The sequence below is a fragment of the Peromyscus maniculatus genome, chromosome 20 (genome assembly GCF_049852395.1).
Source record: "Peromyscus maniculatus bairdii isolate BWxNUB_F1_BW_parent chromosome 20, HU_Pman_BW_mat_3.1, whole genome shotgun sequence".
Classification (NCBI taxonomy): Eukaryota; Metazoa; Chordata; class Mammalia; order Rodentia; family Cricetidae; genus Peromyscus; species Peromyscus maniculatus.
In genome coordinates this window covers 29095835-29581685 of record NC_134871.1, presented here as the reverse complement: position 1 = coordinate 29581685, position 485851 = coordinate 29095835, and the positions used below count along the sequence as shown (strand labels likewise).

General features: G+C 39.3%; 1 protein-coding gene and 4 long non-coding RNA genes across 11 annotated transcripts; 1 reads left to right on the top strand and 4 right to left on the bottom strand.

Moving 5' to 3' along the window:
- The first annotated feature begins 21083 nt into the window (after window positions 1-21083).
- Window positions 21084-450684, top strand: Cpq (carboxypeptidase Q). 5 transcript variants are annotated; one of them, XM_076555949.1, is made up of 9 exons: window positions 21084-21474; window positions 25560-25682; window positions 111187-111640; window positions 144943-145150; window positions 186384-186591; window positions 285518-285629; window positions 349920-350011; window positions 379059-379260; window positions 450231-450684. In XM_076555949.1, exons 3-9 carry the CDS (start codon window positions 111208-111210, stop codon window positions 450419-450421), a joined length of 1446 nt encoding a protein of 481 aa, XP_076412064.1. In that variant the 5' UTR covers window positions 21084-21474; window positions 25560-25682; window positions 111187-111207; the 3' UTR covers window positions 450422-450684. The 5 variants fall into 5 exon arrangements, with proteins under 5 accessions (XP_076412064.1, XP_042120620.2, XP_076412063.1 ...); XM_042264686.2 differs by lacking the exon at window positions 25560-25682; XM_076555948.1 differs by lacking the exons at window positions 21084-21474; window positions 25560-25682 and adding an exon at window positions 66422-66558.
- Window positions 78490-81234, bottom strand: LOC143269746 (uncharacterized). The gene is made up of 2 exons (XR_013046400.1): window positions 80505-81234; window positions 78490-78607 (listed from the first exon to the last, which is right to left on the bottom strand). It is a non-coding gene; the product is annotated as an uncharacterized LOC143269746 (long non-coding RNA).
- LOC121824267 (uncharacterized) lies at window positions 151735-158598 on the bottom strand. 2 transcript variants are annotated; one of them, XR_013046399.1, is made up of 3 exons: window positions 158543-158598; window positions 152354-152428; window positions 151735-152023 (listed from the first exon to the last, which is right to left on the bottom strand). It is a non-coding gene; the product is annotated as an uncharacterized LOC121824267 (long non-coding RNA). The 2 variants fall into 2 exon arrangements; XR_006066083.2 differs by lacking the exon at window positions 158543-158598 and adding an exon at window positions 153726-153786.
- On the bottom strand, window positions 311091-367438 carry LOC121824268 (uncharacterized). Its single transcript, XR_013046396.1, has 3 exons — window positions 366480-367438; window positions 317491-317548; window positions 311091-313729 (listed from the first exon to the last, which is right to left on the bottom strand). It is a non-coding gene; the product is annotated as an uncharacterized LOC121824268 (long non-coding RNA).
- LOC143269745 (uncharacterized) lies at window positions 379255-419435 on the bottom strand. 2 transcript variants are annotated; one of them, XR_013046398.1, is made up of 5 exons: window positions 419221-419435; window positions 411913-416377; window positions 407764-407842; window positions 395397-395515; window positions 379255-379972 (listed from the first exon to the last, which is right to left on the bottom strand). It is a non-coding gene; the product is annotated as an uncharacterized LOC143269745 (long non-coding RNA). The 2 variants fall into 2 exon arrangements; XR_013046397.1 differs by lacking the exon at window positions 379255-379972 and adding an exon at window positions 382144-383868.
- Window positions 450685-485851: the final 35167 nt, after the last annotated feature.

Here is a 485851-nt window from a genome sequence, read left to right as displayed (position 1 = left end):
ACTTCAAAATTAAGCCTTGTTAATAAAATTCAGCTTAGCTGGAACAAGACAGAAACTGCCCTCAATTAATGTTAACAGTTGACAGTTTCCTGTTACATGTCATGGGAACTGATATCCAGGACACCACTTACTTCACCAGTTCAATGCAGTGAATAGAATTGGTGTAGGATGTAGGTAGAATGGTAAATAAGCAGAACCTAGGTATCTTATACAGATACTATAGAAACTAAAAATGCCCTAAAAATAATAATGCCATAGTTCTTAGGTGCTTATTTCTTCAAAGTCTTAAACATTTTCAAAATTGAGGAACAAAAATATAAAACCTGAAACAGGGTTAGTTTGAAATGCTAGGTTTTTGGGTTTTTTTTTTTTTTTTTTTTTGTCAGCTGGACACAGGTAGGGTCATTTGGCATGAGGGAATCTTAATTGAGAAAATGCTTCCATAGGGTCGCTGTAGGTTAAGTCTGAGGGACCATTTTCTTGATTAATTGTTGTAGGAGGTGCCATCCATGAGCAGGAATGAGCAAATAACAGAGATCAAGCCAGTAAAGACCACTCCTTCATAGGACCTCTTGAATTCCTGCCTCTAGATTCCTGCTGAGTTCCTGTATTGACTTCCCTAAGTGATGAATTGTGACAGGGAAATATAAACCAGTACACTCTTTCCTGCCTGGATTGGTTTTTGTGAATGTTTTATCACAGCAACAGAAAGCAAACTAGTACGTGTGATAAGCAAGTTCTTTTAAACCTTATTACAGTTAAACAATAGGGTAGTAGAAGCAGTATATTTTAAAAAATATTCTGGTGTCACAAGCCTACAGAATCAGCTATATAGGAGACTAACTCATGGAATTACCTCAGTCCAGGAATTTGAGATCAGTTTGGGCCATACAGGAAATGTGCTTTCCCCTAAACAAAGTCTAGGGCAGGGTTGAAATGCTGTGATTGGTCTAAGGGTGTGGTTCTGGAAGAGTTTAATAGCTCCCTTGTTTTTATTGTCTTGTATTCATGCAAAAGGCCCTAGGTTAGATCCTCAATACTCATCCAAACAAAAGCAAACAAGCAAGGACAATGTCTAGCATGAGATTCTCAGTTATAAGTCTGTAGCAAGCAACTGTGAGATCCTAAGCAATTTGCAAGAACTTGATTCAAGACAAATGAAAAGTGATTACTTTATATTAAGTAATTAATTAAAGTACTGTTTGGTGTTAATAATTTATGCTAATAGTGTAATTTGAGACTTGGTCATTCTGAGGAATTAGATTGGGCCATACAGAAAATGTCAAAACACAGAATTAATGGTTAAAAAAATAGCATTCAATGAAGTTTGTCCCACTGCCTTCTGACTGGTGTAACTTCACACTGAGGATTTTAAGATCTCATTTCTTGTTCCTATCAGTCCCTTTTATGACCAAAGAATCCTGGTAGCTTTGGAACCAATTTAATTTCCTGTCAGCTGGCTGAAAGGTTGTAACCCAAGCAAGCTGCTGGTTCAGCTCACCACTGGCGAAGTGAAGCTTTAGGCTTTGGTGCTTTGAGCATAGTGAGCTCAGGATTCATCAATTACAATTTTGTTGGTTTTTGTGAAATAGTTCAAGTAAAAACTGCAAACAATTAAAAGTTCAATTAAATGTTTGCCTATTGAATGTCTAGGATACTCCAAGAAGTTGGGGGCACAACGATGAGTGATGTAGACAAATTAGTTCATTAAGTGTAAGTGAAACTAACAAGTGGAGCAGTCCCCTTGATGTTAATGTATACCACAGACATGCAGTTGACTATTAGAAACTGAAGGAGGTAGGCATGCTATGGTAAGGATCTCAAAGTCTCAGCCACTTCAAACACCAATGATTTCTTTTGTCTTTTGTTTTTTGTTTGTTTGTTTGTTTGTTTGTTTGGTGTGTGTGTGTGTGTGTGTGTGTGTGTGTGTGTTGTTTTCTTTTGTTGAGACAGAGCTTTATGCAGTCTAGGCTGGCCTCAAACTCCCTATGTAGTGAGGATTACCTTACCCTTCCACCTTCCAGTCCTCCTACCTTTATATCACATGTCTGGGAATATGGACGTGCGCACCAACAGATGGCTAGCACAGATGAACTGGTAAATTGTGCTTTAGACAATTGCCATCTTCACTGCAGGGTTCTGACTTTTGGAGTAGCCATTATCCCAACCATGTCCAATTACTGGGTAGAAGGAAAAGGGCCAAAGTAGAGCTGTGTGTCCTTCCACCCCAATTTTATTGGCAAAAGAAAGTTATATACTATACTTAAGGTCCAGAGAACAGTGCAATACAATCCTACTTTGTGGCTAAAAAGAGAGAGATGTGCACAGCTATCATGAGTACTATGGCCTGGTCAGAAAATATCTGAGAGGGGAGGACCTGGGTGATACAGATTCGGGTGTGCTAAAATCAGAACAAGCAGGTCTTCCAGGCTATGGGAAAGCTACAGAAAGGGGAATATTCTTGGCGTGTTAGAGGAACAAGGGTGACAACCAGTTGCTGAGAGGGAAGAATCAGTGAGAAAGAGGTGAGAGAAGGAGACTAAGAAATAGAGTCACTTCTTAGCTGGTCTCTCCTTCCACTGTTTATTCTTTTATATATTATTCTTCTCATGTCACTCCTTCCAATGGCTTCTGCAGTCTTAGAATAAAGCTCCTGCTGATTGATTACCTTGATCTCAGGGTCTAAAGGAACTTCTCCCTGGGTGTGCATAAGTAGACACCTGGGGTGTGGATAGCTAGTTAGGAGGTCATTATTATCTTCTAAAGAGAAACATTGAGACTATGGAAATGGAGAAGTCTGAAGAGGTGCTGTTTGGAGAGTCAAAACCACCAGGTGTTACTCAAGTTTGGAAGAACAGGAATAAGAAAAGCAAAGATTCTAAGAAGGCTGAGCAATGGCAAAGAAGGGGTATTCCTGCTGTTGGTATGAACCAAGGGTTCCTTCTGTCTAGGTCAAGTTAAGTTAATGGCTACTAGACATTCATGTAAAGACAGAGGGTAAATGAAGGAAATGGATCTGGAGTGAAAGGAGAGCCCAGCAAGAAAAATCAGTATCTAAATATCATTTTAGAAGGGAGAAAGGGAGACTGCCTTGACTTCCCTCTGTTGTAAGGGGCTCTCTAGCACTAAGACAGTGTCTCTGTGGTTAGGATTCCCACTAATCAAGTCCTCCTCCATGGGCCCAACTTACTTGATTCATTACCTGTCATGCCCAGAGAGGGTAGCAACTTCCAGACTTGCTGTCTAAATAATCACCTCCCCCAGTTGGCCTTTTTATAGCTCTTCTGACATGTTTGCAAGTGACTAAATTCTTGCTTGCATTCCCCACCATGGGTTCTGTTTTCTTTCCTGGACTCCCACTGATCCCAGGATAGTGAATGGCCCCCAGATGGTATTAAAAGCCATGGGACTGCAGGAGATTACTTGGAGAGGCAGTGGGAGGAGCAGGTAGCCTTGGTCTGTCTGGTAACAAAGTCTATCTTTTCAGGTGAGCTTTAACCAGATTTACCCCAGTGAACTGCTTTGCCATTTGCAGCTGCTAGGCAGAGGACACAGTGTGTGGAGGGATGAACTAATGAGTAAGTAGGTTGCAGTTAACTCTGCTTGTTCACAGTGACAAAATATTGTTGTTAAAAGAAAGTAACTGGGCAAAGAAATAAGAGTTGTTTGTATAACCAGGAGACATACTATTATCTATGTTTAAAATGAGAACTCCCCAGCAAACAGAGGTATGTGGTGCTCCCACTTACAGCATATCCAGAGGTCCTTGAAAACAAGAGTTCGGCTTCCTTAATTATATTCTGCCTAGCTAAATACCAGAGTAAGCTTGAATTTTCTCTGGGACCAGTTTCAGAGAAAAGTAGAAGACACTGTTTAAAAATGTAGATGATTTTATTGTATATCAGACCAGACTTTGGAGATCATGAAAAATGCCACTCTGATAACCTCATGCCTTAGGCCCTAATATTTTTATTATCTTTTTTTCCTACCTAATTTATTTATTTTTTCTTTTGTAAAATACAGCTAGCAATTAGTATCATGTGTGCTTGTTGAAGTCACTGAGACATTAGAGGTGATGCCCTGAACAAACATGCTGGCATCTGGTAGACTGTCTCATTCCTCTACCAAATGCTGCAGGGGCACTGTTCACAAGCATGGTGCAAGACAGACAGACAACAAACAAGTCTGGGCTGTAAGTCTGCTGTAAAGTGACACTTAAACAGAGCAGAAGGAGATAAGGAATTACATCACAAATGATAGGGGAGAGGAGCCATGGGGATCTGGGATCTCGGGAACAAGGTAAGCAGAGGGAACAGTGAGAGTGACACCTTCTGTGTGGGAAGAAAGGATGGTGGTGGGTAGTTAATAGAGTACTCACATACCAGATGGTATACACATGTTCTTATATCCATTGTGGTGACCTTGGACAGCCACTGCAAGGTTTTGAATCAAGGCAAATTATTTAATTTAGGCTTAATAATGGTTCTCGCATTTCAGCAGGTGTGGCCTAAGGAGATTGTTCAGTTGGTTAAATTCTGAGTTTGAGACCCAAACACATGTAAAAAGCCATACATTGCAAAGGGTGTCTGTAATCCCAGGCCTAGGGAAGTGGAGACAGGAGACTCATTAGAGCCAGTGCCACTCTAAACTGCCCAATAGGCAAACTTCAGGTTCAGTGAGAAACCCTGTCCCAAAAATTAAGTTCAAGGGTCAGAGTGAGATGGCTTATTGCATAAAAATACTTGCCACTATACCTGATGACCATAAATAACTCTCTCAAGTTGCTCTTAACTTCCATATAGCATTGTGGTGTGAGTGTGTGTGTGTGTGTGTGCATGTATATACACATAAATAAAAAATAAGTAGATAAATAAATGTAATCTAAAATTAAGAAAGACAATGTGGAAATCAATTGAAGACACCCATTATCAACTCTGCCCTTCTTATTCACATACATGCATACTCACCCTCCTACACACACACACAGACAAACACACACACACACACACACACACACACACACACACACACACACATTCAGCAGGTGTGGGAATCACTAGTAGATTTGTTAACAGATTTTATCGTCCACCCTTGAGGGTTCTGGTTCATCAGATGGAACCCGAGAATCTGCATTTGAGGATCGTGTCACAATTTGCTTTGACGATGCTATTGAGAATAGACTGGTAGGATGGCGGATGTAATAAAAATAGGGCAGGAAAACTAGTGATGATAGTGTAGTCAGTCCACAGAGAGAAAATCATGGTAGATTCTGCAGAGCCAGGACAGCATCTAAGTGTGAATCCCTGTGGGCCGTGGCCTTGTTGGCAGTACATTGCAATGTCCAGTAATCTGATTTCAAAACTTTGTGGGGAGTCTACTTTTTGCAGGTACAATCAATAAGATTTTCTAATGTATCTTAGTTGACACTCTTCTTCCAGACGCTACAAGTTTCAAAACCTTCCCTTCTTCTCAGAATGGTTATGAACCACCTTCATCAACCTTCCAGTTTACCTTCCAACTCACTCCTTTTCGTTCCTGTAAAATTCAATATATATTTACCTCTGGCCTTTTGTTTTAATATAACATCTGCCTTTTCCTTCAGTTTAGGTGTATGGCAGTTTCCCCACCCCTACCCTTTTGCATGGTTTTATTTTCCAGTCTCAGCTGCCTGTAGGCAAATGTGGTTGGAAAATATTAAGTGGAGAATTCCAGAAATGCATAATTTATAAGTTTTAAATACATGCTTACAGTACGTCACTATATTTGTTCTGTTTTATTATTAGTTGTCAAACTCTTAGTTTCTGGTTTATCATTCAGTAATTTCTGATTATGCTTTATAATACTTTCATATGATATAAAACATCGCATAGATCAGTTTGAATACCACCATGGTTTTAAGGATCCTCTATAAATCTTGAAATGTATCCCTGGTGGAAGAGAAGGAGCTCCTACTTGATGAACCTACACGAAGTTTGATTCATTTTCCCAATCCCGCCTCCAGTACCACCCACCTCTATTTCCCAGCCCTGGGTCTCACCTCACAACAACCACCAGTTCTTTATTACTTGGCTCTTATTCTTCTGTGAAATTTGGGAGGACTTTGTATGTTTGGGACCTTCAGCTGACCAAAATAAAACAATCTTTATTACATCAAATCTAAACAAAATCCAAGCAGCTAGGTGTCTGCAGATATTCATCCAAATCCCGGGCTTCAATTTCACCTACTTAAAACATAGAAAGAAAATGCTCAGATGGTTGATGATTCTATACAGATACATTTGAGCATTCTGCAGATAAACATTTAACTTTTATACTGGGAGATGATTAGTGTTTTCTTTCTTTGTTCTTTCAATATTTCCGTTACTGTGCCACATAATCACCATGTTGGATCCAGGCTGTCCCCAAGATCAAAAACTACCCTTTTATGACCCACATCCCCATTTATGTGAAGGAGGCAGGGCTATAAACGTGGTATGAAAAAAATTCTTACATGCCATCTTGATTGCTAACATCTGTTTAAATTTCCATTCATAAATTTAAAATCCAGGCTTCTGCAGCCATCTGTTTGTTCCCAACAATCTGAAAAGAAAAAAAGCCCAAGGCAGATGTGCGGGGGTGGGAGTAGGGAGTGGGGGTTAGGGGGTGGGGGGTGGGTTGTCTTGTTTCTGCTTGGCTCTTCTACCTAGGTGAGAATGAGCTCTGCATTTGTGTTCCCTCCTCACAAGTGAGGAGAAGCAGTCCCCTCCTTTAGGGTCCAGTTTCAATTCCTGTATCCCAGTCGTGGGAGAGAAAGACATTAAGAAATGGCTCTTTTTCTTACTCAGCACTTCCATTTTCTTCTTCTTCTGAGCAGCATCTTCCATGCCCAGAGGCAATCTTGTCCATTCCATGAATAAGAGACAGGGAAATGTTTCTGTGGACATTCTCCATGTTGCCTGATAATCTCAGCAAATACTAATGAGCTGGATCACAGGCAACTAGCTTGCTGGGCCGGTGGGGCTCTCATGGGGATCTCCCCATGGAGTGCTCTGCCACACTGTGTGGATAGAATTCAGCAGCTCTAAGAGCCAGATGCCAGGCCAGGCTGCGTAACCCTCACCCCATTTTTCTTTTAAATTTGCTTTGGTGGTGTCATTTGTGGCTAAGGGACTGGGCTTTTCCTAAAGCTGCTCGACTCTGTTCTAGTCATTCTGCTGCAGCAACCTAGAATGCCTTCAAAAGCTAACACGACATTTTTAGGGGCCTACTGGGTTACAGTACTCTTCTCAAATGCAATCTGACTTGTTACTCCCTTTCAGCTTCAAAGAACCTTTTTTTTTTCTAGTTTATGTTGAGAAACACGTCCTCAAGAAACCACAGGCAATGTCTATTTGTCATCCTCATGTCCGTTTTGAAAACCTCAGCAATATGATGAGCAGGGATCCACCCAACTTCAAGCTGATGGTCTAGCACTGAGCTGGTGGTTTGTGGGATTGCCTTGCTGACTTAAGGTCTCGTTTATTTCTGCTCTGACATTACTTTTATATATAACTTATGACTGATGCCTTGAGTCTTTCTGTGTGACCTGGAATGAGTCATTTAACCATTGTTAGACCAGAATCTTGGAATGGCAGCAAAACAGAAGGTTTTAATCACTTGCTTTCCTATACTTGCCTGCAACAATTTAAAGAGGACCCTGAAAGTTCATGTGTTAGGAGCTTAATTCCCATATTCACATGCTAATATCATTTAAATGTGGAAACTTTTCTGGGGAGTAATTGGGATTAGATAAATTTATAAGGCTAAGGATCCAGTTTGGTATTAGTGGCCTTAAAACGAAGGGAAGAGAGATGAAGCTAGCGTGTGCCCACTCTGTTTTTTTTTTTTACCAGATGCCCTGTTGTCATGCAGTGAGAAGGTTATGCTGGCATCTTGCTTTTAAACTTACCAGCATCCAGAGCTGTAAGCTAAATAAACTGCCATTCTTTATGAGTTACCCAGTCTGTGATCAGTTATAGCAACAGAAAATGGACCACATTATCATTACTGAGTGGATCATATGTGAGATGTTTGTTCTGTGTACAGAATATGGCAGTGCTTGCTGATGTAGGGATACCAGACTTCTAAATCACTTGTGTTTCTAAACAGCTGCACTCACCATATACGTCCTACCAGAACCTTCATTTCTGTCAGGCTCTCCCATACTGTCATGAAGCCTATCTTTCTGATTTCAGAGTCCTTGTCCTGTCCCCTTCCTCACTCTATATATTCCTTAGGACTCTTGTGAAGAAGTACCAAGGTCACAAGTCTTACTTTATAGCCAGTGTCAGGCTTTATATAAGTGTGGAGAAAAATGGAAAACACTCAGTTTTCAGGCCACTTATTCATTCATAGTGTGCATCATTAACCTCTTCCTATGCTCTTCAATAAGGCCAACTTCAGAATTCTCCAGCTAGAATTTAATGTAGCCACAAGTAATTGGTAGAAATTGGGTGGAAGAGGGGACCCATTCACCAGCCTTTGCTAGGAACAATGGTCTGGATGACATAGTTATTCTGAATGAAATATGAATGACTGAAAGAGAATATAGATTTCATCAACTCCCCTTTCTCTAATTCTGTTTTTAAATATCACTTTAATATGATCTACTAAAGAAGAACCAGGACACAAATATTCATTAGAAAATAAAAACAACAAAGAATAAGATAATATATAAATATTCCTGCCACTCCAGTGAATAGCAGAGCAAAGGTATTTATTTCTCAAGAACATTATCATATATCTTTATTTCTTGAATACAAATAGCCCCTAAAATGCACTTTGCCCATGCTTTGTGCAGGCTTGAAACTCATCATCTAGGAGCACGTTTGCATCTGCTGGTTGTTCCTATAAGCCTCTTTTAGTCTATCCTTTTTTTCCCTTCATGGAGTAGATTTGTTGAAGAGACTGAGTCACTCTCTTGACTTACTTTTTTAAAGTTAGAAACAATCCTAAGTGCACAGAAAAGCTGCATAACAAATTGTTTTTCTGAAGAATCAGAGCAAAAGCTACTGATGGAATGACCATGATTTTGATATCCAGATATATTTTTTAAAAGGAAAAAATGGCATTCTCCTTTACCTCCTCAACACAAACACTAAACCAGGAAATTCATGTGGTTACTTCCCTCAGCTGGTGGTTTCTCTAGTTGTCTCAATGACGTGCTTTAAGAGAAGATTTCAGTATAAAATAATGTGTTGAAACTTTGTCCTATGTCTTTAGTCTCCTTCAGTTTGCAACATGCTTCAGTCTTTCTTTGACCTTCATGACCTTGACACTTGTGGAATTAAAGACTAGGTAGTTATTTTATAGAATGCTCCTCAATGTAGATGCATCTGGTAAGATTTCATGATTAGATTCAGGCAATGTATCACAGCAGAAATATCACAGTCCTCGTGTAATATGTTCTCATTATATCCCATTCAGTTGCACAGGATTTATATCTGCCTCATTACTACTGATGTTGACATTGATCTCTGATTAAGGTGCCATTTGCTAGGCATCTTGCCCTTTATCATTAGTATCTCGTGGGGAGGTATTTTGAGTTTGCATCAATAATCTAGTCACACTTCCAACTTGGTCTTTATTTATATTGTTTGTATTCTTATTTCATTTATGGAATTTTAGTCTGTTACTATCATTATTCATTTTCCTATTTATATTATTCTATATTTGGCCAGTAAAAATCTCTTCAGCTGGCCTCTGTGTCCTTTTGATGTGACATGTTGTTAAATTCTCTTAGCATTTTCTTTCTATTATACAAAAGAGGTTTCGGGTTTATCTGGTACTTTATCTAGCCCATTTCTGAAATTGGGCATTATCCAGAAATCCTGGATGTCTTTTGGTGGAGAATAGTGTTCAGAAGCCAGCACCTAGTCACCCAGTACTCAGTTCCTTGGTGTGGCTGTTTCTCACCCTTCATAGTATGGGAAGCTATAAGAAGCATATGTGCCTCAATGTGCATACTTTAATGTTTATTTCTCTATCATCTATATCTTGAAACATAGTGTTTATGTATTGAAACATATTGTTGGCATCATTATCTCCGAGTATAATACAACACCACGTGACTCATTTGCAGAAACCTTTGCCTTATTTTTAATTTCTGGTATATTAGTTTATTTTTTCATTGTTGTTATAAAATACCTTACAAAAGCATGAATGTACAGTGTCTCTGTGGCATGTGGGGTTTATTTTAGCTAACAATTTGAGGTTACAATTCTCTCTCCTACAATAGGAGACCTAATTGGTTGGTAGGGTTACTTGATACAATATTATCGAGCTTGGATGGCACCCACGTGGTAGGCTGACCCACTGTGGCATACTGGAGCCCATATGATATAAAGAGGATATAAATGGAAAACTGGGTACCTAGAGGAGTGGTTAAATGTATTAAGTAAAGTGAGAGCTAGTGTGGTATAAAAATAACTGCCAAATTAAAACTCATCTTTTGGTATGGAAAGGGAAATCCATAAGACTCCCCATTTTGTACCCAAGCAATGGACACATGGGAGGAATTGACACTGGCAGAAGCTTTGAGAGATGATCATATTGCATCATAGTCTAGAATCAGAAAGTGATAAATACTTGCTTATGCTACGTTTACTGTGGTGGTTTGAGTGAGATTGGTTCTCATAAATTCATTTATTCAAATTCTTGGTTCCCAGTTGATTGAACTGTTTAGGAAAGCTGTGATCTTGTTAGAGGAGATGAGTCACCAAGGGAATGGGGAGGTGGGCTTTGAGGTTTCAAAAGTCCACACCATCCCCAGTTATTAGAGGAGATGGGTCACTGGGAGAATGGGGGAGATGGGCTTTGAGGTTTCAAAAATCCTCACCATCCCCAGTTAGCTCCCTCTGTCTCCTTCTTGCAGATGAGCATGTAAGCTTTCAGCTGCTGCTCCAGTGCCATGCCTGCCCACAAACTGACGTGTTCTCTGCCATGATAGTTGTGAAATCTAACCCTTATAGAATCATGAGTTCCCAGAACAAATGCTTTCTTTTGTAAGTTGCCTTGGTTATGGGGTTTTGTCACAGTAGCAGAAAATAATGAAGACATTTTCTCTTTTTCAGAGTCCAGGATCTGAGCTCAAGAATGGGGTTACCCACAGTTAATTTATTAATTAAATCAAGATAATTCCTCAAAGGCATGCACAGAGGCCCATTACCCAGGTGATTCTGGATCTCATCAAAGTCACAGTTGAGATTCATCATCACACCCTGTCAAAGAATGGCTGTTGTGGAACTTTTCCTGGGAGACATGAGTAAATAACTATTTATCCACATGAGTGGAAACTAATGACAAACCAAAGAATTTATCCTACCCAAGTAAAGCTTAGTGAACCAGTGAGTTTATTAAAATTACTTATAGAGCCATAAGTGAAGAGTTACTTATAGCAAAGGTGACTCAAAGACAACTAAATCACTGGGAAGTCAAACACAGTATAAATGATGACTCAGCAAAGCTGCATGCCTGCATAAAACTCCGGCAACTTGGCCAGGTGAAGCATCTCCTCTCCCTAGCAATTGCTGACAACTTTTATAACCTTGAAAAGAGGCTTTTATGAATCCTGCAAATTTTCTGAACCCTTTACGTTTTTGTTTACTTTCTGAATCTTATGGGTTTCCCTCCCCTCTCTGGAAAGCAGTGTTTCAATTTGGAAGTAATTACTATACCACACTACCTCTCATTTTACTTAATACATTTAACCCCTTCTCTAGACCACCATCTAGGAACCACAGGGCTGTTCCTCTGTGGGAAGGAGTACCATCTAGTGTCTACTTTGGTTTCAAATACCTGCAAGGTCACCTTTCTACATGGACACTATTCAGCTTTTAACATATCACTTGAAGGAGGCTATCCTAAGAATGTCCACAATACATATTTTAAAAATTATTTTTAAAGTTAGTATACAAAATAATTTTATATATAATTGTCATTGTACTTTGCTCACTTTTGCCTCCTGGCATCAGGATGATGGGGATATCCCTCTTCAAGCTATTTGCTAGTCCCCTTCTTCCCCCTAAATCTTCCCCTCTTGTTTCATTATGTGTGTGTGCATATTTTTATGCAGATTCTGCATGCCAAAGAAACCATGTGGTGATCTAAATCTGTTATATTTTACTTGAAATGATCTTTAGTTCATCCATTTTTCTGCAAATAATGGAGTTTTATTGTTCTTTATAGCTGCATATAACCCCATTGTACATATATTTACATTTTATTTATCCATTCATATGTTGATGGGAATCTAGGATGCTCCATATTAAGAAAATATAAATAGTGCCACAATAAAGCATATGTATGTGTAGCATACAGTCTTAAATTTCTTTGGTTATGTACTCTGATATATACACTGTTCATATGTTAGTTCTGTGTTTAAAGGTTTTTTTGTAGACTTTTCATACTGATTTCCATAGAGACTGCACAAGTTTACATTCCTACAAGCAGTGTATCTGAATCCCCTACCCGATACACATTTGTTATTTGTTTTCTTGATGATAGCCATTTGACTTCAATGTAGTTTTAATTTATTCCCCTGGTGAACAAGGGTGTGAACACTTTTCAAATATTTATTGACCATGTGTACCTCCTTTGAGAAATATCTGTTCAGTTAATTTGACCATTTATGGATTGGAGTCCTTTTCAGAAGGTCTTTTCCTATGCTTATATATCTTAAAATAACCTCATGTAGAACATTCGGAGCTTCAAAATACATTTTGTTCCAGGTCAGCAAGTGTCAGATCCTGTCACCTGTTATAGATACTAGATGTTTCACTCAAATACCAGAATCTTTTCTGGGTCACCATAGACTACACAGACATAAACCTTTTTTGCCCAGATCAATCTCTTCCACAGATTTTTCAGGAAAGAGAGAAGGGGAAGAAGAAGAGCAAGAAGGGTTGTTATTGATCATGACTTTTGGTTGTTTCATTCTGATTTTTGAGATAGGACCTTGCTATACCGCCCAGACTGGGCTCAAATTTGGCTCAAATTTGTAATGGTCCGCCTCAGCCTCTCCGGTATTGAGATTATATGTGTATCCATAACTGACTCTTGAGGAAGAGAACACTGGCACATAACCACTAGCTTCATCTCCCACTCACTACTGAGACCTCAAGATCCATTTTTTAACTTCTGGTCAAAGAGAAAGTTTGCAGTGATAATTCCACGGATATCATTGAGGGCAGATAGAAGGGCCAGGGAGAGATTCCCACTGCTCTTTTTCAAAGAATTTGTTAAAGAAAGATTCCAGTTTATAATAATTAGTGGGAGGGTAGTATGAATTTGTTGGAGATGCCATAACAAAATATTAGAAAAGAAATGGCTTAAACACACACACAAAAAATGTTTTCTCATAGCTGGGAGAAGCTGAATGTCTGAAATCAAGGGTCTGGAGAACTGCTTTCTCCCAAGCATCTCTCCTTGGCTGGTAGGTGAGTATCGTCTTTGCTGTTCTCACATGGTCTTTCTTCTGTATGTGTCTGTCACAATTTCTTCTAGAAATGGCACATGCCATACTGGATTTGGGCTTGCTTATTTCTTCAAAGAATTAATCTCAAATTACAGCCACATCCTGAAGTAATAACAGCTGAAACTCCATTATGAACTTCGGGGTGTGTAGTCCTAGAGAACAACAGTTTTCTTGGTATTGGGTGAGGTGCTTTAGGTAATCCATATTTTTAAGACTTCCTCATTTGAATGACTAATTTTCCTATAACATCTTATTCTTTCTTATCTATTTCTAGCAAAATTTCCATCACCCAACTTGTGAAAAATACTGAATGCTTTGTGGGCTTTACAGGAAGTTTTAATATTAGGTTAAAAAATAAAAGTCGCATAAGTTAAAACCCAAAGGAAATGACAACAAATGAAATGACCATCTATTAGTGGAGTTTACCACAGAACCCATCTGAGGAAACAAAATGACTCAGTCACTCTTGCTATAAAACAAAACAAAAAAAAGTCTTATTTAGGTGTGCTGGTTTGAGCAGAGAGGTCAGAATACTTCGTAGTGTATTGAAAAGAACATGGCTTAGTCTTATTTCAGGAACTGTATTCAGGGTTGAGTTAGTAAAAGCATTCTTCCATGGTCTCTGCTTTAGTTCCTGCCTCCAGTTTCCTGCCTTGAGTTCCTATCTTGGCTTCTCCCAATGTTGGACTGCTACCTGGAAGTGTGAGATGAAATAAATTCTTTCTTCCCATGTTGTTTTTGGTCATGGTATTTGTCACAGCAATAGAACCTAGAAAAGGGGTAAAGCTGAAATAGGAATTTAATGTACTGTGAAGTGTCAATCCAAAGAGGTCCAGGCACCAGACCATAGGATAAAAGTAAAGATAAAGAAATAGAGTGAGATGTTTTAGTGCATGGTGGAACCTGGGGCAATTTTCTGAACCACTGGGGTATAACTGCAGGAGCTGGTAATACGGTCTTAGCAGCTGCAATCACGGCACTGCAGGAATTGTTATTGTAACCAAACTAATTCATGTATATAAATAAAAAGCCTTATGGAAGCAAATGGCAGAAATGTTAACCTAAATACTAAAGAAAACCAGGAATTTGCTAGTATATGTAGCTGCAAAGGTTCATATGTAGCTTTAGTCAGGCCTGGATCTTGTGTTTCAGATGGTATCAGGCCTTTCCACTGGCCTCTACTTCTCTTCTGGTATTGGCTGTGTTTTTTCCACGCATGTACCCTTTTTTGTGACTGGAAAAATGTTTAAACAAAACAACATCTACTGTCTTTCATGTGTCCAGAAGAATCTACTCTTTCTCTTTCAGTGGATTGTGTTAAATTTTAAGGAGAAATTTGGCCCAGATTGGGTCTTATTTTCATTTGCAAACATTTCTGTGGGCATGAAGAAGGCAGATTGAGTCTTATGTGGAGGGCTGGGGTGTTATTCTTCCAGAAACATGTGGAAAGAGGGAGCAGAGGTTCCCCAAAAGGGCAGGAATTATTATAGAAGGTTGAAAACACCCAGGATGGGAAACAATCTTTCCATTCATTAGAAAAACTGGCATCCAAACTAAGGAGTAGACATGTTTCCTATGTTTAAGACATCTATTTCTGAATTATTCTGTATGCTATGCTAAATGTTTCCTGGTATGCAGAAGAATTGTCCCAAAAGATTAGTTCTGAAGTAACTATAAATGGGATAAGCCTCCAAAAAAAAAAAAAAAGGAAATTCTAGAAGGAGACTAAGACATGCATGCTAACTGTTACCTAACAGAATTCTCAGTAGTTAGATGTGAAGTACTGTGGCATGGTGGGGGACCAGGAACAGTTTAGAAATCTAACAGAACTGCATATACATGCTTAGTAGTGGAGTTAGAACCCGTATCTTCTCAGGGTTGGTCTAGTTACTATTTTACTGTAACATCTGTGAAGTCAGATAAAGCAACTAGGTTCCTTGCTGACATCAAGAAAAGCACTGCCCCTCCTCTTCTTAGTAGCATTAACCCCTGTACTGGGCAGACAGAGAGTTATATAATAGAGGCCCAAGCAGGATGACCTGATCCTGAAAACGTGGAGGTCTTTCAGTACCAATCAGTGATGCTTTCTTTACCCATATTCCATGTTCAAGAGCTGCTGAACCATCCAGTCCTTTCATATGACAATGGCTACCTCCTTCACCACCTCAATGCTGAGTGGCCAAGGAAAGAGGAAGATCATCTCTCGTTCATACACAGTGTTCTCACCCACTGCTAAGTACAAAGTCAACCTTGTTAATGATACCTTCCTACTTACTGGTCTTTTTCAGGACATTTACTGTTTTTTGGTATAAAGGTAATGGAATCTGTTTCTAGAAAATGTGGAAATATGCAAGGAGATAGAAGAAATAAACATATTCATCCATTACACAAAGACAGCAGCCTCTGTTAATATTTTCATTTGTTTCATTCCTATGTTTCCACTATTCTTTCCTATACAATTCTAATCATATGAAGACTTTCCCCCCAATTTAGACCTTAATATTATAAAATAAACAGTTCCCATTGTTTCAAACTCTTGTATAGATCAAGTGAGATATAACACAGCAATGAATGTATCCTTTTAATCATATCCTTGTTTATATGTAGATATGAATGTTTCTTGGATCATATTGGGGATACATATCAGTAAACACAGTAGAAGTAAAAAAAAATGTACTTAATGCACTTACTCTACAGAGCATGTTATGTTAGCCTTGCCTACCTCTACCTCGGTCAGAGCACTCTCATTCTCCTACACTTGATGGAATCATCTAACAAAAAAGTGCTTACAATAAAATGCTGAATAGCTCATGTGGCTTACTGAGTATCAGCCAATCAAAACAGGAGAAAACGAACAGTAGTTTTACTTATTCTTTGAAAATTCAATACAATTTAGTAAAGTTTGATCATTCCCACCTCCCTCCCCTTCATTAATAACTACCATCCCATCTTCCTTACCACTTCATGTTTTCACCCTCAGGATAGAGTTGTTGTTTATATCCGGCTGACTAGAGAGTCAGACCACATGTTGCAACCCAAAGTAAAGGAATCTAAAGTACAGCCTTTTCAGAATTAGTATCCCTTTACACTATCACAAGCTTGAAAATTCTTGAGCCATGATAAGTCAGGGAGAAGATATATAAAAATCACACATTTTAAATTATCTCTCTTTTTTTTAACTTTAAAAACTATCATCTGGAAAGGCACTACCCTGTGGTGGTATTCTAATTGTACTGAAATGTGATTTTGATTGTATGTTAATAAATAAAGTTGCCCGGGGGTCAGAGCTATTAGAGCCATAGCAAGAGTATGGAGGTGGTGGCACATGCCTTTAATCCCAGCATTTGGTGGAAGAGCTAGGTAGATCTCTGTGTGTTCAGGGATACAGCCAGCATTGGAGACATACGCCTTTAAGATCTGGGGGGCTGTACATATAGGCAGTGATGAGGCAGTCCCGTGTTTGGGTTTACAACCAATGAGAAGGCAGAACAAAAAAGACTATGAAAAGACATACACATAGGAAGTACCTCTCTTTTGGGAAGCTAGGATCACACAGGAGGAAGGGTAAGATTTTAGCTCTGAGCTCTGACCTCTCAGCTTTCTCTTTTACATTGGTTCTGTGTTTTTTATTTAATAAGATGGTTGATTACATCTACAACCCAAATGTCTGAGAAAATCTGCTGCTATTAAAATTATATTTATCATTTTCCATGAAACTATTTATCATTGAGTCTGCTTTTTAGATACTTAGTAGCATCAGGATATTAGTAAATATTGAATATTTTCCTCCTTCTTAGGCATTTTCATTTCATATCTTTCAAATATGAAAGTTATTTAATTTTTTAAATATTTAATTTTTTCAAATACATCTTTCCTCTGTGATGCACTTCGTTGTTTTCATCTGTGTGGTTACACAACTTGTAAATTTTTACTTTTTATATTTAAAAATCATTTTATTTCTTCCATTGGCATGTATTCACGTTAGTGCCGCTGGGTCACGTTTGACACCAGTGTGGGATCCACTGAGCCCACTCCAGCGCTCCCCCCCGGCTGTCGCTTCTCTTTCTCCTGAGCAGCCTCACTTCTGTTTCCATGTCATGCATACGTACATGATTCATCTATGTGAAATCTAGGGAACACAGGCAAGAGAATGCATGCCATATCTGTTTTTCTGGGGGTTAGCTTAGTATGCTTAGCTCCAACTATATCAGTTTTCTTGAAAATGACATAATTTTGATATTATTTATGTCTGAAAAAATCCATTGTGTATATATACCACATGTTTTTATTAGTTCTTCTATTGACAGATACATGGCTTGGTACTATAAATTAGCTATTAAGAATAGTATTGAAATGAATATTGATGGGCAAATTATAAATTTTAATGTAATACCCTATGGACTTGAAGATTCAGGATTACCATTTGTGGCTGGTGGTTTAAAGGACATCATACTATCAATGTATTTTAAAGGTATACCAGCATCTCATAACAGATAAAAAAAAAATAAACAAACGTGCTGAAATTGCACTGACTGCTTTTCCAGAGGACCTGGGTTCATTTCTCAGCACCTACATGGCAGCTCACAACTCCAGGATCCAAAATCCTCTCACAGACAGACATACAGGCAAAACACTAATAAAAATAAAGGTAAATAAATTTAATAACTTGGCGGTGGTGGTGCACGCCTTTAATCCCAGTATTTGGGAGGCAGAGGCTGGAGGATGTCTGTGAGTTTGAGGTCAGTCTGGTCTACAGAACAAGTTACAGGACAGCCAAGGTTACAGAGAAACCCTGTCTGGAACCCTCCCTTCCCCACCCCCAAAGGTGCTGAATTTGGTACTTCTATTCCAGGAAAACTAAAAGGCTAATCAAATAATTATAGAATAGGATGTTCAAAATAAACATTGAGCAATTCTCTTGAAAACAGTGCCACCATCCAGAATATTCTTGATTTATTTGATTTTAGGTGGTATAATTTGATTAAACATTGCAATCTTTGGTTACTTAAGTATGAACCCTCAGTTTTATCACCCGTATATTCACTGTCATTAAGAACAACATCATTATGGGGTTGAGACCAGCTCCCACACCAGTCTTGACTGTAGTGACATATACTATCATCTTGGGGTTTCTATGAGCTTAATGCTTTATGTCAAACTTGTTGTGTTCTCCAGAGTTGTTCACATCTGGGACTAGAGGAATGAGAGACAACTAGGATTTGGGAAGTATAACCAACTCTCCACATTTATTTCATCAGTCTGTTCGCATTTGGCTTTACCAGTCACCTGTACCTTATCCGTGCGATGTTCTGGTCAGCTCAGTCCATAGGACTTACAACAACACTATATTGAGTGCTTATGATGGGCAGTGTGCTGGACATGGTTCTCAGTACCCAGAATGTAGTGGATACACTATACATTGGTGAATATTTGTCTATATAAATAAGCATAAACACTTTTATTAAGTGTATTAGTTAATTTTAAGAAGCTGTGACAAAAATACCAAAGAGAACAAACTAAGAGAGGAAGAGTTTATTTAGTTATGGTTTCAAAGGATTCAGTTCATGGTCACTTGACTTTGTGCACTTGAACATAACATCACAACAACAGTGAGAAGCATGAAAAAGAGGAGGCAGATAGGAGCAAAGAATATAGAAGGAATTATAGGTATAACCATCAAAAGCATGCACAGAGTGGTTTAGTTTTTCCACCTGCTAAAGTTTCCAAAACCCCAAGCAAAACTACCAGCTGCAGAGCAGGCATGCAAGATGAGCACTTGTAGCGGAGACTGTGCAGATGGCCAGCTATAGTAGTGAGGTAAAGAATGCATCAAATGACATGTGACGTAGTAGGGGATGTAGATGTGGCAAATAATTCCAACATGAAGTAAGCCCAGAAGAGAGTGGCAGCACAAAGAAAGAGCTCCACTTCCAGTGGCTTGTATGAGCCAAGTTCAGGGCTACCAGGGTGTTTCAGAGAGAGCAGCACTAAGAGCTGTGGGGTATACTGATGTCACTATATCAGAAATTTAACAGTTCTGAAACATGGGAATAAAATGAAAACCTGTGTGTGTGTGTGTGTGTGTGTGTGTGTGTGTGTGTGTGTGTGTGATACTACAATAAAGGGACATGAATGGAGTAATTAACTTCTGTGAACTAATGAGGAGGCTTCATGGAAAAGGGACCAGCACAGTGTTTTCATAGATGGACTCTCAAATCAAGTCAGCTGAATTTAGAATGTTGACTTACGTCACTGGTTGTTGACTTGACCTTTCTAGCTCTCAGCTTCCTCATCCATAAAGTGGAAATAATAATAATGCCTAGCTCATAGGGCTGACAAACACCTGCAGATGATTCACATAAACATAAAAATAAAAAGCACTCAGTGAAAGTTAAGCTCCTCTTATTATTACACTAGAGCCATGCTGGAGAACCTTTTCAGCATGAGAAGAACAGCAGGGAGGAGGCCTGGGAAGTTAATGCATCTGACACACCAAGAACAAGTCACAGAGACAGTCTATGGGATGTTTTTTTTTTTTTTTTTTTTGTTGTTGTTGTTTTTGGAGGGGTGCATGATAGTACAGAAGCTGAGGATAAGCAGCTAGAAATGTAAAATAGGGCAATTTTTTTACTTGTTGCAATGTGTATACTTTTTTTTTCAACAAAAACTAGAGTTTGTCATTTTACAGCTTTTAATTCACCTTTGCTAAATTTTTTAAATTGCATTTTACAAAGATAACAGTCATATGAGATTAGAATTAATACAACTTATTCTTCATCCAGGATAGTTTCAGAAAAATGAAACCCAGTGGGGCTGGATGCTACCATTCATGGAAAGGCCATTTAGGACCATGTTGTAAGATCCTTGAATACCTCACAGAGGTGATACTATGTGGAAGGCAACAGGACTGGAAAACGTGTAGAGGGACTGTTACCTGAGAGCTGTGTGCACATAGACGAAAGGACTCAGAATATTCTTCTTTGTGTATGTTTAATTTTTCTTCCTTGTTTTTCTAAGCATGTGAGTTTTCTTTTTCTTAGCACCTCCCTAGGCAACCCAGGCTAGCCTGGAACTCACGATCCCCCTGCCTCCATCTTCTGGGTTCTTAGATAACACACACATGTATCAACATGCCTAAGTTTTTCCTTGGTGTGGTTAAGAGGACAGGCAGGAACTACAAAGTATTTCACCAAGATAACTTTGATAAGAGTCTGGCTAAGCAAAGGAATTTGGACTTACCAAAACACAACATGTTAAAAATACACATGCTTTGTGAGTAGTAAGGCACATTTCTTTCCTGGACACCTTATAATGCCTAGGCAGACAAAGGACTTTCTGATCACCTAGTTTAGATTACGCCCTCTGCCTTCCACAGTTACCTCCTCTCTTACAGTCCTTCAACCTTGCAGGAAATGAGAAAATAACCTGGTGGTTTGTTTTGTTTTTCAGACAGGGTCTCATTCATTCTGTAGCTTTTGCTAAGTCTCAAAGTCCTGGGCGATCTCCTTGCTGGCTCAGCCTCCCTAGTGCTGGATTATTACCGGCTGAGCCAAAATAACGGTTCAGTTGCTTCCCTTGGGGAGGAGTTTGACAGTTCCCGGCCCAAGGTATCCAAAAGCCAGGCCTTGAGGACCCCACTGGGCCTAAGCCAGGCTCAGGGAGACAGATGCCTGTCCAGGTCCGGTCGGTCCGCCACAGCCTCTGTTAAAACTCAAGTCGCGCTGCGAGGAAAATTACACCATCTTCTGCGGGCCACTAGCCAGGGCGGAATCCTCAGCTCTCTGGCACGTGAAAAAGCCAGGCTTGCAGACCCAGGGTGCTGGGGAGGAGCGGATTAGTGGGGGGCAGCTCTTGTGGCTCCGAGGCCCGCCCTGCAGGCCCAGCACGACCTTCCCGTTCCCGCCCCCACCCAGACGCGGCCCCGTCTTCTGCAGGCCTCACCCGGGTGTGGCCGCTGCTGCTCCGCAGAGCCTCGCGACCAGGTGCGTGCACCCGGGCTGTGGGCGACCGGCTTCTCCCGGGAAACGGGGGGGAGGGCTGAGGCCAGCAGGCCTGGCTGCCAATGAGCTTCTTGACCGGGAGGCAAAATCACCAGCTGAAGCCTGGACTGCCTGCTGTCACACACAAACCCCGAGGCAGAGCCCAACTGCTGGTGCCTGTCACCTGTAGCCCTTCCCCAAGGCCCCCGCCTGCCCTTCATCTGCCTAGGAGCTGCCTTCAGCCCCTATCTGGAATGTTCTCTAGTCTCCTGAGTGACCAAGAGGCTTTATGGGGGTAGGGTGGGGGAGCTTTGGGGGTTTTCTTTCACTTTCTGCCTCGTTCTCTCAATTTGAGTGTCAAAAGCTCGCTCTCAAGAGTTGCAGTTTCTGACTTGTCATAGATAATAGCACTCAATAGCTATTAAATGACAATGAAGTAGAACTGAATGAATTAAGTGGACAAACGCATAGGAAATAGAGCAGAGTGAACAAATTTATGACTGGCACAGAGTCAGCAGACATGCAGGCTTTCAACTCTGTTTTTTCAGAGCTAAGTGTTTTGCAATCTCTCTGGTTAATTGAGAAGAATTTGGTTCTATGCAGCTGTTAAATAATCACCAGACTCTTGAACCCTGTTATCTACTTTAGTTGGATTCGAGTAGACATGCTTGCTTAAAACAAAATATACCCGCGCTGTTTCTTGCTTGCAACTTGTTCTCCTCGGCTTTTCTCACTGTAACATTTAATGTATTTCCAAAGTGCAAAGGTACATCTAAAGGAAGAACCATGTCACTGACTTGTGTGTAAAAACAGACATTTCCTTTGAGTCCAAGACTACGAACAATGTCTGTTTTCTGTGGACAGGTTTGGTTCGGTAAATTAAGAAAGCTAATCATGTCTTTGTGCACAACACATAAAGACTGCTTTAACATAGTTGGCCACTGCTGCGGTTCTGTTTCCTAGATCTCAGGTTCCACAAAAACCAGTTGACCTTGATTGAGTTTGTCAATTGATCTCTTTAGATTTTAATTTCTCTGTGTATGTATGTGTGTGTGTGTTTCCGTGTGTATGCACATGTGTGTGTGGGCCTGTGGGGGGCCAGTAGTCAAGGTCAGGTATCTTCCTCAAGGGTTTTCTTCCTTAAACTATTGAGACAGCACAACTCTGATGAACCTGGAGGTCATGGATTCAGCTAAATCAGTTGGCCAGTAAGGTCCAGGAATCCATCTACTTCCACCCTGCTAATGCTGGGATCACAGACATGGACCAGTGCACCTGCCTTTGACGTGGGTGTTGGGTCCTTATGCTTACATGGCAAGCACTTTACAAATTGAACCATTGTCCCATCACTAGCTCTTAATTATTTTAATCTCTAAAATGATGTCACTTAAATAAATTCCTCCTCCTAGTTATTGCATGTTCTTTGGTCAGGGTTCAAAGTGAAGTTTTGAATGATTTCATGGAATTCTACATACTTCCTCTACTCTGTTTGGGATTCTGTGAGTCTTGCCATGCTTCTTTCTCTGCAGATTACTGCTCCCTTGTTTTCTTTACCACACTTCCAAGCAGAGCCTGAGACCTTCAGTTGGGAGAGAGAAAAGAAGGCAATATTTTCTTCTATATCATTACAGGCTCCCAGTCTGGGTCTCAGTCATTTCCAGTCAACCCTGTCAGATAATGCCATGATTTTCAGCATATTTGGGAAATTGTTTCATTATGAATTTTATCATAGATCACAACATTTTAGGGCTGGAAGGAACGTGGATATTTTTAGAGGACACTTAAAAAGGCATTTTATCTAAATATTAAAATATTCTTTTGCATACTATGTGTAGCAAACACATAGTTCAAAAAATAAAATCTGTGTTACCTACTTATTTCAAGTTTATCTGGTTAAGTAGAGTAAATATTTTGCTTGGTGAAAAACACTGGCTTTCTTAGGTTCTTTTCCAAAAGAACTAGTTGTGGGGTCATGTGTCATTCTGATAAAATGTTCAGGGTTAATATTTATGGTGCTCAGGCCACACACTTTACTGTTCATCTAAACTTCTTACTTATATTGCCCCATTTAATCCTCACCATAAACCTAAGAGCAAGATCCAACTGAAGCTCCTTTTGACCTTACTAACAACCCTGATGACCTGAGTAAAATCCCTGATGTGGAAGAAGAGAACTGTTTCTGCAAATTGTCCTCTGATTTCCACATATTCACCATGGTGTGCATTCGGGCAACAGACACACACACACACACACACACACACACACACACACACACACACACAATGTAATAAAAATTGTCAGTCAGGTTTGATGACACACACTTGTATTTCCAACACTGGAGATGCTTAGGCAGGAGGATTGCTGTGAGTTCAAGGACAGCCTAGGCTACCTGGTGAGATATAGTCTCAAAAACAAAAACAAAACCGAAACAAAAAATGTTTGAATTCCACTATGATTCCATAATTTGAACTTAAATGCTCATGTATCTTAATAACTTCACTGATTTAGGGAATTTAAAGTGGGTGACACTGAGGGCTGTCATCAGTGAACAGTACCTAAGGGCTGTACCATGAGATCTAAATCTAAGCACTGGTGTGTGTGTGTGTGTTTATTTTCTAGCTTTGTGTCTTTGGTGAGAGGCTGCTTGCCAACATACTAATAGGGAACAGTGGGAATGCAAGATGGGCTTGCAAGACCCTTATAATTAATTGATGAGAGCAAAAAACTGGCCTATAAAATAAGTAGAAATTTATTTTGCTTCTTGTGTCTGCCAGGTTTAGCCTCATGGAAGGCAGAGGCCAATGGTAGCTGCCTGGAAGTCTGAGAGCCCATGCCAGTTTGATTTAGCTCAGGAGGCTGGTGCTTTCTGCCCTGGAGGCTGATATGATGGAATAGACTTTCTTCTTGCTCACAATATTATGAAAAAAAAATTTAAAGCAAAATCTTTTATTACTTGCCCTGGAGCTAGAGCTTTAAAATGTACTTTCTCTCCCCCGCCCCACCCCGCTCCCCACCGCCACCCCCACTATCCCTAAACCACTTAGCTTTTAAAAACAAATAATCCATTCCTGTGCTTGCCATTGTTGGATTGTTAGTCCTTTGTCTTCATTTCTGCATGCTCCTTCCTTCCCTCCTTTCTTCTTTTTCTTCTTCTTCCCTTCTTTGTTTCTTCTTCCCTCCCTCCTTTTCTGTTTTCCCACCCTTCCTGTTTTTAACACAATTTTCCACTCAGTACTTCTATTGCTCAGGAACTCGCTATGCGGCCAAGGCTGCCTTCAAACTTGCTGCAACCTACCCTTGCCTTTCAGCCTCCCAAATGCTGGGGTTATAGGTGTGAGCCACCCCATTCAGCTCTGGGATCTCCTCTGTAATATAGCAAAGTAGTGGGAACGACTGGTGTGATTCTTTTTAGTTACTACTTTATTCAGTGCATATTAATATTTCAACAGTTTACTGAGTCTGTGCTATATGCTAGATAAAGAATAGAATACTGAGTTTGAGCAAGAGGGTGAACTACCACATATTTAATTATACCAAATGGCAATGCAGGGTAGATGTAGTGACATGCCTGTCATTCCAGGGTTTGGAAGACAGAGATAGGGGTTCCCTGGGGCAAGCTGGGTAGCTCCCGTGTGTTCCAAAGTTGCCTTTGCTGGAGAACTTTGTGTCCAGTTAAGAGGCACTGCCTCAGTGAATAAGGTAGAGATGGAGGGAAGATTCTGGATGTCAACTTTGGATCTCTGCAGGCATGAACACATGTACACATACACATGCAAACAAAAACACCCACACCACACAGACACATGCAAAAGTTTTACTTTATTTCATTTTTAATACTGGTATGGATTCAAGGACCACAAGACTTTCTGGTTTCCCTGTGTCTGCCCACTATATGGATGAATTTACATGCATGGTTGTCTCCTGTGGGTCCTCCTCACAGTCAGACTGAGGGCAGCGTCAGAGCTACACTTGTCCATTTCTCAGCTGAGTTTTATATTGCTCAACACCCTACTTAGAGATGCTTGGTAAGCAGTAAAGGTAAGTAGATGCATTAACTGAAAAACATCATGTTAAACATATTTTACAAGGTCTTTAATGATCCAGAGATTCAGAAGCAGACTATCCTCATACTACTTGATATCCGAGTCTTCACATATACATGGGATACATGGTGTCGCAGGTGTATCTTACCTTAAGCAAATTCCGTACTGGTAAGTTTGACTTTATTTACACTATCCACCATTGTTCACTTTATAAAAAAAGTTATCAGTATGATTGTCCAGTTCATAAAAGGGTTAACTTCCTTGCTGAAGATCGAGTCATGAGTGTTTTATACTGGAGACCCCCATTGCACTGAAAGTATCTGATTTTTCAGTCTCTAAATACCACCTCTTATGAGCATCCTGTTCTGGTGCTAAGAATCCTTCCAGCCACTGACCCTCTCCCTAGAGCTCTTGACTCTGCTGGTCTCCACATACCGTCTGCTTTAGTTTTTCACTTGACATGGTTGGCAGAGTTAGAGGGAACATACAGCGAAAAATTCCACAGCAAAGCAAGGCTCTGAGATAAAAGATGTTACCATGGATTAAAAGGCAGAAGGTTGTGAATTACTGCCAGTCATGGGAGCTGAGACAGTGCAGGCACCATAGTTTTAAAGTTGTAGTTTATGTAAGAAAGATACAAGCATCCAGCGGCATCTACTTCACATTGTTCCTGTAGCAACCAATGCAAAGGGGTTCTTTGTATGTAAGGTACTATGCTGATACATTCTTTTCTACAAAGAGCCTGGTATGACTACACCAAATCATACTGTGTTGGTCATTTCCCTTGCAAACAATTTGTCACAGACTTTATCAAATGTTCTGAAATTTTTCTCCTAATAAAATAAATTTTCTCTCTTCTTTTTTTATCTTATTCTCCCTCTCTGGTATTCCTCACCCAGTGCAAAACTTCCCAATCCCTTTTCTGCAAAGTAAGATCAACCTCTCTGTCAGCACCCATACCTCAGATATTTTCCTATTGTGTCTTGTTAACAAATTGAAAATGATGAGAAGAGTTGGCAGTTCTGTTGCCGTTAGGAGAGGAAGCTAGTTCCTTCCCTGTGTTCTAAATAAGCCTTTACTGTGTTTTACCCATCACTCTCTGCTACATTTCCCTCACTTCCTAATAGTTTTTCCTTTGTACTACTCCTATTTCTCCAATCCTTCAGTTTCTCATTTTTTTTTATTTATTTGTTTGCTTCATTTTGGTTTTGTTTTTTAATGACATCTCCCTGGGTAGCCCAGATTGGGCTCAAACTTGCAATCCTTCTGTTTCTGCTTCCTTAGTATCTGACATAAGGATTAGAATTCTAAAACTCTACTTAAAATACGATACACAGTTATTAGTCAAGTCTGTTTTCATTTTTATTCCTACGTGCTCTGTCAAATAGATGTGTCATTTTAGATTGGAGATCCGTTGTAGGGTGGCAGCGCCTCCACCAAGTGCCCTCACAGCACAAACTAGAGGGCGTATACTGGTCACTCTGCTTGAATGGTCTGCAGGTGCAGCTAGCTGTTCCTGTTCTCCCAGTATATTCTCTCATTTTATAAGAATTCATCACTAATGGAATCTTCATTTGCCAATTTATGCAATACAAATGTGTCAAAAGTATTTTATGCTTTATTTTCCATATTTACCTATTATTAAATCCTGCCCACTCTAATTTCTAAGAATATCTCAAGCTTACCCCTGTTTCATATGGCCCACAGCAACAGGATCTCCCATGATCCATCATTGTCTTCCCGGCTCTGCCTCTCTCCACTTCAATTCCTATAAAACATTCTTGGTACAGCTGCTTTCTTTTTTTCTTTTCTTTCTTTCTTTTTTTTTTTTTTTAAGTCCAGACATATTACTGCTTTGGAGAAAATTTAAAAGCCAGGTAAAGGGTACACATCCATATAATCCCAACACTTAGGAGGCTAAGACAGGAGGATCTCAAGTTAGGGACTGTTAATAAATTGCACCAAAAATGTTAGTAAACTGTTTGAAAAGGTGAGTTTTGCAACTCTGTGGGTTTGGTGTCCTTACTACCTGGGGAGTCAGGCAACATCTTGAGCTGTGTAGCACAGCTGTGATGGCTGAACTGCAAGGAGACAGTTCAGCCCTGGAGGGCGAGGTATCCCGGATACCTGGAGCTGCTCAGAACAGCAGCTCTGCCCTGAAAGTGTTCTGGACACCTGGAGCTGTGTAACACAGCTCTGACAGCTGGGACTGCAACAAACAAACAAACAAACAAACAAACAACAACAACAACAAAAAGAAAACCAGCCCAACCCTGGAAGGGAAATTTTTCTGACTTCTCGGGAGAGTCAGGCCTGGGATTGCTTCGGCAGGAAAGGGTATCCTGACTCTTTGGGAAAGTCAGGATATACCTGGTGTGATGGGGGATGGTCTCCCTGCAGGACACAGCAATCCTGCTCCTCTCCTGGAGAGTCACAATCTCCAGCTCAATGTTACCAGCTCTCTCTTGCTCAGTCCACTATGGGACGTCTTAGCAAGGTTCTTCTGTTCAGCTCCCCACTTGCTCAGTCTACTATGGGATGTCTTAGCAAGGTTCTTCTTTGCACCAGTGAATGAAGGTCTTCATCCAAAACTCTTTTGAGAAAGAGATTTATTTGGGAAGGAGGAGTCCAGGAGAGTAGCTGCCTCTACCAGGGCAGAGAGAACAGCTCACAACTGACCAGGCAGGGCGGTTTATATAGGATCTCCAAGGGGCAGAGTCAACTGTGATTGGTTAGTTTATTTTCTGCTCAGGGATTGACCAGTTTTGTGGGCAAGGGGCAGAGATGGCCCTGATTTCAGGGCCAAACTGTGTTTTTTTCACTGGCCTTTCTTGGCTTTTTGACACTGCTTCTAAGGCCAGGGCACATTTCTTTCATTGATTCTGCTTCTAGGGGCCAAGAGCGTTATGCCAAGAGTCAGGGCATATTTCCTTGGTTCTGCATTTGGGGATAAAGTATTTGTTTCTCTGGCTCATATCCCAAACACGGGCTGTGTTTCTTTCCGTGGTCCTGGGCCCTAGGGCCAGGATTCTACTGTCCTCTGTAATTGGTTAGTTTCACAAGTCATTTGGACATGGGCAGAGATGACTCTGATCTGAGCTAAACTGTATTTCTCTCACTGGCCTTATCTAAGCCATCCTTTCCTAATTCTGGGCTCCATGGTCATGGTGGGTTTCTTTAGCTAGCCCCCTTTCCCTACAGGGACCATCCTAGGCTACATAGAAAGTCTGTGTATCAAGAAACAAGGGAGTGGATTGGGGTGGGTAACAAAGATCTAAATAACTTGGCATTCAAGAACCCTTTGTTACTGAGTGATACACATCCCATCTTCTCTGCAGCTGCACTGGACCTCCATCACTCTAGGAAGGCTGTGCCCATGTTCACCTCTTTCCCCTTGCCTTTGTGGTTCTCTTTGCTTAGAATATCTCTTTCTTTCCTCCGATCCTTTAGGCCTTAAAACACAGTTTAAAAAATCTAACCATTCTATGAAATCTTTCTAAATTCCAGTCACATCTCTTTCCTGGGAGAATAAATGGCCACTACTCCCTTATCTTTCACATGACTCTGTAATCATGGGTTCTGGGCATCCAAACTCCAGTCCTTAAGTGTGAAGCAAGTATTTTTCAAAGCAAAGGCCATTACATTAGACCGAGAGGCATTTCATACTGTTAACAGATATAAACTATAAGAAAGGAGTATTTATGATTCTCTAAGAATCATGTAGGAGACAGGACTCCAGGCACACTTGTGAGGAATTATGTAGATTAGGTTAATACACACTGTAGCTATGGGCGGCCCTATTCCATGGGCTAGAGCTATGCTCTTTTATAACTTTCCATTCCTTGAACTGCAAGTCAAAATAAATCCCTCCTTTATTTGAAATTCTCACAGCAACAGAAAAATAACAAATACATACATTATTGGCAGATATCCAATTATTTTGTGTATGTGTAGAGAGGTGTTAGTGGGGTATGTGTGAGGGTGGGAGTTCTTGTGAGTGTCAAGGTGAATGTAGAAGTCATATATTGAGAGTGAATATTTTCCTCAGTGACTCTATCTTTGTTTTGGAGACAGGGTCTCTAATTGAGCCTGGAGCTCACTGACTTGATTAGACTAGCCAGCAACCACCCATGACCTTCTTGTCTCTGCTCCCCCACCAATGGGATTATAGGTATCATTCGTGGCTTTTGCATTGGTGTTGGGAATCTGATCTCTGGTCCTCTTCACTATAGTTGCTTTATGGTTGCCCTAGATGGTGGATACCTCCTTCACCAAGATCAGGGCTCCAGGAACTTCTCACTTTTCAATGTATTCTATGTTAGACTCATCTTCCAGCAGGTTTTCAAAAGTGCCATTTCTATGTTTCTACTGCTTATGGCTCTAGTGGCTCTGGTCCAAGTGAATAAATTTTGACTGTGATTCTGGGTTTTCCCATCTCTTTAATCTTACAATGTTGGTTTGCCTTTTAGTCCTCTGATGAACCAGGAAGGACTAAAGTTGTTGGTTTTCAGCTTGTTTGTTTCTATTTGTGGTGGTAAGGACAGGAACAGTGACTTGCGAGTGTTGTATTTTAAAAATGGTGGGAAGGAGTCACACCATACAACAGGGCCCACATGGGAGATTTATTGAGGGGAGGGGAAAAAAGGGGCAGAGACCAGTCCCTGGGGATAAGAGCAAAGGAAGAGAAAGAGAGCCAGGCAGGGCCTGCCTTTTATAAGGGAGCATGGCTAATGCATACAGGGGGTGCTCTTAGTGGCTGCAGCTGAGAACGCATTCTGTCAGGACCCTAAGGGCAGGCCAGTACAGATGCCTGAATAATAGCAATCTTTTTATGTTGCAACTGAAAGTGGAGGTATAGACAATGCTCAGTTTAAGTTTCTTGCTTGTCCTCATGAGATATTTATCTCTACACTTGACTTCTCATTTCTCTTCTCTGTTTTTCACATTAGCATTGTGTAAGAGTGAGAACATTTTTTGTTCAAAATTCTCTTCTTAAATTAACTAATTTTAATACATGATAAATGTTCTTAATATATATACCCAGTTTGGGGCTTTAAACATTTAAAATTTCCTGGAGCTGGAGACTTGTCTCAGTGGTTAAGAGGACTTGTTGCTCTTGCAGAGAACTGAGGTTTGAGTTTCAGCATCCACACTGAGTGACACATAATGACAAGTAACTCTAGCTGCAAAGGATAACCTATATGCATGTGTTTATGTGCAAGTACATGTGTGTGTGCATGCACACACACACACATGAAAACAATATCTTGAAACATTTGACAATTTATCTTGAGAAATATGTGTGATAACAGGGAGACAAAGCAAAAGCAATATAAAAATTAGTAATATTTTATATTTTCTACATTGCACATTTAAGGCAGACTATTAATGGCTTAATGCTTACAAATTTCTCAATGCTCATTTGTTAATATTCTCTTTTATTCTGCCAGTCAATCACTACTTCTCTATAGTTCACCTGTTACAGTGGACCTCTCTATTAGCTGAGCTTCTAAGCAATCATTCCCTGAGACTTGGAATAACAGAATCATATCTCAGAACAGTCAAGATTTTAATTCAGAGAAAGGAACTGGGTCTATTGCTAATAAAACTACGGAACATTTAACTTTACACTTTTAGAGATGGAGTAAACACCTTGCAAGTTATTTTTCTAATTCAGAACAAGCAGTAGAAAGATTGGCAGGGGAAGGACTGATGTGTGCCCATGTGGGAAGAAGGATTCTGCTTTGAAAACACAGATGGGTCTTTGGATGTGGAAATTTATGAGGTTCGGAGAGCCATGAAACATCTTTAGAAGCTAAGTCCAACAGAATAAATGGGAGGCTGTTTGCTGGCTTGGCATTGGGGCCTGTCTGGCACAAACTACACTGTGAACAACTTTTCAGACATTTGCATCTGCATACATGACACTGGATTCTCAAAGTGTCCAATTAAACACTTGTCAATAGGAGAAATGTTTGCTTCCTCAGAAGCCTTGGTGTCAGCCTTGGCCTCTGTTACGGAAGCAATTCCAGCTGAAACTGTTGTGGGTTTTTCCTCTCTGGTCTTGATCTTGTCTTTATTCAGACAAAGAAAGCTCTTGAAAGCTGTGGAAACTGTGTCAAGTTGTGGGTCATAGAGCCAGGTTAGGTAACTAAAGAAAAATACCCAGGCAAAAAGCACTTTTCAAACCAAAGAGTACTCTAGAGCTTTAATTTCTTTGGATTTTAAACTGTTGGTACTTGAAGTGTTTTAGAAAATGAGAAAAAGAAAGGAAGGAAGTGCTGACATATTCTAAATACACTCCCCACCCCCACCCCCACATTTGTTTTTTCAAGACAGAGTTTCTCTGTGTAGCCCTGGCTGTCCTGGAACTCACTTTATAGATCAGGTTGGCCTCCAACTCAGAGAAATGCGTGCCCCTGCTTCCCAAATGCTGGGATTAAAGGCATGAACCACCACCCAGCTTAAATATTTTTTAAAAAATAGTTAAAACATGTATTTTGGATATTTTAAAAACAAAATTCATTTTTCAACACTTGAACAAACATTTCCGGAAGTATCGGTGGCAGTTATGTGTGTTTCTATCCTTGTTGATAGAAATGTTTAAGAAGTGTCTGTGATGGGAACAGCAATGAATACAGAGAGATAGCAGAAGAACATAGGACAAGAGTCAAGAAAACTTTTGTTTTGTCTTTGGAAAAGTTGTAATAGGGGAAAAACCCACAACCAACTTATATGTCCTTGAGGAAGCTTTCTTATTCCCCTGGCATCAGTTTCCTAATCAATAAAATATATAATATAACATCAAAAGTATCAGTGATTGTCATCAGTATTAAATAACTAATATTTGTAAACTACTTTAATTATACTTGGCTCTCCTTCGAAGTGGGATCTTATAAATACTTCACACATGCTAGTGAGTCACAAAATACTTTTCAGATTGACAAGGTTTACACATTCCTATGTGATGAAGGAAAGGAACAAAGATAGGGGGAAAGCTCAGATATTTGGAGTAATGTGGATCAAAAATTCAGCATTGGGATGCTTGATAGGCATTTCCTTCACTGGGTGAGAGCTGAGAAGCAGTGTGTAGATGGAGATGGAGACAGAAAAACATTGAGGATTTAAAGAAAATACAAACAAACTCATGACCATAAAGCTGTCCTCTCAGTGTGAAGAGGAGAGCTTTTTCTGAGCCTCAGAGAAGGGGCAGGATTTGGAGCTTCAGTAGAGTAGAAGAATTTTGTAGCAGCTGCTGTAGGGAACCTGATAAGTGTCAACTGAAGATAAATATAAGGGTTGCCCAGCAATACAGAGGATACTGCTGGGGTCAGGCACTTGGTTTATAGCAGAGATGTTTGGCATGGTGATTTGACTGTTGGTGGTAACATTGTGCACCCTGGAGCATGCACAAAGAAAATCCAGTTTTTGTTCTGAGGAAAGTGAAGGGGGATAAGAAAGAAAGGCAGGGGAATGTAAGATGCTAATGAAAACATCGTTAGAGTTATTAACCACCAAATGCAGTTGTGGGTTAATCTGACTCTGAAGTGATAGGATACATTGGTGATAGAGAGACTGGACGATAAGGCTCTTCCCTCAGCCAAGACCCATGTAGTAGCTCTGTGCCACACAAGCGCTGAACGATGAGTGGATGATAAAGATGATGGACACAGTTCATTTTAAGAGTTAACAAAGTGGCAGGTCCTCTGTATGATAACCATCTTTCCCTTGAGATACTTTGTCAGTGACATAAGCTGGGTAATTTAAATTGAGGTTGTGAGATATGTTGAGGGAAGTAAGTATAGGGTGCAACAACATCATAGAAAAAGATATTCAACCTGTGCAGAGAGAGAGCAAAGCTCAAGAAAAGCATCCTGGAAATGATGTTGCCCAAACAAAGTGATTGTTAAGTATATGAAGAGTGATGGAAGGGAGAGGAGAAAGCAAGTCAACAGAGCAGGGGGTTGATTTGGCCAAGACATACAAAGGGTTTCCTGGGATAGTGGTGACTGATGTGAGCTGTGTGTGATTCTGGGTCCAGAGTCTAAACAGTCTGCTATGGGCTGATCTCTGAATCTGTAGTTTCCATCTAATTGCTCAGCCCATCCTGCTTCTTTATACTCTGAATATAAACTCCCAGTACATGGTGGACATAATTCACATCCCAGTCACACAAATGCAAACAACTTCTACCTGTGACACCCACATGCTTTAAATAGTGTGACTTTTACTCAGGAGTAGTGAGGCCGATAGAAGAGAAGACACCTACCATAGAAAGGACGGTTTGTTATAGTTCCAAAGAAGACCTTTGGCAAAATCCTGGATCAGGGCAGGAGGATTACTCAAAAGATGTTAGGGACAAGGACAGAATCTCTAGTTAGTGGGGCAAAAAGATAAAAGTCAAAGCAACAGAAAAGAAAAGCAAATCTGAAAATAAGATAATACAGTGGCTAGTCACAGGCTATACCTAGAAGTCTACTACTAACAGGATGCTTAGGGCCATATTGGTTGGGTCGTTTGGCACTACATATCTCAGGCTAGGTAGCTTCATTTTGCCTTGTTCTGAGAATTGGTCTAATGCTTTTCTTTTCTTTGTTTGTGTAGTTGCATATAATTCCTAAAATGCAGTGTTTAACAAGCAAACTGGAGCTTTAAAGCCTATTTAAAGCTTTCCAGTTCCTTTGACTGAATAACGGTATTTTCCTACAAGCCTGCAACACAGCATATTCCCTACCCCTTTATCAGCTTTTGTATTGTATAGTGACTGCCACATTTTTTCCTCCATTTTTAACTTTGCTTCTATTAATTTAAAAAAATACAAAAGAAAAAATACAAAGAATAGGTTTCATTATGACACACACACACATACATTCCATTGTGCCTTGCTCATATTTACTTCCCCACTACCCTGTATCTATTCACTGATCTGCTTCCTCCACTCTGCTTTCATGTCACACACACACACACACACACACACACACACACACACACACACACTCCTGATTAAATACATATTCTACATATAAAAAGGAACCATAAAGGGGCTCAGTGATTAAGAGCACTGGCTGCTCTTCCAGAGAACTTTAATTCAACCCCAGCACCCACATGGCAGCTCACAAATCCTAGTAACCTCAGTTCCAGGGAATCTGATTTCATTTTCTGGCCTCCTAGGTAACTATATACATGTGGTACACACACACACACACACACACACACACACACACACACACACACACACACACACACACATATCTACACAGTCAGAACACTCATAGTCACAAACTAAAAGTAAATATTAAAAAAGAGAAACTGTTTGAAAAAGAAAATGCACAATGTTTAGCCCAATCATAACTTCCAGTTCCATCTGTTTACTTGTAAATGACACATTATTCTCTTTTGTGACTGAATAAAACTCCATTGTATATATTATATGTACCATGCTTTCTTTATGCGGCCATATGTTGATTGGCATCTTAGTTGTTTCCATATCCTGGCTATTATGAATAAGCATGGATGTGTTTGTATCTTTGCAATATTCTGATTTATAGATCTTCAGATGTATGCCCAAGAGTGCTATATATGGATTATACGACTTTTCATAAGCATTGCCATGAAGTAAAGGCAGTGTTCTCAAAAGCTAGTGTTGAGGCATCACACAACACAAATATGATCCTTGATATAAGTTTTACATCTTCTATAAAAAATTTAAATGTACCATGGACTTTAATGGAAAATTATAAAACTTATAGGGAAAAATATAAGATCAGCATTGAGAACCCAGGCCTAGGCAACAAGTTTTTAGAATTGACCCCAGAGATGAACCATACAAGACAAACTGATCAACTGGAATAACCAAAATTTAGAAAGTTGTGTAGAAAACCCTGCCATGAAAGTGAAAGGTTAAGACACATTCTTTTTCAACTATTTATCTCACAAAGGCCTAGGTAGCAATGACATAGAAATTCTCAGAACTCACTCCTAGAAAGTATATAATTAATCAATTTGGCAAGACACAAGAAGACACACAGGTGGAAAGTAAGTTCTTAGAAAAAAGATACCACCACACACCTGTCATGATGGCTGAGATTATAAAATAGAGGGATGACAGTTCCAAATACCGGCAAGGATGTGTGAAAACCTGGATCTCCTGTACACTTGCATACAATCGTAGAGCCATTCTAGAAGGGTTGCAATCCCGCTATTTTCCTTCCTTCCTGCTTCCCTCCCTCCCTCCTTCCCTCCCTCCTTCTTTCTCTTCCTCCTTTCCTTCCTTCCTCCCATTTTGTGGTTCTGGAGATCAAGTCTGGGAACTCATATATATTAGACAAGTGCCATCAAGCTATATCCATAGTCCAAGATTTAAATTAAATGAAAGCCTGTATTCCACGTTTATTGCAGTAGTATTTGCAATAGCCAAATTCTGGAAACAAGACAGATAAATTACAATGGCATAGGCATACCATAGGTTAATAAGACCTATGGTCTATACATTCTGTGGACTAATAGTCAAAAATAAGAAAAATAGATTATATAGTCAATAACCTCAATGAATTTTAGGGAATTCTGCTGACTTAAAAAAAAACTAATGCTCAATGATTATGTGTATGATGCTGTTTGCATTACATTTTTGACATGACAAAATCATAGAAACAGGAAATAGAATGCGGTTGTCAGGACTTAAGAAGTTGTGGTGGAATAAACCTAACTCTAAAAGAGCACTCACGAGGGCTCCTTGTGACACTGGAGGATTCTGTATTCTGCCTATCTTAATGGAAGTATCCTGCTTTGGATATTATATTATAGTTTTGTAATTTTACTCTGGGGAAAACTTCAGAGAGGATTCATGAAGTCTCCTTGTATTCTTATGTGTGTGTCAGTCTACAGTGATCTCAAGATAAAAGTGCAATAAGGTTGAAGGTGTAGCTCAGTGACAAAGAACTTGTCTAGCATGTGTAAGGTCCCATGTTCAATCCCTGTCACATAATAATGATAAAGTCTCCAAAATGTGACAATAGAAAAGAAACCTGTGCTTAGGTGCAATTTCCTTCCCTGTGCAATTTCCTCTTCTGTCACCTACTGACACACTGGCTTATAAACACTTATTCTGAAACCCTCCTTTGTATGTAGTACTACAGTGGCTAAAACTATTAACAGTAAAGTATAGGAACATAAAATTGGAGTGCATACAAAAATGTGCAATTATTTGTGCACGTGCATGGAGAACATGTGTAAACATGTCTAAGACCACAAGCACAGCTCTCCGTTTTCAGTATTCTAATTCTCTGCTGTAAATTATATAGAGCTATAGTGTAAAATGGCATTTGTAATCCTCTTCAGTTCTTAACTTGCCAAGAAGAATATCCTCTCTTGGGATCTGTAGCTTTACTACAGAACCAACCATTGTATTGTCAAAGCTATGTGGATTATACAAAACAGAAGAAAAAGAAATGGCCTACCTAACATTTGGCAGCTGCAACAAGGAACTTACCAGTTTGAAGTTTGTTTTAATGTATTACATTTCAAAAAACATTCCTCCAAGCCATCCTAGTGTTTGGGATGAGTGAAGAATCATGAAGAATCTGCAACTCACTTCCAAAAGATATAGAAAAAAAATACTCTTGCCAACATTTTTTGCTTTGTACTTACAGAATACAGAAAGGTATAGTATTTTTTATTCTTCCTAGTTTTCCTTTAGTTTAACTGTAGAATTTCTTTGAAAGACTACTTCATGTGTTTGACTTTGAGGAAAAATTGAAAACTTGGAACAGCTAAGAACTGTTTATCTTGAGTTCACTAATAGTTTCTCCGGGGCTTACAGAAATATGGAGCCTATCACCCTCAAGCTTTAAAGGATTCTTACAGATTTAGGTGGAACAGAAGAGGATTTCCTTTGTAATAGGCCCAGCTGTCTTTATGCAATGTCCAGTGCCCCCATACTATGTACCAAAAAAAGGAACCATAAAGGCAAAATAAAGCTTCATGGACTTTTACCATTTGTGAAAATGCCTTTATTACAGACACAAAGCAGTACTTAGCAGATACTTTGTGCCTTCACAGGGTTTTGCAATTCCACCAAAGTCACACAAACGCTGTCCTTGGGGGCTGTGTCCGGCACTGTCAGGCACTGTGCAGTGGCCCTGGCACCTACAACATGCCTGATGCTGTTCTTGATATTGAGGATACAGTAATGAAGAGAACTTGACTGTGCGACCTGTGAGGTGGTTGCCATCTCTTTTGCAGCTACCTTCTGGCCTCTGGGGAAGACCAAGATTGTGAAAAAGAGGACCAAGAAGTTCATCAGGCATCAGTCTATGGTGATATTTTGTTTGTGTTCTAACAAATAAAGCTTGCCTAGAGATCAGAATGTGGAGCTAGCCACTAGTTAAACATAGAAGCCAGGCTGTGGTGGTACACACCTTTAATCCCAGCACTTGGGATCTCATGCCTTTGTTCTCAGCACTTGGGAGGAGGAAACAGAAAGTGATATGACTGGGCAGAGAGAGGAAGTGATAAGGCAGGGTGGAGAAAGGAGCTTGGCCCTTTCGGTCAGAGGATTCAGCAGAGGTAAGAAGTCTTTCTAGTGGCTGGCTCCTTTACTTCTCTGATCTTTCAGCAATTACTCTGATATCTGGCTCCGAGTTTTTATTATTATGACCAACTAGAATTCACTCTACATCTGGCACCCAACACTAGATAATGCTTTAATAACTCTGAATTTTCTAAATGCTAATGATGAAGGAACAACAGCTGCAGAGAGACATTGGATAATAGAAAAAACTACTGAATTAAGTCAGCCTGTATACTTTAAAGATGTGTTGACCTCAGAATAGAAACCAAGATATGTGTTATGTCAGGGAAGAGGTTTTGCTTTTGCTTCCACAGGAGAAGAAAAGCTATGGATATCATCAAAATTGATAAAAGTTCGATTTGAACAAGAGAGACCTCTTAATTAGAAAAGGTGATAGTTCATCAGTGTGGTCATTCAATCTAAACTAACTTTAAAACCAACAAATGCTTTTAATTTGATCAGCTATAACTTGCCAAAAGGGAACCTCCCCCAAATTAGGATTGGGACAGGGTTTTGTTTTTGTCTTTTCAAGAGAATGAAGGCATTCAACTAAGAAATCTGAAGACCACTGGACAAATGAGACATGTGAAGAGAAAAGACAAATAATCCAGAGAAAATGTCCCAAGAAAAAAAGTAAATTGCCTTATTGATATAGCACATCTTCAACAGGATAAAATTTCATAAATCTTCCTAAATGTTTATTTCTGCTGTTCTGTACAGACACATAATGCAAATGGTCTTTTTGCAGTCCCAGTCCAATTAAAAATTAAAGCTGACTTTGGAGTTGGAATGTGGCTCACTCCTTTTCTAAACCCAAGCATGCTTATTAAAGAAAAATCCAAAAATCTCTGTCTTATGTCAGAAGATCCACCAGATATGAGACAGAAAAAAAACCAAAATTAGGGACTATTCTATTGCCACTAATCTCATGAGTCTTTGGTTTTATTTTGACTCTTCAACACTTTTCTTAAGGTATAAATATATTTCAAAATTTATAAGATAATATATATATTTTAAACTTTTTTCATGATATTAATAGTTATATAGAGTACTAATATTAATGGTCATATATATAGAGTACTAAATAATTCTAGAAAAATGCTTCATTTAGCTTATTGTACATAATTTCAGGTTTGAGTCTCTATCAGGTAATTAGGAATTAAGTTTTTGTACCCTGGATGTACATAACAAATAATGATCTTTTAACCCCTTTGAGATCTGCTTTATATGACATTTAAAATGTTTAAGTTTTCAGCAGTGAACCATGACCATGCCTAACAGTGACCTTTGAAATCTCCAGAAGGAGCATGGAGTTCCACAATGATGATTCCACGTGGACTATAATAACATCACTAAGCTGACAAACATCACCTAAAGATTGACTTTGGACTACAAACTGCTCAGGACAATTTTGAGGTGGCTAGCTGAGATGATACAGCCTCACAGACTATTCTAGCCAGAGCTCAAGACAAACCCTGTACTTTTCTATTATGCAGAGGCTAGACAACAAATAATATAGCTACCACTCGCAGGACTTAACAATTACCCCAACATTTTTTTCAGTATTGATCCCCTAAAGATGCCATCACCCTCAGACAATAGGAAGTAAATTTAAAACACCACATTCCCAAGAAATGGGGTAGGTGGTTTTTGGTCATTCAATGGGTTATGGATATTTGTCATTATTTAGGGGAGTTGGTTACAAGTTGCTATTTGTAATGGTCAGGAAAAAAGCTGAACAAAGGAAATTAGTTTCAGGGTTCTTCTTTTGAAATGAAAAAAGGGGAATATAGAAATGATAGGATAAAAGGGTAGATTATTTAATCTACTCTGAAAAGAAAAAAGGAGGCTATAAAGATAGGATAAAAGGGTAGATTATTGAATCTACTTTTAAAAATCAACTACTTGTTTTAAATATTTTACATTGATATGTATCTTTGTATATTGATACAAAGTTGAAATTATTTTTGTTTAGAACATACTGTGAATTTCTAACCTTGTTCAAGGAATTGTACCTATATATCTCATTTAACAATGTAATGCAAATTGCCTGTCTTTGAAAGTTATTATTACAAACTATTTAGGATAATAAAGAAATGCAGGTTAGTAGTTGGTCATCTAATACAATTATATTTGTAGTCATATTAGGTATGTTTTTAAGGTCAAACAGATATATTTTAGGTAGACAGGTGGTCTTCAAACACTTCAGAGATCTATAGAATATGGCATTTAAGATGTTTTATTAACATGAGTTCTTTTTATGACAATGAGACATGTCTGATCCTGGCAGCACCAATCTACTTTGGGGCAGATGATGGGCATCAAAGAAACTGCACATGGAGTTTACTTTCTTTATGGCAAAAGTTAGCCACTGGGCAAGAATATGCCCTCCCCTTTACTGCTGACAGTATGCTGTCCAAATGGGATAAGCAGGACACAAAAGAAAGAGTTGCTGAACTTTGCCAAGACAAGGTAGGACAGCCCTTCAGAAAATCTTGCTTCACAGATAAGTCTGTCTGATATGCTAGGCCTGTAGGCTGAAGATGGATGCCCCAATGTTACAGATTCTACAATGTTACAATGTCTAAGCACCCAGCTGTTTCTGTCATTTCTCACATTTTTTGGAAATTGCTTGCTTGTACTTCCTTCTTAGTCAGGTAATATTAGTTTCTTCTTGGGTCTCTGTGCAGTTAAAGACTAGATAGTCATAGTTTTCCTTGTTACCAGATTCAGAAGAGAAATTCACTAAAGAAATGTAAAGTGTATAGGATTGAGAGACATTAAAAGATAGTTTTGGTAATGCATGTTAGGATCCTATGTGAATTAGATATAACCCTTTGGACTCACCAAGAGAGGATAGATAATTGAGTATTTTCTCTGAATTTGTCAAATGTTAATGGACCAGACATTGTTAATATAATTATTGCTTGTATATATTGTATATAGTTATTGTACTTATTGCATGTAGTTTTTCTCATATTAGTTTTTTTTTAAATTTTAGACAAAAAAGGGGGAACTGTGGTGATATTTTGTTTGTGCTCTAACAAATAAAGCTTGCCTGGAGATCAGAGGGCAGAGATAGTTAACTAGTTAACCATAGAGGCCAGGCTGTGTTCGCACACACCTTAAATCACAGCATTTGGGATCTCATGCCTTTGAGAGGAGGAAACAGGAAGTGATATGGCTGAGTGGAGAGAGGAAGTGATAAGGTGGGTCAGAGACAGAAGCTCCTTCCTTTCATACTAAGAAATTGGTGAGATAAGAGGTAGCTGTGGCTTGCTCTTTTGTCTCTCTAATCTTTCAGCATTTACCCCAATATCTGGCTCTGTGTTTTTATTATTAAGACCAATTAGAATTCATGCTACATCAGTCAGACCACTATGTCAAAATTAAGTGAAACTGGTGGAGACCCAGAGGTATCAACAACAGAGTACAGAGAAGATTGAAGGGCCAGACCCTAATGCCCAACACTGGTTACGGGAGCAACAAAGAAACCAAGCAAATGTCTCCTAGTGGCTTCTGGAAGTTTCTGGTTCACAATGTCAAGGAGCTGGAAGTGCTGCAGATGTGCACAAATCTTGCTGTGCTGAGTTTGCTCACAACATTTTTTCCAAGAACCAAAAACCCACTGTAAAAAGAGCAGCACAGCTGGCCACCAGAGTCACCAATTCCAACCCCAGGCTATGTGTTTAAATAAAATCACAAAAACTGCAGAGAGAGAGAGAGAGAGAGAGAGAGAGAGAGAGAGAGAGAGAGAGAGAGAGAGAGAACTTGACACTTGATATTCATGGCTACCTGGAGGTTCTATTCTTGATTGTGAACAGATAATAAAATAAATATAGGAGTTAATTTGTGTATATATGTTTATACATGTTGTGTGAACACATGTGTGGAGTACACATGAACATAATTGTAGACAAATGAATACTTTGCATGTGCATGTGTATGTGTGTGATGTGTGAGCATGTGTGCAAGGTAAGCTATGTGTGAGTATGTGTATGTGGGGGAGTGGAGAGAGAAGTTATCTTGTAACAAAAACTTAGTCTTCTTTCTAAAAATTAATTATTTCACTAGATGCAATGAAAGTGACTATAAGGAATCAATTATAGAAGGTAATGCAATATACCAATCACTGTCATGGGATATTAAAAGCTTCAACATGACAGCATAGCTGTATATCTTAAATTTCTTTTACTGGAAAAACTAATTGGAAACAGAAAGGTTCTGAAGAGCAGAGATATCTTAAGTAGAACTGAAATTTGTCTATTTTCTGAACTTTTTGTTATTTCCACAATGATATTGTGAATAAAATACTTTTGTGGTTTACTTGTACTATTTAATAAGTGTATGCATTTACATCTCATTGATTTCAGATCCACATAGCAGAATAATACAGTATGAGCATATCTCTGATATATAAAACTTGATGACAAAGTAAATGTTGTTTGTGAGAACATTTTCCCTTAAGTAATGCTTAGGGAGAGTTTAAACTATGGAGAACACACCTACATAAGAAAGACATCCGCATTCCTCTAGATCAGTGGTTTTTAAACCATGGGTCATGAACTCTTATCAGATATTTATATTATATAATTCCTATCAGTAGCAAAATTACAGTTTTTTTTTCGAGACAGGGTTTCTCTGTGTAGCTTTGCGCCTTTCCTGGAGCTCACTTGGTAGCCCAGGCTGGCCTCGAACTCACAGAGATCCGCCCCAGGCTCTGCCTCCCGAGTGCTGGGATTAAAGGCATGCGCCACCAACACTCGGCCAAAATTATAGTTATAAAGTAGCAATGAAATAACTTTAAGGTTGGGGTCAGCACAGCAGGAGAAACTCTACTAAAGGGTCACAGTACTAGGAAGGTTGAGAACCACTGCTCTAGACAAAGGACCGTCAGCATTCTGTCTGGCTGCACACATCCAGGTTACCACTTGGCACAGTTGTTTTCAAGAGCAGAGGGATTCACACAAAATATGAATAAACCCTTCCTTTCTTCTTGAAAGAGGAATGGGGCATTCCCTTCATACTCTGATATGTTACTTCCCATAAAACTTTGGGAATTTTATTTTTGCTTTGTTTTTGGGTAAAATATAAAGTAACTTTGAAAAACAGTTTATCTTTTCATGTTAAGGAAGAGAAAACCCTTTTGATGTTTGGAAATGGATTTGCTTAAGAAAAAAATAATTTAAAGGTCTTTAACAAAAGAACCAGTGGATTTTTTGGTCATTGTTTTTTGTTTAAGCCTCTTTTTTTATAGATCATAATCACACTGAAAATTGAAAACACGAATATTCTTAAGGGTTGAGTTTCATCTGCCTGTCCCATGAAGGGGAAACCTTAGGAAGAATAGACATGCAGTGCATATTTGTTGGAGAAATTAAGAAGATAAAAAAAATTGTATAAAGGCTTTCACATTTTAACTTTCCTACTTTGCCATCCTCAGTGCACACAACTTTTTATCTTCCTGGTTATTTCTTTCCGATTTCACTTACATGCAAAACTTAACATGTAGCTGTATCAAGAGACAAAGAAAAATGTTACCCTGCTTTCTTCTTATGTTTCTTCTTAAAAGCAGAGAAACAAATATCTCACTCATGGCTTCACTGGCCAGAGTTGAATCACATGTTCACACAAAAACCAGTTAATATCAAGTGACATAGCTCCAGCAAGATGTGTAGAGATTAATCAGTGACTACTCTATGGGGCTGAAGTCCCATGATGCTGCTCATAGTCTCCTCATAGCTCTGTGTCACTGACAAAGCTGTAAGGTTGGGGTTGTGCTGGTCCCCTCACTATGCCTGCCTCTGTAAGTAAAGTTAGGGATTCGGCACAGACACACCACCAGCAGCTTTCTCATCCCTTTCTTTGATCTCACTTGTTTAAAGTAAACTTTTTTTGAGAATTTCATACATGAGTACTGCATTTATATCATTTCTACCCATATCTCCCCTCCTCCAACTTGTGTTCCCCCCACTGCTTCTCAATTCATAATATCTTCTTAACTATATTATTGTCACATATGTGTGTATGTATAACCTAATGAGTCTGTTTAATGCTGCTCATATGAACATGTCTTTGGGACTGATACAAGGGATTCCTAAGAGTCTGTCCCTAGGGAAAACTGATTCTCCCTCTCAGCAGCATTTACTGTCTGTAGCTCTTCATAGCACTTTTGTTAATTATAGAACACTACATGTTAGGGCTCCTAACATTCATTATATTTTGTTACCATAATCACTACTTATTTTGGTTTTAGTTATATTAATTCTGTATAATTACTGTCATGTACTTAATAATAATGTTTTGGACCAGTGATTTGCTACAGATATGATAGGAGTCTCATATTATTATAATGGAGCTAAAAATCTCTATTGTCAACTGACCTTGTAGCAATCATTATATCATAAAGCAATGCATTACTCACATGTTTGTGTGATGTTGATATAAACAAGTTTACTGTCCTGCCAGTCATACTAAAGTATAGAATGTGCAGTGATGTACAGCCTATAACAGCTGACAGAATAATATAATAGTAGTTACATTACTTCTACATATATTCATTACACTATACTTTCAACCATTAAATTGTAGCATTCCTCTACTTATAAAAGAAAGATTGTTGTAAAATAATGTCATGCTGTGTTGGTGGCAGCCTCACATATCTTGTTTATTGCATGTCTTTATCATTCCCGTGTTTTATTCATATCATGTTATCTTATTTATCACAATCCTGTAATAGGCTATTTCAAACACACACACACACACACACACACACACATACACACACACACACACGTGTGTGTGTGTGTGTGTGTGTGTTGTGTGTACATGCACCGTATAATTTGTGTAGTAGATTATACTATCTAGGTTTGTTAAATATGCAGTAACAAAGTTGCTTAATGTCACAGTTTTTGAGTTCCTACATGCTCTAAAATATTTTTAACAGCCATCCTCATACTTCATAGCTTTGTTGACTATAAATTATTGCTATTTCTTTGAGGAGTTTTTCCTAGGGAGAGGAAGATCAACAGACCGAACACCCCTTTGCTCTGCTATGCTCCATGGGCCCACAAGTTCTGCATATGTGTGATTTCTGTTTTCTGATTTCTATGTGTGTATTTTTTTTTGCTATAGTCATTTTCAAGTTTATTTTGCTGTAATCATCTCTAATTTGGTTATTTACATTTTATTCTAGTCTTGGTCCTCTTTTGTATCTTATATGACCCTTAGTTTTCATCAGTATTTCAGCCTCTCTGGGGATATCTTCAACATAGTCTTCATTTCATGATGGTTTTCTCTTCTGTTTATGATAATTCATTCATAATTCATTCCCATTGCTTTGCTCTATCACATAAGCTTCTTTATACTTTCTTTTCCTATATGTTTTATGGAAGCATTGGCTTAGTTTAGGTTCCCTCACGTTCTATTTGGCCACTTTTTATCCATTTTATGGGGATATTCTTTGAATTCTTTTCTCTCTATTTTCCCCCTTTTGTGCATCATATGCAATTAGTTTCCTGTTTAGACACAGGCATCATGGGGCTGGAGAGGCAAGTGAAGTGCTTTCCATGAAAGAAGACAACCTGAGTTTGACTGTACGAACCCATGTTAGAATTCTGAGCATGGTGCATACCCTTGTAACCCCAGCACTGGGGAGTCAGCGACGCGTGGATCCCTGGCTTGCTGGCCAACCAGTGTAGCCTTATAGCTAGAGTTTTCCTGCCTTGCCCACAGTCAGGACAAATCTCTGTTACCCGCCAGTCCCACAGCCGCTTAGACCCAACCAAGTAAACACAGACACTTATATTGCTTACAAACTGTATGGCCGAGGCAGGCTTCTTGCTATCTGTTCTTATAGCTTAAATTAATCCATTTCTATAAATCTATACCTTGCCACATGGCTCATGGCTTACCGGCATCTTCGCATGCTGCTTGTCATGGAGGCGGCTGGCAGTGTCTCCTCCCACCTTCCTGTTCTCTCAATTCTCCTCTCTGTTAGTCCCGCCTATACTTCCTGCCTGGCCACTGGCCAATCAGTGTTTTATTTATTGACCAATCGGAGCATTTGACATACAGACCATCCCACAGCATAGCCTAACTGATGAGCCCTGGGTCACAGTGAGAGACACTGTCTCCCCAAAAATTGTAGATAGTGTTCCTAAGGAATGAAACCTGAGGTTGACCTCTGAACTCCACATAGCCATACAGGCAGAAACATGTAAACATACACATATAAACAAATACACCCTCCTTAAAATGTCATCTTTAAGTGCAGCTCTTTACTTTTTACTAGATTACCTATTTTTACAAAGTTGATATGAGCCAGAGACAAAATAGAGATGCTTCTAGGCTCTAGGAAGTAACCCTATGACATAAGGTTTCTCTAGGGAGGCTGTCTTTTTAAATGAATTCTAAAAGTCTGTATACAAAGTAGTGGGGTTTACACGGTATTTTTTTCCATCCCTACTTGCTATTGTCCGAATGTCATCCTCTCTCTCTTCCCTCCCCTATGTCCCTGCCCCCCACTGGTGTCCTTGCTCAACCTTTCATGTCACTGAGTAGTCCATTTCCTTCTTCTTTGACCCCTCCTAGGACCCTTTCTCCCCTTTTATGATCTTCTTAGTTTCAACACTTCCCCTCTCTTTGACTCTGTCTCTCTGTCTCTGCCTGCCTGCCTGTCTGTCTGTCTCCCCACCCCCCACCCCTCTCCTTCTCTCTCTCGGACACACACACACACACACACACACACACACACACACACACACACACAATTTAAAGTCCAGAGAGAAAGCATATATTTGCCTTTGGGGGTTTTATATGAATACAATTTTAGCTCTTATTTCGATCTAAACTAGATTTTCTTAGCTTCTGAAAACATGGCTTGCATATGTGACTTGTTATTCAGTCTCTGTCACTTGTTTTCTTATGTGCCACGTTTAGGTCAGACAATCTCTTTTTGCTGGTTCATACACAGACTGTCATTGCTCCTAAAAAGGATTGTTAGCTTTTTCAATCAGTGTGATACTTACTTTGAAGAGAGCTGGCATTTTGCTTTTATCCTAGGTGCTCTTTTAACCTCATTTTTCAACTCTGTGCTGTGACATGGTGTACATGTCCAGTGCAAAGGGAAATGATGTCTGTCTGACTCTACCATGCTGCAGTTCTTACTCAACCTCTCTGAACTGTGGGAATTAGAGAAGCCTGGTCTAGAGCTGTTTTTCCCAATGGCTCCAGAGCCATCTTTTGAGTTCTTGTTGCCATGGCATTCGCAGTTGACTCATATCTGTAGTCTGTTGAGTTCCTGTTTCCATGACACATGCACATGACTCACATCTGTAGTCTTTTGTGATGTAAAATGCCCTAGCAGCAACTTACACTCCACATTCAGATGGCAACCAGAATTGCCTCTGGAATATAAGTTTCTACAAGGCTATATCCATGAAGAAGAAATCTTTATATGTGTGATATGTCTAGCATCTTGTCTATTTTCTAACAACATCTCAGAGAATATTTTCTGAACAGAAGAATAAATCTACAGAAGCTGTTTCTGCTGGCTTCCTCAGCTTGCCTCAATCAATCACCTTAACATAACAGATATTTATTCCTTTACAATTATGGAAGGCAGAGGTCTTAAATCATGATGACAGTAAAGCTGCTCTCTTTCTAGAGAATACTTCTTTGCCTCATTTAGCCTTTGGTCGCCCCAAACATTCCTTGGCTTTGTTGCTCTCCTACAAATCCTAATCTTAGTCATCTATAGCTGTGGTTGTTTGAATGAAAATGGCCTCCATAGGCTCACATATTGTGTACTTGGTCCCTAGTTGGTAGTACCATTTTTAGGAAGGACTAGGAAGGTGGTCTTGTTTGAGAAGGTGGGCTTTGAGGTTTCAAAAGTCCATATCTGGCCCAGTGTCTCTCTGCCTCCAGCTTTCAGATCAGATGTAAGTTCTCAGCTATTGCTCCAGTTCCATACCTGTCTGCCTGCTACCATGCTTCCTGACATGGTGGTCATTGACTGACTCTCTGAAACTGTAAATAAGCCCCAGTTAAATGTGGTCTTTTATGAGTTCCTTTTGTCATGGTGTTTTCTCATAGCAATAGAAAAGTAACTAAGGCAATGTTTTTTTTTTCTCTTCTATATTTTTACTACCACTATCTCTTGTGAGCATTCTTGTCACTGAATTTTAAGATAACCAGGTCCTCCAGAATGCCTTATGACCTATTCTCAAGCTTTATGTCCCACTTATTTTTCAAAGCTCTCCTTTCAAATAAGGCTATACTGATATGTACTGAGTCAAAGGATATGGACATTGTATTTTGACATACTCCTATTCCTCTGAAGATGTCTTTACAGAATATTCTCTCATGTATGTCAGTGTTCTAGGAACTTCAGAGTATTGACTGCCCTACCCTTTCCTTAAGTAGTTATAATATAATTGATAATTCATGATCTATATCCAGTAAAATTATAAGTTAAAACACAAAATGGAGACATCTTTGGTCACTGTTGTAAAATATATTTTCTGGGATCATTCTTGGGATGATACTTAGCTTGGGTAGAAATCAGCCTCTAAGGTTCTTAGATACAGTAATGCTGGTCTGGTAGGCAAACCCATTGAGGGTTATACATGTGAAAAACTGTGTTCTGTGTAATATAACCCTTTCATTTTGCTCAAAAAATATCAGTAAGACCATAGAAAACATTGAAAAATTGGTTGAATGAATTCCCTGAGGAAACTATGTAAGGAGCTGAAATTTTTGAAAACATACAACACAATTATCTCCTGTGGTCTGGGAGAATGTGAAGGTTTCTGTGATTATAATTGACAGGCAGAAATAATCATTACAACATAGGTGGGATCTGATTGAGGAAAGGATGGTTCCACCAGTAAGAATGGCATTGGCAAAGGTAGGACTGTCTCAGAGCTTAGGACAATTCTGAGGCTGTTAAAGCTGCCAGTGCAAGGGGAAGCTTGTGACCTTGGTTGTAAGTGACTTATAGGACTGTCTGAATAGGCTACTATGTAAACTAGGGATTTTCACTAGAATTCTAAACCTTTCGTCATCTTTAGAACTAATTTTTAACCAGAGTTTCATGTTTGTGCTTCACTAAATTCAAACAAGAATTGAAACACAGGGTAAATATGAGACAGTTAGGAAGAATTTGTATTGCAACATATTTCTTATTTACCTTAGAATCAGTAAGTGTGCCAAGGTAAGGACAAAGGGGTATAAAACACAGCCATTTTGAGGTAGTTGCAAATAACTGGGGTCAGATGCTTCTACACAAGTCAGTAAAGTTGGTCAAGTTGTTCTTACTATTACAATGATGACAGCTATGACAGCAGTGCCCCCATACTTTCTCCACTGACAAAAGACATAAAGAGGACCAAATAGACTGCCTGCAGATCTTCTCTCTCTCAGTTCTCCCAGACTCAATCCCTCAGTCTCATCTTTAGCACTGCAACAGAACACTGGCTGCAGCCTCCATTCCTCCTGCCCATATCTCCTGGGATCTCACAGACCATTCCCTCCTAACTCCTCCCCCTACTCTTCGATGAATCCCAGCAAAACCCGGCAAGCATTCATTCTTGTGAACACATCAGCAGGGCAGACAACACACAGGCATCACACTCTTCAAAAATCCAGAAAGGACACAGAAACCAGATGGGGGCAGGGACCCCCAATAAAAAAAACAAAACAAAACAACAGAAATCAGCACCTAGACCTGTAATCATCCCAAACCCAGATGCTTAGATGCCAACACAAGAACACAATCAATAATAGCTAGGGCAATATGCCTTCATTAGAGTCTAGCTATCCTACCACAGCAGGCTCTGAATATTCAAACATAACTGAAGCACGAGACCTTAAGACCAACTATATGATGGTAGAGGTCTTTAAAGAGGAAATAAATAAATACCTTAAAGAAATCAAGGAAAATACAAACAACTGGAAATTGTTTATATATATTTATATATATAATATATAATATAATAGGAAATTAATAAATACTTTAAAAAAGCCAAGAAAATATAAACAAACTGTTGAATAAAAAGAATGAAACAGTTCAAGACCTGAAAATGGAAGCAATAAAGGAAACACAAAGTGAAGGAATTCTAGAAATGAAAAACTTAGGAATGTGAACAGGAACTAGAGAGGCAAGCATCACCAACAGAATATAAAAGATAGAAGAGAAAATCTCGGACATTGAAGATATTATAGAAGAAATGGATATATCAGTCAAAGAAAATATTAAATCTAAAAAATTCCTGACACAAACAGCCAGGTAATCTGGAACACTATCAAAAGAACAAACCTAGGAATAATAGGAATAGAGGAAGGAAAAGAATCCCAGCTCAAAGGCCCAGAAAATATTTTCAACAAAATCATAGAAGAAAATTTTTCCTAACCTAAAGAGGAAGATGCCTATAAAGGTATAAGAACCATATAGAACAACATATAGATTGGGCCAGGAAAAAATTTCTCAAACCATATAATAATCATGACACTAAACATACAGAATAAAGAAAGGCTATTAAAAGCACAAGAGAAAAAGGCCATGTAACATATAAAGGCAGACCTATTAGAATTACACTCATCTTCTTAATGGAGACTCTAAAAGCCAGAAGGGCCAGGACAGATGTGCTACAGACTCTAAGAAACCACAGACGCCATGGACATTTTTCTCAATTATCTTATTAAAATTAAATCAAGATGAGATAAACAATTCCAATAGACCTATAACCCCCAGTGAAATAGAAGCAGTCATTAAAATTCTCCCAACCGACTCTTTTGCCTGCTCTTGGGCACTTTTACTCTTACTGGGTTGCATCATCTGGCCTTGGTATGAGGGATTGGGCCTTGTCTTATTGTAACTTGTTGCCCCATATTCAGTTGATATCCCTGGCCTGGTCTTTTCTGAAGGGAAATGGAAGAGAAGTGGATCTTGGGGAGAGCAGAGTTTGGAGGGGGAACTAAGAAAAGTGGAGTGAGGTTGTATTATATGATAGAATAATAAGAAAAAAATTTCCCCAACCTCAAAAAAATCCCAGAATTCTACCAGACTTTCAAAGAAGAGTTAATGCAAATACTCTTCAAATTATTCTACAAAAAGGAAAAAAAGGAACATTGCCCAATTCATTTTATGAGGCCACAGTTACCTTGATACTCAAACCATATAAAGACTCAAAAAAGAAAAATAATTATCATTTCCCTTATGAATATAGATGTGAAATTACTCAATAAGGTACTTGAAAACCAAATCTAAGAACACATTAAAAAATACCATACACCATGATCAAGTAGTCATCATCCCAGAGATGTAACAATGGTACAGTATACAAAAATCAGTCAATGTAATCTATTATATAAACAATATGAAAGAATAAAACCACATGATCATCTCATTACATGCAGAAAAGGCCTTTCACAAAATCAAATTCTCTTTCATAAAAATCCTGGAGAGATTAGGGAGGCAAGGGGTATACCTAAACTTAAAGGTAATTTGCACGAAGCCCATAACTAACATCAAATTAAATTGAGAGAAACTCAAAGCAATTCCACACAAATCAGGAGCAAGACAAGCTGGTCCATCTCCATATCTATTCAATATAGTTATTGAAGTTTTTTTTTTTTTTTTTTTTTTTTTTTAGGTTTTTCGAGACAGGGTTTCTCCGTGTAGCTTTGCGCCTTTCCTGGAGCTCACTTGGTAGACCAGGCTGGCCTCGAACTCACAGAGATCCGCCTGCCTCTGCCTCCCGAGTGCTGGGATTAAAGGCGTGCGCCACCACCGCCCGGCTAGTTATTGAAGTTTTAACTAGAGCAGTAAGTCAGCTGAAGGAGATCAAGGTGATACAAATTAGAAAATCAAAGTATGATTATTTGCAGATGAAATGATAGTACACTAAAAATTCTACCAGGAAACTCCTACAGCTGATAAACACTTTCAGTGAAGTGACTGGATACAATATCAACAACAAAAAACAAAACCAAAAACAAAACAAACAAACAAACCAAAAAAAACCAACCAGTAGCCCTCCTATATACAAATGACAAACAGCCTGAGAAGGAAATCAGGGAAACAACACCTTTCATTACAGCCTCAAATAATATGAAATATCTTGGGGACAACACTACACAATCAAGTGAAAGACTTGTAAGATAAAAACTTCATGTCTTTGAAGAAAGAAACTGGAGAAGATATCAGAAGTTGGAAAAATCTCCCGTGCTCATTGATCAGTAGGATTAACATAGTAAAAATGGCCATCCTACCAAAAGCAATCTACAGATTCAATGCAATCCCCACCAAAATCCCAACAAAATTCTTTACAGACCTCAAATGGACAAACTTCAACTTCACATCTAAATACATAAAATCCAGGAGAGCTAAAACAATCCTGAACAATAAAATAACTGCTGGAAGTATCACCATCCCAGATTTTAAGTTGTACGACAGCACTATAATAATAAAAAGTACATGATATAGGCATAAAAATAGACATGTTGATCAATTTAATTGAATTGAAGACATAGACCTATATCCACACACATATGGGTACCTGATTTTTAATAAAGAAACCAGAAATACACAGTGGAAAAAAAGACAGCATCTTCAAAAAATCGTAATGGTCAAATTGGATGTCTGTACGTAGAATAATAATGCAAATAGATCCATATTTATCATCCTGCACAAAACTCAAGTCCAAGTGGATCATAGACCTCAACATAAAATACACTGAAGCCAATAGAAGAAGTAAGGAGTAGCCTTGAAAGCATCGGCACAGGAGAAGACTTTCTAAACAGAACACAAATAGCACAGACACTAACATCAATAATTAATAATTAGGACCTTATGAAATTGAAAGGCTTCTGTAAGACAAAGGACACCATCAATTGGACAAAGCCACTGCCTACAGAATGGAAAAAGATTTTTGCCAACTCTATATGAAATAAAAGACTAATATTCAAAATATAAAAAGAACTCACGAAACTAAATGTTAAAAAACCAAATAATCCAATTTTAAAATAGGATACAAATTTAAACAGAGAATTCTCAATAGAGGAATCTCAAATGACTGAGAAACTCTTAAAGAAGTATTCAACATCCTTAGCCATCAAGGAAATGCTATTGAAAACTACTTTGAGATTTCATCTTATACCTGTTAGAATGGCTAAGATCAATAACACAAGTGACAGCTCATGTTGCAGAGAGTATGGATCAAGGAGAACGTTCCTCCATTGCTGGTGGGAGTGCAGATTTGTACAGCCACCTATATGGCAGTTCCTCAGAAAGTTGGGAATCAATTGACCTCAAGACTTATCTATACCACTTGGGCATACACCTAAAGAATATTCCATCCTGCAACAAGGACACTTGCTCCACCAGACTCATTGCTGCTCTATTCATAATTTCTAGAAACTGGAAACAAGCTAGATATCCTCAATAGAATTATGGATAAAAAATGTGGTACTTTTACACAATGGAATATTAGCTATTAAAAATGACATCATGAAATTTGCAGGCAAATGTTAGAACTAGAAAAAAATCATCCTGAGTGAGGTAACCCAGACCCAGAAAGACAAATATGGCATGTATTCACTTATAAGTGGATATTAGCCATTAAGTAAATGATAACCAAGCTACAATCTGTACATCCAGAGAGGTTAGGTTTGGTGATATATTGTGTACTCCAATAAAGCTTGCCTGAGGATCAGAGGACAGATCCAGCCACTATATTAAACATAGAGGTCAGGCAGTGGCAGCACATGCCTTTAATCCTAGCATTTGGGAGACAGAGATCAAGATGGATTTCTGTGAGTTCAAGGCCATATTGGGAAGAGAGCCAGATGTGGTAGCACACACCTTTAATTGCAGCACTAGGAAGTAAGTAAGATGGCAGGGCACACAAAGGCATTATGAGACATGAGTAAACAGGAAGTCTCTCTCTTGAGTTGAGGATTTCTTAGAAGTAAGAATGTGGCTGGCGTGTTCTGTTTCTCTGATCTTTCAGCCGTCAGCCCAATATCTGCCATGGATTTTTTGTTTTTGTTTTTTTAAATTAATAAGACCTTTTAAGATGCATGTTACAGTTAGGTAAGAGGTAGGGTCCAGTGGGGACACATGGATCTTCCTGGGAAGAGGAAATAGAGTAGATTTTACAGATAGACTGAGAGAGGGTGAGGATAGGAGAGGGAGGGATCAGGTGGCAGGGAGATAGGTTGGAGGGAGAGAGCCTGGAGAGAAATGGCTGCAATTGGGGGGTGGGCATTTGCAGGGTGGTGTGGAAAACTAGTGCAGTGGAAACTCCCTGGAATCCATGAGGGTGACCCTAGTGGGGACTCCTAGCAATGGATGATGAAGAGTCTCAACTCTTTATCTGGCCATCTCTTGTAGCCAGACAAGGATTCCAGTGGCAGATTGGGTTGCATTCAGTTGAGTTGTTGACCAGGGGTGTGGGGGGCAAGTATTCCATGGAGATCACCAAAGAACTAAAGCTGATGCTAAGACAGAGGCTTGCTCTCCACAAACTGACAGTGAGGCCCCACTGCTGAGAACAACATCCACACAACTCACTGAACATGGAGCAGTCATCCTGGTGCCTACATGGAACCTTCATCCCAATGTTCTAGTCTCTTTTGTGAGGGGAGGTGTTCTGCAGGCTATCAAAAGAGAAGCCTGGAGTACAATTTGTCCTCCCTGAAAAATATGCTAGGGCAATGGTGGCACATACCTTGTAGGAGCAGCCGGCCAACCAATGTCTGATTTGATTTAAGGCCTACTCCACGAGAAGGAATCCATATCTGACACTGCTCAGGTAACCAAGAACCAGAAACTAGATAACCTAGAGACTTAGGGTAAAACCAAACATGACTAGTCTAAAAAAAAGTCAATAAAATGATTCCTATTGATATTCTGCTGTACTTGTAGACTGGTGACTTATGCAGTCATCATCAAAGATGCTTTTTTAGGCAGCAGATGAAAACAAATGCAGAGACCCACAGCCAGACATTACATGGAGAGAGAGTCTAAAATTGGAGATTAACATCAAATTCTTCCTCTCAGAGTTCAGGGAATCCTGTGCAAGAGGTGAAAAGATCATAAGAGTCAGAGGTGATGGAAAACAAGGACTTCTGAATCAATGAATCAAGGTGCATATGAGCTTGCAGAGACTGAAGCAGCAAGCGCAGGAGTATACTCCTCCAGGTATAGAGTATAGCTATTAGCTTAGTATTTTTATTAGACTCCTGACCATGAGAAGGAGTCTGTCTCTGACGCTTTCCTCTGCTTTTGGAACCATTTTTTCTCCTGTTGGGGTGCTGTGTCTAACTTGAATATGAAAATTGTTGCTTCATCTTATTATATTTTATTTTGTCATGTTTGGTTGTTACCTCTTAGAATCCTGTTCTTTTCTAATGAGAGACAGAAAGGGAGTGGAGCAGGAGGGGAGAGGAGGTGGGAAGGAACTGCAATGAGTAGAAGGAGGGGAAACTGTAATCAGGATATATTGTATGAGAAAAGAATCTATTTTCAATAAAAAAGACATAAAGAGGGGAAAGAAGATATTGTTTCAGTTGTGAGTGAGTGTTCAAAGCTTGATGTTCATTTCCATTCCCCTTGGGGACTTTCTACCCCCTCAAAGCCATGTGGAATGGTGGATTCTAGACAGAATTCAGCATAGCACAGCTGGTTCAGAGATTGAGGAAACCAAGCCAATTTGTATTTATATTCCACTGAGAGCAGGTTGTGCAATACCTTAGTCATATATGATGCAGTGAAAGGGTGTGGATGGAAGATGTGTAGACTTGGTTGAATGTTTGGTCTGCTATTGCTTTCCACATTATTTCTGGCAAATTACTTCCCTTAGCTTCCTTTACTGTAGCATGGAGATGGATGACAACATTGGGCTCCCGGTGGTTTGGGGAGGATCACATGAAATGTGTTCCAGAAAGAATCCAGTATGAAGCTTGCAACATAGTTGCTTGAAAGGGAAAATGTTTGTTTTATAACTGGAGACAGATTTAATCAGACAGAGGCCTAATGGTTGACCCAGCTATCAAATGTGGTTTGTGGTGGGTAGATGTGTTGAATCTGAAAAGTAGCTAGTATTTTCTACATTCTGAATGATCTTTTTCATTGAGATCAGTGTATTGCCAAAGCATTTGTTTGGTCACAGTGGAAGTTTAAAGGCAGCTAGTGAGAAGCTTGTCCTATAAAATATCCATGATAATGAGCCTCTTGTCCTGATCAAAAGCTGAGGAAGCTCCAAGTAGATCTGAGACAGTACTGCGCTGCCAGCCCCCAAATGTGCCACCCACACAGCACTGGAAAGATGCTAGGAATAAGATGCTTTCTGCCATGTGAGTGTGTTCCTTGGCAACCATGGTCCTGAAGAGTTTGGCAGGATGGGGTTTTCATCCTGCCAGCTAAATCTCTGCCACTTAGGGTTGGCTTTAATGTCACTGATCTCATCCTTTGCCCAGTCCACAGATGAAGGACCTCTATGTTTGCACAGTAGTAATTGTCTCTCATCCCTTCTCCTCACTGGCTTTGGCCCTAATTTTTCTCCATATGCTGCAGCTTGGACATGCACTTAGGAGGCTCACTCTGAGAAAGCCCCAGCATTGTCATTATCAGTTCTTCATCTGCCTTGGATTATTTCACATTGTCTCCAGCCTCCCTTTTCTGTTGACTATAAGTACTAAAGTCTATGACGGCAACACATACTGTAAACTCCATCACTGACTTGAAAGGAGGCTGCTGGGTAGGCCTGAATGACTATTGAACAGGTGCCTCTTCCTGTGGACAGTCACTTTGGCCCAGGCAGCAGGGAGAATTGGCTGTTCAACATTGGATAGGTCTACATTGAAGGAAATGTCACCAGAGCAACTGTCCTGGCTAATTTTATGTCAACTTGACACAAGGTAGTGTCATCCAAAAAGGAGGGCACCTCAATTGAGAAAATGGCTCCATAAGATCGGACTGTATACAAACATGTAGAGCATTTTCTTAATAGGTGATCAATGGGGGAGGGCCTAGTCCATGGTGGGTGGTGCCATCCCTGGGCTGGTGGTCCTGAGTTCTATAAGAAAGCAGGCTGAGCAAGCCATGGGGAGCAAGCCAGTAAGCAGCTCCCCTCCATGGCCTCTGCATCAGCTCCTGCCTCCAGGATCCTGCCCTGTTTCAGTTCCTGTCCTGACCTCCTTCAGTGATGAATAGCAATCTAGAAATGTAAGCCAAATAAACCCTGTCCTCCCCAAGTTGCTTTGGTGTTTCATTGAAGCAATAGAAACCCTAACTAGGACAGCAACTCAACTCTAATGCAAACACGACCTTGAGGTGAGCAAACTCCCTAAGGAAGGGATGTTCAGTGTCCTGGATGGGCCACTGACGGTGTCTGTGGCAGGGCAAGGAGAAAGCAGAGGGCACAAGGCAGAACACAGTTGGGGAGGGTTAGTCAAAACAGAAAGATAAACAATAACTGTAATTATTGAGTGCCCATCCTGGACCTCTCACAAATTTTTAAACTCTGAAAGTTTAAGATAATGCTCCACTGCCTTACTCTGTTTATTTCAGTTGTTAGCTATCATAAATAGTGCTTATTTTGTGCCTACTAGGGTCTTAACAAAATACTTTGTGTATAGTTAAGACTTTTAATCTTAAATACTAACAATACAGAAATATAATTATCTTCATTTCAGAAATAGGTAAACTGAGACAGTCATTAAGTAAATTCCCTAAAATTGCCAGCTAGGAAATGGCAAAAGCAAGTTTAATACCAAAGACTTTCGTTTTCTTCCTCTGACTATCTTCCATACACTTGCTGCCTTCCTTTCCCCTCCTTCTTCCTTCTCCCAAGCTATAAACAAGTGTATGTGCTGTGGACGTAGTGCCGTTTCCCCCATACTTTGTGTTTATTCTTGGTGATTACACTGTTTGAAATGGCCCCAGGCGTAGTGCTGTGGACTGTCTCTGCCCCTTATATAGAAGTGCTTGTGTTCTGCAAGCTTCCTTCAGACTTGAGAGATGGTGCTGCTGGCTCTGAGGACAGCATTAATGAGTCAACAAGTATTATGTATGAGTCTTTTTAAAAAGCTGTCATAAAGCAAGATGATAAAAAAAAATTTGTGATCAGAGGCTCATATAAACCCAGCCTTCTGTTTCCCTGGAAGAGATTCTCAGTTCAGTTCACAGCAACTTTGTAGAATAAACCTACTGTGAACAATAAGGCTCAGTCACGTGTCTACTGGCAAAGATGGTATTAAATATCTATTGCTTCACAAGTTAAACTAGATATATATTATTATTTTTCAAGTAATACAGTAATTTGCTAGGAACTCCCATTACATACGTTTTATTTATTTATTGGTTTTTTTGAGACATGGTTTCTCTGTGTAGTTTTGGTGCCTGTCCTGGATCTCACTCTGTAGACCATGCTGGCCTCTAACTCACAGAGATCCACCTGGCTCTGCTTCCTGAGTGCTGGGATTAAAGGCATGTGCTACTACTGCTCAGCAGGTTTTATTTCTTTAGTTCATAAAATTTCATATAGATTATAGCACTTGGCAAATGGTTGATGCTCAGCAAATGGTTGTTGAGTGAATTTTAAGAAACATATAGACCCAGAAATCAATGTTTTCTTTTCAACTAATTCATAAAACATTAAAAATTCCATTATTATTAGTTAGTGTTTTTGTGTGTGTGTGTGTGCACCCCATGGCATATGTGTGAATATCAAAGTTAATTTTGTACAGTCAGCTCTTTCCTTCTATCTTTACCTGTCTTCCAGGGATAGAACTTGGGTCATCAGGTTGGTACAGTAAGTGCCTTGATCTACTGAGTTAACTTGCTTACTCAGTAATGCAGGCAGCTTTTTCCGAGTTGCCTTCTAGTTGTAACACTTGAAGCTATGGAAATTTTAACATGAAAAATAGTTTTCTCTATAGATTCTTTCTCTTATTCTTATCTGAACAATTTAAGGACCATCTGTCTTGAATATGTGAACTATTTATTCCCTGTGCTGCTTCTGGTGTCTTGGTGATGATACACGACACTGACAACTCCCATGGAGACAGGTTGACTTACAGATCTCAGAAGGCATCATCACTTGACTCCCGTCTTCTGTGTCCAGGGTGAAGCGACATATCAAGAGAGTGTGGAGGGGAACGTCTTCACTCAGAGAAAGCAGCACAGAAAAACACAGTCCCTGAGGACGTGACCTTGTGTCCTATTTCCTTTTGCTAGGTCCAATCCTAAAGTTTCCAGAACCTTCCAAAATAGCGCTATAGCTGGTACAAGCACTCAACACGTTCCTAAGGGAAACATTTAATATTCAAACTATAATGACACCAAAACCTTTGTGATAAGTGAAGAGACTGCTATCTACTTATGAGTATCATATAGTTTGTTAGGCTACAATAGGGTTAAAAGTCAAGATTCAAGGACTAGACAGATTATGTAAGTGGTTTCTGATCCATAAAGGGCACTCTGTGTGCCAGGCAAACTATGGAAACAAATTTTTGTTTCATTTATTCATGTATTCAACACTGTTTGGAAAATGTAATAGTGATGCTTGAAATATAAAAATATCATTAATTGAGGTCACAATTTGGCATATTGGAAAATACTCTTATTCAGAAGCAACACTATTTGTACTTTCTATTCCTTAAATATTCAAGTATTTAGGTTTGGAAATCTTGAATGAAAAGTAACTATGAAACATGTAGTTGGAGATGACAAGAAGACAATTGTATATACATAGGTTTTGGTTCTAGAAAAAATGGTCTGAAATGATTACCCTCACTTAGGTGGTAGCATTGTGGATGGCAGTAAAGCTTTTGCTGCCCAAATCTTTAGACTTGAAGTTTATTTCCAATCCATGAAATTTTATGCTTAGTTGACCTGTGGAATTTTTAAGTCCCTGGTTCTGAACCAGTGACTCTGTTATTTGAAGCCAGGTGCATGTTTTCCAGACCGTGTTTTTCAACTTTTGTACTGCCTATTACATCTTCAAGTGCCTTTTCTGCCTGGGTGTTTTGATAGCATTGTAGAGAAAATGCATGGTTTACCTGTGGCTAGAGAAGAGGAATTTGTTCTTGAGGTTGACATGTGAGTATGTGGAGGCCATCAAGGAGAGTCTGTGTGAGGAGAAGCTAAGTTGAAGAGACATTTTTACACAAGAAATGTTTTACTCATTTCAAATGAAGTTGAATTTGAGGTTCTGTGTTCATGTTGAAGACTGATTTTTAAAATATTGGAAAGCATGCATTCAAAAATGACAGTTGAACATAAGCTGGAAAGTTCTGATTCATGAGCAGTAGTACAATTTTGAATACCATGGTCTTATTCATTGACACCAGCTTCCCTACATCTTCAGGTCATATTAGTACTGTAATAAAACTCACCAAGTTATAGAGGAGCAAGGATTATGAATTTTTTATCTGATAATCTGCATCTTTTAAATTGCAGAAATGATCCTGTTATTCTAAGAATCAAGACTTGGTCCTGTTTCATGGGTGGTGGTCTGTAGATGTAACCGTCTTTTTAAATAAGAAACATAGAGCTGATTCAGAGATGAAAGCCAAAAGGTCAGAGCAGTAGCTAAGAGCTGAGATTAAAAACCTTACCCTTCACTGCCAGTGTTGTCCTACCTCTCTGCAAGAGACCTACTTCCTGTGTGTTTGTGCTTTTTATTGACTTTCTATTCTGCCTTCTCATTGGTTGTAAACCCATCCACAATACCTCCTTGTCACTGCCCGTCTGTACAGACCTCCAGGTCTTCTATGGTTGGTATTGAGATTAAAGGCATGTGTCTCCATGCTGGCTGTATCCTTGAACACACAGAGATCCACCTAGCTCTGCCTCCCAAGAGCTGGGATTAAAGGCGTGCACCACCACCGCCTAGTTTCTGTTATGGCTTGCTATTAGCTCTGACCCCCAGGCAACTTTATTTATTAACATACAAATAAAATCACATTTCAATACAATTAAAATATCACCATAGTGGTCAGGGACTGTTATGCTTTGGGTTTTAAATGTCTTTCAGAGGCTGATGTGTTAAAGGAGTTATTGCCAACTGATGGTGCTGTTGGGAGAGAAGTTTTGGAGGCAGGGCCTACTGGAAGGAAATAAACTCATTAGGGGTAGATCCTAGGAGGGAACTGTGGAACACTATCATCTGATTCTCACTTAGATTCTTTCCAGCTTTATTTATCTGACACTGCCCACCATGACAAGTCCACACACAACTGATTCCACTAGCTATGGACTGAAAAATTGAAAAACATGATTCTAAAAAAGAATTTCTTCAATTTAAGTTCATTATCTAAGTGAATTTGTCATAATATTGGGTATATGACTAACACAAGAGTATTGTCTTCTAAATCTGGAGCTATTTTGTGGAAGAGAAGTCTAAGCCCTAATTATTTCATGTGTCTATACTTGAATTTAATTCAGCACAGTATAGGACTCATTACACTGAGTCCAGTCTTCCATCTCATACAATATTATCTTCTGTGGACATTGCAGTTTACTTAGATTCTGTCAGTAGGTATATTTTTTTCTTGCTCTTGGTTTTTTTGTCTTGTTTTGTTCTTTTTGTGTGTGAAAAGTATAGCCTCTACTCAGCAACAAAATAAGTTATGCAATTATCTAGACCGAATTGTTTTGGCCATTTTATTACCTGACCCTTTATAATCTCCACATAGTGACCCTGTGTTTTGAGGTTTTGAGCAATGTCAGCCTATTTTTTTCTGCGGAGTTACCAATCCCATTTATCGTGGTATCATTTTCTCTACAGTTTACAAGCAAATACATCTTCTGGGACCTTCTCTTACTTCATTTTCCACATATATTTGTCATCACTGAATACACACACACACACACACACACACACACACACACACACACACACACACACACGAATATCTCCCAGATTTGTCAGGTTCTTTTGTTTCTGTATTTTTTCTGTCTCATAATTTACATTTGTTTCTTTTTTGTTTCCAAAAACCTCCTCCCATTTGCTTAGTAATTAAGACTGTATTTTCTTTTAGTTTTTTGAACACATCTTTAATGCCTTCAACATATTTATAATAGATATCTTAATATTTTTATTCATTAAACCCAATACTGTATTACCTTCATGATTGGTTTATGTCGATTATTTAACTGAAAAAAACATGGACCATATTTTTCTTTACAACTGTATCAATTTTGCATTGTATAATAAAGAATATTGGTGAGGTCTGTGTGTGTATGTGGCAATGTGTGCATGTCTGGGGAGGGGCATGCATGCACATGCACAGTCATTTTTAAAAACAGTTAAAATCCTGGCTGGTTAGCCAGGCTGGTTAGCACACAGCTTTAATCCCAGCCCTAGGGAGGCAGAGGCAGGCAGATCTGTTAGTTTGAGGCTAGCCTGGTCTACTGAGCTAGTTCCAGGACAGTCAGGGCTACACAGAGAAGTCCTGTCTCAGAAAAAAAAAAATTGCTGATCAGTTTGAACTTTGGTTAATTTATACTTTGGTAAAATGGTTTACTGGAAAGCTCTGAGTTCCTCTAACTTACCCATTGATTCCTCTGAAGACTCTACCAAGGCTTAGTTCTAGGCTTTCCACAGACCAGTCTAGAATAATGAGTATTCTAGAGCAGTGTTTCTTAATCTTTTTGTCATTATTACACCCCAAAGTAGCTTTTCTTGGACATTTCCCCCATAATTATGGTTCTTTCCCTCATGAAGTTTGAATAGGTAAGTTATAACTCTATAAATGAATTAAGATTACTTTGTCCCTCCCTTCTAAAAAGTAATTTTCACTCCTTTGGGTATAATGATAGCAATTCTATTGAAAATGCATATTTTATGCTTGGTCCTCACATCCACCATACTTATAAGGTGGAATTTACAGGGTCTTGCTGAATGTCCAGAGGATTAATTCTCTTCCTTTTGTCATGCTAGTGCACAAATACCTTCCACTGAAGCTCAGAGCCTATGTCTGCTCCTTTTAAAGCAAACAGCAGCCACTCTCTATAGATTTGGGTAATTTGCCTTGTAAATGTACAACCCAGTTTACAGCAATGGATTTTCTGGGGACATTGACATAGTCCTTTAGATTCCCACAATGCATAGCTTCTTCTCTGTGGCCCTGATCTACGTACCCAAACTTTCAAACTTGAAACTCTGCCATCTAGCTCAGAGGTGCTTCTAGGCTCTCCTTGGATTCTGCTTCACTTTCCCATGGTTGGGCAATGGCCACCACCTTGTAAGTTATCATTCTCTCAGAGGCTGCAGGAATTTCAGTACTTTCTTTACTGTGTCTGAAAATTGGCATCTGAGAGTTGTCATCTTTGTGGATCCGAGGTCATTTATAGCAGAAGAGTTGGCCCTGTACCTGTAATTACAGCCTCTCCTGCACTCCATTCCAGAGTGAACTTCTTATTGCAGAATCTTCTTATCAATTGCCTGTTTGAAGCCTTATTTGCCACTGCTTTCAAGTAGCTTTCAGGACTTCCTCTACGACCTGTCTCCCACCTCCTTCTCTGGTCTTGGTTTTGTCACTCTGTCTTGAACCCTTAAGTGTGACATTTTGATTTCTTCCAGTTTTTCAAATGTGTAGTAGTGATTCTTGCATCCTTGGCTTTGTGTATTTATCTTCCTGTGTTAGGAACCCATACTCTCCATTTCCCTGTTCTACTTGGTTAGCCCTCACTCACTTTTTAGGTTGCAGAACAGTCTTAACTTTTTCTAGGCCTAGGTCAGGGTAAATCTCTTAGTTTATTCTCCATGGATGACCCTAGGGTAATTATTAAATACATACTGTCATGTTTAAATAATTAAATGACTTATTGTCTTATTTTCATTGGAAATAATCTCTGTAGAGACAAGGATTTTAATGTGACATTTTAGGTCTATTTTCCTAATACCTAGCATGATGCCTAGTACAATGATAGGTTGTCTATTAGTGTTTACTTATTTGACTAATAGACACGTATTTATTTTTGCTGGGTTTTTTGGTCTTCATGTCTTCTGGGTACACACAATGGTCAAACTGGAAAACATTAAACATTTATAGAAGAGGTCCACAAAATACTGTGTTTTAATAAAACTTTATATACAAAAGCAGCCAACAAACCAGGTCTACCCCTTTACAGAAAAAAAAGGTGTTTATATATCACAGAAAGAAAGCTCCTGTGGCTGGGGAGGACTAGTTCTGGACCTCTGTCTGCTTAGTCCCCCTTTTATCACCCCCACGTCTGCCTTCATGAATGGGTGCCTTTCTAGTGTTAGTGTGGAGTGTAAGAAAATGACTGCTTTAAGTTATCTGTAGGAAAGACAGACAGAGCCATAGACTTTAGGATTCAAAGGGGCTTTGGAGACTTGCTCCCTGCTTCAGTGTCACTGGTGCTTCCTAGCTGTTAATTAATGGCATTGGGACAATAGGACAGTAACAGGTTTGCAAGTGCTGACCATGTTATTATTCCCAGCGGACCTTTCACATTGGGGAAAGACCATTCATTTATGTCAAAATGCATCCCAAGGAACATCTCAGGACTTGAACTTTACAATTCGGATTTCACTTTTAATAGCACAAGAAGCACACAAGAACACAACATGCAAAGCACAGTCCGGGATCCAGCCATAATGTGCAGGTCCCTCTCACTTCTCTGGCTTCTCATACCTGAACCCTGTCGATTTCCCTTGCTTAACTTTTCATATAGTTTTATTGCATTCATGCTTTTCTCTCTTTCTCCTCCCACCTCTCCTTGTCACTCTTTCTCTGTTTCTATGCTGTCTTTAACTAAAGAATAATGTATCCAGCTATTATAACCCTTGACAATTACACAAACCCAGGATTATGTTGGTTAGAATTTTCCATGTTGTTGTGTTACATACATGTATTTATTTTATCTTCTGTGTAACGATTCACTGTTACACAGAAGCATAGAGCAGTCGATTCTTACTCTCCTGTGGGTTAGAAACTGGATTTTCCTTTTTTAGGTACTTGCTGTTGAGTATAGTGATGGCTATGAGTTTTAGATCTTTTTTTTTTTTTTTTTTTTTTTTACATTTTTGGTTTTGCTGGCCTGGGACTCATTATGTGGCTCAAGCTGACTTCAAAATTATAACAATCCTCTTGCCTTAGGCTCCCAAGTGTGGGGATTACACGTGAGAGCCTCCGTGTCTGGTTTGCATCTTCTTAAATATGGCTCTGTTCACACATGTGCAAGAGTTTCTTCGGGGCATATGCCTATCAGGTAATTACTGTACTATAGGATATATGGGTTTTCTATTTAGGAAGTCATCCAAAACTATTTTGTAACTCTGTAGTCAATTTCTGATGGAGGCAGAATCTTTTTCCTTATTTCTTATGAAATAGCGACTATTGGGATCTATCCCTGATGTTTTCTTTCTCTTGGGAACTGAATTGGGTTGGCTGAGGCAGGTGGGTCAGTCACCTGCTGTTTGAGGTGGGATGTCTGGGGCAGGTGGGTCAGTCACCTGCTGTCTGAGGTGGGATGTCTGGGGTAGGTGGGTCAGTCACCTGCTGTCTGAGGTGGGATGTCTGGGGCAGGTGGGTCAGTCACCTGCTGTCTGAGGTGGGATGTCTGGGGCAGGTGGGTCAGTCACCTGCTGTCTGAGGTGGGATGTCTGGGGCAGGTGGGTCAGTCACCTGCTCTCACCTTACGTCATTGCTTGTCTGGTTTTGCAATTCCTGTTCCTGACATGAGGCATAAAATCCCTGCTGGAGCCATACAGGTTCAGTCTCTGAGTTCTGCCATGCTGTCGTTTCAGGTCCCCCAGCTCCTTGGCATCTCACCTAGCTCCCTTGCTTCAACATTCTTAGCTTAGCTTACTGTTCAGTACCAAGAAAAGTTGAACCCTTGGTGCTCACTGTCTTCAAGTCTCTGCCCTCTTTCACATTTTGCAGCCTAGGGATCCTTAAACTAGAGGTGATTGAAACCGTTATATAGGTCATGACAGGAAGTTTCAGGAATGATGCTGGGGTTGGTGTAGCATTATCAACACAGATGGGACCACAGGAGCCTCCAGGTGGTCTAGCCTTCCTCATGGAGGTGCCAAGATCTTCTAACTTCTCAGAAAAGAAATAGGAATATAGATTTATATGTGAAACCTCTTACCTTTTTCATGTCAACAGTTGCTCATATATTTGGGAAAATCCTGTGCAGGCCACACAGAGATCTGACCTGTGCTTGCACACAGATGTTTCACTTGTGAACTTTACCTGGAACCTGAGCGTGTCTGCCTTTGTTTGCTATTGCCCCACCTCACTGTTGCTGCCAGCATGCCACTCACTCTCTGGAGGGACACTTCATTTAACATCTGTGGATAACCTTGACCTCCAAGTAATCTGATACTCAGAGTGTGCAGGGCATGTGTGACCACTCAGCCTGTCCTTTGCTGCTTGCCTTGGTGCTTTCTGGAAAGGGCTGGTGTTTGTTTTGGTAATTTCAGTAAAAAGGTAAGTGCTACAAATAAGGGCTTTGTTATTTAAAAAAGCTGGGAAAGTAAGTATGTCAAAAAGCCAGTTTCTATTTGACTATAAGCCAGAAGACAAAACTAACCCTTTCTTCCCGAAGTTGCTTTTGGTCATGGTGTTTGTGACAGCAATAGAAAGTCCAACGGGGCAGATATCAGAGGAGAGGACGGGAGAGGTGGGGGGGACAAGAGTCTGTCTCTGTTGGGTGAAGCCAGGTACTTCTAGGAAATGACTCGGATTTGTATCTCAGTGGACTGATAAGTGGAGGGAGAATCTAGCAAAACTTCATTGTCATGAGAATGGTTATGAAAATTCATGTAGTGATAGTGGAGAGGCTGGGTCTAAGGTGAGATGTTCTCTGTGGACCACAGAAGCAGTGTGTGTGTGTGTTTGTGTGTGTGTGTATGTGTGTGCACATTTTTGTGTCTTAAAGAACAATGAATTTTAGGCAGGAATGAGCATGCACATACTCTTTTACATGTCAGTATGGTTAAACCAAACTCTTAGGTAACAGAGAAACCTCAATTTCCCCTTATGAATATGCACTGGTGCTCAGAAATGAAATTTCTGATTTAAGTTTACCGGGATCCTTTCTCCTCATCCCAGCTTGTGTTGTTCCTGGAGATGACAGAAGTCAGAGGATGCAGGAGTTACCAACCTAGGTGATCTGAAGTTGAACAGTACTGAGCAGAATACACACACTGAAAGTGGTCCAGGGTCTGTTAGATGAGAAACTCCTTTGGGTCTGGCCTTATCTCATTGGCATTGAACTAGTCTTTCATATCTAAACATGGCCAGATGTAGGACTTCCTGTTTATCTTTAACAAAGCTGCCAGCAAATTCCACATCATGTTCTCTGCAACATCCCTGACCTCTATAGAATGAAAAGATGATTTTGGTTTCCTTAGCACTCATAGCGAAGACCTCCAGAACAGCCTTCTTTTCTTTTTGGCATTTGAATAGATTGCAGAAGAGTGCCCAGAGATTTGTGGATGTTTAGTGGCCTCAGTGAGAGTGTACTTAGTGTTGAATTTTTGGAATTACCTTATTCATATGTTATCATCCAAAATGCTATGACTGCGAATTTGGTTGCCATCCACTTTAATACAGTACTATAAATTTTCATTTAAATTTTTTTCTTTATTAATAGACAGATGAGGTTAAAGAACAACAAAAGTACCCCTCCCCAAACTTCCAAGAAGTGAAAAAAAATTAAAATGTTTATTTGGTGTTGACAACAAAATAGTTTTTTCAACTTGTAATTTGTAGTTGAGATTAACATAATTTATGGCTATTCTGGGATGTTGTTTTACCTTCCTGCTATCTTGCCCCACACCACCCCACATCTGAGGTTTCAGCAGCCCCCCACCCCCCATGAAGCTTAATTTTGGGGTCCTTACAGTTCACTTGTCTATAGCATCCCACTGAGAGAATCCTTGCAAGGCTATGCCCTTCAGCATTCTGTACTCTGAAGAAAATGGGCTATCTGAACAAAGAATCAGACAAAAAAGTAGTTCACAGAAACACACACACACACACACACACACACACACACACACACACACACGTCATCAATGGCAGGAGTGTGCGTGTGTGTGTGTGTGTGTGTGTGTGTGTGTGTGTATTTTAATGGTCTTGGTACTGGGAAGTAACCCTAGGACTTTCTTTGCATGTGCTAGAAAAATGCTTTTCACTGAGCTACACCCTCAGTTACACTCTACACACTCATTGCTTTATTTTCTTATGCATATGTAGATTTCAAAGAACTTCCTGTAAACCCCTGCTAACACATACAGAAAGGTACCTTCAACACTTCTGGATATTCCAGATGGCTAGGACAGAATGACATGCAATTGTGCATGCAGATCCTTAACAACACATGGTCCTTCTCAACCCTATTTCAAAAAGAATAGCTCTTTAAATTTCAACTTAACGTCTTCATGTACTGATTTTTTTTTTTTTTAATTCTGACATTGAAAGGACCTGTAAAGATTCTTTCCTGGGGGCAAGAGAGATGATTCAATGGTTAAGAGTGCTTGCTGCTTTTCCAGAGGATCTGCATTTGGTGTCCAGTCTGGAGGTCATTATTACAACTGTGTGTAACTATAGCTCTAAGGAATTTGTTGTCCTTTTATGGTCTCCAAGAGCACCTGCGTGCACATGGCATGTGCACACACAAATCACAATTAAAAATAAATCTTTAAAAGCACACTGTATTCTTACTAACATCATTTACAGTATCCCATTTCCTTCCTATCTGTGGCTTTTTTCCAGACGGGTGATGATGAAGAATATGCAGACCAGAAATTTCAGCTCCCTACTCTGCATTCTACATATAAACCACTACATTTATTGTACTCCTGACTTCTCAGTCTGAATAATGTCTTCATTTCTCTGTCTGTAGTAATAACAGAAAATGTTTTCAATATATTACTATCTGATCAAGATGATTGTGAATACATGGTTTTGCTATTTCTTAGATTATCCCTGTCTAATATAAACACAGTACAAGCTCCACATATGATGAAAATTTCTAGTAGTCACATTAAAAAGGAAAAGGGAAATCATATACGTATATGACTGTTGTCATAGCATCTAGCTAGCTCTCATACTCACTCTGAGTTTTCAATCCTCCATGCTGCAGCCTGTGCTGTCTGAGGCAAAACTGAGCATACCAATCTATCTAATAACTTCCCAGGCTTCAGAGTCCTGATCTGGTTCCTTTGCTTTGGTGTCTTGTAGATGTAACCAACCATCTTATTAAATAAGAAACACAGAACCAATGTAAATGGAAAGCCAAGAGGTCAGAGCTCAGAGCTAAAATCTCACCCTTCCTCCTGCGGTGGTCTTAGCTCTCCAAAAGAGACATATTTCCTGTGTGTATATCTTTAAATAGTCTTTCTGTTCTGCCTTCTCATTGGTTGTAAACCCAAACACATGACTGCCTCGTCACTGCCTGTAAGTACAGCCCTCTAGGTCTTAAAGGCATATGTCTCCAATGCTGGTTGTATCCCTGAACACACAGAGGTCTATGGGATTAAAGGCGTGTGCCACCACCGCCATGCTCTTTCCATGGCTCTAATAGCTCTGACCCCCGGGCAACTTTATTTATTAACATACAATTAAAATCACATTTCAGTACAAATAGAATACCACCATAGTGTCTTTCTGTTTTCATGGGAGAATTTCTCACATAATTCATTTCACCTGCAATAATTATTGTCCCCACTCTCCATCCACCATCTCTGTCTAGCTACTCTGGTTCTCAGGAACACCATCTCTAACTTCTTTATTCTTGGGTTCCTTCCTATATGTTCTTTTTTATATACTATTATTTTATTTTATTTTTGAGATTTAATTATTTTAATTTTATATTTATGGGTGTTTTACTTGCATGTGTGTCTGTGTACCACAGAAACCAGAAGAGATTGTCAGATTCTCTGGAACTGTGTGGAGAGTTTTTAGCTGCCATGTAGGTACTGGAAATCAAACTCATGTCCTATGAAAGAACAGTCAGTGCTCTTAAGTGCTGAGCCTCCTCTCCAGCCCTCATCTTGTGTATTCTTCTAGTATGTTTCCTTCTTACCACTCCCTATGAATTTACCTCTATGATTGTGTAATGTTAATATATGTTATCTGTATCCACTGATTTAAACTTATAAGAGAAGGATATATTCTCTCTTCACCCTTTTTTATTTGCAGAACTTGTCCAGGGTCTGCATGTAGTAAGTGTTCAGTAAATTCTAACTGTTCAAGCTGCATCTGCATGTGCTCAGCCTGGCTTTTCAGCTTTAAAGACTTTTTCAAAGCTACAGAAACTCTTCCTGGTATGACTAAGTCTTCCAACTTCTGTTTCATCCTATCATATCCGTTAAAAGGTTTGTCTCAATACAAAACAAAACAAAACCCAATAAACACAGAGTGTAAGAATTCCCATACTGCAGGGGAAACTGTGAACTGGTGTAACCCTCTCAGATACTAGTAGGCAATTATCTGATAAATGGAGCCACAGTGACAGTACAAACTTAGGAGGCAGAAGGAGAGACAAGGAAGATGACAGTTGAACACATATTTGGTTTACAAAGCTGTGTAGTGACTTGTAGTCATGTTTAGAATTTTCACAGGTGTTGCTGGCCATGTCTCTTTCTGCCAGATTGGACAGTCGGTAACAGCAATGTCTACAACAGTGGTTCTGTCTTCCTCATGCTGTGAACCTTGAATACAGTTCTTCAAGTTGTGGTGACTCCCAACCATAAAATTATTTTCATTATGAAATTGCTAATTAATAACTGTAATTTTGCTACTCTTATGAATTGGAATGTAAATATCTGATGTGCAGGATACCTGATATGCAATCCCCAAAGAGGTCATTACCAACAAGTTGAGAACTGCTGGTCTAGGTCAGTCTTGATCAGGAGACTGGAGCCACTGTCCTTGGGTCTATTTATTGCCTCTATCCATGCCACCACCATTATTCTGTCATGATTGCTGTGCTCGCAGTGTTGTGCCCAAAGACACAGTGTGGGCTGTTCTGTCTCCTTGGGTCTAAGTGCTTTCTGTGTGAATTGTCTGCTCGCACCTTGAGATGCTTCCTCATAGGTCCAGCTGCATCAAGCCTCTATTCCATCCCTTTGCACGATTGATCTTTCTTACAGATCCCTGACCAACCAACCAGAGCACTCTTCACTGTCAATCCTGGTGTCTTCCAGCAGTGAGACACTTCTCTTCCTCTAGTTACCTTACCTGGAGCCCTGTCCACTGGGATAATCTACCCACTTTGCTGTTGAGGCTGTCTCTGATTGGGGTTGCTATGTAACTGCCGCTCAGTTGTGAGTCACACTAGTATCCTCACCTGACCTACTTGTAGATTGTTTTTCTGTTTCTTACCTGGTTGTTAGAGACATTCCATGTAGTTGCAAGTACCATTTAAAGAAAAGTGGCAAGCATAGGCTTCAGGAACATGGCATCTGCTTCTGCCCTCTGTCCCTGTTTTGTCCAGTCCTGGATCTTCTGGGATATTGCCAGACCAGCCTGCCCTTATGCCTGGTGAGTTGGATGTCTCTCAATTCATGCTCCTGTCCTTATTGGTAAGTTGATGTCCATAGTGGTTGTTTCATCCCTTCTGGGGCCTAGGAGGGGTTTTGTGAGTGGCTTATATTTCTTATTTGGAAGTTGCATGGCCTTGTTTTAAAGCCTTAGGGGAACTGGCTTTATTGTGATTTTCTTATTGTTTGTTTTTATAAAATCCATATGGTGTCTCTTCTTACCTCAAAACACAAAAGATCTGTCAGGTCAATCCCGTACCACACTCTGGGCCTGCTGCAGAGCTTTGGACTACTTTAGTTTCCACTCACAGCTAGTGCATCTGTAAGCATATCTGACCTTTGTAACTGGGTGCCGCTTCTGATTCTTGATTCTTGAACTAGGGATGCTAGTTAAACGGCCATGTGCCTCACATCATATGGTGTTCCAGCAAAGACAACATACTGGCCCAGCACCTGCAGCTGTGGATACTTGGTTGTTACAGTACATTATACATCTAGTTTCTTTGATAATGATTGGGTATTATAATTTCTCTAATTTCTTTCTCTCCTAGTAGTTCATACTTTTTTGGGAATATGTCCATTTCACCTTAAATAGTTCGTGAAATTTTCTGATTAGCTTTGTAATAGCTACTGCAGCTGTAGCTGTCTTCAGTTTCTATTGCAAATATTATTTGCACCCTTATTTTCTCATTTACATTTACCAGAGATGTGACAGTGTTATTAGTTTTTGCTAGGAGTCAAGATTTGGATGTGTGTTATTTCCTCATATTATACTTTGCTTTCTGTTTTATTAATTTCTTGTTTTATATTCATCTTCAATTTCAACTCATGTTTCTTTTGTTTGTTCATTTTTTATTTCTTTCTTTTTATTTTTGAGACAGTCTCACTTTGTAACTTGCGCTTGCCTCAAATTCAGCCTCCTGAATGCTGGAAATACACTTATATCCTACCATCCCTGGCAGCTCATTAATTTTTCAAACTTCCTTACTTTCTACCATAAGTCATATATATGCATTTATGTATATATTTATTTTGAATGCTTTAAATTGTATATAGTTCATTTGTAAAACTGTGAACCCAGCTGCAACTTATGACTTTTGATTGTTATTTTTTATTTTTCAGTTCTATGTGTTTTCTAGTTTTTATTCTATTACTCTTGAGTAGTTTGGAGGTGTACTTTGAATTCTCAAATATATAATTTTCTTTGATAGTTCTTTGCTACTCTTTAACAATTCATTTTTAGTCACACATTGAAAGATATGAGCTACAGATTATTTAAAATGAGATTGATTTTAATTTTTAAACCATATATGCTTAAAATAGCACATGCTCTTAATTGTTAGATGTGCTCATCTGTGGATGCACATTAGATCAAGCTTCTTGTTCAATTTTTTTGTTTATTCGCCAAGGGCCATAAAATTACTGAGGGGCATGTTAGAAACTTCCAGTATTGTGTGCAATTGTACATTTATCTGTATTTCAACCTTTTTTGCTTCAAATACTTTTCATAAATTATTATGTTCATCTTCCTATAAAATTATATCCTCTTAGTGAATTGAGCCTTTTATATAGTGATTCTCTTTATGTCCCAATCTTTTTTATTTTTACCTTTTAAGACTATTTTTGTGATACTGATAAAACTCTCAGTTTTTAAAATTAGTATTTTTGATATACATTTTCATAAATTTATATTAGACTTCTTTATATGTGTCCCTTACAAATGACTTTGAATTATTTTTTAATCAGTCTGATGATATCTGTCTTAAGCAGTTGTATGCCAGAATTAAGTCAATTATGCTGAGTGGGGTGACATGTCTGCATTGGTTTCTGTCAGCTTATAATAGTTTGAACTGAAATGCTCATCTGAATTATTCTATAGTCTCTCATTAATGATGTTGCAATTACTGAGTCATCCAAGAGCTCATTTACAGCCTGTTACATTGGATTATCCCTGTAGTCCCGAATGGCATAGTGATATGCTATCATACAGCACCATAAAAAGATGCAGGGTGATGAACATAAAAAGATTAACAGGGTGATGAACAGTCTCAAGAAGAGTTCACCACAGCTGTATTTAAAGGACTGTCATGCGCACATGAAGGAGGGATGAAAACACCAACACCCAATGATACAGCTGAAGCAAATGTTTTATCCATTGAGCAACTGCATGAGTCAGGCAATTCACTATGTACTTTTTAATTACAGCCTAAGACACAGAACAACCATGGGGGAGGTATTATCCTTATTTTGTAGGCAAGGAATTTGAGAATCAGAGAGATTAAAAAGGATGCTCAAAGACAAAACCAGTAAGTGGCAGAATGGGAAATTATTTTCGGTTCTGTAGGAATCTAAAACTCTTGCTCTTTCCACTGAATTATGTCACAGGGAGATTATCTGGTCAGTGAGAGGCAATGGGGAACTGCCTTAATGAAAACTGCTCAAAATGCAGTGAACTCTCTCATTTGTGGTTGTGAGCATCCTATCACTGGATGGGACATAGTTGTATGCCAGGTCATGATAGTGAGTGTTGTTCTTGAAGTGGGAAGTTGTACTTTATAATAGAAGCTCTCCTTTTATAACTTTATAATAGGTGAATATTACAACCTATTTTGGTGTTTGCCAATTTATTTAAAATTGCCAGAGTCTACGCGTACAGCTGGCTAAGTGAGATCGCTTTCACAGTTCTGCATGTATCCCATCGGCTCCCCATTAGTCACTGAACTCTTAAAACTGGTATTGTAACATTATTACAATGTTTTGCACCAATTTTATAAACTTTACAGTACAATATGTGTTCCTTTTCTGAGGCAAACCAATGGTATATTTCTCAAGGTTCTGCTGCTATCAGCAGCGTTGATGGAGGATTTTTTATACATTTGTAATAGATAGAAATAAACCAGAAAAAAAGAAGAAGAAAAAAAGTGGTGGAGGAAAAGGTGAACACTGCAAGAATACTCAAAAGGGCTGAGAGTTGCAAACGCCAAGATTGGCTTTGCATAGTAAATGGAATAGAACAGCTCTGAACTATAGCTTACTTTTCCTGGTTTGGTCTGACAGAATGATTGAATGCTTTTGTACAAAAATCAGAGCCTTAAAAACAAGGATTTGGTGAGATTGTAAAATGGTGTGCCACTTTGGCAAAACAGTTTGGTGGTTGGTCAAAATGCAAAACATTGTTACTCTGTTACTCAACAATTCTACCCTTAGGAATATAACCTCAAACCACTGAAAATGTGCACCTATGAAACATGTACATGAAGGTTTACAGCAGTGTGTTGCTAATAGTAAAAAAGTTAAAACAACTCAAATAGCTATCAAATACTGGAGAGAAATAAAATGGGGCTTATTCATACAATAGAATATTATTAAGAGATAAAAATGAATGAGAAACTGACAGATTAAATGACTTTGGTGAACCTTCATAATTTCATTTGTAGATCTTTCCATTTCTAATTTATAAATACATTTGGGGTTATAAATTATAAATGTACTGCCTCCTGTCAATATTGTATATTTCTATTTGATGATTTCTGTTGTCAAACATTATATGGAAATGTTTCCAAGTATTTTCTGTATTAACTGTGAATGAATAGAACAAAATAAATTGCCTGAAAAAAAAACCAAAAAAAAAAAAAAAAAAAAAAATTGCCAGAGTCTGACAAATGTATACCTTTCATAATTCTAGATTCTGAAATTAGTGGCACTATGAACTTCCTTTTTGTTGTTCTACTTCCTGTCTTCATGTCAGAGTTGGGTGGTGTGTACAGGTGAGGTCTTAAAACAGTGCTCTCTGGCGATTTGTAGGTGAAAGTCTCAGTTCATTTTGGTGAAAGAGAAACACATTATGCATGCTTAATAATATTAAAACAAATACAGCAGAAGGATCATTAATTGGATATGTTGGTACCATGAAATATAAAATCTGAGAAGTTCTTAGTAGTATATTAATATAGTATTAACAATAAATTTATAGCTCATCTTAAATACAAATAATATTTAAAATATATTATCTCATAGGCAGCTTTTAGTAAATAGAATTCATTGCAAGAAAAATGGCTGTATTCTGGTTTTTTTTTTTTTTTTGTTTTTTGTTTTTTTTTACTGACATATTCTCCTTTGTGATGGCCAAGAGCCCATAAGAATAAAAAATAGCTTATTTCTCTCAGCAGTAGTTACATCAAACTGGCCCATTTATGGACTCTTTCTGTGTATTTATTTTTTCTGTCATCACTACCCTGTCAGTAGCCACACTTCCTTCTTTTAAAGCCCAGCCCAACATATATTTCTTTTAGACGATTCCTTCGGCTCATATCTCAATATGCATCATGTTTGTTTAGTCATAGTGGAGGCTGAAATGTATGAAAGGTTTTATACATTCTTTACTTTTATTTTGACTAGCTCCTTTAAATCTTGAAATTTTACAACTGTTTCCTATATCTCTGAGTGGTCTGTAGGAAGATCTCATCCCAAAGTTCCCCTTACCACTGAGTTCCTCTGGTTGACTAAAACATGTTTAATATTGTACCTTATATGCATTTTTATTGTTCATACCTATATAGTGTTTAAATTATGAACTAGGCACAATAAGAGATCAATATTTTTATTAATAATTATAGACAAATTTCTAAACAATCTTATTAAATAAGAAACACAGAGCCAAATACAGGGGTAATAGCCGAAGAGATCAGAGAAATAGCGAAGAGCCATGACTAGCCTTAGCTTACCACCACGCCGTAGTTTCCCACATGAAGAGCCTCTTCCTGTCTAACCTGCGCTTTTACTGATTCCTGTCCTGCCTTCTCATTGGCTCTAAGCCCAGCCACATCACTTCCTCGTCACTGCCTGTCAATACAGACTTCCATGTCTCTATGGTTGGTACTGGGATTAAAGGCGTGTGTCACCACACTTGGCTGTGTCCTTGAACACACAGAGACTCTGCATGCCATGTGATCAGATTAAGGGCATGTACTACCACTGCTTGACTTCTGTTTATAGCTTGCTATAACCTCTGATCTCCAGGCAAAACTATTTATTAACATACAAATAAAATATCACCACAAATAATAAATTAGAAAAATTGTTGCAATACTCTGAAATGAAAGCTATGTGAATGTGGTCTCTCTCTTTCAAAATATCTTGTTATTCATTAACTTTTTCACTCAAAGGAAGCACTTTGTGTTCTTTCTTCTGTGTGTGTCAGAATTATACCACTACTCTTGTGCTTTAAGGCCTTTATTAAGAAAAAACAGGAGTTATTTGAGCACAAAGACTGTGATCCCATGGTAGTCAATCTGGTAACTCAGAAGACTGCTGAGTGACTATTGAGTGGATAGCACATACAGTGTGAACACACTAGGCAAAGTTAAGAGTCACATGGATGAAATTAGTGATTTTTATCATACTAGCCAGAACAGCATTTAATTCAAAACATAAATTATTTCTGGAATCTCCCATTTAATATTTTTAGAGTACAATTGGGTACAGGTAACTGAAACTTTAGATAAGAGGAGATTACTGTTGAACCTTAGAGAACATTAACATACTGATGCATAAAGAGTTTGCAAGTTGATAGTAATATTCTTCTAGCATCTTTCAGCTCCACAACTTACTAGTCAGATATTATGCTCCAAAATATTCTTATAGGTTTCTGATGCTTTGATTTTTAAATTCTGTGAAACTGTAAATACCTGGGATTTGGTGTACCTGGAAATGTCTTATTATTTGAATGGTCTAAGCACATGGTAACTAATGAAAAGAAAATATGAAATTAGATTGCACAAACTGAAATTTTCCTAAGACTGACATTAAGCATGCTGTAACCTGAGTTGGGATCCCCTCTACCTAAAAATTAAAAAGAAAAGGAACACTCTAGAAAAACATCTTGATTACAGAATTTGGCTATATGACTTTAAAGATTGGACATTCTGGCTTCACCAAGTTGGGTCCAAGTTGACTCTGCTTTTTTGGGGGTAGTCAGAGATGAACTGTGCAAACAAGGAATCAAGATCCTAATTCTAAATCCTTTCATCATTATGCTCATCATGCCAGCTCCCTTCAGTTTTTCTTATCTGACTTCATATATTCGAAGGCCAGGTTCTCAGACTGTGTGTGGTCTTTGGAGCATATGCAGGAGCATCATGGGGTGGGGGTGGGGAAAAAAGGGATGCTCATTAAAGTCCAGATTCCTGGACTCCACCAGAGCCCACTGAATTGGAGCTAAGCATGGAAACTCAAGTTTGATCTCATCTGGACAGGGTCATTGCTAAGGTTCTTTCTAGCAAGACATTCTATGACTTTCTGAGTAAGAAAGCCATTGTATGGATTTCATTTCAGCAGATGTCTTTACTATACTTTAGTGTCTGCTAATGGTTCTTTATTTGCCCCAGATCAGCTAATTAGCATGTGATGACAATGTACCAATCTCCTTATTTATGCTGACTCACACAGCTTATCTGCTATAGTTCTGTCTCCCCCCGAGTTGTGCTAGAGCAGTGTTCAGTCTCTTTTTGTTCAAGTTCACCCGAGATGTTGTCATCCGCACTTTTACAATTTGTTTTCCATCATGAAAAACAGACACAAAAAGCCCCCCATATATATAAAATGAAGACAAACAAACAAAACAACAACAAACAAGCCTTCACTTACTCAGCATGGCTGACTAGGCTTTCCAAACATAGCCTTGCACATTTTGTGGTTTTAGCCTCCAAATATCCCCCTCGTCCATCTGTGGACACTTTTCCTTTCAAGTGGATGTAGGTGGCTGATTAGCTATCATTACCTGGTATTTGTTTGTTTTAAAAAATGCAAATCATCTTTGCATTAACCAGAGACAATCTTATTTATGGAAAACATTACAATATGATAAAACTTAGGCCCATAGATATTTATTAATAACAAAGAAAGTGTTGAATTAGTTTGGATCTTTGAGGTTTTTTATTTAACCTCTCTGTACCTTGGTGGTGGTGTTGTCTGACTTCTAGCCTTTGCTGTTAGGAAAGTGAAGAAAAACGCCAAACAGTTATATAAAAATACCAAAATCTAGAAAGCTCTACATATTACGTAGGTGGACTGTTAGTAAGTCATACAGCTTGCTGTTATATGATTTAAACAGTAAAATACGTTGGTCACTGGGTGCATCACCACTGCGTCCCATGAACACTGCAGAGTGGCAGAACCTAGAATGCCTTTCTGTCGTCATCCGCATTGTTTGGAAGCTGGCACACTTCCCGCCTTCTCTGGGATACTTTTCCTGACTCTCACAGAAATACTCAATTACTTCCTCTTCCATATTTTCAGCATTACTTAGTGTGATTGTCTATGCATACATTTTTGCAAATCATATTGTACACAGTAATTATAACCGTCTTTTTCTACTCATTTCAGCTTCATTTCTATATACTTGTGTGTCAGCCTGACCTAAAGTGGTGTTCAGTAATTGATCATAATAATCTCTTTCTTTTTTGAAAGTTTTTTTGGGGGAACTGAGATATTTGTTCCTCAAGAATATTACTATCCTTATCTCATTTAGTAGAACTTAGAACATGGGATCATACATGGCTTAGTTTAGTGACAGACTAGTCTCTCTCTCTGCTCTTGGAAACAGTTGAACTCTGTCAAGGAGCTGGGAAGGACACTTCTCATGTTATGAATGATGTGTGGTAGTTGTTTGGAATGATTGGTGCCCCCTTTTTACATTGGTAAATTTATATCTTAAATCTGGATTGAAGATGCTTTAAATACTTTTGTTTGCTTTTAGTCTGCTTTTCACATTTTTAGTTAGCATTCAGAACAATGGAGTCATTATGGTATTTAATACATGCATATTTATATAGTAGATATTTATATGTATAGTTATATAATATATAAAATATATACTATATGTTTATATAAATATATATATTTAAATTATATTGTTATATATATAATTATATATATACATATATCTGTATTTTGCTCATATTTGCCTACCCAGGGACAAAACATATACCACTTGGTAAAGATCAGAGTTAGGGATTCATTCTGTTGTGAAAATTGCCAAAATATTTGTCAATAAATGACAAAGGCTGCCTAGGGCTATAGAGAGTGGGAAAAGGCTAGAGCTTAGAAAACATACTATGACTGTGAAAAAATCTTAGTTTAAGTCTGGCAAAGGACTTGAGAAAGAGAGAAGTACAGGGTACAGAAGTCCAGAGAGAACCTCAGCACTGGGTGTGGCTCTGATGGTGAGGGAATAGGAGTATACACTGTGAAGTCTTCCTTGGAGCATAGTTTTATAAGGTATTGAGAACTTACAGGTTTACGCTTGCTTTCCTCACAAAATCCACTTTAGTGAATGTTTGCTAGGAAATAACCTGAAAACTGTTTTATGATGTTTGTATTATATTTATTTACAGCCTTCTAAAGATCTTAAGACAGGGAAACATTCAGATTGTTCTATCTGTACAAGAGAATGTTACACAGACATTTAAATAACAATGCATAGATTGTCCATAGAAAAAGTTACATTATACGCTGTCAGAATTTTTAAGACTATCTATGAAATCAGGTAGTTTATGATTAAGTTTTGTAAAACATAAATGTATGTATATATTCACCAAACAATTATGTAAGTTACTGTTGGTGGATCTTTTTCCCACAGAAAATATATACTTGACTTATAAGTAACTGATAATTTTCATCTATATCACCACCTAGTGAAAGGATCATTCCTTCAGATTGGTACTGTCTGGGTTAGTAGTGCTGGAACAGAGCACAAATGTCCTGTCAAAGCAAATCAGAAGACTGAGTGACTAGAGAAACCTCTCGATTCCACATGGTCTTTGGGGGCACTTCTGAGTTTCCTGAATGGGTGCATTCATCTCCTACGGGACCTGGGTTACTTACTTTGTGATTCCTGGGATTTCACTTTCTGGCTTTCACTTTTCTGAAACCATGGTAAGAGGAGTAACACTTCCTTGGTATGAGTGGTGTCCATTTCTCGGTTGAATGTTGCTGCTGTACTTCTGGCTGATCATTGTCTACTGTCATCCTTTCCCACGAAGGTTTTGAGAGTCAGGTTACATGGTCCAGGGCTTCCCACCAGTCTAGCTTGTGGAAACTCCAGTGACACAGTGTTTGCAGCTCTTCCTCTAAGAGTGCACACATCAGTGTATTCCGCTTTTAATTTATATTTTGACTATAGAACTATAAAAGTTATAGAATTAATTTAGAGTTAATATTTTGTGTTGTAAAGTGAGTCTATGAATTGGATTTTTTTCTTTCTTACAAGGGAACAAAAGTTTGACACAAACTATTTATAGAGTAATCCTTCTGTTTGGAGATTGATTTGTGATATCCACTTTGTTAAATAGTAAATTTATAATGCACACAAGGGCCTATTTTAGGTCTTTTAAAAACAAACTGATCTAACTATTGACTGTTCTATGGTTTTAATGACTAAAGGATTAAAATTTAGCTTTTATTGAGATTACCTATAGTTTTACTGATATTACTTTTGAAAATTAGCTATTTTTGTGTTCACTATTTACCAAATACAATTCTTATCATTATTATACAATATGAATTAATTTGGACTAATTGGCTTCTCTATTACTTACTTTCCAGGAGCAAGTTATTATCCTCTTACTTGATTTTTCTAAATTCTGTCAACTAGTCTCTTCCTTGTAAGCACTGCGAATTAGACCTTCATCCTCCTGTATTCTCTAATTGGTTATAGTTTGTGTCTAGGAAATTGAATCTTTACTATATGTTTGAAAATTGGCCAGTTTGTTGAGTACAGTTTTATCATTGATTATTTGGTTTCTGTTGCTGGAGTTATTTCCAGTCCTGCCTGGGTCCACAGCCACTCAGACCCAAATAAACACACAGACACTTATGTTATTTAAACTGTTTAGCCTAATGGCTCAGGTTTCTTGCTATCTAGTTCTTATATCTTAAATTAACCCATTTCTATTCATCTATAAGTTGCCACGTGGCTTGTGGCTTACCAGTACTTTACATCTTACTTCTCATGGTGGCGGCTGGCAGTGTCTCCTGACTCAGCCTTCTACTTCCCAGAATTCTCCTCTCTCTTTATCCTGCCTATACTTCCTGCTTGGCTACTGGCCAATCAGCATTTTGTTTATCAATCAGTCATAGCAACACATTCACAGCATACAGATATCCACAGCAGGTTTCTTTCATATTTTCTAGAAAAATTACCTTAGCATTTTGTGCAAGTGATTTTTGTTCTGGTTTCCTAGTTTGCAATCTTGTGACTTTTCTTTGTGGATTATGTACATTATTTCCCAGATTTCTTTCGTGTGGTTTGCCATTTGTATATAGGAAAGCTACTGGTTGTGTTAGTTTTATACGCTGCCACTTTGCTGAAATTATTCATCAACTCTAAAGTTTTGGTAGACTATTTGGAGTCTCTTATGTGAATATATCATCTGCAAATATGGATACCTTAATTTCTTTTTTTCCTTTTCATGTTCTCTTTATTCCCTTCTCTTGTCTTACTTGCATTAGCTAAGTATTCCAGCTGTGTTAATAAGAGTGAAGCAGTAGATGGCCAAAACAAAATAACTTTGGTGGCATCTTTGGGGGTTCTTTGTCTCATGATGTTAAGTCAGGGAAATATTTTTTCCACCTTACAGGTCCTTTGCATATATACTATGGCTTCCAGCTTGGGGTCTTATGGGATTCTTGTGAGTGTTAACATATGTGTTTCTGCATCTCTATGTGTTTCATGTGCTTTTTCTTTGGCTCTTATTCTTTTTTGGTTGTTTTGTTATATTCCAATTTGTTTGTTTTTGATTTATCTTATTATTTGTTTTATTATTATTCCTTAAATAACTTTGTTTTCTGATGAGAGACACAAAGGGTGTAAATTGGATAGGAAGGTGGGGGAAAAATGGGAGAAGCAGAGGGGAGGGGAAACTGTAATCACAATATGTTGTATGAATAAAAACATACATAATACATACATCATTTTTATTAAAAGTGAAGAGAGTAGACAGAAATCCTTGCCTTGTTCCTGAGTGGAAACTTTTTGAGAATTTCTCCACTTAGCATGGGGTTGGCTAAGGGTTTGTTCTAGACAAGCTTTCTTGTGTTGCTCCATTTATAGCCTCTCTTTGGCAATTTTAAATCGATGCTGAATTGTGTCAAAGGACCTTTCTGTGTCTAATGAGATGATCAGTGGCTTAAGTCCTTGAGTCTATTAAGGTGGTGAGTTAAATTATTGATTTATATATCTTACTATCTAGGATGAAACTGATTTGATCATGGTAGATGATCTTTAAGATTTATTCTTGAATTTAGGTTGCTTGTTCTTAAAAATATTCTTTCTTTCTTTTACATCTCGACCAATTTCCTCTCTCTCCTCTCCTCCCATTCCCTCCCCTCACCTCTTCTTTTACCTCCTTCCTTCAATCCTCTGCTCTTCTGTTTCTGTTCAGAGAGGGGCAGGTCTCCTATGGTTATCAACAAAGCATGGCATATTAAGTTGTGGTAAGACTAAGCACCTCCTCCCTGCTGTGGGATGGTCTTTCTGTATGCTATGAATATGTGTTGCTACCATTAGTTAATAAAGAAGCTGCTTTGACCTATGGCAAGACAGGAGACAGCCAGGCAGGAAATCCAAGAGAAATACAGAAAGAAGAAAGGTGGGGTCAGGGGAGATGCCAGCTTGCTGTCCAAAGAACAACAAGATACCCGCAGACTGGTAATGCCATGGCCATGTGGCAACACATAGATTAATAAAAATGGGTTAATTTAAGGTAAAAAAAATCTATCTAACAAGAAGACTGAGCTATAGGCCATACATTTGTAATTAATATAAGCCTCTGTAAGTTTATTTGGGACCAAGTGGCTCCAGGACCAGGCAGGACATAGGAAAACTTCTGTCCATATATGGCTATTGAGAAACTTCCAATTACACCTCCCCTAGTATTAAAGCTGGACAAGGCAATCCAGTATGAGAAACAGAAAACAAGAACCAGCCAAAGCATTAGGGAAAGACCCTGCTCCCATTGTTAGGAGTCCCACAGGTAGACCAAGCTACACTACTGTTACATATAAATATATAAAATAAAGGGCCTAGGTCAGTCCCATGCAGGCTCCTTGGTTGTTGATTCAAACCCTTTCATTTTCTGCTTCACACTTTTCTCCTAACTTAATGTCTTTTTTCTGTGTTTTGATAGCACATCAAATCCAGTTAGTGGTGCCTACCATATGTGTGGACGTGGGGTATCTGCTGGATCAGGGAAACTACCAGTAGCCATAACCTCAAAAAAGAACAATTCTAACTCCCCAACAGCTATTAACTAGATACATTTGCTTGAAATACTTTTTCCATTCCTTTTGCCCTAAGATTACATCCATCATTTATAGTCAAATGTATTTCTTGGAGGCAGCAAAACACTGATCTTGTTTTCTAATCCAGTCCTTTTTTTTTTTTTTAAGTCTTTGTCTGGAAGTTCTTTTAGGTCATTCTACTGGGTTCTATTACTATGGAATTAGTCATTTTTAGTGGAGATGTATCTTGGGTTTTCATTATTTGTTTGTTTGTTTCTATGAGGTGATTTATATTTCTGGAGTTAGTGGGTTAATTGGTGTAGGCCTAAAGGCTGAGGCATGATAACTGCTTACCTGTCTATACTAGGATCTAGGGGAACTGTGGAAGTGTGGGCCAAGTGGTCAGTGTCTAGGGACTCTACCTATTTCTGGGAGCTGAGAAGAGGGTAGAAGTGTGGACTTAGTCATTATGGTCTTGAGACCCTTGCCTCTTAGGAGCTGGTTGAGAGCAGACATTTGGGCTGAGCGGCCAACCTAAAGCTTTGCTCCTGATATTTTGGAAGTCCCAAGAACAGGCTTTTTCCCATTCCTCCATTATTTCTACCTATTTCACTTTGTAGAATTATTTTTACTCCTTGATGTTCTGTGTGTACTTATATACACATTTCTAAAATTTAACTGCATAAGACTCAGTGATTTTAGCTCCAAATGGAATATGCTCTAATTTCATAAGGTTTTCTTCAGTTGAGGTTTTCTTTGAGCTTTGCTTTTAAGCATGCTTACTTTTGTTGACTTGTTCATCCTACTTGTTGTCCTTATTCTCTACAGATTTTGTTTTCTGTATTCTAAGAGAAGTTTTCAGGCTTGTTAAGCTTGTTTATTGTTTGTTGTTTGTTTATTCTATTGCTGCTGCCAATGGACCAGCAGTTCTGTCTCAGCATCAGCTTGTCAGAAATGCAGTTGTTGGGGCTTCACTGTAGGCAGAATCAGAATTTACAGTTTACAAGCTTATCAAGTGACTAGTGGTAAACATGAACGTTTGAGACACCCTGCTCTGTTCTTAATTCTAGCTTCTACCTTTTCATTCTGTTCTTTATTATTTTTTATTATGCTTTGAAATTTATGAATGCATTTTTAGTTTTCTCATTTTTCCATACTTTATTTTTCTAGCGTATTTCCTATTTATTGTTTCTTTATCTTGTTTTAGAGACATGATGGTCAAAACATCATCATAAAGACAAAATATCTTAGAATTTCACCTGCTTTAGAAAAATGTTGGTAGATGTTTCTCTGTCTTAGACATGTGAAAATATTAACTTTCTCCTTTGCTGTGATATCATTTTCCCCTATAATTTCATTATTGGCTGTTTCCCTATTTACTCATCCTTGAATTATATGAGGTAAGTCCAGACTGTCTTTATTAACAAAAGGAGTAGATGAATACTCCTCTGTTTCCCTTACTGTTTATATAGTGTTGTCAGGTTTTAGCCAAAACTTAATTTGATACTGTGTAAAAGATATCTATCATGGATTTAAGTGTATTCATGTTAATGACCTCTTAATACATCTTTTCTGCAATTTGAAATTATCTTATTAAAGTAAAAGCTTAAACACTTTTTCATGCACTCTTAGACTGGGGGCTCTTTGATCCTATCTCTAGAGCTTCTTCCTAAAATCTGGGGTTCCACCTATACTAGTTACTTTGTATACCTGTGAACAAATGCCTGACAAAATCAACCTACAGGACAAAAGATTTACTTAGGCTCATAGTTTCAAGGGAGTTTAGTCCATCCCAGCATGAATAGCAAAGCAGAATGGTTCAGTCTGAGAGTGGGTGCATGGCAGAGACATGTTTCATGTCATGGCTCATGTCCTATAGATGAGGAAGCCGAAAGAAAGGTTGGAGCAAGGACTGGGCTATGTCTTTCAAAGGTCTCCTCCTACTGATCCCACTTCTGCTGGTAAATCTTACCAAAGGCTATGTTTTGAATATTATTTTCTAAGAAGAACTTGGACCCCTGGTTCTACTATAGAAATCTTAAGCCCTTGCTTTTAGTGTCTTGATGATAGAAATAAAGCATTACAGGGTCTTGTCTCGTAGAACTATGCAAATGATTGTACTGTTTATGATGGACAACTACTCACCTGTGTGTAATGCTCTACTACTGCCCAACCTTTCATATGATTTCAGGAAGCTCAACTTGTCTTCTTTCTTCATTTTTCCTCCAAACCTCAATGAGAGAAGAGATTTCAGTATTAGAAGAAGGAGTTGTTGAATTTTAAAACCAGGAATAGAGCACATAAATATGTATGAAGCATTAAAACCCTTCTTTGATGTATGACTTTCTGCCTAATGGATGCTTCTGTGCTGACTTTTTCCCCTCTCCCCTCTCCCCAATTAATCCCCATTCAGACCAGCTTGCTCTTTGGATGGACTTAAAGACTCTATGATTATCCACTATTAGCATTTCTATAACATTTTGTATTGTAATAATACTTTCTTAAAGTTTTATACTATATCTTTCAAAGAGTGCTTTTACATTCAGTATTTTTTTATTCCCTCAAAAATGCTATGAAGAATGTTGGGACTTTATCATCTCTTCCACTAGGAAGAGGTTGTGGGGCACAGCACTTGAGTGACCACTATATGCTAGTGACTATTAGAAATTCACATTCAGCAGCAAATATGGACATGCAGCCATGGCTTTAGTTACTTTGGCCAGCATATGCTTCCTATCAATGTTACAGTGGTTTGATGATGAGTATTTATAATATACAAGCCAATGTATTGACCACCTGTATACATCTTATTCAATACTCTTCACAACCCTACAAAAGAGGCATAACTCTCACCTCCCAATTTCATACAGTGAAACTGTGTCTTGGAGAATTTGGATAACTTTGTCAGGGACACATAGTAAGTCATGTTGTAGCTACCTTTGGAAACTGGTTCTCCTGGGTTTAAAATCTCCTAGTTGCATGGATTCCTTGAGTGTGTATTGAATTGAGCCAATGAATAGGTTCAATACATCATCAAGAACAGATTTTTCATTTATTTTAGGCATATGTATGTATACCTGAATGTATGTATGTGCACTACACACCATGGAAGCCTGAGGAGGGCATCAGATCCCCTGAAACTGGACTTACAGGCAGTTGTGAGCCACCTGATGTGGGTGGTGGGAACTGAACCTTCTGCAAGATCAGCAAGTTCTCTTATTCAAGCAATCATCTCTACAGTCCCACAGCATGGCTTTTTAAGATGGTTCCTTTTCTTTTGATTTCCTGAGCTGTAATTATAAACTTTGCTCTCCTCTCTATGACTCTGTAAGTCGGAGCCTATTGTCAGGCATAGAACTGGATGTCACGTGGATAATAACAGAGAAAGTGAATGGAGGTTACCCTTAATAGCCATTTACTATAAGCTAATGTCTATTAGAAACCCATGTCACAAGAGCCCTGCAGGTCTGTAAGAAGATTCTTATTTTATAGAGAAGAAAATACATGTTCAGAGTAGTGAAGGGGTTTATATAAGACTGTCACTGGAGGAATGAAGATTTAAAAGGGGTCTGTCTGACTTTACAGCCCATTTTCTTTTCCAGCTGATCTGGAGAGGACTCAGTGGCAATGCTGTAATACTAAAGAGAAGAGGCATGCCTTTCCTGGGGGCTTAAGAAGGACTCAACTAACAAAGACCAGTATGGCTCCTACTGGTTATGAGTCATTAGAAACAGTATCTGGAGTCCCATAAAGTCAGCTCTGAAGGAGCTCAAAAGGGACCCAAAGAGAGGAAAAGCCACGCCAGCAGGCCGTTGCCTGAAATGCATAGGAACTGGGTCTGAACCAGGAAACGTTCATTGGTAAACATCATAATGATACACACATTTAGGAAACTGATGTTTTTAATTTTAAATGCTATGCAGCCTTGCCTTTTATAGTCAGTACTGGGAAGTTGTGGTATACCAGGAAATGATTTACATTTTCGCCTTAGGGCAAAAATATGGAACTTGTAATTATGTCAGAAAAAGGCAAAGTCTACCAACTGGAAAAACTGATACCATAAAAGTCTCAGTTAGAATGTGTGTTGATGAAACTGTTGTGTGGGTAAGTGCTTGCCTGACGTTTCATAGGGCATAAGCAACTGTTAACGGCTTCCAGGTAAAAACTTCCCATCTGAACCTTCAATGAGCTGTTACCAAGCTGCCCGAGTGTGGTTGACAAGCATTTTCCTGTTCCTTCTAAAGGATTCTGATCCAAGGTGGTTTGGAGCTTGCAAGGCCGTGCTGGCTGGGTTTTTGGCTTATGGAAGGAAGCCAGCCACATATCAGTTCCAGACATACAGGAGCTGGCCAGAATCCTGCAACTCCAATCAGAGGCAGAGGGCCTGCCAGACAGGGAAGCTGCCTTGCAGATGTGGTTTCCCTATCTTCACAGCCAAGGCTCTCACCTGTTCTGAAGACCCTGGTTACAGAAGTCAACCTTTTCAGGAGGGAGCCCTGTAGCAAGGTTCCCAGAGTAGTGGTAAAGGATCTGCTTTGTCACAAACAAACAGATTGGCAGTGGGAAGGTTACAATGGGCACACTGAGTTTTCCCATTTCTTTTCAACTTCCTCTGCCTGATAGATATAGACTATAAGGTACTTATTTCAAGGGATGGACTCTGTGCTCACAAATCTAGGTGTAAACGGGTGTTCTTCCCCTTATTTCTCCTGTACTCATGACCATGTCATCTATTCTCTCCCAAGCTCCTTTTCATCTCTAACATCATGTGTTAGTGACTCTTGGCTCACAGGTTTATGGAAATTAAGACAATGTAGATGAAGTTCTTAGGACTTTAGGTCCATACAGTTTGTATAGTAAACTATTGCCTCCACTAATAGCATTAGAGCTATACCTAAGCAGGGTTTTGTATCTTCATTAGTTGGGTGATATTCCTATACTTTCAGCCTGCTTGACCCTCTGTCCCTCTTCTGAACATTGTTTAGACATTTAAACAACTGAAATCCTCCACCCACAGATCTCAGTGTTTCACTTGCTTGATGACAGGAAGGAGTGTGTGTCTGGGAGTGGGGCTTCTCCAAACCATTCGTACTTCACCATCATTAGTTATCACAGGCTGTGATAGGGAGCAAATCCTTAGCCCGACTTAGATATCATTTTAGCTGGAGTTAATTTTCTTAGAGAACCAGAACTTCCATCTTTTAAGAATGGGACGGTGTTAAAGAAGAAAAGAGGATATGATATAGATATGATAGGATGAAAGGGTAGATTATTTAATCTACTTTTAAAGAGCAACTTGTTTAAAATATTTTACATTGCTATGGATTTCAGTTTATTGATACAAATTTACACTTAATTTTGTTATACTGTATATATATTTCTATTCTTGTGTGAGGTATTATGTTTATGTAACTCATTTAAATTGTAATGGATAATTAAAAAATACAGAATAATAATTAGTTTTCTATGATAGCCAAACTTATAGTTATGTTGTTTTCTAAGTATACATATATATAATTCAATTAGGTAGGTAATCTTCAAACACTTCAAAGACCTACAGAATATGGCATTTAAAATGTTTTAAAAATTTAGACTTTCTGGACAATGAGACATGTCTGCTCCTGGCAGCACCAATTTACTTCAGATAGGAGGATGGGCATCAAAGACACTCCATAAGGAGTTTATCTTCACCTTGGCAAAAATAGCCATTTGGGCAAGAAACTGTTCTTGCCTGGACTGCTTGATCAACTGGACATGCAGGACCCATAGGAAGGTGACCACTGAACGTTGCTTGGCAAAATGGTCCTTCATGTTCATGCTTCACAGAGGAAGCTGCCAGACATTCTACAGAACACAGAGAGAAATGACTAAGAGACTCTAGTCATTCTGTGGACTGAAGACAGATGCCCCAACTTTACAAAGGAACATTAGGTGACTGTCCAGGCTGCCAGCTGTCTCTGTCTACCCTGCAAGACTCCCGAAAGTTGCTTGCATCCTTCTCCCATATCTCAGGTAATAGTATGTCCTTCTAGGGTCTTTGATGTAGTTGAAGACTAGATAATTATAATTTCCTCAGTTATGATAAAAGATAAGTTAGATATAAAACCTTAGACTCACAAATATAAGATAGATAGGATATCTTCTTTAATATTGTAACTGTAATTCTTGCTTGATAATTGTTTTGTTATATGTAATTTTACTATATTAAAGTTAAAACCTTCCTTTTTGAAAAAAAAAGAAAAAGGGGAAGTGCTGTGGATGATTGATTGGTAGATAAAACACTGATTGGCCAGTAGCCAGGCAGAAAGTATAGGTGGGACTAGCAGAGAGGAGAATTGAGAGAACAGGAAGGCGGAGAGGAGGAGATGCCAGCCTGCCATACAGGGAGCATCATGTAAAGGCAGCAGGTAAAGCCACGGAACACGTGGCGATATATAGATTAACAGAAATGGGCTGAGTATAAGAGTAAGAGCTAGACAATGGTAGGCCTGAGCTAATGGCTGAGCAGTTTAATAGCGTCTGTATGTTTATTTTATAAGTGGGCTACAGGACTGCCGGGGCTTGGCAGGACCCGGAGAGAAAAACTCTAGCTACAGGACAGTTATTTTCTTAAGGTGGGGTATGCATCATTTCTGATCACTATCTGTGAGGTATCCCTAAACACTGGAACTGTAAGGAGTGTGGGAGCTATGATGCAGCTATGAGAGTCTGAATTTCCTCACACATGACTGTACAGTAATGCCTACCACATGTGACTGAGAGAAAGCGGTATAAGAAAGTACCTGTCACACTCTCCCAATAAAAGGTTTTTATTAGTTTGGGAAGATCTCAGTATCAGGTTAATAAAACTTGTTGTTTCTCACAGTTTATTTTCTTTGGGATTCCACATTCTGTAGAATCATTTGTTGTCATCTTAGAGGCTACAGAAGGAGGTAATGAAGGAAAGAGAACCAGGACTCTTTTCTTCAGCAGTTTTCCCAGGATGTCCTATAGACAGGTGTTCTGTGTAGGCTTTCTAGAGAGGCAACAGTGCTTAATGCATTTGAAGTTTCTTTTCCTTTAGGAGGCAATCTTTTAGCATTATAGATAAGAAATCTTTGCATAAAGTAAGATTTATAAGGTTATATAAGGTTGTAAGATATCTTGTAAAAGTTTCTGTAGTTTTATGTTTAAAATTTTGGTCTGGGATCCACTCTAAATCAATTGCTATTTGACGTGAGAAGTGTGCTGTATTAGCTTTCTAGGCCTGCAATGACAAAGCTTTGGAGACTAGATGGTTTTGATAAGAAAAGCATTTTTTCTGCCATTCAGAAATCTAGACATCTGGGATCACACAGCAAGTTCCCTGTGTGAGCTCTGTCCTTCTGTGAGGTCATCTTCTCCCTTCACCTGAACATGGTTTCTTTCCTTGGACTTTTCTGTGTCTTAGCTTTTTCTTCTAATAAGGACACAGAGAAAAGTGTGTATGGATATTTATGACTACTATGCACATTTTTGTTATAGCTCCAAATGGAAACTAGCCCAAATATAGGTGAATAAATAAATGAACCATAGTAGGCCCAAACTATACTCCATTGAATATTATTTAATAAAAACATAAGCTATGAACACATGTTTACAACATTTATGAATTTTAAAATAATTAGAATGAGCAAAAGAAGACAGAAAATATAAGAACACACATAGTATGATTCCAATTGTATAAAATCTTAGGAAATAGAAGCTAATACATAGTAACAAAAAGCAAATTAGTACTTCCACTGTGCCACAGAAATGAGGAACAATAAGAGGAAGGAATTGCCAGAGACACAAAGAAGTCTTTGGTGGGTCTACATTATCATGTCATTACCTTTGCTTAATGAACATACATTCATCTTAACTGGGATAATGAATTCATGGATATAAAGATATGTCAAATCTCATCAAATTGTGTATTTTAAGTATGTATAATGTATTGTATGATAATATATCTACCCCAACAAAAGTACTAAAAGGTGGATGAAACATTTGAACCAATATACAAAGAATCAAAGAATAAAGTAAGATATGTAAGACTGTAGTGGTCATCTCTCAAGACACCACATTCCCACTGGCATCTGAATGTTTATTCTTTTGTACACCAGAAATTATTCAATCCAGGTGGTTGGGATACTAAGAGGAGCCTCCTCGGGTGTTAGGACCTAAAGAGAGTGTCTGCCGCATGAATATGAAAACAGTTGGAGAAAGGCTGCCAGCCTGTGAATCACATGCACACTCAGCTTTGGTCTAGTTGCCACAGACTGCCATTTTCAAGCCACAGTTAGCTCCCTACTTTGGGTATGAAATTCAATGAAACCAACCTTTGTACCTATGTCTGTTAAAATCTGTACCTAAATGCTAAATGGGTTGGAACAAGAGAGGCAGTTAGCAGAAGCCGACTTACCATGGTCTGGACCTAGTTGTTTTGGGACCTTATGCTTTTGGTTTTTTAGATTGGCTAGACTTTGCTAACTGGTGAGACTCAGGGGTGATAGCCTAGCACAGCCTTCTTCTCCAGGCATAGATTTATTATTACATACGTCTGTGGGTGTTAGGTCCTATATTTTAACATGGAAGAACTCTTGACCCAGGGTTTCTGAGACAGGATTGTGGGACAGAATTATGAAACAGAATCTCTGACAAAGATCCCCATCTCTAAAAGGAAAAACAAAACAAAAACAAAAAACAAACAAACAAAAAGTCCTCCAAATTACAGAATCTTATACAATTTTGAAGGGGTGAGGCAAAGTATGAATGATTGGTGTTTGGGGGACTGACCAGTGCTTCTCATTACTGAAGAGAAATAGCACAGGAAACCTGCAGACAGATACAAACTTCCCAACCCAACATTTATTTTCAACTGGGGAACTGAGAGCACTTTGGGGAAATTATTACTTCCCCAAAGTAATATAAGATATGTTAGACTGTAGTGGTCATCTCTCAAGACACCACATTCCCACTGGCATCTGAATGTTTAAATTTTTACTTTTTAAATGAGAGTTGCACTTTCATTTAAACACCCTGTTTTACAATTGCATAACCACATTCCACGCAGTGGCGTGAGCCAGAGACTTTACAATGGGATTCTGGAAGTAGGCCATGGATAACCTGCTTAAGTGCTCTTTTGCTAAGTGCTCCAGTCAATTAAAACAGTGTGGACCATGTAGGAAACATGCAGAATCAAACAGAGTTGGGTTCCAAACTATGAGGCAGGCTAGCTTTACAGTAGTGAGTTGGATTACCTTACAGAAAGAAGTCTTCTGCCTTTCAGGGTGTCTGTTTTGGAAGTAATAATTTCCTTCATTGTATGCTTCTGAGGACTAAGTTAGGTGACCTAAAGCTACAGTAAGACACCCAGTCTATCACTTGCCTGGGGAATGTGCAGTACTGGTCTCCTTCCTTCCATTCCCCTTTTGTCTAGCTGCCATCAAGTGAGGAATGTGGTTTGCACAGTGTATTGCACAATAGTGACTTTCAGAAGTCTGCTGGTGGTCCTCTCTGTCAGTTGGTGTTTATCTTTCTACAGCCGATTCTTTGTGGTCCTTTCTCTCTAATGCTGGCCTGGACTATGCTCCTGTCTTTTCTGTGCTGCCTATGGCACTTCATCAGGAGATTCCCAGCAGGGTATCTGTAGGCATGGGTGGGACACAGGCTGTCATCTGTTGACATGCCTGGTGTGGGGAGAGTCACGAAAGAGGAACATCTTGGTAAGAGGGGAGAACAGAGGGCTGAGTACTCTGGGGAGGGTAGATAAAGAATAAAGTCTTCTTCTAGAAACATGCAAATTTCCTTTGTATGGATGGACCCTGCAATAGCAGTGGTTCTTGGTTTGCATTTTCCATAAAGGAAGCTGTGCAGAAAACGCCATCGCATGCTGGACACACTTTACTTCAATCTGTTTCTTTTTGTTCTCTTTCTGGGAGTTCTTTCTTCCTGAGAAGACCCTGCTTTTTCCATCCCAGATCACCTTCTCACATTGCAAATCCACCTAACCTCCAGACATCCCCCACCCCTTTCTTTCTACACAGCTGTCACAACAAACTTTCCCTCATCTGCTACTAAGTGTATCAGACACTGTTGTGTGGGCTGCAAGTTGCCGGCTCATTCCCCGGGGGCTTTCCAATAGAATCTGATGTTATCCAAAACTTCTCATCTGTTTCAAAGGGTACAATTTCCTGCATTCTCTGGAGGGAAATCAAACGCACTGCATTTAGGAAACAGAGTGATCCCTCACAGATTTAGGAGACCTCTAGGCAATTATGGTGTAATTATTCTGGAGTTGATGTTCCCTCACCTCATTTCCCATAACAATGTCTGCAGTGACCCGACTCTTGGTTTTCATCTTTCCAGGAGAGACATCGAAGAAATAAATCACAGACATGGAGGTGCTGCAAGGGGCCTTTGATTCTCTCTTGTCCTCCCAAGCCATTTTTTTAACTCTCTCCAAAAGCAGCACTCTCCCCCACTTCCTTCTGCAGTCTTTACCTGGGATCCATCTTTATCATCCTTTAAGTTCTATGCCTTGTCACCTGATAAATGTGCTTGTCTCTGTAAAAATTACCCTTTGGACGTAGAAATTGCTGGTGAAGAAAAATCGCTTTCAGCTGGCTTCCCAGCTGCCTTCCAGTTCTTTGCCCCTCAACCCCTGGGTTGTGATGGGTTTTCCTCACATCATGGTCTTTGTCCCACACCCCAAATTTGTCTCATGTTTCTCTAGTTCTTTTTGTTTGTTTGTTTTACTGTTTTTCAGCTGCCATTTTAATTTCCTGTTGTCAAACACCTTCTGTATCCCCTCGTGTCCTCCATTTCTAGAAAGCTTGTTTTACGAGTGTTCTTTCTTCTCCATGTAACTTTGCTGCCTATGCACTGATGTAGTGTGACAACGGTTTTATTTTACATTGACTGATTAAGCACTTTGAATAATTGTTTTAGCTCCATTACTATGAATCTATTTAGCTTAACACTTTTTCTTTTGCAACCTTTGATTAATGTATGACCATTGGGAAAGAAAGGAGTCAGCACATTCATTTCCCCCTGACACAACTGCGAAGCATTTTCTCCTGTGTGGAGCCTGCAGCCGCAGATGCTCAGCACTCCCTGAGGAAAGAGGGAGTGCCCTGCCGAAACGAGTCTGTGTGCTCTCAGTCAGTGTTTGCCAATGGTGCTGTGCGGCAGCCATTTCATAGCAGAGAGCAAATGTTAGGATTTAGGGAAAAGTGTAGTCGAATATCAGATTTTAAAACAGAATGGTGAATTTCTGTTGAGTTAACAGCGTATAGCTAGATGGTATTTTCTTTTTAAGCTCATGAAACTTAACAGCTGTTTAGTGAAGCGGTATTTTCACATACGTCTGTTTGACAGGTTTAATAGCAAATCTCACAGTAAATGACTTGCTAAACAGGCCTCCTTGGCTTGGGCTGAAACAAGAACTGGGTTTTCAGCAAGATTCATTGGGAAGTTTTCTGTAGCTGAAAGGGTTCTCTGTCCCACCTAGCCCCCACAATCCCGTGGCCCACTTATAGAATTCAGAGGCTTAATATTATTTATAACTGCTCAGCCATTAGCTCAGGCTTATTATTGACTGGCTCTTATAGTTAAATTAAGCCATAATTCTTATCTATGTTTAGCCATGTGGCTTGGTACCTTTTCTCGGTTCTGCCTTGACATCTTGCTTCCTCTGTGTCTGGTTGGTGACTCCTGACTCAGCCTTCCTCTTCCCAGAATTCTCTTTGTCTGCTTGCCCCACTTTTACTTCCTGCCTGGCTACTGGCCAATCAGCATTTTATTTATCAACCAATCAGAGCAAAACATATTCACAGCATATAGAACGACAGCCCACAGCACTTTTCTGCTTCTGTGTTTACGGGATCAAGAGGCCTGTATAAAGCAAGGGAGACTAAAAAGGTACTCTCTAGAGGAGATTACTACTATCCCTGCCAGTGTTCCTCAGAATTTATTAGCTTGTTCAGGGGGCATAGCTTGTACAAACATGCTGTTTACCCTTACAAACCCATTAGGACAACAGCTTACAGCAACTCTGCACTGGTGGATGGTAATCAACTCTCTAGGTCTCTGAGAGCTTTCTACGTTCTGCATCTGCATCTCTGGAATACTTAAGCACTTTGTCTGACTCAAGGAAGTCCATACTCTCTCCTTTGCTTCTGGAAGAGGCTGCTGCACCTTGTAATAGTTTTTAAATATATCAACTAGATTGAAGATGAATGATTCACCAGTTTCATTGGCAGAAATAAAGCACTTCCTATTACTCCTCATTTGGAGGGTCCTAGGACTTGGAAACCAGTACTTTATGAAGCTAGAATCCCATTTCCCTTTTCCAGTCTCTGTTCTTTAGATGGCAGGAACTCAGAAGTGCTAGTGCTTAGGGTCAAATACTTAAATTTACCCTCCATAGGAAAAAAAGAGTGCTTTTTATGATTTATTTGTGCTTTTGATGAGTTGCTATGCTCAGGCCTGGACCCTGGTTGTGGGTGTGTGACCATGTGACAGAATTGTCAATGCTGTTGTCAGGGACAACCACCTTCATGGTCAGCTTTGGATCTTTTACTACCAAAGGCCCCATGATTGCCTCTTGCGAGCCACCAGAATATATCATAGAGATTCAGCTGTGTATTAAAGCTGAACTTTGACTTGCCAAGGATCTGTCAAAAGGCAAAGCCATTTATTATGAATATTTGGTGTTACCCAGTCTTTAATATTTCAGCTGTCTTCTGCTAGGAAATCCTTGTGTGCCCAGACCATTTGGTAAACAGTTCAGCTCCCCAGATCTGCTGAACCTACTAAGTTACTAACTGCCTTGCTGAGCTTAGGAGACAAGCTGGCAGAGACACCTAGCTTTGTTTCTTATGCTAATGAAGCTCAGACCATCCCTAAGACTTGAGGAGGCCTAGTGTTTCTCCAGAGCATTTTGACTGAGAACAGAGCATTTTGACTGAGAACAAAAGAGATTTTTACATATCAAGGTGAGAGGTAATACAACATTCCTGAGGAGGCAGAGATCCATGTGACCAGGGGAGAAAAGGGCAGGCATTTTCTGCAGACAAGGACAGAACAGTGTGGCAAGAGAGAAGAGAGGATAACAGAGGTTCTGTAGAGGGTAAGCAGATCTTGAGTACAGTCTTCTGAGTGCCCGGAGTAGAGAGTAGCAGAGATGGAGAAAGAGGATGCAGAGGACGAAGATGAGGTTGAAAGCATAGGAGTTTAGTTGTTAGCAGGACTATGAGCTGGGGAATTGGACGGAACTGTAGTTATGAAGACAGGATTTCATCCCAGAAAAATAAAGTAGATGGATATAGGGCTTGGTATGCCTAGAGTTGTTCCTGCCTTGAATGCCTGGTGGAGCTATAGCTGATTGATAGAATTTTTGTCTTAGAGGAATAAAGTTAATAGACATAAGAACATAGTGTATGTAAAATTTTTTTTCCCCTCAGATCCCACGCCAGACTTAGCTGAGCCTCTGGACCCTGGGTAATCCATAATTGGCTCCTATACTTTTAAATTAAAAAAAAAATATTTTGCAAACCCAAAATACAAAGTCTGTTATAAGGCTCCCAGCTGATTTTATTTCATTGTAATTTTATCCATTTTTCTTGTCTTCAAAAGCAGGCAATGGAGTTTCTTATTCATATTGCTCCAGTCCATTGTGATGTCAATAGAGAGTTCCCTTCAGCTGTCTGAATGACAAATACATCTCTTTGTGAGTGGTAGAAATGTTTGGATGCCTGTTGTTGCAGAAAAAGAAGAGAATGGGGAAATGAGCCCAACAAGTTTTCTAATGTAGAAGTAAAAATGCTTATCACCAAACAGTTGACTATCAGGACTCTGTCCTTCCTAAAAAAAAGTCAACTCTGGCTTATTCTGATGGGATAAGGTGGAGGGGGAAACGAAGACAGTTTGGCATCTGCATGGAGTGGTCATGAGCCATTCATTGTAGCCCGAGGGGAGAGAATGTTCTACTGTTGGACTGTTCTCAGACCACCACTCTTCCAGACCCATGCTCCTGGGATTCTTCTGGTCAGACATCAGTATATCAATTGCTCCACTCCCATCATCCTGTGAGCCTCTGGTGTAGTTTTCAGGACCTGTGGAAGCAAAAGGGGAATGTCATGAATGGTATGGGCTCTCCCTTTGCCCATCTATTAAGATTGACCTCTCTTCCTTCAGTCTCCTGTTTCTACAGGATGCATATGTTATTCAGTATATTAAGTTATGTTAAAGAAAGACTCACTATCATAGATCATAAGAAATAAAAGTATAGCTGAGTGGTGGTGGTACATGCCTTTAATCAAAGCACTGTAGAGGCAGAGGCAGGCAGATCTCTGTGAATTGGAGGCCAGTCTGGCCTACAGAATAAGTTCTAGGACAGTCAGGGTGACACAGAGAGAAACTCTGTTCCCCCAAAACAAAAACAAAAACGGGGCATATCTGTTTGATACAAGTGAATCAGCCCCAAATGGGAGCTGGGCTTACAGCAGTCCTTTCCTCTTTCGTTCTGAGAAGTAGACAGAATTTTGTTTCTCTCATTTGTGACTATTTCCAGAAGTAAAAATAAGTGCTAGTGATATTTGAAGAATTGTTTAAATTTCTTACAGGTCAGTCACATAAGTAGGTTTTACTTTTTCCTTTTGAAACAACAACAAAATACACAGGACATTACAAAACCAGAAGAGAGAGCTTCTGTTGTGCCCTTGGCCCAGCTTTCCTCAGGAGAGTATCTCAGTATCTCTGTAAACTATAGTGTAGTGATAAATCCAGGAACTTGTCATTTGTAGATTTTATTCAGGCTTTACCAGCTATTCCTAGGTGGAATTTCCTTAGTGTAAAATCTATCGCCCTGCTTTTGAATTCTAAGTAGAATTGAAAATGCACTTGAGAACAAAGGTTTATGTTGGGTCTTTCATTTCCTTCCTGTATTGCCCTCCTGTCCCTCTTCATGTGAAAAATAGCAGAGTTATTTCAGTTAGTACAACTTTAATGTCTACTATGTGTATCAGTTACTCTTCTCATTGCAGTGGCCAACTATCTGACCAGAAGCAACTGAAGGGAGGCAGAGTTCATTTGGGCTCATAGTTTGAAGGCTTAGTCCATCATGGCAAGGAAGGCATGGTAATAGGAATTTGAGATGATTGGTCACGTTTGTCTATAATCAGGAACTAGAGAACAGACAGGAAGTGAGGCCAGAGCATAAAACTCAGGCTATCCAAAACAGTCTACCTCCTCTTGTAAGGTTCCATTTTTCAAAGATTCTATAATATGACTTTCCAAAACAAGGTCACCAGCTGAGAAGTAAGTGACCACACATTTCACATTCAAATCACAGCATTCTAGCCGGGCCCCCATAGGCTTAAGTGCATCTCATAAAGGAAACTGTATTTACTCCAACTTCAAAAGTCCTATAGTCTTTAACAGTCCCATGGTTTACAAGCACAGAATCTTTTGAACTTAATAGAGACTCTCAACTGTGTGCCTCCATAACATCAAAAACCCCAAGCAAACAAATACTATATTGCCAAAGTAAATATGGCACTGCGTGATAAGTCCCTTTCTAAAAACAAGAAGTGGGAACATATGAAGGAAAGATCAGACTGAAGCAACACTGAAAACCAGTAAGCATACAGCAACACCTTAGCATCTCCTTGTGGAGGTTCCAACAGGGCCACACATTGCCTGGCCTGCGTGACTTTCTGGAACCTTGGTTCAAGCTGCTATGAATCCCTCACTCTGGCATCTTTGATGCCCATAAAACCAGTTCCATATGGAGATGCTATGGATGTTACTGTTTTGTTAACAAGCTCAAGATGGAGTCTAGTCTCCTAAGACCATAGTTGTATTTGGTCCTGTACTATTGCTTCCTGGTAGGAAGACTTGCAATTGCTAAAAAGGTTTTTTTAATTTTAATTTTTATTTTATTGTTGTTGTTCTTAAGCTCTTTCAATAGCATCCTCAGGTTATGTTCTTTCCTTTCCAATGAAGTTGCATTTCACAAGCTGAAGTCTTCAAAGGGTGAGTCTTACACTTAAATGGTCATCATCTCCTGTTTCCTGGTGGAGAGCAGAGGTTTTACTTCAATGGTGTTAGTCTTTTTTAACAACTGTAGCTGCTTTCTTAGCACCCAACTTGTGTGCACCTTTAAACTTTCTGTCCTCAACCTCCAGTTGCATATTTTTCCTATCTTTCTGTTCCACTTGTTCTCTTATACTCTAGGCCTGGATATGAGCAGTGAGCAGGAAACATGATGTAGCCTTGAATGCTATCCTGTCTTTAGATTTCCTGTATCAAACAAGTATGTTCATTACTTTTAAATTCAGATTGATTTAATAAACCCTATCCTCCCCAGGATGCTACAGTCATGGTTTTTCATTTCTGAAATATAAACTCTAACTAATATAGGAGGAAAATTTGTTCAAGTATAGTAATGGTATATGCAGAGGTCTGACTAGGGCACATGGAAGCATATTTTGTGAATCATAGCTAGCTCAGATTTTAGAAGTCTAGCAGAGATTCCCAGGGAGGACAAAAGCTCAAGTGAATGTCTTGAAAGTTTAAAGAGGTGAATAGGAGTTCTAGGACAGATGATTAGCAAAGGAAAAGTGTTCAGGCCATAGGATCAGCATATGTTATGGTTTTGAGACATAAGAAATAATGGCACCTTAGAGGTACTTTGAATAGTTATCTTTGCTGATTCATAAAAACATAGGGAGAAGATGGACAAGTGATGAGCCTGGTGAAGGAAACTGATGTGCCAGGCTGGATATTTTATCTAGAAGGCAGAAGGGGGTCTTCTGAAAGATGTGGAAAGAGGAGGGAGAAAATCGAATTACATAATGGCTGCTGTAGCAGAGTAAATGGGAGGAAAGGAAGATGGAGATGGTTGTGATAGTTCAGATTAAGGTAAAGTGTTAAGGTGTTAAGGCTGCTTAGAAATTAAATGTCATGATGCTTAGTGATTAGATGGCTGCAGAGTTGAAAAGACAGAGGGGCCTAGAACAGTTCCACATACTGGAATGGCAGAAATACCATACTTCTAGAATAGGACTCAGAGAGGAGAGGACACTAGAGGGAAGGTTATCAAGAAGCATGTGGATCTGTTGAGCTTGAGATGCCTCTGGGGTGTCCACACTAAAGGAACTCCTTAACCTATATGTGAGCTCAAGCAAGCAATGGCAAGTAAAGCCTTGGAGGGAAAGACATCTGAAGATGTTAGAGTTTGTGGTGGGGTAAGGAGGCCAAGGGGTAAGCATTGTAAAATTTAAAGGACTGACAGTTCTAGGGGGAAAACCTCTGGGAAGACAGCAGAGACTGAGGAAGAAGAGTATGTGAGAAGAAGGAGGCTGGCAGCCCTGTTGGACAGGGGTCTCAGTTATGACACAGACAGAAATGTGCTCATTGGATTTAGGAGCAAAGACATTCTTAATCACCTTAGTAAGTTCAGTTTCAATTGGCTTGTGGGAGAAAGCACTAAATCAGTAGATTGAGTGATGACTTAAAATGTGAACCATTGAGAGTGTGATCTAAGGTGACTTAGGGAAGTGTGATTGGTGTTAAATATTTAAGAAAATCCATAATAAATTATTAGAGCAGAAAGGTAACCCTCATTTTATATGTAACATATAAAGAAACGCTTCAGATGAATTGTTAAAACTCACAGGTGTAAAGAGAGATAGCCAGACCAAGTCTCAGGTTTTCCAACTCCCTTTGTAGAAGAAACTCTGAATATACTCAAGCAGGCGCAAACACATATTGATCTGAGAAAAGTAATTGTTAGAGTGATGAATCCGAGCCATGTACAGAAGTAAGAATGCTTGCCTGATGAGTGTGTTAGGTTATTCTATAAATATTTACTGACAGATACTGTGTATTTGGTTGTGTGTAAAAACAAAACACATTCCTTGAGGGAAACATGTTGAATGAATTTTTGTTTGTTTGTTTTTCAAGACAGGGTTTCTCTGTGTAACTGCTCTGGCTGTCCTGGAACTCGCTCTATAGACTAGGCTAGCCTTTAACTCACAGAGATCCGCCTGTCTCTGTCTCCCAAGTGCTGGGATTAAAGGTGTTTGCCACCACTGTCTGGCTTTTTTTTTTTTTCATTAATTTTTATATAAGTGAAATACTATCACTAAGTATTTTTTTGTCTAGCATGGTGACAGACATGAAACATGGAACAGTAGCATGAGGTGTTCAGCAACCAGCTATACCTAAGAGTTAGAGACTGGTAAGCTGCACCAACTTCTTCCAGCAAGAATTGATACAATATCACTTTGGGCAGAGAGAACAATATAAGCAAAATCAGAGATGCATAAAGATACAAGCTGCGGCAAACAGCCTGCTGGGTCTGCCGCATAGGGACTTATGAAGACAGCAGGTTGTATTCACAGATGTGTGTTGCTTAAGCAAAAATACTTCCACCTAGGTTACTTTTGAAGAAGAGGATTGTTTTCATAGTTCTAGAGAACAGAAGTCTAAGATCTGGATACTGACATATAGTATCTGGTGAGGGTATCTGCTTTCAAGAATGGATTTAGTTGTATCTTCCAGAGTGGATGAGTATGGTGTCCTCACATGGTGGAATACACAGAACAAGATATCACTGCTTTCACCTTTGAGCCATTTAGTAGGGGTTCTAAATATCATTTAATAATATCAGAGCCCTTGTGTCTTCATCATTTTCCCAAAGCAACACTTCATAATACTGTTGCATTGAAGATAGCATTTCAACATGAATTTGGGAGAGGACACCACTATTCAAATAATAACAGAAAATATAACTGTGACATTGAGTAGCAAATAGTGAGAAATGTGGTTTTTTTGTTTTTGTTTTTGTTTTTGTTTTTGTTTTTTTTTTTTTGGTTTGGTTTTTTTCGAGACAGGGTTTCTCCGTGTCGTTTTGGTGCCTGTAGATCTTGCTCTGTAGACCAAGCTGGCCTGGAACTCAGAGATCCACCTGTCTCTGCCTCCCTAGTGCTGGAATTAAAGGCGTGTGCCACCACTACCCAGCTTAGGGGGAAATGTGTTTTAAACCTAAGAGTGATTTGAATTGTATTTAATGTAAATCTTGCAGCAAAACAGCAGTCCAGCTGGAAAATATACTAAATGCAAGATGGTGAGATAGGGTGGGGCACAGTTCAATACAAGATAGTGAATTTCTGAACTGGTGAACTGAGGGTGAGTGGAAAGAAGGAGGGTTAGTCAAGAAAGAGAGCGAGGGGTAACTTCAGCCAAGTATTCACTTCTTCTCCCTGATGGAGAGAAGAGTCCAGTGTTGTTCCTAATGCAGTGACTAGCAGTGGGACTAGACTAGGATAGGAAATAGAAGAGAAGGTTTGGAGTCAAAGAATCTGTGTCTGGCGCTGGATGTTTAGAGTTTTCTGAGCACTGGGGAAGCTTTGCAGACCATATGTGAGAAATTGAGTTGTGGAACTGTGTTAGTGGACCAGAAGAGCATAAAACTGAAGTGACAGTGGCTGAGATAAATGGGGTATCTTTTCTCAAGTAAAAGGAATGGTAGTGGTTTTGCTGTTGAGTGATGGAGGATGAGTTCTCCTGGACGTGTTCCTGTGGTTATAAAATAGAGATGTAGCATCTATGACCCCTTCCTGATTGAGTCATAAGACTTCCTCTGGCTAGAAGATCAACTGGAAGGGGGAAGAAGAGGATTGCTTAATTCAGTTCCCCTATATCATTAGTTCTCCATCTCATGAAACACAATGACTCTTAAAAAGCAATTGCAAACCTTGCTTTAGTTTCCTGAACATTGTATTTGATCTATGTATATTTTCAGATAATCAATGTGTTATCATGGCTGCAGTATACAAGAGAGATTAAAGGACTGTGATTTATAATGATGTATTTTTTAAATGTGAGTTCTGAGGCATGGCTACAGTAGAAAAGAAGAATGAAATAGTTTCTGTGATAAGTGATGACAGTGGCAGAGGCACCCGGGGCGTGACAGCAGTGTTTCTGTGCTGCACATGGCATGGGTGCTGGTGTTCCAGCAGCTCTTAGTAAAGGTTTGAATAAAACAGTATAATAATTATTTCTTGAAAAGATACTTGCAGTATAGCTGTACAAAAATGACTTTGTATTCCTATGTCTAAAAGAGTTACATTCAAGGCCCTGATAACTGGTGTTAAAACTGCCAAGTGTGGTGGTGCATTCCTATAATTTCAGATTTTAGGAAGTTAAGACAGGAGTGGGGGGTTGTGTGAGTTCAAGGCTAGCCTCTGTACCATAGTGAGTATTAGGCCACCTAGGGATGTGTAGGAAGACCTTGCCTCAAAATCAAATGGCACAAAAACAAAAACAGTTATAATATAGGAGTGTCTTTCCTATAGAGATTGTCATCCTTATAGCAGTACGTATATATCCTGTTAAGATTCTTACAGCTATATTACAATTTAAATGATTGCCCTCCACAATATACATACTCAAAATGCTTCCTGTGCATAGCATCATCCATATGGAGACTAACTAGCTTGAATAACTGAGCTAGACACTTTGTACTCCTAGCCTACCTGAGGTTCAGTTCAGCTACTAAAGAAAGAAAGAACACCGAATATGTAGTTCAGTGTTCACCGTTAGTAGTGGGAATTTGAATCATTCTTGTTTTTTGATCCTTTTTCAAATTGTGGTGCAATGTTATGGCATAGAGTAAGGTCTTGATTTGACTAAATAAGTAACTAGAGAGCAAGCTACAGGAATCGTAAGATCAATATTAATTAAGCTTTGAGTTTAATACAGACAAATTTCTTCCTTAAGATGACTAAAGATAACCACCCTAAATCCAGGGGGTTCCCAGGAATTGTGAAGTGAATCTTTGTGGGCCAGCATCTGTGGGAGGATTTAGCATTTCTGGTCTTTTTTTTTTTTTTTTTAATCTGACCCCTGTTCTTGATTAAAGACTTAGAGTTGTATTTATAGCAGTGAATCCTGATCACCAATAAAAGATTTAGGGGAAATGCTTACATTTTATATAACTACTACATTCAGGTTTTAGAAGACAAAGTAACTGATACAATAAAAATGAATAAAACCCAGAAGACTCTAAATCTCACTCCCATCTTTCAGCACACCCCATTGCCTCTGTGTCTTTCTCCATCTTGCTGGTCTATTCATTCTGGAATTTTTATCAGAGCCAGAGACATTTTCAAACAATGAATTTTCAGGAAAAATGTTTAGAAATGGAAGCAAAGGATTATGCTTTCTTTCCTCAAAATATAAGTCTATTATTAGGATATAATTCAGAGTATGAGAAATGTTACTTTGGGTTTCAGGTTTAAGTAGAAAAGAAAGAAATGACATCTTAAAGTTCTGTTTTTGTGAAAGAGACTGTAGCTATAGATTATGAAGGCAATATATGCAAAATGCAAAACAAATTTTTCTAAAATAGTGCACCAAAGTTACCTGTTACTATATGTGTGTATATGTACATGTGTGTGCATGTTTAAACTTTCTTAATTCAAAGACACAATACAGCATGAGTTTTAAAAATAGTTGTTTAACATTTTGAAGGATATTCCATTTACTATTTCTATAGTTTGAATTCAAGAAAAGGAACATGATTTCAACCCTCTTTGTGTAAGAATAAAGAACATTTAAAATGTGCAGCTTAAGTTTAGGCATTTTAAGTAGTTCTATAATTGCATGAAAGAATGCTGGGTCATTTTTTCTCAGTTAGGTTATTAGTATTTGGGGGATTTTAAATGGAAGAAAGTCTTGAGTTTCTTTGAAAATGAATTCCTGACTAATGCATTGTCTACTTGTACATTTTTTCTCTCTCTCTGAGAAATTTATAGAATAACCGATAGGTAATAAGTAAGTCTCTTTTGAGACTTTGGGATATTTTATATGTTGCCCATGTCCTGACATGGTCCTGTGTGCATTCTTGTACTCAGGACAGGTGTGCTAGAGATCTCTCCCTGGCTTCATGTCCTGACATGGTCCTGTGTGCATTCTCTGTACTCAGGACAGGTGTGCTGGAGATCTTTCCTGGCTTCATGTCCTGACATGGTCCTGTGTGCATTCTTGTACTCAGGACAGGTGTGCTGGAGATCTCTCCCTGGCTTCATGTCCTGACATGGTCCTGTGTGCATTCTCTGTACTCAGGACAGGTGTGCTGGAGATCTTTCCTGGCTTCATGTCCTGACATGGTCCTGTGTGCATTCTTGTACTCAGGACAGGTGTGCTGGAGATCTTTCCCTGGCTTCACGTCCTGACATGGTCCTGTGTGCATTCTCTGTACTCAGGACATGTGTGCTAGAGATCTCTCCCTGGCTTCATGTCCTGACATGGTCCTGTGTGCATTCTCTGTACTCAGGACAGGTGTGCTGGAGATCTTTCCCTGGCTTCACGGTGGTGGATGAAGAGTCAGCATTTGTTGCCCACAAGCTGTTGTCAGGGCCTCCAAGATACTTAGCTACATCTGTTTGTAGCTTCACACAGTGATGTTTCCTTGGGGGATACTTTTGCCTTGCTTCTGCTGTGTCTTCCATGTTTTCCTGGGGATACTTCCATCCTGCTTCTGCTGTGTCATCCCTGTTTTCCTGGGGATACTTCTTTCTGCTTCTGCTGTGTCATCCCTGTTTTCCTGGGGATACTTCTTTCTTCTTCTGCTGTGTCATCCCTTTTTTCCTGGGGATACTTCTTCCTGTTGCTGCTGTGTCTTCCATGTTTTTTCCCACTTACCCACCTACTTACCACTTTCTTTGTTGTGTCTGGCTACATTTTGTTAAGCTTCCCTCCCTTTGCATGTTCGTTTCCTATTGAATGTCAGTTCCACCTTCTCCAGGTGCCCATCAAGAAGCTCCTGCTTCCCTTGTATCCCAGTTTAAGCACTGTATGCCATAGGCCCAACTGCCCTCTTTGACCTAGACTTTGTGACTACCTCAGTTGCAGGGCTTTTCCTTTCTGTCTCTTCTGATGCTTGGCAGTTCTTTGGTACTATCTCATATATTTAGTCTCTAGCTTAAAATGGCTCAATAAACTTTTGTCAAATGAATTGACAAAAAAGTTAGGACCTAAAATGAAAGAAAAGTCCATTTCCAGTTGAATAAAGAGAAAATAAAATGTTTCAGTCAAGAAATAGTATTTGTCTTTGTTCTTAACATAGAATTTTTTTTCCCTTTGTGGATTCCAAAGAAATACCACTGCAGCTTGCTTGATTTCACCAATCCTTCTGCCCCTGCCCAGGGTCATTGTACTGAGAAGAGATGGATGTGCAGTCCTTCATGTCTGCAGAGCCTATTGTGAGCCTTTGCAACTTGAGTACCCATGCTCTGTGGGCCGTTAGAAGAGCGGGCTTCAATGTTGTGCCACTCATGTCTTGATCTAAGTCTCTCTTTTCTTGGCACCCAAATGACATATATTTACCATTCATAGGATAAAGTTGTGCATTTTGATTTTTCTAAGATTAGCCCTGATCTTTTAGAGTTGTTCTGTGGTACAGTGCTAATAGTAAAAGATTTGGTGAGGGGCCAAATGGGACCCTAACAACAACAACAAAAAGATTTGATAAGAATATTATTTTCTCCTCTATTGCCATTTCTCCTCTATTTGCCAGTGAAAACTCTGGCAAAGAAGCTTAATAGAAAGGATTTGTTTTGATTGTTTGAGGTTAAATCCATTATGGCAGAAAAGCCAAAGTCTCAGGAGTTTGAAGTAGCTGGTCATGCCACAGTCACAATCAGACACAGAATGAGGCATGCCGCTGCTGCTAAACCTCCTTCTCCATAATAATCCAGGACTGCAGCCAGAGAATTAGTGAACCCTATCTGAAAAATATAGTCTGGTGAAATATTTTCATTATTTTTATTGTTTAACAAAATTTAACCTTTAAAGGTGTGCATAGGTATTGTGATTATGGAAACAAACAAAAAAACATGCATATAAACAATTATAAGAAAGAAAAGCAGCCACAATGCAGAGTTGCCATACTTTTCACAATTCTTAAGTATTATAGCAAGTTTTTATTTCTAGAGCTTGTTTGTGAAGGAGGGAAGGCCACTCTCATACTCTAAGGAAGCTAATACCTAGAGAGATATGAAAAGGTACAGAGTGATTACATAGGATCTAGCAATTGAAGGTGTAGTGCTACCATTTATCCTACTTTGTTTTGAGGGTGGAGAGACAAATTTATACACAAACATAGAAGCCAACATCAGTTATGATGGAAGCACAGATGATGTAAACAGCTTGGGGGTTTGGTTGGATAGGGCTCCATGTTATTTTTAAAACATTCTCACTGAAGAGTGAGTGGAGGTATTTTGCAGGAGAATGGAAGTAAGGTGAGGAGAAGAAAGTTGCAATATAAGAGAATGAATTTAAGTATTGACCCTAAGTCCTGAAATATTGGGAATTTGAAGAATAGTGTAAAACTGAATGGAGCTATAGCATTGTTGACCTTAATACTACATTAAGTATTAAAGACAAATAAATGAAGTTAATCATGTATTTTAAGTAATCCAGCATATCTGGAATACTTTTGTTCTCACATTTACATCTTTAAAATCAAAGTAGTTGTATACTTTTAAACCTGCAAAATAAAACTATTTCAGCTTGGACTAGCTACATTTCAAATACTGCATGTCTACAAGATTAGAAATATATGTATAAGGGCAAGAAGAGGTAGAAGAAGAGGAGGAGGGAGGAAGAGCAAGACAGACAGATAAGGAGAGAGATGAAGGGATGAAAAAAGGCAATTTAAAGAGGTTGTTGGTGCCATTTTTAAAATTTATTATTTGTCAGTTGAATTTGAAATGTATCTGTATAACACTTTATGTTTCCAAGATGTGTGGTATAGGACTAGCTTTCAGGTTTTGAATGCTTTGCAGACCAATATCTTTGTAAAATGAGGCAACAACGAATTATATAAAGGTAAGGAAATAAAAAACACTTTTTTGTTAGATTTGAAAAACCTTGTCTTTGTCTCTTTTGTGCTTTGTAACACAATACCATAGACTATGCAATTAGTAATAAACAGAAATTTATAGGCTCACTGATTTGGAGGCTAGAAAATCTGATAAAGTGTTTTTGTTGTTGTTTAACAACATAATACAAGGTGATGTGGCAGAAGGACATGAGAGACTGTGAGGAGAAGGTTATAAAGAGTCTACTCCTGTGACAAAACATCAGTTCATTCAGGGGGGTGCTGTGGATATTGCTCTATATGAATAAAACACTGATGGCCAGTGACCAGGCAGGAAGTAGGTTGCCAGGCAGGAAGTAGGTGGGACAAGGAGAGAGGAGAATTCTGGGAAGCAGAAGGCTGAGGAGGGAGACACTGCAGCCACTGCCAGGACATGTAAAGACTCTGGTAAGCCACCAGCCATGTGGCAAGGTATAGATTTATAAAAATGGGTTAATTTAAGATAAAAGAACAGTTAGCAAGAAGCCTGCCACGGCCATACAGTTTATAAGTGATATAAGCGTCTGAGTGATTATTTTATAAGTGGATTGTGGGACTGCGGGGCTTGGGGAACCTGGAGAGAAGCCCTCCAGCAACAGGGGGGTTAATTAAGTAGGACTTCAAGACCTAAACTTAAAGGTCTCACTACCCAATAACTCTACTGATGCCAATTAAACATTGATATGTCTCTTGGAAGGGCCAGTCAAGCCACAAGTTATGCACAATTTAAAAGGTGTCTAGCCGGGCGTTGGTGGCACACACCTTTAATCCCAGCACTCGGTAGGCAGAGCCTGGGGTGGATCTCTGTGAGTTCGAGGCCAGCCTGGGCTACCGAGTGAACTCCAGGAAAGGCACAAAGCTATACAGAGAAACCCTGTCTCGAAGAAAACCAAAAAATAAATAAACAAATAAATAAATAAATAAATAAATAAAATAGAAATAAATAAATAAATAAATAAATAAATAAATAAATAAATAAATAAATAAAAGGTGTCTAACTCGATATTATCCAAACTTTCCACCATGATACCAATTCTGTTTGAGCTGTGTGGTGTGGAAGCCACTAGTCACATGTGCCTACTAAGTACTTGAAAAATGCCTTGAATGACTTGGAACTAAATTTTAAATTGTATTTAATGTTAATTAAGTTAAAATGAGCCCATGGGACTGTTGGCTCCTACACTGAGCTGCACTAGGTACACTCATTCTCAGTCTCCATGTTACTCTGTGGACCCGAACTCCTTGAAGTGCTAAGTGAGCAGCACCGTTTAGCACAGTGCTAAGAACTGGAAAAACTTTATGTATTCCCAGCTTCTTAGTCTGTCTGTGTTAATGCACTTTATTTGTAAAGGTCATGAGAGTGTGCCTCCAGAAGTGAGGCCACTAGGAGAATTAAATGTAATAACAAGAGCAATGTACTGAGGACAATGCCCAATACATAGCAATTATTACAAAAATGTGTTATGTTGTTTTTATTACTATCATGTCAGTGATGGGTCTCACAGAGCTAAAGACTAACAAATCTCACTCTTTGTTTCTGCATTTGTTTTAGTTCTCTGCTTCTAAAAGCATATCACAGTTCCTGGAATATAGCTGAATAAATATTGTTGAAAAGAATCAGGTATTTTTAGTGGAAATAGGATTAGGAAATGTACTGAGAAAAAAATGACATCTGAGATGACCTCAAAGGTCAAGTTGTTCAGGTAAAGAAGAAAGCTCATTTGGGCAGAGGGGAGATGCACCCCAAGCTGCATAGTGCTCCACTAAGAGGGAAGATGGACCTCCAGTTGAGTAGTGCTCCACTAAGAGGGAAGATGGACCTCCAGTTGAGTAGTGCTCCACTAAGAGGGAAGATGGACCTCCAGTTGAGTAGTGCTCCACTAAGAGGGAAGATGGACCTCCAGTTGAGTAGTGCTCCATTAAGAGGGAAGATGGACCTTCAGTTGAGTAGTGCTCCATTAAGAGGGAAGATGGACCTCCAGTTGAGTAGTGCTCCATTAAGAGGGAGGGGTAGGCAGCATCATTTTTACCATGCTTCTTCCCTTCCTCCTCCCTCCCTCTCTCTGTCTCTCTCTGTATGTCTGTCTATCTGTCTATCTATCTGTCTGTCTGTCCTTTAGTAATGAGTGATTCTATAGGTTTGATACACACCACTCTATTAATAAAGCCAATTGTTGTTCTTCAACTTGTCTATTCCTAGGAACTATATTGTTTGAATATGATGGGGAACGTCGGATGATGGTTGGAAAAGGCAGAGGAATGCTGCTTGAAAAGCAGGCCATGGATTATGGGCGGATAGATACCTGTGAGGTTCTTTTTTCCTAAAACATGTTTCTTACTTATTTCTCTCAGGAAGAAGAACAACTGGAAATAATGAAGTCCCTTTTCTTCATGTTTGTTGGTGTTGCTCACCTTTTATCCCTGAACTCTGGAAAAGCTATATACAAGAATGACATTTCTCAGAGAACATTTCAAGAAATAAAAAATGAAATAGCCAGCTATGAAGATGTTGCTAAAGCAATTATCAACCTTGCTGTTTATGGTAAATACCAGAACCGGTCCTATGAGCGTTTGGGATTTCTAGTTGATACTGTTGGGCCCAGACTGAGTGGCTCTAAGAACCTAGAGAAAGCCATCCAAATCATGTACCAAAACCTACAGCAAGATGGTCTGGAGAATGTCCACCTGGAGCCAGTCAAAGTACCCCACTGGGAAAGGGAAGAAGAATCTGCAGTGATGCTGCTGCCTAGAATTCACAAGATGGCTATTTTGGGTCTTGGCAGCAGCATTGGGACTCCCCCAGGAGGTACTCTTTGTTTTTTCAATTGGCTATCCTCTTTAATCTAGTCCTGCTTCTCTCCTTCTTTCCCCCTCTTTACCTTGTTTTGACACATAGATTTCATGTAAGCTAGGCTAGTATTGAATCCACTATGTACCCAAGGGTGACCTCCTGAGGGCTGGGGTCACAGGTGTGTCCCCACACCTGCTTTCTGTGCTGCTGAGGCTTCATGCTTGCCGAGCAAGCACTCTTCTAACTGTGCTACACCCATGGTTCCACTCTCTTATAATCTTAACACGTCCACTGGCACAACTGATTACGATATGCATGATTTATACTGTGAGAAAATGTAACCATTTTTGATTTGATTTCTTAGTGAATTCTCAACTCATTGTTTTACTTCCATCTTCCTTCTTTTTTTCCCTATTTCTTCCATTCTCTTAAGAAAGAAACTATGATGGGTGACTTTTTAAATAAGGTATTATCAACTCTCAGGCTTCAGCTTTACCCAGCCCTTATAATGCCTGGACATGGATATATAGCCAGTTAGCAGTCACCTACCAGTAAAACTTGAATGTTATTTATGGATTAATTTCCTGTGGCAGAGAAAGTATTTTGTATTCTTTTGAGTTTCTCTTATGCCAAGACCAAGCAGAAACATAGCTTATTTGAAAAAGATTCATCTACTATAAATAATATCTATCCATTAGAAACATAGTGTAATGATTTTTAGCATATTCACAGACTTGTTCAATTCGAGAACATTTGGACTGTAGAACATAATCTGAATGTTGAGCATGTAATCCCTCTCTCCCCTAGACCTCATAACGAGAGCTGCTGCATTTATCCTTCTAGTCCCACTCACCAAGACCCAGGAAGCCACTAATCTGCTTTTTGTATTTGTGAATTTTCTCATTCTGAACACCTCACATGGATGGAATAATGCACTCTATGGTCTTTGTGACTGGCATTTTTTATTCAACCTTGAGAAAATCAGGTTAATTATTAGGTCTTATCTGCAGTATTCTGTGAGGCTGGATCAACTCAGCTAGCAGCCTTGAAGCTGTTCTTGATGCTGGGTCAGCTGGGCCATCTGTTTTATTGATGTCTGGTCCCCTTGCTCTGAAAATACATAAGCTTTTAAAGCTAATACACATATCTGTATTAATACAAGTATAGACTCTGCATTGTACTCAAGTCAGTCAAAGATGATTTTTTTTGTTATGTGTTTGAGCAGGTAAAATATACATCATGTGTCTTGTAGTTCTTCGAGGTTTATTTTTTTATGTTTATAGTTATGATTTTCAGGGAATCTTCCCTGATTAAACATGATCCATATCAACCTGGAGCAAATCTATAGCCTCTCAGCTCCTGTGAAAATAAAAGCATAACCTCTTCCCCAAGGTAACATATCATTTGGCTTCCATTTTGAAGTCATTTAAAAAATATATAGGTTGGTTTAATGCAGCAGTTTTCTTAATCTAGTGTCTCTTAGCAGTCAAAGAATTTAAAGACAAACAATAACATATAGGATTCAGACTCTCTGTGTATTTTCCATCTTTATGCGGCTTTTTTCTTTTATATTATTTTATTCCCTTTTTAAGGAATTTACTTTATTATTTTAAAACTATATATATAGAGAAAGAGAAAATAAAAGTGATAAAAACATATATGACTGTTTTTATCACTTTTCTTTTCTCTCCCAAGCCTTTGTACATTTTTAAACATACTGTAACCCATTTAGAGGTTTTTTCCCCCTCTGGATCTGTCTGTATTGAGCATCTTTATTGTTTTTTTTAATCACATGAGATGAATCTTAAACTGTTATGTCAGCCACCACCAGTGTAGTTTAGCTTAGTGCACAGTGTAACATGAATTGCTAAATAGTCTTATTAACAAAAACCCAGAGCCAGATACTGGGGTGAAAGCTGAAAGATCAGAGGGATAGAACAAGCCAGCCACAAGTTCTTACTGCTAGAAAACCCTCAGGCCAAGAGACCTACTTCCTGTATACTCAAGCTTTATATGCCTTTCTGTGCCCTAGCATCTTACTTCCTCTCTCTGCCCACCTACATCACTTCCTCTTTTTGCTCACCTCTATCACTTCCTGTCTGTCTGTATAGACCTCCAGACCTCTATGGTTAACTAGTGCTGGGATTAAAGTTGTGTGCCATCACGCCTGGCTCTATTCCCATTGTGGCCTTGAACTCACAGAGATCCAGATGGATCTCTGCCTCCCAAATACTAGGATTAAAAGCATGTACTACCACTGCCTGACCTCTATGTTTAATATAGTGGTTGGCTTTTTCCTCTGATCCCCAGGCAAGCTTTATTTGTTAGAGCACAAATGAAATATCACCACAGCATGGCAGTGATGCATGGTGGCTGGTGGCTAGTGGCTAGCTCTTCCCACAGGCAGCTGTGGGATACCCATCTCTGTGGTGGTATTGTGTTCCCCAAAATATTGTGTACCTTAATAAACTTATCTGGGATCAGAGAACAGAAAAGCCACTAGTTAGGCAGTGATAGCACACGCCTTTAATCCTAGCATTCCAGAGACAGAAATCCCTCTGGATCTCGGTGAGTTCAAGGCCACATTGGAAACAGCCAGGCATGGTGACTCATGCCTTTAATCCCAGGAAGCCAGCCTTTAATCCCAGAGAGTGGTGGTAGAAAGCAGAAAGATATATAAGGCATGAGGACGAGAAACTAGAAGCATTTGGCTGGTTAAGCATTCAAGCTTTCGAGTAGTAATTCAGCTGAGACCCATTCCGGATGAGGACTCAGAAGCTTCCAGTCTGAGGAAACAAGACCAGCTGGGAAGTTGACCAGGTGAGGTTAGCTGTGGCTTGTTCTGTCTCTGTGATCTACCAGCGTGGACCCCAATAACTGGCCTCGGGTTTGATTTTATCAATAAGAACTTTTAAGATTCCTGCTACACATCTCAGTACTGCAGCTGGCATGAGAGACACAAGACTACAAAGCCACACTTGGCTCTGTTTTTGTCTGTTTAGAACATTTTTTTAAACTATCGTAGGTTTTAAGTGGCTGTAGGTGCCAGACATTTGGATGTCATTTGCAGGTAGACTTTTCTGTCCCATCTGCCAGTTCCCAAATAACCAACACAGAGACAATATTAATTATAAATGATTGGCTCAGGCTTGTTACTAACTTTTACACTTGAAATTAACCCATATTTCTTATCCACTCTTTGCAATGTGGCAGTACCTTCTTTCATCTTACACCTCCCATTTCCTCTCTGTGTCTCACTGGCAACTTTTCTGACTCTACCCTTCTTCCCAGCACTCTTTCCACCCCCCAAATCCTGCCTAGCTATTAGCCAATCCGCTTTTTACTAACAATGAGAGCAAGACATATTTAGAGTGTACAAAGATTTTTCCACAGCAGAGGCATTTTACACCCAGCACTTCTTATTTGTTGCTGAGGCAATAACTAGTTTACTAACAAGATCCTACCATTAGCTAATTAGTTATTTGCACCTGTCCTTTTCTTCTTTCTTGTTCTCGTAGAAATAGCATTGTCTCAGATGGTGGAGGAGCATAATCTCTGATATCTAGGCACACTGGTATCAGTGCTCTGGAGAGTGTATTCATGGGTACTTTGAATTTGGAAGTAAGAAATCAGCTGGTAGATCTGAGTGAAAAGTGTCAGAGTTTGCATATTTGACTGGTTATTATGTAGATTTACTCACATTATCTTTGGGTAGATGTTAGGCCACATTCTGATAACACCATCTTGCCAAATACCAGTGCTAATCTGAGACAGACTTTTCACTGTGGCCATGCCTTCCTAAGGGTTTTCTTTCTTCATCTCCACTAGTCTATTTCTGCTCCTATTTTTCAGGCATACCGATTTAGTCCTGATTAATCTGTAAGAATAGGATAATACTACAATCTGTTCTTCTGGGAAAGTTAAGAAGCATGGGTCAGAAAGTCTGGAAAGCAATGGCTGGATTGTATGCTGAACTTTCTGCATTCCTTTTACAGGAACATGAAGTAGCTTTGTATATTCTCTGCACCTTCATACTGTCATACTAATATGGCTCAGGAAGTCAAAGCAATGAACAAAATCACTATTGAATTTGATTACATCAGAATCACGAAGTTATATTTATGGCCAGTGAGACAGCTCAATAGGTAGAGGCCCCTAGGAACAGCCTGAACACCTTAGCTCCATCCCTGGGTGCCACAAGATTGCAGGAGAAAATAAAACTACAGAGTTGTTTTCTGACCCAGGAAACTTGGTGGTTTTTTCAGAGACCTGGGAGCTAAAGAGCTGATTGTATAGATTCCATTTTGGGTTAAATTGCCTGGGAACCAGGAATGCTGAAAATAAGAAAAATTGATGTCTCATCTGAATCAGTCAGTGTTGATTCAATATTTCTCTGCTCTTTTATCCATTCAGGCCCTCAGATGTTGCATGATGCTAGTCCAAATTGTTCAGTTCAAATGCTAATCTTTTCTGGGAACATCTTCACTAACACACACAGAAGTAATGTTCAGTCTGCTCTCTGGGCATTCAGTGGCCTCGTCAAGTTGAAAAGATACAAATTCTTAATCATTTCAATTGCTAGATAGATGGCAAAGCTAGATAGGTCACTTTTGAACTGTAGGGAGAGATGGCGTGGGTGACAGTGGTGGCGTGGGTGATGACAATGATGGCATAAGTGACAGGTGAATGGAAGGCAGTGTATGAATAGGATGAAAACCTAGGACAGGGTCAGATGGGTCACAGTTGGGGAAATTTTCTACACATTTACAAATAAAATCATTTCCAGAGAGCATCTCCTTGACTGTATGACAAATGTGTGGGGAAAGAGAAAGACCTGAGAGGGTCCAGATTTTAAGGGGCCAATAGTTTGGATTTGGCCTCAGAAATGGAGGAGCATATAAGTTAAAATAATAATTAATATCTTCTGGATATAATAGGTGAAATTAAAAGAATCAAAGACTATAAAGTGTTTTAAGTTTGAGTTACTAGAGAAATGAAGTGATACTCTAGAAAGTGGAAGACTGAGGAAGAAACTGGCTGGAGACAGAAAGTGATGACTATAGGTTTAGACACACTGACATGCTGAGGCTAATTTCATAGAAGGCAGTCACATCTTCTTACACAGTGACACCAAACGTCACAAAGTGTCAACAGTGAGCCACTCTGATTCTACCTGCTGGGAGTATCTTGTTTCCTTCAGTTTAATTCTACAAATCCATCAATGTCTTCCACCTGGTCTGTCAAACAAATGTACTGAGCTTGATAACAGTAAGGGCCGTCCAAGTTCTGTTTCCCCATTCTTGAAGACAGTACCAGTCAAGTGACAGGTTCAGCAGTGTGCTACTGCATTGACATTATTGTGTTCCCAAGACAGGGTCCGATGGTGGCGACACAGAGAGTCAGATGAGTAGCATGGTAAGCAATATGGGAACCAGGAGAAGTAGAGTGATTCTGCATGGTAATCACATAAGCTTTCAGAGACATGGCAATAAAGAAAGAAGGATTCACATATAACAAACTTTGTTGTTGTTGCTGGTTTGTTTGTTAGATAAGAAACAAGAAAAGCAAAGACAAATGAGTGTGAGCATGCAAGATGTACTTGTCTAATGATGACAAGCAGGTTTATATTGAGGAGAGATGAGTGGATAGCAACAAGCCCAAAAGGTACAAAAATAGACTATAAAACTACCAAGGCCATCACATATATTTCTAGAAACGATTTTTAGAGCAGGAAAGACAAGAGCAGTATTATATGGTAATTTAATCCAGAAATTTTAATAAAAGCACAGAGAACTAGGAACTAAGAGTTTTCAGTTTTAATCTTTAATAATATGACCAAGATCATTATAAAAATTCTCTGAACATCTTGAGTAAGTTTCTATGTTGTTTACTATTAATGATTCTGATTATCTGAGAATTTTCTTTTTTGGTAAATGTCTAGATTTTTAATTCTTGAAAAATCTAACAAATCAAATAATTCATATTCTGCTCACATAGACGTAAGTTGAATAGTTTCTAGACTTACCTTCATGGGAAAGTGTGGACCTCAGTGCCCACTAATAGACTTTTACAAACCATCTGTCTGCCTGTTAGGCTATCAGATTATGGTCCAAATGACTTTAAAGCTAACAGGCTTTTAGTTATAGAAAAAAATTATTTATGTTTTTATAAAGATATAGCTTGCTACATTGTCCTGCTTTTGAAACTTACATTTCAAGTACTTTTTTTGTGTGTGCTTAATTTGAGTGAAATTACTACAAAACATTCAGTGCTTTGTTTCTAAGACATTCTTAGAACAGGACAGTCATCCTCAGGCTGAAGTGTGGCTATATTTTTAATACCTAAAGCATCTATAAGAAAGCAGGCTGAACATACTACGATGAGCAAGCAAGTAAACAGCATGCCCCTATGGCCTCTGCATCAACTTTTGCCTCCAGGTTCCTGCCTTGTTTGAGTTCCAGTCCTGGCTTCCTCCAATGATGAACAGTGATACGGCAGTGTGATCCAAATAAAACATTTCCTTCACAACTTGCTTTTTTGGTCATGGTGTTTCGTTGAAACATTAGAAACCCTAACTAAGACAAGTTGGTACCAGGATTGTGGAGTATTGCTGTGACAGTGACCATGTTATTTTGTGGAGGATTGTGGAAGGACTTTGGAACTTTGTGCAAGAAAAACCAAGAAAAGTTCAATGCTCGGTGAGCTCTTCTGTAGGATCTTGGAAGAAGAATGTTAAGAGCAATGCATAAGGTGGAGGCCTGGCTTGCAAAGTTTCAGCTGGGAGTTTAAGCATTCTGTCAGGGCCATTGTTATTTTGAATAAAGATTCTGTGGTTCTCGGTAGCAAGGGCTGACAAATCAGCCATGATTAACAAGATCCCAGAACTACTAAATTGAAACCTTTTATTTGTTGGGATACTCGATTCTGGTCAACTGGAGCTGAGAAATTAGTGGTGATTAAGAAGAGACCAGCATCACTGAAGTAAAATCTTCTGGAAGTCTTTCCTGAAAATCAGCACGCAGAAGCTGTATTCCAGATGTGGCCAAGATTGTTCCTTGCACTGTCACCTGGACTTGGTAGTGCAAGAGTCATACAGGTGGCACTGGTTTGAAGGTATGAGGGGATCATGAAGAGCAGCTGAGGCCTGGCACTGTGAAGGGCCAGGAGAGGCCATTGGTGAAGGAAGGTGCAGCCTCAGCAGCAGGTGAAGGCCCAGGACTGGCAGGGTCATGCAAAGAAGTTGAGGCTTGGCACCATGAACTTAGCCTTTGAGAGGCTATTGGTGACAGTGAAACCCAGCTGCGGCAGAAGCCCCCAGCATTTGTCGATGTTAGTACAATGGGATGACCACCAAGAACAGCAGCAGCAGTGGAGCCAGCCAGAGCTTAGAAGACAAGCTGTGTGTGCTCCAGGGGACAGAGCTGGAGAAATGACCCACGCCCCTTGGAGGAGCAGAGGAGATCGTGAGTGAATCGCAGATAGTTGGATGTTGATTTATTTATACTGTAGGAGTTTGGTTTTGCTTTGTTCAGATTGTGACTGTGCCCTGGTTCTTCCTGTTGGAAAAAGTGCTTAATTTGTTTTTGATTTTACAGGAGTCCACAGTTGAGAGGCTGAATTTTTTAAAGAAACTATACATTTTAAAAGACACTGGATTCTTTTAAAAAAGAGACTGAATTGTAAAGTGTTTGTATTTGTAAAGGCTTTTGAAATTGTGGGACTTTTTAAATTAATTAAATCTATTTATTTATTTCTTACTTATTTTACATCCCAACCACAATTTAGCCCCCCTCCTCTGCTCTCACTTCCTCTTCCCACCTCCCCTCTGCCTGCCCCAATCCCCCTTTTCTAGTCATTTTTTTTCCATACTCTTCCCCTCCATCCACCCCACTCCTGGTCTCTCATATTCCCACCCTTACCTGTCCCAGTCCACCCACAAGATCTCTTCTATTTCCCCTTCCCAGGGAGATCTGAGCATCTCCCCGTCTTAAGCCCTCCTTGTTACCTAGTCTCTCTGGGTCTGTGGATTGTAGCATGGTTATTCTTTACTTTACAGCTAATACCTACTTATAAGTGAGTACATACCATCTTTGTCTTTCTGTGTCCAGGTTACCTCACTAGATATTTTTCTAGTTCTATCCATTTGCCTTCAAATTTCCTCATGTCATAGTTTTTAACAGCTGTGTAATACTCCATTTTGTAAATGTACTACATTTTCTTTGTCCATTCTTCAGTTGAGGGACATCTAGGTTATTTCCAGGTTCTGACTATTACAAATAAAGCTGCTATGAACATAAGTTGAGCAAGTGTCCTTGTGGTATTATTGAGCATCATTTGGGTATATGCCTAAGAGTGGTAAAGCTGGGTCTTGAGGTAGATTGATTCCCGATTTTCTGAGAAACCGCCATACTGATTTCCAGAGTGGCTGTACAAGTTTGCACTCCCACCAGCAGTACAGGAGTGTTCCTCTTACTCCACATCCTCTCCAGCATAAGCTGTCATCTGTGTTTTTGATCTTAGCCATTCTGACAGATGGACTCTCAGAGTTGTTTTGATTTGCATTTCTCTGATGGCTAAGGATGATGAACATTTAAGTGTTTTCAGGCATTTGAGAGTCTTCTGTTGAGAATTCTCTGTTTAATCTGTACCCCATTTTTTAATTGGATTAATTCTTTTTTTTTGATATCTAGTTTCTTGAGTTCTTTATATATTTTGGAGATCAGCCCACTGTTGGATGTGGAATTGGTGATCTTTTCTCATTCTGTAGCCTGTTGTTTTGTCCTATTGACTGTGTCCTTTGCCTTACAGCAGCTTTTCAGTTTCATGAAGTCCCATTTATTAATTGTTGATCTTAGTGTCTGTACCACTGGTGTCTTTTTCTGGAAGTTGTCTCCTGTGTCAATGTGTTCAAGGCTATTCCCCACTTTCTCTTCTATCAAGTTCAGTGTAACTGGATTTATGCTGAGGTTTTTGATCCACTTGGACTTGAGTTTTGTGCATGACAATAGATATGGATCTATTTGCATTCTTCTACAAGCAGACATCCAGTTATGCCAGAACTATTTGTTGAACATTGTTTACTTTTTTCATTTCGTAATTTTGGCTTCTTTGTTGAAAATCAGGTGTTCATAGGTGTGTGGAAAAATTGTGGGTCATTTAAAGTTTTATGTTTTAAATGTAAGATATTGGGGATAACATGTTTTTGTGTCAAATTGACAAGGAATGCGTTGTGCTGGTCAGTTTTATGTCAACTTGACACAAGCTAGAAGTTACTAGAGAGGAGGGAGCCTCATTTGAAAAAAATGCCACACTAAGATGGGGCTACATATAAGCAGGCCCGTAGGGTATTTTCTTAATTAGTAATTGATGGGGAGGACCCGGCCCATTGTGGTAGGACTGCCCCAGTCTGGTGGTCCTGGCTTCTGTTAGAAAGCAGGCTTCACAAGCCATGAGGAGCAAGCCAGGAAGCAGCACCCCTTTCTCGGCCTCTGCATTAGCTCCTGCTTCAATGTGCTTGCCCTGTTTGAGTTCTTGTCCTGACTTCCTTTGAGGATGAACAGTGATATGGTAGTGTAATCCAAATAAACCCTGTCCTCTCCAATTTGCTTTTTCAGTCATGGTGTTTCATTGCAGCAATAGAAACCCTAAGACAGGAGCTAAGTTAGAATTTAGAATTGGGGATCAGTGTAGTCACAAAACCAGCACAAATTTAATTAATTTGCTGCAATGTGGACTGATGATACTGGTTCAGTGTTTGTCTTCTTACATCTTGGTGATGTCATAGAGCCTCACTGTACTCCCCTCCCTGAATTATTTATTTACTGAAGGTCTAATAAAATCAAGACCACTTTAAGTCTTTAGAAAACTTTTTTAAACTTGACTAGGGGAAGTAGAACCTGTAGGTACCACGGCAGAGATGAGTTGCTATCACTAGTTTAGAGACCTAGACATGCAAGCAAGCACATCCTGAAAAACCCCTTCATAGTGTCTAAAGAGACTTGTATGTGAATATTTATTACACCATTGTTTGTAAAAATCAGAAATCATTATCACAGGAGAGTGGTATATAAACCAGACTAATACAGTGAAATACTAGAAAATAGTAAAAACGGGTGAACTAGGGTTACATATATCAGCATAAGACAATGCTGAATTTTAAAAAGTGAGTTCAAGGGTTATAGATATAGTATCATAACATTTATATTATGATGAAAATATGCAAATAAGACTATATTTATATATGGTGAAAGTTTTAATATGCATATTTTGAACACTTCATTTAGAGAAAACAAACAGCAGGAAAAGGAAGAGATATAGTAAAGCATCAGAGATTTGTGTCCTATTGATGTATATTTAAGGAAAAACTCAGAAATAATGAGGGTAAAACACAGAATTCCAGGGCTCTGAGGTATGTTCTATGCTGTCATTTCTTTTATGATTGACACATCATGATTCTATAAAATGCAAAATCAGGGAAAGGAGTATTAATGTGTTACTGCTATCAAGAGAAGTTTTTGCAATGACGGAGAAATAGTCTTTACCACCCCTCTGATCTGTGGCTCTCTGTAGCTTTAGCCAGAGAAGATGTGTATCAGCCTGTCATATAGAAGCATATGGACATTCTTTTCTACCTGCACAGTGGATGCTCTTCATTCTTTCTACTGAACTTTGTGCAGTTTCTGATACTGCCATCTCACAAAACTCTTGCTTCATGAAGGAAAACATAACCATAGTCTCCCTAAGGCTCTATCTTGAAACCATTATTCTAGAATTTATAGGATGAGTTTTAGATAGCACACTATGAATACCAGTTGTGCTCAGACCCAGACCCATTGTGAGGTGTGAAGGACTCACGACCCTCAAAGAAGAGCACACTTACTATGGCCCTGGTCAGAGTTGGGACTTGATGCTGTTGCTGCTCTTCCAAGTTACTGTACAAACATCTGCATCCCGATGATGTTAACATTTTCATTTGTATTATATTTAGTTTAAACAAACTCACTGTTAACTCATTGGTCATTTTAGGAAGGTTGAAAAGATGATAACCAAGGTATATTTTATGAAAAAAAATGACATGAGGTTCTTTTGAAAGTTCCTAAAGTCTTTTTGAGTCAAAGAGAGAAAACTAAGATCCACAGCATAGTGAGGTGGGGGTTGGTGGCTGAACTGTAGCTGGCAGGTATGGCTCAGCTCTCAGGAGAGTTTGCTATGGCATCACAGGAGTCAAGATATACAGATCACACTAAGTCCTTTGATTGCTTACATCATCAAGTTTGGCTTATAGCCTTCTCTCAAAAATGGAGGCTTTCTCCATGTGTTTTCTTCCTGTCCCTCCCTATAGAGAAAGAACCAGGGATCTTGCTCTAAAAATTTCTAGGAGTGACTCAGGACAAAAATCCCTCTGATTCAAGTACCAGGTCTTCAGGAGGAAAGAGGTCCTCATATCAACTATGTACAATTAAATAGGGCTGTGCATACCTGCTTATTCATGCATGGTGCCCATAGAACATGCACAGAGCCAAAGTACTAAAATTTACATAGAAGTCCTTCTGTTTCTGCATGATATCCTGGTGGTAAAGATTCTTAATTTCCCTTAGTCAGTTCCTTATCCTAACATGCAATAATACCCAGACTCTCATCAGAGTGAGGATTAGCCATTATATGCCCGATAGAGTCCACATCTCTACAAGCTTGTGCACAGTGTTGGCCCAGGGGTGTCACTCAGGACAACATTATGGAGCTGTTATAAGATCAAAGAATGAATTCACTTTACATGCTTCGGGTAGGCTTGTAAATTTGTACTATTAATGCAAGGTGTATGCAGTGGGTAGGACATTCCAGAAGTGCTTTGAAGTGTTTGATTAAAATTATTCATGAGAATCAAGAATTATTGTTCCAATATACTTAACTTATTGTCATGTCATTCAGACACTAAATCAATTGCCAGCCTGCCTATGAAAACAAGTATCTTATTTATTTCTGGATCATCTGTAGTATTAATAGAGCACACTGTACCCAAAATGTTAAAGTGCACACCAAGTGTGACTTAGCATAGAAATCTTATGACATGCCATCCAGTTTCTTTAAGGATGCTAAAAATAGAATGTAATTGCACCTCATTTTAGAATCTGTTAATGTAATTTGGGATATTTCAAGTTTAAGTTAATAAAACTTGCAAAATAAAGTAAGAGATCTGATAGATGTCTGTTGATATCTTTAGCTGGAACTTTGTTAGACTAAGAATTTCACAACATCTGAGATTTGTTTTACCTACTCTTAATATCTGAACTGCAGGGGCTGAGGAAATGGTTCAGTTGGACCTGAGTTGAGATCCCTAACACCCACCTGGAAAACTGAGCATGGCCATTTGCACCTGTGGTCCTAACACTGGGGACAAAAGCCAGGATGGCTCCTGCGGCTTGTGGGCCAGCAAGGCTAGCAGGATCAATGAGCTCTAAGTTGATTGAAAGAAGCTTTCTCAATAAATGTGGTGGAGACCAGTTGAGGAAGATGCTTGACATTAATTTTCAAACTCACTCACATGCACACACATTCTCACCTACCTATACACATATGTAGCTAGAGTTTTTCTCTCCAGGTCCTGCCAAGCCCCAGCAGTTCCGTAGCCCACTTATAAAATAAACATACAGATGCTTATATTATTTAAACTGCTCAGCCATTAGCTCAGGCCTACCATTGTCTAGCTCTTACTCTTATACTCAGCCCATTTCTGTTAATCTATGTCACCATGTGTTCTGTGGCTTTACCTGCTGCCTTTACATGATGTTCCCTGGACGGCAGGCTGGCGTCTCCTCCCGACTTCCACCTCCCAGCCTCTCCTCTCTGTTGTCCTGCCTATCCCATACTTCCTGCCTGGCTATTGGCCAATCAGCATTTTATTTATTCACAACATACAAGACATCCCACAGCACACATATGCCATACAATCCTGAACCATAGCATTATCTGTAGGATATTTTTCTAGTACTACATGAACACTTTCTTATTCTAAAATATTTTACCTTGATTTATGAAAAGATAGAGATTGGCTCTTGCTATAGGGAAAGCATAATTAGGCACATAAATTTTGAGGTACATTAACAATTAATCAAAATTCTATTGTATATAATGTGCCTATTTTCAGATATAGGGTAAAAAATGAGAACTGACAAGGAAACACGAAAGATACTGACATATTTTACTAATATATCATATTATGCAAATATTTATATTTATGAGATGAATTATAATATAAAGGAAACATTTCTCTATACTATAATCATCTTAGTAAATGGACTCTATTTCAAGATCATTTAATCCCATGTTCTAATCTTGATAAGCAATTTAAAACAATTTGCTGACTCGTTGGTTTAAGTTTTCAAATAATATACCAAGGGCCACTAATTTGTGGAGCATATATAGATGTTTATCCAAATGTGTTTCTGGTTAGTATGTGAAAAAGTTTAGGGAATAAGTCCAATGCTTCTGCTTATTTATTTAACATAAATTGGAGTTTCCCATGAGTGACTATAAAAATCAGAGGAAGCAGAAAGTGAGTGGAACCTGAATATAAATGAAATGTCTCTTTATGAGCTTTATTTAGAAATCCACATTAGTGACTCTGATAGTTGGAATATTAACCTAATAACTTTCCTTCTTGGTAGATTATTATTTTCATATGAGATTATGTATTCTCATAAGACAATTCTCCTTGGAGTTCCCAAAGCAAAATATTGCATTTTTACTAAATGAGTTTTTCACATTTAAGAAAGTGACTTTATTATATATTTTCCCATGGCTATTTCCCTTTTCAACCCTCTTCTTCTAAACAAAAGCAGATTCAGAACTTCTTAGAAATTTGCCTGCTTCCTAATTGTTTGGTGCCCACACTGGGTTGTAATGCCACAGAAACAATGCTATCCAGCCATTCATCTTTAACTGCACTTGAGTTTATGTGAATTTTTAAAAGGATGAAAGCACCTTCAGAAATGATATTTAGTAAACAGAATGTTATTAACTTACAGGGCTATTTATGTTGTCTCAATGCAGAATAGAGACCTTTACTTTTGACAGCAAAAAATGTGAGTATTGCTTGAAGGACGGAAACATTAGTGCAATTGGGAAATGGACTTTTGCTCTCAGATTATTTTGAGTAGCTTAAGTGTAAACACAAAACTGGATAAAGGCAGTTAAATTAGGGAAAGATGGAGCACCAAGGGTAGCTTTTTAGGTAATAAATCCTTGAAAGCAGGGCAGTCATCATGGGTCTTTGTAAGATCCTTGTGGTTCCTGGTACAGGACCATGCAGGGAAGAAAGGGTGCTGTTGCTACCTGGACAGCTAAGAGACAAAGGAAAGATTGATGTTAGAAGTGCTGAGCCTGTGAAACTCTCTTCCCTCAAGCTTGGTTGGCATCCAGATTCCTGATCATAGCTTATTTCCAATCTGTAGGAAAAATTGATTTCTTCTTTTAATGAAAAGTTCAAATGTTTGGTGTCTGGTCTGGCAGCAACCTGTGACCTCCTGTAGAGTGGGAAGCTTCTTTCTCTGGCCTTGGGCCCATGGGGTTAAGTCAGAAGGATGTGGCTCTAAAATAATCTGGGATTTCTTTTTGTGAATTTCCTACTCGGTGGCCACAGTTCCTTTCTCTCAGCAACAATATGAAGGATCCACACACCCTAGCACGAAGGGTAGAGACCTTTCAGGACCTACTTCTAATCTAAGAGTATACTTCATCATTTTCCAATTTGAGCCTCAATTGGTGGGAAGCAGAGAACAAGCTTGAATGAACTGAGACCTGTGAAGTTCTAGATGTTAGTGCCCATATCACCAGCAAACTCTGGTTCTATCCACACTGAAAGTCATTGCATGGTGTAGAGAGCAACACTTGTTTAGATGACTATCTATAGTAAATATGACATTTCTTCATGTGAGGTGTCATTTTACTTAAATATCTGAGTATATCCCTGAGTGGACATTATTCTGAAAGCAAAACACAGGAGGCAGGCAGGGAGGAGCTCAGTGGGGCTCTCAGCACTGATTACTACCATCTAGTGTTTAGTGCTACACTGAGTCCTACAGAATTACCAGGTAAACCAGGGCCTAAGTTATCAGTCAGTTACCAGTCAGCCTGGCCTGTAAAGGAGAAATGGGTAGGAATGGATAAGAGTATATCTCCCTGACACTGAAACCTCTAATAGCCCTCGGCCTATCAAATACCAGAGACTAAGTCCCATACCTTTCTAGAAAATTCTCTGGCATTCTACAAGGACCCCAGGCAGTGTGAAGTCTGTTGGTGACTGGCTTTATATTTTCACATCTGGGCAGGACAAATCCTTTCAGGGATTGTACGTACCTTCTCTGGATTCTTCAGCATTGGGATTGCACCCCTTTGTGCAATGTGTGATTTAATTGTTTTATTTCTCTCATCTCATTTATGTTACTTCAGGCTAAGAAATGAGTTGTGCTTATTTTTTAATTCCCTTTAGGACTTACCCAAGTATTGAGGACTTCTTGAATGAATAACACAATTTTAGATTTTATTTTATTCATTTACCTTAGGCAAGGCTGATACCAGAAAACCCAATTTCAGATAAGTTAGGATTTAATTTTTTTAATGGACAGAAAAATCAATCAGTTGGTTTCCTTAAGGTCTATTTTTTCTACGGTCAGTGGAATGTGAGTCTAAAGGGCTCGTTATCACCAAGACTGGAGTTATTAATGCTGTGAAGGCAACCAAGGGAATCTCTGTTTCTGATTGTTTTGGAAACAACATGCTTTCCACTAGAAGGGTCAGAGACTGGGAAGCCAATGGCTTTGGCACAAAATGGATGCTCCAGGGGGGCTCTCAGAGTTATAAAAGTTGAAGGAAGCAATCTATTGGCTTGGAAATATTAGTTACACAACCAAAGATTAATATATTGATCTGACTCCCAAATCATACCCTTACACACATATTTCAATAAATGACTTTTGAGCCATCATATTTTTTTCACTCAGTGGAGACTTTTTATCAAACACCTGCTATATGCCAGTCAGGGTACAGGTGACACACAAGAGAGTGATGCTCTGTGCTGCAGCTGAGGACTGTGCACTCTGTGGTCTGTACTGCTTTAACAGGCCACGTTAATACTTTTGGTATGCGATGTCACTGGGGCCATGTTGGTGTACATGGTCCATATTGCCCCCACTCCCCTTGGAGGCCATAATGATGTGATGATCTGTGCAACCAACAGAGACCATGTGGATGTTTCTGTTCTGTGCTTCCACTGGAAACTGTGAAAGTCCATGATTCATGCTGCTACCGGATGTTCTGGGCAAGGAAGCTTCTTTTGCAGTGGTATTTACTGAAGACTCATAAATGAGAATGAAAGACATTGAAGGCTTCTGTGACAACTTCCCCCACTTCCCCAAACAGAAGCAGTACGGACAGGAAGCCATTGAAGAGAGTCCTTAAAAATTGTGATAACATTGCTGAAGTATAGCTCTTTACAATTGATGGTTCCTGGCGTGCACATGTGGTGGCGGGGGGTGCGGTGGGGGGGTGGAGGGGCTCACTTATTTTTACGAGGCTGCACTGGAAGCCTGACTAGGCTTCAGTGAGTATATGGGCAACACACACACACACACACACACACACACACACACACACACACACACACACACACATCACCCAGTTGCTGGCATCAGGGCCTCACAGTCCTCACTGGCTTCCTGGGATACCTTGCATGAAATAAAAAGATAAATCCTAAAGGAAGCAATGGATTTTTAAAGAAATGATATATCATACAATGGAACAGAACTGTATACCTTGACAATAAGAAATAAAGTTCCAGCGCTAAAATGCTGATGAATGTCAGGGTCGTGGTTAAGTGGATGAATAGTTGTCAGGGGTTGGGGCACAGATAGTCAGTGATTTCCAATGGCCCTTGTTTGTCTTAAGGATGTTAAAATGTTCCAAGATTGGGAGTAGTGATGGCTTCTTAGCTCTAAGGAGACAAAAAGGCACACATAAGTGGATATATACATATACACATACATGTGTGTGTATGTATGTGTATATATCTATGAACAGCCTATATATATGAACACAGTCTCAATAAAACTATGTTTTTAAAATGGGAAATAGGGAGAGAAAAGGAAAAAGCAGGTCTTTCAGACATTTGGCCAGCTGGAGAAAGTAGAGAACAGGAGGTTTGGGAGGAGGTGGGTTTTTTTTCTGTTGATTCTCTAATTCATATAGCAGTTTGACACATACTCTCTTCATGCTAACAATGTTGATATACTTTTCTTTTGTATAAAGACACTAAATGAAGTTTGGAGAATTAAAATTTAGGTGATTAAACAATAAGATAAACCCTTAGAAGAAAAATGAGTGATTAAGATCAGGCATTATAAAAGAACACAATTGAGGGGGGGGGGGACTATATCACTAAGATTGGGAGGAAGAATAACAAGATAAACATGGACATGTTTTAGATTCTCTGGCCCAGAGGTTCTCATAGTCTAAATCACAGTTTTAGTACTGTTTACATTCCTTAGTTACATCTCTTATTTTTGCTGGATCAAACTCAGGGCCTTGTGCAAACTACGCAAGTGTAGTACTATTGAGCTACACATCCAGCCCTGGCTTTTATTCTTTTGTCAGCAAGTATACTAAGCTAATTAATTGTATTTTAATTTTTTTAGGACAGCGAATATTTGTTTCATTTAGTTTCTTCTATGTACCTGGGTATATGACTACCAGCTTGCCTGTGTTGGGCAATAACACTCCAAGAAAAATTGGGGCTCATTAGCAGTCAACCATTAGTAGAAAGGGGGTGACTGGTTCAAATACTGTCCTGTCCTTTGTCTCAGTGTCTGATATCAACCATAATGTCAGTATGCTGCCCTGCCTTTAATTGCCAGCATAGACTGCACAGTCAGTCATGCCAAGAGTGTGGCTAGTCCATCCTTCAACAGATTCAGTTCCTGTCAAACTCTTTCATTTGTTCTTTGTGCTCCTTTTCCCATTTCAGTTTCTCAGATAATCCAGGGAAAACTCTTGTTCTAAGATATTTTTACACTTCTACCGCTTCTGTAAAATATGTCAAGCTCTCACCATCTTGGTGTAGTCTTGCTTTCCAGTTGGCCACACCATGCTCAAGCCTGTGTCTTCTCTACTCCAATCTGTGAAATCAAATATTTTCTTCTCAATTCGTTCTTTTAAAATTTTGTTTATTAGTGTCCACAGAGACCAAATTAACTTAGAGCTGGAATTACAGGTAGTTATGAGCCACCTAACATGGGTGATAGGAATTGAACTTGGATCCTCTGGAAGAGCAGTATGTGTCCTTAAGTGCTGAAAGAAATTATTTATTTTTTTTTAATTTCTGTGTTTGTGTCTGTGTGAATACATGGCACTGTGTATGAGCACTCATGGAGGCCTGAAGAGGGTGACAGGCCCTTTGGAGCTGGACTTACAGGCATTTGTGCACCTCCAGATATGGATACTGGGAGCCAAATGGGTCATTTGGAAGAGCAGCATGCACTCTTAACTGGTGAGCCTTCTCTCCAGCCTGATGATATTTTTTTTCCTATGAAAATTCTCTTATATAGCTCCCTGTGTGACCTCCTGCCTAGAAGGTTTCACTACACAGTGTCTTTTTAAAACATATTTGTAGAAGAATTTCTAAATGGTCTTATTAAATAAAAAACATAGAGCCAGATATAGGGGTGAAAGCCTTAGAGAGATCAGGGAAATAGGGAAAGCCAACAGCTAACCTTACCTCACCAACTCTGCAGTTTCCAAATGTGAGTTACTTCCTGTCTACCCACATCTATATTGCCTTGCTGTTGTGCCATTTTATTTGCTCCCTCCATTCAGCTACATCACTTTCTCTTCCTACACAGCTCTGTTGCTTCCTGCCTGTCTGTACAGACCTCCATACCTCCATGGTTAACTAGTGTTGGAATTTAAGGCTTGTTCCACACCTGGCTCTGTTTCCAGTATGGTCTTGAACACACAGATCTCTGCCTGCCAAGTGATAGCATTAAGGGCTTGTGCTACTGCATCCTAATTTTTTTATTTACTTATAATGATTGGCCTTTTTCCTCTGATCTCCAGGCAAACTTTATTTATTAAGGCACAAATAAAACATCACCACATTTCAGCACAAATAAAATATCACCACACACTTCTTAAAAGCTCATTCAGCAAACATTTTGAGACATACTGTTTATAATATGTTACTCTTTCCTGTACTATGGAACACATCCAATTCTCTCTCAAATAAAAACAATAGTTTCTATAATTAACATGTAAAATTGTATATATAAGTTTATAATATAAAAGATGATGTTTTGATATTCATATGCACTGTAGAATTGATAAATGAAGCTATTTGACATGTGTATTACTTACCTCTTTTAGTACTAAGAACATTTAACTTTCAACCATTTTCAGGTGTACAAAGTATTTTTAACTATAATCAACATGATGTATAGTAGGTATTTGAACTGACTATAACTGAAATTCTATGTGTGTTGATCAACATTTTCCTAATGCTGTCTATGATGCTGAGTTTTAATTGTCAATTTGACATGCTCTAGAATCATCCTGGAAGAGAGTCTCAACGAGGGATTGCCTAGGTTAGGTTAGCCACTGGGAATTACCTTGATACATTAATCCAGGTGGGAAAATTCACCCACTGTGAATGGCATTGTCAGCTGCATGGGAGATTCTGGATTGTGTAGGTATGGAAAGACAGCAGAGCACAGGTTAATTAATTGCTCACTGCTCTTGACTGTGAATGAACACACACAACTGTCTGCGTCAGGTTCCTGCTTCCTTGAGTTCCCTATATTCATGAACTGTAAACTGGAGTTGTTTTTGTCAGGGTATTTTTATCACAGCAATAGGAAAAGAAACAGATACACCCCCCACTCTTGGTAATAACTATTTTATTCTCTATGAGCTCCACCTTTATAGATTATATATGTAAATGATATTATGTGGTGTTTCTTTCTGCGAGTAGCTCACTTCATGATCTTCAGTTTTATTCATGTTGGCACAAATGGCAAGAAATCCTTCTTTATCAAGTGTAGGCATTGCACATGTTTTAATATGACTGACACTGATCCTGTTCTCATGTCTTGGCTACTGTGAACAGAGTAATAGTCCATATGAGAATGAAGTGTCTGCTAGATGCATGATTTCATATCTTCAGAATATACTGAGATGTTGAATTTCTGAATCCTGAATAGTATGGTAGTTCTGCAGTTTTGATTTTGTTGTTATTGAAAAATCTCAATGCTGTTTTCCATAATGACTCTACTAGCTCACCTTCCCTCAAAGTGTTCAAGGGTTCATTTTTCTGTACATTCTCCTAAATGTAAATTCTAATTCTTTTTTGTTCTTTTATTGAAAGTAGATTTTTTTTTAGATAATATATTCTGATTATAGTTTTCTCGCTTCTACAACCCCTCCCAGGTTCTCTTTATTTCCAAAAAATAATAATAAAATAAAAGAGACAAAACAAAAATAAACAGAAGAAAAGAGCCTAAGAAAAAGCACAAGAAACACATGTAGATACAGAGACACACATATTGGCACACACAGGAATTCCATTAAAAACAAAACAAAACAAAACAAAACAAAACAAAACAAAAAACAGACAACAAAAAACAAAACCTATAAGCTCTGATAGAGCATTGAGACAAAGAACCTCCATCTCCTACTTGGTATGGGACCTTCTCTTAAGAGTGGCATGTAGCCGGGCGGTGGTGGCGCACGCCTTTAATCCCAGCACTTGGGAGGCAGAGGCAGGCGGATCTCTGTGAGTTCGAGGCCAGCCTGGGCTGCCGAGTGAGTTCCAGGAAAGGCGCAAAGCTACACAGAGAAACCCTGTCTCAAAAAAACCAAAAAAAAAAAAGAGTGGCATGTATATTCAGTGAGACTTTTTTGGAGAAAACTAGTTTTTCCTTTGAGTAGTTATCAATTGGGTTAAAGCCTTGTGTCTACATTCCCTCTCAGAGCAGGACCCTATCTGGCTTAGATCCATGCAGGCTTTGTGCATGTTACACAGTCTCCGTGAGTTAACTGCGTGGGGGTGTCTGACTTTTCTTTAAACTTTCTTGTTCCTACTCACCCTATCTTACCACATTGTAGCCACAGTTCACTTCCTTCAGTAATTCAGAAAGTAGTCTTGCCTTGTAGGCAGTAGTATGCTGGCCTCCTTTCCTCTGTTCATAGGTTTCAGCTTAAACATCTCCCTGGAGAGATCTTCCCCATTCCGTAATCCAAAGGTGACTTCTGCTTCCCTCATTTTTCAGTTTTCCAGAAAACCCAAAATTATAGAAGCTTACCCAAAGTTGAATTTTCATCCTTTGTCATGTAAAATTCTAAATACTTCTGTTGCATGGTTTTAGTAATCTAAAATCTATCTCATGGTCCAAGGTGGCTTCTTTTATTTTCATTTAAAAGACCAAGAAAGAGTAAAAACATACCCTCTCCAGTGCTACAGAGTTGAGAGTTAGGTCCTCCACATACCTTTAAAAATTATAAATGGTAGTATTCTGAGCAAGATTTAAAGGCTTTATTAGTGGTAGAAAAAGAAAATTGTTATGGAGGACACTGAACAATGCTGTCCTCATAACTTATACACATACTGCTTATCGGCTTTTGTCTATTGTTATAGAACATGGTATGCTCTTTGTTATGACACACAAAATGATTTTCTTACAGGAAATTTGTACCTAGGTGGCTGGCTTGTTTTCTTATCATGGCTGCTCAATTTTGTGCCTGATTATGCTTTATTTTTCAGGTAGTTCACATCTGAGCTTATTGTCCTATACAACAGCTGCACAAACTTTATGACATGTGTTTTTTCATAACCGTAATCATAGCATTATTTTATTTTACTATACCCTTTGTCTCTTGTTTACTTTTAGTTTATTCAGTGTTTGTCTAAGACTTTTAAAATTATTTTGGTTTTAAGTCTGAAAATAAGTAAGCAAGATACAAGTATAAATAAATAAAATATCTTGCATTTAATGAAGATAATAAGTGACTATATCATGGGGCTGTCTGAAGATCAAATGCCTTAGTAAAGTGTTTAGGACTATGTCTCCTGTACCATCACACCTATATAGAGGTAAATTTTATTATTATTATTATTATTATGAAATATTTATTGAGATGACTGAAGAGACAGCCTGTTAAATAATACTCTTAAACTATGCTACGTGAAAAAAATGGTGAAAATGTCTAATACCACACAGTAACAATTCATTCTAGGTATGCATATTATAAGCTATATATCAGCTAATAAGTAACATTGCTCTGGGCAAGATAAAGTTATTGTAAAGTATGTTGGTCACAGAGCTTTTAAACAATTGGCTATAGCTACTATTTAGGCGTCTTGTAGCTGAAATGTGTGGATGGCGAAGCAAATGAGGATTTGATCACCAGAACTATTATGGCTCTCTCCTTATTTTACCAATAGAGACAAAGGGTCCCCCTCTGAGTTTGAGTCATAAAACTACAAGTAATCTGACAGTGAAATAGATCAATTTCAGTTTCCATATCACTCTATTTGCTGATAGGGCAGTAATGATTTCTACATGATACCCGACCAGAGTATGCCTACAATAAGTATATCTATTATTATTATTATTATTATTATTATTATTATTATTATTACATTTTATGAAAAACCTAAGTAAACAAGTACCTTTACCTCCTAGATTTATATTAAGAATATACAGATCTGATACTTTTACCTTTTAAATATTTGGAAAACCTACCCAACAATCTGATGAAAAATGTGCCAATGCTTTGGATTTTGCTTTTTCATCTTAAGATTGTATAGAATAGTGATTTTAAAATACAGTCTAGGGATAAAAATGAGGCCACACTGGTTCTTGGGAATGCTGTCCACTGGCAGCCCCAGCACCCTTAGGTTTCCACTACCACAGAGTCCGTGCTTGTGTTTCTGGTAAGGATTAATACATTACTAATGTTCTTGAGTTGAAGCCTGGTTTTCATTAATTGATACCTCATCAGAAACTTCCTATTCTCTTTGTGGAATTCAGTTGTTAGGGATAATGGTCTGAGAGGCCCTTTATCCTGCCAAACTGGATCATGAACAATATGAGCAATTTAATTAAACACAAATATACTGCATTCAGAATATGGGAAAGTTTTGTTGTGTCACATATTGTGGTAATATAGAGACATCCCCATGTGGCCATCTGCTGTTTGCTACCCAGGATCCACTTCTTGTATCTGGGAACGCACTTCTGCCTGCTCCCCACCATTGGTTTAGGTGGGACTGTCTCTTAACCCAAGTCTAGGCATGGATGAGGCTGAAGGTGATTAGCACAGTCAATCTCTGTGGCCAAAGTGTTGGATTTATCCTTGATTCTTGAACAGCTTTGTTAGCTGGAGCTCCAAGAAGCTTCTGCCAGCTTTGCTGTGGAAGCTACTACAAAGATCCTTCTCTCTTGAGGTAGCATGAGAAAAATGGGGGAACTTGAACCCACACAGACATTGAAGACAAAGGTGTCACTGGAAAGGTCAACACCAGGAAGGAAATGCCTGAAACTATTCTAACCATGGGCCACACAAAGCCAAAACATTCCTAAGCACATGAAATATGTTTTCTATCATTTGCAAGTATGCAAATAGATAGTATGTGATAGCTACAACTCAGGTATTACCATCATTCTAGAGTATTTATTCATTTCTGCAATAAAACTTCACCTAGAAATTTTAAAAAAATATTTTTGAAACAAAATTAAATAGACAACTATTTACTGGAGTCAATCTGACCTGGATTTAAAAACAAGCATCACCACTTCCAGTCTGGAAAGATCCTTGAACACCTATTTTCTTGCCTATTAAATGGGCTGCACGTCCTTCCTCCTTTTTGCTGTCTCCATCCTTTGTAATGGTTTGTCTCATTTACAAGGTATGGGCAATGCCTTTGTTGTGCCTGTGGTACTAGCTTTTAATTATAGCAAGATTAACACAGGAGTTGAATTTGAATTTGTGTACCTCAGGTCAAAAGGATTTTATAAAATGGCATCTAGGAAATTGTTACATATGGTTCATATATATATATATATAATTTACAGTGCTGAATCTCCTGTATGTGTTAAACTGCATTAATATGAATCATGATGTTGAATAGGTTTCCTGTGATTTGAGGCAGAAGTTCTGTTTTAGTGCAGACTTCTTTCATACAGTTTTACTTGTCTGAAGAGAGCACAGGGCACTCAAAAGTTTAAAATGTAGTTAAATAAAAAGCCCATTTTAGAAGACCGAGTTGTCATAACTATTTTGTTTCTTGAGACAACACTATAATAACATTATTTTCTACCTGATACAAACACAAGTACAATAGTGCCTGTCACTTTTGCCCTTGGTTTGTGAAGATGAAATTCAGAGGAAAACAGCATTTGGAGATGAAGCACTGAAGCCTGTTGAAAGTGCACAGAATTATTTAACAGTATGACACAGCTGCTTATTTCTATTAGAATGGTGTCTGGATGCTTAGCTAACGGAAGTTTCCAAGACTGTATTTGAATGATTTCTAGAACCTATCTGCCCTTATATTCTTTGTCATATGAGGCTACATGTTTTAAATAGCTGATGCATGCTAAATTCCTCAGATGTTTTTGTTTTCTACTGTTCAGTGCCAAGCATTCTATCACTTTGGTGTGTAATAAGAGAAAGGGCACGGTTCTCTAATTTTCCCTGAACTATCTTTCCTAGCTAACAATGCATTCAGTCTGTGTCTTACAAAGGAACCATAGATTGCAAAGCACTCCAATAGAAACTCCAAATTCAGGGTCTCTGCATTAGTCAGTTCTCAGTAACATTAGGATAAGTACCACACTCTGTAGACAGATCTTTCTTTTGAATGCCAGCTCCTGAATAATGACATGAAGACTTCTTATTAAGTATGAAAGCTTGGCCTTAGCTTAGGCTTGTTCCTAACTAGCTCTTAAAACTTACTCTGTTTATATTAATCTACTTCACTTCTAACTTCCTCTGCATCTTCCTGGCGAATCCCCTGCATCTCAGATTTTTTGCAGATTTCCTATCTCTGCCCAGAAGTACTGCCTATCTTCTCCTGCCTAGCTATTGGCTATTCAGCTCTTTATTAAACCAATCAGAAGGTGCCTTAGGCAGGTGAGGTAAAACATAGACACATCTTTACATAGTGTGATCAAATATCCCACAACAACCCTTTGATCAGAACCTCTGTAATATGCTACCTCAATTATTGCTTAGTGACAATTAGAGCTGTCTGGCGGGACAGTGTATAACATTGCTCTTATCCAAGTAGGTTCAGTATTTTCTGAAGTAATAGTCTAATAGTCATTCTTTTAAAAAGTATTTTATTGGTTATGTAAACTTTTAAGTGAATCAGGAGACACCTGTTTGTACTTAGAGAATCTACTCTTATCATTTTAAAGTGCTTTATAACAAATGGAAAATTTGCCCCTTCACTTCATGCTCATGGGAAGTTTAATGAGCCTAGTGTTACTGTGCTTCCCGTCTTACAGACTGGGAAAGGCTGAGATACCTATTTAGGATCAGAAAGCTAGTGAGTGCTTTAGTCAGCTTTCAAGCTAGAGTTGCAATGATGGCTGCTTCTGAAGAAGTGATTAACCTGACACAAATTTTGAGGAGCTTATAATGTATTATAAGAAAAAGATTATTAGAAATTATATAGTAGTATGGTATTTGTTGTCCTAAAACAATGGTTCTCAACCTGTGGGTTGTGACCTTTTTGGGAACTGCATATCAGATACCCTGCATACCAGATATTAATATTATGATTCATAGCAGTATCAAAATTACAGTTATAAAGTAGCAATGAAATAATTTTATGGTTGGGGTCACCACAACAGGAACTGTATTATAGGGTCACAGCATTAGGAAGGTTGAGAACCACTGTCCTAAAATATTTATCTAAAATTTTAAACAATGTCTCATTGTTTTAAATGTCTGGTTATTAAATTTCATTTATCACAATTTTTCTAAGAAAAAGGTCATTGCACAAACTGCACAGTGAAGTCTATGCTATACAAATATCAGAAAGACTGGTACCCATCACAGTTGGTAGCATTCTTCTAGGCTACTGCTTAAAATGGTCCATTAGGCTGAATTCTGCTACTATCAACTGGTCTAAGCTGCAGCCAACTCTTTCTCTCAGAAGATGGCAAAAATACCTTAACCACCATGTACATCTTTCCTTTCCTCATCTAAATCATCATGCTAAGCTTAGAATTTCCTTGAAAATGAGTTTGACCTTCCTGAATTCCTTCTCTGTACCCAAACTCCTTAATAGCGTGACATAAATTCCATGTGATGTCACCTAACTCTATCAACTTTACACTTGGCATTTCCCTCCTTGAACTCTTCAGCCTCTCTGCCAACATCTCCCAGGAACTAGAACTCATTTGTCAGATTCCACCTTTCTAGACCAGCTGGCTATGGCCATGAACCCTAACACTTAGTGGCTTTAGACTACCTGTCAGAACTCAGCTCTGCATCCCAGCCATCAGTAGGCCTGTTGGTTGTGATTGTTTGCCTTAAATACAACTTGGAGCTGCCCATTTTAAATGATGAGAAAGTAAGGTTTTGGTGAAAACCCTCACTCAGCCACACTAGTCCCTTTTACACAGAGATGCAGGAAGTGGTTGGTGAGAATGTGATTTTGTCAACCATATTTCAAATAAACCAAGTTGGAAAAGAGAATACTTTGTGATTTGGGGGATAAATAGTTACTGTAGTAATTGCTAAGAGGAATCACAATATTCCAAAGCTTGATTCCTTTTTCAATTGCCACAGTGATCAAGGGGCAGCTTATATTTGAAAATCATCAGGCTTCTAAGGGCTGGTCTGTACTCTTCCTTGGAGATCTGCATGTTTCTGTGGTGGCCCCTATAAAGCCTGTGCTTTTCATGAATGTCAAGTTTAACCACTGGCCCTACAGTGGGCACACTCCAGTGAACAACACAAGTCACTGTAAACTTGACTTTGTGCTTGTAGCTTCTCCGCAGGTACTAGTGTTTCAAGACGACTCTCAGCACACACAAGCAACTGTCACTTCTCTACAGGTGATGATGATTTTCTTTGCTATTGATTTTGATGAAACTGGGTTCATCCTCCCTTGCAAGGTTGATGGCCCAGGTTTAATTTGAATCAGATTTGAGTAGAGGGCTTGGAGAATATGGGCTGCTGATGGGTCAGATAACCTCATACCCCATTCAGAGTTGCTCTTTACCCCTTATTCTTCCAAGTTTCTCTCGAACAAATAGTTAAGCCTTTCTTAAAAATATCTTCAAAGAGGTTGTTTGTTTTCTCTTCCTGAGGATATGAATGGAAGTCCATAAATATCTTAGTTATTATCAAAATATTATAGTGTCCCACTATTTATTTGTGTATTGGCTATAAATGCAAAATGTGCACCCTTTTACACCTTATTAAACCCTCTTTATTCTTTATCTGAGAATGTCCTTCTAGACATTTTCAAGCAACTGGAACTATTTCAAGCCCTCTTAGTTTCTTATAGGAAACTAAATAAATTCTCCCTGTCAGATTTGTGTTGATTTGGGGAAGTTTTAATTTATATTTTCATTTATCTGGCATTCAGTATTCTTCTAAAAATTATTATTAACTCTCTCTCCTGTATTCTGTATTCCTAAATATAGAATCTTCCTTTGTCTCTAATGTCCAGGATGAAATCCTAACTTTGTAGAAGGGCTATAACTTGTTAATTTGAATATATAAGGCTTGTTCTTCCTGGTAAAGTATGTTATAAAATCATATAGTTTGTAAACAAAAAGTCCCCCAGAAAGGATTGCTCTGATGTGGTTTTATCTGCCTTGCTGTAAAATTTCAGATTCCTTACCACTTTAGGCTGAACACTGACTTTGGAAGAACAACTATCTTTCTGTTTTCTATGACTATGATCTCAGGAAAGGCCACCCATTCAGGACCTACTTATCTTGAATGGTCACCCAGTAGGAGTTCACATAGTATGGGTAAGAAGCTGGAGTTCCCTTTGGGTGGGGTTGGCTGGACTGTTTCCTGTTTATGGGTAAGTGATCCAAAAATCAGAACCAATTTTGTAAAACAAACCACATTAAGTCACTTGCCCTGAGGCCTAGAGACATAGTTTTCTGTCTGTAGTCTTTGAGTGTAATGGTGAAAACCATTATAAAACACGATTGTCTTATTTTGTTCAACTGTCCTTGGGAGGAAGCATTCAGAAGAGATGGAGAATGGGTCAATCAGTATTTATTTCCTCATAGAACAGATGACGCTAGCCAGTGGTGAGCATTCTGCTTTGCCTTTGTAGGGAGACTGTGGGAAACAGTCACGGACAGGGTAAATGGCTTAGAAATTTTGAATTGAAAAATACAGTGTGAAAAAAAAATGAACCTGAGAATTTTTGTAAACTTTCTGGTAAATAAGAGAGTTACTTTGGGTTTGTTTGTCTTTATTTCCACAGTCTCTTTGGAAATTAATGGCCATTATTCTTTTCATCATTCTTATCAGTCTGATAAGTCTTGCCCTAGGGCAGTGGTTTCCAGCCTGTAGGTGGCCTGTGCCTTTGGAGGCCTGTACAGCCTTTCATAGGAGTCACCTAAGACCATCATAAAACGCAGATATTTACATTATGATTCATAACATTAGCAAAATTACAGTTGTGAAACAGCAACAATAAATAAGTTGTATTGTTGAGGATCAGCCAACAGGAGGAGCTGGGTTAAAGGGTCGCAGCATTAGGAAGGTTGAGAACCACTGCCCTAGAGCAAAGCTTTCTCCTGCATCCCATATTGCCAACCCAGGCCTTAATATGTGTAACAGGCCCCAATTTATGAGCAAAAGCCTGAAAAGGAACTGATGACAACTTTGGCAGACCTTATATTGGTTTTTCTTTACCTTTTTATTCCTCTTAAAAATAAAAACTCCAAGCTTTATTGTCATATATTTTACATTTATTATAGAACACAGCAATGCAGTTAACAGGAAATGTGTGACCCGAGGATGCAAATGACCAAAAATTCAAATTTCAGCTTTAATACCAACTTGTTATATAAACCCAACTCTCTACACTTCAGTGTCCACATAGAAACTACTCTGCAGAGTCGTGAGCACCCAAAGGTAGACATTGGTGCTAGTACTTATCTGAAATACAGAAATATGAAAGGCCCTTAGGGAAACACATTTGTGGGAGGTGATACAGCTGGGCCATTATATTTTTGTTTCAGTTATTCAGTGTTTGTATACGCACATATGTATGTGTCATATGTATATGTATGAGTTCTATTTTACATTTGTGTAACATTAATGACAAAAACTGACAAGAGTCTTACCTCCCATGTACCTTATATTTTCACAATGGATGCAATTAGATACTGTTAAGGACTGTGACAAAATTAAGGATACTAAGTGGACTAAAGTTGGATGTAGGAAGCATTATGAGCATAAATTTCATGGCAGGCATTACTGTGGACATTACAGAGTTCTTAGAGGCTTTTGTGAGTAGCCTTGTAGAATGGGGGGGGGGGGGGGTAGGAGGAGAGAGAGACAGAAGCTGCTGATCATAGCATGGCGTGAGTGTCTTCTTTGGTGTAGCATAAAGGGAGTCTTCCAGACGGCCTCATTTAATTCATCTTCCTATGGTGTGCAAGTTGGATACACCACCTGCCTTCCCAAATGTAGCTGCTGAGTACTGTCACCTGGTCTGTGACCTCTTGAGGTCACAATCATGACTCACATATGTTATCAGACTGTCATTAGCAAGTCCCTTGGGGCCAGCAGCAATGCTCTCAGTGATGGTCTCTTCTTAATGGCTTGAGCTGTAGTAACTGAGAGTTCTACTCCCACACGGTTGTTTAAATGTAAATATACATCAATTATCAATAAATGACATTAACAACTTAGTTTCTTTGTCACAATAGTTGTATTCTGAGTGCTCAGGGGCCATCTATGGCTGATGACTAAGGTGTCACCTCTGGAGTGGAATATCTATGTCACTGCAGGAAATTCCCTTAGTGTTTGTTATTTAGAATGCTTCTGTCTTTGATTATTACTATTCTTTTTTTTTCATGGCAATGCTATCAGCTTTAGATCTGTCTTGTCCTCTTGATTTGTTTCAATGCTAGCTGTAGAATTTTGTGTAAAGGAAGAATATTTAGACAAGTGTTTTTATGTTCTAGAATTTGAGTTCTTATATCTGAAATTTATATTTATATTCAGACTGCCCCAGAGTGTCTTTGATGAGTTATTGATCTGCAGATGTGTCCTGGGTGGGTGGTATGAGAATGCATTCCTAGGTGACTGTGGAAGGACTATCAAATTTTGTAGGTCAAGTTAGAATGTTATCCTATTTGGAGCCGTTTCAATCAAGTGACATACAGTGACCAGCTATGTTCACATACTGCCAGGCACTGTTCCCCCAAATGAACATGGCCCCAAATCCCAAGGAGACCATCTTTCGGCAGTAGAGAGAGCCCCCAAAAGAGTTTCATTTGTCTATCACACTGCCATATCTAGGGTGCCCTGAAAGTGCCCTGTAGGAAGCTAAATACATACTTTGACTTTACTAGCTGGGAGTGAGAAGATAGGACAGAAAATATGAGGCCAGAAAATGTTCCTTTAAAAAACTTTAAGCAGTGATTTTTAACAGGATCCTGGTGGTTAGGTGATTTGTTCTGAAGATGAAGTTGGGAGAAAGGTCCATAAGACATGATGTACAAGAGCATGAATAAAGACACCATGAACAAAATTAGCAGAGAAAGAGAGTGAGAACATTAAGATCAGGACTAATGAAGTCTAACATAAAAGCAAATGTGTCTATAGAGGTAGACAGGCTTGGAATGACAGGCTGAAAGTTGAGTCTTTGAAGTAAGATTTCAGAAGTAAGATAGGAACAAAGTGGTGGTGTTGTAGACAGATCTGACTTCTCAGTAGTTAATGTAGTCAGAGCTGGAAACTGTAGCGTTTGAAAGAGCTGAGCTGGAGGCTGAGATGCCAGTAGTGGTGAAAGTGTTGGGAAGGCAGGGTTTATAAAAGTCTAAAATACAGGTAATGAGGACCTGACATAGGAGCATGTAACAGTGTGAGACAGGAGACATGGGCTCAGTCAGTGTTGACCTCTAAGAGGAAAAATTGTCAGTGTTTTGAATATTGATTGGATGATGGGATGAAACAGACAAATGAATCAGAGAGGACTCTGCTTTCAGGGAAATATATTCATTCAAACTCTTCTTCCAGGGCTGGGCTTTGACCTATATTACAAATGTTACAATGTTATAAATATTGGCCTCTGGGCTGTTCAGTTTGCTTTATGGCTCTCAAAGTCTCCTTTTTTATGTATGAAAGGAATTTGAGGTATACACTATAGTGAAGGAAATATCCTTCATTTAATTTTGAAAATTTGTAGAAATTTAGCTTCACTTCTAGTAGTTTTAATCCAGATATGAAAATTACCCCATTGTTTGGACATCATGTTGAATTGAACTAGTGAACCTTTAATTAATGAAGAAAGACTGAAAGCCATCAACAAAATTATTGTATAATACTAGCATTAACATTGGTCAAATATCAAGGTAACTCTAGGTTTCAGAATCTCAGAATTTGCCTACCTGAACCCATATTCATGTTTTTAATGCATTTTTATTATGTGGAAAGCTGATGACTTCCTTCCTTTTGTAATTATATATTGCTTCTTTTGGATTGTAAATTAAATTCTGAGTTGTTGGTTGAGAAATGCTTATAGATTTGTAACTAATCATAGCCCAGAGACTTCTTACAGTGGGGCCTATATTGAAAGCAAGAATTTCCTAGTACCTGAGTGAATTGTTAAAGGATTTTTCCAAGTGATAGTTACCATTATAAGGCATCTCTCTCTCTCTCTCTCTCTCTCTCTCTCTCTCTTTTTTTTTTTTTTTTTTTTTTTGATTTTTCGAGACAGGGTTTCTCTGTGTAGCTTTGCGCCTTTCCTGGGACTCACTTGGTAGCCCAGGCTGGCCTCGAACTCACAGAGATCCACCTGCCTCTGCCTCCCGAGTGCTGGGATTAAAGGCATGCGCCACCACCGCCCGGCCAAGCATCTTTTAAATTTTCAAAGGAAAAAAAAACCTCCCCCCCAAAAAAACCCAACATCCTAAAATTCTCAGGCTTGTAATATTAAGAAAATATAACAGATGTATGCTCATTGCTTCAGAGTTTGCTAATATATTTAATAATTGCATGGCTAAAGCCATAGAGTAATAGACATTAGGGACTGTGAATGTGGTTCAGTATTTGAGTGTTTGCCCAGCATAGACGAGGCCTTAAATTTAGTTCTTAGCATACACAAAAACTAAAACCAGAATACATGTCTTTTAGTTAGATTTAGCCACTGCATCTGTCCTCTGTGTGTATGTATGTGAGTGTGTGTATATCTGAGTATGTGTGTATGAGTATATATGTTTGTGTATGAGTATGTATGTGTTAGATATGTATATACATGGGTATGTCTGTGTAGATATGTTTGCATGAATTCTTGGAAGACAGAAACCCTCTTCCTTTAATCAAGAAGATATGGTGATGTGAGAAAGTGATATGAGGAAGTGGACACATCTAACCAGAACAAAAGGATTCAAGAGCATTAATACATATTCTGCATTTTTTATTTGAAGAATAGTAGTGTATTTTTTGGTGATGAACGATTGTAAGTGAGAAGCACAGGAAGTTTTCACATTCTTTTGGATGTGTTTTTAGTGAAAGAAGAAAAGAAAACAGGTTGACTTTTCATTTTTCTCAGGAGAAGGCATTATTTGTTAAAAGTTGGGTTTATAAAAAAAAAAAAATTGTCCTCTAAGAGTGTTCTTCCCAGGCTGCAACCCTTTTCTGTCACTGAGAGTTGTTTAGCAACATCTGAAAACAGCTTTATGAAGGGCTAAATATGTGTTTCATTAATACTAAGATTTCTGAAATACAATTTTAAAAATAGTGTCCTCGAATGAAATACATGGTTTCAGAGGAAAGGGGAAAGGTATGTTTTCAAGCCGTTTGTGACTTAAGACTGCCTGGTGGAGTGAGTTGAAAACCTTGAGTCATATGTCGTATTATTTTGAATGTCTTGTCTCTGTCTTGGGCAGATGAATAACTCTGTAGTCTTGCTCCCATGGTAACTAGCTCTCAAACTTCAATCTCCTCCACTCAGTTTGCCAGATGTAGCCAATAGAACATGTGTGACCTTTTGTGTGCCAATTCCCCCTAGCTGACTGGAAAGCACAACTTAACTGTTTTACTTTTATTTCCAGGCATCACGGCAGAAGTACTGGTAGTGACCTCTTTTGATGAACTCCAAAGAAGGGCATCCGAGGCAAGAGGGAAGATCATTGTTTATAACCAGCCTTACACCAGCTATGGGATTACGGTGCAATATCGTCATCAGGGAGCTGTGGAAGCCGCCAAAGTGGGGGCTGTGGCATCCCTCATCCGATCAGTAGCTTCCTTTTCCATCTACAGGTGAGTTGTGTTGTTTGAAATATTTTCAAAAATTAGTTTTCTATGAACAAAATCTATGCAAATGAAAATATTGATAGCTTGTGGAGGCTCCTCCCAGTTCCACATTTAATAATTTGATTGGAATATCTTCTTTGGCCCTTAAGGATTCCAAGCTCATTTATGAATTCTTCTGAAAGGTTTCCACACTCAAAATGATCCTACAACATTCTTTCTATAATTAACATATTATGTATTTCTCAGAGAGAACTGAGTTCATGTCTGTGCTTCATCCAAGATTCCTAATGACTACAAAGGAGGCCAGGCTGTTTTCCATGTTGCTACAGAAGTGAAATAAAAACAGAGTGGATGACATGACGGGGAATGTCTGTTGTGTCATAGGAGGAACTTGGGGACTAGAGGACCTTTCTGGACAACTGTGTGACCAGTTTATATGTTGATTTACCTATATGTCTAGCCCTGTAATTTCCCTGTATAGACAAGTGAATGATTTAAGCACACAACATGATATTTAAGCCTAAATGATATAAACATATGAAAAATATTTGTTTATCTGTAGATGTCTATGTAAATAAATGTTTGGTGGTATTGTTTGAGGACAATAGAAGGCTTGTATTCTCTGGAACCCTGTTGAGATAGTGGCAAAATATTTATTTATTTTGTGTTACTTTAGAAACACTCTGTGTGTATGAGTGTTTGCCTGTATGTGTGTATTTTGGGACTGGAATTGTGGATGGTTGTGATCTGCTTTGTGAATACTTGGAACCAAACCCTTGCCATCTACAAGAGCAGTAAGTGCCCTTAATCACTGAGCTCCTACTTTTAATTTATAAGGAGCATATTTCTGCCCCCGACCCCTGGGGTTTTGTTATGTGCCCAATTTGGGTTTGAACTCTTGAGCTCATATGATTCTCTTGCCTCAATGTACCGAATAAGTGAACTGCCACCATGTACCCACTGTCCCAGACCAAGGTGCTTCATTGAATATTAGCCCTAGAAAGAAATTCAGTATTACAGTGGACAAAAGCTCTAAAAGCTTACATGTCTATTTGGCCTAATTTAATAGCTGTGTATGGTGCCGTCATACACTGATATAAATAAAATAAAATAATTTAGAAAAGCAGATAAAAGAAGCACCATGTTAATGTAGCCTGGCCTGGGTTGTCAGAATATGCAAAAGTAATTGCAAATATAGTTTATTCAGGTCCCAGAACTGCACTTTCTGTTTGTATTATAAAGGAAAACTGTATTCTTCATAACTCTATTTGGAGCTGAAGACACAGCTGGTCGGCTTTCATTAGTACTCTTCACCCCCAAAATAAAATCATCAGCTGGGATATGCAGTCCGAGCAGTTGTACATAGTACAAAGTGAAGGATGGAGACTGTTTCTGTTTTACAGGGATAAGATGTCTTCCCTGGGGAACAAGATAGAACAGGTTAAGAATCACCCACTAGAAGTTCTGTGAGCGAAGTCCTTGTTACACCATTGTCACAAAACTAAAAATAATGCTCTTTGTAAAGTCTTCAATGGTTTTGAGACTGGTGAAATAATGATTGGATCATACCCTTTTGGATGGTTTATCTTCCCAGGAGAGATATCCAAAACCCTAGCTTACTTCCCAAACTACCTCAGCTACTCCTTGGAATAACACACTCAGCAAGCTGTGGTCATTCACCATGATTTCACTGATCATGAGGCATAAATTATGGAATGAGTCTATTGCTGTATGAAACTGGAACACAGCCAGGAACTTTTATTTAAGAACTACAATTATAGAACTAGTACATCCCCAGTTTGACTTAATGTGCAGCCATCTACCAGGGCTCATTGGCCTGTTTTTATTTTATTTTGTTTTGTTTTTTATTTTTTTCCTCAGCATAATAAAGACATCTGGAAACCTAGACTACACCCTAGAAGTGAGAACTGCCCAGCATGGTCCTCAGGATGTTAGCCTCTAAAGCTTGGGGTCAGCAACTTTTACTGTACTGATTATGGCTTTTCATGGGCTTTTATAGTTTCTGTGGTCTCTTAATGCTATAACTCCATTTTGGCAATGTAATGGATTAATATTGGCATTGACATACCATATCTTAGAGTGCCTTCACATGTGTTGTGTTACTTATTATGACATCAACCTCAAGGACCATGCAGATGGGGCATTATTTTTCCATTTCTAGGTAGGAAAGTAAACATTCAGAGAAGCAGATGCATATTGAATTCTTTCATCCTGAAAAGTAAAAATCAAGATGAAGCAAAATCTCTTTGTTCCTTCATAGATTATTTTAAAAATCTGGTTCTGTAAGGCGTTTTTATATTTCTGTGATTATTCATCCTTCATTCACCATAGATATTTTAGTGTGTCTTTTATGAGTACTAAGAAGGAACTTGTTAAAGTCACAAATAGCTCCCAATTTCTCAAATAGATTGGAGTTTTAGGACTTCTTTTCCAAATATACTTCTCCCTATGTTCCTCTCTCCCTCAATGTCCCTCCTTTCTATGTCCTGTGATAACAACAGTGTTTAGTGTAACCACTAACACCAGCAGCCATTTGGGAAGAGCACGTGACTATGTGATGCCCTCAGAAGACAGCCCATTGTGTTCTGACAGCATCACCTCCAGGCTCTTGTTATTTTTCTGTGCTACATAATTTAGAGCTTCTGTGCTCAAATTTACTTCAAAGAGGAGACTTTTCATTTCATTGATGCTTTTGTAATGATCTGACCTCTCATTCACCATTGAGTTTATGAGAGCTTTTCAGTTTTTCTGAATGTGAAATATCTCTTATTTCAATAATAAGTACAATTAACTATAGAGTTCTATAGAATAAAGCAGCTTTATGGAACCATTTGTCTTAGATTACTTCTGAAAGTTACCATATTTTAATTAAATATTTACTGAGAACTTCCCAGAAATTTCTTAGCCACAAATGGTGATTAAGATTCTCTCTCTCTCTCTCTCTCTCTCTCTCTCTCTCTCTCTCTCTCTCTCTCTCTGTCTCATGTGTGTGTGCCATAAGGCCTATTTTTTTTAATGTAACCAAGATGAACATTTTAATGACAGCACTCTCTCCTAAGCCCTAGTCATTATTGTTCTTTCAGAAATATTCTCTCTAGGCAGCAGACTCAAATGATTAGTCAAATGGATTTTATATGTAGTGTGAAATGTATGCTTAGGGAAAAGGATGGAGGATGGCAATGACCACAAACTGAATTCTATGGTGCTATTGTGCTAAACCTCTCTAAAGTCTTAAAATGTTTTAATTAATTCTTTATGGGACACATTAGAAGTAGAAGCTAGTATGTGTATTTCTGAAGTTCAGAGTGATTAAATGGCTTATCAAGTTACATAGCTTGTGAAGAATTGGATTCAAAATCATATTCTCTTGATCCAAATTCTGTGTTCATTATATCATATCCATCAATCTGAGAAACTAATGCTGTAGGAGTCTAGAGGAGATAACAGAAGTCTGGGCCCCACTTCACTGAAGATGTAGCCTTGAGTAATAATTGACAAGAAGATATAAAGGCATTTTATGCAAGATCAAGACAAAAAATTGGAGTGCATAATATATTTGGGTGATATTCAGGTAGACCAGTTTAGCTGAAGTCAAGTCTACTCAGGGATCAGAGAAATATAATTTGGGGTGAGCAGAAGAGACAAGATTTGAAGAATCCAAAATATTCAGTTTAATGCAGAGGAAATGGAGAAGCATCGAGTATGTTGGCACCCTCTTCCCAGCTCCTTGACAATATCAGTAACAACAACTTTGCTGAATTATAGAACTTTAGGCTCCATCTGAGATTCACTAAATGGGAAAGCCTAGGGTTGGAGTCCAGCAAGTGGCCCTCCAGTTTTCTGATGCACATTAACATTTTAAAACTGCAGTTTTAGGAATGTTAACCTGAATGTGTGCATTGCCTTCTTGGAGAAGGAGAGTTAGGGTGTCCTAAGAGTACAGAGTGAAAGGAATCATAAATGATGGGGGAGGGGGCAGCAAGATAGTATGACAAAATTCAGATCCAAACTTGATAGCCAGTTAGATTTGAGATGGAAGAAGGAGGAGTCAAGACTGACAAGCAAGGGTTGAAGTCTGTACTCAGGTCAGTTAAGAATTTTTTAAAAATCATGTTTTATATAGAAATTGGGGTTTTAGATTCTAAGTAAAGCCAGATCTGGTAACATACCTACCATAACACCCAAGTCCTTTCTGCTAATGAGGCACATGGATCCCAGTGTCAGTACCCTTTTTTTCTTATATTTCTCTCATTGATCTTACCTAGCTAGTGGCTATAGATAGATGAGTCCACAGTCTTTGCTCTAAGGATGCCTACCTGGGAGAATGCAGTGGTTTACACATTAGAGGGAAACAACCATTTTGACTTTCAGACATTTTGAGTTTGAGATGACTGTAAAACAATCCCATTAACCTGATCTTTACACTTTCTAAGAAAAGCACTACAGCATCTCAGCATTTCCACTTCGCTCTTGCCCCTGTTTTGGATCACCCAGTGCAATGTAAACATGCAAGGCTGGCTTCCCTGTAACACAGTGCACCTTGGGGCTCCTGCCTTCTGCTTTCTTCTCATGTGATCTCAAGAAAGTAAGGTCATTTTTATATTAGTTCAAGTAAAATATAATTCAGGGTGTGACTCTATTGAAGCAAAATTGTTGTATTTCCATTGCCAAGTATATATATATATCTTCTCCATTGCTCTAGACAATAGGACAGATTCTAAGTTTTAATCAGCTAAGGATGCAAAGGACTCCCCAATACATCGCTGTGATAATTGTATGCCCACATGGGGTAAGAATTCGCTGAGACTGAGATGAGATGAAATGATGTGCTTATGTTTGCATCACTTGCCCTTTGTGTCTGCAGTGGTTCTCAACTTATCGCGACCCCTTTGGGGGTTGCATATCAGATATTTACATTATGACTCATAGCAGCAGCAAAATTATAGTTATGAAGTAGCAACAAAATAATTTTATGGTTGGGGGGTCACCACAACATGAAGAACTGGATTAAAGGGTCACAGCATTAAAAGGGTTGAGAACTACTGGTGCTCTGCATCAGTAGCCTGAGTGAGGAGGAATAGGAAGAGGAAAAGGAGCAATCAGGTTAACTTGACTAAGAGTTGATGAAACATTCAGCTGTGGAGAGAACTGAGTGAATCCAGGTGATGTTTATGGAGTGTCACTGAGAGGGAGAATGCTATACCATCTGGCAAGAAAGATGTGAAAAAGTGTATAAATCAATCTCTATAATGATACTTAATTAATACAGAGTCGATAAATGACATAATTGGGCTACATCACAGAGTTAAATAGCTTCAAAGAGGGAGCTGATTAAAGCCATTACAATTTATAAAACATTCTTCATCTTAAGAAAGAATCTTGATGAGATTTTTATAATCAGGAGGCCAGCTTAAAGCATTCTGAGCAGAGGTGAAATGTCTTAAGAGCTCTATTTTGAAAGCCAGCTATTCTCAGAGAGAGAGAAAAATGCTCACTCCTTTTTTATGGAAAAAAATCATGCTGCATAATTCACATTTAGATAGTCTTAGGTTTTTGATGTCCTGGTGGTTTGCTTCTTCAGTGTGACCTTAGGATAATTAGCTACTAAGCTTGATTTAAATTGTTTTGAAATCTGGTTGCTGCGGAGTGGGGTGGGCATATGTGCCTGCTGGTGAAAAACAAAGAAAAGCCACTCCAACTAAAGACAATACAACTGGGAGGACCTTGATTATAGGCTCTATTCCTCCCTCACTTTGTTTTTGTTTAATGCACTCTGAGACCCATAACAGATGTGCAGTAATCAAATCCATGCCAATTCTCATCGCTTATGCAGGTGGAGGCCACTGTGCTCCCATGGGGGGAAACAGAGAAGACCCACATAGAATGCTACAGTTTTTCCTCTTCAGCATCTTCTTTCTCCTACTCTGTGTCCTTTGAAAGGTATATTCTTGTCTTTGTTAGTAGTTCCAAAATGGTCTTTAATCTTTGCACACAGGTTACTTTTCTGTGTAGTTTGACAGGCATCCTACCCATTTCATTTTGGAGTCAAGCGGTGCACTGTGGATCCTGGGTTCTGAGTCAGAGAACCTGAGAGTGTATTCAGCCACTTGCCACACGTGCACCCTCTGCAAATTGTGAAGATCCTTGTGCCTCAGTTTCATCTAAAAAATGGCACAAATAGAGTTTTGTGGAAGCTAAATAGAATAATGGTATCTCCCAGCACATAGTTTTATTTTGTGTGTATGCTTGCTTGTGTGTTGGGGTAAGGATGCTCGTGTATGTATAGGTGTGGGGAGGCCAGAGCACACACTTCAGCTGTTCACCTTTTTTTCTGAGACAGGGTCTCTCACCTACCTAGAACTAACTTTCCAAGTACCTGAGCTGGCTGGCTATTGAGCACCATGGACCTAGCTATATCTGCTTCCTGTGCTTGGATTACTATGGGAAGGGAATCCAAGTCAAATCCTCATGCAAGCATTGACTGAGCTATAACCTGGCCTGCATAGTTAATTTTTAACACATAAAAATAGTATTGCTAGATAGTTCTAGTTACTATTGATTGGCTATAGTTAGTCAATGAAAAAAGAAGGAATTGAATGTATTATAGAAATGAGAGGAAAACAAAATAAGTAAGGGAGGCAAGAAATGGGGAAGGAAGGATTTGACTTATTTAGTATCATCACAGTTGGTGGAATATAATTGTAGCTATCTGGCTGGGAGACAAACAGTAGCATTGTATTTCATTTCAGATCCCTGTCTTCACAGCTTCTATGTTTATTCATCTGTTTCCCTTCAGATTGGCAGTTTGTTCATTGAGGTACTCCCAAGGATGTGCATAATGGATGGCCCACAGTAACCCTGGAATAGATGAATAAAGAATCAGAGGCAGCCTATTCAGTTTGCTAACATGTAAATTCAAGGTGTCAGCATTTCACATTCACAAACTCTTAGAATATAGACAAGGTGACTAACCTTTTAAATTGCTGCTTATCAAAAATAAAAATGTTAGAATCTGAGACCAGACTATATTCAAGTAAAGTATTGCAACTATATATTACTGGATGCCTTAGCAGTCTGTTTGCATTTAAAATATAGACTGTCATTTTTCATCTGCTTATAACCTTGATATAAAAATTTACTCTTAGTTTATATTGTGCATTCATAATTAAAAAATATGTAAATCTTTACCTTCTATTTACAGCATTCTTATTATTGAAAGTGTCAGATTAAGAATCACATCACTGTGACATATTTTCCGAATCTCTAGTGGTAAATAGAAATTAACACATTTAATTCAAGTTTCACAATTATGATAATGTTTACTTATTCAGTGCCTTTTGATAAATGTCTGATATAGCATAGAAACAAAAACAATCGTACTTCAAACCAGTCTTTGCTATTACATGTTTCTATGTGCTCAGGGTCTCTTCTTCTCCCTGTCCCTTGCCCTGGCAGCACCACCCCCTTTCCTTAAAGTCCTCCACATCCATTTTGGCTTCTGTAGGTACCTAGGGAAAGCATGAACCAGAGAGATTTGAGTGCTGACATAAATAAGTGCTTGCTCTGGATTTGGGCAAGTGAAAAAAATTACAATAATGTTGGATTTTGCCTAAGACCTCTGTCCTAGGATAACCATGGCATGATGGTTTGTGTTAACTGGCAGTTTAACAGAATGTAGACTTGTCTGGAAAATGGGCCTCTAGGGATGCCTGTGGTGGATTACTTTGATTCTGTTAATTGAGGTGGGAAGACCTCCTGACAGTGGTTAGTACCATTCTCTGGATAGTATCCTGTACTACAAATGGAGAAGAGAAGATGAAAAGTAAAACATGCATTGATAGTCTTCTGCATCATGATTGTGGCTGTGATGTGATCATCTGTTCCAAGTTCCTGCTCCTTGACTGTCAGGATAATCTTTCTGTACACTGTGAAGATGTGTCTCTGTCCTTCCCTACCCACATAAGGCACCTTCTGATTGGTTTAATGAAGAGATGAATGTCCAATAGCTAGGCACAAAAGGATTGGCAGGACGCCCAGGGAGAGATAGGAACTCTAGAAAGAATTTGTGGTGGGAGGATTTGCCAACCAGACACACATACAGCCAGACAGCCAGAGGAAGTCAGACATACAGTAATGAGGAGAGGTAACAAGCCACATGGCTAAACATAGATTAATATAAACAGGTTAATTTAGGTTTTAAGAGCTACTTGGGAAAAATCCTAAGCTAAGGCCAAGCTTTTGGAATTAACAAATTCTCTGTGTCATTATTTGGGAGCTGGCAGTCCAGAGAAATTCTGACTGTGCTTAACTGTCCTGTCATGATGGACTATACCTCTGAACTGTGAGTCAGAATGAGCTTTATCTTCCTTAGGTTCTTTTGTCCAAGTGTTTTATCACAGCAACAAGAAAAGTAACTAAGACAAGTGATAACTAATGTGTGCATGTAGTTCCCATCCTTTTTGTTCCAAGAAACAAAGTATTGCCAAAAAAGGAGAGAGAGAATAAGATCCTTTGTCGTAGACTTAGATAAGACTTGGCCAGGGCCATCTATTTTGCTTACCTCTCTCAAGGTCATATTTTAGCACCTCTAATTTGGAATTGCTCCCTGGTCTTTTGTTGTTTGTTGTTGTTGTTGTTGTTGTTGTTGTTTAGACACAATTTCTTTTTTTTTTTATTAAGAAAATTTTCCATTCATTTTACACATCAATCAAATACCCCCCTCTTCTTTCCTCCCGACCCCCCAGCCCCCCTCTCCCAACCTGTCCCCTACTCCTCCCCACAAGAAGGCAAGGCTTCCTATGGGGAGGCACATCCAGTAGAGGCAGGTCCAAGCCCCTCCCCCTGCCTCAAGGCTGCACAAGGTGTCCTGTCATAGGTAATAGGCTCCAAAAAGCCTGCTCATGCACCAGGGATGGATTCTGATCCTACCACCATTCCCCCACCCCAAGTAGATCAGGCTACATAGCTGTCTTGCCATGCAAAGGGCCTAGCCCAGTCCCATGCAGGCTCCACAGCCATTGATCCAACTTTCATGAGTTCCCACTAGTTTGGTTTGGTTGTCTCTGCAGGTTTCCCCATCATGATCTTGGTGCACTTGCTCATAGAATCCCTTTTCTCTCTCTTTGGCTTGACTCCTGGAGCTCTGCTTGGTGTATGGCTGTGCATCTCTGCATCTGCTTCCATCAGTCACTAGAGAAAAGCTCTGAGATGACAGAGTATTCACCGATCTTGTCACTGGAGTAGTTCAGTTCAGGCACCTTCTCCATTATTTCTAGTAGTACAAGCTGGGGTCATCCTGGAGGATTCCTGGAAACTTCCTGAGCATCTGGTTTCTCTCTAACCCTGTGATGTCTCCCTCTATAATGGTATCTCTTTCATTGCTTTCCCACTCCATCCCTGTTCCAGCTCAACCATCCCTATTACACTACATTAACATTTTCTTCCCCAACAAGAATCCAGGACCACTGATTTGTTAGAGAGCTTCCATTTGCATTTGTTGAGAACAGTATTGTGATTGTTGTATTCTAGCACATGGAGGCAAATAATATCAATTTATATCAGCAATCTATGTTTGATGCTTGTCAGAGGCATTGCCTCTGACTTTCTTCATTTTAAAGAAGGCTGTCTTGAGGTGGGAAGTCATCATAATATGGCAAGATGATTCAAGACTTGAATCCTAAAGTTTTAGCACCCATTGATGATCCTTGCCTGAATCATTACTCATCTTTGTTAATTGTAAATCTCTTCCTAATTCAGCTATTATTTCTGTTTCGCTGTTTGTTAGCAGGCATGATCTTTTCACTTTTTGTCCTTTTTCCTTTCTTGGGCTTCTGGGCATACTTTCTTGGGCTTCTGTCAGTGTGGGAGACTGTTGTGGCCAGCTTTAATTGTCAATTCTCCACAGACTAGAATCACTTAGGGAGAGTCTCAGTGAGAGAGGTCCATAGTGGGTTGGTCTGTGGGCATTTATGTGGAGATTGTTTTAATTTAATTGATGTTGGAAGACACATCCCACTGTGTGTGGTACCATTCCATGGGCAAGGAGTCCTGAAACAAATAAAAGTAAAGAAGTCAAGATGAGCACAAGCAAGCAAGCAAGCTAGTTTGCACTCTTTTCTCTCTATTCTTGACTATGGTTATGATTGGACTACCTGTTTGGCATTCTTGCCTTGACTTCCTCACAGTTATAGATTATATCCTGAAATTAAAAGCTGAAATAATCCTTTTCTATCAAGCTTTTTGTCAGATGGGTTTTATCACAGCAGTGGTGTTGAAACTAGGACAGTGATAAAATTCATTGCTATTGTCTTTATTACAGTGTGTGTGTGTGTGTGTGTGTGTGTGTGTGTGCGCGTGCGCGTGCGCTTCTAGAAGCACATGGATGTACATGTGCATATGTGCATGTACTCATGTGGAGGCCTGAGAGGTTGATGTTAAAGTCTGTCTCCACAGCTCTCCACTTCAGTTCTCTTGAGGCAGGGTCTTTTCACTGAACACAGAGCTTGCTGATATGAATAGTCCAAGTAGCCAGCTTGCTCTCTGGCTTCCATGTCTGCCTTCTTAGGCAGACATAATAAAGGGCCACCTTCATTTGTCCTGGCGATCTTAGCTCTAGTCCTCATCCTCGTACAGCAAGTTCTCTATCCACTGACTCATCTCACTAGCTCTGGCATTGTTCTTTTTGATAAAGAATCCAAAATTTCAAACAATCCAATAAATATCAAAGTCCATATTATATGACAAGCTTGGGTATTTGAATCACTGAAAGGATTGTTTTCCCACCCACAGTAACCTACACTACCAATTAGCCAGAGAAGCCAGCCAATTAGTAAGATATAATCAATAGTATTTCCACTGAACTTTTTCATTAGTAGTGTGAGATTTGAAATAATGACTGGATGTTATTTTTAGTTTACTCTTACTGGTGTTTTTGATATGCCAGTGAGGCTGCTCCACTGCATAAGAATTGCCTGTAATCTTTAACACAAGCAAGCAACAATTTCGACTCCGGTAGTAGCTTTTGTTTCCCAGATGTTTTGGTGTTATTGTTATTCTTTTTCCTTTACTTTTCTTGAATTTGTCTGTGCTGATGTTGAAGATTATTTTCAAAGAGCCTTTTATTTCCAGGAGAAACAAGGGCCTCAGAGTGGGTTTTCAGAGGTTCCCAGGATGCATCTCTGTATGAAATTACCTCATATTTGTGATATAGTGCAGACCAATGTAAGTTGCCCACTGTGCCCAACTCGCAGGTCATCAGTGGCTGTGAAGGGGAAGCTCAAATTGGACAGAGAATCAACAATCCTATCAATAGCTCTATGGATGCCTGTGCCTACATGGGCTGCTGCTCTGTAAACATTTGACGTCTTGGTGAATTTAATTTTTAATATATTCCAACTTTAGTTATCTATTCATTGGTTCAGTAAACATTTGTTGAGTGTCTTCTCTCAGGCTAGGAGAGGGCCTAAGTTTTATAGAGGTAGATGCTTTTATATAGTTTGGGGGCCTTTTTAATAAGAAGGAAACTGCATTTCAGATATAACATTGAGTATAAGTCAATACTTATTTAGAATAAGAAATAACTTTAAGACTTTTTTTAAAGGGCTAAATGTATAATTTATAAACAATTATAAAATTTAGGAAAATATTGTTTAACAAATAATGAGTGAGACTGAAGTTCTTTGTGCGGTTGTTGCTTTCATAATCTTTGCTTGTCAGATGACAATGAATTTGTGCTGTACTTTTAAAGAGTGAAAATGCTGTTTTCTAATATGCTGGTAAAATTTTCATTTTTGTCATTTAGTTTTAAAAAGTTTATTTTAGCCCTATATATTCTATATGGTGTTCTCATGGATAAAATGTAAGATTTTGGGACAGTGTATAAGCTTTCTTTCTCTTAGTTGGACCCTCAGAGGCTATTACCAGTTTGTTGCTGCCCAACATGGTCGAGAGAATGGAAATCAGAAGGGCTTTTAAAAGTTCACTTCTGTACAGCTCATTGGTTGGTGCTGCTGCCCCAGTGTGCCACCACAGGTGTTAGTTGGCGACACCTTCATCTTCATCCTCACTGTCATTCCAAGGTAGATCCAGGCCTTCTCCAGGCTTCGATGGGCACTTTACAAGCAGCTTCCCCCATTTTTACTCCTCTCGAGCCCGTTAGAGAACAACTGGTCAGCGCGTCACTTTATAGAGTGAGAACTTGGAGCGGAAGGTCAGACCAAGGGTGTGTGCTTTAGTTCCTGACGACATTTTTCTTTTCTCCCAAGTCTCTGGTTAAATCTCTGTCAAATAATACCCATTTTTCCCATGACTTCATGTTAATTTATTTGGGTATACATTGATTTAATTCTGTAGTCTCCCCACAGAGAATTACTAAAATATCCACCGTGCTTCTAAAATACTTCATAACAGTTGTGTTTGGGTCATTTTAATAGGACTTTAGCAAAATGAACTGTAGCCTGACCACTATCATAAGAAATGCCATGTTCTGCTCAAGCCCATGGGAGACTGCCCCTTTCTGAATGGAGACCTAGGAGGAGTGGATGGGGAGGGGGTTAAATGGGAGTCATGAGGAGGGGATGAGAGGAGAGGAGGGAGGGGAAACTGTGGTTGGTATGTAAAATAAATGAAAAATGTTAATTAAATTAAAAAATGGAAACTCAGCTTATACAAAGGTAAGATTTCCAGGGAGTTTGTGTTTTCCTTTCTCAGTAGGAGAAGAGCCACCTGGCCTTCCCTTGGCACTGGGGTTTTAATCTCCAGGGAAGCAAGGCTGACAAAATGTCATCTCTTCCTATTTAGGAAAGGAGCTGTGAGATATGTCTTCATTGTTTACACTCCTCAAGTTGCTTAGCACTGGCTGTATCTATAACACTGAAAAGTCTGTGCATCAGCAAACTCTTCAAACGGGATTCTGATGTTCATAAATACCTCTAAGAGGCATTATGACATTCCACTGATTTGATTTTTGAGTTATTCCCTGTAGAAAACTTAAATTTAGGGATGCAGATCTAAATATTATACTGTACTGATCTGAATTTTACTGTTATAAATTTGATAAATATTTCAGTTCAAAGAAGAGAAGAGAAAACATTTATGCCAATTTTTAAATGTTGGGTGCATTGTGCATATTATCTCAACTGAACATTTACATGATGAGCCTTTGGAGGCAGAGAGCTTTGCCTCCATTTGTGTTTGAGCAGCTAGATCAAAGTTGTGTCCTGAGACATTTGGGGAAAAAAGGTTATTTAATGATCTGTTTTCTAACTTAAGAGAGTTTTTATCCAACTAAACTGGAAATGAAAAGAAAAGCAAATAAACCCCTTATACAGATAAGGTTTTTTGTGTAGTCATTTCAGTAATGGTTATAATAGAGATTACCATGTGCTCCAATTGAGAAGACCAGGCTGGAATGTCTTAGGCTATTTGTGTGGCTGTCTTAGAACACTATAGAATGGATGGTATGTAATAAGAGAACACGTTCTTACAGTTCTGGAATTCTGGATGATTAAGATCAAGGAGCCAGCAGGTTTAGTGTCTGATGAGATGAAGTATTGCTGCCAGATCCCCCAGAGAGGAAGAATGCCATACCTTTACCTGTGCGAAATGAATGGGCAGCTAGCAGAATGGTGCCTGAAGCCTCTTTTACAAGTTCCCAAATTCCATTCATCACTGTGACCTGGACACATCTTAATACCATCACATTGGCCATTAAGTTCTAGTAACTGAACTTTAGAGGCTATAGGGTCAAGTCATAGCAAAGAGAAAAACAAACCTTTCAGGAAGTCCAGCAAGTGTCCATTTATAACACTGGGTGAGCCTGAAGAAGCTTCCAGGACCTTAGGTCCTCTCTCTTTGGAAGGTGGACTTTTAAGATACCTTTGTTTACATTTCTTTGATGTTGATTGGTTGTCTCTGCTCCTTTTCGCACTGCTTCATTCAGTTCTTTCTTGTGGTAAATAGTAGTTAAGATTTGCTGTTATTTTCCAATCTGTAGTGCAGAGGCCCAGGCAGTATCTTCCTGGCAATTCATTTTGGGCATTTCTGCTTCCAAACATTGGCCCTATCATATCTTTGGTCTGTTATCACCACTGCACTTTGACCATATTGATTGTTCCCCAAGACCCAAGGAGGAAAAAGCAAATCTGCAGATATGTAAGCCCCAGAATCAAGACTTGGTTAATGAAATCACTCCTCCGCTTGCCCTGTTACTGAATCTCATTCCAACGGGGATGGAAAAGCACATTGGTCATGCTGTCAGAAGCAGATTGGATTTCTCCACTGCTGTTTCCTCCCTTTTTAACTAAAAACAAATGGAATAACATACACACCAAATAGACTGACACACAAAAATATACATGAGGAGCAGACAGGGATGGTATTTGTGGCACTATCCCATTTGCTAGGCTTAGTCATGTTTGCTAAGGGAAACATGATAAGTGATACCTTTCCTTCTCTACTTGAACAGCTTTCTGCTCTGAGAATATCCCATCTTCTTCCCTCATTTCCTTCTGGTCACCTCTCTCCTTCTCCTCTCCTTCAAGTCAGAGCTCACAGAAAGGCTCTGGTCTCCGTTGACAGTCATCATATAGACAGCATGAGCTCATTTAAGCTGAATTGTCTGGAGGAAACTAAATTTGTTTAGTAGAAGAGCAATTTGGATGACAAGTGCCAGAAGACACCAGATGGCACGGCTGGAGAAATACTTTTAAAATGTCCAGCTCATGTTTCAGGTGGCCTCTCTCTGTTCCCTGTTCTTATTTGTCCATGAGTGACTCATATGAGGAATGCAAATGAAGTTTTTAGAACTTGTCATGAAAAAAGAATTGGCAGTGACTCAGCACAAGACACCTTTACAGCCCCTCAGAATAAACAGTAAACTCTTACCTGGATTATTATTGTGGATGTTTCCCAGGCCCATTTGGAGACTATGAGGCTCACTATTGTTTAATAAACAGGTATATTACTTAAGCTACAGATTTGGGCATTTTGGACAGTTCCCAATGTCAGGTAAAGCTTGTCAGTTCTTGTCAAAATATATCCAAGAGTGTTTTTAAACAACTCTCCCCATTTTTTCATAGCCTGAGGGATTTTATTGGGTCTTAGTTGCCATAACTGCCATAGGAAAGTATTTAATGGAAGGTGAGCTTTTTCTGGTGTTGATAAAATATCCTAAAATTCAAGGCCAGGATGTAATCTGTGAATCATATTTTTAACATACCCTGAGAACAGGAAGAGAGAGATCAACCTTTACAGACACAGGTGGAATTTCTCCTCTGAACACTGGCAATTCATGTGACATTTACTGTTTGCTTGTGTTTGCAGTGAAATTCTTCTCCTCAACCTTGTACTGGGTTATTACAGACCTTCAGAAAGAGCAACACAAGATGATGCTTTAGGTACACAAACACAGCAAATGTTTATAATGCTGGGCATCCAGAGTTTTTATTTGAGGCTAGTGTTTAGTTCACATTTGAAGCTTAACTTTTTCACCCTGTATGTTTGTCTCTATATTTACATATTTTGGAAGGCTCATGGAAAGGCTTATTGTGAGTGAAGAAGTAAAGAACCTATAGTGTAGACCACACACATCATTATTTAAATTTCTGCTAAATTATCATATGGATTTGCTACTAGGAATCCCATACCAATGGCAAACTAATGATGGCAATTTCACACTTAATCTAGAGGTTGAAGATTCATTGATAATCTAAAATGGATCCTAGAGGAAATGTCCATGAACCTTGCTTACAGCTGTCAGGATAGCCTGGTAACAAGGTACTCTACCTGTACTGTGCTTCTGCTCTTCTTACCAAAACTCCTGGAATGTTAGCATGTTGTTTTGAATATAGTTGTATTTCTAGAGTTACAGCAAATTGGCAGCTTAGGAATGATACATATAGAGAGAGGACATTCAGGGAAGTGAGAAAAAAAGACTGTTGCCACAAAGCTGGATCTTTATTTCCTACACTGGAGGACTTCTGTAATGATGATGGCATAGAACCACCCAGAGAAGTGAGACTGTGTCTTCCTTTTAAGAGACTGACAAGCCCCACGACCCTCTGTGTGAATTGGCAAGCTAGAGATTCACTGTTTGAATCTTGTCAGAGTCTAAAGTCCTAGGAGCCAAGGGAGCTGAGGGAATGCTCCAACACGAGGGCTGGCAGGCTAGAGATGCAGACGATGCCATGTTTTGAGTTGGGTGAAAAGACAGGAAAAAGATGACATCTTCCCTTGAAGGCAGTCCCATGGGAGGATTCTTCCTTGTGTGCAAAGAGAGTCTAGCCTTTTCTGTTCTGCTCAAGTCTTCACCTGCTGGGATGAGGCCTGTCTACTTTAGGAATGTTCTCTGTTTAGTTCATCAATATAAATATTAATCCTACCCAAAGGTACTTATTTAAAAATACTATATCCTAGACCTGTGACCTGTGACCTGTGACCCAGTCAAGTTGCCACATGAAGTTCACTATCATGGCTTTCAGACAGGTATCTTCTCAGCTCAGAGTAACAGGCAACTGCCAAACAAGCTGAGAACTAGAGATTAATGGTGCCATGTTATGGGTTCAAGGTGCTAGGGCAAAGACCCATAGGAGAACACTTGGCACTTAGAGATAGATTGATCAGGTTCTAGGATATGGGAATCATACATTCATCCACTCACTCATGCACACATTCACTTGTTTCTTTCCTTGAGACCTCAACTCTAATTCCACCTTTTCAGAGGTTCTTCTTAGTCACTATGTGAAAAAGTCCTTTCAGATGCTCTCATTTATTTATTCACACAAATTCACAGAAGGCCCACTCTACAAAAGCAACTCTAAATGCAACAGTGGCTATGAATAATAAACCAGAACTTCCTCATGTGTCTCATACCAATGGGAGCAGATGGAAGGAAATAAGCAAATGAAGAAAGTAATCTCAAAGGGTGACAAATGCTACAAAAACAAAACAACTTAATGAAGTAGCATGTTGCTTGAAGATGGGATGTTACACTAGTTACATTGACTAATGAAGATATCTCTTTAGAAGACCACATTGAACTTGGAGTTGATAAGAAGAAAGTCCACTCAGAGACCTGAGGCAGCAACCTCTTCAGGGGGAAAGAATAGCTGGTGTGAAGATTGAGTGGAGAGAACCATTTGGCTTGTTCTAGGCAGTGAAAGAAAACAACATTGCTGAAACAGAGTGTGCAGAGGGAAGAGAGGTAGAGAAACGGCAGAGAGGTTGGCATGGCCAGATTCTCATGGAAGGTCATAAAGGCTCTGATTCAGGGCTTGCATTTTAACCTTAAGAATGGGTTTTATGCAAAGAATTTCTGTGATCTAACTCGTGGTTTAGTAAGATCCCTGGCCATTGGTGGTACACAGCTTAGGGAGAACAGGAATGGAAGAAAAGAAACAGACACATAGCGAGCAAGTTAAAATAGTTAGATGAAGACGTTCATGCTGGAGCAGTGCATGATGGGGAGAATTGGTCATTTTGTGTCAGAGCTTGAGGTCTTACTGACGGGTTAGTCATGTGGAAAGTAAGAGAAATGAAGGATTCAAGAGTGACTGGTGGGGTTTATTTTTCAAGAGCACTTAGTTTTATTTGAAATTATTCTAATTGGGTACTTATTTTCTGTACATTTCTTCCCACTAGTCTATAGCTACAGTGAGAAAAGGAAGCTTACTTATCCCCCTCATTAGATGAGATATTTACAATGGTGTCTGATGCCTTGATGGTTATATAAGTATCAGCTGATGACTTAGTGTAAACAAAGCCTGTGCTGAGGCTGAGCTAGCAAAGGAGAACAAGTCAGAAACACACTCTGTGGATATATATTCCACAGAGGGGGAAGAAGTTATTGTGTGAGTTGTTTCAGATCTTGATAAGAGTTTGGTTGCAAAATAAGAAGAACAAGGCTAAGAACATACAACTTCTCAGTTGTTTTGTTCTCCTGTTTACTAGTCCTGACTTTGGGGGGACAGGGGTAGCCCCTCATCTTTGTACAGTTCATGAATTCCTAAGCAATGCAGGAGGCTGTGCTTGGTCCTGGCACATCCTCAATGTCTATTTTATTTCTGTAATGTTACCTTCTAGGAAACATGGCCAAGTCTCCTTCTCTCATGCAGGTTGGCAATTCATAGATCCATGGGTTTCTGCCTGGACAGGCCTATAATCTCTTTGCTCCCTTGGCTGGTTGTTCGTAGTCCTGGGGAGCCCACACTACACACAGCCCTGCTGCAAATTTAACAGTAGACAGTGCCTCAAGGTCACTAGGGAAAAATTAAATTTGTAAGGGGAATAAACCAAAGCCAATACGCAGAGCGTACCAGAAAGCAGTGCCCAGAGGGCTCTGAGGCACATGTGCACGTTTATTAAAACAAAATAAAACATCCCCCCACCTCCTCCATTCCACTGAAGGAACACATTTCGATCTTTTCTTAGGAAGTCATTTCTTCCACGGCATCTGCTTTAAACAGAAAATTTTGAAAAGAGCTTTGTTTGCCCCTAAGCAACCTTATCCTCAGATAAGGATGAACCATCAGGGAGAGATTTCATAGGGTTTTTGGTCAGTTATCAAAATGAGAAATGAAAAGCCTTCCCTAACTGGAGTTACTGTGGAATGCTTTGCTTGCATAGCTGTGTCCAGTCGCCCCTATATGATTCTTGTACATATTTCAGTCAGAAAAGGCGTTTTGGTTGTCAGGGAGTCAGTAACTATTTATTTCACACTTTCTGTGTCTTGGTTTTCTACTGTGAACTGTTCTTAAAGAATTGCTTTCTTGTCGCTTCTCTTGTTCCTATATTGACCTATTTAGGAGATACAGAGTAGCAAGTCTGATCAGAAGGCAGATCATGGATCGATGGGTGACAGCAGTTCTTGTGATGTGAAAAACTGAGTTTAGCAAATGCTAAGCAGGGGATAGATTCATCATTCCAAATGGATTTTCCCCAGAAATGGTGCCTTGCAATGTGAATGTTTGATTGTTTCCTGCTGATCAATATCGCCCTCAGAGATACCTTCAGTTTAGTTTAGCAGAACAAAGACATGTATCAGGTATCCTCCATGTGAACACACTCTGCTAGGAGTGAGGCAGGAATCTGAGATATACCCAGTACTGTGCCAGGTCTGTCATGAGAATACCCAGTATTGAGGCAGAGGGATGTGTACCTGAAATGGTAGCTTACGAAAGAATGTAATGATTGATAAAAGAAATAAGTGTGTATGGAGAAAGGAAAGGGGGATCATGATCTTGGGGTTAGTAGTGTTCATTTGGCATCATTCTGCATGTTTTCCCTGCCTCCAGTTCCTAGGCTCTCTCCTTTGCTATCAAGACAAATGGGTTAGGGTGGGGGGCTATTGCTATGCGTGTAATGTTTGCTGTAATGTGGAGAACTATGTGTATGGCCATAGTTCCAAGTCCCCCAAACTATTTGACTGACTAATCTTGAGAGTTAGTTTAAAAATGTTAAATGACGAGTATTTCTCATGGTTACCGCTACTACCCTAGTCTAGTCAGTATCTTTAGATATAAGCAATGGTATGGATAAGCATATTCTTCCAGTTCTCCCTACCCTGTACAATGATGTATATATGCACAGGTGTGTATATATATATATGTGTGTGTGTTTGTGTGTTGGTGTAGGTATTCCCTAAGAACTCAGCTTAGAAATCTTTTCTATATTATATTACATTATTGTCATTATTTATTTTGTTTTCAATGTAATTTATGTATTTTTTACTTTCTTTAAGGATTTTTTTTATTAGAATTCTTGTTGTTCAGAGTTAGAATGACTCAAAGTTCTCTTTATTCTGTAGGCAGACTGAGTTAAGGACTAGTCATTTTAACCCAGAGCAGACTGGGTTGCATCAGGATAGCTAGCAATTTCCTTCAGACTCAGGCTGCTTCTGATTCTGTGATACTGAACACTGACCTACAGGGCTATTAACTGAGAGTCTTGTTAGTCTTATTTCCCACAGTACTCAAAGGAAATAGAATTGCTACTCTGCTGTTTTTTAATTGAAAATTCATAAAGTATATTCTGATCACAATTCCCCTCCCTTATCTCCTCCCAGGTGTTCTTTGCCCATCAAACTCCATGCTTTCTCTTTAGAAAACAAATAGATGACAACAATAATAACAATGACAAAAAAGCACAAGAAACACATATATAAATAAAACCCTTAAACCTATAAAAACACAAAATTGAGCACCATAATATGTAAGCAAAAGACCAGTAAGATTAAAAAAAATACCTTCCATTCAAGTAAACCAGTATTTTTTTTTTATCACGTCTCATAATTAACTTGAACACAGTGTCAAGCAGTATGGGAAGCATGAGGAGGCTATAATTTTCACAGGTATCGGGCACACTGGGACTTACTTCATATGCTACCCTACCCCTCTTACTGGCACCCTCCAAGGGCATGTCATATATCTGCTATGTACTGAATGACTATACATGGATTGTAGAAGTTCAGCTGTTCTCTGAGAGATCAGGAGAATAATATAGTCAAAGAAGAGATGTTCAATAGAAAAGAAAATCACTGAGAATTGCTTGTTTCAATACAGACAATTTCCTAATTGAAAAGCTTAGCTATCATTGTACTGAAAGAATATTGGCTACAACTTCAAAGCTCTAGGGCCAGCTTTCTATTTGTACTGGAAATGTTCCCATGTGCTCCCTTTACAGTCCTTCTTTTGGGTGACTTGCTTGGGTTTTGAATATGCTTTTTGATTCCCTGAAGCTCCTTGGCTCAGCAATAGTGCCTTTCCTTGCAGGGACTTGGGCAAGAGGAATGTGAGTTTCTGAAGCAGCCACTTATTGGTGTTGATCAGTGAGAAAGGGTTGGAGCCAGTATACATGGGACATGCAGATGTGTCAGCCTGTAGGAGTTCCTCCAGTTCATAGGGTGGATCTGCTAAGATAGTTGTTTTGGGAATCCTTTCACTCCAGGGAAGAATTAAGCTCTTGACTAAATAGATAAAATGGAGCAGACATCCTGGGCCTTTGGGCAAGTAACATGAAATCCTAAAAGACAATTCTTTATTTTCTTTCTGCTGTTTTAGTAGATTAGCTTGAGGCAGTATCAATACCCTCTGTCTTGTACTAAAATAGGAAATCATAGTTCTTACTTTCTAATCTAGTAAATGGATTTTTAAAGTGAACATTCTGATAATAAGTGTTAGATTATTCTGAATTAAAATTTTGGATCTCTCTCTCTCTCTCTCTCTCTCTCTCTCTCTCTGTCTCTGTGTGTGTGTGTGTGTGTGTGTGTGTGTGTGTGTGTGTGTGTGTGTGTGTGTGTGTGTGAAGAAGATCCAGAAACAAAGTAGTCTTTCTTCTGGAGTCATTTGGTTCTCATTTTTTATCAAGGTGTTGTTAAATACCTAATGTGGATTATTAATTTTTTATATTGAGTTTTGCATTCATGATAGAAAAATGAATGAAACTTGGATGCTGGCATGGCATAGTATATATTGACTAGACTGTAATTCTCAGTCATCATGAACATTTTAGAATGTAGAAAATGTAAACCAAATAACTTTCATTAGGAGCATAATTATGTGTCCAATGCTTTGATCATTTACAATAGAATAAAAAAGCAGACAATTCTGAATAGCACTGAAAGGGTCACGAAGTTTGCAGGAGAGAAGTGAGAGGGAAATGTTTGAATGGAAAGGAGAAGAAGAACAAGGATTGAGGTGGCTGTTTAGGTTACTAAACTTTCAAAATCTTCTATTTCTCAATTAAAGACTTAAGTGCATGACTATGCTATCACTGAAATGTGACAGAATTTTCATATTCTCACTTCTCTGACATCAGAAGTTTGCAGAGAACATATCCAGCAGTTTATGGAGATGGGTCTAAAAACAGATGTTCCATTTCTGAAGCAAACCTGGTATGTTTAAATTCAGATTTATTCATTAAATGCAAGTTGAATGATTGCTCAAAATATCTGAGTGTTAATGCTACTCACAGCAGGCCTGCACATGACCAACACATGGATTTGAGATTCTGAATGAGAAGTCAACCCAGAGAGCAGGCTGGGATATAGTCACACAGGACAGAAGATTGAATATTATGAAGACATTAAAGGAAAACGAAATATTGAGAATATTCAGAGGAAAAGGACTTTGGATTTGAGGGAAGAGAAATTGAAGAATAGGTACGAAGAAATCAGAGAGGCTTTTCTGAAGTAGATAGTATTTTAACTAGTCAAAAAAAAATAGTTGGAAAGAAAAGTGATGGGATCCCAGTAGGGTGAAGGATACAGGTGTTATGGGTGAAGTAACAGGATAGGCTACCCCATGAGAAGGATGTCAGTGATTGACATATGCCATGAGGTTGGGGTAGAAAATACAGGGAAGCAGTGAGTCTTAAGGTCACATACCATGTCAATCCCAGTTATTCATTTATAATGGACTTCTTAAATCTTTCTGAATCTATGAATAATCATCATTAAAATAAGGATTTAAAATATTGATTTTTGTATTTGTGTATACGTATAAAGGTGAGTTATAATCTAGAATAATTGCAGCAAACCTCTGGCCACTCCATAAATGGAAACAGTCCTTATGGTAAGTATTTAAGCCATATCATTTTTGGACAATATGTTAGATAATAAAAGTAGTGTGCAAGCAAAAGTTGGGTGGTGTTGAGGAGCAAGTTAAGAAATATAGATTTAATTTAACTGGCATTAAAAAGCTGCTAGAATTTTGAGCAGTGAGTTGATTTAGATTTAGAGTTGAAAATTTATATTCTGATGTTGGTGATTTTCATTGTAGAGGTAAAATATAGAGGATTGGGACCACTAGATAAGGAGTGTGGTGGAAGACATCTGCAATATAAAAATTTAAAATTCAAATTTTCAAACAGAAACATGACTATCTAAAATAAAGACCATATTTCCTCATTTTCTTGTGACTATATATACACCTATTTGGCTAAGTTTGGTCCTAAAGCAGCATGCAGTGGTTTTTGCTCTTCAAGCACAGCTTAACCTAGAAGATGGCTGACACAACCCATTTTCTTCTGTATCATCTCATCTATTTATATACCATGTTCAATTGCCATGTGGGTTCAGATCCAGCTGATTTGGACCCTGGAAATATTACATGTGTGAAGTGAAAGGAACTTGTGGAGTGGAATTGTTATGTCATTCCTAGGCTAAATTACACCAGACTTCCACATGAAAGGAATAAATTACTTTCTTGAAGGCACTGGAATTGTAAAATTCTGTTCTTTGCACCATAATTGAGTCTTAAGCCATTTGGAAATGAAAGAAACAACTGAATAAAGGTTGAGTTTCTAGCCAATAGCAGTTATAGTTATACAAAGACACCTGTTTAGAGTAGGAGAAGGACAATGGTTTGGCTTTGGTCACTAGTCCAGGTAGAGCTCAGTGTAAATAAGTGTTGGGAGCTTGGAAGAAAGGTCTGAGTTGAAGAATTGGATTTGAGTAGGAAGCAGGGCCCTTTAGATAGCTAATTTGATAGTTGAATACCTTGGAGGGGAAGAAATTTTCAAGGAATAAAATGTAAAACAATTGAAAAAAGATGAAGGCCAGTGTCTGTTCAAAGAGGGTGAAGAGGCAGCTGAAGCAGGGAAGTTGAGCATGAAGTAGAGATGTGATGAAAGCGATGAGTACAGGAAGAATGGTTGAAGCTGTTTTGGGTAGCCTTTTTCGTTTACACATGGCAGGGAATGGGAGAGAAAAGGAGGTCCCAAAGCTGTTTATAGTCAGGAATGCAATGATATTGCATACGCAGTGAGATTTTGTTCAGTGTTTCAGTGAAGTGTTGGTTCTAGCTCCAAGAGTTGTTTTCCATTTTTAATGTGTGCTTATAGCTTTGTTACGCTCTTCTCAGGTGAGCAGCTGTGCACTGAAATGTGCCAGGTACAAAACTGCTAAAGAATTCCATGGAGGATGGATGGTCTTGGTTGGAGAATCATTTAATGGTTTTTAAAATTTTGAGCAGATGGTGAAGCTGCATAAATGGCAGTCTGTGAAGATTGAGAACTCATGAGTGGTTTTGGTGTTATCTTCAAATAAAATTATTTTGACATATTTTGATAATATGCATAATTCTTTTTGGTCTTCATTAGTATAAGCCATGTAGTAAGTGACTGTAACTGTCAATTACTAGTATTACTTTTGTTTTAACACATACAAAAGACAAATATACCTATATATGCATATATCTATACATATATATAAAACGATGGATATAGATAAAGATATAGCTATATGAATAGCTTTATACTGCTGTTGAAAATACAAGGGCTTTAAAGGATGATTTATCCCAAGGTGAAGGGTTGGGAAGAGGCACTGTTCCCTACCCTCTTCCTAACCAGTTTCCTAATCAGGGCTAGCACACTTTGTCCCTCTCAGAGGAACTAGGTACCTGATCTGTCTTCCCTGAACCAATTCCCAATGTCCAGGCCCAGGAAAATTTCCACTCATAGCCTCTCAGCTGGAGAGGATAGGTGATAACATCATCTAAGTTTCCTCAGTTTCCTAAAAGTTCATGACATTATATACATTCTCACCCACAGTGTTTCCTTTTCCACATCAGAAAAGAGGAAGGGTGCAGACCACAGACTCTTTGGAGAAAATTATCCTGGTCATGGTTCAAAAGAGGCAGATCTATGCTTGAAAGGTTACAAGGAATTTCCAAGTGAGCATAGACCAGAGCAGCAATATACAGAATAGTAACAAATAACCGTAACCACGACCATATCTTCCAAATTCAGAGGAATACCTTTATAAATGTTAGTTAAAGAAATTGAACTTAAAATAATGAATTCCAATATTATAGAAAAGTTTAAAACTTTATTAAATCAACTGGCTTCTATTTACAAGCATATTGAAATAAACATGAAAGCTAATTGGAAGAACAGGGTGAGGAATGAAGCATACTGTAGAGACAGGAAGCAGAGGCAGCAGGTTCCCCATGAGCTGTTTATTTTGCTTTGTGGAAAAATTTTGTAACTTCCAATTCTTCTCAATGCCAGTTATGTGATATTCGGCAAATTACTTAAATTTAGCTAGAGTGTCTTCATTTGTTTTTCTAAATTCGTATTTTATGAAATTAATTTTAAAATGTAAATAAACTTATGAGAACACACTTAGCAAATTCTAAGTGGCAATTAACAATGTTAGATGATATCATTTGTGTTAATAAATCAACAAAATAGCACAAATTGGAGTGCTTCTAGGAGTGGGGTCTGTGGAAGAAAGCATGAGGGGAGTCCCGGAGTACAATCTGTAAGTGATGGCCTCTGATGGCTGAAGACAGGTGGCCCTGCAAAGATAATGACAGTTGTCATTTGTATTTCAATAATTATAGTGTGAAAGGCATTCTGTATGTAGGGTATCCTGTGCAACTCTGTGCTCAATATCTTCTCTGTTTTATGAATAAGGAATCTGAGGCTTCGCTTGATTTGAAAGGTTAGCCTCAGTCCTACTGTAGGTGTCAAATGCAGATTTAAACCTTGTTCTGGTTTATAATTTAACCCCATGTCTCATCTATAACTTCCTTAATGTCATCATAGGTCTTCCGGGTTTGGACACTTGAAAAGGCTGTATTTCTCCTTATTAAGACTCCATGAATCTGGAGCAGGGGGGTAAATGCTGTAATCAGACCCCAGTGCAGTCTGGGACTTGGGGAGGAAGAAGAGAGGAGAAGGCTCTCTATATACCTATTTGACTTAGAATGAACAGCATCCAAAATATTTTTATCCACCTATCCTATGCTTTTTTCAAGTGAACTTGGCAGGATCCAGGAAAGACTCTTTTGTTGTTTTTAGCCAATAAGCTGCCCTGTAGAAGGCAGCCATTTATTGAATTCCCATTACATTCAACTTCAATTTCTTTGACCTGGGAAGGTTTTTAGCACGCCCTTGTCTCTAATCTGAGCTTTCTTTGGAGTTGCTGTGTGACTGACTCTGCATCAGACTTAGTTAAAAGTTCCAATGATATTGACTTTTTGATAGACCTATGAGGTTTAAGAACTAACAAAAAGAGCATGGGTGAAATAGGAGGGTTAAATATTTCCTAAATTCAAGTTGTGAATCTTAAATAACATCTAGTAGTGAACATAATAATGGAAATAATGGACACCATTTCCATAATTTCCTCCCTCTCTCAAGTATTTAAGGACCTACTGTACACACACAAGGGAGAATAGTAAGTACTAGACATCATAGAGACACATTGATAACACATCTTGGTCCCAAGTAATAGTTGTAAATAGAACAATGCTATACAGTTTGGGATATAAATCTTAAGATTTTGCAAAACAAATGATTTTTTCCCTTTGAAAACAGGATTTACATTTGTTTTGTGTGTGGCTGTAACCTATTCCCACTGCTTAGCATAAGCCTAGCTCAGATAAATGCCTAATACAGCATTTTTTTAGTTGACCTAATCTTTCTTTCTTTCTTCCTTCCTTCCTTCCTTCCTTCCTTCCTTCCTTCCTTCCTTCCTTCCTTCCTTCCTTCCTTCCTTCCTTTCTTTCTTTCTTTCTTTCTTTCTTTCTTTCTTTCTTTCTTTCTTTCTTTTTCCTTCTTTCTTTCTTTCTTTCTTTCTTTCTTTCTTTCTTTCTTTCTTTCTTTCTTTCTTTCTTTCTTCCTTCTTCCTTCCTTCCTTCCTTCCTTTCTCTCTCTCTCTCTCTCTCTCTCTCTCTCTCTCTCTCTCTTTCTGTCTCTCTCTTTCTTTCTTTCTTTCTTTCTTTCTTTCTTTCTTTCTTTCTTTCTTTCTTTCTTTCTTTCTTTCTTTCTTTCTTTCTTTCTTTCATTTGTTTTTTGAAACAGGGTCTTGCTCTGGCTGTCCTGGAACTTGCTTTGTAGACCAGGCTGGCCTCTAACTTACAGAGATCCTCCTTCCTCTGCCTCCAGAGTGCTAGAATGAAAGGCATACTCCACTACAGCCTGGCTGACCTAACATTTCTAATTGCACAATCAAGAGGCTAAAATGAGCAAGTTTAACCCTCAAGTTCTTTTTCCTCCTTTTAAGGAGTTTGTAATATTTATTTCTAAGATTAATATAATAGCCAAATGTTTAAATTCTGGAATTGGATACTGTGTCTAATGACAGATTTAATGAATAGTTTATTCTTTAATAAAAGCAGAAAGCTTATGAAGTCCTCTGGGAATCAATGATGGTTTTAAGCCACAATACCAGAAAGCTTGGGAAATTTTTCAACAAATGGGACCTACTGGATTATATAGTATTCTTGAAAGGCAACTAGGAAAATAACTTGTAAAATTATATCTCTTGTTATTTAAAACTAGAACTTACCTGAACACTGAGCAGGTTATGGGGTAATTAGCTTGTTATCTGATGGCATTTTTTATGTTTGACAAAACATTTATGGTGCTAGTTTCCCTCAAGAGTTAAGCTATGTCCTCAGATACAGAAATAATGGTCTCTGATTACTAACTGTTTGAGAGTTAGCTTGCATTTATTTTTAGATGGCTCATCTTAAATTTAAAATTGAAGGTTGCATCTGACCATACTGTTTATGAAAGGGAGTACATTTTACAGAATATTCCCATGCTATCTGAAACCACAGCAAATACTAAAGGTTTTTATGCTTGAAATGTGTTTTAATCAGTGGTGGATTTTGAACTGTTGCCAGCCAGTTCCTGAACTTTTTAGGCCTAGGCCTGAGGAACACATTATCCAGATGTTTACAAAGTGCCTTTCTGCTAATGCCCTGTTCATACTTTGACTTTGTGGTTAAAAAACTACATTTGCTTTCTTCAAAGTACCAGATGAAAGTATTTACATCAACTAAACATGATATTTGAGCCACTCTCCAGCTCTTCAAGACCCCTCCCCCGCCCTAAAGGAACACAGTCATCACCCATTTCCTTCATGACACATGCAAGAACTCAGTCTGTTTTGTGGAATTTCATGTGAATAGTAAATTCTGCAGAATAGCTTTTATACATCTCCCATTCTTCTATTTTCTGTAAAAGGTATTTCCTCTTCAAAAAATTTGTATTCCTCTTTATGTGCTAGGATATTAATTGAAACTATGGGAAATGAATAGAGAAACAAACTCTCAGAACTCCACAACGGATCTAACCCCATAAAAATCTGTCTGCTTAACTCATCATTATTAATCAGTTTAAGGCTATTTAGAAAAGGTTGTTTGGAGAAAGTACTAGAAAAGGGAACAAACAAGACATTAGAGCTACCATTTAACCTTCAGGCTCTGAGGATACAAAAGCAGTTGAATTTCCTCCTTCCCTTCCTCCTCCTTGCCTCCCACCTGCTCCCTGGCCCACAACCTTTCTCCTTCCCTTCTTCTTCACTCACTTCCTCCCTTCCTCCATCCCCTGTAGGCAATCTCTCTCCTGCTCTGTAGAACACAGGCAGCCTCCCAGAGCTGCAGCCATAAGTCACCACACTTGACTGCTTTCTTTTTCAGATTAAGAACATCATAGAGGAGCTGGAGAAATGCCTCAGTTATTAGAACACTCACTGTTCTTCAAGAGGTTTGGTTCTCAGCACCCTGATCAGGGGCCTCATGATTACGTATCACTCTAACTTCAGTAGATTCAGCACTCTGGCTTCCAATGGGCAGCTGCACACACGTGGCAGGCAGGCAAGCAGGCAAACAGACAGACACACACACACAAAAATAAAGTTCCTTTTAAAGAACATCACATATCACATATATAGATTCATGGTTTTAGCTTAAAATGTTTCATATTTTTCTGATTATAAATGTAACATTTAGTTTTCACATAAATTTAGAAAACATAGAAAAGAAAAAAAAGAACATAAAAATCATTCACGATTTCATTACCTAAGAAATATCATGTTTATCCATACATATTTTACTGTAAACATTTACATTTATACAAAATTGGGGCCTGAATATATATAATATTTTGAAACATGTGTTAATTATTTTCTTGAACGTTAAACATTCTTCCAGATAAGGTTTTGTGTTGCTTCAGTTACCTGGAATGACTCGTCTGTTCTCTATTTGGTCTTTACTGTCAAGTTCAAAAGAAAAATAATCTGTCATTTCCTATATCCAAAACTGTTTCTAGTATACCTTATTTTTTTGTTCCAAATGCAACTTGGCATTTCCCTTTATTATCTAGAAAAATTTCACATTATTTCCTATGCTTCATAATTAACATTTGAATGACTGTGAAATTTTCATTTAAAATTGAACATCATAATTTATACCAGTTTCCTTATTACCAAGTTTTTAGCTTGTTAACACTTAAAAATTTGTGCATGTATTTATGTGTGTGGATATTTTGCCTATATTATATGTAGGCATAGAGGCCAGAAGAGGGAGTTACAGACACCTGTAAGCTGTCATGTGGGTACTGGGAATCGAACCCAGGTCATCTGGAAGAGCAGCTACTTTTTAAAAAAATACTGTTTTAGTAAATAATTTTGAATGTGTTTTAAAACAAACATACTAGAATGTGCACATCTAATCAGTATTACTGTTCAAATAACTTCTGTAAGTCTAAAACACGTTTTCCAACACAGGTGCCACTGACATAAAAATGTTTGATATTTCTCTTTTGAAATTGTCTTTAGAATCTATCAATGGGCCAAAAATTTAAAACTAGACTTATTTTTATGACATATCTTGGTTTAAACTACAAATCATTCATTTTCACTCTTTCAACAAATCAATTTTTTTAAGTACCAGTTTTGCCTCCATTTACATGATTTGGAATGCTGCCAAATGCTCTGAAGGCAATTCTGGGGGAAAGTTCTCAAAATGTGTACAGAAATGAGTGATAACTGCAATGACTGTGCCGCCTACCACAGTGACGGCTATAGAGGGCCAACACTGTGTTACATGAATTTGAGTAGGATTGTTGTTATGTTTGTTGTCTATAACAATAGTCTTACTTGACATCATGTATGTGTCAATTTCTTAACAGCTAGACCTTATTACTTCCTGGCACTTCCATTAGTGATGGGTGCATGGGAGTGTACCAGGGCATGTTGATGAGTGATTTTATAGGCATGATTGCCTAAGGAGAACATTCTTTTTCCATGGACATGGTTTTACCTTTCAATACACCCATTTTTGAATAAAGGTTCCAATTATCCAACACTGTGGACCAGTATCCTTGGGAGTGTGTTGAAAATAAAAGTTTTTTCTCTGACTTATCTTCTCAATCATTTTGGAGGCTGAAGTCAGCAATCTATTCTAGCGAGTCCTGTGCTATTTTGACCCAAGATTGGTAAATGGGAATGTTTGCCTGGATAATAGATGAAAATAAAACTAAAGGAGATGATTCTATGATGAACAGTAATGTGAGAGGCCACAGGTTGGCAAATTTAATACATGTTTTCCAAAAGCATGATTATATGATTATAGAGCAAAAATTGTGCTGTGGACACTCAATATATGAAAGCAATGTCTTTGTTCTCATGGAGCTGATGATTTGGAAAAGCAAAGATGCAGAATAGGTATAAAATATGTAGTCAAAAGCAATGCTGTGTGGCTCTTGAACATGAATGTACACACAATATAGGTGATGATGAGAATGACCACACACCATACTTTGAGGCACTATAGTATTCTTTCAATTTCTGTCAAAGGACTATTAAGGATTTGAGGTCTGAATAGACTCCCTTAAACATATAAGAATAAAAGCTGGCTTCAATGTTCACCATTTCTTAAGTTGGAGGTATTTAATGTATTCATGGATTCTGTGTTTGTCAGTACATTCAGAAATGAGTATTTTGGTACCTGTCTCAGAATTAATGTGAACATTAAAGTAGTATGTGAAGATGCTTAGCTCATTGTATGTCACAAATATCCAATAGATAATAATTATCTTTATTGCTATTATCAGTTGTCACAATCCTTCTCCTCTCCCTCTTAACAATACACTGTAACTACAGAAAAGAATAAGAGCACAACTCAAGCCTGATTCTAGGTTTTAATTCTAGCACTGTTAACTTCCAGGTTTTGTAGTTTGGATCCCTCTGTGTTTTAATTTCCTAAAATTAGGCAATAAAAACCCTTATCTCATAGGGTTGTAATACTGATGAATGAACCAGTGCATAGAAAATACAAAGCAGTGGCATGCATATAGCAAACATTCAATAGATTGTGCTCTTATTGTCATTAACTGGTGGGACTGTTCATCAGAAATCCTAACATATAGTTGCATATTTTATTTTTATGAGCTAGTATGTTAAGTATTAAGGAATACATGGGAGAATAATATCACCCTTCTGTAAATATGTGGTATGCAAAAGTCACTGCATATTTGAGTGAAAGGCTAGTTCATAATGAGAAAAGGCCTGGTAACAAAACTGTGACTCAAAAAAAGCAAAATGCCAAGGTTCCATGGTGCATGCTATAGTTCCAAGGTTCCATGGTGCATACTATAGTTCCAGCTGCATGCAGGCTGAGGCAGAAAAGTCACATAAGCCAGGAGTTCATGGCAATCCTGGGCAACTGAGCAAGATCTCCTTATCCAAAAATAAAATGTATCAAAAGGAAGAATGTTTTAAAAGAAAGCCCATTTTTGTTTTGTGGCTATGTATCATTTCAGCACATCTATGGTATACTGGTAGTGACACCTGATTCTGTTTGTATGCATCAGTTTTCCTCTTTGTAGTTATGAACTACTTCCTAGATTTTTTTGGGGGTGTGCCATCCATCTCTTCAAAAATCAGTCTAAGTCCTGAAGTACAGCTGTGTGGGACAGATATGATTTTTGAAAGATCAGAAGACTAAAGATGTATCAGGGACTGAGAGACACATACATGAAAAAGCAGTTAAAATAATATCAGCTGTATATGGATAGCCCTAATACTCAGTTGTGACTGGTACCAAGAAAACACTAGCTCTGATTCTTCATAGATGGCACATCGGTGGCCTGGCACTGCAGAAGGGATCAGCTACAAGCATATCATGTGACTCATGGCAGAAGAAAAGGTCATTTCAGCAGACATTTTTTTTTCTGTTAATTTGCCACAGTTAGTCAAATACCTGTGCACTAGAATATAAAGGCTTCCATTGTTATTGTGATAGCACATGCTATCTCTCTACCATCTTCTAGGCTCTTTACCAGTTGTGGCACAGGCACATACTTTCAAGAATTTAATTCAGCTTATTGGTTATGCTACCATTTGCTTCAACAGAATGGCTGTGTGGTTTTGAAGACCCAAGTTAATGATAATTATGTTTCTGTTTCTGTAAATTCATTATTAGTTCTTTATCATGTGTGTACTGTGTATACTGTGTACAGTTCTTGTATTTCACTATTTCCCCTTAATGTTCTTTCATCTGCATGGTTAATGGTTTTTTAGTTGTTTCAGGACACAGAATTTTTTCATTCCACTGCTACCTGGTATGTGATTCCTCTGTTTCATTCTTCTAGATTTTCACATTTATACATGGAGATACAAGAAACATCTTGTTGCATCTTTCTTTTTCTACCAAAGTGCCAAGGAATCTCTTGGCAAAATAACCAGTATTTTTATAAGGTTTGCTACATATTGAGGGCTCTCTATATAGACAAAGCAGACTGTGGAGGCTGAGTCATGCCACCTGAGAGCATACTAGCTAAGGTTTGGTTTATCTGAAGCCATCTGAAACTTTCCCTTTCAGATTTTGATCTGTCCATGTCCTCAGTTAACTTACTAGGTCAAGCCACCCTGGGAAAGGCAATGTGTATATTCAGTGTTCTGATTGCAACAGTAGTGTCTTCACAAAACACTTCCATGGACATGCCTGCATGTCTGACCAAATCCCAGAGCACTTTGTGGCCAGTCAAGTTGACACATAACTTTATCCACCACAGCAGTTTAGAAAAATAGGGCCTTAATACTTCACAGAAAATCATGGTAGGTGATTGATTTGTTATGTTGTGAGAAGCCCAGGCTCATTCTCTCTGTTTTTCCATCTATACCCTCATACTTGTGCTGGCTGACATGTGGACACAGACAGCTATTGGTCCTTAAAGCTTCTACTCTTAGCTAAGTAAGAAAAGAAAGAAATTGTCTCAGTCACTGTTCTGTTGCTATGAAGAGACACCATGACCAAGGCAGCCATTATAAAGGAAGGCATTTAATTAGGGGCTTGCTTAGCATTTCAGAGGCTTAGTCCATTATTATCATGGCAGAGAGCCTGGCACCTTGCAGGCAGATGCTGGAGCAATATCTGAGAACTACATCCTGATCCACAAGCAGAGAGAGGGAGACTGAGCCTGATGTGGGCTTTTGAAACCTCAAAGTCAATGACACACTTCTTCTAACAAGGCCACATCCCCTAATCTTTGTAATCCTTTCAAACAGTTACAATCCCTGGTAACCAAGCATTCAATTATATGAGTGTATGGGAGCCTCTCTTATTCAAACCACCACAGAAGGACAGAGCTCTGTCTCTGAACCTTTGCCTTGATATTTGTGTAGGAATATGCTCTCTGTTCACTTCTGCTGGAATCTTACTGTGAGTACCATATCACAGGACTATCTTCTGCAAGAGGTCCACGTGAGGAATCTGGAAATGGGCTCAGAGTTTTTCAGCTTTTGTAGAGGAAAGCACTTACGAATGGCTGAAGGGCATATCCTAGAGTTATTCCTCCCACTTGCTAAGTAGAATCCAGGTATTGATTCATAAAGTATTTGAAAAACAAAACAAAACTTTCTTTGCAGCAAGATTTGATTACCTATTTGGATCTCAGTCTTTCTGTGTGCTGTTTTGTTATCATGTGCTGGTTTGTTTGTTTTCTTCAAGGCTGAGACTTGAATTCTGAGCCTTGCATATACCAGGTAAATGTTCTATTATTCAACTATATTCTCAGCCTTTATTTTTGATTCTTTGAAAAATGAAATTTTAGGGCTGCAGAAATAGCTCAGCAATTAAGAGCACTGGCTGCTCTTGAAAAGGACCCAGATTAAATTCCCAGCACCCACATAGTGGCTCACAACTGTCTGTAACTCCAGTTCCAGTAGATCTAATACCTTCTTCTGGCTTCCACAAGCATCAGACACTCACATGGTGTGCATGCACGCACATACAGACACACACACACATACAGACACACACATGCACATGTACACACACATACACACACACAGGCAAAACACACATAAAATAAATATATCTAAAAAAACTTTAATGGGATTTTATTTTATTTTGAAGGTGTATCTGGAAATGATTATTTGTTTATGTCCGTGTGTGTATATATGCTTGTGAATGACCAAGGTTGATGTCAGGTGTGGGCCTCATATTGCTATTTATCTTATTTTGTGAGACAGGATCTCCTATTGAATGTAGAGCTAGAAGGATAGATTGGCTACCCAGCAAGTCCAGGGATCCTCCTTTCAGTGCCTCCCCAGCACTGGATTAATTACACGTGTGCTTTGCTGCATCGGGCTTTTTTATATGGGTTCTGGGGTTAAACTCAAGGTTCTATACTTGCACATAGCATTTTAAAAACTAAGCCATTCTTTAGACCCAACTTTTTAAAAATTTTATTTAAATTCATTTCAAGTATTTCATCCTTGCTTACATTTTACATTTTAAAGATCTGTGATTATATTAATATGTGTTGTATAGTTTATTTTTTCCTTTTTAGACATTTTACAGAGTTTTTAAATAACTTTTATCTGTAATCCATATTTATTAGTAATATGTTTTGATGATTTGTCTTTTTATTTAAAAATCTTATAAACTATTGTCATTTTACTAAAATACTTTATTGCATATTTTTGGATATTTTTATTATCAAATACATTCAGCATGAATATATTTGTTGAACACAATGATATCATCAATCATCTATAAAAACTTAAAGTATGGTTGATCCTATAAATTCTTGCTTTATAGAAAGAAGAATTAGACATGGCCTTGACTTTTGATAAGCACATACTAGTGATGCTGTTTAAGGTGCTTGGCTACAGTACAACCCAGGAAGGGCTGTAAAGGAAGGGCATCTCCAATGCTACCTAGCTGGTTGCAGGTTTGTAGGAAGAGCCATCTGACTGAACCTGAAACAAAATGTCCAACTATTATCACCTCGAGGGTCCATGCTGGAGAAGGAGGCACCTTCTGTTGAGTAAGAAGTCCTTGTGTGCCATGGAGTAGAGTGGGACTTGTGGGGAACGGCAGGTGCTGAGGAAAGAATGAAACCATGGTCACATTTCAGAAGATGTTTCTCAGCACAGCTTTGGACCTTCCTTTCTGATAGGGAGAGCAAGTGAAGAGGTCTCTACATAGGATAGATGGGAAATACAGACTGAAATGGGATGTCATGAACTATACTACTGTCTTAGTCCATACAAAAGGATAAATCAATATTTCACAAACCCATTTCTCTACAAGATGGAAGATGTGTGTGTGAGAAAAACTTTCCATGGCCAGTGGGGCTTAGGAAATACTTACTGAATCAGGATTCCCAATTCTGTTATTTCTCAGTGCCTATGAGAGACTAGTGTATGTGCAAATCCCCCAGTAGGGAAATAGGCCCCAACTTAACCAGGTGTCTTCTCTCTTCACCTGATAAGCTTTCTTGGGGTCATACCCAGTAGATTATGCATTGAAAACAGAGCTCTGGTCTTTCCTTTTTAAGTGATTAATTGATGCTTTCTTTCATATTTATTTTCAAGTCTCTCTCTTCCTCTCTCGTTCTGCAAGCATATAAAATGTGAGTGTGTATGTATACATTCACCTGTGGGAGTGTAGGTGCATATGTGCTATGACTTGCATGTGCATGTCAGAGTTGATCTTTTCTTTCTGTCTTGTTTGGGACATATTCTCATATTACTCACCTCTATGCAAGCCAAACTAGCTGGACTGTTAGTTTTTGGAGATTCTCCTGTCTCTGCCTCCCATAGGAGAATTGGAATTGCGAACACATACTTCTATGTCAGGCTTTGTATGTGTTCTGGGGTTTTGAATTAAGGTCTTCATGTTTGGATAGGTAAAGCTTTACTCATTGAGTTATCTCCCCAGCTCTATTCAGTTTTTATTTTAAATTCAGTGAATAATGAGTGTTAAAATTTTCAAATGTCTTCACTTGATGTTAACCAAAAAACCAAGAAGTACCACATGCTATGAGTTGTAAGGTCAGTTCTGTGGTAAGAAAACATGGGCTTCTAAGGGTAATTTACAATGGAAATTTAGGCTGTTACTAAATGAAATGGCAGTGGTCTGAGTTAATCATTATCTGTTTGTCTGTCCATCACCAGCCTATCTACCATCAATCATCAATCTATCTATCTATCTATCTATCTATCTATCTATCTATCTATCTATCTATCTATCTATCATCTATCTATCTATCTGTCTATCTATAATCTATCTATCATCTATCATCTGCCTACCTACCATTACCTATCTATCTCTCTATTGTCTATCATTGATTTACCCATGGTCTTGCTATTTAACACAAATAGGTCTTCTGCCTGACTTCCTAGTCCCCTCCCTGGGATTACAGGCCTGTATTAATACACTCAGTTAACCGATATTGAGGTGCCCTTCAGTCTAATTAATTAGTTATAGGGTTTTTCTGTTATAGCTTACAGAAAATAGTGGATAGTTGATTATACAGGACATTTCTTTGGCTAAGGTTATAGTTGACACCAGCCAAATGATTTTGGTGTCTCATATCTTTGTCACTTTCATCATCATTATTAAATAAACCATATACATTGATAATTTATTATTCTAAGTCTTCATTTTGATTAATACTGTTACAGATATGTTATATTAGAAGAAAAATGAGAGGGGAACCAAATTAATTCGATGAAACAAGTATAAATAAACAAAACTGTATGAGAAACAAAATCAAATAGAAAATGTTTTGTGATGTTGAGTTTGAGTTACAAATTACATTAAAAAATTAATATTTATGTCAGACTTTTTAAATGTCAAAATGTGAAGTGTAAAATTTTGGCTATTTAAAAATTTTCTTTTGTTTCACAGGGAGCTACTTCATGCTGTCCTTGAATCTTCTCTGTATTTTTGTATTTTACAGAAAGAAGCTAGAAGTTGTTCCTATGTGCTATGGACATTAAAACTCAGAGTTGCTTTTTTCCTCTTAGCATCCTGGCCATCTTCCTTCTTTTCACACTCTGGCCAAATTGGCTGCCCTGTTCTGTTTGGGAAGACAGCTGTCTCCGAACCTCTGCTTGTAAACTGTCTCCTCACTGGGGTCTGTAGAGCTTAAGATACTGATCATGTCTGTTGGGAACACACCCCAATGTAGCTCCTTTCCTTGTGGAATAGATTTAGGAGTCTGACTTTTTCTGCCTCTTTTCTACCCTTTCAACTGAACTGCAGAAGTTGAGAATAGAAAGTGGCCCCCATCCCTACCCCACTTCTCTCCTGGGCAGGTCTTTTGTTCTTAACTCAGGAGAGAGAGACTGTTTTGGTTATTCTTTTTGTGAAATTACATTGTTGAAACTTTTGTGCTTTTGTGTAGTTAATGACAGTATAAAAGTCTTAAATGAAATTTCTTTTACTATTGTTAATGACAGTTTAAAAGTCTGAGATGAATTTACTTTTAAGGTGCTAGATCTAAAAAAAAAAATACAATAAAGCCAATTGTAATTATTCCAAGAGAGTTACCTTCAAATTACTTTTTAAACCAAACAAGACCTTCTGCTAAACAGAGAAAGTATTTCTTTAATAGCATCTCTAATAAACACATTTTTAGAAGTTCAGACACAAGAGCCTGCAGCTTCAAAAACTCAGTCTGCATGCCATTCTCATGGTCAGATCCTTTCTTCAGAAACAGTCCCAAGCTCCAAGTGCTCTGAATGTATTAGTCTATGTGTTATTTGCACCTACAAAACTCAACATTTTCCTCCTGGAGACAAGTCTATCCTCCTATCATGTGCTTTCCATATCAGCAGGCAACTGCTCTCTGGGACTGCTGTGAGCCCTGAACATTCAAAATCCTCATCAGTGTAAAGAGCTGGTGTCTTTAGAAAGAGCTAGTCAAAGTGATTAGCTTTAAAGACATTAGATACATGTGTGGAAATTAGGTGGGAAATTTCAAACTTACTTGCTTAAACATGGCATGTATTTTATGGAGATATGTGGAAACTATTCAGGTGTCTTCAAATTATATCACTTTTGTAAGATGCACAAGAAATTTAATGAGATTTGAGGGCCTGATTGTAGCTTTCAACTTTCATTTTTATATGTTTATCTTAAGTTTTGTGTGTATTATCATAAATCTTATAAAATAGGTATACAGAAACACAATTTTTCAATGAGAAAAAATACCAAGATTCTCTCCTTTAAAATCTGGAACTTACAGCTTGATTTTTATAAATGGATGTTTTACTTGCATATAATCCAAAAATTATGAAATCTATCTCCAGCTTGCTTAATGCTGTCATTTTGATATGTTCACAGGGTTGTGCAACCTCTATCACTAATTTTATAACATTTTCATTATCACCCAAAAAAAACTTTGTACCCACTAGTATTTACTCACATTGCCCTCTTATCCACCATTCAAAAACAAACTATATTGTATTTTCTACCTTCATAGACTTGTTTGCTCTGGTCATGTCATATGAGTAGAATCTTACAATATGTGTTTATTTGAATCTTCTCTCAATTAGGATAATGTTTCCAAAGTTCATCTTTATTGCAACATGTACTAAAATATCATTTTAAATGGTTGGATAATATTCCACAGTGTGGACATACCACATGTTATTTACCCATGGATATTAGGTTTATCTACCAAGTGCTTTGTGACTGTTAAGAATAATGATTCTATATGCTGTATAAAAAAATCTATATTCAATACAAAGTAAAGTCCAGATTATGGTTAAAACCTAAATGAAAAACAAAGAAGAATGCTGCTGTGAAAATTTTCAGTGGATGGGTTTTTTGGTTCTCTTGGGTATATATAGAAGCATTGAGTCATATGGTGTATTAGTGTTTTTTTCTTGGCACTGGGACAAAATAACTGACCAAAGCACCTTCAGGAAGATTCAGGGAAGGCATGCTGAAACTCATGGAGACAAGAGCTTATAGGAGGAAGTCCTCTCTTGTCTGCCAGATCAGGAGGCAGTAAGATTGGACTTGAGCCTTACGTGGGTATCACCTCCAAGGACTATCCACAGTGATCCACTGAGCTGTATAACCACAGTCCCAAGCTTCCACAACCTCCTGCGATAGCACCACAAGCTGGGGCCCAAGTATGCACAGATACTTTAAGGAACTGTAAATTGTTTCCCAAAATAGGTTGCTATTTACCTCCCTGCCACAGCAGTGAGTATCCCACCTTCCTCACATCCTCCCCAGGACTTGTTTCCATCTGTCTTTTCCCTCAAAGCTGCTGCTTTAGTGAGTGTAAGGTAGCATTTCCTCATGGTTATGAATTGAATTCCCCTGTTGACATTGTGGAGTTGTTGGAACATTGTATATGTGTTAAACACTGTACATTTGATTTTAGCATCTTGATCATATTAATTTTCTGAGTTATTCAGAGTTTTAGTCACCATTACAGATACCTGAGATGGGTTTTAAAAAGAAAAGAATTATTTTTGGCTCCTAGTTTTATGGTTTTAGTCCAAGATTGGCTGTAACCATTGCTTTATGGTGAAACTATATCAGATTTATTATTATGGAGGATGGAGGAGCACATTACAGAGGCTCTCACTATGTGGCTGCCATGACACAGAGAATGTCTGTGGTAAAGGGCTTACTTCTCTTTAATTTTATATGGTCCCCCAGCTTTTGTGTGATACTGTTTACATTCAGATCTCATACTCAGAAGTGCACTTTATTAACCTTTTAGTTATCTCTTCAAGCAAGTTGAAAACTTACTATCATAGAGACTGAGGATATGTCTCAGGGGGTCAAAATGCTTGCCCTGAGAGTATAAGGATCAGAGCTTGGATTCACGGGACCCATATAAAAGCTGGATAAATGCAGCCTTCCCACCTGTTATCCTAGAACCTCAGGGGACAGAAACAGGTGACCTTCTGGTGTATGCTAGCTAGATTAGATGAGTCAGCAAGTTTTGGATTCTTCATCAAGAGATCTTGACTCAGTAAAAAGGCAAAGAACACTGTGGTGGTAATCTAATTGTACTGAAATGTGATTTTGATTGTATGTTAATAAATAAAGTTGCCCGGGGGTCAGAGCTATTAGAGCCATAGACAGTGTGGCGGTGGTGGCACACGCCTTTAATCCCATAGATCTCTGTGTGTTCAGGGATACAGCCAGCATTGGAGACATATGCCTTTAAGACCTAGGGGGCTGTACATTCAGACAGTGACGAGGCAGACATGTGTTTGGGTTTACAACCAGTGAGAAGGCAGAACAACATACTATAAAAAAAAACGAACAGACAGGAAGTAGCTCTCTTTCGCGAAGCTGGGACAGCAGGAGGAAGGGTGAGATTTTAGCTCTGAGCTCTGACCTCTCGGCTTTCTCTTTTACATTGTTTCTGTGTTTCTTATTTAATAAGACGGTTGATTACATCAATAGAACACTAGATAAAAATACCTAATATCAACTTCTGACCTCCATATGTACATATAAATACATGCACTTGTACAGTTGTATACCCACATCCATGTGTGCCCACACATGTGGATCCACATATGCAGACATGAATATATACAGATGAACCATCACAGATAATTGTCTCCTTTAGTGCCATAAATGTAATATATTTCCTTTTCTTCTGACAAAATAATCAGTATTTCTTCATAGTAACACAAATATTTGTTGGTTGTTTCACTGTTTTTTCTATGTAACTTTCTATACCATCACATGGTTGTATATTCTGTGCTTTGTGTTTGTATGGATAGAGGGGGACCAGTGCTAGGCAGGAACTATAGAGCTGAAAGAATCCGAACCGGTTTCTTGTCACAAATGTGAATCTGGTCTATAACCTTGATGGGTTTCGGAGGCTCCCTTACCTTCTCTACATGTGTTGTTTTTTTTTTTTTTTTTTTTTTTTTTTTGTTACTCTTGGTTATGACAGTATTGTCACTATCCTGAAGAGATTATGCCAATTTGCCACTTTAGAATTGTTCAAACTACAAAATGTAGCCTTTTAAATGTCATAATTATTAAACTTAGATTTGTGCAGTTTTATCAAAATTAAAAGTTATATTTATATAAAAAGCAAATGTTTCTACTCCACACATTCATCAGTAAAAGTCTGGGTCAATATATAAGGGCTTTGGATAAGTTTTCACTTTTAAGGTAATCTGGTGGTGCATTTTCTCAAGTCCTCACACAGGTATTCAGGAATATCAAGATGGTGTGCCCAAGATTCCAACAGCCTGTATCACAGTGGAAGACGCAGAAATGATGTCACGAATGGCTTCTCGTGGGAGCAAAATTGTCATTCATCTGGAGATGGGAGCAAAGACCTACCCCGATACTGATTCCTTCAACACTGTAGCGGAGATCACCGGCAGCAAGTATCCAGAGCAAGTGAGTGAAGGAGGAGGACATGGTTTCTGGCAGAGGACATTCTGGTCAGGCGGCCATTTTTAGAATAGTTAGAAAGAGAGAACATGAATCTATTGAGATGGTCCTCATAGACTCATTAAAACCTGAAGCTTCATATATTTTCCCCCATTAAAATGTTCACCACACTAACGAATAGAAGACAAATTCAAGGGCAGAATAGGACCCATAGTGTGGAAAGTCAGTCTGAACAGAAGAGAAATTTGTATGTATCCCTTTAGAGCTAGAAATCATGCCAACAATTGACACTGTGTTAATTTTATAAATATTTTAAAAACCATTTCAAAGTACAATAATATAGAATCTAGTTTTTTCATTATGAATCAAGGAAACTAACTTATATAGAAACCCGCTTGTCTAGGTCTGCACACAGCTACAATGTGTCTGGCAAAGGACTCAAGCTCAGAGAAATACAAATTCTAACCAAGCTTTAGTCTACAGTTCAAGTGAGGATACCAGATTCCATGTATATTTCAAATGATTTTAGAAGCAGATCTATGCTAGTCAAATGCTAAATAATGGGCTATTTAGTTTCTGGGCTTTAGAGAACTTATCTCCAAAGAAACTGTCATGTCACTGATCTTTATAAAGATATGTCACTAGCAGAATTAGTGTAAGAAATAGATGAGATGGTATCCACCAGATAGCTTGTATGTGTTGGGCTCATCATAGGCATCCACTGAATTTTTTTTTTTTTTGGTTTTTCGAGACAGGGTTTCTCTGTGTAGCTTTGCGCCTTTTCCTGGAACTCACTTGGTAGCCCAGGCTGGCCTCGAACTCACAGAGATCCGCCTGGCTCTGCCTCCCGAGTGCTGGGATTAAAGGCGTGCGCCACCACCGCCCGGCACACCCACTGAATTTACATTTACTTAATATAATACAAAATACCCAAAAATGTTTTGTAGACATTCTGATATAAATCTTTATTAGTAGCAACTATAATTCTGAAAATGCAACTTAAGTTATTCCAAATTTCAGATTTGTATTCTTGTGACAGAGTCAGTGAGGTGAAGGAAAGGTTATGCCTGGTGATGGAGAAGTGAGATTCCTGCACAGGTCTGGATGTTGCATGTCTGTGCTCCAATAAAGACTTCTTTAAGGCTAGGACCCTTTCTTTGCTTCTCAGATTCCAGAACCTGGGCATCATTACTTATGGTGCCATGACAAAAGCAAGATGTGTCACTAGCAGAATTAGTGTGAGAAGTAGATGAGAGTTAGCCATAGAGAAACTGACTGTAAATGTTGAGAAAAGAGTCCTTTTGGGAAACTGGTCACAGCAGAATAGCCAAGAACCTGTACCCCAACTAAGAGTCATCAAGTCCCTTACACTCTTATCTTTACTGGAGTGTATTAGCAGCAGAATCTGAATCTCAGGGTCGCAGGGGGAGTGCATTATGGGATTCTTCTGTAGCAGCCATGGTATGTCAGGCTCTGAGGCAGTGAGTTCTTGGGAGCCAGAAGCTGAGATAGATCTGGCTCTGGCAGCTCCCAGGAGGTCATGGGTATTTTCTAGCTGTGACAGCTGGAGCCTCTTTATGTAAATAATAAATTATCAATTTAAGTGTGTAGTAGAGTGAACTTTGAAAACATATGGAGTAAACATTACTCCAACCATGGCAGAGACTGTCTTTATCACACAAAGGCTCCCTTGGGCCTTCTTTGTAGTCTATTTCTTTATCTCTCTTCCCATTGGCAAGAAATGCTCTTCTACTTCCAATCATGGGGAGTGGGGGAAGCGCTGAGTAGTGAAGTTCTGAGTGAATGTTATTGACATTGCCATGTCAGGGAGCCTAGCCTCAGACCCATGGGAGTGGCAAAATCCCTTCTGTAACCAAACGTAGAGCTTTCCATCATATAAGCCTGATTATACCTGGTGGTCACTTCCCAAATTACCACACAGAAGCTTATATTAATTATAAATGTTTGGCCAATGGCTCAGGCTTTTTACTAACTAGCTCTTACATTTAAATTAATCCATTTCTATTAATTTATGTATCATCACATGGTCCATGGCTTACCAGTCCTTTGGCATCCTGTACCTTGGGCAGTTGGCTTGCATCTGCCCCAACTCTGCTCTTCTTTACCTCCAACTTTAGTTTGATTGTACTGCCTAATTTTATTCTGCCTCACCATTGGCAGAACAACTTTATTATCAACCAATGAGAGCAACACATATTCACAGCATACAGAAGGACAATCCCTCAGTATTTTCCTTTTTTTGTCTAATCAAAAAGGAAGGTTTTAACTTCATCATAGTGAAATTACATATAACAAAACAGTTACCAAGAAAGAACTACAGTTACAGTATCTAGTCTATTTGTGTTTGACAAAAATCAGAAAAAAACTCAATTATCTTATCTTGGTGAGTTTAAGGTTTTATATCTAGTTTACATTTTATCATAACTATGGGAAATTATAATTATAACTATCTAGTCTTCAACTATGTCAGGGACTCCAGAAGGATGTAATGTTACCTAATGACAGTGACATCAGGCTGTCTGGATAGTCACCCAAAGTTTTTCTCTAATGTTGGGGCATCCAACTTTGGCTTATAGACCTAGAATATTTGACAGACTTTTTTTTCAGAAGCAGGCAATTTTGAAGGACTGTCCTACCCTGTCTTGACAAAGTTCAGCAGTTGCTTTTCTTCATGTCCTGCTTGTCCAGATTGGACCGCATACTTACTGTTAGCAGTCAAGGCAAGGGCAGTTTCTTGCCCAATAGGCCAGTTTTGCCAAAAATAAAACAAACTCCTTATGGAGTGTCTTCAGTGTCCATCATCCTCTCAAGAGTAAATTGGTACTGCCAGGAGCAGACATGCCTCACTGTCAGGAAAAGCCTTATATTATTAAAACATTTTAAATGCCACATTCTGTAGGTCTTGGAAGTGTTTGAAGATTACTTATCTAATTGAAATATATCTTTATATACCTAGAAAACCTAACTAATGTAAGTTTGACTATTATAGATGACTAACTATTAATCTGTATTTTTAATTATACATTACATTCTTAAATGAGCTACATAAACACAATGCCTTAAACAAGAGTGGAAATATACATACAGTATAACAAAACTGACTTTAAATTTGTATCAATAAACCAAAACCCATCCCAATGTATAATATTTTGAGGTTAACAGTTGTTTTTTGGATTAAAGTAGATTCAATAATCTACCCTTTTTTCTATCACAATAATCTATTCTTTTTCCCATCATTTCCATGTCAGATCCCCCTTTCTTCTTTAGAAAGAGATTGACTATGATCAATAACAATTTATAACCAATCCCCTAAACAAAGACAAACATCCATAATCTTTTTTTGGGACCATGAACATAGTTCTCTAGACTACTTCCTGTTGGTTGGTGGGCACTGGTAATCTTTTTGGGACCATGAGAAAATTTAAGATAATTGTTAAGTCTTGGCTGTAGTATTTTGTGAGGCTGGATCATCTTAGCCAGTGGTCTTGAAGCTGTTCTGGATGCTGGATCATTTGGACCATTGCTTTCATTGGTGCCTAGTCTCCTTGATCTGAAAATATATAAACTTTTAAAGGTTACATACATCTCTGTATTAATAAAAATATAAACTGTGCATTGAACATAAGCCAGTAAATGATAATTTTTTTAAATGTCTGAGCAGGTAAAATATACATTATATATCTTGAAGTTACTTTAGGTTTATTTTCCCGTGTCTGTAGTCAGGATTTCAGGGGGTCTTCCTCAATCAAACTTGATTTTCCTTAACCCAGAGGGAATCTATAGCCTTTCATTTCCTGTGGAAATAAAAACATAACCTCTACTTCAAAGTAACACACTTTTTGACTTAAATTTTGGAGTCAAGATATTTTTAAAATATATAGGTTGGTTTAATTCAGGACCTTTTTTTTTTTTTTTTTTTTTTTTTTTTTTTTGGTTTTTCAAGACAGAGTTTTTCTCCATGTAGCTTTGGTGCCTATCCTGGATCTCACTCTGAAAACCAAGTGACTTTGAACTCATAAAGATATGCCTGGCTCTGCCTTCCAAGTACTGAGATTAAAGGCATACACCATTAAAGCCCGGCACTAATGCAGTACCTTTTTTAATAAAATGTCTCTCAACAGTTAGCTCATTAACAGTCAAAATATCCAAAGCAAACACAACATACATAATCCAGACTCTCTGTGTATTTTCCATCCTCACATGGTTCATTTCCTTTATATTACTTTACTCTCTTTTCTAAGGACTTTTATTTTATTATTTTAAATCTATATTTTTAATCTAAGGTTTTATATATATTTCTCTTCTCTCTTTCAAGCCTACACACATCTTTAAAACATACTGTGACTTGTTTAGAGAACTTTTTGTCTGAATCTGTCCTTATTGTGTATCTCTAACCCTTTTTGTCTGTATGACCAGAAACCCTAAATCCACCATGCAGCATGCTTGTACTGTGGCTCATATAAGACTGCTGAAACCCACCATACTGTAGCTCAAGCCCACATGCCACAGCATCCCTGTGCCATGGCCTGCATGAAAGACACAACTAGGAAACTGTTATTGGCTCTATTTTTGTGTTCTAGAACCCCCCCCCCCTTTTAAAGCTTTCTCAGGCTTTATGTGGATGTATGTGCAGCATATTGGAACACCATATGTAACCAGACACAGATCTTTCTGTCCCATATTCCTGATTATACCTGCTGGTCACTTCCCAAATTACCACGCAGAGGCTTATATTAATTATAAATGTTTGGCCAATGGCTCAGGCTTATTACTAACTAGCTCTTACATTTAAATTAACCCATTTCTATTAATCTATGCATTGCCACATGGCCCATAGCTTACTGGTCCTTGGGCAGCTGACTTGCATCTTCTCCAACTCTGCCCTTCTTCATCTCTATCTTTAGTTTGATTGTACTGCCTAACCTCATTCTGCCTTACCATTGACCAAACAGCTTTATTATCAACCAATGAGCAACACATATTCACAGCATATAGAAAGGCAATCCCTCAGCACACATCCCTACCTGGTGATGCACAGGAGAATGACAAAGCTTCCTCTGGTCCATGTGAAGATGTTAATAGCATGTGCAGAAAATGTCCATGATATCTGTCTTCTCTTAGATATTTATGACCTGCTTTCTTACAGAGACTGCTCCTACTAAGATTAGCTAAACCTGTCTCCTTGCTCTAGCTGTTTACCATAAACCCTTCCTCTTGTTTATCTGTATGTAATAATCCACCTCTTTGTTCAGCTGTATGCAGCAAACCCACCCCCCTGTTCAACTCTATATAATAATCATAAGGAGCTTCCAGGATACTTCATTTCCTCCATCAGAGAGCCTGATCCAACTGATCCCAGCTATTCTGCATGTTTAAGTGTTTGTCCTTTCTCCATCTCCTCACCACCCTAGTCAGAGCCATCCCTGGACATGCCATGCCATGCTGGACATGATATCTGGCTACAGTTTTATGTCTTCTAGAATTTCACTTGCAAGTATACAATCTACCTGACTTCTCTCACTCAACAAAATACTTTTGGGACTTACTCATGTTTCAGCTGTTTCTTCTTTTATGTCACTGAATAGTGCTTATATAGATGTAAAACAATATGGCTATCTACCCAGCAATTGGTGGATATGTACTGATTTCTAGATTTTGGCTATTGTGAGTAGAGTTTCTATGAATAATCCTGACCTAGTCTTCCTGTAGACTTACATTTTCATTTCATTGCTAGGTGGTCTGAGTGTTAAGCACAATGGACTCTATCAATGTGCTCCACTCTCTACATTTATCTTTTCCAGATGGGTAGATGGGTGTTTTCAGAATCTCTCAGGACTACGGCTCGGAAGATGGGTCACTGGGTTAAAGTGCTTGCGGTACATACATGGCTGACAACCTGAGTTCAGATTCCCAGAACATGTGTAGCAAGCCAGATGCAGTTGCATGGATCTGAATGGATTTGTAAGTTCAACAACTCTGAGGTGAAATGGAGGGCTGAGACAGAGAATCCATAAGTTTGCCAAGCAGCTGGCCTAGAGTAGAAAGAACAGCATCAGAAACAAGAGAAACACTGTCTCAGCAAGGTGGGGGCAAGACCTGTCCCCAAATGTCACCCTCTGACCTCTACAGGTGTCGTGTGTGTGTGTGTGTGTGTGTGTGTGTGTGTGTGTGTGTGTGTTCTCAAAACTTAAGATAAAATGTCCATGTCTACTATAGCACTATCTTGAGTTGGTAATAAATACCTTATTAATGTACAAAATCGGTTAATAGAAGTTCCCCAATAAAATCACCAACAAAAAAGTAACAGCATACCTTCCACAGAAGAAATATATCTTTCTTATATTTCTTTAGTAGAATTTAGTCTTTATGACTACATTTTGGGAAAAGTGTTCTTTATAACTTGCCTAGTACCACTTTGAAGGCCAGCATGTCAGCCCAAATTAGATTGGTTAAATTTGTTAATGAGCCTGGGTAAACCCTAACCTCTTATCCATGTCTCCCCAAAAGCATCCTCTGATGGCTCCCCTCATCCCAGTGTGCTGTGTCACTGTTAAGGGGCTATTTTTCACTAAAGCTTGCAAGCACCTAAAGTTGCCTCTGTATTTTATTTATTTACTTTTCATTTTATTTAATTCCTAGCCTAAGGCTGATCACACAGTAGCTTCTCAACCTGTATTTGTTTTAATTCAAATTAAGAGAGTAAGTAAAGAAGGAAATAAGTGCAAGTATTTTCTTAATTTTCATCTTTAAATCTAGAAAATGTCTGTCTTTTCAGAACACTGTGATTGTCTTGGTTTATCTGTACTCCATAGTATGACGGATATCCTTGGATGTAGCTCAATGTGTTCAAGCCTGAACACATCGACTCTCCGTCTTTCATTCCTTGCCCCAGTTTCTTGTGTCTGTTGAATGAACTATATCCACCTTTCAGCATAGGTATAAGCCTTTTCACTGCTTTTCTCTGTTAAAAAAGGCATTTGACTTTTAATTGTGTGGTGTGTGTGTGTGTGTGTGTGTGTGTGTGTGTGTGTGCAGGTGTGTGAAATGGATGTGGGTGCCTTTGGAGGCCAGTAGAGGGTGTGTGATACCTTGGAGCTGGAGTTAATAAGCAGTTGTGAATTTCTCAGTGCTGAAAACTAAATTCAGGTCCTGTACAAAAACAGTGTGGGCTCTTAACCACCGACCCATCTTTCCCGACTTTAGGCTCCTTTCCAGTCCCTCCTCTTTACCAATGCTTTATAGTCAGGCACAGCATTCTATTCAATCTACATTCAATGTATTTTAACTATGTTGACATAGCCTCTTCCCACCTTTCCTTTGCACTTTCACTATCCTCTTCCAAACCCTTATCCATTTCTTTCCTGACTTCTTCTTCCAGCCTCTCCCAACCTCCTTTTCTTTTCACTGATGCTCAATGCTGCACATAATTGACAATGATCACAAACATGGTATTTATTGCTCTTAGGCATATCTCTCCTACTCCTTATTAGACAAAAGTCGTGATGAAGGTAAATGCTACAGGGCATGATCAGAAGTATTTGAAATGCAGATACCAAGAAATGGAGAATAAAGGAAATGTTAGAAGACATAATTAGTTTTACTAAGAACTGTCCCTTCATAGCCCAGTGAAGAAAGTCTGCTCCTCTAAATTTTGGCAAACCTTTCTAAAATCATCCCACTTTTTATTTCATTATTGTTAGTGCTGACAGTGACACAAATATTGGTTTTGATAGATTATGTCTGGGCATATCCTTGCTGCATTGCAGCATAGCACAAAAAAGTATAGTGGTGCTAACTAATTGTAAGGAAATGGTTGTGGAAATCTCAGTCAGATAAGAGGATCTGGAAACTACTGTTATTCTGTTTTCAGATTGGACATGCAGGATGACTTGAGGGTAGGCCATGGGGAAGAAGATGGACTCATAAGAATTAGCTAACAGTTTCCAGGAATAGCACCTACCTACTCACCAACCCCCCTACATTTCAATGTGTGTGCATAGAACCTTTGTAAAATAAGTAGTTTGCATATAAAGAATCATTTTTGTTTTTTTGTTTTTTTTTGCAAAAGTCATGGATAAAGTGTATTAATTTCACCTCTGCCAAAGTGTGTGTGTGTGTGTGTGTGTGTGTGTGTGTGTAATTGATGTAACAGGACACTTCAGAACTCTATTGCATAATTCAAGAGGGATTACCACAAAATTTTCCAAATGCCAATAATATGAATATGTTTTATTGGACATGTATGTAAAATTAGCAGAATAGGGGTCTGATACAAGTCCTACCCACTGAGGCAATTTTAGCTGATTGAAGCACAAAATTCTATCTCTACTCTTATTTTGTCATAAACTGACATCTCTATGATTTAGACATTTTACTTGATTCAACAAATCTTGGAGGAGGTATATGTCACTAGAAAAACAGTCCTCTGGAAGTTATGAAAGTAGCCTCTGAATATCTTCATTATCAACAGAACACTTTGTCTGGTTTCCATCACTGAAATAATTAACTCATAAGGAGAAAAGGTATGCTTTGAAGCTCCCAAGTGAGCAGACCCATCACTTTGAGTCTCTGGTTAGAATGCTAAATGTCAACAATGGGGAGACTGGTAGATCAGAAAGCTTACTGTAGCACAATTTCTAATTGGTCTTAATGATAAAAACCTGGAGTTAGATATCGGGGTAAATGCTGAAAGATCAGAGAAGCAAAGCAGTCAGCCACTAGAGAGACTTTCTCTAGGAATCCCAGGCCAAAAAGGGGCAAGCTCCTGTCTCTTCCCACCTTATATTCCTCTCTCCACCCAGCCATATCAATTTCTGTCTCTACCTCTCCAATTCTGGGGTTAAAGGAGTATGTCTCCCAAGTACTGGGATCAAAGGCATGAGATTCCAAGTGCTGGGATTAAAGGTGTGTACTACCACTGCCTGGCTTCTATGGTTAACTAATGGCTACCTCTGCACTCTGATCTCCAGGCAAGCTTTATTTGTTAGAGCACAAACAAAATATCACCACAGCTTACTCATCATTAGGGACGAAAGGAGAGAGAAGAAAGAGACTATGCTCCCAAATTACATTTCATAGGCGTGACCCCCTCTCTTTCTCCACTGTGGCATCTCCCTCCATAATACAACTCCCAAAGCTTCCACCACAACCCACTAGTGCCATCCTGGGAAGTCTTCACAGTCTTTGGGGGAACATTCAAGATCCAAGTGTCATAGTATCTCTAAAGCTCTCTCTTGCATGACTGACTATAATAGAATGAGAATGAGAACACTGTGGTTTCTGAACTACAGTAGAAATGTTACTTCAATTCCCATTTGCTTATGAATTATTTTGTGTTTGAAAGTTCATAGGAAATATGTCACCATCACAAGTAGAATGTATATCTGATTAGATTAAAGGGATTTTTACATTTAAAAAAAAAAGGCAGTAGTAGAAACAGAGAATAGGGGCTCAAATACCGAGTCTATTCTTTCAAATGGCAGAGCTACACCAGTGTTACCCATCCAAAGGGACACCCAGATGCAAAATGAGGACACATCTCTAGGTTCAAGACGACACATTTCCTCCTACCTCTAAGTGATTCCATTATACTTGGGAATGCTTTAGTTAAAGGCTGTGCAAATCTGAAGAATGGGGGTTGAATCAGACTCTAGACTGTGCTGTCCTTTCTGAGTCATCACACTGGGCAAATTATCACTCTTCTGTGATTTTTCTCTTGACATCTCTATCCTGGGTGCAAGATGCTCTCCTGTATGTCAGATATACTCTCTTGTTGTCTGCCTGGTGTACCCATGACAGGAGTTCACCTGGGTCACTTGCCAGTGTCTAATACATTTTTCTATGTATCCTCCCTCAGTCAAGTGGAATGCCATTTGGGATATTCCTTGGCCTATTGACTAGATAAATACATGGCTGTGGTACTTTTTGATGCTCTCTTCCCTATGACCTTTTTTATATCCTTCACTCTCACCAGTCAGCAGGCAGGTGCCCATGTGGAGTAGAAGGCCACATAGATAAAGTCAAAATAGAGCTTATCAGCCATTCCATTAAAATAATCATTTATGAGTCTCTCATGTTTCCTCCTGGGGATAGACCATTTCTTTTGATCCCTGGAGATTTCCTAGGTCTTTTGAAGTTTAGTTAGGAAATGTAATCTTCAAAAAAGTTTAACATACTCAAGAATTTTTCTGAGGTGAAAATAAGGAAAAGTAAATTTCTTTAGATTATTTTGGAGAGGGTTGCAGAATTGATAGCATTCACATTAATTTTGATAAAGCATCAATGAGAGAGGCTTTGTTTATTTTTTTATTTTTTTTTTTTTTGGTTTTTCGAGACAGGGTTTCTCTGCGTAGCTTTGCGCCTTTCCTGGAGCTCACTTGGTAGCCCAGGCTGGCCTCGAACTCACAGAAATCCGCCTGCCTCTGCCTCCCGAGTGCTGGGATTAAAGGCGTGCGCCACCACCGCCCGGCAATTTTTTAAATTTTTGTAAATAGATTACTTTCTTGTACAATCTATTTTTATTACAGTTTCCTCTTCTACTCCTCCCAGTTCCTACCCACCTCCTCTGGATCAACTCCCTTTGTGTCTCTCATTAGAAAAGAAAAATATTCTAAGAGATAACAACTAAATATGATAAAATAGAATATAATAAGATAAAGCAAAATTCATCACACCAAGACTCAACAAGGCAACTCAACAGAAGGAAAAGATCCCCAAGAGCAGGCACAAGAACCAGAGACACTCTCATTCACACACTCAGGGGTCCCATAAAAATACAAAGCTGAAAGCTATAATACACACAGAGAGAGAACTGGTGCAGACCTGTACAGGCCCTGTCGTGCTGCTTCAGTCTTTATGAGTTCATGTGAGCCTTGCTCAGTTGATTCAGAGGGCCTTATTCTCCTGGTGTCCTGCATCACCTCTGGCTCTTACATTCTTTCCACTTCCTCTTTTGCAGGGGTTCCCTGATCTCTGAGGGGAGGCATTTCATAGAGACCTCATTTAGATTCTGTCTGTCTATTGGTCTGTTTCTTTCCCAGCTGCTGCCAGAGTAAGCTTCTCTGATGATGACTGAATAAGGCACTGATCTATGAGGATAGCAGAATATCATTAGGAATTTAATGATTTTTTTTTATTTTAAAGACCAATAGTGTTTGGTTTTACCTTAAGTCTCTGAGCTATCTAGTCTCTGGTTCTTGGTCACCTAAGCAGTATTGGGTATGGGTTCTATCTTATGGGGTGGGCCTTAATTCAAATCAGGCATTGATTGGCTGCTCCCACAAGTTCTGCACCACCACTGTCCTAGCATGTATTGTAGCCAGGATAGATTATAGGTCAAAGGTTTTGTGGTTGTGTTGGTGTTCATGTTTCTCTTTTGGTGGCTTGCAGAGTACCTTGCCACACTAAAGACACTAGAACATAAGGGTGAAGGCTCCATGTAGGTATCCGCTTGTTTTCTCCATGTTCAATGAGTTATATGAGTGTTGTCCTTGGCAATGGGGCCCTACTGTCAGTTTTCAGAAAGCAACCCATTCATTGTCTTATCAGCAGCCTGTGTTGTTTGGGGGTTTCCATGGGACCCCTTGGCCAAAACCCAATTGAATACAACCCAGTCCCGTGACAAGAAGCCTTGTTTGTTAGCAAGAGATAACCACTTGAGACTCCATATCCCAGCTGTTATGAGACAAAATTAGTATCACCTTTATATATTTTAGGAAGTTTTCACTTCACTAGGTTTCTATATCATCCCTCAAATGCTCCTCAATTCCAGCTGTCTCTCCCCACATTGTTTTTGTACTTGTATTTTTTTTATTGTCTTAGGTTCAAAGAAAAAATTAATTTTCATATTCTGTATTATTTCAAATGTTATACAGTGTTCTGAAGGTTATCAAGAAACTCAATATGAAAGTACCAGGTTTTTGACCGAATACTTTATTCTCTCTAGAGTAGGGCCAAGTTTCTCACGATCACCACTGTTGACTCTTTAGATTAAATACTTTTTTCTTGTTGGGTTTCTTTGTGCATAGTTGAATGGTTAGCATCCTTAGACTCTCCCCACTGGTTTTGCTCCTTTACCCAGCCTTATCTTATACCTTCTGAACTCTTTAACAATAAAAAATGTCCCTGGACAATGTAAAACATCCTCTGGTGAATAAAAATCACCTGAGATTGAGAATTATTGTTGTGGAATGAAAGAAAAAAGCTGAGGGGGTGGTATAAGGCTTTATTTTTTTTTGCTTGTTTGTTTTTGTTTTTCTGCCACAAACAAGCTTAATAATCTTGAATCTGCACTGGTTAGTTTTAAGTCAGTTGACACATGTTATCTGAGTGAAGGAAATCTGAATGAAAAAAAGGCCTCTATAAGATCAGGCTGTAGGAAAGCCTTTGACATTTTTTCTTAATTAGTGACTGATGGAAGAGGGCCCAGCCCATTGTGGGTGGTGCCATCCCTGAGCTAGCAGTCCTGGGTTCTATAAGAAAGCAAGCTGAGCAAGCCATGAGGAGCAAGCCAGTGAGCAACTCCAGATACCTGCCCTTTTTGAGTTCCTTTCCTGCCTTCTTTTGATGATGAACAGTGATATGAAAGTGTAAGCCAAATAAACCCTTTCTTCCCTAAATTGTTTGGTCATGTTGTTTCATCACAGTAATAGTAGCCCTAACTAAGACAGTCACTTAATCTTTCACCTACAAAGTAAGGGACTTTACCTAGAAAAGCCAAAAGTCATTGCCAACCCTGAAATACTATCATTTAAAAAAATACATTGTAGAGCTGGGCGGTGGTGGCGCACGCCTTTAATCCCAGCACTCGGGAGGCAGAGCCAGGCAGATCTCTGTGAGTTTGAGGCCAGCCTGGTCTACCAAGTGAGTTCCAGGAAAGGCGCAAAGCTACACAAAGAAACCCTGTCTCGAAAAAAAAACAAAAAAAAAAATACATTGTAGATAGGTGACAGTGGCACATGCCTTTACTCCCAGCATTCAGGAGGCAGAGGCAGGCAGATCTCTGATTTTGACACCAGCTTGCTCTACAGAACTAGCTACAGGACAGTCAGGGCTACACAGAGAAACACTGTCTTGAAAAACATAATGAAACAAACAAAACAAAACAAAGGAATACATTATATGCATGTATGAGAATTTCAAAAATATATAAATCATAAAAAGGATAGTAGAAATAATACCTTATTGCTCTAGAAAACAAACAATAAAATACTACCCAAACTAATTATTCTTGATGCAAATAATTATTATATATGTGTGTTAAAAATTAACATGGCACATTATAAAATATGATAAAATATTGTAAAACAACATATATCAATATATCAAAAATAAAAATATTTAAACATTACTTGAACAAAAAATTTATGATGAACATAATGGTACAGGGCATGTGCTGCTGGATACTGGAAGAGACAATGGAGAGCCCTTCTGAACTGTTGGAGCAGAGTAGTGTTTCATAGTGAATGAGTGTTAGCATGTTTTTATTCTGTAATTCAAATTCAGTTAGCAATTCTCCTATTCTAAACAAACACTTTTACCTTTTTGCTGACATTTATTTCAACTTTATTTAATTTTAACATATTGTCATGCATTGGGAATCTCTAAGGAATAACTTTACAATGATCTCCAAACTTTTGCCCATGGGATATTGTTTTCATAAAGTATCTTAATATAAAGCGTATGTTGAGAAACACTGGGGTAGAGACACAAGAACTGGTAGTGGGTTTTTTTTCCTTTCCCAGAATTATCCATTAATTTATCATAATTAATTATACAGAATTATTGTGTATCTAGTATATTATAGCAATGGTCTTATCTATGAAATTTAGCGGAGTCTAGTAGACACAGTCTTCAACCATTGGCCCTTAGGCTTTGTTTGTAGGTTATATTGTCTTTCTTTCTTTCTTTCTTTCTTTCTTTCTTTCTTTCTTTCTTTCTTTCTTTCTTTCTTTCTTTCTTTCTTTCTTTTTTTTTTTTTTTGGTTTTTCGAGACAGGGTTTCTCTGTATAGCTTTGCGCCTTTCCTGGGACTCACTTGGTAGCCCAGGCTGGCCTCGAACTCTCAGAGATCCGCTTGCCTCTGCCTCCCGAGTGCTGGGATTAAAGGCGTGCGCCACCACCGCCCAGCTATATTGTCTTTCTGAGTATAAACATTAGCTTTTGCCAGAGAGAGGAGAGCTTGGAAAAGGAAAGGAGTAAAATGCTGATGGGCTGCCTTAGGAGAAACAGACCTGTTTGTACTGTAGGCAGCCTGGAGTCACTGAGCATTTGCAGTGGACCTGAATTTCACTTTATTCAGGCCAGTATGTATGTACTGCATACATAATTGAGTAGTTAGAGGCAGGCTACGATGCATCTTCCCCTTCCTCTGCATGTATCTTGTGGTCTGATGATGTGTATACAGTTGAGTAGTCAGAAACTCAACATTAGCCAGCAGATAACAGGACTTTAACTGGGAAATTTGAAGTAGGATTAGGAAAGAAAAGGATCTGGGAGATATTTGGAAGCTAAACTTAGCAGGAGTTGTAGAAGCTCGGGTGTAGAAGAGAAGGGGAAGTTATGCAGATTGTATAGGGGATGATCTGTCCATTCACCCATAGGTACTTGTTTAGCCGCAGCTCTGTGCTGGAGCACGGCATGGAACTCACAGCTTTTGAAGGTGCATAGTAGAGAGTGACACTTAGAGAACGTCAGCAGGTGGGAAGTGTCTTCGTGGGCAGGGTGTGGTGCCATGAGTGCCGTCTTATATCAGTTAACAGTGCCATGGGTACTCATTGCAGAGACACCATCCTGACCAACAAGGCTATGGAAGGCTTTATGAAGAGAGTAAAAGTTAAAAATGCTAATGCTTCTAGGAATTGGGTTGAGCTGGACAGGATATATTCCAAGGAGAAGTAATGCATATGAAAGGACCAAAGAATGGTGAGATGTAAATTCCTGTAATTTCCAAATCCATCTGATAATGAACCTTGCTTTCAGGGAGTTATGTTATTAAATAACCTAGAGAAAAAGACATGCCATATTTTGTATATTTTTTAAAATGAATTATTGAAAAGCTGAGAAATCCCTTTGGAAACTGCTCTAACACTGACGTTGTCAAGATCCTCATTGAAGGAGTAAACAAAACCTGATTGACCTGCTGGACAGATTTACTGCATACATAATTGAGTAGTTAGAGGCAGGCTGCAATGCATCTTCCCCTTCCTCTGCATGCATCTTGTGGTCTGATGATGTGTAACACCTTCTGCCTGGGTGGGAACACTTTCACCAACTTAAGCAGCTGTTTAAACTTTCATGAGCAAAGTCATTATGAAAAACTTCATGAACATATTGGTTAGAAAATTTGTCCATATCATAACCTTGGGTTGGAAGATTTTAGGGGATGAGGTTAAGTTTTAAGCTTTCAAACCTGTTCTTTTTTTTTTCTTTCTTGATGTAAACTTTTTATGGCTTAGAACCAGCCAAACTAAGTCCTGGAGGAAAAAGACATGTGTGGGCAAGCATGAAACATTTCATTGTTTATTTTTCAAATTTCTGAAATGTGCCTGTGGCTCTGCATGCCTCTGGGATCAGCTAACGAGCAAATGGAAACACCCCCAGCCAGACGGCTTGTTTTCAGTAGATTGCCACCCAGGTAGGCAAGACAAACTTAGGCGAGTAGTCTTTCCTGGATTCAAGTCATCCTGGTTTGTCAAATGGGACTCACAAGCATGGGAATGTGCTTGTTCATAGGCTTCACACCTTGCCCTCATTAGTGATACAACAATTTGATCATAATCATAGTAACAGTTGAAGACTAATGTACATTCCCCAGAGCACTTAGTACTGGCAGGTGTCATTCTAAATTATTTTAACATATTATTTCCTTAATAAGTAAAGTTGTTATCCCCATATAACAGTCAAAGGAAACGAAACTACAAAGTTTGTGATCTGGACAGCAGAACCAGGACTTTAGTTCAGGTCTGTCCTATCCAATAACATATGTTCTCAGTCATTCTTCACCCCTCACTTCTTAATCTCTTTCTGGTTTGTAAAATACTTATACCCAAAGAATGTCCCCTGTTATACACTGAATAAAGGAAAATGGAAGCAACCATCAGCATCAGAGTTAGAAAATGGTTATTGAATAGCTGCGTATGCAGGGCATGAAATTAGGAATCATTCTGAGGCAGAAAAGATAAAAGATAAAAGGGTGTTTGCCTAGTAGCTGGTGAATTCTGGAATGAATTCAGCCTCTTCTGTGGCCCTGCAGGGCTTGTAGCACTGTGTACTGGTTGGCTCGGTACTGACTGCTGCATAGTTTTGTAACTCACAGTATACGCTTGTCTATATTTTCGTCAATCCCAATAACAGGGTAGATTAAGGTCCTCACTGTAAAGATGAAGAAGCAGAAGAAGATTCAGATGGGATTAACAACTAAAGTCAGATATATAACCCATAGTGTGAGATTAAAAAAACAAACAAACACAAAGCGTGTGAAACTAGGGGTATCATCAGCTGATAAAGTGTTTGCTTAGCATGTTTGAAGCCCTAGGTGTGATTCCCAGCATTGCATTAAAAATGGGAGTGGTAGGATTTGCAATCCCCGGACTCAGTAGGTAGAAACAGGGGCATCAGAAGTTCAAATTTGTTCTTGGCTACTTGACAACTTTAAGGTCATTCCCCAAAAGAAAACAGAGTGTGATTCTTGTATAACTTGACTTAGTCACTGCACACAGCGTTGAAGTGTTATACTGCATAGATTAAATATGTTTAAGAATACACAGAAATGCACCTAAAATGTAGACATGTAAGTAATAAATAATTACAGTGCAATGACGCAATTACAGCCATGCTGGTACTTTTAAATGTGCCCACAGTGCTTTTTATCTCCTTCTGAGAGGTGGAGGTGAGTTCCTCTCTTGAACAAGTGTTATTGACTAGCTTCCAAGGAATGAGGTTAGGTAGAAGTGATTTGTGGTGGCCAAGACTTGAGCAAAAATAGCGATTGGCTTATAAGCAGTGCATTTTTCTCTTTGCACATTATGTTTGTTCACTTGCTAAGTTAGATGCCAGCTTCTGTATTGAGAAGACACATTAGGCCACACATGGGGGAGGTCCATGTGATAAGGACCTGAGGTCTTCTGCCATCACATAGCACAAACTGACTGACAAGTTAGCCCAGACAGCTGACTGAAACCTTGGCCAATTCATGTCAACAGTCATGACAGATGAACCATGCTAAATTCTTGGCCAACAAAAACTATGGAAATAATAAATATTTGCTTTAAGACACTAATTTTTCTAAAAAACTCACCTATCACTTAAGAGTAGAATAGAATAGAACAGAATAACTGTGTCTGAGTTGTCACAAGAATTGAGTGGTAAAGTTGAGAAATATGAGCTAGAATTTAATGAGTCTGTAAAAAAGGTATTGCAAGATGTCCAATGCAAAGAGATTGCTGTGTGCACAAACATATGGACATGTGCCACAGCCAACAAACACACTTATGAAACTGCACAATACAGGATAAGAAAAAGTAACACAGCTCAAAATGAACAGGATTTTGAGGAATTTATCACATTATAATGTAAAAACTATTGTTCATATAGTGGTTTTGATCCATGTGGGTTGTTTCAGAAGATAGGAAATTGATTAAAAGATTGTTTGAAATAGCCTTTAATCCCAGCACTCGGGAGGGAGAGGCAGGCAGATCTCTGTGAGTTCGAGGCCAGCCTGGGCAACAGAGTGAGTTCCAGGAAAGGTGCAAAGCTACACAGAGAACCCCTGTCTTGAAAAAAAAAATTTTTAATTGAAAAAAAAAAAAAGAAATATTTACTTCAAAACCAAAAACCCATAGAGTACTGTCATATGAAGAGTCAGGGACATTCAGAGCAGCCACTTTTCTCTGGTTACTTCACTGTCTAGGTATATGTTTTGAAAACTTTAGCTTAATGTAGAGCCAAGAAAATAACTAATGAGGAACACCTGGGTTCTCCCTGGGACTTCACTGCCCTAGCTCTGCTATAACAATCATGTAGAAATTAACATTTTATAGCCAATTAAATGAGTTCCTTGGCATCATGCTACCCAGCTGAGATTTTAGGAATAGAATTGCCCACATTGACTTGTTATTCAATGCTATACCTCATTCACTGACTGACTATTGAGTGCTATCTGTTTATTTCCCACAGTGATAGACTCATAAACCAATTTTGATATTTACAGAAATCTTTAGGTATCCAGTTTCAAGTCTACAGTTCTCTAGGGTTAATAGCAGTTCATGATAAAAATAAATAAATAAGAAGGCTCTGTAGGCCTGGAGAAATGGCTCAGCATTTTGAGAACTCTAGTTGCTCTTCTAGGAGATCCAAGTTTGGTTCTTTCCCAGCATCCATACATGATGCTTTATAACTGCCTGTAACTCCAGCTCCGAGAACCTGATGCCTCCTTCTGGCCCCCTCAGACCCCTGCACATATATGACGTACACTCACACATACACACAAACATACACATAAACAAAAAAAAGTAAAGTACTGGTTATTAGGTTGAGTTTTTAACAGAAAATTAACATTTATGCTTCAAAATAAAGAACAATGAAGAGATTTGTTTGGATATATATCAACTCAGAAAGATGCTATTAGCATCTTAGATTCACCTCAGTATATTATTTTCTGAATAATTTAACATACTTATTTATATTTTATAAATACTATCAAATCCTGGTTTTTAATTTAACAATTGAAAACATATCTCTCAAAGGTATTGGAGAGCTAGCTCAGCAATCAAGAGCACTTGCTGATCTTTAGAAGACTGGAGTGCTTTTTCCAGCACCCACCTCAGACAGTTCACAACCAACTGTAATTCCAGCTCTAAGGGATCTGACAGTCCTGGCTTCTATGGGTAACCACAAGCTTATGTGCATGTGTGCAACACACACACACACACACACACACACACACACACACACACACACATACACACACAAAAAAAAACCCACAAACAAACAAATGATAAAGTAAATCTTTCAAAAATATCCCTTAAAGCAGAATTTTAATATATTTTATAATTCATTTAATCTGTCACTGGATGTATGATCAGATGTGAATCTCTTAGTGAAAACAGAGTCATAGCTAAATATATAGATAGTTGGAGGATTTTGTGTTTCTCTTTTCAACTGATTCTGAGGTTTGTGGTAACTGGGCAACTTTAAATAATACTCAGTGGAAAGCTTGGGAAGAGGTTACCATTGTTTCTCTTGGACAAGAGAGCTGCCTTACTACAGTTTTGATGAGCATTGTGGCCATGTGCCAAATGTGCCATCATTGTTATACTTCTCAATAAATTAAGCATGAATGATTAGATGAAGCATATTCTCACTCCGTGCACATTCTTGTTTTTTAATGTAAGGTTAAGCTAACTTAATTTAATGTTGTAGGAATTTTTATCAGTCATTATGGGCAGTTAATGCAAGTTCTTTCTTAGTCATGCATTATCTCTTTGCAAAATTACAATATTTAATCCCAAATTTATTCAAAGTTTTCATCCCAGTTTTATGCAAAGCACTTTTTTCTCTTCCCCCATTGTCTGTCATTGGTTCACAGTCTAAGAATGGAGCCCTGTGAAGGAAATTAGAGAGCTTGTGAGAAAACTCCAGGAAAACAAGACAAAAGTCTTGTGACTTCAGTTTCTTCAAAACATAGACTTGTCCTTGGAATGTGTTTCCATTCTCCTCCCAGGTATAGTGGATAGGAATGAGTTTGCTTTAGCTGTTATTATCCATGCACCTCTTTGGAAAAATGTGGTTTTCTCACATGTGGCTTGTCCTTGTGGTGAGCATCTTACTCACTGATTCCTTTTAACCCTCAGAGTATAAATTGTCTGATGCTCAGAATAAAGCTGGCTATTGCATGAGACTTTAGTTTACCTCAATTTTAGGCCTCACTCTCCCCGGTTCACTCCACCAATTACTATGGTAAACAAGTGGCATGAGGAATCAGGGACCTGAAGTTGGCTATGAGATAAGAGAGTGGGGACCCTCACAAGAGGAAGTGAGTGAGTATAAAGGGACAGAAACCAGACAGGGCTTTGCCTTTGAGTTTGCACATCACTTCTTAAAGAAAGGAGGAGCACAAGTATAATCCCTGGTTTCCAGAAGAAGGAACTTTAGGTGAAGAAATATTGGATAAAATCCAAAAGAAAATCAAAAAGGCATATAAGCAAGGAGAAAAGATCTGAGTTCAATTTTGGATCACTTGGGCATTAATTCAGACTGTTATCAAAATACTTAAGGAAGATAAAGAAGATAGTAATCATGAAAAAGAGATAATTAAGCCTTAAAGTTGATAAAAAAAAAAAAAGAGGCAAAGAAGGAGGTTCTTCCTGTATAAGCAAACTCAAAAATAAAACCAGTGCCACATATGCCAGTGATGGTTTTCTCAGCTTCCTCACTAGCACATCCTTTAGATACATATCTTCCCTTGCCTAAAAATGACCCTGAAGCATGGGGTGAGGAATTTGATAATCAATACTTTCTTAAATTCCCTCCACTTCCTATAAAAATGCTAACTTTACAACCTAGACAAGCTAGGGCACAGCAGGGCAAAGGAATAATTTCCCAATTCCTCCCTGGCCTCATGAGCTATGCTTGGTATTTATAGTACAATTTCAGCAAAATAAAAATGTTTACCTAATATGCACTAGCCAATCTATTGAAAAGTCTAGCAGAAACAGCACTGACAGTCCTTGCACATTACCTCAAGAGGCAAGAAAAGACCTATAGCTATTTGAATCCAGACTAAAAGAGGAATTTGTATATTATGTGGATCTTTCACTTCCTTTAAACTTACTTATTTTCCCCATTAAATTGTCTCCTTCGGGTATTATAGCATAAGAGGATAAACCTTTGGAATGGATTTATTTATACCATAAGGGCCAAAAAATACTAACCACTTACCTTTCTCTTCTTGTTCAACTAGTAAATCAGGGGAGGATCCATTGTCACCAAGTATATAGATTTGGTCCTTGCTGTATTGTATTAACTTTAACTAACAATCAATTTTTAAGAGCATTCAGAACTCCTTGGATTTTTAAATGTTGTTTGCTGATTACTATGGAAGGATAGGAAATCATTATCCAGCTGGCAGGCTATGGGATTTTTCTCATGTGAACTGAATTTGTGGATTACAAAAATTGTCCAACTTTCTCCTGTTCCACAAGCAGATACTTATTTTATTGATAGTTCATCTAAGGATATAGAAGGGATTCATGGCCCAGATATTCATCAATCTATTAATACTTTTTTTCCTCAGCCCAACAAACTGGCTGTTTTGATTCATCTATTATGTTTGATTCATAAATCCTTAAATATCATTTCAGATTCTGCTTATGTTGTAGGATTATTTCCAGCAGTAGACTCACACTCATGCACACTGCAACCTCCCTGGTTTTATTGCAGAAGGGAATAAGCAGCAGATACATTAACCTGCCCTACTTTTACTCCCCAGAAGAAAACTGGGAAGAGGTCTGTATCTGTCATTGCAGATGGATCCACTGGAACACTAGGATTCCTCCAGCCCTCATCAAGGACACTGGCTAAGGGTGAGGAGACAGTGGAGGTCACCAGAAAGATAGCAGACCTCCAGCTAAATGGCAAAAGGAGATATTCACCATACCATCACAAATCAAGTCTGTCCACCTGGGCCAAGTTAAGGCCCTTGCACCAAGGAATAAATTATTCTCTAGCTGTGTTGACCTGTACATCAGAGGTCAGTGTCAGAGCACATGTATTGGTCTCATGCTACTTTAGTTCAACTTGTAGATTAGATAGATCCAGTCTGTTATCTTTACTAATGACTCTGTGTTTATGACTGGACCTTGAGACTGTAATAGACTCACTTATTCATTCATCTAATGATATTTAATTTTTGGGGGAATTTAAATCACTTCCTATTTGCATTGGACATCATAACATTTGTATTCCTATTAAAGGCTAATATGGGCTTATGTTCCACAAGATACTAATCATGTGGGTTTCTTTTCAATCTATTCTCTAGATTTTTCTGATCAATATAATAATGTAACTAGTAGTACTGGAACTCATTTGGATCTCTTTTCTTGGTGGCAGAGTACATACCATGATTTCATTGTTCTAATATTATAATTTGCTTGCTTATATGATACTAGTGCATCAAATGACAATTAGGTTTATCTATAGTATCTCAAAACCACTTTGAATATCCTGCTATCAAAATATAAGAAGGGGGAGATATCAGAACATAGTTCAGGAATGGAGCTGTGAGAGGGGAATTCTGAGTGCTTGTGAGAAAACTCCAGGAAAACAAGACAAAAGCCTTTGTGACCTCAGTTTCTTCAGAACACAGAATTGTCCTTGGAATGTGTTTCCATTCTCTTCCTAGGTATAGCAGATAGGAATGAGTTTACATCAGCTGTTGTTATTCATGTGCTTCTACGGAAAAACATGGGTTGGCCACTTGTTCCTTATCCTTGTGATTGAATACAAGTGTTCTTTTTAATTGAACACATTACAGTGTGATTCTTTTTAATCCTCAGAATTATAAACCCTCAGAATTATAAATTACCGGATGCTCTGAATAAAGTTGGCTACTGCATGAGACTTTATTCCAACATTTCTCAACCTATGGGTTGCGGCCCCTTTGGCAAACCTCTGTCTCCAAATTTACTATAGGTGAATCTATTTGCCTGCAAATTTCATGATGTCATTTTTTAACAGCCAAGTAATACTCCAATGTGTAAATATACCACATTTTCTTTATCCATTCTTCTTTGAGGGACATCTAGATGGTTTCCAGTTTCTGGCTGTTATGAACATTTGTTGAGCAACGGTTCTTGTAGTAGGATGAGTCGTCTATATACCAAGAGTGGTATAGCTAGGTCTTGAGGTAAATCGATTCTCAATTGTTTAAGAAACCATCATATTGATTTCCATAGTGGCTGTACAAGTTTGCATTCCCACCAGCAACGTAGGAGTGCTCCCCCTTGCTTCACATCCTCGCCAGCATGAACTGTCATCTATGTTTTTTTGTCTTAGCCATTCTGACAGGTATGAGATGGAATCTCAGAGTCATTTTGATTTGCATTCCCCTGATGGCTAAGGATGTTGAACATTTCTTTAGTATTTCTCAGCCATTTGAGATTCCTCTATTGAGAATTTTCTGTTTATATCTGTACCCCATTTTTAAAATTGGATTATTTGGTTTGTTGATGTAGTTTTTGAGTTCTTTATATATTTTGGATATTAGCCCTTTATCAGATGTGGATTTGGTGAAAAATCTTTTCCCATTCTGTAGGCTTCGATTTTGTCTTGTGGTGTCTTTTGTCTTACAGAACTTTTTAAGTTTCATGAGGTCCAATTTATTAATTGTCAATCTTAGTGCCTAGGTTATTGGTGTTCTGTTTAGGAAGTTGTCTCCTGTGCTGACACATTCAAGGATATTTTTTACATTTTCTTCTGTGAGGTTCAGTATGTCTGGATTAATGCATTGGATCCACTTGGACTTGAGTTTTGTGCAGGGTGATAAATATGGATCTATTTGCATTGTAGATATCCAGTCATGCCAGCACCATTTGTTGAAGATGCTTTCTTTTTCCCTTGTGCATTTTTGGCTTCTTTATAAAAAATCAGGTTTCCATGAGTGTGTGGATTTTGGCTGGGTCTTTGGTTCAATTCCATTGATCAACATGTATGTATAGTAATTGTGGTTTCTATAACTCTGTAGTACAGATTGAAATCAGGGATGGTGACACCTTCAGAAGTTCTTTTAGTCTTCAAGATTATTTTAGCTATCTTGGTGATTTTTGTTTTTCTATATGAAATTAAATATTGTCTTTTGAAGGACTGTAAGGAATTTTGATGGGAATTGCATTGAATCTGTAGATTGCTTTTGGTGGAGTGGCCATTTTTACGGTTAATCCTACTGATCCATGAGCATGGGAGAGCTTTCCATCTTCTGATATCTTCTTCAATTTCTTTCTTCAAAGACTTGAAGTTTTTATCTTACAGGTCCGTCACTTGCTTGATTAGGGTTACCCAAGATGTTTTATATTGTTTGTGTCTATTGTGAAAAATGTTGTTTCCCCAATTTCTTTCTCAGTCTGCTTGTCATTTGCATACAGGAGGGCTACTGATTTTTTTTAAGTTAATCCTGTATCCAGCCACTTTGCTGAAGGTGTTTATCAGCTGTAGGGATTCCCTGGTAGAATGTGTAGGATCACTTGCATATACTATCATATCATCTGAAAATAATGTTGCTTTGACTTCTTCCCTTCCCTTTTGTATCATGACCTCCTTCAGTTGTGTTTTTCATCTAGCTAGAACTTCACGATAGAAATGGAGAGAGTGGACAGCCTTGTTCCTTAGTGGAATTGCTTTGAGTTTCTTTCTGTTTAATTTGATGTTGGCTATAGGCTTGCTGTAAATTATGTTTATTATGTCTAGGTATGTCCCTTTTATTTCTAATTTCTCCAAGACTTTTATCATAAAGGGGTGCTGAATTTTGTCAAAAGATTTTTTTAATATCTAATGAGATTATCGTGTGTTTTTTTTTCTTTCAGTGTGTTTGTAAGGTTGATTACCTTGACTGATTTTTAAATGTTGAACCATTCCTGCATCTCTGGGATGAAGCCTACTTGATCATGGTGGATGATCTTTTTTACGTGTTCTTGGATTCAGTTTATGAGTATTTTTACACAATGTTCATGAGGGAAATTGGTCTGTAATTCTCTTCCTTTGCTGAATCATTGTGTGGTTTGGGTATCAGGGTGACTGTGGCTTCATAAAAGGAATTTGGTAATGTTCCATCTGTTTCTATTTTATAGAATAATTTGAGGAGTATTGGCATTAAATTTTTTTTGAAAGTCTGATAGAATTCTGCACTAAAACCTTCTGGCCTGGAGTTTTTTTTTTTTTTGTTTTTTTTTTGATAGGAAACATGTAATAATGGCTTCTGTTTCCTTCGGGATTATAGGTCTATTTAAGTTGTTTATCTGATATTGATTTAACTTTGGCAAGTGGTATCCATTGAGAAAATTATCCATTTCTTTTAGATTTTTCCAATTTTTAAAGGTTTTTAAAGCATGACTTAATGATTCTTTGGCTTTCCTTTGTGTCTGTTATATCCCTCTTTTCATTTTGAGTTTGTTAATTTGGATATTCTTTGTGTCTTTTAGTTGGTTTTATAGGAGTTTGTCTATCTTGTTTAAGAAACAATTCTTTGTTTCATTGATTATTTGCATTGTTCTCTTTGTTTCTATTATATTGGTTTCAGCCCCCAGTTTGATTATTTCTTGCATTCTCTTCCTTGTGGGTATGTTTGTGTCTTTTACTTCTAGACCTTTCAGTGCTGTTAAGTTGCTAGTATGAGACCTCTGTAGTTGTGTGTGTGTGTGTGTGTGTGTGTGTGTGTGTGTGTGTGTGTGTGTATAAACTTAAAAATTAATTAAAAACCTTAATTTAAAAATTTTAATTAATTTAATTAATTAACTTTAAAAAAACCAATATATATATATGGAGAGAGAGAGAGAGAGAGAGAGAGAGAGAGAGAGAGAGAGAGAGAGAGAGAGAGAGAGAGCTATGAACTTTCCTAATAGCACTGCTTTCATTGTGTCCCGTAAGTTTGGGTATGCTGTGTATTCATTTTCATTGAATTCTAGGAAGTCTTTGGTTTCTTTTTTCTGTCTTGATCCATTTTTCTTTCAGTAAAGTTGTACAGTTTTTATGAGTTTGTAAGCCTTCTCTCGTTGTTGATATCCACCTTTAATCTGTGATGCTCTGATAGGATGCAAGGAGTTATTTCAAAGTTTTTGTATCTGTTGAAATTTGCTTTGTGAAGGAGTATATGATCAATTTGGATAAAGTTCCACGAGGTACTGAAAAGAAGGTATATTCTTTTATGTTTGGGTGAAATTATACACACACACACACACACACACACACACACACACATACACACATACACACACAAGGTCCATTTGGTTTATAATGGCTATTAGCTCCATTATTTATCTGTTTAATTTTTCTCTGGATGATCTGTCCATTGGTGATAGTGGAAAATTGAAGTCTCCCTCAATGTATGAGAATCAATGTGAGATTTAAGCTTTAGTAATGAATCATTTAGAAACGTGGGTGCCCTTGTATTTTGGGCATAGATGTTAAGAACTGAAATGCCATCTTGGTGGAGTTTTCCTTTGATGAGTACAAAGTGTCCATCCTCATCTCTTTTCATTAATTTTGGTTTGAAATCTCTTTTGTTAGATATTAAAATGGCTATACCAGCTTGGGAAGTCTTTTTCTATTATTTTACTTTGAGGTAATATCTATCTTTGATGTTGAGGTTTGTTTCTTGTATGCAGCAGAAGGATGGATCCTGTTTTCACATCCATTCTGTTAGTCTGTGTCTTTTTATTGGAGAGTAGATTCCATTAATATTTCGAGATAACAATGACCAATACTTGTTAATTCCTGTTATTTTGTTGTTGATAATGGTGATGATTGGGGGGGGGTGGGATGTATGTGGTTCCCTTCTTTTGATTTTACTGGTGTAAGATTATTTCCTGTATTTTCCTGGGTATAGATTTAACCTCCTTGGGTTGGAGTTTTCTTTCTAGTATTTTCTGAATGGTTGGGTTTATGGATAGATATTGTTAAAATGTGACTTTATCATGAAATATCTTGTTTCCTCTATCTATGATGATTGAAAATTTTGCTGGGTATAGTAGACTAAGCTGTCATCTTTGGCTCTTAGTGTTTGTAGGTCATCTGTCTAGGCCCTTCTGGTTTTTTAGAGTCTCTAATTAGAAGTCAGATAAGTCTACCTTTATATGTTACTTGTTCTTTCCCCTTATAGCTTTTAAAATTCTTTCTTTGTTTTGTATATTTGGTATTTTGATTATTATGTGGTGAGGGGACTTTCTTTTTTGGTCCAATCTATTTGGTGTTCTCTGTGTTTCTTGTACCTTTATAGTCATCTCCTTTAGGTTAGGAAAATTTTTCTTCTATGATTTTGTTGAAAATATTTTCTGTACCTTTGAGCTCATATTCTTCTCCTTCTTGTATTCTTATTATTCTTAGGGTTGTTCTTTCCATGATGTCCTAGATTTCCTGTGTGTTTTGTGTCAAGAATTATTTAGATATAAGATTTTCTTTGAATGATGTATTTATTTCTTCTATCATATCTTCAATTCCTGAGATTATCTCTTCTATCTCTTGAATCTGTTGATGATGTTTGTATCTATAGCTCCTGTTCACTTTCCTAGATTTTCCATTTGCAGAATTCCCTCAGTTTGTGTTTTCTTTATTGCTTCTATTTCCATTTTCAGGTCTTGAGCAGTTTTGTTCATTTCCTTCAACTGTTTGTTTATTTTTCTTGGCTTCCTTTAAGAAATTTTCTCATTTCCTCCATTTTTTCTTTCCTCCATTTCTTTAAATGTTTTCTTTACTAATTCTTTAAGGACCCCTATCATTTTCAAAAAGCTAGTCTTAAAGTCTTTTTCTTGTGCTTCAATTGTGTTAGAATGAATATGTCACCACCCAGTTGTCCTACTACAGCAAGCCCTGAATATTCATTCTAACACAATTGAAGCACAAGACTTTAAAACCAGCTTTATGAAGATGATAGGGTTCCTTAAAGAATTAGTAAATAAAACATTTAAAGAAATAGAAGAAAAGGGAAAAAAATGGAGGAAATGAGTAAATTCCTTAAAGGAAGCCAAGAAAAATAAACAAACAGTTGAAGAGGTCACCAAGAGAGTGAAGGAAGTCCTGGGGTGGGCAGCCTACCTGGTCTTCTGGCAGCCATGGCCTGTGGTTGGGCACCTCTATCTCCAACAAATTTACATTATGATTGATAACAGTAGTAGAATTACGGTTGTGAGGTAGCAACAAATAAAATTTTGTGGTTGGGGGTCACCACAACATGAACTGTATTAAAGGGTCACAATATTGGGAAGTTTGAGTAACACTGCTTTAGTCCACCTCATTTTTAGGTCCAGCTCTCCCAGGTTCATGCCACCCATTAGAGTAGTAAGCAGTTTATAACATAAGACTCTTGAGTTTATACTCTAGGACCCCATTTATTACTTTTATTGTGAATTTTTAAGAAGCTGGCCCATATTTAGGGGAACTAGAATCAGAGCAAGTCAGGGCACTATTCCCAGAATTTTCTTGATCTTTCAGTAGCTAATGCATGAACAACAGACATCCCAGTCAACAGTTCTGTTTGAATCTCTTCTACCTTTGTCTTGTATGCTTGCCAACCAATAGTCCTCAAATAGGCCTCTATGTAAGAGTATAAAGTGTCAATGACTTCATGTTTCCTGAGAGATCATTGTCAGGGTTCTTTCAGTCTGGTATTCGAGCCTTGCATCTGCAAAAAGCAATGTTAGTCAGACATTTTCTCCCAGTAACTCATATTCTAGAGACCATAAGACTCCATTCCACAGGCTTGGTGTCTTCTTTGTCTCTTTGCCTTTTCTGTACATATCCCTCTTTCTTCATCTTCTTAGTAAAATCTGACTACTCTGTGTTCATTTATTCATTCACCAGTTCTATAATCTTCATTTACTTAAAATGATTTACCAAGCATTAGTATCTTTTCAATCATGATCCAAGGGCATGCTCAAATGTCATAATCCTCAAGACATGTTTGCTATCCATTCATCTGTATGCAGTGCTTCTCTTTTATTACAAACACATGCTTCATTTCTGGGTATGCAATATATACTCGAAAGTGATTAACAAGAACAAAAAAATGAATGAATTAATAGTTGAATAAACTTATGAATAAAAGAAGAGCCATATATTAAGTGCCAGCAGAAGTTACGAAATACTCTCAGCATAGTTTCCACAGTGCACCTTACTAACAGAAAAGGTTTTGGAATTCAGTGTCCTGATTTCTAGGCTATTGCTCATGTTGCTTCATACCACCATATCCTACCCTCTCTAAAATGGCAGTAAAAGGCAATATTGTACTTTCTTATTGCTTTTCATTATAAAACATATTGTTTTAAGGATCTCATTGAATAGGAAGATTCTCATAGGTTTGTAATAAGTCAGAGCTACCAAAAAGTACTCATGAAAATAACTTGTATTTATATGTCTTAAAAAATTTATTGTTAAAACCCTCACTTAATCCCTCAAATGACTATATGAATCATGTAATTTTATTGATCTTATCTTATAGGAATTGGGAAGAATATAGGCAACTTGTCTGTGTCCATAGAACTAGTACATGGGGATATGACAGATCAAGCCTTAGTCCCTGGAACTCATGAGCTTTCCCTCTGTGTTTGTCTCTACCTACTTATGACTTTGTGGTCTGTGGAGGTATTGACAATGACACTACACATAATTTTTATTTACATAGTTGTTTATGTGCTAGGTCCATGAAAGAAGAGTAAAATTCCATGTTTGAATTTTTAAAGATAAATATTTATTTTTATTTTATGTATGTGGGCATCTTACCTGTATGTATATATGTGTACTGTGTATATGCAGTGTTTCTGGAGGCCAGAAGATGATGGTAGGATCCCTGAACTGGAGCTACAGATGGTAACTAGTCTCCATGTGGATGCTGGAAACTGACCCCAGATGCTGCTGCAAGAGCCGCCAGTGCTTGTTTTTGTTTTTTTTTTTTGTTGTTGTTGTTTTGTTTTGTTTGTTTTTTTTATTTTTTGCTGGAAAAAATATTGAAGTCACAGGAGGGTGTCTCAAAAAAGTATACGGCTTTGGGCGGTATAGTATTTGTTCTAATTTGCACACTATTCATTTAGAATCTACATGACCCTCATGGAGACAGAATTATTTCGAATCCTATATTTCAGAAGAAACATAGGAAGGAAAATATAGAAGACTTAAAACAAAGAAATTAGAGCTTGAGAAAGATTATCTTTGCCCAGATTATTCCCTTTGGACATTGCATCTCTAACATTGTGCTTCTAGTGGCTTGTACTGAGACCTGGAATCTTGACAAGGACAAAGACAGACAGAGGAAGATGGAGTTGACTCATCCACGATAATGCTCTGGGGCATTTTAGGATTTCAGTCTTAGTTTTTCTTTCTGTGAAATAGGGTTGCTTGAGAATTCAATGAAATGGTATCTGTGGTTGCTTTGGCCAAGAGTTGAATATTAGTTACCAGCTTTAAGATTTAGGAGTTCCAGGAGTGCATTTTTTCACTTAAAGAAGTAAAGACAAAAATGGATTTCCTACTGAGGAGATAGGAAATGCATAATCAGAGGTCCCTGAAAAAAAATTCAACCATTGAAATGATTAATTATCCAAAGGCAGTTAAGAGATTATAAGTGTATTGTTGATTTTTTAGAACATTACAGTTCAAATCCGCAATACTTCATTTTTTCATTTCAGTGATACTAAAGACACTCAGACCCTCTTAGTGGGATGAGGCTAGAAAGATATGTCGAGGGAATAAAAAAATTGACAGTTCACAAAGTTACCTATGGTCCCGCTCTCCATGGTCAAATCCTTCTTCTAATGAAGAGTTATAGTTGGATTCCAGCATAGTAATAAATTATTGCTGGCCACAAGAACATATGATTGAGATTCAGCTGGCTATTAAAGCTATACCTAGAAATTTCAAGGTATTTTTCTAGAGGAGGCCATCTATCACAAAATATTTGGTGTTATTCGGTTTTTAATATTTCAGCTGTCTTCTGCTATGAAATTCTTGTGGGCCCATATACTACTAGGCCTTTGGTAAACAGTTCAACTTCTCAGCCCTGCTGATCTACTAGATAACTAACTCCCCCACAGAGCCTAGGAGACAGGCCAGGCTTACATAGCTTTGTTTCTTGTGCAAATGAAGCTCAGACCATCCCCTTCCTTCAGGCCAAAGGGCATTGCAGAGAGACTGACTGAGGACAGTAGGGCTTTTTGCATAACCAGGTGCCATAAGGACTGGAGCAGAATTCCACAGGAGACCCAGAACCACATGGCCAGAGAGAAGAGAGGAAGACAGAGATTCTGTCAATGGGAAGGCAGAATGGCTCAGGCTGAGGAGTGAGGAGCAAGGAAAAGTGTCTTGTAGATTGTAGGTGAATCAGATCAGGAGAGGAGAAGAGGAAGAAAAGATGGAGGATGAAGGAACAGGGGACGAAGATGAGATCAAAAGTATAAGGACTTAATTATTACCAGGGCTATGAGGGGACAGAAAAAGTGGGTACAGAGAGGAACTGAGAGTCAGGACAGAACTGAAGCTGGATAGAGAGAATTTTGTCATAGAGGAATAAAGTAAACAGACAAAAGAACATGGTGTACGTAGATTCCTTTCCCTCAGATAACCCACACCAGACATAATGTCTTCCCCAGGACTCTGGGAGGAATTTTCTCAGGGCTGGAACTTGGGAAAATTTCATTAATAAATGCTTTACTATGGGTGGTAAGAGAATAAAAAAAAATGCAACAGAACTTACTGGATTTAATAATAAGGATATAGCACATTATAAATTAGATATCTAGGAAACCTCTGTGTGAAGGAATCTAAGACTAAGATTTTGTATATTCTAGCCAGTGAGTGGTTATGGTTAAATTAAGCTGCTGTGGTATAAAAAGAGAGGACCTTGTTAGCTGGATGATCATGAATAAGATCATGAAGAATGTGTCATTCATGTACCTTTGATCTTAAGCAGAGGCCCAAGGAGAGTATTAGAAGCCTTAATTATAGTCCATATCCACTTAAAATATGACTTTTGTTATATTACTTCTGGAAAAATCTCCATTTATTCTCAGTTGGACCATAAATTGTTTGCAATGTGTTTCCACGTAGGAGATGGAAATGCCTGTTTATTTCATTCCAGCATTAGGTGTGTCAGAACAAGACATGAGAGTAACAAGTCAGCATGGGAGACACAGGATGTGGGAGAAGAGACTTCATTTTCTTGAGACTTTGGACCAGAGACAGAAAGAGAGTATTGTCTCTGATGCCCCTTTTTCCAGTTTCTGATACATTTTCTCTCTGACCAAACACTCTTGTTGAAAACAACTCGTGATATAGATATAATTCCAATGCTATCAGTGATGAAAACACAGTCCTCAGAGGTTGCTGTAAATTTGCTCATCCATATAATGTCTCTGGGAAAAGACAGTTTCATAAATCTGGATCTAAAATTCATGAACTCCCAAATTTTGAACATAGGATATCTGAGCTGATAGTGCCACCATTAACAAAAAAGAATAGACAAAAATATGGTTTGGAATGGAACACAAGAAAAAGAAATGACATTTAGCTTTACCTATGCTAAGAGATAGGGAGCTAGACAGACAGACTAGTAGTTATTGGTGAATGTGCTGTTTGAAGTTGGAAACTGCCTACAATTCCTAGTGTCAATATTCCTATTGCTTAGCAATTGTATTTTCTCATATTCATGGTTAATGTGACTTTCATACTTATTTTTGTGCCTAAAGGCTAAAGGCTCTGCCTATGAATGTTACATAAGTGATACATTTATATAGTGAGCATTAACCATGGCTCTTAGAATCATAGAATCTCAAGGTTGGTTGGGAACTTAATTTTCTCTGAGTTTTTTTCTATATTCCAGTTTTGCTTTATATCCCAGTTCTTTTGGTGGCATTTCCTATAAAGTGGTTTCATCCAAGAGGTAAAATCCTCCTTGTATATAGACAATCTCTAGTTGTTCCTAGCTCTATTTGACATGAAAGAAAAGGCCCAGTGACTGCTTCAATTGCTTCTCCATTTCCTCAGTGGTTCCCTGTGGAACATCTGCCTTCAGGGAGACACTGGCTCAGGTGATGGAAGTACACTTGGCAGATAGCTCTTAGGTAACCCCTTAAAACACCGACTGACAAAAAAGCCACTCATCCACGGTCACACTCTTGCCTGGTCCACATCCAGTGACTAGCTCTCATATGTCATTTTAGTTTAATGTGCAACAACTCTAATTAGTCATCTTAGTATCAGGATTGCTCATGAGCTCAGCGAGGCCAGTGGCTCCATTGCAGTGTGACGGCATCATCTGTCCCTTGTCTCCTCCCTCCCTTTTTCAAGTATTCATCCCAAGGGCACAGACTTTTCAATTTTTCTTCGATTTTTGAGATTATGATATAATTACATTTTGTGTGTGTGTGTGTGTGTGTGTGTGTGTGTGTGTGTGTGTGTGTAAAACAATCATTGACAAAAGAGACAATTAATTTGAAAGAGCAAGATGAGTATATGGGAGCATTTGGAGTAAGGAAATAGAAGGGGAAATTATTTGATGCCAAATTCTGGTACCGAGTCTGCTTTCTGCAGAGTCTAGCCATTAATTTGTAGCATCACATTTCTTGTGAATCATTCCAATTTATTTATGTACTCAGTCAGGGTTCTGTAGTGGGTGGTACCTAGGTATCATCTTCGGTGGATCCATAATGCATTTGGATTTGAAGACTATTTTAAGTCCCATTGCTGTGTGAAGCTCATACAGTGGGGGAAGTTTCCAGCAAAGGTGTCTTGCCTTATGGTCCTCTTTTGAAAGCAACCCAAGATAAGGGTTGACGTGAAGAATTTGTTTTCAGAAATTATGTCAAGGAACAGAAGTAGGAGATTTGCCACAATAAAGTAAAGAAAACAAGGGCTGGTCAAAATAGCTAATCAGGTAAAGGCCAAGCCTGATGACCTGAGTTTGATCCTTACCACTCACATGACTCCTGGACATTGTCCTCTTATCTACACACACACACACACACACACACACACACACACACACACACACACACACACACTAACAAACAAAATATGAAAGTATGGAAACTGATCCAAGGGTGTATTATTGAACTGCTTACCCCACTGGGGTTCACTCCTCTTAAGTCCCTCATGTACAGTTGTTTGCCAGAGTTTACTGTTTACCCTGCAGTTCTTGATCCCACTTGACCCCCTGGGTGTCAATTCTGTTGTACCTCCAGGTATGTCAATGTGTCAAAAGAGCTGTGGGTGCCTGGCAGCCTCCCAGGAGACAGATACACAAAGCTCTGAGCAGAAAATGAGAGATGCCAGGTGCAGCTGAGCAAGGTATAATCACATGACCTCTGTGCACAAGCTGTTACTGCAACAATGATGGAAAAAAAACATCGGACTGAAAGGATACAAAGGCCCATCACACAGGGAATTGACACAGCTGGACAGCCATGACTATAAAATTGCATTTCTAGACCTCTTCCTGGAGGGTAATGTGCATTAAAGTGGACTCTTGATACCATATTTGTCCAAGTGTTCCTACCATCTCTACACTGACCATAAGGGATGGAGAGACTTTTTTTGTGTTGTTGTTTTGTTTTTGTTTTTTGAGACAGGGTTTCTCTGTATAGGTTTGCACCTTTCCTGGAACTCACTCTGTAGCCCAGACTGGCCTCAAACTCACAGAGATCTGCCTGCCTCTGCTTCTGCCTCCTGAGTTCTGAGATTAAAGGAATGTGCCACCTCTGCCCGGCTAGGATCAAGAGACTTTGTGATGAATTTGATGCAATGAAACAATTTGCATTTTCTCGAGGTCAAGAGTGACACATCTTAGTCCTTTCAGTAGCTTCTCCTAGCAAAAAGGCTTCCCTGGATGGCAGAATCCTTTCTGTATGTAGACATCACTAGCTATCCCTAGATCTGCAATGAATGAAGAGTCTTAAATGTCTACTACACAAGAAAGTTAAAAAACTTGGAAATAGCACACAGCATCACTCCTGATTCTCTTTCAACTTCTCCATCTCCTCATTCATAAGTAAATCAAGTTATTTATTTATGAGTGGCTACACATGGCTATCTTGCATGTCTAGCCTTTTTAGTGGTAAAATACCACAAGAGGAAACAACCACAGAAAGGCCCTTGTATTTCTAAATTTTCCTACTGATACCAGGCATTTATTATGAACTTTTGTAGCTAAAGTTTTTTTGGTTCTGCCTGGCTCACGGTCAGGACAAATCTCTCTCACCCACCAGTCCTGTAGCTGCTCAGACCCAACCAAGTAAACACACATATTGCTTACACACTGTATGGCCGCAGCAGGCTTCTTGTTATCTAGTTCTTATATCTTAAATTAACCCATTTCTAATAGTCTATAACTTGCCATGTGGCTCGAGGCTTACTGGTACCGTACATCTTGCTTGTCATGGTAGCATCTGTGTCTCTCTCGCTCAGCCTTCTACTTCCCAGAATTCTCCTCTCTCCTTGTCCCACCTATACTTCCTGCCTGGCTACTGGCCAATCAGTGTTTTATTTATTAACCAATCAGAGCAACACATTTAATGTACAGAACATCCCACAGCAAACTTTTTTGATGATTGTATCTATAAACTCTCAAATGTTTTCATTTAAATAATCCATTATATCCTGGATGTCACAGAGATTTGAAAATGATGTGTTTTTATGTTAAATTAAGGCAAGGTAGAAGGGGGGCTGGGAGATGGCCTGAAATACAAATGAAAGTCATTTTATGGGTGGAGGCAGTGTTCTAGCACTGTCCAGTGTAGAAACTATTGCCTTATTTCTGAGTTAGCTGTTGAGGTAACTGGCCAAAATAATCTGTCATTTCATAGTCACTTTTTCATTGGCTGCTTTTTTTTTAATATATATATATATATATATATATATATATATATATATATATATAATTTTACAATACCATTCAGTTCTACATATCAGCCATGGGTTCCCCTATTCTCCCCCTCCCACCCCCTCCCCTTACCCCCAGCCCACCCTCCATTCCCACCTCCTCCAGGACAAGTCCTCCCCCGAGGACTGTGATCAACTTGGTAGACTCAGTCCAGGGAGGTCCAGTCCCTTCCTCCCAGACTGAGACATTGGCTGCTTTTTAATGAACTCATTTTTGGGGGGCATGAGCCAGAGCTGTGGGCCCTCTCCAATAGACTTGAGCAATGCATACAGGTAACCAGCTGGGATTTTTTACTTATAAAATGATTTCCCTGTGTTTGATTATCCTGGTAGTCTTGCATGGCCTAGCAAAATGTCTAAATGTCCTACTTATCACCCTAGGCATTTGAACTAATAGAATTAATCAGACCAGGACTGAGAGGTTGGTGACCATGTGTGGGCTAGCAAAATCTGACACCGAGTCAAGACATCTGTGAGGCAAGAGAATAGGCTGGATTCAGTGCAGGAAGCCCATCTTGGAAATAGTACTCCAGCTAGAGGACTGAGAATAAAGACAGAAGGTCCAAGCCAGAGACCTAGGAAACTAAGGTCAGACTGTAGAATAGATTGCTGAAATGGTGAGTACTCACTCTGTGATGGTTTTTTCATGGCAGACATTTTTTATTTGATACATTTAGGTAATTCAGTTCACATAGAAAGTCTGTGAAGCAGGTAGAGTTATTAATCTGGTTGGCAAGTGTGGTAACTGAGGTACTAAGGAGTCAAAATGTCTCATAACTAATAAATAACTGAAACTGACTTCAAATCTAGGTAATCTCTCCCCAAAATTCATGCTCCTCTGACCATTGCTTAGGACAGTTCTACCCATGTGCCTCAGATGGAAGCTTCTTACATATTATAAATCCCCTTGATGCAAGCAAAACACAGTTACTGTGTTACTATGCCTGTCTAAAACATCTGATGGTCTAATAAAGAACTGAATGGCCAATACCAAGGCAGGAGAAAGAATAGGTAGGGCTGTCAGGCAGAGGGAATATATAGAAGGAGAACTCTGGGAGGAGGAAAGAAGTATCTAGAGAAGGAGGAGGACTTCAGGGGCCAGCCACTCAGCTACACAGCCAGTAAGCCATGGAGTAAAAGCTAAAGTAAGATACACAGAAGTAAGAAAAGGTAAAAGCCCAGAGGCAAAAGGTAGATGGCATAATTTAAATTAAGGAAAGCTGGTAAAAAAAAAAAAAGCCAAATTAAGGCTAGGCATTTATAATTAAGGATATCCCTCTACGTGTGATTTATTTGGGAGCTGGGTGGTGGGCCCCTCAAAAAGAAAAAAAAATAACAACAACATTTTAGCATACTAACATGGCCCTCAAATTTCCAAAGTGCCTGAGAAAGCTTAAAAAATTTCAAAAAAAAATTACTCCTTTAAGAGTTTCTGCTAGACAGTTTCTGGTAGACAGTGAGCCCTTGAGCAGCTAATATTTTAAGCAGGAACAAAAATAAAAATTAAGTAAAAACACCTGCCACAGAGCAAGCATTGGCATTATAGAACTCTAGGAAGGTTAAATGCAGTACCTGGTCATGCACCTCTGACTGGGCCGTGAACTTTAGGCCTGGCTTTTACTGAGAAGTGGGCAGAACCAGCCAAGAGAGCCACACAGAAGATCCAGGTCTAGGTTAGCAGTTTAAAGGTTTGCTCACATGGTCAGAAAAAGCTAAAAGATACTCAATAAAAGAGATCCAAATGGAAAAAAAAACCTCTAAACAGGTTCCAGTGTGTTGTACGATGTACATTAGGTTAAGAAAGAAAGAGTATAGATAGTTGTAGAAGGACATAGTTTAAAAATAAAGTTTTTAAACAGAGAGTAAAAGTAATATAAAAGAAAAAAGCTACATAGAGATGGGAAACACACAGGGAGTCTGGATTCTGTATAGTATTGTGTTGATTTTGAATTTTTTGATTATTAATAAGCATACAACAGCTGCTGAGAGACATGGTATTGAAAAAGGGACTGATGAAATAAACCAGCTTATATACTTTAGGAATGCCTAAACTTTAAAGATTTCTGTGGTTATGTCTCCCTTTTCATTTCTAATTTTGGTAAGTTGCATATTCTCTCTTTGCCTCTTAGTTAGTTTGGGTAAGGGTTTGTCTATCTTGTTGATTTTCTCAAAGAACCAACTCTTTGTTTCATTGATTCTTTATACTGTTCTCTTTGTTTTTATTTTATTGATTTCAGCTCTCAATTTGATTATTTTCTAGCATCTATTCCTCCTGGGTAAGTTTGCTTCTTTTTGTTCTAGAGCTTTCAGGTGTTCTGGTAAGTTGCTAGTATGTGATTACTCCAAATTCTTTATGCAGTCATTTAGAACTATGAACTTTTCTCTTAGCACTACCTTCATATTGTCCCATAAGTTTGGATATGGCATACATTCATTTTCACTGAATTCTAGGAAGTCTTTAATTTCTTTCTTTATTTCTTCCTTGACCCAATGGTCTTTCATTTGAGCATTATTCAGTTTCCATGAGTTTGTGGATTTTCTGTAATTTGTGTTGTTTAATTCTAACTTTAAGCCATGGTGGTCCGATAAAATACAAAAGGTTATTCCAATTTTTTTTGTATCTGTCTCTGTCCTGGATTTCCCACCTGCTTATAAGCTGCCTTGCCATAGGCCAAAACAGTCCATTATTAACCAATGGGAGCAACATATATTCACATACAGAAAGACATCTTACAGCACTTCCTATTTTCTGTCTAATTAAAAAGGAAGGTTTTAGGGGTGGAGAGATGGCTGAGAGGTTAAGAGCACTGGCTGTTCTTCCAGAGGTCCTGAGTTCAATTTCCAGCAACCACAGGGTGACTCATAGCAATCTATGAGATCTGGTGTCCTCTTCTATCCTGCAAGGATACATATAGACAGAACACTGTATACATAATAAATAAATAAACCTTAATAAAAAAGGAAGGTTTTAACTTTAACAATGTAAAATTATATATAATAGAACAGTATTCAAGCAGGAATTAACAGTTATAATATCTAGTCTATTTATATTTGGCAAAATTAAAGAAAATATTCTATCTAGTCTTCAACTACATCAAAAACCCCAGAAGGATATACTATTATTACCTTAGTAAACAGGAAGAACATTGTAAACAAATTCCAAAAATCTAGAATGACAGTGACAGCTGGCTGCCTGGACAGTCACCCAAAGTTTCTCTGCAATATTGGGGCATCCATCTTCAGCCCATAGGCCTAAAGTGTCTTGATGTCCTGCAGAATGTCTGGCAGTCTCCTCTGTGAAGCAGGAACCTAAAGGAACATCTTGTCTTGCAAAGTTCAGTGGTCACCTTCTTATGGGTCCTGCGTGTCCAGTCGATACAACATTTTGTCAAATAATCCAGGCAAGAACAGTTTCTTGCCCAAATGGCTATTTTTGCCAAGAAGAAGATAAACTCCATATAGAGTGTCTTTGACGTTCATCTTCCTCTTTGAAGTAATTGGTACTGCCAGGAGCAGATGTGTCTCATTGCCCAGAAAAGTCTGTTTTTAAAATATTTTAAATGCTATTTTCTGTAGGTCTTTGAAGTGTTTGAAGATTACCTACCTAATTGAAATATATCAATGTATACCTAGAAACTTTAACTAAAATGAGTATAAGTTTGATTATCATGGATGACTAATTATTAATCTGTATTTAATTATACATTACAATTTTAAATGAGCTGTACAAACATAATACCTTAAACAAGAGTATAAATATACATAAAGATAACAAAATTCACTTTAAATTTGTAATAAACTAAAATCTATAGCAATGTAAAACATTTTAAACAAGTTGTTACTCTTTAAAAGTAGATTTGATAATCTACCCTTTTAGCCTATCATATCTATACTATCCCCTTTTCTTTTTTAGAAAGAGATTACATTTATAATCAACTCCCTTTAAATAAAAAATAAACATTTATAAACAACATTTTGGGAATTTGTGTGTAGCTTCTCCTACTACTTCCTGATGATAGGGGGTGCTAGTAATCTTATGGGGATTCTGAGAAAATTAAGAATTATAATTAAATAATGGCTATAACATCTGTGAGCATGGATTGTCTCAGCCAGTTGTTTTGAAGCTGATTTGGACATTGGATGATCTGGACCATGGTATCATCGGAGACCTTTCATGGGGTCTTAGCTGATCAAACCATATGAGCCTAGAAGCAATCCACAAGTTCTCATCTTCTGTGGAAACAAAAGCAGAACCTCTTTTCCAAAGCAACATATCCTTAGACATAAATTTTGAAGTCAAGATACCCTTCTCTGTCATAACTCACAGTTTTTGGAAGTCATCTGTTTTCACTTCCTGTTTTACTAGATAATATTATTTCCTGCTCGTGTCTCTGAGGGAGTTGAAGATTAGATAGTTGCAGTGAAAATTTTCCTTGTTAACAATTTCAGAAAAGAAACTCACTAAGGTGTAAAGTGTGTAAATTCGAAAGACATTGCAAGATAGTTTTCTGTTATTAATACAAGATAGAATAGAAAATAATTTTGGACTCACCAAAATAGGATGAATAATGGAATATTTTCACTGAATTTGTCAAATGCAAATGGATTAGACATTGTTGATGTATTTATTGCTTGTATATAGTTATTGTACTTATTGTATATAGTTTTTTCTTATATTAGTTAGAACTTTTTTATTTAGACAAAAAAAGGGGAAATGTGGTGATATTTTATCTGTGTCCCCCAGCAAATTTTATCTTAGGCTCAAAGGAAAAAGCCAGCCACTGTATCAACCACTGAAGTCAGGCAATGGTAGTACACACCTTTAATCCTATCACTCAGGAGGCAGGGGATCCATCTGGATCTCTGTGAGTTCAAGGCCACACTGGGAACAGAGCCAAGCATGGTGGCACATGCCTTGAATTCTAACACTAATTAACCATAAAAGTCTGGAGGTCTGTACAGATAGATAGGAAGTGACAGAGCTGGGCAGGAAGAGGAAGTGATATAGCTGGGTGGTGATGAAATGAGATGGCAGAACAGAAAGGCATATAGGCGTGGGTATACAGGAAGTAAATCTCTTTGGCTGAGGATCTCAAAGTGGTGAGAACATGGCTGGCTTCTTTCTGCTTTTCTGATTTCTCAGGTTTTAATCCCATTATCTGGCTCCAGGTTTTTTATTAATAAGATTATTTAGCAATTCATCTACAATTGGTGCCGAATGTTGGGCACCATTTGTAGTCAGAAGTTTTCCTGTGTTCCACCCATCCTGCAGCCACTCAGACAAGTAAACACACAGAGGCTTATATTACTTACAAACTGTATGGCCTAATGGCTCAGGCTTCATACTAGCTAGCTTCTATAACTTAACTAATTTCTATTAACCTATAAGTTGCCACGTGGCCATGGGTTACCAGTACTTTCACTTCTTGCCTCTCCTGGCAGCGACTGGCATCTCCTCTGCCTTTGCCTCTCCTTTTCCTGTCTCTGTCCTGGATTTCCCACCTGCTTATAAGCTGCCTTGCCATAGGCCAAAGCATTCCATATATTAACCAATGGGAACAACGTATATTCACAGCATACATCTTACAGCAGTTAGATATTAGGATAGTTACACCAGCTTGCTACTTAAGTCCATTTGATTGGAAAGCCTTTTCCCACTGTTTTACTCTGGGGTAGTATCTCTCTTTCTTTAAAGTTGAGATGTGTTTCTTTTATGCACCAGAAGGATGGATCCTGTTTTTGTATCCATTCTGTTAGCCCATGTCTTTTTATAGGCAAATTGAGTCCATTGATATTAAGGGATATTAATGACCAGTGGTTGTTAATTCCTATAATTTTTTGGTGGTAGTGTGTGTGTTTCCCTTCTTTGGTATTTGTTCGTGTGAGATTATCTATTGCCTGTGTTTTTATGGGTACGTCTAACTTCCTTAGGTTGGATTTTTCCCCCTAGGGCTTTTTGTAGGACTAGATTTGTTGATAGGTATTGTTTAAATCTGTTTTTTTCATGGAATATATTGTTTACTCTGTCTATGGTGATTGAAAGTTTTCCTGGGTATAGTAGTCTTGGCAGGCATCCATGGTCTCTTAGTATGTACCTAATATCTGTCTAGGATCTTCTGGCTTACAGAGTCTCCATTGAGAAGTTGAGTGTAATTCTGATGGGTCTGCTTTTATATGTTACTTGGCCCTTTTCCTTTGCAACTCTTAATATTCTTTCTTAATTCTATATGTTTAGTTGTTTGATTATTATGTGGCAAGGTCACTTTTCTTTTGGCCCAGTCTATTTGGTGTTCTGTAAGCTTCTTGTAACTTCATAGGTGTTTTGTTCTTTAGGTTGGGAAAGTTTTTTCTATGATTTTGTTGAATATATTTTCTGTGCCTTTGAGCTGATATTCTCTTCTTTTATCCCTGTTATTCTTAGGTTTAGTCTTTTTTGTGGTGTCTCAGATTTCCTGGACATTTTGTGTTACCACTTTGTTGACTTTAATGTTTTCTTTGACCAATGAATCTATTTCCTCTACTGTATCTTCAATGCCAGAAATTCTCTCTTCCATCTCTTGCATTCTGTTGGTTATGCTTGCATCTGTAGTTCCTGTTCATTAGTCAGATTTTCCTTTGCCAGGATTCCCTCAGTTTGTGTCTTTTCTTTATTGCTTCTATTTTAATTTTCGAGTATTAAACTGTTTCCTTCACCTGTTTGCTTTTTCATGGTTTTCTTGACTTTCTTTAAGGGATTTATTGATTTCTTCTAATTTTTTGTTTGTCTTTTCCTTGATTTCCTTAAGGGAATTTTTCATTTCCTCTTTAAAGACCTCTATTATCTTTATAAAGTAATTTTTAAGGTCATTTTCTTCTGCTTCTTCTATGTTGGGATGTTCAGTTCTTGCTGTAGTAGGACCACTAAGTAGGACTCTGGTGGTGCTATATTGTTCTTTATGTTGTTGAATGTATTCTTACACTGGCATCTACCCTCTAATTGGTGAGAATGATGTCTGTGTCTTGGAGAGCCGCCCTTGGTCCAATGGGCACTGGCTGTGTTTGTGCCTCAGGGACCTGCTAGGACTTGTAGATTGCAAGGTCCAATGAGGGGTGGTGGTGGTAGGCATGTCTGTCCTCAGGATTCTTGCCTGCTGGCCTGCAACTGGTTCTACAATGGGTGGGAGTAGAGGGGCACAATGGGCCTAGGGCCTAGAGGCTGTGGTGACTGGCTGGGAAAACAGTCATTCACCTCTTGGTCCAGTTGGAGCCGGTGGAGTATGTGTCTCAGGGAGCAGCTATGGTCTTTGAGGGTGGGTGGGTTTGAAGGATGAAGTAGGGCTCGTACATTACAAGGTCTTCTGGGAGTGGGGGTGATTGGGCCTGTCCAGAGGTGTCTTGCCTGCTGGCCTGCAACTGGGGCTGCAATGGTGAGGGTATGTGGGCAAATGTTGTGCCCCTGGGTCTAAGGCATAGAGGCTGGGAGCTGGCAGAGTCTGTGTCTCAGGGAACAGCTGCAGTCTTGGGGCATGGGTGGGTTTGGGGGATGGAGTGGGGCTTGTAAATTACAGGGTCTGATGGGGGCGGTGGTTGTCCAGCCTGCCTGCAGGAGTCTTGCCTGTTGGCTTGCAACTGGAGTTGCCGGAATAGAGAATGTTGATACAAATTTAAAGTTATTTTTGTTACACTGTATATAGGTTTCTACTCTTGTTTAAAGGATTTTTGTATATTGATGAAAATTTAAGAATATTTTTGTTACCACACATTGTATACATGTTTCTATTTTTGTTTGAGATATTGTGCCTATGCAATTCATTTGGAAATGTAGGGTGAAGCTTTAGTTTTTGAAAGCTATCATTATAAACTATATAGGACAATCAAGAAACGTAAGTCAATAGTTAGTCATTTATAACAATTAAATTTATAGACATGTTAGGTATGTTTTCTAGGTTCAATACATATATTTTAGATAAATCATCTTCAAATACTTCAAAGACCTATATAGAATATGGCATTTAAAATATTTTGTTAACTTAAAGTTTTTCATGACAATGAGACACATCTGCTCCTGGCAGCACTGATTTAGTTCATAAAAGGATGATGGACATTGAAGAAATGCTGTAGTTGTTTGCTTTTATTGTGGCAAGATTAGCCATTTGGGTAAGAAACTACTTTTGCCTTGACTACTTGACAGTATGTTGTATAAAATGGAAATGCAAGACCCACAGAAAAGTGACTGCTGAACTTTGCCAAAACAAGGTGGGATGGTCCGTCAAGGTTCCTGCTTCATGGAAGAGTCTGCCAGACATTCTGCAGGACACAGAGGAAAGTGACTGATGAACTATGCCAATACAAAGCAGGACAGTCCTTCAAATTTACTGCTTCACTGAAAAGTCTACCAGATACTCTAGGCCTGTGGGCTGAGGATGGATGCCCCAACATTACAGAAGAACTTTGGATGACTGTCCAGGCAGCCAGCTGTCTCTGTTGTTAGATAATATTACATCCTTCTGAGTCTTTGGTGGAGGTGAAGACTGGATAGTTATAGCTGCAGTTTTCCTTAGTTATGATAGAGAGTAAGTAAGGTGTAAAACTTTAGGTTCACTAAGATAGGAGAGATAATGGAGTATTTTCTTTTAATTTGCCAGACACATATGAACTGGAATTCATTACATTGTGACTGCAATCTTTACTTGATAATTGTTCATATTGTATACAGTCTTATTATGTTAAAGTTAAAACCTTTTATTTTTTGTTTAGACCAAAAGGGGGAAATGTAGAATATTATTTTAAGGTGTGCTACTTTCATTTATGCTCTGAAACATTTGTTTAAGGGCAAAGATATGTTGTAGATGTAACCAACCGTCTTATTAAATAAGAAACACAGAACCAATGTAAAAGAGAAAGCCGAGAGGTCAGAGCTCAGAGCTAAAATCTCACCCTTCCTCCTGTGGTGGTCCTACCTCTCCGAAAGAGACCTACTTCCTGTGTGTTTGTCTTTAAATAGTCTTTCTGTTCTGCCTTCTCATTGGTTGTAAACCCAAACACATGACTGCCTGTAAGTACCGCCCTCCAGGTCTTAAAGGCGTATGTCTCCAATGCTGGCTGTATCCCTCAACACACAGAGATCTATGGGATTAAAGGCGTGTGCCACCACCGCCATGCTCTTTCTATGGCTTTAATAGCTCTGACCCCTGGGGCAACTTTATTTATTAACATACAATTAAAATCACATTTCAGTACAAATAGAATACCACCATAATGTGTTATATTCATTTGGTTAAATAAAATTCACTGAAGTCAGGAGGCTGAGTCAGCAACTTGTAGCTAGAGTTTTCCTGCCTGGCCCACAGTTAGGACAAATCTCTGTCACCCACCAGTCCCACAGCTGCTCAGACACAACCAAGTAAACACAGAGACTTATATTGCTTACAAACTGTATGGCCATGGCAGGCTTCTTGCTAACTGTTCTTATAGCTTAAATTAATCCATTCCCATAAATCTATACCTTGCCAAGTGGCTCGTGACTTACCAGCGTCTTCACCTGCTGCTTGTCCTGGCCACAGCTGGCAGTGACTCCTGCCTTCCTGTTCTCTCAATTCTCCTCTCTGTTAGTCCTGCCTATACTTCCTGCCTGGCCACTGGCCAATCCGTGTTGTATTTATTGACCAATCAGAGCAACAGATTTGACATACAGACCATCCCACAGCACTTCCCCTATTTTTTTTTTTTCCAAAAGGAAGGTTTTAACTTTTACACATCTCCAAAGCCAGCTTGGTATATTTGGGAATTTGGGCGTAGCTTCTTTTACTACTTCCTGCTGGAGGGGGTCACTGTATCTTATGGAGACAGAAAGAAAATTTTAGGATTATGGAGTAGTCCGTGAGGGTGTATCGTCTGAGCCAGTGTCTTGAAACGGTTCTGGATGTTGGATCATCTGAGCCATGGTGTCATCAGAGACCTTTCAGGGGGTCTTGGATGATTAAACCTGATGTATCTTAATCTGGAACAAATCCATAGCCTCTGGCTTTCTGTGGAAACAAAAGCAGAGCCTCCTTTCCAAAGCAACATATCCTTATATCCAAATTTTGAAGTCAAGGTACCTTTAAAATTTACATTTTGGCATAACTCAACAGTTTTTATAATCAAATGTCTTTCTTTAGTTACAAATATCAAAGAGAACATAATCCAGATTCTCTGTGTGGTAGCCATCTTTACATGGCTTATTCTTTATATTACCTTGAGCCTATTGCTTTAAACTGCAGCATTCTATGACTGAAACAGTGCTGGCACTGTGGCTGTTGGCTCTGCCCACTTTAGCTTCCCAACATGGAGGTGGTACGTTTTCCGCCAGCTCTGGGAGCCATCAACTCTCAGAAATAGTGGGTCTATGCTTCTATCAAAGCAGCGTGTAGCCCAGAAACCTTTTTTGTTTTGTTTTGTTTTATTCTAGCGAAGTCTAAATCCACAACGCAGCTTAATATACCACTTGCTGAGGCCTCATTCCTGCCATACTGCAGGTTGAGCGCACAGGCCAGGAACCCGCTGTAGTAGCTCAAACACGCAGGCTGCTGCTAGCTTGAAAGAGACAAGTAGGAACTGTTTTTAGCTCTGTTTTAGAATCTTTTTACTCAGGCTTTAAGTGGAAACTCTTGCCAACACGTTGGACACTATTTGTAGCTAGAGTTTTCCTGCCTTGCCCACAGTCAGGACAAATCTTTGTCACCCGCCAGTCCCACAGCTGCTCAGACACAACCAAGTAAACACAGAGACTTATATTGCTTACAAACTGTATGGCTGTGGCAGGCTTCTTGCTAACTGTTCTTATAGCTTAAATTAATCCATTCCCATAAATCTATACCTTGCCACGTGGCTCATGGCTTACCAGCGTCTTCACCTGCTGCTTGTCCTGGCAGCGGCTGGCAGTGAGTCCTTCTGCCTTTCTGTTCTCTCAATTCTCCTCTCTGTTAGTCCTGCCTATACTTCCTGCCTGGCCACTGGCCAATCCATGTTGTATTTATTGACCAATCAGAGCAACAGATTTGACATACAGACCATCCCACAGCAGCAACTAGCTGACAGGAAGTGGTAGAGAGGAGCGGGGTGGGGGGGTGGGGGGGAGGAAGGACTTTAAAGTGGGGGCTGGGAAAAGCATAAGGGCTTTGGGGGAGATGTGAGGAAGGAGAGGAGGTGAGCAAATTGCTATTCAGCTTCTCTGTGGAGCCGAATTCCACCTCAACGTTTGAATCTTGAGTTCTTTAGTGGGGCAGAGATTTACATAAGTTCCCTTGGTGGCTTTGGAAGGGCTGGAGCCTGTGAGACCAGAACCCCTCAGGCTGCAGCCTTTGCAGTGAACCCTGCTGACAGCAGCTGCTGATAGCAGTAGAGTTGTCGGTGCGCCTCAAAAGGCAGCAACAGTCTAAAAAAATCAGGACAACAACCTCAGATACTGTCAAAGAAGGAAACAGCCTGGTGACTAGTTCACGGTTAATATTACAGGGAGGGAATATGGACCTTTGCAAGTGGGAATTGTCACTGTCCATAATTTCACTGATTGGCCAGAGGTCTTACTAACTTCTGTAGTTCTATCTGTGACATGTCAGTTTCAGACTTGTGTCTAGATCTAAGAATTACTCTGGACAATGTAGTACTACTGTTCCTACTTCTCTGTTTTAGTATTCTAAAGCATCATGTGTCCTCTCTGACAGCTAACTTACATACGGCTTGTTGGAGAACGCTGGCAAAGGTGCTGCTGTGAAATGTCTTCCATTTGTTTTTCCAGCACTTATATCATAATGAATCTCAGTTGTGACTACTGTCTGTACTTGGAGGCTCAGAGCATTTTCTTAAGGATTGTCCAGGCAGAAAATGGGTTAAAGATTTTCAACATTTTTACTGATAGTTCCCAAGCTGCTACTCTCTATGCACTCTCTTTATTCTGTATTATCTCTTTATTTCATCCTTCCTTCCACTGTGTGTGTGTGTGTGTGTGTGTGTGTGTGTGTGTGTGTGTGTGTAAGAGAGAGACAGACAGACAGACAGAGATGGAGAGAGAGAGGAGGGAGGGAGAGAGGAGGGAAGTAATTTTCTTTAATTATATATTTTATAATTGTTAATTTCCCCTCATCATTCTTTGATATATAGCACTATTAATAACAGAAAATTCTGTTAATTAGCTGCCTTGGGGCATTCTAAAAGTAAACGTGAGTCTTCTGCTGCCAATCATATTTCAGTAGTAATGACACAAACTGGTGTCAGATACTGGTGAGAAGATGGGAGACACTGAAGGACAGCAGCAGACTGAAGCAGGAGAGTACATAGGGTGATACACTTGTTTAGAGACTGACTGCCATGGAAACCTGGTCCTGGTGATACAGAAACCAGCCTCAAGTGGGATGAAAATCTGTAGATATATTTGAAAGTTGAGAAATTGTTTAGAGATCTCAGTTTATCAGAGGCAAAAATATCCATGTATAGGTTGGGGGCAGGAAATAGATTACTTTCTTAAAAGCTAGTTGATATTGCCATTAAAGTTTGTCTTCCTAGAAAACTGTGCAGCCATTGCCCTCTGGTTACACACACAGATAACCCTTGAGCATTAAGGAAAGAGGTGTTTTGCTTCACTTTGTATTACAACTAAATAATCCTTATACTCTCCAGGATGTTTAGGCTTCTAGCCACATTCTCAGAGGATTCTGGAGTTTTCCTTTTCCCCCCAATCTGCTCCATCACCCAGTGAGCATCTAGTGCTTTCCCAACTGCCTTTCTTTATAGCTTGGTGAATATTTCATCTTGGATTTCATGCTCTGCCACTTGTGATGACAGCTCATAATAAAGCCAAGATATGACCAGCAATTTGAAAAAGGTTGGAGTCTGCCCAAGATGTGCAATGTGCCTTCCATACGGGGACAGCTGTGATGAGACTGAGGGGACTTAATACCTCTTTTTCCATGGATATAAAACTTTGTTATGGTAAACTAACCCTCTGATATCATATAAACTGCTGGCATTCTAGATTGTTTTAATGACCACTCCTTATTGCCTAATACTAAGCATTACCATCTGTTCCTTTCTTAATTATGAATGCAGCAGGAATTTGCAATTACATCAGCAACAGTGGGAATGAAATGGAGCTAGAGGCCTGGGCTTACCAAAGGCAGCCTTCCTCTGATTCTCTCCTTCCCTTGTAGGCGTCCATTAGAGAGGAGAATTTCTTGTCCTCTTCTCAGTATATCACCATGAGAATATTGCACATTTCTTTAAGTGAGAGGGAGAGCTCTTGTTTATTTTCTGTCTTCAGAGCTAGGGAGTGTGGGCAACTCTTTCTCAGCGTATTGGAAGCAAGTGATTTGATTGTTCTGCTGTTATTAGCCAGTGCTATGTGAAGAGAGAGAGGAGTTGTAATAGCCTAATGCCTTGAGTCACATCCATTCCCCAGAGAAGGGGCGGGAGTAGACATCTAAGGAGCTTTGGTGGTTATCCTGCCTTAGCCATGGAAAATACAGGAACATTTGTGGAGAGAGATTAAATGGGAAAACTAATTAAATAATAGACTCAAAGATGTCTAGAGTTAAAAGAAACACTTAGAATCTACCTCCATCAAAGCCACAGCCACTCTCCTTTCCTTCTACAGGGCTTGGTCAAGTTGTACATGGCATTTGGAGACAGCAGCACAGGGTAGCATTTGAGCTACTGTGGTGTGCTTTGAGTCCTTGTCGAGTTTCACTGTCTCAGTCCTCCCCACCTCTGGCAGTGGGGATCACAGAGCTTCTTGTAGAGTCTGGTGTTTGGATTAAATGAAAGAGATAAGTTGACCCAAGCCAGTTTCTCTTCTCTCTCTCTCTCTCTCTCTCTCTCTCTCTCTCTCTCTTATTCATGATAGGTGAAGAAATGCTGTCGCACAGAGGCTTAGTGCTTTGTCCCATGTTATATCCTTAGTTCATGGTGGATCTGTAATTAGAAGCCATGGTTTTCCAAGACCCTATTCTAATATTGTTCTTTCCATTTCATATCAAGACACGTTGTTAACCTTTTTCCATACGTAATACCAAATTTACTTTTGCCCAAAGAATAGCCATTATAAAGACTATTTGTATGCTTTTTAAAAAATCTTCAAAATTTCCAGGTGGTGTGCACCTTTAATCCCAGCACTCAGGTGACAGAGGTGGGTGGATCTCTGTGAATTCAAGGCCAGCCTGATCTACAGGACAGTCAAGGCTACACAAAGAAACCCTGTCTCAAAAAAACAACAAAAAACCTTCAAAGTACTTTTAATACACTCATTTCCATTTAACATGGTGAGGTGATGTCATCTTATCCTTACTCTCATTTTAACTCTACATTTCATTTCAACTCTACAGTTGAAGAAGTAGAAAGTGTGAAAGACCAGGTATTGTGTTAATGTGATGCTACAAGTTCAGTGAGGACTTAAACCTAGGTCTGTGAGACTAAAAGTTTGTGAACATTAGTTGATTCTGAGAGGACTGACAGTTTCACACAAATGCATACAGGACATGAATAAGAGATAAAAACAATGTCAGTAACTATCATTTAGTAACTATAGTTGAGACTTTTGTAGTCTTTATTACATCGTGTGTGTGTGTGTGTGTGTGTGTGTGTGTGTGTGCGCGCGTGCATGCGTGTATGTTTGCATACATGCCTCAGTGCACACATGGAGGTCAGACATTACTTGCTAAAGTTGTTTTTCTTCTTTTACCGTGTGGATCCTAGAAATAGAGCTCAGGTCATCAGGCTTGTTGGCAGGTGCCTTTACCTGCTGAGCCATCTTGCTGGCTCAGGGATTGTTTTAGGATGAGGTAACTCTAAGACCAAAGCATTTTTCTTGAGTTATGTTATTCATGTATCTGTAATTTGTGTACATTTAGTTCCCTCAGTAAGTAAAACAATGGAGCAAGAGGCTGTAGATTTTCAGTGGGAACAGTTACAAAACAAAACATATCAGTTACCATCTACAAAAAGCTCTTCACATGAGAATGAGCAGCTCATAAATGAAGACACTTTCACATTTTGCTGCCAAAGTTCAGTTCCAGCCAGTGAGGCTCAGGCTGCTTCATGTCTCAACGAGGGTCTGAGAACTCAACAGTGGGTAAAGAGAGAGAAGCTTGAGTCCCAAGCTTCTCTCTTCCTTCCAATACCCTTCTCATTATTGGAAGTCCACTCTACACTCAGTCAGCTCTGGGCCTCTGTTCATTTCCAGTGTGGTATAGTGGTCCCTCATGACAGCAGCACCACAGTGGCTTCCCTCAAAACTGCCTTGCCTGTGTAAAGCCATGCTGTCAGGCTGTCCCTGAGCTATCTGGACCTATGGCATAGTAAACAAGCTCCTAAATATCAGTGCTTTTTACCAATAAAACTAAATCTTTTAATCTGAGAGACCCTGCTATTGACCTTAAGTCGAGAAACCGTGCAAAATTTTTAAATGTAAGCATTGACATTCAGAGTTTCCCCATGTAGCCTGATAGTCTGTTCTGCCATTTCTTTCTGCTATGTCTGTGAATGTGTTGTGGAACCCAGGCTTACAAAACAGCCCAGAAGCAGCCCTGTTCTGATGAAAGGAGCGCGGGCTGGAGAGTCAGCCAGCCCTGAGCGTGCACCCTGGCTCCACAGCCTGACTACTGCATTCTCTGTGTCTGACCTGGCATCTATAAAGTGACAGTCACAGTGCTCACCACTGGTGGACACAGTAGGAATCAAAGCAGCTGCTGCCTGCAGAGTCCTCAATTACAGAGTGGCACAGCGCCTGTTCTCATGCCCCCCAAACACATGAAGGATTTCTTTATGATGTTTTCCCTCATTAGGCAGCTTTGGTTAGATGGGTGTCATGTAGGAGTCCAACACATGAAATGAATTCACTTTATTGAAAGAAGTAAGAAATATTATTTCTCCAGTTTTCCTCCCTATTTCAGGAGTCAAGCCTCACAGCACTGTACATTTTTATTTCAGGTTACTTTCTTCCTTTTCTTTCACTGTGGGCAAGGTGGTAAAGGCATTCTTTCTTTTCTGCATCTGCATTAGGAAATACCTTGTATTCACCAAGTATGTCTTTGTAAGCACATTGTTTGTTTTAATCTAGGCTTTTAATGTCAAAAAAGCTCTCAAAGTTCCAGCATAATTATGATGGCTAAAAATACTTATTAAAATGCACATTAAAAGATAAAGATATTTCTAGCACTCAGGGGCATATAAACAGGTTATTATTTTTACATAATTGTATTAAATCAGGCATGCACTGGCCAAATGCATGCTTTTATATAGTTTCTTTAGAGCTTAATTGAAATAATGCTAACATAAATGAATGTGAATTCCTTTGCCAGTTCTTTAAAGGAAACAGTAGAGTCTGGCCTACCTCAAAGGAGTATTAGGAGAAACAGCTATAATGCTGCAGGCTTTGGGTCTTTAAATAGTCTCAGAGATCAGACCTCCCTCTGCTACCCAGAATGGTCCCATATGTGCTCCCCTGAAACTGCGCCTTAATCCTGAAGTGGCCTGATCTGAGTTCCATGTGAGGAGAGCAAAAGTAGGGTAGGCACTCTGCTGGGGAGAGTGTGTGACAGTGCCCTGCTGTCAGGAAGGACAGCCTCACTCTGGAGAAGCCACTTGGCTGTTTACTATTCCGCTTCCTCCTGCTTCACCCTCCCTCCTGCCCCCTCCCACAACCCCTTTGCATAGGAACTCCTACATACCAACATGTGGCTCCCTTTCTTAGAAATGATATTTGAAGTTTCTTAGAAATTTTTTTTGAAAAGATGATTTTTATGGGAGGGTTGCAGTGAGTGCCAGTCCTTTCTGTGAAGGGTAATTTGCATTAAATCCTTTAATTCTACTGAGCACACAGGCACATTGAGCAAGGCAATCAGGCAGCCACATGAAGCTCCAGATGTACTGCACATATGGACCATTGTCTATGGCACTGGTGGGGCTGGCAGCACTTTAAAACATGGTCATAACAGTATGACCCCTTACTTTCTGCACTGGCGTCTAAAGCTTACCAATCTAACCATATAATCGTTGTGGTATTTCCAGGATTGCAAATATCCGTTCTCAAGTTGTAAACTCCATATGTTTCCCTAGCATGAGATGTGGCTAAGTTCAGTCTTAAATGCCAATGAAGTGTATAAAGCTTTGCTATCACCCTGACTTTGAACAAAGGAGCAAATCTTCAGTGTAGGAAGAAGAAATTAAATGGGTTGGAATTGCCTTTTCTTCAGGGTCTGAGCGCCTCCCACTCCAAGCCTCTCAGCTTCATTGGAACAGACTTTCTAATCTCCTATCTGGCCAAGGTTCCAAGGTGTGATTTCCAGATGAGAAAAAATTACTTGTGTTTTGTAAATATCCTATTTCTAACCACTTAGAGGGCCTCATCAGCCCAAGTGTTCAAAGTGGAGATACGGAGAGTAGTTCCAGTTATCTGGCTATTTATAAATTATTATCATTATTAGTCTAAAACCTGCTGATTGCAAAAATATAACAAAGGAAAAGAAAAGGAGTGCTGTGGTCATTTGATTTTCATCAATTACTGTGCTATTTACACACCCAGATGATTACCCTGAACACCACTTAAAAAGAAAATTTACAATAATGCTTCCTGAATACAGACTTGGTTTACAATATAAATGGCCTTTAAGAAAAATAATTCCTATTCATTTTACTATATTCAAGGTTCTACCCATAACTGTATCACATGTGTGTTGGGGAATTGTGGTGATTTGTTGAGGTACATGGCAAGGACAAATCCAGCTGTTTTCAAGACAAAATATAAATTATATTTATATGAATACTGTAAATTCTTTCATTTTTAACTTACTTTGAATTACTTTGACAATTTTTATTGAGTATCTTTATATGTAATAAGGAGACTATTTTTCTTTGGGTATGAGCTTTTTGTTTGTTTCTTTGCCTTGATTAGTTTTGTGAAAGAATACAGCAACCTAAGGACTCTAACTATAAAAAGGCAGCAGCCTAGATATAAGGAAAAAGTTATCTTGATTCATTCCCTGAAGGCTTCATCCCAGAGAAGTTATGGAGGCTGGAGTGAAAGGAAGAGGACAGGCTCCTTTGCAGAGGAAGTGATGCTCTTCAGGTTTTTCAGCAAATATTGGTGGTAAAAAAATGAACAGATATAAATGTCCAATCATGGTGTTTTATCTATACATTAAACAGAGTTAAGAATGATAATTGACTTGGATTTGGGGATCTGAAATACTTTTTTGTGTAATAGCAATTTTGGAATTTTTCTTTTCATTAAAAATCTTAGTTTTTAGTATAAGAAGACAACCCTGCCCTACTTTGTCATTTGCAGACAATTTATTTTAAAATTATAGTAAGCGATTTTTGGTCAGAATTCCACCAGACTGGTTTTAAACCAAATTAGCTGACTCTAACTAGCCATAAATGGTCCCCCAGACCTAGGATACAGAACAGGAAGTGGTGTACTAGGATGCCAGGAATAAGGCTCAGAAAGAATAATACTGAGCAGTTTGGAAGACTTTGTTTATGTAAGCTGAAGTTGTAGGTTAGAAGTTGTGTTGTGGCATGCATTTCTCCCAGTGATGGTCCATCGTACAGTCAAAAGGAGAAAAACTGCATACAGCAACGGCCTCTTTGATATTGATCATTGATGGAATAATCAGTGGGAAGTCTTCCAAATTATCAGACAAGTTGAACTGCCAAAAGGGAGCTGTGGGGCTGGACACTCAAAATTGCTCCAGCTTATCACTGAAGCATGCCTAAAATTGAATATTTATTCACAAATTTACATATATTACAAACCTCATCCCACTGCAAAAATAAAATCTAGATAAGTGGAAGAAGTGTACCAATTACTGATATGGACTGTATAGACTACTCTGTTTCTTGATGAACTGCAAGTAATTGGACTTTTCATCTCATGTTAATGTGTTTTGTAGGAGGCCTCAGAGCTGTCTGAGTCTGCTTATCACTGTGCTTCCATTATTGGAGTCAGAACTTGATGGGTACTCTTGGGAGTAACACCTCCCTGTCTTGTGTTTTCTCCACCATCCTCTGTTTGGGGGCCATCTTAATTAGTTAGGGTTACTATTGCTGTGATGAAACACTATGACCAAAGCAACTTGGAGACAGGGTTTGTTTGGCTTATACTTCCACATCAGAGTTCATCATTGAAGGAAGTCAGAGGAGGATCTCAAGCAGTGCAGGAACCCAGAGTCAGGAGCTGATACAAAGGCCATGGAGGAAAGCTGCCTACTGGCTTACTCCCCACAACTTACTCAGCCTGCTTTCTTATAGGCCCCAGGACCACCAGCCCAGGGCTGGCCCTTCCCCATCAATTCCTAATTAAGAAAATGCCAGCCAGATCTATGGAGGCATTTCTCAGTTGAGGCTTCCTCCTTTCAGATAACTCTAGTTTGCATGTCGAGTTGATATATGACTAGCCAGCACAGGGATGTTTAGTTCTAAACACTCTGTTGTCTCAGTCTTCTCTTTGAATTTTAAGTTCATTGAAGGAACCTGGATAGCTGATGATTCAGCCTGCCCAGCACCTAAGTCTTCTGGGAACAGAATCTTGGTTACTCTTAGAACTCAGCCTCTCACTTTGCACTCAGGCTCAGTGGCATTCCAGTAAAGATACACAGCTCTCCATTGCCTAGAAGTAGTCAGATGAATCAAAATAGGCCATCCAAATTCTCTGCCTCTGTTCTGAGAACTTGAGCTTTGAATAGAACCCTCAGCATTGAAGACACATAGAACTGATTCTTCTAAGGGGAATTCTTTTTTTTTTTTTTTTTTTTTTTTTTTTTTTTTTGGTTTTTCGAGACAGGGTTTCTCTGTGTAGCTTTGCGCCTTTCCTGGAACTCACTTGGTAGTCCAGGCTGGCCTCGAACTCACAGAGATCCGCCTGCCTCTGCCTTCCGAGTGCTGGGATTAAAGGCGTGAGCCACCACCGCCCGGCTTTCTAAGGGGAATTCTTTTAAGAGAAGCCAAAATAGATCCCTCATCTGCCTTCAACCACCTACCTCTGCTATCCTTTCCCAGTATCTGGTGAGTAGTTTAACCTTGGTTTCAGTAAACTGCCCCACAACTTTCCTATGAATCCTCTTTTAGTTTAGTTGGCGAAAACAAGCAGTTTGATGACAAGGTGCCCTATGAGAGCCTCCATTTTCTATTCCCTACTTATGTGTCATAATGTCTACAGCACTTTGAAAGCACAACAAAGGTTGTTACATAAGATTCTGTAGTTTAGGGAAACTGTGTGTTCTAGACATGACAGGACCACTTCACTCCTGAACTTACACTAGCTGTGGATACCTACACGAGACCTGTATAAGATCAAGCCAGTCAACATGGTAACACAGATTGGGAAAGTGCTCATCCCCTAACTGAGCAGTTACAGACAATTGGAGGCTTCCAAAAGTAAGAGAATGATTTTTTTCTTTAAGGGTGTGGTACGTGATAGGTTGAACAAACTCTAGTCAGTGGCTCCATACCCAAAACTACATGGGCAGCATAAATTGGACCAAATAATAAGTTATTAAACAAAAAAGAAGGAATGGAGATGCGGTGGATAGGGAGGTGGGGGTAGATCTTAGAGGAATTAGAAGGAGAAACTGCAGACAAATGCAATCAAAACAATGCATGAAATTGTCAAAAATTTAACAAAATGTCAAAAAAAACCAATTCCAAAGTTCTAGTATCAAAGAAATCATAAATAAAACATAATATTCTCCATTTCACCACTACATTTCTTGTGAGAGTTTAAGGAACTTGTGAGTTTAAAATGTGGGAAGTAGAGATATGATAATTATATCTAAATTTAATTATTTTAAATTTACAAAATTACTTTGCAAACAATACTGAGTTCCAAAATTTCACACACTCTGTGCCCCCTGTTACTCATATCTTACCTCAGTATGTCGCATGTCATGGTCAATCAACCAATAGTGAAGTATTATTTTGACCTAAAGTTCCATGCTTTATTCAGGTCCCTCAATTTTCCCCTAATTTTTTCTATTCCTGGATCTTCTTTGGGATTCCACACTCTATTTGGAAGTCATATCTCTGGAGTGACATAGTCTCAGACTTCGGTTATTTTCAATGGCCTTTCTAATTTTGAAGAGATGTCTTGTAGGATGTTAACTGGGATTTTCTCTGCCATTTTCCTAGCACCTGGTAGACTAGACAATTTGTTCTTGGGGGAAGACCACAGAAGTAAATTGCTCTTGTTGGACCACACAAGTTCACTTTTTCCACTAATGCTAACCTTGGAGGTTCATTTTTGTTAATTTTAACCTTGAAGGCAGTTTTCTTTGATGGCTCTTCTGTAAATTTCCTCCCTTTTCTCCTGTTTACACACTATAGTTTCTATAATTGATATATGTATTCCAAATGAGTATGGGGGGGTGTTATTCACCATCTCCTTTGGTCCTAGTATCTGTATAAATTATTAGTAATTTCTAGCAAGAAGATTTGTCTAGTTTACCTTCTTTTTCTACTTATTTATTTAGTCCATGAATGTTTATTCATACCTGGGGTGAGTATTTGGTACTAGTTCACTCAATAATTTTCCTTTTGTTGTCTCAGCTTTGAGAGCTCTTCAATATTCTCCTATATCCCTTCAACATAATCTCATTGTTATTATTATTATTGTTATTGTCATTTTTCACTTTCTTACTTTTTCATCCTAGTTTTTCTTGGATTTAACTTATCTCCTTCCCAAGCCAAGACTTTTTTGAAGAATGGCTTGGTATGCTTGTTACTTCTTGAATGCCATTGGTGTTTTGCCATGGGTGTTGTGTTCCCTAGAATTGGAGTTATAGACAGTTGTGAGCTGCCATGTGGTGCTAGAAATTAAACGTGGGTCCAGGTTCTTCCAACTGAAAAGTGAATTGTGCATATAAACCCAGATACACATCTACTAATATTTCTATACATAAGCACCTGAATCTGTTTGAAGCTACAAATGAGTTCACATTAGTTTCTCCAACTCTAATCCTTTACCATATTCAAGCCTTATCCTCTGGCTTTTTAGTACACACACACACACACACACACACACACACACACACACACACACACAGAAATCCAGTTTCTACTATCCACTATCCATTTCTTTCATTGTTCATTTCTAATATACATGTTCTGATATTTCAGAACCATTAACTCTATCCTTTTAGGGAACAACTTTATCAACTACAATAAAGTTACTTCAGTACAGACTTTGTTCATTTTTGCCTGGTAGAGTCCACTTACTTGCTGACTGAGAGAAACACACTGTGTCTTCTACAGTAAGATTGTTCACACCATTATCTTCTCAAGTTTGTGTTTGATATTTATCAAGGCAGAATGCATAGCTAAAGATGGAAAACAGTATCGACAGAACTGCAATCAAGGCTAGCCTCATTCCCTCCATCTACTCCTGCCCCACCTCAATCTTTTCCCAGGAACAATGCTTTAAATCTCATCTGTGTCCAACCATTCATCTAAATTGAAATCTAAGTAGCATTCAGCCTGCGCCCCTCTGTCAGGGCATATTCCCTGCTCTACTGTAATAGTTCTATGCATTTTCCCCATTAGCCTATGAGCTCATTTAGGGCAAGAACTACCATCTAGTGAAGATAAGTACACCATAAACCCTGCTCTACCCAGGCCCTGTAAGGTGTACTCACTAGTGAGTCTGAGGAGTCCACATGCAGCACTAGGTTGATTGCATTAACTTTAAGCAGGTGCTGAAACCACTGAGATCATCACACTTGCCCAGGCACCATCTCCAAAAAAATAGTGTAGGCTGAATGGGAATCTTGTGTTTCTGAGGCTAAGCATCATTTTATGCAGTACAACTGTGCTGTTGCTAAGACAGTATTCCTAGATCACCCAAGAAGAACTGAGAAAACCAAGGACTTGTAATTTGGGAAGTTCCTCAAAAAAATTTGAGTTTTACTAAGTAGAGATATCTTTATACTAAAATTTCATTACTTTACTGACTGGCTGGAATTTTGGTGTATCCAAGTCTTTAGAAATGTTCACTTTTAACAATGGAAAGCATTTCTAGAGGTAGGACTGACTTATAATATTGACGGCCTCACAACTCAGCCAACTCTGAGCCTCAGAGTTAAAATAAGGCTGTTAAAATAAGGCATGCATGGGGCTGGAGAGATGGTTAAGAGCACAGGCTGCTCTTCCAGAGTACCCACGTTTAATTTCTAGCACCCATATGGCAGCTCACAACTGTCTATAACTCCAATTCTAGGGGACATAACACCCATGGCAAAACACCAATAAAAAAATTTAAAAATTAAATAAAAAAATAAGGCGTGCATTATTGATATGTCTGAGGCTTAAAAAGGTAATGTCTATAACATACTTAGCACACACTTGGCAAGTGGTGAGCTCTTCTTACTGCCTATGTTTGTTATTATCTATCATGACAATCATTATAATGTCCAAGATGTTTGTTTGATTGTTACCAGAAATAATTTGGAAAAAGTTTAGCAAAAAATGTTGGAGAGTAGAGGTTGGGAGTTGAACATAGCAATCTCAGGAAGCAGTGGCCCTTGCTTCATTGAGCCCTATTAAACTGAAAGACTGTTCTATCAGCCAAAGCAAAGAGTAGCTGTGTGAATCATTTCTTATGATCTAAAGTCCATTAGCTACTCCATTTAGTGGTTAATGTTGTGAGGACATTGGTGTAAATAAATGTGTTATTTGGTAATGGACTTGTTTTCTTAACAATTATAATATATCGTTCTCTACAAATGCTATAATTTAATTCTGGCATTCTGCTAATTAGTTGGCAGATCAGCCCTCAGCATTGTCTCAGTATCCCAGGCCTTCACCAACTCATTTTTGTACCGAAGCACACATTTAGATGCATTTCTGAGCTGAAATCTATTCTCCCCAGTTCCAAACATAGACTAACTTGTGGTTGCTCAGAATATGATTATATTTAGAGATATAGGGCCTAGAAGGAGATGAGTAAGTAAAACAGGACCATGGGGCCATTAGGCCAGTAGTGTAAGGACTAATCTAATAGGTTTGATATCTTTATAAGAAGTGGAAGCTGGGCAGTTGTGGTGCACGCCTTTAATCTCAGAATTTAGGAGCCAAAAACAGATCTCTATGAGTTGGAGGCCAGCCTGGTCCACAGAGCAAGTTCCAGTACAGCCGGGGCTATTAGACAGAGAAATCCTGTCTCAAAAAAAAAAAAAAAACAGAAGAGGAGGAGGAGGAGGATGGGAAGGAAGAGGAGGAGCAGGAGGAAGAAAATGGAACAAGGAGATGCCAGGTGTGTGCCAGCACACAGTGATGCAAAGATGACAACCAAAAGGAAAAAGAAGTCAAACCTGCAGTACCTTGACCATCAGCTGCCAAACTAGGGCTGTGAGAAATCCATCTCTGTTGTTCACATCCCCCATCTGTGATATTTAGTCATAGAAGCCTTAGAAAACTCATATAGTTGGTATCAAGGAGCAAATTTTAGACTGGCATTTCTTGTTTTACTTTATCCCTTATAAATTAGCTTATAAATCACTTATGTAGATCAGTTGAACCACATCCTGCCTGTTTACATCATCATCATCATCATCATCATCATCATCACCACCATCAACTCCATTTTACAGAGGAAGCTAGTGGAGCTCAGAGAGTCTGTATAAGCACACAATGGTTCAAGGGACAGGTACAGTGTAAACCAAATTTATTTGATTTTAATTCCTCTCTGTTACCTGTATGTCTCACTTCTCTCTCCCCTTACTGGGAATGAAACATCTATACTTGTATGTGCAGGTTGCCATTTCAAAATGTGGACAGTCGTCTCATTCTGGGTTGATAAAAAACACAGACTTGCCAGGTCTGAAAAGATCATTTTTATCATTATTTAGCTTTCAGAATCTACTGTCTTATACTTGTTTGTCATCACTCCACTAAAAGTAAAGAACAAAATATTGTTATGTTTATTATTTTATTTTAGTGCTTTTGCCATTTTGCATGGCTAGATCAACTTTTAGGTATTCATCCATAACACACATACACACACACACACACACACACACACAGAGAGAGAGAGAGAGAAAGAGAGAGAGAGAGAGAGAGAGAGAGAGAGAGAGAGAGAGAGAGAGAGAGAGAACTTGCTATAAGCCCTGAATCTGGATAGCATGGAGAGAGAATGCTGAACAGAGCACTGTTCTGAGCCAGTGAGATCAGTTCACAAGCTTGTACTCTAGCTTCTCAGCTCTATGAAAACATGCTTTTCCCCATCCCCACACTGTTCTTCATTCTTAGAAGACATTTGCAGAAATTTGAAAACACAGTCTCAAGTGATATAGGAAGAAATCTGATATGAATAGTTTCATGTAATCTTAACTTCATTGTTACAGTCATTCACAATTTAATTTTTACCTGTACTCAGAGACATCTTGGAGGAAGCAAGAATAGATAGGAAGGAGATAGTTGAGTAATACATTTGGTGTGGAATTTCTTTCTTGTTATTTTAGGCTAGCAATGTGTCTTTTTCCACTCATTTTCCCCTCAAAACTATCACAGATTAGTTCTTCATTTAACAAAATGTTCCTATTTAAAATCTACAGGTTTTCTGTAGCTCTTTAAAAAATGACTTCAAGGGATATAGACCACCTCATCTTTCTCCCTAAGAATATAATAAACTTTCAATGGTCTTTTTAAAATTAAATTTAAAAAATTAATTTCAGAGGCCTCTGTAGCTTTTGTGTGATGACAGAGTATCTAACTTTTAAGTTTCTTCCACTTAACGGAAAAGATGTTTCCAAAGTATGATCTTCCCTTGAACTGGGTCACAGCCTGTATTTATAAACAGTAACAGCAATAATGCCCTCTTCCTGACCATGTTCAGCCGCTAATACTTTTCCAACTGTTTTTACAAATGGACAAATTGCGGTGTGGAGGGGGCAGGGCAGGACCGGCCTTTGGCCGGCTGTAAACGTGTTTTGCAAGCTGTTTGTCCAGCAGCATGTGATTGCGACAGTGGGGGTTCATCGGACAGCAAGGATTAAACCCCTAATTTGTTTCTGTTTTCTTTTGGACTGGGATAGACTCCTGGGAATTCCATGTCCTTGCCTGAGCTGCCAAATGGGATTGGAAATTATTTGACTAACTGCTCCCTGCAACATGAAACAGGGACAGTTTATTGTTTTCCCTCTCTGTTTAGTAAGACTTGAAAAAAAAAGTTAGAAGCAAGAGTATAATTTATAAATCAGTGCTTCCTTCATCCTGGACTCATTTTGAAACCCTCCTTTCATAGAATGCAACAATGCCACTTAAATGTAGTGATTTTTAACTAAATTCCACCTAGTCACCTCCATTCTAATTAGAGACAACACTCAAGTGACTATATGATGTGTCATCATATATTTGAAGAGTCAGTATATCTAGGATAAATGTATACATGCTTGGTTTTCCTAAGGCCACTGAAATGTGCAGAGGACTCAGCATTCCCAAGGCAGTGTCAGAGGAGTCCTGTGGGGTGACAGAACCCAAGATTCATTGCCTTTCAAAGTTGAGATGGTGGCAGGACTGTACAGTTGAGACAACTCTGAAACACTGACCCTTACCCTATATCAGAGTCCTTTGTTTCATTGGGAATGAATTTCCTGTAGCTGTACAGGAGTTAAGAGTCGAGGTAGAAACTGTGGGCAGTTTGACAATGTCTCTGTGAGCCTGTGAAGTCTGCTGCACAGTAAAGTCATCTGAGCAGTGACCAGCTAAAGGGATGCATTTAGTCAAGGACACAGCAAGCTTCTTAGTGGCAGAGAGACCTTCTACCACTGTGGCTTTGATATTCTCTTTCTTTAGCTTTAAACTACCCTTGCTTAAGTTTTAAAATATCATCTCTGTGAATCAGAATTGTACCTCAAGGTTAAAAGTAATACATTAGCCAAAAGTTGTTAAAATTATGATGCAAAGAAGTTTAAGAAGCAATATAAAGTATGAAATTGAATCATACCTTAGCTAGAAAGTTAAACATGTGCTCTGAGAACTCAAAGAGCTCCCTTTTAAATGTATTTAACCCCCACAAGCCCACAAAATACCTTCTTTCCACTCCTATATCATCATGTCTTTCTACAAAAATCCTTCACCTACATCCTAAAACCTGGCCAATGGAAACCTACTGTTCTGATAGTTTTTTTTTCTTTGTCTGCTGTCAAATGTTACTGTCTGCCATAGCTCCTGTAGTAATATTAGATTTCCAGTAGCACACTCTTATCCATCCATCCATCCATCCATCCATCCATCCATCCATCCAGTCATTACTGAGCATTCACCATGTTTGTGCATGGCATGTTGTCAAAGCTTTATTTCTCTGGTCAACTTAGGACTGATTATTTGTTCTGTCTTTGTTTGGCTCTCAAAAAAAAAAACACCTTATACTAAGAATTGAATGCAACTATTTATTTGATAGATGATCCCAGAAAACAAAAGGAAGTAAAAATGAAAGAGAAAGGAGGGGAAAGCTATAAAGCATTCATTGGCTGTTATAGTTAATAGGGGAGAACCAAATATTAATGTTTTGTTAAGTGGACACAGCAATAAACTGGTCCCTAAGTTCTTATTTCATATTCATAGATCAGTGCAGCTCTCAGCCCTCATCAGAGAAGCTTCTTTATTCAGTAGTTGATGATTAATTCAGAGACTCACAGCTGGTCAGTCAAGAAAATAAGGAATTGTAGAGCACTCAGTTCTAAATGGGACGTTAATATCATACTCTCTTCCCCCAAGGCTCGGGGATCATTATGGAAGAGGAGAGGAAAGATTTTTAAGAGCCTATGTCTAGTAAGCAGACACTATGCTTGGCAAGTTGGAGAGGAAATGCTTATTCAGCTCATTTTCAAAGAGAAGAGAGAGGTAAACTCTACATGTTGTTGAGGACTTAGGTGGGTGAACTTAATATACCAGGTGCTATGAAATTGATTGAAAAAAATAAAAAGAAATACTTCCCTATATAATGCTTTCCAGTGCCAGCATTTAAATACCACCTATTTGGGGCCCATTAAAAAGATTCTTATTAACCCTTTCAAACTGAATTTACAATTTTTTTGTTTTGTTTTGTTTCAATCTTCATTGTGTGAGCACATGAGTGCACAGGCCACAGATACATACTACTACACCCATTTTTTTTTACTGTTATGCTTGTTTGTTTATCTGTTTATTTTTGAGATTGTGTAATTACAACATTTCTCCCTTCCCTTTCCTCCCTCCAAACTCTCCACCCAGCCAGCTTTGATGTGGGCTCTGAGCATCCAAACAGGCACTCATGCTCGAATAACAGGTGATTTAGCCACCAAGGCACCCTGTGATACATTCATGTCTACTGGACACACCAGATTAGGGAGCTGGGAATAAGTAGTTGTGATTAATTAATATATTAGAAATATTTATTGAATAAACGAAAAACAATCTATTTGGGATTAAAATAATCCCAAGAAATGTATCAAAATGAGTTATAAAAATCAGTAAATTAGCCTTTTGGGATTCATTTATAGATGTTCTATATGAGTTTATCAAACACACAGTGTGTTATATCAAGAATGTTCCTCCTTTCTCTCATTGCATTTGAATATTGTTAAACCTTTATATCCTGATATGTGGCTTCCCCAGTGCCTGTCACTTCAATGCTGATGAAGCTGTTAAACTACATTTTCTCTCGCAAGGTGTGTACCAAATCACTTCAATGAGAGCCTTGGGGTTAGAATTCAGGCTTATGCCTTTTTTAAATCTCAGGTGGTTACACTGTGTAGGCAGCATTGAGAAATACTACCCACCTGGGATCCTTTAATCAAAGACCCAGATAACCGTGGCCGAGATTCTCAAAGACAGTTGTAACTGACCTTGCATTCTGGCTCCAGGTGCTCTGGAGATCAGCTAGCCACCACTTTTCAATTCTCAGAAAGCACTGACAGCCTTCGTATCATTCAGCTTGAATAGTTACGTGGACTTCATTCTGTGTGCAGCCTCCTCTCTCTTTGGGCAGCTCTGACTAGTTCTGATATTTGCTTCTCTTCTTTGTACCTTCCATCTGACTTTCCTTTCTCTGTCAGTCTTGGTTGTGGATGGGGAAATCTTGCCAGCAAGTTAAATTCTGAACAAATCATTCCTTCTACAGATGTTTATGGTATGCCTACTATTTACAGACTACTCCTCATTAGAAACAAAAGTGGAGATTTCTAGAGGAATTTGACAACTAGTCCTGTTTCTGCTTGCTGCTTTCAGTCTAATATATATATATATTAGAGATTTTCTGTAAAGGGATGAATGGGATTAAGCATGAGAAACCTGGCCAGAAGACTAACAACAAACATTCAGAGCAGTTTTCTGAGTAAGCTTATGCAATGTTCCCTTGACGAGTTAAATAGGACACACTTCCATGTGACTCCATTTATATACTGCTTTCAGGACAGAGGGCAATGTCCTGCACTACTTCTCAGAGTGCCTTCTGCATCATTGTACGTCTCTAAATGATGCCCTGGGAAAATGGAGTGAATGACTGAGATAATCCTTGACTTCCTGATGATGTTTGTGGGGAAGATAAGCATGGTTCCTCCCTTTTGGTTCCTCACAAATCTGAAGCAAATAGATGAGGTCCCAGACACGATCTTGATCCAATAGTGCTTGACTCTGTCAGTTCCCTGAAGCTGAAGGTTTTGTTGGGAATCAAGGCACAGTAAGGGTGGGTCTGTGTCACCCTGGATTTCTGAAGCTTCTAATACCAGGAAAGGCCTGCTTCCTGGAGCTCTAACCACATCATTTGCCCTCAAGGTGAGTGTGGCCCTGGTCCACTTACCCCTCACTGGAAACATATCTGAGAAGCATTTTATACTCCAGGAACCAAGTTGGCTAAGATGTTTCCACCACCTTCTGTTGCCTGCTTAGATTTGAAATGCCTCCTTTTTAAATACACTCAGCACTAAGGGTGATATGAATTTTGTTTAATCTCAGAGTGCTCTAGTTTATCACTCCAGCTTGCCTGGCTTTATCCTGTGCATGCCTTATGCTATCATGTAACTGTGCCTTCTTCCAACCAGATCACTGTTAAAGGAGACAGTCCATACTGATACGATGCAGGCTCAGACCAGCAGGTCCCACACACAACTCAAGTTCATCACAGTGCTTTACAGCCCACCACTGAGTCAGTTCATTTCATGGATTGATGTGCCCATCTTTTCCGTTCAGAAAGCATCTTCTAATATTGTAAGACAGAGAATGAGGGAAAAGTACTTTTTCAGTTTCAAACCCCAGGGTACTTATACACTAATAACGTTCCTCCTTTGTCATGCCTTTCAAAAGAAGGCAAAGCAATTAAATTAAATGGAGTTAACATTGGCATAATAGTATAAATCAAATGTCAGGAAATTCAATATCAAGGAGTTAACATTCCTTTCTTATGAACTGACTGGTATCTACCTACTTAGAATTAAGAATAAGTTATGACTATGACACTGGTATAAATGAGGGTATTGGGGGAGGGGTGGATTACCTTGCTCTCATCAGCAAATAAGCCAATTTATAAATTGGATGAAGCATATCTATCAGTTCTCTTTGCCTCTCAATCAAGTCTCCTGCTCACAGTATACTGAGTAGGAGATCCCAGCCAAGCAGTTTATCTTCAAGCTCTCCAGTTGCTGAAAGCAAACATCCCGGAGTGTTTAGGCTGCACCCACCCAGCTGTGTCTGGCCGAGCTGCTGGATTCTGATCACTGACTCCCGAGAAGAGAGATCCCACATCATCGCTTTGTTCCCAACTGAAAACTACGTGCAGGATGGGTTTCTCTAGGAAAAGAAATTATTCTCTGAGTCTGAAGGTGGCACATCAGACAAACGACTTTTTTGGATATGGGTCTGTTTTTAATTTCAGGAATCCAGGGCCTAAAGGCTTTCTGCTGAGTCTGAAAACAAACAGACCCTAAATTCCTCAACTCAGTTTGCCTTTAAGGAACTGCAAATTATTTTAGACCTGTATTTGTATTGTAACTTCTTCCTAGTGAGAGGCTCTTCTCCCCTTCCAACCTCATTTTGCACTTGACTTTCCAAGAAACTGTTAATAATGCTTGGTATTGAGGGCTTTCTCAGCCTCCAGAATGATGGAAGATCCCTCTGGCTTAAATGAGTGATAGTTTAAAAGCCTAGGTGCTTACACCCCCCCCAACACCTCTCCCATCCCCCCACTCCCACACCCGCTTCTTAAGATGAGACAGGGCCAAGGCCAGACTTTTCCAAGACCAAGAAATAAAAAATGTTAACATTGTGTTTTCTCAAGCCTACTTAAGACTTGGTGAGCAGATGTGACCACTGTATTTTGTAGGAGGAAGATGGAAAATGAAATGCCTTACAGTGCTTAAATGTGGTTTTAGCAGTGCTGTGCCATGAAAGAGTTAATGTGCATGACTCCTGTGTCCTGAGTCATAAGATTAAATAAAGAAGTTCGTCTTTCTATCTCTTCTTTGATTCTGTCAATGCAAGCTTCTCAGCTACAGTGCCAGGCTGGAAACCAGTCTTGTCTTTTGATACCTCTTTGTTTTAATTCCAGTAATAGAGTTCTCTATTTCCACAATATTCTTCAGCAAAGTCAGTGACTCCACAATTTGGAATCCCTCTCTGAATCTTGCTTACATGCCCCCTATGTTTGTCCTTAAACTGTAGAAGTAGTCTCTTGTTTCAGTAGCATGTAGACAGGCACTCGAGTGAATTATGCTCTGAGATGCAGCTGGCCAAGTCTGCTTCCACCTGAAAACAAAAAATCCACTGTAAACAAGATGGATAACTCAGTAGCTGTGTATGGTGGAGTACTTCTCCAGGTAAAGGCTTCTTTGCTGTAATGCCTTGGCTAGAAACAATCTGTTATTTGTACTGAAAACTCAGTGGGGAGCTCTGATCTGGTCAGAGCTTGAGGTAAGATATAGCAGTATCCTTGGCTGAAGCAGTCAGAAACCAAGAAGGGAGAATCTTAACCTTTTTGAATTTTGCTATCAGGAGATAAAATAGGACATAGATGTTTTCTGGGATATATTCAGAAAGTATTGGTGTTTCTATAGCAAGAGAAATGAAAATAAAAATACAATCATTGTCACCTCCTAAGATCCCAGCTTCATATAAATCCCAGATCAAGGGAATCAACACGCAAAAGTCACAGGACTGAAAGGGACACATGTTCCTCTAAATGTCCAGAGAGTGGCTACTGATTAGAACTCCTTAGGGTATCTTCACGTGAGGAGGAGTCAAGTCAAGAAAACTGCTGTTTCCCTTTACTTTGAGTGCTTTGATCATGTGTTTGTTTTTTTAAAGACTAGAAACATCAGTCCTATTCATTTGTTCAGGGCTACTTGCAGTACAGAATTCATCTCATTTGCAGCTCTCTATGTAATCTAACTAACTCACAGAATTACTGTCTCAGGAGCTTGGCTCTTTAGCTAGCTGTTTCAAACTACACATGGAACCCTCAGAAACAAGATTACCAAAGGTTTTATCTCTAGTAGTAAGGATTGCATTCTTTCGAGAGTCATAGTGGGTTTGGTTTTGATTTTTTTTTAATAATTTTTTTCATACAATTATATTCTGATCACCCATTTTCTTCCTCCAACTCCACTCTGCTCCTCTCAACTTCCCTACATACCTAACTCTACACCCTCTTGTTCTCTTTTTTAAAAACAAACAAAATAAGAATCTCTCTCTCTCTCTCTCTCTCTCTCTCTCTCTCTCTCTCTCTCTCTCTCTCTCTCTTACACACACAAACCAAAAAATCAGAAACCAAAATATACAAGCAAAAGACAAGGAAAACAAAAATGCCCAAGTAAAGCAATCTCTAGCTCTTAAGCAAAGATTAAAAATAATCTCTACAAAAATATCATTGAGTTTATTTTGTGTTGAGTATCTACTGTTCATGGGGCCTATCCTCAAGTGTGGTTAATATATCCAATGAGACCCCATTGGAGAAGACTAATTTTTCCCTTTCAAGTCGGTACCAATTGCAGATAGCTTTTTGGTTAGGATTGGGAGCTCATGTCCGAATTCCCCTCTCAGCACTGGGACTTGCCTGGCTTAAACCTGTGCAGGCCCTGTGCATGCTCTCACTGTCTTTGTAAAGGCATGTGTGCCAGCCCCGTTCTGTCTGGAGAACACTATTTCCTTGGAGTAATCCATTCTCTCTGTCTCTTATAATCTTTCTGCCCCCTCTTCCACATAGAGCCCTGAGCCCTTAGGGGAGATCTTGATGAAAGTATCCTGCTTAGAACTGAATGATCCAAAGTTTCTCACTTTTTGAATATTGTCTAGCGGTGGGTCTCTGTTTTAGTTCCCATCTACTATAAGAAGCAACTTCTCTGATGATGGCTGAGTGAGGCACTGGTCTTTGGGCATAGCAGAATGTCATTAGTTATTTTATTGCTGTGTTTCTTAACAGAACAATAGTATTTGGTTTTCTGTTGGTCATTCCTACAACATTTTGTACCTCTGTTGCACCAGCATTTCTTACAGGCATGTCACTCTTGTCAATCACAGAGTTTGTATGCTGGATGGATGGTTATGCTTCTTCTCTTGTAGTGTACAGAGTAACTCCCAGTACCATGAAAGATAGTCACTAGGGGCGAAGCCACTAGTTAGGTACCTGCTGTACTTCTCCATGCTTGATAAGACAAGCCAGTGCTGTCTTCAGCAATAGGGCTTTTCCATCCGTTGGTGTACAGAAATCAATAGGCTTGGCAATCGCCTAAGATATTTGGGACTTTTTATGGGGCCCCTTTAGTCAATGACTCAACTAGATGTAGCCCATTCCTGGCACTAGATGTTTCCCTTGGTGGTGTCTCACCTATTCAGAGGGCCTGATCCAGTTGGGGGCCCCTCAGCCTTTGGATCATAGTTCATGTGTTTCCATTCATTTGGCTATTTGTCCCTGTGCTTTATCCAACCTTGGTTTCAACAATTCTCACTCATATAAACCCTCCTCTTTCTCGCTAATTAGACTCCCGGCGCTCCACCCGGGGCCTAGCCGTGGATGTCTACATCCAGATTCCTCAGTCCTTAGATGGGGTTTCTGGCACAACTATTAGGGTGTTTGGCCATCCCATCACCAGAGTAGGTCAGTCCCGGCTGTCTCTCGACCATTGCCAGCAGTCTTTTGTGGGGGTATCTTTGTGGATTTCTGTGGGCCTCTTTAGCACTTTGTTTCTTCCTTTTCTCATGTGGTCTTCATTTACCATGGTCTCCTATTCCTTGTTCTCCCTCTCTGTTCTTGATCCAGCTGGGATCTCCCGCTCTCTTTCCCTCGACCCCCGCCCTTCATTGCTCCCACTCCTGTCCAGGCTGTTCATGTAGATCTCACCCATTTCTCCGTCATTGGGTGAACATCACCTGATGTTATATATTTTTATGGACTGTTTTGTGTAGCAAATTGCCAACTCTGCCAGAGGGAAATTTGGAACATTTATTATAAATTTCTGGATCTCTAGCCTGTCCCAATGTTTATTCATTTATTATTTGAATCAGAAGTGTCTCAAACATACAAAATAAAAATTCTCAGAGGTCAGGAAGACAAGAATGTATATAGTCACACCTCCCATTGAACAGATTTTAACATTTTGCTGTATTTGCTTCCAATTTCTCCTTAGGAGAGGAAGCACACCAAGGGGAGAAAAGAAAACATGCAAAAAACAGACCCACCCACATGGTGGTTAAAGCTTGGCCCAGTTTCCCTGTAGAATTCACTTGAAGTTTGTGTGTGTTGTTCCCATGAATGTTTTCATTATTTTTATTTCATATGTTTATTCTCATATCATAGACTTGATTTTTTTTGGTATATGTATATGTGTGATTTGCCTGTTTATAGGCATGTTTAGCTTGTATCCGGGTGCCAGTGTGTGTGCAGGTCCAAGTATACTTGCTTGCTGGTATGTGTGAAGGTCAGCAGTGAATGTCTGGTGTTGTCTTTGATTTTGCCTCACCTTATTTATTGAAGCAAAGTCTCTCCCTTGAGCCCAGAGCTCACTGATGCCATTAGTCTGCTATGTCTCCCATGTACTGGGAATAGAGGCTACAATGGCTCTCCAGAATTTAAATGGATTCTGGGAATCTGAATATTGGTCTTCAAGCTTGTGTGGCAAGTTCCTTGCCCACTGAATGACCTCCTCAGCCCAATTTTAAATAGGCAGTATCTTAAGGTATGCATGCTTTTAAAACATAATTTTTACTCAATATTGAGAAGCTTCTCTGTGCTAATCTATGTAGCTCTGTTTATTCATTTTTAAAAAAACTATATAAAAAACACCAAGATTATACTAAATGTGTTTTTTCCCCAAATGCCACTTCATTATATAAAACTGATTCTGTTATAGTCTTCAAAACCTAGCCCCCACCCACTCCAGTCATCAGGAGTCACAAAGTCTTGAACCCTAAATCCTGCTTTTCAAAAGATTCATTAGTTTATCTGATAAGTTAATTGCAAGTGCTTTGACCCCAGAGGGTTCAAATGGCCTCTTAAGTAGCCTCTTCCCATTAAGAGAGTTCACTGAGTTATATTTTGCTTCTTTGCCATTATTTTTCTAGCATGCATGAGAGTTCTTGATTCTTAATAGATACACAGCATATATGTATTGAATGAATATTTGCCTGAGTAGAAGAAATTGACCAGGAAGAAAGTTTTAATACAGTGGTGGGAAGCACACGTATGAGCACAGTATGAAGACCTTGTCTAAAGTATACCATCCTCTGGTTTCATGTGAATTTATTTTTGAAGTACGGTCATGAGGGGAAAAAAGATGATTTTTGTCAACTCTTTCAGACTGTACACTCAGGCATGGCTTGACAAAGACTATGGGATGCTTGCAAAGAGCCACCAAAATCTCTAGCACCAGGGAATGGTGATTTGAAAATCTTGGCAGATGTTCTGCGATCTTGCCATCTGTCCTGGAAAAGTACCTTTGATTTGGCTTTGACTAGGCCCTAACAAAGCCATGAATGCCAGATTTGGTGAGATAATGCCAAGGCTGCAGCTTCAGCGTAAGGGAGTTGGTTCCCCATTTACTGCTGCTCTCCAGAGCCCAGGATCAGCTTGCTCTGCCTAGAATAGATGTGGCTTTCTCTAAGGAATGGCTGGAGGAGGGGCTGGTGTGGAAGGGAAAGTTGTTCAGTGCCATCAGCAGAGACTTCTTCTGGGCTGTGGTCAACCTCACTCATTAATGAATTATTGAATGAGCAACTGACATGCATTAATTACTACTACCCCTACTACCCAGTGAATTGCTTCTGATCCAGTTGAGGCACCTGAGTGTGTGGTATTATCGAGCACTAGAGTCAGGAGAGTAAGCAGAGGTGCAAAGGAGGACCCACTTACCAGCACAGACTTCCTGGTGAAATGACCTCATCTGTAAAATACCCAGATATATGCTAGAGAGAATTTAGGGAAATGACTTTTAACTCCCTGTTGCTTCCTTAGTTAGAGCAGTGATGACAGTGCAGTATTGATAGTGATGTTGGACAAGGAGAGAATGGCTTCACAACTGCACAGTCCTTGCTTCAAATCTTATTTATTTCTCTTCTTAGATCTGTGCTCTTAAGCAAGTCATTTGGCCCCTCTGTGTCTCATATAAATTGAAACTAGTGATTTTGCCTTCCAACATGATTACAATGGTTATGAACTATCCTTAAAAGGAACTAACACAGCTATAGTAAGTGGAGGACATTCCAGAAGACACTAGGGAGCATGAAGAGAAGGTAGCAGCAGTGTCATCAGACAGAGAGGGAAGAACTCTTGATGTGGAGTTTGGGATCCAGATTTCACTTGACTCACTGAGAAGTTTGTTGTCCTTGGATGTGTTATTGACATTCACTGGTGTTTCCCATCAATACAGAGAGGCCCATACAGGAATGAGGTACTGTTAAATGAGGATCATATATAGGAAGGACTTAAGATTAAGGACAAGGAGGAGATCACTAAACAGTGAAGACTTTGTGGAGAATGACCTTGGGAGTGTGCTGAGGGTCAGGTAGGATTTAGATAGGGATAGTTAAATGAAGAGGACTTTCCAGGAAAGGCACAACTGAGCCAAATAGGCCACATCACACAGACCCATCTTTCCTTGGTTCCTCCCCTCTGGGGAAGCCTTATTTGTGGAGGAGAATGGGAAAGACAAAGGTTTTGACTTTAATTCTGATGGTTGTTCCTTTGGTAGTTAGGGCTGATGCTGGCAAAATTACCAAGTTACTGAGGTTAGCTGCAAAACCATTCATCTTCCAGTCAGTGGTCCTTCATTTGCTGTGCATTCTTCCCTGCTCATCTGAAGACAATCCCATTCCCACCTCACCTAACAGTCCTGCAAAATAAGCTCTCTGAGGCAGACTTCTGTAAATCATTCCTGACCCTCAAAAGCATGCCTGGAGTCACAGTGTGTCAAGCTTAAGTGGAGTCAGGAGCTCATTATCATAAGCCCATTGTTTACTTATGAAGGAGCACATCCACAGATAAGCATGCAGTTAGTGAAATGAACAGAGTCAGATTATTACACACTTTCACTCCCTCACTGCATACCCCCATCTCTCTCCAGTATACTTTTTATTGAATTCTTTGAAGCAGAATATCAATACTTGTATATTAATCAGAGCTTTGGAGGTTTTAAGTGTCAGAAACATAGAGAGCATTAACATGAACGGAAGGCATTGGCTTGCATAAGTGAAAAGTTCAGTAGAATTAAGCCCAAGATTCTGGAAGGTGGGATGTTGGGTCCCTCTCACAAGGCCCCTTTTTCTTGCTGTGGCTCCATTCCTAGGCAGGCTGCCTCCTGATAGCATCCAGAAAGTCTAGTAGCACCACGATTACATCATTTCTTCCTTCTTAAGGTCCTAAGAGAAATTATGGGGTAGTTTCTGGAAAAAATCCGACATAGAGCTTTCATTAGTTTGGCTTGAGTTGTGTGCCCACTTTCCTTGTGGTGAGGGGTTATAGAGATGTGTTTACTGCAGACAACACCAAGTGCCCACTACTGGAACCAGGGTACATTACCAGTCTTTTGGAAACTGCCTCTCCTTTCGACTACCTCTTTTCCTACCATGTGTAAACTCCCTCCTCATGAGTATAACTAGTGTCTCATGAGTTAAGTGAGCATCCCATAAGAAATTCTAACTTTATGTATGTCTTTTCTCTCTTTTTTACCACCTTTTAATGGTGCTCATGGACTGGGGAAAATTGTGGCTTTTAGGAAAGAAAAAGCTGCTCTATTTCATTGCATTACAGCAGTGGGGTACCAGGAGGAGATGCTGGAAGGAGGGAGAGGATGGCAAGGGACAGTTAAAGGGGAGCATAGTCCAGCAGGGTGTGGCTAATGTAGATGAAATTGAGTGGAATTTTCACCTAAAGATTTTCAGAAATTATTTTCAGGCATGTTTTAATTCATTGTGTTCCCTTATGTAATTTGTGACTCACTTGCTTAATGGTTTCATTTGTGTTTCAAAATGGAAACACCAAACCTTGCTTTATTTCCCTTTCCCAATTCCTCAAATACCACAGAGCTCTGTGAGCAGTCAGCAAGCTAGAGGAGCTGCAGTAGATGTTTTCCTTAGTGAGGCAAAGAAGTCTTGAGATAATTTAGCCCAGAAGAACCAGTGTGCGTCTCTGCCAGATAAGCCAGTGCTAATTAAATCACTTTCACAAAATCTCCTGCCTGACAACTAGCAAAAACAGAGAGAAATATCTGAATGCCCCAAAGATCCCAGGCAAACCTTTAGAAAAATATTTCCAAACATGAGAAATTTGAAACCAAAGTATCCTCACTAATTAGCATGGGGGTGCTGGGGTTTGTCCTTGCTACTGTATTTGGTCCTTGGTGTAGGGGACTGTGGAGAGGAGGTTTTCAGGGTGCATGGGAGACTACACAGTGATAGACTACCAAGCTTTCAAGAACATCACAAGAGGTAAAACAGGTTGTTCTATTTGGCATTGTGTTATCTATGGCTCGGGTAGCCTGGGAGATCTTACCTTCCCCTCTCCTTGACTCCCTTCTCTTCTCCTGAACCCTCCTTTACTTTCCCTCTCCTTTTTCCTTTCAGTATTCAATGGACCTCTACTCTTGATAGCGATCCTAATGGTGAAAAGCCGAGTTAAAAGCTTAGTTCTTGCCCTTAAAGACCTTATGATTTAATGAAGAAATAGATATGGATAAATGGGCTTCAATATGGTATAGTAATGATTATGATGGGGAGGGCGTATGTAGGACATAGTAGTCATATAGGGAGGGGAGAAGTTACTTACACTTTCACAATCAGAAAAATAAAATTTTACAGGAAAGCTAAGCCAAGTTAGACCTTGTTTCTGCTGGCAGAGTGAGCTGGGTGAAAGGGGCCTGAGCCTAGGATGAGGAGGTGTTTTATGTTCGCTATCTTTGCTCTGATAGTCTCTAGTGGTCCTAGCCTGATAGTCTAAGAGTTTAGTTGTGAAGTCCGTCAGACATTAGGAAAAACATTTGTGTGGGCAGATATGAGTCTAATGCCCAGATATCATGGCACTGCTCAGCTTTTAGAACTGGGGCCTAGTACACAGTGCCGGCAAAAGAACAGGATAACTGCTCCACTGTCCCTGCACCTGTGGTCACTGGGGACTATGCCATGTCTTCTGGAGCCTCTGTTGAACTTCCCTAGGAGGTATTTCTCTCTTCCTTTCATTACCATCCTTCACAGAGTCTAACTTGGCTTCTGAGACATGCTGTTTGCTCAGTTGCAAGGACAGAATTCTTAGAAGCCTCTCTTTTTTTTGTGATTTTTTTTTTTATTTTACAACACCATTCAGTTTAACATTATAGCCACAGATTCCCCTGTTCTCCCCCTCTCGCCCCCCTCCCCCTCCCCTCCACCCACCCCCCATTCCCACCTCCTCCAGATCAAGGTCTCCCCTGAGGACCGGGATCGACCTGGTAGACTCAGTCCAGGCAGGTCCAGTCCCCCCCTCCCAGACCGAGCCAAGCGTCCCTGCATAAGTCCCAGGATTCAAACAGCCAATTCATGCAACGAGCCCAGGACCCGGCACCAACACACAGCTGCCTCCCAAACAGATCAAGCCAAATGACTGTCTCACCCATTCAGGGGGCCTGATCCAGTTGGGGACCCCTCAGCCTTTGGTTCATAGATCCTGTGCTTCCATTCATTTGGTTATTTGTCCCTGTGCTTTATCCAACCTTGGCTTCAACAATTCTTGCTCATATAAACCCTCTTCTTTCTCACTAATTAGACTCCCAGTGCTCCACCAGGGGCCCAGCCATGGATGTCTGCATCCAGATTCCTCAGTCCTTGGATGGGGTTTATGGCACAACTATCAGGGTGTCTGGCCATCCCATCACCAGAGTAGGTCAGTTCCTGCCGTCTCTCGACCATTGCCAGCAGTCTTTTGCGGGGGTATCTTTGTGGATCTCCGTGGGCCTCCCTAGCTCTCTGCTTCCTCCCCTTCTCACGTGGTCTTCATTTACCATGGTCTCCTATTCCTTGTTCTCCCTCTCTGTTCTTGATCCAGCTAGGATCTCCCACTCTCTTTCCCTCGACCATCGCCCTTCATTGTTCCCACTCATGACCAGGCTGTTCATGTAGATCTCATCCATTTCTCCGTGTCTTTTTTGGGGTCCCGTTTTCCAGGTAGCCTCACTGGTGATGTGAGTAGCAGTCCAGTCATCCTTGTTCCACATCTAGCATCAATCTCCCCCAAGATCCAGCTATACCACTCCTGGGCATATACCCAAGAAATGCTCATTCATACCACAAGAGCCCTTGCTCAGCTATGTTCATATCAGCATTGTTTGTAATAGCCAAAACCTGGAAACAACCTAGATGCCCTTCAACTGAAGAATGGATAAATAAATTGTGGCACATATACACAATGGAATACTACTCAGCAGAGAAAAACAATGACATCATACGGTTTCAGGCAAATGGATGGATCTAGAAAAAATCATCCTGAGTGAGGTAACCCAGACTCAGAAAGACAAATATGGTATGTACTCACTCATAAGAAGCCTCTCTTAAGCTGTGCCATTTAGGGCTCTGCTGGGCACCAGGAAAGAAGAACAAAAGCACCTGGTGTGGTCCCCCCCCAAACACACACACACACACACACACACACACACACACACACACACACACACCAAACTACTTTCCTTTCCTTGTGCTTTAAGAAAAATTAGTAATTTGGGTACCCTTAAAATTTTATTTTATCAAAATGTATGACTACTCTCCTCTTAGAAATAAGTTATGCAATTCAGAAATATGAGAGCAAAAACAGTATTGTCCTCCTTCCCCCAATTCTTGCTTTAGCAACACTCATCAAATTTGACTATCTCTTTAAAAATGAAAATAGTCTTTTCTCATACACTACACCCTGATCACAGTTTCCCCTCCCTCCTCTCCTCTCAGTTCCCCTCACCTACCCTCTCCCCCATCCACTCAAGCCTCCAAGAGACAACAATCAAAGGAGACAAAACAAATGACAAGGAAACAAGGTAAAAAGCCCTCCCACTGAGGCTGGACAAGGCAACCCATAGGATGGAAGAGTCCCAGGAGCAAGTAAATGACGCCACACCTACTGCAGTTAGGAATCCCACAAAACACCAAGCTAACAGCCAAAACATAGACACGGAGGACATAGTGAAGACTCCTGAGTCAGTTTCTGTGATCCCGTATGTGCCCACTTTGTTGATTCAGTGGGCCATGTTCTCCTGGTATCTTCCACCCCCTCTGACTCCTACAATCTTTCCTCCCCTCTTCCAAGGGGTTCCCTGAGCTCCAGATGGAGAGGGAACCTGACAGAGTTCTCAAATTTAGACTCTCTCTCTGCTTAATTTTTGTCTGTGGGTCTCTGCTCCTGCTCCCATCTGCTGCCTCTCTGATGACACTGGACAAGGCACCAATCTCTGAATATAGTAGAATATCTTTAGGAATCATTATTTGGAAGGAGTCTGGTGGAAGATCTACCTCCACTCCCCATCTCTTTCCCTAAACCCGCCCCTTCAAAGCCCGCCAAACACAGCTCCTCCCCGCAGAAAGGCTCAAGACCACGGGATCCCCCAAAAACAGACTCATGGTTCTTCTGGTCTTGTATCCCATCTTCTCTCTGCAGGGCTAGGGAATCGCCCTGGAGCGCTTTACCCATTAAACCTGGACTTTCCAGTTAGATCTAATTTGGTTTGCTGCATCAGCTGAGAGACCTTCAGGAAGCCTAAAACTTACCAATTATTTCATTGATTTTTTAAATTTGTTTATTTTTGTTTTGTCATTGTTATTTTTATAGACCACTGGTGTTTGGTTCTACTCTAGGCCTCTGGGGTATCCAGCCTCCAATTCTTAGCCATACAGGCTGTGTCAGGCATGGGCTCCATCTGGTGGAGTGAGTGGGCCTTAAGTCAATCAGTCATTGGCTGGCCACTCCCATAAGTTCTGTGCCACCATTGCCCCAGCACATTCTGCAGGGAGGACAGATTGTAGGTCAAGGGTTTTGTGGCTGGGTTGGTGTCCGAGTTTATCTTTCCTTAGCCTGCAGAGAACCTTCCCAAGACAAAGAGACTAGAAGGTAGCAGTGAAGGCTCCATGCAGGCACCAGCTTGACTTCTCCACATTCAATGAGCTCTGTGGGTATTGTCCTTGGCAATACCCCAGCCCCTGTCAGTTCATTTGTATATCTTTTGAGTCGATTATTTATACCTCCCTCTCTATACATTAATGTATCACTTGGAATCCTGGTAGAAAACAGAAAAAATGCTCAAATTATGCTCACCTAAGATAGATTTAATAAAAGGGTTGTGTGCAATGTATGGGGAGGGTTTGGGGAAAGCATAAGTGGGCTTTAAGAGTGCTGTTCACTGACTTGGTCGTGGGATGCTGAAGAAGGATCTTGCAGCAGACAATATAGAGAAGTGACTGGGAACAGTAGGCTCCTTCCAGTCTCTTGCCAAGGCTCACCATTGACTGAACCCAGGGGAAGCCAAGGGGAAGAAAAGCTAGGGATTCAGTCTGTGCAGGCCAGCCTCCTGAGCCTGGGGGCAGAGTAGGGCCACAGGGCACATGAAGTCTCCCATGCAAATCTGTACCTAACACATGGTTTTCTGGGCCCTTCTGCTGGTTTGTTACAGAGGCAAGGTTTCACCATGTTCTGCTTTTTAACATGGACAGTTTGTCTCAAATCTTTTCAGATCAGTGCATAAGGAACTAATTGATCTATTTCATTCATTGTGAAATATTTAATCATGCGATTTTAGGATATTTTTAAAATATGTGTGTAATGGTGTGTGTGTGTGTATTCCATAGATTATATACATCATCTCTGCAAGTTATGAAGCCAAGTAATACGATGATCATTTGTGATCTCAGCCCTTTCCCTAAGATCAACACTGTAGACCCTGCCTCAGGGTCCTCTCCACTCATCTATTGTATCCTGTTATCTTGGACCCACCAATATGAATTTGGGAAGGTTATGAGTCCTCTTATAATTTTAAAGCTAATTTTTCCATATCTGTGTGTATCTTTAAATGATCTATTGTATAGTGTTATTTTTTGAAAGCATTATCAAATCACTGTTGTAATTGTTATTAACTTTCTACACTTTAAGTACTGCATCTATTTTGCTGTGTGTAGATCAACATTACTTATTTCTAAGCTTAGACTGTTCATGTGAACATTCCACAGTGTACCTTTCTAGGCCACTCAGTATGGGCTTTGGGATTCTTTCCAGACTTTGCAGTTTCAAAGCACTCTGTTTATGAACATTTATGTCTCTGCCTTCTGACATGCATGAAAGAGGCCTTGGGAGCATATACCTAGGAGTAGAATTCCTGGGTCATGGAATTTATGAATACTGAGCCTTGCCATGTAATGCCAAATCATTTTTCCATGGATGTGCCAACTTAAATTCCCACCAACAGTGTGTAAGACCTCTGGCTGTCCAGTCCTCCCTCATGCTTTGCATTTTCAGGCATCTTCATTTTTTGGTCACTAGTATTCTGTTCAGAGGTGCCAAGTAAGAGCTTAATGAAAACCCCATTATTATCATTTAACCTGGCCATTTCCTCAAGAAAATAGTTCTAGTAGTCACTATAAAAAAAATCTTTTCCTTTTCTTGAACTAATTTATTTCCAATATTGTTCTCCTAATTTCACTATGGCACATTCTAAATATGTGTTATTTAGAATAAATGGTGGTTAAAGACATTGAAAATCTGTCACATGCAACTTTTAATTCTTTTCAATTTGAAAATAAATGTAATTCTGGTAGGATGTATGTAAACTCTGATCCATAAACCTGAACGTTTGGATTGAGGCCATATGGAGAAGAGACAGGTGCAAACCAACAGTTCTTTAGATCTGGCAAAATGTGTATGCATTAAGAAGGAAATTCTCCCTGCATCGTTCTCTTGCTCCCTCCCTTCATTCTTTTCTATTTCTGTCCTCCTTTATTCTGTCTCTTATATTTTCATTCAGTAACTAGCTAAAAACTTAGTGTAGAAAACAAATACCAGTGAATTATGACTTTGTAGCCTGTGGGGGGATGGTGGGGAAGGCTTGGCTCCTGAAGTGCAGAAGGGGAGCCTGCATCCATATTTTCTTAGTGCATGTTAGCCCTGGCATAGATTACATACACTACTGGGTATTTGCTAAATGAATGAATGAATCAATGCTACAAAATGTTTTCAATTCTGGCAAGTAATCTATGTTTTAGTACTGGAGTTAATCTTTGAAAATTAAATACTATATTTGATTTCTTGATTGATTCCTTCAGGAAATATAAAGTAGCCTATCTGTTGCAATTCCTGGCTACTCCCCCAGCTACATGACTGCACATGTGCAGTTCAGTAGCCAAGTAAGCGGTCTTACGTGCTATGTAATCCGCGTGCTGCATGATTGTGTAATTTGTGCCCAGTGTGATCACGCAATCTATGCGCATGCGTAATGTAGCTCCATAAACCCATATGCGCATCTGCAGGAGAGTCTATAAGAAGCTGATCACAGACTCCCCAGCCCACACACATGTCTTTTCAGCAGGCCTAACTACACACTCTGTCGTGTCCCTCCCTCCTCCTAATAAAACTCTGATAGTGAGTTTTGTTGTGCGACATGACTTTTCCTCGCAGGATAAGAGCACAGCATAAAACCAACACTATCAATTCCTTGAACTCTCTTTGTTTATTTTTAGATCATGTTCTGTATTGTTTCAAATACCCCATCTGCTTTCTTTAAGTCTTGGGCAGTGGCCTCAGCTCCTTTCGACGTGCCAGCCTTTACCCTTCCACACAAGCAAGAGCTAGTTATCACCCAATGTTCCTCTGACCTAGAAATGCTGAGAGATTCACATTAATGAAAACACAGGGACTTATAAAATCGCCCTGAGCCCTCTCCAGTAGTATGCTGTTGCTCGGTGGTTGGTGGTTTGCTGGACAGAATGTAGGTAATGGCTGGGGTTTGGGGCCCTGCTTTATCAGGGTTATGTAACCTTCAAATCAGGAAACAGACTCAGGGGGATGGGGGAGAACTGCCTTTAATGAGCTGCTGGGATTGGCTGAACTTGTGCTAGCCTCATGCTCTCCATTGTAACCTTGATGTTTTTCTCATTTATAAACTTTATTTGCATGCCACAGCCCAGTTGAATTTGCCTGGTGCCTAGTTTCTTTAATCTTCTGGCTTGGCTGGCTAGCTTGTAAATCAGCCTCAGACTCAAAGCTGCCCATATATTGCCCCAGTTAGCACTCTGCAGAGAGTTCATTTTTTTTTTTTTTTTTTTTTTTTTTTTGTAGGCTCCTATCCAAAGCACAACAGTGTAGCTTAACATTGCATGGTGTGGTTGCTACTAGCAGTAATGAGTTGTTATTGAGCTTCAGGAGAAGAAGGAATAGATGGATACATTAAGATAGTTCAAGGCTGATAGTTCCCCAGCTAATGCTGTGGGATACCAGAGAGTTTACCAAGTCACTCTTAGACCCACATTCCACTTATAAAGTGGTGATGTTTCCCTTCCCTACCTGCCATGAGCATGGCTGGCAACCATGATTCTAAAATCTACTGCAGGGAAAATGTGTTCTATTCCAGGAGCCTGTTGCTGATGGGGTAAGCATCACTGGCACACCTTTGCGTGCACTAGGTACTAGGTCCTCTCTTATGGCTCTGAACCAAGCATAACTACTTTTCATTTTCTAAGATATCGAAGTACAAAAAGGAGCTGATAAGGAGAGAAAATGAGCAGTTAATGTTGAAAGAGGAAGATGTTTAGCCGTGCAGTTTGCTACCAAATACTTCAGTGTTTACCCTCGTCCTTGCCATTTTCCCTTTTCTCTACTGAAGATTAACTTATTTTACCATGTCTGAATCAGGGAGGGGGGTACAAATTGATTTATAATTTATAGAGACAGTTTGGATTCTCTCATTAGCAGAACCTGAACTATCATGTCTGTGCAAGGACTGTTTACAACTTAATGACTCACAGCAAGCTGTCTGGTACACATTTGCCATGTTCCTTAAGCCAGGCTCCAGGTTAACTGGAATTCTTAGAGTCTTTGCCTGAGGCCTCATGGCTATTTCCTAATTGGAAACTGGTTAATCTTGCTAGGTGTCCCACTAAGGAAGGAATCCACAGAGACATCATTCCTAGAGCCAAGTTCTCGGGGGTATCCTGTTCTACTCAGCCGCCTGCTCTGGTGCCATCGTGATCTGTGGGGTTGTATTCATTGATTGAGGCTGAGCATATGGCAAGCAAATAAAGAAAAGGACCCTGGGGGGATAAGAGAGGTGAACTAGATCAAATAGCCTACCGCTCTGCCAGCCAACCCCAAAGTTCAATCATCAACAGTGTAGGTTTGAAGACCAGCTCCATTCCCTGTGCTGGACTTCCTGGAGTGGTTAGAGTGATATAGCCAGTATCTGGGCACTTGATAGAGATATAGAATCCTGGGACACATGCTCACATTCTGATTCAGTAGGTCTGGGGTAGAACATAGCAATCTGCATTTGTGCAGGTAGCTTAGATGATTCTGAGGCTACATTCAACACCAACTGAATGCCTCTCCCTTCCCCTTCACAAAGTGACTTTTAATGTAATCTTAATGTGAGCAGAAGTGAGGAATTCCTTTGATATACTTTTGGGTAACCCTGTTGAACCCTATCTGAGAGAACTAGAGGTACATTATTTACTGGAAATCTGACTTTCCGGAGGGTTCCCTCTGGTCCAATAGTTTGAATGACAGAGAGCTGGAGTCAGCAGCTTGCCTTTCACATGTACATAGACCTTCACCCAGAAAGCCCTCTAGCACTTCAGCATCAAATAAGAGATACTTCCAGACAGGAATTTTAATTAGAAAAGATGAAGAACCCAGAGGCAAATTATCAAAAATCTGAAAGTTTTCCCCCTCTACATATCAATGTGATATCTATTTGCATATAATGTAAAGCCATTACTGAACTAATAAAATGAGTGAAAATCATTTATAATTGGCCACTATGTGTCAGGCCTTGTCCTCATTTTTGTAGATATTCAGCTGCCATGACTACTAATACTTTCAGAATGATTATTTTCCTTATATAGGTAGAAAACGAAGGCACAGGGAGGTTAAGTCACATGTCTAATGTCTTACAGCAAGAAAGTAGCAGCCTGGCTCTCCTGGTTGTATGAGGTAACATGAAATCATTAAGAAGCTAGTAGTGGGCAGAAGCTTCCATTTTTCAAAAGAGAAAGGAAATAAACACAAAGAGGTATCAGAGGAACAGAACTCAAAAAAGATATGATGCTTTTCAGAAAGGAAGCTAGGCACAAACACATCAACCTCTGCTGCACTCTGGGTTTAATTTCAGAACTTTTATTATCACTCAGGACTACAATACTCATTGGTGTCACTATCTTTCAAGAGGGAAGGTTTTGTGCACTAGTGTCTGTTAAAGCTCTTATTGAGGAAATCACTGTAATTAACCCACATTGATCATGATGTGATTTGGGCACGGTCAAACAGTTGTTTTCTGATTCAAGTAGGCTGGTAAGCATATTTCAAGTCTGACCTTAATCTATCTAGAGTCACACAGACCTTCTCTCACTCCCAGTAAACACCTTTTTGAAGATTTTGTTTATTTGTTTGTTTGTTTTTAGCAATCTGAAAAAGGAAACTGCTGAACAACATTTGATATTGCTTGCTGAATCCAGAGTTGTGTCTTGATAAGCATATCCCCTGGTCACCAGCCATGAGTGCACATGTGGTCTCATTGTAGTGTCTGCCAGCTTTACATTTTATAGCCTTGGCTTGCAGACCCAGACCCCCAGGACTCACTGCAAAGGACCCCTCTCCAGGCACACCTTAGAGCTCAGCTCCAAGGAGAACCTCCAATGCTCAGCCTCGTGTTTGTAGCCACTGCTTCTGCCATCTGGCATAATAAAAGCTCGAATGTATAATCAGTGAAGGGAAGGAACACAGTTCTCTGCTCTCCGTCTCTTCTGGGGAGTAATTGTGTAACCAAGAGCCTGGTGCAATTCTCTATTTTGGAGGTGCAAAGCTTTTCATATGTCAACCAGCTGTAACCTTTTGAAGGTTTAATGAAATCAGAAAATATAATCCACTATATGAGAGTGAATATGAATCAAGTCTATTATTGTTGAACAAATGGCATTAATTTCCAGACACATGTGGACATGCGTTTTAAAATATTTGTTTGAAAAATGTCAGGATACTCATTGTTTTAGAATATTTGAACAGCACACTACCAGTGTGTTCTTTTTAAATAGTTGTACTTTTGAAAGGTTACAGTGTTGGCATATTTACTTTTTTTCCCAACCTCTTCAAGTGGCCTTGATAGAGGAAAATACCTTGAATTCTTCCTTCCGTAGACTGCCTTTCCTAAAGGGTATAAAATCCCCTTCCTTCCAGCTACAGTGGCAGGTTAAAAGGCTCACTCTACATCCTGGTGCTTTTATTATGTTGCTTATAGAGAGCTTCTCTGCTGTGTTCTGGAGTTATAGAATGAGATTGCTTTAAGCAAATGCAGACAGATGTCATATCTGCTATCCCGCAGAAAGAGGAAGGATCACTTGGAGACTAATTCTTAGATGTCCTAAGGCAGTAGAGGTTGGATAATGATCAAGGCAGCCCTAGATCCTGCCTTCCTGGTGGCAAACTGCTCCAGTCCAGCAAGGATTGACGTTGGTAGAGAGCACAGTGATCTACAAAGTGGAAGTGGGAACATGCATTGTTGGATGGAAAGAGAAAACCTAAGTTTATATCACTTCATTTTCAGTTGCTATTCATGTTCCATAATGCTCAAGGCATACAGCTATTGGGATACACTTAATTATTTTGTACACATATGCACAGATGTACTTTGAGCTAACCATCCATACTGTTCCATTGATCTTAGCCGGTACTGATAAGAAAGATTGACAACTCTGTTTTAAAAATCTAATCTGGCTAATCAGGAAATTGACTTAATCAGGATGTTCCATCCCATAAAAGGTTTGTTTGAGCAGTTTCTGAATGCCCAGCAGCATGTTTAGTTTTTATATTTATATCCATACTTAGCACCTCTTTCAGGTTAGATCTGGGATTTGGAAGTACTTCCACTTCTGTAAAATAATCTGCTCTATTGATATAAATTCTACTTTTTGTAGCTAGAGTTTTCCTGCTTTGCCCACAGTCAGGACAAATCTTTGTCACCTGCCAGTCCCACAGCCGCTCAGACCCAACCAAGTAAACACAGAGACTTATATTGCTTACAAACTGTATGGCCGTGGCAGGCTTTTGCTAACTGTTCTTTTATCTTAAATTAACCATTTCCATAAATCTATACCTTGCCACGTGGCTGGTGGCTTACCGGCATCTTCACATGCTGCTGGTCATGGCGGCGGCTGCAGTGTCTCTCTGCCTCAGCCTTCCGCTTCCCAGAATTCTCCTCTCTCCTTGTCCCACCTACTTCCTGCCTGGCCACTGGCCAACCAGTGTTTTATTTATTGACCAATCAGAGCAATTTGACATACAGACCGTCCCACAGCACTTCCCCTTTCTTTTTTTTAAAAGGAAGGTTTTAACTTTTACACATCTCCAAAGTCAGCTTGGTATATTTGGGAATTTGGGCGTAGCTTCTCTTACTACTTCCTGCTGGAGGGGGGCGCTGTATCTTATGGGGACACAAAGAAAATTTTAGGATCATGGAGTAGTCCGTGAGACCGTATCGTCTGAGCCAGTTGCCTTGAAACAATTCTGGATGTTGGATCATCTGGGCCATGGTGTCATTGGAGACCTTTCAGGTGGTCTTGGCTGGTCAAACCTGATGTATCTTAATCTGGAACAAATCCATAGCCTCTGGCTTTCTGTGGAAACAAAAGCAGAGCCTCCTTTCCAAAGCAACATATCCTTACATCCAAATTTTGAAGTTAAGGTACCTTTAAAACACACATTTTGGCATAACTCAACAGCTTTTGCAATCAAATGTTTCTCTTCAGTTACGAATATCAAAGAGAACATAATCCAGATTCTCTGTGTGATAGCCATCTTTATGTGGCTTATGTTTTATATTACCTTGAGCCTATTGCTTTAAACTGCAGCCTTTAAAGCCTGAAACGGCGCTGTGGCTGCTGGCTCCGCCCACTTCAGCTTCCCAACATGGCAGTGGTACATCTTCCGCCAGCTCTGGGAACCATCGTGAGTCTATGTTTTTATCCAAGCAGCATGTAGCCCAGAAACCTCTTTTTTTGTACTAGCAAAGGCTAAATCCACCATGCAGCTTAATGTGCCACTTGCAGAGGCCTCATTCCCGCCATACTGCAGATCGAGCTTGCATGCTAGGAACCCGCCAGTAGCTCAAACCCGCAGGCTGCCGCTCATTTGAGAGAGACAATTAGGAAGCTGTTTTTAGTTCCGTTTTAGAATCTTTTCTCAGGTTTTAGGTGGAAACTCTTGCCAACACGTTGGGCGCCATTTGTAGCTAGAGTTTTCCTGCTTTGCCCACAGTCAGGACAAATCTTTGTCACCTGCCAGTCCCACAGCCGCTCAGACCCAACCAAGTAAACACAGAGACTTATATTGCTTACAAACTGTATGGCCGTGGCAGGCTTTTGCTAACTGTTCTTTTATCTTAAATTAACCATTTCCATAAATCTATACCTTGCCACGTGGCTGGTGGCTTACCGGCATCTTCACATGCTGCTGGTCATGGCGGCGGCTGCAGTGTCTCTCTGCCTCAGCCTTCCGCTTCCCAGAATTCTCCTCTCTCCTTGTCCCACCTACTTCCTGCCTGGCCACTGGCCAACCAGTGTTTTATTTATTGACCAATCAGAGCAATTTGACATACAGACCGTCCCACAGCAACTTTTGACTAAATCAGTTGCTGCTTCTGCTGTATTTGATAGTTCTCATTTCATCATGTTTGCCTGGTATGAATCCTCCATCTACTGGTTTCTACATATTCCTAAATAGCTGGAGGGATAGCTCAGCCGTTAAAGGCTAGGCTCACAACCAAAAATAGAAGAATAATTCTAAGAATCACATCTTAGTTTGCTATGTTGAATCTTTACTGTGTCATTTTTTAAATCGGATTCATTGCAATTCACTACTAGAGAAGGCATTCTTTATCAGCATTTCTAGATGGCAGCTTTTAGGTGTTTTTAATTTTTTAAAATTAATTATCATGCTCACCAAATTTAAATTCAACCAGCATTCATGACATCTCAAGTGTTTCTTAAGTGGAGCTCCTGGCTCCCTGCTCTCAGAAGGAGATGCAGTTGACATGGAACGGCCCTCAGCACCCACCTGCCATCCGTACATCGGCGGTGGCAGCTGTTGTGCTCTTTGGCTGCAGTTCTTTCCCAGCCTTTCACTTGAGTAGCCATGCCGTTCCCACCTCAGCTCGGACTTCATCTTCTTAGTCACTGGCCCTATGCCTCTGGCGCATCATTTCATTTCACTGCACTTTCCATTGTCTAGAGTCATCCTTGTCCACTTGTAGGTCACCTATTCTTTAGCTAGAATGTGGGTTCAGAAGAGCAGAGGATTTCCATGGCATCATTCATCACTCTGTCTCCGGCCCAAAGTGGTTTGGTAAATGCTTGCTGAAAGCATGGCTAAAATATCTTAGAAATCCACAGTTAAATAATCTTAAACCAGTTTCTATGGCAGGATCTACATTGTCACAGTATTTTCTAAATGTCTTGGATTAAAATTACATACACACAGAGAGCCTTTGGATTTATAAGGTTCTAATATTGCAAGCTACTGGAGCATAGAATTGACAAGTACATACTCTTTTTAGTCTTACAGTAATGAATGGCCCCCATACTTTTAAGACTGGCTCACAAAAGATTTAAAGGAAACTAAGAGAAGCTCCCAAAACATGCAAAAGAATCCTTCTGCACCTTCACCCATCTTATCATCTTCTCTCAAGTGGGTTTGGTGCCAAGTCAGGCTTGTCTGCTTCTAGGAAGCAAATGGTTACCTTTGCCTTTCACTTTTTATTATTCCACTCTACTTGCCACATGTTTGGAGCAGTAAGTGTAAATTTACTCCAGTATGATGACTAGGATCCCTTCTTGAACTTTTAAGACATGTTTTATTTCTGGTTTTAATTTCTTGTCCATAGTTCTGACCTTTGCAGACTATAGTAAAGGTTAATCTTTAAAAAAATATGCTCATGTTTATTCTGATGACTGAGATAAAGTGAGCTATATTACACAGTAGATGAAAGCAAACTTCTTTAAATAGGTTTATGTCACTAAAATTATAAAGGTTAGAGTAATTCATGGGAAATGGATTTCAAGTTTGCATTGATCACAAGAGGGAACATTGTTTTCTTCAAAAGAATAAACCAGCTTGGTTCTGAGTCATACTTTATTACTAAACAGAGAAATCAGCTTGATTTCATGCTACTGTATTACAGGCCTGTGAGGATGCATATTAAGGAAACAAGAAGATATTTGTCATGGGGGAGTTTGGTATTTCTCAGCTGAATGCTGTGGTGGAAATCCCATGTTTCCTCTACCCAGTAGATGTCGATTAGACTCTTGGAGATACCAGGCTTTGCATTTTCAAATTATTCCTAGTATGGCCTGGTCCTAGCTACCTTCCACCCCAGTTTATTCCTTGTCCCCCAACTGCTTGAGAACTGCTCTCAGAGAAAACGACATTAATAACAACATATACCATGTCTGTTAGGCAAGCATTCTGATAATAAAACAGATTAAAATTTCAGACAGATTATGGAACTAGATGGATAGAACGTTCCTCCAGTTTCAAGTGGTACACTGATCAATGACTGTTGCCTCAGCACTGAGGACAGTTGTTAACTTCTACTTTCAAGGAGTTCAGCCATGTGGTGGTGGCACATGCCTTTAATTCAAGCACTCAGGAGACAGAGGCGGGTGAATTGAGTCCAACCTGGCCTATAAGGCAAGTTCTAGGACAGTCAGAACTGCTGCACAGAAAAACCCTGTCCAAAAAAAAAGATAGAAAAGAAAGAGGGGCTCAGACAGTTCAAGGGCTTCCTGGGAGAGTTCAAATCCTGGCCTGTCTGTGTAGCTAGAGTTTTCCTGCCTTGTCCATAGTCAGGACAAATCTTTGTCACCCGCCAGTCCCATAACCACTCAGACCCAACCAAGTAAACACAGAGACTTATATTGCTTACAAACTGTATGGCCGTACCAGGCTTCTTGCTAACTGTTCTTATATCTTAAATTAATCCATTTCTATAAATCTATACCTTGCCACATGGCTTGTGGTTTACCAGCATCTTCACATGCTTCTTGTCATTGCTGCGGCTGACAGTGTCTCTGACTCAGCCTTCCACTTCCCAGAATTCTTCTCTTCCTTGTCCAACCTATACTTCCTCCTGCCTGACTACGGGCCAATCAGTGTTTTATTTACTAACCAATCAGAGCAACACATTTGCCATACAGAATATCCCACAGCATGTCTGCCTGTCTCTAAAGCCTATGATCTTCATTCTGTAGGAAAAAGAGTTCATAGGCAACGTTGTGACGTCTCTTACCTTATTTCAGTTTGCTGAATGAATATATGATGATATTAAGTCATAAATGATTAGATCTCAAGTTGAAACAGATAAAATGGCCCCTTTCACAGGCCACTGCATCTTCTTCGATCTTTCCACAGTACTGCACCATACATGCCTGAAATTACAATAAAAATCTGCAGTCCCCCTTCCTTCTCCCTTCTCCACTCCACAAGGTACCCAAATGTGATATCAGGAAATGTTTTTATACCAGCTTCTCATTTCCCCATGAGCTATGCCAAGCCTTTGATGCTTTCCCCTGTGGTGAAGGCCTGCTAGAGAGACAGCCATGCCCAGTGTCACCAGCTCTGCACTGAATCGGAATTGAAACCTGAGCCATCAAAACCACAAGCAACTAACCCCAGATGCATGGTAGAGGCTTTGATGCAAACCTAGTGCTTCCAGGTTACTTAGTAATTCTAGGGTTCTCGAGAGTTGGCTAAGTGTTTGTCATTGCTTAAACTAGAACTTTCACCCTTTGCAATACATCATACAAATGAGAATGTAACCCAGCTCTCTCATGGCACATGTGTATTTTCAAATGGAATCAGTTCATGCTGTTTTCAATTGGGCTCAGCAAACAACATTTTTAGAATATTTGCCACATTTCTAAATAGCATGTGCTTGTGATTGATACTCCCTCTACGTCAAACCAGCAGCACACAGAACATTGAGCGTTGTGAAGCAATCTGTAGGAATCTACACATATTCCACAAAATCCAGAGGGAATCTTTCCAAGAGAGAATTGTGGGCAATTTCTGAGGCCATCTTCATATAATTAGAGCAATAAGGACAAACATTTAAGGAGTTCACATTTGTGCCAGCCATTGTGATAGGGATAAATCATCATCACACTGAATTCTCACAACAGACTTCACAGATAAGTTTGTATTAGAATTTCCACTGCACACTTGAGAGAAGACTACTAACTTGCCCAGGTCAGTCTGGAAGGGATAAATTGCTAAGCACCTCATTACACTCCCATGTGTAGCCATAATATGGCAGATTCTGTTTGATGTCAAATAAAGGATTTATGTTAAAGAAAATAAATCAAAAGTGGGTTCCCCGTCATCTATTGTGAAGCAGCCAGAGGAGCATGATAGCAGGGGCAGGAGCCCTTGGCCTGGGTTCTCCTCCTCATTTTTAATAGATCATATTTTTAAACACTTAATTATTTTTGCTGCTGTAAAATTGAGGGTTTCCTGGGACTGGAAATATGTCAGTCTTCTAATTTTGTAGCTCCAATACTCCTGCAGTCCCTTAAAATATACCTCATAAAAATAAACCTAGGAAGCATGAAGCATCTTCAAATACACCACAAAAGTAAAAAGCAAAAAGACATAAGTATGTTTTTGACTTCTGATTGGGCAATATATTTGTAAAAGGAAGTATAAATACTATCACAGGAGCACCCTATTACTGAGAGTTGATCAGTGAGTATGTCCGGCTTTAGAGAAATACCTGCACAGCTTATACAAGAGAACCTGACCCTTCCATAGATTATGTGGCCTCGGTGTCTTTTAGGTGCCTTGGTGCAAGTCTTCACAACCATACAAGTCTTTAATTTTGCATCCTGAAGAAGCAGCCCCATGAGATGAGGATAGCGCTCATGTGTTTTCCTGCCTGTTTGGGCTTTGGTGGAGCCCGTTCTACAGCTACAGTGGCTTCTGCACACACCTTGGTGGCTGAACCTGGGAAAACACATCCCTAGGCAGTTAGTCTTGAAAAGCAGAAAGCTCATCACCAGCATTTTCAATCCAGTCTTCTTTCTTTCAAATCTGTATTTTTACCAGCCAGAGTCTCTGATGGTAGGAGTTGACTTCAAAGTGCCTTTCCTGTTGTCCCAGTGCACAGGGAGGGTTTGTCTTGACTTCCTGGATCTTTTGCAGTTGCAGCTGTTCTCTATGACTGCCTGCAACTTTAAGATCACATACCCCTTTCTTGATAAAAACATGTATTTCTCTTATCAATTATGTTCTCTCTAGCCATAGATCAGGCAAGGAACAGTGAGCAACAACATACCACAGCCTGCATCTATGTTGTGGTGGATTTTTTTCCACCAAACAAATTAGTATGTATTTTTTATTTAAACCTCCCTAGGGTTCTCAAGATATGGGCAGAATGCAGTCAGGTGTTTTATCACAATGTAACATGAGTCATGATACAATGTTTATTCCACATGGAACTTTGTGAGATGGGCTTCTCTCTACATTTCTTTTAACATTCACACTTCCACCAGAATAAACTCATTAAGCTCTATTGATAATATTCTAGATATTGTGTATTCAACGGGTCCAAACTTTCCAAATTTTGCCCATAAATCAGTTTCCATGTTTACAATTCACTTGATCAGTTTGTCATAGCAATAGCCCCAACTCTGGTGCACATTTTCTATACCAATTACTTCTTACTGTAACAATATACCTAACAAGAAGCAGCTTAACAGAAGAAGGTTGTATTTGGTTAAAAGTTCAGCGAGATAGAGTCTGTCCTGGTGTGGATGGCAAGGGCAGACTGATCAATGGTACTGACCAGAAAGCAGAGAAAGGAGAATGTCGTGGCTCTTCTGCCCTTCTTTTTCTGGTTTTATTCAGTCTAGTAACCCAGTCACTGAGATGGTGCCACTCACATTCAGGGTGGGACTTCCCTCTGCAGTGAAACATCTCTGGAAGTTCTCATAAAAACATATCTGTGGTGATTCCAAATTCAGTAAAGTTGGCATTGAAGTCTAACCATATTGTACCTTCTTTTAAAATATCTTCTACTCTCTGATAAATCTATAAATATAAAGAAAGTTTGAATTTTTAATATGTACATTTAAATATTAAGTCATTTATAAATAGGCTGTATTTTTTAGCATGTATAGGTCTGTATCATAGTCTTGACATTTCTAATGAAACACCCCATCTTTTTATTAGATCTACAGATATCTCATTTATATTTTAAAGCAATTCTTGCCTAATATCTTAAATGTCTCAGTGACACTTGTGTCTGGCCCTGATAATGGGTCTCATTTTTTGCCTAGTTTGTATTTTACTATTTTCTATCAGATATTAGATACCATGTATAGGAGACCAGGAGAGCCTGAGGTTAATACTGTCTAGGCACCACGTACTACAACCTCTTTTCTGTAGCCATTAGTAGGAAGAAGGTTGGATAGATCTAATCAGAGTAAAGTTTTGATCTAGTTTCTGTTCTTAACTTGGGTGTTCATATTATTTGTAAGCTAAAGCTCCTCTGTTTTAGCTTGGGGCTGGGTTGCTGGGGGAGTGGGCCCAGTGTCCTAGCTCTGGGAAGCTCAGTGTCCCTCGGCTCTGGAAGTTTTGCATCTCTGCACCTCACCATGTGCCTCTCTGCTTACACCTTTCCTCAGATACAAGCTGTTCACTCTGCCAGTGACTTGGCGTCAGGAGTCTGCTCTGGAAAATGTGGCTTCTTGTCCCTCTTTCCCTCAGTTCTAGCCAGTCCCTGGGTGTCTGAGCTCAAGAGTGGGCTGTTCAATATTTTCAGTATTTTCTTCAATTTTCAATGTTCCATCTGTACTCCTCCTTCCTACACCAAAGAAATAGATCTCTGCAACCTGTCCTGGACATGAGGGCTCTGCCTCCCCAGAGCTACAGGTGTCTTCTTTCATGTTATTGCAGGGAAGAAAATGCAGTTATAACAACTCTGTTCATTGCCCCTGGCCTGTGCAGGAAGTGATGTGCAGGGCCATTTTCTACCTCACACAAAGAAGATTCTTGGAAATATGTTTGTGGCCTGTCATCCAGAAGCATCCACATCCCAGTGCTATTGAAGCAGCTTCCCAGGGCATTTTCCCTGACCCTAGTCTTTCTTGGGATCACCAAATGGAGGCCTGTGTGAAAGATCTAGAAAATGGGTACCTAATTGTGATTGTTTGGCTAAGAATGGCTCCCATAGATTCATATATTTAAATGCTTAAGGAGTGGCACTATTTGAAAGGATTAGGCGGTATGGCCATGATGAAGGAAGTATGTCACTGGGGATGGGCTTAGAGGTTTCAAAAACCCAAGCCAGGCCCAGTGGCTCTCCCTTCCTGCTGCCTGCAGATCCAGATAGAGAACTCTCAGCTCTTTCTCCAGTACCATGTCGGCCTGCATGCCACTATGCTTCCTGCCGTGACGATAAAGAACTAGAGCTCTGAAACTGTAAGAAAGCCCCAGTTAAACGATTTCCTTTGTAAGAGTTGCCATTGCATGGTGTCTCTTCACAGCCATAGAACAGTGACTAAGAACACTAACAGTCCTACATGTGGTTTCCGGGGTTCTGAGTGCTTGTGCTGACCCACGTTCACACACATTGGTTGGTATTTCCATTGCTCCCATTTTGCCAAATCTCCTTCCTTTTCCTTCCAAAGACCAATAGTGTGCTGTCTCATTTCTCCATGAAGGTCCATGTTATCTCTTGAGATTTAGCCCTCCTGTTCAAAATGAAGTTATGGTTTTGTAGTTCTGTGGATTATTTTACTTTTCTTATTGTTAGGGAAGGGACAGCATTCTCCTATGGCTGGCTAGTTTTCCCTCATAAACTGATTTTGGATGAATTAGTTTCAGCACGTAGGGTTGGTTCCCCTCATTCTTCACTCTGCATTCTTCACTGCTTACCAACTAGCATTGACTGTTGTTACACATACGTGGGATGCTGTGTTTCCCTCGTGGCTTCTTATCAGTTAGAACGAAATAGAATTCCCCTCTGTGGCTTGCATGTTTGTGTGTCTCCCATGGCTTCCATGTCTTTCCAGCAACTACTGTTGCCATACTCTAGTCACACCAGATTCTTATCAGTCCTCAAATGTGCTGCCCTTGTTTCCACTCAGTGTCTGCATGTGTTTCCAAGCTGCTTAGACTGTTTGGTCTCTGTCTTAGTTAGGGTTCTATTGCTGAAAAGAGACACCAGGACAATGGCAACTCTTATAAAGGACAACATGTATTTGGGTCTGGCTTACAGTTCAGAGGTTTGGTCCATTACTGTCATGGCAGGAAGCATGGTGGCGTGCAGGCAGACCTGGTGCTGGAGAGGTAGCTGAGACTTCTACGTCTAGATCCACAGGCAGCAGGATGTGACTATAACACACTGACCACGTGTGTTATATGTTTCAGATGACACTCAGCATCTGAAACCTCAAAGCCTACCCACCTGTGATGCACTTCCTCCAACAAAACCACACCCCCTCCAACAAGGCCACACCTCCTAATAGTGATAGTCCCTGTGGATCCATTGGGGCTATTTTTATTCAAATGCTTTCTCCTTAGGGAGAGAACTCATTTCCACAAAAACATTTCCAGTTTTCTCCAGACCAATCCCTGCCACCATCCTTCTGTTTTCTCTGCTCTCTGCCCCTCTCCATTTCTCTTCATTATTGTTTTATAACATAGACTCGCTATGTGGCCCAACTGGCCTCAAACTGGCAATCTGCCTGTCTGAGCCTTCCAGAATTGAGATCAGAGATGTGTGCCATCATGCTAGCTTTTGTCTTTTTACCATTTAAAACTTTACTTGCATTATATTTATTTACTTATTTTTTGTCTTCTCCTCTAGAATGTGATTCATTTACAACAGGATGTTTGTTTATTTCTGTATCTCTAGCACATAGTGAGAAGTCAATAAAATTATAGAAGGACATCTCATGCATCAAAACTGAAGACCATGCTTTCTCTGGTAGCTCATATTAGAGCATTTTCATAAAAATATACTGCTTCACAGACCACTCTTTCTTTTTGTTCGGCCATGTTTTTGCTTGTGTTCTTATTCATCTTTTAATCAGGAAAATCGATTTGGATCCAGACTCTCAGGACATGACAAATAACAGAAGAGGATGCATATCCTGGGGGTTGTGTTCTGCCTCCCTAATTCCATCCTTCTCCACTCAGAGCGCAGCAGCTGTCCTGCCAGGGTTTATACCCTTACCAGTCTAATTCCCCGGCCACTTTGCACCCAGGCCCAAGCCTCTGGTGGCCGCTAGGGGTGTGCTGAGGTGTGCTTCACAGAGAACACACCTCACATTTCAGATCACCGGACTACCCGTTCTCCTTCCTATTGTCTTTTCATGGCTGCTGTTGTGGTTTTTGTTGTCTTCAGTGCCGCTTACGGTTTAATGAATTTAGAAGAGATGTTAGTGGAAAGGCCATTTGAGGGGAGGAACTGGTTAGAGCTCTGCCTGACTTAAGGTGGCAGCACACAAGAGGGTACCCCAACGTTTCTTTCTTAGCTGTGGGTGATAAAACTGTTTAGTTTCAGGGATTATGATGAAGGGCTGATATTCCCCTTTACCAGGTGCTAAGTTGTGTGAACCTTGAGTTTACTGCTGCTCTGGGTAGTTAGTATGTTTCTGATTTGCTTGTTTAAATCAGATCCAACTTCATTGCAACTAATGTTCATCTGTGCCTGCCCCTGGCCCTGAAAGTTTGTATATTTTCTGGATGGGCTTCTTCTAGGCTTCGATAGAGTTTTAGAGACTGGCCTGATACCATTTTGAATGAAATTTTCACTATTGTTTTCTACATGTATGTAGAAGCTTTTACAATGAGAAAATTTCAAGTTTGCTTTTTAAATGCTACTAAATTAGAGGTAATTTTGTTGTTACCTTATTAAAATAGACACTGAATTTATAACTATCAGATTGTAGCCCCCAACATTTTATTATTTGAAAATGTTTTAAAACTCTCACAATCAAAATGATATATTTTCTTCTATAGCACTGTGGCAAAGGTCTGATCAGATAGTATATAATTTAACTTTTTACTGCTCCAAGCCATCGTTCCTGTCATAACTGCTAATGTAAGTGGTAACTGCTATCTGGGGAGTGGAAGCTTGTAAGAGACACAAAGAAATAGAGTTATGAAATGAGCTCAATAATTGTGGAAGAAGTCAGAAATATAAAACAATGGCTGTCTTAATGTGGTTACTCCTGAATGAATTAAGAAAAAAGTTAATTAAATCATGTTTTGACATTTTAGTTTACTACAGCCTTACTGGGACAATGGCCCTGGGCTGTGAGGGTATGACAGAGAACACCCTGACTTCTCTGGGATGACACCACCTTCTCAGTCAGAAGATTCTGCTATTGCAACATGCTCCTTTTGCTTTGTTTTTGTTTTGTTTTTAATTCCCCCTTAGAAACAATCCATTTGGGTTCATTATATGGCCATTTATTAGTCTGGGGCATTATCCTTGTTTATGACTACAATGAAGTCATACTAGGCTGGGTCAGCTATAAGTCACCAGGAGATCTTTCAGCTGCTCAGGGAGCAAGCAGTGCAAAGGTCACAGTAATATTTTAGGTCCCAACCATGCCTAAGGTAATGGTGAACTTTCATGTTAACCATCAAGATTGATTCAGCTTTGGTTTTCTGACAGCTTGTCATGCATCGATATTAATATGCTGAACTTCTGCAAATGTTGTTGAGTTTAATATTGTCAGGGAGAGTTTACACATGCTAAGTGTACGTGTTAAGCACAGCTGCATAACCAGTGTCCACATCAGGAGCATGACAGCTTTCCAAAATCTCACCTTGTACCTCCTTCCATTCTCACACTCATTGACAAAGGGAACTACTTTGCTATTTTGTTTCACTTTATGCTTTATGTAGATGGAGTTATACATAGTATATTATTTTGTGTATGGCTTCTTTTATTTTTTATACTGTTTATCATGCATTATATTTGTTTATTCTTATTGTTGTGTGGTGCTCCACTCATGAATATAATTTATTCATTGTACTTTTAATAGACATCTGGATATTTTCCCTTTCAGAGGAGGACATGCCTATTAATATTGTTATGAAAACTGTCATAGTTAAAGCACACACACATATAAACACACACACATGCACACACACACTTCTGGACATACCATACAACTAGGAGTAAGATTTCTGGGTCATAGTCTGTATGCATGTTCACAGTCCACAGAAAGATAGTTTTCCAGGGCGGTTGTATGGGCCCCCACCCCCACCAACAATGCTTAAGAATTCTGGTTGTGCTGCCTTCTGATCACTATTTGACATTTTTCATTTTAGCTCTCTGGTGGCTATATATTTAATGTGGTTTAGTTTTTATATCTTTGATGATAATGATCCTGGGTACTTTTGTCTATGGTTATTGGTAATGTGTATTTTTTTTGTAAGTATGTGAGTTGTCTATATAAGTATTGTGCCCATTTTTCTATCAATTGGCCGTTTGCTATTGTTACATGGGAATTCTTTTTACAACTCATGTATATAAGTCCTTTATTTTATTATAGATGGATTTTTCTAACTGTAAGATACCTTTTCACTCTCTTAAAGAGTCCTTGGATGAGGAGATATTTTTGACTCTTGCAGGGTCTAATTTACTATTTTTCTTTATAGTTAGTGATTTTTATATCTATTAGGAAACTGTTGCCCACTCTAAGTTGACAAAGCTGTTTCCCTAAAGTTGTTACCAGCTCTGTAATCCATCTGATCCATGTTGCATATTACATGATTCATGGGCATCCGGATATTTTCTGTATTAATACTTTGTTGACATAGCACCATTTTATTCGGTTTCCAGCTTGTTGGCGATACATTTTAATTCACTAACATCTAGTTGTGTGACATGGCAGTATAACACTTCGCTGGCACTCATGAGGCCTTGGATTCTATAACCAGCAATGGAAGGAAAGGTTTATTTTAGTTCTAGTGAAATCACCTTTGTGCTTTCTGAAAGGGAATTACTGACGTTTCTTTAAATATCATTTAAATTTGTGGTGATTTAAACTTTATAACATAATCTCCACATTTCTCTATATTTACCCTAATATAAATAGAAATCTCTCTTAAATGTTCTGTTCAATTGGAAGTTTTAAGTCTTATTTGTTTAACACCAAAGTAATTTATAATTTGAAGAACACAATCATTTAAAAAAATTATTGTTCCCATGTTTAAATTTGAATTTAACTTAATAAGTTTATTGGGTATCAAGATCTAGAATCAATAACCAATTAAAAATGTGGTTGAAGTTTTGAGTTCCTTTTTATGTAATTTTGACTTTAAACTATAAAATAGAAAATTTAAAAACCATTAATCAATAAACAGATTCCTTTAGTAGTCAAGATTACACTATTGATGAAGATACACTAGTGGAGGGCTTTCACTGCTCTGAGAATGGATTTGGAATTGTACCAATGCTGTTGGACATGTTCCCCACTAGAAACAATGTGTGTCTTCTAAGACACAAATGTAAGACTTCTAGTCTTCCTGTTTGAAATACCTGGATATATCTTCTTTGATGTTATTTTGCTTAGTGTTTTCCTCTTTTTATTATCTATTCTAGGTTGTACTGATCAGTGGACATCTGGACAGCTGGGATGTTGGGCAAGGTGCCCTGGATGATGGTGGTGGAGCTGTCATATCATGGGAAGCACTCTCCCTTGTTAAAGATCTTGGTGAGTACTTATAAAACCTTTAACCAAGGATTGAGGGTCTCAGTAGTGGCTTGTCAGCTCTATACAGAAATTCCATAATGGATTCGTTTTTGTAGTATGTTCAAAGATCCTCCTGTGGTTTACATTTTTTTCACTTTACTCCTAAGATAGAATTATTCAGAAAATTTTTATTCAAGTGTACTCCAGACATCTAAAGTACCAAACATTATTGTTATCTACTGAGGAAAATGAACAAGCAAATAAAACCAGAGCAAATGTAACCACATCAGTTAGAGACTGTATAAGACCATGGCCAAAAGCAGAAAAGTATCAACTGCTCCCCACTTCCTTATCTTCTGCTCTTAAGATAGCATCAGGCTTTGAGAATAGTAGAAAAAGCTGGTCATTTTTCTATAGAAATCAGAGAATGTGTTAGTGGTAAAAGGATGATTGCCAAAGCCATGATAGGAACTCAGTATTAGAAACTGGACCTAGATACAACTGAGAGGAGCAGGCACTGAAAGACATGGCTTATAGCAAAAGTAGTTTCTTTTGTTGACCATGTATGCAAATAAAGCATCTACATTTCCTTTTGATGTGCTGGTCAAAAGGGTGGATATGGAATGTGGTAGAAACAGCAGAATACTCTGAATCAAGAGTTCCCTTTCTGAATCAGATAGTTTTGAAGTGCTTCATGAGCAGAATGTCCAGGATGGTAGCTGTAGAATAAAGTTCTGTTTTAGATAGCATGGAGGTCATAACACCCATTGTTTATTTAAGCACATATTGAAATAGGATTTTTCTTATCTTAGGCTTGTCCCACTAGCTCTTACAACTTAAATTATTAATCTATATTTTATCATTTGACATTATCTCTCTTCCATCTCAGACCTCTTGTTCCCTCTCCATGTCTTCTGGTGTCTTCCATGTGCACCTCCATCCTTTCTCTCCCTGGAAATCCCACACTTACCTCCTGCCTAGCAATGGGCTGTTCAGGTTTTTATTATACCAATCACAACAATACACCTTCACACACTGTACAAATATCCCACATTTCCCTCTTTTGTCTAAATAAAAAGGAAAGGTTTTAACTCTAACATAGTAAAACTACATACAATAAGAACAATTATCAAGTAAGAATTACTCTTACAATGTTTAGTTCATATATATTTGGCAATTTGGAGAAAATACCCTATGTACCTTATCTTGATGAATTTAAAGTCTTGTACCTAAAATATTTTCTATCATAACTCGTATTACTATCCAAAAACTATCTTTTTAGACCTTAAAACATTTTCTTAGATAAACAATTTAAGCTTCTATGTCTACCAACATTACATACTTTATTTTTAAAAATATAGTAACAAGGAAAACTATAACTATAACTATTTTGTCTTCACCTCTACTAGAGACCCAAGAAGAATATACTACTACCTAAGTAAACAGGAAGTGCAAAGCAAACTACTTCCAAAACGATAGAAATGACAGAAACAGATGGCTGCCTGGACAGCCACCCAAGATTCCTTTGAAATGTTGGAGCACCCACTTTTGGCCTACAGGCCTAGAATATCTGACAGAATTTTGTGAAATAGGAAATTTGTTTTGGCAAAGTTTGACATTGTCTTCTTTTGTGTCCTATTTGTCCAGTTTAGACAGCTTACTGTCAGCAGTTGAGGCAAGGGCACTTTTTTGCCCAGTGGCTTTGTCACAATAAAAGCAAACTCCATATGGAGGTTGTTCAGTGCCCATCATCCTTTTCTGAAGTAATTTGTTGCTGCGAGGAGCAGACATGTCTCACTATCATGAAAAGTCTTAATGTTATTAAAATATTTAAGTACAATATTCTGTAGGTTTTTGAAGCATTTGAAGATCATTTATCTATTCAAAATATATCTCTTTTTGAACTTGAAAACATACCTAACATGACTATAAGTTTGATTGTTATAGATAATTAACTACTATCCTGTTTTTCTTTATTATCCTAAATAGCTTTTAAGGACTAAAACTTTACATTTACATTTTTAATGAGCTGCATATGTACAATACTTTAAACAAGAGTAGAAACATATATACAGGATAACAAAAATAACCTTAAATTTGTATCAATATACAAAAATCCATACCAATGTAAAATATTTGAGACTAGTGGTTATTCAAAAGTAGACTCAATAATCCACCCTTTTATCACATCATTTCTATACTTCTGTATATTTTTATATTTTCTTTGTTTAGCTTTCTCCCTGATTATAACTAGTAATAATTTGTATCCAACCATCCTAAGTGGTAACAAACAAAACTACCCACCCCACTTCTTTGTAATGTGGGCATCATGTTCCCTTGACTGCTTTTTGTTGTTTGGGGATGACAGTATCTTTAGGGAGACCCTTAAAAATTAAGACAATGGTTAAGTCCGGAGAGACCTAGCTGTTGACTAGTCATGGTATGATGGGAAAATGTGGGGCTTATCTGAAGTCTGGCTAGAAGAATCTGTGAGGCTGGACCATCTCAACTAGCAGCTTTAAAGTTGTTCTGGAGGTAGATTTTTTTTTTTTTTTTTGAGGAAACTGCAACAGAGAAATTCTGAGAACTTGGATCACCATGGCTATTTGTTTTGTCTTTATTGATGCCTGGTCCTTTTGTTCTAAAAACATACAAACCTTTAAAGGTAACATGCAAATCTGTATTAACACAATTATGGAATGTGCAGTGTACATAAGTCAGCTAAAGATTTTTGTTGTTGTTGTTTTATGTTTGAGCAGGTAAAAGGCATCTGTTAACTTTATAAGTTCATTGGGACTGTATAGCCAAACTATGATATAAATCTCTGTGTTATATGAAAGAATGGAATGCAAAATTAAGTCATGAGGACTCTGTAGCCAACAAGATTTATCATGTGCCATCCAGTCTCAGAGCTGTTCCCATGTAGAGGGATCAGCATATATATATTACCCCTTCTATAGTTTTTCTTGGTTTCTTTCTTCATGTCTATAGTCAAGATTTTCAGGAGGTCTCCCCCAATCAAATTTGATCTTCATTAATTTTGAAGAGAACCATAACTTTTTGTTTTCTGTGGAAACAAAAGCATAACCTTTCCTCCGGTGCAGCACATTTTCTGATTTCCATTTTGAAACCAAGATATCACTAAAGTATATAGGCTGTTTTAATTCAGCAGTACCTTTCTTAATACAATGTCTCTCAGCAGCTGCCATTTTCTCATGAGTATTCAAAACATTCAAAGTCAGCAAAGCACCATACAGGATCCAGATGCCCTGTGTATTTACCATCCTTATGTGGCTTTTTTTTCTTTTTTATTAGTTTACTCTCTCTTTAAAGACATTATTACTTTAAAATATTTTTTCTATGACTGTCTATACCCATTTTTTTTACTGTATCTGTTTAAAGGTTTTCTCAGCCTGGACCACTTTACTGTGTGTCTGCAGCCTTCTCTGACCACATTAGCCAAGCCTTAAACCTGCTTGCTGGCTCAAGCTTGCAGACAGCAGCCAGAAGCTGCATCTCTGTATATTGTGGCCCACCTGAGAGACTGCAGGACTAGGAAGCCATGTCTGGCTCCGTGTTTGTGTGTTTAGAACTTTTTAAAAAAGCTTTCTTAGGTCCTTTGTGGAAATATGTCACCCATGTTGGACACCAAATGTAATATGCTTTTTTGTTGGCTGCCAGCCCACAAATAATGACAAAGAGACTTAATATTAATTATGAAAGCTAGGCCTTAGCTTAAACTTGTCCCACTAACTCTTCTAGCTTAAATTAACCCATTTATATTAATCTACATTTTGCCTTGTGGCTTTTTACCTTTCTTTCATTCTGTATGTCCAGTTCCCCCTTGTGTCTTGTTGGTGTCTCCTCTGCACCACAATTATCTACTTTTACTTCTTTTCTCTGCTGGAAGGTCCCACCTATACATCCTGCCTAGCTAATGGCCATTCAGCTCTTTGTTAAATCAATCACAGCAATATATCTTTACATCGTATACAAATATCCCACAACAACATATGTCTCTAAACTCATGATTTCCTGTAACTTGTATAGGGTCTTCTAGTCTTCTACATAGGTGAATTAGAAATTACTTATGTGGGATACAGCTCAGTTGGTAGAAGCATGAAGCCATTGGTTCAATGCCCAGAAATTCATTAAAATGGATATGGTAGAGCATGCCTGTCATTGTAGTAACCAGAAGGTAGAGGCAAGCAGATCAAGAATTCAAAGTCATCCTCAGGTATATAGTGAATTCAAGGCCAGCCTGGGCTACATGAGAATCCATCTTAGAAAGAAAATATTGCTGGTCTTCCTAACAGCAGATTGCTGAAATGGTCTTGTTTTAAGCAAATCTTTGGTGTAGTATTTTAATTTATATATTATTTGTGTTTAAAGATGTAGAAATGAAAAACAACTGGATATTTTATGTATTTCTCAACCTTGGTACTATTGACATTTTTAGATTATGACATGAGATTTCATAGCATCCCTAGACTCTACCCACTAGTTGCTACTATCATTTACCACCACCCCCAAAAATTGTAACAGTGAAAATATCTCAAGATATTGTCAAATGTCCTTGGGATGGAGGGTAAGAACAGTTGCTCTGATATGAAAGACACATAAATAAACTAATGAAATATCTCTAGGTAACATGACACAGGATCTTTTGAAAAAAATAATTAAACAAACTAATTGGAAATCTTGAGCTGCACTTTTTTAACAGTACATCATCATCATTACCATGCATGATAGAAAAGATGCACTGAGCAGCCAGCAGGCTTTCCATAAAGCCTAGCGTATGATGCTTTCCATTAAGTCAGGCACACAGACAGGTTTGGAACGTGCTGTCTGTTCTGAGAGCCTTGGCCCAAAGGTGGAGACCTACACAGTTGCCCACAGGCATTGTCATAAGCAAAGAAAGCATTTCAATGCCTACTTTTACAACAGCTATATTCTCCAGACTAGAAGACCCTATACAAATGGGTCAGGTTCAAGAGAGACATTGCTCAAAAAATAAAACCCAAATGCACATCTTCAGAGAAGTCTAGATTTTTATGTGGAGTCCTATGTCCTTCCCATCCCTTGGTGGTCTATACCTTTCCCTTGCAATCATTCCAGAACAAAATGGGTTCTAAGGGAAATATGCAAAAATCAAACATTTGTCATTACAGAACACAGATGTTTATTCTGGAAATTAATTTTATTTCAATGTGTTTCACCAATTTGATGGAAATGGGCTGGTGGAATAAAATGAGAAACTAGTTCATCTGAATAGGTTTTAGGTCACTCTGTTCTACAAACTACTTTCCTGGCCTTGGGCAGATCATCTGAACACTTTGGACTTCATTCTCCTCCTCTCTATTCAATTATAATCTTCCAGAGTACTTTATGTGCTCTAGATTGAAACAAAAATTGACTGTTTTCTACATATTGAATCTCTGTGCTGTGGCCCTCAGCATGGGACTCTACATCACTGCTAATTGATTTCAATTCAGTTTCACCGATAAATGTCAAACAACATGCAGAGGTGAGTGGGTGTCTACAGCCTGTCTCTTAAAATGTTGGGTTCAGGTTTTACTGTTGTTGTTTGGGTTTTTTGTTTATTTTGGTAGTTACTGATTCATTTTTTAAATCCATAGCTTTAATCTCTGAAAGATTTCTGGAAGTTCATGTGAACATATAACTTAAACTCTAGAATAAAGAGTAGTGTTTCTTTTGAGTGTGTGTTGTGGTGCAGCATCGACACACTGTTAAAAACACAGGACACTGAGCTGGGCCCAGTGGTACACACCTTTAATCCTAACATTTGCAAGAGGCAGAGGCAAGTGGATCTCTAAATTAGAGATTATCCTCGTGTACAAAGCAAGTTCCAAGACAGCCAGGGCTACAAAGGAGAACCCTGTCTCAGAAAAAACAAACAAACAAACAAAAAAAAAAAAAAACAGAGGACACTAGAGGTAGATCACCTTTATTGTTTCAGCACCTTCCTAGTTAGCTAACCTTAAACTTTGGTTATTTTCTTTGACTCTTTGTGCCTCAGTTTCCCTATCTAGGAAATAAGGATAATAATAGTTCCTATTTCTCATGCTTGTTTTGAAATTTAAATAAAGCATTAATCTAATCATTTTACAACAGGGCCTGACCCAACCCAAGTTCCTCATAAATGTTATATTTTATGACTTAATAAACATGACTCTGAAAAACAACTTTAGAACGAGAGATGATACTTTTTTAACCTCTAGTCCCATTAGTGACCACTCTGCCTTCTTAATATTTTAGTTATAATTGTGCAACTCTAGAGCCAGCTGTTATAGAATCATTAACATAACCTTTCCCTTTGACATTTAAGGCACCATACCCTGTATGATGGAAGCCTAATGGCTTCTTTACACTTGGCATTTTTATATGATACTTATTGTGTCTCAGATGTCTTGTGATCACTTCTAGTACCAATGCCCTGTTGAATGATTAATGACTATAGAATTTAAAAATGGATTTTGAATTTCTGTTGATAGACTATATTTTAACATGAAGGTCTAGATCCAATGTGTGACTTCCTAGCTCTGGATGAGCACCAGTAATTCTAGCTGAGCTTGGCATTTAGTAGGAGAGCATGTGCCTAGCATCTTTGGGATCCAAAATTTGATCCTCAGCACCACCAAAAAGAAAGGAAAAGAAGCAGTAAAAACCTGAGACCCCTCCAAAAAAATGGGTTCATAATGATATTACTTAATTACATTGAGGCTAAACAGCTTAATTGGTGAATTATGAAAGCTCTGTGGAAAACTTTTTCCAAGAAAAATGACACTCCTCTTGGATGCTCTCCCTTGGATGAGATGTCAGACAGCTTGAACATTGGAGTCCCTCAGTGCCTTGTTAATTTGAAGTGTTGGTCCAGTGGGGCTCCCTGATATTGAGAACCTTTTTCTAAGACTTAGCCTTCTATGGTCTTCTCCTTTGTCTTCCTGCCTTACAACTCTTACAAATTCACTCTTTTGCCCAAGCCATCAGCTTAAATTATATTCAATTAGTCTAATAAGACATTTGTGTTTTATAAATATAATCAATCATTCCTAAGTAACTGTCAGCAACAGCTATTTTCTGTGAAGTGCTATTGAATTATGTGTGTGTGTGTGTGTGTGTGTGTGTGTGTGTGTGTGTGTGTGTGTGTGTGTGTGTGTGTGTATTTTACTGGATGTGAAGCTGTTTGCTTGAGATGTCATTTCCTGGAATGTTCTGGTGTCAGTGGACAAAGCCTGTGGCCAAAACTGCTGTACTTCAGAGTGTTCATTTGTCTCCCACCCAAAATTCTTCCAGTTTATCATTTCCTCTGAAGTCAGAATTTGTAGGTTTTGATTCTAAAGAAATAAAAGAAAAAGAAGGAAGAACATTGCCTCATTATTGAAATGTGGGACATATAAGACACATATTTCTAAAAATATGAAATGTGAGCATCCTGGTTGTGATTATTACCAAGCATGAGAGTCTGCTCTGAAAAGATATTTATCTGTGTGCTCCTTTGCTCACTTGCTTAACAAGTGTTGATAGCACATCATATCCTAGATGCTTGAACCAAAGAGGAAGGAAACATGGACCTTGATATCTTGAAGTAGAAGAGATATTCGATTCAAAAACAGCCATAAATCTGCTGCAAATGCTCCCTAACTGTGACATGTACAGTTTACTTTGGATACCTGTTGAGGATGGGTATAAACAGTTTATTTGGCTGGGCAAGGGCAACCTCAACATAGTGAGTCTTGAGTTCTTGAGCTTTTTTTAGTAAAGATAAATAGGGATTCCTGAAGTACAAGGGGACAGAAGCAGGAACTCTCAACAGCAATGCACATATTAAAAAGGAGGAATGTGTGGTCAGGAAAGTCTTGGAATGAAGGGGCCAGGACTATAGCATGGCAGGAGCTGTACACTTTCCCCTTGATATGTCTGCAAATTGTCAAGTTCTGGTTTAATGTGCATGTTTTACCCCAATAAAGAAGAAAAATGTTTCCAATAGCTTCCTCTTAAAAAAACAGAAAAGAGACAAAAAGAGGGAAAATCTTGATATTAGATTGAATACTTTGTGAATATGTTGGTGACATAACTAGCAAGCAGAAGTAAGGAGTGGGGAAGAGTTAGAGGAATCACCAGGCCTGCCTGACCCAGAATATTCCAGTGAAGACAGTCAAATACATGCCAAGATACAGGTTGTGTTAGAGTCTTAGATAGTCATCTCCAGTGATAAGACTCTCTCGGAAATGAAAAGTCAGATGAGGAAGTGTCCTTTGCCCAGGTTTTTGTCAGGTCTGTCTTGGAAATAGCATCCCAGCCTGACTCAAGAAACACTCTGATCCTATCAAGAAATAGTATACAGAAAGAGAAAAACATATACTGTGGGGAAAAAATGGGTTTAGCAAACTCCCTCTTAGTAATGTCTTTTTTCAACAAAGGCATTTGTTGAAAGAATATGTTATGAGCACACTGTCCTTGAACATTTTGAGAGTGGCAGAGCTAAAGAAGCCTCTAAGAATGACCATTCAAATGGGCCTAAAAACTGATATTTATGTTGTTTTCATTTTAAAATTCCTGGCTATCTTTAGGACCATGTGGTGGTTCCATAATTGGCCTACAAAGACCATACTTGAGCAGCATTTGTATTTACTCAAAAGAAAACTCTGCCTGGTCAAGGGCTCATTATCCACACTTTCCCTTATGCTTTATTTAAAATAAATGGATTATTATTTGAAATATGTTAAATCTTCCCTCTGCCATGTTTTTTTTTCAGGCATCTTTGTTTTTCTACAGGAAATATTTATCCTGAAACATTTCAGGAACTCTGTCTACTCCTACTGTGGATTCTTTCTCCACAATTATTTTATGCACAAAAGATAGGAGAACAATGACCCTGGACCCAGAGTCCTCATGAAATCACTGTTCTTTCTTACTTTTAGAGAGCAGTACAGTCACTTGTAAAGCTGTACAGAGAATCAACTTGTTTCAAGTCCTTAAAAAATCTCCTCACCATTCAGTTTAAGTTTTGTTAATTTAATTTTATTGTATAGGTAGTGTTTCGCTTTTATTTTTTTCTGAGAAAATTTTGGTGTTGCCTTTTCATAACTGTGCTTAGTGAAGCAAATGCCTATAACAGTTGAGGACTTAGAAATGTCAAAAGGGTATTAACTCTTTCTCTTGTTTTCTCTTTTTGGTCACTTCTAAAAGTGGGTTGATGATCATAGGGCATTTGTGACTCCTTCTCATCTACTTTTGGGGATCTTCTCATTTTTTTTTTATTTAAATAAGTCATTCCTGTTGAGGTAAGTTATGTAGTGTCTGACTTTCATATAAGACCTGTGGAAAACATTTTTATTAATATTTTTATTAATTTACATACCAACCACAGTTTTGCCTCCCTCCTCTGCTCCTGTTCCCTCCCCCGACTCTCTTTTACCCCTCTCCCATCCACTCCTCCTCCATCTCCATTCAGAAAGGGAAAGTCCTCCCATGGAAGACAACAAAGCTTGGCATATCGAGTTGAGGTAGAACCCAGCTCCTCCCCGCTCTATCAAGGCTGAGCAAGGTATCCCACCATAGGGAGTAGGTTCCAAAAAGCCAGATCATGCATCAGGGTCAGATCTTGTTCCCGCAACTAGGAGCCCCACAAAAAGACAAAGCTACACAACTGTCACCCACATGCAGAGGGCCAAGGTTAGTCACATGCAGGATCCCTAGCTGTTGGTCTAGAGTCCAGGAGCTAGCACAAGCTCAGGTCAGTTGTCTCTGTGGGTTTCCTCATCATGATCTTGATCCCTACTTGCTCGTATAATTCCTGCACTAGACTCTTGGAACTTGGCCCAATGCTAGGCTGTGGATCTCTGCATCTGCTTCCATCAGTTACTGGATGAAGGTTCTATCATGACAATTAGGGTAGTCACCAATCTGATTATAGGAGGACAGTTAGACACCTTCTCCACTATTGCTAGATGTCTTAGCTGGGATCATCATTATGGATTCCTGGAAGTTTCTCTGGCACTAGGTTTCTCCCTAACCCCATAATGGCCCCCTCTATCAAGATATCTTTTTCTTTGCTCTCCCTCTCCATTCCTCCCCCAACTTGACTATCCTAATCCCTAATGTTCCCATCCCCCATCCCCTCCCCTCTACTGTCGCTCTTTCCCCAGTTTGCCCAGGAGATCTCATTTATTTCTCCTTCCTATGGTGATCCATGAGCCCTTCTTAGGGTCCTTCTTGTTATCCAGCTTCTCTGGGGCTGTGGATTGTACCCTGATTATCCTTTGCTTTACATCTAATATCCATTTATGAGTGAGTACATACCATGTTTGTTTTTTGGGGTCTGGGTTACCTCATTCAGGGTGATTTTTTTTCTAGTTCCATCCATTTGCCTGCAAATTTCATGATGTCATTATTTTTCACTGCTGAGTAATACTCCATTGTGTAAATGTACCACATTTTCCTTATCCATTCTTCAGTTGAGAGGCATCTAGGTTATTTCCAGGTTCTGGTTATTACTAATAATGCTATGAACATAGTTGAATAAGTACCCTTATGGTATGATTGAGTATCCTTTGGGTATATGCCCAAAAGTGGAATCACTGGGTCTTGATCCCCAAAACCCAAATTTTCTGAGAAACCACCATACTAATTTCCAAAGTGGCTGTACAAGTTTACATTCCCACCAGCAGTGAAGGATGTTTTCCTTACTCCATATCCTATCCAACATAGGATGTCCTCGGTGTTTTTGATCTTATCTAATCTGACAGGTAAGATGGTATCTCAGAGTCATTTTGATTTGCATTTCCATGATAGCTAAGGATGTTGAATGATTCTTTAGTTGTATCTCAGCTGTTTGAGTTTCTTTTGTCAAGAATTCTCTATTAAAATCTGTATACTATTTTTTAAATTGGATTATTTGGTATTTTGATGTCTAGATGCTTGAGTTCTTTATATATTTTGGAGATCAGCCCTCTGTCAGATGTGGGGTTGGTGAAGATCTTTTCCCATTCTGTAGGTGGCCATTTTATCTTATTTAAAATGTCCTTTGCCTTAGAGAAGCTTTTCAGTTTCATGAGGTTCCATTTATTATTGCCAATCTCAGTGTCTGTGTTACTGGTGTTATATTCAGGAAGTAGTCTCCTGTGCTAATGTGTTCAAGGCTACTTCCCACTTTCTCTTCTATCAGGTACAGTGTAACTAAATTTATGTTGAGATCTTTGGTCCACTTGGACTTGTTTTATGCATGGTGATAAATATGGATCTATTTGCATTCTTCTACATGTTGAGATCTAGTTATGCCAGCACCATTTCTTGAAGATGCTTTTTTGTTTCCATTCTATATTTTTGGCTTCTTTGTTAAAAAATCAGGTGTTCATAGGCGTGAATTTATGTCAGGGTCTTTGATTCAATACCATTGATCCATGTGTCTGTTTATATGTCAATACCAAACTGTTTTTACTACTATAGCTCTATAGCAGAGCTTGAAGTCAGGGATGGTGGTACCTCCAGAAGTTCCTTTATTGTACAGAATTATTTTAGCTATTTTGGGTTTTTTGTTTTTCCATATGAAGTTGAGTATTTGTTCTTCAGGGTTGAAAAAGAATTGTGTTGGGATTTTGTTGTGGTTGCATTGAATCTGTAGATTGCTTCTGGAAAGATTGCTATTCCTACTATGGTAATCTTACCTATCCAAGAACAGGGGGGATCTTTCCATTTTGTGATATCTTCTTTAATTTCTTTCTTCAACGACTTAAAGTTCTTGTCATACAGGTCTTTTACTTGTGTGGTTAGAGTTACTCCAAGATACTTTACATTATTTATGACTATTGTGAAGGGTACTTTTTCTCTGGTTTCTATATCAGCTCATTTATCATTTGTATTTAGGAGGGCTACTGATTTACTTGTGTTAGTCTTGTATCCAGCCACATCATTGAAGGTGTTTATCAGTTACAAGAGTTCCCTGGGGAACTTATGTATACTATCATACCATCTGCAAATAGTGAAAGTTTGACTTCTTCCTTTCCAATTTGATCTCCTTTGGTTGTCTTATTGCTCTTGCTAGAACTTTGACTACTGTTTTGAATAGATATGGAGAGAGTGGACAGCCTTGTCTTATTCCTGATTTTAGTGGAATTGCTTTGCTTTTCTCTCCATTCAATTTGATGTTGGATGTCAGCTTGCTGTATATTGCTTCTATTATGTTTTGGTATGTTCCTTGTATTCCTGATCTCTACAACACATTCATTATGAAGGGGTGTTGGATTTTTTCAAAGGCTTTTTCAGCATCTAAATGAGATGATCATATGTTTTTTCTTTCAGTTTGTCTGTATAATGGATTATACTGACAGATTTTCCTTTTTTCTCCAATATAAATCCTAGATTTTTATTTTTGTATGTGTATACATTTGAGGAAGGCATTGGTGTCTTTATTAATACTGGTATGGGTTCTTTGTATTGGTGAATAAGTAATAAAAGGGGAGTAAAGAAAAGAGAATAAATCTAACAGGTAAATTGATGGATTATGGATTAATGGAAGTTTTTTTCTTTTTTTCATTTTATTAAGAGATTTTTCTATTCATTTTACATATTAACCACAAATCCAAACCACCCTCCATTCCCACCTCCTCCAAGGCAAGGTCTCCCCTGGGAAGTCAGAAGAGCCTGTACATTTGGTTGAGGCAGGTCCAATCCCCTCCTCCCTGCACCAAGGCTGAGCAAAGTGTCTCACTATAAGCACTAGGTTCCAAAAAGCCAGTTCATGAACTAAGGACAGGTCCCTGTCTCACTGCCTGGGGGCCCCCTAAACAGTTCAAGCTAAAGAACTGTCTCACTTATCCAGAGAGCAGATTTTCATATGAATCTCTGGGATGAAGCCTACTTGATCATGGTGGGGGTTTTTGTTGTTGTTGTTGTTGTTTGTTTTGTTTTGGTGTGTTCTTGGATTCAATTTACCAGTTTTTTATTGAGTATTTTTGCATCAATGTTCCTGAGGAAGATTGGTCTGTAATTCTCTTTCTTTGTTGCATCTTTGTGTGGTTTGGGTACTAGGGTAACTATAACTTCATAAAAAGAGTTTGGCAATGTTCCTTCTGTTTCTATTGTGTTGGAAGAATTTGAGGAGTATAAGTATAAGCTCTTCTTTGAAATTCTAGTAGAATTCTGTGCTGAAACCATTTGGCCATGGGCTTTCTTTTGGCTGGGATAACTTTAATGACTGCTTCTACTTCCTCAGGGGTTATAAGTCCATTTAAATTATTTTTCTCATCTTGATTTGATTTTATTATGTGGTACCTATCCAGAAAATTGTCCATTTTTTTATAGATTTTCCAATTTTGTAGAGTACAGGTTTTTGAAGTATGACTTATTGATTCTCTGGATTTCCTCTTTGTTTTTATGTCCCCCTTTTCATTTCAGATTTTGTTAAGTTGGATATTCTCTCTCTGCATTTTGGTTAGTTTGGATAAGGGTTCATCTATCTTGCTGATTTTCTCAAAGAACCAACTCTTTGCTACATTGATTCTTTGTATTGTTTTCTTTATTTCTATTTTATTGATTTCAGCCCACAATTTGATTATTTCCTAGCATCTACTCCTCCTGGGTGAGTTTACTTCTTTTTGTTCTAGAGCTTTCAGGTATGCTGTTAAGTCACTAGTGTGAGATTTCTCCAAATTCCTTATGTAGGCTCTTATTCCTATGAACTTTCTTCTTCGCACTGCTTTCATAGTGTTCCATGAGTCTAAGTATGTTGTACATTAATTTTCATTGAATTCTGGAAAATCTTTAATTTCTTTATTTTTTTTCCTTGACCCAGTAGTGATTCAGTTGAGCGTTGTTCAGTTCCATGAGGTTGTAGGCTTTGTTGAATTCTAACTTTAAGCTATGGTGATCCTATTAACTATATGGGGTTATTCCAGTTTTTTTATATTGGTTGAGATTTACTTTGTGATCAAGTATGAGGTGAATTTTAGAGAAGATTCATGAGGTACTGAGATGAAGGTATATTCTTCTGTGTTTGGGTGAAATGTTCTGTAGATATCTGTTAAGTCCATTTCAGTCATAACATATGTTAGTTCCCTTATTTCTCTGTTAAGTTTCTGTCTGGCAGACCTGTCCATTGGTGAGCGTGCTGTGTTGAAGTCTCCCACTGTTAGTGTATGGGATTTGATATGTGATTTAAGCTTTAGTGATGTTTCTTTTATGAATGTGAGTGCCCTTGTATTTGGGGCATAAATATTCAGAATTAAGACTTCATCTTGATGGATATTTCTATGATGAATATTAAATGTCCTTTTCCACCTCTTTTGAAATCTATTTTGTGAGATATTAGGATAGCTACACCAGCTTGCTTCTTAAGTCCATTTGATTGTAAAATCTGCTGGGCGGCAGTGGCGCACACCATCTTTTCCTAACCTTTTATTTACTCTGAGGTAATGTCTGTCTTTGAAGTTGAGCTATGTTTCTTGTATGCAGCAGGATGGATCCTGTTTTCATATCCTGTGTCTTTTTTATAGGCGAATTGACTCCATTGATATTAAGAGATATTAATTATTGTTAATTCATGTTATTTTTTGGTTCTGTCTGTGGTGGTAGTAGTGTGTGTGTATGTGTCCTTTTTATGGGATTTGCAGGTGTGAGATTATCCACTGCCTGTGTATTCATGGGTTCAGCTAAGTTCCTTGGATTGGAGTTTTCCTTCTAATACCTTCAATAGGGATGGATTTGTAGATAGGTATTGTTTAGATCTGGTTTTGTCATGGAATATCTTATTTTCTCCATCTATGGTGTCTGAAATTTTTTCTTGATATAGTATGTTGGGCTGGATCTGTGGTCTCTTGGTGTCTACAAAACATCTGTCCAGGACCTTCTTACTTTCAGAGTTTCCATTGAGAAGTCGGGTGTAATTCTGATGAGTCTGTCTTTATATATTACTTGGCCCTTTTCTCTTGTAGCTTTTAATATCCTTTCTTTATTCTATATGTTTAGTGTTTTGATTATTATGTGGTGAGGGGACTTCTGTTTTTGGTCCAGTCTACTTTGTGGTTCCTAAGCTTCTTGTACCTTCATAAGAATCCTTCTTTAGGTTGAGAAAGTTTTCTTCTATGATTTAGTTGAATATATTTTTTGTGCATTTGAGCTGGAATTCTTCTTCTTCTTCTTCTTCTTCTTCTTCTTCTTCTTCTTCTTCTTCTTCTTCTTCTTCTTCTCTGTTATTTTTGGGTTTGGTCTTTTCATGGTGTCCCAGTTTCCTGGATGTTTTGTGTTAAGAATTTTTTGAATTTAACATTTTCTTTGACTAATGCATCTATTTCCTCTATTGTATCTTCAATGCCTGAGATTCTCTCTTCCATCTCTTGTATTCTGTTGGTGATGCTTGTATCTATAGTTTCTGTTCACTTATCCAGATTTTCTATTTCTGGAATTCCCTCAGTTTGTGTTTTCTTTATTGCTTCTATTTCAATTTTCAAGTTTTGAACTGTTTTCTTTGCCTGTTTGGTTTTTCTTAGCTCTCTTTGCTTTCTTTAAGGGATTTATTGATTTCTTTCAATTTTTTGTTTGTATTTTCCTTGATTTCTTTAAGGGGATTTTTCAGTTCCTTTTAAGAGCCTCTGTCTTCTTCATTAAGTTAGTTTCAAGGTCATTTTCTTCTGCTTCATCTGTGTTGGAATGCTCAGGTCTTGTTGTTTTAGAAGTATTAGGTTCTGGCGGTCCCATATTGTTCTTTATGTTGTTTAATGTATTTCCACACTGCCATTTACTCATCTGAGTTTGGGACACTTATAGGTACAGGTGTTGATTCTTGTGATGTCTTTGTTGGATGAGTCTTTTGTTCCTTTATTGTTTGTTTCCTTTATTGTCTTTTGACCTGAATGGTCAAGGGTTCTGTTAATTGGCTGGAGATCAGGTTGAGTATGGTTGTCTCAGCTGAGGTTTGTTGGGGTTTGGGTGCCTAGATCCAGCATATCATCTAGTTCTTCTGGCTTGTGTGGGCTTTACTTGTGCCTAAGGGGTCTGTTCTTCCAGCTGATGTGGGTTGTGACTGTGCCTATGAAGTCTGTACTTCCACCTGGTGTAGGTTTTGTCTGTGCCTGTTCTTCCAACTGGTGTATGTGTTGCTTGTGCCTATAGGGTCTGCTGATGTTGCTGTTCATGGGAAGGATGCTGAGTTAGGTGGGATTGAGCAACAGAGTGGATCTGTTCTTCCAACTGCTGTAGATGGTGCTTGTGCCTATAGGGGCTGCTGTTCTTCCAACTGGTGTAGGTGGAGCTTATGCCTCTAGAAGCTATGGATGTTGGGGAGTGGGGTTGCCCAGGGGGAGGATGATGGGTTCAGTGGTTTTGGGTGGTGGACTGGGTCTTATAGGCTACAGAATCCAATGGGCAGCACCAGTGATGGAGAGGCCAGCAGGACTCTTACTGCTGGCTGGCTGCTGGGGCTGACATGGGAGGGGGAGGGGCATGGGATATGCCCTGGGATTTATGATCTAAAGATTGGGGAAGTTTAGTTGCTAGACCATTCACTCACCTCTTCTTCCAATTGATGCAGGTGGTGCTTGTGCCTCTAGGGCCTGTTGATTGCAAGGAGGCGGGAGGAATTGGAGGTGGTATGTGGGAGGGGAATGGTTGGTCACAGGTTTTGGATGGTGGAGTGGGTCCTGTAGGTTAGAGTCCAATGGGTAGCAGCTGTGGTGGAGGGGCCTGCTGGCAGGTCTCTTATTTGCTGGCTGGCTGTTGGGAAAACATTTTTTAATAGCTGGAAATTGCTGAGAACTTGCTCTGAGAGTTGAATTCATTTGTAAGTTTCACTAATACACTTGGCATCCTTACATCTCATTCAGCTAACATAGGCATTTCTGCTGGCATATACAAAAAAAAAAAAACTTGTGTATAAATTGATCTGTAAGCTGTGTCATGTGATAAAGTAAGATTTGTTTAAAATGACTCTTTTAGACTGTCATTTGCCTTGTATTTTGGATGTGGTATGGGAGAATCTGTAGTCATTTTAAAGCTATAGGTTATTTGAATGTTGCTGTTACTATTTTATCATTTGATTAGAATGTACCATTTTATTGCACAAGTAAACATAATGGAGGCCTCCAATTACTCCCTTAGACAGAGACAGAGAACCAGAAGGGATGTGACAGATGAATTCTAAGAGAGGATGAATTTAATTTATCCTCATTTTCTATAGTTTGCAATGGTAAAGGAAGCAATAGCTTCTTGGAGAAGAGGGGCGGTAGAACATGACAATGTAACCTTAGTGTCTGAGTGAATTTCCTCCCACTTAAGAATGGAGTAAATCTGGCATGGATTTGTCTGGAAGAGCTAGATACCTCATTGAAACAACATCACCATGTAGTATGATGGCTTACAAGGAGGTTATTGTATTTTAGTAAGAGGCTATGTCATAACAGGCAAATCAAATGGAGAGGACACAGTTCCTTCTGCTAACAGCTCATGGTCTGAGAGCAATGGCTTCACATTTGAGCTAAGTCTCAAAAAGGTAGGTGGTGGGATAATAAAGAACAAAATTAGAAGTCTTGGCAGTCTGTGGTTTAAGGGGTGGAGGATGTTTCTGTAAGTCTGAAGCAATAGGTGAGTGAAAAGTGGTAGGATATGGATCAAATGAAAACTGTCAGTTCGTGAAGGCAGAACTGAATACAAAGCTGAAGTGGGAGGATGCTGTAGGTAGTAGGAACCTTTGAAGATTTTCAAGTATGAGATTGACATGCTAGGCCTTATTTCTAAAATGACAATTCAGGTATATTCTTTTTAAATTTCTAAAATAAAACAACCAACACCACAATGATACTGAGGAACTCAGCAGGGATATCCCAACTATGTTAAGGCACAGCTTTGGAGTTCCTAAGTATACATATTGCTGTGTGGTAAGTTATCCAGCTTCTAACTTACTAAACAAAATACATCAAAGGGGAAATGATGGGATTCCAGGGGTGCTGCAATTTTGTGCCTGCCCACTTTCTGCATCGTGCTAACTCTACACTTGCAAAATCCATGCTTTAGCCAGCTTCCAGTGAGTTCTGTTCCAGTACTTCCTAGACATAGGTCTGTGGGAAATGTTGAAATGTATTATGAACATCTGGTCCAACATGCATGGTTACCAAGTTTTGAAAATCATCTCCAAACAGAATTTACATTATTCCCTGTAAAACTGTGATTATTCTCAAATGCAAGCAATAGGAACAGAAAGTTTCTAGTGGGAATGTGACTACTGTAGGCTAAATGGAGTGTTGAAAGACATGGGTTTTATCAGATGGTTGCTTTTGATAATGTTAATGTTCTCATATTAGATCATTATCTGATTTGTTGATAATAAGCCCATGTTCTTGCCTGACACCAGCATCTCTAGAACTTATTATATCTTTGACTTTACAGCCCTTCAGCCCTCCTTCCCTTTTAAATAATTCAAAATTTGAGATACAATTCAGATAATCAATCATGTGCTTAGGCTTGGGATCTCTTGGGTTCAAATCCTACTGTGGTGGTAGGTGTATTATCTTAGACAAATGATTCAGTCTATGGTGGTGCTCTTTTTCTTGTTTACAATGAGAACAACTGATCTTGAATAGTTGATGGGATGGTTTGAAATAATTTAGATGGTGACTGGCCTTTTCTAAGTCATTAATAGTAATAATAGTAACAGCAACCATTATTATTAGATCCTAATTACCAGAACAACAAATGTAGGTGGTCCAGTAGAGGAAGTAATCTCACAAACAATTCAGCTTTCAAGTCTTCATATCTGTAAACCATTACCAATTCAGCTTTACCAGGACTCAACTCCATAGCAGAAACACCCATATAAATAAGAGAACAGTGGTTGGTCATAAACAGCCAAGCTCACCCATGACTGTCAATGAAAGTAAAATAGGAGGTCTTCACTCATTGTTACAGTGAAGAGCGTGTAACAGATGTCTAGTAAATGTGACATAGAATTAAAATGGCACTCCGGCAGCATGAGAAAGGCAAGAATATCATCTTTTCCTATCCTTTGCTCTTTGTCAATGGCCTCCACCTAAATAGTACTGTATTTAAGAAGTTTATATATTCTTGTGGGAAAGATGGAACAAAAAGAAGCTATGAAGGGTTGTATAACTTACTGCAAAGTCAGTTGTTTGATATAGACAGAGAAAAACACCAAGGCAGAGAAGATGGAGAGTCTGGTGCTGCCTACAATTTATTTGCTGATTAAGTTCTCAATAAATCTTGGCTTTCAGAATTATCAAGTGTCTGCAGGCCCAAGTGTCTTCAGAATCTCTTCATGCAAAGAAACCCAAGAAATTATGATCACTGATGCTTGTATTACTGTGTGTGTTCTCTTTTTTTGTGATAATGGCATCTTTTGAAAGGAATATATCTAAAGTGTAATTGAAACTATTCTGACTTAGTGTTTTAATAAATGTGTATGGGAAAATACAATGCACCAGTGTTTCAAAGGCTATATACCTGTTCTATTTTCTATAGGCCACAGAACCGCTGTGCCATCCCATTTCAGAGAAACATTAGATTGAAGAAATATTTTATGAAGTGCTTTGTACTCAAATTGCTGTTTCTAAAGAAAAAGAATGTATGGTTTCATATTTATAGTTGAATAATTTTAAGTGAAGTCATTTAAATATAATTATTGCTCACATTAAACATTTTATAGAAAAGTTTTCAAATATCATTATTTGTGTTTATGAAATATAAAATGTCTATCAAGAGAACTCCATATCTGATGTTTTCATTTTTATGATCAAACACAGATTGAGCATGGAAATGCATGTACAGTTAAGTACTGCATATGTCCTGTGTGCTTGCTGTCTATTTTCTTAACTCTGGAAGATCACTGGACCTCAGATCATTATCAGAAGAGATGGATGACATTAAACATGGTATGAACAGATCATGTATCTGTGAGAGTTGTTGCAGAAATGGAAAGTTCAGTGGTGGCAGAGAATGTTGGTGAGCACCGGAGTGGCCATCCTGTCCTTACTATGGCCTTCTCACTGGAGTTCACACAGAGAACTTAAGTAGAACAGTGATATGGGATACTGAGCCAACTAGCCTTATAGTAGTGATATTAAGGAAAAAAATTTCTACCATTCTGCAGCATTGCACATCAGTGGAGTATTAATAATTGTGAGTATTTCACATTTTATGGTTTTTCCTTATTAACAGTAATAATGATGCCTTTGCTTTAGAAGTCAAATGAAGTGGACTCAAATAAAATTTCTTGTCCAGCTCTTACATTGACACGAAGACAAGAGTAGCCTATACTCAATTTTATATAAATGATATGAATTTTATATAAAGTATATAGAGGATAAAGTAATGATAGCAGTTAGCATTCTTGAACACACTGTACTCTGTTCTATCTAGGCAATCCTCATTTGGTGTAGAAGGCAGGAATTACAATTCCTCTGTTTCTAGTTCCTAAGACAAAGGCAAGGTAGAGAGTCTTTTCTTTCTTATTCTAATAATTGCTTGTACCTTTTTCTCTCTGATTATTTTTAGCTAAGAAATATTCCAAGCATTTAAAATGACAAAGGATAATAAATGCAGGCACATTCACCTGAATTTCATAAATGCTAAGAATTTGGGGTGTATGTTTCAGATCACTGCAGTGGAAGAGATATTGCAGGCATGGCTGAAGTCTATTTTGGACCTTTTTACTCTACCATCCTCCCTTATCTCCAATTGTAGCCCATAGTTACAGTTATACATGCTCTGAGGTTGCTTTAACATTATTCTGTAAGTACATACAAAAGAGTATCACACTGTTTTATAATTTTGATCTAACAAAAATGACATTTTATAGTCAGATTTATTCTATCTTACTCTTGATTTCTTGAGGTGAATGTTTAGTTCCTTAATATCTGTCTTCTTTATTTTCTAACATACATAATTGTATCCAAAGATGCCTGTGAGCACCAAGTTGGCTGCTTTCCACAAGTTTTGAGTAGAGTAGCCACTGAGTTTAAATATGATGGAATTTTCTTTATGATTTCTTCTTTGATTCTAACTATTACAATTTTCCTTAAATTTCTAAAAACACAGTGTTGTTAAGTTATTAAATTCCACTTCTGTTGGGTAAAGTTTACAAATATAGTCTCTAGAGCAATGGTTCTCAATTTGTGGGTCATGACCCCTTGGTATCAAACAACCCTTTCACAGGGGCTGTATAGAAGATACCCTGCATATTAGATATTTATATGATGATTCATAACAGTATCAAAATTATAGTTATGAAGTAGCAATGATAATAATTTTATGGTTGGGATCACCACAACATGAACAACTGTATTAAAGGGTCACATGTTAGGAAGGTTGAGAACCACTGCTCTAGAGTATTAATTCTTTGGTATTTGTTGAGAACTAATTTTGGCTTATTACCTGATCTATTTTTTAAAACTGAATTGTTTTAACTCGGAAAAGACAGCATGTTAGCCTTCCTTCTTTACAAATAAAGCCTAACATCTGTTTTTACAGCAAACATAATATTGTTCGACTCATGTATCAATATTAGAGGACTTTTTTTCTGTTTGATCTATCAGATTTGGAGAGAAGTATATTTAATGTTCCCATGAGGATTATGGTTTTATAAATTTCTCCCTTGAGTTTTTCTCAGCATATCTTCATGTGGTTTGAGACTTGTTGCTTTATGCATTTTAATCTATATCTCTACTTTACTCTTAGAAATGGCATCCTCTACAAGTCTGTTTCATCTTCTCTAATTATCACAGAACCAGCACTCTATTTTGGACAGCTTTTCCTTTTCTACTCTAGTTTCAATTTATCAAAATCGTTGTTCTCTAGTTGACTTTGTTGTACAGTGTCAAGTTAGATTGTTTTCAAATCTCCAACCTAAGCAATTAGATGACAGGGAAGTTTGTTCTCTTTGCCTTGTACTTGCTTACAGTTTTTGTAATTTTCCAACCTTTTTTTTTCATTCAAGTTGCATTTTTAATTTTTCTTCTCCCTTTCTACCAGATTAATTGGTTTGCTTAATCCAACCTCCATTTTCCTTCTACTATTTAGAAGTTTATTCATCTTTCTTCTGCTCTTTCATTAAAATATGTAAATGTTTGTTTTGATGCATGTCTTAATGAAATGAGACAGTAATCACAGATTGTTCCAGTATGATGTTCTCTACACACACACACACACACACACACACACACACACACACCCCTCACCATACATACTACTGCCTACTAGTGGTTTACTTAGGCCTGTATGTATAAGCCCTCCAAAGATGCGTTATTACTTGGTTATTATAGAGATATTTTTTTATCATTTTGCACTGTTTCTCTGCAAATATTTACTTGCCCTTTTTCTCAATTTCATCATGCACGAATAGGAATTATAGTAGGGTGTAAGAACGCCTCCAAACTTCACTGTTACCTGGAGACCATTCAGGTGTCATCGTGTTTGTTGATGTTTTATTAACTAGTACTTCTTCCTTCTGAATCAACAGTCTTCTTCCTAAAATGGACCCCATAGTAGTTCTGTAATAAACTCCCAGCTAACTTTAAAGTGCTTTTACTTTGTTATCTTTGAATGATGCATAATCAGATGTGATATTATAGATGAGAGTTACTTTTTCCTGAAATTAGGAAATTATTGTGCTGTTTTCCTCTGGCACCTTGATTTGTTCTCACAAATCTAATTGCACAAATGATAGTTTGCACTTTCACCAGGATTTATTGAAAGACACATTTGTTTTTGTTTTCTGTCTGTTCTTATTCATTTTGGTTCTTCCATCTGAGAGCTGAGAGCTGTGCTGTGGGGCAAGTTTGTGGAGTAGGATTCAGCTGTGAGGAGTGAGATTAAGCAATGATATAAGGAATTATCTCCTCAAACATTTTTCCCTCTTAGAAATCAAGTGCCTGACCTGTCACATAGCTCTTTGCTTCACTTGCAGATCTTCCAACTATCTTTCTTTACAACTTTCTATGTGATTTCCTCAGAACCAGTCTTTCATTTCATATTCCTCTTCAGTCGTGTTTCTAATCCTATATAACCTTTATATTGATTTTTTAAAATTATTTTTTAGGTAGGTTTGAGATTCACAGAAAAGCTACAAAAGTTATTAAGTTACTCCAGGGTCTTCCATCCTATACACCCAGGTCTCCCTATAGCTAGAGTTTTCTCTCCAGGTCCCGCCAAGCCCTGGTAGTCCAATAGCCCACTTATAAAATAAACACACAGACGCTTATATTATTTAAACTGTTTGACCCAATGGCTCAGGCTTCTTGCTAGCTGTTCTTATATCTTAAATTAACCTATTTCTATTAGTCTATAAGTTGCCACATGGCTTGTGGCTTACTGGTACCTTACATCTTGCTTGTCTTGGCAGCAGCTGGCAGCAGCCTTCCACTTCCCAGAATTCTCCTCTCTCCTTGTCCTGCCTATATTTCCTGTCTAGCTACTAGCCAATCACTGTTTTATTTTTAACCAATCAGAGCAACACATTTAACATACAGAACATCCCACAGCATCTCCCTGTTATTATCACAGTGTGTTTCAACTAGGGAACAAATGATGATGTAGTATGATTAACTAAAGCCTTTGTGGCTTATTCAGAGTCACTTAGTTTGTGTCTAATAATACCTTTTCTCTCCTAGTATCCCAACTAGGTACCATATTACATCTAGTCACAGGTCTCCCTGGATCCCCTGGGCTGAAGGGTTCTTAGACCTTTCTTCCTTTCATTGATTGGCATTTTGAGGGGTACTTGTCAGCTATTTTCTAGATGCTTCTTGACTGGGATTTGTCTGATGTTCTCCTCTGGGTTAAGCCAAGAGGGTGTTTTTTTAAGGAAGATGATGGGTAAAGTGCCATTTTATATTTATATTTATATCAATGGCATATACTTTCGAGGTGACATCACACCTGGATGAGGTATGTTTGACTTTAGCTCCACCTCTTTCCATTCTGTGCTGACTGGCAGGTGTACAGTTTAGCAATATTAAACTCATGCACATTCTTTTCAGCATCCATCTCTAGGATGTTTCCCTTCCCACAAAACTTCACAACTCCCTTTCTCCCCTGACTACCACCATTGAGTGATTTCCATCAAGTTTTAACTTAAACCATACATTGTCTACTGATACAGCCTTGCCATGTATTTTCTCTTCATAATCATATCTTACCAGGAAACAGAGTGGAATGGAGGCCCACATCAGATCCACACTTCCTCTAGCTCCTGCTCTGTTTTCAGGAAGATGTGTTTACAGTAAATTTCAGAGCCTGGAAACAGTTTTTTAGTTGTCTATTAGCAAAGTACCAAAATTAATACTTTTCCTCCCCTCCCTCTGAAGATATTAAGTGAAACTGACATCAAGTAGACTGAAGTGAGATGCATGAAAGAGCTGTAGAAGCTGTTAGACAAATCATTTGACATATATGGATATACATCTATATGAATTTTGTTTACACACATAGATGGATCTATTTGTACATCCTTATCTGTGAGCACTACCTGTATCAGTGCCGGTACCTAGTTAGCTTCCTTTTGTGGATTGGTCATAAGAAGACACTTCAAGAGGAATTGTGCATTTTGAATAGTTTTTCCTTTATTGAAAATAGTTTTTTTATATAATATATTCTGATTACAATTTCCTCTCCTCCACCTTCTCCCTCTATCCCTCCCTTCCCATCCAGATCCACACCCTTCTGTCTCTCCTTAGAAAACAAACAAGAATCTAAAGAATGATAATAAAATAAATAAGATAAAATCAAAACAAACAAGTCAGATAGGACAAAACAAACAGAAGAAAAAGAACCAAATAAAAGGCAGGAGAAACAAGGAAACACAAGTTGACACATACAGGAATCCCAGGAAAAAAAAAACTGGAAGCCATTTTGTGTGTGTGTGTGTGTGTGTGTGTGTGTGTGTGTGTGTGTGTGTGTGTGTGTGTTTTGTTTTGTTTTGTTTTGTTTTGAGACAGGGTTTCTCTGTGTAGCTTTGGAGCCTTTCCTGGAACTCACTCTGTAGCCCAGGCTGGCCTCGAACTCACAGAGATCCACCTGCTTCTGCCTCCCAAGTGCTGGGATTAAAGGCATGCACCACCACTTCCTGGCTTTATTGTCTCCCTTTTCATCTGGGCAGCAACGTCTACAGAGATGGGAGATGCAATTCCTAAGAAGTCTAGGTTTGGCATTGATTAACATCTAGATGATATTGTCCAAATCAGCAAGGAGTATCATAACAAAATTGCTTTGTTGCTACCCCTGACAAATAATCCCAATTTTATTTTTGTGTCAGATTAGAAAGTCCAGGTTATCAAAGCAAATGTATTTATCAGTTTATCCGTGATTCTGCCTCCCTTTGGTAATTGAGCCTTAAACAATCTTTTTTTTACAATTGTTTTTGTTTATTCTTTTTATTTAATATTCTCTCATGTAATATATCCCAAACACATCCTCCCCTCCCTCCCTTCCTCCCACTCCCCACTCCTCCCATCTCTCCCAGATCCAGCCTCCATTTCCCTTCAGAAAAGAGTAGGCCTCCCAGGAATATCAACCAAACATGGCATAACAAGATGCAAGAAGACTAGGCACAAACACTCATATCAAGGCTGGGCAAGGCAACCCAGTAGGGGCAAAAGGGTTCCAAGAACAGGCAAAGGAGTCAGAGACACCCAACTCCCACTGTTAGGAGTCCCACAAAAATCCCAAGCTAAACAACCACAGCATATATGCAGAGGACCTAGCTCAGACCCATGCAGGCTCTGTGATTGCCACCAGTCTTTGTGAGCTCCTATGAGCCCTGCTTAGTTGATTCTGTGGGACATGTTCTCCTGGTGTCATCAAACCTTCTGGCTCCCACAATTCCCCACCCTCCTCTTCTGTGGGGTTCCCATGCTCCACCTAATGTTTGGCTGTGGGTCTCTCCATCTGCTCCCATCTGCTGCTGGAGGAAGCCTCTCTGATGACAACTAGACAACCCACTGATCTATGAGTGTAGCAGAATATCATTAGGAATCATTTCATTTAATTAATTAATTAATTTTTATTTATTTAATTTTTCCATTCATGTTTGATTCTACCCTAGGTCCCTGGGCTGTTCAGCTTCTGATTCCTGGCCATCTCCATCTCATGAAGTGGGCCTCAAGTTTTGTTTATTCTTGTAAAATCATGCCATAGAAAAAAATTCACTCATTAGTCTTTTGTTTTAAAGATTTTATTTTATTTTTAGTATATGGATATGTATGTATCTGTGTGTAAGTATGTAGGTATGAGGGTAGGTGTTTGCTGAGGCCGGAAAAGAGCATTAAGTTCCTTAGAGCTGGAGTTCCAGGCATGGAGGTGCCTGACATGGGTAAAGGGAACTGAACTTGGACCTTCCTCAGGAGTAGTTTCCCCTATTAACTGCTGAGCCATCTCTTCAGCTGCCTGTTTGACTCTTGCTGGTCAGTAAACAGGTCTCCCTTACCCTATTTTTCTCAAGCTTCAATGCTCAACGCTGAGAAAAAAAACAGACCCTTAGTTCCTGACCTAAAATACTCATGGCATTCATACTTGGTCTCACTCTGAAGCCAGTCTGACAACAAAGGGCAGTGAGTAAAATGTGAATCCCAGAGACACGTTAAAATAGAGGAAAGGCTAGTTAGGAAGCAATCAGGAGATGAATTTTCTTTGTTACTTTGCGTACTCAGAGCTTAGTTTTAAAATAAACCTTGCTAGGGAGATGAACAAAATAGTTCTGTTGTATAGACCTTTGAAATGCATTTCTAGTCTTTATATGTGCTACCAAAAAGGAGTCATTAAGGAAAGGATAGGTAATTTATATGAATGAAGATACTTAGGGCCACTTTGAAATAAAGAGAATGGTATCGATGTGATGGTGATCAATGCCCTCAAAGTGGTTGGGGTAGCAACCTGAGTGGGCACAGGTGGGGTATTGAATGAAAAACAAACCCATGGGTATTTTTTGTATCCTCTTACAGGGACTGCTGCCTGCTTTGTGCATGAGAGGGCATTCATGTTCCACTACATATGCTACACTATTGCCCACTGCTTACTCACATGTCTCACACTCCTTTCTATCATGATATTTGAACTTTTAGGCAATTTTAATTTTTGCATGCCTATACCCAACACAATGTAAAATTCAAGAGGGTTTGTCATTTATGGTAGAGTTAACCTTACATGGGTGCTTCAGGATGTGGGCACAAGGCAAGCTATCAGGAAATCTTGCTGTACAGAGTACAGGAGTCAGCCAACAAGGACTTTTAGTACATTACATATATAAAAAATAGTAAGAAAGAGTATCTACAGCCAAAGATAAAGGTAAGGAGAGATAATAAGAAGGAAAAATGACACAAAACCAAGTAGCTTGGAGCCCAAGCTTGAGAGGCATATATGAATGAAGTGACGTGGGGTGCACATCATGAAGTCAGGAGGCAGCTCCCTGGATGGTTGTTCAACTTGGTCACCATATTTGTACTGTCTTTGAATTTTGCTCTTTTTTTAGTCGTTTTTATTTGATCATTTAATCTTCTTTTTTCCTACCTTGGCTCCATCTTAAACACCACACACAGATGTTAACTCAAAACTTTCAGGCAGTCACCAGGTGCTAAAGTGGTAATTATTTCTTCTTGCAGAAGACATGTCTCATTTAATAATTTATCAACATAGAGATTGGCTGTGGTTGTGGCAGTGGGTTTTTTCTTAATTCTCCAAGAGCTGTAAAAGGTAATGTAGTGGCATGAAGTGAATCCCCAGATGGAGTTCCCATCAGTGTGAATTGCTGTGCTGGTCTTTGAAGGGCTAGTTCTTTCCACACCATCAGCAGCTGTGTAGGGATTGCTTTAGATTTTAAAAATGTGCACAATTAGTTGATCTATAGCCAGAGAATTCCAAGATTGTTGTTTTAGGTTTGACCACTGGGGTTATTTGTGCTTTTCTGTGCTGGAAGTCAGATGTAATTTTTAACTAGGCCTTTTTCCTTACCTTTCACTTCTTGAAGGATAGACAGAGAGAAAGCAATCTTCTGTGTCTCCTCGGTGATACTAGCTTCACTGGGTTCATATGTCCTCAGCTCAGCGCAAATCTTCCTCATGCTTCAGGTGTGTCCAGAGCTTTTATTTCCTTCTGTATCTTCCAGGCTGGAAAAAAATGCACTATGTGTGACGAGATAAGTTAATTTGGATAAATACCCTTCTTTTTCTCTCATCCTGGCTTCACTGCCTGAAACCTTGAGAAACATCTAGCTTTGACAAAACCTTGGTCATTGACCTCACAATCTTAGGAAGGTTTATCTCATGTGACTTAGAGGTAGAAGTAGTTACTTTCAGCAGTTACAACCTTCAAAGAGTGCTAGGAAAAGGAACCGTGGGTCACCCTGCTTCTTATCAAGAGCATCTGGCAGTCTTAAAAGAAGACATTTGTTAGACAGGAGAGACTCTCTTCAGTTAAATATGCAGCAAGGACATTGCAGAGTGGCCATCAAATCACACCTTAGGAAATTTCAATTGTGAGTGTGCATGTGTCTTTAGTCTTTGAAGATGAGTATTTTGTGCATTTATTCTCTTTGAGAATATATATATATCAAAATATTTTTATAAAATATTAGCTCTGCATAATGGCCTGTTTATAATGCCATGTTTGCTTTGGCTTTGATGAGACCCAGGCATGTACCTGCTGTGTGAATTATATCCATGAGAGAGAAGCTCATGCCACGGCTTCTGCACACCAGTTTCTCTCATCTGCCAGGATATGTAAGTGACTCTCACAGAAGGCAGGGCCTCTGCAGTCTCTACATAAGGCCGCAACAGTGATCATCAAGTCTAGGTAACTAGTTTATTGAATATGATGTCAGTGTGACTGGAAGTGCATCTCTTCCTACTAAAATCAAATGCAGCAGAGGAGGGAAGTGGGCACAGAGCTGAATTTTCTCAAACCTCACTGTTGCAGTTTCAATGCTAACGGTCCCCCAAAAGCTACGTGTCTAGGGCTTGCTCCCCAGAATAGTACTTCTGGAGGAGATAGCACCCTTAGCAAGTCAAATATAGGAGGTCATGTGTAGCAGGAATCTTAAGGAGTCTTATTAAAAAAATCAAACCTGAGGCCAGTTATTGGGGTGAATACTGGAAGATCAGAGAGACAGAACAAGCCACAGCTAACCTCACCTGGCCAACTTCTCAGTTGATCTTGTTTCCTCTGACTGGAAGCCTCTGTGTCCTCATATCCGAATGGCTCTCAGCTGAACTGTGCTGCTCAAAACCTAAAAGCTTAACTAGCCAAAATGCTTCTAGTTCCTGGTCCTCGTGCCTTATATATCTTTCTGTTTTTGCCATCACTCCCTGGGATTAAAGGTTCACTTCTTGGGATTAAAGGCGTGTGTCACCATGCCTGGCTGTTTCCAATGTGGCCTTGAACTCATAGAGATGAAGGGATTTCTGTCTCTGGAATGCTAGGATTAAAGGTGTGAGTACTACCATTTTCTAGCCTTTGTATCTAGTGGCTGTTCTGTCTCTGACCCCAGATAAGTTTATTAGGGTGCACAATATTTTGGGGAACACAGTACCAGCACAGTCATGGGGAGAGGGAAGCAAGGGGCCCCATGCCTCTTTTTTCTTTTTTGATTCGTGTTCTCACTCAGTACTCTATCATCCTCTGGCACCCCACCAGAGGCCCAAAGCATAGGATCCACCTGGGATTATGAGCCCAAGTTAACCTTTCTTCTGTATAAGTTAATTATCACTCTTATCTTTATGTTAATTATTGCTATGTTTTAGTGAGGGAAAGCTGATATTAACATCCACTAGCCTTCAATAGTGAGTCTTGGGATTAAAATAAAATAACAGGGAGCATCTGCATCTAATGTTAATCCACCCAGCTTCTTTCTTCTGAATTTCAAGAAGCAAGCTGAAATTAATAGGACAGATTTCTGTTTGCTCTGTGTGTATTACTTCCCTGCTTCTTCCTGAACATTTAGCCAGAGACGTCCCCAATAAATCTGAAGATAAAATAGTCTCAATTGTCAGAGACATAAGGGAATCTCAAAATCATCTATAGGAACAATCTGAATCCCACAGAGAACATGGTGTACACAAGGACATGACCTGAGCATGCACAGGGTGACTTACAGTACAGGATGCCCTGTAGTCCCCCATGCTAGTTCATCCCCATTTCCCTCTTGATTAATCTTATTCACAAACTAGGTCTCCTCATTGTGTCTTCCAGGAACTACAGTAGCATCCATTTTGTCTCTTCCCTGGAGACAGTGAAAGGGATAGTTCCTCTTAATATTAGAAGAAATTGTCAAAGACCTTACTGATGCTGGCTTTGTCTGAATCTCTCCTTTAGGGAGGGGTGGAAGCCATAGATCTTGGCAGATGTTCAGCACAGACATCTGTTGACAGGTGTCAGCTGACCCCTAAGATAATCAGGTGTCCTAAAACGGACCACAATTTTCCAACCAAAGAAATATCTGTGAATCACAGGACGAAGTATAAATGTGTTTTCTAGCTTCTTTTTAGCTACTCTGCCACCTCACATAATTAGTCCATAAATTAAAGCCAAGAAAGGAAGAGTCCAAGGCCATTCTCCTCGATACAATCACAGAATCAATGATAATGGATTTAGTCTTTTCACACCCTAGTATGTTTCATCATATTCAATTGAGCAGTATGGCTGTATCAAAAGAATCTTAGACTAGTACTGCCATTGTGAAAGCCCAAATGGCTGGGTCTGGCTATGCCCTCTACTGTCTCAAAAGTTTTGAAAAGCCTCTGACCAATCCAGTCTCAGTCTTCTCATTTGTAAAATATTAATATACATAGGCTGTTCTTCACACATAATGATTTCCTGAACACTTAAATTAACCAGATTTTTGAGAGTGGGGCCTAGGTATGTCATATTTACCATTACACCTCCAGAACTGGGCCTGCAAGATGACATGTACCATGTCCATTAGGTCAACAAAGTGACAGGAGTTTAGAGAGAGAATAAACTGTTACTCTGGTTTTTAATGCCTTTAATGTTGCTGTTTGATTCTCTAGAATGTGAGTTAGTTTGGATTGCTATTTTCCATTTTCTATCACTAAGAAGGAACTGAGGGACAAAAAATTCCTAAAGTGAATCAACAGAGACAAACCTGGTCATAAATGAGTGACTTCCAAAGCTCATGCTATTTCTGTTTAAATTCTTCTCTTGTCTCAGTACCTGGCACACAAAGTGGATGGTTTTGACCTTTACAGAGGTCTATTCTGTGACCCCTGATAGAGTGTGTTTCATCAATCATCAACAGCAAGGTGAACTCTGATTATCATCACTGGTCACTTCTTTAGTTTTCCTCTTTGGTCTTTGATAAATGAGTATTTTTAGTGGCAAAGATGTAATTCTAATAGTACTGCATGACATGCAGCTTCTGCCTGCCAATGCAAAGTGTCTGAGATTGTTCAAATGGACTCTTATTTTAAAGCCCCTTCACTGTGGATTCTGAGAGCCAAAAGAAAGACTAGGCCCTTAATACCACATATGTCTGATTTTGCTCAACTATCCAGGAAAGAAAAATTTGAGAAGAATTACATGTGTAAAGAATGCCTAGATGCAGGGGAAATCATATTCACATTTCACAGATGGGGATATTGAGTTTGAGAGAGACAAGAAGCTTTGCTCAGCTTTTGAGACAGAAAGTTACAGCCAAGTCAGCTTATTATGTAATATGGATAACTGTCATCTTCAAGGGCTGTTTTGATGAATCAGAAAGAAAATACATGCAGAATTAGGGAGCACAAAATCCAGTCACAAACAAATATTCAATGAAGGTGAGTTTCTATGACTTCCATTTTCTTTGTTTTCTCTAATGCAAATTAAATTGTGATGAAAAGAAGAATTCAACTCCAGCTTGGTAATGGCTCACCTGAAGTGTATCCTCTCATTCATATCCATCTTTCAGATAGCTGTTGTATGCACATCTCCTGTTAACACAAATTGGAGGGAGTAATATGACCTTCATTTGTTGACAGAGCACAGTGATGAATGTCCCAATTCAGGCAGGAATTGAATCTCTATGGTGTAGGATGGCTCTGCTACCTGATTTGACCATACATCATCCACAGAAATTAACCCATCTTCACCACTGTCATTAACATGGAAGCAAGTGTTTTTCCAAAATCACCTTCAGATGGGAAGGATGAAGGCCCCGCTAAGTGTCTATAGCAAATCCACTTCTATAATCACATTGCTGTTTGTGTTTTTTAACTTTTCCACTTTGCTTTAAGATGCTGTGTGGCATGACTGTATTTGTGTATACATTTGTTTCTTAAATCAGAGTTGAACAGAAGCTTATAGCTTCATAGGAAAAGATAATGATTTCTGAATTCAAGAGTCAATGTCCTGTTTCACATCCATTCTTGTTCACTTTAGTATGACTTTATGGGTCATCAAGTGTGTTAAATACAAAAATAATGATGTGGACCCCATCTTTTATAGCTCCAATGAATGATATACTTTTGAAATCTCAAAAGCATTATCACCCACTGAAAAATATAGATCACTGTAATTTAAAACAAAAATGAATTTGTTCACAAATGGGTCCTATACCAACAAGATTTTGTTTTGTTCTTGTTGTTAAAGATTATATTACTTTAGACTTTACTATTTTTAATTCAAATAATACTGATCAGTAGGTATATAAGTCAAATACTAGCACATATGTCAAATTTATATAAAGTGTAATATTGGCATTCATATGCAGTGAAACCAATATTTATACATTTAAGTGTGAACATAGATGATGTATGATTATTTTACAATTAACATGCTTGGGTTATAGAATTATTATCTAACAGTGAGTCAGTAAGGAGAACATAAACTATCCTACCTATTTCAAGCATAGAGGGGTTTAGTTTAGTTTAGGGGTTTAGTTCAAAGCCCATGAAATAAATAGTTAATGGTTACTAAACTTATTTTTCTCTCATTATTTCTGTTGTATGTTAATCCATAAGATAAAGGAATGGAGGAGTGTTGGCTGGTCATATGAATGACCAGGTAATAGAAAGTCCTTAAAGCCCAGCCTATGTTGGGTTTTGTGTAAGACAAAGGTCAACTTTATTGAAATAAGACAGAGATTTGAGAGTTCTGACTATTGAAGTAGCTAGGGGCAATTACCTTACAAATCTTTGTAAAAAGGCTGGAAAGCCTCAGAGAGCAGATCAGCCATGTGACTACTCATGTTCAAAGAACCAGGAAGCACAGGAAATGACCATCTAGGATGCAGCTGTATCACAGTACTTTGGTAAGTGGTGTGCAGGATGACACTTAAATAACGTTGGCAGAAACTCACACCTGAAGCCTGCAAGTGCATGTGACTATTTATCGCCTCAAAGGAGTCAACATTTTTTCTATCCTCTTTTGCCTTTGAAATCTCACATAACTGAGTCATGTTGTCACATTCTAAATCCCACTGGTATAGGATCTAGGAAATAGAGTTCCCATGCTTTCTAGTGCTATAATGCCAGGAAAAGACAGTAGAGCATGGCCAAAAGACAACCTCATTCATTTGGTGGCCTAGTTTATAGATCCCAATTTTTCTGGAAGAGTTGACCCAGAGTAGTTAGTAGTAGCATTCTATTTTCATCTCAAAATTTTCCTGTTTTCAGCCTCAATGACATGTCTCTCTACCTATTATTAACATGATAAAAACATGTCATTCATTTTTCGATTATACTAAGTGCTAATCATTTTGCTAAGCACCAAGCACAGTGGTGAACAAATTATAGTTGTTCCTGGTCTACATGAAATTTAAGAGTCCTGTCTTAGGTTATGAATAGACCTACATAAAGCAGCAATACAGAGATGCTGTAAATTTGAATTAATAAAATAATAAACACAAATCTTAAAGGGTCAAATGAATTTGGATTGATTATGAAGAGTTTGAGAGACTGTGAGATATCCAAGTGGAAATGTCTCAGTGTCTCATAGACAGCCCAATATTTGAATCTGGGGCTCAGAGTTCTGACCATCTCATAATACAGAAAGTATTCAAGTTGATTTCAAAAGTCCCCACAGTCTTTAACAATTCCAATCTTGTTTAAAAAGTCTGTCTCTTTTGAGACTCAAGGCAATGTCTTAACTTTAAGCGTCTATAAAATAAAAAGGGAAATATACATTTCCAATCTGCAACATCACAGAATAAACATTCCCATTCCAAAGGTAATGCACGAAAGACTGAAACCCAGCAGGGCAAATGCCAGATCCTGCAGCTGTGTCCAGTGTCTGGAGCTTGTGATAAAATGATCTGGTCTCAAAGGGGTTGGGTGCTCCCTTTTCCCAGCTCTGCTGCCTGCAGCACACAGAGCCCCTGCCTTTCGTAGGCTTCTCTCCTTACATTCAGCTTTCCTCAGCAGGCGTCCCATGGTCCTACCATCCCCAGTGTCCTGGGAGGTCTCCATTGCAGCTTCTGCTTCACAGTTTCCTGTGGTGGCCTCCTCTCAGGTACTCCTAACAGAGATGCAAACCTACCACACATTGTCTGGCCACAATGGTTCTCTGGAAACATAATGCAAGACACTATGATCTCCCTCAGCAATGCCCCATAACCCCCTCAATCTTGTATATTTTATGCCTGCAAAATTGGTACTATGTAAATGATGGTGCCAAGTTCTGCTGCCAGCTGAGGATGCAGCCTGTTCCCCTTGGACCACAGTTGCATCAGCTTCTGTGTGCTGACCTTGAAGAAACGTTTCCCTAAGCAGTTGCTTCTGAAAAACAGAGAATACACTCAATGGCAAGTATCAGTTGCTTGACTTGTTGCTGTGATCAAATACTAAAAAAAAATTTGAAAAAAGAAGAGTTTATATTCGCTCATGGTTTTAGTGAATATTGTCCTTCCGAGCAGGGAAGGTGTGGTGGCTAGAACATGAGGCAGTTGGCCACATTGCCTATGACATCAGGATGCAGACACATGACGACTACTGTTCAACTCCCTTTCTCCTCTTTAACCAGTCCATGACTACAGCCCATGGGATGGTGCTGCCCACCCTTAAGACAAATCTCCTGTCTCATTTAATGTATTCTTTAAAAGTCCCTTATAGAGATGCCTAGATGTTGGTTTCCATGATAATTCTAAATCCTGCCTAGTTGATTAACAAGACTAACCCTCAGTGGGAAGGGAGCAGTCTGATTAAATCAATAAGGGTAGAGGTGAGACTGAGGTGCTATGACAGGTAGGCCCTGAAATACTCATCTTTCATTTGGGACATTTTGCTTTGAAAGAAAGGATTTGTTGGCCTTTAAAAATGGAACACATATGACCATTTGATCCCAGAATCACACAAAGGATTTGAAAGCTGGGAAAGGAGTTAGACTACATGACCTTCAAAATCTTTTACCTTCTTAAGTATTTGTTTCTCTGGTTCTTACTTAATAACTACCCAGGTTGAGCTTTTATAGTCATAGGCTGGTATCAATAGGGCAAAGAATCAGTCACCTTAACAAATTTAAATTTGTTTTTATCATACAAGTCTTTAGTAAAATATCATAAAGTTAGGGGCCCAAAATGTACATTGACACAGAATATAGGAAAGAATAGGACCCTTGACTTTTTTTATTTCATAAGCACTACTTTTCATTAAGATTTATTTTGTAATTGATTCCTCTGTTTAACCAGTTGTGTGTTCTAAACTACAGTTGGTAATTTTGACTAATTTTATTTCAGGCCTGTTTCTAGCTTCTCACCCAAAATAATGATTAAATGATGAGGTCATGACATTGAGGGGACTTACTGAATGACAATTGCTTTCAAAGACTTGAACATTTCCCCCGAGGGACCTGGCAGGTTTATTGACTAGAACAGAGTTAGCTTGCTACTAGTAGAGTGAGGTAGGCCACCATCTGGAAATATACTACATGAGGAGCACCTGGTCCTGTTTATGAAATGTCCCAGGGTTCTCATCACTCACCTCCAATCCTGCTAGGGCATGAGAGGACTAAATTTATAACTGAGTCTTAAGTCTGTATTGCAGCCTTTCATCTAGAATTGTCTGTTTGGGAAGTCTCTCCAAATGTTTTCTTAGCTTCAAGAGAAAAACCTCTCCCAGAGATACCTCAATCTTGATTGAAAATAAAATAAAATAAAATAAAACAACCTCTCACAAAGTCTACTTTTAGTTTCTCCTCCACCAATCAAGGCCAGTTAGCAGGGTGGATTGAAGCTCATAAAGCTGCTTGTGCTGCCTTATTAGAAAACTCACTTCACCTAGAAGAGTCAAAGTCCACATAGAGACAGACTCTAGGGAACTAGAACAAGGTTATTTTTCTCCAAGGAGTCCAAATCCTATAATTTCACTTTCTTCTGGCTTTGACCACACACAGATTTTTGCCGACTTGATTGAGTAACACTGGCTGACCATTTCTCTAAGGAGACTGATGTCTGTGGTTCCTAGCGAATTAGAAATTTCCAGATTATTTATGTCACTTTGTTTTTATGCCTTTTTTTACAGCCTTTTTGTGATTATATTAAAGATTAGTTTTCTTTAATTCCAACTAGTGAATTGAAAGATGAACCTTTGACATTAGAGTTGGTTTTAAAAATACAAGCCTCATTTCAATGAATATATCATAAAACTGTTCTAATTCAGCAACATTCAATGTGAAAACATGGGGTTTGGGGGAAATTAAAGAGCTGTAGCAGCCATGGCAATTTCACCTGGTCCATTTGTGGGCCTTACTCATTACTCAGTATTCACCCATCTGTTCTTCATTAACACAACTCACTCATAGTTACTGGCAGTGGTACTAAGTCTTAGGTTCTTTTGCTAAACAAAGGACAATGAAGACTAACTGGTGACAGTTGTTGCATTTGAGTTTGAAGAGCAGTCATTTATTATGACTTTAGGATTTTTTTTTCAAAAGACTTTCAATCTTTACCTCTAAGTAAATTGAATTTCAAATTGAGAAATATAATAAATGGCATCTTATGAAGTCTGAATCCCCCCAACTCCTATTCCCCAACCTCCACCCTCTCTCTGTGTTCTACCCTAGTCTTCCATTCCCTTGTATATATGTTTCTGTCTATCTTTGCATACCATGCTGGTCTAATTACCACAGGATGTTATGACCAAGGTGGAAAGAAATGTAAGAGTCTTAAGTCCTCATACACACAAAATCACAAAAATTTGTTAGCCACCAGCTTAGTTAAAAAGGCAATCTTCTGATTCAGTGAGAGATCCTGACTCAAGGCAATAAAAGAAGAGGAATAGATGGAGTCATCTGATGTTCTGTTCTGAGCTTTGAATGCACATGCATACTCACATGCATACACCACACAAACATACATCACACACACACACACACACACCACCACCCACAAATAAATAATAAATAAATAAGTAAAATATATAAGAATAGAGAGCTGAAGGTATAGTTCAGTGATTTAGTGTATAACTTACAATGCATAGGGTCTGAGCTTAATTCCCAACCCTATAAATAGACAAAAATTCAAAATGTAAATAATAAGTGTTTGTATAATAGCAGTATATAGTGAAATAAGATTGTACATATACAAAAGAGAACCAATTTAAATTATTAGAAATAAAACATATTAATTTAGATTTTCAAAAAAAATTTAGTAGAAAGAATGAATAATGGTTTATTTTCAAAAGTAGAATATCAAGGAGAGACTTTATAAATTGCATCATAGAAATTAGAAACTTTCCAAGGTAAGTTAAGAAAAGAGAAAGAATTGAAAATGTAAGAGATTTTGAAGCATAAATTCTATTATATATCTGTAAATAATCCTAGTGGAAGAAGACTGCTGAAGATTTAGCTGGAATTAAAGCAGGATATGTAACCGTGATGAGAACTGGACAGAGAATGCAAAAATGTTTAGATTTTTAAAACCTCTTTTTATATTAATGCTATAGTGGTACTAAATAACGAGGGACAAAATTTTTGATGTTTCGGGTGAGCAGATATGAAATATCACTGAAGCTTTCCTGGATTATATGGGTCTACTCTCGTGTTCTCTTATAAAAAATAAATCTTATATTTGAATTTAATTGTTTTTCTGCTGTTGCTTAGTCATCCTATCAGTCAATAGGCAAGGACAAGAAGACATAATAAGGATGGAACATGGATAAACTCATTTGAAAGAAGGCACATGTTAAGAGCAGCCTACGAGAGTCTTGTATTTATAGAGTACTTACTGGACACCTTTTCAAGATTGTTGTCATCTCATCTCCACAGCATTGCCAAGAGGCCAGTACTATGATCCCATCCCATTTTCCACACGAGGAACCCAAAGCTTATAGAAGCTAAGTCCCTGGTTTTAAGTCACGTAGCTTCAGTTGGTATGTTAAGTGGTGAGCCAGATTTTAAGTCAAATAGGATTTTGACTTTTGTTTAAAAAAAATTATTTTTTAAATTATTTATTTATTTTTATTTTATGTGCATTGGTGTCTTGCCTGCAGTTATGTTTGTGTGAGGGTATCAGATGTTGGAGTTACAAACAGTTGTGAGCTTCCATGTAGATAATGGGAATTGAACCCAGGTCCTCTGGAAGAGCAGTCAATGGTCTCATCTGCTAAGCCATCTCTCCAGCCCCCCATGAAGTCAAAATCTTAAGGACTATTTTATAATACTTTTATTTTAAGAAATTTTTAAGAAAATATATAGAAATATCAGCAGTTTTTCTTCTGTATGACTGTACTCTAGAATGTTAAGCTTGATGGGATTTGGGGTGGGAGATGGATCATTGGGTAAAGAGACTACCATATAGGATGATGATCAGAGTTTGGATCCATAGCCCCCATATACAAAATGGAGATATATGCCTGTAATCCCATAGCTAAGGAGGTAGAGACAGAAAGCTCTGGTTCTTCTTGGCCAGCTAATCTTGCCAGATCATCAAGCTCCACATTCATTGACAGACCCTGTCACAAAAAAAAAAAAAAAATAAAATAAAATAAAATAAGATGGGGGTGATAAAGAAAGACAACCAACTTCAACCACGTGCACATTTCCTGCATATGTATGTATGTACTTACAAATACATACAACCCCATATGCCGTCCCGCAAAGATTTTTGAAATTCCAGTTTTTAGACAGATTACTGGTTGTTTCACCTATCTAACATTTTTAGACGCCTGTGGCCAAGACCATCTAAGCAGCATAACCAGAAATGTTTTCTCTGGCAGTACAGTTATCCTCGTGATATATTTCTGGGAGACCTGGAACCCTCCAGACTCCCAAAATACAAAACTTACTTGCCTCTTATAAGTATCCTGTGTATTTCCTGTGGCCAGAACTTAGTCTTCTCAATTGCTTCAGTGGAACATAGCTGAGAGCATTTCCTCTTTACCTTCCTGTCCGTCCTTAAAGTAGACACTAGTCTACTACTGAACTTTGTAAAGATGGCAGAGTGAGCTTTGTGTAGTTTGCATAACAGATAACCACAGGAGGCCCTGCTCTACCAGTCATCACTAAAGCTCCCTTGCCTGTAGATCCCCCAAGGGCAGTCCTCTAAGGTTTCCAAGTCAGAAGAAACTCAATAGGTCATATTGAGTGACTTAAAAAAGAAACATTTCCATGAAAAAGCTATTTATTCCACTCAGCTCTTGCTGGAGAAGCCATCTTTGTTAACTCTGCATGAAATAACACCTGATACATGGTGGGAAATCTAGGGAAACAGAATCAGAGTCAAGCAGAGAAGAATGTGGTGAGCTTGGTACTATGAGTGAAGTCTTACAGTCAGTGGGTCTGACTTTGATACTGCACAGTCTATGCTGGAAGTTATGACTGTAGGCACCCTGGGGAGGTACCACATCAATATGGTGATAATAATCAAGCACTCGAATTTGGGAGAATCAGTGTGAAAATCATTTGAACCATTACAGAGCCCTATGAACAGTTCAGTTATTATTAATCTGAAGATTTGTTTTAGGTCAGTGATTTTGACTTTATTTCCTAGAATTCTACACAGTGTTTACTTCTCTTGGTTGAAAATCTTGACCCTTGCTTGAGCCCTAACTAGCCTTGATGCACTTGATCACTAGATCCCACTCTGAAGTCATCCTGAATTCCTGTCCTAGATTGCTTTCTGAAGCTGTGACAAAACATTGATCAAAAACTTCCCTTCCTAGGAAAGAGACAGCTTATTTAGCTTACACATCCTGGTCATAGTTGGTCACTGAAGGAAGCCAAGGCAGGGACTTAAATAGGGTGGGAACCTGGAGGCAGGAACAGAAGCAGAAAACATGCAGGAGTGCTGCCCATTGGCTTGGTCTCCGTGGCTTACTTGACCTGCTTTTTTATATCTCCCAGAATCATATGACTAGGGATGGCACTGTCCACAGTGGACCATACCCTCCCACATTAATTATTAATTAAGAATATGTTCAACAGACTTGCCTACAGGCCAATCTATGAGAAGCATTTTCTCAAATCAGGTTTCCTCTTCCCAGATGACCTCAATTTGTGTCATGTTGACAAAAATATATATATAACTCCATAGTGAGTATGGACCCACACTAACATCTCTGCTTCCAATGTGGGCTCTTGCATTGACTCACCTCACTGTGCCAGACCAAGCAAGGGTTTAAAACTTCTCACTGTTAGGGGAACATGTATGGGGCATCTACCTAGAACCTGATCATTGTCCTCAACACTGTTGTGTTTTCTTGTTGACTATAATCGTTATTACCCAGGATTGTAGTCATTTCTTTTAATTGTGCTTAAGAAATAGTGATAATAAATCTTTGACCTTAGAGGCAGAATTGCGCTTTGGATTTAACCATCATTTCTTGTGATTCTCCACTTCATTTCCATTATGTCAAAATTTAAAAAAGGTCCTTTGAAGCATTAACAGGAAGATTGAACATGAAATGCAGCTAGGAAACTCACAAAACTAAATTTGAAATACACAAAGGAACTCCAATGGCATTATAAACAACAATATCTTTAATATATAAATTACTTAAATAAAAGAAGCCCCCAGAGTCCAATAACTAAATTTTTAAAAGGCCCCAAATATGAAAAACTTAGGGAAGTCTAATATGTTATATCTCAGCAGCTTTTGACTAAACACTTAAACTTAAAGTAATTAAAAAGCATTTTAGCCTTGGAAATTAATGATTTTTAAAAAGGCAAGAGGATCTTGGTAAGCACAGCAAAAATGCATTTTCATATACTGTGGGGAAATAATTTGAAAATAAATTTGGCAGTATTTACCGAGAGCTATAAAGTACCCTTTGGGCATTTTACTTCCCATAATATAGCCTCAAAGGAAAAAAGATTTATATTCAAAGAATGGTGTTATGTTGTAATACCAAAAATCAGAAATAATGGCTACACTAATTACATTCTCACCAGCATCACGCAACAGTGGCCTTTTACCAATATCCCTGCCAGAAATTATTGTTGTTTTCTTAATAAAAGCCATTCTGACTAGAGTGAGCTGAGGTATCAGTGTGGATTTAATCTACATCTCCCTGATGACTAACGATGCTGATCATTTCTGTGTGTGTTTGTTGGCCATTTCTACTTCATCTTTGAGAACAGTCTGCCCACTTCATCAGCCCATTTATTGATTGGGATATTTTGTTTTCAAACTCAGAAAAAACAACAAGTACATGTTTTCTAGATTTTGTGTATATATATGAATGGGAATGGAAATGAGACTACTGAAACAAATGGAAGTAGGGAAGGTGTGGGCAGAGGAGAGGAGAAAGGGAGGAATACAGTCATAGTACATGATACAATTACATGTGAATGGCTTTATGAAATATCACAACATATTGACTATGTGCCAGTAAAATTGCATTAAAATAAAATAAAATTTAGAGTTACAAACAAGTAAATACTGTAGCAGTTGAAGGGTCCTATTCTCCTTCATCCTTACATTGGAATATTTTGCAGAAAACAGAAATGGAAGTTTAGAGGAGCCAAAAAGATGCAGATAACTGTGTAAGCTGTGATGTAAAAATAAAAATGCGCCGGGTGGTGGTGGCACACGCCTTTAATCCCAGCACTTGGGAGGCAGAGGCAGGTGGACCTCTGTGAGTTCGAGGCCAGCCTGGTCTCTAAAGCAAGTTCCAGGAAAGGTGCAAAGCTACACAGAGAAACCCTGTCTCAAAAAACAAAAAATAAAAAAAATAAAAAATAAATAAATAGATAAATAAATAAATGAATGAAAATGCACATAAATGTACATATATAATAATTCTAATTTGGAAAACTGAAGGAAAATTAGAAAAAATAACTGAAGAAAAATACTAAAAAAATTAAAAATTATCTCATATTAATAGGGAGATTTGATTATTTTTCTGTATTTTTCATGAATTAATGTTTCTGTTCTTTAAATGATACACTAAATTAAATGTGTGTGTGTGTGTGTGTGTATGTGTGTGTGTGTGTGTATGTGTGTGTGTGTGTGTGTGTGTGTGTGTGTGTGTGTGTGTGTGTGTGTTCTGTCTATCATGTGTGTCTTGTGGATCAAGTTTAGGTCATCAGGCTTGGTGGCAAGTGCCTTAACTTGCTGTGTTGTTTCATGGCCCAATAATAATGTTTCTATCTTAAGAACAAAGGTAATTTTATTTTTTAAGAAAAATACAATCAGAATTCAATCTTATCAGGCTAAAATTTTGATTGAGTATGCCTACTGGCTTTTTCCATAGTAACTGAGTATTTATGTTCATCCCATATATACTGGTTTGAACAACAAATAATATCTCCTAAGTTTACATTTCTGAGTGTAAAAAAGATGACAGAAAGTTTTTCTCAATAGCTTAAATTCTAAACTATTTTCAGCAAGGTTTTGATGACTTTGACATGTTAAATTTGTATAAATGGTACTGATTATAAACTAGTCCTCAATGGGGTGAAATCTAAGTGTGTGGTGGTGAGTGTATGTCTGTGATTTTCAGTTTGCAATCATTTGGGATTAATTTTCCTACTCCAGATGCATAAACACACATTGTTCTGCTGAAAATAAATTGGAACCTAGAATGAAAATAACAGTGTCTGCTTGTCTGTTTTATATGGCCCATTGAGTGTACTTGGAGTGGCCACCAGAATGCATGGCTCCTTTGCAATCTGATGAAGTAAGGAAGCAACAGCTATCTATGTGAGAGGCAGCTGCTCACAGCCTTCCCCTCTCAGTCAGCCGTGTCTGGTTATCTGCTGCAGTCTGAGAACCTTGAACCTGTGGGGTATGAGTGGTTGTCTGTGCTCGCCAGAAGGCCTTCCAAACACAGTGAGGAAGCAATTTTGAAAACTTCATGTAAGTAATAAGATGGAGATTGAACTGGAATTTTAAAAAGAAAACACTAAAAATTAGGTTGCCTCTTTGAGAGTCTCTTCCAGGATATATCCTGCTGTGTCTTAGATTTACCAAAATGCAATTCAAAATCAGCATAAGGAATTTGAATACAGCCAACCCTCTCCAAGGGTTCTGAGATTCTCCTTTGTAGTCATTAAATAGTCAAAAATTATTCATTGTACTTAGGTGTGCAGGGAAATAAAACCTATGAAAGCACATTCACAGTCATTTAAATATTTGTGCTTTTGAAAAAAATATGGGTCTGAATGCTTAGTGTGAGCCACAGTTCAGTTAAATGCAGCTGATTCTTCACTGTGTTCATTGGTTATAACTACGTCTCCATTTCTTTGAACCCTTGGAATCACACAGGACAAAGGAATGTTTTTAACCTACTAATTAAGATGTAAATGCTGGATTCCTGATGTGCTCACTGACAACCTTGCTGGCAGCCAGGAGACCCAGGTGTACTGAGCAGCTTATCTGGTCACAGAGCAGCAGTGAGACTTAGAAACCGACTCTGAAGGGAGCCTTTTGTTACCCTTCTGCAGTAAGTTGCTGGCTCATTCTCTTGCCTGGAGTAGTCGAAACTAGTCTTTCAACTAAATAGAGTACATGAGGGCAGAGATTCTATTTTTAATTTAGCAACCTAGGTGTGTGGGGAGGCGGGGGGGCGGGGTCATTGCAAACTGACAGGAAAACATGAAAAATGCTTTTTGAAAAAAACATAAAAAGAAGAAAATCATATGTACCCTCAGTAATTAAAAAGCACACTGCTGTTCCCAGGCTGCCTTTCCCATTCCTACAGATAATTGTCTCAAGTCTCTTTTCGAGAACTCGATTCTGTTCCCAAGTTACCAGTACCTTAACAGCTTCTCTGGACTCAGAGAGGTTTCAGTTAAGAAAGACACCAGCAGCCATTTCAGTGGAGGCTTCACATGTAGTTTTGTGTGACATCATTTTTGGCATCTGACTGTTTACCCGGAAACTATCCCATATACTTTTCATTTAGGTCTTTGAGTACTAGTGTCTTCCCATGACAGCAGCTGATGAAACAGGCCTACCCTGTGGAAAGGCCACAGGTATGGCTGGGAGGGAGCAACATGTCCAAAAGCCTCTGAAAACTTGCTGCCATCTGACTCACATTTTATTTTCCACAAAGTGGCTGTTTTAAAAACTGCAGTGCCAATAGGCTGCAGATGGAAGGTGATGATTTAGCAGATCAAGATGGAGGCCATCATGGGAGGACTTGACACTGTCCTCAGAAAAGCCTTTTACTCATTCAAATGCCAGAGCAAAGGATTGTTTTGAAAACGACAATGTGTGTAAATCTTCAGAGTGGATTGTGGTTTTGCTGCAAACTGAGGCAGCTAGGACACAGCTTTGCCTTCCAGGGTCACGTGGTCTAATTCTTGAACTTCACCAAGCACAGCATGCATTTCTAGATAAGAGAAGATGTTGCTATTGTTTATAATAAAGCACAGCTATTTTTCTTATTCTGAACTTCAGGGGGATAGAGTCAATGTTTTAATGCTATAAATAAATAGAACTCTGGCAAAAGTTACTTATTTGGCATTGCCCTTGGGCTATAAGGGACACACACACACACAAAAACTTCACTCTGATTCTATTATTTAATTCTGGCATAATAAAATAATCTGGCTAAGATTAGATTTAGCCCATTGACTGAATGTACTCCAGGTTCAAGGCATACAAATGACTAAATGAACACAGTTGCCAACTAGAAGTACTTGAACATGTGTGTTAGGACACAGGGATGCAAACTGTCTGCCTCCTGAACCTTGAGAAAATGACGTGACATCACTGTGCTTTAAAGCACCCTTAATGTCAGCTGTCCATTGAAGAACTTGAGGACTTATTTGCTCCGAACAACTTGATGTTTTCTGCTATAGATCCCCAGCATGCAGAAATAGATTGAAGCAACATGGCAGTGAGTCAAGCCCAAGAGCGCCAAGGGGCTGGAATCTATAGCTAATGATAATGTGGTGATTTGTTCTTGGACATTTGGGGGGGGGGGTGTTTATATAAAATGTGGACAATGTGCCTTCACCTTGTGTGATTGCAGGGTCAAAGAGCAGCTCTTCTTTTGGCCTGTGTTCCCTGTTTTTCAGTGCTGTGAGTAGCCTAGACTCCAGTTTTTCTTGGCACCTCCTGAGTATATAGCCAATGAATTTGTCACCATTTTACCATAGGACTGTCTCCAAGTAGGTCATCCTCAGACTACTGAGCATATAAAAAGGACACTTATAGAATGAGGCTCAGACCAGGATATTGCATGGAATGGTCTGGGTTCAAATTCTGTATCTGGATGTCATGGTGAATGTGAGTTGCTTTCCTTCATGAGGCTCAGATTACAGATCTGAAGTGGAAAGAATAATGAAACCTTCATTTTGTAACTCAGTTTGTAACTTCTATATGTTCTGCTGGCATGAAGCTCAATGGGACTTGAGCATTCATGTTACAAATTCAGTTTGTATAGAACTGGCATCTTTGTTCCATAGTGTTCTGCTCACACGAAGCTCAATGGGACTCCCTGGAAGTTTGTCTGGTATGAATGTCTGTCTGCAGTGCTCATGAGGACTTTTGTCACTTGCCGACCTTATTGTCTGAGGCTTGGGTCATGTACAAGCCTTCCTGTGTCACTATGGGTCTAACATTCCAATGTCAGGGACAGAGTGCTTTTCCCTCCCCTTGCAGAATCTGCCAGTCACTTTGTAATGCCAGCTTCTGCACAGCCGGCTGCTATTTTGCTCTGTCTGCACCCACTCTGTTTCTGTCTCAGCAGCCACAGTGCACATGATGATGCCTCAGAGGCCTGGCTAGACTGATGCCTCATCTCTGGGTTCTTTGATTATGTGCTCCACCAGTCCCAGCCTTCTTTCTACTCAGCCCAAAACACTTTCCATATCTCATCCATAGCACATCTGATGTTTCCTACTTGTGGAAAGAAGGTACAAGACCTAAGACATGAGTGTGGCTTCCTGACATCTGCTCTAAGCAGGGCACTAGAGGAAGGAGGTGTAGGAAGTTGCAGGAAGGTGTCCACTTCTTTTGAAAGTTTAAAGCAGTGCTGCATAGTCAGTAGTGGAATTAATTATCTAAGAAAATCTTCTTCATTCTATAGTTTTCTTTAAATATCAGGTTGCTACCTGTCTTTTATCATTTAAAATGGACCTTCAGCATTTCTACATCACATTTATATCATATCTCAAGTCACTTTGCTCTATGAATTTTCTTTCTCCCTAAGCCATTGTCATTTATTGATGCATTTATTCCTTTAGTCAGAGTCTGATGAAGAACCCTACTAAATTGGAAAGTTGCTCTGGAAACTCAAAGGAATTAGAAGCAGTTACAATAGAGACACACGAGGGTGGTACCTTTCCCTGCAATTGATACCTAGTGACCTACTACTGGCATCTCAATACATATGAAATACATGCAGCTTGAAGCTGAGGAAATAACTCAGTTGCTAAACGGTTTGCACTGAATGAGGAAAGAAGTTAGATCTCCAGAACACATGTGAAAAAAGAGCATGGCAACCATTGCACTAATGAAGCTGGAGAGTGCAGGCAGGCAGGACCCTGAAGCTTCTGGCCAGGAGCCCAGCCTACTTGGCAAGTTCCAGGCCAGGGGAAGACTTGTCTCAAAACAATTACACCAACAACAACAGCGTTCAGCTAGGTCACTCAGTGGGTCTAGGTACTCACCACCAAGACTGAGTTTGATCCTGAAGACTCAATGGTAGAAAGAGAGAAGTGATTCCCAAAAGTTGTTCTCTGATCTCCACACATACACTGTAATACATGCATACCTATGCACAAACATACACACACAGGCACAGGAAAGTAAATGTTTAAATATTAGTAGACACCAACTAAATAATCTCCTTGTGATCTCCACATGCATGTGGACATAAGTTAAAAGACACACATGCATGTGTATGCATGCCCATGTGCACATACAAACACACAAATACACACACACACACATACAAACAAACAGAAAAAAAAAACTTGTCTTTTAAAAAAGAAAGTTACTCATTTTCTTGTTCGTTGTTATTGACATTCCATCTCTGTGGTCTGCCCATGTTGTCAGCATTTATACTAAGTAATTTGTTTTCTTACAGTAGCTATGACCTCCATGCAAGGAGGTCTGAGTTCTAGTGATCTCAGTGAAGAGGCCTGGGCAGTATGATTAAAAGTCCATATTCATTTCCAGCCTCTAACACTGACCAGCCTTGTGAGGTTGTTCAAACTGATCGCCTTCTTTTAATTGATTTGCTTATCTGTGACTTAGGGATGATGCTGTCAGATATTGTAGTCTCAAGTACTACAGGATTGTTGTGGAAATCAAATGAGATAATGTCTAGGAAGAAATTAGCAGTGTCTGACCTAGTGTTAAGTACCCAGCAAACCTAATTCTTTCTTTGCCCCAAGGCCCACCTCCTCAACAGCTGGCCAGCTGTGTCTAACAGTATTTAAATTCACAGTTACACAATTGGTCTCCAGCAGCCCAAGCCTTGATTCCCTCTTCGCCCCCCAAATCAGCTCTACACTCAGTTATGATTCAACCTCAAGTATAATCTTTCCCTCTGCAGAGAAGAACAAACATTCAATATTTTTTAAAAATTACTTTTACTTAGAAGAAATTAAAACCCTTAAAATGACATTGTGAGCTGTATTCCAACAGGATTTATTTTTGATAACAAATTTGTTATTTTTACAACAATCTTGACTGCAATAGTATTTTGATTTTTGAAAAGCCTTTTATATTTTTTGGTGTTGGGCATTCATTTTGTTGATGACTTTAACTAGATGTTAGTCTTTTTCACCTTTAGTTTTCCTGGAGCTCAGTTACCCACAGTGCAATGCATCTTGAATCATGCATGTAAAGATATCATTATTTTCTACCTCCTACATATTCAAAGTCAGTAGCAACTTTTGGACCCAATAGTTCAAGATTTTGTTATTCTCATTGCTGTGAATCTAGTGCTACTCAACTTCTCATCATCTTAGGGACCAACTGCATTTGGAAGTCTAGAACCTCGGAAGTCTAGAAAATGTCCCTCTCTGTATTCCCACTCCCCATGACCAAACCTATATTCAAACTAATAGAAACTCTCTTAGGAACTAGATGGTTTTGCCTGGTGTTTGAAGGTACTAACACAGGCCTCTGGATAGCAGGAACATATGCAGCAGCCTTGCTAGGTTATGTGAAAACTTCACCTGAAAAGAAACAGAAGCCAGAGGCTGCTCAGGACTGGCCAGGCCTTGAGTATGGCCCATCATTTGGAAAGACAATGGCAAGAAGCAGTTGAGAAGATGGCTTGCTACCAGATCATCTTGGACTTCAATCCTGGCTCTGTCAGTTACTAACCTAGTACTAAGGGCAAGTAGCTTAATTTTTCTCCCTCTCAGTTTTATTATTTCTAAAGGAGAAAGTCAATAATGTTTGCTTTTTAGAACTAAATGAGGTAGCATTTATAACAATATCATGAGATATTATCTGCAAATATCTTAGCAGAATATTCAGCTTTCATTACTCTGAACATGCTCCTAAACAGAAGCAATTTCAGGGAAGGAAGGTTTGTTTTCAATCATGGTTTGAGGGAATATAAACCATCATGGCAGGGAAGGTGTGTCAGCAGGAGCATGAGTCACACTGTGTATGCCATCAAGAAACAGAAAACAGTGAATGCTGATGCTTGTCAGCATTTCTCATTTTCCTCTTACTCATTCAGGGCCCTCAGCCCAGAGAATGGTATGGTTTTTGCTCCTCCCTTAAAGATCTCTGAAAGCACCTTTACCAATATGCCACAGGCATGTCTCCTGGATGGCAATTCTAAAATTAATTGACATTGGCAATCAAGATTAACCATCATAAGTCTATCTCTTGTCAACCACACATACAAATACATTACTTTAAAACCATAATACTCTACTCTGGTCCTCAGAAACTCATAGCTATATCAAAATGTAAAGTGCATTTATTTCATTTTCTAGAGTCCCCTAAGTCTGAAATGTTTCAATGTCATTTAGAAGGCTAAGTTCAAAGTTTCCTCCGAAATTCAAATAACCTTTTAACTATGACACCCTGTAAAATAAAAAGGCAAGTTATGTGTTTTGAATATAAAATGGCATAGAGCACACATTTCTATCCTAAAGTAAAGGAACAGGAACACAGCAAGGAAAAACCAGACTGACATAAGACCCAAAGCCCAACAGAGCAAACACAGATACCTGGGGCTTGTGATGTCATCGCCTGTACCATATTAAGTGTGGGTATTCCCTCCTTCCAAGACCCTGTAACTCTTTCATTCTCCCTGCCAGCATCACATGGATAAAACCAAATTCTGCTTCCAGATACATAGTCTAGCCTCCTTGGACCAGTTTCTATGGCCTCTGTAAGAGGAATTTAAAAGGTCATAATAAAAACAAACTCAGAGCCAGGTATGGGGTGAACACTGAAAGATCAGAGAGACAGAACCAGCCACAGCCACCTCACCTTGCCAGTTCCTCAGCTGATCTTGTTTCCTCAGACTGGAAGCCTTTGAGTCCTCATTTAAATGAATCTCAGCCAAACTGCTGCTCAAAAGCCTAAAAGCTTAACCAGGCTAGTTCCTGGTTTTCATACCTTTTAGACCTTTCTGCTTCCTGCCATCACTTCCTGGGATTAAAGGCTCTTGTTACCACGCCTGACTGTTTCCAGTGTGGCCTTGAACTCACAGAGATCCAGATGGATCCCTGCCTCTGGAATGCTAGGATTAAAGCCATGTGTGCCACCATTTTCTGGCCTCCTTATCTAGTAGCTGTTCTGTTCCCTGACCCCAGATTAGTTTATTAGGGTACACAATATTTTGGGGAACACAGTATCACACAGGCCTCTCTTATATTCATGACTGAACCTTGAGAAACCCTCCCACAGGAAGTTACTTTCCAGAAGGGTACACTGAAAGTTCTATCCTTTTGGACACTCTCCTTTCAAAGGGATTTGCAGTGTTATGCCCTGGATCCTTAAGATGTGATGTGATACTTTGCCCTCCAGGCGGCTGCTATCATGTTGTCCCAGTGCAAAATGAATGTTTGTTTTAATGGTGCTATAATCTCTAACAATTGTAGCCACTTTGCCCAAATCCATCCTATCTTCTGTTTTAACTGGGCTCGTACTCCTTTCCTTGCCAAACTGCACACTTTTCCTATCTTTCTGCTCTGCTTTCTGCTCTCCCTCTCGGCATAAATCTTGGTAAATGCAGCAACTTATCAGCCAGGTCATAGCTTAGATGTATTGAAATTTTCTCCACCAAACAACTTAGTCCATATCCGTTGTATTCAACTTCACTCAAGTTTTCAGGGCATGGGAAAAATACATACAGATACTTTGCTAGAATATTACATGAATGACCTCTAGACCTCTAGCCCAGTTCCTCATATAATCCTTGTTCCCCTCTAAAACTTCATGAATACAGTTTTTACTGCTGTCCTTTCTATCAGCATTCTAGTCATCCAAACTCCCATCACTATGGCCCACGCAGTTCCTATTACAAAGTTCTAGAACATCTATAGCCACAGATCCAGAGTCTTCAGCATTTCTCCTGCAAGCCATTTCAGAAGGGCTGAGAGCCATGTGTACAAAGTTCTCACAGTAACAACTCCATTTTTTGGTACCAATTTTCTCTATTAGCTATTTTTTTCTATGCTGTGACTACCTACTTGAAAAGAAACAATGTAAGGGAGGAAAGATTCCTTTTTGGCTCATGATTTCAGGGGACGTCGTCCATTATTCTGCAAAGGGTAGGGGAGTGTAAGGATGTTGGCAGTGTTTGGACACAAAAAGGAAACAGAGAAAAGAACGTTGGTGCTCATCAAGCTTTCTCCTTTGTAATGGGTTCCCAGGCTTTGGATGAGGACATTTGTGTTGGACTGTGGATTCTTTTCAGTCAGTCCCTTTAGAAATATCTTTACAGAAGTGCAGAGATGTGCCTTCTAAGTGATTTTCAGTCTAGTCAAGTTGACAATGAATATTAACCAGCACACTAGCCCAGGACTCAGTGCACAATAAATCTTGGTGACTTCTTCCTACATTTTGTTCTCAACATTGGCCATGTCTAAAGTCACAAGGACGCTACTATAAATCCTTCCCCTATTATGCCCTTCATTTCCCCCCAACACTATTAACTTTCTTTTCTATCACTCCATTCTTTTCTTGAAACAACTCTGTCTGTCTCTATTTCTCTGTGTCTGTCTCTCTGTTTCTCTGTGTCTGTCTCTCTGTTTCTCTGTCTCTGTCTCTCTCTCCCTCTCTCTCTCCCTCTCTCTCTCACTCACTGATCAGAACATTTTTTAAAAATAGTTTTCTTTAGGGTAAACTCAATGTACCTACAATAGTGGTTACAGTGGTAATGGTAATAATGTAGGGGTTTCTTACTTCACTCTTTGTCCTCTAGAATATAACTTTCATGAATTTAAAGCACATGACTTCTTCAGTCCCCAATCCCTTGGTTGTTGTTGCATAAGTGAGTCTAGTGTTTTGAGTGGCTTTGATCTTGCTAGTTAATCTTTTTACTGTACACGGTTAGTCCAAATGAAGATTATTTATTTGTACTTCATTTCTACTATCACAGAATTTTACTTTTCTCTTTTACAGAGTAGGATTGTTAAATGTATGCTTGTGCTTTAACATGGATAATGTTTTTAATAAACATCCAATGTGGAAAGTAGAGCTAAGTTAGAAAAGACAATAATGTTCTTGATATGTTGGTATCTACATGGAGATAAAAAGTTTTACTGGGTTGATTTTTAAGCTTTAATGACAAGGGTCCTGGGAAAAGTGCTAAGAATGGAAGCCTCACATTCCTTCCCACACTAAACACATAATTCTGCATGACTTTGGTTTTATTTCAAGAGTGGAGTATTCACAGACGGAACACCCTCCTATAAACTTGACCCTAGAAAGGCAGCAGATAAACTTGAAGAGTCATTCTCAGACAACAACCCCCCAAGGTATTAAGTAAACTTTTACAAGCTCCTGTAAATAGTTTTGACAGGCTATGTAAAAGTTCTTCCTCACCCTGTCAGCCTTTATACATATGGGAAAGTAAACATTGCATAAGCTTAAATCACCCACTACCTTAGCCATCCATATAAGGCTCTTCAAATTTGGAGCATTGAAATTTCATATAAATACCCATGTATTTGCTCTAAATTTTCTTTCATCTTGAGAATGCAAAAGTGCCTCCTCACACTTTTCTCTTTTTTTTTTTTAGTTTACTTTTTTTTATTGAAAATAGATTCTTCTCTCATACAGTACATGCTAACCACAGTTATCCCTCCCTCCATTCCTCCTAGTTCCCCCCACATCTCCTCTCCCATTTTCTCTTCAGAAAACATCAGGCTTCCAAGAAACCACAGTCAAAAAGGACAAATATTTGGCATAAACAGCACTTTCTCTGAGAGGCCAAATCCTTATCAGAAGCATGATGGGTAGGAGTCAGTATTTGTAGAGTCATCTATTATAATATTGTGGTGGTTTGAATGAAAATGGCCTCCATAGGCTCAAAGGGAGGGCATTATTAGGACGTGTGGCCTTTTGGAGTAGGTGTAGCCTTGTTGGAGTCAGTGTGGCCTTGTTGGAGTCAGTGTAGCTTTGTTGAAGAAAGTGTGTCACTGGGGGTGGGCTTTGAGGTCTCAGATGCTTGAGCAAGGCCCAGTGTCTCTCTCTCTTCCTGCTCTCTGCAGATGCAGATGTAGAACTCTCAGCTCCTTCTCCAGCATCATATCTGCTGGCATGCCACCATGCTTCCCACCATGTAAATAATGGACTAAACCTCTGAACTGTAAGCCAGCCCCATTTAAATGTTTTTTTTTTAAATAAGAATTGCCATGGTCTTGTGTCTCTTCACAGCAGTAGAAACCGTAATTAAGACAAATATAGCTCTACTGAAAACCAAATATGCTAGTCTATTTCTACCTATTCCGCTTGCCTCTGACTCTCCTGATCTCCAGAGTCTGCTGTCCTTTATTTAAATATAACTGATAAAAGATCTAACACTTTGAAATATCCTTACCCCAAAGGTATTTATATAGATCTAATCTGTAACTCTTTGCAGCTTAAAACATTTTTATTAGTTGTACTGATCTACAACTTAATAAACATGAATGGAGGTCTTTGATTTACCAGAAACTGTATATGAAAATCCTAAATAGAAAATGAATTAACCATGATTAATTGCCAACTTGGTGAACACAAGAAGTAATAGCTCTGAATTTCAGAAGAAGCTGAGAGTAAATCAGGAAGAATTCCAACTGGGTATTGAAAGATGGTTAGGATATTGATTAGCTGAGAGAAAAAAGACATAAACATTATGAGGAAAAGCACAGAGATGGGAATAAATTAAAGAGACCAAGTTAAATGGAACCAAGACTCTGAGAAGGGGAGTAACTGGAAATAAGTCTACATAGGGCCTGGGATGTCCCAAAGATCATTGACCAAAGAATGGGTATGAAAAATTCATTGGAACAAGAAGATGTTTATTCTTTATATAGAAAAAGAAGTGGATTTTACAGATAATTGCTTGTATTGACAATGTTGCATGTGTATCATTTATGTAAACATACTATATGGTGATTTATACTCAAAATTGGTTTGCTGCTAGAGAAGCACTGTCAAAAATGTTGGCACTATTACTACAGGTAATAAGACGTGATCTTGCTCAATAGCCCAGGTTCATCTATAATGCATGGTCTTCCTCTTTCTACCTACTCCACTTGCCTCTGACTCTTCTGATTTTCCCCCAAGTTCTGAGTACCACCATGCTCAGCTACTGAACTTTATATGCAGCCAGTGATATAAGCAAAGTGAGATTTTAGGATTGATTTGGCAACATTTATAGAGAGGTTTGGAAGAAACAGTTGGTACCACAGCAAGTCAGGGGCTTGATTATGGCTGCCACATGAAAGTGGGATAAAAGGATAGAGTTCTGAGGACATTTTGGTGATCTTAGTCTTTGCATGGGGAGATTTCCCCCTGGCAAGAGTATGAGGCAGTTACCCTGGAAGATGAGCTTGTGTTGAAACACACTAAAAAATGAATTCATACCATAAAATGTTCTTTGGCTGAAAAGTAAATGTAAGAGGAACCAATAGTAAAATTCTTTATTGTGGTCAAAAGTAATAAAGGATTAAAAATTTCATGTTTCAATAATATACAGATAACTTCACAACTGATTTTCTGCACAAGGCAAGTCTTTGAAGATGCAGATATGTTCTCCTCTCATACCATAAAACAGGAGCTTTTGGAAGAGGTAACACACAGTTTAACAACTTCTGCTACAAAATACATATGCTTCCTTTGTGCCATGTGAGGCTGAAAAGGATCCCAGAATGTTGCTACTTGGATGTTTGTGGAGCTGAGTTACTTTTTGATAACCTTTGACCTGAGACTGTTGTCCTTCCTCCAACAGCTTCATACTCACACAAAAATAAAATTTGTAAAGCTATATTGCTACATACACATTCATTTAAAAAAATTTGTACTACTTGTACTCGATTTATCATTTTTTAAAACTATACTGTATGTGAAGCTTCTCACTAGTTGGTGATTTGGGCAAACAGAACACTTAGCAAAGGTGTGATGCAGAGTTCAAATGCATCATTAAGTGGCTTCTCAATTTCTCCTTACTGATAAGAACAGTCTACAAGAGGGTAAATGAAATCACATATTTAAAAAAGACAACTAGAGCAGGTTTGTGATCTCTACCTGCTACCAACGTCTTAAAAATATGTTGATAAGAGAGCCCTACTGTCAGGAAATTTCAATAAGAAAAGTAAATTCACATGTTTTAAGTCAAGCCAGGCACCAACATTTATAACAATCAAGTTACGTGTAAGAATGTACGTGTGAAACTCTCTTTTTATATAGAAATGTAGATATAAGATACAGAAAAACAAAAAAGATGAGATTTAAAAGTCTGCATTAAGTAAAAGTGAATATTCTCATATGTAGTTTTAAGAATGTAAATCAGTAACCTGTCTTTAAGGCCTTGGTCGCATAGGGCAATCATCATCATCATCATAATACTAATTTTATGAGAGAGAGAGAGAGAGAGAGAGAGAGAGAGAGAGAGAGAGAGAGAAGGAAAGAACGAAGGAACGAACGAAGGGAAGGAAAGGAAAGAAAGAAGAAAATCTTGAAGCTGAGCATGGTGGTTCACACTTCTAAATAAACCACTCAGGAGAACTGCCTCAAGTTCAAGGCCAGCCCAGGCAAAGCCAGTACCAGGCCAGAAAGACTACATTGAAACGCCTTGATGGCAAAAATAAAATTAAAAGCCAAAAGTAACAGGAGCTTAAAAGTTTTTATATCATTTAGACTTTGTATTTCTATTTTTAAAAACTTGACCACTAAGTAAAAACCTTAAATATCAATTATAGATCAGCTAAAAAATTATAAAGGACTGTTTTCTTGAATATTATTGACTAAATTGAGACCATATATACCATGATTTACATATATATATATACACACACACACACACACACACATATGTGTGTGTGTGTGTGTGTGTGTGTGTGTGTGTGTGGAAACCACTTTTTATATATTTGTAAAGTATTGGATATACATATATGTATATAAAACTTTTAAAGAAAATAACAATATGCTTATGAGGTTTTGTTTAGTTTTCCTTAGTTTCAAATTTGCAAAGGGTGTATATTGAATTCACATTAAAATTACCAAAGTAAAAACAAAGAGTCTATTCAAATTTAAGATGGAAAATATCTATCATTTAAGTCCATTAGCTAAGAGAAGGATCTCTGTGACCATTATGCATTTATTTAATGACTTGCTCAATAAGAGCTGTGGAGGCACCACACTTTGACAAGACCCAGCTGTGCTATAAAAGAGAGAATATAACAACAGCTGCAGTGGTTGTGTAAGCTGAAGCACATTGAATCACTTTGGCTACTGGAGTGTTTTAACCTGTGGTGTTCAGACTTGGTAGCCTGAACTGAGTAGATAGAGCATGCTTCAGATTAGATAAGAAGACAACACCTTTTATTGATCTTTAAATAAATATATTCAGTCTGTTTAGTAATGGATTAACCTTTATTCAGCATTTTTCAAATACTTTCTATAGGTCTAGATCATTAAAAGTGCAAAGTCATAAATTTCAGAAAGCTAATGATACACTTGGAAGATTACCATTTAAGTGTAGTTTTTAAAAATGAATACATAAGCCAGGTGGTGGTGGTGTATGCCTTGAATCCCATCACTCAGGAGGCAGAGGGAGGTGGATCTCTGTGAGTTCAAGAACAGCTCAGTCTACAGAGTGAGTTCCAGGACAGCCAGGGCTACACAGAGAAACCCTGTCTTGAAAAAACAAAACAAAACATCAATACATATATAAAATTCTAGAGAAACTTCAAGAAAGGGCCAGTCATCATTTAAGTTATGGAAGCCTTCTCTGAGAAAGTAATATCAGAGATGGACTTTATTGAATGAGTAGGAATTAACCAGACAGAAAAGGCAAAGGGGGGTTAGAGATAGGAAAAAGACTATATGCAAAAGGACAATGATCTGAAGTAGTGTATGTGGTGGTTTGAAAGAAAATGACCCCCAAAGAAGTGGCACTATTAGGAGGTGTGGCTTTGTTGGAGGAAGTGTCACTATGGGTGTGGGCTTTAGGACTCTCAGCTACTTTTCCAGCACCATGTCTATCCACCCACTGCCATGCTCTCCACATGTCTTAGGGTTTCTATTGCTGTGAAGAGGCACCATAACCACAGCAACTCTTATAAAGGAAAACACTTCATTGGGGCTAGCCTATAGTTCAGAGGTTTAGTCCATTATCATCATGGTGAGAATCATGGTTGCACACAGGCAGACATGGTGCTAGAAAAAGAGCTGAGAGTCCTATATCTTGATCTGCAGGCAACAGGAAGTGAACTGTGATATTGGGCATAGCTTGAGCATAGGAGACCTCAGCGCCCACCAACAAGGTGACACACTTCCTCCAACAGGGTCACTTCTACTCCAACAAGGCCACACATTCCTAAAAGTGCCACTCCTTTGGGTGCATTTTCTTTCAAACATCACACCTCCATGATGATACTGGACTAAACCTCTGAAATGTAAGTGAGCCCCAGTTAAATGTTTTCCTTTATAAGAGTTGCATGCAAAGCTACACAGAGAAACCCTGTCTCAAAAAAAAAAAAAAAAAAAAGTTGCTGTGGTCATGGTGTCTCTTCATAGCAATAGGAACCCTAACTAAGACATCATGTATTGCATGTTCAAGACTGATTTAAAAAAATGTATTATATCTCAAGTTGAGGATAGAAACAGGCCATGAGTGAAAAACTGTGTTAGCCTATAAGTAGCCAGCACACACTAGTAGTCATGTAGCTTCTGCATTACCAGTGATTAATAGTGATTTCCTGGCTGTTAGACTACTAATCATTATAATGAGGTAGGACTGTTGCTTTGAATTATAGAAATTATTAAGTGTTATTACCTGTTCCACAAACATAAATTACAAATATCATCTCATTGCTTCAAGCTGCTTTGAAGGTAGTCACTCAAGTTCAACAAGGCTTGTCAGGAGGAAGTCTGAAATGTTCTCCTGAAGTCCCTCCCACCACCTCTGAACTGCTCCTCAGTCCTGGTTCTCCATCAGGTCAGCTGCTGAGTCCCAATTTGCCTTAATTACATTTTTAGCCTCAGCTATTGTTTCTAATCATCACTGCTGTGCTTTGTTGACTGGATCAGGAGATGTTTATAGAGCTCTTGTCAAGCCAAGTGAAGAGAGTCCTTCGCCAGGAGCTCCAGGACCTACCGTGAAGAGCCATGTTAACAGCTAAGACCCTCCTCCATCAGGGTCACTTCTGTAGTTTCCAAGACGATCCCTGATGTGGTTCTTTAGTTGGTGTCACCCTGACTTAACAAATCTATCATCCCACTCTCAAGCCACAGAAAGAAAGATGAGGGACACCAGATTTCCCCCCTAGAAGGCCTTAGACTCGCCCTCGACACACTGACTCTTCCTCCCATTGTCTAGGCTATTCCTCAACAAAACCAACTGCAAATTGTGGTGCCCAGTCCCCGTGGATACATCTACAGAACAACTCCCTCACCCAAGGCTCAGGGGACACCGCAGAAGGGGGGCAGAGAAACTGTAAGAGCCAGAGGATCGGGGAATTTGCTGTGAGATTGAGCCTCCTAGTTAATGTCACAAGCTATAACCATAAACTCTCACCAATATAACTACTCAAGCACGAGCTGAACAAAGAGGACACCAACAGACATGTCAGAGTGGATGGGGGAAAGGACACAAGGCGTCAACCCTACACAAAGAGCTAGCTACAGACAGCTAAGGAATGCTGAGAGCTGAAGTTTTCTCCCAGGAAAGAGTATGCCAATTTGATATCTAATAACAAATGATCAGCCCTGACAACATACATACAAGTAACATATATAGACTAAAAGAGTTATGTTTAGGAATATATGTGTGTGTGTGTGTGTGTGTGTGTGTGTATGTGTGTGTATGTATGTGTGTACACACACATACACACACATACATAAATGCATGTGACAACAATTAATGTAAAAAGAGGCCATGAATTTGAAAGACATGAAAGAGGAGTGTATGGGAGGGTTTGGAGGGAGGAAAGGTAAGGGTAAAATGAAGTAATTACATTATAATCTAGAACATAAAAGAAATAATGAAACAAACAAAAGAAAAATCTATTACGGTGCTGGAGAGATTTCATTTCAGCAGTTAAGAGAGCTTGTTTCTCTTGCAGAGAACCTGGGGTTCAATTCCCAGCACCCATATGGTGGCTCACAACCATCTAGCTCCAGCTCCAGCTTCAGGGGATCCAATGGGCAAGCACATGGTACATATACATGTATGCAGGCAAAACATTCATACACATAAAGTAAAATAGATAAATGTAAACAAACATTTAAAAAAATCTGTTGCCTTGACCCAGGGCACCAATGAAGTGCCTGATTGCTTTATATTACTAAGACAGAGACAAAGTAACTATTCCAAGAACAAAGGTCTTTAAAAATCATTCTTTGCTTCCACTTGTGAAGAATAGGTGCAATTTTCTTCCCTATAATAATTAATCTTTGTCTATTCCCTATTTTTAAAAAATCAATGATAATGTTCTCATTTATTATATAACAAATTGTCTAACTTGCCTAATGTGAAAATAGAGCTCCACCCCTGTGCGTTTAGCCACATTCTGTTCATTCAGTCCATAGGCTCCCAGACCATTATTTATCCCTGTAACTCAAACACAATACTCATTGGTGATGCATATGGCAGAAGTTTTTTCTCTTTTTTAGGGTAGGCTTTCTCTTCCAACCTGCTCAAAGTGGGAGGGGTGGAAAACTAGTGCATTTGTCAACTGGTGTGAGTTTCTGTAAGGGTCACATAGGTTTGTCCTTCAAAATCAAGTCACAGAAGGCACAACATAGGTAAAGTTCCAAAGGGAGGGCAACAGCAGAAAGTGAGTGTGAGGACCATAGTTTCTCTAGGAGTCAGGATTTGAGAAAGGGATCCACAACAAGGATTAATTCTAGTTTTCTGCTGAAAGTCAAGTTTATTTTGCTTTGCCATTTTCCTTGTATGAATATAGGACAGCCAACTGACCTTTTCAATTTATTAGTTTAATCATTGTAATCTCCCAGCTTCTTTCCCTTTAAATTTTGAAATAATAAAACCCAATATTAAACATTTTCATTTCATCTTTTATTGAAAGTACTAACCCCTCAGCACCACTGCTCTCTTGAATTAAGTGAAAATGAAATGCATATCACATTTTATAAGTCAAAAGAAGTTTTGACACACTATTGGCAATTGTTCTTTTAGAGCAAAGCCACAAATCTGTCAGCTGATTGTCATACAGTGTGGAGATAATCATTAGAAACCCAGTGAATGGCCCGTTCTGTGATGAAAACTCAGAAAGACCTGATGCTTAGTGTTCTTCACCTTTCTTCAGTTCGTGTGCTAGCTTTGAGCTAGATCTGCATCCCAGTGAGCACCACGCAGAACTGGGATGCAGCATCACTGTGCTGGAGCTGTCTGCTCCCTCTCTTCTGAAGAAAAAATCTTTGATCTTTGCTGCTGCTATTGACTTATGCCTACCATAGATGTGGATACTGTCGTTTTATATACTGAAAAATGTGGATTTTAAAGCTAGCTTGGCAACAGCAAGGTGTTCAGTGAGTTAAGACACTTGCCTTTAAGCCTGATGACCTGAGTTCAATCCCCAAGATCCACATGATGGGAGGATAAAACCAAACTCCTAGGAGTTGTTTTCTGGTCTCTGTACACATGCTGTGGTGTGTGTGTGTGTGTGTGTGTGTGTGTGTGTGTGTGTGTGTGTGTGTGTGTGTGTGTTTATTCAATCAACAAATAAAAAGAAAAATGAAAAATAGCTTGAGTTTAAGATTGTCTAAATTAAAGTTTTAAACTAAATTAAGGTTAAAATTATATATTAATTATTAATTATATATTAATTTCATTCTGATGTATTAAGCTTTGACCTCATCCAGGAAATGTATTTCTGACTGCCCTTGCCTTAAGAGTGAGCAAGTTGCTTGTGTTTATTTGTAACTGAACCTGCTCACTCTGAGGTGTTTACTAAAAGAGGCTGTTTTCTACAGGTTAAATGAAGTCTGAGTTTTCCTTGACTGAGGATTCTATATATCAGAGGTGTCCTAAGGCTACCGAGGAAAAGACATAGCAAGAGACTTTGTCCTGGCTTTCCCTTTCTTTTGTCACCAGGTGCAAAGACATCTAGAATTAGGCAGAGAAGAGCTAAGAAACAACCCTTGAAAGCCTACTATGTGACTATAACTGATACATGTATTAGATGATATTAACTATGACTGACACATGTGCTATTTAACATTAACTATGGCAGATTAATGTGTTGGGTAACATTATTTATGTCTTATGCTATTAATTTTCTAAGAATCCCATGAGATGGTTATCATTTTTCTTATTATGTTGAGGAAACCATCGAAGCTCAGATATGTTAGATAAGTAGCCTAACCTCACAGAGCCTGGCATGGTAGAGCAGGAATGAAATACAGGTCCTTCAGACTCTGGGGTGAACAGTTCTTTGTAGATTTAAGGGGCTGAGGACCTGAGTGCCACATTAGATAAAAGGACAAGTCATTGGATGAAATTCCATTCTCTCAGTTTAGTGGTGCTCAGACTGTGAGAATGGAAGGAGACTTCTGAGTCACTTGGGCATCTGTCGAACCCCTGCATCCTTCCCTTCTGTGGGCCCTCCACTCTGAGTAGGTGCTGATGTTCCTAATGGGTATCGGGCATCTCATGAACTCAAAGAGGCCCTATTCGTTTCTTTTTAGGGCCAGATATTCTTATGTCCTTTGGAGTCTTCCACATCCATTACTTCAAACAGATTACTGCCATACTACCTTAATATGATGACATCATCAGCCCTCTGATCAATTTGAAATATGAGGGAGACTAATCCTATGTGATAATGACTTTAAAATGGTGCACCCAATCTTCAGAGATCTTCTGAGCATTTACTTTGAAAAAATGAATTTTTTTTGTGTCCTGTACTGTCTGTTTAGCCTTAAGAAACCCATCATTTTAATAATTCAGGGTACCATGTTGCTGCTAGGTGCAGAGAAATGTAAAGAAGGATAGTTCTTTGGTTTCTGTAAGGCTCAGGCAATTTTGTGATAGAGAGGTAGAAAGAATATAAAATACAAGGAAAGGGAGAAAAGCTGGAACTTGCCATCCCCATCCCCTAGACAGGCCATAGCCCTTGGAATCATGAAATTACAGCTGCTGCAGTGTTGGAGCCCATGTAGGCTTCCTAGTGGCTGTACCCAGCAGGACTGCATACGAGGTTGATTGGACCATGGGCCTGGGTACCAGGTGATTGTAAGGGTCTACACTTGGCTGTAACTAGCAAGGGGGAGGTCCTGGGGTGGGCAGGATGAAGCTTAATGTCTCAGGAGCACGTGCTGCCCAGGCTGTGGCTTGTGGGGAGCAGGGGGTGCGTGGTAGCACGGTGGCCTCAGCACCACTCAATCTGCATTGCAATCACCCCTACAGCCCCCCTGCAGGAGGATGGGTCCTCACAATCACCCCTACAGACCCCCTTCAGCCCCCCTGCAGGAGGATGGGTCCTCACAATCACCCCTACAGACCCCTGCAGGATGATGGGTCCTCACAATCACCCCTAGCTCCCCTGCAGGAGGATGGGTCCTCACAATCACCCCTAGCCCCCCTGCAGGAGGATGGGTCCTCACAATCACCCCTACAGTCCCCCTGCAGGAGGATGGGTCCTCACAATCACCTCTACAGCCCCCCTGCAGGAGGATGGGTCCTCACAATCACCCCTACAGTCCCCTTGCAGGAGGATGGGTCCTCACAATCACCCCTAGCTCCCCTGCAGGAGGATGGGTCCTCACAATCACCCCTAGCTCCCCTGCAGGAGGATGGGTCCTCACAATCACCCCTACAGCCCCCCTGCAGCCCCCCTGCAGGAGGATGGGTTCTTACAATCACCTCTACAGCCCCCCTGCAGGATGATGGGTCCTCACAATCACCCCTACAGCCCCCCTGCAGGAGGATGGGTCCTCACAATCACCCCTACAGCTCCCCTGCAAGAGGATGGGTCCTCATTTTGTTCTTTGCTTTTGCTATTTACCAGCAGTTACCATGTCCAAAACCAGGAGAAATTTTAATTCTTAGTAGAAAAATGGCTCATTTAAGGCATTATTTTACTATACTTTTAAAACTGAGAAAATAGCTTCCTGTAGTTAATGATTACTGGACATTCTTGGTAACCCAGAAAAGGGCTCTAGGAGTGACAGGTTTACCATTAATTAAAAATTTAGAATAGAGGCAAAGGCACTTCAGCTTACAATGGTGGCTACATCCTAACCAAAAATCAGCGGTTCTCAACTTGTGGGTCCCAACTGCTTTGGGGTCAAATGACCCTTTCAAAGGGGTCACCTAAGACCACTGGAACACAGATATTTATTTACATTATGATTTATAATAGTAGCAAACTTACAGATATGAAGTAGCAACAAATAAGTTTATGGTTGGGGGCCACCACAACATGAGGAACTGTAGTAAAGGGTCACAGCATTAGGAAGGTTGAGAACCACATTTAAGCAACACACAGGTCAAGCATTCTGAGACACACTGGAGAGCACTGATGGCTGTCCCTTGTGATCATATGACCCACTAGAAACTTTGACTTGCTACTGTCGTCCAGTATTGTGAGAGATGATCATATTGCTTACCTGTAGTGAAATAAAAGACCAAACCTTGGTGTCCTAAGTTAGTTTTCTACTAAATAGCTATATATTTTGTTCATACAATCACAACATTAAAAAATAGTAAGTTGAGTCAGAGACTATCTATACATATTGTTTATTACAAGTCCATAAAGTGGCTGTCATGCTGTTGGTAAAGTAATGTGAAGAAATGGCAGGCTCATTCAATTAGTTTTCATTGATCTTGAGGGAATGACTTTATATTTTCCAGTGAATGCCCAGAAGTAACCACAGATGTTGCATCAGCTTCTTAGTTATTACATTCTCAGGGAGAATGTGTTTGTACATTCAGTCTAAGAGGCGATCCCTGATCACCATTTCCTGAAATACTGCCAAGTGATCTGGTTTCAATTGAAGTGTCTAGGATGGCTTTAAGTTCTTAGGCTCCTCCTCACTTTGCCTTCTAGATATGGTATAATTAATACTTTACTGAACATGACCACATACTGGACCCTGCAAATGACATTGGTCATGACCTTTCACTTTTACCCTGCCCTGGAGGTTATCTCTGAAGTTGCACCCTTGTGTTATCATCCATACCCTGAAGTAGAAGCTGTACCAGAAAGAAACAGGTACAGGTGCCTCTGATTCCTGTTTACCTCCACAGTGCAGATGAGATTTCCACCATTTGAAAACCATTTAAAGCAAACTGATGATGCCTTTTATTATTTTCCCAGGGCTACGTCCAAAGAGAACTCTGCGACTGGTGCTCTGGACAGCTGAAGAACAAGGGGGAATTGGTGCCTCCCAGTATTATGAGCTACATAAGGTAAAACTAGTTAGGACATGCTGTGGATATCTTTATGCTGTAAATGTGTGTTGCTCTGATTGGTTAATAAATAAAATGCTGATTGGCCAGTAGCCAGGCAGGAAGTATAGGTGGGACAAGGAGAGAGGAGAATGCTGGGAACAGGAAAACTGAGTCAGAAGTCACCAGCCTGACACAGAGGAAGCAAGATGTGAAGGCAGAACTAGAAAAAGGTACCAAGCCATGTGGCTAAACATAAGAATTGTGGGTTAATTTAAGTGTAAGAGCTAGTCAGTAATAAGCTTGAACTAATGGCCATACAGTTCATAAATAACATAAGCCTCTGTGTGTTTACTTGGGTCTGAGTGGCTGCAGGACTGGTGGGTGAGAGAGATTTGTCCTGACCGTGAGCCAGGCAGGACCAGGAAAATTTCAGCTACAAGGACATGCTGAACACTTACATTTGTAGTATCAGTGTAAACCTAAAGCATTGATTTGTACTTTGGGTTTTTAAATCCTCTGGAATTGTCTATTTAAAAGTTCTTAGTCTTTCGTGGCAGGCTAACTGACAAATACCCAGTCCAGTAACAGTGTCCTGGTAAGATAAGAATGCTATGTAGGTTCTTCTATTTCCTCATCATACTCATGGCCCTAGAAAACTTCCCATCTGTATGCTGCCATTTTCTTAGAGTCTTGCTACTTCTGCTGTGCTCATAACATGGCAGGAAGTAATGGGTAAGAGTTCCCTTCCCACCGAGTCAAGCTCCCTGCATTTGTGCCCCAAATCCTCCTGGAAGTCCTAGTTTTGAAGCTCCAAAACCTGGAGTCTATCAACAGCATCACCTTCATGGTGGTAGAAATGTAGCAACCACTGATCTGGGAACACAGAGGACAGCCTGATTAGATACTAAATTTAGGCATAGATGGAATCTGAAACAAGAAGGCTGTTGTGAAAGGTCTTGATTTTCTAATCTACAGAACTCCCTTTAACACTGGGGGTAGGAGTTACTACTGAGAATAGCTTTGAGAGTATTTTGAAATGTATAAGGACAGGAAACCTCTAAAACAAGTTGATATTAGGTCAAAGAGAAGCTATTTGAGTGTCCCCATGTATGCATATGCCTGCTGCTGCTGCTGCTGCTGCTGTTGATAATGATGATGGTGACAATGACAACAATGATGCCTCCTGATGCTGCTGGCTTATTCTCCCTAAATATTGAGATTAGAAAACAACAAGGTTGAGTTATCTAGATCAGACAGGAATTTGCTTTATGAATGATATTTATGTCCTTTTGCATAATTTTATGCAGCATTCATCTCTAGCCACGCTGTTTCAACTAATTAGAGCATGAGTTCAGGGTCCTAATTTAGTCAGAGTATAGTCATTTATTATGCAAAGGACTAATGACTTATACCTAGCCTTTACACTACAATTCTTTGGCCTCCAGCATTTCTTGGGATAAGAAAATTCCAGACAACTACCCTATGGTTGGTGGGGAAACTACATTAACCTTTACATCTTGTGGTGGACTTCATTATCACAAAAGTTTATTCTGGATTAAGTATCATTAGTATTTTTGGAGCATATAGTATGTTCTATGTGGTATGTTAAGTTTCAAGTTTAATGCCATAACAGATTCACTCAAAGGCTGGGCATGGTAGTCTATGTTTATAAAATAGCACTCAAGAGGTTGAGTTAGGAAGATATATAGAATAAAGAAAGGTAAAAATCCCAGAGGCAAAACTTAATTAAAAAGAAACAGGATAATTTAAGTTAGAAAAGCTGGCTAGAAACAAGTCAAGCTAAGGCTGGACATTTATAATTAAGACTAAATCTTTGTGTGTGATTTATTTGAGAGCTGGATGGCAGGTCTCCAAAAGAGTAAAGATTAAAAAAAAAAAAACAACTACACAAACCCTCCATATCACTGCTCTAATATATTAAAAGTTTATTCATTTGCTCCTTTACCTTATAACAGCAAGATCCACAGAGATTTTTGGTGACTCAGGCTGACAGACTCTTTGGTAAGGTGACATTTAATATTGGCATCCAGCTGGCAAGCAGGGGTTAGTGGATGTTTTTATCCAAAAGTGGTGGAGATGGCTCAAAGTATTTCCACTCACATCACATTGACAGAAACTCACCATATACTCCAGCTGCTTCAGAGGCAGTGTCCCTGATGGGCAGCCACTTCTTAGCTACACCTCTCCACTCAGATGGGAGTGCACAGCCACAGTGCAAAGCTGGCCCTGCTGAGTTTTCTTACTTTGTTCTGAATACTCCCATTTGCCCAAAAACAAGACACCCTGATTTTCTCCTCCATGGTGCTCACAGTCAGCTCTGTGAGCTATGTTTTAAGTAAAAATATCATTATGTGGAGGCTAGTTCACACATACACACGGAGAGAAGTATTTAGCCATATAGACTTCATGTTCTACTCTACCTTTTTCTTTCACAGAGAAATTTAGCATTACAAATGATGTAAATAGGGTTTCTGAATTACTTACTAAATGTATTTTACTTTCTGAAAAAGTCTCAGTTGTAAATAGACCACTGAGCGATATGAAGCAGAAGTTCCATTATGTTAACACGGTAAATATAAAGGAGCTAGAAATGGGAAGAAGGGCTATGGTGTATTGTCACTGGGAACAGTTCAAGGGGTTTGGATGAGGGAGCAGAAAAAGAGAGAAGGGATAGTCATCCACTCTTATGCTGTGATGTTGATCATAAAAACAGTGTTTGAACTTCTTAAGTAATTATGTTAGAGTTTCTCATCACAGTTATGGTTATTAGTGATATAGACTGAGAACAGTGAGTCATGAACTACAGGCAAAATCTACTTTGCTACTTGATTATGTGATCTCAAGCTACCAGTTGTTTATGTCTTCAGCTGGTAATGCAGGGCCCTGAATGTGGTCCACAAAATTTAAGATATTAACTATTGGACTCTTAGCAGAAAATATTTTCTAATCTATAGTCTTATGATAAAATTACAGTTTCACATTCTTTCCATATAATAATCTCTGTATTGTTTTATATGAAAAAAAATTTGTATATTTTCTTTGCAGCCAGATTATATTTAAGAGCAAGTATTTTGTAGGGAGATAGTGTATTATTATAAAGTGGAGTCCACAGGCTTCTTCTCATTCTTGTTGGGTAGAGTTCAACACCACAGCTGGCTAAGCCTACATGGGATCAGCTATGGATGAAAAAAGTATGTAGAAAATATTGTGGGTTTTTTTTTCTACTCAGAATGTGTCTTTGTTTCCCACTCACAGAACCTGTTCAGCAATGAAATTCTAAAGAGCTATGGTAATGAACATGTTCCCTTGGTCTTTATGGGAATTAAAATAACATTTATGTTCATTATCATTTTCTTAGTAAATATGTCTTTATTTATAATGTGTTTGTATTAATTGTATACAGAAAAATTAAATTATACAGCAACATTTATTGTCGGACTGATTTTCTTTTCTTTTTTTTAAATATTTTATTTACTTTTGTTTAATATCCATTGGTGTTTACCTACATGTATGTCTGTGAGGGGGTGTTGGCCCCCCTGGAGCTGGAGTTACAGACAGTTGTAAGCTGCCATGTGGGTGCTGAGAATTGAACCTTGGTCCTCTGGAAGAGCAGTTAGTGCTCTTAACCACCGAGCCAACTCTCCAGGCCCCAGACTGATTTTCAAAATTAGATTCCAACTAATAGCCACCTTCACTTTATAATTATGCTTTTTTTGTCAAATATATTAGCCTAATTGTTGTAATACCTGTTGAAATTTATTAAACTACTGAAAATTCATTAACTTATTGTGGAATATGTAAGGTTATTTGTGCTTAGTATATGAATTTTTTAATTCACATGAGATTTTATTGCAATATCTAAAGTATTCTTTCCAAGGAAATAAACTTTCCATCAAAAAAGTATATACATGGATTTTTGGCAACAGTTTCTAGGTAAAATAATAGAAAACAGACACTACTGAGGTTTTGCTATGACTTGATTAAATTAGTCAATCAGAATCATCCATCTGTCCCTCACTGTAACAAAATATCAGTAATAATTGGCCTATAAAAAAGAATGGTTTATTCTGGTTCACAGTTTCAGAGATTTTGGTCCATGATCACTTGACTCTGTTATTTCTGATTCCACGACAAGGTAGCCAGAAGCACATCATTCAGATCAAGCTGCTTATACCTTATGGTTTTCAAGGACAGGGAGCTCCCTTTATGACAAGGCTCTTCTCCTCCCCAAACCCTCTAAGGTATGAATCCATAAATGTGTCAATCAATTCATAATGTCCTTATGATCCAGTCACTTTCCAAACAAACACCCCACCACTGAGTACTACTGAACTGAGGATCAACTCTTATATATATAGTCTCTAGGGAGACATTTAAAATTCAAGACATAACAGAAATCATTCTTATGACCAGTGTAGCACCATCCTAACAATTCATAGCACAAAGTTTCATAAAGGAGTTATGCGTGTGTGTTTTCTTATATTTGATAGGTTATACAATATTCTTTTCTAATTTCAAAGTTCTCTCTGATGTCTCTCTCATCACATTAGCACATAAATGTGAGAATTGTTTAGAGGTAGATTGTTTGTGGTCTAAATTACTGATTCTTTTAGAAGTAACATTTTATTGAGGCTTAATTAGCAGCACTTGGTTAATACACAGATCTTAAATATTTGGAATCAATATATTTGGAAAATGTAAACTCTTGGTGTCTTGGTTGGGTTACTATTGCTAACCTGATAAAATACCATGATCAAAAACAAGTTGGGGAGGAATGATTTCATTTGGCTTATGCTTTCACATCACAGTTCATCATCAAAAGAAGTCAGGACAGGAACTCAACCAGAGCAGGAACCTGGAGGTAGGAGCTGATGCAGAAACCATGGAAGAGGTGCTGCTAATGGGCTTGCTCCACCTATTTTCTTATAGAACTAAGGACCACCAGCCCAGGGCTGGCACCACCCAGAATGGGCTGTGCCCTCTCCCATTGATCATTAATTAAGAAAATGCTCCAAAGGCTTGCCTACAGTCTGATTTTATGGAGGCATTTTCTCAATCGAGGTTCCCTTCTCTCAGATGACTGTAGTTTGTGTCAAGTTGACATAAAACTAGCCATCACATCTGGTAATCATCACATGGATAAACATGAGAGTGTGTCTATTATGTGAGAAACTTCCTTTGCACTTCTTCAAATTGACCTCCAACTCCACCAAAGGCAAATACTGTGTTGATTTTTTTCATTACCACAGATTGGTTATGCCTGGCCTTGATCTTCATATAAACATAAGCATGTAGTATGTAATCTTGAATCTGGATTCTTTCATGAAACAGTATGATTTGGGGATCCATCAGTCATGGTGCATTAATAGGAGATAGTCCCTTTCTGAGTTGTTCTTTGTTGTCTGAATAGACCCCAATTTCTTTTCTCCAGAAGAAAAAGAACATGGATATTCTGTTGATGGACATTTCTGTTCTTTCCAGTGTTAGCTACTATAAAGGTGCTATGAACATTTCTGTACAGATATTTGGATGGCCATATGTATTTACTTTACATTCTAGGAGTAGCTAGATCATACAATTGAACTATGTTCAATTTCATTAGAAACTAATAAAAGATAGGAGCTTCTCATTTCACATCCTCACCAGCAATGCGTAAGTATCCTAGCTGCCCCTATCCTTCCAGCTTGTACTCCAGTGCCCTTTTCATGCCCGGTGATTCCTGTAGGCATCATATTTTACATATATTTAAAGGTGTAATTCTGAAGAACTAGACTCCTTAGGGCATTAAGGTTTGCTGGGAGCCAATGGGACACAGTGAGGGGAGAGACCACCTCAGTGCTCAGCACAGGGTGACTTCTTTTATGCCAGAAGGAAAGTTGGTTCTAGAAAGGATATGAAAGCCTGCTAAATGCTTTTGCATTATTGCTTATTGATAAAGTGATTATTTAAAACATGAACTGCTCTTCAGGTTCAATTCAGCTCATGTTTACTAGAAAGAAATGTCACTACACAAAGAGTACATTATCATGAGTAAAAGTTGACTTGTAAATTTAAAAATATGATTTTTCTAAAATTTTCAAATAAATTTATCAAATGGCATTTGTGTGGATGCCATTGGCCTAATCAGCTTTTCATGGGAACAATGATACTTTGTTCCCTTCTCTTAAGAAGCCAGGATGTTACTTCTCACATCCTAAAACGTACAAAGGATGAGGGGAACAAATTAGTTCTGACCTTTCAAAATCTTTCCAAGTTTAAGCAAAATGATTTGGTATAATTATAATTAGCAAGATGATCTGGCCTCAAGAAAGTTTCATTACATGAAGTAGTCCAATAAAGTAGATTGATATGTTCTAGTTTTGCATGAAAAATATTTAACCTTATCCTGATTGAATCACAGGGGTAATGAACACTGCTGTGTTCTGGTAGTCATTAACAAGGGCAATATTTAAATAGGTTTTATCAAATGAGGGATAGGATTGATGATCATTCTAAACATATCAGCTTGTTTGAACTCTGGCCACCTTAAGAACAGAAAAGGCTAAGAGGAATGTATGTGATCATATTTAGCATTTCCTGTGTTGCCAGTGCTGAGAGACAAGATTTCCTCCTTACTTATCCAAAAATATTAGCTACTTTGAGTAGTAACGTTTTGCCAACTTTCTAACCCACATTAAGTTTCACAATTCACTCTAAATTAAAGGGGTATGTTACAAATTCCAAGGAGACCTCCGACATTATCCTGGCAAATGTGTCTCTTAGGCATTTTCACTATGCGACCCCATTGCCCCCATATTGTTAATGTAGTCCAGGTAACACTGCTAGAGTGTGACAGCATGGTGTTCCTGTTCAGTTCTGGGTACAAGAATAACAAAGCTGACATACATGTCCAGTGTAATGGACCATGTCACCACACAGCTTCCCCAGCATCACTAATGTCCCACACTGCATAACCTTGCTCATCAGAAGCTGTGGTCCCAATCATTGCTTCTTGGCTTTGAAGCATCTTGTGTTTTTCCATCAGTGTCTAGATATTTGCATAAATCAACCAAGCAATTATAAAATTAGTTTAAATTTCATTAATCTCAGTGTGTTCTTGGTTTGGACTCATAGTTTTCACTTGCATACAATTGGTAAAGCATACTTGGGAGACTATAGGGATCTTATAAGAATTTGGGTTCTCAATTTTATTTTTTACAAAGTAAGACTGTTTTCTGAATTTTTTCTCTCTCTTTTGTGTAGAATTTTGGCTTTTAACTCTCATATACATATATGGTAATTGTGTATAAATATGTGTCAATCTGGGAAGAACTATTAAAATATTCCTTTTGCAAGACCTCAATATGGGGGATGTGGGGATGTGGGGTGGCTTGGGAGAGAGGGCTGGGGGAGGGAGGAGGGAGGAGGGAGGAGGTGGAATCTGTGGGTTACCACTACTCACTGTGGAATGAGTAGAAAATTTCTTAATAAAGAAAAATGAAAAAAAATCCCTTTGCTGGTAGAAGAATCACATACCACTTTGCAAATGAGCAGGAGTGGGTGTAATATACCTCTGTTCTTCATATCTCTTTGGGAAGAATACCTTTATACTGGTTTTTATTGTGTTTTCTAAAAAATAAAAGAATAGTTTTAAGTGCAGCAACACAGGCTGTGATAGCTGGAATGAACTTGGACCCCATTCTTGGATTGTAAGATTTACCTACTATTTGGGGTAATATTTATATTACCTGTTATGGTTTCAGAGCAAGTGGAGTTCGACTTAATTGTTGGTTCAAACTTACTACATGTAAAAAAAAATCCTGATTTCTCTGCTCCATTACTAAACCAAATAATGCAATCACCTGGTTCTGAACACTGAGCCCAACCCTGGAGTTTGTTGTACGTCATTGTGATTGGCATAGCATCTTCTTTTTCTCCAGCTTTAAAGCCACAATGAAGGGCATTTGTTGTATCCACTCTGCTTAGCTGGCTGCCTCGAGGTTGACTATAAGACACAAATACTTTCTGCCTCAGTGCCTCCTTATGCTTAACCAGGTCATGATCTGATCTAGAAAGAACTGCAGCATATCCAGTGCATGAATTTCCTAAGGAAATCGGGTTGACATTCTAGGAAGCACAAATCTGAACCAGGGTGTCATGCCTTGAACTCAAAAGTGACCCATATGGGTCAGTGCATTTGGGACTAAATTACCCACTGCATGTACTTGGGCCTCACCAAGTTACAGTGTCAGCACTCTGCTTTGGAATCACCAGTGCTATTTTTATTTGACTGGAGTTGTCTTTTACACTTTATCATCTACACCACAGCCTCTGAAACTGTAGGTCACTACCCCATGTGGAGCAAAAGTGAGAGTCCAGCAAGGAAAGGTTTCTGAATGTGGAATGGCTAAAGATTAAACAAAATCAAGCAGGTTATGAGTCCATAGTTTCTGGAGCACTCAGAAATGCCAAGACTTTCTCTTTGGTTCTGAATGTGGAACATGTACACTGTACGCCAAAGGCCATCACAGAGGCAGCCAGAAATACCCCAGCTCACACTGGAGACTGTTACATGTTAGGAATAGCAGTGTTTCACACTGTACAAGGTTCTGCTCCCATAGGAACATGATGTGAAAAACAAAGACTTAACATTTTGCTACATTATTCCTCAACATGTAAGTATCAAATTAGTTAATCTTTGGATTATATTGTGTTAGAATGTTTGATTTTTAAATTTTGCTATTTGAGTTCCAAAAATCCTCATTAAATGAGATTTTCTCAGCTACTCACATTCCTGTGGAGACCAAACTGACATTAAATATCCTCCTTAAATTTTTGAAACAGGGTCTCACTCAGTGACCTCACTGTTTTGGTTGCACTGGTTCCCCTGTTCTCTGTGACAACACATGTAACACCTCTGGGGTTACATGTGTGCTCTGCAGGTGTCGGCTTCTACATGAGTACTGGGGATCCAGCTCAGGTCCTCATCAACTCTACTTACATGTATCTCCCTTCCCTCCTACCCAAAACAGCAACAACAAAGTTTCGCCTCCTCCTGTTTCTTTTCCTCCCCTTTTTCCTCCTCCATCTTTATTTTTGCTGTTTGTTTTGTCTTTGTTTTTTAAACAGGTTTTCCTATGGGGCCTAGTGTAGAACTTGTGATGCTCCTGTCTGAGTCTCTGGGTCTGTGCCTATAAGCATTGAGGATCCGATGGAAAAGGATCCTGGGAGCCAAGGAATACAACAGCCACTGTAAGGAGAGCAGCTTACAGCTCTGTTCCAGGGCAAGGTTTCCCCAGTGCAAGTGTAACAACTCTGCTCTGGCAGGGGAGGGGTCCTCCAATAAGGTCCTTACAGCTCTGCTCTCAGACCCCCGGAGTGTAACAACTCTTCTCAGTTAGGGAAAAGATTCCCCAGATCAAGTGTTACAATTCTGCTCTGCTCCCTTGGGCTCAGGGGAAAGTTGTCACTCAAGAGATTTATTGGGAAGGAAAAATCCAGGAGGGTGGGTGCCTCTAGGGTGAGAAGCAGCAGAGAACTGAACAGGGTACAGAGCTAGTGTAGGGTTTCTTGGGGATCGTGGTGGAGCTTTCCAGGGTGGCTTGGAATTGGTGGGGTTTTGTGATCTGATTCTGGGGCAAGCTCAGGGATTGGTGGGATTTCAAGCCCTTGTCATGGTTTCAAGTCAGGGGCAGGGTGTTTTTCCTTGGCCCTTTCGCAAGCACCCAATATTTTCTAAAGCAGGAACAGGATGCTTTATTCAGAGAGTAAATTTAGTTGCAATATTGTAAGATATAATTGAAAAGTATCTTTTTCAAAAGTTTACACACAGAGAAGGGGCCTTTAGAGAGATGAACACTGCAGTGTATCTTGGCCCTTAATTTGTAACCATATTCCAGATTCAGTTTTTGTTTTGTTTTGTTTTGTTTTTGTCTATATATTATTTTGGTTTTGAACCCAAATTATTATCATTGGAAGAGGGGGTAAATGTTCTTCCCAAGAGGTCAGAACTAGGCCTCCCATCAGTCTCCCATGCCCTCCTGGAAGTTGACTGTCCACTTCTGACCGTGGTGGTTTTACTTCAGAGAGTGGTCTGTCCAAAATGGCATGAGTGAGTGGAAAGAATAGAAACTGGCAGGGCAGCCTGGAAGTCAATGCTGGAGAGCTTCCGGGGGGGGAGGGGGGGGGGGAGGGTGCTACCCGAGGAGCAGCATCCAGAGCCACAAGCATTACTAAAAGAGGGTGACTGTGGTGGGCTGTGGTGGGGGAAGCTCAGCCAGGGAAACAGCAGAGGAATAACGGGGCTCATTGTGACCTTTGTCCTTCTCTCTGGAACTCTCCTAATGACCTTTCCAAAGGTCATCTCCCAAGTCCTGTGATACCTGTGGTGCATCTGACCAACTCTTCATTGTCTCTTGATAATGTTGACTGGAGCCCAGCTTTCTAACCTCCTTAGCAACACGGCCCCATCTGTAATTCCTGCTGCCTCACTTAGGATTTGTAACACACACACACACACACACACACACACACACACACACACACACACACACACAGCTGCAAAATTAGAACTTTATTCCCCGTTTTCTGTCAGAGGCCCTTCCTTCCACAGTCTGTTATGAGATGCTGGCCTGCTGTTAGCACCTCCTCATTCTAGAAGCTGGTGTTGCCCACAGCGACCAGCAGTTTGCGGACATTGGTTCTGGGTTCTTTTAAAGGAAAATTTCTCAAAACCAATTTCTAAAGAGCTTTTGTATCCATCACAGCCGAACATACATAAACAGCAATTCAAATTCACAGAGCTTAACGAGGCCTTTCTACAAAGGCAGAGAGTGGTTTCACAATCAGAGTGATTTTCAAATTAAACAGCATTTCTGTTACTAGTTAAGGACAGAGGTTTCATTTGCTCTAATGGATCCCTGTAGTTCATTTAATAAAACTCATCCACCGACTTAGGACAGTGTCTCAATGACAAAGGTCAGGCCACTCTCCAGGTATTAACTGTGGGCTGACAGAGTGTGTGGTATACCCCCCACACTCTATATAGTTGGATTATTTATTTCTCCTCCAATGCTCTAGAAAATACTTCATTATATCCTGCAGAGCCGAACGGGAAGCAATCAAGCTGTTTTGTCTTTTGAATTAGGAAAGGTCAAGGGATAAGAACTTAATAGTAGACAGAGGGAAAGTGCTTTGTGAAAATTGCCCATTTTTCCATGTAAGGGGACATAATGTGCTCCATTCATTCAATCAAAAACCCAGTAGTATAGATTATGTTCAGTGGGTAGGCTTAGAAATGAAAAGAAGCCATCCAAAATTCTGAAAGATTTTGTTTCCCAAACCTGTGAATCAAGTTCACAGCTCTCACAGAATGTCATCTGTGCCAACACTTTTGAATTCTCCTCATAAACTTTTTCTCACTGACAGTATTAGTGACTTGAGTACTGCCAGACTGTGTGATATAGTCCTGATTCCACACCTAAAGAAACAGAGGTTCAGTGAGGTAAGAAATGTACCCAAGGCTGAGAACCCAGCTCTCCTGTCTCCAGGCCTTAGCCACAATGACTTATCTGACTATTTACTTGATTACCAGTCATCCTAAATACAGTATCTATCAGCTTGTCATGGAGGGTTGCCTTGATGGAGTCAGTGATACCAGATAATCAGGACACAAATGTACTAGTCAAGAAGCTTCAAGGTATGTAGTTTAAAACACATGTAGCATAGACTCTGTTCTGCACAACTGGAGAGTAAAAGATCCAGGAACACTGGTCATGGATGTCCTGTTAATTCCTGACATATTGTTCTGGTGTGGTTTCTAGGTAGTTTAAAAACAAATGTGTGCATTTACTCATGACATTCTCTCCAAATCTGACTACAATAACTTTAAAAAAAAAAAAAACAGCAACACTTGGACTTTCTGTATAATTTCTTCTTAGTTTGGTGTATTCTACAAGTAAATATAGCTAAGCAAAAAATACAAAGTGAAAACATCCCAAACTCTTCTTTTTTGCCATAATAAATGTCAAAATCCTTGCACTATTTAAAAATCTGTCTTCAGATCAGAAATACCTCAGGATACCACCCTAGGACATTTCCCAATGTGTAGCCCTATAAGAAAAGTTACACAGGAGAAGATGCCAGTCGTGTGTGGATGTCTGTTTAGAGCTTGTGTGTATGTAGAGCTTAGGTAATCAACATATCAGCCTCTCCTCAATTTGGGTCCATTTCCTTCTCTTACTGTAATTTATGTGGAATGCCCAGTGTAGGACTATAGTAAGAAGGGCTCAGGTCTGAGCTGTTTTGTAAAATTCCAGAAGACATTTCATTGCATCAGTACTTTCTAACATCAGATATAGAGGACACCTCTGGCCAGGCCCACTTCATCTATTCATGCAGCTTAGAAAATCAGAGGAACAATAACAAATGAAGGGAGCTGTATGTCTCCTAAAGTTATTGTCTCCCATGTTACTGCCTTAGTAGTTCCAGTGTCAAAACAGCAGTGAGGGACAGGTCCACTGGAGACTGGGAGTGAGTTCAGAATTACAAAGGAGAAAAGAATCTGCACTTGCCAAAAATGCACCGGTGCTCACACTTCTGTAAAAGGTGGTTGTGATGAAGAGATGTCCCTCATGGCTAGTTCAGCCTGCCAAGGTCTAATACCACTGAAGGGAAGGCAATGAGAATGAGACGCATGATCACGAGCAGAACAATGCTCTGGCACCGGAAACACTAAGCTGATTGGCTTCCCAAGAATTTGGCAGGAAGGCTTTGGCCACCCATGTGATTTTTAATCTTCTCATCTTTGGAGTAATTATGGTAAAGTAGAACAGTGTGGGCCTCTATTTAAACATGCTTTTCTGAATCACCAACAAAGAATGGAGCAAATGAAGAGGAAGAAAGAATATTCACTTATACACAAAGCTGTTACCTTCAAGTCTTGATAATATACTTAATGCCTAATTATCCTGACATTCCTATTGAACAAAAATGTTGAAAATGCAAATATAATTTCTTAGCTAATTATTTGATTATATGGAAGTGGCACTTGTGAAGTAATAAATTCACAGTGTCTTTGTGAGAGCCAGATATTCTAGTCTTAATGTTGAAATTTTCAAATAAAATAAAGTACATTTTTCTCATGACTTTTCTGATTTGGTAAAAAGTATTCTTTATAGTTATATAAAAAACCATATCTTTCCAGCAGATATTTTACCATTCAGATAAGATAACTTATTACTGACAGGGGACCCAAGAATAATCCACCAGCATCTCTGATAAGCCGGTCTATACCTCTCTTCTACACATGGGTCTCACAGTTGCTTTTAAATGCCCATAAAAGAATCTCCTTTTACTTCTATTTAAATGAATTTTATTTTCTATATTCCAGTTATATATTCAAAGAAAAAGAATTGTAGGATGTTAGACATTATTCTCAAACTTAAAATTTAAGATAGCAGGCAAGAGAGAGGATACAGGAACACAGGAGGCTGGGCAGAGGCACCTGGTTCTCCAGCTCTGTATCTGTATCCATTGTGAGGTATGCAGTTAGTCTGAACACAGACTTCTCAGAAACCATAAAATAACAGGGTATCATCATCATCATCATCATCATTATTTAACCAACAATCCCTAACAATTCTGCCATTAGAATCAACCCATGTTTAAATACTTTGAATGTGGAGTCTGAAGATCATTATGAATCCCATTAGTCATAAGCATGGACAGCTCAGCAATAAGGATTTGTTTTGACAAAGTAATGAGAATGTTCCTTTGGAGTTGAAAGTCTGGTCACACGGCACACTGAATAACACTTCCCTGCTTCTTTATTTTGTCTAAGATTTTAAAAAACTTCTAGAAGGCACATTGAGGCTGAAGATGGCTCAACAATTAAGAGTACTTGCTACTCTCCCAAAGGACCAGAGTGTGGTTCCCAGCCTCCTACCCACTGGATGACAGTTGCCCATAACTCTAGCTCCAAGAACACCCTCTTCTGACTTCTACAGGCACTCATACACATGTGATATATACACACAGGCATACATACATGAGCATAAATTTTAAAAAACGCAAACCTCCAAAAGCTATACTTCTTCTGAAAGAGTGAGGGAAATTTGGACAGATTGTTCTACACCTGGGTGGAGATCCCGATGAAGCATGCTTGAGGACACTAGTCTTTACTCCCCTGCAGCAATCAGGGATCCATCCTAAAGAGCTGTTGCTTCCAATTATTCTCACTCACATAGGAAGATCAATCTTCTGTATGCATCAAGACTTTATCAAAAATGTAATGAATGATTAGGCACTCAGGCTTAAAGTTCAATGGTCTATGTTGACAGAAGAACAAATAACTAAAATGAAGGGTGAATGAATCCCCCAGTGAGGAAGTCTGTATGTGAATAGACAGTATAAGGACCACTCATGGCACAGTTTGTTTTCTTGCCTTGAGTTTGGCTGGCTTCCTGTGGAATGCAAGACACATTCCAGATCCCAAAATGTTAAAACTGGTGGGAAATGTTTATCTTATAATCAAAGCAGTCCAGGGCATGCTTGTTGGGTTTTGTAGTAGAAAGAATGAAAGATGCAAACTATCAGAAAAATAATATTTTCTTTCCTTTTTCTCTTTTAAGAAAATCATTTAAATCGCCTTTTCCTCCCCAATTTCCTGGATAGTCTAGTCTCTAACCATTATCCTGTCATAATTGTTTCCTTTTCCTCTCAAAGGCATCCTGCCTGGGATATGATTTAATATTCTACTTATGAGTCACTCCTGTTGATAGCAATCACAAGTCTCAATAGAACAAAGTAATCATCTGATATACTTTTGAATACATGCAATACATCTATAGTCTTCAGAGCCTTCTTAAAGAGTCGCCCTTTGCTGATGTTGGCATGAGCCTAAGAGGGATCAGGTAGCTGACAAAGTCATTCATTAATTATAGAACAGAAACAGGACCCATACTCACAGTGTCCAGGGCAGAGTAACAAGTGAGGGTAACAAGATTTAAAATGGGGACAGTTATCTTTATCATTAATAAAACTGCCATTCAGCCTCTAGAGAACTGTGGCTGCTGCATGTGCCCTGAACAACTTTAAAAGTAAATATATTAAGTAAAAAGCATGGTGCTGTAAGGACACGATCATTATTAAAAATCAGTTATCTATGTTTTTAAACTGATTTTCAATCATTTTATGTATGATATTTACAATTTATTAAGTAATAACTTTTAACTATGATTCCATTGTTGCCATCATTTCAATGTGATGAACATAGGTTATTTTGGGATTATTTTGTGCAGGATATCTGACATGACATGAACATATCTGGTATCCTTTGCTGACAAAGTGACAGGTTTCTGTTGTGGTTTGCTGCTAATCTCCATAATCTAAAGAAATTCGAGAGGCCATTATTTTGGGAGAGTTGGGGTTTGTGTGTGGGAGGGTTTGTGGGGAGGAATGGAAAGGGGAAAATGGTGTAATTGTATTATAATCTCGACAAATTACATTAAAGAGTCTAAATTTCTGTTGCAGGCTTGGAAAAATAAATAAGTAATTGTTTCCTTTTTAAGTTCCCAGACCTGCTCCAGTCAACGGATTCCCAAGCACACCCCAGTTTAAGAACTCCTGCCTTAATAAACCTGCAAAATAACTAGGAATACCCCATTTTACAAACAAGAAAACAGAGGCCAGAATAGTTCAGTGACTGGCCAGGAAGTCCATCAAATGTCGTGGAGCCTTCATCTCTTCATGTCTCCGCTTGCAGTTACTAGGGGTGTGAGGAGTGCAGTCTCCACTCTGCCCTGGGGCCAGCCACCTCTTAGGGTGGTCATCTGCACACCTAGCCTGGTCACCTGCCGCCTTCAAGCACCAGGGACACCAGAGGTGGAAAGAGGGCTGTGGGCTGCCTGGCTCTGTGGTTCCCCTCACCTTGGGCTTTTCTGTGACGAGACTCCTAAGTGCTCCTCAGGTGGCTCCTCAGAGTGGCCATTATTTCTAGCACATTTGAAGCTATTTTCTTCCTTAGCTGCTTTCTCTTCCTCCCTCTGATGATTGCTGTTTCTGTTTATTACTGTTCTCAGAGGACGGAAATTGTCTCTCCTCACCCCCCTTAGCTCATTGCAGGCGCCTATTTGGATCTCTCCCTGTGATCACTATAATTCCTTAGCCTCCTTTTATCTAAAATATACCTATTAAGTTATCTTAACTCTTTTCAAAGTCAAATTGCCTCATCTGTTTATTATTTCCCTTCATTTTGCCTGACTACTTTAAAGCTCGGGGACTATGAAAAGCGATTGGTAAAGCTCTCGGTGGCCCCAAGATGCATTTATTGGTTCCTGTGATTGAGTCTTGCTGATTATGCTGAGTGTTATTAGCCTCATGTTCTACCAGCTTTAACATAACAAACCTTAAGGTTTTAAAAATGTATTTTTAATATTTTTGAATTCCATTTAAATTTTCACTTGGCAGTTAGTTTCCTGTTGCTTACCTCCCTCCCTCCTGTGGTTGGCCGTTTCCTTCAAGTAGACAAACATATGGAGACTCCCAGCTCCGACAGTGAAGGGAAGACAGGCTCTGCCGAGGATGCATTCACCCCAGCTCTGCCTGAAAGGAGACAGTAAGCATGCTCAGCCTCCAAGTGAAGTTACCTTCCCTTATAAAAGGACAGTACAAATTTCACCTGTACTCCCCTAACTTATGGCCATTGTTTGTAAAACTGACCCCATGCTAGACAGCCTACTGGAAAGTGCTTTTATGTAATAATTTCTTAAATTATTTTTATTCTAAGAAAATATTAATTCCTTCCCACACAATAGCAAGTGAGTTCTCATGTGCCTTTGACTTTTTTTTTATACACAAAGTGACATCTTTTAAAACTCTAACAAGGCTGTTGACAGTGTCTCAGAACACAGGACATTTTTATCACCCACATAGCCCCTCATGTTGGCCTTTTGTAGCCATCACCACTTCCCTCCCTCTCTCTTTCTATTCTTTTTATTTTATTTTTTGAACTTATTTCTGTCTGAAACATAAAATTATACTTATGAAGAGGTAAGGTGAATGCTTTGATACACATATGAGCAGCACACTGTTTAGATGTAGTAAAGTCCTGTCTCATCAAACACATCATTCCTTTAGTGTGAGGACCGTCCAAGTTCTTTCTTGTAATCTTGCCTGAGAGCACCTGCTAGAGTAGCTCACCAGATCTTCCTATTCTAGCTAACTGTAGCTGAGCACCCACTGGTCACCCTTCCCAATGCTCTCTCCTCGGCCCTCCCATCCTACAGAAGTCACATTTTTACTCTCACCTTCTGTGAGTGGAAGGATTGGTTTTTAGCATTTATACTCTATCAAACCTTACATATTTTAAGATCTTTATAAAATGCATACTACATCTTGAGAACCGTCAGAGGAAAAGACAGACTGAAAGATTGAGGAGTGGTCATTGTCACCACCACAGTGACCCGATGTAGGTCTTGGTTTTGTGCTCATGAGAGCTAGGCTTATCTGTGTGACTATATCCACATACATGTACACAAATATATATATATATATATATATATATATATATATATATATATATATATATATATATATACACATATACACACAAAACATGCATGCATGAGTGTATCTATTCTTTCTCTCAGTGCATGCTCTCTCAAGCTTCCTAAGTGCCACATACTATTTTAAACTTTATCCTCCTCTTGGTTCCAGTCAAGTAAAGACTGATAATAAATTGGTTAGATAATTAAGAGACCACACAGACAAGGATGAGTACTGAAGAGAAGAGTAAGACAAAACGGAGAGAGCAGTATCAGAGAATGCTTAACCTTTGACAGAGAGGCGTGAAGAAGAGTTTGCAGATACTGAGAGGCCGTGAGAGGGGTGCTGTGGAGGACCATGCTTGGCACTCAATGAACAAGGGGGGTGGAAATGTGTTTAAAGTGGAGCAGAGGAAAGGAAAAAGCAGGGAGGAAGGTCACTAATAAAGAGCAGCTGGGTCTAGTCAGGCCTCCTGGGCCACTTCTCTGAGTTAGATTCAAACTGTTGGAGATGCGTGAGCAGAGTAGACTCATAATCTGCACGAACAAATGGTCAGATGATGACTTTGCTGCTGGGCTGAGAGCAGAGTTCAGGGATCCAGGATTGAAGCACTGTCACCCAAGACAATTGACCCCTAAAAACTATCAGATGGACCAGCTTGTCCCATCTTACAGGCCAACCAGTTCTCTTGGTTAGGGATAATCTTGTAGATAACTTGCTTGTTCTCTTTTGAAGTGTCCATTCAATACTTTATAGACAATCTGAGGCTTCTGGAATCATAAACCAAGTAACTAGCAGCACTTTCCTCAGATTTTTTCCTAATCATGACATTCCTCCATTCTTTGGCCAAAGAAGCCCAAGAATCAAAAACTATTTTAGGAATTTCAACACATTCAGAGTCCACACATGTGTTCAACAGAAAGGGGTGACCCCACTTAAACAGAATTATAAGACTGACTCCTTAATTTATTTAATGTTAAAATTCTACCTTACCCACCCTGCCAGTTTCTATCCAAACACACATATCTTCTCTGAGTAGTACTGTGAGATGTCCACTCATTCAAAACCTTGTTATTGAGCACACATGTTCTTGGTGCTGTTACAGACTCAGTGGAATATTATAACAGAACCTATGTGTGTCTAAATACTGAAAACTTGCTTATTTAATTGAGTGTCCAGCATTTTATCCAGCAACAGTGGCCAGTAGGTTGTCGTCATCTGGCCACTTGGCTAGGCTGGGTAGTCAGAGGTAGCTTCACTTACGTGTATGGAAACTGCAGTCAGCTGTCAACTGGGCTGTTCTTCCCTGGTGGTTTCTCACCCTAAGGCAGTTTTTGTATGTGTCTGACATAGGACTGCACAAGATGAAGCCTTCATGTGGTGAACTTTCTATTATCACACAAAAAGTGTTCAAGTCTGGTTGTCTGCTGCCATATGTGCTCACTTTCACCAGCATTGCTTATTAGAAAAAATCAGAGGACCTGCCTGGATAAAAACCTGGCAAGAATATCACAAAGGGTATATATACAAGGGGAGGAAGTAGGTCATAATAAAAAGGGGATCTTACTGCAGACACAAAGGACAAAAATAAGGCTGAATAAGAGAGCTAAAGACAACTACCAGGAGCAAGGGAGGAAGTCTTATTCCACATGAGATAGTCAGGAAGGAACTGTCTAAGAAGATTACATTTTAGCAGAGCCTTAAAGGAAACTGGAGGGAGCGTGAGAGAGTCAGAACTCAGAGAGTGCCCTAGTGCAAGTTGTAAGGAACTGGAGGTGACTGGCAGGAGAAGGGCTGGTGGGGATGGTGGCTAAGTGGGTATGAGAACAATGGAAGGTCAGTTCTGACCAGGAATTTACACATGCTTTTCACGCTGAGATGAAAGCCGCATGGAGAGTCTGAGGAGACTAGATTCATGAACATGATTACTGTGCAGAGAACAGGCTGCCAAATGGAGAGATGGAAAGACAATCTGGACACTAGCACGGCACTCCTTTTGGAGAGTGAGGTCCAAGTTGCTGGCATCCAGATGGATGTTGAAAGTGGGAGCAACCAGATTAGTGGATTCGTTGCATTTGGAAGGTAAAACCCACATGGTGTCGAGAATGACTATCAATATTTTAAGACTCAATGACCTCAGTACTTTTGCTGTTTAGTAAGTCATTCCTCCTTAGAGGTCAGAAGACCAAAGAAGGAAGAAGCAATGTAATGGCAGAGGTAGGCAGAGAAAAGGCAATGTGATTGGACTATGACACAAAGAATGTAGATAGCCTCTGGTATTGTTGGAGGTTTTTGCTTTTTTGTGTGGGGCCTGCTACCCTGCTCCCAAATAAATCACATGCAGAGGTTTATTGTTACTTATGAATGCCCAGCCTTCGCTTGGCTTAGTTTCTAGCCAGCTTTCCTTATCTTAAATTATCCTGTCTGCCTTTTGCTTCTGGGCTTTTCAAGTTCTCTTACTTCTTTCTATAAATCTTATTCGTACTCCATAACTTACTGTGTAGCTAAGTGGCTGACCCCTGGAGTCGTCCTCCTTCTCTGGCTCCAAGATTTTAGCTCTCCCCTCCCAGTTTTCTCCTTCCATATATGCTTTCTTCCTGCCAGCCCCACCTAGGCTTTCTCTTGCCTTGCTATTGGCCATTCAGTTCTTTATTAGACCACTAGGTGTTTTACACTGGCACAATGTAACACAGTTTCACAGAGTTAAACAAATGCAACGTGAACAAAAGTAACACACCTTAAAATATTCTAGTACACTCTGGGGTCTAGAAAATAAAGAAAAAGGATTCTCAGAGGCTCCAGAAGGAGCCCATAAGCCCTACCAGCATCTTGCCTTTAGCCCTGCAAAAGTCACTTTGTAACAATGAGAACATATTTCTTTGTTTCATGTTATTAGACTGTAGTGATTTGTTACATTAGCATAGGAAACTAACACATGAATAGCTGTTTAATATGAATGTGAAATTCAGGAGAAAGATACAGGGATATGAACTTGGACTTCATCACAAAATAAAATCATTTAAACCCAGTTGTGATTTCCAGCAGGGTGTAAACTGGGGGAAAACAAGGTGTTTTAATACTGTTTCTGACCACTCAATACCCAGAGGCTAAAGAGCTGAGAAAAGCAATTAAAAACTGAGAAGGAGCACCAGTAAGACATAAAAAGAGTGGACAGTTTCAGATCCCAGAAGCCAAGGGAAGGCAGTGTTTCCAGGCGAAGCCAAGTGTCATTCAATCAGTATCTGTGATTTAATGGTCACTTGTGATCTCAGCGCTGGAATGTTATGCTAGCACCTATAAAATTTTGGGAAAGATATTTGATATTTGAGGGCGTACTTTCTGTAGAACATACTTGCCTTATGCTTTTAGACTTTGCCATACCTGCTCTGGTAAAGTGGCATATCTCAGTGGCAATATTTGAATACAAAGCTTAGTGCCCCTTCATTCATTTCTTCCTTTGTCAAATACTTCAAGGTTCCTCTTGGCTGGGTCCTGGGGATATACTGTAAACAAGCATGATTCTCATTGCATGAGAACTTCCAGAATAGTGACTTTTTCTTAGGATTAACATCAGCTCTTTTACTGAAGTTTTATCCAGGCTTTCCTGTAGTTTCTTTCTGGCTTTGACACATGTTCATAAAAAGCCTCACATTTAGTATGGCAACCAGTTAGTATCTGCTGGCAATCTCTGCCCCATGCAGTGCTATCCAGGTCTTTGTAAATGATTTTTACATATGATCTACTGTTAAAACGAAGACATTGCTGTAAAAGAAATGGGGCCCCACTAATAATCATACTGAGGTAGGCATGAAAACTAAATCTGCCCAGGACTAATAGGGATGCATGGCCACCCACACCTCAGCTTCTTCCCAATCGCTATTGAATAAACTCATTTTTCTCGCTGAATAAACATCTTTATTAAAATAAGACTTAATATTTTGTCTTTTACTTTAGTTAATGACCAATATAGAGGAAAAGATGTTATAAAAATTAAAGGTTTCTGCATCTTTTAAAAATGTCCTTGGAGACTTCCATTATTTTATTCAGTATCCATCATTATAAAGACACTCAAAATAATTCCCCACAGACATGAATCCTTCAAAAATTACTGTTGAGTTTTTCTTTTCCCAATTCTGAGGATTAAGCCTGGGCCGTTGGTCACTGAGACAAGTGTTCTATCACTGAACAATATACTCAGGCCTCTTTCTACTTTTAAAAAATCTACTTTTATTTTTATTGATGCATATATGCACACACATTTCATATGTAACCACAGAGCCCTGAAGAGAGTTTTGGATTCCTGGAGCTAGGTACAGGTATTGTGAGCTGCCTTTGAGTTTTGGGAACCAAATTGATCCTCTGAGGAGCAGCCAGTGCTCTTAACCTCTAAGCCATCTCTCCATTCCCTGATGTCTATTTTTACTGAGGCAAGTTGGCCTCGAACTTGCAAGGCTCCTCATTCAGCCTAAGTAGCTGGGGTTACAAACATGCATAAGAGGCCCCAAGAGCAGCTATTTCAAGGATCTAGAGGTTTGCTTTCTTTTCCAAGATAATGGAAGCTCAGTAGAGCATCACTGTCTTCCCTCTTACATCAGCAGCCACAGCTAGAGCTATACAGTGTCCTCAGCTTGCCAGTGGAGTCCTGTCTACAATTCCCCAGTTGTACCTCTCCCCACCAGTGTTTATTGAGCTGCTCATACATGCTGTTATTAAAGTGGAAATGCAGCACAGATATGCACAGCTTTGTCCCTTGCCTCTTTTAGGCTCTTGAGCATTTCCTGACTCTTTTAATCTGGCCTTGGGAATTTTACTTATAGGAGGCCTTGAATTTTTATAGGAGCAAAACAAGGAGAAAACATAAATGGAATGAAGTGCAACAGGCCAGCATATTAGACAGGGCTGTGGTGTGCTTGTCATGAAAGGCTTGGAAAGAAGTGAGTCATGAGCTCACTGAGTGAACCAAGATTCCTGAAGCTTCTATTAGGCTTTCACTTTTTTTCAAGAAGCTTCAGACCCACTACCGTGCTTTTAAAAGTGGAAAAGGAAAAGCATGCTTAAAAAAATAATTCTTATTAAAGCTATGTTTCAGATCCTCACTAGTATTAGTAAAGTATTTGAGCAAATAAAGCATATGGGAATATTGTCATAACCGAGAAGTGTTGAAGTGCTGTCTGTTTTCCTAGAGGGAAATCTCATGAGTTAGGTTGCAATGGCTTTGGACTGTGCTAGTTCTTGAGTATAAAACAGTCTATTTTTTCAAGACAAAAAATATGATTATTATCATGGTTATTCTTGGTTGTTAACTTGATTACATTTGAAATTAACTAAAATCCAAATGATTGAGAACACCTGTGAGAGTTTTTTTTTTTCTTAAATTATTTGACATGGGAAGACCCACTTGTAATCTGTATCTTTGAAGTGTGAAGACCCACTTCTAATCCAGACCTTCAAGGTGGTAAGACCCACCTTTAACCTGTACCACACCTTCTGCTGGCACCCTATGTAAGGACATGGGAGAAAGAAGCCCTCTCTTTGCCTGCTTGCTCTCAACTCACCTAGCAAGACCGTCCCTTCACTGGCATTAGAGCCTACTTCTTCAGCATTCTGGTGTAGAATGAAGACCATCTAGCCTCATGGACTAAACAACCGGATTCTTGGGCCTTCCATTCATAGGCAATCATTAAAGAGTTAGCTGAACCACAGCCTGTAAGCCATTCTAATAAATAACATATATATATATATATATATATATATATATATATATATATATATATGTGTGTGTGTGTGTGTGTGTGTGTGTATAACACATATATATTTATATATGTATATTCATACACACATATACACACATACATAGGGAGATTCATTCTATCAGTTCTGTTCCTCTAGAGAACCTTTATTAATACAATGATAGTATTTTTTTTTAAATGACGTGTCTGGCTATAAGATAATGAATCCAGCTATCAGCCATAATCTCAGAGACATTTAAAGAGGCTGATGTAGGCTTCCCAACCAACAGCAGGACAAGAGAAGTTGCCCAGAAAACACTTTGCTGTTAGGTACACGAGCCTCATCAAACACAGAGCTGTGCCTGTTTCTTCCCTTAAAGATCCTGGTATCAAGGAAGGGTGTCAATGGAAGGAAGTGCTTCTCTCATTGAGGATTCAGTTCTGACTTTTGAACCTACAGAAGGAGAAGAGTTGTAGGGACAAGTAGAGACTGACAGGGTAATGGGGCAGGAGGAGATTGAAAGAAATGGAAGGTGAGAAAGCTGGTCTTAGAAAGCTGCTGTATAGGACATTTCTATAGCTCCATATGGAAATGAATATGAAGCCAGTGACATGAAGAACTGGGCCAATGTATGGCACAGCGAAAATCAAAATACTACTGTGAGATCTTGAGTCCCATGACTTTCATTAATTATGTTGTTACATCAATAATAAAACTATAGACTTTAGTGGAAGACATTAATGTGACATATAGCCCCCTTTAAGCCAATTGATCAAATACCCTAGATATTTCATTATTTTTCAAATAGCAGAATGAATATAGTGCTATTTCTTATGTAATTAAAATATATCTTTTAGCTGATGTTCATTCAATATTTTTAGCCTGCTGACTCATTATAGTTGCCATAGTGACATTTATGGAGCAGTAATATGTTGTAATACATTTAAGGGCTATCAATGGACTTTGACTAGCACAAGAAGAGAATTCACTGAAACCCAAAGTGCTTCAAATGACATTGTAAAAATGGGACAAGGATTGTCCCACAGTAGAATACCTCTGCGTGCACACACTGAGTGATAGGTATGGGCTTCAGGGAGCTGTTCACTCTGCTCCTGTCTCCAGCACAATGGAGGCTAAACTGCAATAGGTACCTGCAATTTTAGTACTAATGTAACTTACCCAAGGCTGCCCATTTCCCCAGGCTTCAGCTAGTTTAGCTGTCAAGTGAAAATAATGTATGGCACTCGACCTTGTCATCATTCTTTTCCTACCTCTCCCCTGGGTACCCACGGCTGTTCAGAATCAAATGCTGGAGACTGTCAGAAATACAAAGTTTGAACTCCAGGATGGACCTGACCAGAAAGCAAATCCTGTTTTTGACTTCATATGGTAAGAGATGTTTCTCTGCTCAGCCTCCAGTCAGGACTGGGTTTGGCCTGAAGCTCTATAAAGAGCCGACGCCTGCCATCCTGGGGTGAGGGTCCCTGCAGAAGATGAACGATTGCAGCCACCCAGCACACATGAGATGGTTTGCTTTCAGAATTTCCTTTGAGCTTACCACCTGACCAAACAGTGCTGCCACCACCATCGTCTGTGAACCATTAACAGGCAGAAAGTGGTGTGGGGCCAACTGCCCCGTGTCGGTACAGACTCTCTCTTCTTTGAAGATTAAAGTGAGGACACTACACTACTAATTCAAACAATCGTGAGGTTCCTTTCCTTTCATTTGATTTGAGTATTTCACTGTCACTTTAAATTAAAAAAAAAAAAGACATGTTGAGAAATGTGAGGAATGGGCATATTTTCTCATGATTTTCTGGTGAATTATTTTCTCTATATTAAGAGAAAGTTAAAAAGTTTTAAAAAACTGAAATTACTTTTAGGGAGAAAAGGAGAAGTTATGGAACATGGGTCCATATTTTTTAAAAAAATAATCACCTGGAATTTTATAAAAGCAAAGAATACACACATTATCCTTGTGTTTATATTACAAAGCAAGCAATTTAAAACATTCAATACATATTTTCAGAAGTGTCCTTCTTTTAAATCTTGCATTGCAGCCAAAGAATGCTAATGGTTACCAAATTGCTTTTGGCTGAGTTGCTTAACCCTTAAGAAAAAGAAAAAGAATAAAGGGGGAAAAGAAGTGTGGCAGGATGTGATTGCAGCATATGATAGCTGTGAACCCCCAACCCTGAGCAGATGGTAACTGATCTGAGAATTGCAGTAGGAGGTCACAGAGAGCATTCTTCTGCTTTGGGTTAAGTACATTATGTGGCAATGAGGGATTGTTTCCATGGCTCCTAATGGACAGCCACCAGCTTTGCTAAGAGAGAAGTGAGGTTACAGATTACATCCTGACTTATCCTTGAGCTGTTTAGACTCTTCCTCTGTGCGTCCCAGTTGCTGTTATTTTTTTTTTCCAGAGTTGGTCATCTTAGCAACCAAGCATTTTGTCTCAAGAAGTAGGCTTTTCTCCATGCTCTGCAAACAAGCAATGGGATATCTTGCTGTGTGCACTGAGAAGGGGTGACATGGAGCATGGCTGTCCTCCTGTCACTAACAGTGATCAGCTTTCCCTACCTACACTGAGCTGCTCATGCTGAGTAATCTGGATGTTTGTGAGCACACAATCCTGAGTGGTTCATTCCAGTTCCTTTGTAAAGAGTGGTGTCCCAAAGCTTAGATAATGACTCCATAACTGGATAAGTGGTGTCACGTATGGTGGATTGCTTGTTTTCTTGTTTCTTTATAGGAAACATATGGCAATGTTTATACAAGAGTAGAAAACAATAGCACCCTGCTATCAAGTTAGCAGCAGCTAATGGAACCATATATGGATGGAAATCAAGCATCTCTATCTACACCAGGGACTCTGGTTTGCTGGTGTCTGTACACATCCTGTTTTATTTGGTTTGAAGGGAAGTTTTATTGTTTTAGGCTTTGATTCCTAATTGGAAGGAAATTATGTAGCAAGATGTTTTATTTGTGTTTTCACTCCTCTCTGTGCTTATTTAAATTACTTTATTAGCAGAAATAATAAATTCTGAGTATACTGAATTGTGATTGTATAAAAATTAAAATATATTCATTTGTTTGACTGTACTCTTTGTATCTCTGACTGAAAGACCTGTGGCTTGAAAATTAGAAGTGGCCATCTGGAGATGGGACACAAAGTGATGAAAGGCAGAACTGGGCTGTATTCGTACCACACACTTTTCTCTATGGCTAGCCAGGTAACTTTGAGGAAGTTTGGTAAGCTGACTCAGCCTCAGAGGCTTGTATGCACTTGTACGAAAACTATACTAGCTTATCTTAGCAGCCCATGGGATGAGTGGTAAAGCATTCCCTACAAAGCCTGGCTTGGAGGAAGTGCTGCACACCTATTTCCTTTCATCATAATCAGTGAACAGGACACGTTACCCTGGCACCATCCTTGACAATCTGAGTTGCTCAATACTAAAAAGAGAAAAACCAGTAAAACCAGTGATGTTGCTGTTTATCAAATGTCCCATATACCTAGGTCCAAACTGCAGCTTCTCCAGTCTCTATGGACTAGGTGTGATTTACCATCCCCATTTCATGGAAGAATAAACTGGGAGTTTACATCAAAAGGAAAGGCACACAGCTAAAGATTGTTAAGCATGGGGATCCAACTCAGACTGGATAATTCCAAAGCCTAGGCTCTTCATCTCTCCTCGTCACAACTCGTGCATCTCTAGAAGCTCCTTTGTTTACAGTATGTTTTGAGCACCCCATCCATCCTGCCATTGCACAGTGACAGTGCAAAGTCCCTGTCTCTGGGATTTCTACTCTTTCGCAATTCAAGAAACTGAGAAAGCACTTAGGAGATGTGTTAGAAGCCCTGGTAAGTTAGATTCATGCAACCACTTTTACTTTGGTTTTAAAAAGGCTACAAGTTCATACTCAAACTTAGGTAAAAGCATTTGTCACATCCTGAAGACAGAGAAGGCAAGGTTCAAGGTGTGTTGACATAAGGAGAGATGGGGTGACTAGTCATTCTCCTTGGTAGTCAGGAGTGCCAGTTGCTGTATAAGGAATAAAATATAATGATCCCACACTTCTCTTCAGTGTCAGGTATGGCCACTAAACTGCCAACTAGCTCCACTTTTAACCTAAGCAGCATGTAGTTAAGAGTGTTTCACCTGCCTTTATTGTTGAAAACACAGCATCTGTCTGCAACTTGGGATCCTTCACATATAAGATTGCCCAATTATATCTTCATTTACAAGATATATTATAGTTTTACTTTTCTCCTTCCTACAGTGTTTGGAGTAGAGGTAGAACAGAGGAAAATATTAAGAATGCCAGATTACACATCTATCTGCTGACCTTGCATCAATATTCAGTTATATGAGCCCTTCATATAGGGTATAAGTATGAATATGCTGCACATTAGTAATTCAAATGATGGCATCAATTGGCAGTAGCTACAGCTGAGAGCAAAGATAGCTGCAGTTATTATAACTACCTTGGACCTTTCACTGAAAATTAAATGAAGACACAGCTATGAGTAGGATCCTGCTTAGTTAACCTCATTTTTTAAAAAACAGTATTACTTGTTTTAGAATTGTGTGCAGTGTCTTTTGATCATATTCACCCCTCCCAAACTCTTTTCAGATCCATCACCCCTAACTTTGTGTCTTCTGTTTTTCTCCATCAAGACTAATTTGTGCTGCCCATATATGCTTGAATGTGGAGCCTTCCACAGGAGCGTGGTCAGCGCACTAGGGGCTGTACCCCCACAGAAAACTGACCGTTTCTTTTCCAGCAGTTCACAATTGCCAATCACTCCAAGCTAGAGGTAGAATTTTGTGCCTAACCCCTCATTTGTGCTGAGATTTGATCTGACTTGAGCTTACACATGTCACAACAGCTGTGTGTTTTTGTGTACTGCTACCCTGCTCTGTCCAGAAGACACTGTCTCCTGTAGTCATCCACCACCTCTAGCTCTTAGAGATTTTCTGCCCCTTCTTTGGCAAAACCTCTAACTTTTGGGAGGATGAGGTGCGGAATATTCAAGTTAGGACTGAAAATTCTGAAATATTTTATCTTCTGCTCCTGGCCCGTTGCTGCTTTCTGTGTTAATCTCCATCCAGTGCGAATAGAAGCTTCTTTGACGAGGAGTGAAAGATGCATTAATCTATGGGTATAACGATAAGTCATTAGAAGTCAGTCTAATACCATGTCCATTTAACAGCATAATAGTATTAGTTTCTTCCCTAGAACTGTGACTTGTCTAGCCATAGGTTCTTGGCCTGATAACGGCACCAAGCCTGGGTTTCATCTTCTGGAGCAGGACTTAAATCCAACCAGAAGGTGAAAATGGCTGGTTATTCTCATGACATTGTGTCACAGTTGCACCAGTGAGCATGTCTTGCTAGAGCAACTATTCTTTAGCTTACAAGGTACATAGCTGGGCAAGATGGATGATTCCTTTACTTCTCCTGCAGAGTACATAGCACATTCTAATACAGTCGTGCCATAAGCAAAGTGGTTCAAAAACTATTATTGCTATAAAAATAATGTGCAGTTCTATTATATTCCCTCCATTACATTTTTTTTGTAACTTTCCAGTTAACTCTTTGGTTTGGCAAACCCCAGGATGGGAAATTGTACCTGTTAGAACTATCAGGAAATACACAGAGTAGATATTGATCAGGGCAGAGCAATATTATTTTGATAACAATTTGTTAGGAGGTGAATTATTTGATAGCACAGAAGCAGTAGATGGGAATCAAACATTTATCTCTTTTTAAATTTTATTTAGGCAAATGTTTCCAACTATAGTCTGGTGATGGAGTCTGACTCTGGAACCTACTTACCCACTGGGCTGCAGTTCACCGGCAGTGACAAGGCCAGGGCTATCATGAAGGAGATCATGAGTCTGCTGCAGCCCCTCAATGTCACCAACGTCTTTAGTGATGGAGAAGGAACAGATATTAACTTCTGGATCCAAGCTGGAGTGCCTGGTAAGACCAAAAGTGAAGATGATGTCCTGCATGCTGTCACCAGTTCAAATAAAATCTCTATTTAAATGTCCCAGTAGTTACTGGCAGACCACGCATGCACATCCTGTGTCTTTGTCACTGAGGTCTACTCTGGTTATTCCCACAGTTGGGATAATGGTACGTACTCTGCATTTGCTTCTCCTCTGCTCTTCCCTCTCCAAGATCTGCAGTGAATGATTCCAGAATTCAGCCTAATCTGCTGTTGATTTTGATTTGTTTTTAAGGATATGTTTGATGATTTCACAACCAAACTTTGAGAAATAAAGTAGAAGGCAGTCAGTGCTGACAACTCCTTCTGTTCTAGCCTCTACTAGGGACCCTCACTGACTTTGATGTGCTATACCCACACACTGTTGTATCTGAACTGTTACAATGAAAGAGTCACTCTTTGAGGGTGGGATGCTTCCTTATAATTGTGTTTGATAAGAGTTCAGACATAGGGCTGAGAAGATGGCTCAGTGGGAAAAGTCACCTGCTATCGGGATTTCAAACATGAGTTTGATCTCCAGGACCCAGATGGTAGAAGGGAGAACTAACTCTCATCTCTGACTTTGACAGGAACACTATAGCACAAGCATGACCACACACACATACACACACACACACCATAGATTGGGCATAAACTGACTTACCCTGATTGGTGATTTGTGGTATGACTCTCCTAAACAGAACTCTTAGGCCAGGGATAGAAATGAAATTATGAAATGCAAATACACCTAGGAGTTATAGGAACAGAGATGGGAACAGATTTCAAGAATATAAATTTGTGCTGCTATACAAATTTGCCCAAGACCACCCATGCAAAGACTTATTGGTATTGTTTATGAACCTACATTGTGCCTCCAATACCATTATATCCACAATAAAAAGGACTATCCAGATATCCATCTGCAAATTGTTCTGCATTTGCATTACATAAATGGAAAGCCTAGCCTTTTAGCTATTTAACATTACTGTTTCCAGAACTCTCACATGACATATGTACAAAGATAGGCTCTCCAGGTCCACTTCTGCCACTGTGTTTCCTGCTTACAAACAGATTTCACCAACAGCTACACAGATTCGCATTTTAAAGAAAGTCTGTTCTTGAGATATTGTGGATTTTAAAGTCATGTTTTAGGTTTGGAAATTTACACTAATATCCATAACTAAAAATTAGGTCTTTTCTTTGTTATAATGGAAGATTCAAATTCTGTCCATTTGTCCTGTGCATATTTTAACAAAAACTTCAAATTCTCTGAAATCCATATTTCCATTTAGAATGGTGCACAATTATTCGACATATCCAAAACATTATATATATGATCTGTGGATGTCAAAATATAGGGACGAAAGCTTGTGCTTTGAGTGGCATGGGATCGTTTGATCAAATTTTGCATTTTATCACTGAGCCTTCTTTTGGGAATCACTAAGTCAGCTGCTGTGAGGAAAAGGCTAGTGGGTCGGAGTGAAGTGGACTGGAGACTGACCAGCAGTGGCCAAAGAGGCAGGAGGAGCTAAAATCTACAGCAGAATTGAGGAATAAAAACCTTATACCACCCCCTGCACCAATTTGCTTTGCTGTGTTTGATCACAAGAGCCTGTCACCTTATTCCTTCCCATGTCTATGTCCCATAGGACTTGATCTGCATAAAATGAACAGGTAGATTGATTACCATCATGTAAGGTAATGAGTTACCATCCCTCTTGGCCTCAGCAGATCAGGTTTGATTTTTCACACAGCAGAGGGGAATGAGAAATCTGTGCCTGTTTGGGTTGCAGAATTAGTAAGCTGCACTTTACTGACCTTCCACCATTCATGAGGCCCCCAGTCAAACTTCCTTTAAAATGCTGGCTTTAATCTGAGACCATCCTTTGGAAGTTGGTACAATTTACCCTTATTTTAAAGATGGGGAAATAGACTCAGAGATATTATATGACTTGCACAAGTCAAAGTCAACCTGCTTTTGATGTCCAGGCTGCTGGCCTTTTCCCCACACCATGCAGCAACACAGAAGAGTCTGGACAGTGTCTAAAATGTTTGTCTTGTTCAGCTTTTGCTTATGCAAAGGATTTCAACTCATTACTTCAGGGAGAAAGGAGTTTGTTATTGTAAATAAGTGCTTGTTTCTCCTCACAGTCCTTGTTCTCCTTCCTCATCCAGGTCAGCAGGTTTTCTGTACAGTCAGTATTTCATTTTGGATGACTGTGAATGTTTTCCTATATTCTTTGCTGTTCCTTTACAGGATTGTGAGATGGAAGCACAGGGTTGACACCTGTCCATTGCTACCATGAAGATATCTTTAAAACAAATATTGTTACCTGTTTGTGTGTGTGTGTGTTACTGTGTATGTGTGTTGCTGTGTATGTGTGTTCCTGTGTGTGTGCATGTGTACATGTGTATGTGCATGTGTGTATGCTTGTGTATGTGTGTGTATGTGTCTGTGTGTTTGTATATATACAAAGGCACACATCAAAGGACAACTTTCTGGGAATTAGTTCTTTCCTCCCATCCTGTAGGTACCAGAGACTGAATGCAGGACATCAGAATGCTGCAGGTACCTTTACCCAATGAATCATCTTGCTGGCCCTAAGCTATCTTTTGTTGTTTCAAATTTGGGTTATTCCTGGAAGAGATGATGGTACTGTAACATTTGGGATATTGAAACATTCCAGAACTTCAGAAAAAGACAACAATCATAATTGATCTGAAGGAAAATGGAAGTATACGTTGTGTCTATTACATGTGCAGTATGTGTTCCTGAAGCCATGGTACCTGATACCCACCTGCCCTAAGGCGAGGATTCAAAATACTGTTTAAACAATGCTTTGCATTACTGCATATCAAAGCTCTATTTTTCTTCTTCTCTCGGTTCTTCTATTGATCAAATAAACACTTATGGATCCCTTCTTGTCTTCTAAACCTGTTAAATATCCATTATCTGATGTCTGGGCCTCAGTTTTTCTTGAGTGTTTCATGTATGCTTAATAGAAAAAAATAGTAATTGAGAGCACAGATTGAATTAAATTCAGTATGATTTTCACTAATTATTGAAGACAAGTAAGTCAGTTTATGAAAATGTCATCTTTGGGAGAGGAGAGAGCAAGTCCTACTGAGCAAGATGAAATCTGTAATGGATTATAATCCAACAGGACAATGAATTAGCAGCAGAAATAGAATATTTCAAGTAGAAAGAGATTTAATACAGTGTTTGGGGTGTACTTTCCTGCTAAAGCTCTTCCCTTGAGATCTCAGACCCCAGGCATCCCCCTGCCTCCACCAACATCTCTGCTCTTCCTCCCCTTCAGCACAGTCTTGTGCTCACAAATCATACCTCAGACCATAGCATTCTGTGGCCCTCTGATTTTCTGCAGCACTGTGGTATTCACCCACAGCCTGGTCCTTTAGTTGCACATATGGCCTTGTTTGTGGGTTATTAGAAGTTTGGGTGCATCCTGCTTCTTATAGGTCACTGACCCGTTTCTTCAACTTTAAGGTCAATTCTTTCTATTTTTTAAACATCTTCTATAGCTTTTAATTTAATTGGGGAAAATATTTGAATTCTTGTCATTATGACCTGGGAGAAGAAACTAAAACATTAAAGATCATTGTTTGCCTGGTAAATGTTTATTCTCTTATAGTAAGAATATGGAGAAAATAAAAGATGTTGACAAAACAATCCCCAAAAGTTTAAAATATTTGAAGAAAATACATACATTAGCCTGAAACAAGTAGGCTCATTTCTCTTACATGGAAAGAAATGGAGAGATGTTTATATGTGGGGGTCCTCTTTCCCCTCTGGGCCTGTTGGCCACCAGGCCCAGAGTGTGAAAAGGAAGATAGGGTGACAGAAAGCTTTAGTGGCCCATGAGCACAACAGAGACAGCCCTCTGGGAGACAGATTTTGGTGAGTCAGCTCGATTTTATTCCAGAGTATAAGGAATATAAAGGATTGGGGAACCTGGGGACAAACCCTAATTTGCATAAAGTGGCACACTCCTATCACAAGGCTTAGTCTGTGGCAGCAGGGTCCTATAGCAAAGTCCCTAGCACAAACCTTCTCAACAGGGATCTGAGTGAAAGGTCAAGCTAAAGATGAATCAGGCATCTGGTTTTAGAGAGTTTTTAGATAAGGTCAGTTCTCCAGGCCCAGGGACATTCTCCAGATAAGGGCAGGGAGAGCGGGAAGCTTTGCTTAGAGAGGGAGCTCCGTGTTGCCGAGCTATTAAGATAAGATGCCAGGCCATGGCAGACTGCGACTTCTCTACAGCCAACAATATCTCCAACATTTATAAACTTACCTTACAGTACACCAGTAAAGATGCTTATAAACATGTCTTCTAGTACACCTGTTCCCACTCTTTCAAGGACAGTATAAGAGTGACATTTCAATGACCTCAGGCTCTAAACTGCTCTCAGTTAGTACCATATAGACTTTGAATATTGAATAATTGCTTGATGTTCTCAGTGTGGGTTTTGGCTTAGGGTGAAGTGATGAGGGTGAAGTGATGAGGATCTTGGTTGTTGTTGTTGTTGTTGTTCTGATGTCTCAGTGCTGAAGCATATGGTCTCAGATGCTTAAATACATCCTTAAAAAAAGAAATACACACACACTCACACCTGATGAAAAAATTAGATGAAGCTGCTCTTATGCCATATCTCCCAATAAATTTCTTCCTCTGCTACAGGATCCTAATTGTAGTGTTCTGGAAAGAATTACAGGCCCTGAGTGTGTGCTCTGCATCACAGCTTCTAACTATATGAGTGAAAGATATGGTTCCCTTTCTAAAGATTGCTCATTTGTTACCCAGTATCCTGACTAGTCATCTGCTGTGACACTGGGGAGTCAGAGACGCATATACACAAGATCTATTCACTTGTGCACCATGCTGTCTAGTCAGTGAGCCTTGGTTAGCACATCTCTAGCACCCCCACGTGTTTACCCCCACGGCCCCCTCCCTTACAGACTGACATCACAGCCCCAACCTCAACACAATCCAGACCATACCAACTCACAGTTCAAACTCTGTCCACTAATTGTTCCCAGTTCCTAAAGCCTCTTCCTCAGCTCCTCCTCTCACCATAGACTTTGTCTCAACAGAACTTGCTCATTCCCAGGCCTCATTCAACCATGCTCACCTGCATTCTGAGTTCCCATCCCCCCTAATCAGGTCCCTGACTCCATTGTGGACTTTCTAAATTAAAAATCTACCTAACAATCAAGACACTTTTATCTGAAAAATAAAACAAAAGATCCAAGTCAGAAGGGCAGTAAGAGTGTCTTTACAAAGAAACCCAGAGTAAGCGCTTACAGAGAGCTTTTGCTTTTGCCCATTTTTTCCACCTTTGTAGTACTGGGAATGAAACCCAGGGCCTTGCACACGTGCCTCGCCTTTGAGCTCTGCCCCGGCCTAGCTGAGTGCTCACTTTAGTTTTCAGCCACACCAAGCGTCTCAGGCCTTTCCATGTTTCACCCCACCCTCCTTGGCATGCCACGGTTGTTCAAAGCAGCAGATTTTCCACAATGTACAGTCATGGAAGAGAGGCTCTCTATAATTTATATCCCCTTTTTAGAGTTAGGAACTCTTTCAAGAATTAATAAAATAGGCTTCCTTCCATCTCACTGATAAAAAAAAAATGTGACCTCTGTCTGGCTAAATTATATCACCAAGATTGGTGAACATTGATCAAATATTGCTTCCTGGCATAAGTGGGATCCTTTTTGGTATTCACTGAAAAGCTTCCTGATGTGTAAGGAAATTTAAGAAGATGAGGATTTCCATTGAGTAAACAGTTAAAAGAAGCTATGCTATCTGGTCATCCCTCTTTATGTGAATCCTCAGTGTCTGTCCAGTCTCTAGCCGTTACACATAACCAAGTGTCTACTCACCCCGGAATGGAAAGCCCCTCCTGTTCTACCCCTTGTCTTGTGTGGTTCCTCCGTGCTTTTCTGTGTATCTCCTAGTGTCCAGGCAAACTGGAATTCCTGGAACCACCTTCCGTTCCCAAGCTCCTGTGTACCTGGACCTCCCCTGTTCCTTATACACAGCTAACTCCATGGTTCGGCTCTTCACACTTCCCCTGTTCAAGCTTTCTCTCATCTCCTGTAGCTTGGAGAGCTGTCACTCGAGTGTGTTCACCAACCCAAGCTCCCTTCTCCTTATGATGTGTGTTCTGCTCTTATGATTGCGAGTCTCTTAAATGCCTAGAATTCCCATGCCTGAGAAGTGTCTGCCCCTCACTGCAGTGTTCATGAGTCTAATGCTAAATAAATTTGGTCCATAAATAATGTCAGGCTCTATGGGAATAATGTCTGTCCATCTCCAAATAAAATACCGTGAGAGAAGTTTGTTAACTAAAATGTGCTACCCACCTCAGTGACAAACAATATGGATTTATTGCATGGGCTTCTTCCATTACACATTGCATTGTTTTAAATGATTCATGTATTAGTTTCTCTCATCTCTGTCTCCACTGAGATACCAAATATACATATTATTCAGAATTTTGCATATTTTAGTCTTGTTTATTATTGTCTAGTGTCTTGCATGAAAACAGAACTAAACTAAAACTTTTTATTTTGACATTTCCAAATGTCTTTCTTCTAAAATGTTTTAAGAAAGCAGTCATCAAGGATACAAGCTCATATAAAATAGGTATAAGATTCATCATCTCGATCAAGGATACATGTTTTCTCATCACCAAATGGAATGTAGTACCCCAGCAGTTCTGTATCCCCTACTGTCCCTAAATGGGAGATTTCCTCCTGTGGTAAAAAGAGTCTGTTCAGTGGTATTCAAAGAAGTCAGTGTTCCAAGCTGAGGAGTTTTCTCCTCTCTGAGAACATTAGAAGGGAGCTCTCTGATTTGTGGCAGGAGTTCTCAGTTCCTTGTGTAAAGAGCTGTGAAAATTTTATTCGGTCAGCATGTCTTAAATAGCATAAGCCAGGTACTGTATACCTGAATACAGCCAGCTAGATCTGTTCCCTTGAAGACTCAATGAAGGGAGTGGCACTGGGAGGGAATAGAATGTTACAAAGAACTACATCAAAAATAGTGAAAAAAAAATACTGGACAGCAGCAGGGTTATAAACATGTGTAGTTAGTGGCTACCTTGTACCTCCTTAGCTTGGATGAGTCAGAACTCTCCCGTTACCATACCTTGACTACTGGCTTCTAAATAGATTTGTTCAGCACCCACTTCCGTATCTCAAGTTGTTCATCAAGCTCAAAATAAGTGAGCTTCTTATGTGCTTCTCCTTTACAGCATATTTGCTTCAACTCCAGCATAAGCCTCCTAGTCCCCAGGCCCGTGGTCCCCAAGCCACCCATGCTGATTGCAGATTAGGCAAAGAGTGGCTTTCTACATTGCAGGGGTGGTTCAGTTTGTCACATACTGACTTATGAAGTGTTGCCTGGAATGGTCATTTAAAACTAAAATACAAACTTTTACTTTAAAGTTAATGTGCTTTGTATTTTGTCTCCTTAACTAGACTAGGGGTCAAGAAAGTACTTTGTTCTTTATATACACACAGTGCCCAATATTACCTGGAACATAAAAAGTTTAATGATTAGAAATATTGATCTGAAAATGAACACAGAGCACAAGAAAAGTTAAGTAACAGTAAAAGGCAGGTGTTTTGTGCAATGTGACAATAAGTAACACGTGTGAACTACCTGCCAGAGTTGTAGGACAGAACACAGGAAAACGCTGCAAGAGGGGAGCTGAACCTTGATGATGAAAGCCACGTAGCATTAGACTAGACAGAAAAAGTAAAGAAGGACATTCCTGGTGAGGAAATAGTAGAAGCCAGGCAGGTAGAAGTCAGGAGAAAGGCTGCTCTGGGAGACTCATCCATGTACTTGTAGGCAGTGAGAACAGTTGGGTGTGTCCAGGCAGATGAACAAGGGCCATGTTTGAGGTCAAAAACTCTCACTGATGATGCCAAGAGGTCAGAAGTCTTCAGCAGGAGACTGCTTGGTGAAAAGTGTACGAGTCCAGAGAGCTCATGCTAGGGGTGCCCAGATCATGCTCAGTAGGAGGCACAGTGTGAGAACTATGGAATGAAACGGGAGCTTGAGGAAGAAGCAAAAGGTTAAGAACACTCGCTTTAATTGTTATAGGATTGTTCTGTTTTGTACATCAGAATGACCCATGAATACTATGTTGTCTGTTTCTCTCACTGCTGTCTTCCATGCCTTCACATAACGTAGCCTGGAAAGGCTTTGCTTTCTTAGATGCCCCTCTAATGGGCTCAAGATTGGCTCTTCTAGGATCTCCTTCCTATACATTTGACTCTCAGTTTGTTGTACATTATACTTGACTAACAGTGGGGTTATGTTCCAATAAACTCACTGTAAGGTAAGATATTTTAAGTCACAAATGCATAATTCAATAACCTACCTATCAAAAATTATGTCCTAGTAACACTACTGCATGGGCCACTTCCCCTATGACCAACTGGTTAAGTGGAACTGTGGCTTCCTGGTGCTTGGATTCAGCATCTCCAGATGGTGTAGAGTGGCATATTGGCGAAAAAAGATCACACTTCAAAGTACAGTTTCTTCCAAGTGCATATCACTTTCTCACCATGGTAAAGTTGAAAATTCATTAAGAAAATCCATCATAAGCTTGGGCCTCTATATAATTGCTGCATTCAATAGGTAGCTGTATTATGTATGAATTATGGAGAGTACAAAAGTAAGAAATAGCCTTTTTTCTCCAGGGGTTCACAACTGAGAACCAAACTGATTTGGTTTACATAATCATGAAAATAAGAAAAATGGCCTCATTGTGGAACACTAAATAAAGCTACATTTAAGTTTATAAGGAAAAATATGAAACGATCTGAAAGCCAATGGAATCAATTTCTAGTCTTATATTAAGGGAGTGAGGAGTGTAAATTCAGTTTGATCTGTTTTTTTTATTATAGCCTACGACTGTAAATAATGCTATTCCTTATAAGAAAAATGTTATTACAGGGCTGGAGCTATAGCTAAGTGGTAGAGTGTCTGCTTAACAGTGCACAACACTGGACTCAATCCACACCACTGTCAATATGTCACCACAGAAAATGTCACACAACTACGGAAATAGAAAACAGCCCAATATACCCCCCACGTACTTATAACTCAGTGTAGGAACAGTTTTACTTATGGATGCTCTTAGGTCATTCCATCCACAATTAGACCTTCTACACCACTTGTTTTTAAGCAAGTCTCCAGCATAGCATCACTCCATTTGTAAATAATTTATATCTCTCAGAAGTAAAGACTCATATACACAACAATATCACTATACCATTTTCCACCTAAAATATTTTAGAACAATTTCTTGCTATCATATTCAATTATATAGCTAATTTCCAGATTTTTCTAATTAAACTCACTTCCATTGAACTTAAAAGAATAAAAACTGTATTCTGGTTTGAACCAAGATTTCAAAAGGTCCAAACAATACAACTGGCTGGTATGTCTATGAAAGCTCTTATAATCCTTAGGTTCTACCTTTATCTGATTTTTTCATTGCACTTATTCATTTCAGAAGCCTAGGGATTTGTCCTGATTGCAATGACATGACATTATTGACTGTGCTTCTCTATCCAAATTTCTTGCAAAATGGTCATTGAATCAAGCAGCTTGTTCTGATTTGAGTCTAATTTTAAATGGTGAGATAGATGTACGAGGTGCTTCTGCTTACTCACATTAGGAGGAACATCAGATATCCTCTCTCTCCCTCTCCCCAGCATCTATATGTAGATATAAGTTACTCTCAGATAGACAGACAGACAGACAGACAGATAGATAGATAAGCTAGACCTTCATATACATTTTCTCTCATATATTTATATCCCATATACATTTTATTGGAGCATGTTCTAACTAATGTATTTTAGTTCCTTTATTCCTTGTTTAAAACTATTTAACATACTTCTATAAAAAATGGCCTTTTCCTTTTGTAACCCCAAGATACTCTTTATAAGAAAGGAAGGATTCATCATTCATTCTTTCCTTTATTTACATATTTAAAAACCCATCAGTTTATTCCCTAGTGTCTTCCAAAGATGGTGAATTTACTTGTTTTGTATCATTATTAACTGATGAATTTCATAACATTTGGTATGTTTCATTCTGTCATGAAATTATTTTTATTGATGCCTGAACACATTTGAACAGTAGAAGCCTCTTTGACTGCCTCCTGGGTGCTTTTAGCACGAGCCTTACAGTTACTAGGAACATTCCTGATTTATAAATTTACAAATACACCAGGCCACCTTGTACATTTCTTGCCCCAGATCTGGGATCAGCCATTTCTTCAATGAGTCCACTACCTTTACAAGGTCACGGTGTTTAGAGCCCCAGACCAAGCTTCATGTGTGTTTGTTGCTACCAAGAATGCCTGGTGTCTCTAAGTCCTTTCAGTAGCCAGACAATGAATTATACTTTTTTTTCTCAAAAGAGGAATTCTATTAGTAATCCATCTTTCAATTTAAGTTCAAGACTAAAAGGCTGTACTTAAGCTTGTTGTTGTTACATCTGAATTTGCTTTGTCTCTTGCCCCAAATCTTAATGTTCCATTGAATATCCTAATCACTGCTTTGTCCCGAATGCACACATGACAGTCTCAAAAAAAGAACAACAAAAACAGCGGCATAACAATTATGGGAAACAATTGGGGTCCTTTTTTCTTTGGTATGGTTCTTCTACCAGAGGAGTACAAATTTCAGTGAACCTGTGGTGTTATTATCTGAACGTTAGTTTTGGTTTTGTATCTGGAATTGCTGATTGCTTGAGTTAAAATGATTTTTTTATTTATGGCATCTGAAAGAGATTACAAATATGAGTCAGTATGAAGTTTACAATGACTTTGGATCTAGATTCATTTGAATCTTCACTGACTCCAACCATTTCACTGTGTCATTTATTTATTCCAGAAAACTGGAGCAGGGGAGAGAGACAGGGAGGGAGAGAGGGAGTCAAATATTATGCTAGATGCCTTACATACATTATTTCATGACAACCTTCTGAAATGTAGAGAATTATTTTTTAATTTTCAAATGAAGCCACTGGGGCTCAGAGAGTTTCCTTTGTGAAAACTCAAAAAGGTAGTACGTAGAGAAGTCAGACTTAACATGTAAGATCAATTTACTCCAATACCACACACAAAATTCAGTTTCTAGCCTTAAAGATTTAATGCAGGACTTCGACACAGGAGGGAAAAGTACAACACTTCAGGCACTCATCCCCTATTCCTCCATCCTTGGAGGCTCTGGAGATAGGCAGAGGATTCTGAAATGTCCTAAAAATGGAGAACCACTGGGTAAGCTGTAATTAGACATTTAGAGTTTGGATTAAGGAAATTGACTTAGAATTTCACTCAGCTGCTTTCTAGTTATGTGACCTTGGTAAGGCATTTAACCTTTGGAACGGCAATCTCTTAAAACACAAAATAGCACTAATAATACTTTATGAGCTTATATGTTTTTAGATAAAGGTCAGCTTAGGTGAATGCTTAGCACAAAATCTCCATGAATCAGCCACTGTCAGTAGTTTAGTTATTAAAGCAAAACTTCTGTTGTTAGTTTAAGCTTCCTCAGCCCTCTGTGACAGAACTGTAGCTCAGACAATCTGAAACAATAAGGAAGAATTTAAGCGAACAACATCATTCTCCCTCTTATTGCAGTCTCTCCTTTCATGCTGCCTTCTTGCCTCCGTTTCAGCCACCCCCTGAGGCTTAACCATGACTGTGAACCTCTCACAGCACAGGCCTCTTAGGCACAGAAAAGCCTGTGTTCATCTCATTCAGCAAGCTTAGCAAAATCATAGTGACACTAGCTGTTTTGTCAAACTGCCACCGTCAGTGAGTGGCTTTTTAAAGGAAGAGGAAGAGGGCCTCTACAGATGAATGCAGTAGCCACCTTTTTACCCACTGTTGAGACGCCTCTCCTGCTCCTGTCTCCTTTCCCTTCATAGGTTTACACTTAGAGTTCTGTGTGGTAACATCGTCCATCTACACTTCTGTGCCTGCTTCCCAAGAGCAAAGCAGAGTGGGAAAACAGTCATGAATGTCCCAAAGACATGCCTAAACACCTAAACTAAGCAAATCACTTCGCTACCATTCACAGTACAGAGGCAACAAGTGTCCTGTTGGAGGAACAGGACTCATCATTTTCTGGCAGAGTGTTTCAGACAACTTCTTGGAGCTGCTATTCCCTGACCTGCAAGATGATGTCAATAGTATTTTACAGAGCTCCCATGAGAATGGAATGCATTTGACAAGTGACGATGTATTTGCAAGTCAGTTTCGCTCTATACAGTTGATATTCAGAAAGAACCCTGGGGGTGTTAGTTGTTTTATATTTTTAAAATTTGAAGAGGCCTTGCTCTCGTGTACTTAGAACTAGTAGAGAGTGTGACCAGGCAGCTTAACTCTTCTATGAACCATCTCAAAACATGTGTTTGCCTTTTGGTATTTGCTGACCTTTAGAACATTTACTTTGTAGCTATAAAATAGAGTGCTGTGGAAGCTGGCATTCCCTCTGAGCCACTGGTCTTCTAGTTCAGTGGCCTGATTTAAACCAGCAGCCTGACTCACTTCACCATAATGCAACACTTCACAAAAGGAAGCAATTAAGAAGAAACTTGAATCAGGAATCCCTATTACTTGCTCTGAAATTAGCTCCTGGTCAGCCCAAAAGAACTGATTATAAGCTGATGGGAGTTGGGGGAAGGGTGTATGCATGAATGCATGAAAGCATGGTCAACAACACTGAAGAGGACTCAACTGACTCTCCCAACCAACATCTAATTCTAGATCACACAGCATGCACTGACATGTGTTCCGTGGGGACAAGGAGCCTGTAAAATGCATACGTATCTCTTCTATGATCTAGAGGTGGGATGAGCACTCTTTGAACATTCAAGTTTATTACCAAACCTCCAATGTTTGTTTCTCAGAAGTAAACATTGTTTTCCATGTGAAATAGGAACATGATGAATAAAGGAGCCAGTCTATTCAAATATTCAGAGCAAGAGATGAAATCGCACAAAACTGCCCATATCAAGCCAGCACCAATAAGCGACAGCTTTAGACTGAGATTGTCACTTTGGCACCACTAACATTCAGAGACCAAGGGGATTAGAATATCTTTGAGTGAAAGAAGATTGTCTTGTTTTCTTAAACAACTTTTCTTAGAACAAATACTTTTTAAATTTTTGTTCATATAACCACACAAGTGTATGTGATTTATACAGTTTATGTATCCCATGGCAACATAATCTCACTTCTCTCTTTCATTTTCTTCCTACCCAGTCTCTCCAGATCTTTGATTTTTCTTGAAAGAATAATGGAAAGATTTCCTAGTCTCCAAATTTATGAGAAATTTAACTAGTGTAGCACATTAAGCAAGGTGCCCTCACATCAAACCATTTTTCTAAGACTTCAGTCCCATCAATCATCAGGAAGCCTGTGTGTTAATGGGAAGCTGTGGTTCCCATCCTTTGGCCTGCCACATCTGGTGACAATTGCAGAGGCTTATACGGTGACATTTGTGTCATGGCATGTGTCTCTCTGTGCCTTGGTTCATTTGTAAATGCCTTGGGGTCATTTACAAAGTGTGTGTTTTTAAGTGTCCTGGAAGTCAAGAGTATAATTTGCCCAAGAATATGTTTATGTACCCTGTAAAAGAGCTATAGTCACTCTTTTTGATTTTGTGTGTGTGTGTGTGTGTGTGTGTGTGTGTGTATGTATGTGTTTAACCAAAGAGAAACTTCACAGGGAATGAGCATAAAGGTCTTCATCTACTCACTCACAAGTCTTTCTTATAAGTTGCTTTTGTTTATTGTTAATAGAATATTTCTTGGGTTCTCTTGGTTTTTTTTTCTGTTTTTTTAATACTATTTAGTTCTGATTTTATATTTTCACGTTCTTCAGTCAAGATTTATGTCAGATTTTTTAATTGTGTTTATGCCTGTTATTGGGATCCTCTCTGGGGCTATGCCTTTTCTCTTAACTCTCTTCCTAACAAGAAAAACTAGAGCATTTTTCATTCTGTATCCATACTATGCAGGAAGTATCAAGTACCTATAGAAGTGATGCTTAATCTAGTCATGCATTCAGGTATTTTCTGGCTCTAATCTTTACCTCTTGGATTAGTGATAATATTTAGGATATTGACCATTTTCCTCTTTTTCATCTAAATATTTAATACTCTTTACATGTACCTACAAACATTAATTATTTTATTCATTAATATTGGAAATAATTATATGAAGAACAAACTATTCAGTGGATGAAAGAAGAAATAGGAGAAAAAGATGTCGAGAATGAGGCTAAACACACATTGACAGTGGTTAATAATATTCCTTAATATTTAAATATCAAATGGGTCACAATGCTTAGTTACTCTTACTATCTAAACAAATTACCACCAGATTGGACCAAAAGAGTTAGTGTTTATCAAAAAGAAACATCTCTATGGGCTTAGAGAACTGTACAAGGAAAAACTGCTAAACTGTAGCCTGCCATGTCCTTCAGATGTGAGAGACAAAATGCTTGAGCATGTCTCCTTGCAGCATTAAATTTCACACTGGTTTCCCATTAAACTCAAGGATATGTGAAGGAAGTGACTTTAATTGCTTGGCACTTGAAAAAGCCCACTCTCCTGTTCAATGAATTAGAAATATTTTTAAAACTTGATTGCATTTGGGGCTACACAAATTTACCTGTAATAGCATTTTTTTTTCTGTACACCTAAGTAGTCTGTCTTCAAGAAGAAACCATTTTAAATGAACTGTGGAACACTCAGAGGGTAAATGGTAACTAGGGAGATATTACAGATCTACCATGTGCAAATGCAAAACATACATTACATGTCTCATCTTTTCCTCTCACCATCTATCTGGACAACAAAATAAGAGGAATCTAGTACTATGGAGGTATGCCTCCTCATTGACAGTCAAATGTCTAAAGCATGGCTTTCTTTTGTTGTTTATTTTCACACTTCTGGCTCTGTATTAAGGCTCTTTGGGTGTTGTACATACCCCCAGATCATGGTAAATGGCCAGGCAGATTAGTAGCCTGGCTTCCACTAATGCCTGCTAACAACTGCTTCATAAATATTCAATAGGGACAGTCTATGGCTTCCCAAGTCTATTTTCTATGGTGATAATGGCTGCAAACAGTATAGTTTGGAGGGAACAGTCTTGTACTATGAAAAACTGCAGGAGAATCAAAGCTGACCTGTACTCCTCCTCGGTGGGCCATTGTTACCCCAAAGAGTACAGAGCTCATCTTTAAAAAAAAAAAAAAAAAAAACAACTTAGTTCTAATAGTAGCTAGCAGTACATCTTGAATAGTAAATTAAGAACTCCAAGACAGAATTTTAAAAGTTTTTCCACTAGGAATCCAGCTGTATTAATTTTGTAGAGTGGCGGGAAGCTAAATTAGCCAGGCTTGTGCCCTCTGTTCTACCCCTATTCTCTTCCTTGGCATCACAAATGCAAAAGGCTGTCATTACATCTGAGAACTGACAAGAACTGGGATTTCATAATATGAATATGGAAAGATTAATTTGAAAAGATCTCACTAGAAAACACAAAAGGTTATTGTTAACATGAGGTATTTTCTATTCAGTCTGTAGTTGGTTAAAACGTGCCTTGTGCAGCATCTGGCTAAAAGGAAGTTAGGAGTTTAAAGCCCTTGATCAAAATGAAATATTTCTTGTTATTTGTTCTGGTGGTATACAAGCACAGTTTATTAGATAATATTGAAAATGTTTTCTTTCAAAGAATATTTGACTTCCAGTTATTAAACATGATACATCCAAACTGAAATGAAAAGCAAAGAGAGATGAGAAAGGCACATTTTTAGCCTTGTCTCCACAGTGCTTGAAAAGAAAAGTACTTCCTTGACATATTTCACACTTTTGCATTTTCCCTGAAAATATTAATGGTGAAGAAGTGTTAGCAATGAAAGAAATGGTATGAAATGTCACCTACTGTAGTTAATTTTCACCACACACATTGCCAAGCTGATAATGTAGTAAAAATGTAAATGTTTCCTCTTGGATCAATAGAGTTTTAATTGTATAAATAGCTGTTTGCCTTGATTTACGCACCCGTAGCAGATTTCAAGCATCTGTGCTCAAGGTGGCCACTCAGGAAAAGGCTCTCTTGCTTCACTTGGCTCATGCTGTTCGGCTGGATGTCCCACAGTCAAGTCCCTAATGAGGCTTTTCTGTGAAGAAATTTACACAAATTGCTTACCTTATTATAGACCACATAACCTAAAAGAGCTTTGAAAAAACAGTGTGTTTGTGATTTCTCTGTGAGTTTTCAGATGCTGTGCAATTGTTGAAAGACTGAAATTTACCTGCTTCAATGGTGAAAATGAGAATAATTGAGACTGAAGTGCTAGCATGGCCGGCCTCTAAAGGTCTGGGGTGCAGGCTCTCTCTTCTCTCACATGGCCTTTGTGAGTTTGTAAGAGACATTTGCAGTCAGAACCTGTGGCATGGATTTTTTTAATATGACTGAGATAGTAGATGATTTGTAGCATTCTTAATCTGCCTTTAATAATTTTAGCCATAGGTATTTTAACAGAACAGCTCGACTAAAACAACTATGTAGAAAAAATGACTGTGGCTTAGCTATAAAATGTGAAGTCCAGATCATGCTTGGAATAACTTCCATATAAAAATCTACCCAACTGGTAATATCACCATGCCTAAGTGCCTTCGCACTGTGGTTATTAAGGAAATTGATCCAGCCAGGCAGCAGTGCACACCTTTAATCCCAGCACTCAGGAGACAGAGGCTGCTGGATCTCTGTGGGTGTGAGGCCAGCCTGGTCTACAAAGACAGTTTCAAGAGAGCCAGGGCTGTTACACAGAGAAACCCTGTCTCAAAAAAAAACAAGAAAAGAAAAGAAAATTGCCGTGCCCACCCCCAACCTCAATTTACCCCTCCTGTGTCTTGTCAGAGCCTGGAAGCAATTCTAAGGAGTGTGGCACATTCCATAGTCTGTCCTCAATAGAGAACAGACTGGAGATCACCCATTCTGCTCACATCAATCTGTGAACTCCTTTTCATCTGTAGCCAATACATAGGGTTTTCTCTGCTGTGGACACTAAAGCCACAACCTTGTTACAAAAAAAATGTGGAAAAGAAAATATCTCTTTCTTGTTGAGATCTGTTTATTTTGTAATCATTGAAAACTAAGCAGGCTCCTTCTGAAATTTTGACTAGGTACTCCATATTTAAATATTTGTCACAGACACTACCCCTTGGGGTTTTGATTTCTACATTAGATAGAATGGGGATTTTTGGTGTCTTCTTCAGCTATCAGTGAGTTTTTGAAAACACTCACCTACCCTTGGAATAGTCATATTCCAAACAGCTTAGTTAAGTATCTCAGATAAAGCTTATTAGAAGGGCAGATTCCTGAGTCCCATTCCCTAGATATTAACATAAGCCTGGGCTGGGGCTCAGAACTTCTGCATTCCCCTGACAGGAAAGATGCAGAGAACCAGGACTGGGAGATGTCTCTACAGATAAAGTGCTTCCTATGCAAATGTAAGGATCTGAGTTTGAAACTATATCATAAATGCCATGTGGACATAGTGCCAATTTAAAATCCTGGTCAGTACGTGCGAGGCAGAGACAGAGCAGGCTTAACCAGCTAAATTGTTCCAGTGAGAGACCCTGCTAAATATGTAAGATGAAGAGTGAGCTAGGAAGACATCTCACAGTGACACCGTGTGCTCTAGTCTTCATACACATGCACAGGAACATAGACTTGTGTGTGTGCGCGCACACAAACACACACACGATGCTTGAATTGACAAACCATCCTTTGATGAACATAATGGGCTCTGGGTCCTTATTAATTTTTCACTGCAGAAACCACCTATTGTAGACACTTGAGAATTGCATGATCTAGGCAGTGTTATCCCACATTTGCTAATACTATCAAGATCCAAAATCAGAAGAATAACAAATGAGGCTGCTTCAAGAGAATAACCACTTGGGGAATGCTGAGAGTGCTATGGAGCAGGGAGACCTGGGTGTGTTCCAGGACCTGTTGCTAATGCTCCAACCACATTGTGGGACTTATTACAACTCGTGTTTCCAGTGAGATAATCATCTCTACCTCCTACCACATCATGCCAAAGTTCTGACCAATGTGGGGGCACAACTTGCAAAATAAGCTAGTTTCTCCATGGGGGTGTAGTTATATAAATAATATATTTATAGAAGCCAAATGCCAGTAGAAAGCTAGGCATTTATTCATGTTTTATAAGAATTTCTCTCTGTGTTAGATGGTTTGTAAAACCACTTCCTTGGAGACACTCCCTATTAACTCTCTATTTTGTCTTCATTGAGTTCAGTTTATTTCTACAAAGATGTAGAGATGCCAGATTAAAGGTCATGTTCTTTCAACCACCCTCTACTGGGTATCTTTGGAAGTCTTACAATTCCCACACTCAGAACCTAAGAGGTCAATCATATTTTACTGGATGAGAGTAGCAACCAGCTGCCAAACTAGCCTAGGATATTGTGTGGGATAAAAGTCAAGTTCCACAGCCACCCCCTTCCCAGCAGTGAGTAACTCAGTGTGGGTGCCTGCAATAAAACCACAGACAAGAGAGTAAAAGGTGCGGAACAGCAGGGAGCTCCTGCATTGTCCTTTGGGATTAGAATTTATACATGGTCCTTCCCACCGTCACTGAAGAGTTCTCACTCACAGTTTTACTCACCTCACCTTCCCCCCAAACCCCATAGGACACCATCATTTCAAAATGGTGCCCAGAGACCCAGGCTCTGCAGCTCTGTGTGTCTGAGACCAGAAAAAACCTGCAGTTGAACACAGTGGGCTTGTGACTGCTGCTATGAACAAGAACACCCATCATAGAGGGTTCTGGGGTGTCTCAGTGAAAGGGTGCCAAGAAGGATCTAGAAATTTGAGTATGTGCTAGGTTAGGGGGTTGGCAAGACTCCAGGGATGTTCATTTAAAACTGTGTTCTCAGGAAGTGGAGGCAATCCCACTTTTGAATATCTTAATAATTTGTAGCTTGGGAGAACAGGTCCAATGGAGACTTACCCTGGAATTGGTAAAGAAGCAATGGTCAATCATATTACCCAGGAAGGGAGTGTGGAGTGTTTGGTATTTGGAGGTTTGCACAGTGGTCTTGTCTCTTTTTCTGAGCTTAGATGGCATTATAAAATGTATTGTTTTGACCCAATGTGTCACAAAGGCAAAATGACCTAGTCTGATGCTAATATTCCAGGAGGTAACTTAGGAGTCCATTAGGACTTCTTTATCAATACCTTTACCTCCCTGGAAATATCCAGCCAGTTCCCAAGTACAAGGAGCTACTATTGCTGCTTCTACCTCCTCTTCCTACTCCATGTCCCCCTCTTCCTCCTTCCTCCCATCTTCATCCTCCCCTTCTCTTCCTCTTCCTCCTTCCTCTCATCTTCATCCTCCCTTTCTCTTCCTCTTCCTCCTTCCTCCCATCTTCATCCTCCCCTTCTCTTTCTCTTCCTCCCATCTTTATCCTCCCCTTCTCTTCCTCTTCCTCCTTCGTCCCATCTTCATCCTCCCCTTCTCTTCCTCCTTCCTCCCATCTTTATCCTCCCCTTCTCTTCCTCTTCCTCCTTTGTCCCATCTTCATCCTCCCCTTCTCTTCCTCTTACTCCTTCCTCCCATCCTCATCCCTCCTTCTCTTCCTCTTTCTGCTCCCCCTTTCTCTTCCTTCTCTTCTTCCTTCTTCTCTTCTTTCACTTTGTCCTCCTATCAACTTTCTTGGTAGTATAAAATCAGTTGTAGAATAGTATGACATTTTCATGGAACATATCTCAGATTCTTCTTACAAGTGCTATATTTTTAAACTGATTTTCAGCCTTTTTTCATTTATGCTCAATTGACCTGATCTCAAATCAATTGAGCATTTAGAAATGTATGGGCTTGGAATATCTGGAGACTTAGAAATAGTAAGAGTAAAGAATCTTTTCTCTGGAAGCATTAAGTCAATGAAACATCTCTCTCTCTCTCTCTCTCTCTCTCTCTCTCTCTCTCTCTCTCTCTCTCTCTCTCTCTCTCTGTGTGTGTGTGTGTGTGTGTGTGTGTGTGTGTGTTTTCATGGTATATGTTCATGTGTGTGTATTCATGTGTGTGTCTGTCAGAGAGAGAGACAGACAGATAGACAGAGACAGAGAGAGACTCACTTGAACTTCCTAGAGAAGCTGTAATTATCCTGGATATTTCTACAACTCAACAAAGCCCATGGTTCCTATCATTTAATTATTTGTTTATGTTTTATGTATTCGGGTGCTGTGTACCAATTGTACTTGTTTACTCCTCAGTACTGAAATTATGGACTGCTAAAATCATGGTAAATAGCAGCTAATATTCCAGAAGGATTTCCTTGCCTTACAATTATGGGGGACAAAATATGCACAATGTAAATTCCAGCAGGAAACTGTGCCACAGAATTTTAACACCAAGTTCCTTGAACTGCTGTCAGCTGTGGTTACCCTCAGAGCCATAAGGTTTAAAGGCCTCAAGTATTCACTTTCATACAAACACAGAATTGAGCCAGGGTGTTAGGGGGTCATTCTTTTCCAAAAGGTCTATCTGCAGTACTACCCAGTAGAGAACCTTCCTCCAAAGGTGTAGGGAAGGCACAGTTAAATCACAGACAACAGTGAAGACTGAACTTGGGCTTGGTGTCTATGTATTAATTACTTTAGTTGTTACTCTGAAAAATTATTGAGCAAAATTTCAAAATGAAGGTTTATTTTTGTTACAATTTGAGGGACAAAGTCTACTGTGGCCTGAAAGAGATGAAAACAGAACCATGAGGTGGTTTGACATATTGTGTCTATTAAGCAGAGCGTTAAATGCTGATACTTTTTTGTTTTTATTCAGCGTTGTAACCCAGCCCCAGAAATGGTGCTGCTAACATTCAGGGTGGGTCTTTCTTTCTCAGCTAAACCTCTCTAGAGACACCGTACAGACATGACCAGAAGCTGTCTCTTAGATGACTCCAAATCCAGTCACAATGACAAAGAGGATTAATCATTGCAATCACCAGGGAAAGAAGGACAGGAAGCCCCCACTCCTTGCTTTCATTGTTCTTTGTAAGGCCTAGGCCTCTATGGAGAACCAAGGCCCTTCACCTCCTGCTTTACATCTAACATTTGTCATTGCTAGTAGCCATAGTCTCTGAACTACTGGGAGTCATAATGGAAATGCTACAGTCTGTTTTGGAGTGCCCATTAGGTGTTCACCATGGAATTCCATGCTGTCAGAGGTATCAAAAACCAGAGGGGAGAATGTCCTTCACAAGCTCCTCCCCTGTCAAGGTTAAGTGCAAATCCCCTTGCTTTTTTGTTTTCTTCTTTGAGAATAAGTATTATAAGAACAAAATTCTTCTCAGATCACTCTTATAAAACACTTTTGTGTTTGACTCTCCAAGGACTAAGAATTGGACACATTGTTCTCCAGTCATTTCTCAAGTGTCAAGAGAGAATTGAGTTTAAAGGCTCCAATTCCCTTGCAAGTTGCAATGTCTAGCTAGATGGATTAGCATTCAACATAGCATCAGGGATATCTCATATGATTTGCAGGGTTGCAAATTGTCCAAACTCATAATGAAACCTCAGACTAAGGAAATCATTAAACACATCACGACATGTGCTTTTTCCTCGGAGGTCAAACAGCTTGGGCCAATTCACTCATCTGCTGCCTTGGCCCATACATTTGAGTTAGCTGGGAGCTTCTTGGATAGGTCACAGACATACACCCACTTGGTGCCTATGTGAAGTCCTGGCCTCTAGTCTTAAGCCTGGCCCTCAGTGAAGCCTCTCACCCCACTCTAAGTGACAATCAGTGCCTTGCCCACTGTTACTCATCACTAGGGTTAGTCTCTTGCTCTCCACCCACCCCACGCCCCAGGCTCCGGAAATGACCATATAGTCTCCCATCTCTTTCCACTCTTCCTCTCAGTTACAACAGGATTTGTATCCTTGTTTTTATCCTGTGCTGTGCTATGGGTTCTGTCCCTTCACAGCCTCATGCATGTCAATCTGGCAATTATTTCTATCTTATGTATTCAATTTTATTTTGACTAAAGTATTCCATCAAAATAAAAATCTTCAGGACTTTCATATTAAAAATATGTGCACACTCTTACTTGACTAAAGGACTTTCTTTTCTTTGCAACAAAACCTTTCTTCCTCTCCCTCATCCCTCCTCCCCCTCATCTTTCCTCTCCCAGTAGCCTAGATTCTACATGGAGCAGCCTCACAAGATTCTAAGTGCTCAAAATATCCCAGAAATCTAAAAGTCTTCTTCTGGTCCAACTCAGATGAATCCACTCTAGCCCTTTTCCTTATTTGATCCCTTTGAAAGATTATTTTGATAATAATTTGACTTACAATTTTTAGGAATTTAGTAGAAACTGCACTTAGAATTTTGACCTTTTCTCCAGGTAATGATGTCTGGTCCTGATACTTCTGCTGGGCAGAAGTAGGACTCTCTTAGTCAACTTCAATATCATGGTACTCTACAATGTTCTGTGTTGCTAAAATACAAGGTTCAATAGGTTAGATAGGTTCAGGGCATTTTCAGCATAGGGAATTTTCTACTTACATTGGGTTGGTTGAGACATAATCCCCATCATAAGGGAAGGAACAGCTCTACTTCTTTAAAAATTCCTCTTTCTGAGTTTTGCATCTCCTTCTTCCTTTTTTAGATTTAGAATATTTTTTAGATTCCTCTCCTTATACTCTATCACTGTCTTAGTTAGAGTTTCTATTACTGTGAAGAGACACCATGACCACAGCAACTCTTATAAAGGAAAACATTTAATTGAAGTGGCAGCTACAGTTCAGAGGTTCAGTCCATTATCATCATCACAGGGAGCATGGCAGCATTCAGGGAGATGTGGTGCTGGAGGAATAGTCCTACATCTTACATGCAGCAGGAAGTTGGCTGAGACATTGGACAATATCCTGAGCATAGGAAACCTCAAAGTTGGTCCCCACAGTGGCACACTTCCTCTAACAAGGCCATGCCCACTCCAACAAAGCCACACCTCCTAATAATATCACTCCCTATGAGCTCATGGGGATCAATTACATTCAAACTACCACAACCACAAAGGGTTAATAGTTATCTGTAACAGTCTTATTAATAAAAGCCCTGGAGTCAGATATTGGAGTAACAGCTGAAAGATCACAGAAACAGAACAAGCAGTCATTTTCTTACCTCTACGAAATCCTCAGCCTCAAGAACAAATGTTCCTGTTTCCTCATGCCTTATATACCTTTGTCTGCCCTGACATCACTTCCTGGGATTAAAGGCGTGTGTGTGCTTCCCAGTACTGGGATTAAAGGTGTATGCCACCACTGCCTGGCTGTGTTTCCAGTGTGGCCTTGAACTCAGAGATTCAGACAGATCTCTGCCTCGCTCCCAAGGGATAGGATTAAGGGTGTGTGTCACCACTGTCTGGCCTCTATGTCTAATCTATTGCCTGGCTCTGTCCTCTGATCCCCAGATAAGTTTATCAGGGTACACAATATATCACCACAGATATCACCTTTGAACTCTTGTTCACCTTCTGTTTCTGGAAGTTTCCTATAGATTCTCAATTTTGTATCTCTGGGGGATATATATATAGCTGATACTGACCACTTGGATGTCCTAAAGTGTTTACATTCATCATGTTCTTTTTAATCTTACTTTACTCCAACCCACACAAGCTCTTCTCCTCACTCACCTTCTCCATTCAATAAATTCCTACAACATGCCAATTCTGCCCCAGAAATGTAGACTCAACTCTACTTGCCATGCTGTTGCCTTAGTGAAACCACTCAGAACTTATCTTCACTGCAGTGCTTTGGTTATTCTCTTAAAATGTGGCTTCCCATCGCTTTCTAGGCAAGCTCATAAACATGGCGTATACAATTCTTCAAAACCTGACACTGCCAGATCCCCAGCCTGCTCATTACTTGCTTTCCACTTGGACTTCACTTTTGCTATACCATCTTACTTTATAGTTTTTATTTTACATTATTTTATGTGTCTGGGTGTTTTATATGTATGCCTTGTGTGTGCTTGGTGCTCAAGGAGGCCAGAATAGAGTATTGAATCCTCTAGTCCTGGAGTTACAGATGGTTGTGAGCTACCGTGAGGATGCTGGGAATAAAACTTGGGTTCTCTGTAGGAGAGGCCAGTGCTCCTAACCATGGAATCATCTCTCCAGCCCCACAATACAAGTTTCTTAAGGATGTCAACTCATTTCATAGTTCTTCATTGTTCCATATGGGCTGGAGAGATGATTTAGCAAAAGAACTAATATGAAGGGTGGGATGTATGTATGTGTGAATAGATAGATAGGCATAGATAGATGATAGATAGATAGATAGTTAGATAGATAGATAGATAGATAGATAGATAGATAGATAGATAGATAGATAGATAGATAGGAAAGATGGGCAGGAAGACAGACAGCAAAAGAACATTAAATCAGCTGTTCAAAACATGTAGTAGAAATTGGCTGGGGATGCCCTGTTACAGAATTCAGCTGAAATTCCTGACTGAGAGAGTCCTAAGCTGAACAGTGTTCTCTAGGTGAGCCTTCTGAGTAAAGGAACAAATCACACCAAGGATAATACCACCACTCTGGTGGCTCTTGACTTCTAGAAGGAACCAACTGGGACAGTTGAGGCAATCAGTTGGAGTTCCTAGTTTGAGCTTTCTGTCTGTGGATGAACTTGCCATGGCTGAACTACTGGCTTCTCTTTTTCTCTGCACACACTCTTGTATCATAATGTGGAGAATAACAGCTTCAATATGAAACATTTTACTTTGTAGCCATTCTCAAGGGCACTATGGTTTTACTTGGGCTCTTTAGCTGTTCTCTTCTCTCCTTGTCACAGAGTTGGGGGAGGGGTACTAGATCATCCCCAGACAAAAGACCTTTGAGAACACTTTTGAGACAAACACATTTGGGTCTGAAATGGGAGGAGGCAATCCATCTTTCAGAGTCAGCTTCTCGGTGAGCTTAAACTGTGTATGGCAGTTTACCAATATAATATACATTATACTCATTTTCTCTTCTGACCCCTCCACTGCTATCAGTCTTCTTCTCTGGTCCTCTTAGCTAACTTCTCATTATCTTTATATTCTCAGCTGACCGTGTCTTAACATTTACATCTCTTAGTATTAGTAACACGCTCTTGCTGCTATTTCTGTTAGTGTTTCAGATCCCCACTCTGTGTCTTCTTAGTAATCTTACAACAGCGTTCATCATACAGTGTTGTGACTGGCTACTTCCCTTCATATTTTACTATTTTCAGATTGCTTTTCTAGTTTGTAAAGACATTTGAGTTTTTAATTTCTGTTTAAAATAACCAAAATCCTCTGCAATTTTAAAATGAAATGATAGTGGTGGTGGGGGGATAGTGGTAATGATAATGGTGATGATAATAACCCCATTTGTTGAAATGTGTGCTAGGATCTTTCTAAATATTTCCTATTATAATCTTATTACTAATCTCATTTAATGTGAGAATAAACTAAAGCTGAGAGAGGTAAGGACATTGGCCAATAGTTTATGTTGTAGAGCCAGGCATGCATGGAATGGTAATCTAGAGACCAAAAAAACAAAAGAGAAAATATTATTTGTGTCCTGATACTAACTTTAGCCCCATTTTTTGGTGAGAGACAGCCTGGAAGAACAATTACCAATATTCATAAGCTTGCTTCTGTTCTCTTGGAATCCCATGATTCCAAAACACAGTTGTCCCAACAATTATAAAAAGAAGTAAAATATGAACATATTTAAAAAGCTAGGCAAATATTATAAGTGATAAAACATACAGATGTAGTGAAAAGTAAAAAGAGAGAGTATGACCTGGAGGAGGAACACCCAGGAAATTAGTTTGGAGTAGGCAGTGTTTACTCTGTGCCTGAGCAGTGTGCAGCTGGGTATGTGTAGGGAAAAACACATCAGGATCCCAGGGGTAGTGGCAGGGATGGCAGCATTCTCTTAGGATCTTGATTTATGCCAAAGGATAAAGCAAGAGTAAGAGCCTTTGGCTAACCTCACTGCCCACTCATAATTCTATCTCATAGTTGCTACTTTATAAGGGTCTGTGGATTATAAAAATAACATACCCAAAACTTCATGCTGACATAGGCTTTCCTCCCGAAATTCAGTACCTTCCATGCTAATTGATGTCCTTCAGCCACACTCACTCCTGTGACACATGAGTTAGGTCTTGGACAATGACTTACCAGCACAGGAAAGAGTTGTGATATCCTGGAGCTTTACATCTGTACACAGTATGGTTCTTGCTGCCAAGACTACTAAATTATTATTAGTCTTTTCTCAAACTACAGAGTTGGGCCACTCCTACCCAGAAATCAGCTCTGCAAATTTTACCCTGCTTATCAGATGATGACAATTATTTGCTAAGTCTATCCATTTACTACTTTTGAGTAAAGCAGATATATATTGAACAGGTGCATTTACTAAAGGAAAATGAGTAATGACCATGAGTAATGAAGTTAGTAATAGTCAACTCTAACATGGCTTATTCATGGACATGTCAACTTTAGAATCTCTTGTCTTAAAAATATTCAGATAATAGTTTTTTAAATACCTAGTGCTAGTCTTGATATTTTGCATATTAAAAATTACTTAATAATTATATATTTGATTTAAGATATGCATTACAAATACACATACAGTAGTATTCCCTATTTTCTGGTCCTACATACCATTAGAAATGAGAGAGTTCAAGGCACAAATAAATAGGACAAAACTACTCAGTGTAAGCAATACTGGAAGCTGGAATGAATGGTCCTATATCTTTAACTTACAATAAACATTTAGTTCATGGTTATATCACATTCCAATAGGAACCAGCCTATGGTTGTGCTCTTGGAGGAGATGTGGTGTAATGAACAGTTATCCAGTTACTCAGACTCTCCCATCTAACTGGCCTTTCTGGGCCTTAAAGGCCTTAGAGCTTGGAAGTTCTCCACTGGCCACTGCACCATCCATGGAAGATGGATGTTTGCCAAGTTTTCAGACCCAGGTCTTGGAATAGCATGCCCTGCCCAAATTCCATTGGCAGAACTTATCACATGGCTCTATGCAAGACAATCAGGAAGTGCTGTCTTCCTGTCTAGTCAGGAGAAGAGGAAAAAAATTTGGTGAGCACATATCATTGCCTTCATCAAAGCCTTTATTCCTTTCATTAGCCTACTTATTCTGATTATTTTGAAGGTTCAAAGGCTTTTTTTTCAGATGTTAAATAGACTCATAATAAATTGGTAGAGACAGCTGAAGTTTCAGAAGTCTTCCCAAGTTTACCCAATCTTTCCTTAGTCAGCACTTTCTGCAGCTGTCCAATTCAAAATCTCTTAAAATGTACCCAACACATATTTCTAAGAAATATGTATTTTGGATCTTGCTTTCCCTACATAGGAAACCAACCTCTAGGCAGTTTCTCCTTAGAATTCCCTTATAAACTCCTCCCAGAGATGTCCTAAAATACATTAGCTTGTGTTTCCACTATGTTTACTTGTATAGTCTCTGATATCAGATAGTTCTATACCCATACCAGGAAGACAGACACTAGTGATTCTGTAATGAGCTGCACAGCAGTAAAATTATATTGTTCCTTCATAGGCATAGTAAACTCAAGCATTGTTGCTGTTGTCATAGAGATTAAAAAATAGAAATGTATGCTAGAAGTGAGACTCCAACAGAAACATAAGCTCCAGCAGAGGAAGCCTTATTCACTAATGAACCACTAGTTCCTTGAGTAGAACCTGCAAATGCTTGCTAGAGTCCTCAAATATTAATGGCAGAATGAGTAGAGCTCATGTAGCATGTGACAAATAATTCTGTATTGAAGCTACAAGAAAAGAAATATTCATCAAGATAATGAGGACTTGAAAAATGGTGAAAGTGATCAGAACTATAGAGGGTAACAGAGAACAAAGGAGCAGTCAAACCACACAAAGAGAAAAGAGTAGAAATCACGCAGAATGGAATGTGTGTGGTGGAGTAGAAAAGGAGGCTCAGCTCAAACCAAAGTAGTCAGATGTTGGAACAAGAGCCAAGTTTGGGAAATAAACTTGGAAACACCATCTAGGCCTGTGTCCTAGTTCTTCCATGTATGCAACAGCTGGATAAGCCACTCCCTCAGCCTGGTTTCAGATATATAATTTGGAAAGTGTGTGTGTGTGTGTGTGTGTGTGTGTGTGTGTATGTGTGTGTCTGTGTGTGTGTGTGTGTATGTGTGTGTGTGTGTATGTGTGTGTGTATGTGTCTGTGTGTGTGTGTCTGTGTGTGTGTATACTGCATGAATGGAATAAAAAGAAAGGCATTATAGGTTAAAAACTTATCAACAAAGAGTCATTTAAAAGATGGCATTATTACTGTTATTATTGATAATTACCATGTTGTTGTTGGCCTTTGATTCTAGTAGTTTTCATATAGTGAGAAAATAGTTTATAGAATGACTGTAAGGTGTATACCTAGAAAGAAATTGGTGAAAAATGAAAGCTACTGAGTGATTGTTTAACTTAGTGATTTCCAAATAGAAGTGAGAAAATTATTTTAAGATTATGAATAAATATTAAAAATCATTTACTGTTAAATTTATGTGATTAATTTAAATTTTTATAGGAGGTACAGATTATTCATTCATTGAGTTAGCAAAGGAATTTGGTTCATACTTAACCATACTTGTTAAGGAATGTAACAAAGAACATTCTTGCTGTTAATGATTCTTGGCATATATAATAATCCTCATCTTTGGAGAATCCAGTGAGCATTGATTCAACTATTGTCTCAAATTAAAGTCATTGTTTCTTAGTATCTCTGAAACCATAGAGTATAATTTGATGTTAAAATGTTAAGGAAAATTCTAAAAAGGCAGAGGTAGAAATTGCATATTCATGGAGATAGCTCTGTAGATGATAGCATTGTCTGAAAACAAAGGTGAGCAATATGTTACACAGATAGTTAATCAATTGTATAGAAAATTTTAGCCATATACAGGACTCTTACAGCTCCCTTATTCTGCATCAAAGCAGACATAACCAATTGATCACAGATTCTTTCAAACTGAGTCTTGATTGGAGCATTAAGTCTTTATAAGTTTAGAGAGCTCTATCTATGCTATGAATACCAATAGGTCAGTATTGGTACAGACAAAATGAAACCTCCACCCTATCTTGGAGCAAAGGGTAGATTTACAAAGTTTCAGACAAAAAAAAAACCCACACCCTTATTCTTAATAACATCAATATACAAGTGAAGATGATAAATAAATCAATAATAAATAAATGTAGATGTTAGCCTCCTTTCTCGTATACTGCTTTCCTTGATCATTTGGCCCTTTGTTATTTCATTACTTATTCATTTGACTGTTAAAAACACCGCCCCCATTCTTATGTGCCCATGCTAGAGGGATAAATAAGTATATAAACTGTACTTGGCTTCTCTCGCAAAGTATGTAGTATAGCATAATTAGAGAGGCGCGATCTAACTGTATGTCATGTTTCCCTTAAAAATGATGCACTCTCTTGAGCTTTTTCTTTGTTTTAAAAATGAAAATACACTTAAAATGAAAAAAAAGTAAAAGGAGTATATTTCTTTCTAGGGTTGCAAACCCATTTCTGATTTCAAAGAAAGCTGCAGGGGGAGTTTTGCCAGAGAGCTCGATTCTGCAGAAGACAGAGGATAAGATATTAACATCAAAAACCAATTACCAACTTTTCTCCATCTAACTGTTCTGTCTGGCTTAATCTTCCCTTTTCTAGAAACATGGAGAACAGGGAAGAGATTCTGTGAGATTAAAAAGGTGAGAAACAAAGAGACTTGTGCTCAGAAGGGTGTTGTGCACAGTTCTGTTTATTCACCACATTACTGAGGGTGAGCATCACTGCGATGAGTGGCCTTTATTCCCCTCCCTTTCAGGACAGTTTTGAGAATACATAGTTCGGTGTTTGGATAAGGAGCATGGTTTAGGGTACCAAAGGCCTCAATACAGGTATTAGCTCATTGTTAGGAGTTTCTTATCTCTTAATTCCAGTTTCCCCATTTATACAATGGAAAGATTAAAAGTAGTTTCTCCAAGAAGTGGCTGGGAGAATTAGGCCAGTTGGGCCACAAAGAGCAACCAGCACCATGCCTAGCTATACCAAGGGTGACAGATACAATGTGTTCTCATAACTGGCGATGTCTGACTGTGTCAGATTCCTGTCACCGCTGTAGTGAATCACCACAAATCTAAAGGCTTTTAACAACACAAATTTGTTCTTTTATGGTTCTAGAGGACAAAATTCCTTGCCTTTATTTTATTTGCCATTGCAGTAGTCATTATGCACTGTGCACATTTATATGCTTTATTTTTAGGCAACTAGCAGTGCAGTTGGTTCCTTGTATTTTCATTGTCATAGACATATGATTAGGCTGTGACATTAAAATGGTTACAGGAAGAGTTTTTTAGCTGTATCACACCTTATGAAACCACCACTAGCTATGACCTTTGCCATTGCAAGAATATTATGTGACATATGACTGCCTTGTTTTTTATTTAAATATTTAATTTTTTTAGACTTTCAAAATTGGGTACTATATTTACATCATTTCTACTCTTTTCTATTTCTTAACTCCTCCCATGTTCCTTCACTCTTTCTCAAATTCATGACCTCTTTTTCCTATAATTATTGTTTTACACACATACAACACACACACACACACACACACAGACCAACTACATACATTTAGTGTTACTTGTGTGCATGTGTGTAGGGCTGAACTTCTGGGGATGTATAACCTATCAGAGAGCTTGTCCCTAAAAAACCCTGATTCTTCTCTTTTTTTACAGCCTTTGATTGCCTATAGCTCTTTATACGGGGTGTGCACCTTGGGAACTTTCGCCCATGCACTTTGGCATGTCAGCTGGTGGTATCATTAGGTAGGTCTTGTTTAGGCAACCATATTGTTCAGACTTCATGGGATCAGCATCCCTAGCATGCCCGGAAGAGACCATTTAGCAGCAGACTTCTAGTCCTCTGGCTCTTACAATCTTCCCACCCCACCCCACCCTCTTCTGCAGTGTTCCCTGAACAGTAAATATGGGGATTGGATTGTAGATGTACCAATTGGAGCTGAGCACCCCACATACACTTATTTTTTGCATTTTGCTTGGTTGTGGATCTCTGTAATAGATTCTATCTGCTGCAAAAAAAAAGAAGCTTCTTTGATGGGGGTACACTATGAACTACACTTATCTCTGGGTACTAGGATAAGTACTTAGAATATAGTTAGAAACTATATTGCTCAAAAATTGAAGTAGAATGTTCTCCTTTAAGTTATACAGCCTCTCCAGCCATGGGTAGGTAGTTATATTTTCCATTCTGGGTATGAATTATTCCCTCCTATTGAGTGGGTTTTAAGTCCAGTTAGACAGCTATTAGTTGTACCCAAGATAAAAGTGCTATTGTTGCACTACTGGTGATGTCTTGGCAAGCTGATAATTTGTAGTTTGTAGGTTTTACAGCTGGGTAGGACTATTGATTGCTTTTCTCCTTTGGGATCTTGCATATGACTTTCTGATAGATAGCAAGTTCTTAGGGAAGAGACTTCCAGATCAGTTCCAACTCAATTCCTCCAAATCCTATGTCTGAAGTGTGTGGTGTCTTCAATGATAGTTCTCGCCTTCAAGCTCAGGGAAGCAACCAAAGACAACAGCAATTTTCTGTATTGTTTGAGGAGTCAGTTGGACCCACATGAACAACAACTCAAAGTGAGGTTCCCCTTGCCTAGCACTAGGTTGTTTCTAGATAGTCTGTGGCTGTTACAGGGAGCATTATTGCTCCATATGGCATAACTCCATTAAAACTGCATCTAAAATATATTTATAACTAAGCATTTAGCATGTATTTCCCTGTGGCTGTGGTCCCTTCCTCTAGTCTATGCTACATTTTTACTATTACATGGCAAGAGACTCTGACTCCTTCCAGAGGAAGGAACCGAAAGAATCCTTGTGATGATATTGGCATCACAATAATTCTATGTTCAAAATCCTTAGTAATATCTTCAAAGTTCCCTTTGCCAAATAAGGATAAAGCAGCAGTCATGGATTCAGGGGTTACAGGCTGTGGGGACTGTTACTGAACCTACTTCAGTGACTAATCAGACTTTTGAACCCTGTTAAAATAATCTTCATATTGACATAATGCAGAGTGGTAGCATCAATTCTGAGGGCATGAGGACTTGAGAAGCTAATCAAACAAAGCATTTAGGACAGTCTAAGGGTTTTCTGTATCATCCATCCAGTCCTTCCCTTCTATCCTATCGGTAATTGCTCAGTCAGAGGAAATAACTGAGCAAGGCAGAATAGAAGTACATGACTCCAAATCCGGGTCACATTCTTGCTCTGCACCCTGATGTATGATGCATTTACCATGTGAGATCTTGTAATTTTCCTGGGTGTGCCCCCCAAACCGTTTCCTAATATAAGGACCTCTGTCTTCTAATTCTCTGAAAGGTGACTCCAGGAAGCTCAGGGATGAGGAGATGAGAAGCTGCTCACCTGTATGTTAGTCAACAGGTTTCTCCAGTTGTTCATTGGATAACTGATGGGATCCAGGAGACAGTGCAGAACATGCCTTAGAGATATCCCATCTTAGGGGAGTAAGTTCTCCTTCTGGCAGAGGTCTGAACCGAGACATTATCGTTAGCATTTCCAGTCATTACTCCAGTACCTTTTATGGCCAAGATGGCTATAGGAAAGTGTTTCAAATAGCTAGGCTCTTATAAGGAATGTTAAGGGCCATGGGATATAAATGGAGTTGTTCTCTCTGAAAACAAGTCCAGAGTATTCACTTTTTTCTGGATATTTGTGATATCAGTCATGTGTTAAAGTAACTATTATATGCCTGACACAACACAATTGCTCAATATGTGGGTGTTTTCTAAGTAACCATGATATCAAAGTTTCCCTTTGGTTTCTCTTTGGGAAGATCATCAAGAACCTCTGTGCTCTGAGGGTTTTGTTGTTGTTTTGTCTTGTTTTTGTTTCATTTCATTCCGAAGTCAAGTCAAGGAACTACACTATCTCTATGTGACTTCTTAGGACTCACAACCTGATGATAAGCCAATACTTTATGGTTTTATTGCTCATATCTGTTGACATTAGAATTTCTTTCTGTCCTGTACACTGGTGGCCATGAGCTGACTGATTCGGTAATGTGTGACTCTTAGCTCAATTGTGACCAGTTCTGAGGATGTTTTGACATTAGGATTACAACTCAGCTGACAATTTTATGACTAAGTGTCCAATGAGCAAAGCCTCAGATAAGCATCATCACATATAAAGCATCCACTTAACAAACATTCGTTAGCAAGTGAACTTGCAGAGAGTTTATGACTATTTGGTAAATTTAAATGTGTTCTAGGTCTATAGTTTGAGGATTCTGAACAGCATCCTGTACAAGACAGTCAGTAAAGACCATCATGAAAGTTCCAGGCACAGTGTTTTGCCACTCATCAAGCTCATTCCAGGAACTGAGGGTTCCTCAGTGTTGAGCACAGGATTCTTAGCTAAGGTCACAATTCCTGAAAGTGAAGCCTATAAAATTAACAGGGTTCTGTTTTTCAGTCAAGCAATTATAGGAGTGTCTCTAATATATTTCTGTGAATCCATGTATAATGAATACTTTAATTTCACTAATGAGAGCCTGCTTCTAAAAGGGCTCACTGGGCTAAATAACAGCACTAATTTCATCAACAAAAGTGCACATCTGATTTTCAGTGTGTTGACTGGAGAAACATTGCTTGTAGATGGAGATACAGATCACAGCAACCACAGCAGGCAGTTAGAGATCTTCCCAGATCTGCACTTTTGATTAGGGTCTCAGCAGCACCAGGTTATTTCCTTAGTAAGGAACACATAGTGTTACATTTTACTGCTGAAATTTTGGAGTTTTTCTAGCTGTGGCAAAATTATGTGAAACCTACTACTTTAGACATTTTAAATATGAAGTTGTGGCATTAAGTACATTCATATTGTGGTCCATCACCACCATGTAAAAGTGTCTTTGTTTTTCCCATACTGACATTCTGAATGCTGTACCCATGAAACAATAAAAATCATGGCTTTCTATTTCCTTGTCCATCTAGCTCTGAAAACCCATTATTTTTCTTTGCTGTATAAATTTGAATGTTCTTCCTGCTTACAAAGGTGGAATCACCAAATACTTGTCCTTTTCTCTTAACAATAACACTAAGGTTCACCCACGTAGTAGCAGGTGCTAGAGTTTCATTTTAAGGTCGAATAGCATCCTGTTGTATAATGTGGGTCTTTTGTTGTCTATTCCTCAATTCACAGACATTTCCACTGTTTCCACCTTCGAGCTACTATAAACAGTAGTTGCATAAACAGTGGCATAGTTATATAAAGTGTAAGTCTCAGTAGATAACGGGCATAAATGTCTGGTGCTTTTTCTAGAAACTTAAGGAACTTGGCCAGAAGTGGGTACACATGTCTGTAATACTAGCAACTTGAGAGGCTGTGGCAGTATGGTTCCTGTGAGTTTGAGACTAGCTGTGTGTTTGTGCTTCTGTATGAACCTGTTTGAGTGTGGTTCTGCCCCTTTAAAAACAAACAGATAAAACAAACTAAGGACCTGGGCAGATAATACAAGCAGATACTGCCTGATCTTTCAGTGCTAACGCAGCTTATTGAAGGCCTTGAGGCTTCCTTTATACCTTACTACAGGTGGAAAAATGGCTTTTAAATAAGATTTAGAAGGAACCCACTTGAAAGTCATGATTTGGTATAATAAAGCTGAATTTATATTTCATCTCCACACTACATATTGAATATACCATTCATAATTCCCTCATATGGTATTTTCATCCCACAGTCATCAAGTGAGTTCCCGCAGCTATTTTGGTGACTCTACTTGGATTCCAAGATGTAGTTGCAAACAGCATTATACTCTGTGTCCCCTACTTCTTCATCACCGAGTGCTGAATGTCCCTTCCTCTTCCTCACTATCTGAAGGGCAGAATACCTCCTAGATTTGTAACTCCTTTCTGCAAGGCCATGCCTATGAGAAAAGTCTGCCCTGACTGTGATGAAGGCCACAAAGGAAATGCATGAGTTACATGTTGGTGGAGATTGAAGAGCTTGAATTCTACGTACAGTGGCAAGTTTCTTTAATTTATATATGTGAGTCCATGTGTTTGTAAAATTGAGATATCTGAGCCCCAGGACCTGTGCTCACTGGGGTGCCCCCAGAAAGCCTCTGTCCTTTCCTTGACATACTGGGAAGCAAATAGAATTCCCAAACAATTAATTCCTAGGTTCCGCCCATTTTTCTCCCATGGATGGACTGCAAAGAGTTGGAAAAATTGGTCTTAGGCCTCAATCATACACCAAGGCACTCATGATATTGGTACCTACTGTGTGCTAAGGGCTAAAAATACCTTGGTATTATAATTTGAATGTGAAATGTTCCCCCACAAACTTGTGTGTTTGAACACTGGGTCCTCTGCTGGTGGTACTTTTTCATGATGTTGTAGAACTTCGAGAGTATAGAACCTAGTAGATAGATGTAGGTCATGAGGGAAAGGTCTTAGGTTATGTGGCCCTGCTTTACTTCTGGTCTAAACTTGACTTCCTGGTCAGTGCTACATGAGAGCGAGTGAAACAGAGACTCACAGGACACAATTACAATGGTCTAGACAGAAGATCAGTTGAACTTGGGCTAGGAAGTGGTAACAGCTGAAGGGTGAAAGTGATCATGTCTGAGCTTTACTCTAAATGTAGAGCTGATTGGATTTCCTAATAAGTTAGAAAAATATTCAGTTACTCCAAATGGGCCGTGTGATCATGAATTGAGACCACTTGACCAATAGAAACGCTGCCATTTGAAGTCAAAGCTGATTTTTAATGTCAATTTAATTTCTGTATGTATCACTCATAATCCACTGTTAGTTGAGTGTATTAAACTTTTTATTCCTGATCACACAGCCACTTGAAGGGTTTCTCCATGAGGAAGCTGAGGCACAGAGAGACAACACTATTCAAGGATCCACAGCCATGGAGTGGGAGGGAGGCTTCCTCTCCTTTCACCCCACCAAACAGCTCCACTGCCATTTGGACTGTAGGAGCTTGGGAGTCCCCAGAGAAGAACTGCCATTTTTGAAGACGTGAAGGAATTATTTTAATTTTTAAAAAACTGGTGAAATAAATGGAGAGATGAATGAGAGGCAAATAGCCCCTTTCTTCTCATAATGCTGTTTTTAAGCATCAAAACATGCTATTTCTTTCCAAATCCTGAAATGTATGATTCTGGTGCTTTTTGTTGGCACACTTTTTGAAGTGTGATTTGAGTAATTACCTGTGCTCACACACACACACACACACACACACACACACACACACACACACACACACACTGCCAAATTCTACCCAGAATAGAAGGATGTAGTTGAGGACATACCATGAGAAGACACTGAAGTATGCCCTTTTGTAAAGTGTGGATATAAACTATTTTGTGTTACTCACAGAAGCTAGACAACAGTTTGTCTTCCTGTCCCAAACAGAATTCAATGGAATAAAAGGGTGTTGTGGGGCCTGAGAACTGGTCGTTAAGAGCATCAGCTGCCTTTACAGAGGACCTGACTTTGGTTCTCAACAACCACATCAGGTGGGTTACAGCCACCTGTATTCCAGGTCCAAGAGGTCTATCGCCATCTTCTGGCCTCCACCAACACTGCATTCATATGGCACAGACCCACACACAGAGAGTACACATTATTACACATAGTTTAAAAATACATTTCAAAGAAATTTGGTGTTAAACTTTTTTGATCATTGTAATAAACACTTGAGAAACAATTTAAAAAGTGAAAAGACTTATCTTGGCCTCGTGATTTCAGAAGTTTCATTTGGTGGTCACTTGGCTTCATTATTTCAAAGCCCACAGTAAGTTATAACACCACGGTAGTGAATGTGTAACAGAGCAAAGTTGTTCAGCTCATGGCATCTGGGGAAATAGATGAACACAGGAAGTCCACGATTTCCTTAAGGACTTCATTCATTTTCTCAAAATCTGCCGTTATCCTTCCTGACTCCAGCCTCCCCTGTGTGTATCATTGCCGCTCACCCTGCCACCTTTAGACTTTGTAACTTGTTATCATCCAGAGCTGTCGCCTCAGACAGCTTGACCTTGGAATCCCTTTGCTTATCAACATTATCTAGCACTTACCAACTTTCTTAAGGCCACCAAGCCTGCTTCTCTTCTTGCCTTCTAGGACCCTCTCCTCAACTCCATTGTCCCTCTACTGTGTTTTATCCCTTTCTTGGCCGTAATGCACTCTGCTGTGATCTCAGTAGCCACTGTGTTTCCACCCCTGGTGCTTTTCCATTCCCACCCAGTCCTGGTGGCATCTCCACTTTTGTCTATGCCATAAAATCTCAGTTCATGTGTATCTCAGGCAAGGCCCCTACAAACTCTGAATATGTTCTGAATCCTCTTTGTGCTTCTCAGACCCCAGTCTTTCTCCTTGTCACTGTCACTGATGCCCACCACTGCTTTAGGACATGGGGATGTCCAACATAGTTCTCATGACTTTCTTCTCCAGCTTTACTTAATTCTCCATCTTCTTTCCTGACAAAGAGGCAGCAGGTTTCCCCTCCTTCCTCCAATAAAAAAAACCAAGGTCTATGAAACCTGGCTCTATGATCCTCCCTTCCTACCATTTCCTCTGTGACTTAGCCCATGTTATAAACAAATGTTTTTAAAACGATTTTTTAAAAATCTTGTTACATACAAATTTTACATATTAATCGCCTGCTCTATGATGTTTTGGTTTATGTAAAATAATGGTGCAAAGTTTCAATCAAGGCAAACATCTGTCTCCTCAAATATCAGTCACTAATTTCTGGTAATAACAGTCAAGATTCTTTTCTTTTTAATTCTCTAGACCTTGCTTTTTATATAGTAAGTATAAATATATTTATAGCCCACCTACTTTAATTGTCATTATGAAACATCATCCCGCCACTTAGAAGCACAATAAATTCAGTACAAATAATCTGAATTTTCACCTTAAATTGATATTTTACTCCATACATCGAGTGTAACAAAGTTCTTTTATAGAAAGAGTTCAAAATAGAGGTCCGTTTCAATCCCTTTAGGTTACTGTTCAATTTCCCTTGTCTTTCTTGGCAAATCCTATGGAATATGCATCAGTGCTTTGCCACCTATGACAAGCCCCCGTTATGACAGCTACACCCACCTTGGTGCTCTTACAACACCCCCCAGCCCCACCCCCACCCCCACCCCCACAATATGCTTCTGACTTCCCTCTCTGCTTCATCCTTCTGGATTACTCTCCAAAAAGGGGGATGATTTAAAGTTTCTTCTCCATGAAGTCTAGTCAAGAAAGTTCTTCTGTGAAGCCATGTTGTTGCATTGTCTTTTTCTATAACTCTCCTTTTCATTTCATGTTATTGATATATAATTGGCACAAATGTTATCAAACATTTGAAAATTATATAGCCTGTGCAAACAATATCCAAATAAAGATCAATTTCTAACACTCTAGCCATCATCCTTACTCCATTCCAGTTGACCTCAACCTCTCCCAGAAACAATACTGTTCTGAATGGTATTATCAGAGATTTCTTTTGCCTAAATTTGAACTTGGTATCAAGGAGATCACACACATGGCGTGGGGTTGTATTTCTTTAGCATTGTAGCCTTTCAGTATTCACTCATGGTGTTACACTTATTGGAACTTTATTCTTCTTGATTGATGAACACTACAGCTTGTCCATCCTTTTTGCCATTAGATGTATATTTAACCTCTTGAGTTTTTAGTATCTACTCACAAAGCTGTGTATATACTGATACAAGTAGTTTGTTTATGGGCATGTGCTTTATTTTCTTCTTGGGAAATATCTATGCCTGGGACTTTGAAAAAACTGACAAGCTATTTTTACAAAGTGACTTTCCCTCATTGCTTTCTCTCCCTTCACCCAGCAACCTATGAGGGTCCCACTTGTTCCACCTCCACACCCAGTGTTTAGAGCCCTCTCCATGCTTCCTTTGACACTGGTGATGATGGTCTGTATTCATTCCCATTCCCCCACCCCTCCAGTTGAGCTTCTGAAGGCCTACAGTCATTCCTCCATCACTGTACACACCCACAGTCTGCCATGTAGCTGATGCCCTGTAAATCCAAACTCAATAAAATGGAACCTGGTAAAGCAACCAAGGACTGGAAAATTCTGAAGATGCTGAGTGTTCCAAAGAAACTGATATGATTTGACTCACAGGCAGTGTGTTATAATATTGCAGCATGAATGCAGGGCTCCTACTGCCATTTGTTACAGTCTTCAGGAAGCCTTTTTATCAGATTCATAGCAGCAAGTGATACAAATTATTGGATTTCTTTTCCAAAATAAAAAAGAGCTGTTTGCAACCTTTTGAAGCTGGGCAAATGAGCCATTGATCTTACCTGTGGAACACCATAGAACATGCTTGTCCTGTCTCAACCTCCAATAGTCCATGACTAGAGCCAGTCTATTTACCCATGCTGGTCTCATCTTCATTCTCTGAGTATGCTTTATCTATATCCCCTCCCATGCCTTTTCCAACACCCTGAGGAGATTCTCACTTGGCTTGCTCTCACATTTCTCTCCTAGCAGAGAAATCAAGGCCTAGCACAGATGCCAAGGTCTTGTGACACTTTCTCAGCAGTTTATTATGTAGTAACCATTCTCAATTATAAATGATGGATCATAAGCTTCCCAGGAGGGAGGATGGCCCCAATCTATCTCCCAGGACTTACACATTCATCCTAGGGCAGGAGAGCTTCCTACCTTACAAATGTCCTGCAGATGCTGATGGCCTCATCCCAAATAGCCAGCTGCTACACAGGCTCTCTTTTGATGTCCCTTGCTCAAAATGAGCCATTCTGTTTTTAGCTCAGCTTTTCTGCCTTCTCCGTCATCTTGAAGTAACACATGACTTCAGAGCATGTCTCACCACTCACCAGTAAAAAAAAGGTTAGGGGTCATTTGGGAACATGTGTTGAAGCCTGTGGTCTCATGGGAGTGTGGAAGGCATTGAGTAACAGGACACTGCCCCATGCTGGCAATGCAGGCTGTGCATGTTAGTGGAGATGTAGAAACAGCTGGTGTGAGTTCAGCAAGCATCTTACACAAGAACAGAGAAGAGGGTGATGGTACAAATTTTCTTTTCTCTTATTTTTCTCTCACTTTCAAAATACACATGATTCTTGATTGTCCCCTCAGATACTGTGGTTGGATACATCAGATGTTTTCCAGAAAGACAACCCAAAAGGCGATCTTCTCTTTCAACTGCCATTTGTTTATGTTGGTCTCCAGAACATCTTTCATCTAGAAGAGCAGAGGTTGCCATCCTCACTTGCTGCCTTATTTTGATCTTCTCACTGTGGTACTCCACCCTCTCTCCACCTCTCATTCTTTAAAATTGTTTATTCATTAAATGGTATTCAACACTGTAATTCTTTCTGGACAGTGTGATAGGAGCTGCTGGTAGCCATAACAGAATCAATGCTCACTTCTGGTTTATATTCTACTAGGAGATGTAGACACATAAGTAGATAGTTATATGCACTCCTCGCTGCCTTTTTAGTACATGGACTATGGCAGAACCTGAGAGACAGTAAGGCAAAGCTGGCGTCTGGAAGACCTTCAAGAAGAGGTGACCTTCATGATAGTACTAGTTACCTAGAAGTCAGCTGAACAGAATGGGGAGGAGTTTCACACGGAACCCGTAGAAGGTAAGAAACTATGAAAGCATGGCACAATAAGGAAGTGAAAGAAGCTGAGCATGCCTGAAAAGCAGAAAGTAAGAGGGTAGGAAAGATAAGGTTGAAATGACAGTGAGGGAACAGTCTTTTGTGTGGGATTTCCAGCTACAATGGGATGAACACGACATACATCCAGTAGAAGCACGCTGTGAATTTTGATCTCTCCCCATGCCTCATGGCTAAGATCTCTCATGTCTACCTTCTTTCTCACTCTCTTGCTCTCTCTTCCTCCCTCCCTCCTCTTCTGGGCAGCATCAGTGAGCCACAGCTCTCAGCCAGACAATGCCATCAACTAATCAAAGTCCTCTCACTCTGCAAGGCACTGTATTGTGAAGCCAGTAGGTTAGATGTCTTCCTTGCATTTCCCACACATGACATTCTCAGCTTAAGTCACCTTTCTCAACACATAATCCCATCATAATTTGAGAAGCATCTGTACTACTATAGTGGCCCTTTAGAATGTTCTGAGTAGAGACTTCTCATAACAAACTATTCAAAAGCCTAAATAGAACAATGAGAGGACTCCTTTTGTAGAAAGAACACTGAATGTGCAGCTGAGCTGGAACAGGTGGGGAAACCCGACAAGAAATGACGTAGTGAGTAAGTAGGAGTACAAGCAGAGGAGACAGATGAACTAGTGATGTCAAGGGAGAAGAGGATAACTATCAATTATTAAACTATCAGCCTCTTCCCTCTGGTATAACCAAAGGGTTTCCATAGAAGAACCTTCAGGTCTAGGGTAGGGGTAAGCCAGTTTCATATGTCCTGGGTCTCAGACTAGGTCTAGACATATCATAAGTCATTTGATAAAAATGCTGCCCCAGTAATGTATCAGATAGCTTGGGGGCAGGGGAGGGCTGAAGGCATGAAAAAATCCACAGAGAAGGTTAAAAAAGAGAAGCCAGGAAGTGGGGGCATTTGGAGGAAGCAATTCCCTGCAGGGCCTTGATCAGAGAAGAGTCCTGCACAACAATGTTCAATCTGGAAAGAGTTCTCAGAAAACACTTTTTTTCCATAGTTTCAGTGACGAGCAAGGTGACCTTGGCAAGTGCTATTTTAAGGGATCAGTAAGAAGGAGGCAGAAAGTGAGTTGGAAATGAAGAATTGGAGAGAGCAGATAAGAAAGCAAGAGGTTTGATGGTAAATGGAGAAAAGATGGCTCTTATGAAGAGGGTGAATTTCTTTCACAACATAAATAGGTCTGTAATGATAAGAGGAATCAATTCAATCTGCTGAGGTGTAACTGTAGGATGTAAGACAAGTAATGGGAATATGGGTACATTTAATGATGTGACTTTACAATTATAATTTCAATATGGAATTATAATATAGTTGGTTAAATCCCTGATTTACAGAAGACTGTAAAGCTCAGTTCTATGAGATGGAGGTTGTGGAGTGGCAGGTTCTGTATGTGGCCAGCCCCTGTGGTTCATTCATAGCAGAGGGTGGCCTTAAACAAGTCACCTAATCTGTCTACTCCAACTGGAGATAATCACAGTTTCTCAGTGCATAGTACATTTTTTCTCTAGTCTTCTCCTGAAGTCTAAAATCAAGAAAAAGAATTTATGTAGTGGCCTCTAATATAGGTTGATATAAAGATAAGGAAAGCTATGACCTTACACTACAGTTTTCTAATTTACTGAAATTCAGATTGTTCCTAAAAAGGACCATTCCATCTGTGGAGACATTTGATGTTGTGATTTTGAGCCCCAGAAAGGACTCCAAAGCACCCCCCTTGAAAGTGATGGGTGTGTATACAAGAAGTTTCCCTGGGGTTTCTACCTGGTTTCTTTCCCTCAAGCTTTCAAATGATAGCTCCCTGTTCAGGGAGTATGCAAACTGATGAAGGTCCACATTACTACCAAGCCAGGCCCCACAGTTGGTATTGGTGGTGATCTGAACTGTCCTTTGCAGAAGCCTGGCACCATGTATCAGCCAACTATCACAGCCTCTGAGACCAGCTTCCATGAGTACACCCAGGGTAATAAAAAGAAATGTTAGCTGAGTAGCAGGACTTAAGAATAATTCTTGCCGGGCGGTGGTGGTGGTGCACGCCTTTAATCCCAGCACTCAGGAGGCAGAGGCAGGTGGATCTCTGTGAGTTTGAGGCCAGCCTGGGCTACCAAGTGAGTTCCGGGAAAGGCGCAAAACTACACAGAGAAACCCTGTCTTGAAAAAACAAAAAAAAAAAAAAAAAGAATAGTTCTTATTTATCTGAGGGAATAAAAACTCATACATGTACTGATGATTGTTTTCTTTATTTTTCTCAAGCTTCTTCCAATTCTTTTTGTTCTGCATCCCCTCATATACATCCCATGGAAGGCAAAAATTTACATCTGAGGGGTGTAAGTAACCATGGTAACAAGATACTGAAGAATTTGTGTAGGGGGTTAGGTCTTTATCAACCAGACTTTAGCAAGCAGGGAACTGGCACCAAAGTAGCTTTGTGCCTGACCTTTGGTTCTACAATTAGACACCAGGGAATTTGTCCTTGTGTATTTCTGTGGAGGTTTATTTTACAGATTCATTTGTTGGGGCATTTAGTCTATTTTGAATTTTCCCTGAAGTTATAAATCAGTTAACTGTATGTAGCTGTCTTGTCAGCCTGAGCTAAAGAAATAAGACAGGCTTCTAAGTGTCTTACAGTCCTCGTGGAACAATAGACCTAGTTATAAAGCATATCCTAGTGTATTTTTTATTTATGAAAATTGTACAGCTTTATGAGAAATCATCTTTGGACAGTCCACAGAATAAATGCCCATACAATTGAGATGTAATCATGTGATTACATGTACATGTTACATGAGAATGCAGGATAATAGGGAGATTCCACAGCTGCTTTGCACATGTGAAATTACAGATAGAGGCAAACAGTCATTTATAGTCTGTGGCCTCGTAAGCCTCACTTGATGATGTTCCTCCATCAGAGAGTTATTAATCTGGTTGGTCGACCTTATGAATATCAGTCATCTGCTGCATATTCTTGTGGCCTGAGACAATCAACCCTTCTGCCTGTTAGTGAAATTGGAATTATTGTCTATGAACATAGTGAGAGAATGTTCCAAAGTATCTGTCACATGTTGGTGATCCATAAATGCTGGTTTCCATTCTAGAGCATGCTGGGACTCTGTCCCTCAAGACCCTGAAGTTTGCCCTCAGGTCAGGCCTGTGTGGTTTTTTGAGCAGCTATTTGAACTCGGGGTGTTTATGTCCTTGAGTATTTTTGCTCATCTCTAAAGGATACAGGATTTCCACAGCACTGGCATCTTTGGGATTAAATGAAGCAATACATCACAGCACCTGGCACACAGAAGGTGGTCAGTATGTTTCTCTTCTCTGTCACTATTTTGTCTAGTAGCTAGTAATTTTATTCTGGTAGATCCAGTGTGTTTCTCTACATGAAGTGAAAATATCAAATGTTTAGTTATCCCTCAGCCTGATTTATTACTTTGCTATGTCTGCAATAGTGATGTCCTGCCAGTTGCCAGCATTGAAATGATGCATTCCTTCATTCTCAGTGAATTCTATGTGGGCATTTTCTCACCTCTGGTTGAACATTTTTGCAGTCCCCTTAAAAACAATGTCCTTGTTTTGTTTCCTTGCTCTGGCATGGCTCTGCTCATCCCTCTCAGCTTCCTAAATCCTATCTTGATTCCCTGTACTGTTTGCAGTTTAGTGAGCATAGGGTTTCTATTCTGAGGTAGGTAGAACACAAGACAAACAGAGTTCTTCCTGAACAGTTTCTATGTGAATCCCTATGCTATAGCACCTGTCTTCTGTTCTATCCTGCTGCACAACTGAAATATGCTAAACCAAAGAGGGGGGAAAGGCAGCATGAGAGGAGAGACAGTCTGCCTCGGAGCTGTTTCTGGAAGGACTTGCTAGCATCCTGCTTGTAGAAAAGACAGCTTGAAAGCTACTCTGGTGCCTCTTCTGCTTGCAGAGCCTACAGCCCTGCCTACACACTGCATGGCAGAAGCTAATTACCAAGATAATTATTGGTACCAGCACTGCCCAACCGCTGTGTTTTGTAATCAAAAACTATCCCAGCAGGTATGAGTCTGAAAATGCAGAGAATCTATTGAAGGCTTATCAACCTGGAGCAGTTTTCTTCTAGCCCATGTGCCCATGTTATCCCAATTTTATGTGAGCAGAATGTTTGGGGATCTAGAGAACATTTGGAGCACTTCAGCCAATGGATAGACATGAGGGACTCAGTGTGAACAGCCTTTGCTAACTCACAGCTCTACGGCTGGACCCCATGGCAGCCTCACTGAGCTCCTGTAATATTTTAACATTTGTTCTCCAAAGAGTAGATCACTACCTGACTTAGCCTTCATTTGGTATTCAGTCGAAGATAAATTGATTTCCTTCAGTCATGAACAGGCTGTGTTATCAGTGAGCACAGTGTTGCTAGGTTGGGTGGGATATGCATTCCTACCCACACCACCCACTTCCTAGTCTCACCAGCACCGAGCTACAAACTGGCTTAGTCTCAGCCAGCATTAGTTAATTATGTCAGTACCTCTTTGTCATCACACACTAAGGAAATGGAGTTTCTACCTTGAAAATCTGGTTTACACAAAATAAAACAGCATAGTTACAATTGGCTTTTTAAGTTCTTGAAGAAATTTCAAATGCAAAACGAAGCACAAGCTGCAAAACAGAAGGAAAGATTGTGCAGGAAAGACACAAAAGAAGAATGTGAAATGCAGAGGAAAATGAGTGAAGCTGATGGGTGAGAGATTGCAAAGGCAGAAGGGTGGGGTCAAGGAAAGTCAGAAGAGAAGAAATGAGACAGAAAAGGGGGGATGTGTGCTTGAGCAATGGGCTCAAAAGGAACTAGAAAACATGAAGACCACAGTAAGAATTCCAGAGGAGAAAGATTAGAGATACATGGGTCTTAAAAACTGCAGCTTATCTGTGGTTTGGGAGGAAATGGAGAGGGGCTAGCGAGATGTCTGAATTCCTTAAGGCTGCCTGCCAGTCAGAGGGAATGTCAGACTGTGAAGAGCCAGCCAGACTCATTACTGCGCTTGGCCAGCATGTAATGGCAGCCGAATTCACTGATGCATATTTAAACTGAATCTTCATAACCAAGGCCTAAGTAAACAGTCACCAGCTGCAAATGAAAGCTGTACAGCTTTCAGTAGGGAATGTCTGCAGGAAAAGAAGTGGGGCGCCCTTTGCACTGCTTCTCTCAAACATTTTTGGTCATTTGTGGGTCTCAGCATTGAGGTGTGCTAGCAGCTGTTTCATTGCTAGGCTGTACATCCTTCTAGTGCTTGTAATTTTCTGCTGGGCAAGGAGAGTGGTTGACCTGAAATGTAAATGAAGTCCCTTTCAGGGAGATCAAATACATCTAACCAAAGAACTCACAGAGGACTCGAGCTCCAGTAGGACCCACAGAAACCCTGCACCCAAACCTGAGAAATCCAAGTAGGTTTCCAGGCAGCTCAAATTTGCAGTCAACAGTAGGGAGAGCCTGGAGGTGTGAGGGAATACTCAAGGTGATATTTAGCATCAAAGATGAATATGGAGACTCAGCACTATCGTCTGCAATTATTATGAACCCCACACTGGCCACTGGCTGCTCTGTTAAAATTAGTAATCATCTGTAGCTTATGCTGGTCTCTCTATAGAGTGCAGCCTTTGTGGAGCCTTTTCCAGTGCCTTCCCTTATGATTGGGCTAAATGCCTGCTTTGTTATGTGTTTCTCAAGTGATGGATAATACAGTTTTCACCAGTGAGCCCGAGAAGTACACTAACCATCCAAACTGATATATTTGTCTTTATAATGTAAATATATACACTGGTATTTCATGCTGCTGCATCTGGTTTTCTATAGTCCTGAGTTGGGTTTCTCAGGGAAGCTGGAACAACTCCTGGTTGTCCCCAGCCTCTTCCCCATTCCTTCAGTGCCCATTCCAGATGAGAATCACCTCTAAGGATGAAGAGTTATTGGCAAGAGTTAAGTTATTCAACAAATATTTACTAACTAGTTATCATGAACAAACAAATGCAGTTGCCTGGGACCTTTTTGGCTTTAGTACTCAGTATGCTATGTTCCAAGAAACCCCTTGGCTGCAAAAGAAGCCCCTTGGTGGTCCCATCACCTACCTTGTTCTGAAAGAGCTAGAAGAGGTCCTAGAAACCATGGTTCTAAGACATTCATCTTAAAGGCTACCTAGCACCCAGAAGTCCTCCTTCTCAGTCTATCTGGACACTTTTGGTACATTAAAAAGGTCGTTCAGCATCACTGTAGGATGCTGAAACAGTGAGCTGCAGTGGACTACAAAGGTCTGTCTAGTTCCACCTGTGTTACTTCTGAAAACTTCTAACAATAATGTAACAAGTCAGAGGACCCACATGAAGCCAGCAGACGGTCCATCTCTGACCTGGTCTCTCACAGATCAATGCATAGACAAGTCATTCAGCCTCGGCATTGCTAGGACTTCTAGTGTGAAAATGAAGTAAATGTAAGAATTTCCCATGAAAGAGCTACCAAAGAAGGAACAAGACATATGCTATAGTTTTCATGATTCATCACCACCTGGCCTTGGACCAGCAAGTTCACTTCTTTGTTTCCTCATGTAAAAAATACAAAGTCATTAACAACACATTTAGGAGGATTCTCCTGATCATTATCATTATGTGACAGTACAGGAAACATTAACAAATGTTACATTATACTATCATGTGATTGTTCTTACAGCTCAAAGGAGGCACATTTATCATGGGTCATGAATTAGCACACGAGTTGTATACCACCATCTGTGAGCTAAATGTTTGTTTTGATTAAAAATATGAGCATGGATATTTATGTATACAATGCTATGTATAACATATATAATGTTTATACATAATTTAATTAAAAATCAGTTAAACATATCCATCCATGCATGTGTGTATATATATATGGTGGTTTTCATGCTGTGGTAACAAAGCTGGGAGTTGCACATCAAACTTAAAATATTTAGTTTCTACTCTTAACAATATGGTTGCAACATCAATAGTTCAAAATCCAAGATTGTCGTAGGATCTGTGTCTGTATTACTGTGTGATCTCAAGCAACTGGTTCTCTCTGTCTCTATTGCTGTCTCTCCATCTGTCTCTGTCTCTCTCTTCCCTCTCTCACCCTCCCTCCCTCCCTTCTCCTTAACTCTCCATTTGTCTCTCTCTTGAACTCTACCTAAAGGATTGCAAATCGAAAATAGAGCCTCTTTTGCTCCTTCCCAAATGTTGTGACAATAGATAAGAAACAAAGGCATTGATTTTTCTCTGTACTGTTCATCAGGTTGATGCTGTGATGTGTTAATGAATGATGAGTGATGTGTTAATCTCTGGTGCTAATCCTCTTCTGTACAGTAGTGGGGGATTACTTACATTGGTGATGGCATACAGACCTCTGCACTGTGCTGTGACATCAGGAGTCAGACTACTACATAAGAATCTGATTGAGTCACAATATCTAGTCAGGAGTGTGCGTTTTAATTACTTCTTCATCCCTTGATCCTCTGAAGATTGTCATTAAACATTTACAAGACATGAACTTCAGATCATGCCAATATCTTTGCTAAGGTTACCCAGCAGCTGGCCGTTTTAATCCAGGACCAAGACAGAGGTGCTTCCTGGAAGCATGAGGCAAGGCTACTCTGAAGACAGAGGAACAACAGGGGTGTAACACATGGGTAGTTTGCAGAATAAATACCAAAGCTGTTTCTTCCTGTTAAAACTTGAGTGCATATTTGACTGTGAACTGCATGACTCATGCAGACTGCTCAAGAGCACACCAGAGTGGCTAACAGACCTTTGCATGATTTGTGTAAATGTAGGGCCTCCTCTTTCCCAAGAATCTCTTCAAAACTCCAGCGAAGATGCTCCTAAGAGCAGTTCTTGTGTGGCTCCAAATGGCTACACAGTACCCAAGCCTGAACATTAAACACTTATCAGCTCTCTAGCAGCTCGGTTACAAGTGCTGTTTTCCCAACTCGAGGTTTAACACACAAACTATTGGTGGCAAAAACACTCTTTGATTTACAAATGGGTTCACTCCCATGTTACTTCAGTAATCTGTTGCCACTAGTGTGCAGTGCCAATAAAATCTCCATTTCCAAAGCTCTCTACACCTATGCTCTTTCAGCATGAACCTGGATGATAAGATCAAAAACAAGGTGTACTTAACAATCCTCTTAGCTATTTTGTCAACCAAAAGTAGCTTTTGTCAAAGGCCTTTTCTTCTCAGCCTAAGAGCTTAATATTACTTTGTGTTTATGATTATCCCAGAGAGATGGAGTACAGAATCTTATGTGATAATAGTATGTTATGTTACATTATGTAATGCATATGTGATTTTATTGGCTAATGTTTATATTGACCAAACAATGAAAGCTCAACCAGCTGGACTGTAGGAGTAGTAATGATAGTACTAACAGCCACTGTCATGGTGGACATTACCATGTGCCAAGCAACAATCTAACTCATTAGTCCCTGAAAATCAAACCAAAAAGTTAGGTGCAATTATTTAACATTCCTATATTACAAATGTGAGACCATGGCTCAGGGATATAAACTCCCATTCTTCACAAGCTGTTACACATTACAAGATTCAGAATCAGTAAGGCTGCCCTTATAATTCATGCTAGTAAGCACACAGCACGATGCTAGCAAAGAAACTGTCAGATGCTGAAATGTAAGCATAAGAACAATGGATGATAGATCTAGTCTAGACTTAAGAAGCTAGGAAAAACTGATGCCTTAGGCCATAAACGGCATTAAAAACAGGAAAACTGGGCAACTTCTACCAACTATTTTAATTTATTGGACAATATGAAGATGAGGACTGTAACCCCTGAGCTAAAGAAAGCAAATGTTCACCGCACCATCCCCAGTTCTCTTCCTGGACTCACATTTGGGACCATGGAACAGGAAGGGAAAGCCCAAGTATAGAACAGAAGTCTCTTTACAAAGACTGAAAGTCTAATTCAGAGAGTCTGTGTGTTCCAGACAGGAGGGGCCATGCTGAAAAAGAGCTGCAGGAATCCGTGTAAAGATCCTTTTTTGCTGAATACTGAAATGGGTATCTATTGGGTAAAATTCCATAAGACTCAGCAAAAGCAGCTGTCAAAGAGCTGAAAGCTTAACAAGGCCCAGAGCCAGAAGGACATGTAAAACTTGAATCATGATCTACTGCAAAGAAGAAATTATTGAATTTGAAGTGCGTTCAACAGAGACCTCAAGAAGGGGCTCTCTTCAGTAGGGGGCGCTCAACTAGTTCATGACTGTGCTAGATATCTCAATCACAGGTATTCATGCCCAATGGTCTTTAAAGGAAAATGAGAAAATACAGATGTTTAGCAATAGAAAATATACAATATCTACTCTTCTATCAAAAATTACTAGAAATGAAAAAGGAAGAAAATCTGACCATAAAGAAAACAGCCAAGAGATACAGGCCCAGTAATGAAAGTGGCGGTGAAACTGAGTGACTTAATATGTAAACAGCTATTACACCATATGTGAAAACACACCTTGCCATGTCATTAATTTACATTGATTATTAAGTTCATATTATTTGGAAATTAAGGGAAGGCAACACTGCACTAAGAAGACAGATGGAGACTATAGTCACTTGGGATTGTATAAGTGAAATATACACTGTATGGAGATTTAAAGTTCACTTAATGAGCACATCAGCCCGTTGAATCAAGTAAATAATTAGTGAACTTCAAAACGTGGCAATAGAAGCAATTTAAACTGAAGACAGAGGGGGATGAAATTAATAAAAATGAAAATCTCTGTGGCAATTGAACAGGTTCAACCAATCCAACATGTAAAACTGGACTCCCAAAAACTACCAAGATGATGTTAGAACAAGAAAAGAAAATGAGTTACTAATGCCCAAAGGTTTTCCTAATGCATCAAGAACTATACACTCACATGCAGGAAACTCAATAAACCAAACAGGATGAACAAGCAAGTCACTGTCACCAACCTGATGAGAAGCAGCAATAACAATGTCTCTACAACTCCCAGATAAGAAAAATGCTGAGAAAAGTGAGCAAGATAAGAATAATCACTGCTTTTATAAGAAATTGCAGTGTCTTATGGGAGCCATAAATGACATCTTTAAAGTACTCAAACAAAACCCCACCAACTTAAAGCAATCAGCAAAAATGCACCTTAAAATTATAATAAAATTAAAATTTTCCTGACACACATTATTTGACAAACAAAATTGGAGGATCAAACTCTTCCTCAGGAAACCCATATGACAAGAAAAGCTAAAGAAAGCATATCAAGTTGAAATAAAACTGTGCCAGGTCTGACACAGAGCTTCAAAAGCAGGACAGAATTTCTGATAACTACCATCCAATAAAAATTACTTTATATTAAAAAGAAAGAAAATGTGAACAGTTATAAGTAGATAAATAAGTCAGTAAATCTAAAAGGCATTCTGGCCAGTGAAATGTCTTTCAAAAAGTATGTGATTCTGTAAAGCAAAAATAATAATACATATGGGGTTTATCAATACAGGGAAGTAAATGTAGGGTAACTATTGCAAAGAACAGAAGAGGAAAATATGCTAGCATACTATTCTAATATTCAAAAATATGTGAAGTACAGACCTGGCAAAGACTTTTATTCTTTATAGTGGTATAATAAATTTTAGATCAACCACTAAAAAATAAGTTATAAATAATAAGCCATAGATAAGACAAAGCACAACTTAAATAGACTCCATTCAAAAGAGAGGAAGGAACAGCTGCAATAGCTTATGCCAGTCATCCCTGTGTTTGTGGAGCTGAGGCAGTGAGATCCCAAGTTTCAGGCCAGCCTTGGCTATGTAGCAAGACTCAAATCTCAAAGAATCCGAAAACGTATATAACAGGCCAGTAATTTGGCTCAATGAGTAAAAAGCTCTCTCTGTGCAAGCCTGAAGACCTGAGTTTGATCCTTAGAACCCATGTAAAAGCCAGTGTCAGGATTGTACATCTGTAATCCTACATACTATGCAATCAGTAGTTGGTCCTAAGTGCAATTCTTCTGCAAGACGTGAAGCCAAGACAGGAGAACCACCTAAAGACTTACAAACCAGCTAGCCTGTAGGACAGTGCACAGCAAAAACAAGAGAAACGCTGCCCAGTCAATTTGGAAGGTAAGAACCAACCCCTAAAAGTTGTCCTCCGACCTCCACACAGGCTATGGTATCTCTAATATCTCTCCCTCTCCCTCCCACATCACTCTCTTCCTCCCTCTCCTCCCTCTCCTCCCTCCTCTCAATAATAATAATAATAATAATAAAGACTTTTAAATACAAATAAATAAGAGGAAAGAAAGAAAGGAGAGGTTGAAGAAAAAGGCTAAATGAAACATAAAATGGACATGAAGGTAGCAGGATTATACTCAAGCATCTCAACCAAAAGACAGGCTTACCAAACTGAATTTAAAGATGAGATGCGTGTAAAGCAGTGCTCAGATGGAAATCTGTGGTTTGACATGCTTATGTAAGAAGGGAACTTAAGGAAGACTCTATGATCTCGTCACATTAAAAAGCCTGAAAGGGTGCATTGTCATCAGAGAGCCTTTATCCAGTAACTGATGGAAGCAGATGCAGAGATCCACAGTCAAACAATGGGCAGAGCTCCTGGAGTCCTGCTGAAGAAAGCGGGGAGGAATTGAATGAGCCAGGAGGTTCAAGGTCATGACAGGGGAGTCCACAGAAACAGCTGACCTGAGCTCAGAGGAGCTCATGGACTCTGAACTTAGGGAGCCGCATGAGGCCCTCTGCATGTGTGTGACAGATGTGTAGCTTAATCTGACTTTGAGACTCCTGGCAGTGACATCATGACCTGTCCCTGGCTTGCTTAGCTGGCTGTTAGGAACCTGTTCCCTATGCTGGATTACCTCACCCAGCCTTGATGCAGGGGTAGGAGCTTGGTCCTGCCTCAAATTGATAAGCCATGCTTTGTTCAGGCCCACGGGAGGCCTGCCCCTTCCTGAATGGTGATGATAGAGGAGGAGTAGGTGCGTAGGTGCGGGAGAAGGGTAAATAGGAGGCAGGGGCTGGGATGGAGGGTGGGAGGAACTGGAGGAGAAGAGGGAGGGGGAACTGTAGTCGGTGTGTAGAATAAATGAAAAAATAATTAATAAACAAAATTAATTGATTGATTGATTGATTGATTGATTAATGCCTGGAAGACCTCTTTGGTCTGGGCAGTGAAGTGAGATGAGAAGCTTCTACTTGAAGTAGATAGTGGTTAACCCAGAAAAACCACAACTGGTCAAGGTACAAATAGGATAACAGACTGTGGAATGCTCAGCCCCAAAGGACACCTGTATGGCACTCTGTCCTTCTAATATCTAAATTAACAGAGAGAAGGGAAGTGGGCATGAAGTTCCAACTCCTAGCCAAGAAGCCACTGGAAATCAATAGGGATAGTCAGTTTTCTTTAAGACTATATAACCCTTGGTAAGGCACCCACATTCCAGTGGAACCCAACACATCCAAAGATACATGGGCAGCACAAATTGGACTTGATAGTGGGGAAAAGAAGACAAAAACTTGAAATGAAAAGGGAAAGAATTAGGGTAGGGGTAAATATTATCAAAACACAATTTGTAAAATTCTCAAATAGCTAAATTAAAATTTTAATGTATAAATTTATGACATGTAAATTGTGTATAAAAGGCAGCAGTCCTTTTGTGATTAGTAATGGAGGCAATGTCAGTACTTACTAGTGTCTTGTTGTTTCTCAAGGTTTTGTAGCAGTATGAGTGCTGTAACTTGGTTAGGGGTCTATCGTGGGTTGCTTGTCTACCTGAGCATCACAACTGGAATGCAACTCTCTGTCCCCTTAGCTCTTACACAACTTTTGTTGGTCAAGTCCTAGTTCCCATGTTTGAGCCTTCTCCAGTCTATCACAATCTTTTGTTTAAAAAATTTCCCTTGACTCATTTTATGAATACGATAGATGCTCAATAAATGCTTTTCTGGAAATTAATTTGACTGAACTACTGGGGGAAGGAATGAGTTTCCTGTCAATGGAGGTATTCAAACAGGATTGAGGGGTCTCTGCAGATGTCAAGGCAGGCAGCCAGCCCCAAAAGTAAGAATGAAAACTAGATTCAGACTGACTTCGTCAACCTGAATCAAAACTTCTAGAGAGTTTGATGCCAGGTGGTTGAATGTGAGAACATTTAAACATAAGAGAATTTTGGGGAAAATTTCCAGGCAACAATCATTCTCGTTCCACTTTTTCAGGTAACAATCACTCTAATTCCAGGTGAGCAATAAAGCTTACGGCGTGACTACATAGAAACTCCTTTCAAAGTACATGTGACCTTGAGGGTGGGTTCTGTAAGTAAATGGCCTAGAGTCTAGTGTGGTCTCTGACTGAGACAGCATGGAGGTCAGCAGGCCATAAAATAATAAAATGCACACAACATCTACCCCAAGGATGGGTTCTAAAGATAATGGTCTAGGAAGGGAGAGTCTAGGGGATTTGGGTGAGGTCTGGCTCTATATCAAAAGGTGGATGAAGTCTGCCACTACTGACAACAAAAAGTCACCAGGACATTAACAGTGTCCATTCTCAGCATTCTGGGCAGAAAACAGGTATTTCCTTCTTTGAGGAATTACCCCTGCATGGTTAACATTCCTGGTTCCCTAATATTCTGTGGGTTCAAGGATCTTTGTGCCCCCAACATGGGATATATTAACAGTCATATATTAGGGTCTTTATTAATTAATCTGATAAGAAATATTCATTATGGAAGACAGAAAAGCATTATTTCTTTTTTAATTTTAATGGAGTTATTTGAATCTTAGATAGTTATTGAACCAGACAAGTGGTTTGTGTGGAAAGAAAAATTCCAAATGGATGAGTCATTTCTCCATGGAGAGAGAATCATAAAAAAAAAAACAGGAAGATTAGCAACCATCCTGGCAACCCACTGGCCACAGGCAGAGCAATCCAGGAGACTAGATCAGATTCCTGTTGCAAGCAAGGAAAGTATTCAAGTTTCATTTCTGTTACTGTGATATACATATGCATTATATCCATACACAACATACACATCCATATCCTGACAAACAGAAACTCAGGGAGGACAGAGTTCATTTTAGCTTGCCATTCTGGGTTACAGTCCATTACTGCACAGAAATCTTGAAAGGTTTGATCAGATTACACTCATGGTCAAGAGCAGAAAGAACAAACAAACAAAACCACACATGTGCTGCTGACTTGCTACTCAGCTCAATTTCTCCATCCTTATAAAGTTCAGGACCCCCTAGGGAATGGTGCTGCACACAGTAGGCAGGACCTTCCCACATCAATTAATTTAATTAAGACAGTCTCCAACAGATAAGTCCATAGGGGACCCCAATGTAGACAATCCCTCATTGAGACTTTCTTTCCCAGGTGATTCTAAGCTATGTCAAGTTAATGAAGTTAACTATCCCAGGAAGTATATGATTTTGAGAGTGTACAAGACAGATATGGTATCTAATAGAAAGGCTTTCAAAAGACACAAGTTCATGTACGAGGTTCCTGGAAAAAGATGCAAGTGATGGTACAGGTGGGAGGTTACTTGGACAGCTTCATGGTGCTGTCTATCAATGTCAGTGTCATCCAAGGACCTTGGCTTCTCCTAGGCCTTCTCTTCTATCCTTCAGGACCAACACAAGGAGGTCTGCAGAGCTTTATGCCTGACTTGTTTGCTTATAATTATCATTATTACCTTTAAGCCAGAGTTTACTCGTCTGTAAAATGAGGGTAATAATAATTACAGAATCACTGTGAATTCTTGATAAGATATTGCACGTAAGTATTAGTACAAGCTGTAGCTCACAGAAAGCATTTAGGAGACCCTAGCTGTGACTGTGGTGATGAATTTGTTACTTCCATCCATGATTACACTGTCTGTCACTTACTCCAAAGACAAAAAGCAGTAATACTGTCCCCCAGCACCCACAGTGAAACACTCTGAGCTACCACTCACCCACCCATAACAGTCATTACTACATTAAAATCAGACTTGGGGGAAGGAGAAACTTGACTTTGCTTCTCAATTTTCATCTGCACACTCAGTGTTTTTAGATACATCCTGTTGTTTGAGTTAGCCTCACTTCTGCTAGTTTTCATGATCCACAAGGGCAGGGACCTGAGAAGTTGTGCCCACCACTCTGTCTCCAGAGTCTGGATGCGTGGTAGGAATTCAGGAATATCAGTAGAATGAACATGGTCCCCTTTGCACAAGTCTTCAGTGCAAGCAGTGTTAGCAAGAACTTGCTGGCAGCTGCCTTGCTGTGCAGTGATGGGTGAATGGTAAGTGCTCTGATCTTCTGGGCAGCCATTTCACCTGTCCACAGCAGCAGGAAGCCTACTTCTCTACTGTATGAAGTTAAACAAGAACTAATTCAAGCCTCGTGCTCCATGTTGCCCATAATTAGGCCTTCTTACCAGTTAGACTAGTTGGTGGAAAGAGTGCAGAGTTTCCACCTATTGTCAAGAAGACTAAAGGCTTCAGAAATAGAAGAGAGGGAATCCTGGTAAGATTCATCACCTCCTGGAAGCATTTCTGGGTCTGTAGCAGATGTCTCAAGCTCCTTTTGACCACTTAGCTCATAACTCTGCAGCTTGACTGTGAATAATGGACCAGCTAATGGCATGTTCCCCCACAATGCAGCACTGGCCTCCTATGTCACCACTGGTCTTTTTTTAAAGAATACATAGAAATATATAAGTTGCTATTTTTCTTGCATTATAAATATCACATAAACAGTCAGATGTACTGAGATCTTATTTGGGATGGCTACTAAGAGTAGCTACTGATTCTTATTAGGAAGATTGTCCTAAAATTAATTAATGAGGGTCAACTGTAAATAGCATTGGGAATTTAGTTACATTTAAATGCTAAATTTGTATCTCAGATCTGCAGCCTTTCTTGGCTTACCTTGGGCCAGGATTTTTTCATGACCACTGGCATTTAATGGACATTCCAAGAACAAATGTTTTGCTTTAAGTGAAATGTGTTTGTATTAAATGCATTTTCAGTTCCTAGGTTTTTTTTTTCTTGTATCTTTGTTTTCCTTTGGTTTGGAAGTCAGAAAGCTATTCCCATGGAAGCCTGTTTATACCCTTGCTGCACAATGGGTTTCAGAGGACTCTACTTTAGAAGATTTGCTGTAAAAATATTACATCCCTTCATCACTAAAGGGCCTGAGTTTTTCTTCCAAAGGATAAACTGCCAGATGTCCAAGAAAACAAAAGGTTATTTGAATAAGTAAGAAGAAGGTGTCTTAGAAAGGCTGCACTAACGTTCACCTAGCTTTTCTCCATTATAAATATCATTTTCTGCCTGTAAGAATTATTGTTTGAGGCAAAGATTGTTGACTGTATATTTCTATCCTTTCCATTGTTTTTCAGAAACTGACTTTGTAGAAACCTCACTAATATTTCATAGTATTAGCTAAGTACTTTCCCATCTTTCTGTAACCAAATCTGTAGTCAGAATTTTCTGTCCCATGAGTCAGCTCCCAAAAACCACATTGTGCCTTAAGTCATAGACAGAACAGCTACCTACTACATAAAGCTCAGCCATAACTGAGGCTCGTTACTAACTAGCTCTTTTAACTTAAATTAACCCATTTCTGTTCATCTATGTATTGCTATGTGGCTTGTGGCTTTACTCGTCCTCTAGCATGTCTTACTCCCCCTGCATCTCCTGGTGACCCCACCTTTCTTCTTCCCAGTGTCCTCTGTGTTTGGCTGTCCTGCCTATATCCCCTGACTAGCTAATGGACATTTAGGTTTTGTATTAAATAAATAAGAAGGTGCCTTGGCAAAGACACATCTTCACAGTGAACAAAAAGAGTATTCCACAACACAACTGTCCTACACAAAAGCATAGACATCCATTATAGATAAATCTATACTGGCACACAAGCAAGACTAGAAACTAAGAAGGATCCAGAGAATCCCAACCCAGCTCAGCTTTTCTCACCTTTAGAGCTGCCTCTAAATTGTCCATGAAACAACCATTATTCTCCTGAACATGATACATATTTTCCTTAGTGACTAAGTTTTTATTGTACTGTAATGTGTCTTTTAGGATAGAATTTGGGTTTGGGGAGATGGGCTATTGGTAAAGCACTTAATGCAAGTGTGAAAGACCTAAGTTTGAATCTGAAGAACCCAAACAAAAGCTGGGCCTGGTAGTATACCTTTGTAATCCCAATGCTCCTTCAGCAAGATGAAAGTCAGAGACAGGCGAATTCCTGGAAGCTCAAATGTCAGCTAGCCTGTCATATGTAGCACAAAACAGTAACAAACCGAAAGGCAAGGACCAACACCTACATGCACACATACACACAGAGATGGACATTTTCAGTAGTATGGTGTTCTGCTATATGTATCTCTTATCGTTCATCTCACAGCTTCTTGTGACCTTGACACCTTGGAATGCCAAAACTGTAAAAAGCGCATTTTGGCTTAGACTCCTTGTCCTTCCAGTCCTACATTGATTGCCCCAGGGGCATTTTGTGGGGAGCTAGAGAACCAAATTGACATCATCCCTAAAATAATTAGATTTACATGCTTCAAAATAATTTCATTTGTTTGTAATCCAATATAGCTTAACTCTTGTTAATAACAATTGAATAACTCCAATCCTATTGGAGCTCCTTAAAATAATTATGATATATGTTACTTTTTTTATTTGAGCATTCTTATTTTTGCAACTATAGTGGTGATTCACAAGATTCTGTAATTGGAATGGACTTGCCAACTTCTTAAGACTGATTTCAGTTCTAAATGCTACCAGTCCTGCAGTGCTGAAGAAAAAAATAGCTGCTGTTTTCTTCTGCTCTCACACCCACATAGCTCCCCATTCGCATCAAGACATCCCTTTTATCCAGAGGCCAAGGACGGAACAAAGTCTGAGGACAGCTTGGGATACATAATGAGTTCCAGACCCACTTCAGTTATAGTATGAGACTCAGTATCAAAACAAACAAACAAAAACTACACTCTTTAATACCATGGTAACACACATTTTATCACTCATCTGGCTTTTGCAGGGTTCTTAAATAGGAAAAAGGTGCCATTTTCTCTTTTTCTATAGCTCATTCCCTCCTTGTAGGTGTTATTAAAATGTTAGTAAAGGCATCCTCCTATAAAAACTGTCTCTTCCCCCTATAGAGTAAATATTTAAATGCTTAGTAATAGGTGCTGGGTTTTCTAAACTCTGTCAGCTCAGCTATGTGAAGTAAGACTCACTTGTCTGTAGATGTAATTCTAAATGGTCTTATTAAATAAGAAACACAGAGCCAAATGCACAGTTAAAAGCCCAAAGATCAGAGAGCCGTAGCCAAGAGCTAAGACCACCTTCTTACCCTCGCTGCCACTGCCGTTCTTCCCCTCAGAAAAAGACCTACTTCCTGTGTGTCTGTATTTTTATTGCCTTTCTGTTCTGCTTGCTCATTGGCTCTAAATCCAACCACATGACTTCTTTGTCACTGCCTGTCTATACAGACCTTCAGGTTTCTATGGTTGGTACTTGGATTAAAGGTGTGTGTCACCATGCTGGCTGTGTCCTTGAACACACAGACTCTGCCTGCCATTCTATCTGATTAAGGGTGTGTGCCACCACTGCCAGACTTCTGATCCCTAGGCAACTTTATTTATTAACATACAAATAAAATCACATTTCAGCACAAATAAAATATCACCATACTTGTCAGTAGTTCTTAGGTTCTGCCTTGTGACGGGTCACATTTTACTCTCACCCACCCAGCTTTCAATGCTATAAGCAGACATCAAACAATGATTGACAAAAGTAGGACTCTGGCCCAGGCATTTCCACAGCACTGCCAAAACCCTGCCTAGGTGTCTACTGTGTGCATGGGAATCAGGCCACAATAACACGAGTATAAGTCGTTCCACTTGGCTAATGCCTATCTATGATCCTGGTTGCTAACAAAGCAGGAGGTGGTTATATAGAGATGGAGGAAGAAAGGTGAGTTCAAATGTTGTATTGGCTAAAAACTGCCTTCTAGTATGGAAGGACTTTGTATCTTTATTTGTAACTAGAAATCAAAAATCTGTCCATCTGAACATAATTACTCAAATCCACAATAATTGTAAAGCTTTCATTGTAAATGCCACCCTAGAAACAATCATTAGAGTTTTCTCTCAGGTCCAGACATTTACTGAGTGTTCTTTCTTGCAATGTGCTCTATCAGACAAAAAAAAAAAAAAAAAAGCACAAGAATAAACCCAAACTCTTTCAATCATAGTTTTTTGTTGTTGTTTTGTTTTTTAGCAAGTATCACTTTCTGAGTTTGTGGAGACTGGCAGGTCAGCTTTTACACCTGAGTCACATCTGCTCAGATAGTAAAAAACTGCATTGACATTAGACCATGAAGGAAAAGTGGCCAATAAATCTGCATGATCCAAACAGGAAACAATAAATTAGGACTGAAACATAATCATGAGTAAAAGTACACCATCCAAGGAAAGGACAATATTGTTTTGTCTTAGAAAACAAGAGAGGCAAAGTCAAAGAGCTAGGATTTGGAGTTTATTGCCACATTACCAAGACACACAGACCTCTAAAACTATGAAAGCAATGATAATGAGCCTAGTCATAGAAATGGTGTGAGGTTGATCAAGGGAGAAAGAATGGGTATTCAGGAGTGGGTAGCTGTTGAGGAAGTACCAACTTTTATATACTCAGAGGCACATAGCACATATAAATACACATATATATACATATACAGGTGTATTAATTCATTTTTCTAAATCCTTTTGACCCACCACTACATACATGCTGCAAAAGGTATGGAGGAGAGGTTGGTGTGAAAAGGGTGATATGATATAGTCATGGATCAATGACTATAAGTCATTACATAAATCTTAAAAGCCAGGCTGAAAAAGGATATTGGATGTTTCATCATGAAGAAATAAAAAATGACTGAGAATATAGACATGCTTAAATTAACCTGATGTAAATATTACATGAGAATATACTGTTGAAACATCTCATTATACTCCATTGTTATATAGAATTTTTATTGTTGCTATATCAGTTTTAAAATATTAGTTTTAAAATGATTCAGAGTAGAGGACATCATGAGTGACCAGAGGTAAGGGTGGACTTTCGATGGCTGAGAAATCCCAGGAGAATTGGCAGGCCTGTCCAATATGAGCCCAGACTCACCCTTTCTTGCTTCCAAGATCAGACAAGATCAGATGTTTTGGGGTGGTATGGCCACAGTGGATATCTACTTTCTGATAATCTGAGTTTACTTTGTGAATGTATTTCTCCTACATGATCCAGTATAGCCCCAATTCAAATTTCTACCCCCTTGCCATAAGGTCAAAATGGGCCTTGGGAGGGGTAGGGCAATAAGTGGACTGAGTCACACCAGTCAAATTTCCTCAGAGGAAAGGCTGATTTCTTGAGACAAGGCGGTGAGAGTAGGTACATGGTAAGGATTTTAAACCAAAGAAACCCAAATTTGACTCCTTTTTTTAACTAATTTTTTTTTCATTTATTTTACATACAAACCACAGTTTCTCCTCCCTTCTCTCCTCCCATTCCCTCCCCCTACTTTCTTTTCACATCCTCCATCTATTCCATCTCCATCCCCATAGAAAAAGCCAGGCCTCCCATGTGAGTCAGCAAAGCATGGCACATCAAGTTGAGGTAGGACCAAGCTCCTCCCATCTGCACCAAGGTTGGGTGAGGCAACCCAGCATGAGTATTGGGTTCCCAAAAGCCAGCCTAAGGATACGGAGTAAGGGGAACACTCCTCTACTATTGGTGGGAGTGCAAACTTGTACAGTCACTTTAGAAATCAGTATGGCAGTTTCTCAGAAAATTGGGAATCCATCTACCTCAAGACCTAGCTATACCACTCTTGGGCATATACCCAAAGGATGCTCAATCATACCTCAAGGACACATGCTCAACTATGTTCATAGCAGCATTATTCATAATAGCCAGAACCTGCAAACAACCAAGTTTGACTCCTATCTCTCTACTAGTTGCTACTTTATGGATTTAGACAAGTATGGTGTCTGTTTTCCATCTGCTGCTGTTATTGATGATCCATTGCTTGTGGTGTCACTGAGAGAATTAAATAAAATAATTTTCAAAGAGCTCCAGGCACACAAGAAGCACTGGGCAGATAGTGACTAATCTTGGTTGCTTCTCCGTAGGATGTCTCCATAACTATCATCATGTGGTATTGGTTAGTCTTACTAGTATTCATTCTAGTCCTGCTGCTGCCTTCCAGTTCTTCAACTTTGTGGGAGAAGGTTCAGTCCACAGAGTTCCGCCACCCTGTGACCTGGAGGTCACCAGGAGAGTCAGTGCTGACCTCAACTATGTGCTCAGAGTTGTCCCACATTTCCCAATGCCTGGATGTTTCACAGACATAGTGGTGCCTGGAAACTTTTAGCATAATCTTGAAGGTTCTTGGTTAGGTGGAAAGTTTATAATCTCAAATTGGAATGCTTTTAAAGGAGTTTGGATTGGAGGTCTTTTTCTTTTCTACTGTAGCCTGTCTTTTGTTTTCTTTTTCTTTTTTTCATCCCCTATAAACTGTTTTCTCTTCTGAGAAGCTATGGGTGAGGAAGCTATTAATTAACTACTCCTGATTCTAATTTTCAGAAAGATTTAATAGGGATTAAACTGCCTCCTTGAAAAGAGAGATTAAATGCCTGCAAATTCTATGAATTGACTTTCTAATTGTTTTGGCAATAATGTTTTTTCACATGACAATGTAGCTGAAAAAAATAATAATTTTAATTAAATTTTAAATATATTTTTAGCACTTTATGGATCCTAAGGAGACTGTTTCCTTGTAGGGAATATATTAAGAACACAACATTCTTCTCTAACCCCATAATTATTATGATCAGGGGAAAGCCTGTAATGCATTCCATTGCAATTAAATAGTGTGCCCCAGACTGAGATTTGTTTACAAAGGAGAAAGAGATTCCCCACAGCTGCTCGCCTATGTGTGCAGCCTTCACAAAGCACCACAGCAGCATGTATTTGACAAAAATCACACACTTGAATTTGAACTGTAGAGCTTGAATATCTTTGCAAAAGTTCTCATAACATAAATTTTTTAATTCTTGTTCATGAAAACCCTCTGATACATATGTGTGAGGGATGACACACCACAAGCAGGTGTGTGTGCATCTCTGTGTATTGCCCACCCGTATCTTTAGGAATTAGCAAGAGTTCATTCTTGTTCTGACAGCCTGCACACAGCATGGTCATTACCACTCTGTCCCTTTGGGGAATGAATATACTGTGAACAGTATGGGGCAGAGTGGGTATCTCTAATGATAGTCATAGACTAGTCATCACCTAAGCTCACAGCTGGAAGATACTTTTTGTGAGATGAGTGTTTACAAAAAGGATTCAGAGGGATGTAAATGGAGGGAGAGGGGGAAAAATCACTCAAATCAGGGTCAAGGCAATGTCGCATAGAACACATTTCATGGTCTAACTATGCCATCACTATGAATAATCATCAGAACTTTGATTGATTAAATTAGGATTTTAAACCCTCCAAGTGGCATTTAATTGATCCTGATGCTATGGGTATGTTGGAGCTTCTGTGGGTATATAACAGCCATAATAAAGGCTTAATTGAGTGCCTACTAATCCTCAGCAGCATCTTGAAGGTTAGCTATCATTATCCCCATTTTATGATTGAAGACACTAAAATGGAATGGCCTTGCAGAGACTTTCAAAGTCACCCAATTATTGAGCAGAAGAGTCTGAATTTGAACTCGGGCCTATCTTCCTCAGTTTTCTCAGCTGTATCTCCCTTCTCTTTGACTGACATCCTTACCTCCCAAATCTCCCTTAAAAATACTTTCCAACAGTGAAAGGCCTCAGAATGCTGTAGCTTATTTCCAGGGAAGAATATTGCTCCTTAGAGCAAACTCCTTCTAGCAGTTTTCCATGTCTAAAGAGCATTTGATGATTCCCTGTTCAGAGCTCATACACCTGTCAAAAGATACCATGCAATTACCCCTAGGGACAGCTAGCATTAGCCCACCTTTCTCTCAAATTGAAATGCAGGAGCTCCCATGGTGCTGCTCTGTTAGATCAGTGGCTGTCACTGATAAAGTGTCTCCTTGGAATTACAAAGACAAAGCTCCAGGGCTGCCACTGGGCTTCCCACAGCTTCCGTGGATATCAGCATGCCTGGTGGCAAGCTTCTGGGTTGTTTTTATTTTGCATAATGTCCATGGGAACTTAGATGATGTAGGAGGAAATGCCTTCCTTAAGTCACAGGCTCTAAAGAGAGGCAGCCAAACGTCACCCATCTGGCAGTCAGATTCCTTCAGTCAGAGACACAAAAGGACTTTTGGAAGCCTGAAAAGGACATCACAATACATCTTGCCTTTATTTTTCCAATATGGCATTTGAATCCCATTTTTATCAGCTAACTTGCAGTGTTCTTAAGAAGCCCTGTATGGAATCAACCGGGCCCCAAGTGTTCATGCTTTGCTGGGATTAAATGTCCCTCACTCTTTATCCTCTATCCACTCTCAGTAATTTCCATTTTATGAACTTCTTAACTCTGTGCTGTGTGTGTGTGTGAGTGTGTGTGTGTGTGTGTGTGTGTGTGTGTGTGTGTGTGTGTGTGTGTGTGTGTGTGTGATTTTGACATTCACTTGCTGCTCTCTGGAATCTAGGGAGTGTGTGCTTTCTACCAACCCCCCAAATAAATTCTAAAATGTCACAGTTCTGTGAAGATACTTACAGCTACTGCCAGAGAAAACATGCGGATTTGACTTTCCTGGGAGCCATGAGCTTCTTGTATAAGGAAGCTCCTGTTTTTAATGGATTCTGGCCTTTCTGGGAAGATTGGTTATTTCATTCTCAAGCCTCCTTGAGAATTTCAGAGGCCGGGAAGTTGCCAATATGGCCTCTCCTCTAACTGCACTCCAGCACTCTCCTCAACTTTGTGATCTCTGGAGTCACCCACCTGTTTTGGGGTGTCTACCTGAGACAAAGCTGCAGCTGTCCCTCTGTCCTAACCATTAACTGCGTAAGTCTCTCACTTATGCACTACACCAGCCCATTTTCAGGCCTACCATTGCCAGTTGCCCATTTTATCTGTCAATTATTAACCGATTTATCTCACATCGCACAAATCAAAAATGTTTACACATTCCATGCACTTGGAATCCCTGTTTCCACTGCTCTCTATTTACATCATAAGGACTTGTGCATTATGCGTCCCTCCACATCCCTCCTTATCGTTCTCTAACATGCAGTGAGTACTGGGTGAACTGTTATGTGTTCTGCTAATAAATCCCTTTGCCAGCTGATGTATTTGGGTTTGGCCCAGAGGAACCCAGAAGAGTTTTAGGAGGCATGAGCTAGAGACTGAGACCCAGGCTTCCAAACGACCAGAGCGCCTCTCTTTTCCCTAGCACTCACTCTTAGTTCCTTCCTATCCTATCCTGCCCTCCGTTTTAGACTCAGGTTGGCAATGGCTCTCCACTGTGGCTAGTCCTGACTTGTTTTATCTATTATTTATTTAACCCTAATAATTCTTTGTAAGTAATCTCTTCTGTGAATTCCCCAAGTTGCCTTGTTCTAAATCCCATATTTTCCAAGGTGGTGCATCACCCTCTAGGCCGAATTTGCTCGTAAAATTTAGCCCCCACTCATTCAATAAGTAAATACACTTCCATCTTGTGTTTGGTGCTAGGCAGTAGGCACTGACGGCAGAGTGGGTATCAGAATGGAGGGTCTGACTCTGGGGAGCTTACAATAGGTCATGAAAAAAGTGCAAATACAGTTATAACAAAGGATGGTGGAAATGATGAGGACAGTGAAGAGAACACACAGCATAACCTTGTCATCCAGTGACATCCTAGCTGCTGCTATAACTCATGAGTACATCCTCCCCTGCTGCAGAATACTGTTTCAGATGTTAGAAATTAAGTTCCTTTTACCTTAATGTTGGCCTTTAATCTTAGCCTACTACCTAGAATGTTACGGGGATTCAAAAAACGTTTCCCCAGTTCATTTGGACTGAGTCTTCAGAACATTGATGGACCTCAGCTCCAGCCTGCCCACTACCAGTTTTATGTTATCAGGCTGGAGGATCACCCTTTCTGAGTCTTGGGTGAGCAGATAACATACTGGTTCAGAGAAAAAGTCACTGCACAGAAAAAAAAATCACTTAAACATGGGTGAAGAGTTCAACAGCTACTGTCAGTTAACATATGTTGCTTGTCACTTGCCAGTAGGCATAGGGATGAGTCATTGTCAGGGTATGGATGAGTTTCTTTTCTTTCTATATTTCCCTTTCCTAGCCTGCATTACATTTAGTAGAGCCTTGGCTAAATTTGGCATGGGAAACCTCAACTTCACTTCAGAGCAAGGCTGTTAGGAAAATAGGTAGAATATATGTTTAACTTAAGTTTTTAAAACTTAGACCATCATGGAGAAAATCAGTCCTAGGCAATGAGGTCTCAGGGACAATTGTAACACCCAACTTATGGGCAGGAAGCAGGAGAGTGCTGTCAATGTGGTTATCCTAAGTTCATAATCATTCCTTTCCTCCTAATAATTAAACAATCATTATCTGGAGGTAATGTAAGCAGATTCAGAGCAGTTAGAAACACAAAGTGGGAATCAGCAGTGGTATGATGGGACCCAGCCTTTACCTGTCCATCCCACAGGGCATGGGCTTTCAGGACCATGAGAGACACTTAGCCTCCAGGTGCTTGTGTGATGTAAGGTACTAATGTGGTAGTCATTAGATAGTTTGTGACTGAACAGAGATAAAGCAGATGGCTTTCAGACTGGGGAGTAGGCAGGAGAGGAAGGAATGAGAAGAGGGAAGAAAATTAACCCTGAAAAGGACAAGAGAGAAGTGGGAGGAAGAAGCCTAGAAAACACAAGGAACAGGGAGCTAAAATCCAGGGGGTATAAGCAAATCAAATTGAAAAATAACCATGATCCACATAAATGGATTATAATCTCCTGATAAAACTCAAATATTCCCAGGCTAGATTTTGAAAACTTTCTTTAGAAAAAAAACACTAAGAATGTAAGGACGGGGCATAAAATGATGGAGCAAAGCGGGCAGCGTTGTGTTCTGCATAAAGAAGCAACTGGGCCATCTCAAACATAGGAGAAGCTGGATTAAATATGGGAGAAATACAAATCCTCACTCAGTAATCATGAAAGACATTGAATCATTACTTAGCATTTCTATTATGAAGAAAATATCAAGACATGTATATTACTACACATAAGGAGACAACCACAAATCAATAAAAGTTCAATCTACCAGTAAGATAGAATTCTGAATTCATGTATTCCTTGGAGCATAACTTTGAAATACATTGAAAGGCATTTCTGGAGTTATAGAATAACTGTAAAATAGAAAACACATTGAAATCATGAATGGACATTTTTGTCTATACCTCCCCAACTTACACATCAGATGCATAACAAGTAAACAAGGAATTAAAAGTTTAAAGAACGCAATTAATACTCCAGATCTAGAAACATGCCCAGCACACTGGACACACATCCTTTATAAGTAGTGCATGTGCAACATTTGTGAAAGTAGACGTGATAGTAGGCCATGGAGCAAATCACAACAAAATTCAAAGAATTTGCACCATACAGCCCACATTATATGATAGCTATATCAGAGATTAACAGCAAAAATTAAACAAGGAAACCTCATTTTTGAATATTAAGAATATTCACTATAAAACGTAAGTTGATGACAAGCTCAACCTAGAAATTAATAAGCATTTAAAACTGAGTAGTCATGAACACTCTAATCAGAATTGGTTGGAAGGCTAAGATTATAGTCCTGGTGAGTATGCCAGAAACAAAGGAAATTTGCAAAATAATAAACCAAGCATTTAACTCAAGTAAGAAAACAAACCAAAGAAAGAAGGGGAAGCCAGGTGGTGGTGGTGCATGCCTTTAATCCCAGCACTCAGGAGGCAGAGGCAGGTGGATCTCTTTGAGTTCAAGGCCAGCCTGGTCTACCGAGTGAGATGCAGGACAGGCACTAAAACTACACCGAGAACCCCTCTCTGGAAAAAAAAAACAAAAACAAAAAAAAAGAAAGAAAGGGAAAGATAAATCTAAGAGCAAAATCCAGTGGAAGAAAAACTACTAGATAGTAGAAAGTATCCCCAAAGCTCCAATTTGTCTTTTTCTTTGAAAGGCAACAAAAATGGCAAGTTGCTGGCTAGAGAGGAGACACTGAAAATCTGCATCAGATACAAAGAGAGAGACATCACTGCAGAATGAATGGCATTGTCAAAAGTAAAAAGAGGGTATTATTGACAACTTCTCAGTGATTATTTTGAAGATTAGTCAAAGCCCACATATTTCTAGAATATGAATTTCCAAAGATAATCAGAAAGAAACACAAAACTTAAGTAGCTCAGTAACCATGAAAAAAATTAAATCATTAGTTAACATTTTTGTCATAAAGAAAATATCAGACTTTGGTGGCTTTATAAAAAGTCCTATAAAATAACCAGGAAAGAATTTATAGCTACTATGCAAGATACTCCAGAATAAAGACAAAAAAGAAACTCCATCTGATGACTCACATACAGTTTTCTATTTAAGCTGGATAGCCACAAACAAAAAAAGTAACTTTTACTACAATAGAGCCCATTAAGGAAAGAAAACTACCAAAACATGAGGAAGACTATATTTTGATTTTATTTTTATTTTTATTTTATGTGTATGGGTATTTTGCCTGTATGGATATCTCTATACCCATACACCATATAAGTTCCTTGTGCCTGCAGAGACCAGAATTGGACATTGGAGACCCTGGAACTAGAGACACAGATAGTTGTGAGCCACCATGTGCTGGGAATCAAACTTAGGTCCTCTGAAAGAGCAGCCAGTGTGATTAACCTCTGAGCAATCGCTCCATCTCCTGTACTATAAAATGTAAAGATGTTACAGAAGACTCAAATAGAAATAAATTACCATAACATTTTCAAAAAAAAACATGCTCAAAAAAACACAATATCCTGACTGAAAGATGTAAATCATTTTTGCATATCTTCCTCAAATTAATATGCAGGTTGATATAATTCTGGAAAACAATCCAAAAATAATTTTCTGTAATATTAAAGTAATTCTGAAGATTATGTGGAAGGCAACATAGTTAAGAATAACTAAAACACTTCTTGGAAGAGAAGGAAGGGGAAAGAAGGGGAGAAGGAGGAATGGGAGAAGTTGGAGAAAGCTGTCCTCCCCAATGTCAAGGGTTAGAAAGCAATGGCAATTGAGACAGGGTGATGTTAACATGGAGGCCAATGAAGAGACCAAAGAGACAGACTTGCTATCCCCAAGCAAGCCTTTACATAGAAGAAAATTAGATATATGAGGATATTGACACTGCAGATTAATGGGGAAGAGCACACATTAATCAATTTTCTCGACAACTAAAAAATAAAAACAGAAACCTACTTCACATACTACAGAAAAATCAATTCTAATTCTAGATGTGTGAAAACATTAACAATGAAGATAAAAGCTTTAAATTTTCAGAGTAGAACACAGGAGGATATTTTTAGTTTTAAGGGATGTGAAGCATCTCTTGAATGAAACATGCATAGCACCAATCATAAGTGAGAAGTTTCACAAATTCAGCTACATCAATAGTAAGAACATGTATTCAGAAAGAAAGCTGAGCCATAAACTGGAAAATAATATATGTGAACAATACCAAGAGAAGATTAGATTCAAAAATATATCATCTGGCACCTCAACAAGAAACAAAAATTCATATAGAAACATATATTCAATTTCATTAGCAACTTGAAGAATTAAAAAGGAAATGATGTTTGACACTCACCAGAAAAGCAAAAAAAAAAAAAATGCTTTTGGCAAAACCAAATGCTGGAGAACATATGAATCAAAATGACAGCTAGCTCATTTACTCACCATGGCCATGTAAATTAAAAGGAAAACATTTTGGAATTGAATAATAAAATTAACCACACATGCTCTGTAGCACAGCCATTCCACCCCAACATTTCTACCCTTTAGAATGTTGATAGTAGCATGTGCTTACAGAAACCTGGGAAAGAAAATGGATAAATTAATACAATGAGATAGAATTAAAACAAATTACAAAGAAGTATATTACAGCAATGCATGGTAAGAGTTAAACCTTACATGCATTTGAGTGGAAAGACAATACGCATAATATGTTTCGAACATAGAGTTTTGGCCATAGTGAGTGAGTGTGTGTGTGTGTGTGTGTGTGTGTGTGTGTGTGTGTGTGTGTGTGTGTGTGATAAAACCACAGGAAAAAAACAAGAACTGATTAGTACACGAGCAAAACAGGACTGTGACTCCTTGGGGGATAGAGCAGAGAACTACACTGAGAAGGAGAGTGAAAACATGGCCTCCTCAAGTACCAGAAACTGTTTTCTTGGGTGGAATGATAGACATGTCCTCTTCATAAGATCACCTTAAGGTCTTGCATACATAGGTTCTCTGCTGTCTTCTCTGTGTGTCATGCATTGCACAATAAAACAATCAGCATGACTCCCAGATGCTTCAGAGCTGCACCTAGACCTCCACAAGACCATCCAAGTAGTGGTCAAAGGATGAATTGAACAGGACATTTCTCCAGGCTCTAATTTGAGGCTAAAACCAGGGCTTTTTGTTCCTTTCAACTCTAATTTCTCATCTACCCTGAATGGAGTGTTAGCCACCCTTTCCCAAGTCTTTGTCAGCAAAGCTAAGGCATTCCTAGAACTCTCCCACAGCCTGACACATAAATCTTAGTGGTCAGAGGAATGTGATATAGCTATCTTCCTTCAAGACAGCCTTGGGAAACAATTACTTTGCCACTTCAGTTATCAGGGGGAGTGGACTGAAAGGATGTGAGGGGGTAGCAATGGTTTCTGAACAGCTATTCAGCGATGTTTGTCAAAATGCCACACTCAGAAATCTCCCTCTTCTCCCCAGGAGCCAGTCTGCGTGATGACTTATACAAATATTTCTCCTTCCATCATTCCCATGGAGACACCATGACTGCCATGGATCCCAAGCAGATGAATGTTGCTGCTGCTGTTTGGGCTGTTGTTGTTTACGTTGTTGCAGACATGGAAGAAATGCTACCCAGGTCCAGAGGAGAACAAGAAGGAAGGCCTCTTTAGCTGGGGATCCTGGCTTCGCATCTTCAAGATACCCACCTTCACAAAACAGTGTTATGCACTTAATCTAGAGGACAGAGCTTTCTTCATACCATCTGCTAATCATCTTTTCTTGATTCTTTCTTACCTGTTTCTAGAATAAGACATGATCCTCAATACTCCATAGAATCAGCACACTGTAGGGAATCACAATTAAGTCATTTCTTTATGTCACTTTGAAAACATACTGTTTCCCACTTTTAAAATAAACAGATCTTTGAAAAGCCTCTGATTCTGCATATTCATTTATAAACATTATTAAATATACTGAGACCTATTTTGTGGTTTATATTATGGAAAGAGTAAAAGAATTATAGAATCTTAATATTTTAATTGGATACATGAAGAGATTTGACTGTCTAGTTTATGCAATTCATATTATACATTTTAATAAAATATTGAAATTTCAAATTGGTAAAAAAAAAAAGAGAGAAATATGTTTGCATTTAGAAAACAATCAATTCTGCATACTCTAGGACTTCTAAAGATGGTCGCAGGAAGCTGTCACTAAATAAATGATATTGCCATTTAATGTGTATGTTTTGCATACTTCAGTTTCTCAGAAAATGTGTTTCACAGTTACTTTAATGAGGTTGAAATCTAGATAGACCAAATAATATTCACAAAATTCCCCAGAGGAAAAACTGAGTCTCAACCATTCTGAGACAATGCTACTATTTTCATTATACAACGTCTAGTATTCAAGTATTCGTTAAAGAATTATAAAACACAGCAGGGTATGATGGTGCACACTGATAACTCCAACATATGAGAGGCTGAGATAGGAGTATCAATGTGATGAGCCACAAGAATATGTTATAAGGAGTCCAGCTGTATATTAAAGCTATTCCTTGACCAGGCCAAGGGTCAGTCAAGCGGCAAGCCATCTGGTATGAACTGTTTGGTGTTATACAGCATAATACTCAGTTGTGCCTTGTTATGAATTTCTTGTGCTCACAATTACCATGGAATGTGTGTGTGAACTTCCCTGTTCTAGCCAGTACTTAGATAAGGTCACATAGGCAAAAGACAAGCTGGTGGGAGATGAATAGCCTTGTTTCTTGTGCTATTGAAGCTTAGACCATCCCCTTGCCTTGAGGCCTAGTGGTTTCCAGAGCAATTGACTGAGAACAAAAGAGGTTTTTACATATCAAGGTGGAAGGTAGGGTGGAGCAATATTGCTGAGGAGGCAGAGAACCTCATGGCCAGTGGAAGAAGGAACAGGCATTTTCTGTAGAGAAACAGAATGGCATGACCAGGGAGAAGGAAAGAACACAGACATTCTGTAGAAGGTAAGGCAGAACTCTTGTAGAGTTCATCAAAGCCAGGAATAAAGAGCAAGTAGAGATGGAGGGCAAATAAACAGAGGACGTAGATGAGACTGGAAGCATAAGAACTTAGTTGTTAGCAGGACTAGGGTAATAAATAAGGGGACACAGAGGAACTGAGCGTCAGGATGAAACTGAAGCAATGTAGACAGGATTTCATCCTAGAAAAACAAAGTAGACCGACAAAGACCTTGGTGTATCTAGATTTATTCCTGCCCTGATGTAGCGGTAACGCCCGCATTACCGATAACCGTTCACCATGTCCGAGCGAAGGGCTGCGGATTAAAAAATAGAGACAAGAGACAGCGAGTCATTCATACGATTGGATGTCGAATGCCGTTTATTGAAAGAGGGAAGAAACCTTAAATACATACAGGCTTACAGCACAAATGGAGGAACCCCCGGAGGGCAGAAGTTCGCTACCAATGGTCTACATTCCAGACCCAATGTTCTACGTTCTTGTATCTAAGTAGTTAACGCCCAAAATGCAGGATACACAAACAAGGAACTTCCCTTAAGCATTCAGAAGGGTGGATACCGGCAGGGAATCTGAATAGGGAGGACATCTGATCATGGTCAAGCAAGCAAAGCCGCAGCCACTCCCAGTCGGGGGCCAGGGCCCATGGTGCCCACAGGTCCCCCCTTTTTATTAAATGAGCTTCTGACTTAGGTTGCGTGGGACCAGCAGACCACCTTACCCGTCATAGAGACACCTGCCCAGGCCACACAAGTGCTCTGTCTTAGGTTGATGGCAGCACCCCAAGTATTACCCGTCTCTGAATACTCATTATCATACAGACTCAACCATGTGAGCTGTAGAGTGACTGCTGCCAAAGGTCTCAAAGTGGCACTGGGCTTGCAATCTGTGCGACACAGAAAAGACCAACAGAAGTCCTAATCCACCCATAGCCAGGAGGCTAAAGGCAATTGAACCATTCCCTTCTTAAACGAGCCTTACTGCAAATTGGTGTCCTTGTAAGGTGGTATCCCATAAGTAAATGGAACTTGAGTTTCAATAATTTTTTACAACTTACAAAGCCAATTATAATGTATAGAAGTGGAATTAAATTTATCATGCCCAATAAGAAGAAAGATTAACTAACTGTGGTAGCTACTTTTGCTGCCAGGGTCTCCATTGTGCTAGCTGTAGTAACCAATTATGAAATAGCAATCCCAGAAACAATAGCAGCAGTGGCCACCACTGCTATAACAGCAACAACGGCAACAGCGATGTCAGAGTCTCTTCTGGAGCGTGTGAGCATCATCTGTGTCTAGCTGTCACGGTCCACTGGCATGGACACGGCTCCAGGAACACGAACCACCAAGGCCCATTTTTCTTGATCCCAGCACTACTTAGGCTGGCAGGTCTGCAAGAGAACAACTGAGAAAAAAAGAAAACAGAAAACAAAACAGCAAACAAGGAGTAGAACTAATGGCCTCAATAATGGCTACATTCAGGCTCACAAATTTTGAGGTATCTTCAAAAAGGCTAGATGAATTTCAGGAGGCAAATAAATGTTGCACAGAGCCATTCCTGAAAAGTAGGTACTACACCAGCTTGAGGGGGTTTGCAAAATGCGAAAAAGGCTTAGCTGGCATGCTACTGTTTACAACTGAAGTTCATTGACTTTCAGAGTTATCCTTAATCTCTAAGGTGTGGTACATTCTCAATGTTTTTTGAAAAAAGTTACCATACATTACCTTCTGAAGAATCCAACCACATGGCTACAGTTCCTAGGCTTACAATAATGTTTGCCAAGGCTGGCCGTATTGGGCTCTCAATCCCCATTGGCATCAGAAGGGGAGAGTTTTTTACGAAGGCCCAATAGGTCTCTGCCATGTTGGGATTCAGCAGCAGCCACAGGGCGCACACAGCATTCAGGAACCCACAGAGGAATTTCATTGTCCTGCGGAAAGACACAAACAGATCCCCGGGCCCACACCAACACCGGATCGGGTCCCCTCCAAGTGCCAGTAGAAAGATCTTTCCATTGCACCAGAGGATGATTTGCAACAGGAGCCCTCCAGTGCTTATCTGCAGCAGATACTCCAGCAGAATCCACCGATAAAAAATTTAAAATATATAAAACAAGGGAAAGAATAGAATATGGAGAGGAAAGATGAGCCCCTAACTCCCCCTTTTTTACTTTAGCAATATAAGTTTTTAAGGTACGATGGCAGCGTTCTACTATAGCCTGCCCTTGAGGATTATAAGGAATACCAGTCTTATTAACAATAGAAAAATCTTGGCAGAATTTTGAAAATCCCGTACTACTGTAGGCGGGACCATTATCAGTTTTTATGCATTTTGGCACTCCCATGTAAGCAAAAGCATGAAAACAATGATTTTTTACATCCTTAACCTTTTCCCCTGAATGGACAGAAGCAAAAATTAGAGAAGAATATGTATCAATAGACACATGGACATATTGTAATTTTCCAAAGGAAGGCATGTGTGTGACGTCCATCTGCCACACATGATTAGGTAAAAGTCCTCGAGGATTAACTCCCAAATGAGGAACAGGTAAAAATTCCACACAAATAGGGCATGATTTAACTATCTGGATGGCTTGTTCCTGGGTGAAGTGGAAGGAATGATATGTCCAGCATCTAACTGCTCCTTAACTAATGTATACGCAGCCTCCAATTTTTTCTTAGTAAGGGGCCACTGCTCCACCCATACAGGGTCATCATTTTTCCAAGTGACTTTTATCGCTTGTATAATCTAAGGCTGCTGTGCAGTGACCTCTATGGAAAAGACCCTAATCCTCTAGTATCCCCAGGACCTCTAGTGACACAGTTTTTGTCTGCCACAGGTTGTGGGCCTCCTTGTAACATTTTTCCTAAGCCTCTGTCCGGGCAGTAGCCCTGACTCTTTAGCATCTGTTGTACATGCTGTGTAGTAAGTACAGCTCTAATACATATCCCGTCCCCACAAGTTCACTGGAATGTTAGGTAGCACAAATGGTTGAAAAGTTTCTGCATGACCTTCCTCATCGTTCTAATTTAAAGGTAGCCTGTTCTGTAATGGCGTCTGAGCTGTGCCGATACCTTGTAGGTTAGAGGTAGAATTTTTAAGGGGCCAATTGGGATCTCAGAATTCTTGTGAAATTATAGATATATCCAGTACCAGAATCCAATAATCTTCCAATCTCAATCCCACATAATTTTGTTTTTAATTTAGGCTGTTTATCACTGATAACTGTTTGTCAAACACCTTTTCCCTGTACTTCCAAAGCCTCCAGTTCTATATATTGGCACCATTTTGAATTTAAAATATGAAAGCAATAATAATTGAGAAATTCTATCACCAGCTTTTGTTTCCATGGTCCTTTTTACATATGCCAATTATAAAAGCATTAAATACAATCTCTATAGGATTTGAAGAGGTAACTTTAGGTAATACTCTTCAGTAGTATTTTTATAAAATCTTAAAAAGAGGATTCTTTTTTATAGATCCCAAATAACACATTAGCACAAATAGCCAATTATTAACAATGTGGACCAAACAATTTACCAGTATTTTATTTACTGGAAAAGTAATTTTGTAACCTCTTTATCAGGAAGAGATTATCATTTATAGGTTTATCTTAGCAACATTATTTAATAGGCTAATAACCCAATCCATTTTAGGTGTTATATTTTTATAGAATTAAACCAAGAATTTTTAGAAAGCAACTTAAATTGTACAGCCAAATTTTCAGTAATGATCAACAGACAAGAGCACATCAAATATATAGTTTAAAATTATGAATTTTGTTCTTTTAGTTTATCTACCATGAAAATCCAAACATTCATCCAAACATTTATCAAGACAATCAAAAGAACAGAACATCCTTTATTCAAACAGCATTGACTTAGCATTCAATGTCCTGGCTGGAACCATTTTTCACCAGAAGTTAGGCCTGGTTTAAACTTTTAGTGCTAGTCCCTTCCCGGCCTCAGCTCGCTGGCTCTGCCCAGTGCTCAGGCTCTATTGCCAGCACCTGCCTGGGCCGCACTCCATCACGGCTCTGCCTCCCACCGGGGCGTACCTGTTTCGGGCTATCTCCTGTAAGCCTTTGTCGGCCACAGCTGCTGGGCGCGCCCCGCACACACAAACTCACATTTAAACTTCCGAATCCCATGAAGGGACTACCTAATAATGAGTTATTCCCACCATAAGGGAAAACAGAAAAACATTTCCCACGAAGGGATCCTAAATATTGAATTATTCCCACTCTGAGGGAAAAATAAAAAACATTTGAACCAAAATTTAAGGAATTGCTCAGCATCCTTAGTCATCAGGGAAATGCAAATCAAAATGACTCTGAGATACCATCTTACACCTGTCAGAATGGCTAAGATCAAAAACACTGGTGACAGCTTATGTTGAAGAGGATGTGGAACAAGGGTAACACTCCTCCACTGTTGGTAGGAGTGCAAACTTGTACAACCACTTTGGAAATCAGTATAGCGGTTTCTCAGAAAATTGGGAATCAATCTACCTCAAGACCTAATGATACCACTCTTAGGCATATACCCAAGGGATGTTCAGTCATACCACAAGGACACTTGCTCAACTATGTTCATAGCAGCATTATTCATAATAGCCAGAACCTGGAAACAACTTAAATGTCCTTCAACCAAAGAATGGATAAAGAAAATGTGGTACATACACACAGTGGAGCACTACTCAGCAGTAAAAAAAAGAATGACATCATGAAATTTGTAGGCAAATGGATCAAACTAGAAAATCTCATCCTGAATGAGGTAACCCAGACTCAGAAGGACAAACATGGTATGTACTCACTCATAAGTGGATACTAGATGTAAAGCAAAGGATAAGCAGAGTACAACCCACAGCTCCAGAGAAGCTAGAAAACAAGGAGGACCCTAAGAGGGATGCATGGATCACCTTGGGAAGGGGAAACAAAGTAGATCTCCACGAGTAAACTGGGGATGGGGGAACAATAGAGGGGAGGGAATGGGATGATTGAGTTAGGGGAGGCACACAATGCAATGAAAGAGATATCTTGATAGAGGGAGACATTATGGGGTAAGGGAGAAACCTGGTGCTAGGGAAATTCCCAGGAACCTACAAGGATGGCCTGAGCTTAGACTACTAGCAATAGTGGTAAGGGTCCCTGAACTGGCCTACCCTGGTAAGCAGATTGGTGAATACCCTAACTGTAATCATCGAGCCTTCATCCAGTATCTGATGGAAGCAGAGGTCCACAACAAGCACCAGGCCAAGTTCCTGGAGTCCAGTCAAAGAGAGGGAAGAGAGGGAACAACGCGGGTGGGAGGGGGGAGGGGGGGAGGGGGGAGGGGGGTTAAGGTCATGATGCAGAAATCTACAGAGACAACTGAACCAAGTTCATAAGAACTCACAAATATTAGACCAACAGCTGTGGAGCCTGCATATGACTGGACTAGACCCTCTGCGTATGGAAGAGAGATGTATAGCCGAGGGCCCCTGGCAGTGTGGTCAACTGGCTTTCTGGATCCTATTACCTTTGGTCAGACACCTTGCTCACCCTTGATGCAGCTGGGAGGGGCTTGGTCCTGCCTCAGCTGAAGGTACCAGGTTTAGCTGTCCCCCCATAGAAGAACTTGTGTTTTTATTTAATAAGACCGTTTAGAAATTCATCACAGTGCCGTGATTGTGCATGTGCTGAGGAAAAAAGCCTAGGATAAACTTATAAAAACATGAAGTCATAGGAACTATAACGTTCTGAGCAAGAGCAAGCCAAAGAGATGGCAGAATTAACCCACAGCATCCTCTGGTCATTGAATATTTTAGGCTAAATATTTTATAACTCTAGGCCCTTTGTGTTTAAAGAAGTGAGAGTCTGAAATGTAAAAGCAGAGGATTACCTTTAAAATGTACCTTTTAAAGACTCAAAGGGAAATTCTAGAAATATAAACTATAATAAGTGAAATCCACAAATTAAGAGACAAATTTACTAAAAGAATTCATGAATTAAAATAACAAAGCATTCATAAAAATTAATCATAGAAAAGAAGACTTAGAGCACATGAGTAAGATACTGAGAATGTAAAGAGATGGTTATAGTGCCCTGCATATGTCTGACCAGGGATCCAGTGAAAAAGAAAATGTGACAAAGACTTATCTAAAGAAAAACTGAACAAAAGTAACAAATATTGAAATATACCAATGCACAGAATCAATAAACCAACAAATCCCAGAAAAAAAAACATATAGAGAAATTACTGACTACAAAAGACAAAGAGATCTTGGAAGTAAGAAAAATGAATTACCATAAAAGGAGCAGTCGTTAGATGCGCAGTTAACTTCTCAAAACCAACAACACAAGCCAGGTGACAGTGGATCAGTATCTTCAAGGTGTGGGAACAGTTCTCCACTTACCCTGTGCTTTCAGAAAATAATTTTCAAAAACAAGACAAAATAGGATGTTTTCAGAGTAAGATCTGAGCCAGTTTACCACTATCAGATGTTCCCTAACAGCCTAGAATGTCAGCATTGTCTATCCAGAAGTGAGTAGGCAAGCTCTAGGCAAATGTCTCCATGCTCCTTCTGATTGATCAATCACTGAAGTTGCATGCAGGCTCCTGGAGCAGAGTCCCTGCAAGCCCCTCCAGCAAAGAGCTCCTGCAGCAGAGAGCCCCTGCAGGCCCCTCCAGCAAAGCCCATGCAGCAAATCCCATGCAGGCCCATGCATCAAAACCCATGCAAACCCCTGCACCAAAGCCCCTGAAGCAAAGCCCCTGCAGGCCCCTCCATCAGAGTTCCTGCAGCAAAGCTCATGCAGCAAAGCCCATGAAGACCCATGCATCAAAACTCATGCAAGCCCCTGCAGCAAAACCCCTGGAGCAAAGGCATGATGGGTTCTCACAGAAAGATGCAGACAAGGCTACAAGCCTCCTGGGCTTGCTGTGTTTATTTGCCCTTCTTAGCCCTGTACATCCTGGAGCCTTCTTTCTCATAAGTAAGCTTCTTCCTCCTCTTTTAGTACCTTTCCCACTTCTAATTCCTCTTTCCCTCACTCAGTCTCTGCTTGACTAGAGGAGTCTTCAAGAGTTGGACAGTGTGGACCTCTAAATAAGTACAGATCGGGAAGAATGCTGGAGAATGTCTATGTCTGTATCACTACTAAGAGCAGAGGTGAAGAAAAAAGTGACAGTTGGGAAGAAAGAAAAGGATCTTCGTGTTCTTGTCTCAGGATGGTGTATATACACATTCTAACTGCTAAGTTCTTTCAATGGGACAGCCTGAAGCCACATGTGTACTATTGAATAGCTGCAGCAATAGGAAGTTTAAAGTGAAATTCTCTTATTTTCCATAAATCGATATAAAAAGTGCTACTCATGTGCTCAGACAGGGCACTTCATTTGAGTGGGGTAGCCTGTTCCTGCACACTCAGCTGCTTTCCAATGCGACTTTAACATCAAACTGCTTTTCTGATTCATTTGCATGAGTAGACTTAAGTGCAAAACTGAGGCGAGAACCCAATTAAAAATTATATATGAAAAGGATGAATGCTCTAAAGGAGTGGATTCAAGGAAAAGCAGGTTGATTGCTGATAGTGCCCTTGACGTTGTTAAGATAGATGTCTGCTGTGAGATGGTGTCTTCTAGGCATGACAGGGAAGTTGCATTCATGAAATCTCAGCAACAGAGTTGGCTAAACAAGACCAGCATAATGATACCCATTGGCATGCCAACGTAGATGGGAGAAATCTCACAAGACCTCACCCCTAGATGAAGAGCTATAGGCAACCAATGGCTGTGGGGGGGGTGGAGAGAGAGAGAGAGAGAGAGAGAGAGAGAGAGAGAGAGAGAGAGAGAGAGAGAGAGAGAGAGAGAGAGAGAGAGTTCTCCAAGGATGAGCCACCTGGTAGCTTATCTAATCTCAGATGCTCAGCCTTAAACACATACAATACAAGCAACACTAAATGGACTCAGTAGTTATGTTGTATATGTCTATGTGTGTGACAATGGTGACTGAAGAAGAGGCCATGAATTTTAAAGAAGTGGAGAGAACACAGGAGAAGCTGGAGGGGAGGGAAGGCGGAGAGAAATTATGTAAATACAGTACTTGTGGATGAAATTTTTAAAATATTTAAGTTAAACGAAAAATAATACGGATTCTGAGTGTTCCAGTGCATCTGTGAATGAGTTGAAGTTCCTCAGAGTGTCCCACCTGCCTCACACTAACCACCCCAATGCCACCAACAGTGTTCTGGAGCTTCTCCTGTGTCTCCGCTGCACACATTATGTTACTCCACAGCCCTGTTTGCTTAAGGTGCTCCTTTCATGGTAATTTGAGATGCTTCACATTTACTGTGAGTAAATATCAAGCACATCTTGATATCTATATCTGTTTCATGAAATACGCATCGTCTCTAGCTGTGCCCAAATGATTAATTTACAGCTATGTGATGATTAGCATAAAAATCTCATCACAGCTCAAGACTGAAATGTTATCACTAATTGCCATTTGAAGTGAGGAATGTTTGTGGTATAGAAATTAATGGTGTGTGCTCACTTCCCAAGTCTGTTAAACTGGAAAACCCAACACTGTTTTAGGAGCAGAAAGAAATTACCTTTGAAGCTTGTGTTTCTTTTCCTCTCTCCATGAGACACTCCACAATTAACCAAAGCAAGCTAGGAGGCAATGGTTAATGAGGTTTCTATATAAAATGAGACAGAAGAACTCGGTTCTCATTAAATCAAGTCTTCCAACCAATCGATTACCTATCTCCAGGCAAAACCATTTCCTCTAGATGATAGAGTCTCCCAGTACCCTTAAAACTTGACGGATGAATACTCATAGGCTTGCTTCATATCAATAGAGTGCTGGAATTCTTGGGGAGAACCAGACATTCTGCGATGTTACTAATTATTAATGTTACAGTGGCTATTCCAGATATCCTCAAGTAGGTTCATGATTATCTGCAAGTGCAATGTCCTTCAGAAAGCCTTGTCTTATTTTCCAGATTTAAAGAACATTTAGACCTTCAAGATGAAGTCAAACTTTGATCCAATTACTTTTCATAATTCAAAGTATCAGTTAGCATATCTCAAAGATTTCTTAAGCTAAGCTTGTCTTTGAGCCTCTCCCTTGCCATACAAATCATCACTAATACTCACCCTGTGTCAATTATGCAAGGAACTTTCTAGCATTTTCTCAGTCAATCCTCGCCCAATGCAATGAGGCAGGTTCAATCTTAATATCCATTTTAGAAATAGAAAAGCCTAGTTATATACCTTATAAATAACTTCTTCAATGTTACAAAACTGATAAAATATGACTGAAATCTAGACAATTTAATTGAAATAGTATCCTCATATAAACTAGATTTTGTAGATGGTGACCTTCCTAGTCTTTACTGAATAAATGAATGCAATTTTACTGTACCATCCTCACCACAAGGAACAGAAAGTGGCATTTGAATACTACCACACCCTAGCTCAATGTTAAGGAGCCCCACTCTGCTCCCTCAGACATACATACGGCGCACACACACACACACACACACACACACACACACACACACACAGGATGTACTTACGTCCCCACCAAAAGCCAGCACAGTGTGATTTCTGATTCATTATCCTCTTCTGGGCTAACACTGTTTAGGCTTAAAAAAGAAATAAAAATAAAAAGGTGACTCCAGGTGACTCTTGCCTTTGAGACAAGACTGGAATCACTGTGATTTGTACTCAAGAAGAGAAGACAAGCCCACCATCTTACCAAAGCTTCCCTTTCAGAGAGCATGGAAATAATAGATCCTTGTCCAATGAGCTATTATTTCCCAGTAATGCTGAGCATCTTCTAGTGTCCTTATGTTCCTCATATTCTTTCCACTGCCTCTGGAGGTATTTGTGAGTTAGCACGGTATTTGTAGCAGCTGGGCAATGTGGTATTTTGCATAATTTAATTTACGGTATTAAATAATTTGTATTCTTACAAATACAAATTTGTATTTCTTACAAAAAATACTAATTTGAGTATTAGTCTCAACATAATACTTCTGAAATGTAATTCCCATTACTTGCATCAACAACTAGATAGTTACTATGTCATACTAGAAATATAAACATCTTTATTTTAGAAAACTAACTTTTTGACAAATGTTTTAAAATTTAAATGGGAAGTAGATCTTTACTTAGATCTTTTTATTTTAAAACTTGATATTTATTATCCTTAGTCCAAGTTAATTATTAATCACTTTGAATTAAAAGTAATTTAAAATACACAGAAAATCTGTCTACCATCTTAGCCATTTTTAAGTATACAGTTTAGTGGTCTGAAATTCACCCACATTGTTGCTCAGCCCTCACCATCTCTGTCTCCAGAATGCCTTTCCTGTCAAGGTGGAACTCTATACCACTCCCTACAACTCCTGGCAACCATTATTCCACTTTCCTTCCCTGTGACACTGACGTTATATGTGGAATCACATAGTACCTGACTTATTTCACAATACTCTCAAGATTCATCCATTGTTTATGATTTACATATGAAGGGTCCCCCTAAAAGATTCATCTATCTTTTGGTCCCCAGAGAGTAGAGATATTTTGTGATGTGCCAAAAGCTTTGGCAGGTGGGGGCTAACTGGAGTGGATCCTTAAGAGTATCTTGTCCCTTGCCCTTTCTGATCTCTCTGCTTCCTAGTCTCCTGAAGGGCAGAACTGCCTCTACCATCATGACGTTGTGTCCAAACACATGAGGCAAGGTAACCACAGATGGAAGCCATGGACCAAAATAGTTCTTATACTCCTCAAACTATTAGACATTTTGTCACAGCAATGAAAAGTCTAACACATCCACACAGGTCATATGTGAATTTCCTTCTTTTAAGGACAAAATTGCATTTCATTGTACACATATGTTACATTTTGTATATATATGATGTCATATCCATTCTTCAATTGATAGGTACATTTCAGCCATTGAAAATAGTTCTGTGATGACCATGATTGTTCAAGTATCCTTTTGAGACTCAGCTTTCAACTCTTAGAATAAATATAACCCAGAAATAGGTTCACTGAATCATATGATAATTCTGTTTTAACATTTTTATTATACCCAGGAATTAAGTAAATATGCTATGATTTTGGAGGTTCAGGATAACCACAATTTGGTTAATAAGAAAGGACATTCTTTAGGTGAGATACCTGATCATATTCCACCAAAATTAAAGTCTCGGTCTGGATCAGTCTCTCCTTCCCCTGCCACACTGTTTTTCAGAGCAGCTGTGCTGTTATACATTCCCACTCTGTACAAGTATTCTAATTTCTATACTCAGCCCAGCCAACATTTGTTATCGTTTGTTCCTGTGTGTAATATAACTACGGGTTTGTGTGGGCACATGCACAGGTGTGTTTACATGTGTAAATACATAAGTGGAGATCAGAGGTCAACATTGGATACCTTCCTCAATCACTCTCCATTTTATTTTTTGAGGCGGTCTTTCACTAAACCTGGAACTTGCCTATTCACCAAGGCTGACCAATCAGCCTCAGCCATCCTTCTGTATCCACATAGCCCCACCTCTTTGGGTAGCACAGACACCTTATCAGGATTAATTCTTTAATTCATGAATCATGGATGACTTTCCACTATTTATTTCTTCTTTAATTTCTTTCAGAAATGTTTAATGATTTCCAGTATGTATAAGGTTTTCACCTCTTTAGTTAAATTTATTCTTTCTTGAAACTATTATAATTGTGATTTTTCCTTTAATTTCATTTTCAAATGTTTGTTGTTAGTATGTGGAAACACAATGATTTTCTGTGCTATTTTGTATTCTGAAAATATGAAGAATTATTTATTAGTTCTAACAAGTTTTTGATGGTTTTTATGGTTTCCTACATATAAAAAATCTTATTATTCATAAGTAGAAGTTATTTTAACTCACTCTTCCCAGTTTAGATGCTTTAATTTCTGCATCTGGTTTTATGAATTAATTTTGAATATTTTAGAAGAAATATAACTTTTCTGAAAAGCTGGGAATGGTGGCCCATGGAGCATTCAGAAAGCTGAAGCAGGATTGTCACAAGTTCAAGTGTGTATAGTAAGTTTCAGACCACTATGGACAACAGTATGAAACTCTCTTAAAATATAAATAAAATATTCAAAAGATAACCTTTCAGAAAACATATATAAAATATTTCACACTTGCTTTACTGCATACTTTCATTAAATATATTCATAAATATATTCAGATGTGGAATATTTGAATATAAATCCTTTAGAGCATTATTGTCAATAGAATACAAATTGTGTGAAAAAAATTCATAACTGTTAAAATGGCAATAAGAAAAATGGGCCCTATAGAAAATATAAACAATGAATTGCAAATTGTATATATCTTTACTATTAAATCAAATAGTGCTGGCCCATCAATAGACTATCCAGGCTTGAGAAACAATTATTAAAATCAACTATTTTTTATACAGTGCTGGGAATTGAACTCAAGCCCTCATGCACACTCGGGAAGTGCTTTACCAACTGAGCTAAATCCCCAGCCCCAAAATCTCTACTTTTAATATTTTCCTGATTTTCAGTAATTCTAAATGTAAATTTGGCAAAGCAATATATTAAAACATCCATGGTTTAACTGTTGATTTTCTCTTGATAACTTAAAATTGTTTAAACATATTTTAAAGTTTCCCTTTTATAGAAAAGAAGATAAGGAAGAGCAAGCCAGAATTGGCCTAGAGCTCAGCTCTCCCTGCCCAGAGCCTCAAGACATTAGCAGAAGACTTAGCTTTGAAAATACACATCCAGAAGCTTGCCTTGTCCAGACACAGAAAGGAAGGGAAGGAGGGAGGGAGGGAGAGAGGGAGGGAGGGAGAGAGGGAGGGAGGGAGGGAGGGAGGGAGGGAGGGAGGGAGGGAGGGAGGGAGGGAGTGGGGAGACGGACACACATAATAGATTTTCCATTCACAGGAGCTATACTCTGCTAACTACCTCTTCCCATGGAGACGAGGCTATGTATGCACTGCAAACCTGTCAGGGCTTGGTGCCCTGTAATGGGTTCCCTTGGCATTGGGGATAATGGTCACAGTATAGAAAACCAGGCATGTTCTAACCCTGGTGCCCCGCCCACCCTCAGGTCTGGCTGTTACAACTCCTTCAGACTACATTGTTTCACTGTTGTTGGTTCCTTTGTTTTCAATTCTTCAGGATGTCTCCTCCTGCCCTTTGCACACGTAGTCCCCGAATTTATGCTACTCCTCACCACACTCCCCACTTTGTCGGATCAGTTTCAGCTTCTCCATTAAACCTCCCCCAGGTGCATTCCTACAGGAAGCCCCATTTCAGTCTCCAGACTAGATGCATACCAATGAATAGCAAAAATAATTACAACCACAGTCATTTGTGAAAGCTAACATTTACTGAGTGTTTGCTCTCCCACAGTTAAAGATGTAAGCACAGCCAGGTATTAACTCCTTCAATGCCCCTCAACCCCTTTACTTTACAATATTTCTTACTTATTTTCTGTGAATGTCGTTTATGTATACAATGTATTATGGTCATATGCACTCCCCATTACTCCCTTTTTTGTAAATAATGAAGTCAAAACTGAGATATAGTAAGTCACTTGCCCAAGATCAGATTTTGAATTAGGAGCAGCCAAAGACTGTGTGCGTCAGAGACCTTATGCTTAGTCACAATGCCCATTTGGTTTCCTCATTCACAGTGTGACTCACTATATATTCAGTAAGTCCCCACTGTGTGCTAGCCACAGTGAAGCATGGAAGAAATAGCAGTGTTAGGACCGAGAGAGGCTCTAGTGGTTAGGGACCTTCTAGCTACAGGGTAGGAAAAGCTATCTTTAGCTAGCAAACGGCTGGGGAGGGGGGGGGGGTTCTGATTGGTTGCCCCTGAGTTGTGGTCTTCCCGAGAACTACTTACTCAGCTCCAGCCAGTTCTAGTAAACCGAAACGAGGCCTGGTCCCTGCAGGGCTATCAGAGACCTGCCATGACTCTGGTCTGGCTCCACAGCCCTCTCAAACAGCAAAACAGAAAGAGAACAGCACCCTAGGGTCTTTGTCTGGTCATAGGGAGAGACTATAAGACTAAGCAAGTTGTGTTAGAGAGCGTGGGTAGGGAAGGATTTCTATCGACAACATGGACAGAGGTATCCTCTGAAAACTGAAAAAAAGGACATTTGAGCTGAGTCCTGGTGGGTGTTGGGCAGAGAGTGCTAGTTATGTCTTTCACAAATCCACCCTTTGTTACAGTAATAGAAGCCTTATTTCTAGCTAGAGTGAAGAGTACATTTTTCTACTAAACTTTGTTAATTTCCTTAAAGGTGTTCGCATTCTGGCTAACTGGATGTAGCATGACCAACATACAGAAAGCCTCCTTAAGGGAAGCTGGCAGGTCAGGGTGCTCCTCCCTGCGTATGTAGAATCAGCAGCAGACATGGGCTATGAACTGAACTTGGAAGGTACACAGCAGAGCAGCAGGCAAGAAGGGTCCCTATTACTGAGGCTCCAGCTCTGGACAGAGTACCCCAGGAAACACTGCATGAGTCCCCTGATGGGTGAAGGCACTTCCTTGTCCTTGTAATGATGCAATGCTACTGCTGTGTGATATAAACACTGAGCTACAGGCAGAAGTTTTTGCCACAGTAATAATTAATAAAAGTCTTGAGGAAGTCGTCGGTGACCCTCCAGGGCCAATGACTCTCACTCAGAAAGTGGCTGGTCTCCTCTTCCTTTGGAAGGTAACTGGGAGGTTTGGCACAGATCGTGACACTGACTTGATCAGAGGTCACATGGCAAACTGACAGACAAAAAGCACCATGGCTCAGACCTCTAAGCCACGCCTCCTGGCACATTAGTGATTTCACAAACACACCCAAATGCTCAGATAAGCTTCTGGCATCCTTCATCTTTGCATGTCCACGTGGTGGGGTGTAAGAAGAATATTTGTACCATTTTTTAAAAATAATTTTGTTCCGTGTATATACTATATAGTTATATACATATTCACATATGTGTGCACATATATAGGGGATTGGGCGTGCATGAGAAGGCCAGAGGTCCATCAGTTTCTTCCTCTATCACTCTCTACCTTATTTTTTGAGATGAGATCTTTCATTGAACCTTGAGCTATCTGATTTGGTTATACTGGCTGGCCACAAAGCTCCAAGAATCCTTCTGTTTCTACCTCGCTCGTGTTGGCATTATTGGCTTATGACACCATGCCTAGATTCATATGTGTATGCTAGGGAGGTGAAGTCGGGTCTTTATGCTCATTCAGCAAACACCTTACCAACTGAGCTATTTCCCCAGACCTTTCAATAATCTCTTAAAGCAGAGTTTACATATTGTAGGTGGGCCTCAAATATTTTATGTACCCAAGGTTGACTTTGAACTTCTGATCCTCCTGCTTTCACCACCTAAGTACTGAGACTATAGATGTATACTTTCAAACTTGACTTATGCTAGGGATCAAACCCAGGGCTTTGTGTATTCCAGGAAATCACTCTACCAACTGAGCTATATCTAGGCTTGTGTTTTAACTGAGCAATCAGCACACAAGGGAATGAGTATAGACACTGAGACCTTGGGGTCTTCTCTGTCATTTTGACTCTCTCAATCAGCCTCTGTAGGTAAGTGACAGGAATACATTTATACAAACTTCAGGAAAACAAGGAGCTATAATTGAAAAATACCAAGCTATGGGGTAGACTCGAGGCTTCAGGATAACAGAACCTGAAGAACTAAAGCAGAGATGGAGGCCTGCTCAGCCAGGCTTGCCAGCCTTCTGAAGCTCACCCACATTACATAAAACAATGATATTTCTATGGCCCATGGGAATAAAATAATGAGGCTTCTCCATGCAATTGAAAGTAACTCACTTCCTGGCATACTCATTAGACACCCAGACAAAGCCACTTCTTTATTCTTTCAGTTTCTAAGTTTCCAAGGATGATCATGCCCAGTACTTATTGAGCCATAGGAACTGTTTTTAACACTACACTCATTCACTCATCAAACCCTCACACAATCATCTAAATCAGGTATTATATTTTATAACTTAAAAGATAAGAAGATTCAGCTCTTTAAAAACTAAGCGGTTTGCTCAAGGCCACAGGGTTCAAGGTGGAGGTAGCAGTTGAAACTCAGTTTGCTTCACTTTGCCTGAATCATTATCTTTAAAAACTAAACTGTCAAAAGCAATAACACTTTCTACAGCAGGAAGTGAACTGATGTCCTGAGCTTGAAGTCGGTGTCCACCATTGGACCAATTATCCATGAGAAGGAGATGGACTCTGCTGTGGGAAATAACTGGAAGCTTTTGGGTACAGCTGTGGAATTGAGGAAAGAATGAATCCTAGGATAGTCATTCAAAAGTCCTCATCTCCCTGTCCTTCGCCCTCCCTGGACTTAGTCTCTTTATCTCACAGCACACTGTCAGTACCATGTGTCCCTTGCTTTATCTCGTACCTCTTCTCCATTTCTGTTTCCTTCCTTATGCCAAAGGCAACCATTCTGCTTTGCTTGGTAAGAATTATTTTGTTTTATAGTGTCTGTCTGTCTGTGTGTGTGTGTGCACCTACATGCGTACCATGTGTATAGATGCCGACAGAGACCAGAATAGAATGTCAGATGCCATTGAGCTGGAGTTATAAGTGTATTTAAGCCATCCAATATGGTCCTGGGAATCAAACTTGAGTACCCTAAAAGAGCAAAGTGTGTTCTTAACCACTGAGCCATCTCTCCAGCCCCATGAAGCATTTTATTTTTACGTGTTCTTGTATAACATAAATTTTTGTTTTGTGTACATGCATATTCTATTTAAAAATGTGTAAGCAGTCTGCAGGTGCCATTCTGTGTCTTCTTCACCATGTGAGCTCATGTTCATAAGACCTATGCATGTTGTCATACACATACTATATCATCACTTCTGAACATGCATAGACTCCATGACTTACCTGAAACATTTCACCTTCCCTTTTCCATAACCCATGTTTTATCTGGTCATGAACTAGTATATTTCCTTTCATGCAGATCACTCCACTGTTCAGTGTTGCATCCCAGAATTAAGCAGTTTTCATCTGTCTCCCTCACCTTGGGAGTCCTTTTATCAAGGAAGCTTCATTCCTGCCCAGTGCTCCATGCTGGCTGAGTTTCTAATCCTCTTTTCTTTCCAAGTCTTCTGTGTTTGCCTCTATCAGAGACCACAGAGCATCATGGGAAAAAGTGCTGTGCCTAAGGCCAGACTGTTTGGACTCAGAATCAGACTCTGTCACAAGAAGTCACAAAACTTAGTGCTTTCCTCTCTGGGTCTACAAAATGTCATTGACTATACTACTCACAAGGCTGTAGTAAGAATTCAGTGAAGAACTGTATTGTACCAATACAACTACCAATTGAGTATTATTAGTGCAGACTGGCAAGCCATTTGTCCATGCATTGGAATTATCTGTTTCCTAGTTTGCCTCTGCCATTAGGCTATGAAGCTTATGAGTCCAAGGATATTGGATTCACATTCTCTTGTACCTAGAGCCTCATACATGGCAAGAGCTCAGGCATGTTCACTGCATGGAGCTCCCTCCTAATTACCCTCAAGTTTGAAATGGCTGCAGGATTTGTATGTAGCAATTACCTAGATGGAGGAGATGCTCAAATAGAAACAGACTGGAGATGAGAGATTTCCTAAAGCTATAATGCTGTGCAATAGAAATACGTAGCATCAGCGGCATATTGAGCCAATCTGGTCTGCAGACCACACAAGACTGGCCCTGGGGAAATAGCTGTGTACAGGCATCTGCTATGCTTGGCTAAGGACACAGTTAAGGGTCATCACATGGCTACATGCTATGTGCCTTCATGTCGGTACTTTAGATACTCCAAACCCACTACTCCTGCAACAGAGCTGGAAGATGGTGCACTTGCTCTCTTGTATATGAATCTTTGGGACTTTTGTTCTGTCCTGTTTTGTTTTCATGTGTGTGTGTGTGTGTGTGTGTGTGTGTGTTTGCTCTTTCTTATGCAGAATTCTAATGGAAATTATTTGTTAGCAGTTTGCCTGTTTCACAGTCTAAGCTTTTCCCTTTGAACTCCAGTAAGTGTTTCTGTCTCTGCACTTTGCAGGTAGGGAGCAAAGCTTCTCAGCTTTTGAAGGCTTCTCTGGCAATGTAATTCTGTGTCAAGTTCTCTGAACTCTGAGTCTCTAGTCACTCATAGTAGGATATTCCTGGGGACATGGGAGGACATGGCTGAAGTCACAAACCACCTTACTGGGGATGGACTTGGATATGTTGTTGAAACAGGAAAAGGAAGAAGGGAATCAAATCCCAAGTGCTGTTTCTCAGTCTTGAAGGCCTTTCCCATTAGCTTCCTAAGCAACTTTCCAACAACCGCAGAGCTACTGAAAGGATTGAAAATGCTTTGCTTTCACATGTGGAAAGCAGCCCTCAGGGTGAATTACTGGCTGCCCCACATTAGAGGCGAGCTGTAAGCACCATTAACTATAAAGAGAGGGGTTAATTACAAAGAGAACTCAATGGCCTACACTCAGGAGTTGCAGTGATTCCCAGTGAGGGGGCTTATCAGGAGGCCACGTTGGCTGGCAGTAGCCTGCTCCCAGGTCAGGGCTTAATGGGAGAGTCTGAAACCATGTGCAGCATTTGGGTTTATGTTGGAACCAAAAGCACTGTTGTGTGTGAGTTCATTAGCTTTGGGGATTATTGTCCATGGGGATTCATTAACTAGTGTCAGGAGAAGGGACCAGGGGTAAGAGGAGCTGATGGCATTCAGCAAAACCTCTTATTCTATAAAATTAGGAACTTGATGAAAATTCCAACTGCTGACTGGCTCTCTGAGCTCTCTGGGTTAGTGAAGAGATATGGACAACATTGTAAAGCATCGTACTCCCCACACTCTTCAATGCCAGATGATCTTGTGATCAGTGATGCTTCAAAACATGTCCATGCAAGAAGACTTGATTTCCAAGAAGCCATATGAGTTTCTCTTTTAGAAGCCTGTGAAAAGAATTTTGGTTTGGGGGGGAGGGGGCAGGAATTGGTTTTGTTTGTTTTATTTTGTTTGTTTGTTTGTTTGTTTGTTTGTTTTGAGCCAGAAACTCCATTTCTAACCCAGCCTCTAAAGCGCAACATCTTGAGAACAAATAGATATCCAGGACAGACAAATACAGGAGCTTACCTGGGAAAATGCACATTTTACTGTTACAAAATGAGTATGCGCTCTATCCCAGCATGGTACAGAGTGTGTTCTTCCCCTGCTCTGCTGCCCCCAGTGTCCCTAACCCCTGGATCCACAGGTGTTAAAATTCAGACTCGTGGTTTCTCGAAGGCTGTGCCTGGAGAATGGAGTGAGCAACTAATTTTAAGACCTCTGCCTGACTGGTCACCATCTACTCTTCCATTCTGCCTCAGTACAGTGCTCCAAACTGCTAAGTTGTTATGGAAATTAGAACCCTTCACAGGAGCATGGGAAGTTGTCCCAGCAGTTAAGGGAGTACTGTTTTCACAGCATACTGGAGTTTCTTGGCTCACAACCACCTGTAACCCCAGCTCCAGGGACTGGACTTCCTCCCCCGGCTTCTAGTGCTAACTACACTCATGCGCACAGCCATGTGCAAACACATACACAAACACATGCTCGGAAAACAGTCAATAAACAAAGGCACAGAACTAAGAAGAAATGCTCAAATGTCCACCCTTGTGTGTTTCTGAGCAAGGCACCTCCTGCTCTGTCTCACCCAGCCCTATACTTCTCACATATTTTAAGGTTCCTACTTCATAGTGAGTGTGCACTTGTAACATGCATGAGGAAAATCTGAAGAGATTCTCTGTGTTGATCCCTCATTGTATTACATGTTTTTAAGATCTGTGAGTAACTTTTTCTCACAATACATTCCTACTGAATCATCTCTAAAAACATCTGCTTTGCTGTGTTAGTAATGAATATAACTCTCTCCCTTTGAATTTCTGCTCTTTAAGCCCATGTGGCAAGTAAAGTAGTTCTCTGACATGATATCAAATGAAGGTCTGTCGCAGATTAATAAAAATTAATGCATTTCTACCTTCAGTCTTGAGTTTCTTATCTGCATTCAGCTTAACTATTTTTGACTTTTAAATATTTTGTGTTTAACAGTAATTGTAATGCATTGCATAGTCTCGGCCTGTACAAATGACAGGCAAATACTCTGGAAGTCAGCAGAGGACAGTGTAAGAGCACATTGTTCTGGAGTCAGCTTTCCTGGTTCTGATCCTGACTCCTAGCATTCCATCATTTACAGTATTGGTATCAGGAAAGTTACAGTAGCAAACTTTGCCTTACCCTTTGTGTTGCAAAAGTAAAATTAAAATTACCCCTATACCATCATATTCTTATAAAGCATTAATTTATGAACTATTTAGGACAATACCTAGAGCTCAGTAGACCTATTAAAATACCACTATTATCCAACAGGAACAAAGAAATCTAAGAAATTGGGGATACAGTTTCACGACACCAGGAATAGAGATTTGTGTGCATTGTACCACACCACCATGACCTTCCAGGACTGAATTTCTTAAAGTACCAAAACACTAAAGGATTGTTTTAGTCTGTTTTGTGTTGCTGTAGTTGATAGGAAATCCAACCACGCCCCCATGATCGTGCATGCCCGGCTGGACACTTAGTCATCTCCACCTAGTCATTTCCAGGTCATATACTTAGTCATCTCTGCCTAGTCATTTCCGGGTCATACGTCCTGCGTAACCCATGCCCCATAGCTGCGTGGTCATGTAATCGTGCAGGTGTGACCGTGTGATCGATGCGCTTGCGTGGAATAGCCATGTGGGCCTGTGTGAGCTGGTGCAGCCTGGCCTTTGAAAGTGGGCCCCATGGTCCCTGTTCTCTTTCTCACACGTGTCTGTCCAGCAGGCCTGATCACATCTATCCCTTTCTCCTTGTCTTGATAAAATTCTTGTTAGTGCATTCTGTTGTGTTTCGTAACTTTTCCTTGGGGTAAGAGCACCGCTAAAAAAACATCAGTAATAAAATACTACAAACTAAGTAATCTATGAAGATCAAAACTTTGACATCAATGTATAGTGAGAAGCTGATCTGCCACCAGGATGGTGCTTGCTGCGGGTGTTCCAACACGACAGAGGTAAAAGGGCAAGACTGCTAAATGTCGTGTGAAGCTTCCTTCACAAAGCTCTTGAACCCATTCACTAGGGCTCCACCTCCATGCTTTAATGATCCCTAAATTCTGCTTCTTAATTCTAGCACATTGCTGATTATGTTTCAATACATGAATTTTGGAGAGGCATAAAAATCAAAAAATAAATAAATAAAACCAACAGCACAGCGGTAATATTTTGGTAATATTTAATTATGAATCTGTTTGTAGTTAACAAAGTGTCTTTTTCCTTGTTCTATTGCTATGAAGAGACAACATGACCACAGCAACTCTTATAAAGAAAATATTTCATTAGGGCTAGCTTACAGTTCAGGTTTAGTTCATTGTCATCATGGTTGGGAGAATGGCAGCACACAGGCAAATATGGTGCTGGAGAAGTAGCTGAGACTTCTACATCCCAATCCATAGGTTGTTATGTGATATTTTGATTTTATTCTGACAATAAAGTTTGCTTTGAGTCAGAGGGCATAACTAGCCACTAGCTGACAAAAAATTAACTATAGAGTTTTGGAGGACTGTGGACAGATAGAAGACAGGAACTAGTAAGGCAGGGCTGAGAGAGGGTCTGTCCTTTTAGATGGAGGAATGGGAGAGATAGGAAATCACTGGTGGTGATCTGCCACTTCTCTGATCTTTCAGGTTCCCAATATCTGACTCTCAATTTTTTATTGATAAACAATGATTAGAGAAACACATCAATAGGTATCAGGAATAGAGAGCCACTGGGCCTGGATTAGGCTTTTGAAAACAAAAGCCCACCTCCAGTAGCATACTTCCTCCGATGAAGCCATACCTACTCCAACAGGCCTGCACATCCTAACCCTCCTCAAGTAGTACCACTCCCTAATGACCAAGCATTTGAATGTATAAGCCTATGGGGGCCATTCTTATTCAAACCCCCAAACAAATCATAAGGCAATTATCTTAAGGTACTCTAAATGAGTCACTAGTAAGCAGAACATTGACTGTCTTACATAGAACTCATGGAATGTGTGAAGTATGAAACAGCAAGTAAAAATGTAGATGTTAAAAACAAAACAGAAAAGAATGAAAAGATGGAAATATGTGTGATGTACCTGAATACAAAATATTTATAATATGCCAGAGAAACATAAGACAAAATACTAGGGAGCTATAGTCAACACTAAAGATACACACCACATAATAGCTATGATTTCATTATTTGGCTACCTATTTGTCTTTGTTATTGTTCTGTTGCAAAAAGATATAATGACCACACCAACTCATAAAAGAAAGCATTTAATTGGACACTTGCTTACAGTTTAGGGATTTAGGCCATAATCACCTTGGTGGGAAGAAGACAGACTTGAGCTGTAGCTGAGAGCTTTACATCCTTTTATTCAGGCAAAGAGAGAGACACTTGGCCTGGTGTGGACTTTCGAAATCTCAAATCCTGTACCCGGTGACACACTTCCTTTTCATGCAGTTTCATTAAGTTGGGACCAAGCATTCAAACATAAGAGCTTCTAAGGGCCATTCTCATTCAAATCATTACTTTTCACTCCCTGGACCCCATAGGCTTATTGCCACATCATAAAGAAAAATGCAGTCAGTCCAACTTCAAAAGTCCCCATAGTCTATCATGGTCTTTTCAACACTGTTTAAAAGTCCAAAGTTCAAAGTATCTTCTAAGACTCAGGCAAAGCTTTAACTGTAACCACCCTGGCCCCATAAAGCCAAAAAACAAATGATATACTTCTAACATACAATGACCCAGAACATACATTAACACTCCAAAGGAGAGAAAATGGGGCATAGTGAGGAAATGCTGGAACCAAAAACCAGCAGGGCAACTCCAAATTCTTCATCTCCATGTCTGATGCCAAAGTGCTCTTGAGATCTCCCACTCCTTCTAACTTTGCTGACTACAACACACTTCTCTCTCTTGGGCTGGTTCTACACCCAGTCTGCAAGGTTCCCATATCTCTGGCATCTCTGATATCATAGGGTCTTCAACACAATTCAGTATTTACCTGTAACTCCAGTAGACTCCACAGGAATAGATACTACCCACTCCAGTTGGAAAAACAGGTATGTGAGTAGCCTCCCAGCTGATCTGCCCCAACCTCCAGACCCCAAGCTCCAAAGCACATCCTATGCCCCTCCCCCTCTCATTTCAGTACCAGCAAGGCAGCTGGGCTCTCCTCCAACTCTAGTGGAAATCCACTGCTCTGGTGCAGTCCCCAGCAGACAGCAAGCAGGTAAGAAACCACTGGATTCTGTTCCCCCAAGATGTACTCACCGTTCAATCCTACCCACCTCATCATCCTTCCCATGAACAGCCAAGCCCTTCCTCACATATCCAGCAGATTCCATAGACACAAGTACAACCCACACCAGTTGGAAGAACAGACTCCATAGGCACAGGTACAGCCACACTAGCCAGAACAACAGGAGGATACACTGTAGCTAGTTACTGAAATCCCCACAACTCTTAGCTGAGACACCCTATTGGACCTAAAGATCTGGCAATCAACAGAACCCTTGACCATTCAGGCCAGAAGACTATAAAGGAAACGGGCACTAAACAAAACAAAATACCCATCCAACAAAGATAACACAAGAATCAACACTAGACCTATACTCATCCCAAAGTCAGATGTGTAAATACCAGTATAAGAATGCATTCAACAACAGAAAGGGCAATATGGCACCACCAGAATCCAGAGGTCCTGAACATTCCAACACAGCTGAAGCACAAGAAAATGACCTTAAAAATAACTTTATGAAGATGATAGAGGCCCTTAAAGAGGAAATGAAAAATTCCCTTAAAGAAATCAAGGGAATGACAAACAAAAAATTAGAAAAAAATCAATAAATCCCTTAAAGAAAGCTAAGAAAAAAACTAGTGAAACTGGTGAAGGAAACAGTTCAAAACTTGAAAATTGAAATATAAGCAATAAAGAAAATACAAACTGAAGGAATTCTGGAAATGGAAAATCTGGATAAGTAAACAGGAACTACAGATACAAGCATCACCAACAGAATACAAGCAATGGAAGAGAAAATCTTAGGTGTTGAAGATATGCTAGAGGAAATAGATTCATCAGTCAAAGAAAATGTTAATCCAGCACATTTTTAATGCAAAACATTCAAGAAATCTGGGAAACCATGAAAAGACCAAATCGGCCAGGCGGTAGTGGCGCACTCCTTTAATCCCAGCACTCGGGAGGCAGAGCCAGGTGGATCTCTGCGAGTTTGAGGCCAGCCTGGGCAACCAAGTGAGTCCCAGGAAAAGGCGCAAAGCTACACAGAGAAACCCTGTCTCGAAACCCCCCCCAAAAAAAAGAAAAAAAGAAAAGACCAAACCTATGAATAATAGGGATAGAAGGAGAAGAATCCCAGCTCAAAGGCACAGAAAACATATTGAACAAAATAATAGAAGAAAACTTTCTCAATCTAAATAAGGACATGCCTAAGTGACCCCCAAAATTCTACCAGGGAGCTCCTACAGCTGATAAACACCTTCAGTGATGTGGCTGGATACAAAAAAAACTCAAAAAAAAAAAACAAAAAAATCAGTTGCCCTCCTATACACAAATGATAATTGGGCTGAGAAAGAAATTAGGAAAACAATACCCTTTACAATAGCCACAAATAATATAAAATATCTTGGGATAACTTTAACCAAACAAATGGAAAACCTGTATGACAAGAACTTTAAGTCTTTGAAGAAAGAAATTGGAGAAGATATCAGAAAACAGGAAGATCTCCCATGGCTATGGATTGGTAGGATTAACATAGTGAAAATGGCAATCTTTCCTACAGATTCAAAGCAATCCCCATCAAAATTCCAACCCAATTCTTCATAGACCTTGAAAACACAATACTTACCCTCATATAGAAAAACAAAAACCCAGGAGAGCTAAAACAATTCTGAACAGTAAAAGAACTTCTGGTAGTATTATCATCCCTGATTTCAAGCTCTACTATAGAGCAATAGTAATAAAAACAGCATAGTATTGGCATAATAACAGACAGGTGCATCAATGGAATTAAATTGAAGACCCTGATGTAAATCCACACACCTATGAATACCTGATTTTTTTACAAAGAAGCCAAAATTATACAATGGAAAAAAGAAAACATCTTTAATAAATGGTGCTGGCATAACTGGATGTAGACATGTAGAAGAATATAAAATAATCCATATCTATTGCCCTGCAAAAACTCAAGTCCAAGTGGATCAAAGATCTCATCATAAAACCAGTCACACTGAAAGAAAGTAAAAAGTAATCTAGAATGCATTGGCACAGGAGATAACTTCCTGAGTAGAACCCAGCAGCACAGACACTGAGAGCAATAATTATAAATGGGACCTCCTGAAACTGAGAAGCTTTTGTAAAGCAAGGGACACCATCAATACGACAAAATAGCAGCATACAGAATGGGAAAAGTTCTTCACCAACACCACATCTGACAGAGGACTGATCTCCAAAATATATAAAGAACTCAAGAAACTAGACATCAAAATACCAAATAATCAAACTGAAAAATGGAGTACAGATTTAAACAGATAATTCTCAAAAGAAGAATCTCAAATGGCCGAGATACACTTAAAGAGTTGTTCAACATCCCTAGACATCAGCAAAATGCAGATCAAAATGATTCTGAGATGCCATCTTATACCTGTCAGAATGGCTAAGATCAAAAATGCTGCTGGCAGCTTATGCTGAAGAGGATGTGGACTAAGGGGAATACCCCTCCACTACTGGTAGGAGTGTAAACTTATACAGCCACTTTGGAATTCAATAGGCAGTTTCTCAGAAAATTGGGAATCAATCTACCTCAAGACCCAGCTATGCCAATCTTGGGCATATACTAAAAGGATGCTCAATCATACTACAAGGACACTTGCTCAACTATATTCATAGCAGCATTATTCATAATAGTCAGAACTTGGAAACAACCTAGATGCCCCTCAACCAAAAAAAAAAAAAAAAAGGATAAAGAAAATGTGGTACATTTACACAATGGAGTGTTACTCATCTATAAAAAACAAGGGCATCATGAAATTTATAGGCAAATGGATAGAACCAAGTCAACTTTTATAAAAGAAAGCATTTGACTGAGGACTTGCATACAGCTTTAGAAGGTTAGTACATGATCATAATGGTGGAAAGCAAACAGATATCACACTGGAGTAGTAGCTGAGAGCTTTATATATCCTGAACTGCAGGTAGCAGGCAGAGAGAGACAGAGACAGACAGACAGAAAGAGACTGGGCCTGGTGTATGTTTTTGAAACCTCAAAACACCCCAGTGACAAACCTCCTCCAACAAGGCCATACCTCCTAATCCTTCTCAAACAGTTCCACTAACTAGGGACCATACATTCAAACATGGCTTATGGGGACCATTCTGTTTCAAGTATCCACATTATTGATTATGCCTTTTTGTTTGATATCCCCTCAGCCAAGAAGCACAATTAGAATTATTCATCTCAATAATTAGCAAGTTACATCTGAGGTAATGTTGTGCCCTGGGCACAAGACCCCTGAAGAGACCACCAGAGACACGAACTCACCAAAATGTAAAAGCAAGGTTTATTGAAGCAGTTCAAGCCGTGTGGCAGGGACCTTATCAAGCCATCCAATGCAATAGAGGCTGGAGGAGGTGCCCGCCCCTCTGCAAGCTCTGGTTTTAAAGGCAAAAACCACAGGGTTACATCATTTAGGGGTGCTAGTACACGTACAATTCTGATTGGCTCAAGTTTCAGGGGCTTTTCAGAATTTGTGTTATTTTACTTTGTTTTAATAGGTTGTTTGCCAAACTTTATAGACTACCTCTAGCATTGGGGCATTCTGTGGTTAATCAGTTGTTACCAGATGGCTCTTCAAACATCCTGACTTTGTCCTGGACCGATGTCAGCAGCTCTGGGAATTTTGAAACTCAGCCTGGGGTAAGGGGCTTGCTTGAAATGGGGGTGCTTTGGTTCTTTAGTAAGACACACTTGTGCTGTGGGACGGTCTGTATGTCAAATTGCTCTGATTGGTCAATAAATAAAACACTGATTGGCCAGTGGCCAGGCAGGAAGTAGGTGGGACAAGGAGAGGAGAATTCTGGGAAGCGGAAGGCTGAGGCGGAGAGACACTGCAGCCGCCGCCATGACCAGCAGCATGTGAAGACGCCGGTAAGCCACCAGCCATGTGGCAAGGTATAGATTTATGGAAATGATTAATTTAAGATAAAAGAACAGTTAGCAAGAAGCCTGCCACGGCCATACAGTTTGTAAGCAATATAAGTCTCTGTGTTTACTTGGTTGGGTCTGAGCGGCTGTGGGACTGGCGGGTGACAAAGATTTGTCCTGACTGTGGGCAAAGCAGGAAAACTCTAGCTACAAATGGCGCCCAACGTGGGGCAAGAGTTTCTACCTAAAACCTGAGAAAAGATTCTAAAATGGAGCTAAAAACAGCTTCCTAATTGTCTCTCTCAAAGGAGCGGCAGCCTGCCGGTTTGAGCTACTGGCAGGTTCCTAGCGTGCGAGCTTGATCTGCAGTATGGCGGGAACGAGACCTCTGCAAGTGGCACATTAAGCTGCATGGTGGATTTAGCCTTTGCTAGTACAAAAAAAGAGGTTTCTGGGCTACACGCTGTTTGGATAAAAGCACAGACCCACGATGGCTCCCAGAGCTGGCGGAAAACGTACCACCGCCATGTTGGGAAGCTGAAGTGGGCGGAGCCAGCAGCCACAGCGCCGTTTCAGGCTTAGAAGGCTGCAGTTTAAAGCAATAGGCTCAAGGTAATATAAAACATAAGCCACATAAAGATGGCTACCACACAGAGACTCTGGATTATGTTCTCTTTGATATTCGTAACTAAAGAAAAACATTTGATTGCAAAAGCTGTTGAGTTATGCCAAAATGTGTGTTTTAAAGGTACCTTAACTTCAAAATTTGGATGTAAGGATATGTTGCTTTGGAAAGGAGGTTCTGCTTTTGTTTCCACAGAAAGCCAGAGGCTATGGATTTGTTCCAGATTAAGATACATCAGGTTTGACCAGCCAAGACCACCTGAAAGGTCTCCGATGACACCATGGCCCAGATGATCCAACATCCAGAATTGTTTCAAGGCAACTGGCTCAGACGATACGGTCTCACGGACTACTCCATGATCCTAAAATTTTCTTTGTGTCCCCATAAGATACAGCGCCCCCCTCCAGCAGGAAGTAGTAAGAGAAGCTACGCCCAAATTCCCAAATATACCAAGCTGACTTTGGAGATGTGTAAAAGTTAAAACCTTCCTTTTAAAAAAAAGAAAGGGGAAGTGCTGTGGGACGGTCTGTATGTCAAATTGCTCTGATTGGTCAATAAATAAAACACTGATTGGCCAGTGGCCAGGCAGGAAGTAGGTGGGACAAGGAGAGGAGAATTCTGGGAAGCGGAAGGCTGAGGCGGAGAGACACTGCAGCCGCCGCCATGACCAGCAGCATGTGAAGACGCCGGTAAGCCACCAGCCATGTGGCAAGGTATAGATTTATGGAAATGATTAATTTAAGATAAAAGAACAGTTAGCAAGAAGCCTGCCACGGCCATACAGTTTATAAGCAATATAAGTCTCTGTGTTTACTTGGTTGGGTCTGAGCGGCTGTGGGACTGGCGGGTGACAAAGATTTGTCCTGACTGTGGACAAAGCAAAAAAACTCTAGCTACACACTTGTCCTTATATCTCTCTGATAGGACACATATGTGACAGAAGTCTGAAGAAGTCCCTCTGTGGCCCATATAATGAGCCACCACCACCACTCTGTGTTCAGTTATTTACTAAATTAACTCTCAGAAACACCAAAGCAACTTTACTCATGGCTACAGTTTATGAAACAAGGAAGATATGGATTAATTGAACAGTAGAAAAAGCCCCATAGCATCCAAGAGAGGCCTGGGGTAGGGCTGCAGTTGTTCCCTACAGGCGAGCTCTGTAACACCAAATTCTTAAAGCAATAATTCATGAATCCACAAAGTACTGGCAACCAAGAAGTTCAACCAAGCTTTGTTGTCCATGTTTTTTGTTGGGATTGAGTCACATGAAACATCTGTATGGTTTATTTTAGCCACTCATACTCTGGTCTCTAAGAGGTCAAACTGATAACATGTGGCCAACTAACTATCCCCCATCTCAGTCACACTGGTAGCAAAAACGTAAACAAGGACACACACCAGGCAAACTACTCCACCACTCCAGGGCTCTTCCCAGAAGCTGATTCAAGAGCCAGTCCTTTCTGTGAATGCTCCAAGCCCTTGAGTTAACCCTTAACTGCACAGTGGGCTTCTAGCACCTCAATTTGCACCCTATCTTAGATGGATTGACTTATCCCATCTGACTGTCTCACTTCTTGCCATGCATTTTAAATTGATTTAATAAATTGATTTAATAAACCTTGTGACTGGAGCATTTTAGTTTTCCTAGATAGCAGTGATGTATTAGCTTTTGCTGAGATATATCCCAGCAGCAAAAACACCAATGCTTACCACAGCCAGGATCTATTCTTGGCTGGCCTCATTCATAACCTCATGGCTATCCTATATTCATGAAAAGTCTCTTTCCCAAGAGTCCCAACCACAAACCAAAGATCCAGCCAGCTGATCCAGTCACTAAGGTAGGGCAGTGACTAAGTCTGGTGATAGAATACCTTGGTACAGAGTACAGTAATTAATCTCACTGAACTACTTGGTTAGAGATAAAAAGAGACTGTTTCCTTAGAGTGAAACAGGCTTAGTGTAAATATAAGAGGAAACAGTTGTGGGCAGGCAGATACAACCAGTTTTTCATAAAGGTTCCAAAAATACAGGATGCAAAACTGCAATACTCAAGACAAAGGTCTCTATGAGAAATTCACAAGAAAAATATTTCTTATGCATGTGAACAATAAAAGTAGTCAAGGTTAAACTTAGTTTATCTTTCACAAGTGGTGATGGCAGAAGACTATTGAAAAATAGATACATGAAACCAAGAATGAGAACATGGGAGGGACTTCCCTAATGGAGACAATCACCATCTGCTTCTAACTGTGTGGGTTTGAGAATTCTGCTGCTGTTGGTTCATCTTTTTCTTGGTGCAATGAGTAGACTGTGTTGTCATGGGCCAGTACACAAAGCTTCAAGTCTTCAGAGACTGGACACCTCAACTGGCACAAGTTGAGCTTGTCACAATATGAGCTTGCCCGGTAGGGTTCCTCAGACTCACTTTAACCTCCTAACAAGGGCTATTGCCTTAGGGCACTCCTTAGTTTACAGCCTTGTTTGCATCTCCTTAAAGCTTCCATTTGAAAAGCTAATTTTCAGAATGGGATTTGGCAGGACAAACAGGGCCCCCATGGGGAGGGCACATATTCCCCACTGAGAAGGTTATGAAAAAAAGACAGGAAGAAAGATTCAGCAGCAGGTTCAGAAGTAGGAAACAAGAGCCACGAACACATTCACTGCATGATACCTGGCACTGCTTTTTGCACAGCCGGTGTGCATCAGCTCTTAGTATATTGCAGCCCCAGTTTCTTATCTTATTTTATTTCTACCTTGCACTACATTTTGGGGGAATTATAATCTGTATCTTTCCAACATGCCTAGCTTCATTTTTTCCTTAATATTTACTGATCTGGAGCTGAGTGGATAGCTCAGATAGTACACACAGACTCACACAAGCATGAGGACTGAGTTTGATCTCCAGCACTGACATACAAAAACCAGATTACATGCACCTGTAATCTCAGTGCTGGGCAGTGGAAACAGGAGGATCCCTATATCTCATAAGGCAATCAATGTCACACACTCAGTGATCCTAGGTCATATTGAGAAACTACATCTCAAAAAACACCGTGGGTGGCTCCTAAGGCCGGGATAAGCTAATAATTCCCAAGGTTGGGCTCTGACCTCCACACACAAACACATACACATCCATCTATTCACTCTCATATACACACATAAACAACAACAACACACACACAACATTTTATTAATGTTCAAATGGAATACATAGCACATTTTCTAAGTGCTCACATGCTGTTTGTATTTAACCCCTATGTTTCCTGGTCAAATATGTAGTTGTATCATTTGTGTTAATGCTGGAGATTTGCGGCAGGTCATTGGTAATAAGGAGTGTACATCCAAAGAGTAGGTTGGAATTCTTTCCAAGCCAGAAGTAATATCTAAGGGTCATGAACATTTGGGTTATCAGATTCAGGATACGGTGTTTTCTGACATATGATGCTTCTACCAGATTCTGATGTAGGACTGAGATTGATTGAATTTTAGGACCAAACATCCAGAGCACCTCCTCTTGCATCAGGGATCATAACACCACACTCAGCCAACTTAGGATGAAATGTAAGAAAATATAATCATAGTATGCAACTCACCAAGTGAAAAATATGCTGACTGAAGTCTGAAGGAAGAGAAAAGAGTTTTCTTTGCAAACCCAGCCAGGCTTACCCACAGAAACAAAATCTTGTTTTCCAACAGTAACTCCACCCAGCACAGGAACCAAAAGTCTCTAGAAATCACAGCAGTAGTCTCCAGAAATCTAGAAATCCTAGAGGAAATGGTCATTCCGCCCACCTCCTGGTTTCACCCCTAAACTCAGCAAGAGTGGAACATCTGGCCAGAGAAAATGATGAGCCCAACACAACAGGTCTGCTCTCTGGCATTTCTCCCAAATGGGACAAGTTCTGAGGTTTTCACAGTCGAACTAAGCACCATTCTGGAAAAGCAAGCAGCTTTCCCCAGTGTCCACACAGTCATTGAGTGTACTCAGTTTTCACCCTGGCCATACATTAGAATAGATAGGGAAAGCTAAAAATCAAAACAAAATGTGAATGCCTGGGTCACTTAGACCAATGGACATCACTCTCTTTACATGACCATTTGAGAACTGAAATACTTGGCTTGACTATGATGGACCTCTTTCAGTGTTATCAGACAATAAGACTCCCAGAAAACACTGATGGAGGTGGCTGGTGATTTAAGGCATAAAAAGACATTTTGACCCTTCTCTGAAGTGTTTCTGCAGGCCCTGCTCCTATGGAGTGGGAGGAAGACACTGGACAAGATGGATCTGAAAGGTGTGCTGTGTTCTTAAAGACAGCTTTACTCCCTGCACCGGCCAGCTAGAGTCTTTGCACAGATGTTTTCAAGTCTGCCCTTTATCAGCTCATTCAGCTGGGGAGTTACTCTGCATGATTTTCTGCTTCATCCTATTAGATTGCCAATCCATCTCTGCTCGTTCTAGTTTCGACTAGATATAATTAATGGCAACAAGAGCTTTCCAACCTACAAAATTCATACCGAAATGGTGTCTGTATGGCAGAAGGAAGAAACATTTCCTCATAATGTACCATGCAAACAGTCTGCAATATCCATAACTGGGTCTTTTCACATGCAAATCAGAAGGCTAACTTGATGCATGATCTTAATTGGGGCTCTTTAGTATAGAGTGTCACGTGTAAACTTGACTTCCAGAAAACTCCCCCCTCATTCATTCACCTAGTACATTAGGTCAAATAATATGATTGAATTACCTGATACACAAAAAATGTATATTTTTATGGGTATCCAAACAGACATGCTTTAAGTGAAAGCCTGACTACAGAGTTTTCCCAGATTCCCCCAGATCATTCCAATTGGATTCGGCATCTTACTGCATGCCTAAATCCTGACAATCACCGAGAGTTTCAGAGAAGGGAAGATGGCTTCTCACATGTTGAGGCAGATATCCCACCTGCCCAGATTTGATGAATTTAAATGGAAACCTTAACCCTGGATAGATGAAAGAGAGCCAGTAGCTCAAACGGGTGAGAGGAAACTAGAAGTGGGCAGACCTGGTAGGCCCTTACAGGCTTCTCTTAGAGTTCTAACTGGAAATGATGCATGTTGTGAATTAATCCTTCATCTTTTTTTCTTATTGATGTTTCTTTATTTAAAATTAAAATTCTTTTCTGTGTGCTCTTTAAAAGGAGGTGGGGGGTGATGAGGCCTGAGAGAGCCAGGGCATATTGAGCAGTCAGACAAATAAGCCACCATCACTGCGTCACAGCTGCCTACTCTCTGTCCAGTGTCTTCCCTGGACAACAGAGGAAGAGCTGTTGCAAAATTCAAAATACGGCCCACGTAAATGACTTTATGAGTGACTAAATGATACCAACTGCAGCTTCATTACATAACTTAATAGACTTTAAGAACTGGGCTCTTGGATGAATCTCGACCGCGCCGTGGTCTCCCTGGCTTCTGCCAAAGAGTTGCAATGCCTTGTCATTGGCCTTAAGCACTCAACTCCTTCTTACTAGCTTTAATTCCTCTTCTAAACATTGAACCACACAGAGTGACATCTGAGGTGCTCCACTCTGTCTTCCTGTAGATCTGTGTCATCATTTCTATGTACCCAGCTGAGTGATTTCTCTGAATAAAGCAGGGGGAGGTCTAAGGTGAGGCTCCAGAGCTCCCCTACCCAGTCGTCTAAAAGTGGTGTCCCATCAGGTGTCTCCTCTACATAGGATACTTAGTGCAACCAGGATCCTTCTGCACCTTCAGCTGGAACTGTGCTGTGCCTTCCATTAGAGTTATCTCCACCGTTCCCCTACACACAGCAGCACTCATTCTCCTGATACACAGTCATACACTGAGCACCACTACATACAAGGCCCATATTTCTGACCTTCAGGTTTCTGACTCAAGGTTGAACAGAAGGTTCAGAGTAAAGGCCACATCTTCCCTGCCACAAGAAGCAAATGGAAGGAGCCAGGAAAAGAGCATTAGAAACTCATAGAAACAGGTGAGGGAACTGGAACACCAAAGGCTTCAGAAGTGTTACCTGGCAGTGCATTGCCTGGCTTGGATATCTTAGCTCTGATAAATCAGGAGTATGCCTCACTCTTTGCCTCCAAAAGTAGACCTCTAGAAACTACAAA

Coding starts and splice junctions, on each gene's coding strand:
- Cpq (XM_042264686.2), top strand. CDS start 111,208: ATGAAGTCCCTTTTCTTCATGTTTGTTGGTGTTGCTCACCTTTTATCC. Junction 186,592..285,517: donor GCAGCAAGTATCCAGAGCAA/GTGAGTGAAGGA, acceptor TATCTATTCTAG/GTTGTACTGATCAGTGGACA. Junction 379,261..450,230: donor GATCCAAGCTGGAGTGCCTG/GTAAGACCAAAA, acceptor TCTTCTCCCCAG/GAGCCAGTCTGCGTGATGAC.